The sequence below is a fragment of the Thermobia domestica genome, chromosome 15 (genome assembly GCF_964235325.1).
Source record: "Thermobia domestica chromosome 15, izTheDome1.hap1.1, whole genome shotgun sequence".
NCBI lineage: Eukaryota > Metazoa > Arthropoda > Insecta > Zygentoma > Lepismatidae > Thermobia > Thermobia domestica.
In genome coordinates, this window is record NC_137468.1 from 191,329,617 (window position 1) to 191,906,332 (window position 576,716).

General features: G+C 36.6%; 3 protein-coding genes across 4 annotated transcripts; 2 read left to right on the forward strand and 1 right to left on the reverse strand.

Annotated features, from left to right (window-relative positions):
• The first annotated feature begins 1,583 nt into the window (after positions 1-1,583).
• LOC145671425 (uncharacterized) lies at positions 1,584-99,418 on the forward strand. The gene is made up of 9 exons (XM_081740598.1): positions 1,584-2,045; positions 9,123-9,233; positions 38,276-38,435; positions 45,182-45,324; positions 54,123-54,308; positions 60,740-60,856; positions 78,482-78,580; positions 84,488-84,614; positions 99,029-99,418. The coding sequence occupies exons 2-9, from the start codon at positions 9,144-9,146 to the stop codon at positions 99,112-99,114; spliced, it is 1,008 nt and encodes a 335-aa protein (XP_081596724.1). The 5' UTR covers positions 1,584-2,045; positions 9,123-9,143; the 3' UTR covers positions 99,115-99,418.
• A 115,419-nt stretch (positions 99,419-214,837) lies between these two features.
• On the reverse strand, positions 214,838-465,907 carry Drep2 (DNA fragmentation factor-related protein 2). 2 transcript variants are annotated; one of them, XM_081740609.1, is made up of 4 exons: positions 465,736-465,907; positions 330,727-330,823; positions 236,398-236,571; positions 214,838-218,841 (listed from the first exon to the last, which is right to left on the reverse strand). In XM_081740609.1, the coding sequence occupies exons 1-4, from the start codon at positions 465,745-465,747 to the stop codon at positions 217,721-217,723; spliced, it is 1,404 nt and encodes a 467-aa protein (XP_081596735.1). In that variant the 5' UTR covers positions 465,748-465,907; the 3' UTR covers positions 214,838-217,720. The 2 variants fall into 2 exon arrangements, with proteins under 2 accessions (XP_081596735.1, XP_081596734.1); XM_081740608.1 differs by lacking the exon at positions 465,736-465,907 and adding an exon at positions 464,429-465,708.
• A 95,173-nt stretch (positions 465,908-561,080) lies between these two features.
• On the forward strand, positions 561,081-573,266 carry vnc (GNAT family N-acetyltransferase vnc). Its single transcript, XM_081740611.1, has 2 exons — positions 561,081-561,928; positions 572,994-573,266. The coding sequence occupies exon 1, from the start codon at positions 561,312-561,314 to the stop codon at positions 561,870-561,872; it is 561 nt and encodes a 186-aa protein (XP_081596737.1). The 5' UTR covers positions 561,081-561,311; the 3' UTR covers positions 561,873-561,928; positions 572,994-573,266.
• The last annotated feature ends 3,450 nt before the right edge of the window (positions 573,267-576,716 follow it).

The following is a 576,716-nucleotide window of genomic DNA, read 5'->3' on the forward strand; positions in this document are numbered from 1 at the left end:
AAAGCTTTGAGTCAAAGCTGGCGGTCGTTTAATTATTATATTTGCTTCGTTGAAGGATAGTTTCTCTTTCGCCATTAAAAGCATAATTTGTTGTTGACGTAATCTTTCTGGACACTGTTTATAGTCCGCTCTATGATTATTACCACAGTTAACGCATTTTGTGGTATTTGTACAAGTGTCTAGAGAATGTGGTTGACCACAATTTACACAAGTTAATTTTTTAGAGTGACAATTAATACGCCTGTGTCCATACCTATAACAACCCATGATGCATTGTTTGGTGGTGGGTATGTAAAGATGGACATCTCTTTTTAAATAATACAACTTGACTTCGTTTGGAAGGTGCTGGGAGTCGAACGTTAGGATGATGGTAGAAGTGGGTTGTAATACGTCATGGTTATCCTTTTTGTGTATACGCCTTACTGAGGTTACAGGAATATCACTTTGAATATCATTTAGTAAATCATCCGTAGAGATGTCAGTGTCTATGCCATAAATTACCCCTGTTGAATATAATAAGTGATTGGGGATGAACGCCTCCCATTTGTTTGTAGTGAGTAAGGGATGCGAAAGAAAGTTATTTGCTTCGGCTCCAGATCTGAACTTAACTTTAATCAAGTTGCGTCCTATTTTGTCGATTACTTCTATGCCAGGTATTTCTGCATAGTATATTTGTCGACTTATTGACATTATATGCCGTTTACCCAATTCTTCTGTACTGGAACGAATGAAAACAATGTAAGGAGCTAAGTGATGATCCTTATATTTGTTTATTCCTACTTGCGTAGCATTAGTATGAGGGTTAGTTATATGTTTGTCATTTTTGACTGGTGATTGGATTACTGGCAAAGAATTTATACTAGATTGTGAAGTTTCATTCTCCTTAATCTTACAGGAGTTTTCATCTGTTGATTCAATTTCCATAATGGAACAATTTGAAGTTTTTGGAATGTCTAAAGATTCTGTGTTAGTTTCCATCATGGCGCCTTTAGCTTCCATGTATTAGAACATGCACATTTTTAAACATTGTTTTTATATTTATTAAAGAGAAAATTGATAATAAAGAGAAATATTTATTAGGCACCTGAGTGGAAAAGTATTTTCACACTTTAAAATAATTAAAATTGGTCTCACCTATCTGGAGCAGTAATCCTGATTTTATCGTTTGAGAATGTTCTAGTAACGTTGATCACTACACTCAGCTCAATGCGAATGTATTGTCTGTGATTTTCGTTATTCTACACTCCACAGTTTTATGCTTACAAAGAATTAATTATTCTTATTACACGTAGCACACACTGTAATAATTCTGTTCGAAATTACTTCAGGAATTAATATGTATTACCAATCTTCGCTTAGCCACTTTCACTATATTCCGCCATTCCTCTTTTAACTTCCATAGCCCTCTTCTGTCAGCGTCTTCATTGCAAACACATGCCTGAGAAAAACATTAGCTACCGCGTGCAACTGCCTCGTTTCAAAACATATGACTACTTGTGCGTCGCGACATTGTTTTGTTTCGACGAGTCTTTCTCTAGGGAAGGAAACTTGCCTGAAATTGTCATTACTCAGTGCTGTGAAAAATTTCTTATTCAATGGGGATCATTCCGTGCCAGTCTTCGCGTTGTAATACGAAAACTATGCCTACAGCGTTGAAACACGAAACTTTATGATTATAGCTGCTATGCGTCTTACTGCAAATTAATTCGCAAATAGAATGTGGCCATTAGTCTCGAAAAAGGATTAACACTCACGATTAACACTTCTGTCTTTAATACTAAAACATGATCATTTTCTTCGTTTGAGATTCCTACACTATAAATTATCAAAAGTTTTTAGAAGAAGACGCGAGAAAATGAAAACGAGGAAAACTGAGTTTTAAGTATCTTCCCTGGTAGGAGTGAATGTCGATCGGTGAGAAGTGGTGGTTGGAAGTTTCCACTGTCTTCACTAAATAATAGTAGAATTACATATCTGCTTTACTTGTAAGATATGTGACATTGTGACGGGAGGTGACAGTTTCCGTATTACAAACAAAAGCAATGGTAAGACTTATAATATTAATTGTTTTGTGGTTAGTTGTCGATGTCACCTGTACTAGTACAGATATACGTTTGTTTTTGTAGCATAATTGCTAGTATTTTCGTAATTTTTGCACATTCAAATGTTGCAATTGAAATGTCAATGACTCCAGACTATAATAGTGTTATTGTAGTGTTTAATACAAACATTACTTACATTCTGATCAATCCCATTAGCAATAATGTTTTTCAGAAACTGCTGGGCTACGTGACCGGTATGTTCTGTACTCGAATTTACTAGATAATAGCATAAACTTAACGATGGCTAGAGTAAATTGAGGCAAGGTTCCAGATTACTGGCCCCCCTTCCCATTGAGCAGTAATAAAGACAAAAACAACGTGCCCTGCGGGGCTCTAACCCGCTTTCACTCGCTGACGCTCGCTCGGCAATACTGTATAAGTTAAATGTATAAACTTTAGTACAGAAATAAACCTACCCAGCTACTAATCTACATGGGGGACCAGTAATCTAGAACCTTCCCGTAAATTGAGTACACCACGGTTGTGCGGTTTTACGGTATATAAGTAGTAAGTAATTGTTAAGTATGAAAAGAGGGCATGCAAAGTATTAATTTCCGTCGGCTCGCTTATTTCTGCCCCTTCAACTATAATTTTTAGTTAGTAAATAGGTCGTTAGCAGAACTAAATGGGGTCGAAAGCGTTATTAGTTGAGGGATAGTCTCAATGAATTCAGAAAATGTACGCGAGTTCACCCGTTATGTGTAGAGCACCATTGCCTCATATAGCTGCTAGAGACCAGAGTAGACTCAGTTATGCACTTCCATTTAAAGAAGTGAAATATATGTGACTGGCGGGAATCAAACCCGTATCTCTGGCTTACTATGCCGGCCCAGTACCTGTCACTATACCCCGTTCACTTTCTGATCTTCCAGCCACTTGTATTAAACCAAGTCGGTATTCAACATGGCATTACTCGAGCAGATGGTTCTAACAAATTTTGGCACATTTCTTACATTTTCTGGTTAGGTTAGACCTTTATGTTTCTTTTAGCGGAGCATGCACTAAGTAAGGACCTCCATTACTACTTGTAGATTGACTGTAGGAGGGTTCAGAATAAATAGTGTGGACGTTTGGCTTAAGAAAAATACAATGCATAAAACACGAGCCAACGTGTGCTAGGTGGCCGCAAAAAGTCACGAGTGCTATTAAACCGAGTCAGGGAAGAGCGCAGTAGGGGGAACTAGCGGCAGCGAGGGTTGCGTCCGTAGGGATCAGGCGTATCAGCGACGGGGTTATACGTATAAACGAGAGAACCACTCAACATCATGACATGTATACAGTAGTCCATGTCTGAATGATTGTTTTTAATTTTGAATATTTTTAAATTTACACCTATAGTAAATGTGGTGTATGAAAAATAAGGTGTTCCCATCTTTTTATAAAATTAAGCTATTGTCCATTTGATTTACTTGAGTTTTGGTAGCCTTCAATTTAGTTTGGTTTTAACACGACAAATACAGGTGTTTGTCAATTAGCCTCCTTTTCATTTTATTACTATGTCTAAACGAATTAATGTATACAAATAACCAAAACTTCACTGTAAAGTATATTATAAGGTTCATTACTGAGGAAGAGAATGTGTATCACGTTCAATGTGTCCCTTACGCCTGTTGCGAACCTCCCGCACGCAAATGGTGAAACATCCACAAGCAGTAATACCTCTTTGATTATGTTGATGTTTGAGTGATTGTAGTAGGAAATGTCGGTAGTAAATAACATTCATGTAATATACGAATTTGGAGGCATTCCAAATGCTCATGATTTTAGGGGAATTTCGGGGAAAGTATAGGGCTGCAGCTCGATTATAAGTTGAAAACTATCCACAGCGACAAAATATTTCCCACAATCTGCTGCGGAGATTAGCAGCACGATTGCGGCAGACAGGTAACATGCGTGGACGCTATCGTGTCCGGAGAAGAGTCGTACAAAATGAAGACGTTGCCATTGATGTACTTGAGTGTCCTGCGTATTCTGTGGATATCACATTTTCACCCATACCACCTCTTTATGCATCAAGAACTAGTAATGCGGACTGTAATTTACGGCTTCTATTCTGCAACTGGGTGGTCAATCACATAAGAGAACATCCGAATTTCATTCACTTCATTTTATGGACTGATGAAGCGACATTCTGCAGTGACGGCAACGTGAATCTCCACAATGCACATTACTGGGCAGCGGAGAACCCTCACTGGATGAGAGAAGTCAATCGGCAACACAAATGGCGCATTAATGTGGGGGGTGGCATTGTAGGGACTCAGGTCATTGGGCCATGGTTTTTTGCTGGTCATTTAACAGGTGCAATGTTTCGTGATTTCTTGCGACACCATCTACAGCCGCTATTGGAAAACGTACCGCTCCATATATGTCAGATGCTGTGGTTTCAATTAGATGGCTGTCGATCCCATAATGCTGTCATGAGTAGGGAAGAGCTAACTGTTCTATTTCCGCAACACTGGATCGGAAGAGGTTCCAATCCACAATTTCCTCCGCGGTTGCCCGACCTTACTTGTATGGACTATTTTTTCTGGGATCGAATTAAGGATCTTGTGTATGTCAACCGACCAACTGCAATTCGCAACATGCAAAACCGCATTCCGGACCATCAACGTGGCCGAGTTGGAAACTGTTGCTCACAATTACGTACAGCGAATAAATCGCTGTATTGCCGTTCGGGGACATCAATTTGAACATTTGTGAAAGCCAGGGGGCGTCGACTACACTCCGCAGAAAGTAAGCTGATTCTTTAGCTCTTTACTCATCTTTCTCCTATGGCTTGATTGCAACGCCTCAGCTTTCTGTCCCCACGTTTTGTTCCATGCTTTGGCAACAGGACATTGGTTCGTCTTTCTTCGTTGCAACCAATAGTTTCTTATTCCGTTTTGTTATGGCATCGTACATTGTCCCTCATCATAGTTCTCCCCATCCACTGCGCTTCTGTCGCAGCCATACGGAAACCACTCTCTTGTCATTGGTTCCCTATTTAGAGCTTCATTCAACAGCAGCAAATGTACCTCTGCTTACTGTTACAGTATGTACCCTCCCCCCGTCGTGTTCTCTTGCTGACGCCATTGTTGTCGCCACTTACGGTACACGGCGTGATTCCACGTATGTACAATTGTACGTCACGTTCGTTTCAGACCAGTATTTACTCTTCCCTTTGGTTCCGCATGCAGAAACCCTCGCATTATCTGACTTTGATCTCGTAATGCGATCGTGTTGCTGTCACAGAGGAAAAAATATGCCAACATGTTTCCTCTCGACGTTTCTCCCATTGTGCGCTTGTTTCAATGGAGGCACAACCAACCCCTGTTTCCATGTGAAATTTTGCAGATGACCTCCGTTGGAGATATTCACGATACACACTGGTGTCACTACTATTTTTATTGACGTCTACACATACGATTTGGTAGTTCAATTATTTGTTTGACTGCTTTATGTGCATTATTAGCTGAGATAAAGTCCTGCTACAGGTAGTCAGATACAAGTCTGCAACAACACCTCTAGCGGGTAAATGGGAAAGGATATGACAAAGTTTGTCCTCTAAAATTTGCATGACATTTAATGTCCTTTCGAACGATTCCAACAGTTATACCACTTTCCATTTCAAATTTTGAAGTTGCCCCCCGTTGGAGGTATTCACGAGATGCCACTGGTCTCACTACTATTTTTATTGCATTCTACACATACGATTTGGTAATGCAATTTTTGTTTGAAGGCTGTACGTGCAGTATTAGCTCCGATATAGGCCTTGTACGTTCCTGTATATATATATATATATATATATATATATATATATATATATATATATACAGATGGCGATGAGAAAAATGGAAACACCTGAACGAAATTGCAACTTACCAGATTAATATGGTGTCGGGCCACCTTTCGCCTTCAGAACAGCCTTGATGCGACGTGGGATGGAGGCATAGAGGTCGTGAATGGTAGCAAGTGGAATTTAACACCATTCCTCGTGCAGGGCATCGGCCAGTTCTGTGAGAGAGGATGGAGGTGGAAATCGTCGTCGGAGTCGTGTTTCCAAGACGGACCACAGATGTTCAATTATGTTGAGATCTGGGAATTGGGCGGGCCAGGGGTGGTGTTGAACTTCTTCCGATGTTCCTCAAACCACGCTGCAACAACGCTAGCTGTGTGAATGGGTGCATTATCATCCTGGAAGATGGCGTCATTGTCCGGGAACAACATCCAGACCATAGGATGCAAGTGGTCTCCTAAAATTGCGACATAATCGTTGGCAGTGATTCGTCCGCTAAGTGTGACCACAGGACCCAATGAAAACCATGATATTGCGGCCTACAGCATCACCGAGCCGCCGCCATGTTTCACAGTTGGGCGGAGACACTGCAGATCATAAGCTTCTTTGGGCGTTCTCCACACACAAACACGGCCCGTGGTTGAGAATAGGGTGAAGGATGACTCATCCGATCATATCACACGTTTCCAGTCCTCAACGGTCCAAGTTGCATGGTCGCGGCACCATTTGCGGCGTGCGAAAGCGTAATGGTCCCTGATGAGCGGTTTGGCCCGTGCAACACGACCCCGTAACTTCATGTCTTGTAATTCGCGGCGGACTGTGATTGTCAAAACAGGGTGGGGGAGGTGCTGATTGAGTTCCTCCGTCACTTGCTCGGCAGTGGCACGACGGTTCTGCGTGACAATGCGCTGTAATTCCCGGCGTGACCTGTCACTCATGATTTTCTTCCACCCACTGTTCCGCTTCCCCGATGTGGTTTTCCCGTGTGTTGTGTAGGCCGTCATCACCTTCGACACTGTCCCACGCGACACACCTAACACAGTAGCCACTGCCGTCACACTTACTCCACATAACCGCGCACCAACAATTTGCCCTCTTTAAAAATCTGAGAGGTCTCCCATTTTACACTACCTCCGTCTGCTGCAGCCACTGGACACTGCTGTTCCACTGCGCCTGACGTAGTATGGAGATCGACCTAACACACCACCACCAGCGGTCGGGCTGCGGGCGCCACAACACCACTGCCAACCCATACATCTGACGTGTTGCCAACTACAGGTGTTTCAATTTTTCTGATCACCGTCTGTGTGTATATATACAGGGTGGGCCATTTTAATTAATCCACGTAAATATCTGAAAAATGATAAAACATAGAAGAAATGTTTGAAGTACACGTTATATATTGCTAAGGGGGAAAACCATTTCCGCCAAAAGTACCCCTCCCCACCCCCCGGAAATGGGGGTAATGGGGGGTAACTTTGAAATGTCAAATGGGAACATGGGTCGAGTAATACCTCGTTCGAAAGGTCTTGGAAAACTAAGTAACGCTGTACCAAAATTTGTTTCATATGGAGCACCAGTTTCAAAATGGCCGCCATGATATAGTTCGGAAACTCCAGTAGCCGTAGTATGAAAACCATGGGAGGTAAATGAATGGAACAAAATTGAAATACGTAAATATCATAGGGCATATCGAATGGTGTGTCCCTGTGATCCCAGTGGCCTCCCTGAAGGGATACTTCAAGATTTCAAATAGTAACATGAGCCGAGTGGTACCTCGTTCGATAAATCTTGCAAAATCAAACATCTTGCAGGAGAAAACGATTGAGGTGAAATGGCAGTGTTCTCAAAAGGCCGCCGAAACATAGTATCAGTGTCAGAGAATATTGCTGTAGCTATTCTAAAAATTCTATTGAGTTTTCGATATTCCGAAGCACAATTTCCTCTAGGGGGCGAGAACCCCCCTTGACCCCCTTATGGGCGCCCTTGACTGTGGCCATCCGCATTAACTGAGTGCACTAATTCTCTATCCCTGAAGTCTGCCTTACAAACAGCATTGGGTAGGTCAAGCGTACGCCCGAACCGTTGTCCGGTCGGACATTGAAATTTTGAAGTTAGCTCACAAGATACCTTCAGGGAAGCCGCTGGGATCGCAGGGGTCACATCATTTGATATGCCTTATGATATTTACGTATTTCAATTTTGTTCCAATCATTTACCTCCCATGGTTTTCATACTACGGCTACTGGAGTTTCCGAACTATATCATGGCGGCCATTTTGAAACTGATGCTCCATATGAAACAAATTTTGGTACAGCGTTACTTAGTTTTCCAAGACCTTTCGAACGAGGTATTACTCGACCCATGTTCCCATTTGACATTTCAAAGTTACCCCCCATTACCCCCATTTCCGGGGGGTGGAGAGGGGTACTTTTGGAGGAAATGGTTTTCCCCCTTAGCAATATATAACGTGTACTTCAAACATTTCTTCTATGTTTTATCATTTTTCAGATATTTACGTGGATTAATTAAAATGGCCCACCCTGTATATATATATATATGAAAATGAAATGAAATCTTTAGTTTTACGTCCTACGGTTATGCCGGTTAGGCTAAAGGAGACGCTGATGATGAGAAATGAATGAAATGTTGGAGTGAAGAAAGTGGGAGGAAACGGGAGAACCCCGAGAAAACCGACAGTCTACACGGCGCGAGCTGGGATCGAACCAGGGACCCCAAGCATCGGAGGTGAACGCTTTACCACTGAGCCCCCGCGTCCCCAATATATATATATATATATATATAAACCTAATACATTATTACAGTACATTGACAATTCAGTTATTATGTAACATATGCCAGCTAGTCGACTAAAACTGTTCTTGGCTGTAGGACCATAAAATTTACAACTACCGTATGAAATTACACAATCTAGTATAGTGGTTGCTATTCATAATATTGAAGTTTCTTCAGGTTTTATTACATAAGGATATCTCTTCTTGATAAAATTCGTAAGTTTGCTTAAGTATTTGTTCCGTCTGTATGTTAAAATTGTAAAAGATAATTTTTGAAGGATAGTTTCAGCAGATGCGCTTATGAGGAACGCCCATTCCTTATTGTCATATTCTGATAAGTTCTTAAAGAATCCCTTATTCTACACTTTCTAGAGGTGTCTTGCATACTTGTACAGACTTTTAGTGGAGAATACAGTGAAAATTTATTAATAGCAAATATTATCCTTGCAGATAGTGTTGTAATGTTTCACAATGGAGTCGTCAAGCCAGGGAGCCCAGATTACATATGCTGATCTCGGAATTACAAGGACGGAACAAACTCAGAGCTCAATTTTGGGCAAAGTAAGTGGATTTAGATACTTTTTTGCTTTTGTAAAGGTTTTCACCTACTAATAATGTTCCTTCAATTTTTCCTCCAATATTACATTTTTATGTCAGTCCTCACAATTGTTTAAGTCCTGTTTTCACAATATGATCTTCGACTTTTTTTGTATTAACAGTGGTGATTTGGAGCGGCGGCACAAATCTGTCTTCAACATTGGAGGGGACGGGTAAGACTGTTCCGTTTTTCCTTTTTCTTTTTTAAGTGATGTTCAAAATATTTGTGAAGTTGAAAAACAATGCTGTGAAGAATTAGGGGAGCAGAGTTGCCTTCAACATTTGAAGGCGGGCTTACGCTAGGATGACATCAATTTCATTTCACTTTCCTTTGTGGCAATCGGACACAAATCATCACATTTCTCCCCTCCCCCCCCAAAAAAAAACACATTTCAAATCAGATTATTGGGAGGGGGGCAGTCCCACTCAGTTCCAAAATTGGGGGACGTCCCCCTCATCTCCCCGGGATTGGCGCCAGTGATTTTGAGTGCCCCTGCGTAGCGGAGTTACTGACGCTTTTGTCTTGGTGTGAGCGGTTCCGGGTTCGATTCCAAATGGGAACACTGTGTCCCAAAAGTGTGAGAGCTTTTTTAGACCAGTCATCCAGAGTGAGGTTTTCTTGGGTTTTCCTCATTCACGCCAGGCAAATGTTGGGATGGTATCTAACCTGTCCCGATCCGGTTCCTTCTTTCCTCAATTCTTTCTCCCTTCCCTCGGATAATATGATCGCCGATATGATATTTCCTCGGATAATATGATCACCGATAATATGATATTTCCTCGGATAATATGATCGCCGATAATATATTTCCTCGGATAATATGATCGCCGATAATATGATATTTCCTCGGATAATATGATCGCCGATAATATATATCCTCGGATAATATGATCGCCGATAATATGATATTTCCTCGGATAATGTGATCGCCGATAATATGTTTCCTCGGATAATACGATCGCCGATAATATATTTCCTCGGATAATATGATCGCCGATAATATATTTCCTCGGATAAATATGATCGCCAAGAGACGTCATCCGTCTTATACGTGACGGGCTCAATGGCCATAGATGGCGAGAACCCAGAAATCTAATTCCCAATCCTATTACCCGAATGGTGATTTTGACAATAACGAAAATTTTATCAGTCGTGATGGTCATATGGGAGTAGGACTAGGAATGCTGTTAAGAAGGATCCAATTGTTAGAAAAACCTGAAATGTACATAAAAATGCATTAAAAAAGGATAAAAGCGCTAGGTTAGTGTAGTAATCTTATTGTTGCATATAGTAAAATATAAGAAGTAACTTATGATATGCTGGGAAGGGAATCTGCTCATCACTACTGAAGATTTCTTTATTTTTTTGTAGTAGTTGTAAAATATCACTTGATTAAAAAAAAAAAAAAAAAAGGATGATTGTGAAAGGAAAGAAGTGTAATTTTAGTTATAACATCTTACAGTTAAACCTTCAGGCTAAAAGGGACAGGTGATTATTAATGAAAGTGCTTGATTGCAAAATTAAATTTTTTTGTGCTCTCTCCCACCAGGAATTAGGGTTGTCAACTCTTGAAAATAAAATTACCGACACCCGCTCAAAATCCCCTCTGATTTAGGTCTAAGTGTGAAGTATCTCTGTTCGGACCCATCCATGAAAAGAAAATATACTATCGTGGACAAAAGTGCATTGCCACCTGTATTCTGCATATCCTTAGTACATTCACTAATAAGCGTAATAGATACATTGTCCTAAAAATAAAAAACTGAAGTTGGGATCGACATTTTATTGTATTGAGCACAGGGTTTGCCCAAGTGGGCCCAGCCCGAAAAAACCCACCTGGATTTTTGAGCTTTTTGTTAGTATATTATTGGTACAACTAAGGTGACTAAATTGAAGGTGATTTTTATCAGATTTTGGACTTTCCTTGGGCGAATTAGATTCACGTTAAGGTATACAACAACATTCAACATAAGACCTTTATAAACTTCTGAATGCAATGAATTAAAAAAGAAAAAAACTTAATTTGAGATAATTATAGAACAAATTAATGTATGAATTTTGCTTATAGCCAGTTTGAAGTAAAATATGCGATTTTATATTTTAGAAAATATTTCCTGTGAATAGTGTGCTCGCCGACGCCAAGGAACGTTATGCTTCATACGTTGTACGCCTTTAAGGCCATAGGTGCCGGCACTACCGGTAAATATGTAGTGCACTAGTAAAACTATTAGTATTAGTTTTTATTATCTTTGATGATAACACAAGTATCCTTCAGTAAAACTTTGTTTTCCAACAACAACAGTTTAGTTCAGTTACTTGTTGCTACTCTTCAAATAAGCATTCTGTAGAATCAACGCCAGCAATAGCGTAAAAATTGTTGTCAAATTTAAGAAGCTTAATGCTCGGATTTCCGAAGACTACGTAACGCTTACTGTTTCAAGTGCTGAATTCAAATTTCCATACTAGTGGAAGTTTCGATGCATTATATATATATAAAACTGCATTTTCGAAAAGAAAGAGAAAATAAAACGTCGCGAAAGAAGTGCTCGGAAAATTTCCACAATTCAAAGCGTCGCAACGGAAAACTTCAAAAATAAAACTTTAGTTTACGCTGGAAGATATTGAATTTCATTTAAGACATTTTGAAACATGAAATATGAATTATATTTGTGTTAATTGTTTTAATTTTCTGAAAAGAACCGCCTTGCAACAAGTGCTCGGAAAATTCCCGTAACTGAACGCACAAAGTATTGGAAGTGAACTCCAACAATAAAACCATTTATTTTGCACTGCAAAATATTTGTCGTATAAGACATTTTGAAACATTTATTTTATAAAACATGAATCATATCTTTGTTTTAAATTAATATATTTTTTATTCATATTTGCGAACGTCACTGAGGCTCCTGGGATAATTCTATCTGCATTTGTTCGTTCGTCTGCCTGTACCACACATACTACAGGGTATCACTTTCGGTCTTTTAAGTTTAAATTTTCAGGGTACAAGCACGAGACACTCTACATTTCTGTATAGGTTTTGGCGGCACACCAATGTAAAATTTCAAAATGGCGGGTATCTACACTACAGGGTGTACATTTCTGTATAGGTTTTGGCGGCACACCAATGTAAAATTTCAAAATGGCGGGTATCTACACTACAGGGTGCAGTTTTTCGGTCTTTTAGTTGAAATTTTGAGGGTAGAAGCACGAGACATTCTAAATTTGCTGTGTAGATATTTTCGGTGATCCAACGTAAACTTTCAAATGGCGGCCATTTTATCAAAACAGCAGTGAATAGAAAATTGGTGCAAGTTGTGTTAATGATAAATGTTGTGTTGTGTTAATGATGTTTTGAAATATAAATCACATTTGAACACTTTTACCTCAGAGACATTGAAATTCTTCGGGAAAAAAAAAGAAAGGAAAATACCCAATTAAATCTGAAAATACCCGAAAAAATCCATATGGGCCCAGGTGAGTTGGTTTTTTTTTAATTTTTTTTTTAAAAAAACGGGTTTTTTCAAACCTTGATTGACCAGTATATGCCACTTCTTTAAAATTATCGAAACAAATGAACAAAAGTATATTAATCCTTATGTGACAATTTTGAATTACAAAATTTACTCTTTAAACTTATACTTCAACATTAAAGGATTTTGATGTTTATGTTTTATTTTGAATTATAGATTTCAAAATACTGGACACAAAGAAACTCGTAAGAAGTTTGTACCGGTCACCGGCCTTAATCAAAATAACAGCAATATATCCGATCAGGCCAGCAAGTTCTTGAGATTTGACTTTTTTTTTTATAACAAAACTAGCAGCGTTCACCCCGCTTCGCTGCGGTCACCCCGGAACGCAATAAACTTTGTTACTTAGATAATTTTTACTTTTTCGCTTTCAAGTGATATGATAAAAACCATAGAAGATTGCAGTAAATGTTAACATTATATCGCCTGTCATTTATGTTAACCCGCCCCGCTTCGCTGCGGTCACCCCCGAACGCAATAAAATTTGTTACTTAGATAATTTTTACTTTTTCGCTTTCAAGTGATATGATAAAAACCATTATAACGCCTGTCATTTATGTTAACCCGCCGAGTGACACGGTCATGCGGGTTGCATATAAATACGTTTATTTTTATACCTATGATGAACTAACAAAGGATTTGTACGTAATGGACACCTGAATGGTCAATTATCTCAAGACACTGGTAATTGAAAATTAAAGTGATATGATAAAAACCATCTAGGGTCCAAATCCTAATAACCCCCCAAAAATAAAAGAAATTGGTTCAGCCGTATTAGCGTGATGAGCGGACAAAGGATTTGTACGTTCTCTTTTATATATATAGACTAGCAGCGTTCACCCCGCTTCGCTGGGGTCACCCCGGAACGCAATAAACCTTGTTAATTAGATAATTTTTACTTTTTCGCTTTCAAGTGATATGATAAAAACCATAGTAGATTGCAGTAAATGTTAACATTATATCGCCTGTCATTTATGTTAACCCGCCCCGCTTCGCTGCGGTCACCCCAACCCGCCCCGCTTCGCTGCGGTCATCCCGGAACGCAATAAACTTTGTTACTTAGATAATTTTTACTTTTTCGCTTTCAAGTGATTTATAGCGCCTGTCAGTTATGTTAACCCGCCGAGTCACAGGGTCATGCGGGTTGCATATAAATACGTTTATTTTTATACCTATGATGAACTAATAACAAAGGATTTGTACGTATGGACACCTGAATGGTCAATTATCTCAACACACTGGTAATTGAAAATTAAAGTGATATGATAAAAACCATCTAGGGTCCACATCCTAACAACCCCCCAAAAATGAAAGAAATCGGTTCAGCCGTATTAGCGTGATGAGCGAACAAAGGATTTTTTGTACGTATTGACACCTGATTGGTCAATTATCTCAAGACACTGGTAATTGAAAATTAAAGTGATATGATAAAAACCATCTAGGGTCCAAATCCTAACAACCCCCCAAAAATGAAAGAAATCGGTTCAGCCGTATTAGCGTGATGAGCGGACAAAGGATTTTGTGCGTTCTCTTTTATATATATAGATTTCCCGAGAATAAATTAAATTCGAAGGGCCTCAAAATATTGTTCTACTTGTATCTAATGCAGTGTTTCTTCCACTTTCTACAAATGCCTTACAATCTACTTCCTTGTGAGGTCCATTTAATTAACTTTTTAACAGGCGTTTAAAGCTTTTCTTTTTTTGTACTGGTCAAGTCAGAGATGGACCAAAGAACATCCCACATGCGTTTTGGCACCAAACGATCAACTTGATGGCGCCAAATGGGGATAGGAGGGGGGGGGGGGCGTGACAATACATTTTTTTTTTCTTTAGGCAATTTTCAAAAATTTCTCCCTTACGTAGCTTTCAAGATATCATATTGAAATTTTGCATACTCATTGTGTACATCTCTATTTATCAGATTTTTAAAAATCTCTACGTCAACCAGGGCGCAAGGAACCCAAACTTTTTTAAAAAGGGGATTTTTTCGGAAAATTTCCCTTTTCTGGTGTATGATATGAGTATGCGAGTAATATACTTTGAAAGGTTGTTTTATTTTGAAGAGATTGAGATATGAATCATGATCTTAAGACAAATAGTAATGACGCAGTAAATTTTACATTGTGTGCTACGCATGCATATATAGGGTGACTGGTAATTCGATGTATTTTTTGCAAGGGGATATTCTACAAGTACTTTGGAACCTTTTTACCCACATGAACCAGGGGTCGCAAATCAATAGTTTCTGAGTAATTTGCATATGTGTGATTTCTTTGAAATTTGCCGGCTTACAAGAGGTGCACGAGAAAATTTTACTCTGACCCTCTTTCTCACGTCGTAGAGTGATGAAATTTTACATGTGTAATCCTGCATACCTATGTAGGGCTTGTGGTAATGTATAGCTCGTAACTCTACACCATTGCTGTATTATAGATCCAAACGTGAAGTAAGATCTAGTGGTCCATCTTACTTCCATCACTTCACCTCAGAAACCAGCGTGGCAGCATTGTAGAAGTACCTGACCTTAGGAAATGACTACATGCTTTCTGAGGTGCAGTAATGGATTTTGGACAACTACATCTTCACGTTCGGATCTATAACACAGCAATGATGCAGAGTTACGAGCTGTACGTTACCCATATAGGCATGCAAGATTACACATGTAAATTTTCATCCCTCTACGGTATGTGAAAGTGAGTTAGGGTAAAATTTTCTCGCGCACCTCTCGTAAGCCAGCAAATTTCAAAGAAATCACACATATGCAAATTACTCAGAAACTATTGAATTGCAACCCCTGGTACATATAGGTGAAAATGTTCCAAAATACGTGTAGAATACCCTTGCAAGGAATGCATCGAATTACCAGTCACCCTGTAGATATATATATATATATATATATATATATATACTTTGGAGCTTGTGGCAGATTTCAAAAATTTTTCCCACCTTTAGTTTTCAAGATATGAGATTGAGATATTTTGAACACGCAATGTCTACACTTCTAACTGTTTTGCATATTCTTTTGAGATCTTTACGTCAACCCGAACCCGAGCCCAAGGAGCTCAAAAAATTTAAAAGTGGGATTTCTTCGAAAATTTTCACGAATTTTCTCTAATTTTCTGTTTCTGGTGTATCATATAGGCATGTGAGTGGTACTCTTTGAAAGGTTGCTTTATTCTAAATAATGAGGTATGAACCATGATCCAAGGACAAGTAGTTTTATTTTAGGAAATTTTTACATCACGTCATATATATATATATATATACCAATCTTATATATAATATTGGCCACCTTGAGGTTTTCAACAAAGTTTCCTGCTCTTAGTTTTCAAAATATCACTTTGAAATTGGGCACATGTATTGTATACGTAACTACTTGTTTTTCCAGTGATTTTGAGATTCCTACGTCAACCCAGGCCCGGGCGAGAGGGGCGCAAAATTTTTGAAAAAAGTTATTTCCGAAAAAACTTTAAATATATATATATATATATATATATATATATCTGGGGCTGAGCCGTAAACTTTTTGGCCGAAATTGAGTTATCGTATTTTTTCTTACATTAGTAAGAGGAACACTAGGAAAGTTTTGAGATATGGACAACTGGAACGCAGGAAGTGAACAATTTTTCCGTCTATAAAAATCGACTTAATTCAACAAAATATTGTCTTGAAATCACTCTTTCGCTTCTCCTGTGAAATTAATATTTTATGACCTATACTACTTTACTTCTCAGTCCCAGATATATATATATATATATATATATATATATATATCGGGTGTTGCAAAATAAGTGTTACAACCCTTGGGAGGTGACTCCTGCCATTGAGACAAGAAAAGAAGTTCTCTTGAACTTTCGGCTATCGGACATAGTTTCGGATTTACAAGGTGCCGAAAGTGTGGGAAAATGACTTTCGGACGCCAATAGTTCGGAAACTATCCAACATAAACAGGGCGGGCAAAAAATTCACTGAAGAAGTCATACCTGCTGTATTGAATTTTATATGTTTCACAATTCCACCATGCACGCGCAAGGGATTCCCCAAAGGAACGTAGGGAGTCCCGGATAAACTGCCAAATGAAAATTGGTCTAAATGGATATGAATTGATGGGGTTTCTACAGGGTTTTCCCAAGTGGGCCCAGCCCGAAAAAACCCGGTGGGTTTTTTCGGGTTGGACCCACCTGAAAAAACCCAGTTTAAAACCCACCTGGGTTTTTGACCAATTTCTTAGTATATTATTGATACAACTAAGGTGACCACATTGTAAGTGATTTTTATCAGATTTTAGACTTTCCCTGAGCAAATTAGAGGCTTTTACGTTAAGGTATACAACAACATTCAACATACGACCTTCATAAAGTTCTGAATGCACTGAATGAATTAAAAAAAAAATTACCTTAGCTTGAGATAGTTATAGAACAAATTAATGTATGGATTATGCTGAAAGCCTATTTGAAGTACAAAAAGCAATTTTGTACTTAAAAAATATTTTCCGTGAATAGTGTGCTCGTCCACTCGGTGACACCGAGGGACGTTATCACTCATACGTTTGACGGGTTTAAGGTCATAGGTGCCGGTACTAATAGTACATATATAAATACATTAGTAAAACTATTAGTATTATTTCTTACCTTTGATGTAAAACACAAGTTTCTTCAACTAAAATTTGGTTTTCCAACAATACCAGTTTAGTTCAGTCATTTGTTGCTACTCTTCAAATAATTATTCTGTAGAATCAACATCAGCAACAGCGTAAAAATTCTTTTCAAATTTAAGAAGCTTAATGTTCGGGGTTCCGAAGACTATGTAACGCTTACTATTTCAAGTGCTGAGTTCAAATTTCCGTACTAGTGGAAGTTTTGATGTACACGCCGTGAAAGAAGTGCTCGGGAAATTAAACGCAGAAGGATCGGAAATGAATACTTCAACAATAAAACTATTTTACGCTTAAGCCTGCCATACGTCCCGTTTTTGGGCCCGTGTGTCCCGCGTCCCCGTAAATTTAGTCGGGACAGGGAAATGTCCCGTTTTTTAAACTCCGTTCCATTTCTGCTATCAATATCAGCTTATTCGAAAAGTAAAAAAAAAAAAAAAAAAAATCTGACATTGGCTGGAAATCCTCTAATTAGTGAATGAATAATACGCTGTTGCATGTAACAGTTTCGAGGAAGTTATTACACCACCCTGTTCGACTTGATAGCGAGCGAAATTTGCAATGCTACTTTTTCCAGTGCACTTTATGGGAACTCGGATACTCTCCAAAACATTAAAAAAAAAAAAAAAAAAAAAAAAAAAAAAAAAAAAAAAAAAAAAAAAAAAGTGGCTTTGAGTGTTTCTACATTTACAAACACAGGGAAGATGACTGACCTTTTCTCCAGCAACACATTAGATAAGTTAACAAGAATTATAATCTTTTTCAGAGGCTAGGGCATAGAATTTGCTTTGGTCCAGGTCTTAGAGAAATGTAAGTCTGGTCCTGACAATTACACACGACACAAGGAGAAAAATCAGCTTTTCATCAGATTAAACTGACGAACGTAATTTTGGCAAATACAGCCATGTAAATAAATATTGCTAAACGCGCGAAAAATATTGAATGTAGATAGTACTACTGATTTAAATAATTTGCATATTGTTTTCCTGTAAAGCATTTTTATAGCACATCTTAAGTTTTTAAGCATCTTCAGTCCGTACGATTAATTGCAGGGTACGAACAGAGAAAAGCAGCTACTGCTTAGTGAACTTTCGCCTATTATATTCTTGACAAGAAAATTAAATAAAATGAAATCTCTTAGTTTTAGTCTCACGGTTATGCCTGCTATGCTCAAGGTGACGGTGATGATGAGAAATGAATGAAATGACGAAATGAAGAAAGTGGGAGGAAACGTGAGAATCCAAAGAAAACCCACGCACAAGGTGTTTGTCCACCACAATCTCACTTGACGCGAGCTGGTATCGAACTAGAAACCCCATTCTCTACCACTGAGCCACCGCGGTCTATTATACTTTTGTTCATAACCAGACTATAGTTCATTGCATTGTGTTGGAAAGTTGAGGGGAGGGGGGTGAGAATCTGAGATGTCCCGTATTCTCATGGAGAAAATATGGTAGGTTTATTTACATTGGAAGATGTTAATTTCATATAAAACATTTTAAAACATTGATTTATTTCATACAGCATGAATTGTATCTTTGTTTTAAATTAATAGACCCTTTTGGTATTTATATTTGGCGAACGTCAGTCAGGCTTCTGGATGACTTGATCTACATTTGTTCGTTTGTCTGCCGAGCTCCTTCCTGGCTATGCGGTTAGTGTATGCGTCTTCGGCGTCGGACCCGGGTTTGCTGCCCGGAGGGAGCTCATATGGTTCGGATTCCACGTTAATCAGTAGGTCCCGTCTCATATAGCCTCGCTGCTGAAAGGGACGTTAAACACAAAATCAACTCAATTCGTTTCTCTGCCTCTGCTACACACACTACAGGATGCAACTATCGGTCTTTTAAGTTAAAATGTTCAGAGTACAAGGACGAGACATTGTAAATATCCTGTATAGATTTTGGCGGCATACCAACGTAAAATATCAAAATGGCGGCTATTTTTTCAAACCAGCGAGTATCCACGCTACGAAGCGCAATTTTCAGTCTTTTAAGTTGAAATTTTGACGGTGGAAGCACGAGATATGCTAAATTTGCTGTATAGATTTTCTCGGCGATCGAATGTAAAATTTCAAAATGGCGGCCATTTTTTTCAAAACAGCAGTGAGTAGAAAATTGTTTCAAGTTGAGACAATGACAATGTTGAAATATAAATCACATTTTAACACTTTTACCCCAAAGACATTGAAATATTTCGAAAAAACCCGAAAATACCCGAAAAAACCCATATGGGCCCAGGTGGGTTGGGCTTTTTCAAAAAAGCCCGGGTTTTTTCAAACCCTAGGTTTCTACCAGGTAACAATAATTCGTTTGTATTAAGTCCATATCTAAAACAAATCCAAAATGGCGGATACATTTATGCCTGTTGTGTGTGGTTGCATAATCACCAGGTACATATGCTGGCCAACAGTGACGTTCTGAGTATTAAGTGTAGCGAATTTGTACTCAAATGCTCTAGAAATACATTTGGAGTGTCGGTAGAGCACAACAGATGAAGCAGGGAAACAGTTAACAAAAAATGTCCAGAAATGCACTTATACTAAGTAAACGAGAGTTCAAAGCGTCGGAAATATAAGGAATAGCATCAAGAACATGAAAGGCATTGCCAATTCACCAATAATATTCCATCAATCCGATACTATGATCTGTACGGTTGCATAGCGATAAGGATGCAACAACTGAGGCCAAGTTGAAATTGTGCAAGGGGACACAAAGAAACTGGGTAAACTAAATGAATGTCAGTAGTGGGATCGCATGATCGATATTGAAATGTGCCAAATGTGTGTATTGATATCAACATGTAGCTAATGGACAAATGTCAACATGTCCCACTACTGCTGGGACACGGTCCAACGTGCAAAAACTAGGAAAATAACGTTGTACATTCTGCTATTACATCTGGTGCACTTTTTGGTAGAACGTAACTAGAACACGATTGTATCAATGTCCCTCTTTGGGACATTGTCCCACAGTCGACACATATGAAAAGAAATCTCTTAATCTATGGTTCAAATTCTGCTAGAGCGTAAAAATAACAAACTTGTATCATGTCCCACGTCTTCTGAGACATGACATGCTCGAAATATAGGGAAATATCTCCAGAAATTCGTATCTTACACAACAGTGCACATGCCAAGACAAAGACGAAAATGAATCAATTTAGAACATGTAACACTACTGCTGGAATACCATACATATGGAAAATAAAACGACATGAGAAATAGGAAGAAACATCTTAAAGGTCTGATTATTTACAACTGTGCAGTAGAAATAACAAAATGAAACACACAAGCATGTCGGGATGCTGTACAAGAGCGCTTGCCAAACAAAGTGGGTACTCCTCAAAGAAATGAATACAGAGAAAGTGAGGCTCCCTCGAAGCCTTAGGGTGGTCGCAGTTTCCAATCTTACTGGGAGCCCACGTCCTTAGATTCAAGACCCGAGTAGTTATTTTCCTATTTTTCGCACGTGGGACGGTGTCCCAGTAGTAGTGGGATATGTTGACAGTTGTTCATTAGCTACATATCGATATCAACACACACATTCGCCACATTTCAATATCGATCGTGTGATCCCACTAGTAACATTCATTTAGTTTATCCAGTTGCTTAGTAAGTCCCCTTGCACAATTTCAACTTGGCCTCAGTTGTTGCATACTTATTGGTATGCAATGGGGGCGCGGTGTCTCAGTGGTAGAGCGTTCAGCTCCGGTGCTTGGGGTCCTTGGTTCGATCCCAGCTTCCGCCGTGTGAACTTTGAGGTGGACAGAAACCGTGCTCGTGGGTTTTTCTGGGGTTCTCCCGTTTCCTCCCACTTTCTTGATTCCACCATTTCATTCATCTCTCATCATCACCGTCTCCTTTAGCCTAACCGGTATAACTGTGGGACGTAAAACTTAAAGATTTCATTTCATTTCTTATTGATATGCAACCTTGCGCATCATATTGCATCGGTTTGAGGGAATTTTATTGCTGAATTGGCAATGAAGGTGTCCGTCATTTTGTATGTGTTCCAGATATCGACTTAATACAAACGAATTATTGTTACCTGGTAGAAACCCCATCAATTCATATCCATTTAGACCAATTTTCATTTGGTAGTTTACCCGGGACTCCCTACGTTCCTTTGGGGAATCCCTTGCGCGTGCATGGTAGAATTGTGAAACATGCAAAATTCAATACAGCAGGTATGACTTCTTCAGTGAATTTTTTGCCCGCCCTGTTTATGTTGGATAGTTTCCGAACTATTGGCGTCCGAAAGTCATTTTCCCACACTTTCGGCACCTTGTAGATCCGAAACTATGTCCGATAGCCGAAAGTTCAAGAGAACTTTTTTTCTTGTCTCAATGGCAGGAGTCACCTCCCAAGGGTTGTAACACTTATTTTGCAACACCCGATATATATATATATATATATATATATATATATATATATATATATATATATAATATTTATTTATTTATTTCCCGTTTCATATATATGGTACGGGCAAGCGAGGGCACCGTTAGAAAGGTTACTGTACTGTGAAAAAAAAACGAAGTATGAACCTTAATCCTACGATAAATAGAAATTAAGGAGTACCTGCTTGACTGAATGTCTAAAATTTACCTCGAAAGGCCAGAATCGTATAAAGGTTTAACCTATCAGTTGCCGACAAACATTATCTATACGCAAACTCGTGGGAAGGATAGGTACACAAGGATTCAGGAGTAAAAAGAAAATCTTGCTTTCTGGGTTGTTGAATAAAGAGGTGTGTCTGCTGTGATTCCCACTACGGTTGAGCTTTAACAATAATTTATTGATACTGAATTAAAAGAAACTACTGTTAATGTATCTTATCTCTTCATTCGTCAAGGTCAACTGAATGTTGATTCAGTTAATCAAACTGAGCGGACAAAGTGTTGTTGTTCGGTTAAACTGAAAGCCCTATTGTATCGATTGAGATAAAACAGCCACGCATATAGAACGACGGAAAACGGATGTTTTAGACGTGGGAAAAGTACGCATTAGATGTGCATGATGGTGGCGTAAGGTTATTATTGGCGTTGAACAGAGAGAGAAAAAAAAATTGTTGAAACAGGAGACATACCGTTCAGTAGCCCTCAATGAGCGGAATAAAATGATATTGATACATCTGAATCTTCATACGTGATTTTCGAGAAAATTTAAACAAGTTTTTCTGTAAACCTATGCATTGATGTTTGGCGATAATCACGCCATCTATTGAGATGAAACTGATACTCCAGCATATTCGAATAAGTTTTCATTATGGCACTAACAAGATGACCGTACATAGTCTGATTAATGAGATATAACCCATGATTAACTCTTAATGAGAGGTAATCCAAAATTATGAATAACTTTGAATAACTTCAAAATCTACAAAATTTTTATATTTGTAACTGAATAGCTTTTGAACCACTCGACCGATCTCGATAAATTTTCGGGGGGGGGGGGTGGCTCAGTGGTAGAGCGTTCACCTCCGGTGCTTGGGGTCCCTGGTTGGATCCCAGCTCGCGCCGTGTGGATTTTGTGGTGGACAAACACCGTGCTCGTGGGTTTTCTCGGGGTTCTCACTTTCTTCATTCCACCATTTCACTCATTTCTCATCATCACCGTCTCCTTTAGCCTAATCGGCATAAGCGTGAGACGTTAAACTTAGATTTCATTTCAATTTTTTTCGATCAAATTTTTGAACTAGATGAGGTTCGGGCCTGAGATGTTTATCATCATTTCACTGTGATGATGCAACTTAGGGGAGGGGGATATGAAGAATTATTACAAATGATTCATTGTTTTTTGTGTGAATATATTTCAGCAAGTATTACATACAAAATAATGATTGATACATCATTTGAAAAAGCACATTTTCAAGTTTCTTACACATCATTACAAATGGTCTCTGTACGCTTCTCGTGTTACATGACACACATCTATGTGATAGTCAAACTCTCCACTGTTGTGGTCGCCCGGAGCTTTTTCTTTTACATAGGCAGCCTGTGTCCTTAAACTGTCGATACCATCGCAAAATGCTTTGGTTCGTTGGTGGTTGTATGTTGTACTGTTTTCGGGCCGTACTCTGCACGGTGGTGACGGATTGTGTCTCAACACACTCCATCACACACAATTCTTTCTGTTGATTATTCGTCATTTTGCAAACTGATATCACCATGCCACCTTGTGAGTCTCAACGGAACCTGCAATAACACAAACAAAACTTTAATGTATGCTCTTTCCATTGGTTATTAGTACAATAGGTGGACATTATATATTTGGAGCTATAAGACTTTAAAACCTGATGAATCTTTTGTAATAATCATATATATATAGGGACGGATCCAGGATATGATCAAGGGAGGGGCTAAACCATAGTTTACCGTTTTATCCAGTGTAAAGCAGGATTGAAGCCCATTTTATCCAGTGTATATCTGAGTGTCAAGGGGGTGCTATACCGGTACGTGACGTTTGGGCCCCGCCGTTTGGGCACTGGACGTTTGGGCGCGAAGCCATTTGGGCGCCAGACGTTTGGGCGCGAGTTAAATTAAAAAGTCATTATGTTAGGCGCTGAGTACTAAGTTTGAATCAAGATATCACAAGGTGTCTACTGTAGTGGAAGTCCTTGAATTATACTGATTTTTGTTTCACATACTAGAAATACTGGAATTTCACAATTCTAGAACTGAATTAACAATTAAATTTTGTAAATTTAAGTTTCAACTAAAGTTAAGTGTGCTTTTTATTTGATAACTTTTCAAGCCAAAGGTAAGTAGACCAGACTAAATATGATTGATTGCATTACACACATAGTGACCCTATTCCATTAAAAAAACTTAAAGCAGGCCTTCTACTGTAGTTATGCAATAAGTGTGAATGTCAAACACATTTCTAGTGGCTAAATGACCAATATATGTAACTATTATTTTTCACTTTGAAATCGTTCTTTTTTTTCCTTTCGCCACTTTCTTTAATGCAGATTAAATGCTTACAGTGGGACGAAAAAAAGTGTGTTAAGTTTTGATTTTTATATTGGAATGTTAATAAAAAAAAAGTGATACCAGAAATACAGCATACTGCAGTTCCTAAACTCAATGTCTTAGACACCCAGTATTAACATCTTTCCCTCAACTCGATTAGGATTTAGGATTTTTAGATTTCTGGACTCTCGGCATCTAAAGCCATTTAGCCCGTCACGTTTGAGGGAGCACACTATCCGGGGAAAGGGAAGAAAGAAAGGATTGGGGAAGGGAGAAGGCAACCTGGACCTATAAATTAGGTACCACCCCGGCATTTGCCTGGCGTGAATGAGGAAAACCCAAGAAAATCTCATTCAGGGTGGCTGGCCTGAAAGAGAGTTATACACTTTTTCGACCGAGTGCCCCCAACGGGAATCGAACCCGGGACCGCTCGCACGGAAAGCGAGAGCGTTAGCGCCTACGCTACGCGGGGCCACTTCTCTTAACTCGAGTGCGCGGAAATCTTTTATTGGTAGTTCTTTATTGGACTTAAGGGAGAGAAGAGTTTGGCAAACGTAATACGAAAGAAAACAAATGTTAACATTCATAAGTATGTAATTACTAACTTAAAAAAAAATCAAAAATTAAATCAATATGTTTTCATTAACATTAAGAAAATTATTAACAGTTCGTCTGATTTTTTCATTTCCTAGCTTTCTTATATAATACAAAAACTAGATCAGAAGTACAAGAATCGTGAACAAGCGAAAAATCTATCCATGACGAGGTTAGGCAACAAATACCACAAACGCATTAAACTATTTAATTTAGATGAATAAATAAGATAGAGATGGAAAATATAGAGATAAATGAGGTGAGATAAAGATAGAAGTGTAGGAAATGTATATATATCTTGATTCGCGCTTATTTTTCAGTGCCTAGCTTACTTTATATGTCGTAAATTGTGATTTTTACTATGTACACCTTGTCTCAAAAAGGTTGAGCGCATTCTTTATTGGTATTTTGAGGCAAAAATTTTCTAAGTCCAGCTTCGGGTATCTTCGGGAAAAAGTAAGCCAGGTTCGAACCTCCAAGCCAGCCTTTGCAATCGGGAAAAAGTTTGCAGATGTGTTTTTCTTCTTTTAAATATAATAAGACTTGTTACCAAGTGTTTAAAAAAGCAACATTGATTGAAATACTTAATGATACAATATTTCGAAACCTTTTTTTTTTTTAATGTTAGCACATGCTTGTTTGTCATTTAGCTCTCCATACGTAATGGAACATTTAAATACGTTAAGGAATCTTTCCATATGTAAAAGAATGCTCAAAGTTAAGAAATAGAACATAATTATCGCCTGAGTACTAAAATAAAAGTCAAAGTAGAACAGAAACAGCGTTTGTAATGGATATGAATGTCATAATTATCTTGAGATCCGTTATGCCTCGCTAGAAGGTTGTGTTAGCTCATTGGTAAGCTGTCGGATTTTAAATCATAAGGTTAAGGGTTCGAATCCCGTCTAGGCTAATCCTTTTTTTAAAATTATATTTTCCGCAATGCATGAAAAATTATATAAAATAATTACATTAGAATACATAAGTTGTGTATATATAACATAATCATTGCAGAACATAGTAATTATTATGTTTAAAATATAACATCTGAGATAATTTTCACAGTAGGTCGGTATTATATATGAGGATGTAAATACAAGTTAGGAAAATCATTTAATAGCAATAAATAAGTTATGTAGTGTATTTATTTGCATCTATTTGTCATACAGATGTAACTTCTCAATATTCTCATTACAGCATGTCATTTACATTCGTGAAATACAATATATTCCTACGGATATAGAAAGTGTATAAACAGAGTATCCAAAGTCGTATCCTGCTTCAAGATACATAACTTTTCCCGATCCCCTTAACGTCACGGGAAGAAACAAATTCTCTTTAGAACGGAATGTCGTTACTTAGAGTCTCATTCGAATACGTTGAATATGCTTTTGTATATTCATCTCTCTCTCTCTCTCTCTCTCTCTCTCTCTCTCTCTCTTTCGCTTTGTTTATGTGTGTGTGTATGTGTGTTGCGGAATATCCCAAGTTGAATACAACATTTGCCAAGTATATGAGGATCATTGTCATCGAATACCAGAAATTGAAAATCGTATTTCTTCAGATTGGGTTTGCGTGTTCATGTTAGCTCACTGGTAGAGTACGGACTTGCCAATAAAGAGGTCTTGAGTTCAAAGCCTACAGATAATTATCATTCTTTTGTTGGTAGGATTGCACAGAAATCGGATACAAGGAGTGGTTTACTTCTAGAAATATTTTCAGAAGCGTTTAGGTAGCCCTGAAAAGGGCTGTTTTCGGGAGTTAAGGCTGGGACATTAATATTGTGTCCAAGACCCTTCTGAATTTATTACACGCTCCATTCTTCTGGGCATGGAATCTATTACATGGGTGACAAATCTATCTCCTTCCCCTACCTCCAGCCATGCTTCGGAAACAAGATGCCACAGGTCATCCTGAGTTCTTGGTGGATCTGCCTCAGGTCAACTTTCCCTTAGAGTACGCTTCACTTCTGCCCACATATTTTCCATGAGATTGAGGTCTGCTCCACGAGCGGCCAGTCGATTAAATCAATCTCAGGATGCCCTGCGAACCATTCCTGAATCACACGGGAAGTATGTATTGGCGACTGGTATTGCTGGAACTGAATTACACCATCAGGCTGAAATACTCGTACAGATAGCACCATGATATTACTGATAATGTCTAAGTACTGAGCATTGTCCAGATGTCCTTCAATTCTATGAAGCTGTCCTGCTCCGCGACTGGAAATCCAACCCCAACATAAAATAGATACATGGCCACTGCGATTGCAAGCAGCCACATATCCATGGTCATATCGGGTGCCTCTCGGACGATACACAAAACGGCGTCCCTCCTTTGATGTTGTGAATATGGATTCATCTGAGAAAACTACGTTTTCCCAATTGAGACCCACATTCGCCTGTGCAAACGCGAGACGGTAAATTTTGTGGTCGCCTGAGAGTTTTTCCTTCACGGCAGCAACACGGCCACGTAACCCAGCATGACGAAGCCTTCGCAGAGCTGTATGCTTACTACCAGGAAAGAGAGAAACTTCCCTTAGCTGTCTAGACGTCCTTAGTGGGTCTAACCGGGCTTCGTTTACTAATCTCGCATCTTGGGCTTCGGTTGACACATGCGGACGACCAGGAGATCGTAAATTATCAGTCTGACCTGTAGCACCATATTTCCGAATCCATCGCCTTCCTGTAGAGGCCGGGACACCTACTCGCCTGCTAGCTGCAGTTGCAGAATAACCTTCCAACTCCCATAAAGTAATTACTGCTGTACGTCTATCCATAGTTACCAATGTTCTGAGCTGTGAGAAGGAAGCAATAGGTAAAAGCTAGTACCTGACGTGTGATTGGTTACTTGCACGACACGCCTATTGTGGGGAACAGCGTTGCCAGATCTAGCATAATGATGCTAGATCTAGCATAATTTGCATGTCTCTAGCATCTAGCATCTTGCTTTTAGCATCCTGCCCAAATCTAGCACAATTTCAGCAAGTTTATCAAAAAGCCGTAAAACCTGAAGATGAGAAAGAAGTTGGTCGTGGGAAGAAAAAGAACGGCAGAAATGTATCCTCTTCCATTGATTCATACAGTCGGTAAACCATACAGGCAGTCTTATTTTTCGAAGTAAGTTCGAAACGTCTTTGGGCTTTTTTTGTGGCTCCACCCAGGGTTTTCTAATCCTTTAACTCCGACGCATGGGCGGAGCTATGGGGGCCATTCTCCCCCCAACTTTTTGACAACTTCACCATCTTTATTTCTGACTTCATGATCATATTTATTCCTGAAATGACAGCTCCGAGACCGACCAAAAATCTTCCCCCCCCCCCCAGCAGACGATTCCCAACTCCGCTTATGCTGCGAAGTAATTTTCTTTCAAAATATGTAAACAAAAACTTTGCATTCATTTATACGACATATACGCCATTGAATCTGGCAACGACTGCATTAATTTAGTTGAGTTAAAATTTTGGTGCGTGAAGTATTGAGTTCTATCCATGCATTCTTGCTCTCTGTGTATTTTAAGTTACGTTATCGTATCTCAACTTCGTTTTTTTAAACTCCTGAATTAGTAATTATGAGGATCTAGCATAATTTGACCGAATCTAGCATAAGTTCGATCAGGTTTTGGAATAATTCCGAGCTGTGAGTCTGGCAACGCTGGTGGGGAACGACTTGGTCAACGACTCGCGAAAGAAATCTGAAAATGGTGCGCCGTAATAATAATATTAAAAACAGTTTTTATAAAGGAATATTAATACATACGAAAAGCTGTTTAAAGAATGAATTGTTATACTGACTTTACACGTATGAAAACATATACCATATACCAAACAGATTGAGCGATATGATGATAGCTGTTTTGAGACAAACACTTTCGAAGTCCAACTTCGGGTATCTTCGGAAAACAGTAAACTAAAGCTGCTGGTTCGAACCTCCAAAGCCAACCTTAGTAATTGGGAAACGATGTACAGATATGTTTTTCCTTCTGTTAAATATAATAAGACATGTTCAAATGGTATTAAGTGTAGAAAAAAGTAACATTGAAATACTTAATGATACAATATTTCGAGACTATGTATTCACACTCTCGTTTCGTCATTGTGATTTCCATACGGAAAAGAGCATTTACGTATGAGCTCAGTTATATTTCAGAAGCAGCTTCCGAAAAGCGGTCATATTAGCTCAGTGGTACACCACCGAGCGCTTAAATCGTGAGTTCGATACCCGTTCAGGTGAAATTCTTTTATGATATTTTACTTTCCTCAATGCATGAAAATTATGTAAAATAGTTACATTACAATTCATCAGTTGTATATATCAGTTGAATATATATATTCATATCATCAGTTGTATATATCAGTTGAATATATATATTCATATCATTTCACGACATAAGTAATTCTTATCTTTAAAATATAACATCTGAGGTATTGACAGAACGTCGGTGTGTTATGTGTGAATATTGAATACAAATTTAAAAAATCGTGTAATAGCAATAAATAAATTATGTAATGTATTTATTTGCAGCTACTTTCATCGCAGATAACTTCTCAATATTCGCATTACAGCATTTAGGTAGAGCATTTCGAAAATCGGATCGTGGTCCAAGACAAAAAACTAGCTAGCCCCAAACTGTCACGCAAGAAATTCGCGAATCGCAAAAGTAAAGTGAAGAGATTGAGAGCGGCAATTCCTTAATCGCTCTCTCTCAACTCTCTCTTATCTGCATTTATACACATAAAAGTGTATGTATGTATGTTCCAACATAACTCATGCATGCCTAGAGCAGGGTTTCTCAACCTGGGAGTCGCGGCCCCTAGGGGATCGCGAAGATAGGCGGAAGAGATAAATATAGTTAGAATCTAATACCAGAAATTATTTTTAAATATTATTTTTAATTTTGTTCTGATAAGCATACTTTTATTTTTTATACACACTGTAAAGAACAATAAAAAATAAGTCTACTGAACATTTTCAAAGGGTGTAGAATTCGTGTTACTATTCGGTTCAAAGTCTCTTGTCGTCGCGAATTCTGTCGAGAAATTTGAAGCTTAAAATATACAAAACGATAATCATGCCTGTTGTTCTGTATGGTTGCGAAACATGGTCGCTTACTCTGAGGGAAGAACATAGACTGAAAGTATTTGAGAACAAGATCCTTAGACGAATATTCGGACCCAAGAGGAACGGGAATGGGGAATGGCGGAAACTTCATAACGAGGAACTACATAATTTATACGGTTTACCCAACATTGTTAGGGTCGCCAAGTCTAGAAGGCTTAGGTGGGCAGGTCATGTAGCTAGAATGGAAGAAAGTAGAAACGCTTTCAAAATCTTGACTGGAAGACCAATCGGAAAACGACCATTAGGAAGACCTAGGCGCAGATGGGAGGACAATATTAAGATGGATCTCGCTGAGATAAGAATACAAAGTAGAAGCTGGATCCAATTGGCTAAGGATAGAAGTCAGTGTAGAGCTTTTGTGAACGCGGCATTGAACCTCCGGGTTCCATAGGCCATAGAGTTAGTTAGTTAGTAGAGTTGTTTAAAAATGAATTTAAATCAAAGAGGTATGATATAAAACTAATGAGAACTGTATATAGAAATACTAGAAAAATACACATGCAACAAAACCTGCACATTGAAATACAATTAAAGTTAAAACCTAATGAGATACCTAAGCATGGTGTAATTTCACTAGTGCAGCAATGTCCGGTTCAATCTTCATGACGAACATTATCAAACCATTTTCAACTGATAAGCGATTTCTTATCTTTGTTTTTATGTTTACCATAAAAAAAACACACTTTCGCACAAGTACGATATAGCAAATGGAATTATTACTTTTAAAGCAGCAATCCCCAGACCAGGATATTCTTCTCTCCTCATCAGGCAGAACTTGTCCAAGTCTTCGTTACAAAAAACCAGTTGCAAAGACTTGTAGCATGATCATTCTATTATTTGGTCAAGAAGTTGTGGGCTTAGATCGGATACGTTAATGGCCTCTTCAATGAAGGAGTTTAACATCCATCTTGAACCAGCACCTTCGTCATTGGGAATATAGATATTACAGTTACTGTATCCACTGTCAGTGCGGGGCGCCGAAAAAAGGGGCCACACATTTCGGAGGAAGTGTGTTACTCATGTTAGGAAAGTACATGTGCACATGTGTAAAATAGAAGGAAAAACGTAATAAAATGTGCTCAAAATTAAGGAAAGGTAGGGCTTATTTTGAAAATGTTATTGAGCTTCGTGCCAACCATGGTGGTGCTTCGTAGCTAGTCTGTCGACGTCACTCATATATACGGTGACATCGTACTATACTCTCGCCCCGGGCACTGATTTTCCATGGCACTGTTCACTATAAACAAAAAAATGGATTCTACTATTATAGAAATAGGTATGTTAAAAATCTCACACAAGCTTATTATAAAACAAATTATAAAAGGGTCGCTGGCAAGAGCGTGTGATAAAAGGGGATCGTGATAGGAATTAGATTGAGAACCACTGGTCTAGAGTAATTTTAACCACATTTCTTATAGTTTCAAAAAGATTGCTGTCGGGTTACCTATGGTGAATGGGAGGGGGATACATATAAAAGATTGCTAGAAAATGATCGATATTAGATTCATAGTTTTCGGGGTCGCTTAGATAAATAGTGAGACTTTCAATTTCGCTTAACTCCGATTAAGCTCTCATTAGTAGAGATGGGCACGAACGACTTTTCTTTGAAACTCGACTCGACTCGAAACAGACATCTTTGAGGTCTACTCTTGGACTCGGCGCGAAAAATATCTTCCAACTCGACTCGGATTAGAGTCAAGTCGAACCAAAACGAGCCAAATCCTGTGTGTAGTCCTACCTAGACAATACATAGACAATATTTATTCTATCATCAATTATACTACTGTTACTACAAATAATAATAATAATAATAATAATAATAATAATAATAATAATAATAATAATAATAATAATAATTATTATTATTATTATTATTATTATTATTATTATTATTATTATTATTATTATTATGACAACACCGTGTACAAACATGAACAATAGATGGTTAGTAAAGGAATATTAAAAGCTAGTTGACTGCCGACGTCGGTAGTCATGAACTCTACAAGGCAAAGATATCGTTCATTACTCTAAGCTGTAAGCGTCGGTGGACTACAGATGGTCAACTATTGACCTCTCGCCAGAAATTGGTGGCCCCGCAGCGACGATCCGTGGTGGCCCAAGTTCCATTTTGAAAACTTTACCACCAGCAGCAGAGACGCGATGAAACGCCAACGAACCACAAAATTACTCTCCCAAAATATGTCAAAATGCCTATATGTGTGATTTGTTTATATTTAGGTGAATCAAAAAAACACAAAACAAATACCCGGGGTGGACGCAAACTATCAATATTACGATTACTAGGCACGTGTTCTCCTGACTTCCCCACGGAAACGATCATAAAAGGCTTGGTTGTTGAAGGATAAATCATTGACGTCTTAATTTAGCCAATCAGACAAACCCCTACATTTCGAGTTCTAGAAGGTGATACCGTGAACCGTTTCAGATTTATTGCTTCCTGGTGGAGTACTATCCATGAGCAAAATTTGAGCATAATAGCCGACATGCATCTTCGGTGCCTCTTATCTTTAGTACAATTTTAACCAGAGATGGTGTGGGTCAATGAAAATTTGATCCACGACCCACCATGACCCACTATCACCCACCACCCAAATGCCCCATTGGCCCACTCTGACCCATCAACCATCGTGATCCACTCTGACCCACCACCAACTATGAACCACTCTGAACCATTGCGACCAACTCCGACCCACCAAAACCCATCGACATCAACTCTGACCGATGGCCCACGTCCTCCTCTCCATTGACTAAAGAGGTTACACTTGTAATAAAACAAGACTGTGAAATTATCACTTATCGGAGTTTGAATTTCTACCGTCAATGGCTCAAGCACCTCTCTGTTACAATACTGGTGGGTCTGACCTTTACGATATATAATGGCAAAGTGTTTCTCATCTTCCAAATTAAAATGAATTTAAATTTATCATATATAATTATTTCTTTGTTGCCTTACAGACACATTTCAGTAGAAAATAGGGTGAAATTTGAAAGTTTCAAATCAAGGAAAAGTAGACCAACGTAAAAAAAAAAAAAAAAAAAAAAAAGAGAGAGAGAGAGAGAGAGAGAGAGAAACTAATTTTCTATATAATTAAGCATGCCGTACTAATTGAAAATGCCCATGTTACAAATTTTATGGCCATTTTTCTCTAACTTTATGGCTTGATTGCCTTATGCTCGGAACGCTCCATACATTAAACACCAGCTTCAGCAATTATAAATAGAAAGCAGTGGGTATAAAATTCAAAAAGAACTTTAGTATGCATTACTCAATTTGTTTCTCAACTAATATCAATCGTTTTCGATTATTTTTACAAATCAACCCACTACCAATTTCCAATATATAGAAAATGCACCCCCGTCCCCCCGCCCATAAAAGATAATTTTAAAAAATGCCAGGACATATTTTCTTTATTTTTAATAAAGAGTTATATGTTGAATTTCAGCTCTCAGTTGAACGGCTTGTAAGATACTAAATTTTTCGCAAAAATTCGGACTTCTACTCCCCCTAAGGATATGTATTATAATGAAAGTGACACGCGTATGGTAACTTCCCAGTTGGGAATGGAGCCTGATTATATACCAAACGTCAATTCATTTGACTTTGCAATTTGACCGTGATGATTACGCAGACATAGTTACTTTCAATTTTTTATGATACATATCCTTATTTCATATGTTACAGATGATTCAAAAATATTTTTTCAAGCAGTTAGCTCCTCTAGAATCTCACAGGCTGCATCCCAAAATCCAACTCCTACTATCCTATGACAATCCAAAAGTGACTGAACTTTTTTTTATTAGGAACAAATGACAAAAGAAAAATGGAGATCTTGAAAGTAAAATGTAGAAAAGCTCGGTGCCCCCAATAACTACATATTTCTCCACCCCTTCATCCCGAACTTAAAAATAAAACTTAATTCGAATATGGTTAATTAGTGAATTTATCACAGTTAAATTCCACTCACTACATGCTACAGCTACAACTATGTAACAAAAAATAACAACTGTGAAACATGTTCTGAATTACTATTAGATTTCTTACGCTATTATTAAACATATTAGAATAGTAAAAGAGGATTGTTCGTGAAATAGTATATTTGCTCTTGATTTATAACTTTTTCATACGGAAAAAATTAAAATATTGTTCAAGTTTTAAACTTTGCACTCTGCAAATATGTTGCCCTCTAGGCAATGGGACTAATGTGAAATATGGACTAATGTGGACTAATGGGAAATGCTGCACTGTTAGCGGCGCTGAAAACTTACGATTCGATTCTAATATCGAATGATTTCGATATCTTTATGTCGCTACGTAACCACCCTGGGTGCTAATGGAAGCTTAATTGGACTTGAATTGAAAGTAGAACTATTCACCTAAGCGACCACGAAACTATAGATTCGATACTAATATCGACCCGTTTCTAGCATTTTTGATATGTATCCCGACAGTACTCTTTTTCCAGACTGTAAGAAATATAGTTAAAATTGCTCTAGATATATCAGAATTATGTTGAAATACACACATAAATCCACTTTTATATTCTGTATAAATAGAGAGTGAGCGAGCGAGCGAGCGAGCGAGAGAGGCCGACTCAAGGCATCACCACCTCCACATTGCAAAAGCATATATCAGGAATTGAATTGAAAATCTATGTAAAGACTTTCTGCTGTGGCATGCTTCATAAGGACAATTCCAGTCTGCTCACGTGACCTTTGGGGTTCATGAATTTTTTTTGCGAGCGTTCCGACTTTGGATTCTCTGTTTATACCTTCTGTTTATGCATCGAATAACTTTTCAAGAACATAAATGACATTCTGTATTATGAATGTTGAGGATTACCCTCTATATGACAAATAGCTGCAAATAAATACACTACATGATTTATTTATTGCTATTGAACGAGTTTCTTAACTTGTATTTACATCCTCATATATAATACCGACCTACTGTGAAAATTATCTCAGATGTTATATTTAAAACATAATAATTACTATGTTCTGCAATGATTATGTTATATATACACAACTTATGTATTCTAATGTAATTATTTTATATAATTTTTCATGCATTGCGGAAAATATAATTTAAAAAAAAGGATTAGCCTAGACGGGATTCGAACCCTCAACCTTATGATTTGAAATCCGACAGCTTACCAATGAGCTAACACAACCTTCTAGCGAGGCATAACGGATCTCAAGATAATTATGACATTCATATCCATTACAAACGCTTTTTCTGTTCTACTTTGACTTTTATTTTAGTACTCAGGCGATAATTATGTTCTATTTCTTAACTTTGAGCATTCTTTTACATATGGAAAGATTCCTTAACGTATTTAAATGTTCCATTACGTATGGAGAGCTAAATGACAAACAAGCATGTGCTAACATTAAAAAAAAAAAAAGGTTTCGAAATATTGTATCATTAAGTATTTCAATCAATGTTGCTTTTTTAAACACTTGGTAACAAGTCTTATTATATTTAAAAGAAGAAAAACACATCTGCAAACTTTTTCCCGATTGCAAAGGCTGGCTTGGAGGTTCGAACCTGGCTTACTTTTTCCCGAAGATACCCGAAGCTGGACTTAGAAAATTATTGCCTCAAAACACCAGTAAAGAATGCGCTCAACCTTTTTGAGACAAGGTGTACCTCGCGCCCAAATGTCCGGCGCCCAAACGGCAGTGCCGAAACGTCCGCGTCCAAATGGTGGCGCCCAAACGTCCTGTCCCGTGCTATACCCTTCCTTGGATCCGCTACTATATATATATATATATATATATATATAGTATGTGCGTGTGTGTATGTGTGCATTTATGTATGTATATAAATGATCCAAAATGACCGTTATTAGTGCCGAGTCCATAGTTTCCGGACTCGCTGATACGAACAGTGACACTTCCGATGCCGTTTAAATCCAGATTCAGTCCAGCAACTTGCGGGAAGGGGAGAAGAATAGATATACAGGGTGGTAGGTAACTCCACCTACAAACTTTGGGAGGTGATTCCTTATATGAAAGAAAGAAAAAAGTTCTTATAAACAGAGATTGAAAAACGTCTCATTTCAGAGTTATGAACCGCCGAAAACTCGAAAAATCATGTTTCGATACGCTTTGCCTTGGAAACTATAGGACCTATAACAAGCAGTTTAAGGAATTACAAAGGAACTAGTATGCAAACTATCTAAATATTCATGTTTTACCATCCTCCGTTATCGGCGAAACGAACTGTAAAAAGGAAATTGAGGTACAGGGATACTCCTTTGAGTACTAATAACGCGTTCGTTTCGCCGATAACAGAGGATGGTAAAACATGGATATTTAGATAGTTTGCATACTAGTTCCTGTATAATTCCTTAAACCGTTTGGAATCGGTCCTGTAGTTTTTAAGGCAGAGCGTTTCGAAACGTGAATTTTCGGCGGTTCATAACTCTGAAAGGAGACGTTTTTCGTCCCATGTTTATTAGAACCTTTTTCTTTCATTTCATATAAGGAATCACCTCCCAAAGTTTGTTGGTGGAGTTACCTACCACCCTGTATATATATATATACCATATATAAATGATCGAAAATGACCGATATGAGAGAGTGCTTCAATAACAGTGAAAAGTAACTGGCTAACGGATCATATTACAAATTTTTCTTATTTTTTTAACCTACCGAACGTGATAATTGACGCTAGTAGTATACTAAAATTCGAAAGTGGTACAAATTTCCTACTATTTCCAGCTTCAGTGTTACTTTCCCCAGAGCAAAAACGGTAAGAGGTATCGAGCAGCGGTTCTCCGTAATCAATTCATCATCTCCAGAATAGGTTTTGCTGCCATTAACATTCTACTTAAACCGGAAGTGGTTCAAAAACAGTAGTAAATAACGTCAAGCTGTTTTTTGAATGAATTCAGTGTATTAAGAAAAGAATCCATCATCTTGTACATTTCTCTTTTGGGACCGGAAATAGTAGAAATTTACTACGTAACGGATTTTATCTCTTACTATCTCTCTATTGCATCCGGAAGTTATACTGTAGATTTGTTTCAATCTCATAGTTCATTTCGCATAGTTGGAAGTCTACCGTAGTTTCATCATACTTGATATACGGGGTGGCCCAAAAGTAGGTATACAGTATCGTATTGATCAGCTCATTGCATTCTATACCATTTCTTATTATTATCCATGTTTCTTTATTATTTATTCTTAATGTGTTCTTACCTACATCTTAAGCTCGGAAGAGCCGAAACAAATACACCCACAAACTAGAACGTTATACTTAATCAATGCAGGGGTGTATACCTACTTTTGGGGCCACCCTGTATATACAGGGTGGACTATCTACCTTGATACGCCCATGTAAATTTTAAAATAATAGAGAAAGGTAGGAGAAATTACAATATAATGACTTCTTTTAGGAAGACTAGCTGAACGTGCGCTATTTACACAGCGCACAGTTCTAATATGACCGTAAATCTCCTTCCCACTTCTCACTATATCTGTGCAAGTCCCTTTACATACACAAGTAAAGGACAGGAAGACTCTCCAAGGGAGGGAATTGCCATAGATAAACATATAGATGTAGTATTTTAATATGTAGAATGTTGGGGTGACTTTGTGGGGAACTTGGATAAGTGATAGATGATACCAAATGCAAATATTTTTTCTTATAATTCCATATTCGAGTACGCCTCATTGTGGGTCCATAAGCCTTCGAAGTTGACAGCTTACAATAGGTTTTGTCATTCAGATTAATGCAAAGCACCTGAGATGTCAATCAACCTGCAATACGTATCTCCTCTACTGGTTGTTCACAAGGGTATCAACCTTAACGTCCTAGTGACAATATTAAACTAATAGGGCCAAAATGACGCTTAAAATGTGGAATAGAAAAATAATGTTCTTTGAAAATTTGAATGAGAACTGGCAAATCTAAATAAAATTTGGAATCGACTAGCGAAAACGGTACGTTTCTAGCACTTGTAGTTTTCGACATCTCATTGTCGAAAAGATTGACCACAAACATACAAATGTAGCATTTTAATATATAGATGTTGCTTTCTTCAGTAATTTGATCTCTAGTTTAAGTCTTTTAAGATGTAATCATTACCATTTTTCTTTTAGAGACGAACTTGCAGAAATGTGACGAACGCAGAATGGATTTTCCTGGCCGTGGTAATTATCTCATTAACATTGTCTTTGGGGTTCACAACTTACCGTTTATGTACTTTGTCGACGACTTCAAGTGATTACACGTACGCTATACTGCTTCTTGTAAACTTAGGTAAGTTTTAACCTCTCTCGTTGTTGAATTTCTTATACTTGATTTAGTAATTATTATGATTGAGATTATTTTTAAAACTTTTAAAATAAGTATGATTTTATGCTTTAAACATGTTAAACTATAACCTAAAATATAACAATGAAAAAAAAAAAAAAAAGGACGCTCCGAAAGTAAGTTTCGTCATTTTTCACACGGAAACTTTATTGCCAAATACAAATACATCATCTAATCATCAACTATACACATTACACTATTTTTTGACATAGTCGCCACCGATATTGAGACATTTGTAGTGTGCAGTAAGTTTGAAGAAACCACCCGGTGGTTAAAACTCGGTGCCCTGCAATGCAAGAAATTGTCGCACAGCCTGCTTCACCTCAGCATTGTTTTGGAAGTGACGTCCCGAGAGTGCGGCTTTCAATGAAGGGAACAGGTGAAAGTTCGATGGGACAAGATCGGGACTGTAGGCAGGGTGGTCCAATTTCTTCCATTCGAAGCGACGAATCTGATCTTGCTGTGTGTGGTTTTGTCGAAGAGCACAACACCTTCGCTGAAGAGCGGTGATCTCTTTCGTCGAGTGTCGGGCCTGATGATGGACACACTAGTCCTACGTGCCCATTCATACCGGGCAACAGCATGCACTTCCATTGGTGACCACTTGTCAGCACACGTCTGTCTGCCATCGTGATTTTTACTCGAATAACCTCGGACACGCTCGTCTGCTGCTATTCTCTCTTCTTCGGTGCTCTGCACATGCGTCATTGCACTTCCACTGTCGCTCCTTCCGTCGTTGAACCAGCAACGAGTGTAATTTCGTATGTCGATTGTGTGTTTCACCTAGTGTATCATCTTCTCGTTCAAAACAACGAAACTTACTATCGGAACGTTCCTCGTAAATAAATAAATAAATAAATATTTAACGTAAATTCACAAGAATAGCTATTTATTTTGTCCTGAATAAGTACCTTTAATCCCAAACATGTTACAGCATATTACTAACCTCACAAAGACAGTACTCATTCCCAACAGTGCCAAATATCTTTCTGGATAATAAGAGCAACTCGCATAAAATATGTCCAAAAATATGTTTTTATATAACTTCGACTCTAAAATATGAACTACCGGTAAAATATGGCTCAGATATGCGCTTGTATTACTATTGTGTTCGTAAAAGTAATATCTAGGTACATGTTTATATTTACACATATATAAATATCGCAGAATAAAAATGACAATTATACCTGTTGTGCTGTATGGTTGCGAAACATGGTCGCTTACTTTGAGTATTTGAGAGACTGGTAGTATTTGAGAGTAAAATACTGAGGCGAATATTCGGGCCCAAGAAGAACGGGAATGGGAATGACGGAAACTTCATAACGAGAACTACATAATGTGTATCTTTTACCAAACATTGTTAGGATCATCAAGTGTAGGAGGTTCAGGTGAGCACAATGGAAGAAAATAGATACGCGTTAAAAATTTTAACTGGAAGACTATTAAGAAAACCTATGCGCAAATGGGATGACAATATTAAGATGGACCTCGCAGAAATAGAAATATAAAGTAGAAACTGGATCCAATTGGCTAAGAACAGAAGTCAGTGGAGAGCTTTTATGAGTTCAGAATCGAAGTTCAGGGTGCCATAGAGCGAGTGAGTGAGTGAGTTAGAGTAGTATGATGATAACCTCTACATGGTGTCTATCGGTCATAAAAGTCATGAAAAAGCCACGAAATCAGAAAACAGTCATAAAAGTCAAGAAATTTAGCTTTTGGGTCACGATTTTTTTTTTTAAATCTGTAAAATATAAGTATAGACTGGAAAATTTTGTTCTATAAAAGTTCAAAGTTCAGTGCCAAAAATGCCTATAGTCGGCTTTAGACGCTACCAAATCGCAAACAAAGCACGCTTCTGTCGCATGCATGAAAATTTGGCCTAATTCGCTCTTGAAAATGTTACTAAATTTACGGTTTGGGAAAGAAAAGATCACAAAGAAGTCACGAAATTTCATTTTGGAATTTTAGTAGACACCCTGCTCTATTATCTGAGATGTGTTACTGTACAATAAATAAGAGCATGTGTCCTGCAGTCTGTGATGTCACTAAACTTTGGTTTATTCAATTTTATCATAAAAAAAAGTCCAGTGGAGTAACATCTGTGGCGGGGAGAGCGTGATACCACAGCACGCATTGCGCTTTCTTCTGTTTCGATGCCATTTCGCCAACTAACCCGCGCGCGCAAAGTAGTGTAGTGCGTCACTCTTGGGTAGCACTAGTGCCATCTATTGGTCTTTAAAAAAACTTGTAATACTAACCTATGTAACGGACCAGAATTTACATTATACTGTCCAACGGTTATTCCGTAATAAATTTTTGTAATAAGGGCAAGACTTTATGCTCACTCTGTATACTTAACACTTAACCAAGCAATATAAGCTAATACTCAGAATATATTACACTAATCAAAGTTGTAATAAATATCAAACATTAAAATTCCGTGTAGTTCCTTTATCTTCCCCAATACATACCTGCAAAATCATTTACTTAATGACACATTTCTATCAATTCAGTATTAGTTACTAACTCCATGGCCTATGGAACCCGGAGGTTCAATGCCACGTTCAGAAAAGCTTTCAATTGACTTCTGTCCTTAGCCAATAGGATCCAGTTTCTACTTTGTATACCTACTTTTGCGAGATCCTTCTTAATATACTCCTTCCACTACGCCTAGGTCTTCCTGATTTTTTTTTTTTCTTTCTTCGATTGGAATCTACCCAACAATCTTAAGGGCATTAAGTCGAGGAGACTTAGGTGGGCAGATCATGTAGCTAGATTGGAAGAAAGTAGAAACGCTTTCAAAATTTTAACTGGAACTCAATATTAATAGAATCCAAAAAAAAACATTATTCATTGTACTAACCTTCAAGTTGGTCTCACGATATCAATTTGATTTCCAAAAATATTTGTAGTGGAATTAGGCTATCAATTTTAATTTCAAAACAGTTCTTACGTTCACAAGACATGGACCAAAATTACAATATAATCTAGTCAGCCATTTTCTAATGGTGTGCCGCGACGGAGCTACTGGTGTGTCAGGAGAAAGTCAGGACATTACAAAGTATAATGCATGCTTCATCAGTAGAAAAGTTTCTTGTTTGTATCTTTTAAAACGTTATTTTTATAATTATAACAGTAATTATTTTTCGTTATTTGATAGTCTATTTTTCTAGTCTATAGTGTAAGTAGACAAATATGTCTTATAAATAAGTTTGTACTGTCTTACAGTTTCCAGGGATGGTTTTGTTTATTATTGCGTCATAAAGTAACCAATACGTTTTGTACGTTTAATTTTAATAGGCACATTCTAGAAAAATGTTTTACAGATACGTAGAGCTTAATCTTCGCTTAAGGGGACACCGTGGCTCAGTGGTAGTGCATTTACCTCTCGTGCATGGGGTCCCTGGTTCAATCCTTGGCTAAGTAAGTTTGTAGCGGACAACATCGTGTCCGTGGGTTTGCTCGGGGTACTTCCATTTCGTTCCACTTTCTTATTCCACCAATTCTTCCATCATTCGTTTTATTCCACCAATACTTCATTCATTCGTTTCATTTCACCAATTCTTCCATCATTTGTTTCATTTCACCAATTCTTCCATCATTTGTTTCATTTCACCAATTCATCCTCATTCGTTTCATTTCACCAATACTTCATTCATTCGTTTCATTCCACCAATTCTTCCATCATTCGTTTCATTCTACCAATTCTTTCATAATTCGTTTTATTCCACCAATTCTTCCATCGTTGATTTCATTCCATCAATTTTTCCATCATTCGTTTTATTCCACCAATTCTTCCATCGTTGATTTCATTCCATCAATTCTTCCATCATTCGTTTTATTCCACCAATTCTTACATCATTCGTTTCATTCCACCAATTCTTCATTCATTAGTTACATTCCACCAATTCTTCCCATCATTCATTTCATTCCACCAATTCTTCTATCATTCGTTTCATTCGACCAATTCTTCCATCATTCATTTCATTCCACCAATTCTTACATCATTCGTTTCATTCCACCAATTCTTCATTCATTAGTTATATTCCACCAATTCTTCCCATCATTCATTTCATTCCACCAATTCTTCCATCATTTGTTTCATTTCACCAATTCTTCATTCATTTGTTTCATTCCACCAATTCTTCCCATCATTCATTTCATTCCACCAATTCTTCCATCATTCGTTTCATTTCACCAATTCTTCCATCGTTTCATTCCACCAATTCGTCCATCATTCGTTTCATTCCACCAATTCGTCCATCATTCGTTTCATTCCACCATTTTTTCCAACATTTGTTTCATTCCACCAATTCTTCCATCATCCGTTTCATTCCACCAATTCCATCATCCGTTTCATTCCACCATTTCTTCCATCATTCGCTTCATTCCACCAGTTTTCCATCATTCGTTTCATTCCACCACTTCGTCCATCAATGGTTTCATTCCACCAATTCTTCCATCATTCGTTTCATTCCACCAATTCTTCCATCATTCGTTTCATTCCACCAATTTTTCCATCATTCGTTTCATTCCACCAATTCTTCCATCATTCGTTCCATTCCACCAATTTTTCCATCATTCGTTTTATTCCACCAATACTTCATTCATTCGTTTCATTTCACCAATTCTTCCATCATTTGTTTCATTTCACCAATTCTTCCATCATTTGTTTCATTTCACCAATTCTTCCATCATTTGTTTCATTTCACCAATTCTTCCATCATTCGTTTTATTCCACCAATACTTCATTCATTCGTTTCATTTCACCAATTCTTCCATCATTTGTTTCATTTCACCAATTCTTCCATCATTTGTTTCATTTCACCAATTCTTCCATCATTCGTTTTATTCCACCAATACTTCATTCATTCGTTTCATTTCACCAATTCTTCCATCATTCGTTTCATTCCACCAATTCTTCCATCATTCATTTCATTCCACCAATTCTTCCATCATTCGTTTTATTCCACCAATACTTCATTCATTCGTTTCATTTCACCAATTCTTCCATCATTTGTTACATTTCACCAATTCTTCCATCATTTGTTTCATTTCACCAATTCATCCTCATTCGTTTCATTTTACCAATACTTCATTCATTCGTTTCATTCTACCAATTCTTTCATAATTCGTTTGATTCCACCAATTCTTCCATCGTTGATTTCATTCCATCAATTCTTCCATCATTCGTTTTATTTCACCAATTCTTCTATCATTCGTTTCATTCGACCAATTCTTCCATCATTCATTTCATTCCACCAATTCTTACATCATTCGTTTCATTCCACCAATTCTTCATTCATTAGTTACATTCCACCAATTCTTCCCATCATTCATTTCATTCCACCAATTCTTCCATCATTTGTTTCATTTCACCAATTCTTCATTCATTTGTTTCATTCCACCAATTCTTCCCATCATTCATTTCATTCCACCAATTCTTCCATCATTTGTTTCATTTCACCAATTCTTCATTCATTTGTTTCATTCCACCAATTCTTCCCATCATTCGTTTCATTCCACCAATTCTTCCCATCATTCATTTCATTCCACCAATTCTTCCATCATTCGTTTTATTCCACCAATTCTTCCATCATTCGTTTCATTCCATCAATTCTTCCATCATCCGTTTCATTCCACCAATTCTTCCATCATTCGTTTCATTCCACCAATTCTTCCATCATTCGTTTTATTCCACCAATACTTCATTCATTCGTTTCATTTCACCAATTCTTCCATCATTTGTTTCATTTCACCAATTCTTCCATCATTTGTTTCATTTCACCATTTCTTCCATCATTCGTTTTATTCCACCAATACTTCATTCATTCGTTTCATTCCACCAATTTTTCCATCATTCGTTCTATTCCACCAATTCTTCCATCATTCGTTTCATTTCACCAATTCTTCCATCGTTTCATTCCACCAATTCGTCCATCATTGGTTTCATTCCACCAATTCGTCCATCATTGGTTTCATTCCACTAATTCTTCTATCATTCGTTTCATTCCACCAATTCGTCCATCATTCGTTTCATTCCACCAATTCTTCCATCATTTGTTTCATTCCACCAATTCTTCCATCATTTGTTTCATTCCACCAATTCTTCCATCATCTGTTTCATTCCACCAATTCTTCCATCATTTGTTTGATTCCACCAATTCGTCCATCATTTGTTTCATTCCACCAATTCGTCCATCATTCGTTTTATTCCACCATTTTTTCCAACATTTGTTTCATTCCACCAATTCTTCCATCATCCGTTTCATTCCACCAATTCCATCATCCGTTTCATTCCACCATTTCTTCTATCATTCGCTTCATTCCACCAGTTTTCCATCATTCGTTTCATTCCACCACTTCGTCCATCAATGGTTTCATTCCACCAATTTTTCCATCATTCGTTTCATTCCACCAATTCTTCCATCATTCGTTTCATTCCATCAATTCTTCCATCATTCGTTTCATTCCACCAATTTTTCCATCATTCGTTTGCCTTAATCATCATCTCCCTTAGCCTAAAGTGCATAATCGCGGGATGTTTTTATTAACATCGCTTAATGATGTTATTAAATTGAAATATTTAATGTCATTTTCATTTCAATCTTCGCTTAAGTTAGTATTTAATATTTTTTAAAGCTTTATTTTAAAATTGTGACCTATATTTTCGTATGTTTCATTCTTTGCAGCTTTCTGTTACTTCTATGTGTTCCATGGCGTTCTATATGAACAACCGTATGAAATCTTTGTATTGGTGATAACCACAGTGTCTTTACTAGTCTACGTAATTATAAACTTCTGGACATCAGACATAAGAGATGTCGTGAAACTGGCAAGTATTCAGTGTTTACACATTTTATTTAATGAAATTACTTTGTGTCATAGAGCTCATTACTTTTATGTGCATACTAGCTGAACCTGCGCTCTTTACACAGCACATCATTCACGTATGAGCATGAATCTCTTTGTCAATCCTCACATCATCTGTACATGTCCCTTTACAGACACAAGTGAAAGACGTCTTGATAAAAATTGGCAAGGAGTACCATAAAGGGGAGATTTTTTCTATTATTTTTTAATATCTCGCACCGTTTGCAAGATTTGAGCCTACTTCCGATTGGAGTTTCTAATACATGGAGTTTCTAATTCATGTATGATCAGGGTTTTCTATCTCCTTGCATGTAGTATGTAAAGCAAATACATTACACACACAATTAATTATGATGTCGTGATATATTGTATTCATTGGACAAAACACTTCAAACAATAAAGATTTGTCGTAGACTGGAGAAATGGTTATATCCTTCATTTTTCTTTACCATTTGGCCATGAAACAAACTCCTGAGAGATATACAATCCCTATATTCAAATATATGTGTTGGAATGTATAACTCGCAGGGTATGATGCTTTACTTAAAAATTTCAATACTTCCAGTGTACCCCTAAAATGTAATAAAGAAATAATGACCATATTTTCTGTATAATCAATCAAAACTGATCAATCTACACAAAATTTGCAATCGGTGAGTGAAAACGCCTTCTTTCTAGACTCTATGGTTCCCGAGAATTTGCTCGAAAGGATTGACCACAAACATATAAACTTCTCTAGCATTTTAATATATAGATAGGCTGTGGGAGTGTAGCGCCTGCCTCAGATGCGAAGGATTTCTAGTTCAGTTTTATTCCATAGGAGATTTTAGTGAACAACATTGAGTCCATGAGCTAGTTTAGGTTTTTTTTGTGTGTGTGTGTGTGTGTGTGTGTGTGTTTTGTTTTTTTTGCTCCGCCCATCTGAGATATCTCGTTCTACTTAGTGGAGGAGGAGAGCACGATGACACAGTGGTAGAGTGGTTATCTCTGTTGTGTGTGGGGTCTTTGTTTGATACCAAGCCATGCTAGTTTGTGGTGTACAACACATGTGAGGAACTCCAGGGAGAAAGAATCCCTCCCCCCTCACACCAGACATTCGCACACACCAGGGGCGGATCCAGGACCGACTTCTGGGGGGGTTGTCATATTGCTACTTTTAAGGGCTCCAAACTTTGGGATGGGTTTTATTTATATATATAAAATAAGAAAGTTTCCTCTTGAGGGGGGGGGCGATTGCCCACCCTGGATCCGCCCCTGGCACACACACACACACACTTCAGATTATCTAATAGGTTTCCTACTGATCAGGGAAGTCAGGGAAAACTTAGGAAAAATGGTGGAGGTCAGGGAAACTTAGGAAAAAATATTAGAAATCAGGGAAATTCAGGAAAATTTTATAAAATATATTTTTTGTAACATTAATTGTACACCAGTTTCAGCTTAGGCTACAATTAATGATCACAGTATGGAACGTTGCTCAGATTTTTATGGGTGGTAACTGGAATGTACACTCATGTCCAAAATGATTGTCGCATATCTATAACTGTCTTCTTGTAAGAATATAATTTGATAATGATTTTGCAGGGTACTTTTAATACTGATACTATGTATATAATCGGGAAATGTATATTTGTGGTAAATTTCATAGAAAAAGGATTATAAATACGAAAATTAGAATGAGTAAAACAAAATGTTGCTAAATGAACAAGAAAGTTTTATTTTCGTATTATTGTTCTTATTTATTGCTCTTTTGACATGAAATTTGACCCATACATGTCTTTGCCGGTTATACACATATTAACATTGTAAGAAATACCGGGCGATTTCGTTATCAAATTATATTCCTACAGCAACTTATGTATTGACATGCGACAATAATTTTGGGCATGAGTGTACGTATGAGCAATTGATTACTATTTGTCTGTATAGAATAAATGTTCTCATATATAAATATTCACCGTTACTTATTCCATATTTATGCCAACGTCATCCGACACCTGTCATGAAAGTCAGGGAATTTCCTGTCAAAGTTCGGAGAAGTCAGGGAAATAAATTTCTCCAGATCAGTAGGAACCCTATCTAAACATTTTACAGGACTTAACACAATTGAAAAAAAAACAGTTAAAAGCTCGTTTGAAGTTCTAGGTCTGTGTTCTTTCCTCACCGACAAGAATGTGCTTGAATCGTTTTTTGTTAGGACTGAAGACACTCCCTTACATCCCCGCCCCCCCAGAACGGAAACTAGACAAAGGAAATTTGAACCAGAGATGAGATGGCGTTATTTTCAATTTCAGGAAAACACTAATCTAGCAAATAACACTAACTTTAATACATTTTTCTTTACAACATATATTTTTCGACACCACAACATTCTCTACATGCTAAATATATCAGCTACTTAAAAACAAACTCAGTGTGGAGGTTGCATCTCTTTTTATCGCCAGCATGTTGATGTCAGCTGAAGAGACAAATTTCATGTTATCTTTACAGATTTTTTTGTTTGTTTATTTCTGTAGCTGGCAAGAAAGTGAATTACAGTGATCAGGAAATTCATTCCAATTTTTGTTCACATGAAGGACACCAAATTAAAACAGTGACAAGCATATAAACTTATGCATCATACTTTTCCCAAAAAGCCGACTTCATTACAGTTTTCAGAAGTGACGTTTACCGTTCGTTCAGAAAGGTTCTATAGGAACCTTCACGTATTATCTTTAGTGACCTGACACTAACAGAGGTGTCAGTGGGCACTGAAACTCTTTGAAGTTTAATTACTTCGCGATGCAAGGAGAAGAAGACTGTTCATATTTTTGTTACCGTTTCCGAGGCTTCCATTTCCTTCCATACTGATTGCACTAATTCTTCCATAATCATTAATTTCTATTAATCGTGCATCTCCCTTATCCTAACGGCATAACCGTATTAGTCGTACATCTTCCTTAACCTAATGGCATAACCGTTGGATGTTTCACGTGTAGAGGATGGGGTACGGACAAAATCTCGCGGCCAAAACATCGTCGCCCAAAACTTCTTTACGTGGCCAGAACTCACCGCCCAAAATCTCGCGTGGTCAAAACGTCGCCGCCTAAAACATCATGGACCAAAATCTCGCTTAGTCAAAACCTCTCCTTAAAATCTACTCAATGAGTTAGTTTCTTAATATGCAATTCCACATTACAAATAATAATAATAATAATAATAATATAAGAAGAGGCAAAACATCGTGTGCGTGGGTTTTCTCAGAGGTATTCTTGTTTCCTGTTATTTTCTTCATTCCACCATTTCCTTCATCATGATAATCTAAATGAAATTACAGAAAACATCCCAGGCTTAAACTTCATCTATGTTGAAAATTTGATCAAGATCGGTCGGGTGGCTCATGAGATATGATGTCACAAACATAGTCATTTATATATATATATATATACAGTATATATATATATATATATATATATATATATATATATATATATATATAGAGAGAGAGAGAGAGAGAGAGAGAGAGAGAGATAGAGAGATAGAGATTTCCAAAGCTCCCGTTAGAATTTTTTCTTGTCATTAATTTAATGCAATTCTGTGTTATTACTAAATATATAATATAGCGATATATAGAACATTCTACATCGAAGAAATCGTCGTGACGAAATTTTATACCGACGACATTTCTTCCCAGGCGAGATTTCGTCCCACGTACTTTAGGTCAGGCGAGATTCTGTATCGCGAGATTAGAACTGCGAGGTGTTGGCCAGGCGAGATTTTGGGACGCAGGGTTTTTGGGGGCGAGGTTTTGTACCCAAACCATAGAGGGTTACAGTAAGTGGCTGTTGAAATTGGTCTTTATTTTGATAAATTTTAATGGATTATCATGAAACGACGTATTTTTATTCTCAAACTGATAAAAACCTAACCATGCCGTCATATTTTTTTCCCAATGATAGAGATCACTGAAATTGGTGCAAACTTGAACATTGCGTTAGTAAGCTCAACTGGCCGTATAACCGTTCGGAACGTGGCTTTTAGTAATCTTGGTTCAGAGACTGTCAAGAGACTTGTGTGGACCTCGTGCTATAGTGCGCCAAAATTTATCAGATATTACTTTTCCAAACTCATAACTGCTTTTCTCCTCTGGTCTAGTGACTATCGCGGTCGCCTTGTTATCCCCGCTTCGACTTCCGATGGGAGAGTTTGAACGCAATAAAGTAGTTCGGATTCTTCTGTAAACTGCAGGTTCACTTCTTATAACCTAGATATGGCAGCAAAAATGGGACAAGTGCATTGTATCGTTTGGGGAGTGTTTTGAAGCGTAACTTTTATGACTCCAATAATGCCAGTATTTTATCCTTTGGGCTCCAGTGATTATTCCATGAAATCATCTGGGTGAATTTCTCTTTTTGCGTTCCCTTGGTTACACGGTGAAACTACGTTGCAGCATTAACTGATGCTGCCATCTGTTGTACAGAACTACAATTAATTCTTACATAAATTACTAAGAGAATCCAGGTACAAAAAACCATTTGAGAAAGCTCCAAGAGCATTGCCAGAACGAACTTAAAAAGAATGGAGATATGGAGTGGGAAGGATAACTATGATTGTTCCTACAAGTAAAAGTAAAGCTTTTTATCCGCATCTTGTTCTATTTCTCGCAAAAATTAGCAAAATATTATCTCTATACTGAAATCTCCCGAAATTTGAACTTTTTTGGCCCATATCTGGGGAACGGTGGCCAGTTGGCCAGTAGCAAGTTGATCATTGGCTACCGGTTACTATTTGGTACCAAAATGCCGTCATATCTCGTAACCCAGCAAACAATTGCTGTAACTTGGGGCATATAAAAAGAGTAACTTGCAGAAGGAGTGTTACCAGAATATTTTCTAGATCAAATTTCGTAGAACATTTTATGAGTTGGTCCTGATAAGTACTCGATGTACAGAAAAGTGAGGCGGATGGTCGAGGGCAAGTTTAACTAGTCTTAATTCAGCAATGTATATGGAACGTAAGTGATGTAGAATGAACTATGAGCTTTTCATATAACAAATATACAACCAACGAAATTCCATACCATTCTCTTAGGTATTGATCAACACCAATATCATCTCCCGATAACTTAGGGTTCCCGAAATATGGCTTCTTAAATCTATGGAAATCGGCCATTTTTTGGCCAATATCTCGGGAACGGTAAGAGTGACGCGAAAAATTTAATCACATTCTCAGATAGTTTTTGATGCTCTATCGAGTGCAGGGTTCAAAGTTGAAAAAGTCGCAAATAACAGACAGACAGACAGACACACAGCCATAGAGAATTCAGTAACGAACTTCTTAAGTTCGTTGAAAATATAATAATAATAATAATAATAATAATAATAATAATAATAATAATAATAATAATAATAGGTATTTTGCCATTATTAGCATGTCACATGCCGCAACTGAGGAGCGGCCATCTTCTACGTTCTTCCGCTAACCTCTTTGTCTTCACGTACGATTTTTCTGTTTTGATATCGTTCATTAATTGTAGTCTCTTTCGCCCTCTCCCTCTTTTTCCTGTCACTATACCCTCTTACACGTCCCTCATGATGCAGTTCCTTCTTAACCAATGTCCCAACTAGTTCCTGTTTCTCTTTTTAGTAATACCTATAATATATAAAAGCAACAATGAAAAATCTTAAATAATATTTTTTTATATATATAAGAGGAGTCTCTTTAAGCATAATCTTAATTAGGTATACATAAAAAAAATCAGAATATTTTTATGCATGGTCCTCAAAGGGTTAACTCGCTTCCTAGAACTTGAGTTTATTCTTGGGGCCACAATGGCTCAGTGGTAGGGCGCTCACCTCTTGTGCGAGAGGACCCTGGTTCGATCTCGCGCCATGTGAATGTATGGTGAACAGCATCATCTTCGTGGGTTTCCTCGGGTATTCCCATTTTGTCTCATATTCTCAATTCTTCGCTTTCTTTAATCATCTATTTCCTTTAGCCTACAAGAAATAACCGTGGGACGTAAAACTTAATTTGTTTTGAGTTTATTCATGCCCATTACTCCGTAATATAACTCAGCGTATATTTGTCACTGAGTAAATTTGTACTTCAATTGATTAGAATGCCATAGGCAATAAATATCAAGTATTGATGTTGAAGTTCCGGATGATAATATGAGTTAAAGGAATAAGAAATCATATAAATTTGAGATTAAGGGGTTTTTAGATGCTGTGAATAATAGTTAACGGGCAAACGAAGACATGAAACTTTTAAAAATTGATAAAATAAATTGATGTAGAAGGTTTCTTTGATTTAGTATTTCTCACATTATTCGGCGTGACTTTTCGTACATAATGATAGTCTATATACCTAGTTCATTCATGAATATTGTCAGAGACTTCGACCGCCGTTTGACCATGCTGGGTATCATGAGTGAGTGCTGCCATCTCGGTATCCTGAGCGAAATGGGTCCCTGAGCTGTTCATTCAACTGTGGCACACGTGGCAGTAGGAACGTGTAGCGATGGAGTGGGGCGACTATGAGAGTTGTGTTGCAGTCATGGCACTACACAAGGTGGACATGCCACTACCACAGAGTTTCACTACCCAGAAATCCCTATAAATCAGTGAACAATTTGTTTACTACACCTTCCATCATTGTAGTGAAACGAGAACTGTTGGCAGCGGAGTGGCAGAGCGCGCACAATGAGGACACTATAGGCAGTTAAAGCCATAACCGCAAGGATTCGGCGAAAGACCGTCAGGACTGAGTCAGTGATGTCCGGAGAGATGTCCATTTCGAGACCATGTTATGAGTGTTCAATCAGGACTTGGAACTCAGAGCCTACAAACAACATATAGGTCAGTTCCTAACTGATGCATTAGGCCAGCAGAAGATGGTAAAGGCCAAACATCTCCCCTAGCATTACATAGAAAATGGTCACAGGACAGTTACCTTTACTGACGAGAGGCTGTTCACAGTTTGAGTAGTCCTTTAATGCTCAAAATGACTGTGTGTACGCATCATTATCAGTGCAAAGTGCTGAACGTGTTTCCAGGAAGCATCTGTCATGGTGTGGTAGGATGTGAGCTTTAACAATACAACATGACACGTCGGCTGTCGTGTACAAAACCACGGTATTGGACCTTATTGTGAAACCACTGAGTACGATCATGTTCCTCAACCAACAGTGGACCTTCGAACAGGACTTACTCCCACGCAGAAAGCACAGTCAATACAGGAGTGGCTACGGGCCGACGTCCCTGATTCTTCCCACACCAGACTGCCCCTCTAGCAGCCCGAATCTAAATCCGCTGGACTACAAACTGGTCAGTGCTTCAATAAATGGCCTGCCGGAAGGGACATCTTAATGTGGACCCCCGGAAGCGCGCCCTGGTCAAGGAAGCCCACCGCTTGTCTGTTGACACTTCATAATTCCATTGACGAGTAGCCTGCCAACCTCCGGACGTGCATTCAGGCTCAGAGGTGAACAGTTTCAAAACTGATTGGTGCTCTTCATTCTCCACATTTCCGTGTATCATCTTGGAAGAGGCTATGAATATATCGTCAATTCTGTGTTTCATTTCCAAACTTCTGACAGTATTGTAATATATGATAGAGAATCGGCACACGGATTTAACGGTTTATACACTGAATTACGAATAAGTGATGTCTCTAAATAATCATTTTTCTATAAATTGAACCTCCTGCCAGAGCAGCGCGGAAGTCTTGTGGTTTGTTGGTTAGGAACCTCTTGCCTGTAGCAGCGCAGAGGTGGGTTAGTAATTCCTGTCCAGTGCAACGGAAAGATTGCTAAGGAATCTCTTGTCTGTAAAGTGCAGAAATAATGTTAGGAAGTCTCTTCCGCCTAGAACAGCTTGGAGAGAAAGGCAGGAATTGATCAGCTGGAGACTGATCCTCTTTTATAGCCAGGTTCTCTTCGTGACTTTTCTTTAGAGGTGTCATCCGTCGGCTGCTTGGTGGTCCTTGTGTTGAAGCACGTAGTGTTGCTTGTAAATATGAGGGAATATTGCAGTATTTATGAGAAAACTTAGGGCACCAAAACTGTAGAAATTGTTTACAATGTGTTAATAAACTATTTATGCCCTACGTTAATAAACTATTTATGTCCTTTGGGGAATTCTTTGTTCTCGAATTGCTTATTCCTAAAATATGCATTTTTGACTTCATGACTTCTTTTACGCTGATAAGGACTACCACTACACGGTAGCATTGTTCGAAATGACGCGTGTTGCAATGTATTTCTTTCTTCTTCTTTTTTTTGTGCTTTTGGTCGACCCTGGCTCTGAAACTTTGCACTTTTCCCCACAGTTCCATATGAACTTTTTCTTATTTTAATGTGAGGAATCACCGTTTACAATTTGTCAGTATAATTCATTAACATCTTGCATATTACAATGAAATATAGATTACAATAACAATTTCTCATTTTTAGTAGACTTTGAAGGTACTGACCCTATTCATATTCCATATTGTACAGAAAACGTTCAACTGTTTCATAGGGTACATGTCTTAAATCTTTGTGCTTCGTATTTTTTTTTTTTTTTTTTTTTTTTTTTTAATATCATATTTAACTAACTTTCATACACCTTTTCCCCACTAAAATCTTTTCTTACCTATATCTTGACAATGTTTTCAGCCCTCAGTGAAATTTCTACATTTAACTTGATCTATCGTAATTTAGAAGAACAAGATGAGTTAGTAATAAAATTGCTCTTTTGAATGGCTGAGATGATAATAAATTCTTTCTTTTGTTTGCAGGTGCGATTGATCGTCACAATATTCGCTGGACCTGTCATTGTTGTAATGGGCTATTGCATTAGTTTGGATTATTTTACATCAGGAAATTTAGTATTTCGAACTGTAGGAGCGGATCCTACCATGCAGTCAATGTGCAGGAAATTACAAAGGGTTTTGGTACTTTTAGCTTTCGACGCTCAAGCTTTGGTAAGATGATTTTGTATTCATTTATGTAGTTATTCTAAAAATTCTACAATATCTTAATTCTCTGGTGGGAGGGGTCACTGATTCGATCCCTGACCAAGTGGGTTTTGTGGTGGACAAATACCGTGTCCGTGGGTTTTTCGAGGTACTGGCGTTTCCTCCCACTCTCATTCCACCAATTCTTCCAGCATCATTCACTTGCCTTAATCATCGCCTCCCTTAGCTTATTCTATAAGTAATATGTTGCTCCCACTATTGAGTACTGTTCTCCTATCTGGTCTATGGCCTGCCCTACTCATCTGAAAAAATTAAATTCTGTAATACATTTCGTTTTAGCCATTGTATCCTACCGAGTACCTCACCTTCGAACACTTCCAAAAAATGATGTTTTAACATTTCTCAATATCAAACCTCCCCTAGTGAGAAACAAAATTTCTGACCTAATATTTTTGCATAAAATTGTAAATGGCCATATATCATGTGAACAGTTATTAAGTCAGATCAATTTTCGCGCACCCGCTAGAACAACACGATCTAGTAATCTCTTTTACACTCGAGCTGCGAGAGTTAATATTGTCCAAGGGTCCCTTCTAAACCGAATTGTTAGCACGTATAATAAGTTACCAGAAACTGTAAACGTTTTTTTCAAATGAGCATACCTTCAGATCATCTATAAATAAACTATCTTTGTAATGTTGCCATTGTACTGTACTATCTTGATTTCAATTTGTTATTCTATTGTTATGTTACAAATTGTTAAAATGTTTCAGTGTAAAATGGCCTAGTGCTGTATCTGAAACCTATTATAAATAAATAAATAAAGGGACGTTAAACAAAAGATATCTTAACCCGTTCCAGTTATGAAAAACATTGGTCAAGTTTGGAACATAGCCTAAAATTAGAAAGTTGCGGGAACTTGTTGTAAACGTAACTACCAAAAACTATTGTTGTAATGTTATAGAAGGAGACAACGGCAACATTTTCTGAAACAATTTCCCAGAAGTACTTCGTTTTAAGCAGAATATCAAATACCAGTCTCTACCTATGTTTTTCATATTTCCAGAACAGGTTGAGAAATCAAATTGCTATAAACAGTAGTATAATGTTTATACATTTATTGTAAATTCTCTAGGTGATTGGGTATGATAACTATCTAAGCACATTTTTGAACGAATATTTAAAAAAGAAGAAGAAGAAGAAGAAAAATTTTTTCTGCCTACTTGTTAGAAATAAAGTCATGGGCGAAAGTAAACACAAACGTATCATCTCTGTGCCAAGGTCACATTGAGATTGCGAGTCAGTCCTGTGTATAAAAGTTTCATAGATAGTGTGCTTCGTACTGAGCAAGGAAATATGAACAGTATGCGGCTGAAAAATAAGAGAAAGTTTCATTACGACGACTTGTACATTACCTTCTTGGACAACTATCTATGGTGAAAGTTCTGAAGCATTTTTCAGAAAGAGAACTTTTCACATTGTAGGATATGTACCATCATAAAATGCTATCAAAATAGTCTCCCGGCTGAAGACTTGCTAAAGTGTGGCCGTCCTGGCAAACTGACCAACATTTCCAAGAGAAAACTGAAGAAACTTCCAAAAAACCGTGTTGGGATAAGTGGTCAGAAACTGGCTGGTAAATTTCATGTCTCCAGAAAAAACTGTTGTTTGGAATTTGCAGAAAATGGGTGTAAAATATTTCAAGCGTCTAAAACCACCCACTTGACTGGAAGACCAATCGGAAAACGACCATTAGGAAGACCTAGGCGCAGATGGGAGGACAATATTAAGATGGATCTCGCAGAGATTGGAATACAAAGTAGAAAGTGGATGCAGTTAGCTAAGGATAGAAGTCAGTGGAGAGCTTTTGTGAACGCGGCATTGAACCTCCGGGTTCCATAGGCCGTAGAGTTAGTGAGTTAGTTAGTTAGTTAGTATAAAACCACCCAAGTGTACAGAGAACCAACTCGCTATAATAACAGGCAAGTGGAGAAAACTTCGTTCGCGGATGAAATGCCAAGAAAAGGTAGATATTATACATTCGATTCTATGGTACTCCAGCTACTGTTCGCTATAAAAGAAAGGAAAAATTTAAGAAGAAAGTACTGGTATGGGTGACTATTTCACCCAACCATTCATCTATACAGTTAATGATTCAGCAATCACAGCCGACATGTACACCAAGAGATATCTCTCAAAGTTGATTCAGTTCATTAGCACACACCATCATAATGATAACTATGTATTTTGGTCAGATCCCGTAACCAGTCATTATGGCAGGAAGTCAAATGACTGGTTGGCAGCGCACAATAGCATGGAACGCCTGTCTTCCATAATTGCTGGCTGCGGACGTTTATGAAGGGGAGTGGGAAGCTAAAACTTCATGACAGCTCGTCCGTCGCATCAAGACTAATCTACGGAACTTCACTTCAGGTCTGTCTAAAGCAGGGATGCAAGTAAGCAAAAAAATTTACTAGCCCACATCCCACAATAGAAATCATTTACTTACCTTTAAAAGAAATAATAGCGATATTAAAAACTCGCCCCGGGCGAGTAGGCGAGTGGTTATTTGCTTTCCTGGTCTAAAGTATGCTGAGGAGTGTAAGCCAAAATAGCCAGAAATTGAAGACTACGGACCCCGTGCAACATTGTAACAAGTAAGATGATTTGTCAGTGTTGGTATTTGTAATGCGTAAACACACTTGGCTGGTAGTTGTGTCTTTTTTTTTTTTTTTTTTTTTCTTTCTTTGTGCGTTAACTTTCGCTCTTGCCCTTATGTCATATCGTGGTCATAGTGTTTGATACTAAAGTACTTCCCATGTGCGTTAACAAGTTTATCACACTTTTGTTATTGTTGTTGTAGAGGCTTCAAAATTTAAATGTTGACGAACTTTTCTAATACTGTAGTGTTCTTAGTTTGAACAAGTATGGTATTGACAATTTTGGTTTAACATGTATATCTGAAATATCTACGAGAACCATCCAGAAAGTAAAGAACGATTGTACATCACGCGCGGCGCCCCGACATCCGACCACTGCGATTGCGTGCGCGGCAGTTAGCTTCTTCCTTCATCTCAGTGTGAGCGGAGTCTCAATGCTGTGTGGTCACGCTACTTGTTTATGCAGCCAAAATACAAAATGGCAGCGCCATTCAAAAATCCCGCTAAATGTGAAGTACGGAGTGTCATTCGTTTTCTGAGCGCGCAAAAAGTTAAGCTTATTGAAATTTATTGTCAAATAAAGAATGTTTCTGGTGATAGTGCAATGAACGAGTCATCAGTGAGGAAATGGTGCATTATGTTTAATCAAAGAGGGACCAGCGTGTATGATGAAGAGCGGAGTGGGGGGAACTTCAGCGTCTAAAGTGGGAAATCTTTGGTCATCCTGCGTACAGCCTTGACTTGGCACTAAGTGTTTTGCATTTATTCCCGAAATTTAAAGGATTTCTGGGTGGAAAAGAGTTCACAAACGATGAGGAGCTCAAGTAGACAGTGACAGCGTGGCTCAAATCTTTACTTTGTCAGCTGAGTATAACATCGGCATTGAAAAACTGGTCCCACGTTATAACAAGTGCCTTGACGACTATGGCGATTACATAGAAAAGTAGAGTAAGGTACTGTAGCTTTGTAAATGAAGTTTTGTGCACTTATCTTTTGTTTTTATTTAACCATGCCAAAACGTCCTTTAATTTCTAGACAACCTGACGTAGGGCCATTAAAAACTATAAGTTTATGTTGGATTGGCCATGCTGTTAGTCGGGTGGTATTGGGCGGTATGTCAAACAATATCCTCTTATCGATATTTGTATGCAATGACATATCGAATTTTATCAATTAGTTTAAAAATGACAAGAGTATTTGAAGTTAAATGGTCCACCCTGTAAATGGATGATAATTATTGAATGTGGCCGATAAAATCCTTTGGTGGGCTGTAGTGAGTCAGCTGGTGAGCGGTTAGCGATTTTATTTCGCGGTCGAGAAGTTCTGAGTTCGAATCTCGAGGCCGACCATCCCCATTAGTGTTTCCCCAGATGAACGTCAGAGTGAGGGTGGTAGTTGTGTTTTGTAACTTTAAATGAAGAGTTACAATAATAATAATAATAATAATAATAATAATAATAATAATAATAATAATAATAATAATAGAGAATAAAATTTAAAGACTGAAAGATATTTGCTTATATTACCATGTTAATATTTAAAATATGAAAACATTTACTTTTGAGAGATAAAATAGGTTGTTGAATTCTCGGTAGTAGAAAAAGTAAGTTAGATGCATCTATTTACATTATATAGGGTGTTTCTAAATAATACCGACAACTTTTGGGAGGTGATTCCTGACACCAAGATAAGACAAAAAATTTAGATCAACCTAGGTACACAAATACTTCCTTTCGGAGTTATAGGCTGCCCAAAACATGAAAAAATTAGCTTTAAGGGTCCATAGCTCCGAAACTATGAGACTTACCGTAGTCGGATCAAGACCTCACTTAGGAACTAATATGTTCCTTATCCAAAAATACTGTAATGTTTTAGTAGAGTCAAATGATAGACCGGGCGTCTTTTCCACTTTACCAAGTTTTATTACAAAATATAATAAATACAAGTGTCTCTAATTCAATGTCTTTTCCTCAATGACCAAGTGAATGAATACTAAATGTTTTGCCGGGTGCCCCTTCCACTGATGGCAGTTTTCAAAACACTTTGGCAGGTTGTAGGTTAGAATCGGATTGTAAGTTTAAGATGGGATCCTTAGTCCACTGCGGCATAGGGAAGGAAGAGGTGCTCCTAGTCCACAGCGACATAGGAAGGTAAAGGTTAGGTCGACTGATGCTGGGTCCCTCGGTGGTCCTCCTTTTATTTGTCCTCCTCGGGTCCTTCCGTGAGGTCCGTCTGCTTTCGGTGTTCCTCGGTGTCTTCCGTGTCGGCTTGTTGTCTACTAGGTTGTTTATAATCATTAGCACGTGTTGAGCTGATACGTGCATCTGTTGTGATGTGGGGATCCTTGCAATACATATTTCAGAATCCTAAGGTACTCACACAACAATTTTTTAAGCGGGAGTTTGGCTACGTGCATATAATTTGAAGTACTCACCAACTACTTCTACGGTAACGTCACATAGTTTTGGATCTATGGTCCTTTAAAGTTAATTTTTTTCATGTTTTCGGCAGCCTTTAACTCCGAAAGGAAGCATTTATGCACCCAGAATTATGAATTGAATAGATTAAGCCTGTCAAGGAAGAAGACCTCCATGCACTATGAACTTCTTATGTGTTGTTTCTTTAGATAATTGAGAAATGAAATGAATCCTTTGAGTTTTACGTCCCACGATTATGCCGGCTAGGTTAAAGGAGACGGTAATGATGAGAAATGAATGAACTGGTGGATTGAAGAAAATGGGAGGAAACGAGAGAACCCGGAGAAGACCCACGCACACGGTGGTTTTTGTCCACCACAAAGTCCACTTGGCGCGAGCTGGGACCGAACCAGAGACCCCATGTACCAGAGGTGAACGTTCCACAACTGAGCCATCGCGACCCCTCTTTATATATTTGAATCAAATGTTTTACTTCTAAGATAGTTCAAGGGTTGAACAACTGGTTGTCAACTAATTTGACTTATACCCAAATACGGAGTGTAACGTCGCCTTTGACCAATCTGTCGCTATTGACGTTTCTGACCGTTCTAATCCTTTGTTTATTTTTTGGTCAGTTTATATATTTGTATTTTGGCCTTTCACCTATATAACTTCTTTGTTAGTGTTTTGTATTTTTGACATTGTCACTTTCATTTTTCTGATTTCACTTCCTTGAAAGTCAATCTACTTGTTTATAAAAACGTAGCTTGTTTCTTTTTATTTTCAATAACAAAAATTTTAATATACATAAATGTGTTTTTTTTAAGAATTACCTTACAGTTTAATCTACAGGATAACTTCTAAATTTTCATGTTTCCGTGTAAAATGATATTTCTGTTTCAAGAGGGCGCGGTGGCTCAGTGGTAGAGCGTTTACCTCTGGTGCATGGGGTCTTTGGTTCGATCCCATCTCACGCCAAATGAGCTTTGTGGTGGATAAACATCGTGTGTGCGGTTTTCTCGGGGTTCCTCCTTTCTTCCCACTTTCTTCATTCCACCATTTCATTTATTTCTCATAATCACCGTCTCCTTTAGCCTAGCCGGCATAATCGTGGGACGTAAAACTTAAAGATTTCATTTCATTTTTTTCTACTGTTTCAACTTTATATATAGGGAAATGAAAACTAATTCTGGAACTAATCTTTTTAACATTTACCGCTAAGATGTATCACTTTTTTATATGTAATATTTAGATTTATTTACTCTTGTTAGTACGTAGTTTAATGTGTATATTTTTATTGAAACAAAAGATTACTAAGTGTACTTACTTAGTAATATGTATATTATGCATTGTTTTTCAGTGTAGCTGCCTTGTTTTAATAATTGAAGCAGATGGTAAACTTGTACCATTAGAAATAGCAGTGCTTTCCGGTGGTGCTGGATTCACTTTGGTTTGGATGATTGTAGGTTATCTTTCGGTACGTATTAATTCATGTTTGGATTGGGTAATACTGATACCTTTTGTATATATAAAAAATCCTGGGGATCTCTGATGCGTTCTTTGATTTATTTTAACACTTTTTTTGTCTTGTTAATGTTTCTTTTTCTTTCTTTTTTTTTCAGCAAATGTGGCATATCTTCGATACTATTTCTATGTACAGTAACTTTTGAATAACGACAAAGCGACAAAGTTTTTTTCTTTGTATAATGATAACAGGGAGAGGGGACTCTTTTCAAATGGTAGCTGGTAAAAATATTTTTCAGTTCTTGTGCGAAAAGCTGGTATTTTGCAAAGCTAATGAATTTACAAAGGGCACGAGGAAAGTTTTGCAATACGATCTTATTTCTTGTACTTTTTCAAAGTACTTTCCACCACACATTACATACTTTTCCATTCTTTGAAGCCAGTCGTCGAAGAAACTCTGCTGTCTTTCAGGAGAGATCTGGCCATACTCATCGTCCTAAACTCTTAGTAAGGCGTCATCGCTTGTAAAACGCCTTCCTTTCAGTCTGGTCTTCACATGGGAGAACAGCGCGAAGTCACAGGGAGCGAGATCAGAACTATACGGAGCGTGCTCTAACAATTTTTGTCCAGTTCTGGCCAAATACTCTGAGCAAACTTTTGAATGGTGCGCTGGAACATTATCGGGTGAAGAAACCATGTGTCCATCCTTGAGTTTGGGCGCAACTGTTCGAGAACTGTAAGAACATTAGGCAAACATTCCTCAGTGTACCACTTCCCTATGACTGTTTTCTGTGTTTCTAAGACAAGTCGCTGGATAATTCCTCACACACTAAAAAATACCGCCACCATTCTCTTCTTCACTGATGTGGACTTTCGAACTGCCACGGGGGTCTCTTCCTCTTCTAACGTCCATACTTTGTTTTGAGCCTTGGCCGGGACGTCATGGTAATAGAGCCAAGTTTCGTCACCTGTCACAATACTGTTTACAGAGGAAGATTTTCCATTTTTAAATTTTGTCAACATTTCACGGCACCTTGAAACTCAGTGTGCCATCTGCTCGTCGGTCAAGTCATGTGATACCCAATACAAAGGTTTCTAACTCGAAGGTGATCGCCGAGAATAGCACGAACTGCTGGTGCATTAATGCCCAAGCATACCTCTATTTGGTGGTATGTAACCGTCTCTCTGTCTCAAGCATTTTCCTTACTGCAGCAATGTTTTGTTCAGTCACTGATGAAGATGGCCGTCCTGACCTTCGAGAGTTCTCAACTTTGAAATTTCCTGTTTGAAACTCTCAGTACCACCTAAATATCGTTGTACGATGAGGACAATCTTCTCCAGGCACAGGAGTCATTTCCTCTAAACACTGATCAACACTTAAACCACGTGCAAAATTATAGCACAAAATTTGCCGGTATTCAGTTTTTGACCACGACGACATCTCCACCTCTTTTCACTAACACAGCTGAAAATCAACTGATACTGCGACAATGACTATAGCTTCTACAGTGCAGGTTTGGACATGTTTAAAGATGTGCTAATTTGCAAAACTCCTGTGATGATCCGTTCTGTTCTATTGCAAAACTTACCTGGTGTTCTTTGTACATAGAATTGTGTAGCACAATAAAATTGATTTCGAATGTGAGAATTTTCGCTTTTTTCTAAACATTTTTCATAAAGAGTATAAGTTATATAATCATTCATCATCATCATAGGTATTCTGCCCTTACTTGCTGCAACTGAGAAGCTTCCATGCTCCACGGTCTTTCGCTAACCTCTTCGTCCTCACGTACGATTTTTCTGTTTAGATATCGTTCATTAATTATAGCCTCCTTTTTTCCCCTTCCCCTCTTCTCCCACTATACCTGTCCCTCGTGACATAGTTCCTTCTTAGCCACTGGCGCAAATCCCGGGGGGGGGGGTGAAGAGGGAGACATGCCCCCTCCAATCTTGAAACTGGGGGAGACTGTCCCCCCCCAGTAATCCGATTTGAAATATGTTTTGTTGAGAGAAATGTGATGACTTGTGTCCGATTGTCACAAAGGAAAGTGAGATGAAATTGATGTCCCGCCAAGAATAAGCCTCAAGTCTGCCAGCCTCCCAATGTTGAAGACAACTCTGCTCCCCTGATCCTCCACAGCATTGTTCTTCAATTTCATAAATATTTCGAACATCGCTTAAAAAAAAATCTTACCCGTCCCCCCCCCCCCCTAATGTTGAAGACAGATTTGCGCTGCTGGCTGTGACAAAAGGAATCAAAGTTTCAAACAACACAAAACTTCTAAAACTCAGAAATGTATACTTTCGATTTAGTACCTTATGGATTGCATTAATCTATGAAGAACAGAAGTTGCTTAAAACAAACAAACAAACAAACAAAACAAAACAAAAAAAAAGCTGCTTTGCTCCAACTTTGCATTTTTAAAATATATAATAATAATAATAATAAATCATTCAGTGCTCTTAAATAGTATCTACATGTTTTAAAATGCTAATGTTTGAGAAATATGAAGATAACTGTTACATTTACATAAACATCCAGGCATCTTTCGGGAATTTGCCGGGCCTGAAGAGATGCCAATTGATTATATATAGGCCCTCAGCGCCCATGGCCTGCAAATTACAAAGGGGAAAGGAACCTGAGGAAGATACCATTAAGGTAAACCACCATCGAAGCTTCCTTTTCATAGAGGGATTTATTCCAGGCGCTGTTCCCCTTCCCTCTGTTGCCCCTAAGTAATCTTAACAGCCAAGTTACAAACTAGCATGTTGATTTAATGTTCTTACTATTTCTTGTATATATGCTGTTCCCTCATTCCTAGTAACGTTTTTAACCTCAACGCCACTAGAAAAAAAAAAAAATAGGGGAATAAAATACTTACCTGATTACACTCACCGAATTTTGCTACACGAATAAGAAAAAATTAACTCTTAGCAACAATTCGATTGTTTTTTTTTTTTTTAATATTTGTCATTGTTAATTTATAAACCCCTTTTCTATATTAAAAAAAAAAGTTAAAAATTTCGAGGTATGAAAATTAAAATTTTCTAACAAAATTTTCAATTTAAATAAAGGCTATTGCTGTATAACAATTTTAAATAATACAAAATGATTTTCAGTGGCATTCAAATGATTTTCAGTGGCTTTCACATTGTGTACCTACTGTAGATCTCTAAACTATTCGAATTCAATGCTGAAACCTTAAGAAGTAGATCTAGAAGTTATAGTTGCATCAGAAATGAAAGCCTGATACATATAAAAAAGTTTCCCGCTATCTTTTACGATTATTACTATCTAGGAATCAATATTGAAGTCGGGAGCTGTCCCCTGAAGTAATTCGTTGTCATCTCAGCATCCAGCTCCTAGCTGTTGTAATGAATCTAGCAGCGACGCCCGCCGTCGGGATGTTGGTCAGAGTTATAATGATACCATCCTCTGAACCACCATATCGGGGCCACATAACTACATGCCACCATATATTTAGCTGCCCATCTTCCTGCCAACATGTTGCCGTAATAAAACCACTTTTCAGCCGCAATGGCGGTTCTAGAAAAACGTGCCACCATCTGGATGGCGGTCCTTCTTCCCGGCGACGTGGTGGCCTAATAGGAATAATTCTGCGAAAGCGTATCGGCATGTGGTCATCGCCTCGCCATGTTTCAGTAGACGGACTTCCTAAATGGTCTAGTTGTCTAAACCCATAATTTGGAGGTTTATCTGTAGCATGTGTTTATCTCACTCTTACATGCACCTAAATCGTGTACATCCACAAATACTTCCATCTTAGCAACACTGGCGCAAATCTCGAGGTGATGAGGGGGACATGTCCTCTCCAATCTTGGAACTGGGGGAACTGTCCCCCTCAGTAATCTGATTTGAAATGTGCTTTTTGGGGAGAAATGTGATGATTTGTCTGCGATTGCCACAAAGGAAAGTGAGTGACATGTCTCCCCGAATAAGCCTCAAATCTGCCCGCCTCCCAATACTAAAGACAACTCTGCTCCTCTGATCTTTCACCACATTGTTTTTCAACTTCAAAATTGTTTTGAACATTGCTTAAAAAAAGGAACTTTTTTACCCGTCCCGTCCCCCGCAATGTTGAAGACAGATTTGCGGCGCCGCTGTTCTTAGTCAATGTCTCAACCAGTTTCTCTCCCTCTTCTTAATAATATCTAAAATTAATTTTTGTCCCCCAGCATTTCTAAGACCCTTTTCATTCGTTTTCCGCTCTCCATTCTTCTCCACACCCACATTTCGAAAGCTTCCAGTCGTTTTTCATCACTCTTACGTAGAGATGCAAAAAAGCCGGCTTTTTTGAATCGATGGTTTTTTGCACATAAAAAGCCGGCTTTTTTGAAAAAAAAACGAGAATTTTGGAAATTTTGGCTTTTTTCATTTTCATGATTTTTCTGTTTAAATAGCTTTCTTATAGTATACTCTAAAGTTAAATAAGATTTCATGACCTGAATGCCATATTTCGCTCTGGAATTCACCATAATGATGGATGGAGCACATGGTTTATGAATTAAAGTAAACATAAAGTACGTAGTATTTGAGGGCAATTTTAGAAGCTATTTAACCTTATTTTAACTTCTGAATTATCGACATTTTTTCTTCTCTAGATCATTTCTTTTTAGTCATCCGCGTTTCACTTCTTAGAGCTTAGTACTCTTGCTTCTAATACATAATTAAACTTATGTTTTTCAATATATCCATCAGAGCGTACGTTTTTCTATATGTCTGTCAGAGCGTACTTCCACATTTCCGTTATACTGTAGCTGTGCAATGATTTAACAATAATCTTCCTGACACAAGCTTGAATACCATTTGATCGAAATATTCAGTATCGGATTTAGAAAAATATTTGGGAGGGTTTTTTCTGAATAATGTTTGTTTTTTTCTAAAAATTCCTAACTTTTATTTAAGAGGAGCTTAAGTTTATGAGTACAGGCAGTGGCGTATTTACGATTTTCTTTCGGGGGGGCTTTGCTAACTTTCGGGGAGGGCTTTGCCTGAAAATGTGAAAATTCTGCAAGATATTTCATATACTTTACTATAGTAAGTAAGATTTCGGGGGGGGGGGGGCTTAAGCCCGGAAGCCCCCCCTAAATACGCCACTGAGTGCAGGCATAACAAATATTTCGTTTCGTTTGTATATTGAGCTATAATCCACCAGATACAACCTTGAAGACCATTTTATACTGATAATCAGTGGCGGATTTAGAAAAGCATTTTGGGAGGGGCTTTTCTTATTAATGCTTAGTTTTTCTAAAAATTCCTATTTTTTTTTTATTTGAAGACAGATTGAAGTTTATGAGTAAAGGCAAAACTAATATTTAGTTTGTTTTAGAAATTCCCTAATTTCGGGGTAGAGTCTTTAATCCGAAAGACATCCCCACCCTAACCCTCTTCGCAAACCCATCACTGCTGGTAATTAATAATAACAAAGATTTAAAAACGATTAGAAAGTAAGTCGGCCAGGACACACAGTACACGCACTATCTCTACATTCACAGATAGAATTAAGAAAAACTTTTGTCAAAATGATCGAATGCGGGGTTGAATCCCGGACTTCACGATAGAAGCGCGAATGCTAACCACTCACTCATGTTTCTTGTGTAGTTGTGCTTAACTTAAATGTATTCTCTTTCTCTCTCTTTCTCTATGGACACAAAAGCTCTCCATTGGTTCTGTCCTTATCCAATTCAATCCAGTTTCTACTCTGTATTCCTATTTCTGCTTATCCATCCTTCTGCTTTATTATTGTCCTCCCATCTGGTCCTAGGTTTTCCTAATGGACGTTTCCCGATTGGATTTCCAGTTAAAAATTTGAAAGCGTTCCTACTTTCTTCCATTCTGGTTACATGACCTGCTCACCTGAGCCTCCTAGACTTGATGACTCTAACGACGCTTGGTAAACCGTATAAATTATGTAGTTCCTCCTTATGAAGTTTCCGCCATCCCCGGTCCTCTTGGGTCCAAATATTCGTCTCAGAATTTTATTCTCAAATAATTTCAGTCTGCGTTCTTCCCTCAGCGTAAGCGACCATGTTTCACAACCATAAAGCATAACAGGCATTATTATCATTTTATATATTTTAAGGTTTAAATTCCTTGACAGAATTCGCGACGACAACATATTTTGAACTGAATAATAACAAGAATTTCCTGATTTTAGTCGACATTTAATTTCTTTGTGGGTATGATTTTGGTCTGGTAATACTGATCCAAGATATTTGAAAGTATCCACTGTGTCGAAAGTATTAATTGATATTTTAACGCATTCACTATTTGCCGTAACTTGCTTGTGAACTTCCTTGTATTTAGATTTCTCTGCATTTACTCATGTCCCTGCAAGCGTTTACTAAGGCCTCTGCATTTCTTTCGATCGTTCTATCAGATTTAAATCATCAGCATACACCATAACCTGGTGAATACCATTCAACTCTAGGCCCTGGTTCCTATCTTTGTTTTTTCTTATAGCGTACTCCGTAACAAAGCTGAATAATAACGGCGATAACGCATATCCTTGTTTCAGGCCAATTTCGACATGGAAGCTCGCATTTTTCTACTCGGACTTTAGTCTGGAATTCATTTAAACACTTAATAAATCTAGCTTTTTCGGTATTCCAAATTCTGCAAGAATGTTATACAATGTTTCCCTCCTTGCCGAGTTGTAAGTCTTTCTAAAATCAATAAACAGTTGATGTACTTGGTAATATATGCCCATTTCTTTTCGAGTATTTGTCGAATGGTAAATATCTGGTCGATTTCGACTAAATTCACACTGATAATCTCCAATAATTTCATCTGCGTATGGGGTCAATCTTATTAATAGAATGTTAAGAGAAATACCTCGATAATTATTACAATCAAATTTTTCGTCTTTCTTGTGAATTGGAAGAGTGATTGATTCTTCCACTCTTTTTAAATGTATTCCATAGTTTTTATTTTATATATAAAAAAGTTTCGTAACTATATGTTGAATTTTCTTGTTAAAAATTCAGAAACCTTCAGGACTGGGTAAACCGTGATGGTGGTTATATATTCTACAGCCTAGGAAACCATACGCTCAGATGAACCATCTATTACGTATATGATCCATGAACAGAAAATTCGATACTTTCCCGATTCTGAACAAGCTTAAGGAACAGTCAGTGCATTACAGAATTTGAAGCATTACCGATTTTGCACATCCGAAGCACCTGATAGGTGGTAACATTATAACGTATGTGATCAATCACTGAAAAAATTGTTCGAAATATTCATACAATGTATATAAAAGTTAAAATTTACCTAAAAAATTTCAAGAATGTACAGAACCACCCGAAACGAAGCTCTAGATGTGCAGATTTCTCTCATGTTTTTCTTTATTTTGCTTCAAAAAGAGCGTGTGTGATATTTTGAAGTAAAAATACTACATACAATTTTGCTAGTTATTTGTGAAATGAAATGAAATGAAATTTTTGAGTTTTATGTCCCACGGTTATGCCGGTTAGGCTAAAGGAGACGGTGATGATGAGAGATGAATGAAATGGTGGAATGAAGAAAGTGGGAGGAAACGGGAGAACCCCGAGAAAACCCACGCACACGGTGTTTGTCCATCACAAAGTTCACTTGGCAGGAGCAGGGTTTGAACCCGAGACCCCAAGCACCAGAGGTGAACGCTCTACCACTGAGCCTCCGCGGCCCCCTGCTAGTTATTTGTGTATCATTTTTAAAGTACTTATTGTATATGAGGTTAAAATATTATTACATATATGGGTTAATCCTTTGGAATTCATAATGTAAATGTTAAGAATTAAAAAAAAAATCTTTTTGAAATTCATGGTTTATTTTCGAGGTTTCATATTATTATCTGCATCAACCACTATTTAAATGGCTTTTTTTGTTGTAGAGAAGCGAAACAAAGTCTGCTTTATCAGTTTAAAGCAAAATTTTCAAAAAAGCCCAAAATTTCCCAAGCAAAAAAGCAAAGCAGAAAAAACCGAGTTTTTTCCAAAAAAGCCGGTTTTTTTCCGAGCACTTGCATCTCTACTCTTACGTAATGTCCATGTTTCCGCCTCATACAGTAAAACACTCCACATGAAGCATTTTATAAGTCTTCTTTTCAACTCTTTATTCAAGGTCCCACAAAACAGACTTTGCTTCCTCCTAAAGGCTTCTTTCGCTATACATAATTGTTAATCTTCAGTAAATGCATTATTATTATTATTATTATTATTATTATTATTATTATTATTATTATTATTATTATTATTATTATTATTTGTTTTTAAGCTATTAATAATCCGTTTAAACAGCTGTCTTGAAAGTAAACGGAAATTGATACTCGCCCTGTTGTTCCTTATCCTGTCACTTTTTCGCAGAAAGAAGAAATTGTAACAATAGTAATAAAATGAAAATAAGTCTTAAAAGCTACGCCAACACTGTCATGATCGGTCTCTAAGTAAAGACTCAGAAAATGCTAGGGCGTACCCCTTAGGCAACTTGTAGAGGCTTCGTCAAACGTATGAGAAATGAGCAAATGTTACCGAGTAGAGGTTGGGCTTTGTTAAGGACGCTTGTCCATGTGAGGGTAAGAGTGGTAACCATCAATGTCGGGACATTGAGTAGACGAGGAAGAAAGGCTGCATATCTGATAGAAGAGAGTTGGTAATCTTGTGCGTGCAAGAAACAAATTAGAAAAGTAATAAGACACGAGAGCTAGAAGGCAGCTGCAAGTTGCTGTTTAATGGAGTAAATCAGCAAGGAATTGTTTCTCAGTGATGTGGAAAGATAATATGGTATGTATGAGTAGAAGATATGCAGGGGCGAAATGAAAAATGTAATTTGCACATATGCTCCGAATGTAGGCTACGAGAAGGAAGAAAAGATAGAATTCTGTAAGGTTTGGACCATGAATTTCGCAGCATCGCAGTAGAGGAAAGTCATTGTGGGGGTGACTTGAATGGGCTTGTCTGTAGAAACAAGGGAGGAATTGAGAAAATACACTATGGTTGGGGTGTGGAAGAAAGGAATAAGGAAGTAAGTGGAGTGATTGACTTTGCATCAGGATTCGATATATATTTTCAGAAGAGGAAGGAGTATCTTTTGATTTATAAGAATAGTAAAAGAAAGTAAGTCAAATCGATTACATTTTGTGCTGGAGACAATATTTTTAGGAAATTAAGAACTGCAAAGTAATATATGGTGAAAGCAGGCTTAGAATGGTGAGCGTAGACTGGAGAATAGATGCAATAAGATTCCGCGTAATTGACATCCGAAACTTAACTATAGTGGAGGCTGAAAGAGGATAGTTTAAGAACATCGTTCAAAGAAAGTGTTACGGAAGGAGTAAACCTACAAGAACAGAATGTACAGAAATGGAGCGTAAATAGTGGGAGAATGGTCACGAAGAAGACTTTCGGTAGAACTTCAAGAAATAGTCTCCCTGCAGGGAAAGAGACGTAGTAGTGAAACAAGAAAGTGTAACAAGCTATTAGTGCGAAGAGAGAAGATAAAACAGTGGGATGCTCCTGGAACAGAACAGGATAAATGTGGCATTAAGACAGCAAAGCGGGCAGTGACTAAATCGAGAGTGCGAGCGTGGGATGAAATGTATAACGAACTTGTATCACCAGGTGAGAGAGAAAGCTAGGGAAGTTAACAAAATCTAGAGACAAGACTACAAAGAATAACACTCATATTATCCAAATAGAAGATGACCAAAGATTGGTGCTTACCGATGAAGACAGGATCAAAGAGAGATGAGCCGTCTATTGAATGAAGAAAATTCCGAGAAGGTTTTCAGCGATGGTACTCTAAATCACTTTGAGTAACACCAAGAATAAGCCGGGAAGAAGTAAATAAAGCTTTAAAGATGATAGGTCCAGGTTTGCTTATTCCTGGCTGGTGATTTGAACTTGAAAATAGCACAGAATGCAGGAGGGATGGGGAAATTAAGAAGAAAAAAAGTGTGTGGTGTGGTGTGTGACTGCAAAATCACGGCAAAGAATACAGGGATTGTTTACAAAATAGTACCAATGGTATACAGAGCAAAAACATGACCAAATAGAAACCACAGGGAAGAAAGATTGAATGTTACGGAAATGAGAGTCCTGCGCTGAATGTGTGGGATAACAAGAAGAAGCAGAGTGCGGAATGTGAAAGTAAGGGAAACAACTAAGGTTGTAGAGATATCTAAGAAGATCCAAGAAAGAATGTGTGGCGGATGGCAAGATAAACCAACGTGACAACCAAGCTCGGGAATCGAACTTGGAATCCGTTCTGCACCCGTGCATTAACAGTTTTGCTAATGTCAACCTGAATGCACACAAAGCTATCTGTACACAAATACTGTTTTCCTGCAAATTGTGATGCGATTTAAAGAAAACGAAGTCTTGTTCCAACCTCATCACAAACAACAGCAATAAACCACTATATTAAAAGTTATGGATTGAACAGTTATAGATAAAACATACTATGACGAAATATTACGCACATAACATGCACAAAGGAGAAATCCTGCATTAAATACACACATGATCTAATTTACTAGTATTATTCATATTCTTATCTTTCTACACACTTACACAGAGGTTTAAGAAATGAATGAAATAATAATAATAATAATAATAATAATAATAATAATAACAGAAGAATTGAGCACGACACACAACGTAGGTCTGTGTGTTATCCCACCATCTTGTAGAATAAAATGTCGCTCTTCCCTCTTCTTCCATGAAGCCTTGCCTATGGTTGGAGAACCCAGGCGTAAAATGAAGGTCTCCAACCCCTTATATCATACGAAGTTTTATTCATTTCTTCTATACATGTACCCTCATTGGCTGGAGCATTATCGTGACGTAGAAGAAAGATATGTGAGAATACGTTATCAGAATAGTTCCCACGGGTGAGGTTCAAACGTGAACAAAGAGTGCATTATAATGTAAAAAGAAAGAAAATGCAGAAATGGAAAGGAAATGTACTTCTTTATGTCCATCGCACAAAATAAAATGAATATCCTCCAAATTAGTTCATAATAAAGATCACTAAAGAAGAGCAAACGATCAGAAGAATGATGGCAATGGAAGTGCATAGCAAGAGAGGTAGAGGGAGACCAAGAAGGAAATGAATGGATATGATAACAATTACTAACAGGGGAAGAGTTCCGGGACAGGGCTTTATGGTGAAAATTCATCAGACCCGACATTAGTGGGAAAAGACGGATAAAGAGAATTGATTTTGATTTTCAGTTTAGCGCCCTTTTCAGCAGCCTGGCTGTATGGAATATTATCCAACATCTGAACGTGGAATCCGAACCACATGAGCTTCCGCCGGGAATCGAACCCGGATCTCCCACGTCAAAGCGACGAGGAAGCTTAAGGGTAGAGAGAATTGTCTGGTTTTCTCTGGTATCAGCATAAAGACAGATTACTTAAGAAAATACAGGTTCAGTGCGGATAGAACATGTCAGTAATGTTATTCCAACTTTGGTTGAGAGTGCCAATGTTGGAATTTAATTAGTTTAGATCCTTTTGAGCTCTTTCATTGCTATGGTTAGCGTACGCGCCTTTGCTGTGGGAGACCCGAGTTCGCTCCATGTTAAGTTTTAGGTCCACGTCTTATAAAGTTTCGTTGCTGAAAGGGATGCCAAACTCTGCTCAACCAGCCTTTCATCATACTAACTTCAAACTCTGATTTCTGGCAAAGTTTTTGCTCTCCTTCGGAGCCTTGTTCACGGAGGATGAAAATAGGAGCAAAGGAAATAACATCAAGTAAATACAGGGTGTTACAAAAAATTGTCACAATATTTTGGGAGTAGATTCCTCACATCAAAATGATAAAAAGAAAAAAAAAATCATATATAGTGGTTTTCAAAGCTAAACCAAGTTTTCTTATCAGCAGTAAAACTGTTGGTTTGTCAACCAGTTGAATGTTGCCGGTATTACAAAAGCTTAGCCGCTCTCCCTGCCGCCAGGGTAACCAATGAAGTCTCGAACTCTTCTTTCTGAGTGTTGCGAACCAATAAGCAGATACATAAAACCAGAATAACCATTTAAAATAGGGATAAAATACGTACAGGTCATTCAACAAGTAATTTTCTATCCTATTAATATAATAATAATAATAATAATAATAATAATAATAATAATAATAATTATTATTATTATTATTATTATTATTATTATTATTATTATTATTATTATTATTATTATTATTATTATTATTATTATTATTCGACAGGCCATCTGTCTATAATGACAATTTAAAACATTTTCTTTTTTTTTAAAAAAAAAGAAATGATTAAAAAGCATTCTATTAAGTACCTAAATCCTCATATGAAGGTATGAAGGTATGAAGGTTAATATCTCAGTAATAAAGCTATCATTATTAATTTCCTGTGTATAATATCCTAATTTGTAGTTTGTCCAGTTTATATACACGTGACGAATCACAGAAAGAAACTGATCAATTATATATTGACCTGTATAACTATGTCTTAAAGTTAGAAATAATATACTTACAAGCAGAGCCGATAAACAGGCAGAATTTTTATTAAGCCTATTACTAATATTAGCAATAATAATAATGATAACTAAATTCCTGGCGCAACAGCCTTTAGAAGGCCTGGACTTATGGCACTCATTTCTGTGGGGTAATGTGTTTAGAGGTCTGACGGGCTCGGGCTACTATGATAACCGTAATGGGGTTAGCCATACTGAGAGCTTTATACAGTTCTACCTGAGTTGGAGCGGCAACGCCGGAATCTAGTTACAATGAAGGATTTATGGTAGGGACAAGTAAACCCTTAGATCTTGACCTTCGAGGAAAAAATTGGTTATGTTTTGTCGCGTACTATAGACCTGTGCTCGAAAGTGCATAGTATCGTAGTTATAGGGTGCCGAAAACGCTACAGGAACTACGACCCAAGTAAGTAGTAGAGTAGGATTAGCATGCCAAATCCCTTTAGAGTTGAGGTTACACCAGGGCTTAGCCTTAAGGATCTTCACTACAGCGAAATTAATTTACCGCTAATTTTAAAGTTTTTCTGTAATATCTTCAAAACCAAGAAAAATATTCGAAAAGCAGAAACGTAGTGAACTAGACAATACGATTTTGCATGTGATACCCTTACTACTCTTCACATATCTGCTTTTGGTATGCCGCTATTTACAGAACCCGCAAAAAATGCTAAATCTATCTACAGTTGCAAATCGAAAGCAGATAGATGATTTGTGATAATGGTATCACATGCAAAATTGTATTGTCTAGTTCACTACGTTTCTGCTTTTTCAATATTTTTATTTGTTTAGAAGATATTACAGAAAAACTCTAAAATTAGCGGTAGTTTAATTTCGCTGTAGTGAAGACCCTTAAGCCCGTGCCTCTTCATCAAAGTAAAAAAATGAACTTTAAAGATTCATAGTTTCACCATTATAGGACGATCGTAATTGGATCAAGACATTACTGCGAAACTAGTATATGCACTATCCAAATATCCATCTTTCAGAACCTCCGGTACATGCACAATCATTTTTAGAGAGGCTGTTTGGGAGTACTTGTTCACTTTCCACGTACCTCTCTAAAAAAAATTGGTGTGCAAGTACTGGAGTATTCTTAAACATGGATATTTGGATAGTTCACATACCAGTTTCCCAGTGATGTCTTGTCCCGACTACGATAGATTCCATACTAGTGGAGCTATGAGCTTTCAAAGTTAACTTATTTCACGTTTTCGGCACCCTATAACTGAAACTATCCACTTTCGAGCATAGGTCCATATGAACTTTATTTTTTCCTTAGTTTGATGTGAGCAATCTGTTTCCAAAATGTTGCGATACATCTTAGTAACACCCTGCATAAATGAATAAACTGAGGGGGTATAGCAGTGAAGATACATGTTGCTCTATCTACTTCTCTTAACACACGTCAAATGGTGGTGTGGCTTGCTGTGAAACGGCGGGGTCACGTTGTTTCCTTAGATACTTTCGTTCCAATGAAAACAGTGTTTGGTGTCTTGTGTTTTTATGTGAACAGTGAAGTTTTTCTAGATATCTCCCACTTTATTAGTTTTGTTCTTTGTATAAACCTGTATATAGATGTTGCCAATGTAATTCATTATCATCCACCGAACTCGTTTTCTCCTGCCCATGTTTTGACAGTGATGACATCATAATCAGCGAAATTTCGATGATTAATGATTATTTGAATTAATACGTAACAGGATAGAGCAAAGTGAGTACCTTTCGAAAAAATGAAATGGTATCTTTAAGTTGTACGTCCCACGATTACGCAGGCCAGGCTAAAGGAGACGGTGATGATAAGAAATGAATAAAATGGTGAAATGAAGAAAGTGGGAAGGAACGAGAGAACCCCGAGAAAACCCACGCACACGGTGTTTGTGTACCACAAAGCTCACTTGGCGCGAGCTGGATCGATTCAAGTACTCCATGCATCAGAAGTGAACGCTCTACCACTAAGCTACCGCGGCCCTGAGTACCTTTTCAATTTATTCATCCACGTATTTGATATAGTTGAATAAAAGTGTGCTGGTGTACTGTCAATGTATTCCCTTCCCCCCTTTTTTTCTTTTTGCTTAATTTTTGCGAAAACTTACCTTTAAAAAATATTAGATATAAAAAATCACTATATCTCTACTGTGAATTTTATAGATTAACTAGCGTCAACTACCTCCTAATATGTACAGTTAGTTAGTCATTTTTGCTATTACTTAAATGCTATCATTTTTATAAATCGTTCTCCCCCAAGTTGAGCTGATTTCAGATTTTAAATGGCTTGGAAGTGTAACTGTTCATCTCAGTGACTCCGAAAACTACGGATTCGACAATAATATCGGTCATATTCGATCATTTATATATATATATATATATATATATCCACCTTCCCCTTCCCAAGTTGCACCGTCAAAGTAAAATGATAAAATATATCCCAGGTTCAAATCTCATCTATGGTGAAAATTTCATCGAGATCGATCTAGTGGTTCAAGAGTTATTAAGTCACAAACATAGTCACTTTTATTTATTTATTTATTTAAGGTTATCCAAAAAGCGCGCCGGGTTTGTTAGATCAAATTATGAACTTTATTTTTTCAAAACACACTAACAAAATTCATAAACATGTTCATCAGACATTCCGATTTCAGGTATGATAAATGACATCGGGCATATGACCTCCTCTACTGCGCTGGCATGCAATAACTCTGTTCGTGAAATTCGCTATGACTGCCAGACACCACAATGTTTTGCTCAGAACAAGCACTACGATGACGCCCAGGACTTCTAATATTCACTGTTGCATAACTTTTCCACAAGTCTGTGAACTGTTGATTCATTCGGTGCCTCATTTCGCTCTAGAACCGCGCGAAGTCGCCAGACAGTTGCTGCACAACTTTCTCCGTTCTAATAGAAAATTTTCACAATTAGCACACGTTGCGCTATAGGTAATGCTCCATGGTTATAGACAGACTGAAGAAATGCGAGAAATTTAGACTAAGGCGACGATCAGAATGTTTGTGGGTAGAGCTACAATACAAAACAATGTCGGCAATCGGGAAACAAAAATTTGCCAGACGATCCAAAACGCTTTTTCAATAACCCTATATAAATCCTCCAGCCCCACCCTCTCCATTACATTGCACCGTCAAACCGAAATGATAACCATCCCAGGCCCGAACCCCATCTATGTTGAAAATGATCGAGATCAGTCGGGTAGTTCAAGAATTATGATTTAACAGTCACATTTTCAATTTTATATAATAGATTAAATAATATTCGTCTGAGAAAAATGCCATTTGTTGCTCCTTTTGATAAAGAAATATAGTCATCAACATACCAGTACTATTAAATAGATTTTAATAACCTATCATTTCTGAAAATTTCGTTTTCAAAATGCTGTATTTGCTGAAAGTAGGGATAAGGGAATTTGTCATAGCTAAACCATGTTTTTAATATATGCTTTGCCCTTTAGGTGCTTTGATAAGCCTGATACTTTATATAAACAAACACTTTTCTTAAATAATATGATTATTGATACCCACAGGTTACATTGTACGCACCAAACGATGTTTTAGAGACAAGGAAGGTATATCAGGAATTATTGAAGCCGTGTGAAATAACTTTTATGCTCTGATAGATTATTCTTAATATGCTTTGAAGAAACTTCGATAACATTAAAGTTATCTTTCTTGATAATTCTTTCAATAATTGACGTGATTTCTTGTAGAATATGAACCCTATTCTTTTTTTCTATTTTTTCTTTCTCGTTTATTTACTAACTTAATATGCCATTTCGCTAAAGTATGTGGGTGATATTTTTCTGATCTTTTTAAGTGCAGTGAAAAGTGAAGAGCAAGTAAGAGTAAATTCTTGTAATACAGTGTGGCCCAAAAGTAGATATACACCTCTGCATTGATCAAACATAACATTATAGTTTATGAGTGTATTTGCTTCGGCTCATCTGAGCTTAAAATGTAAGTAAAAACAAATAATAAACAAATAATAAACAAACTAAGTCTACCTGACGGACAACAATAAGAAATGATATAAAATGCAGTGAGCTGGTTAGCACGGGACTGTAATCCCTACTTTTGAGCCACCCTGTATTTCATAAAATCAAGATTTCTACTGCAATTTTCATCTAAGTTTGTGAGGTATTGAAAATACAGGGTTAGCATAAATGATTTATTCGTTTTGAAAAAGGGTAAATTTTCAAAAGTGTTACACATACACACACAAAAGATCTATGAAAAGAACCACAAACTCACCAACTTTGTACTGTGTAGCAGCACGAGTCCAGTACCTTTCCGATCAGGTGTGGGAGGGTGCAGTGCGGCAGTACGAGGTTAGTACCTGTCGAAAATGGAGGAAAAGCAAGAAAAAGTTTTTGTGTGCTTGAATATGCCAGATGTTCGTTTGTTATAGCAGTGCAACGTGCTTTCAGAGGAGATTATTTAAAAGAACCTCCTGGAAACAAAGCATTTTGTGGTAGTATCGGCAATTCAAGGATACTGGTTGCTTGTGTAAAGGGAAAAGCATCTGGCCTCCCAGATCTCCTGATTTAACGCCCTGTGACTTCCTCCTATGGGGAAATGTTAAGGACCTTGTTTACGTATTCCCAGTACCGCAATCCTTAGTCGAACTCAAAGAACGCAGCAGTGCAGGCAATTGTCAGGACTATGCTACAAAATGTATGGAATAAACTCGAGTATCGCCTGGACGTGTGTCGTGTCACCAAAGGGGCGCATATTGAACAGTTGTAGAGGGTGTATAGACTTAGAGAGTGTGTGGTTCTTTTCATATATCTTTGATGTATGTAGTGTACATGTAACACTTTTGAAAATACAGCTTTTTCAATATCAATGAATCATTCAGGCTAGTCCTGCCTTCGTAATTTGAACTTATTTTGTCTGGCTGGATGCAAATTTTTATGAACAAATACTCGAAATATTTGTAGACTATAAAATGTTACAAGTAATGTGCTTCCCAGATGCAATAGTATAAACGAACAGGTATAAAAATCAGCATAACGGATAGAATTGATACAGCAGAGTTATATAAAGTACACAATAATTTTTGCTTTAGTTGTTTCAACATGTTCTTCTTATAGTTTATTTTTCTTCTGTGTTGGTTCTAGATGCGGCTTGAAAACAAGATAGGTGTAGCATTCTTCTTATTTCTGAGTATATCGCAACCTTCGTATGTTATATGGAGATTTATACAAACAGGCCTACATGTAAGTATTTTAGACTGTTATATAATTTAAGACATTGTTACATTTTTTATTGTATTTGTATGGGCTTAAAAGCAAATACAATAAAAGCCTTCCCCCTCCCCCCAACAGTTCCATAATACGTACAGATTATTTTGTCCCAGCAAATTATATGTATTATTATGGCACAGAGACCTAGCGGACACAAAATCTTTTTTGCCCCTAGGATTTCAGTAACCTCGTCGCAACAGATAGCAATTACTATTAGCTCCCTATGTATCTAACACAGAAGATACTTTCTTCAGTTTGAAAATAAACTTTCAATTGGTCCAGCTACAGACAAATTGATTCGTAGGACAGCGGTTACAGCCTTTTCCCCAATAAATGAATAAACTGCATGATGGGTGAGCTCGTCTCTACATTTCAGTATTTAAAATAATGTTGTGTCTTTGTATTGGATTATTATTTTTAATACAGTCAATAAGCTAGTTAATGATTTTTTTATAGAATTATGACGTGTATTTAAGAAGACACGTGCAGTATATTTTTGCAGTACACATCCATATATAAACTTACGGTAGTTTTGTTTCTTTACAGAGGGGAATATCCCCTTTATTTCCGCAGTAATTCGAACTCTGATATAGTATTTTGACATTTTATGAGTACGAGGATTTTTGACCCGCTATTTTAAAGCTTAGTTGAATTTCCAAAGGAAAAAAGAAAAAAAAAAGTCTTCGAAAATGATGATCCTATGTGCATATCTACAGAAGTAAAGGACAAAGTATGGATAAAACCTTGTATTCGTGTCCAAAAGCAAGCTAGACGGGACCTCTAGAGACTTCAAACTTTCTGTGAGTACTGGTTTTAGTAGTTTAGCGAACTACAAGTGATTTTATATTAGGTATTGTAGTTTCTTTAGTTAATTGTGTCAATATTTTTGTCTGTCTTTTTCGCTCTCGGGACCACCGTACGATGTCAGCCTAGATTTACTTGAATTCGGTGAAATTTCAGTGTCTACAAGGTGTGTTCAAAATGTATCGAACCTTTGGTTGGCAAAAAATACATTTATTAATTTGAAAATCCGCAACAATAATCCCCTTCAAAGTATTTTCCTTGGTAATGCACACACTTCTCCCAGCGCTCCCGCCATTGCTGGAAACATTTCTGGAACGCAGTTTTTGGATGGTGAGCAACGAAGTTGTCACATTTAGCATGATGTCTTCTCTTGACTCAAATTGGGTACTTTTTAGTGGCATTTTCAGCTTCGGAAAATAACCGAAAGTCACACGGAGCCATGTTGGATGAGTAAGTGAGCCTGACGACACACAGGGGTGTTGTGTTTGGCGATGAAAACCTGAGTCAAATTTCGGAGACACTCTCCTCACGCCCAAATTCTCGTTCAAAATTGAATGTACCGATTCAATTCAATGGCCTCCGCTTCGGTATCGCCAAGCTTTTGACAAAATATGATGCAATATCGCTGCTAAAGTTTTTCTCTCATTTTACAAAAAACTGAAATCTGACAACCGCTCACTTCACGTCTTGGAGGGGCTGCGGTGGCTCAGTGGTAGAGCGTTCACCTCTGGTGCTTGGGGTCCCGGGTTCGATCCCAGCCCCCACCAAGTGAACTTTGTGATGGACAAACACCGTGTGCGTGAGTTTTCCCGGGATCTCCCGTTTCCTCCCACTCTAAATTCCACCATTTCATTCATTACTCATCATCACCATCTCCTTTAGCCTAACCGGCAGAACCGTGGGACGTAAGACTCAAAAGATTTCATTTCATTTCATTTTCACTTCACGTCTTCACTCGTTGGCCGACTGTCAGCGACTGACTCTTTCTAGGGGGGCAAAGATTCACGACTGCGCATGAGTGTCCCCTCCACTTCTATACTGAAGAAAGTCTCACGCTCTTCATTGGTTTACGAGGGAAAGAATAAGGTTCGATATTTTTTGAGCACACCTCGTATATAACATCCTTAAAAAAAATCTGATCATGTGAAAATAGGTACATAAAGAGAGCGTGTTAATCATCGAGTTAGTAATACCGGTGGAGAACTAAAGTGAACATAATCTTCACCAAGAACTCTGTTATTCAAGACATGATCTTGTCATGCTGCTTTCACCGCAAGTGAAATTCAAGACATGATCTTGTCATACTGCTCTCACCGCAAGTGAAATTCAAGACATGATCTTGTCATACTGCTCTCACCGCAAGTGAAATTCAAGACATGATCTTGTCATACTGCTCTCACCGCAAGTGAAATTCAAGACATGATCTTGTCATACTGCTCTCACCGCAAGTGAAATTCAAGACATGATCTTGTCATGCTGCTCTCACCGCAAGTGAAATTCAAGACATGATCTTGTCATGCTGCTCTCACCGCAAGTGAAATTCAAGACATGATCTCGTCATGCTACTCTCACCGCAAGTGAAATTCAAGACATGATCTTGTCATACTGCTCTCACCGCAAGTGAAATTCAACACATGATCTTGTCATACTGCTCTCACCGCAAGTGAAATTCAAGACATGATCTTGTCATACTGCTCTCACCGCAAGTGAAATTCAAGACATGATCTTGTCATACTGCTCTCACCGCAAGTGAAATTCAAGATATGATCTTGTCATACTGCTCTCACCGCAAGTGAAATTCAAGACATGATCTTGTCATACTGCTCTCACCGCAAGTGAAATTCAAGACATGATCTTGTCATGCTGCTCTCACCGCAAGTGAAATTCAAGACATGATCTTGTCATGCTGCTCTCACCGCAAGTGAAATTCAAGACATGATCTTGTCATACTGCTCTCACCGCAAGTGAAATTCAAGACATGATCTTGTCATACTGCTCTCACCGCAAGTGAAATTCAAGACATGATCTTGTCATACTGCTCTCACCGCAAGTGAAATTCAAGACATGATCTTGTCATACTGCTCTCACCGCAAGTGAAATTGAAGACATGATATTGTCATACTGCTCTCACCGCAAGTGAAATTGAAGACATGATATTGTCATACTGCTCTCACCGCAAGTGAAATTCAAGACATGATCTCGTCATGCTACTCTCACCGCAAGTGAAATTCAAGACATGATCTTGTCATACTGCTCTCACCGCAAGTGAAATTCAAGACATGATCTTGTCATACTGCTCTCACCGCAAGTGAAATTCAAGACATGATCTTGTCATACTGCTCTCACCGCAAGTGAAATTCAAGACATGATCTTGTCATACTGCTCTCACCGCAAGTGAAATTCAAGACATGATCTTGTCATACTGCTCTCACCGCAAGTGAAATTCAAGACATGATCTTGTCATACTGCTCTCACCGCAAGTGAAATTCAAGACATGATCTTGTCATGCTGCTCTCACCGCAAGTGAAATTCAAGACATGATCTTGTCATGCTGCTCTCACCGCAAGTGAAATTCAACACATGATCTTGTCATACTGCTCTCACCGCAAGTGAAATTCAAGACATGATCTTGTCATGCTGCTCTCACCGCAAGTGAAATTCAAGACATGATCTTGTCATACTGCTCTCACCGCAAGTGAAATTCAAGATATGATCTTGTCATACTGCTCTCACCGCAAGTGAAATTCAAGATATGATCTTGTCATACTGCTCTCACCGCAAGTGAAATTCAAGACATGATCTTGTCATACTGCTCTCACCGCAAGTGAAATTCAAGACATGATCTCTTCATACTGCTCTCACCGCAAGTGAAATTCAAGACATGATCTTGTCATACTGCTCTCACCGCAAGTGAAATACTCCTATTTTTATGAGTAAAGAGCAAATAGTTGTTGTACAAGGTATGATCAAAACGTACGGTCATTGTAGTTGCACTGTACCATCTATCGATATTGTATCCATTTCAACAAGTTATCCCGGTAGCCTAAACCTTTAGTAGAGTCAGTGTCTAGTTTGAACGAGTTGTGACACGTTAGTTGGCTTCCAGAGGCAGAAGAGTGAGGACGTGTTAAGACTGTATGTCTCGAGCCAACATTAAGTTTTGTTCTAAGTTGCAAGAAAGTGCCAAAGAAGCTCACGAAATGTCAAAATCAGTGTATGGCAATGAAGCGGTGACATTGAAGACTGTTTACAAGTGGTACGTGTATGAGCGATTCAAAAGCGGCAAGAAGTCGGTTGAAAACGAGCAACGATTGAGACGTCCTTCGACGTCAAAAACAGATGAAAACGTGCCAAAAGTGGCACAGATGATTTGTTCAAACAAGCAAATGACTATTCGAGAGCTTTTCGAAGAACGAAACATCTCGTATGGGTCCGTGAAAAGCATTTTAACCGCTGATTAAATGGGCAAACGACTTCCTTCTTCACCACGAAAACGATCCTTGCCACACCTTACATTTATCCGCGAGCTTTTTGGCTAAAAAATAAAAAAAAGTCCTGTCTGTCCACAATCGCTGTGCTTTCCATATATAGCACCATGCGACTTCTGGCTCTTCCCAAAAATTAAAAGCTTGCTGAAAACAAGACGTTTTGACACCATTCCTGACATTGAAAGGGCCATGACAGAGCAGGTGAAGGCCCTTCCAAAAGAAGCCTTCCAGAAATGCTTCCAGTCATGGATTCAACGTTGGGATATTGCATTGCTAACCAAGGGCAGTACTTTGGAAGGGATTAAATCAAATTCCATGTAAACTTACTACTTTGTTTCTAACAAAATTATTCATCATATTTTTTTTTTTATCACACCTATATGTTAGCCACATAAGTTAAAAAAAAAAGAAACTTTTCAGTATTTGAACTCGGAACAGCAGACCCCAGGAGACCAACAGATTATCAAGTCACCGCTAAAAGTTAATGAAACTGTCTACCCACTATGCAAAGAGTTATGGGTAAACAACACCACGTAAACACTTTTAATTACTCAACTGTAAACTGTCAGTATCAGGATTGAAGCTTGTTTCCTTATTTAATATCCTCAAACATATTGTGTATTTTCTTTCAGAACATGTGAATGCTAGTTGTTTGGTATGATATTTAACCAGAAGCATATCTCTCGCAAATGTGTAAATTAATTCAATTTTAACCCCTGGTACGAGGCATGTCGAAAAAATAAGTGTACTAGATTTGTTTAGGTTTCAAAAAAATATTTAAAATAAAACTGTTACATAGTTACATCAGTACATACAGAATGTGAACTATTTTTCCACGTAGTCGCCATCCCTCTTGCTCGATACACCTAGTGAGACGAGAGATCAATTTTTTTATGCCTTGCTCAAAGAAGTCTGCCGCTACCTCTCTTCATTTCCACCTTCACTTCCTCGTCAGTTGATTTTTTTTTTCCCCAATCCATGTGCATCTTCAGGAAGATGAACAAATGATAATCTGAAGGCGCCAGGTCAAGGGAATGCGCGGCTTGGTTCAAAACATTCCATCCGAATGACTCCAAAAATTGGTTTGTTGCATTGTCCGTATGCCGTCTGGCATTCTCGTGCAGAAAGCAGACTCCCTTCGTCAGGAGTCCCCTCCTCTTATTCTGAATTGCTCGTCTCAATTGTTTTGATATCGTTAGAAGCTTCAGACGAAGATTTACCTTTCACAACGAGATAACGGAGCGAATCTCGCACCTAGCGGCAGAGTTTATCGACATCTTTCACGGGACACGTTACTGTGGTCATAGTTTTGGATGTATTGACGCGTGATTAGGCTCGCTGGATAGGGTAGGAGCTAACCTACACAGTAGTGTGACCAGCATAGCAATAACAAATTCCTACTGCCTGCGAGGGCCCTAATATACTTATTTTGTGCACGTGCCTCGTATAAATTACTAGCGTTAGACATCACCCTACAGCCTCAGTACTAGAAAGTCTAGCGAACTGATTTGAGAGTGAAGATTAAAGTTTATTTCTTGTATTTACATTTCTTTTTCATGTATATTTTTCCCTTCTCTTTTCATCTCAGGAGACGGATTCTTTTATGTTTGCTGTAATCTATGCGACTGGAAGTCTGTTGCTGGTGGTCCATACATATCTTGTTATCAATACTATTCAGGTGTACAGAAATTTCGGCAAAGGGCTGAAAGAAAAAGGTATGTTTATTATTATTATTATTATTATTATTATTATTATTATTATTATTGATTATTGATTACAGTTTAGGTTATTTATTAATTGACGCTATAGGATATATATCAGAAAACAAAAAGAAAGAAAAAAAAGGTAAAGGTAAAGGTAAATCTTGTAACATTATTAGTAAATGGTGTCGGGACCTTCTTCAGCACAACCCTTCTTATACGAGATTGAAGTAAGGACAACTTCAGATTCTGGAAGTGTCCCGATGACTAACGTGTGGATTCACACTAGAAGAATATCCTTTATTTTTCAGTAAATGAATACAATAAGAAAACACGTGACTGGAGTACTTATTCCATGACAGTTAAAACATATTTCTAAAATACTAATAAACAGCTATAGGATTAATATTAATATTAATATTGATCGCATAATAATAATAAATTGTAGGAATAGATGTAATGATAACTAAAAAAATAAATGCTTCTCTTGAGTGAAATATTAGATTTTGTATACTGTTCTTTTCCTTACGTTTTATAGAACAATTTTGAAAATAAAAATTTATTCTTATTTCATGCTCCATTTATAAATGAAGTTATTTGGCATAAATAAATAAATACAAAATGATTATTTTATCAAATGTAATATTTTTTAAAGAATACCGATTGGTCGTTTGATGTTGTCCACTTTCCTTTAGTTTCTATTCAATAGTTTCGCCTAACGGACTAAACATAAGTAATAAGGGATCGAAAGGAAAACGAATGAGATGTATGAAATAGTGGGAGAGAAAAGAACAGTTGTAGATGTGATTGAAATGAGGAGGAGAAACTGTATCATGTATGACGTGTTGGAGAGTATGGTGTTAGGATAAAGAGAGGTACATAATAGGCTACAGTTGATTGACGGTACAAAAATAAAAGACCATGTGGTTAGCTGAAGACTGTTGTCATAAACTCATTTATCCATCATTTTGGCAATATGCAGCTCAAGCAGTTTAATTCTCTTTTTAATTTAAAAGAACTAGCAAACAACGTTCTCTATGTATGTATGTGTGTTCTCTCACGCAGCAAATGCATGTGGGCGGAGTGACCTTAATCAACACTTCTTCAGCCAATCACAGCTCTGTCCGCTCTTACGTCACTTAACGCGTGAAACCCACGCGAACAGCGAGAGCTGAAGAAATTTAGCGGAAAACACTTACTTGGCAAAAACAGGATAAACAGCTAACAACACATTCTACACTGCTGCAACAAGACACTGTTTCATTATGTTCTGTGATTAATCAAATCGAGTTATATTTCACATTAAGGGACACATCCATTACTATTACCTTTTTTTTTAATAGTTATTTCTCTATGTAAAGTAATGTAAGTATCAATATAATTAAAATTCTCAAATCAATTAACAAATATTTTCTGCAATTGTGCATGTCGTCTCCCATGCCTCGTGGCTGTCTATTAAGTACATAGTGCAAAATTTACTTTTAATTTATTTGTGTAATTTGTTAATTTTCAAAATTATCATGCTGAATCTTTTGTGTCTTTAAAAGTTGTATGTAAAATTTTGCTTATGTGTAGTCAACGTTGAAAGGAGCTTTCTTCGAATAACTTGTTTCATCGTCAACGCTCGAGCAAACGTCCTATTTACAACTATCAAATATAATGCTTGCTCTAACTGGATCACCATCCTACGAAGTAAACATTATAAAATGGTGCCGGGATAAATGTGTCGAAGCAGAAACCTTTCTTTTTGTATAAATGTTCAGTTTTTGTGTTTACGAACATAGGCCTAGGTATTTCTAATGTTCAAAACTTGCTGCGTAATTTTGCCGCCATCTCAGAGAGTTAATAGTACATGAAATTCGTGTCATTGTATCCTTGTCCAGTGCATTCATCCTTGCATATTGAAGCCTAAATCCTGTCTGAATTAGAATATTTTTATTATTTGCATTCTTAGATTTTTGCAGAAATTAGACAATTATTTGTGTTAGCGAGTTTGTTATATTTGCAACATCATGGCTAAGGGTGATCTTAGAACAGTTCTCTTATCTTTGCAAAGGGAACTGAGTGCGTCAATTAATAAAATTAAAGAAAATCAGAATAAGTTAAATGAAAGCCAAAACGAATTGAGTGATAATCAAAAGCGTGTGAGTAAAAACGTTGAGGCAATAAATGTAAACCAACAAAAAATGCAAAACGATATCAAGAAACTACGTAGCGAGTGTCGTGAAAACATATCCCAATGTAAAGATGATTTGTCAGGTGAAATTAATAATGTGAATAAGTGTATTAGTGCAGTGCGTCAGGAATTGATAGAACAAATTGAAGCAGTGGAATTAAAGTGTTTCAATACGAATGAAGATATACGTAGAAGTGTACGTGAATTGGCCGATGCAGTGCATGATATACGGGGGTCTCAAACGGTGTCTGATACAGAGGAGGAAAGTGATGTAATAAAGAGAACCGTGTCAAGAATCAAAACCGAAAGAGAAAGTCCGCGCATTAAGCGTGCAAGAAATAGTAAAGTGAATGTAAGGCGTTGTTCATTGCGATTAACAGACATTAAACAACTCTCCACATTTTCAGGTGATATGATGAAGGAAAGTGCAAGTGCATTTTTGGAAAATTTCGGTAGGGAAATGTCGTTCGCCGGAGTGCCTCAAAGTGAATATTTGATGATCATGCCATTGATTCTTAAAGACAGTGCACTTAAATGGTACGATTTACACGGTAAGAAGTGTCAAACTTTTCAAGAATTTGTGATAGAGTTTCAGAATGCATTTGAGAGTCCTTTAGTGAAAGCCACACGTCTGCGTAACTTGCGTTCTATTCCGTTTGACCCAAAACGTTATAGTAGTGTTGTTGATTTTGTGACAGAGCGTTTTAGTCAAATTCAAGCTCTGGAAGAATACGAAAATCCAACCATTACATTGTCACACATCATCACTCTCCTGCCCAAGCGGTACCAGTTAGCTATGATGGGCTCTATGCCTGATAATATAAATCAGTTCCTTGCGAGTGTACAGTCCATTGAAGGATTGTCAGGAATTACTAATATGTACGATAATCAGCGTAATAAGCAGAAACAGCAAGGTGGTACAGGTGTTAGCGTAAACAATGTGAAAGTAAAACACGGTAGTAAAGTAAGCAGTAATAATAGTGCGCGTCCGAATTTCAAACAGGGATGGAAAAGGAAATTTCATAGACGTGGACGGCAAGGTAATTTTAACAAAAATAATAATAACTCAAACGGTGGTAATCAGTCGCAAGGTAATGGCCGACAAAACACAAGTGCAAATGAAAATCGAAGCGAAACGCAAGGTGCAAGGGCAAACGAAAATCAAAGTAGTGCGACGACTTCTCAAGGTAGTCCAAATCAAAATAATAATTAGTTTCCAACATTTAATAGAGGTCCTGGTGTAAATAACGGTAGCAATCAGCAACGTCAATTTCCATACCAACAAAGTGGATTTTACCCGCAAAGTTCTGTGCCTTTAAACTAGTAGCGCCCTCCCACTTGATTGCTGAGAAGGGGAGGGATTTCAGTAGTGTAAACCGGATTACTTTTCCACATATGTGCAACGAAGAAGATTTACAAGCAGAAGATTATATAAGTAATGATAATGAAGAAGAAGTGATCAAATGTAAATTAGGTCATAACACAATGAGAGTAAAAATTTTGTTAAACGATCAACCCAAAATTTGTCTGTTAGATAGTGGATCAGAATTATGCCTATTACGGTACAATATTTTTCGAGAAGTAACAAAGTGTGTAGCAAACGTGCATTTGCAAAAAGGAGAGCATATCGTTTTGTGCGATTTTCTAGGAAGAAAGAAAAAGAACGTGAAAGGAAGGGTTATCTTACCGGTACGAATTGAAAATGTGGAAGTGCCAGTTGAGTTTCTTGTGTTACCAAAACTGCATAAAGATGTAATACTCGGTGCAAACTTTCTAGAAAAGCTAAACAGTGTCATTGATTTTAAGCAAAGTAACTTGCGTGTTGAATTTCAAGGAATTAGTGGTAAAGTGCCTTTAATACAGAAAAATAGTAAAAATGTCATTGTAGCTAATGTAAGTGAAATTAAGTGCAAGGTAGCCCCTATTGTTGTGTTGTCCGAGATAAGGGACCTTAATGATTTTTATGCGAGAACGGTGAATGTGTTCCGCAGTGGGTGCGCCGAGCCTTTAGAGAAAATTGAAGCTAGTGACTTAGTGGAGGACTTCCCACCGGATCTGTATTTCACAGTAGATAAAATAAGGGATGCAGTTACACGCGCTACGCTGTTTAGTGAAAACAATAAAGAAAAATTATTTCAGTTGTTAATGAAACATAGGAAAGTGTTCGCCCATTTTCCTGGCCTGTGTAATAAATTTCAGTACCGATTAAAAGTAAATACAAATGAACCCATTGTTGCTCGTCCTTACGATATTCCGCACAAATATAAGGAGGGAGTGCGTGAAGAAATCCGAAAACTGTTAAAGTGGGGTGTAATTAGACCTAGTTCATCATGTCATCTATTACCGTTGCACGTAGTATTAAAAAAGAGTGGAGCGTTAAAAATAGTAACAAATTGTAAAGCATTAAATGTGCACATTAAGAATCCAGCTCTGCGTGTAGAAAAGTTGTCCAACCTCTTTGCTAAATTTAGTGGAAAACGTGTGCTAGGTACTCTTGATTTTACTAGCTCGTATCAACAATGTGAAATTACAGAAGATTCTATGCCATATTTAGCCTTCTTGTTCGAAGGAACGTTATATGAGTACACACGCATGGTGTTTGGTGTAAAAAATGGATCGTCTGTACTGCAATTGTGCTTGAATAAAGTGTTCCCTTTACCGCTACAAAAAAAATTAGTCAAGTATATGGACGATGTAGCTCTTGGTTGTACAAGCGTACCAAAATTCTTACAGCAGTTAAATGAAGTGCTTAGTTTGTTAAGTAATGCAAACATAACGCTAAATTTGTCAAAGTGCATTTTTGGTGTAAGTAAAATTAATTATTTAGGCTATTACGTATCTTCAGAAGGCATACGAAAAGATCCGAAATCAGCTGAAGCAATCAAAAAGTTACCAGTGCCTAAAAATTTAAAAATGTTACGCTCATTTCTTGGTGCTGTGCAGTGGCATTCGCAAACAATCAAAGGTCATGCTGTTATTGCTAAACCCCTTTACGAACTTTTAGAAAAAAAAAAAATGGAAGTAAAAAAAAGAACACCAAAAGGCATTTGAATCATTAAAAGCTGAATTAGTGAAAGATGTAAAGTTACACCATCCACAGTTCAATAAGCCGTTTTATCTCGAAAGTAATGCAAGCAAACTCGGGTTGGCTTGTGTGTGTTATCAAATTATTGACGGTAAAAAGTGTATATTAAAATATGCAAGCCGTACTCTTAATAAACACAAACAAAACTATGCCATAATTAAGCTTAAGTGTCTTGCATTTGTGTGGTGTATTCGTAAGTGGCATGTTTGGCTCAAAGGAGCGAAAATATACATACGAACAGATCATAAAAGCTTAGTGCAGTTAAAACGTATGCGTAATTGGAATGCAAGACTAATGAGGTGGTCTCTTGAACTTCAATCTTACGATTATGAAATAAAATTCATCAAAGGCAAAACTAACACACTAAGTAATTGTTTATCTCGTATGTTACCAACACAAAAAAATTTAATGGTGAATGTGAACCCTATACAGGCTGTTCAATCAAAAGTGTTCGATTTAAATCCGTCTACAATTGCAAAATTACAATGAAAATGTGACGAGTACCATCCTATTATTAGTTACTTACAAAGTAATATAAATAAAAGTAAAAACAGTGCAAATAAAAATTCTTTTCGTAGTAGTGCTCGAAATTGGAAACAAAATTACACTTTAAAAAATGGTATTTTAATGGTGAAAAATTTTCACTTCCCAAACAGATTAAAATTGTGTGTGCCTCCATGTTTAGTAAAAAATATTTTAATTGGCTATCATAATCATTACGGTCATTTTAAATTTATTAAAGTGTTTAATATCATTTCCCGTATGTTTTACTGGAAAACCATGCGTAGTGACATTAAATCGTACATTCTTGATTGTAAGGTCTGCATGAGGACGAAGGTAGACCATCACCCAGTGAAATGTTTAATGCAATCAGTGCCAGCGAAAAACATACGTTATTTGGTCTCAGCAGATTTAGTTGGTCCTCTACCTCGAGGTAAACATGGCGAAACTTATCTGTTAACAGTGTGTGATGTATACTCACGTTATTTAGTAGCATATCCACTTCGTCGTGCAACAAGTGCAAGTGTAGCAAAATGTCTTACTGAGTCATACATGCTTCATCTTGGTATTTTCATGAATATCTTAGTAGATAATGGACCACAGTTTATTGGCAAGAAATTCGTACAAGCTATGGAAGCATATAACATCAAAATACATTATACTACGCCTTATCACGCACAAGGAAATGTCATCAAAAGATTCCATGCTAATTTAAAAAAAATTTTGCGTGTGTTGTGCCGCGATTCTCATTCCTCATGGCCAGAATATATTGTGCAAGCTTGTTTGTTGTTAAACTATACTATTAGTGCCAGTTTGGAAATAGCGCCTGCAGAATTACATCTTAACATCAAGCCAAAAAAATTTACATTGTCACATTTTGAAATTGTAAAAAACAACGAAACAGTAAATAAGCAAGAAGGTATAAATTAAAATAAAAAATTAATAATGGCTGACTTACGGCAAAAAAAAATCATTCAGCAACAAAACAAAAAGTTAAACGTTCATCAAAGAGCTCGAAGAACTTTGTGTAAAGGTAACTTAGTTTTCTTGCGTCAGTATAATATTAGTAGCTTGGTAAACAAACGTATAGCCAAACTGTGTGAAGTATACCGTGAACCTTACTTACTGTGGAAACAAGTTGGTAAAAATGTGTTTAAAGTATTAAATCCGCAAAGTGGCAGATATATAGAATTTCAAAATGTTTCTAAAATGAAGCTGTGGAAACCAACACCAGCTACTAAAAAAAAATGGCTAGAAATTCTGAAGAAACATATGGATAAAGAACAGTTCAGTAATATTTTAAAAAAAGCCAAAAAAAAGCCAACGAAGATTACATGAACAAAAAAAAAGAAAAAAGTAAAAAAAATCAATTGTGTAACATCAATAATAAAGATCAAGAAGTGAAAATACATTCTAGTTTTGTCAACAAAAATGTTTTGTGGTATATACAACATGATTATTTAAATGAGCAAAAGTTGTTAAATTTATTAAAAAAATATTACCATTAGTACTTCGAAGAAGTCAGTTTGAATTTAAAAATATGTTAGAAAATATTAAAGTAATATACACGTTTATTACAGTATTCCTTTTGTTGTTATTGGAACAACATTGAAGTTTTACCTTAAAACCTACGACCACATTTCGCCATGAATTTCATGTGCATCGTTTTCTTTTTGTCTTCTATAAAACTCTATGGGGTTTCCTTAGTATAACTTGTTTTTGTAACCACATCTCTGTGTGTCTTCGTGGTCGTACTTACAGTGGGTAAGTTTATATAGTTTTTGTGGGTTGGCTCTTCTTCATTTAGTCATCAGACCATCCCTAAGATGGATACAGGTTGGCATCTGTAGACATCTGACATTGCCCCAATATAATTCGCCATCATTCGAGCTTATATTGGTTTATTTCTCTCTTCATTATAGTATTCATGTAACAGTCATCGTTAAGGTTATATCTATAGGCTTATTATATTATCTATATATATATTTTATTCAGCATCATGTCCTATATGGGTATATTTCAGTATTAATTTATCATGTACCATGTACTTATTTAATAAAATTGCACAAAGGCGTTATAAATTGGGGCGTGCTTATCGTAGTTTGTACTCGTGAAGTGATTTAAAAAAAAAAATGAATGAAAAAAGAAATACTTACATTTCTTTTGTTGACCCATCCCAAGTCAACTTCCTTTTAACCATAATTATGTTATTTTAACCTTATTATAGTAATTACATGTAACACGTAAAAACATACACTTGATATCCATACACGAAAAATACAACACAAGGAAAAACACACGTAGGTCCAAACAATAAAAAAAACACACATTCTATTCACTTCCACTTAATACGAATGCAGCAGTAGCAAATGCAGCACATTTTAAGTCAAAAAAAAAAAAAGGTAAAAAAAAAGGTAAAAAAAAAAATGCAAATTATACGTTAATAAGTTTACACGTAATAAGTTACAATATTTCATGTATCGTCATATTAGTCCTGCGCTAAAAGGAACTATGGCATGCAAAAATCTTCTAGAACTTCCGCCGATGGATCTAGCCCTATCCAATAAAAAAAAAATAGGAGCAGAAGATTTAATCGCCGAGTGTTCATTCAGTCAAAGAGAATGAACGAAAAGGATGGCCTATGGACTAGACATTGTTCTGGAGCATGGTGTAAATTGTAAATGGTAAATAACTTGAACAGTGTGACGTGTGCAAATAATAAAAGTATAAACAGTGTGTTATAAATAAACAATAAAGTGTTGTTATTCAAACTGAAAAATATATCTATATTTATTTCAATATTCATTTTTCTTTTATGTTCAATTAATTGCAAAGGTAAAAGTGTTTCTAAAAGTTAAAATTAATTCATTGCTTAAAGTGTTTTCTCATTTTATTCACATTATTTACAATATTTTAGTGTATGTAATATATATTCAATTTCTTTAAATATTAAGTAAATTTACATTTAAACTAATAGAACTATAATAAATATATTTCTATACATTTATTGATATATTACATATTTATGAACTGAATAAACATTTTATATGGTCGTGATTGCAGCAGTAAGTAAAGTAAAGTGTTTATGTAAACTGTAACTTAACCCATGTGAACTATGGCCCAAGTAAAGAGTGCTTCAACAACTTACAGTGTGTCCTCGTCATACGCAGACACAAACTATAAGTGTTGCCAGGGTCCTTAGGATAAACGTATCTCACCAAAACTTTACCTATCAGCTGTTCGGGTGCCATTTGTCATAAACTCATTTATCCATCATTTTGGCAATATGCAGCTCAAGCAGTTTAATTCTCTTTTTAATTTAAAAGAACTAACAAACAACGTTCTCTATGTATGTATGTGTGTTCTCTCACGCAGCAAATGCATGTGGGCGGAGTGACCTTAATCAACACTTCTTCAGCCAATCACAGCTCTGTCCGCTCTTACGTCACTTAACGCGTGAAACCCACGCGAACAGCGAGAGCTGAAGAAATTTAGCGGAAAACACTTACTTGGCAAAAACAGGATAAACAGCTAACAACACATTCTACACTGCTGCAACAAGACACTGTTTCATTATGTTCTGTAATTAATCAAATCGAGTTATATTTCACATTAAGGGACACATCCATTACTATTACCTTTTTTTTTAATAGTTATTTCTCTATGTAAAGTAATGTAAGTATCAATATAATTAAAATTCTCAAATCAATTAACAAATATTTTCTGCAATTGTGCATGTCGTCTCCCATGCCTCGTGGCTGTCTATTAAGTACATAGTGCAAAATTTACTTTTAATTTATTTGTGTAATTTGTTAATTTTCAAAATTATCATGCTGAATCTTTTGTGTCTTTAAAAGTTGTATGTAAAATTTTGCTTATGTGTAGTCAACGTTAAAAGGAGCTTTCTTCAAATAACTTGTTTCATCGTCAACGCTCGAGCAAACGTCCTATTTACAACTATCAAATATAATGCTTGCTCTAACTGGATCACCATCCTACGAAGTAAACATTATACTGTGGCGCATAGAAGCTTCTCAGTTGTGGAAAGTGACCTGCCAGTAATGGCAGAATACCTGTGATAATGATGATTCTCCTAAAATTCCTAACTCTAATTTGTTTTCAAATAGTTTTCTCATCTGCAGTGCTGGAAATTGGTATAAAGGCAGAGGGACATTTGAAAATAGCAGGAGGCAAGAATGCCGAGGATGGATGTAAGTGATATATTTACAAAGTAATATTGTATACTGTACAAAATCAAAGGCATATCGTTTGCTAATACGTCACTGACACACGTAATTTACACAAAAAGAGAAATGAACGATTGTCGGGTGGAAATTGGTATAAAGGCACCCATGGTTACTTGTCGATTGGCAACCTCTACACGTTCAGCACTACCCCTGATACGCCTTTGAGAATCAGCTGACACGCTGCGATAAGAGAAGCGCGGGTGTGAACGTCTGTGAGCTGTTGTGTGGGCTATGCCTCGTGGAAAGTTGTTGTCGAATGAGGAACAAGCATGTGTCTGTGCGTACAAGGACATGGGCCTGTCAAATCGGCAAACTGCAAAACGGTTAAATCGTTAAAGTTGTGTAGTTGATAATTACGTTCGATTGGGTGCACAATATGGAAAACACGGGAAGTATGGTAGAACGAGAAAACTCTCGGAGTCCACGAAACGATTAATTGTGCGCAAGGCAAGGGCCGGAAATATGTCATCTTCCCAAATTGTTGCTGCTTGCAAGTTACCTGTCATCCAGAAGAGTGCGTCAAATTTTGAATCAAGATCCACATCTTACATTCAAGAAACGAACGTGTAAACCACCCTTAAGTGCGACGCACAAGCAGGCGCTACTCCAGTTTGCGCAAACACATATGTCGTGGACATCCGAATGGAATCACGTTGTGTTTAGTGATGAGAAGAAGTTCAATTTAGATGGTCCGGGTGGTTTTCAATACTATTGGCATGATCTTAGAGAAAAAGAGCAAGTGCAAATGAGCAGAAATTTTGGTGGTGGAAGTGTTATGATTTGGGCAGCGTTTTGTGTTAAAGGTACAACCAACATTACATGGCTCAACACCAAGATGAATTCATCGACGTACACAGAGATGTTAGAAATATAATTGCTGCGGATGTATGAGGAGTTGGACGATCAAAACCTGATTTTCAAGCAGCACAACGCTGCTATCCACAAGGAAACAGCAATTCTACAGTGGTTTCAAGACAAAGGCATTAAGGTCATGGAGTGGCCAGCAAGAAGCCCTGATCTTAACCCAATAGAAAACCTATGGGGCATCCTTGCGCACAATGTTTATCGCAATGGACGGCAATTTGGGTCCATTGCTGAGTTGAAAAACGCGATACGAGAAGAGTGGTCAGCGATTCCACAGCAACAACTAACAGATTTCATAAAAACAATGCCGAAGCGCATATTCCAACTCATTCAGAAGGGAGGGACAATCAAGTACTGAACACTCATTTTCCATTCTGCACTTTAAATTATACTTTCATTTTTGTCAAAGACACTGGGTGCCTTTATACTAATTTCCACCCGAAAATCGTCTAATTTATCATTTTGTGTATACTACACGTGCCAGTGACGTATTAGCAAACGATATGCCTTTGATTTTGTACAGTATACAATGTTACTTTGTAAATAGATCACCTTTATCCATCCTCGGCATTCTTGTCTTCTTCTATTTTCAAATGTCTCTCTGCCTTTATACCAATTTCCAGCACTGTAGTGACTATTACGAAAATGTGTTCCGCATTAAACAATATTTCGATTATGAAGAGAACCATAAGGATCCAAATCGCCGAAGCCTTGATCGACATATTGTCAAATAATAAAGAGACGTGAATAATCTTAGCGAAAATATTTACTGATCGATGCTATAGAATACGTTACTGAAATGTGAACAGTCTTCCCTTGTACCACGAATTTTTGTACTTCCATAAGGCGAAGAATTGCACAGGCACAGGGAGGAAGGAACTTGAGTATATGCTTCTAGTTACGCGACGTTTAAAATGTCATTAATAAAAGAGTCAGGGAATACTGAAATCTGATTCAAACGAAAATTAATGGTATAGTGTAGAACTATTCATACTTGACAAAAATACAGGGTTCCTACTGGTCAGTGAAGTCAGGGAAAATGGTGCAGGTCGGGAAAAGTCAGGGAAAAAGACTGGAAATCAGGGAAAGTCAGGGGAATTTTATAAAATATATTTTTTTCTAACATTAATTGTACACCAATTTCAGCTTAGCCAACCATTAATTATCAAAGTATGGAACGTTGCTCAGATTTTTATGGGTGGTAAGTGGAATATACGTAGGAGGAATTGATTATTTGTCTCTGTAGAATAAATCTTCTTATATATAGATATTCACCGTTATTTATTCCTTATTTATGTTGTCAATGTCATCCCACACATGTCATGAAAGTCAGGGAATTTCCTGCCAAAGGTCAGGGAGAAGTCAGGGAAATAGATTTCTCCAGATTAGTTTCGAGGAGAATCACCCTTAACCTCACGTACATGATAAGTGAGCTCACTCAATTCGCTCTGGAATATAAAATTGTCTTTCAGTAGTTTTGAAAATGTTTATTACAGCCTGACAATTCACGTTTGTGGATTCAAAAAACTCAGGTACAATAATTACGTGAGTTGACCAGAAAAAATAATAAAGAAAGAAAGAAGTTACTAATATCACAAAGTTAGCCTCGTTAGTTTGCAGCTATATTGTGTAGTACGAGGGAGGATCAGAAAATAAGGTTGGAAGGCTGGTATTTCTAGAGTTTTGTGTGTTATAGAGGAGTGAAAAGTGTGTGTAATTTTACTGCATGGAGTTGGCAACTGTGTAGAGTTTCAGCCACTCGCCACCGACGGCACTAGTTGTAAGTAAACACAAAAATGGCAACTCGTTTGGAAAACTGGTCTCGCGAACAAGGCCGCTCAATTATTCGATTTTTATGGGCGAAACATGTAACCGCGGCTGAAATTCACCGGTACCTGGCAGAGGTTTACGGCCAGGATTTCTCACCAAGGGCGTCATCTTCCTTCATGACAACGCATACAGCGTGGATCTCGTTCCAAGCGACTTTTGCCTGTTCCCGTACTTGAAAGAGCACCTAGAAGGCCGTCGCTTCGCTTCAGGTGAGGAGGTGAAACACTTCGTGACAACGTGTCTGAACACGCAAGGCCAGGATTTTTACCAGAAGGGAACCTTCAAACTCATCCCACGATACGACAAATGCCTCAACCGATATGGTCGAAAGATAACCTAATGTATGTGCTATCTGTTGGCTGCAGGGTTGGCAAAAACCATGTTTTTTTTTTGGCTGCAGGGTTGGCAAAAACCATGGTTTTTATTGAAAAAACAAAAAAAAATTTTTTTTGTTTAAACCAGGCTTTTTTTGGTTTAAATAATTTGCTCTATGCATTTACATCACATATGGACAGAAATAAATTTGTTTCGAATTGGTGTTATTATGGAAGGGGTTACATAAGCTTAAAGCGGAATCAAAACTGCTTCTCCGCTTACGTCAGAGAGAAATTGTCCTCCATTTGAATTCGAAACCATGACTAATTAGCCACAAATGCGATACGTCTGCCGAATCACTCACAAAGGACTCCTAATAATATATATATATATATATATATATATATATATATATATATATATATATATATATATATAAAGTTGTACTGATATTTACATACTTGTTAATATAATTGTCAAGAGTTATTTCAGAAGGACAAAAAACAGTTGCACAAGTGAAACTATTATACAGAATTACATATGGACAATTGCAAAGTAGTGCAGAATACAAAAAAAAAAAAAATAAATAAATAAAATAAAATAAAAAATAAAAAAATAAAAAAATAATTTAGTCCAAGTTCAAGAAATGCACGACTTAATTTGCATATCAGTAAGAAAAGTGAATAAAAATACGAATTATTTGAGTCCACTTTGGCTCTGACCCATTTATACATAAAGAGATACCAAAGATAGTTCTGATTTCAATAAATGCCTCTCGTGGGGTTTCTATGACCCACCAACACCAAAAAAGTATACCATTTCGATGTATTTTATCAACAGTAAACATTATTAAAACGAAACAATATTTAGAATTTTTCTTTGATTGCAGTTGTATAACAATAATAATAAACTAAAACAAAATCACAAAAGAAACATTCATAAACTTATATAAAAAAAAGTTGCTTTTCCATAAATAGTATAATCTTTTGAGTAATGAATGGGGAATTTAGGTCTGAATATAATACGAATAATATACGGGAGTTAAACGTGATAACCCACAAATGTGTGTTCATCAAGATTTTACGGGCACTTACACTTTTACGAACATTTTTTGTTTTTTGGTTTAAACCAACGAACCGTGGTTGGCTGTATTGGTTGTATGAAACAATACTTTCACGTTTCACTGCAGGCTTTGTAAACTAACTTTCTGGTTACTCCTCGTAATTTGAAGTTACATTGTGTATTAGTTCACAGCTACCTTGTGTATTAATTTGCAGTTATAACTTTGCATAGAACTCACAGGCCAAACTAGAGGAAATCCAATTTTTCATCCCATTTACTATACATTTTTAGTTCCATTAGGATCGCGTTGTATTAAAATGGTAATAAGATGTTTTGTTTCTATTTGCAGTGTACTCGGGATCGGAGCGAGTTTTACATAGAAGATATGGTTCTACAGAGTCAACAACAGCAGTTCATGAACCAGAGCAGAGTTGAAAGAAAATAGTTTCTTAAACAATATGGCTGTGTAATGTAATAAGAGAACAATGAAACAGTTCCTTCTTGAGAAATACTGTTGTAGGTCATAGGATGACCTTTCTATCTATAATTGTATATTTTTATGCCCACTACGTACTGAATTTTTATTGTGTATAACTTTTGTTTTACATTCCCATGACGAGAATGTTGTGTGTACATATCCTTTTATAAAGAGCTATTGTACTCGTATAGTCGACATTCACAAGAGCTATTTATTGTGAAATTTATTTTGCAATAATAAAATATAATATTAAATTTTAAACCTGATTTCTTTATTTTATGATTTTCTTGTTAATAACGGTTGGCTAATGACGAACAATTACTATTTGGGTCCATGTACTTTCGAGGAAAAGAATACTGGAAATAAAAACGATGGTGTTGCAATCATTATGATTGGATGTCCGTATCTCGAGGTTAGAAAAATGAAATTTAGTATTTAGATTTTTTAAAATTTAAAACTAGCTGAACCCGCGTTGCCTACTCAGCGCATCGTTCTGTTATGACCATGAATCTCCTTCAAACTGTGCATGTCTCCTTACTCATATAAGTAAAGGATCGGAGACACAAACGAAGTGAATTCCTATGTATGGATGTTGGAGTGAGTTTGTATCAAATTTGTAGAAGTAATACGATATCAAGTGGAATTTATTTTCTAAAAATCCATATCTGTCCGAGTACGCCTCATTGCGTCTCTTGAGACCTTTGAAGTTACCAATAGGTTTTACCATTCCGATTTAAGCGAAGCGCCTGCAATGTCCGTCAACCCGTCATACACAACTTGCCTAACCGAGTTTCGGCCTGCAACCATGTTACTCTTATGGGCTTAAAACGACCCTTAAAATGTTGAATAGAACGATAATGACACAGAATTTGATAATTTGAATGAGAACTGGACAATCTACATAAAATTTGGAATCGGCCAGCGAAAACGGCACGTTTCTAGCACATGTGATTTTCGAGATTTCATTGTTGAAAGGATTGGAGACAAACATATAAACCTAGCATTTTAATATATAGACTAGCTAAACCTGCGCTCTCTACACAGCACATTATTCACATATGAGCATGAATCTCCTTGTCATTCCTCACAACATCTGTACATGTCCCTTGACAGACACAAGTGAAAGACGTCTTGGTAAATTTAGCAAGAGATACCAGAAAGGGGAGATATATTCGATTACTTTTTCAATATCTCGCACCTTTCGCAAGATTTGAGCCTACTTCCGGTTGAAGTTTTTAATTCATATATGATCAGTGTTTTCTTTCTTCTTGCATACAATATGTAATAAGCAAATACATTACACACACAATTAATTATAATGTCAGTGATATATGGTGTTCATTGGACAAAACACTCCAAACAATAAAGATTCAACATAGAGTGGAGAAATAGTTATCCTTCGTTTTCCATTATCATTTGGTCATGAAACAAACGTCTGAGGGGTATGCAACCCCCGTATACAATTATGTGGTGGTGTAATGTATAATGCATAGGATATGATGCTTTAGGTTTTTTTTTTTTTTGTTTAATTTTGTAATGTTTACCCGTAAAAATATGTAATAAAGCAATAATGGCCATGTTTTTTAGATATTCAATTAGAACTGGACAATCTACATAAAATTGGCAATCGATCAGTGAAAACGTCATGTTTCTAGAGTCTGTAATTTCCGAGATCTCATTGTCGAAATGATTTGCCACAAATGTGTAGTTTAAAAGAAGTCCAAAGATGGCAGCACAATTCATTTGCATTGATTTTGGAAAAGGCTTTGAACAATAATTTAAAAAATTAAACTTTATGAAAAAAGGTGTATTTATAAATAATTTATTTAAAGTATACATAATTTAAAACGTGTCTTTGTTAAACGTGAAATCACAAATAACCGTAAATCAAAGGTTTGAAATTTATTTATTTATTTATTTATTTGTACCCTCAACAGAGTTACAGAAAGTTACAACTAGAGATGGAATCGACTCCTTTGATTCCGTTCACTAGAATAACTCATAAAAAGGAACGACTCCATGGAACGAGTCGTTCCTTTCTAACATGTATACTTTGATTCCTTCGGAGATACAAGCAACACATGTTCGTTCATTTCTTCAGTTGTATATCGTGAAAACTCGGAAACATTGGGTTGTGGTGGAACCATTACATTTGAAGCTTGCAGGAAGTTGTAAAAAAAAAAAAAAAAAAAAAAAAAAAAAAAAAAAAAAAAAAAAAACTTGCCATCTCATCTGTTTCTGCTGGTCTGACTGTAGGGGGAGTTCTGGTTTGGAATGAAGCTCTTGTTCTCTTGGGTCAAGTGAAGGGGAAAGGGAGGTATGTTGGTTGGGTTGTCATATGTTTGTCCTCATTCAGGAAACAAAAGAGACGAACCTGTGCGTCAAGGTCAAGAGTAAGAACGTCAATCCATATTGGTATTGTTTGAAGAAACATAAAATTTCCGTCTATCTACCCGGTACCCATCTTCTCTTCCTCTGTCTCTCTTGGCGGGCACGGACCCAAATAAAGAAAACAACAACAACAACAAAAAAAAAAATGAACATTGGAAATAAGGAACGAGTACAATAAAGTTCTTCAAGGTGAATGAACTATAAGAATGGATTGTCATTCTTTTTTCTCTTACTTATAATACCAAGGAAACAGTGGCAGATCTTCAAAATCAGCCCCCACTCAAAAATTCTTCTCGGTTCCCCGCGCGAAAATTCATCTCACCCCACTCTCTCGCAAAATTCTTGTCAGGGCCTATAAAGCAATTCAATCTTTTCATGTATTTTCCCAACACAGATATTCGAAATGAGGCAATGATTGTACTATGTAACACAAGTATCTAATTATCAGAAAACTATATTTGCATGAGAACTGTTACGTTGTTTAAAACTGTATTTACTACATGCGAATGGACTGTTTATGATTATTGGGGGCGCGGTGGCTCAGTGGTAGAACACTTACCTCTGGTGCGAAGGGTCGCGGGTTCGATACTCGCCCAAGTAAGTTCGTGGTGGACGACATCGTTGCTCGTGGTTTTTTTCGGGGTTCTCCCGTTTCCTCCCACTTTCTCATTGTACCATTTTCATCATTCACTTGCAATTTCATCCATATCCTTTAGCACTCCGTTTTCATAATCGTGGGACGTTAAACTAAAGCTTTCCTTTCTTTTGTTTATGATTATTACACTGTTGTACTGCAACGAAGATATGTGTATTTGTATACGACTGATTCAGTGTTGAATTCAGATTTTTGTACAAAGAGGGGCAATAGATATTTTAGATATACACTATACACTATATTCTAGATATGCACTATATATAGATATTCAAGGGGGGCTGAGACCCCTTGAGCATGTCTGAATTCAACACTGGACTGATTCACAGTGAGAGTTCAGAGGAAGAAAAGTGTTATTTACTTTCCCAGTGACCTTTTGATTACATCATTAAAAGTTACATCATAACGCATGAAAACTATTTTTTGTGTGTGGGAGGGGTCGAATATGAGGTTCCGCCACAGGTTTGTATTATTTTATGTTTTAATTTGTCATTTGCCGCAATTTCTTTGTTTCTTTCGCGGAGCTCAGTTCGCATTATACGATACTCATGTTTGTTTAAATATTTCTTTTCAATGGTCTTTTCTGTGTGTCCAGCTGAAGACGGAAGTGGAGGGGAACTTCGTGGTAAATCGGAAATATATATACGCCACTCAAAAACAAGGCCAATATGATTTCCTTTCGTGGGTTCTTTCGTTCACTGCCAGTTTTGACTGCATTTTTTGGTTCCTTCGTTCCATATCCACTTTTGACTCTATTTGTGAAACCCCTCGTTTTTTGTAGTACGTAGTTTGTACGACAATGTTGAGTAAACGAAGGAAAGTTTGATTCCATGATTCCTTCGTTGACGCCACTCTTTGTTTTGTTTAGGAGTTGGCGGGGCGAGAGAAAGGAATGGCCGTTTTTTTGTTTATAGCTTTGTAGAAGGGAACTTCGTTAACTTTCGCAGCAAAACGGAAGTGTTCAATCGAAGATTTTCACAGTGCTTCTTCCATTTGCCAAAGGCAATACACATGCTGCTTTGCAGTGCATACTCGTTCGTTTCAAAATGAGTTTGATTCCTTTCAAGGATTCGTTCCATTCGTTCTCAGAAAGGATTCGTTCCAAAGGAACGACTCGTTCGCGAACGACACATCTCTAGTTACAACTCAGTGTTTATGTCCAGTTAACCAGTAAGAATAATTGTGATATACATAACGTAAATAAATACTTAATAACAGACAAGACAAAATTCAATAAGTGTACAGATAAGCCATGAATCATAGAACTTCCAAAACTTGATTCCTTAAGTGACGTTCTTTGTTAGTAAGTTCCTAGGCTTACTGTATAAGTTAAACACATAGATAATAAAATACATTTTTTAAACGTTTATAACTTTTCCTATAACGAAAGAAAAATGCAAACAAAAACATTTTGAGGATTGTAATTTTTACAATAAGATGGCCATATCTCGAAATTCGTGAAGGTCGGAGACATGAAATTAGGAATTTTGACTTTTCATTTAAAATAGACCTAATTAAGGTCGTTTTTGAGCTTTTTTAAATATATAAGAGGGGTGGCAAGTATGATATTGAAATGTCCATATCTTGAAATCTCTGAAGGTTAAGACATGAAATTTAGTATGTCGGCTTCTCATTTAAAATAATTAAAGATGTGTTCCAGTATATATATAGGGCGAACAAACGTGGGAGACTGACGAAGTCCCAGCTGGCCGAAGGTTTGTCTCTCTATAAAGAAAGTTTTGAGCATGAGCGCTCGAAGAGGGAGCTCGGGCCCCTCTAGCTCACGAAAATTTATATCTACATAATATAGCAAACCACGTATACTAAATACCAAACAAAATAGCAACCATGGAGATGTCCCCCAGCAAATTTTTCTTCGGGCGCCCCCTGGTTGTGAGTGAGAGAGACTGATCGACTCCGAGGCCAAACCAATTAAGCTTTAAACTTACTGAAATTTTGACAATGCATAGAATTTGTGACGTAAGGTACCACTAAGGAGTGAATTTTTTTGGGAATTCGAAGTGGAAGGAGGAAATTGGAATGGCAATTAATATACTAAAAAGTCCACACTTCCAAGTGTCTGAAGGATAGAGACATTAAAATTGATATATGGACTTCTATAGGATGGGGCAAATAAAAGTGACCCAGACGATTGGACGTGAATGTATGCATGGAACCTCACCACGTGTATGCACACCACCGGTTCAGATCTTAGTGCGGGCTGTGTCAGTGTGAGTTGAGCAGTGCACAGGTGAAAAGACAGTACTCACAGTGCAGCAGAGGGTGTTCGTTGTGGAAAGTTACATCTAAACAAATTCGTGGAAAGAGTGTGGCCAGTTTGCTCATGAATTTCATGGCGCCAAAGAGTGCAATACAATTATTAGTCAGAAAACGGCGTCAGACGGAATCTGTTTTGAACGACATAAAAAATTCCGAAACGCGTCCGAACACCTAAAATGATGGATGCTGTTAACCAGAAAATTCTCCAGAGTTAAAAGACCTACGGTTACTTCCAATAGGATAGAGCAACTGCCCATACAGTCCGTCGAACCATGGATCATATTTACACAATCTTCACTTCTGATAGAGAGGGGGTGCTCTTAACTAGTGCTGTCGAAATCGGTTTTTGAAAAAACCGAAAACCGGTTTTTGGAAAAAGTGAAATTTCATAAAACCGAAATGTCGGTTTTGAAAACCGCATTTGCGGTTTCGGTTTTGAAAACAGCATTTGCGGTTTCGGTTTTGAAAACAGCATTTGCGGTTTCGGTTTTGAAAACCGCTTTCGCGGTTTCGGTTTCTGAAAACCGCATTTGCGGTTTCGGTTTTGAAAACCGATTTTCTCAAAAACTGAAACTGCAGAAGTCACAAAAATTCGACAGCACTAATATCAAGTAACGACGAGGAAACAGCAAATAATCTTTCCCATCTTCGGCTCTCAGTTGCCAGATGGAGGGAAATTTTCCCCGGCGTAGGGAAAAAATGCTGAAAATTTGGAGAGGTGAAAGAAGATATTTTTTCTTAAAATGTCTTAACGTGTAGGGAAATTCTTGTTTAGTATTCTTTTACAATTGGCAGAATAAAAAAAATAAGTTGCAGTTTCTCACAAAGAGGCACGGCTATCGTTATTGGGAAGTAAAAAGATATAGAATAAAATATGATCGGTGTTCCCTTCACGTATGAACTATTGCAGGTGTCTGGGACTTGCGATAAGAAACCAGTCAACACATGCAAAGCCACAACATTCACATTTATCGGAGTGGCAACAAATCAACAATAAAATTGTGAATTGCGATCTAAATTTTTTTCTTTTCTTTTTTCTAAGAAAGGGAGGTGGTGTTTTTTGTTAACAAAAGAAAGAGTGGCAGTACTATTTAGAAACAAAGTGAAAGAGTAATGATAATATAAAAGATCTCAGTCTAAGTGGATGAGATTTCAAATTGAATTTCATGAGTTGCAGGTGTAGTGATCTTAAATAGGGATATACCTTATTTTCTATTTAGCTCAGTGTTGTCATATTACCCGATTTTTGCGGGTACCACCCGATTGTCAGGTTCTATATTCGTCCCTCGCTATCTTAATCACGAAAAACCACCTGCTTTTTGGGATTGGAGAAAAATCTAAGACGACTTAGTGAATAAAGTGTTGGTATATTCAACGTAAACCGCTACACCTTTGACAATCTTAATCGCGATTGAGTTAAATTTGGAATTGTGCTCAGGCTCAGGCTGTGAGCTATCTGAGCAGTGCGCGGGTGTAGGGCCATTCGCTAATAAGAGATCTGCTCTAATGCACAATAGTTTTCTTTGTGTAATTCATGTGTTTTTAATGTAATGTATTGGAGGTTCTATACGAATGAATATTCTTTTGTAGATGTTGTGACAAACATACTTGAATTATTCATGCCTTCATAAGCTACAAGAATGCCGAACGATAATTTCAAGTGTAACTTTAACGACACTTATAGAAACGAATTTACGTATGTTAGCCAGGGCAGAACTCAGTTTGAAGCAAAATGTACACTCTGGAAAACTTAGTTTCGTTTGAAAAGTAGGCTGCAGGGAAGCAAAGTGGACCCCACCTGCTTTTTATATATTTTGTAAACTAGATCACGAGGAACACGAATCTGGAGTTTTGACATTCCGACTTCCGGAGCTCGAGATATTAAAACTAAGTTTAATATAGATATATTCTCTATACGAAACATATTATGTCCTGTGAGATATATAAAGGTAACCAAGAAAGTTCTGTCGCTTTTTGTGGAGGTCTGTGTTCAATTGATCCTTACACCGTGAGTTGAATGCGAATGGAGAAAAGGCGAAGGTCAGATGTTGGTGTGGGTATATCCAACATTCTACCTGCTTGTGGCAGTTCAGTTACAACGTGAACTTGTGTAAGGACAGAGTGAATATGGAACCTCCACAGAGCGTCATAAGGGTGTGTATGCTGTACGAGTTCAAACTTGGATCAAACGCCACTGCAGTGGGGCGGAAGATATCTCAGGCCTTTCGTGAGGGTGTCGTGATTACGCAGACAGTGCAAGGGTGGTTTAGAAAGTTTAAGGACGGTGACAAAACACTCACGAAAGACGCACCACGTGCCGGAAGACCAACACATGTACAAAATGAAGATCTTCAGGTAGCAATTGAGGCGAACCGTGGAGAGACCTGTGAGGAACTGGGGCTAACATTCAATGTGAGTGGAGAAACCATCCGGCAGCACCTCCATCAACTTGGGAAACACTACAATTTGAGTCTATTGGTCCCACATGAATTAACTCCGGGCCAGAAGACTACGCGTGCAGACACCTGTGTTTTTTGCTGTCTCGTCTGAGGAAGAAGCCATTTCTGGACAGGATGTTGACATGTGATGAGAAGCTCCATGGCGTCGTCATCATTCGTTAAAATCCCATGAACTGGTTCCAAAACAGCTGAAACCAGTAATGCAGTAGAAAGTCCTGCTGTGTGTTTGGTGGACTGCTCGCGACATCGTGCATCGGGAACTGCTACCGGCTGGTCAGAGCAGAACATTAATGCAACTGTCTACTGTCAGCAGTTGAGCCGTGTTCAAGAAAAACTCAAAACCCTGGAGCCAGCACTTCTCAATCGCTAAGGGGTTCTCCCGTTACGCTAAGGGCTAAGCCCCACATGATTAGAGTGACCCGGGACACCATCCTACGCCTTAAATGGGAAACACTATTGCAACCGCCATACTCCCTGGACAGTGCACCGTCCGATTATCCCTGAACCATTTCTTGGACACTCACATTAGAGAACTAAAGTTCAACTCCGTAGTAAAGGTGCAAAATGCACTTGATACCTTCTTTGCTTCACGGCAAACCAAGTTCTACCGCGAAGGAATCCATGCCCATCCCGAACATTTTTCAGAAGGTCGTTGATACTGATGGGTACTATTTTTGATCTTCCAGGTACGTCTTAGGCAGGGGTGTAGCCACGGGGGGCCCATCGGTGCCAGGCTCCCCAAATGATTTCCTGGCCCCCCTAATGAACAGATGTTAAAACATCATCGTGAGATTACTTCGCTTCAGTCATTTAAAAATAACAATGTTTACATATAATTAATAATTTACGGTAAAATAGTACGGAAAAATAGTATTTTACCATACCGATCACAAAATAATATGGTATTTCTTCCTTATAGCGATCCGAAAATAGTATGGTATACTTTTTGTGACAGTAGATTACACAATTTACGGCGATTTGTATTTGACAGTTTGAAGACAAACGTTTTGACAAGGTACTATAAATTCTATGAAATGAAATGAAATCTTTGAGTTTAACGTCCCACGCCTATGCCGGTTAGGCCAAAGGAGACGGTGATTATGAGAAATGAATGAAATGGTGGAATGAAGAAAGTGGGAGGAAACGGAACCCCGAGAAAACCCATGAGCACGGTGTTTGTCCACCACAAAGTCCACACGGCGCGAGCTAGGATCGAATCAGGGACCCCTGAGCCACCGCGCCCCCACTATAAATTCTATCATAAAACAATGGTACTATACTAAATCGTAAGTACATTATATTATTTATATGCTGTAATTAGTGTTTCAAGAAAACTTTTTATCAGATGGAAAATTTGGTGAAAAGCTACGTTTTTATTCAGTTTTTCAGTTTGGATTTCATTCGCTTTTTAAAATGCTATTTCTTGTAAAACAGGAAGTGAGATATAGCTGTTAATAAAATAATTACGTCTTTTTAGTCACGAATAATAAATAAACATTTTTTTCAGAAAATCTTAAAATAAATTAAGTGCAATTTCAAAGAAAATCAGCCTTATGTATAAAATTAACCAAGAAAGTTCTGTCGCTTTTTGCGTAGGTCTGCAATAGTTGGCCCTCACTGGCGGCCGGGTTTCGTCGAGTCGAAACATATATCTCGCGTCGGGGTGTTGAAGTACCACCGCGTAGCAGCGACCAGCGAGAACTTCGTCTTGGTCCGCACTTCTTAGATTCTTCGCGGAGAATCGTGAAGGGACCAACACGAACTGTCGCCAGTCATGTGCATGCGGTTATTATTATATATTATTTTTTGCTGACGAATTGTTCCTAAAGTGAGCTCCGAGGGTCAAGAATAACCTCTGCCTCAACATCATGACGTGAAAAATCTTGAGATAAGTGCGATAATTGTATGAATTTAGATGACAACTGTCGTCGATCATTAGAAAGTGAGTATGCGAGAACTATGAAATAAAGTAAACAGACACGCGTCATTTTGTTACAAAATTACATGGCGAACACATTTTATCTAATTCCAAACAGTTATCGTCGAATATACACGGTTAAAGGAGCACTGTGATTGACCAAATTAAAAAGATCTTAACGATTTATCCCTTTACAAGCGACGTTTCCTTCATCGCCATCGTAGCGAAGTAGGAAGAACACTTGCCTAGTAATCATAAGGTTGGTGGTTTGAGTCCCCTTCGGGGTAATTTTTTGGTACTTTTTAAAAGTGTTTTTTAGACTCACCTTAATGTAACTAAATCACACATATAGCCGATTTAACATTTTGGGAGAGTAATTTTGTGGTTCATTGGCGTTTTGTCGCATCTCTGCTGCTGGTGGCATAATTTTCAAAACGGTAGAGGGGCCACCGGGGATAGTCGCTGCGGCGCCGCCAATGTTTGTCGTGATGTCGCTAATTGCCCATTTGTGGTCCACCGACGCTTACGGCATGGGGACAATTCAGTGTGAGTGGCGAAACCATTCAGCAGCACCTTCATCAACTGAGAAAACACTAGAAGTTGGGTCGATGGGTCCCACATAACTTGATTCCGGGTCAAAAGGCAACGCAAGCAGACACCTGTGTTTCTTTGCTGTCTCGTCTGAGGAAGGAGCCATTTCTGGACAAGGTGTTGTCATGTGATGAGAAATGGGTCCTGTACGAAGTTCCACGGCGCCGTCATAATTGGTTAGCACCCCATAAACGGTTCCAAGACAGCCGAAACCAGTACTACACCAGAAGAAAGTCCTCCTGTGTGTTGATGAACTGCTCGTGGCATCGTGCATCGGGAACTGCTACCAGCTGGTCATCGCATCAATCCAACTGTGTACTGTCAGCAGTTGAGCCGTGTTCAAGAGAAACTCAAAACTCTGGAGCCAGCACTTCTGAATCCCAAATGGGTCCTCGTTTACGGGACAACGCTAAGTCTCACGTGGCTAGGATGACTCAGGACACAATTTTCCGTTTTGGATGGGAAACAATATTGCAAACACTATATACCCCGGGTATTGCACCGTCCGATTATCACCTGTTCCATTCTTTGGACAATCACTTTAAAGGATGCCAGCTCAAATCCCAAGTAGAGGTGCAAAATGCACTTGATAACTTCTTCACTTCACGGAACACCAACCTCTACCGCGATGGGATAAATGGCCTTCCAGAACGTTTGCAAAAGGTTGTCGATCTATTCTTGATCTTCCAGATACGTGTTAGGTGACACATGAATGTCCGGAGGTGGTGGGTGAGAAAGCGATAGAACTTTCTTGTTTACCTATATAGATCGGTTCTGTGTATTGAAATAGTTATGCACAAAGGTATAATGTTTGGTCGGGGGCAGTAGTTCTTGGTTAAACATAATACAAACTATCTGTAATATAATTTATGAAATTACTATTATTATTATTATTATTATTATTATTATTATTATTATTATTATTATTATTATTATTATTATTATTAATAATAATAATAATAATAATAATAATAATAATAATAATAATAATAATAAGCTAAAACAGTGTTTTTAGTTTTCCGGAAGGAAACCAAAATTTTCCAGTTTTTTTCAGGCTTCAAAAACACTAGCTGTAACACTTTTTTTTTTTAGATTATAGCTCCCCCCTTCCAAGACGACGGGCCCCTCCTACAGAAACCTGCTGGCTACACCCCTGGTCTTAGGTGACATATCGATGTTCTAAGGTGATAGGTCAAAAAGCGACAGAACTTTCTTCGTTAATTTTATACATACTATGTAAAACTACTGTATAAGTTCTAGTATCTCGAGTTCGGGAAGTCGGAATGTCAAAATTCCTTAAGATTCGTGTTCCTCGTGCTCTACTTTACAAAATATATAAAAATCAGGTGGGGTCCAGTTTGCTTCCCTGCAACCGAAAAGTACCTTGGAAGTGTCATCAAAGAAGTAACTAAAAAAAAAAAAAAGTGCAAATGATCCCAGGTCAGTATTTGTAACACACAAGTTCACATCAGTACTTACGGAGTTCTAAACCGTAAGAAAGTGGGAGGAAACGGGAGCAAATAAAAGAAGTTGAAACACAGACATAAATCAATACAATTGTCTCGATCGATAGATGCTTTCACAATTGTTAAAAGGTGTAATTAAAAACATTGGTTTCCGTTTTGAAAAACGCATTTGCGGTTTCGGTTTTGAAAACCGCTTTTGCGGTTTCGGTTTTGAAAACCGCATTTGCGGTTTCGGTTTCCAAAACCGCATCTGCGGTTTCGGTTTTGAAAACCGCTTTTGCGGTTTCGGTTTTGAAAACCGCATTTGCGGTTTCGGTTTTGAAAACCGCTTTTGCGGTTTCGGTTTTGAAAACCGCATTTGCGGTTTTCGGTTTTCAGAAAACCGGTTTTCTCAAAAACCGAAAACCGCAAATGTCACAAAAATTCAACAGCACTACTCTTAACCTATGTCCCGAACCTCTACTTTCACGCTCTCTTCACAATGACGTCACCAGCGAGGAACTTAGAGCTTGTCGTCTGCTTGGCGCGCGAAGATTTGCTAGTAAGACCACAAACAATTCTTTATTTACAGTATTTTGGGTTTTTGCTATGTTGAATTATGTTGCTTTCTTTTCTAGTGGTGTACGTGGACGAATATTATTTAATAGATAAAAGGTCTATATCTCGGAAGATTTCTTTACGTGGGCTTGGCTGAACAGGCATGCAATATTGCAAGATAGTGTGAACTTGAGTACGTGTGTACATAGGTATTTTTACGTGTATTTGTCTTTAATCTCCAAGTGTTTCACATTATAGAATTAGGGATGTACCGATATATCGGTATCGGTAATATCAGCCACTTTTGGGAGTATCGGTATCGGCATTGGCAAATAAACACCGATACTTACCGATACATTTTTCAAACTATTTTCAGTTTGTTTAATATTAACAGTGACACTTATATTTCATCGGTTTCTTTTAGTTAAAAGTTGTTCTAAATTATGATCAATTGTACAATCAATCGATTTATTTATGCATGTATACGCCTTTGATTTGCACTATTCATACTCAACTGATAGTTTTAGTCCCTCCATGCCAAAATAGTGAAGAAAAGACAAAGGTCCTCAGTCAGGATCATAGGCACCCGAAGAAAATTTTCTAGAGGGAGCCGATTTCTTATTTTCCTTATTCATTTTCATAAATTTCTATGTATGCATGAAGTTCATAATTTAAAATTATTTTTCGATATTTTTTCTGCTTATTGATCCTCTAGATGTTCATTTGAGTTAGAAATTAGAGTAAAACTCCGGGACATCGTGTGGGTAGAACAGGTGGGGCGATTGCCCCATGCCTTGCACCACAGAATGGAAGAGTTTGACGGTTGAGGAAAACTAGCAGGTTAACTATTTCTAATTCATTGTTGAGATTAGTGTTGTCCACGAGAGGAGATCGAGGCGAGAAATGTCTCGTCTCGTCTGCAATTCAAGACGAGAAGAATCTTTTAAATTCTTTTAAATTTAAAAATATGGAAGTTCTCGTCTCGTTTTCGAGGCAAGATAAGAAATTTCCCGAGTCTCATTGGCAACACGAGTTAACCCAAGTATTAAACCTTAAACACCGGTTTAGTGTTGCATGGTTCATCGTGAGAAAAAAAAAACCTATAAATTGATAAAGTGATTGTAAGAACACAATGAAGAGCATTCAAAGATACACAATATACTCCAATAATAAATATGGTTTAACTGCTGTTATATCTCATCCTTCGTGGATCTCTCGTGACTTCAGGAAATGGGACAAATTCTGTACACAAATTTATACAAGAGGCTAGAGAAACTTCGAGGCGAGAAGAAAAGAGCTTTTTTCGAAAATCGATTCTACAAGACGGGAAAACCTAATTTCTCGTGTCGTCTCGATTCGTAACACTAGTTAGCATACAAATATTTAGATATAAACCAAATACATTTTTCCGGACTGTGTACTATTAATGTCACAAAGTGCAATCATAGCGTCAACAATGGTTACATTGAATATAATCTGTGATGGATAGTCGACATCAGGGCCGCCCACAGGGGGGATGTATGGCGCAAGCTGCGCCATTGAGAAAAATTTTGGGGGGGGATTTTACTCTACTTTCGAACTAGCAATTTTACTGTCGGAATAGCATTAAAACACGATTTTGAGAAGCTAATTTTCAAAATTTTCCGGGGTGAACCCCCGTACCCCCTGCTTCGATACTCGATGAATGAAGTACCGCGCAAGTAACCGTATGAAAGGAAAGGTTGGTTTGTTTTAAGAGAGAAGGGCCGCCCACACGAGGGATGAATGGCGCAAGTTGTGCCATCGAGAAAAAAATTGGGGAAGAATTTTACTCTAATGTCGAATAAGTAATTTAGCTGTCGTCAGAATAACATTGGAACACGATGCGATTTTTTTTTTTTAAATCTCGAGAATGAATCCCCCTACCCCCTGCTTAGAAACTCTATGAATGAAGTACCGCGCAAGTATCTATATGAAAGGATGGGCTGGTCGGTTTATCGCTTTGTGTAGGTAATTTACCCATTTTCTGCTGGGAGCATTTATTTATTTCTTATTTATACCATGTACGACACTTAATAAGTAATGCTGTTCAATTGCTACATGATGTATAATAAATGAATTAATGATAATATTTTGTATAGTTTTCTGTTTGTGCGATTACATTTTCCAGGGCCTGCGGTAAACTTAAAACAAGCTCAAAAGTGGCATCACTTTGGGGGAGAGTGCGCCATCAGCTTTGGGGGGGATGGGCACCCCTGGTCGACATGACGTTTAACACGGATGGGTTCCGTTTTAATGATCATGTGAAGAAGATATGAATTGGCAATTTTAAACTTTAAGCCTGAGTGCCGTATATTGAACAAAATAAATTGCTAGGCATCAAAGGGCTTCCGCAACTGAATGCATCGACGATCTATTATTATTATTATTATTATTATTATTATTATTATTATTATTATTATTATTATTATTATTATTATTATTATTATCCATGGTTTTAAGTATTTATTGAGATATTCTTATCAGTAATCACAAAGTAATCTCTTTATGCCGGGTGTAGAATTCACCTTATCATTGGTTCCGCAATTACTTTAAGTCCAGGCACCGGAAATTTCAGAGATTGCCCTGGTAAAACACATATTTATCTGCAACTTTGCTTAAATACATTCACAGCAACATTTGAGATATAAATACATTTAAAATGTAATTATAATTCAACAATTATCTATCTCATCAAAAAATAAATGAATGATCATGCAACACAGGTACATCGTTTTTTCCATAATATAAATTGCAATAAGATGTTCTATTTATTGCTGGCTTATTTATTTATTTATTTATTTATTTATTTGTAGTTTGTGTGTAGGAGAATGTTGTGACAGCGAAAATGTTATGCATAAAGAAAGAAAAAAGACATTCTGGCTGCTTCGTACACCACTATACCTACTTGCTGCTCCTCGCTGGTGACGTCACGCAAAACGAGGAGCGAAGCGTCTGTGCGTATAGCACAAGTTGTCAGCAGAGCTCAGTCTGGTGTCGGCCCTACCTGGCCACCCGGTCACCTGATCTATCCGTGTGCAATTACTTTTTGTGGAGAAACCTCAAGTCTAAGGTCTATCGTAACAACTGATAATCTTCAAGAACTGAAGCAGAGCATTTCTAATTAGATTGCAGCAATTCCAGCTAGCTTCGATATGCCTTCTGCAGCTTGCTGACTAGGACCCAAAAGTGTCAAGAGATGAATGGTGGTCATTTTCAATATCTGCTATAAGCAGGTTAGCGAACTATTTCCTTTCCTTTGCTGTGTTTCTTTGTATCCTGGAACTCTATTCCCTAGGGCACTTTTATTTGCCCCACCCTGTATATATGGAGTGGAGCGAGCAAGAAAAATTTTTAACAAGTCTATTTCTTTGCAAACCGACAACAATATTGATTTAATGGGGCTCCAATACTTTTTCGAGGCGACTCATTGTTTACTCGTTTGCAATATTTTTCCTTTCTTCTTGCTTCTTCCGCGCCCATGGCGACGGCCCCACTCACCAACCCTCTAGCTACGACTCTGTATATTACACCCTTCGTGGACCACTCATGACGTGGAAGGGTTCTGATAACTTCTGGATGAAATTAAGAGAGCTTTCACTTCTGGTACATGGAGTTGTGGTTCAATCACAGTGAGTTCTGTGATAGACAAACACCGTGTCTGTGGATTCTCCAGTTTCCTCCCACTTTCTTCATTCATTCTCATCATCACCATCTCCTTTAGATCATAGACATAATTGTCAGACGTAAAACTGAAATATTCATTTTTGTATGGTTTTAATACATTTCGATAACACAGTTATGTATTAAAACTGTTTTACGTTATGTTATGGTAGAATTGTGTTCTACTGCGAAGAGATCGAAAATGTTACTTCCTTAATTATAGCGTCGTGAAATTACCCATTTTGCTTCACTAAAAATTGATCTCTCATCATATTACGTATGTACGAATAATAGAAAACTTTTTTTTTTTTTTTTTGCCTGCTATACTGTAGACGATAACGTCATCTCTTCGGGAGTGATACAGATAAACATTAGTTATGATTTATTTACATATTTATGGACTATGAGCAAGGGAGCCGAGGGGGCCCGGGGCCCCCCAAAGCTCATGTGGGCCCCCTATTGTATTTATGAATATACAATATTTAGCATAATTTGAATGCAATTTGTCTCAAAATCCTCTTATAGATACCTTCTGCAAGTAAATGCCCCCCCCCCCCAAATTTACAGAGAAATCGGCGCCCTTGGCTATGAGTTTCAATAACAATAATAAAGTAAGTCAGTTTATTCATACAGAGGTGAATTATTATTGTTGTTGTAAAACATAGGTGGTACAAAACTAGAAAAACAGATATGAATGTGGAATATTAATATGTAAGGATTGAGGACAGACAACAGACAATAGTGATCAGACGTAAGGATTATGAATATTAGGAAGATATGTTTATTTAAAGAGCGGAGCGAATGATGAGATTAAGTGCTTCTACGCCACACTATACAGAGAAGAGTTAGTATTCACAAATGAGCTTATCTTCTGTGTTGGGACTACTCAACACTGATGGTAGACACGGGGGAAGCCCTAGTTAGGAGGAGTCACTGTGCAGACGATGGATAGATGTGCGAATGATAAGTAGCGAAGAAATGATGGTTAGGGTGCTCTGGATGTGTCCGGCTATAGACGGAGAGTAGATATCGCAGTGGAGGATAGTAATAATTAGGTGAGGCGTAAAGGCTACTATCAATGTGTATGGTGCACATAAGCGTATGGTGCTGAGTTCTCCATTTCTTGTCTATGTAACGAGAGCGAAGGTCTTCCAGATGACGAATGATGTGCGGGATTGTTAGTCGTTCGTATAAGAGACGCGTCGGGCTAGGTAAGCTGATTCGAAATGTGAGACGCAAAGCATGGCGTTGTATAATACATAGGCGCTCGTAGAAATCGTCACTCGCACTAACCCAGGCAGTGTGACCGTGAGTGAGACATGGGCGAAGAAATGCAGGGTGTCTACTAAAATTCCAAAATGAAATTTCGTGACCTTTTCCTAACATTTTCAAGAGCGAATTTAGGTGCGAATAAGGCCGAATTTTCATCCATGCTACAGAAACGTACTTTTCTTGCGATTTGGTAGCGTCTAAAGCTGGCCATAGACATTTTTGATGGTAAATTTTGACGTTTTATAGAACAAAATTTTCCAATCTGTACTTACATTTGCACAGTTAAAAAAAATCGTGACCCAAAAGCTAAATTTCGTGACCTTTTCGTGACTTTCATGACCGTTTTCTGATTTCGTGACTTTTTCGTGACATTCGTGACTTTCGTGACCGATAGACATCCTGAAATGTCTTGTAAGTGTTTAGCATGGTATCGGTGTGCAAACCCCAGGTAGTGCCGAGAAGCCGTTCAGGAGGTTTAAACGATTTTACGCTTTCTCCTCAGTGGAAAGAAGGCGAGGTTTCCAAGATAACTTGGCATCGAATATTACCCCCAGATATTTAGCAGTAGTGCCAGGGTAGATGGGTACACCTTAAACATTTGTTAGAAAATTTTATTTTTTAGAGTTAATCCGGTCAAAGCGTTACTTCCTTTCTTCGGGACGAGGATTATAGGGACCGGGAAATTTTTTATTTGTAGGTAGGCATTGGGAGTTTGTAGCATTATTTTATTTTATTAGAAAACATTTTTTTCTAAGTGATTAGCAATTTCAGCTAGAACCCTGTTAGAGGGTTACGCCCTCTCTTAGGGAACTGAAGTGAGCAAACATTTGCCTCCGATAATGAAATAAATAAGATAATATATTTCACCTGTACATACGTTCAATTTCTTGTCTCATCGTATCTTGTCTCAAGTTACCGAAACTGTACTTTATCTACTAAACTGCAATAATAAGAGAAGTAAGTTTCTGTATACTATTTATGTAGGCACATTTTTTAAAAAAATATTTTTTAAACTATTAGTAACGTTGTATATGCTGCCATTTGTAAAGCATAATTTAGACCTACGAAAAATCAATGAGAACCATTCGAAGAGGAAAATTGATCAGCACAAATTCTTTCTGGAAAAACGTACATCATTTACTTATTTATTTATTTATTCGAGTGTGTACTACCAGCATTTCAACCTATGACGTTTAGTTTTAAGAAAAATGACTGTTGAAAATAGTTCAACTTGTGTAAAGTTTTAGGATATTTGGATTGAAACTAAGTTATCATGACAACCGCACTTCAAAGGTAATATATTTTACATATCCCTGACAACCATGTCAGATCAGTTTAGTTTGCTTTCCTCAGAGACTCACATTCGGGCATGTTGTAAAAGCATTAATGAATTTAAGAATCTCACACTTAGACCTATATGTCAACAAAAGCCGACGGAACAATTCTAACTGATACAAAATAGCATTTTGAATAGATGGAAACATTTGTCTGACGGTTTGATTAACACACAGACAAATGTCTATGGAGAAAGAGAAATGCACACAGCAGACCCGTAACTTATTTTGCAGAGCCTATCCAAACAGAAACAGGAACTGCTATAAAGAAACTTAAAGAAATACAAATCTCCGGGTGTAGACGAAATTCCGATTAATTTTAGGTGGATTGAAAATTTGTGGAACAAGATACAAAAACTCATTCTCCTCAGCTAGAACAAGGAGGAATTGCCACAAGAGTGGAAAGAGTTAATCATTGTTCCAATTCACAAGAAGGGCGACAAAACTGATTGTAATAGTTATCGAGGCATATCTCTTGTCAACATCCTATAAAATTCTCTCAAACATTCTATTAGCAAGATTGACCCCATACACAGATGAAATTATGGGAGATTATATTTGTGGATTTAGGCGAAATCGATCAACTATCGACCAGATATTTACCGTTCGACAAATTTCCCGGAACATCAATTATTTATTAACTTTAGAAAAGCTACGACTCAGGAGAGAAACATTGTACAACATTCTTACAAAATTTGGAATACCGAAAAAAGCTAGTTAGATTAATTAAAATGTGCTTAAATGAGACCCAAAGTAAAGTCTGAGTAGGAAAATACTTGTCCGCGAACTTTCATATCAAGAATGGCCTGAAACAAGATGTGTTGTCGCCATTATTAAACTTTGTTCTGGAATACGCTATAAGAAAAATCAAAGAAACCATGCAAGGCCTAGAGCTAAATGGTATTCTCCAGGTTATGGTGTATGCTGATGATGTAAACCCATCTGATAGGGGTTGATAGGAGCAGGAAGGTAATCAAGAAGGGTTGGGGGAGATGTCCCCCCGGAAGTTTGATAAAGAAAAATGGAAAGGAGTTAAAGAAAAGAAGCTGACAAGGGACACCACCCAATTGTCTGGCTCCGATTTCAATGAAATTTTTCTAGCTGATAGAGGACATATATGTATTATTTGTGATGACAGAAATTTTTGCCATGGTGCATATTTTCTATTTTTTTAAAAATAATTTTTAAGAGTTCTGATGTGGTTATTAGAGATTACTGCAGAAGTTCCTTACTAACCTTTGTAAACGGAGCGTTAATGAAAGAACAACCATGTAGATACATATAAGGCCTAGGGGGAAGTTGTACGGTAGGTATGACCTTGACGGCAGCCATCTTGAAATCCGCCATTTGAATTAAGGTCAAGTTTTTTAAATGGGAATAGGTAATATGATAATATGATAATATGACAATATGATACATAATTTCGGGCTAGAATTTAATCAGAAAGACAATGGTGAAGCCAGTTTTGAGATACACTCATTTGGGGAAAAGTTACAGGCATTTAATTGTTCACTTGCTACGCTTCTAACCTTACCTTCGCTTCTAACTAGCGTATTAATGATAATAAGTGGATAAAAGTTTCGGTAATACATATTATGCCTAGAGGGAAGTGATACAGTATGGTTACCCTTGACAGCAACCATTTTCAAATCCGCCATTTTGAATTAAAGTGAAGTTTGAAAAATGAAAAACAGCATATGACACCTTATTTTAATAGCAAATTTCCCTCAAAAGACAATGGCATTCTTGTTTTTGTTCTATAGTTAACCAATATGAATTTAGGACTGCTTCTAATATGCACCAAGCGTCCATTATTTGGTCCTTCAAACTTGCAACACTCCTAATTTTCACCGCATTTTTTAAGATTCCAACTGGCACATTGCAATTGTTGCCATGGCTCATGTTTTCTAAATTTATTACATTTTTTAAGAGTTGTGATTTTCAGTTCATGGATAGTGTTGGGATAAACATCCCGCAATCTTTCTGAATTTTGAAGACTTGCCATGTAATTATTTATTTCCTGTGCCTGCCCTTCAAAAACTTGTTTACTGACATGATTCACCGCACAACGAAACAACTCCAACTTTGCATTCAGGTAATACCGAAGACGTAGCTTGTATAGTAGATGAGACGAAAAATCAAATGAAAATTCACTTCAAAAAGAAAAACGAAATATGATTGTTGTGTAAATCAAGGGTCTTTTTGTTGTATATTTATTTGTTTATTGTATATTTATTTATTTATTTTCTATGGCAATTTTTTAGCTAGTCAGACAAAAAAGTTATTCGTTTTCTAGCGATTTGTCGATGATTCATGTTTGGAAGATTTATAATCAGTATTGATAGGGAACTCAATTAGGTTACACCTCTTTATAAACAAGTTACGTGTTTTCATACTATTCATGGTATAAACCAGAGATGTGCGTCTACGCGTAAAAAACGATAGTTTACGTTTACGTGTCAACAATGCGTAGACAATGTAAACAACGTAGACTATGTAGAAAATGTCAACAACACGTAATTTAATATGGCGTCGTGGACAATAAAGGAGCTTTCTTTTGTCGTTACCTTGCGAAACTGCGTACAAAATAAAATACCTAGACCAGCGAATAGTAACTTTCGAATACTTAGTTTCGTCTTGATGAAGGAAAATGAAAAATATTATGCATTTTGTAAAATATGCAAGAAAAATTGGCAAATACAGCAGATTCAAGACTGAAAACCCACAGGTGAGAATTAGTTTTGTAAATTTCATTATAAAAGCAGTGCTCGAAGTGGAAAATCTAAGGAAGTGGTATGCACAGACAAAGGATATAGGATTCATTCATCTACCTTTCTTAAACACTACAACAGCATCGACAGCGCAATTTCAGCGTTGTCATCCGTATCACTTTTAGATTAGATAATTCCTCTACTTTTTATATGTTAGTCGTTTCCCTAATCTTTCGCTGCACCGAAGCAAAACAACTGAATGAGGAAATATGAGCAAACGAGCAACGAAATTCTTCCTTACATTTGATCGTGGTTGTTTACATAGTCTACACGAGAAAAGGTGTAATGTAAATTACGTATAGATTACAGTAGACAATCGCGTAGACGTAAAATTATAGTTTACGGCACATCACTGGTACAAACACTGTTTTGGGAACAGTTATATTATGCCTCTTTGATTTTTCCTATCATTGCTGCTGTTCCTTTAAAGTTGTATTTATTAAAAATATTTTATTGTTTGTGGTTTGTGTAACATGTAGGCTACATTTCCTGATAATTTTGTGTTCGTATAACACAAATTTGTCATAATTTCATTCGTATTTCTTTACGTCACATTGGTCCATAGACTTCTCATATCTTCTGGTTTGAAATAAATAATTACAAGTAGAGTCTTCAAACTTCAGAAAGATTGCGGGATGCTTATCGCAACATTATGGACGAACTGACAAATCGCAACTCTTTACAAAATGTAATAAATTTGAAAACATGAGCCATGGCAGCAATTGCAAAGTGCCAGTTGGAATCCTAAAACATGCGGTGAAAATTAGGAGTGTAGCCAATTTGAAAGATAGAATAATGAACGTTTGGTGCATATTAGAAGCAGTCCTAAATCCATACTGGTTAACTATAGAACAAAAATAAGCACACCATTGGCTTTTTGGGGAAATCTGCTATTAAAGTAAGGTGTAATATGCTATGTTTTTCATTTTTCAAACTTCACTTTAATTTAAAATGGCGGATTTCAAGAAGGCTGCCGTCAAGAATACCCTTACGTATCACTTCCCTTTAGGCATAATATGTATTACCGAAACTTTTATCCACTTATTATCATTAATACGCTAGTTAGAAGCGGAGGTAAGGGACTTTCGCACGTAGTAAGTGAACAATTAAATGCCTGTAACTTTCCCCAAATGGGTGTAGGCCCTATCTCTAAACTAGCTTCACTAATGTCTTCCTGACTAAATTCTATCCTGAAATTATGTATGATATTACCCTATTCCCATTTAAAAAACTTGACCTTAATTCAAAATGGCGGATTTGAAGATTGCTGCCGTCAAGGCATAACTACCATACTCTCCCCTAGGCCTTATATGTACCGTATCTACATGGTTGTTCTTTCATTAACGCTCCGTTTACAAAGGTTAGTAAGAAACTTCTGCAGTAATTTCTAATAACCACATCACAACTCTTAAAAATTATATAAAACAATAGAAAACATGCACCATTGCAAAAATTTCTGTCATCACAAATAATACATATATGTTCTCTATCAGCTAGAAAAATTTCATTGAAATCGGAGCCGGACAATTGCGTGATGTTCCTTGTGAGGAGAGGAAAAAAAAAATGAAATGAAATTTTTGAGTTTTACGTCCCACGGTTATGCCGGTTAGGCTAAAGGAGACGGTGATGATGAGAGATGAATGAAATGGTGGAATGAAGAAAGTGGGAGGAAACGGGAGAACCCCGAGAAAACCCACGCACACGGTGTTTGTCCACCACAAAGTTCACTTGACGGGAGCAGGGTTTGAACCCGAGACCCCAAGCATCAGAGGTGAACGCTCTACCACTGAGCCACCGCGGCCCCAGGAGAGAGAAAAGAAGCCTTAGAATACAAAATAATAGTCCTCATCAAACCTACTTTCAAATTTAATATTACGATATTGGAAAGGAATTTAATATCTGTAGGACGAGTTTCTTCAAACTAGTTCCAGCTGTTACTCTGGAGTATATACTGTAGGTACTTAATCGGGAGTAGGACACAGTTGTGTTTCTTGGCGCGATTACTTCGAGCAAATCAGTACTCTAGGGATAACATTTACTCCACGAAATTTGGTCGAGTAAAATTAGAATTCTACAAGACAGGACAATGGTGAGGAGGTTGAGACAGCATATATTGTAATCATGCTCAACCATAGTCATAAGAGCTAAATACAATTGAAGTTATCTGATTGGTTGAAGTTATCCGTGTCTCGGCACGTAGCATGCATATAGCACAAATCAAACACCAACTGCAGTCGGTCCTCGGGAGAACGACGACGGGGGTACGAACGAAAGAACTGTATATAAGCGGTCAGGATCTCACATACAGATGGACGTATGTAACATACGTATATGTATATAATGTTATAATGTAATTAGTTATAATGTAAGACTATTAGATGTCAGGCATCCTGCAACGGCATGAAGTAACATCTAAGGGCAGTACGTATGTAGCATATGGATAGTGTATGCTCCATACTGATTTCTGTAGTAAGCAACAGGATTCCGTATATTTGTACAATATACCTCTGTCCGGAGAACGGATTTTTCTCAGTGCAAGTGTAGGTGGCTTAGGTGGGTAGGTCATGTAGCCAGAATGAAAAAAAAAGTAGGAACGCTTAGAAAGATCTAAGCGTATGGGAGGACAATATTAAGATGAATCTCGCAGAAATAGGAATACAAAGTAGAAACTGGATCCAGCTGTCTAAGGATAGAAGACAATAGAAAACCCTCCCACCATGAGTTGAATGCGAATAGAGATAAGGCGAAGATTAGTTGTTGGTATGGGTATATCCAACATGCTACCTGGTTGTGGCAGTTCAGTTGCACCGTGAACTTGCGTAACGACAGAGTGAACATACGACCTTCACAGAGCATCATAAGGACGTGTATGCTGTACGAGTTCAAACTGGGGTCAAATGCCGCTGCAACGGGGTAGAAGATATGCCAGGCCTTTGATGAGGGTGTCGTGACTGCACGTACAGTGCAGCGGTGGTTTAACAAGTTTAAGGACGGTGACGAAACACTCGAAGACACACCACGTGCCGGAACACTAACACATGTACAAAATGAAGATCTTTAGGCAGCAATTGAGTCCACTGGCCAAGTATGTGAGAAACTGGGACTACAATGTGAGTGGAGAAACCATTCGGCAGCTCTTCCATCAACTTGGGAAGCTCTACAAGTTGGGTCGATAGGCCCCACATGGTTTGACTCCGGGCCAGAAGGCAATGCGAGCAGACTCCTATGTTTCTTTGCTGTCTCGTCTGAGGAAGGGGCCATTTCTGGACAGGGTGTTGACGTGATGAGAAGTGGTTCCTGTATGGAGCTCCACGGCACCGTCATCATTGGTTAGCGTCCCATGAACCGGTTCCAAAACAGCCGAAACCAGCACTGCATATGAAGAAGGTTCTATGTTTCGTGGACTGCTCGTGGCATCGTGCATTGGGAACTACTTCCAGCTGGTCAGAGCATCTATGCGACTGTGTACTGTCAGCAGTTGAGCCGTGTTCAAGAAAAACTTGAAACTGTGGAGCCAGCACTTCTGAATCGCAAAGGGGTCATCCTGTTATCGGACAACGCTAAGCCCCACGTGGCTAGGATGACCCCGACACTATTCTATGCCTTGAATGGGAAACACTATTACATCCGCCATACTCCCCGGACATTGCATCGTCCGATTATCACCTGTTCCATTCCTTGGACAATCACCTTAAAGAACACCAGTTGAAATCGCTAATAGAGGTGCAAAATGCACTTGATACTTTCTTCGCTTCAAGGCCCACCAAGTTCTACCGAAATGGAATCGATGGCCTTCCAGAATGTTGGCAGAAGGTCGTCGATGCAGGTGGGGACAATTTTTGATCTCCCAGGTACGTCTTAGGTGGCATATCGATGTTCGAAGTTGGTGGGTGAAAAAGCGACATAACTTTCTTGGTTACCTTTATACTAACACTACAATGTGTTGACAATCATTTTACGTACAAAGTACACAAGGAATACTTTACTCTTGTTAGTGAAAGTTTTACGTACACTTTCTTCAAATATGTCACACCTGATTTACATATTATATAAATAATTATTTTATTAACAACCTAATAATGTGGAGCATATCATTTCTCCTGAAATGGTCAACAAAGGTTAGATTATTGATGCGAGTGAGTTGTTTTGGACAATTTTTTATTTTAAAAAAAACTTGAAGGAATTCTTGTTCATATTTTACAAATAAATATCTACCGAACTTTGCAATACATAGTAAGTAATTTCTCATGAAAAGACCCATAAGGGATGGTGCAGTATATTCGAGCGGGTGAATTTTCTTCGAACGTGTCCGAAAATATCTACGAGGTGTGATCGAAGAATACGGTGAATAATTTTATTAAAAACAAAGTAATTAGCTTACATGGAATTTGATTTAATCTCCTTCAAAATACTGTCCTTGGCTAGCAATGTACTTATCTGATGCTATTGATTTTGTTCTTACTTAAGTAATAATACGAGGTGAGATCTAAAAATACGGTGAATAATTTTATTAGAAACAAAGTAATAAGCTTACATGGAATTTGATTTAATCTCCTTCAAAATACTGTCCTTGGCTAGCAATGTACTTATCTGATGCTATTGATTTTGTTCTTACTTAAGTAATAATACGAGGTGAGATCTAAAAATACGGTGAATAATTTTATTAGAAACAAAGTAATAAGCTTACATGGAATTTGATTTAATCTCCTTCAAAATACTGTCCTTGGCTAGCAATGTACTTATCTGATGCTATTGATTTTGTTCTTACTTAAGTAATAATACGAGGTGAGATCTAAAAATACGGTGAATAATTTTATTAGAAACAAAGTAATAAGCTTACATGGAATTTCATTTAATCTCCTTCAAAATACTGTCCTTGGCTAGCAATGTACTTATCTGATGCTATTGATTTTGTTCTTACTTAAGTAATAATACGAGGTGAGATCTAAAAATACGGTGAATAATTTTATTAGAAACAAAGTAATAAGCTTACATGGAATTTGATTTAATCTCCTTCAAAATACTGTCCTTGGCTAGCAATGTACTTATCTGATGCTATTGATTTTGTTCTTACTTAAGTAATAATACGAGGTGAGATCTAAAAATACGGTGAATAATTTTATTAGAAACAAAGTAATAAGCTTACATGGAATTTGATTTAATCTCCTTCAAAATACTGTCCTTGGCTAGCAATGTACTTATCTGATGCTATTGATTTTGTTCTTACTTAAGTAATAATACGAGGTGAGATTTAAAAATACGGTGAATAATTTTATTAGAAACAAAGTAATAAGCTTCCATGGAATTTCATTTAATCTCCTTCAAAATACTGTCCTTGGCTAGCAATGTACTTATCTGATGCTATTGATTTTGTTCTTACTTAAGTAATAATACGAGGTGAGATCTAAAAATACGGTGAATAATTTTATTAGAAACAAAGTAATAAGCTTACATGGAATTTGATTTAATCTCCTTCAAAATACTGTCCTTGGCTAGCAATGTACTTATCTGATGCTATTGATTTTGTTCTTACTTAAGTAATAATACGAGGTGAGATCTAAAAATACGGTGAATAATTTTATTAGAAACAAAGTAATAAGCTTACATGGAATTTGATTTAATCTCCTTCAAAATACTGTCCTTGGCTAGCAATGTACTTATCTGATGCTATTGATTTTGTTCTTACTTAAGTAATAATACGAGGTGAGATCTAAAAATACGGTGAATAATTTTATTAGAAACAAAGTAATAAGCTTACATGGAATTTGATTTAATCTCCTTCAAAATACTGTCCTTGGCTAGCAATGTACTTATCTGATGCTATTGATTTTGTTCTTACTTAAGTAATAATACGAGGTGAGATCTAAAAATACGGTGAATAATTTTATTAAAAACAAAGTAATTAGCTTACATGGAATTTATTTAATCTCCCTCAAAGTACTGTCGTTGGCTAGCAATGCACTTATCCCAACATTTGAATCCATCACTGGAAGCATTTCTGGAAGGCTTCTTTTGGAAGAGCGTTCAGCTGCTCTGTCGTGGCCATCTCAATGCCAGAAATGGCGTTCAAATATTTTTTTTAAGCACGGTTTTAATGTTTGGAAAGAACCAGAAGTCGTGTCATGTTATATCTGGGGAGTATGGTGGATGTGGACAGACAGGTAGGGATGCGCTCGAGTCGAGACACACCTTGTAAAATTCGAGACGAGTCGAGACCAACGTGTTTCTCGACTCGAAAATTCGAGTCGAGACACGAGTCGAGTCGAGACGGCTCGTAAAAATCTCGACTCGACTCGAATGTCTCGAAAATATTTCTATATTTTTTAATATTATTTTGAAGAAAGTATTTACTCAGAAACAGCCTTGAAACCAATTCAAGTGAGCATCCATGCATAGAAGTAACTTACGGGAAGCAACCCCCCCGCACATTTCTGAGATTTATTAGGATAGTCATTCAGTGTTATCTATGAACTGAGCTGAAGCGAGCACAACACCGTTTTGCTTAAGTTTATGATTTTGTTTCACAGTAATAAAGTCTTTAGGCGCTAACCAGGCCAAGAGAAAGGAGGGTCAAGGAAGTGAAAAGACAGCGACCCTGGTCTAACAAAACGTACTCCCATTAGAAAAAAAAAAAAAAAAAAAAAAATTGCGCGTATACTGTAACTCACGATTTTTCTCAATTATTTCATTTTCCTTATGTTTATGGGTAAAATTCAGTTATTAGTATGTGGAGATAATAGAAAGCAATCCATCTAAGGAGATATTTCCAAAAAATATAATAAAATAATAAAAATATAAGCAAAAAACAAAATTATGCTCGGTTTTGTGTATACTGGCAATAATGTTTTCGAGGGAATTTTTGGAGCAGCACAGCACGATTGTAGAGGGAATTACAGAATTGGTAACAGAACAGGGGGAGAATTGAATCAAGGAACAGGAAATTGGAGCAAAATATTGCATTTATTGGCTTAAATTTAGAGTGTAAATTGTCTGCGAAATATAAATTAGCTTCTGTAACCAAGATGTTTAACGGAAATATATAAACAAAGAGAAAAACTGTTGTCTTAAGTTTGGAAGTGACATGCTCTATAGCCATGAGCCTTTATTTCTTAAGAAAAAGGTAGGCAACAAAAGAAAGTCTGTGTGGTCAAGTGGGTAGAGTGATGGATTAGTAATTATTATACTGTTGTGACCCCAGATCGAATCTCATCCGATCCTGTTCAATTTTTTTTTACGAAACATTATAGAAGTGTATAATTTGTATGTTAATAAAAACTGAAACAATACAATAAAGACATAACTTTTTGTTTCCTCTGATGACGTATTTATTTAGAATTAGTGTACTATTAGTAATAGCCATTGCTTTCAGTTTATGCTGTTATATAGCTTCTTTTATTATCCTCTTTTCTTGAAAAAAAACAAAACAAATTTGTCTCCAATAAAGTATGAAAAATATATATAGACAGAAACAGACATCTTAGTATCAAACGTGATTTATCGTGATGAAATAAACAAGTTTCCCGTTATTAAAAAAGAAAACTATAGAAAATCATTGAATTTGGTCTTTAGGTTTTTAGCATGGTATATATATTCTTTATAAGACTATACTTTATAAGGCAAGATGTGCGATCATACCCACAAATTTAGCTAGTGGGTGAAAGATGTTTTCGGCACAAATATTTTACAGATCTAGGTGCATGAAACACCAATACGCCATGGTCTTGACCTTCGTTTATTTCACATTATTATCCGACATATCATAGCAGGTAAAAAGCAGCATCAATCGGCAAGAAAAACTGCAAGTTGTGGTCTTAGTCTGTTTTTGATGCTCCGGACTCAATCGCTTAGCATGCCCGTCTATACCTTGACTAATACGTCTATCATTCAGTGCAGGCACATATCCAGCTTTACTTTTCGGAGGGGGCCCGACACGAAAGCTCGTAAGCACGTAATTCTAATGTTTAAAAAATATCAATAATAATAATAATAATAATAATAATAATAATAATAATAATAATAATAATAATAATAATAATAATAATAATAATGCAACAGTTATGTATTTCTCTTAAACATTTTTTACTTTTCATTTATGAACCGGTCAAACTGCATTCTAACACAAACGAAATCAAAAAAATATTTTCTAGAGACATGTAAGGAAAACTGTTTGCTACGTATATCACATAACAAAAATAGCAAATGGCAATGAGTGTATCGTTCTAATACAATAATGTTATAAACAGAACGGAAACGAAATTGTAATCCCATTTAAAAGTGTTCTTTAATTCCACCTGGTATCAATGGCATTACGGTATATTCTTACAAGTAACACTTCCTAAGTGTAACACTCCGATTTTGATAAAATTTGACAGGCAGATACTACACATAAAATAAACGAATACATGTTTTTTTTATTTTCTGCGGAAAAACGGTTTTAGGGGGCAAAAGCCCTCACCCAAAATTTTGAAAGTTAACTCCCGAAAGACAAAAAAAAGTGGACCAAAATGAACGAAATTGTGCACAGATATGGCAGACGTAAAATGAAGGAATACGTGTTTTGTATTTTCCTGGGAAAACGGTTAGGTGGGGCACAGACCCCTCCAAACCTTTGATCATGAAATATCAAAAGTGCTAGTAACAATATGTCTGATGTGTGTAAAGGACGAAGAATTCAACGACACTTTGTGTATGGACAATACGCAAAAACTAAACGAATACCTGTTTTTTTTATTTTCTGCGGAAAAATGGTTTTAGGGGACAAAAGCCCCCATCCAAAATTTTGAAAGTTGACGCCCAAAAGGCAAGAAGAAGTGAACCGAAATGAATGAAATTGTGCAAAGATATTGCAGACGAAAAATGAGGGAATACGGGTTCCTTATTTTCCTGAAAAAAAAAGAAAGAAAAACGTTTGGGTGGGACACAGACCCCTCCAAAACTTTGATCGTGAAATAACAAAAGTGCTAATAATAGTATGTCAGAAGTGCTTAAAGGACACGAAGAATTTGAACGACACATTGTGTAGGGACAATACGCAAAAAACAAACGAATACGGGTTTATTTTCTGCGAAAAAATGGTTTTAGGGGGCAGAATTCCCCACTCAAAATTTTGAAATCATGCATAGATATTCTAGACGTAAATTGAGGTAATTGTGTTTCGTATTTTCCTGGGAAAAAAAGCGGTTGAGTGGGGAACGGACCTTCTAAGCTGTTGATTACGAAATATTAAAAGTGCAAATAAGTATACGTCAGAAGTTCCTAAAGAGTATGGAGAATTGCAACGAAACTTCATATAGGGACAATTTCAAAACAATAAATGAAATGCGTTTTAATTTGTACGACAAAACAGTGTTGGGGCCTAGAGCCCCTCCAAAAAAAAAAAAAAAAAAAAAAGTAAATATTACCGTAAAAGTGCAGGAAGGAATGGACCGAAGCAAATGAAATTGTGTGTAGATATTGTATACACTGTATGTAAAATAAGGACTTTCGTGTTTTTAAGATGTCCCTATCAATTTTGGCACATCAACAACAAACATGAAATTAATCGGCACGCGTTTTTGTTTATGCGGAAAAACATTATAAGGGTTAAAGTTGCCTCGTGATATACTACAAAATACGCTAACTGTTTGTGCTTGTTGTTGATCTGCCAAATTTGAAGAAATCTGATGGAGACGCTTGTGAAACACGAGAGGCTTTATTTTTCATATCCAATATCTACAGCCAATTTCATTCGCTTCGGTCCTCTCCTTCCGACACTCAACGCCTCGGTCCACTCAACAGTTTTTTTTTCTTTTCAGGAAAATACGAAGCACGTATTCCCCATCTTACCTCTACAACATTTGTGAACAATTTCATTCAGTTCGCTCCATTTCTTCTTGCCTTTCTTGCGTCCAATTTCAAAATTCTGGGTGGGACCTTTTGCCCCCTAAAACCGTTTTTTCGCAGGAAATAAAAAAGCCGTATTTGTTTATTTTTTGCTTATTGTACTAACACAAAGTTTTGTTCCAATTCTTCGTGTAAATTTAGGCACTTCTGGCATACTGTTATTAGCACTTTTGATATTTCATGATTAAAGGTTTGGAGGGGTCTGTGCCCCACCTAACCGTTTTTTCCAGGAAAATACAAAACACGTATTTCCTAATTTTATGTCCGCAATATCTGTTCACAATTTCGTTCACTTTGGTCCACTTGTTTTTGCCTTTCGGGCGTCAACTTTCAAAATTTTGGGTGAGGGCTTTTGCCCCCTAAAACCGTTTTTCAGCAAAAAAATAAAGAAGCACTTATTTGTTTATTTTATGTGTAGTATCAACCTGCCAAATTTTATCAAAATCGGAGTGTTACACTTGGGAAGTGTTACTTGTTAGAATTATAAGAACAACGCATTGTGCACAGTTTGGACACTGACTCAAAGTAATCTGACATAAAAGAACCTCAAAAGGAAAAAAGTAGGTTTATTAAAAAGTGCTTGAGGTTTGGTAAGGGACAGCTTCCAGGACCTCACGCTGCATACGTCACTGAGTCAATGCATTGTATTTGTTTCTTGCAAAACATGATAATTAGATGCGTAATATGTAAAATTATATCATAGTTTGACTTTTAATAGGTCTTTCCTTAATACATCCATATTATCCGGCGTTCTGCCTGCCTGTTTCATGTCGGATAAGCGAAACTCTACTGTATTTTCAAAGATAGCATATACACTAGGTCTGCACGGGCCGGAATTTTTAGAACGGACCCGGTCCGTCCCCTTTAATTTATAATCTATAGGCATTAGCGGATTAAGGGCGGAGACAATGGAGCCCAGGCTCCGGGGCCCCAAGCTCAGGGGGCCCTTTAAAATCCCTCTGTTTAATACTAAAATATAGTAATCAACTTATTATATTATAGGCTTCAGACCGATGCTATTTTTTTCCCGCTCGTTACGCTCGCGGTATCGCTAGATTTAAGTCTTTCTATCAGCAGCATTTACCTGTTAATAATGAATGCAATTATTTAATTGTTAATAATGAATTTAACTAAACTAATTATTCTAAACTTGGAGCACATTCAAATATTACAGCATAGTTCTCGGTAGTTCCATAAGCCTATGAGGCTGTGGAAGGCAGAAAAGAAAATTTATGCACTGAACTATTCTTAATATAGGGCCCCCTTAAAACAGTCGGTTCTAGGTCCCCAAAAGCCTTAATCCGCCACTGTCTATAAGCAATATTTCACGAAAAGCTGGTATTTTTTACCAAATGTGTTCGTCATCAAGTTTTCATAAAGTAGTCCCTTTCTCCTTTAAGTAATTTCAGAGCCCACGGTGTTTCAGTGGTAGAGCGTTCACCTCTGGTGCATGGAGTCCTTGGTTCGATATATGCTCGCGCCAAGTGAACCTTGTGCTTGACAAACACTGTGCGTGGGTTTTCTCGAGGTTCTCCCGTTTTATCCCACTTTCTTCACTCGATCATTTCATTCATTTCTTATCATCACTGTCTCCTTTAGCCTATCCGGCATAATCGTGGGACGTAAAACTTAAAGATTTCATTTCAAATCATTTCAATCAAAAAACAGTTGCAGGAAGTATGTAATTTCGAATAAAACAAATTACTATATACAATTCTGAGTATATTATTCTTTTATGAAATTCTCGCGAACCTTATTTCTAAATCGAAGGGTAAGAAGACTAAATTCACTCTCTTATTATTATAGATCCATTTCAATTGAAGCAGTTGGGATAGTTGGAACAAAATAATAATAAAAAAACATACCCTATATTCCAGTGTGCCACAATCGGTATAACACGGCACACTGGTGTGTCCAGCAAAGTGAACTGTGTGACGCAAACTTTTTCCTATTATTTGCAAGAATATTTGTCGAGCTTCTGTTATTTATTATTATTATTATTATTATTATTATTATTATTATTATTATTATTATTATTATTATTATTATTATTATTATTATCATCATCATCAACGATTCTTCCATGGATCAGCTGTCTGTATACGGTTAAGCAACCACAAGTATTACATTGAGGGAATGAGTATAATTATTTACTTTAATAGTAATACAAAATCTATTTGCTTGTATATTCTACCGGGAATAACTGCATCCGTCTAGAAAGCTAGGACTAACAACAAAGGGATCCGAAGTTGTGACCACACACCGCCCCAAATCGTGAGTGCCACAAGTTCCTTTCTATGCCTTAGCACAATAAGGGCTGTTGCGTTCAGGGAGAGAGAGAAACAACTTAATTCCATTGCAGTTATATGCTTATTAAATGTTAACTTATATTTATAAATTATGTAAGTGATCGTATCGTTTTCTGTTTATTATTATTATTATTATTATTATTATTATTATTATTATTATTATTATTATTATTATTATTATTATTATTATTATTATTATTAAATCTTATTATTATACATTTCTTATTACGTTGATTGCCATGTGTATGGAATTCCATACACACGGCTGTCCTGTACAGTAGAGCGTGATTATTTTCCATACGCAAACAATGTAGATATTCCAAGTTTGTTGTGTTCGTTCTATAGCTGTGTATGCAATTAGATACATATGGCGTAGAAATCAAAATTTAATGTCCATGCCACGTATATGCAAAACCATACACAAAGACATTTATGAACAAAGACATTGAGTTTGAGTTTAACGTCTCGCTCAGTAACGAAGCTATATGAGACGTCGGCCTTCTGATTAACGTGGACTCCGAAGCACGTGAGCTCTCGCCGGGAATCGAAGCCGGGTCTTCCACGCCAAAGGCTGACGCTAAGCGCTTAGCCACTAAGGAGCTCATGAACAGAGACATTTACAACAAAGGCGAAAACAAAGATGTGTGATGTGATTTTGAGTTTAACGTCCCTTTCAGCAGCGAGGCTATATGAGACGTGGACCTACTGATTAACGTAGAATCCGAACCACATGAGCTCCCGCCGGACGAAAACAAAGGCCTTTGGAATTGACAATCATCGTTTGGACATTTCAGTCGCACCTACCTAATATTAACAACGTTTCTACAATAATTTCGTAACATTGTATTATTTCTTTTGTTGATTAGCTTGGTTAGGCTTATTTAAACACTTTTTTTCTTTGCACCGACGTGTCACATCTCTTGGATGAAGATACACTAGCTCTCACTGGAAATCAAATCCAGAACCAATGCACTTGAACCATTTGACCACAACAAGGCACATTTAAAAAGAAGTTTCGATTTTTTTTACACAGACTTGCATTTGTTGCACTTGTTGATATGAAACAAAAGGAGAGAGAGAGAGAGTCAATACTCAAAAAAGGAACACACACACACAGAAACACTAGAACAGACAACGAGCTATGGCTGTGATTGTGTTCGTCACGCTGTGTGTAAAGCTGCAGGTCGCGCTTGTTTTGCTTTTTACAGACACACTCGCAGTGAGTTGAAGTTTGAAGTTACTTCTGCTGTGTTAAAAAAAAACGGAGAGGGAATGATTAAGCATACCATACCATAAACTAAAAACAATCGCTATTAGTAATAAATAGTAAGCTAATACTTAATAAATACGTCATCAGAAAAACAAAAAGTTATTTCATTATTATATTGTTTCGGTTCTTATTAACATAAAAATTATACACTTTCTACAATGTTTTGTAAAGAAAAAAAATTGAACAGGATCGGATGGGATTCGATCTGGGGTCAAAACAGTATAATAATTACTAATCCGTCACTCTACCCACTTGACCACACGGACTTTCTTTTGTTGCCTATCTTTTTCTTAAGAAATAAAGGCTCATGGCTATAGAGCATGTCACTTCCAAACGTAAGACAACAGTTTTTCTCTTTGTTTATATATTTCCGTTAAACATCTTGGTTACAGAAGCTAATTTATATTTGGCAGACAATTTACACCCTAGATTTAAGCCAATAAATGCAATATTTTGCTCCAATTTCCTGTTCCTTGATTCAATTCTCCCCCTGTTCTGTTACCAATTCTGTAATTCCCTCTACAATCGTGCTGTGCTGCTCCAAAAATTCCCTCGAAAACATTATTGCCAGTATACACAAAACCGAGCATAATTTTGTTTTTTGCTTATATTTTTATTATTTTATTATATTTTTTGGAAATATCTCCTTAGATGCATTGCTTTCTATTATCTCCACATACTAATAACTGTATTTTACCCATAAACATAAGGAAAATGAAATAATTGAGAAAAATCGTGAGTTACAGTATACGCGCAATTTTTTTTGCGCATGGGAGTACCACGTAAAACTTCAGTCAGGATGGCCGATCGGAACAGGGTTCGATGCTCCACCTTTAAAAAACTTCTCGTTAGGCATACACACTGCCCAGTGCTTAAAGTGGCTTCATTGAATAGCCACCTCGCCAGTATGCTTATCCACAGTGATTTGCGAGAACAGTCAACATTTAAAGTAAATAATCCCTGATTTATGTTCCTGATGTGGTTTGATAAATCATTAATAGTCGTTTCATAGACGGAACCAAAATATTAATTAAAAATTAATGCACTATGTTTGTAAAGTGACAAATGTTGCACACGAACTAAATTCAGACAGCAGGCTGATTTGTCGGAACGCAGCGCCGGCGCGTTGCGGCTCACTTTAAGCCCTGACATTGCCTCTCTACTACTAGCTGGGTAATTGTAACTCACTTTCGATGCATGTGATCTGAATTAGTTCACACCTCACTTTATTGCTTTTTTCGTTTTTAGACATTACATGTTCCTTTACGACCGTAATAATAATTTATAAACTATATCGTCAAATTCAGGATTTCTTTATTTTTCTGTTATATCAGAAATGCTTGTAATTTGAATAAAGATAGGGCTTATTCTGAACATGTTTTTCTTTGGGAAGGGGGAGGATCACAGAGGCAGTGTAAAATTGTGATTGAACTATATCTTAAAAAAAAATTGCTAATGTTCAGAGATGTTCATATACCTTCTCCCTTACTGATACTGGCTGTTTCTTACGCAATGGACAGTTATTAAAATTTTTCTTATCTATGCTGATATTATTATAAAATGTTCGACTGTAAACTGACTTTAAGTCTGAAAAAAGTTCTAGAATAACAACGCGAATGGAACTCTAATTTTAACCATATTTGGTAATGTCTTGCAATAAATGTTTGGCTACATTCATCTTAATAAAGGTCAGTGAACTTGGAGTGTGCTGGAGAAAGGGGTTGCGGTGTACATTGATGGTCAAAGGAAGTACAGATCGGTCTGTTGTCTGGGATACTGGGTGTGTTTTATAATGATAAGCAGGGACATACAGAACTCGGCTCTTTGTCGGAAATCTTATGGTCCTAAATACAAAAGATATTTTATTGCTTTCCCTGTAAGTCACAAAAATAGCAACATCTGGTATTGTTGTAAAGTGGAAAGGGAGAATTGTAAGGTTAAAACAACGAGTTATTTTTACTAATAGCCACACTGGCACCCAAACCAAAAATAATACACTTGATTTATTCTGAAGTTTGTGTTTGCAGTGAGCAAGGTCGCCGATCCAGGGGGGCCGGTGGGATCCGGGCCCCCCAAAACTCATATGGGGGGGCCCTTACGTATTTTTCTGAATATGTATGTTTTATATGTATTTTGTATTATTATATGTATTTTTTATAAATATACAAAACCACATCTGAATGCCCCCCTCCCCAAAAGTTACAGAGAAATCGGAGTCCTTTACAGTGAGCAGTTCGTTTTTTTTTTTTTTTTTTTTTGTATATATAACCTTCACGTGTATCGGTATATATTGGTCACATTTTTTTTATATTTTATCTGTGGTACCTGAACATTTCTCAAGTTTCACAGGAAGTTGTGACTAATATGCAGTGCTTAAAAAAAAAAAAAAAAAAAAAAAAACGGAATATTTTAGTAAGAAGCCGAAACTTAGCAATATTGACAGTGCCAGCAGAGATAATGAAATAGTGACTAAACAATCTACTTCTTGCGTTTCAGAAGATAAACATTCAAGTGCTAGTGTGAAAACAATGTCAGAAGATAAGAATTCAAATGCCGGCACTACTGTTGAAACAGTGTCACAAGATGAAATTTCAGAAGATCGTGATCCAGTCAAAGGTTGTGAAAAGGCAAAGACATTTCTTGCAGTAGGTGTAGGTCCCTTTCAACCGCAATTGAAAACATACCCCAATAAAAATAGCCGCCGGTTCCGATCTGAGTGGTATAGGCAACTTAGTTGGTTAGAATATAGCATTTCTCGAGATAGTGCTTTTCGCTTTTATTGTCGCACATTCTCCGAAAATATTCCGAAATCTGAAGACACCTTTACTAAGGAGAGTTTCTGTAACTGGAAGAAGGTCGTAGATAAATTCGGTACTCATGAGGCAAGTAACGCTCATAAGACTTGTATTTCTAAGCCTGCGGAATTCTGAAACGCACTATTGCAGGGATCAGTTGCGCGTAAATTAGACGAACTAAATAGTTAACGGCAATAGAATGTATTTGAAGCACTTCTAGATAGTATTTGTATATGTTCCTCTTAGAGGCCATAGGGAAAATAACATAAGTGAAAATAAAGGTAATTTACTAGAACTCTTATTGCTAAGATCCAAAGACAATGACGTGATTTTTCTGTATTACGTTAACAAAGAGAAAACCTTTAGATACGTTAGTCCCGAATACCAAAATCAATTTCGAGATTTAATGTGTGAGTATGTGCTGGGAAAAATAATTGAAGACTGCAGGTATATAAGGTAAACGCGCCGGATTTCGACAGGTTAAGGACCTTTTTCAAAATCAATTGCCTATTGTGACCATAATATTGGTCGGTGTTGGCCCATTTTTTTCCTTGAAATGTACAGTCTTTACTAATACTAAAAGTCACTTCAAGACTCAAATGCTAATGTTAATTTTTTTATGAAACTGGAACTCGCCAATGGAACCCGAATTCGACACACTTCACCTGGTTTCGACAGTTGCGGTATCTGAATTCGACACCTTCAATTATATCCATGTAAAACATTAAGTCGGCATTATTATTAGTAGTAATCTCTTCTCAGCTTCAAATATTGTTTTATTATTGTGCAGAAATTATCAGACGGGCAAAAGAACACAACTTAAATTTTCTGAACTGAGTAGTTACTTCGATGATCCTCAAGTCGACATGCAGGAACCTGATTTCGACATTCCATATCGAACTGAGGTTACAACTATCGGAGAATTATGCAACAAATAGCTTTATGAAAGACTTTGAACATACTTGTACCTTTAGATATTCAGTTAAAATTATATTTGCACTACTGAGTATGAATTCGACAACCTTGTCGAAATCCGGTTCACGTTACAAATAAAGGCTCGTGTTTTCGACAACCCCCCGTTCATGTTACATTACAACCTTTGTCCTCACAGAAGAAAACAAAACGCACTGATTGAAACTCCTTTACAACATTAAAGTACCACTATTTGCTTGAAGCAAACCTAACTTTAATAAAAGTCTTACGAAAATAACCTGCCGGCCTATGATTTTCTTAAGATTATGTGTTTTTTCTCGAAGAGTGTATCACACACACAACAATGTCCTTCTTTTCTCCATGCGTATGACTCATCTACTGTAACCGCACTTTTGACACGAGAAAAGACACTCCCATAATGTTGCCACTTCTATTCACGATCTCAGGGATGACATCTTACACTTGTTTCACAACATTTAAGCACAGGTATGTCGAATTCGGGTGCCTGTCGAATTCAGGCGCGTTTACCTCTTATAGTGTCATCATGGATTAAACTCAAGATTTGAACTACATGAACAAGTATCAATTGTTTTGCGATACTGTGATGAAACATTAAATGTTCACGAAATCTTTATCGGGTTTTACAACAACAACAACAAAAAAAAAAAAAAAAAAAAAAAAAAAAAAAAAAAAAAAAACGGTGAAAATTTATCTAAACTGTTAACAAATGTGTTAATATCACTGGGTCTGAGCGTAGATAACATCCGAGGGCAATGTTACGATGGTGCAGCCGCTATGCGTGGTCAGCACTCTGGTGTTGCAAAGAGGATCAGGGACGTGAACGATTTAGCCATTTATATTCATTGTTACGCTCACATTTTGAACTTATGCATTGTTGATGTGTGCGGAGAAGCGTCTGCGATTCGAAATATATTTGGTGTTCTGAGTAGTTTGCATTCCTTCGTAGAAGCGTCGTCAAAAAGGCACGCTATTTTTGAAAATTAAAGCATTTGATAACATTAAAATCTTTGAGCAACACTAGATGGAACTGTAGATTAGAAGCTATTCGTGCAGTTTCAGAAAATTTTGGACCAGTAGTTGAAACTTTAGAGGAAATAGCAGATCACGATCAAATTTACGGCCCAGACGCGCATTTCCTGTTAAAAAATGTTCATGACTTTTTATTTCTGTTTCGTCTTAAACTGATGAGACGTGTTTTTGAATACACGAATCAACTGTCCATGCACTTACAGAATACACGTGCCAATTTTTCTACTGTGAAAAATTTGTCGCAAGCCACTATCTGCAGCCTTCAGTCCTTACGGAATGAGAAAAGTTTCAATATGCTGTGGACAGAAACAGAAGAAATTGCAGAAACCATGGGGTGCAGTGCACTGAACGTTCCACGAAGAACACGAATCCCACGAGCATTGGATGGTGATGATACTTCTTCCGAGTGTAAGACAGCAGCTGAATATTACAGAAGCGAAGTGTATTATTCCGTTATTGACATCCTTGTGGCAGATATTAGCAATAAAAATTCAAAGAAAATGATATGCAGGTTCATCATTCTCTCCAAGACATCTACACAAGCCATCAGCAGAAAGTATCACAATTGTCAGCAACACCTGCAAAATCCCCAAAGTTGAACTGATATCAGACTTAACAGTTTTCTCCAATTTGTGTGCAGAGAGATAAGACTGAAAATGATTTTTCATCGCGTCTATTTTTTTTTAATTGAACCTTTACGAATTCTTTCCAAACCGGAACCAAGTTTATAAGACTTTTCTAACCGTGCCTGTTAGTTCCTTTTCGCGCCTGAGACGGATAAAAACACGTTCGTAGCACTATGGGTCAAGAAAAATTTCGTAGTTTAGCTGTGTTGTGCTTAGAAAGGTCTTACGACATTAACGTTTCTCAGATTATCGACACATTTGATTCAGAAGCAACACTTCGAGGAAGGCGACTGCAACTCCATTAACAGTTCAAGTCCAGCTTCCATACCATTACATTTAGCAGTAAGCGAAACATTAACTTATTAAATCAAAATTATAAATGTAATATTTACTGGCTAATATTTGTATTTCCTAATATTGTGATTTCCTTGTATTATTGATAAGCAGTATTTCTTTCAGAGGGTGAGCCGGGCCTACCCTTCCATACACAAACACTCAAGTGCAAAATACCCTTCAGGCAAATTTTCAGAGAAAATCAGGATATCAAGAAACATATGTTTAACTATAATTTCCCTCTTTACTTTTCAAATACCCTCTTTGGAGATTTCTTCTGAAAGAAACACTATTAATGAGCTAAGGGTAAACGAATATGTGGATATTGTGCTGATACGTTGTTCCAGGTAATTCCTTAACAACATTTAAGGCTCAGGTCAAATGACGGTTTGGGCAAAGATCAGAGGAATATTGGCTAAGTAGGGCTTAAAATGGGCCGGAACGCACAAGTTCTGCGTTCCAGTAAGTCAGTGTGGTGTCCGAATTCAGTTCCTGTGCTGTACTTGTCTCGCTTCAAATTTGTATCTTTTCAGTTTATTATTGTCATATTTTAAGCAGATTAATACCCTATTAAAGCACGATAAAGAACTAATCTAGAACTTCTCGTTCTGCGTCATTGTGTTCCGCGAAATAATTTTAGGGAAAGGCGTTCCGGCTATTGACTAAAAAAATTTTTAGCACAAAGGCAAAGGTGTAATTTTAGGTCTCATCCGCAAAAACTGACGTAAAGTTAGGCTGGATATCTGCCAGAGTAGTATTTATATCATTCCCACACTCCAACTACACAATGATGATCCAAAATCAGAGAGGGTTTCTCGAAACTACGGTGCTAAATATTTGGTTAAAACATTAGAAGCAAATGTATGGTTGGTTTCAAAAACTGACAATTTAAGGTCGAAGACTACCTGTCCAAGTGAAAATTTGTGAATATATTTTTGTCGAAACAAAGAAAAGTTTAACGTGCACAAGTGAGTAATGTATATTATATACTTCTAATTACAGCTTGTGAATCTTAAAGTCCATAAATAAAACTTGTTGTCTCTTAATAATGAAAGAAAAAAAGAATCGCAGTTCACACTCATGCCATGTAGCTGCCACCGCAAATTCAAACTTTATAATCGATTTTTATACCAAAGGCAATAATTTGAAATATGTTGCTGCTTCCAATCTAAAGTGGAATTAAAATCTATGCCTAGTTGAATTCGCAACTTTCTGTGATCAGTTGTTAATGTATAATGCTCTTTCTTAAACTTCCATAGGGAGAGAGCATACACAACTCAAAAAAGCATGGAGAGATGTATGCTTGCAATAACCGGGGGAGATAGAAAAAAAATTTACATGGATCAGGAAGCTGACAAGAGTGACCGATATCATCGCGAAAATAAAAGGACTCAAGTGTCAGGGAGCTGGTCATATTGCAAGAAGTACTGACGGTAGATGGACAAAAGCAATCCTTGACTGGACCATAAGGGAACGAAAACGAACTAGAAGACGTTGTAATACAATACGGTGTGACGAAATTAGGAAGCAGTGTGGAGTAACATGGAAACGAACTGCCGAATATAGATACATGTGAAAAAGAATTGGAGAGACCTTCATCCAGCAGTGGGTCGACAAAGGTTGAGAATTATATATATATATATATATATATATATATATATATATATATATACAGACAACATATACAGACACGAGTCGAGACAACATATATATACAGTGTCGAATCCAGGATATGACCAAGGGAGGGGCTAAACCGTAATTTGCCGTTTTATCCAGTGTAAAGCAGAATTGAAGCCCATTTTATCCAGTGTAAACCTGAGCGTCAAGGGGGGGCTATAGCCCCTTAGCCCCCTGGATATATATATGTGTGTGTGTGTGAACGAATGTTTTGCCCCCCGACCATATGGGCCAAGGTTATGCTTATGCATCCATGTGTCTAATGGAGCTCGAGTAAAGCACCATGACGGCCGAGGCGTATCGCACACTGCTTGCAGACTACGTACACACCTTCATGACGACCATGTTTCCCAACGGTAGTGGCATTTTTCGACAAGATAATGCACCATGTCACAAGATAATGCACCATGTCGAGGAACACAGGGGCGAGTTTTCAAGTAATGTGTTGGCCCCCAACTCGCCGGATTTGAACCCAAACGAACATATTGGGATATGATTGAACGTGACGCCAGAGCGCATCGCCTCCCTCCCCAAAATTTACAGGAATTAGGTGACCTGTGTGTGCATATGTGGTGCCAACTCTCTCCAGCGACTTACAAAGGATCATTGCGTCCATGCTAAGAGCATTCGCCGTTGTTATCCGTGCCAAAGGTAGAAATACTGACAATTAGGTAGGTAGTCATAATGTTCTGGCTCATGTGTGCGTATATTTTAACTCGTATATTTTGTCTCGACTCGAATTTCGAGACGTCTCGACTCGAATTCGAGTCGAGTCGAGACAGACACCGTCGAGTCGAGACACGAGTCGAGACAGGAACATATTTTCGAGTCGAGACACGAGTCGAGACAACATTTTCTCGAGACAGGCTTAAATCTCGACTCGTGCGCATCCCTACAGACAGGAATATATTTTCGGGCAAAGACTCCTGTTCGTTAGTCAAAAGCGTGGAAACGAATTTGGCACCCACTCTTCTCATTTCCAAATCGGTGGTTAAAATGCTTTACACGGACCCGTATAATTTGCTAAGTTATTCAGTAAAGCTCTGGATTATTTATTCGCCTGTTTGAACAAACGCTCAAATAGGTAATTTTTTTTGCACATTTTCTTTTGTTTTTGAGGTTAATGGATGTCCCGAACGTTGCTCGTCTTCTACCAACTCATTTCCGCTTTTAAATCGCTCATACCACATGTAAACAGTCTTCAGAGTTACAGTATTATCGCCATACATCAATGTCAACATTTCATGACTTTCTTTGGCACTTGTTTGCAACTTGAAACAAAAGTTACTGTTCACGTGCAGTGTTCGTAGGTTTCCGTAAGAGAATTTCCCTCAAATTACTAAAAAATCTTCCCTTTTTTAAATCAAATTTTCCCTAGGGTTTGTTGAATGTCCAACTTCTATGACAGAAGCTATATGGTAAGATTAAAGGAAGTGCCAATCACATTTGTTCTATTCATTTGCGAACAATGGATGCAGATTATGCTACTTGAAATACACATACAGACTGTTGCCATTGTATTGGTTTATTCATGAGAAACAAAGAAAAATTTAAGAATTTATATTGGTCAATCACTCGGCGCGACAATTTCCCTGGATTTTCAACGTTCTATCGAAAAATTTTCTTTCCACTTTATTTAAATTTATCCACTAAATTTTCCTAGATTAGGGAAATTTCCCTTAAACTATGAACACTGTTCACGTGTTGTTGATGCGCGACAGGCACGATAAACACAAGCTCTAGTCCAGTGTTGCCAACAACCTCTGAAGAAAATAGGCCAGATGGCCTTCAGAAACAAGCCTTTTAACGCAAAAAAATGACTAGATTTTGAACTGCTAACCTATAATCCACATTGGAGATTTCATACGTCTTTTTGTGTGTAGGATTGTAGATGACTAATAGCAAAATTTGAAATGTTGAATTGTATTCGCTGAAGACTAACACGCAACATACACGACTTTAAATTAAAAATCCACAACAACTCATCTGATTTGTGAAAGTCAACAGCCATATTATCACTTGAATTGAAATAAGTCATCATTGATGACGTCGCAGCTAGCTGGGCCGTATGGATGCACCATCGTTGGATTGTGGATTGATTGTGTTTGTGTAGACTGTCATTGTCCCAATTTTTAGTAGCACTTTTTTCGGCAGATCACAGTCCTTACATACTTCTGGTTTCTCCGTACACACACATGAAAAATGAAATGAAATCTTTAAGTTTTACGTCCCACGATTATGCCGGTTAGACTAAGGGAGACGGTGATGATGAGAAATGAGTGAAATGGTGGAATGAAGAAAGTGGGAGGAAACGGGAGAACCCCGAGAAAACCCACGAGCGCGGTGTTTGTCCACCACAAAGTCTACACAGCGCGAGCTGGGATCGAACCAGGGACCCCAAGCACCGGAGGTGAACGCTCTACCACTGAGCCACCGCGCCCCCCTACACACACATGAATCATCGGGATTGCGTTAAGAGTTTTCAAGCTAATTAGATATTCTATTTGTTTCCTTTAATAAACAAACCAAACTCTGTGGCTTGAAGAACCGAGCAGTTTACTAAATTTGTATTATAAAACTTTCATTCTTGCAATGAAATGCGAAAATTAAAATAATTAAAAAGTAGGAAACGGGGCCGTTACGGAAGTGACATTAAAATTCCTTCTGAGTCGATAAGTATTGTTAAGTAGTTGTAAATCTGTGGGTGGATAGAGAGAAGAATGTAAAACAAATATTTGGTGTGTAATATCTAGACAAATCTAAACAATCAATTAATCATCGTCGTCTTTACCTTGGTATTGCTCCTACTGCCATCTATTTCTTTTCCTAAGCCTTCTAGAATTAAAATAAGTTATAAATTATATATCAATGTTGCAACTTGAAATTACCGTATTTTTAGTGTACTAATGTTTCTATCGTACACCATTCACGCAACCAAATTACGAAATCCAGCCAATAACATTATTGTTCAATTTCCAACCCTGTTTGTTATAAAAAATATAGGGAAAATGATTCAGATCTAATGGAATTCGTAAGGATTTTTTTTTTTTTTTTTTTGTATTTGATCTGCAAGGCAGTCTTGGTTTTTGTGACCAGAAGCGTAACATCTCATCTCTTGACTTTGTTCAAATTAGAAGTAACAGAAACCAACCAGTTTCGGTAATAACTTTGATCACTATAGAGTTAAAATGGTAATAGATAGCGACAAATGATGTTCTGCAATCAATTAAAAGTGACTTAAGAGCATATTCCATCTTCACTCTTAACTTCCTTCTAAAACAGAAAGTGGTAGAAATCTACCAGGACTTTTGGTTTTAATCAAAGACGCAATCCCCAAATCGTCTTCATGATCTCAGTAAACTTATTGACGCAATACAACTTCACGCAATACAATTGGGGCAGGAATACCGAGAACATTTGAAATTTCTCTCATGTTCTATTGCTTCTAGAGAGACTTTGACCACCTTATGTTTAATACATTACATTAGTGGCCGTGTGCATCAACGAAGTTCAACTGTTGAACGAGGGTCATAACCAAGCTCGATAAAAATATCTGTTGCACCAACAACGTTCAAGTCTTGGTCAAATGGTGGATAAACTTGGTTTTTAGCTTGAATGGCCGAATTTGGAGGTTTAAACTTCGTTGATCCAAGTCAGTCTATTTACATTCAATAATGTCTGTATTTTTCCAATAATGAGATTACAATACATTTCTCGTGTTCAGAAAAATGTTTTGCTCGTGGTTTCGTTTTTTTTTTTTAATCAGAATTACGATAACTGGAATTAGACTGCTCGCAACTCTATGCACACAATCTAGAAAGTCGAAACAACCGGCGAAGGTTAGAGACAAAAGACGACAACCAATCAGAGTTGATTTTAGAAAGTGACCGAAGTTTACTTAAACTAGATGTATTCGACTTTCAGTCAGTGTTCGTAGTTTGAGGGAAATTTCAGTAATCTAGGAAAATTTCGAAGGTAAATTTAGCAAAGAGGAAAAAAGGAATCTTTTCTATAATAGGTGAAAATCCAGGAAAATTCTCATGCTGAGTGATTGACAATATAAATCATTATTTTTTTGTTCTTCAGAAAAAGTGTGTGTGTGTGTATGTGTTCAAAGTAGCAAAGTAGCATAATTTGCACTCATCATTGGGTGGTTGTGTATTGTTTTGTTGTTGTGAAAACAAAAGCCAAGAAAAACGTTAAAAAATAGAAGCAAAAACAAATGTATTTTTGTACTTCTTTCAATATAGTGTTCCATACCAATTCCCCAGGACCATGGGACAAGGATTTCTAAACTTAAATTTTTTCTTTATATTTGAAGTCTAGATACATCTGGAAAACAGTTGTATTACATGAAAACTAAGTTAACTTATTATATAATATAACTCCTGTCATAGAAATTGGATTGTGAGCAACCTTGAGGAAATTTGATAAGAAAATTTTAAATTTTGTGTCAGTTGAGGGAAATTTTCTTAAAGAAACTTACAAACACTACTTTCAATGGTGCAAGAAAAGTTCTGGAACCATGTTTAAAGTTGAAAGTGTAATGTTGAACGCGTTTGAGTGAACGCTCGTTTAAACTTCGTTGTTGCACACGGCTGTTACTCAAATGGGGAATACCTAGTTCAATTTGGGGTTTTCTCAAGCTCTAGGGCGAGAGACCCAGACTATAACAAAACAATAATACCACAAATTTCGTAGGAATAACATATTTTTTATCGTTGGCCTCATTCCATAACGGTATGCGTCAATACTATACAAAATTTGTGATGATTATGAAACTTTAGAATCTGTATATACGTTAGCAGGTAAAACGGTTGCTAAATGTTACATACACACATAATTGAACACTACACATTACTAAGTTAGTTTGTAAATTTTCACGTTACAGCATCTTGAAATACGGCTAGTAATTTTCAATTTGGTAAATTCGTGTAATGCATATAACTGTACAAAGAAATATTTAGATACAAGATTAAAGAGATAACCTTTTTGTCTACCATCGAAGTTTATTTTACGAAATTCAGTCATACGTTAATCGGATAAGGTCTCTATTATGTTAGCCTATACATATTTTTTGGTAGTTTTTAATAATCATAAATAATATTATTAAATTGCACGTACGTCATAGCGTATAATGTAACATCATTAAAAATATGCTAATTTTAATCATCCAGTGTTCTAATTGCTAGAAACGTAGCTGGCAATTCTGAATTTGCCATCAATATGGCGGCTTTCAATTTGTTAACACTCTTTTGCCTTTGGCGTTATGGACTGCTTGGGGCTTAGTTTCGCACCACTATCGACTGTCTAATACCTCAGACCATGCGACTTGCACTAGAGACTAAATTAGCTTCGAGGGTTCCATTTCATTAGTCATTAACAGCTCGAAAATCGAAGAACTGATCAAATATACATTTTTCACAACATTAGTGACAAAATGTATGAATGAAGAAATATATATATATTTTATTCACTTCTTGAACAGTACTAAAAAAACTTTTCATTTGGTTCACATTGCAACGGCGCACAACAACTCTGCACTTGAGTGACGTAATGCTGTTCACGATTTGGCTCCCATCTGACCGTGATTTAGGAGGCAGAAAAGTGAACTTATCAGCGTTGCCAACTGAAATAAATATTCGCCATGAATTTAGAAATGTGAGATATTATTCATAACTCGTACGTTGTACTTTTTCATCTATGTATATCTAGATCATTACTATAAATAATAGACGTTGCATTCCACAAATAAAAATGAAATGTCAAATATTTTTCATCTATGTGTATGCGTACAAAAAGGAAACACTCACCTACATTTCTTCTATTCCGGATAAGTCACCGTCAGTATCCTCTTCTGAATCACTGTTGCTATCACTATCGACACCACCCAGACTGATAACGACCCTCTCAGTAATTTCATCCATAATTCCTTCTGCTTCCCAATACTGAGTTTCAATTTGCTTCACGTGATTACAAACTGATATCCATTCGTTCCTCCCGATTTGCCCGAACCTAATTTCACAGAGTTTTTGAACATCATTAATTTTGAAAGTTGTGTTTCGTGACGCAACCCAACCTTTCACCAAAGACCAAATTTTTTCAATTGGATTCAGTTCCGGGTGGTAGGGGGGTAAACGAAGCACAGAGTGTCCATGGCGTTTTAAAATTTCGTCAATTGCAAACTTTTTAAATCTTGATATATGTGATTGAATTAAACTATACAGTTCCGGCTTCAGCATATTACAATCGAAAGAAATGTTTTTCTCTGTCAGCCACGCGGTGGCTCAGTGGTAGAGCGTTCACCTCTGGTGCTTGGGGTCCCGGGTTCGATCCCAGCCTCCGCCAAGTGAACTTTGTGGTGGACAAACACCGTGCTCGTGGGTTTTCTCGGGGTTCTCCCGTTTCCTCCCACTTTCTTCATTCCACCATTTCACTCATCTCTCATAATCACCGTCTCCTTTAGCCTAACCGGCATAACCGTGGGACGTAAAACTTAAAGATCTCTCTCTCTGTCAGCCACTGCATCATTTGTTGTTTAGTCGAACCAGAGGTAGGTGCTTTTTCCAAAATAACGTTGTGATAGGATGCATTATCACAAACCACGACAGAATTGTGAGGGAGATTTGGTATTAATTTATCTGTAACCCACTTTTCATAATTTTCTTTGTTCATTTGGTTGTGATAGTCACCTGTAGACTGACTTGCTTTCCACATTAATAATGCATTGGGTACAAACCCATTTTCCCCTCTGCATGAATCATAATTAACCTCTGACCCCGAGAGACTGGTGCTAATAGACCGTGAGAGCTGTCGTCGGTCCAAGATTTGTTGGAAACGTGAGATGATAATATGTATGATTCGTCTACATAAACTATATTTCGCGCTTGGTTTCGATAGTCCTTTATACGTCTCAAGTAGGAAATTCTTTTTTCTCGAATTTCTTGAGACTCGACAAGCACGGCTCTGTTAGTTTTAGTCTTTTTCCACTGAAACCCAAGATCTTTTAGAATTTTTCTAAGGCTTGTACACCCACCCTGAAAACCTATTGATTCTGAAAGCTTTTCCCTCAGTGTCGAAACAGTAGGAACTCTGTGTTCCGTTTTATAAAAGTCGTAAATTGTTCTCCGAATAACATCACTGTCAAACTCTTCTACCCCAACCACAGGTTTCTGACAACGCCGGATTTTATTCGGAGTTTCAAAACAAGTTTTCTTAGCTTCAACTGTCTGCCCTTCTTTTTTTTTATATTTTTGATCGTTCGTAACGATACCCCTACAGACTTCGCTGTTCTTTCTAAAGCTTTTCCAACAGGAATTGTGAAGGTACCTTCTCGAGCTTCCATCTCCATAAATTTAATAACATTCCAAATCACCTCTCTAGCCTGTGAATGGATCTTTTTGTGCTTCACTTTGGAGTTTATAACATTCATAGTCACGTTAATTCACTACAACACACACACACCGATACACCTAAAACTATTACACTAGCCTCTCCACACTACACTGGACCGGAATACAATAGTAACAACAAACACTTTATTTTCAATCTACCAGCACACTACACGAAACCCAGCGAAAGAACAAAACCTCCACAAGCATCGAAAACATCTTATTTCGAGGGGTGAGTGACCAATGTCTCTTGTTTTAGACCCTAAGCGAATGGAATGCTACGATTGCCAAAATGTACCATGTGTTCTGTTGACCAACAGATGTGTGGGAGGTTTCCTTTTTCTTTTCTTTCGTTTTCTTTACTTTTTTTTTCGGTAACCCAAAGATCAAAATAAGAAGGGTGAAAGAATGTTTTCCACTCAGTATTACTTAGCATTGTATTATAGTGGTGTATATAAATCTGAATTTTTGTGATTTGTAGAACTAAAATACTATGTGTATCTATTCTTTTGTGTGTTAATGTCTGGGATTGATTGCGTGGATGTATTTGTATGAGTTCTTTACCCTATTTTTATGCCGGCACGTTCAGATGTTTGATACATTCAGTTATTCTTAATTTTAATAATTGATTTCAAATTCTCTTATACTTTAGTTAATTAACGCTATGATATGGAAGATAAAAGATCTTTTTTTTTTTTAAAAAAAAAAAAAAAACTCGGGAGCAGTACTACGATCAGAAGTCTAAGTAGGGAATTGATATATAATGTCAGAGCTTACTTTGAGAAAGAAAGAGCAAACGATGGTCTATTGTTGTCAATTGTACCAGTTGCAAAAGTAGTGGAGAGGATGTGTGATGCTTTGCAAAGAGGCAAACATTCAGTAATAAACAAACTATTTAAAAAAAAAAAAAAAAGATTTAGGATATACTACTGAGAAGTTTGGATAATCGCGGTTGGCAACATATCTTGCGCATGCGTAGGATCAACCATTTCCTCGCATTTTCTTCTCACTCGCTCGGGAAGTAACGGTTTCAAAGTGCAAAGTTACCTTGCGCCTGACTAATCCGTGATGCTGATTTCTGTAGAATGTATTGGTTTAAGTTATCAGCAATTTATCAGGTGAAAAGGGCCAACCACAGCTCTGAATCATCCTCTCTTACTTTGATTTCTCCTAATGTGTTGGGACAACCCTGCGGAAAAGTCGATATAAATAGTGCATTACATAACCAAGGTTTTTCTATACTCAAATTAGTATCACGCGTTAGTTAAACTTAGTACAACGCTAATCATACTTGAAAACGTTCCTGAATACGGCTGATGAAGTTTATTAAGGAACAATTAATTATAGAGGTTTAAGTTATTATGCTAGATGGTGCTGGTATTCAGATAGCATGTAAGTAGCAACAATTTCGTGATTCTTTTTTCCTGGGGCCTCACTCCATCACAGTCTGGGCCAATGCAACTCAAAATTTGCGTTTCACTTTATGTTATTCGTCATAGTATCTATAATTACTTGTTGCATTTTTTACGCTGCGTTCTGCAAATTTTACGAAGACCTATACAGATTGGCGCTCTAGATGTTGAAAAACTTGCAATGATTTGAAAGTGTTCTTTATTTCAAAACAATTCCTAGGTACGTACAAGTCGTCGAAAATATGTGCGATGCGTACTTGTAACTAACATTGAAAACTTTCACTGTATTTGTAAACACCACATTTGCTTTGTAATGGTATTTTTGGCTTTCTGCTATTGCCAAGAGACCTTCTGATCATTGTCCACCAAATAATGTTATACGATTAACAATGAGAACAAATAATATTATCTTAGATAACAATTATATTGACTTATCTTAATTAATGATTTAGCACTTGTTTGAAGTAAGCTTATAGAACATACAATGGTGGACACACATATAAGATCACTTCGTAAGGTTCAACTTGAATGAAATTTGCACCACAAAACGTATGCCCGTAGAGAGAATTGATCATACTTTGAAAGTTGCAGCGTACTGTGCATCGTACAAGACAGGTTGATCGTAGTTGTAAGGTAATTGAAGAACAAGAATCACAGCATACATCTGTTATAATCAGCAAACGCCTATTGCGCAATTAGGTGACGCCACGGGATAGGAGACACTGTGTGCTCGTTTTTCTGGATTTCAACTCATGTGATCCGTGACATGTCAATAGGTGGTACACGAGATCGTATACAGATGATTCACAGAGCAGACATACCTCTAGTTTCAGGCGACGAATTTGGATAGCAGGATAGTCAGTCCACCCGAACGGACGGAACTAAGACTCTAGGCCTCAATGGCTCAGCACCTGAGCTCACGGACCAATGGACATTTCCTTTCTGACCAAAGGTCGTAATTTAAAGACATCATCGTGTAGATATACCAGATAAGAAAAATATTTTTTCGTTATTTCAGAAAAAATATTTCTTCGTTGCGTAGATACAACGCTTCAAACAATGCAAAAATCAACTGCTTACGTCACGGCAAAAAAAAAACAGGGGTTTCGACGTGGTATCACAGATCTATATCCCTCTGTGAATCGCATTGGAAGCTTCAGGGAATCTTTTCATTTTGCAATTTCTTACTGCGAACTATAAATAAATTTAGTGGAATAGTGAAAGGAAAAGTGGCTAAATAAATAATATACTTACTGTATATAAATGTTATGTGTTTCTAGGACGTATTTTTTAAATTTAAAATACATTAAAGATCGTTTGTAATGTTCTATCATTACAAATATTTTAGATACTTGTACACTTAACCAGGAATACTTTATTATTGGTATTACACCAAAAACATTAGGGGCCTTATGCAGAGTCGTTTTGAAGCGTGATTAGTGCCATACTAAAGCGTTTGACTAACTTATATTTCATACGAGTTCAAAACGACTCTGCATAAGGCCCCTAATGTTTTTGGTGTAATACCAATAATATTACGTCAGGCCTTTAGTATGAGTCTAATAATACGTCAAAATGACTCTGCTTAAGATGGTAGCCGCCTTATGCAGAGTCGTTTTGACGTATTATTATCGTCATTCCAAAGGTCTGACTACTGCAGGACACATATGTTAGTCGAACTCTTTAGTATGGCACTATTATGTTACAAAACGACTTTGCATGAGGCCCTAAGAATCTAAGTATGATATTAGTTCAAATTAAGTCACGCGCAGATTGAGAATATGAGAATATCTAGGCCAATATATAATAGCTTCTCTATATTTTGAATATTTGTCGTGGATCTCCATGCTATTATACTACGACTACAAATAAACTCTTTCTGCACCAAAAAGCACTTAATCCCTTTAAAAAAACTCGTATCCTGTTACATTCTTACTTTTTTCCTACTATTTTTGTACATATTAGCAATTGGTCACTCCACACCATTGCTACAATTATTCTTATCACAATGCTATAAGAATCGTATTACGTAGCGCTTTACTTTTTCTACAAGAGAAATGTTCTTGTGGTCATCGTGGTGGTTTGAAGCTGAAGAAAGGGCTCTGAGGTGATTAATGTTTGGTATGTCGTGGCACATTTGCAAAAGATTATATCGTGAAAGGAAAGTATTGCGTTTTGTGTTCCGAGGTCCACAAGTTTAAAAAAATCATAAAAACAAACATTTGAAGAGTTCAGTCTTTTATTAAGTTTCGTCTGTGTAGATAGATTTCTCTTATATTGCTTCTCTCACTTGAACAGAATATTGAGTTTACTACTTATCACAAACATTCATTATGAAAGGACACAGCGTTCACCTCTAGTGTGAGGGGTCCTTGGTTCGAACCCAGGCCATATGAGTTTGTGGTGGACAACATTGTGTCTGTGGGTTTTCTTGCTATTCTGACGTTTCCTCCCACATGACCATTCCACCGATTCTTATATAATCATACACTCTCATTGATCATCCGTTTCCCATTTGCCTGCAGAGCATATTCATGGAATATTAAAGTAGAAATTTCATTTTATCTTATTTAGTATTAAGCCAATTGTAACTAGTGTAATATCATTACTATATTTTGTATCTGTTTATTTATTGCTTTAAATGTTAACTCGTGTGTTCAAAACACTTCAGTTGATCTGTAAATGTTCACATGGACTAATATAAACAATTTACGATTATGATCCATTGGGAAAGAAAACAATAAGCACAAAGATATTATGGTGAAATAATATTGCTAATGTGTGAAGTAGTTCGATAGTAGCACTGGTGAACTCTCAGAATGCTCATGAATATGATTATAATCTTCAGTTTGTGCATCCTTGTGTTGAATTCAGTAAAGAATTTAGGCTATTTTTACTTGGGGAAATGTTTTTACATGTGTTAATTTCCTCGGACTTCCCCCTGAACTAGTACCGTGCAGTGGAAAATCAACACCGGGAGCGGGAGTATACGACGGCGCTCCCATACATATATTTCAAGTACTTTTTTCCTTTTTTTCTCTCCCGAATTTTTCGCCCCCTTACTTCGGCGCCCGGGGCCGTCGCCTCGCTGCCCCCCACGGCGGGAGCACGTAGTGTATGCGGAATTACCGTTGTGTCTTGTTATCCGGAACAGGTTATGAATGGCTATATTCACAGCATTGGTGCCAAATCGATTTGCTGGCTCATCGCTGATTGGGTCGGTGGAGATTCCTGATATGCCAATTGGCTGATCGCAGCAGCATTTTCCGTGGAACCCTATTTCTGGTGCTTTTCGTGGGCAACTGTTTCGCCACGGGTTTTTGATTTGTGTAATGGACCGCAATGGCTTATTCAGTATTCATTCCGAAGTGTGGACATCAATGAGAAAACATGAGCATAGATAAGGATCATGCCATACCTTTCCCAGAAATTAGAAATTTATTGTTCAATTTAGTGGCTGGACTTGACAGTCTCCTTTAACTTTTTATTCTGAGTGATGGACTTGATAGCTTCGTGTACCTTTTTTATTCTGAGTGATGAACTTACTAGCTTCGCCTAACATTTTACTCTGAGTAATAGATTTGACAGCTTCGCCTAACTTTTTACTCTGAGTGATCGACTTGACAGCTTTACCTACTTTTTTCTTACTGCGAGTGATGCGCTTGATAGCTTTTCCTAGCTTTATACTCTGAGTAATGGACTTGCTAGCTTCGCCTAACATTTTACTCTGAGTAATAAACTTGTCAGCTTCCCCTAATATTTTGCTCTGAGTTACGAACTTGCCAGCTTCGCCTAACATTTTACTCTGAGTGATAGACTTGACAGCTTTGCCTAACATTTTACGCAGATTTTAAAACTACAGGTATATCATTTTCGGTTTTAATCACTACTATGTTGAACAACTGAAGGTGCATAATGATTTAATACTTTCAAAAAAATTACTATCAATGGGTCTGTTTTTCTGTATTTATACCTACCCACAGTGTACAAACATTGCCATATTACGTTTCACCTTAATTCTTTGATTTTAACGCCATTTCTATGTTACGCCTTTACAGAAGCATTGTCTCAACACCGAGGCCGACAATTCGTTGTCAATTTTGACAGCCTCTAGTTGATTGCTAGATAATCCCAGTCAAGCTTTCTGCAGTTTCTACTTGTTTCGTACAAAATCATTGAAATATTTTCTAACATGTATTGTTCTTTTCTTAAGAGCCTGCCTTACTAAAAATAACGCAAAATTTACCATTTTTCTTTTGCTTGTTTATTCATAGGTGAAAGGAGATAATGATATACAACTTACCACAATCATAGATAATGTTGTTCTACAACAGCAAATATGAACCTCAAGAATTTTCAGTGTTGCCATCCATAGAAATTACAGTGTTGCTAGAATAACAATTTCCCTAAAATCTAAGTTAAGGTAGCGACTAGAGGAGCGATCTCAACTGCGCTTGGTTACGTATTGTGTTGTTTAGGTTTGCTGTGAACTACTTTTTAAATAACATTATTATTTAGTTTTATTAACTGTATGTTAAAACTATTTTGTTTATTTCAAACTAAATACAACTATTATTTAAAAAGTAGTTCACAGAAAACCAAAACATGTTACGTAATCAAATGCAGTTGAGTTCGTTCCTCTAGTCGCTGCCTAAACTTAGATTTTAGGAAAATTGTTTGCAACACTGTAATTTCTATGGATGGCAACACTGAAAATTCTTCATGTTCATATTTTCTGTTGTAGTACAACATTATCTATGATTGTGGTAAGTTGCATTTTATTATGTCCTTTCACTTATGAAAAACAAGCAAAAGAAAAATGATAAATTTTGTGTTATTTTTAGTAAGGCAGGCTTTTAAAGTCAAATTCTGCTTGCTACTCTCACCTTACTACTTCTGACACCTGCTCTCAGTTTGTCTTACCAAAAATGGAGTCAAATATTTCCAAAAGCTCTACTTATCAGTTGACACTATTAGGTAGATAAATTCGTTCTAAACACCAGGAGACTGTTAAGACTTCGGTAAGTGTGGTTTTCTGCTTTAAAAAGGGATCAAAATAGAAAACTAGATCTGGACTGTATGCAGGATGAGACATGATATTGAAACAAAGATGCTGAATTTTCGCAGTTGTCATATTAGTGTGAGAACGAGCACTATTATGCTGAATGAGAGGTTCCATTTGTTAACGAACTGGTTGAATCTATACTTTCAATTTTGCGAGAGTTACAGTACTGATCAGACTTTGCCCCAATTCCATATATCTTGAACGAATTTTATATGCAGTATTCTATAAACGTCCCAGATTACTTCTAGCACAGTTTTGCCTTCCAACGTTACAGCCTTAAACGTTTATGGTGCACGCAATCCTTTCTAGCGATACTTCATGGAATTACTCTTGTTTCCGGGGTCGAAATGACGTACTTAAGCTTCATTTCCTGTGATAATGATGGTCAAGAACTCATCAACTTCACAGTTATGACGTTCAAGCAACTGTTTGTAAATGCCCATTCTGTTGTGTTCCATATAAGGAGTTAACTTTCGCAGCACCCACCATACACAAACTTCTCAGTGTTCCAGATCTCCGATTATACCCTGCCACTATTTCATAACGTGCCACACTTCATGGCAAGCTTTACCTGTACGATTCGCCGATTCTCTTGAATCAGTTCATTAACACAATTGCGATGTGGATTATTCGCTACAGAGCGTGAGCATTTAGTTCATTGTTTGTGGACCAAGACGAAGTTCTCTCTTGAGGAGTTTTCTATACAACTTCTTACACCATTGATGTTTACACAGTACTTTCTGAAATCAAGTGCCATTATCCGATGCATGTCAATGTGGGACACACCTTCCGCTATGAAAAACTCGATTATTACACGCTGATAGCCACACTGACATAGTGTAGTTAAGTGCCGCCATACTATAACTCTTGGATCTAATGGTAACCAGTTTCAAAACCAGAAACATACCAAAAGAAAAATGTCATTAACAGAATGCAATGATACTCACAAGCAAATATTTGTTTGTATTTTGAAAAAAAAAAAACAGTGAACAAAAGATGGTTGACAAAATAGTTGACACTGAGAAACTATATGGAATGGCGATTAACATCGAAAAATCGAGTCATGCGAATATCCCGAGGAAATAGATAATTACGGGCCAGAGTAAAACAAAGAGAACTTGAAAAGGTCAATAACTTCAAGTATCTGGGAAATATTTTGACGAAAGACGCTTATTGCACCAAATCGATCAGGTCAAGAAATGTTATAGCCAAAGAAGCATTCAACAAGAAAACATTACTCTTAACTAACAGGCTTAATATTAGACTAAGGAAGAAGGTAATCAAGTGCTATATATGGAGCATTAAATTGTATGGTTCAGAGACTTGGACATTACGGAAGTTAGAGAAGAAATATTTAGACAACTTCGGAATATGATGGAGGAAAATGAAGAAGATAAAATGATCGAAGAGAGCAACAAACGAAGATGTTTTAAAAGAGAGAAGAGGACACTTCTACCCAGCATCCTTCGTAGAAAGTCCAATTGGATTGCACATATCTAACGAAGAAATATTGGGATATCTAGTGAAGAAATAAAAGAAAATATTGGGATTAAAAGAGAAAGTTGAAGATCGAGAAACATGGAAGAAACATTTCCAGGCCTAAATCTAAATTTTTAAAAAAAGCTATTAGTCCCAGGACCTGCCAAAAGGCAGAATACTTCATGATAATTCTGAAAAGATATTATTTTTCAACATGACCTCATACATAGAGGAAAGGGAAATGAGGAAAGGGAAATGAGGAAAGAGAAATGAGGAAGGAAATGAGGAAAGAGAAATGAGGAAACGATAATTATTAATACGAATAAAATGGTGATTTGAATGTTGTCATCAGCTCAAGGAATCAAGACGAGGCACACCGTGGCACCATATTATTAGGACGCGACCGACAGTAAGCTTTCAGTTAAGAATAATAAGTGCAACGAACTTAAAATGTGCCAGAGGAAGAGGTAAGGTCAATTTAGTGAGATCAGGAAAATTAAGAAAAGGAGAATGAATTCACTAAAGAAGCGTGTTCCGAACACATACATCTGTAAAATTCAAGGTATGTATAATGGATGTAGAACAGGAGTGCACAGCACATGTGGAATAACAAAAGAGTTCATAGTTAAAGTGGGACTTCATCAAAGATCTAGTCGTAGCCCATACCTTTTTGCAATTATGGTCGACCATCGACCAACTTAGAAAGGATATCCCAGAATTAGAACCTTAGAATATGACATTTGCGGATGACATTGTGTTGGTGATTGACACCAAGGCAGCACTGAAAGAGAAATTAGATGTTTGGAGAGAGGATTGGAGAGCAAAGAGAATTAGCAGAAACAAGACAGAATACTTAAAAATGTAATAGAGAATACAAGAATACGACTGGACGAAGAACAAGTGGTAATGATGAGGAAATTCAAAAATGAAATGAAATGAAATCTTTGAGTTTTATGTCCCATGGTTATGCCGGTTGGGCTAAAGGACACGGTGATGATGAGTAATGGATGAAATGAAGAAAGTAAAAGGAAACGGGAGATCCCCAAGGTAATCCACGCACGCGGTGTTTGTCCACCACAAGGTTCACTTGGCAAGGGCTGGGATCGAACCCGGAACCCCTAGCACCAGAGGTGAACGTTCTACCGCTGAGCCACCGCGGCCCCCAAGGAAATTCAAGTACTTGGGATTAATACTATAGGAAAATGCCAGAAAGAAGATGTAAACAGCATTATTAGCAGCGGTTTTACAAAATGGAGAGAAACGGCAGGCATATTGTATGACTGTAGGATACCAATACGCCTTAAAGGAAATGTTTACAAAACAGTAGTGAGATTTGTCATTTTATACGGAGCGAAATGTTGGAAGACGAAGAAGAGAGGGGGACAGAAATTGTGTGTTGCGAAGATGAAGATGTTGCGGTGTATGTGTGGAGTGAGATGGAAGGACAAAATTAAGAATGAAGTGATCCAGGAAAGAGTAAAGATAGATCAGAAGTAGAAAAACTGCAAGAAAGTAGACTAAGGTTGTTTGGGCATGTAAGAAGAATACCTTTGGAATACGTAGCTCATCGAGTGGATGGTAGAGAATTCAATAGAAAACGACCCCGAGGCCGGTCAAAGAAGTGAGGAGATTGGTTGATCGTGGCGTCACAGCGGATATGACACAAGATAGAAACAAGTAAAGGACAGCAATCCGTAAAGCCGATCCCAACTAACTGAAAAAAAAAAAAAAGGTTTAGATGAACCATTTCCACAAACAGGTGAAACAACTGATATTAAGTCTAGCCATCTGTACGGCATGTATTTTGCCCTCCACTATCAGTGATGCTCAGGGCGAGTGTCCTACTTACCCCACCTTAGATATGATTCTGACAAAATTCTTCTCCTGCGTCGATGCTCGCCTGCAATACTAGTGATGGTACGCAAGAAATTTGGACAGTTTCTGGTGCTGGCACTATGATTGTATCTTTGTAAGTCCACATATAACATGCTTACGGGACGTTCTTTAGATGTTCCAAAAATTTCATACCTATCCAACATATTCTGGCTTCCAATAGAAACTTTAAGGGTAATAAAAATATCTACAGTGATTTGATTTCAGTGGGACATGTTGACGGAGGACGATATTTGGAATCCCCGAAAGTCGTCCTGTAAATATCCCTCAAAAGCCAGAAAGTCCCACAGGAAGTTTCATTTCTGGAACATTGGCAAACAAATGGACTTCATTAAGATATCCGAAAGGCGTCTCATGAACATCTCATTATGTCGGATAGTTTCACTTTTTTTTTTTTTTAACCTAGAAGCATAAACATAAATGTCAGTGTTAGTTACTTTGAATTATATTAAATTTGTGTCAACTGGTATTCTGAACCTTTTCCATTTATGGGAACAAATAAACCCCACAAAAAAAGATTATATATAATAAAATACTAATGTCAAAAATATACTCGTAGTTGAAAGCATAACCGTCAACAGAAAACTATAGCAAACGAATAGGAGAGAAGAGGACATTTCTAGCCAGTATCCTTCGTAGGAAGGCCAATTGGATTGGACACATCTTGCGAAGAAATTGTCTTTTTCATACCTCCATAGAAGGAAAGATGGAAGGGAAACGAGGAATAGAAAGAAGAAGAACACAACTAATCGATGATTTGAGAAACAGAAGAAAACTTTCCAGGCCTAAATCTAAAATTGAAAAAAAAAAAAAAAACTCTTTGGTCCCAGGACCTGCCCAAAAGCAGAATACTTAAAAAAATAATTATATATATATATATATATATATATATATATATATATATATATATTCTGTTCCATAATTCGTGTAATTTTCTAAGCCCTGAAAGAAGATGAAGTTTTCACACTATTAATCTGAAATTCGGCATTCTTACTGAAAAATGTCTGAATTTTTCAAATTTCAAAAGTAAATAAGAGAAAATCACTGGTTAGCTCCTCTTTTGGGAGTGTAAACACAAAAGTTCATTTTCCTTATGGGAGATTCAGTGTTAAATTTTGGAAGCAGTTTTCTCCAATAAGATTTTGTCGCATATGAGTATTATTTGTTACAAAATACAATAACAATCATCCGCGATGCTAGTGCAGTCATCTCAAACATAATTTTGGGTAAGTCTCCCCCTTTGGGGGGCAAAGGACATAAAAAGGTGGTGAGTGGAGTATTACCAAATTCTCAAATCTTATTTTGGGGACGCTAGTAAGCATCACATTAATCACAAATTTCACAGAATTAATATTCCGATGTTCCCTGCATATGCCAGTGTCTGACATGGGGTTACAGGCCCTCTTCCAAAAGTCATATTAAAAGTTCCCCATAAATAAATAAAGTTCCCCATAAATATCCTTAGCAGGGAAATACCAGATGAAGCCATTTTCTTTCATCAGTGAATGTTAAATTTGTTGTTATCGTGGAAAAAGATGTTTTTTTTTTTTTAATATGAGATGTTACTTTGGTAACGTATCTCCTTAGGGGAGCAGAGGGGGAAAACATATGATAGTGGATGTTTATAGCAATTCCAAATTTTATTCTGAAAATTCCAGTGAGCGTCAGATTAATCATAAATTTTGCAGAATTAATATTCCGATGCTCTTTGCATACACCAGTGATTGATATGGGACTACAGCACCCCTTACAAAAAATCACACACAAAATTTATTATAAATATCTTAGCAGGGACATACGAAAAAATATTTTTTGCCAATTGATGTTAAATTTATTGTTATTGTAGTAAAAAAGTATGCATTTTTGAAATCTAGAATGTTATTTTGGTAACACACCGCCTTAGTGGGGCGTGGCGGGCGTAGCATAAGCACTTGGATCTTTATAAAAAATTTAAATTTTGTTCTGAAAATGTCAAGGAGCATCCGATACTCCTGGTATGTGCCAGTGACTGATATGAGTCTACAACTCCCCTTCTAAAAATCACATAAAAATCGTCATAAATGTCTTTAGGAGGTACATACCGAAAGAAGCAATTTTTAAAAATCAAGTAATGTAAAATTTCATAAGATGGGGGGGGGGGAAGCATAAGATGGTGGATCTTTATGAAAATTCCAATTTTTGTTTTGAAAATGCCAATGAGCGTGAGATTAATCACAAATGTCTCAGAATTCGTATTCCGATGCTCATTGCATGTCCCAGTGACTGATATGTTGCTACAGTCCCCTTTCCGAACATTACAGAAAATCCGAAAAATATACTTAGCAGGGACATACGGGAAGAAGATGAATATGTCAATTAATATGTAATTTGTCATTATTGCAAAAAAAAAAAAAAAAAAAAAAAAGATCTCGAATCTAATGTAAATGAATATCTTCTGTCAGTATAACTGATTATGCATATAGCTTTGTTGTTATGGCTTCACTGGAATATAAACAAAGAATTTTGTATTTTTAAAGTTCCATTAGGACAAATCACTCACGTATTTTCTACACACACACACACACAAATCATTCACGTATTTTCTACATATTTAAGCAGAACCAGCTCGAAATGGAACAGAATGACAATGGAAAATGTCGCAGGAACCTTCGCAAAAAACTTTAATGAAAAATAAGATTTTAAAAATTAAAAGTTAGCAGGTGAGCTTTAAGTTTCAATATTGTTTGCTTTATTTGTAAAAAGCATATATATGTTTCCTACTTCTTGCATAATAACCGTATCATCCAACCTCCCACACAACAATATACTCGTATGTATTGCACATGTAAACACGTCAAGAAATCATATCCTATGGACACACCGTTGTTAGCAGGCCCGTAGCTAGTCCAAAAATGTAGGTGGTGCCCGGTAGAAGTTAAAGAGCTTCGATCCAACCATATTATAGTTCATTTTCACGCCTACCCTGAAAATTTTAGGACGGCACTAAAAATTTAGGGGGTGGTCCTCTCTAGAGCCCCGTGGATACGGGCCTGGGTTGTAGTAGAAACAAATGCCTCGCGAGGAGTAAGAGTCAGTTGTTGAAAATTATTCTTTCTTGAAAACAACTCTTTTTGGCTCTTCTATCATTAATTGTGTAAAAATATCATTAACGTAAATGTAAAACTCATAAAATCAACTTACTTTTATTCAGTATACCCTACTGAAGGAGACATTACTGCGATTTACTAAAGCCACTGTGAACATCTTCTCCAACATATCTGGAGTAATCATCTCCACACTTTGGACAATCCTCTGTTTCAAGTCATCTACATTGTTACATGATTTTTGATAGACAATTTGTTTTAGGAATCCCTACAAGAAAAAAGGTCGCATGGTGTAAAATCTAGATTTGTAGGTGGGCGTTCGACATTTGACCCCATAGAAATAAGCCATTCCTCAAATTTCTCTCTCAAAAGATTTATAGTCGTATTTGAGCAATGCGGTGGTGTTCCATCTTGCATGAACCATAATTCATCACTTTGACCTAAATTCAAACGATCAAGTTCAGCAAATATTTTCCCTCTTACAAGGAGACTTAAGGAAGTGTCACTTTCCGATTTGAATGAAGCTTTGCAAACTTGTAGAACATAGAAAAATAATCGACACGTATTTTTTTTATTTCGGCAATGGTGCGAGTTTAAGGGTAGAAACTACCATTTGAACGTCATTTAATGTAGAAGAAAACATACCACTAGGAGGGGGGGGGAATTAGGAGAGCTAATTCAGAATCTGACATCAAAATTACAAAATGCAAAATGGCGGATCCAATATGGTAATTACAATTACTAAAACTCTTCTGGTTTGAAATGCTCTGCAGTTAGCCAAAAACAATTATTGTTAGCAGAGGTTACTGCGAGAAAGTTGCAGACGAATTTGAAACTCCTTTCCGTATTTATTTTAACGGGTTACTTGATCAAAGTGAGTCTGCATCTCTAACTATTCGGGGTGCTTATTTATAGTGAGTCCCCTCGCATCTTACTATTCGGAGTGTTTGTCTATAGTGAGTTCCCTCGCCTGTCACTATGTCAAAACTTCATATATCCTCAATTCTTATAATTATGAATTTGTTGAGAAAACTTTTTACAGTGATATTATTCTGTAAAAAAAGTGTGTGATGCATAAACTGAGTTTACACCACGCACATCTTATTACAGCAATAACTGTGCACAAATCGCAAACTATTGCACAATATTTGAAACAAATTATTACGGGATTTTCAAACGCAGGTGGCTATTCTTTCAAATAGCCGCTTTTGTACGACGCATACCTAATAAGATTTGCAAATCCAGGAGAAGAATAGTGAGAGATGAATCAGTGATTGGATCTTAATTATATTATTACGGAGATGTAAATTTATGTTATAGTTGTAGAGAAGGACAATGTCAGAAAAATGTCTCAAGAAGTTTTCCCAAGGGCTATAGAAGAACACATCAAGAGGCTGAATCTTTCGCTCAATACGTTCTTCAAGGCTTAACACGTGACCCAAATATACTAAAATCACTATCAATAAGCACCCCGACTAGTGAGAGGCGAGGGAACTCCCTTTAAATAAGCACTCCGAATAGTGAGAGGCAAGGGAACTCCCTTTAAATAAACACCCCGAATAGTGAGAGGCAAGGAAACTCTTTTAAATAAGCACCCCGAATAGTGAGAGGCGAGGGAACTCCCTTTAAATAAGCACCCCGAATAGTGAGACAGTGAGAGGTACACACACGCACTTGAATCAAGCATCCCGTTAAAATAAGTACAGGAAGGAGTTTCAAATCGGTCTGGAACCTTCTCGCAGTAACCTCTGCCAACTATAATTGTTCTTGGCTAACTGCAGAGCATTTCAAACCAGAAGAGTTTTAGTAATTGTAATTACCATAGTGTATCCGCCATTTTGAATTTTGTAATTTTGACATCAGATTCTGAAATGAAATGAAATGAAGCTATAAGTTTTACGTCCCATGGTTATGCCGGCTAGGCTGAAGGAGATAGCAATGTTGAGAAATGAATGAAATAGTGGAATAAAGAAAGTGGGAGGAAACAGGAGAACCACAAGAAAATCCATGCACACGTTGTTTGTCCATTACAAAGTTCACTTGGCGGGAGCTGGGATCAAGCCGTGGAAACAATGCACCAGAGGCGAACGCTTTACCACTGAGCCACCGCGGCCCTTACACCAGATTCCGTATCAGCTCTTCTAACCCTCCCCTGGCATGATTGTTTTCTGCCTACGGTTGGATACCACCCTTAACGTTCAAAGAATGGTTTCTACCCTTAAACCCGCACCAATGCCGAAATAAAAAAAAATACGTGTCGATTATTTTTCGATGTTCTACACCATCATCATCATCATCATCGGTATTCTGCCTTTATTGGCAGGTCACTTGTCGCAGCTGAGAAGCTTCCATGCTCCACGGTCCTCCGCTAACTTCTTCGTCTTTGCGTATGATCTTTCTGTTTTTATATCATCCGTTAATTGTAATCTCCCTTCCCCCTCCCTCTCTTTCCCACCACCATACCCTCTAGGACGTCCCTCATGATACAATCTCTTCTTAGGCAATGCCCCAACCAGTTTCTCTTCCTCTTCCTAATAATATCCAAAAGTGTTCTTTTCTCACCCACCATTTCTAACACTCTCTCATTCGTTTTCCGCTCGACCCAACTAATTCTTTCCATTCTTCTCCACACACACATTTCGAAGGCTTCCAGTCGATTTTCATCACCTTTACGTAATGTCCACGTTTCCGCCCCATACAGTACAACACTCCACACGAAGCATTTTATGAGTCTTTTTCTCAACTCTTTATTCAAGGTCCCACAAAACAGACTTTTCTTCCTCCTAAAGGCTTCTTTCGCCATTCCTATCCTTGCTTTTATTTCACGTTCGCACTTCATGTTATTGCTAAGAATACTACCCAGATATCGAAAACTATTCACTTGTTCTATTTTCTTCCCTCCTACTTTTATATTTGACACAGACCCCTTCGTTCCAATCACCATGGCTTTTGTCTTTCTAACATTTATTTTCATCACATATTCTTCAAAGCCCTTTCTCATTTTTTCTAATATTTTATTGATTTTCTTTTCAGATTCGGCAACAAGCGCCATATCGTCTGCAAATCTTATGCATCTAATCATTCTACCTCCTACCGAAATGCCATCATCATCATGTAGGCTCTTTTTCACTATCTCTTCTAGATAGACATTAAATAGTGTTGGCGAGAGGCAGCATCCTTGTCGAACTCCCCTTCCAATTGCACTCTCTTCCGTCAGTTCTTCCCCTATCCTAACACTTACTTGTTGGTTCATGTATAAGTTTCTTATGAGTCTTCTATCTTTCCATTCCAACCCTATCTTCGTTAGAACTCCCAACAACAATTCCCAATTCACGCGGTCAAAAGCCTTTTCTAGATCAATAAATATGTTCTAAAAGTATGCGAAATTTTATTCAAATCGGAGAGTGACACTTCCGTAAGTCTCCTTGTTGGTAGTTTTTGGTATGATGCCTTTGTTACAGTTTCATCAAAAAAGAAATGAACTATCACCTCAGTAGCAATTATGCCACACCAAACCATTATTCTTTGTTTGTCCATTGACACTTCTGACCTCACGTTCGGTTGCATCAATGTTCAATATCTTGCATGTGATGAGAACACTGAACCATTTAAGAATTTTGCTTCGTCGCAAAACATCAGTTGAAACAAGAACGTAAAGTTTTCACTTAACTTCTCAATGAAACAGATACAGAAATAAACACGATGAACCGGAAGCACTTGCACACAACTCAGAAACCATTCGGACCTTGTATGGTTTTACCTTCAAGTTCCTTAAAATTCTTTGTAGCATGGCTTTCGAAATATTTATGTCTAAGCTTCGACAAGCAAGGAGTTTCCGCGGCGAACTAGTAACAGATGATAATACAGCAGAGCGTCGATTATCCGAAGTAATTGGGGGACATGGGTGTTCGGAAAACCGGTTTGTTCGGATAATCGAACTGTACATGTTTATTTGCCATGCGCGGAGCGGCACGCCTCAACTCTAAGCTGGCGCAGCTGTTGCTGAGAACAGCTTTGATACTGCCGCTACTTCTACAGCCAGTGCCAAACCGACAGATAGGGATGCGCACGAGTCGAGACATGTCTCGAATCTCGACTCGACTCGACTCGAATTCGAGTCGAGATTCGAGTCGAGACACACTTTGTAAAATTCGAGACGAGTCGAGACAAACGTGTTTCTCGACTCGAATTTTCGAGTCGAGACACGAGTCGAGTCGAGACAGCTCATAAAAATCTCGACTCGACTCGAATGTCTCGAAAATTTTTCTAAAACTTTTAATATTATTATGAAGAAATTATTCACTCAGGAACAGCCTTGAAACCAATTCCAGCATTTATTACTTTAGAAAGGTACAGAACGTATAAATTTAATAGTTAATCTTCCGAGATCAAGATCTAATTTTCAGCTCAATTCAGTTAATTAAAACTAGTAATTAATGTCGTGATATTTGATTGTACTTCAAATATTATAATAATAATAATAATAATAATAATAATAATAATAATAATAATAATAATAATAATAATAATAATAATAATAATAATAATAATAATAATAATAATAATAATAATTGATTATCTAGTTTGTATAAAACTATTATCCGTAGCCTATATCTAGTCTGTATAAGAACATTGCAATAAAGTGAACATCATAAATTCTCTGAATGAGCAATTGGCAGTCTATAGTAATTTAGCATAGTTATAACTATTGTGTTTTTATTTCCATGAACGATATAGGGCTACATAACTTCTGGACAGGGCCAGATTTAAGGGGGTGCAAAGGTGCACGCTACCCCCCTTTGTTGTAAATATACCTGTCTAAAATGAGAAGCTAGCAGTGAAAATACCGCGACATTTGTGTGTCGTGAATGGGCCACTGATGTACCGCGAGGATATCAAAACAAAATTATTAATTCTATAGCAATCAAATTGCAAAACGTAGGGGAAAATGTATATTTGTATTGCACATTACTATGAACCTCTACTATGAATCTACAATTTTAAGTTTCATGCCGTGTTACTTTTCTGTACATTTCTAATGTTGAAAAAAGTATTTGTTATTGTTATGACCATTATTGCTTCTTTATCGTTACAGACTATTTCGTAACTTGAAAATTTAAAATATCATTCAATCCTTTCGATAAATTATTTACATTTGTGTTTTAAAAGTAAAATAGATTTATTTGTTCGTTCGTTATTTAATGATCTTCATTCTTAGTAAAAGGTTGGATACAGTTTTCGAAAGAGTAAGCGTATTTTTAATAACCTGAGTCCAACATTTCATTGCAGTTGTTTTCTCCTTTTAAATTAGAATGAAAAATAAGCATAGTGATTTACCACGAGGAAAACTCAGTGATCGAGCTTTCTTTTCTGTGCGAAGGAGATCAGTAATCAAAGAAAAAAAAATACCAGTGTGTTTTATATTTACAAATAATAATATCTATAATGTGCCGCGAGAATCCATGTTACACCCATAGTGTGCTGCAAGTTGAAAAAGGTTGGGAAACGCTGGTTTAGAGGAAAGAATAATTGGTACACTCCCTCCTCCCTGCTCTCTCTCTGCCTAGTATATTTTCTTTATTTTATTGTCTCCGAAACACCATTCCAGACAAATGCTTTTCGGTAGAAAAGTTAGAAACAAACCATCCCGCTCTTGGACAAAGTGGGCAACATGCGGTAGTCAGGTCAATGAACCTGCTTTGGAAATTTTCGTGCAATTTAGGTTACTGAGAGGGTGTAGTTTCTTCAACTAAGCCGCCTTCTACTATGGCTCGTGCCATAAATAAGTCATCGTCTGATCATATGGGAAACACCGCTAGTTGTCCTTGCCTGACATCTGTTTCATATTCATATAGCAAATGTTTTTTTTTTTTTTTTTTTAATAGACGGGGTTGTATCTATCCAGAGAAATATCATCCGCCCCTGTTCCGCTTTGAAATGTTGCGGTTGACCCCCTTGAGCCTTATGATGGGGGCCCTGGGGGACTTGCTTCTTACAAAGTTCTCTTGGCCCTCGACATGAGTACATTCCTGTGCAATTCGATTTGCAACATCTCTTTTCGCTTCGCAGCAATTTGAGATCACATTGTTCGATGCCATGTTAAGACAGCACATATTTGTGGCGGCCATTTTGAAAAACATGCTTCATATAGCAAATGTTTCCTATATATGTTGTTGCACATTCCATGATCAATCGAGAGAGGTAACACTCGGTCCCTGTTTCCATTTGAAAATTTGAAGTTGGCTCCTGGGGTCCTATGTTGGGGATCCTGGGGGCACTTGCCTCTCACAGACTTTTATCACCCCCTGACATTGGTACATTCCTGGACAACTGGATCCGTCACATTTTTGTTCGTTTCGCAAATCTTTCAGGTCACAAAGTTTGATGGTATATTCCCACATACGACCCAACCATGACATAATGTTCACTACTTCTATTATCGGTTATTGGCTCAACCCAACCATTTCATGTTCCCCGACTTGACATTGCCTCAATCACTCTAACATTGATGCATTCCGAGTGATGCCTGTTGCCGGAATTTTCTTTTTCTGAAGCGAGTGGCCTAACTATATTAGACTTGTCTGGATGTCCATGGCCAGTCTTGCCAACTTTGGAACTCGTTTTTCTTTTCGACTCTAGGTACGTCGGTTTCCTGCATATTCGGTGCTTCTTGTTTTGTTCATTCTAATATGTACAGCCCCTGATCAAATGTGGCGCATTATGGCCAACTCCGTTTTTTCCGTATTTTTCGTACTTCTGTTTTTTCTATTTTCTTTTGTTAGATTGTACCACTGATTAGACACGCCATATCTTATGTTCTACATGACAGGTTGACACTGAATATTGCACTCACTTCATATAGTGCTCTTTGCAAAACATGTACTTTTCATTGCAGTTGGCAACACTGTTAACCCCACTGGTGGCCTTCATTTGTTCCCTATTGTGGCAAGTCTCTTTCTATACATCACTTGTCAGCATTGTATTTTACCGTGCCCCCCTCCTTTTTTTTTTTTTTTGTGGAATTTGCACTTTTCCCCCTTGTCCAGCCTTGCTGTTTCCCGAACTTCCACCCCTTATATTTCCTGAGCCTATTGCTATGGGCAGCTAATTTTTTGGGAATGCTCATCTCTGTTACAGCTCTTTCAATTGGCATAGGCCACTTCGGAAGGTTCCCTTGTGAGATCCGAACGAGACAATTGTGTTCGCATTGGATATGTTATAACTAGACGAATCCCGAAGTTATACGTGTCACCGGGCGGGATATCGTGAGTTACAACATATTCAACGAACTTAAAAAAGTTCGTTACTGAATTCTCTATTCTGTGTGTCTATCTGTCCGTCTGTCTGTTATTTGCAATTTTTTCAATTTTGTACACTGCATTAGATAGAGCATCAAAAACTATTAGACAAAATGATTAAATTTTTCGCGTCAATCTAACCGTTCGCAAGATAGTGGCCAAAAAATGACCGATTTACAGAAATTTAAGCAGCCATATATCGGGAACCGTAAGTCATAGAGAGATCATATTGGTGTTGATCAATATCTAAAAGGATGGTAAACATTTTGGTACCAATAGTAACCGGTAGTCACTGTCCAACTGGCCAGTGGTTTGGCCAATGGCCAGTTGGCCAGTGGCCACCAATTAATATCAGGACAAAAATGTTTAGCATTCTATTAGGGATTGATTACCACCAATATCATATCTCTATGGCTTACCGTTCCCGTGATATTGGCCCAAAACATGGCCAATTTCTAGATATTTAAAAAAGCCATAGCTAGGAAATTACCTGCTAGAATAGTTTGAACCGAGTCATTTGTTCGGAAACGATTGGGTAAATGGAAAACTCGGTGAACATGTATCCCATCATTTTCAAGGCCACACTTTTTTGGAGTAAAAAGTTTGCCTCAGGGTTCCCCGCAGGGCCCCAGACGGGATCCAACTAAAAAGTTTCAAATGGCAAGGGGGGTTAAGTAGCACATCGTTTGAAATCTGTTGTAAAATGAAGGAAAATGGAGCAAGTCTCGACTCTCTACGACAACCCTGTGCAAAATGGCGGCGGGTCAAAATGAAAACAAAAACTTAATTGAAAAGTCCACGGCCACCCGTATAAATCGAAAATGGGGAGACAAATGTAAAAACAAGAAAGGACGTGTGGCATTACGCGATCGAGCTGAAGAGAATTTCACAGTAAATATCAAGCTCAAGCTCGAATTAGTGAGAAACTTGACTAGTGTGATCCTCATTGAGATTAGCGAACGCGAGCTTCATTGAGGATAGAGAGCATGAGCCCGAGTGAGTCACGGTTGCAAAATTACCAATTTTACTTCTTTCTTTCTTTCTTTCTTTCTTTCTTTCTTTCTTTCTTTCTTTCTTTCTTTCTTTCTTTTCTTTTCTTTTCTTTTTTTTCCTACTCCAATGCGTAAGGTTTATGAACAGCAGAAGTGCTTGCTAGAAAGACCTTAATTAGCATTGCTTGAATTATCCATAGACTAGGAACTGCTTAGATATCTAATGCAACTTACGTTCGGATTTTAACAATTCAGGTTGTAATTAAAACCTTGAATACTGAGCAGATGAGCACGCAGAATGTTTTGTTGGGGTGTATTTCTAATACGCAATTAATTCTTCGTAAACAAATACAACTCTATAGTATCTGAAGCGGCTTGAGTTGGATTGAATGAAAACGTGAACATGTATTCGAACTGCGCAATGTATTGTTAATTATCATGAACTGGAACAATTAGAAAAAAATGGAAGCGCGACTGATGAGCACCAAACATCAAAATTTCACAAGGCATGGTCAAAGCTCACACCTCAAAGACCAGAAAAAAAGATTGCCCCATCAACTAACCGTTGTCTTGTCCAAGTCAGTTGCTTCTTTTCATTGTGAAATTTCCTGCAAGTTAATCAGAATGTTGAAAATTTCCTACATTTTAAATTTATTTAGTATGTACTGATCAGTCAGAACATTATGACTACCAACCTACTATCGATATAATTTCCGTCCAGGCGATATCTGTGTCACCTGCCGACGAATGCCTGCTAGTCAGTCACGCGTACGGTGCATGTAGTATCAGTGAGAGTGCTGGTCGTGTGTAGAATGGGGAAGGCCCGCGATCTGAGTTTGACCGAGGGCAGGTTGTAATGACCCGCATACTCGGCAGGAGAATTTCGGAAACTGCAGGACTTGTCGGATGTTCGAGGAGTGCTGTGGTGAGTGTCTTCAACAAGTCGCGAAACCAAGGGAAAACGACGTCCAAACGTCGAGGGGTTGGGCGCCCCCACCTCATTACAGATGTCGGACGTCATAGGCTGGGCAGACTGGTAAAACAAGATAGGCAGCGAACTGTGGCAGAACTAACATCATACTTTATTACTGGGCAAAGTACAAGTGCGTTTGAACACACAGTGCACCGAACACCCCTAACGATGGGCCTCCGAAGCCCATGTCCCATCTATGTGCAAATGTTAACACCACGACATCGGCAACTACGACTGAAATGAACACATGACCATCGTCATTAAACCTTGGCACAGTGGCAGAGCGTTGCATTGTCTGATGAATCCCGATACCTTCTTCATCATGACGATGGGAGGGTGCGAATTCGTCGTGTTTCAAGAGAACAGTTCTTTGACACCTGTACTGCGGGACGGAGACAAGCTGGCGGTGGCTTAATTATGCTCCGGAAAACATCCACGTGAGCATCTATGTGTCTAGTGAAGCTCGAGCAAGGCACCATGACGGCCAAGGCGTATCACACACTGCTTGCAGACGACGACCATGTTTCCCAACGGTAGTGGCATTTTTCGAAAAGATAATGCACCATATCACAAGGCCAGGATTGTGATGGAGTGGTTCGAGGAACACAGGGACAAGTTCCAAGTGATGTGCTGGCCGCCCAACTCGCCTGATTTGAACCTAATCGAACACAAATGGGATGTGATTGAACATGACTTCAGAGCGCATCGCCCCTCTTCCCGGAATTTACGGGAATTAGATGACCTGTGTGCAAGGGCGCCGATCCTGGGGGGCCGAGGGGGCCCGGGCACCCCCAAAGCTCATGTGAGCCCCCGCATTCTATTTATGAATATACAATATTTGGCATAATTTGAATACAATTTGTCTTAAAATCCTCATATGCCTTCTGCATCTGAATGCCCCCCCACATTTACAGAAAAATCGGCGCCCTTGCCTATGTGTACCAATCAACTCTCTCCAGTGACCTTTCAAGGATCATTGCGTCCATTGTTATCCGTGCCAAAGTTGGACACACTGACAATAAGGTAGGTAGTCATAATATTCTGGCTGATGTGTGCGTATATTTTAACTCGTATATTTTGTCTCGACTCGAATTTCGAGACGTCTCGACTCGAATTCGAGTCGAGTCGAGACAGAGACTGTCGAGTCGAGACACGAGTCGAGACAGAAACATATTTTCGAGTCGAGACACGAGTCGAGTCAACATTTTCTCGAGACGAGTCGAGACAGGCTTAAATCTCGACTCGACTCGACTCGAATGCATCCCTACCGACAGAAGTGTGCTGATTGTTGAAACACAGCGACTGGCGGCTTGGCCGGTCAGCAGCGCCTTATGAAGGCCCCATTAGAAGCAATGTTCCGCCAGCGGTGGCTCAGTGCGGCGACTACTGTGGGAAACTTGGTTTGGGAGTGAGGGGGATGATGGACGGTAGGGTGGGAGAGTAACAGGTGCAAGCGAGTACACAGTTCGGTTAAGCGGTCGTTCGGTTGACCGACGTTCGGATAATTAACGCTCTACTGTACTTACCTTTTTGTTTCTTCTGTAGTTACGCTTGGAGGTCTTCCTGCACCTATTTTAGATGCAAGCTGGGCAGTGTGAAAACAATTGCTGTCTAACTGTTCGTACACATGGTGAATTTGCACATCGCGCACTTTTAGTCCGAATTCTTTAACTATATGTTATGTTGTTGCTTTTGCAGATTTCTTTGATAAAATGTACCATTCAAATATATTTGCACGCTGATTCTGAGTTAAAGACTGCATGATAGAAGAACACCGCAGTATGAATGCACTCTTAAAGTATAGTGGAAACAACAAGCAATTCTCATATAATTAAGCCAGTTTACTCCTCAGATTCACGTGCTATGTAATGTGCATTTTCGAAGAAGTCGACTTAACCCAGACGTTGATTACAGACACGAACTGTTATTGAACTATCAACACGTTAAGTCGTAAACCGTTCATGTGTTAGGATAAGAAAAGATCTGAAATTGTTGTCAGTGCAGATGAACAAGAAGTTGAGTCATGAATTAGAGTGTGTTTTACGAAACAAACGATTGTTGACATTGTTTGAAATCAGCTTACGGTGGGACGGTAACGTATGATTCGGACATGGAAGTTTAGTGTTCTAATGCTTCGTAAACACACATCTCTTAGCCAGCATTCTGAATGGGCCAAAAAGGAGCATGGAAGAAAATAGAAGAGCCTGCAAGCCTGCATTCTGAATTGGCCAATAGGAGCCTGGAAGAAAATAGAAGAGCCTGCAAGCCTGCATTCTGAATTGGCCAATAGGAGCCTGGAAGAAAATAGAAGAGCCTGCAAGCCTGCATTCTGGATGGGCCAATAGGAGCCTGGAAGAAAATAGAAGAGCCTGCAAGCCTGCATTCTGAATGGGCCAATAGGAGCCTGGAAGAAAATAGAAGAGCCTGCAAGCCTGCATTCTGAATGGGCCAATAGGAGCCTGGAAGAAAATAGAAGAGCCTGCAAGCCTGCATTCTGAATGGGCCAATAGGAGCCTGGAAGAAAATAGAAGAGCCTGCAAGCCTGCATTCTGAATGGACCAAAAAGGAGCATGGAAGAAAATAGAAGAGCCTGCAAGCCTGCATTCTGAATGGGCCAATAGGAGCCTGGAAGAAAATAGAAGAGCCTGCAAGCCTGCATTCTGAATGGACCAAAAAGGAGCATGGAAGAAAATAGAAGAGCCTGCAAGCCTGCATTCTGAATGGGCCAATAGGAGCCTGGAAGAAAATAGAAGAGCCTGCAAGCCTGCATTCTGAATGGGCCAATAGGAGCCTGGAAGAAAATAGAAGAGCCTGCAAGCCTGCATTCTGAATGGGCCAATAGGAGCCTGGAAGAAAATAGAAGAGCCTGCAAGCCTGCATTCTGAATGGACCAAAAAGGAGCATGGAAGATAATAAAAGAAAGTGTCGTTGATTTTTAAATGATTTTGGGACCAGGAAGGAGGAATAGAAGCCCGAAGTGGTCACTGGCACATGGAAGTAACTTCTGAGCATTAATTTTTGTCATATTTCCAATTATTTCAACGCTCATGGGCAATAACAAAAAGTTTGACTATTTCTTGCCGCCTATCTTCCCTTACAAAGAGAAGTGGGCATAATAAAATTAGAAACGTATGTATCATCATAGATGAAAGAGGAGGAGCAAGAAGAGGAATGTTATCGTATTTTCTTACTAAAACTGATAATTTACAGCAAAATTCTTATAAATAATAATTAGAAAAATCTGCTTCCGCATTTTACATTGAAACTCAAATTAGGGTAATGGAATTTTGTGTTGATGTCACTAAAAGAGTTCAACATATGAGTATTATCCTATTGTCGCTTTAACTTTTTTCCTCAACAAACATTTTTCGACAATAATGCCAAATTTCACTTTAATTATGAAAAAAATATTTAGTTTCTGTCAGTAGATCCTTCCGTAAGGACATTCATCTTGGAATTCTATTGTTTTATCAAAGGGAGATGTAGCCTAATATCAGTCACTGGTACATGGAAATAGCATTAATATTGTGCGCTTTGCGATTAATTTCATGCTCAATGGCACTCCCAAAATAAAATTAGGAATTTTTAATCCCTCGACCCCCTTTGCCTCCAAAGCCAAAAAATACCATCCGTGCCCTTTGTTCCCTGTTACTAAAAGAACATTACAGATTTGAAAAAAAAACATACCTTTTTATTATAATAACGCCAAATTTCACATTAACTGACTAACAGAAAAAAAAAAATCCTCCGGTATATCCCTGCTGAGGACATTAATTTTTTTGTCACTTGTGGAAGGGGGCTGTAACCTCATATCAATCACTGGCACATGCAAGGAGCATCGGAATATTAATTTGAGACATTTGTGATTAATCTGACGTACACTCGCATTTCCAGGGAAAAAAATGGAATTTTCATAAACATCCACCATCATATGATTCGCCCCCTGTGCTTCCCTAAGGCGGTGCGTTACCAAAGTAACATCCTATATTAAAAAAAAAAAACATATCTTTTTAACACGATAACAACAAATTTAACATGCATTGATCAAAGAAAATGGCTTCTTTCGGCATGTCCCTGCTAAGGATATTTACGGAAATGTAACTTTTCGGAGGATGCTGTATCCCCATATCAGACACTGGCATTTGCAAGAAATATCAGAATACTAATTCTGTGACATTTGTGATGATTTTTCTCCAGAATAAAATTTAGAATTTTTATAAGGATCCAAATGCTTATGCCACAACCCCTGTGCCCTCCTACGGCGGTGTGTTACCAAAATAACATTCTAGATTTCAAAAACGTATACCTTTTTGCTACAATAACAACAAATTTCACATTAATTAAAAAAAAATCTTCCCATCTGTCCCTGATAGGAATATTTATGGTGAATTTTAATGTGATTTTTGGAAGGGGGCTGTAGCCCCATATCAGTTACTGACACATGCAAGGAGCATCGGAATATTAATTCTGTGAAATTTGTGATTAACGTGACGCTTACTAGTGTCCCCGAAATGAAATTTGGGAGTTTGTTAATATTCCACTCACTAACTTTTTTACGCGCCTTGCACTCCAAAGGGAGAGACTTATCCAAAATTATGTTTGAGATGACTGCACTAGCATCGTGGATGATGCATCTTGTAACAAATGATACTCATATGCCCCAAAGTTCTTAACAATGAATGGCGGGTGGGTGTGTAAAGTGACAAGTGTGTAAAGTCAAAAATTAGAGTTTTGTAGAAGTCGCATTTGAGGGTTCAAATATAAATCCAAAATCTGGTTTTGGGAAAATTATTTATTGTTGTAGCTCTTCATGTAAATAAGACTGTTTTTTGGATTTATGTCTGAAACCTAAAACCGAATTTTGGATTTATGTCTGAGCTTTCAAATGCGATTTCTGTAGAACACTGATTTTTGACTTATTGCACTTTACACACCCACCAACCCTATTGGAGAAAACTTTCTCCAAACTTTAAGATTGAATCTCTCTTAAGGAAAGTGAACTTTTGTGTTTACACCCTCAAAAGAGGGGCTAACAGTGATTTTCTCTCATTTACTTTTGAAATTTGAAAAATTCAGACATTTTTCAATAAGAATGCCAAATTTTAATTAATAGTGTAAAAACTTCATCTTTTCCTCCAGGCTTGTAGTATATATATATTAAGTATTCAGCCTTTAGGCAGTCAGGGGGCGAGGTGGCTCAGTGGCAGAGCGTTCACCTCCGGTCCTTGGTTCGATCTCAGCTCGTGTCGTGTGGACTTTATGGTGGACAAACACCGTGCTCGTGGGTTTTCTCGGGGTTCTCCCGTTTCCTCCCACTTTCTTCATTCCACCATTTCACTCAGATCTCATCATCACCGTCTCCTTTAGCCTAACCAGCATAATCGTTCATAATCTAATTTTTCAGCCTTTAGGCAGGTCTTGGGACTAAACAGTGGCGCAAATCCCGGAGGGGCGGAGGGAACATGTCCCCTCCAATCTTGGAAATGAGCGGGACTGTCTCCACCAATAATCCTATTTGAAATGCGTTTTGGGGGGAAAATTAGATTATTTTCGTCCGATTGCCACAAAAGAACGTGAGATGAAATTGATTTCCCCCAGAATAAGCCTCAAATCTGCCCGCCTCTCAACGTTGAAGACAACTCTTCTCCTCTGATGCTCCACAACATTGTTTTTCAACTTCACAAATATATATGGGAATGGTCTTACCCGTGCTCCCCACTGCTGAAGACAGATTTGCGCCGCTTGGACTAAAGAATTTTTTCTTCTTTTAATTTTAGATTTAGGCCTGTAAATGTTTCTTCCACTTTTCTCGATCTTCAGCTTCCTCTTTTAAATCCCAATATTTTCTTCTATTTCTCAAATCATCGATTAGTTGTGTTATTCTCCTTCCTATTCCTCGTTTTCCTTCTATGGAGGTATGAAAAAGACAATTTCTTCGCAAGATGTGTCCAATCCAATTGGGCTTCCTACGAAGGATGCTGGCTAGAAGTGTCCTCTTCTCTCCTATCCGTTTTAAAACATCTTCGTTTGTTAGTCTCTCTGTCCATTTTATCTTCTCCATCTTCCTCAACACCACATTTCTAAACCCCTCAAATCTTCTCTTCTTCTCTTACTTCCAAACCTCTAAACCATATAGTCTAATGCTTCAGATATAGCACTTGACTAACTTCTTCCTTAATCTAATATTAAGCCTGCTAGTTAAGAATGATCTTTTCTTTGTTAAATGCTTCTTTTTTATGGCAATTTTTGATCTGATCTATTTGGTGCAGTAAGTGTCTCTTGTCAAAATATTGCTCAGATACTTGAAATTCTCGACCTTTTCAAGTTCTCTTTGTTCTACTCTGACCTGTAAGGGCGCGTTTCCTCGGGATATTATCATGACTTTCGATTTTTCAATGTTAATCTCCATTCCCTATAGTTTCTCAGTGTCAACATTTTGTCAATCATCTCTTGTTCACTGTTTTTTCAGAATACAAACAAATATTTGCTTGTGAGTATCATTGTATTCTGTTAATGACATTTTTCTTTTGGTATGTTTCTGGTTTTAAACTGGTTACCATTAGATCCAAGAGCTATAGTATGGCGGCACTTAACTACACTATGTCAGTGTGGCTATCAGCGTGCAATAATCAGGTTTTTCACAATGGAAGGTGTGTCTCTCATTGACATGCATCCCTATACTTCTATCTGCATACCTGATCTTGTTAATGATCTGCCCTCCAATCTTGAAATCTCCAATTCCCATTAATGCTTCCTTCATTAAGCACTCACTGTAAATGTTGAATAATTGTGGCAACATACTACATCTTTGTCTGGCTCCTCTTCCGATCTCCACACTACTGGTTTCTCCTTCATTCAAGCGCTACTTCACTCGTTGTCCTATGTACAAGTTTCGAATGAGTCGTTGCTCTCTCCAGTTAACTCCGATTTCTTTAAGTATTGTCAAAATTTTTGTCTAATTGACACGGTCGGAAACTTTTTGCTAGTCGATGAAGCACAAACACCGCTCTTTCTTCACATCAAAAACACGTTCTGATATAATTCTCATCAACCCAATAGCATCTCTGCTGCCTTTTCCTTTCCGGAATCCAAACGGATCTTCTTCTAACATCTCTTCTATCTTGCTTTCCAGCCGCCTGTTCAGTATGCGTATAATAACCGGTGTGGGAAATAAGGCTAATGGTTCTGTGATCGCTGCATTTCTTTGCTTCCTTTTTCTTGGGTAATGCAATCATTGTAACATCAAGAAAATCCTTTGAACATTCTCCACTCAGGCAGATCTTCTTAGTAAGTGAAGTCAGTACTTTCATTGCCTTGTCTCCTAATCCCTTGAGCAAATCTACTTGTATGTCGTCGTCTCCTCCGCATGTCTTTGATTGCTTGTATTACTTCATTTTTCAATATACTGTTTTCTTCTTCATCATCCATCTCTTCCTCTGCTTCGATCGCAATATCTTTGGGGTGATTCTTCTGATCATAGAGATCTTTTATGATTTCTCCCAAATTCTAAGGATTCCTTGATGGTCAGTAACATGATCTTGTTGATCTTCGATTCCAAATGTGCGTATGTTTTTGTTAGTTTTTCCTCCTAATTCTTGTGCTTTCTAATACGTCACATCATATTTGCCGCACTGTTGAAGTTTCATTATTTCTTCACATATCTGTTCCATGTACTTTTCTTTGGCTTTGTCCACTTCTCTTCTCAATTCATTATTCAGCCTTCTGTATTCATTGATGTCCGTGTTTTTTGCCTTTCTGCATTCCTCCATCTTCTTAAGCATCGCTTCAGTTATCCATGGTTTTCTCGGTGCTCTTTCCATCCTACTAATGTTATTATGGAGTGTGTCTAGTAGAATCTTTTTAACTTTTCCCCAACTATTTTCTACATTCTCGACCATATCGCCCATTGTACAGAATTTTTTCTCCAATCTCTTCTTTCGCATCGCTGTCGATATTTCTTAGTCGCTCTAATTTCAACTTTCGATTTCTCCTCCCATTCTTATTGATCGACTTTAACCAGTTTTGCACTTCCGCCACTAGGATATTGTGGTGCGAATCAGTGTCCGCTCCTGGTAATGTCTTCACATCACGTACACTATTCCTGAAACGTTGCCTCACAAGAATGTAATCTATTTGGTAGCATTTCTGATCTTTTGGGCTTTTCCTCGTGTATAGCTTGTTTTTTCTTTTCTTAAATCACGTGATCATCACCACCAGATCATGTTGCCTACAGAAATCGATCAACATTTGACCCCATTCGTTTCTCCTACCTATTCCAAATTGTCCCATTGTCTTATTCGCAGCTCCTTCTCCTACTACGCTGTTGAAATCTGACTTTACTATGGCGTTGACTTTACCTCTTCCTTCCTGATGCAAAATGTTACTAATCTCATCCTACATTACTTCTACTTCATTGTCATTATGGTCGGTTGTTGGCATATACATTTGTATTATCACAATATCCACTGGTTTTGAACTTAGTTTCACAAACATCTTTCGGTCACTGCAGCATTCTACTTTGGTTACACTTCTTGCTAGTTCGTTCTTCATTACTATCACGACATCATTCTCGGTTTTGACGTCACCCGAATAGAATATTCTATAATTTCCCGATACTGTCTCACTTTTTCCTGCTAATCTCACTTCACTCAAGTCAACTATGTCCAGTCCATTTTACATTTGTCCATTTCCATTTTTAAATTCTCAAGTTTACTCTCACGTCGTAGAGTTCGTACGTTCCAGGCACCTATGTTGAAATGAAAATTATTTTCTGCTTTGATGATTCTTCCCGGAGTAGTCCCCACCCGGAGATCCGAACGGAGGACTATTTTACCACCGGATTTTTTTTTTTACCTCAGGAGAAACCATCATATTTATTTAATCTCCTCCTTCGTTCCTCCTGGGAAAAATATAATGTGGTAGTATTCACACTTCCTTTCCACATCTCCATGCCGTTGATCGCCATGTGGTTCATCCGCCTTAGGACAGTTCTCCTAAGAACAAGAAAGTACCGTGACCTCTACCCGCTCATCCGTCTTCCGAGGATTTTGGCACTTGATACAGGTTGACTCCTTATCCCGGGAGTAGGTCGGTCCCCACCTACGTTAGCCGCCACAGACGTTGCCCGCTTTCTCCCGAGAAGAGGTGTAGGTTGGAATTTTTCCTTCATTTGAGATGAGTCCCGAAGACTTTCCTCAAATCTCTCCAGTACTTTTAGAAAACATATATATTATGTCACGTGGATGTTTTAAAGTAATTGCTTCTACCTGGCTAATAACCCGACTGGTGTTAATACGATGTTTCTCACTGTGATATTAACTTGTGAAAACTGCTGCAAAATCCGTGCATACTGCTTGTTGTTCAAACTTAATTCAAGTTCAATTTATGATGATCAGTTAGCTTGCTGTTAACTTGGTGCAAGCTTGCAAGCAAAGTTAGCATTAACTTGTCTTCCAGACTCACCTGCAAGTTCACTTGATCATAGCTAGTTACTTCGCGGTAACTTGCAGGTAAGTTAGCGTAACTTGCATTGCGTAGCTTGAAAGTTCTTCATGCTTTCTGGGTGAGACGGGCTCCTTTTTACTTTTGTTACACTGCCTACTAGTGACATTTTTATTTTTTTTAAAAAAAAATAATACATAGGAGGGACAATTAGTTATTTATAACTAAGATGTTAGATGGCACAGGAAAGGAGAGACTTGCCGCTTCTATGAAATAATTTAGATAAATAATCTTATTTATTTTTCATTAATAAATTTCAACATCTCACTTGGTAATAATTTTATTTAACGGTGTTGAATATCAATTATCTTTGTCTTTTACCTCTGATTTTCATGATAAATGCTATTTCTGTTATCTTTGAAATAAATGCCATTTTATTTGTTTGATTTTAGTTATCTAGTCTTCAGATATATTTCAATGATTCTTACTCCGTAAAATTAAATGTTGTAATATACAATAGTAATATTTAATTAATGTAATTTAAGGAATCTAATACAAACAAAATAAAGAGTTTGTTTGTCTGTCTGTGTGTGCGCACCTGGGGACCAGACGAGTGGATCGAGAGTTAGCAAATTTTGGTCACGGGTACCTTGGTCCAGGCCCCACACCAAGAAGAAGCGTTTTTTAAAAATTCAAACCAGGGGTCACAGGGAAGGACGTTTACCGGGACATGTAAAGGTATTACAAAATGGCCGATATTAGTGTCGAATTCATTGTTTTCGCGATCGCTGAGATCAATGTGAAACTACGATTGCATTAACTTCCAAATTTACCCCATATGGATGCTGGCCGGAGATCACCGGCGGGGGATACCGAGATAATCCAAAATAACCGATATTAGTGTCAAATCCATAGTTTTCGCGGTCTCTGAGATGAATGGTGATACTCATACAGACGTTGACTTCCAAATACAGCCATGGGCGCCGACTACGTGGGTGCTCTGGGGCTCCAGCACCCACAAAATGTTTAGTATGATAGGAACAATATAAAATAAATATTTCTCATTTGACATTATCAAAAAATAACAAGCAATTTAAACATTGGGATTAAAGTTAAAATTTCTAACCTCTAAAACACATTTTTTTTTCAAAAATGTCTATGAAAAGGCAACCAAGCAATATTGGTCCTCTTCTTTGCCTGCTCTGGCCTAGTCAAAGGTAGTCCCAATAATAATAATAATAATAATAATAATAATAATAATAATAATAATAATAATAATAATAATAATAATAATAATAATAATAATAATAAAAATAATAATAATAATAATAAATGAAACTATATTGTGAATGTAATCGAGCACAGCGAGGCGTTCTTTCTCAGAGTTCGAACCAGGGAGTCTTAGGGGAATTTTACCGGGATATTTGAAAGTAGTAGAAAATGACTGATATTTTTTCCTTTTGTTGTTCAGTTTATTTACGTACACTGACTCACATTAATATTCGGACAGCATTGATATTACACATAATTTGCTTGCTGTACATGGAAAAAATTATAAAAGGGAAACGAACAGAAAACAAGCAAAATGGCAATGGTTTAATCGAGAAAAATGCTATCAGTTAATTAAATTATGCAAACTAAATCCACTTTATAAGCATGCAGTTGTAGTATACCGTATTTTGGATATCACTTTAATATTCGGACAGTTGTTTTGACGTTTGTTTACCAATAGCGAACGACGATAGTAAAGGTGCACCAGTTGATGTTCAAGTTGTTCCGAGACAGGATGTGTGTAGCTGCTTAGGTTACTAGTGGTTAGTGTGACCCAAGGAAAGCATAAAAGGAAGATGGGGCCGAAGGGGCCAAACGCAACGTTTGAGCAACGGCAGTTAGTAATTTTTCACCATGCAAAAGGTTTGTTACAGAGAAATTGCAGATCTACTCAATATTTGCAAAAGCACGGTACGAAGGTTTAATAAAGAGGATTGAATCGAATCAGTGCCTCAAAAAGGTCGACCTATGAAACTGAATGATCGAGAGAAATGCAAATTGATTCGAAAAGTGAAGGTAAATCCCAGATTAAGTGCCCCGAAATTAACAGTAGAGCTGTTTGAAGACAGAGGGAAGACTGTGCATCCTGAAACTGTGCGGCGAGTGTTGCGAAGCGAAGGGTTTAATGGGAGAATAGCAAGGAAAAAGCCTTTTATTAGTAAAATTAACAAAGGGAAAAAGAGTTTAAGTTTGCTAAAGCTCATATTGAGAAGCCCGCAACTTGATGGAATGACGTGTTATTCGCAGACGAATCTAAATTCAATCTGTATCAGTCCGATGGCAAGGTAATGTTGTGGCGGAAGCCAAATGCAGAGTTAGATCCTGCAAATCTTCAACCTACCCTAAAGCAACGAGGAAGAAGTGTGATAATATGGGTGTGTATGTTTGCATCGGGAGTGGGAGGAACTAGTGTTTATTGAAGGGATTATGTCAAAGGAAGTTTATTTGGATATTCTCCGGCAAAATCTCCACCGAAGTGCTGAAAAATTAGGAATTAGGGGGACTTTTAAATTTTACCAGGACAATGACCCGAAGCATAAAGCGTATGTGGTGCGGGAATGGTTGCTCTATAATTGTCCGAAAGTGCTTGAAACACCACCCCAGAGTCCCGACCTTAACCATATAGAGCATATCTGGGATGAGCTAGAGCGTAAGGTCAAAAGCGTACAAGAAACGTCGCGAAACGATTTGAAAAGGGCTCTCCGCGCGGCATGGGATGACATTTCGTCCCATTATACCAACAAACTTGTTGCAAGCATGCCCAACCTTTTACAGGAGGTCATGAAACGTCTTGTATTTCCTACTAAGTACTAGTTAAGCTTTTGCGAGCAAGAAACAACAGATACAAAATATCTAAGTAGTTGGTGTCCGAATATTAAAGTGACGTTGCAAATACACAGTGTCATCAGTATCTGTATCTTATTTATGCTTCTTTTGTTCAAAACACCGTATGTGTACTTATTTTCTTTCTGTAAGTATATGGATATCCATATATCTATTTTTTTCACTCACACGGTTCCCATTTATTTCATAATCCTTCCTACTTTTAATACAATGCAAGTGCCCGAATATTAATGTGAGTCACTGTAGGTATATTTTATCTGTTCCATGCGAAGAATGGGTACTTCAGCTACTATTAAATATAAATGAATGTTTGTTTGTTTGATGTATAAATGCACGCTGTTGGTTTGGCACATTTCTAAGTAACTGTATCAAAGAGAATGAAGTTCTAAAGATATTATAACTTATAAAGATTTTTTAAGATTATTTGTGAAAAATATACTTTCTCACGAAGTCCTCATATTAGGAATATGAAACTCAGTACGTAAATCCATTTTTGAAAGAAAGTAAATAATCACGTATGACTTGCAATCTGGAAAAATATACTGGGAGGTAAAATACCCCTAGCACCACTGTGAGTAGAAAGGGGGTAACGTAAAAATAATCGAAAATGGCCAATATTAGTATCGAATTCATAGATTTCGAGGGTTAAATTCCAAAGTTGATCGTCCGTTTCTAGCAAAATGTTCGAAAATTTACCAGAAATAAATATATAATTTGCTCGTTTCTGTGCTACATACCGGTAGTATGTAGCGAGATGGAAATTTAAGTTTATTAAAAAAAAATAAGCTGTTATAAACATAAACTATTTGGCAAGCGGAGGAAACTACTTTTCTTAACATTACCGCATGGTAAATGCATTAATAAGGGTAGAACTTGGTATGGACGGATTCGAACATAAGGTAGCTAATAACCACAGTATGGAAAGTGAAATGAAGTATCTGAAGTCAATGTGCTAACCCATGACACACAACTATAAAAATGTCCGACAGTTAAGTGATTCATATAATTGCAAAATTTACGTTAGTAATGTGTTATGTTACTTTGGGACAGAAATATACAAGCAATAAAAACGTGTCGTAATAGTATCTATACCTCAACTCGCACGGTAAGTAATTTTATGGCATATACAATGTTTTGCGCTATTCTCATTTATGTGAATACTTATCGTCGCTGACATGCCTGCTCTCTACGGACGCAACCCCACGCTAACGCTCGAACCCCCTGCTGCGGGCCTGCCCTGACTAGGTTAGTTAGCATTCGTGCTTTTTAGTGGCCATCTAGGACAAGTTGGTTAGTATCTTTCACACAGCACTTCTTATCTTTTACACTAAAGCCTCCTTAAAGTTAATTTATACATAACCTAACATAATATTAACAAAAATGAGCTAAATTGTGACTTTTTTTCGAAAAAAAGAGAGGCTTTTGATCGAAAACCAGGCAGACGATCAACTTCGGAATAATTGTCGTTGTCTAGTGACACCGCCGATGTCATGTAAATACAAGTTCAACATCTCGGCATGAAAGGTGAGAAGAGGTGAAAAATAAAATGTACAGAATTACCAAGATAATGTCCAACCTATAATTTTCGGGGTCGTTAAGCAGATTGGTGACAGCTCAGATGACATTTAAGGTCAAGTTTAGTCAAGAAGGTGCATTTTGACTGGTCTGGGAATTGAGTGTGGAAATATCAATGGCGTTCGTTGTCATTCATAACTACTTAGTTCTTCATATCGAAATATTGTGCGTAAACATTATTCTTTTCGTGCGTAGCCGGACACTTCATGATTTTTCATTTTTCAAAAGGAGAGTCATTTAACTAGACCTGAAGAAGAAAATAGCTAAAGACACATTATTAAATTTTAAGCTTATTTCAAAGAAAACAGAAAAATCATTCCCTGTACAGGGTGTTACAAAAATTTGTTAAAATCTTTTAGAAATAGATTTCTCACATCAAAATAAAAATAAAAGTTCATATGGACCAGTGGTTGGAAGTGCATAGTTTCGTAGCTATAAAGTGCCGAAAACGTAAAAAAACGAACCTTAAACGTCCATAGTTCCACTACTATAGGACCGTTCGTAGTCGGGTCAAGACCACTGAAAAAACTAGTATGTGAACTATCCAAATATTCATCTTTCAGAACCGCTGGTACTTGCACAATCGTTTTTAGAGGCTGTTTGGGAGAACTTGATCACTCTCCATTTACCTCTCTATAAATTGGTGTGCAAGTACTGGAGCATTCTTAAACATGGATATTTGGATAGTTCACATACCAGTTCCTCAGTGATGTCTTGAGCTAGTTACGATAGGTCCCATAGTAGTGGAGCTATCTAACTATTAAAATGCTACAATAGCAATTAAAAGCGTCTGAGCTCCAATATATAACTATGACTTTCAAATCTTTCATTTACGGTTATGTGTGATTTCACGTTTAACAGATACAAACATTTTAAGTACGAGTACTTTAAATAAATCAGTTAACAAGATCTTTTTCATAAAGTTTATGATATAAAATTGTTGTTCAAAGCCTTTGTATTTTAATAAGCCTTCTCTAAAATCAATGCATGTGAGTTGTGCTTCCATCTTCCGAGTTCTTTTAAACTATGTTTATATGTTTGTGGGCAATCCTTTCGACAATGAGATCTAGGAAACTACAGACTCTAGAAAGATGATGTTTTCACTGATCGATTGGAAATTTTGCGTAGATTGTCCAGTTCTAATTGAATATTAAAAAAAAACATGGCCGTTATCTCTTTATTACATTTTTTAGGGTACACATGGAAGCGTTGAAATTTTAAAAAAAGCATCATATCCTACGCGTTATACATTCCAACACCACGCTGTTGTATATAGGAGTTGCATATGACTCAGGCGTTTATTTCATGGCCAAATAATGAGAAAGGTACGATAACCATTTCTCCAGTCTAACCAGTAAGATGAATCTTTATTTTTGGAGTGATTTGCCCAATGAACATCATATATAACTGCCATTATAATTAATTGTGTATGTAATGTATTTGCTTATTACATACTGCATGCAAGAAGAAAGAAAACACTGGTTATGCATGAATTAGAAACTCCAACCGGAAGTAGGCTCAAATTTTGCAAACGGTGCGAGATATTGAGGTCCCCTTTGTGATACGCCTTGCCGATTTTTTTAAAAAAATCAAGACTTTTTTCACTTGTGTCTGTAAAGGGACATGTACAGATGTTGTGAGGAATGAGAAGGATATTTATGTTCATATGCGAATGATGCACTGTGTAGAGAGCGCAGGTTCAGCTAGTGAACTTTTAAAAGTTCACTTGTTTCACGTTTCTGGTACCTTATAACTCGAAACTATCCACTTTTGAGCAGAGGTCTATATGAACTTTTTTTCTTACTTTGGTGTGAGGTATCTGTTCCGAAGATATTTTGACACATTTTTTGAAACACCCTGTATAAATCAACGCTCCAAGAAACAAGGATGGTGTAACCCACTCTTCTCAGCTTTGCAGACTTCAAAAGCGGACCTAGAAATAACGAAAAGGATTTAGGTACAAAGGAAAGTAATGATAATGGGTAAAGGTTTTGAAAAATAAAGTACACACACAATGCACAGGAAAGAAAAAAAGAGTGAATCATACACACTATAATTCAAACCGCATTTTTTGGATTGTTTATTTATTTTTTTTATAATTAATATGAGTTTTTACTTACGAATGCTCATTTTAATTAACATTGTCTCCTCTGTAAACAACAATTGGGCAGTGAAGATGTAAGTGAGCTTATAATGTGAAATGCACGCTATTTGTCAGTTAATTACAGAGAAAAAAATTTCTTCACAATGTGTTATTTTTTTTTCTTAAGTATTTTTTTTTTCAAACAGAAGTTCTCACACTGCCGAGAAATGGATCTGAAGAACGACAGAATTCTAAAACGGCACAGAAAGGATATATATATTTTTTTCATACAAGCTATGAACCATATTGGATTTCTTAAAAATTGTTAAGGTAAATTTGTTTCTTCAAAGAAAAATTTCAACAATTAAATAATTGCAAAAAGATGAAAACAGAATCATTGTATAAATGATAACAACACTTGTTTTTTTACCATACACTTCCCAAATCAGTAATTTTAGTAATAGTAATAATAATAATACTAATACTAATAATGAATGAACTAAAATATGTTTTTAACTACCATAGAAGATTGATAATAATTTTATATGTTTATATATTTGAATCTTATACACAACAAATAGGAAAGCTGCGATTTTAAAAAATTTGCTAAGTAATGATGCATGAAAATTTAATGATAAAAAGGAATATATTCTCTTTTTTTAGGAAAAAAATAACTAGAGGTTATGCAAATGGCTTTTCCCCTTCACATTATGTATTATCATTCTCTTTGCACAAATACTTAAATGTATGTAGAATATAATTATCTGTCTTTCAAAAGCCTGTTCTTATGGATAAATAGTACGTAAGGCAATGCTCTTTAAAAAAATCCTCATAAGTTTTACTCCATGTTTTTTTTGTTATATAAGCATACTGTATAATCCAAACTTATATTAATATTATGTTTGACCTCGTTGAGTAACTAAAAAAATTGATGTTCAAAAATCAAAATTTAAAAACATAAACTGATACACATCAATTCAAAAGAACGAAGTACCATATTTACTTCAATATAAGCCTCGAATATAAACCCCCAAATTTTGCATCATCGGTTTATTATGATGTCTGCTATAGGCATATTACTGAAAATTCACAGAACTACCAAACCAACAGCTCTTTATTGGCTACAAAACCAGTGTCTTGTTAGAAGCATCTTTCCAGATAGAGTTAACTAACACTAATGTCTCAATTCATTCTGAAAAACACAATGTCTTGAACTTACGTGAAGTGTTATGAACTGAAAAATTAAACAAACCATCATTAAACTTTACATTAACCAAATTATCAACTCATTGGTTTTATTTATAATTTACTAATATAAACAACGATTTTAAATTATTTTCCGGTATTTCTAGCATCTGTTAAAACATATTTTGCGATTATAAGCGCCCTCAATAAGTATAACAGTACATTTTGAAAAAAATATATATATTCAAGTGAATACGATTTATAATGTACTTACTATGGTATAATATTAAAACAACATTTTAAGGGATAAATTATTGCCGAAAAATGTTTACCAATTCAGTTGTAAGCTTTAGTACATATGCTCCAACTATATATCCTAAGGTACACCCTTTTTCTGTGTATTCTTATAATCCATCTTTCTCATTAGAAAAGTATAGTAAAATGTTGATAATTCAATTTAACAAGGGACTTTGGCTAGCTCGGATTATACGGAAACTTAAAAAATAACATTTTTTTGGTATAAATATCGTATGATATAAAGAAGTTACGATCCATTGATCATAAACAACTTATTATTGAAATTTTGTGAATTATTTAACTATTGTATTTTTCTAAGTGTTTCGTTCTCTCTCAAATGCATACTGTGACTTCTGAAAGTTGCAGAGAGGAAAACTGTTTCTATTTCAACACTGGTTTCCTACGGTCACATTACGCGGGCCATATTCTGGAGCAATGTTTGATATTTTTTTTAGAAATAACTTTTTATCATAGTTTAACATAAAAAAATGTCCCATGGAGTTCTATAATGAACAGAAAATATCCAGAATGTAATCTGACAGTGGTTAAGAACAACTGCTCTAAGAGTTTTTAAAAATATATCTGAACTTTTCCTTATCAAATGAGTGTATTTGTAGAGAAGCGACTTTTAGGACACTTCACACATTACCATTTACACAATTACAAGTCGTTTCTGACCGTATACCCTTTGGACATATCAGAAGTTCAGATACATTTTGAACACTCTTATTCCACCACTGTTAGAAGGCATCCTGGACACTTCTAGGGTAATGTGCAAAGTGTCCACTGTCCTAACACTGTTTAAAAGTCGTTTCTGTGACCGTATAATCATTGGGCAGTTTGAACACTCTGAGGACAATTTCTAGCTTGCACTGCCAGGAGGCATTCTAGACACTAGGTAATGTGCAAAGTGTCCACTGTCCTAACACTGTTTAAAAGTCGTTTCTGTGATCGTATAATCATTGGACAGATCAGATGTCCAGTTGTATTTTGAATACTCTGAGGAGAATTTCTATCACGCACTGTTAGGAGGCATTCTAGACACTAGGTAATGTGCAAAGTGTCCTAACACTGTTTAAGTGGTTCTATGATCGTATAATCATTGGACAGATCAGATGTCCAGGTATATTTTGAATACTCTGAGGAGAATTTCTATCACGCACTGTGAGGAGGTATTCTAGACACTAGGTAATGTGCAAATTGTCCTAACACTGTTTAAATGTTGTTTCTGTGACCGTATAATCATTGGACACATCAAAATTCAAGTAGACTTTGAACACTTTTAGGGCAATTCCTATTAGGATGCATCCTATACATTCTTTTAACACTGATAGAAAGCTTCAAGGTAATTTTGGACATGCTCAAAGTTGACCAAAAGTATTTTATATATAACAAAATGTCGAAACATTGATTTCTTCTTATAGCCTCGATCTAGTTCCTGGATGACTAACTTATGGATAATATTGAAAAAAAATCTTCAATTATTTTCAGCATTGATTCTTTTAATTAAACTGGGAGACCCGGGATCGATTCCCGGCAGGAGTTCATGTGGTTCGGATTCTACGTTAATCAGTAGGTCCACGTCTCATATAGCCTCGCTGCTGAAAGGGACGCTAAACTAAAATCAACTCAACTCAACTCTTTTAATTAAACTTTTCGACTAAACTAAAACTTAACTGTTAAACAATAATCTGTCTTGTAAACAAACAGAATTCAATTTTAGAAGTCAGAAAGTATTAAATATGTTTAAAATATTGTAATGTGTATAGTACATCTTGATTCATTGTTTATTAGAACATACAACAGAGGCGCGGCGGAAACCGGTAGCAGTAGGGTCCTTTCGATGAGACTTGCATTTGTATAGTATGTCGAAACTTAATTTACGTCCCTTTAGTGCAGAGTTTTTTCAATCTTTTTTCAGTTTCTTTGACATACTAACTGTGTAATTTGTCCACAATTAATGCCAGGTTACTTTGCATTTTTGATCATAAAGAAACATTTCCTACGAAATTCCAACTAACTGGCTATCAAATAACAATAAAAATAATTACTGTTGCCGCTTTCAAAGATATAAGTAATAAGCATAATGAACTTTTCTATAAAGCGTTAACTTTATTTTTGTACGCCAGTGATTCTATCTTCTATATGTATTCAATTAGGAAATTCCCCTCAGGATTTCATACCCTGACACAACCCTTAAATGCTATTTTACCAACAACTTCAGAATGAATGATGCACGACAAGAAAAAGAGAAAATACAAGTTGGTTTGCTCTTAAGGTATGTCGAGAAACAAGTTAGTAGAGGACATATATCCACTCTTGATGACTATGTAAGTTACACCAATACAGATTATGCCAATACAGTTTCAAATATTGATTTTAGATTTTATCAAATTCATTCTGTATTAGCAAAAGAAAAAGGAAACGCGCAGATTTAGAATGGGTAAGCACACGTAAATTGGCCGTAACTCTTAGATGCATGGGAAACGAGGGTATCGATTAGAAATCGATTGTTTTTCAGAAATTTGAAAGAAATTTGAGAAATACCTTTACACAAAAGAAAAAATATTGTAGAAATAAAAGTAATCAAATTTGGATTTCCTGTGCCATACGGTTTTGGGTCCAAGAGACCGCACATATGCATTCAAGGGTTAAGTATGTTTGTTTTATGATAATAAAAACACATTATAGTAGAGCATACAAACGTAGAAAAGGATAGTGCTGAGGTTAGATTTGGTAAAATTGGGTTAGCTATACGTTAGAACTGTATGGTAAGACGTACTTTACTAATTTTTTATATTCCTCTTTTCCGTGATATAAGTTCGTCAGCAACATTTGCAACTTTGTACCGACCTATTCTGTATCGAGGCAGAAAACAATTAAGAATTATTGTCCATCTATAAACATTTCCTTCCCTTTTGGATATTAAAAGCAATTGACGTGCTATCCTATTTTAGGTAACCATACTAGCACTAATGATATATTCACCTATTTTATCAAGAAATTCACTGTTACTACTTTCGTAGGAGTAACACTCCGCTGTGCAGAGCTTTAGGAGAGTTTTACGGTTTTTGTATAAATACAGCATCCTATACGAATATATGTATGAAAAATGCAGTGCAAAATCCACAAACCAACCTGTGATAGATTATCACGTCACACGAAAATGCTATATAATCACGTCTGACCAGGATGAATCTGGTATACCAGCATGGTAACATAGGGAGTAGGCGCGTGAGTGACAGTGGGTGTACGCGTACACGAGGAATAAATTAAAAATCTACTGTGGCATATAAGAAGAAATTAAGAAGTCATTTTGCACCGGAATATTGCCTTCACATAGCATTTAAGTTTATCATAGCTTCTTTATGTAGTATTACGTGCCTACAAGCATATATTTTAGATTACGGGTTGAGTCATTATTGTGCATGTCATAGGTGAGATTCCCATATATATTTTGATTACTTATAAATTGTTCTTCTGATAGAAACATTACACATTCCTTCTGTAAATTTTACAAATCTGTGCTTACCTAAAACAGAATTGGTACTTACACGACAATTACAATAATTCATAGTAAATATTGTGCTACAGAAATATTGTGTGTTACTGTAGTAGCAAAAATAAATTCCCTGATTTTCTGCTTACAAGTTAAGTGACGTATAAAAAGTACATTGATTTACATCATATATCAGAAACTACGAATTGAAATTTAAATCAAACACTTTATTTTGAAATTCAGAAGAAAAGGCAAAAAACAGGAGAAAACTTATGAGGATTTTTAAAAAAATTTCAGTTGCATGGAATTCTCAAAACAATCTACCAGTGTAATTTTAACTTGCCTTATAAGAAGATTTATTATATCTATATATTAAAAAAACAGTTTTGTTTAATGTTAATAGATATCTGAGAAGAACGAATAAAAAATAATTATGGCAAATATTAGGATAATAATTTGCTGTAACCATGATATGCAAATTGACTTAAAACTATTACCAGTTAACTTAATTTACGACTATTTGAGTGCTACAGTCCATCTAAGAGACATAAATTTACTTAAATAACATAAATTATTATAATAAGCTGTCATTCGAAGCTTTTTACCAATATATATTTTTTTAAATCTTGCCTTTCAACATCACCATCTCTTGTTCCATCCTATTTTGAGAGATTCTGGTATGTGTGTGAGTAGCACCAATATGTAACAGTGTTATGTGTGTACGTGTGGCCTGTGGTTCTTTTTGTAAATTTACAACCCAACCTATACCTATTAGCATCTTATATAAGGTAATATTGATGAACTTGGTTATCTATTCCGTATAAATTCTACGGTTCATTTTTATCGGAACGGGTATATTTGTCTCTTTAGAACAGTTACAGTTCTTTTGTCACCATTCGTATATACGATTGCTGGACAGGACTGGAACCAGAACTGGAACTAATTTTGATGTAACATAGGCTAAAATGGCAATATGACGTCACAGAGTTGAAACTGTTGGTGCGAAGAAGAAAAATTCATGTTTGGATTCACAATTAACGATTGTGTAGTGCAGTAGGATATGAAGCAAACATCTACTTTTACAGGACTAAAAATAAGGGTTGATTTTCATGCAAACGTCCTTGCCAACGTCCTTGCATTTCTATGTGTAGCCAACAGAAAGTTGTGTTACACGTAGAACCGTACTTAAACAACTGTCTCAATTGACTATTCAACCAAATCGCAAGCAAACAACGCAATGGACACTTGCTTGTAAATCTGCCTTAAGTCTTAAGGTGCGTAACGCCATATAAAGAAGAAAATAAACTCTATTCACCAATATTTTAGTTTTAGATTGTGTAACTCTTGAGTATAAACATAGAATACACTCTAAAGAAACTTCTGATGGAAGATAATTTTTAATAGCAATTCTTTGCGAACACATATTTTAAAAATATCATTTGCTTCATAACACTAATGATATTTAACGTTATTGCAGTTAGAAACGGCTAAACGTACTACCAAATTAAACTTTTGCCAAGTACCAAGTTAACACACATTATTTTGTACTTAAGAAAGCTTTCCTGAAATGGAACATATTTTACTTTTCGTACCGGTGCATCTCCATATCTAACAAGTATTTTTTTTAAAGAAACAAGCAAAAAATGTTACTGTGTTCATTCTTAAAGGTAGAGTGTCAAAAGCAAGACTTTTAAAGAAAATTAAACAATGAAATTTTAAAAAATTACATGAATAATATATTAAAGAGTAGAACTGTTACAAATTGGAATTGTAACATAAGCTTATGTGATTGAATAGTTAGCAGATGAGTAATTTGTAGATATGTTGCTGCAAGCGTATCAACAATACAAACATAAACAAAAACAAAAGATAAAATTAGATAGCTAAACTTTAAATCCAGTATACATTGACAAAATACTAAAGTTTGGTATACTTTATTTTGATAATATATAAGTTTTAAGAATTGTATCAATGGTGTCTAAAATGATCAATTAAGTGAACGTAATAACTTGCTGGAAAGTTTGAACGTGTATAATAGTCTTTAATTAATAATACTTCATTGTAATTATTTGTAACTTACAATTAACATAAATTATCATTACAAACAAATGAACTGTAACATAATTGTGCAGATTAATTAAATGAGAGTAGAACTTTAATAGAATTTGTTTATTCCAGTAAATTGTAGGAAAATAATAAAATTTATGAATGCATCTAATTTTTAAGTTCATGTCATACTTCTACAATCTTAAGAGGCCTAATATTAAGAGCAAAATTAAAATACCGCTAATTTTACAGTAATAATGTGCTATCTTCAAATAGATAAAATATAATCGAAGTGTGGAACAAGAACACGCTAGACAATATTATTTTGCATGAGGTACCGTTATCACGAGTCACCTAGTAGCTTTCCGTTTGCAACCATTTAGAAACGCAAAAATAAATGCCTACTTTCTAACTGACTGGAAATCAAAAGACGATAAGTGAGTCATGATAACGGTATCTCACGTAAAATAATATTGTTTCACCAACTTTTAGATTATCTATTTGAAGATATCATATATTTGGAGTAAAATTAGCGGTATTTTATTTTCGCGATGATGGGAGCCTCTTAATGTAGAGAGTAAATCGTCATTGAAAAAGACTGATTACATCTTGTTCCACTCTGTTGTATTCATAGAGTATTAGATAACACATTAGAGTAATTCCAATCAACGTGAAGTCTGAACTCTTCCAGATTACTACAGACCGTAAACATTAGTTCATTGTGGAACGATTTGCTCATTGTCAATTCTAGTTCCGGATCGTTCTGAACTATTATGAACCGTAGGAACTATACGAAACTGGCTCTGGTATCATCTATCTTATCAATATGGAAATCTGATCTTGTATTTTGTAGACAACGAATCATTTTGCTACTGGTTTGAAAACAAATATATATAGAAATACAACGGAAAATAAAATAATTGGGAGAGAAGATAAAACTATCAGTCGGCCTGGCTACATTGTTCTCTAACCAGTGATACCAATTTGTAATTTTTGCTCTAAACTCTCTTAAAGGAAAACACTCTTGGTAAACAATTTTGTATAAGAAATTTTTCCATTTTTGTTGTTTAAATTTATTTAAATCATGTATCTTATAAGGTATGGACTTACTTTATCTAAGAACATAATACTTAGTTATTTCACCCTCAGGTACTTATCCACCCAATATATTTCGTTTTCCTAATTTTCAGGTCTACAGAAAGAGAAAAAAAAGACTTAGAGATACATTTTCAAATGTCTTCTTGATGAGACGTAAAACTTAAAGATTTCACTTCATTTTCAAATGCTATAATTCAAAAGGCGCCTTTCTTCGTGCCTTAATTTATGAATAATTCATATTTTCGCAGATGACAGAATAAGTTTAGTAGTCTAAATATTGAAGTAAACGAATAAAAAATATTTATTAAGCAAGGTAGTTTTCTCAATTTGATTCATAACAAAAATTCTACTGTCTTCAAGATGTTACTTGTTGAGAAATACGTATATGTAACACCTTCATAATTTTAAAAAAGAGAATTTAAAAAATGTAACAAATTCAGTTAAATATTCTAGAGTTTCGAACTCAATTTAAGATTTAAATTTATTTCATAAAAGTAATTGAAAATTTCATTTATAGAGGGATGTTTTGTTCGATGCAGCAAGTTTGTTATCTAATACTATAGGAGATAACTTTGTTATGTAATACAATTGGAGGTAACTTTGTTACCTAATACTATTGGAGATAACTTTCCACATATTTTATTAAAAAAGGTTTTGTTCTATTTAATTTTGAAATTTATTTCTTGACTTTGCAATACAGTTTATATAACTCAGAAATATGCTATTTCAATATGAAATTACGTATCTTTGTTACTGCGAAAAATTTTGGTTTTGATTGCTTTAAAATTCAAATAATATTTAAAGTTAATGATCACTTTCTAAACAATGTTTTTATCAATACCTTGAAGTTTGCATTACACACGATTATCGTGACGTTCAATACCTAAACATTTTGAAATTTTACATGGACGTATGTTCTCCTTGTGACTAACTTCTGTTTATGTACGATGAGATGTTTACATTTTTACTGTTAAGAAGCAAAGACAGGCTCATCTTACATATTGGTTAAAGGACTGACTAGAAAGGTAAGCCAATACACAGATCAAGAAACCTCGCAAAGATTAAAAAAATTGTTACTGATTGCTTAATTTATACATTTTCAGTCCGTTAATGATCTTTATCAATGAATAACAGACAGTTATTCATGATTACTGCCAGATTGTGAAGATATTTTTATAATGCTTCGTATCACTGCAGACAGTTCAGTTAAGAGGGAAATTATTTTCGAAGACTTCGTGGAAAATATAACCAATACCATGAATTACGTATGTCTAATTACTTTTTCTAAACATACATTTTGAAAAAGCAACAATTCTCTAAATAATAAATGTAGCCAGACCGACGTTTTTAGAAATATATTATTATTTTCTACATTTTGTATGTTTACCCGCTAGTGTCACCGTAGAAAGTATTTTGTTTGTTTTAAAAAGAGCACAATAGCTAATCCCTAGTGTGTGACTGCATTCAAACTCATGAATAGTTCTTACATGTTCTTGCTATGTATATATATGTGTGTGTTGGTGTGTATGTGGATGTATATACAGAATGATCATTATATGTGTGCAAAACTTCGGTAGATGATTCTTTAGGACAAATGAAACAAATAAAATAAGTTCTAGGTGTGGCTGTTTAGAACAAGTAAAACAAGTTCTGGAAACCATGAACAACAATAAATATATTTAGAAGCTAAAGGCGCAAGAAAATATTGTTGACGACAATTTGAAAAGGAGATAATTTTGCCCTTTAACAGAGACTAGTACTCTTATTAGTTTGAAGCAAAGGAAATCATATCCGCAGACTCAATTCATGGCAAGATTGAGTTGAGTTGATTTTGGGTTTAACGTCCCGTTCAGCAGCAAGGCGATATGAGAAGTGGACCTACTGATTAACTTGGAATCCGAACCACATGAGCTCCCGCCGTCTTGGCAAGATATTTGATAAATAATAATCATTGTAAAAAGGTTGGACGAAACCATCAAGTAGCAGGAAATGATAGATTTACTTTATCTACCACGAATTGTTTACACTGTGTTTATTTCGCGATGTTGAGAGATAGTTTTACGGTCAGTGGTGTTCTTTCTCTGGAACTTAACGACATTGATATCTTACAAAGAAGTTTTCGAAATGTTGGAAGAGAAAGAAGAAAAGTATTAGAGGTAGTCAAAAGGACATTGTTAAGGAATTATTTTAAAAAGTTGGTCTCAGCAAAGGTGTGATAAAACTTAACCCATTATCAGCCATTGTCCCTTTTTTGGGACGGTTTATTTCACTATTTTTTGAAAGCGTTTGGAAAGATTTTCTTCCAATATTTCATTTCCTCTCATTTGTTCACAGTCTCTTCTGCATGATACAGAATTCACCTATTAAATTCCCTGCTTTTAGTCGACTTTATATCTCAAACAGTTATGAATAAACAGATTTTATGACATTAACAACGATACAAGTGTTTGGCTGGTAATGGGTTAAAGGCGTAGTTACAGCAGGAGGAGAAGAAGATGATAAAATTAACACAATATGTTAAGCAGAGTAATTCCTACATCAAAGGAAAGACATTAAGAGACCCCATCACGGCAAAATTAAAATACCGCTAATTTTACAGTAATTATGTGATATCTTCAAATAGATAAAAGATAATCGAAAAGTGGAACAAGAGCTTGCTAGATAATATTATTTTACATGAGATACCGTTATCACGGCTGACTTATCTGCTTTCGATTTCCAGCCATTTAGAAAATCGCCATTTATTTTCGCGTTTATAAATAGCTGCAAACGGAAGTGACGCATGCAAAATAATACTGCTAGTACACTCTTGTTCCATATTTCTGTTGATTATCTTTTATCTATTTGAAGATATCGCATAATTACTGTAAAATTAGCGGTATTTTTTAATTTCGCAGTGAATAGGTCTCTTAAGGTTGAAATCATAATGTCATTGCAAGCTCCTGAATTTGTAGGACACTCATGATAATCAAAATGATTAAGATAAAGAAAAACAGATTAGATTCAGTTTTGCCCCCCTCCAAGGTTTCACCCACAATATTTTCCTACTTCCTTAGCTTCTAAACGAAATATTTTGTAAATTATTTTATAGAACACTTTTCTTCGATTCAGTTGTCTCTTGAAATCATCTCCTCTCGAAATTTTGCACAAATATGCATTATCAAATAAAACGCCGTTTGCAAATAATATGAAACATCTAAACTAAACTTATATTAACAAACATAGGCCTGAGTACAAGAAGGAAACTAGATATTTTTGCAAAAAAAATCATATATGTAATTCTATATAACCATTTCTTAAAAAAAAAAACCTTTTCATTTTACTCCCTTCTAAAATAAATATGAAGGAAAATGACAAACAATCATTTGTTAGAAAAAATCAAACTCTTTGACTGTGTACACAAATCAACAAGTGATTGCCAATGCATATGTATAAATATATATACAGTTAATATGTAGAAATATATTTTAAACCTGAATTTCGTATCATACATAATACACACAATACTAACGTTCATTTACTATTTCATAACCTCACATAACTTGCTTAAATATTATTATTTTTTCCACTAAAAACAAACAATTTATTATAAAACAAACAAGAACTTAAAATGGAAATAATTGTAATTAATATTCATAATCATAATAATTATGTAAAGAAGTTAGAAAATGCTAATTGTTACATTTTTCTTGTCTTGAAGAGGTGGGTACTACCAAGAATTTATTTTTTTTACTGTACACACTCTTATTGGCTCCTGAACCCTCAAAAGACAAAGAGGGAAAGAAGTTATGTATCTAGCGTTCACCTATTATCTTCTTGAAAATTATGTCTTTTATTTATATATATATATATATATATATATATATATATATATATATATATATATATATATATATATATATATATATATATGTATATACATATATAACTCAATACATTGACCATTGGTTTCTATGACTCAAGTTGTTCTTGAACTCTGTATGTTTGTAGCCTTTTCTTCACTACACTACTCACAATATTATGGAATAATTATGAAGAGGACGTGCTAGTCACATTAATTTTGTTATAGACTTTTTCAAGATAACAGAAGAATGTTTTATTTTAATAATACGCTAGTACTCATTAACTAAAACCGAGTTGGAAAAGGAAAAAGAATTTTAAGAATTTATATAATATATAGAAACTGACACATCCACACATCACTGGATACACGGGAGTTCAAAGTTGAAAAAAAAAATCACCGTCTCCGGGTGCTGTTATCGTCTGTAATAACATAGTGTCAACAGTACTGAAATGTATTTTGCGAAATCGAAGCGTGAATTTCTCACTAGATCATACTAAGAGGCCCCATCACAGCGAAATTAAAATACGACTAATTTTACAGTAATTATGCGATATTTTCAAATAGATAAAAGATAATCGAAATATGAAACAAGAACGCCCTACACGATATTATTTTACATGAGATACCGTTATCACGACCCACTTATCTGCTTTCGATTTCCAGCCATTTACAAAATTGGCATTTATTTTCCCTTTTCTAAATGGCTGCGAACGGGAAGCTACTAGGTGACTCGTGATAACGGTACCTCATGTAAAATAATATTGTCTAGCGTGCTCTTGTTCCATATTCCGATTATATTTTATCTATTTGAAGATATCACATAATTACTGTAAAATTAGCGGTATTTTAATTTCGCAGTGAATAGGCCTCTACAATCTAACAGATCATTGACTAAACGTTTAACCTTCCTGAATCCACTACTGTGAGGAATGTGTTGCTGTAATAAATTTTGTATGAAGAAAACGTTTTGAAATTCACCCTTTGTTTTTGAAACACTCCGTTCTATAATTTTTCTCCACGTGGAATAGTACTGTGGTGACTGTACCTAGTGACTTCTTATCACGCCAGAAAGGAGCATGACAAAAGATATAATCAATATATGTTTTCTTGAATACAGTTAATAGAAGTGCCATATATGTGTGTCGAGTGAACAGATAATGTCTCAAATTAAATACCGTTCAATTGGTATGTGTCATAGGTGGCTTGGGGCTGCGCCCCATTTAGATATTCCTAGACAATTTGATAAGCAAGAAAAATGATAACGTTATTCTTTGTTTCGTGATATACAAAAAAATGAAATGTAGTAGCGTTACTAGCACATCCTCTTCAGTCACATATGCACATGCATACCTAGATGCATTCTTCCACCCACCCATTCTGCACTCATCCGTTCGTATACATGTGTGCCAACCGCTCAAATGCAAACCACATGCTTCTCTCGTCTCACGGACTTTTGACTCAGTCCGTTTCATTCATACGCTGCCTATCCAGGTTATCCCTTTTTGGTCGTCCCTTCGCGTCCCGAACACCCCCTGTAAAGAAAGACAGACACCCTCCCCTTATCCCCGAGGTGGACTCGACGAAACCCAGGGATCACCAAGAAGATAGGCGGGCCCTAAGAGGAAACAGGCGTGAGTTGGTTGGTTCTGACTTCCCAGCCCCCTTCGCCTCTGATGTGACACCCTCTTTCTCCTTTCCTCGACCGCCCACATTACTTTGGTTGGCGCTGCTTGACTCGACACGGCGCGGTTCCCTTGCCTGCTCACTGGGGCCTAAGATCGATGAGCGGTGGGGTCCGGGCCGCTACGAGCCTCGCCAAATGGTTCTCCTGTAGATCAATATTGCCATTGAGGTGTAGATGCAAGATACAGCAGAGAGAACGAACGAATTCATGTCAATGCTTCGCTTGGAATCAAACAAATTGAGAAACACGAATGCATTATTACAATAAGCTAAACATAACGTATTGTATCCTAACCGACACGTTTCAACACGCATAACAATATATCGTGACCCTCCTCCACACAAAAAATGGAAAATCAGAAACGTGACAAAATAAGGAAAGAAATATATAACACCCGAAAATAAAGATATATAAACAAAAATGATGAATTAATGATCATACATTTGTCTTCGTTGTGAAAAAAAAAAAAAAAAGAATTGATGGACACGCGTTTTTTTCTCGATCTAGCTACAATAGCATCACGCATTTTCTTATATCTCGCGCAAGTGTAGCGCTCTTCACTGCCTGAAACTAGGTTAATGGGTCGACCATTTCGACTGAGAGTTCCACGACATCTGCACATTTACTTGTAATACTGTTGCCTGATACACATACCGTAGTAAAACATACGTTCGGAAACCCCGCTCAACAGCCGCCCTAGGGCAATCATTTCTCTATCAATCTTGTCTGTTATCAATTACGAAAGGGTCTTTAAGCGAAGAACATTGCGTGAATAATTTCATGTTTTCTTTTAAAGATCAAGCAAGATTAATATTATCTAGAATTAATATTTACCAATAATAATTGGCATTTAATTAATTTGAATAGAGTCAACTAAAATTTTTCTGCAGCACTATTGTAGTTGTCACACAAAACTGTAGTTTGAAAACTACTTGCGAAGGATCCGACTTTTGGACATTTATCTTCTGTCGAAAAAAAAAATATCAACTGATGCTTGCAAGTGATCACCTGTATAAAGATAATATAATTGCATAGTACTTGAATATACCTAGGTATAAGGTGTTTCAAAATAACATCGACAACATTTGGGAGGTGATTCCTGACATCAAGATAAGACGAAAAGTATAGACCAACCTGGGTGCACAAATGCTTCCTTTCGGAGTTATAGCCTGCTGAAAACATGAAAAAATTAACTTTAAAGATCCATAGCATAAATTTTATAGTGGTAGTTGGTGAGTACTTTAAATTATATGCTCGTAGCCATACTCCCTCTATAAAAATTGTTGCGGTAGTAACTTAGGATTCTGAAACTTGGATGTTTGGATAGGGCACATAATAGTTCCTAAGTGAAATCTTGACCCGGCTACAGTAGATCTCATAGGTTTGGAGCTATGGATCTTTAAAGTTCATTTTTTTTTTCATGTTTTCAGTAGCCTATAACTCCGAAATGAAGCATTTGTTCACCGAGATTGGTCTATCCTTTTTGTCTTATCTTGGTGTCAGGAATCAAATCTCAAATGTTGTAGGTGTCGTTTTGAAACAACCTGTATCATACCCAATGGAGTCTCTTGAAGAAAGTTACAACAATAAAAAATGACATTTTATTGCGACAAATGAATTGAACAAAATTTACCTTATGTATTATTTCCTGTATACATTAAGTACATTTTATTCTCTTACTTTGTTGCGATAAAAATGTTAATTTCTATAACGTCGTGACTCCCTTCAAACACCGTTACTGACAGCATCCTGATTCTAATGCTTATTTTATTCGCTCAGTCCAGGTCTTTGTTGTCAAGTTTTTGATTTACATATTAAAGAATCTGCCCCCTTTAATACTAGCTTAGTGCCCGCCAACTAGTTTCGTTCGGGTAAGTGGGATAGAACTTTTTTCGAATAGAACACTTCAGACAGAACAACAATTTCTAACCTACCAAGCTCCCATAGATTGTAGTGTTAGTTTTAAATACGTAAACAATTGAAGATGAATAAAAAATATTTTCCTTGACACTCCAAAACTACTAAAATCATATTTGATTATAAAATTGAACAATTTATAGATTATTTTGTTATGGTAATTATAGTAGAATCTGATAAAGTAATTCTATTCTGTTGTTTTTGTTTTCTGTATTTCGCGCGGAGTCGAAAATAATTAAAAATATTGCTGGAGTGTTAGACAACCATATTAACATTTCAGTTGTATGGGTTGCATACATGCAGAACAAACATCTTATGATGTCCCTTTCGTCCGTACGGATCGACGAATCACATCTGACCTTGACCAAAATTGGGATGGTGATAGAACTTCATAAACTTATTACATATATGACATATTATCGTGTGAGGGTCTTTGTTATTGGTAATCAAATGTGGAATTGGCCTTAGTGAGAGGATATTTTATATGGCATGCTTTCGAGGATACTAATCCGTTCTGGACACAAATTTGACATGATGTTACTAGTAGACCTCGCGTACTTTTGTTCGTATGTGAAATAGTATTATGGTATATATATATCGTTGCGTCTTGAGTTATTTTCCATCAAATTTGGGTTCGAACTTGGTGAAATAAATAACATTTGAATAGAAACCCCGATCGATTAAACCCATCCAATGTTAACCAAACTTAGTACAGTGGGAGACTTTGGTGGTGTTGATACGTATGCTAGCTTTATATATAATATTAGATGATAGGCCCTTGATACGAGCCATGGGTCATTAAAATTGAGTTTGTGAACTCAGTGAAATCAATTTTATTTATTTATTTATTTATTTATTTATTTTTTACTAAAACGCGATTGGTGAGATTCACTTGATTTGAACCAAACAGGTTAATACTCATATGAAATATTATGGTGAGCAAGATATATAGTGCTGGAGTTATTTACCAATGAAGTTTGGGTTTGAACTAACATAATTGTAACCCCAATTTAAATAGCCAAGAACTCCAGAAGCAAAGGCGTATACACAACGATATTTCATATTTACAATATACAGTAGGGTCCCGAAAACTCGGCCTAATGTAGACCGAAGAGTGGCTGAGCTTATGACAATGCTGGGTTATCGGGAATGGGATTTAAAAAGAATAAGTACGAGCGTTTCCTCAGAAAATACAGCACTGTATTTGCATGTACTAGTTGCTTGAGAATACAGCAGAGAATAAATTGCCCAATTACCCTTAAACAAAGAAAAAGTACATACTTTTTATGAAGGCATAGAGCCTTTTACTATACATGAAAATAAAAATTAATGAATACACTCTGTACGGTAATTTACCTGATAAGACAGACCTCAGAAAAATTCTTTATGAATGCATAAAGCTGTCTATAATGAAAACGAACTAGCGCGCGTAGTTTTTCGCAATGCCAGAGTGCGGCCGAGTTATGCGGACTGCCAAGTTATCTAGTACCGAGTTTTAGAAACTATGCTGTATTAAGCTTGTTAAAGTCTATCAACATTTCAAATTTGGTTAAGTGGAGACTTTTGATTTCCGAGTTATTGACCACCAAATTTCGGGCTTGGTGCTGACTTAACAAACCTGGTGATAGAAGTGAAGTGAGGTGTCAACATTTGTTAAATCTTGCTTACAATTAAGATTTGCTAAAGGAATTAATGAAAGATGATTTCTTTTCTTATAGTTTTTTTTTAAAGTTCATTCTTATGGTTGTTATATACAAAGTTACGACAAAATATTTTAATGAATCATTACTTAAACTGTTTCGTTCTACACGTTTCGCGTTTACTGTTTCCAAGAAACATGTTTTTTTTATTAGGTATTAAAACACATCACTATTATTTTTAAAGCTCTTTTCGTTTGTCTATCGGCTATCGCGCGTGGCTTTGGTGCACAAAGTTCCGGGTTCGATTCCCAGCGGAAAAGCATAGAACGCACTGCCATGGTCCAGATTCTGCTTTAAATTGTTGGTCTCATCCTATACAGTCTCCCTGTTGACGAACGACATAAATACAAATCAATCAGTCAATATTACTTTTACTGACAATCAATCAGTCAATACTATTTTTACCGTTAATTAATCAGTCAATATTACTTTTATCGACAATCAATCAATCAATATTACATTTACAGACAATCAATCAATCAATATTACTTTTACAGACAATCAATCAATTAATGTTACTTTTACTGGCAATCAATCAGTTAATATTACTTTTACCGGCAATCATTCAGTCAAAATTACTGTTACCAACAATGTCAGTAAACACTTTTCTTTTTCTATGTATATGGGGACTTTTTCTATATATATGCAGGACAAATTATTTGTCAATGGTATTGAATTTCCAATATATTTCTCCGAAATATTTATTGAAACAAATTTTCTAATCATTACATATCCGTTAGCGAATTTGATCTAAGTCGCAATGTCAGGAAAGTATTAGTTTATACCCCAAATCGCATAAATAATTGTTCGTTGACAACCCATAATAGGGAACGTGTGTTTCTCATCCTTGCGCCCATTGGAACATATGACTAAGACGTCAGAAGATAGGAAGCGTATTTAATTTAGCGAGTATGACCGAAAACTCAATTTTCACAAGATTATTGCAAGACCTGTCGCGCAACAGCTAATAATAATTCTAGAAATTACAGGCTTATGTTCGATCAATTCTCTATACTATAAAACTGTATTTCTTTCTTTCTTTATTATTACTGTTATTATTATTATTATTATTTATAATACGAGTTGGCTTTTATTATTATTTTTGTCGGCGTTACTGATTACAAATTGCTCTTACACTTCGCCCTGAATTACTTCAATCGCTTTACCATCTAGAATTTAATCCCATTCATTTATACGGGAAATCTCTCTTCACTTCGCTTTGAAATAATGGTTCGAGGTTCGATTCCTGGTGGGAACACTCAATCAAAAAGATATAAAAGATATTTCAGGCCAGCTTTCCTCATTGAGGTTTTCAATGGGTTTTCTTCATTCACACCAGGCAAATGCCAGCCTGCTTCTTTCCTTCTCCAATTCCGCGGGTAGCGTGATGACCGCGGTAGTGCCCAGATTGGTTATACAGGTCAACAATCCCCAGAAATATCAGTCCTAACCTAACCTCTGAAATGAGTGGAAATAGTAACTGTTTGCCGTTACTGGTGCCTTCTTTGAAATCTACATATATGTGTATGTTACTTGCTTTGTGAAAATTAGCGTAATTGTAGTGTGTTAATGAAATGAAAATTAAGTCTTTTAGTTTAACGTCCCACGATTGTACCCCTTAGGCCAAGGGTGCCGATTTCTCTGTAGATTTGGGGAGTACCATTCAAATGCAGAAGGTATGGGGTATGAGAATTTAAGAAAAATTGCATTCAAATTATGCCAAATATTGTATATTCATAAATACAATAGGGGGGGGCTACATGAACTTTGGGAGGCGCGAGCCCCCTGGCCCCCAGGATCGGCCCCCTTGCCTTAGGCTAAAGGAGACAATGATTAAGGCAAGTGAATGATGATGGAAGAGTTGGTGGAATGACTATATGGCCATCCTTGGCCGGGGATTGTGTAGTGTATTAATAAAACAAACACAGAAATACAGGGTGTGCCATAAGTTTCCATGCATAGGAAAAAACATTTAGATATTCACGTACATCAATAGTTACGATTACCAGTTTCCAGATGCTTATACTGGTCGGCATGGTCCTGTGGAGTGACTTCTCAGATTCTTAGGTCTCACCCTACTTAATTCTTTATCTTTGGAAGCATTTGAAGGACACGGGTGTATAAGGAAAGATCCAAAACATAAATTTTTCCATAGAGTTATTAGAAACATAATTCCAGTTGTGTTTACATTTACACGTGTTACTTATGATTGGAAGACACCCATCGAAATTATTTTGAAAACAATGCTTGTCATGTGGATTAAAATGCTAGGTTTATATATTTGTAGCAAAGAAAAGTTTATATGTTTGTGGACGTTTATATGTTTGTGGACAATTTTTTTGACAATGATATGACGGAAACCACAAGCTCTGCAAAGACGCTGTTTTCACTCACCGATTGCATATTTTGTGTAGATTGTTCAGTTCTAATCGAATACTTAAAAATTGCGGTTATTTCTTTACTAAATCTTTAAGGGGTACATTGGCAGTATCGAAATTTTAAAAAGTATCATATACTGGGAATTATACATTCCAACACCAACATTCGTATACGGAGTTAGTATATCCCTCAAGCGTTTGTTTCATGGCCAAATGGTAATGAAAAACGAAAGATAACCATTTCTCCTGTCTAAGAAGAATCTATATTGTTTGGAGTATTTTGCCCAATGAACACCATATATATCACTGACATTAGCAGTATAATTAGTTGCGTACGTAATGAATTTGCTTATTACATACTGCAGCCAAGAAGAAAGAAAATACTGATCATACATGAACTAGAATCTCCAACTGGAAGTGGGCTCAAATCTTGCAAACGGTGCGTAATATTGAAAAAAAATCTAAAAATAACCACTTTATGATATCCCTTGCCGATTTTTATCAAGACGTCCTTCACTTGTGTCTGCAAAGGGACATATAAAGATGTTGTGAGGAATGACAAGGAGATTCATGTTCATATGTGAATGATGCCCTGTGTAGAGAGCGCAGGTTCAACTAGATAATTAAAAATGTCTTTCATTCTTTTTTAGAAAAAAACATTTTTCTTATGTGTGGAAAGTTATGAGATACCCTGTGTATTAAAATACTTGTACAATAGTTTTGGAAATGTATAATCGCAATCTAGATACACGTTGTCTTTATCATACAGACAGAATACGATGACGCATTGCAGCAGCTGTTATACAAGTGTCTGTAATATGTTTAGCGATTTGATCAGTGTGTATGTATTTTATTAATACGAGAGGAATATATACAAAACCATGACGAACAATATGTAATTTTAATGTTTAGACATAAAGAAATTTTAAATATTTATACAATAGAAATGCATTTTGAGAAACCAAGGGACATTTAGCTGGACTTGGTAAAGAAATAAATGGAATTAAAACATTTAAAGTTTAGCTTATTTTAAGGGAAATAGAAGAAATTTTCTCCGTATAAATCAAAGAACAAGTAAACAAAAATTGGTAAGTAAAGACAGACGCAGAAATTACTTCAAGAAATAATCGCTGCTTCTTCCGAAGACAAAAAGATGAAAAACGTTTCGGGATCTACAATGGGCTCACACTGATATAATACTAGTATCAGTACAAACTTGTTCCACATCCCATCACAAATGTCTGTGTTGAAAGTTTGCATAGAACATTTTAAAAAAAGAAAAGCATATTTTATGCATCCTTGAATTAAGACTTACGAAAGAAAGGTCATAAAATGCTTCGTGTAGAGTATTGTGCTCTATGGAGAACAAACATTGACATTACGCAAGAGAGATGCAAAAAGACTGGCGGCTTTCGAAATGTGAGTGTAGAGAAGAGTGATGAGAATTAGCTTGGTCGAACGGAAAATGAATCAGGAAGTGCTTGAAATACTTAGGGAGAAAAGAAAATGATTCTGTAACATTAAAAAGAGGAAGAGAAATTCATTACGACATTGAATGAGGAGGAACTGTATCTTGTGAAGGATATGCTAGAAGGTATGGTGGCAGGAAAAAGAGGGAAGGAGATATAAAAGAGACTAAAGTTGGTGGACAGTATTGAAATAGAAAAAAAAATCGTACGTGAAGACGGAGAAGTTATAGCTGAAGATCGTGGTGCATAGAAACTTCCCAGTTGTGACAAATAATCTCTCTAAATGGCAAAGTACCTATGATAATGATGATGATGATGGTATATGTCATTTTATTGCTGAAAATAAGAATTAATGAAGTTTCTTACAGCTTTATAGTAAAAACGAAAATTAAGAAATAAAATTATTTTGTTTATGATTGAAGAACACCTGTGGTGGTATTTTGGTTTCGTTAGTAACATGTTAGATTGATAAATGGAGAAAGTGTTTCTCTTTCCCCTTGAAATGAACTTTAATGTTAACGGGTTAAATTTAACAATTTCTTACTTTACTGTAAATCTAATCTCACCCGCTTCCTTGTTAACAACTTAAAACAGGACTAGCTCAAGAGAGTAATGCCCCCGGAAGTAGGAACGAAAAACACAGTTCTGATTGGTTGGCGTTATCTACGTCTTGCCACGCTGCATTCAAATAGCATAGTTCAGACGATTGTTGTTGTCGGTTCTCGTGGCCGAGTGGGCTAGCGCTATATGCTAGTAACGAAAATCTCTTTTGGCGTGAGTTCAAACCCGGACCGAGGAAAGTTTTTTTTACATTTTTATAAGACTTTTTAAATTAAAATAATACGAAAATAATACTAAAAAATGTGATTTACTTACTTTAGTGCAGATAAGTAGTAGTAGTAGTAGGAACTGGTTAGAAGCCCCGCAGGGCTCGTTTTGTTGCCCTTGTACTCCATGATATAAGGCTCGTTTTGTTCCCCTTGTACTAAATGATATAGATTTTGTGACCAACTTAAAAAAACTAACTAGGATAGCGCGTAAAACAGCTAGCTAGAGTAGCGCGCGAAAAAACGTACTTCCGGGAGTATTACTCTCCCGAGCGGGTCGTCTTAAAACACGGGCTAGGGTAGCGTGTGAAAGAAATATGCACATATAATTGCAATACGTATCAAGGATCTTATAAAATAGAGGATCTGCCCTTACAACAAAATCTTGAAGCCATACGTCACAGTTTCACCACCCCTATTCTGTCCACTCCGCCCAATAGGATCGCAATGTTTTGAGCCAACAATCAAGGCGGAAACGAAAGTAGCCAATCAGACGATGGTAGAAACGAGAGTAACCAATCAGACGTGCTGATGCTCGGTTGCTTTTTGGCTTCACCGATTTAATAGGACGAAGATACATATGGGCAGATCCTTTATTTATAACATCCTTGATACGTATTTATAAATTGTTTCTTTTTCTTGTTTCTTAACCTCAATTAAGGTTTTATTATCTTCAGGTGCAGACCTAGGTCCCAGTCACCTATCTCTTGAGGAGTTTTGTTATAAATAATTATTTTGTAATATAGCAATTTTAATGTAAAAATTTTAGAAAACGATAGGTTGTCATAAAAGGGGGCGGATTTGATTTCAATTAAGTTTAAATTCGATAATATGAAACTCATATCTATGATATACGTTAATTTTGGAAAGTAAGGAACATATAAATAGAATTGAAGAAGAAATTCAAGTATTCCACTACTATTTTAAAGAAACAATACTTGTTATACATCAAACAACTAAAAAGATGAATATGGCAACAAGTAACAAGTACTGGAAAAATGAAATGAAAATTTTTAAGTTTTACGTCTCACGGTTATGCCGGTTTGGCCAAAGTAGACGGTGATGATGAGAAATGAATGAAATGGAGAAAGCGAGAGAACTCCCAGAAACACACGCACACTTTTTTTGTCCACTCAAAGCTCACGTGGCGCGAGTTGAGATCGAACCAAGGACCAAATGTACCAAAAGTGAATGCTCTACCACTGGGCAACCGCTAACAAGCAAAATAATTAGTGGGTTGAAGATAATGGTTGAAAATGTAAAAAAAAAAAAAAAAGATGCTTTTACGATGTACTAATAAAATAAATTTATTGAAATGTTCGAGAAAGAGATCTTGTTATGCTTCATTTATTTCATACATGTTCTTTCTGCATGTTTTAAATGTGCCATAAACCAAAACTGTTGAACCATACTTTAAGCAGAACATTCTAATAGTTTGTATGCAACACGCTAATCAAAAATATAAATGCAGTGGTCTACAGTTTCAATAAATTTTATTGTTCACTCATCTGTCACGTGCTCTAAAATGAAATGCGGTATATTAGACAAAATGGTCATCTTTGTTGTTTTGTTAGATTTCTCTCTCTCTCTGTGTCTCTCTGTTAGAAAAATACTGTAAGTGAAGTAGCCGTTAGACACAGTCATAAACTTCGAGTGAGTCATTAAATATATACACCTTACACCATCTTGAATTCTTTTTATTTTTATTTTCGTTGGAATTCTCTCAATTTAAGAATAGATGCACCTGAGTTTTCCCGTTATTAACGTAAATTATGTTTCGCAAAAGAATTGTGCATGCATGCGACGACCCCGGGCGCCGAAGTAAAGGGGCGCAAACTTCTGGAGGAAAATGAAAAGAAAACAAGGAAAGGAAAGAAAAGAAGAAAGAAAAATTACTTGTATAACAGTAGTATGTAGTTTAATCCTTTTTCTGCTTTAGGACAGGGGCGGATCCATGGGGGGCGATCGGGGCGATTGTTCCCCCCAGAAGAGGAAACTTTCTTTTTTATATATATAAATAATATCCATCCCAGAGTTTGGAGCCCTTAAAAGTAGCATTATGACAACCCACCGCCCCCCCCAGAAGTCGGTCCTGGATCCGCCCCTGCTTTAGGAAGTGGTCCTATAATGTTACGTTTGGAAAATGCTTGTGTACATATATAAAATGGAAGGAAAAAAATAATAAAAAGTGTTCAAAAGCAAGAAAAAGCAGGGTTTATTTTCGAACATTTTATTACGCTTCGCGCCAAACGTGTTGGTCTGACCTCACTCATATGTACTGGGGCGCCATTGTATACTCTCGCCCTGGGCGCTTATTTTCCACGGCACGGCACTGAATTATGTAACTCAACATTTTTTCAATAGTTTCAAGTACCATTAATTATAATATCTAATATTATGTTTAGGAGGAGGGTAGTCCGAGATATTCTCTCGATACGTCATGGCCAAAAATTATACGATCATTTTACTATTCTATTTTAACGCAATCATTTCGCGTCTTTCGCCTGGTTTGCATTTGCAACGAAAATTTCAAAACTTCATAAATCCGTTCATAGTTTAACATACATTTATAAAACTAAACTTTCATTCTATCATTTACTGAGTAAGTATATAATACGTTTATGTGTGAGCATCGTATCGAACATACAGTAGATTGAGAAACGAAACAAAACAAACACACTAACGGTTTTATTATAATCGACATAAAATAAGCCATTACTTAAACTTACACTATAATCACAATTTATGTTTGTGTATATTCTAGGCTCCATTTTTTTTCGGCAATATTCCTCATAAAAAAAAAGAAACGTTGAACGTCTGGCTTTATATAATAGACGGAAATTGGCAGTGACTTTCAATTGTTTCTCTGTTTCTAAGTGGGTAAACACAAACTATAAAATGGAAGACATCTACAGGGTTAACCAAAATTAGCGTCTTAGTCAATACAAATGAATATGTGGGAAAAGCAATTACATTAATATTAAACTCAACGAATCTTTGATATGATAGAAGATACTGAAACAGCAGGGCAGGACATGTTTGTGAACACTTAAAAAAACTCATTCTTTACGTCGTATTCTAGTTAAGTTGATTTAATAATACAAAATTGGGAGCATCAACCTTAGCCGTACTAATTGTTACACTACGTGCTTTCCAATCTTTCAACTTAAATCAGCTGAATGTTTGTTGTAGGCAAGGGCGCCGATTTCTCTGTATTTTTTTGGGGGGGTCCTATTGAGATGCAAAAGGTATATATATATGAGGATTTTAAGACAAATTGCATTCAAATTATGCAAAATATTGTATACTCATAAATACAATACGGGGGCCCACATGAGTTTTGGATGGGGAGGGGCCCCCTTGGCCCCCCAGGATCGGCGCCCTTGGCTGTAGGCCCTTAAAATGGGCGGCATTTGAGTGGCCCTGGGTATTTAGAGGGCTGGCAGTGAATGCAGTAGTATTGAACTTCCCGCGCCGAGGAATAGTAATAATACGTCACTAATGAAATGATGGGAAACCTGAGAAAATTCTTGCAACACGAAATATGGAAAATTTTATTACCTTTTACTGGATAACTTACAGTTGTATTTGATTACTCATTCTTTGTGGTTTTGGATAACTAGTGTAATTCCCAAACAAAACAAAAACTGCAAAATAACCGAAACGTTATAAACAAAACACTGGTGTTTCAAAAGAAGTAAATTCCCATAGATTTATTTTCTCAAAAACCTATATTTTTCCCCCTTTTAAATCACGTACGCATATATTTTAAACAATTCCGATTATTTTTCGAGTTTTTAGCTCTGAAATAATTGTAAATATTTACCCAATTCACTAAGAATGTTTAGAAGTACAACCTGTCTGTAAACTGTTTAATATGAACTTAGAATTAAAAAAAAAAAAAACTATCAATCTTTTGTAAGTTTGGAAATTTTCATAGGTTACCTATTTTCTCGTTTGTTGAGCAGCGCATCGTGGAAGCGTGTAAAACCTTTTGCACAACTGATTTCTTGGAATGACGATTATTTCCTTAAACGTCAGGGCTGCCGAAATCAGGACCCTCGAACCAGGCCCGTATCCACGGGGGAGCAAGGGGGCCGGTCCCCCCTATACCTTGGCTGGCCCCCATAAAATTTCACGGTAGGCTTGCAAATGGACTATAATTTGGTGATGAAGTATAATATGATTGGGTCGGGCCCCCCTAACTTCTACCGCCCCCCCCCCTAAATTTTTGGGCTGGCTACGGGCCTGCCTCAAACCACATTTGTCCTATAAGTAGCTTCCAACTTAGTCCTTTTTAAACCTGAACTAATTATAATAGCTATTTAATAACGATAGAATAACACGACGTTCCCAGTGATTCATTGTCATTTTGTTTGAAAATTTTACACTGTTTACTTATACGTCCAGCATACGGATTCATTAGCACTTAAAGGCCTACGATAAATATTATTTTGCAGGCCAAAAGCCAAATTGATGCACTCTAAAAATTATTTTACCAAATTACAACAAATTACTAGGAGCAAAATTTTCACGTGGCGTTGTAGTTAAGTCAAACGTCTGCGTAAATATAAATAAGAATGCTGTTGATAAATAAAATTACAATAATTGGTCAAATATGTTAATATGAACTATATATTTGCGGAATTAGTTTAAGAACAACGCAACACCCTTATACTTGCTAGCAATATCCAGTTATTATCTGACTGGAGAATTGTTTAAGAGCACATAGCTTATAGTTTCACCAGATCGAGAAACGGAAGGATAATACGAGTAGCCAACCAGAACGACTTGCAATGTTGCCAGTTTGCTTACCAGGCAAAGTTGCCAGATATTTATCCTGACTTTTTTCTTTTTTTTTTTTTTTGCACATTGATTTCTAAGGGGAACTATCTTTCTGTTTTCTTTACAATTAACTGGAATTTTTTTTTTGATTATGTGATTTTATGGATTTGTTCTTCCAAGCTAGTAAGATATTCGTTTGCTTTTTCATAAATGAACTTGCATTTTTTGTAAATCTAATATTTACTTAAATAAAAATTTTAGTAATATATATATATTTGAATACCTTTTGAGTCCTCGTCTAGAGATACAAATTTCACTCTTTGACAATGTCGCAAATAAAGAACCCAAGATTAGATCTACCAATCTATCAAATAGTTATATCGATTTTCCAGTTGGCAGCTAAGGTCGATATTGATTGACACTAGCATCCCTTATTAGTGTAACAATCGATTCAACTGCTTCTTACATTCGTACAGTAATGCTAATGGCTCCAAGTTAATCTCCGACGTTGCTACATTGTGAAATTTTTGATTCCCCATAGCAGCTGAAGGAGGCTCCGGTGGGCATACCATCATATAACATTTTTGCTTTATTTTGACCTGTAGAATAGTGCCCTGTGGTCTGTATGCGCAATTTTTAGAACACCCTATATATATATAACACATAACTATTTTGATGAATTAAAGGGCCAAGTTAAATAGAAATTTAAGAAGGGGTTATTTTTTAAAAATTAAACCATTAAAATCCCAACTTATTTGAAAGAAAACAAAAAAAATATTCCCCAGATTATTATTTTACGATACATATTCTTTGCATATTCTCCTTTCTGTTTGTTTGTTTGTTAGTACAAGGTGCATTGTCTCAGTGGCAATGAAACGAATTTTCCGAAATCAACACTGGATACTGTAGTTTTGAAGAAAAAAAAGATGTATTAATATTTTGATAATCTTTTTCCAGTAGGAAGTAGTATGTAACTTTTACATTTTTTTGGTGTATACTCACACACGCACTTGTCTTTCTTATCATACAATTATGGTATTGCATACATTCATACGCACATACACATACATACATACATACACATCCATATATATATATATATATATATATATATATATATATATATATATATATATATATATATATATATATATATATACAAACGTTTATAATCACAAGTGCTCGGTAACAGTTATTCATCTATACATGCTTCAGTATATACAAACATCCTGACAACAACCAATTACACTCTGGAACAACTTGTTTCATACCTGTACAACCAGATAATAACTACGCTTCTTTATTAATTGTTAAGTAATGAGATTAACAAAAAAAATTGCACCATTTGTGAAGTAATAACGCCTGTAAGAGTGTGTTCAGAGCGGCAGTGAACGGCTGCTGAGTCCTTGTAAACACTCGTGTTTTTTTTTTGGCTTTTTTTTTCAATTTAAAAATCTTCCTTTCGCACCATTTTCTCTTAAGAAATGTGGTAACTACATTATTTTTTTTCCTGCCTTTGTTTATGACCAGCTTCAACAACAAACATTAACAACAGTACAACAATCTTTTGTTCTTTTTTTCCTCTTTGCTTCAAACACTTCTTCTTTTTCTTCTACACAGCCCCCACCTGTCTTTCATTTTTCATAAAATTTTCACTATATCATTCAGCCATTGTTCGATCGCCATCTTACTTTCATCCCTCGCCTAATTTTTTTTTTGGAACGATTGCACAGAAGCACCATATATCGTTTTCAACAAACGTTTTCTTTTTTTTTTTTTGTATATGTATATGTGTGTAAATTTGTTTCTTTCGTCACTCATTCTTTTCTCAATCACTTTTTTTTTTAAAACCCCCTTGTTTGATTCAAAAACAAGTTTTCTTCCCCCACTTATCAGGTTCCTCACTTTTCAGCACTGACAATGGCGCACTATTTTGTTTTGTATTTTTTTTTTTACGTATTCATTCACCTCGCCTTCAAGGCATTAGGAAATCAAAAAAGTGCCTCCATTTTTGGGCTCAGCCCTTTAAATATAAACAGAATTAGATTTTTTATTTTTTTAAATAATATGTCTCTATATTTTTCTTTATCTTCTTCATTTTTTTTAAATATCTAACCTATATTTGTGTGTGTGTATATATATACTTTTATATATATATATTACTTATTCATTCAGCACCACGTACGTTTTTCGACATTTTGTTATATGTCTGACCTCATTCATTTCCTATTTTCGTAAACCCCCCCCCAAAAAAATTGCGTAAAGCTTTCATAACTCTTTTAGTTTTTTTTAAAACTTTATATATAATATATATATATCTACAGTCAAGTTGGACATCAGAATATGTCTGTAAATCACAATTAATAGAACATTTCTGTTGTACAACTGAACATATTACCAGTATAACTAACATAAGATGTACTTTTTTTTAAAAAAAAAGTTTCATTAGTTTTTGTAAAAAAAAATATTATTATTGAATAGCTGATACCGTATCTACTGGGCTTTCTCATTTATAATCCATTTGCTAGTACATATGAATATATAAGATGGACTTCTAAATTGTGCGATTGATTGTAGACAAGAAACCAGTAAAAATAAATCCAAAACGAAACGAACAATAACCAAAAATACAGAATATCTCAAAAATTGCCTGATCATAATCATAATAATGATAACCTGACAAATGGACATTTTTTTCTTTAAAAAGAAATTCTCATGTTTTATTTTATTTTTAAATGTCAAGAAATTGACATTTTGAAGTATCTATCCTGTATAACGCTTCTATATACTTGTCATTTTTTTTGCTCTGTTTATATGTATATATATATATTATTTTCTCATACGAAAAAAGTAAAGATTTTTTTTTTAATACACGACAGAATTAACATGTTTAAACATGTTTGTTTGACATGTTGATTTACCCGTTGCTAATTTTTTGTTTCTGTATTTTTTCATTTACATAGTTTTAATAACTATTTATTTATTATTTTTTTTTAGAAAAAATTCATTAAAGTTCTTACTTTTTTTTCCATCAGGTGTATATTCAACACACTGTGAAAAAAAAAATTACCAAAGACATTCAACTTGACAAATCACTGTACAACCTGGAATTAATTATTTCTTATGCACAGCATATATTTGAATTCCTTTTTCGTTTCACCCTTTCATATATACATATATATATGTATACTTTTTACATATCTTTTTTTTTTTTTTTACAAAAGAAAAACATGTGCACGTAAAAAGGAAGTATTCTCCCCACATTCGGATATGTTCCAGAACAGTTTTTTTTTATACACACGATAAGTCAAATTGTCTCTTTGTGCAGTTATGAAGAACTGAATATGAACCCGCTCTTATTATTTTTGGAAATTAGCCTCTCCAGCTTAACCGTCCTTTTGTGACCTTGAGCTGACCTCGCCCCTGCAAGGAAAAAATGTCTGTACTTATCTATTTCCAAACTTCACTCTCTCTCTCTCTGATGGGACTGCAGTATTCATTTACTACTTAATATTGTGTTTCCCTTTCTGTTGTGGTAGCTTTAGGGGTGAGGATTAGAAGATTAGGTTCAGTGGGACTAGGACGGAGAGGATTTTTTTTCAAAGTCTCAAGAGGGAAGTTAGAAGTCGGGGACCCTCAACACGGGAAGAAGACAGAAACAGAAAAAAAATCTATTGCTTGAAAAAATGGAATTCTTCCTCTTTTTTTTTTCTGGATTTGACGTTGAAGGCAGCACGATCTTCATCAAACGCCAGCTATATAATATATGTATATATGTATTTTTTTTAAAAAAAAACTGACGGTATTTAAGAATCTGAACGAATTGAGATTTTTTTTTTACCCCCAAAAAATCTGTTTCCTCGGCTTATTCCATCTCACAACTACCAAACTTTTCTTCATAGCTTAACCCTTCGAAGTACAATGTGTTCACGCCAAATCTTGCACTCAGCCGTTTCCGCAGGACATACGTCTCAAAAGTATGCAAAAAATATATCTAACTATCCGTACCTATGAAGTACTCGTGTCCTTAAAGCCTGTCCTCCTCTTCTTCCTCTTCGACGTCCTCACGATTCTCCTCCGATTCCTCCTTATAGCCTGGGTGTTCTGATATTGCATAATAATTGCCGTTATATATTACGCCCAACTCTCGTAGCACGTTCCCTCGAATGGTAGCTTTGATTGTCCAATTGTAGCAGTCGTCGCTCTCGCTCTCTCGGTCGAGCCGCTCCACGTCCACGATTTTCGAGCTCAGCCGCTCCAAGATGATGCCGATGTCCTTGATGGTGAGGTGTCGCTTCTGATCCACGGAGAGCTGGTCAATGAGCAGGAGAAACTTCTCCGTTGTGATCGCTTCCTCTTCCATGATGGTGTTCTCGGTCTCTGACTCGGAACTCTCGTGTTCGATTCTGGACGCCGCACCTTCGCTTTCGATGTCTAAAAACCTCACGTGCGCCCCCTTCGGAAGAGGTCTTCGCACGTCCTGTTGAGCATCTTGGATGGGGGATGTGGCCACCGATTTGTGGACCTGGATCTTCCTTCCCTCCTCGTGGAGCGCACAGCAGTGGAAGTCACACTCGTTATTCTCGGCGGGGCTCCCACTTCTTGGCTGGTGAACGTGGTTGGCACATTCCGGCGTATGAATATGGATAGTTGTACTTTCGAAGGAGCTTCCTTGCTTTATTAGGCGAGCACCAGACATTGCTCCATAGGAACTACTTACTTTGGCTGAATGAACATCATCATGGTTTATCACAGTAATTTGAGGGCTGTACCTGGGTGGGTAGACGTCATTAATCAGCGTCTCTTTCTTACCATCCCGCGACACAGTACTATGGATGCCGAGTTTCTCGAGGCTTGTTTGGATAACCAGGGCAGGTCTCGAAGCCGACGCTGCAGCACCTTCCCCCACCCCCGCGGGCTTGCCTCCCACCCCTACAGTCGGGAACACAGGCTTGGCACCCACCGCGTCCGCCTTCTTTGGCGACAATCTGGAAGCTTCTGTTTTGTGCGTTGCTTGCTGCCGGTGATCCCAGTGGAGGACCACGGTGACTCTTCCCTTGTTGTCCATGATCTTCCACGACGGGGTCTCATCATGCAGTTCCAGAGCGTGTATCGTCTCGCAGACGATCCTCGGGATGGCAGAGATGGCTGCGGACGAAAGGACAACCAAACAGAGGGGTGAGAATTTAACATTAAAAACAAACAATAAAAATAATTAATACTACATTAGACAGTATACATTGAGACAACACCATGCATTAAAATAAACTTAAGAGTGTTGAATACCCGCGCCATATTGGTTTAAAGATCAGTAGTAGGTTGATTGCATTTCAGTTTATCGTTCCATTGCACCCTGACTATATGAGACGTGGATCTTAGCTTAATATGAGATCCGAACAACATAAATCCGTACCAGGAATCGAACCCAGATCTCCCGATGCAGCTACGATGGAACTCTTTGAGGCCATTTATTTATATGATATTGTTTCATTGAACCGAACGGTGATTTTGGTCGTTCGATTCCGTTGATTTCTTCGGCTCTCTCATATCCTATGGAAGCGAATCCTCACGTAATCAACGACAAGTCTGTGTGTCATTTTAATCCTCGTAACAAAGCGTTAGGCTGTTAGATTTTCTTACCTGTGCTATCACTTGCTTGACTGACGCTAATAGACGTCCCCAACTGCCAGGGTTGGATTAACCCATCTGGAGACCCGGGGCTAGAAACAATATATGGCCCCTACTGACTTCACGTAATACATTTCTGTGAAAGTACGGTAGGGAAGTTAAGGGAATATGTTTCATATTTTTGGTCATATTTTATTTTATGTTGATAATTGTATCTTCAATGATTTTTTTAGATAGCAGTTGACATTTTGATCAGAGTGGAGGCCTCTATCCACCTGGAGGCAGGTCTATAGCCCCTCTAAGTCCTTCCCTTAATCCGACCCTGTCGAATGCGCTATGACTTGTGTGTATAACTAAGTCCTTAAATGATTGGATGAATATAATATGTTAGTTCGTTGACAAACCAATAATAATAATAATAATAATTAGAATTTGTAATTAACTACTTATAGTATCCACGAGGCGAAGACTCGAGTGGAAGAATTGGACACAGAATTAACCCCTTGCGTTCCAGTGTTATTTTCACGTGTGCGTGCAGTGGTACCAGGATTTCCATTTACTGTTAAAAGAGAGTCTAGACCGTTACATAGCGCAGAGTTATTGTGCAAGCGCAAGGATGAAATGAAATGAAATCTTTGAGTTTTACGTCCCACGGTTATGCCGGCTAGGCTAAAGGAGACGGTGATGATGAGAAATGAATGAAATGGTGGAATGAAGAAAGTGGGAGGAAACGGGAGAACCCCGAGGAAACCCATGCACACGGTGTTTGTCCACCATAAAGTTCACTTGGAGCGAGCTGGGATCGAACCAGGGACCCTAAGCTCCAGAGCTGAACGCTCTACCGCTGAACCAACGCGGCCCAGTGCGAGGATAGGATCACATTACTAATAAAAAAAACAATTATTTGTATTGTGGAACATTTGGACTGCAAAAGGGAAATTTTGATGTTCTGAAGGGATTTTATGCTGCTTCAGGTTGGCAACACTGACTGAATATCAAAGACAAAGATTTCTCTTCTTTATTCTTCCCGATCTCGGAATACGATCTTGAAGTTGTCAATTGTTTATCGTCAAAACAAACGCATGTGTGTCGTAATTGAATGCTCCCTTAGACCTGCCATCTGAGGCAAAATACTTTTTTTGTCTTCTGTCAGTAAGATGCTATCACCTAAGGAGATATAGTACAGGTTTACCAATATACAATGCAACCCGAAGTTTTGATAGTAGAACTTCTGAATTTGAAGCGATGCACAAATAATGGTCATACCAAAATGAAGCCTTGTTCATGAATATATTTTTAAATTAAAGCCTGTGACAAACATCTTGGCATTTCAGCTAAACGAGTAAAACGCAAGCTCTGGCGCGACGTTGCCAAGTGGTAAAGGGGTGTGGCTATGGTTAAGCAGACAAACTACAGCTCGATGAGGTTACAGAAGATAGACGTGGATGTGTACAAAATAAAGTGGCAATACCGCTGGCTTCTCATTTGCTAGCAGCATTTAAAGGGAACTTGGAGCGCCGCCTTCAAATGCCAAGAAGTTTGTCACGCCGTTTAGGAAGCAACGATTGAAGTACACTAGGAACCACACAGTGTTGCCAGATGTAACCAAAGGTTTTTTATTTATTTATTTATTTTGCAAAACATGTAAATTGACTCATAACTCATACATATGGATGTTCTGTCGTTAATTGACAGTTTGTATAATTGGTGTACCTTGAAACTATGGAGCAGAAATTTTTTTTTTCATTTCCACCGATAACTAATCGCATGAGGCCTCTGTAAGGGGGAACTAGGAAAATCGTAGTTTTCATGAATTAACACTCTGAATTGGCAACTCTGCTGATGTTTCAGTGCATCAAAAAGTGTGTTAAGGGTCTGTCTACATTATTTAATTCCTGAAAACAACGAAAAAGAAACTTTGAAATTATCATGATAAAACTGTTACTTACATGTGCCCAGCAGCACTGCTACTACCACGCAATGAGTTATCAGCTCTAAAACAGATGCTGGAAGTACCCCCTGTTTTAATTCAAACACTGATTCATATGTTTCACCAGGTTGACAGTAACTTTAAGAAGAGTAGAAGTGTTAATGTTCTCATTGGCACCGCGAATGTTCGTTTTCAGGTCTTGTATAGTTCGAGGATTGTTCTTGTATATCTTTTGCTTTAAGCAGCTCCATAGAAATGAATAGCAGTGTTGCCGGGTATATTGGACACCCTGTAGAACTACCTCGTGCCTTACACTCCACTAAAATAATTCATCATCTACAGGATTAACACGATCCTTAATAAAGATACGTTTTTATGACATCCCTATTGATGTTACTGGTATTTTGCAACGGAGTATTTTATGACATCCACATAGATGTCACTGGTATTTTGCAACGGAGTATTTTATGACATCCACATAGATGTCACTGGTATTTTGCAACGGAGTATTTTATGACATCCACATAGATGTCACAGACATTTTGCAACGGAGTATTTTATGACATCCCCATAGATGTCACTGGTATTTTGCAACGGAGTTTTTTTATGACATCCCCATAGATGTCACTGGTATTTTGCAACGGAGTTTTTTATGATACCCCCATAGATGTCACTGGTATTTTGCAACGGAGTTTTTTTATGACATCCCCATAGATGTCACTGGTATTTTGCAACGGAGTTTTTTATGATACCCCCATAGATGTCACTGGTATTTTGCAACGGAGTTTTTATGACATCCCCATAGATGTCACTGGTATTTTGCAACGGAGTATTTTCTAGCATCCACATGGATGTCACTGGAACGCAAGGGGTTAATCTTTTACAAGGTAAGAGTCATAAACAAGAAGTTTCCAAAAATCTGTAAAAGAAAAGCATTTAAATCTCCGTTCGTTTAAAAGATAAATAGGAGAGAACATTTGCCCAAATCAATCGATTGAAGAAGGAGATCGGTGAATTTTATAAGACAATGCTGCTAACTTCCACGTTAAGTGGTTACACTCCTGTAACATTTCTTTTTAGCTCAAATAAACCCCTTTAGTAGGTATAACAACATTATGCTACCATTTCAAGGTAGAAAATGGATTACCTTCTAAGGACTGAAAGTACAGTACGGCACAGGTATTCAGCAACGCAAATAAGTAAGTAACAGAAACATTCTTAATATAATAATAATTAATTTATTCAATGAACCGCTTCATTTGGTGGCAACTTTTTCCATAACTATTGTAATAAAACACTGTAAAATGTTACACTGTAAACAATATATTAACAAATGAATTATGATTCTCAAAAACAAATCCGTTGAGAAAGAGATTAATTTAATTAATGTTTTCTACAATTAATAATTAAAGATCTGTATAATTTTCAGTGGGTAAGAACCAGAGGTGGAGTGGGTCTTGGTTGAAGTGGGTCAAGATTTGTGAGTGGGTCAGTGGGTCATAGGTCAACAGGACGTGATCCACTGCGACCCACTACCCCCCGTGACCCACTCAGGCCTACTGACCCGCAATGACCTCTCTGACCCACCCACCATAACCCACTCTGCTCAGTGCATTGTATTCAGCATCTTCTGAACACTAGTGAATTTGCCTACGTTTTACTTTCAAGGCCTCCGTTTTTCTTCCTTTTTTCATTTGTTTCTATTTATTACCTGAAATGAGTATATCTAAGAGACAAATGAACTTCAGGCACTTGGATATTGATATTTGTAATTGTAATAATAGCAACACAACTTACTACTTGGCTTTTGAGACACAGCCTGTGCGTTTTTAGAGGAGTTGACTACTGGAAAAAATATGTTTTTGAATCACCTGTAATATATAAAAAATTGAATGTAACTATGTGTGGGTGACCATCACGGCCAAATAGCAAAGCCAAATGAAATGACTTTTGGTATATAGTTAGGCCCTAATCCCAACTGGGATATTATCATATTTCTGTCATTATAATAAATATTCTAAGGGGGCAATGGGGGTCCGAATTTTGACGAAAAATTTAGTATCTCAGTAGGCGTTCAACTTAGGAAGCTGCAATTTCAGCATATTAACTCTTTATTAAAAGTAAACAGAACGTATCCTAGTATTTTTTAAAACTCTCTTTTATAATGGGGGAGGCACTTTCTATATATAGGAAATTAGTAATGGGTTGAAATGTAAAAATAATCGAAAACAATCGATATTAGTTGAGAAATGAATTGAGAAACTTTTTAATTAGGAGACAAAAACTACAGTGCTTCACATTTTATATCTATTGCTCTATATTATAATGAAAGCTGTGATTATTGTATGCAACGTTCAGAGCACATGGTAATCAAACCATAAAATTGTGAGAAAAATAGATATAAAATTTGTACTGTGAGCTTAATTACATGGAAATTTTAAGTTTGTAGGGTATGCTTAATCATGTGGAAAATTTTAGACTATTTTTTTCCCTTTATGTTGGCCTGCTTTACTTTGATTTGAGACTTTCAAGTTTCATCCTATTTTCTACTGAAAAGTATCTGTAATTCAACAAGGAAATAATTTTATATATAGTAACTAAATTGAAATTCATCGTATGACAAACACTCTTACCATTTTATATCGTAAAGGTCAAGTCCATCGTTAATGTAACGAAGCATGCTTGAGCGATTGGCCATAGAAATTCAAACTTCGATTAGTGATAATTTTACGGCCTTGTTTCACGGTAAAAATCAGTGAAAAAATAGGCGTGGATCATGGGTCAGAGTTGATGACATGTGTTTTGATGGGTAGTGGGTCAGTGTGCATCACGGTGGGTGGTGGGTTATGGTGGATCGTGGGTAAGAGTGGGTCACAATGGGTGGTAGGTCAATGGGTCATGAGTCAAATTTTCAATGTCCCATGCCATCTCTGTTAAGGACTATAAACAAGATTTAGAACGAACATATAGTGTCTCCCTAACAGCACAATTACACAGCAGGCATATGCCTAGTATGTTCCCTCAGATACATGGGAATGTGCCCAGTGCCTTATGTACCTATGAGATAGAAATCACATGGATGGCAAGTGATAGTCACAGTCTATATCCGCCCCTAGGCACATGCCTGACATGTATCTGGGGAGATTACCTAGTATGTTTTAGGTATGTTCTTCCCATACCGTAAGCGAAACTTACTTCCCCAAAACTTATTAATCGCTTTTATGCGTAGTTTGTTTACATTAAGGTGAGTCTAAAAACACTTTTAAAAAAGTAATAAAATAAAGAAACACCCGAAGGTGGGCGCGAACCACAAACCCTTTGATTACTGGGCTCCTACTCTTCCGGCTTGGCCACAGAGGCGATGAAGAAAGCGTAGCTTGTAGAGGAATAAATCCTTGGGGTCTTTTTAATTTGGCTAATAAGAATGCTCTTGTAACCCTGTATATTCGACGATAACATTTGAGATCAGATAAAATCCGCTCGCCATGTAATTTTATAACAAAATGACGCGCGTCTCTTTGCTTTATTTCATGGTTCTTCCATATTCACTTTCAAATGATCGGCGACAGTTGGCATCTAAAAAAAATACAATTCTTTATCCCTAACACCTAACAGCACAGGATGTGCTAGGCATGTACCATTTAGGTGTCCCAGCTACTTTTTAGGTACCAGACACTTGGCACATATAATATTCATGTGCTAGGTATGTACTTTCCTCCAGCTTGGGGGTTTGGGTAAGGATAACAAGCTCATTCTGTAAAAAAAGCACTTGTTCAGAAATATTCACAAAAGCCTTGGACAAGGACTAATAACTTGGCACGACTTCAGCAAAAGAAAATGGACATGAGATTTGGAGCATGGAATATTAGAAGTCTTTATAGGGCAGGCGCGTTAAAATCCGTAACGAGTGAGCTGGAGAAATACAGGATGGACCTAGTAGGAGTTCAGGGAGTTAGGTGGGAAGGAAATGGATGTGAATTCCGGAAATTTTACGTTGTTTTACGGGGAAGGGAATAGAAATCACCAGTTAGGAACAGGGTTTTTTGTTCACAAATCTATACTACCAGCAATTAAACGGGTTGAATTTGTTACTGACAGATTTTCTTTTATTACTATTAACGGACGGTGGTGTCATATTATTGTTTTAAATGTACATGCCCAAACTGAAGATAAGGACGATGATATAAAAGACAGTTTTTACGAAGAAGTGGAACTGATATTTGACCAACTCCAGCGATACCATATGAAAATTCTATTAGGGGATTTCAATGCGAAGGTAGGACGAGAGGATATTTTCAAACCGATTAAAGGGAACGAAAGTCTACATATGGAAAGTAATGACAACGGTGTTAGACTCATGAATTTCGCAACATCCAAAAACCTAATCATGAAGAGTACAAAATTCCCACATCGCGACGTTCATAAATACACTTGGACATCACCAGACGGAAAAACACACAATCAAATTGATCACGTTTTAGTAGATAGAAGAAGACAATCTAGAATAATTCATGTCCGGTCCTTTAGAGGGGCTGATTATGATACTGACCACTACCTGGTAGCAGCGATAATACGAGAGAGATTATCGTTGAATAAATGTAATATTCAATATCCGAAAACGGAGAGATTTAATTTAAAGAAATTAGAAGAAAGCCAGGTAAGAGAGGAATATCAGATTGAAGTTTCGAATATATTCTCGGCTTTAGAATATTCGGAGTGCACCAGTGTTGAGGATACCTGGATTGAAATTAGAGATAGCATTAAAATCTCAGCAAAAGAAAAGTTGGGACACGCGGAAATACGTAGGAACAAACCATGGTTCGACCAGGAATATATTAAACTAACAGAGAAGAGAAAACAGGCAAAATTACGCTGGCTACAAAATCCGAATGGAATAAGTACACAAAATTTCGCAGATATCAGACGGAATACTTCCTAAATTTTTAAAACAAAGAAACGCGATTATTTGAAAGTTAAAATTAAGGAACTTGAAGATAATAGTAAAAATAAAAACATCCGGGACATGTATAAGGGGATCAATGAATTTAAGAAAGGCTATCAACCTCGTGCTTATATATTAAAGAAATCTGACGGTACAGTTCTCACTGGTACGGATAACATCTTAAATAGATGGAAAGATTTCTTTGACGATTTGTTTAACAAGCAACCAAAAACTAGTGTGCGTGGAGAAAAGGAGATACACACCGCAGAACCGTATATTCCAGAACCCAACCGAATAGAAGTAGAAACTGCTATAAAGAAATTAAAGAAACACAAATCTCCGGGTGTAGATGAAATTACGGCTGAGTTAATTTTAGCTAGAGCCGAAAAATTGTGGAACAAGATACACAAACTCATTCTCCTTATCTGGAACAAGGAAGAATTGCCACAAGAGTGGAAGAATCAATCATTGTTCCAATTCACAAGAAAGGCGACAAAACTGACTGTAATAATTATCAAGGCATTTCTCTTCTGTCAACATTCTATAAAATCCTTTCAAATATTCTGTTAGCAAGATTGACAACATACGCAGATGAAATTATTGGAGATTATCAGTGTGGATTTAGACGAAATCGATCAACTATCGACCAAATATTTACCATTCGCTAAATACTTAAAAAAAGTGGGAATACAATACCCCGGTACATCAATTATTTATTGATTTTAGAAAGGCGTACCACTCGGTTAGGAGAGTAACATATACAACGTCCTTACAGAACTCGGAATACCGAGAAAGCTAATTAGAATAATTAAGATATGTTTAAATGAATCCCAAAGTAAAGTCCGGGTAGGAAAATATTTGTCCACGAGCTTTCACGTCGAAAATGACCTCAAACAAGGAGATGCGTTGTCGCCATTATTATTTAACTTTGTTTTTGAATACGCTATAAGGAAAATCAAAGATAGCAACCAGGGCCTAGAGTTGAACGGTATTCACCAGGTTATGGCATATGATGATGATGTAAATTTAATAGGGGATGATAGGAGAATTGAAAGAAATGCCGAGATCATATTAAACGCTTGCAGGGACATTGGTTTAGAAGTAAATGCAGAGAAAAGTAAATACATGGAAGTGCGTCGGGACCGTAATACGGCAAATTATGGATGCGTTAAAATATTAAATAATACTTTTGATAGATTCAAATATCTAGGATCAATGTTAACATACGAAAATCATATTCACCAAGAAATTAAATGTCGGCTAAAAGCAGGGAATTCGTGTTACTATTCGGTTCAAAATCTCTTGTCGTCGCGAATTCTGTCGAGGAATTTGAAGCTTAAAATATACAAAACGATAATCATGCCTGTTGTTCTGTATGGTAGCAAAACATGGTCGCTTACTCTGAGGGAAGAACATAGACTGAAAGTATTTGAGAACAAAATCCTGAGACGGATATTCGGACCCAAGAGGAACGGGAATGGGGAGTGGTGGAAACTTCATAACGAGGAACTACATAATTTATACGGTTTACCCAACATTGTTAGGGTCGTCAAGTCTAGGAGGCTTAGATGGGCAGGTCATGTAGCTAGAATGAAAAAAAGTAGAAATGCTTTCAAATTCTTGACTGGAAGACCAATCGGAAAACGACCATTAGGAAGACCTAGGCGCAGATGGGAGGACAATATTAAGATGGATCTCGCAGTGATTGTATTACAAAGTGGAAACTGGATGCAGTTAGCTAAGGATAGAAATCAGTGGAGAGCTTTTGTGAACGCGGCATTGAACCTCCGGGTTCCATAGGCCATAGAGTTAGTTAGTTAGTTAGGTATGTACTTCAAGTATCTACACTTTTAGACATGGTGGACAAACACCGTGTACGTGAGTTTTCTTGCTGTTCTCCCGTTTCCTCCCACTTTCTTCATTCCACCATTTCATTCGTTTCTCATAATCCCCGTCTCCTTTATCCTAACCGGCATAATCGTGGGACGTAAAACTTAAAGATTTCATTTCATTTTTACACTTTTAGGCACTTGTTACACCTAATTGATATTTGCAACTATGTACCACAAATGTAGCATTTATATATGTGGCTCAGTTTCGCACTATAATCGTCATTTGTTTTTATGTCGTCACTTGGGACATATATCTGTCGTATTCTAGGTACGTTCTTTAGGTGTATACTGTTTCAGATACTCTAATAGCACAAGATGTGCTAGACATTCTACATTTAGGAGTTCTAAATTTATCTCCGACATTTGATGCATTTGTTGTTTCTTTTTTTGAGCGATTGTGTACTAGAAGCAACATACGCATCAACTTTATTAGATGGAAACTGTTGCCAATAATTTGAAAGTGAATATGGAAGAACCATGAAATAAAGTAAATAGACACTAGTCATTTCGTTTGACCTCAACAATTTCTCTCTCTAGAAGCGACATTGTCTTCATCGCCTCTGTTGTCATGTCGGTAGATCACGCGGCTAGAAATCCCAAGTTTGGTGGTTTCGCGCCCACCCTGGGGTACATATTCTTTTTTTTTACTTGTTTAAATTGTTTTTAGATTCACCTTAATGTAAACACATTACGCATATAAGCGATTTAACATATTTTGGAGGAGTAATTTTGTGGTTCATTGACGCTTACGGCATGGGGAACATAACTAGAACATACTAGGGACGTTCCCCAGGTACATGTCAGGCTTGTGCCTAGGGGCGGACAAAGACTGTAACTATCACTTGCCATCCATGTGATTTCTCTCTCAGAGGTACATAAGGCACATATTAGACACATTCTCATGTGCCTGAGGGAATATGATAGGCATATGCCTGCTATGTGATTGTGCTGTTAGGGAACTACGTAAATAATTAACTGTTCACATATGTATGAAAAATTCATCTTAATTTTTATTCATCAGTTATGCCATTTCTTTCTACTAAATTCATCTCCTAAATTTGATGCATTTGTTGCTTCTTTTTCTAAGCGATTGGCTACTAGAAGGACAGAAAGTGAGGAGAAAGCACTAGAAACCGTTGTATGTTACTGCGCATGTGCAAATGCAAACAGCTGACTGTCATTCGTGAGTCGCTGCAGATATCAATTATGTGTCATAAGTATCTGAAAAAGTGTGCACCTAAAGGAAGTAATTCGAACATGAAAGATATATGTCCCAAGTGACGAAATAAAACCAAAACTATCATGGCGCGAAACAGAGTGAGGTATATAAATGCTACATTTGTGGTACATGGTCACAAATATCAATTAGGTATAACAAGCACATAAAACTTTAGGTGGCTGAAGTACATACTTAGCACATGAATACCATATGTACTAAGTGCCGGGTACCTAAAAAGTAGCTGGGACATGTAAATGGCACGTGCCTAGCACATCTTGTGCTGTTAGGGCTATTAGGATGCCAAAATATAAAACAATCATCATAACGTTATCAATCAATTATTTTGATAAATTTAAACAATGCTGTAGTCACTATGTACGTTAATGTTATCAGATTTTAAGGTTTTTCCGTAAATTTCACGTTTTTAACATGTTTTACGTTATACATTTCTACTTTCTCAGTGAAGCTATTTATTCAGCTTTTTCTAAAAATTCGTAAATGAAGGAAATGATTGATCTAATCCCTTTAAAATTAATTTCTTTTTTATGAATTAGTGCGAAAAATATTAGAGAAACTGATTTGTCACAAACTTAACAACAAACCGAAAGAAGTAACTTAATTTTCAGAGAAAACTGCAACAGATTGCGTTTGTATATCCTATCTAACTAGCACCAAACCTTACGTTTAAGCATAATTTATTTTTTTAGCATCTTAGCCTTCGTCTGTGAACAACGTCTCGATCATATCGAAGTATCGATTGATAGTGCTGTACTGATGTCAGGACCAGAAGCTACTGTGAACTAATAAAAGCAGAACTTCAAGTGCTTATAAATTTCAACATGTTCCGCAAGAATTTTTTGAACGTATATAAAAAAGAATATGGTTTTTTTTAGAGACTCATTCTTCATTAAAATACAATTAAAAGTCAACGAAGGTTTGTGAAATATACGAGATTTGTTTTTTAAAAGTAAGAACTGTTTCGAGAGTCGGCCGCTGCAGTGCTGCGATCGGGATCTTGCACATGCGTTTGTGCACCTACGTATATCTATTGGCAAGCTACATACGCATTATGGAAACTTTAGGCCGGGTTGAAGCTTCTTCGTGGACATAAAATGCCTCTGCCGATTGAGAGTCCCAGCGACTATGAAATATGTGCTGTAATTCGTTCTCTTAGTGTTAAAGGCACAAAAGCGGCTGAAATTCATTGCAAATGTGCTGTAATTCGTTTTCTTGGTGTTAAAGGCGTGAAAGCGGCTGGAATTCATCGCCAATGTGCTGTAATTCGTTTTCTTAGTGTTAAAGGTGTGAAAATGGCTGAAATTCATCGCCAAGTCTTCAGTGATGACAGGAGGTCGCCAACTTAATTTCTCATCATGAATATTCGTGCGGCCATCTTTAAACCCTAACAGCACAATTACATAGCAGGTATATGCCTATCATGTTTCCTCAGGTACATGGGAATGTGTCCAGTATTTGCTTTATGTACCTCTGTGAGATAAATTACATAGATGGCAAGTGATAGTTACAGTCTATGTCCACCCCTATGCACATGCCTGACATGTACCTGGGGAACGTGCCAAGAATGTTCTAGGTATGTTCCCCATTCCGTAAGCGTCAATGAACCACAAAATTACTCCTCCAAAATATGTTAAATCGCCTATATGCGTAATGTGTTTACATTAAGGTGAATCTAAACAAGTAAAATAAATGCAGAGCTACCCTAGGGTAGGCGCGAACCACCAACCTTTGGATTACTAGCCGTGCGCTATTCCGACTTAGCCAAGGAGGCGATGAAGAGAACGTAGGTCGTAGAGGGATGGAATCATTCTTCAGTCGCATACATTCGACGATAACCGTTTGGAATCAGATAAAATCTGCTGGCCATGTAATTTTATAACAAAATGACGAGTGTCCATTTACATTTACTTTATTTCATTGTTCTTCCATATTCACTTTCAAATTATTGGCGACAGTTGATGCGTTTGTTGCTTCAATCGCTTAGAATAAGAGGCAACAAATGCATCAAATGTGGAAGATGAATTTTGAACACCTAGATGTAGCATGCCTAGCATACCTTGTGCTGTTAGGGTATCTGAAACAATATGTACCTAAAGAACGTACCTAGAACATGACAAATGTATGTCCCAAGTGACTACATAAAAACAAATGGCTGTTAGAGTGCGAAACTGAGCCAGGTATATAAATGATATATTTGTGGTACATAGTTGCAAATATCCATTAGGTGTAACAAGCACCTAAAACTGTAGGTAGCTAAAGTATATACTTAGCACCTGAATGTCATATGTGCCAAGTGACAGGTACCTAAAAGTAGCTGGGACACCTAAATGGCACATGCCTGACACACCTTGTGCTGTTAGGGTTTAAAGTCTCTAACCCATTCTTGTACGGTAATATCGCTCATAAAGTTTTCTCCATATACTTCACTAATATGCCGATGAATTTCAGCCGCTTTCCCGCCTCTAGCACTAACACGGGAAGGTCCCACACGTTGTCGCTCAAATCTGATTGCCACATAGCACATCTGATCATGAGAATGAAAATGAGCAAAATTTAAGGTGCTATGAGCCAGAAAGATAGGAGCTACGAGGCTTCAAAATTTGAATATCCAAAACATTATATCATGGAATTATGTAAGTTTAAAGTAAATATCTTGAAAACCGTTAAAGCAATCAAAACAAAAGTTGTACAATATAATGAGAACAAAATGTCCTATCGAAAACCACAAACAGTGTTGCCATAGGTGAAGCAGCACAACAACATTATTATTATTTAATTTTAATAACAGTATGTTAAAACTATTTAGTTTATTACAAAATAAATACAACTGTTATTCAAAACATAGTTCACAGGATTCCAAGACAACATGATACCTAATGAAATGCAGTTAAGTTCGTTCCTCTAGTCGTTGAATTAACTTAGATTTTGGGGGGAAATTTTGTTCTGGCAACAATGTAATTTCTATTGATGGCAACAGTGAAAATTCTTGAAGTTCATATTTTCTGTTGTAGAATAACATTATCTATGAGTGTGGTAAGCCACATTTCATTATCTGCTTTCACTTATGAATAAACAAGCAAAAGAAAATGGTAAATTTTGCATTATTTTTAGTATGTCAGGCTCTTTAAGCGCTTTATTCCAAGATGGACCATGTGTGTCAACTGAATAATATTGATAAATATGACGAACAGTCAGTACACTGTTAAACGTTTCCATCTCCTTTGAAAAAAAAAATATTAACAAACTTGTATTTTAACATGTCGACCAGAAACATCATATTCATTTCCTTAATTCTTTGATTTATACGCGGAATAATTTTTGTTTCCTTGGAAATGAACTGAAATTTTTAATGATATAATAGTACTGATTTCCGCTTTGAGTCTAGCTGCTTTTTCAAAACTAAATTGCATTATTTATAGATTTAATTTTATTTAAATAAATTTGATTATTCAACATTAAAATTTGTATATTTTGAGAAAGAGAGAGTAATGCAATCCCCCATTTTTATTTTTGAACATCAATTGCTACTTACACAAATCCATTAAAAGTAATTTTCCAACAAAACAATTCTTTCCTAATTTCTATAATGTTTGAACAGTAATTTCACTTACATTATATTTGTTTTCGGGTTATTACATCAGAAATATGAAAATATGCTGATTTTGTAAATAGTCTGATAAAAATGGACCCTCCCCCTGCCGCTGGTTTCCTCTGTTATTGGGATAGATTTTTGTGGCATACAAAGCATCTGACTGACACTTTTCGTCTTAGTGATGTTAAATGTATCTTTCCTAAAAGTTCAGCCAAATCACAGTGATTCACAGAACGACCAGTCTCAGGTAAAAATGAATTGAAATTAAATCTTTCCAGTTTAACGTCCCACGATTACGTTCTTTAGGCTAAGGGAGACAGTTGGTTATGACAAATGAATGATGCTGGAAGGATTGCTGGAATGCGAATGTGGGAGGAAACTAGGATACCCCGAGAAAACTCACTGACACGAAGTCCACCAACAACTTATTTGTCCGGTGACCGAACCAGGTACAACGATATTGTCTATCTTCGTAAATACTTTCTGAGTACTGTTTATAGTTAAGGGCAAAAGTGTTATTTTGAAGGCACAAGCACTTAAGAAGAAGAAGAAGTAGAAAAATATAAAGATATAATTTAAATATTTGTATCTTATTACAATATTTGTTAATTTGGTTGTTATGATGACTTGTTTATTTTTTCTGATGTTGTTGCTATGGCAATGTAGAAAGATAGAAAGAACGAAGTGCCATATTGTAAAAATGAAAATGAAATGAAATCTTTGAGTTTTACGTCCCACGGTTATGCCGGTTAGGCTAAAGGAGACGGTGATAATGAGTAATGAATGAAATGGTGGAATGAAGTAAGTGGGAGGAAACGGGAGAACCCCGAGAAAACCCACGCACACGGTGTTTGTCCACCACAAAGTTCACTTGGCGGGGGCTGGGATCCAACCCGGGACCCCTAGCACCAGAGATGAACGCTCTACCACTGAGCCACCTCGGCCCCCGAAGTGCCATATTGTGTTGATTGATTGTATGATATATTGTAATGTAACAATACGATATATTTTGAAAGTGAAAATATATGTTTTAAAGTGAAGATCTGTGTTGTGCAATCCAGAATAATTTCGTAATTCGTATAAATATACATTAGTAACCCGGGAAAATAACGTAACGAAAAATAATTAACGTTACACAGGGACCTCACATACTAGAAATAAGCGCTCTACCATGATTCACTGTGCCCTCTGCAGGGTCTCAGATAAAGTTTGACTTATTTTTTTATAGTAACGTTTCATACTTCCAACGAACGTCTTGTCCTAAGGCTTTAACAATACTGTATTAACTTCAAAATGAAAATGAAGTAAAATATTTCCGTTTAACGTCCCACGATTATGTCCTTTAGGCTAAGGGAGACGGATGATTATGGCAAGTGAATGATCATGAAAGAATTGGTGGAATGAAAAAGTGGAAGGAAACGGAGTACTCCGAGAAAACTAACGAACCAGATGTGGTCCACCACAAACTTACTTGGCCAGAGATCGAAGCACAGACCCCATGTAAGGTAAGCACTGTACCATTGAGTCACTGTGCCATCCAGTGGCGTATTTAGGGGGGCTTAAGCCCCCTCACCCGAAATCTTACTTACTATAGCCAAGTATATGAAATATCTTGCAGAATTTTCATATTTTTAGGCAAAGCCCTCCGAAACAAAATCGTAAATACGCCACTGGTGCCATCAGTATGGTCTGAGATAAAAATCTGACTTATTCTTCCTATTAACGTTCCAAATAGCTCTAACAAACGTCTTGCCCAAAGACTTTAACAATACTGCACTAACTTGAGAAATGACTTCATACACATATATACGTTTGTGTAGCTAAGGCCTATATTTAAAATTAGCTTTATAAATATTTTAAGTTATGACAACCATGCAGGGGACTATCTTTAACCACTTTGCAGTGGATCCACCATGATCTACATATTTTTACTAGATAATTGGTTTGAAATTCGATGTACGAGTTCAATTCAAGTTATAACACCTGCTAATTTTTTTCTCACTAATTAGTCACACGAAAACTATGAAACTTGTGTCATTTCTCGACATAATATCCCTGCATCCGTACACATTTTTCACAAGGTCGACGCAATGATTCCATGGCCGCAGTGAGCTCTTTTTTACGGAAAATCGCTGATGCAATGGTGATATGGCTAGTGAATGTAGGACCACGGAGACTTCTTTAATAGTTCGAAATAGCCAAAACTCGTGTCAACTTTACTTGACAACATACCACGCGCACAGCCTTATGGTCGTCTGTCAACATTCGTGGCACCCATCTGGAGGACACTTTTGGCATTTCCGATCTTTATGCAGGATTATGTGTACAGATCCCTTGGAAATGTCAACTTTGGAGACGATTTGTTCCACACTCATTCATTGATCCTCCAAAACAATTTTCTCCACTCGTTCGATCATGTCGTCAGATCGGCTTGACCGAGGCCGAGGTTGTCTTGGTCTGTTGTTACACGATGGTTCTGCCTTCTTTGAATTGTGGCACCCCCGAACGCATATTAGACACAGCCATGACATTATCATCACTGTCTCCCTCAACTGACAATGAATTTCATGCGCTGTTACACCACGTAAATGGAGAAAACGAATGATTCCATACTGTTCTTGTAGAGTATCGTAAATATCAAAAACAGTCATCACTCCTTGCGCTGCCGCTAGAATTCTGTGTGCCGTATAGTGTTGCCATCTCTGTCACGCATTGTCAACGAGTGCTCGTGTATTTTAAAATTAACAAGACATTTATATCTGTTACCAGTCGTAAAAGAATAGAAATGGAGGTGTTATAACTTGAATACACCTAGTAAGGGCACATAATATAACGTACAACAATATTTTCTTCATAACACAATATTGTGTATATATATTCCTACATAAGTTGAATATAGAAAAAAACGTAAATAAACATGAATTCGGAACATTTCCTAATCTTCTACAGCTATAAATTTACTTATCCTGACTTACATTCAGTTATTTCCTCACTGAAATTTCTCATTTATGCTTGCGCACGCAACTTGCATCTTCATGTAGTGTTGCTAACTCACTACAATAAAATCCTCCACGGGGTTCACTTTGCCAACAGGGGCTACATTACCCGAACTTCCTCTATATGTGAACATTTATGTTTCTATAAGTAACAAACATTCCAGTTCAATTAGAAGAAAACAAAGGGCTAAACAATCAAAGATAGTGGAGGTGTACAACAGCGTTAAGAGACCATGGTTAAGTTATGTAACCTGTAACCAGGGGGAGGGGGACGTAGGGGAGGTCCAAAGTCCAAGATTGTCCAAAAACATAAGAGCTTTATATTTTTATTAGTATACAATTTTCAAATAGTATGTGTTTCTGAAACTTAGGGTCAACAAATGTCCCTCTCTGCCCTCTCAAATGACGCCCCTGTGTGTAACTAATCTAAGGTAATAAAAACAAATAATAGAGAACGAGCAATGAGAATCAATTAGCAGAAAGTTACCAGCTCTGATGACGTCTACGCCAGCGGGGTACCAACGCTCCCCCTGTCGTAAGATTAGAAAAATTGTGTTGTTCGGGAGAGTTCGGAAGTACTCGCCGTCCTCGATCTGGGTACCGTCACACTCTAAAACAATGCGGACAGGTTCCGCTGCTCCGATGCTCAACTTTTCCTTTCCTGAAAAAAAAATAAAAGAAGCATTTGTTAATTTGTAAGTTATACAAATTTGAGGCTTTGATCAGTTTTCTAACCAATGGTTTTGAATCTTACTTGATAAATTAAAAGACAATACAAAATTTCATAAACATAAATTGGGCTAAATAAGTGTCTACAAATGTCATTACATAAATTAATAAGGGTATCTGTGTTGTTTAATTGTAGATGAGAAATTTCAGTGTGCAATTTTTGGACCTCAAAATTGTCAAGCGTTCAAAATTCTGCACAAAATTAAAGATCTTAAAAATGACAAGTATCTATATATTAATAGCGGTGTCTGTGAACAAAAGATTTCAGATCCAAATTGAAAGTGACTATGTTTGTGACTCTTAATCTCTTGAACCACCCGACCGACCTCGATCAATTTTTTTTACGTAGATGCTATTCTAGCCTGGGAGTGTTTTGAGCTATTCACTTTGACGGTAGAACTTAGGGGAGGGGAATTACAAAAGTAAATAAATAAATAAAAAAATAAAACTTAATAACTCTTGAACCAAACTACCAATCTCGATCAAATTTTCAGCATAGATGACGTTCGTGCCTGGGATGGATATTACCATTTCACTTTGACGGAATAAGGTAGGAGACGGGGAGGATCGGGATACAAACAAAAATTAATAAATATAAAAATAAAAGTGATCATGTTGGTGGGTTAGTGAATCTTGAACTACCCGATCGATCTCAATCAAATTTTCAACATAGATGAAGTTCGAACCTGGGAAGTTTTTTTATTTTTTCGTTTTGATGGTAGGTTAGGGGAGGGGAGGAGGGTAAATATATGGAAACGAATAAACCTTAATAACTCTTGAACCACCCGACCGATCTCGATCAAATTTTCAACATAGATAAGGTTCGTACCTGGAATGCTTTCGTCATTTTACTTTGATGACATAGTGTAGGGGAGGGGAAGGGAGAACATATATGTAAAAAAATAGAAGTAACTGTGTTTTTGACTTCATCACGCTTAAACCACCGAACTAATCTTAATCAAATTATCAACATAGATGAGCTTCGGACCTAGGGTGGTTTTTGTCATATCTCTTTGACGATAGAACTTAGGGTGAGAGGAGGGGAGGGGACATATATATATATATATATATATATATATATATATATATATATATATATATATATATATATATATATATATATATATATATAACTTAATAACTCTTGAACCACCCGACCGATCTCGATCAAATTTTTAACATAGATGACGTTCGAGCCTGAATATTTTAAAAAAATATTTTCATTTTGACGGTAAAACCTAGGGGAGGGGGAGGAATAGGGAGATTAATATATAAAAATAAATAGAACTTCTCTTGAACCACCCAACCGATTTCTATCAAATTTTCAATCGGGGTGCGTCTTAGATTCGAGGACGTCTTAAATTCGAGTAATTATCGAGAAATTCTTAATTAAAGATATTAGTAACGTGTTATTAAAACTACTTTGCTAGCCATAATTATTTTTAATTTTCTATAATATTCAATCATTCAGAAAACAATAGTGTCTTACCACTACAGTAACAAACACCAGGAACGACTGCGCCACAACAAGTTATGCAATGAAGGAAAAATGCCAGTTCCGAAATGGAGAAAATAATGAAAATAATTAAAGCAATGAAAATAAAGAAAATAATGAAAATAAAGAAAATAATGAAATTAAAGAAAATAATGAAAATAATGAAAATAAACAAAACCCGGTCCGAATAAAATGATAATTATTTCAAACACTCATTGTAAAATATTCAAAGGCCCCCTTACTTTCGTCATTTTATGAGTAAGAAAAATGGGAAATTAGAATCTTAGGCTATATAAATGAGCCCTGTTTGTCTTTTAGAAGAGCAATTTTCGAAATCTCTGGGTTGTGTGTGCAATTATTTTTTTAAAAGTGCAATTTTATTTCCATTCAAAGATGGTTGGCCTGCAGAAGGTAACGCCTCCTCTTGGGCCATCAGTATTCATTTATTTGCAGGTTTATTGACAAATAGGTAACAGGATTTATTTATTTATTTATTGATGTGTTTAACAATAATAACAATAATAGGTATAACAAAATTAAAGTCAAATTCTAAAACTGTGCATTGAAGTGCTGAAAAGTTTTTTTGTTTTTTTGTTTTTTACTTTATGGTACTAATTTAGAGAAGAAATCCGTGAGGGTAGTGAATTTGCTGACCAAATCTGGGGCAGTTTTCACCTTCGGCATGTAGGTGTGCAGCATATGTACTATGTTGTTCAGCTTTAAATCCTTCAGAAGTTGAAGACGTTCTTTAGTAGCTTGGATGAAGTCTCCAGAGCATGAATTATCGTCAGATGACGTCTTCAGTGTTGAAGCTGGGATAGTATATGATATTGTACACAGCAAAAAATGAGGTGTTGAAACAACACAAAATAACTACCACTTTAGCGTGTTACTTGTGTGTCAATTCAACACCAAGCTTTCGTTCGTTCGTTCGTTCATAGCTAGTCATAATGACTAGCACCCTTTTAGAGGGTTACGCCCTCTCTTAGGGAAGATCACCAAGCATATCGCCTTCAGAGCATATCAGAAATAACTCGTTACTGGCTGTGAGTATTTGCATTGTTTTTTTATTGTTTGGTATGAGTAAAGCTTTGCGAAATATATTTCGCATTTGCGGCAAGTAACTAATAACATTCTATGTTTTCTGTAATCGGTCTCAATAATATTGTTGTAAACCTGTGAATCGTCTGACAACAGTTACACAGATAGCAGTGCTTCCATCTATTTCCTTTATCTGTTATTCTTGTGTCTTAGCATGTATGAACAGAAGATAGCAGAACTGCTGCATATGTAACTGTTGTCAGACGATTCACAGGTTTACAACAATAATAGTGTTACCGATTACAGAAAACATAGAACATTATTCGTTTCTTGGCAGAAGTGCCAAAGATATTTCGCAGAGCTTTGCTCATATTAAACGATTAATACCAATGCAAATTCCCTCATGTAGTAACGAGTTACTTCTGATATACTTGGAAGGCGATGTGCTTGGTGCTGAATTAACACATAAGTAACACGCTAAAGTGGTAGTCATTTTGTGTTGTTTCAACACCTCATTTTTTATAGTGTAGGCACAGGTCTTGAAGTGGATGTAGCAGTGGTGTCTTGAAGAGGTGCTGAACGTGAGATTGTGCTTGCTTGTGTTGTTTTCCTTTCTGCTTGAAGAATATGTTGTATTCGTGGACATCTGGAATAATTACCAGGGTGAGCACCTTTACAGTTGACACATTTCGCTGGTGTGCCTCTGGTCTTCATGGTGTTGTTTTCCTTTTTGCTTGAAGAATATGTTGTATTCGTGGACAGCTGGAATAATTACCAGGATGAGCACCTTTACAGTTGACACATTTCGCTGGTGTGTCTCTAGTCTTCATGGTGTTGTTTTCCTTTCTGCTTGAAGAATATGTTGTATTCGTGGACAGCTGGAATAATTACCAGGATGAGCACCTTTACAGTTGGCACATTTCGCTAGTGTATCTCTGGTCTTCATTTCGCATTAGTACGTCCAATGGAGCCGGTACACTTAACGCATCGTGCCAGAGTTTGGCAAGCTGCTTGCGAATGTCCAAATCTTTGGCATTTGAAGCATTGCAAGTAATGTTTCTTTTGAATTAGCTTTGTAATGAAAACTTTATATATATATATATATATATATATATATATATATATATATATATATATATATATATATATATATATATATATATATATATATATATATATATATATATATATATATAAAGTATCATCTCCTTAAAATGAAGGTCTGACATATTTTATTTTTGCATGAATTTTGAAGCACTTCTCTCACTGTGAGGCACATTTTAATATTTTATAAATAACCTACGGTTCTTCTACAGTTACGTACAAGTGTACCAAGCTTACAGAGCAGGTTTCAATATAAGATCATCCAAACTTGTAAGAGATATTGCAGAAGAGATTTTTCCGAAATGTGAAGAATCTAAATTAAATTAGATGAATTGATGTGCTAGAAAAAACTATGCACATTTGAGAGAGAGTCTGACGTAAAGTTGAAATTTGACAAAAATGTCAATCGAGAAAGAAAAGACGTGATAGTTATTACTTCTCATCTCATAATCAATCAGATTTCTTGTCACTTAAGGAAAAAAATCATCAATATCTATTCTGTCAAAGAATTCAATATAATTAAAATGAACCACGTAAAATGTGAAATTAAAAATAGATTAGTGTTTTCGAACTGCGAGAAGTCTAATTCGACGAGGGTGATTCAGAAAACAATGCCTCTAAGCCAACTACTTGGCCAATAGTGTTGCACACATCCTGAACTGTTTGTCGTTAATGCACTGATGTTTAAAAGTTATAGAATATCACTTGTTTCACCTTTCTATCTCTTCTTATTCCAGAGTAATCCATGGCACCCAATAGTGACGATACAACGAAAATGTATATTTCGTATGTACTTGTAAGTATCGTTTCTATTTACTGGCAAATGTGCTATTTAAAAGGCACAAGCTATTAAGAAGAAGAAGAAGAAGAAAGTATATAAAGAAATAATTTAAATATTTTGTATTATATCGAGATTTTCTTGTTTTCGTTGCTATGACAACTTGTTAATCTGGTTGATATGTTAATGTAGAAATATATAGAACGAAGAACCACATTGTTAGAATTGAGTGTATATTATTTCAAATGAGGCAAATACGGTATATGTTGAAAAATATACATATCCAAAAATGCAAAACTGTGGTGTAAACTATTGTAATCTTGTGGACTTTATAAATATTCAAACTATATTTGAATCAAAGAATGTAACGAAAGTAAATAACGTTACAACGACCTGTTGAAACAACGGGCTATCATTGAATTTCTGACTGCGAAAGGTTGTGTGTCGAGGAATATTCATCGCCGGCGACGTGTCATGGGTACACCATTACGACTCGGAAACGAAATGTCAGCCGACGGAGTAACGCCCAACGTCCTCTTCTTCGCCAAAAAAATTCAAAGTTGTCCCATCTACTGGCAAAGTATTGATTATATTCTGACTCATCCTGCCTATAGTCCATATCTCGCCCCGGGCGATTTATGGCTCTTCCCCAAACTTAAGGATCACCTTAAGAGTCTTCATCCCGGCGAAATTAAAATACCGCTAATTTTACAGTAATTATGTGATATCTTCAAATAGATAAAAGATAATTGAAATATGGAAGAAGAATGCCCTAGACAAAATTATTTTGCATGAGGTACCGTTACCACAAGTCACCTAGTAGCTTTCCGTTTCCGTTTTTAGAAACCGGAAAATAAATGCCGATTTTCAAAATGGCTCGAAATCGAAAGCAGATAAATGAGTCGTGATAACGGTATCTCATGTAAAATAATATTGTCTAGGGCGCTCTTGTTCCACATTTCGATTATCTTTTATCTATTTGAAGATATCAAATAATTACTGTAAAATTAGCGGTATTTTAATTTCGTCGGGATGAAGACTCTTAAGGGCCAACGCAATAGTTGTAACGCGGAGGTGGAAGCAGCATTTCGGTAATTCTTCGCAGACGAAATGAATAACCTTGTTTCGAGTTGGCGCAAGTAACGGCGTCTATGTTGAAAAATGATTACCATCTGTAGCTGACATTGCAAATTTTTCCACTGACACGGGTATCGGTCTGCCGTGTCGTGACAAAACGCTGTAACTTTGGCGAAGAAGTTTTGCGAAAATGAGCCTTAAAGTTTTCATCCGAAAATGTGATCTGTATCTTGTAGAACAGTGTAACTAGGCAATAATGGTCAACCAATCAATTTTCACCAAAATTAATCACACAAGATGCATTTACGTAACGTTACATGTAACCACGTGTTTCCAAAGTCAAGATACACTGGTTCTACACGATACAGATCACATTTTCGGATGAAAACTTTACGGCTCATTTTCGCAAAACTTCTTCGCCAAAGTTACAGCGTTTTGTCACGACACGGCAGCGGTGCTATCTGCCATACATAAATAAATGTATCACTTTAGAGTCATTACTTACTGAACCACCCTCGTATGTACAGCTGAATATTACATCAATGAAAACACTTACTATAAAAAGTAGCACTTTTCGTGATAATAATAATAATAATAATAATAATAATAATAATAATAATAATAATAATAATAATAATAATAATAATAATAATAATAATAATAATAATATTTCTAGCGCTAGGAACAGTAACTTGAACAAGATTCCAGCTTTATGTTTCATATAAAAGTAGGATGAACAGATGTTTCCTTTTCATCATTGTACTACTCGAATGTTAAAATTGCTAGTTATAACAAATCTTACATGGGTATCTATTAAAATTAGGAAAAATATTTTCAATATAATTTTAAAATAATAATGATGATAATCAGAAAACTCCGAGGTTAACTTCAGGAAGTACATTGTTAAAAGAAATAATTTAACCCATTTAAGCCCCCGGATTGAAATCGACCCACTTACGTATTTTGTTATTGCTAAAGCTTACATATTTGCCCTCTAGGGTCGTTTTCGATCCAGTATCATAATTAGCCAACGGGAGATCAGCAAAAAGAAATGACATTAAATTCACCAAGAATAATAGGTCGAAAATTATCTACTTTCAAACAAAAATCAAAATTCAAAACAAAAATGATAACGGCATATATGGACTTAAAAAAAGCTTATGTAAAAGAATTATTTTGTGAAGGAAAAGTTGTGAAAGCAGACTATTTAGAAAGCCAAAAGCAGGAAAACGAACGTATCTGTTTTAAGATAAGTAACATGAATAAAACAATTTCTACCATAGCATTTTATAGTAAGTTAAGGTGTAATCAAGCACTGAAAATTACACATACTAGGGTAGACTAAATAATGAGAGTCAATAACACAAAAATAAATTTATTGGACAATTGGATAATGAAGAAATCTTCTTTACCGAAACTCCTTTAGACAGGGTGTTTCAAAACAACACCGACAACGTTTGGGAGATGATTCCTGACACCGAGATAAAAGAAAAACTATGGACCAACCTGGATGCACAAATGCTTCCTTTCGGAGTTATAGGCTGCCGAAAACAAGAAAAAATGAAATTTAAAGGTCCATAGCTCCAAAAGTATAGGCCCTACCGTAGTCGGGCCAAGACTTCACTTAGAAAGTAATATGTACCCTATCCAGAAATCCATGTTTCAGAATCCTGCGGTATTCACGCAACAATTTTTATCGAAGGAGTTTGGCTATAGGCCAGCGTTTCCCAACCTTTTTCAACTTGCGGCACACAACGTGTGTTACTTGGATTCTCGCGGCACACTTATAGATATTATTACTTGTAAATATAAAACACAGTGATATTTTTCTCTGATTATTGATCTCCTTCTCACAGAGAAGAAAGCTCGATCACTGGTTTTTCCCCGTGGTAAATCATTATGCTTATTTTTCATTCTAATTTAAAAATAGAAAACAATTGCAATGAAATATTGAACTCAGGTTTTTAAAAATACACTTTCTTTTTCGAAAACTAGATCCAACCTTACACTAAGAAGGAAGATCACTAAATAACGAAGGGACAAACAAATCTCTTATATTTTAAGGTAATTTGTATGCATGATTACTTTGTCGAAAGGATTGAATGATATTTTAAAATTTCAAGTTACGAAATAGTCTACAAGAATAAAGAAGCAATAATTGTCATAACAATGATAACCATTTTTTTCAACATTACAAATGTACAGAACAGTAACACGGTGTGAAACTTAAAATTGTAAATTCATAGTAGAGGTTCATAGTAATGTGAAATGCAAATATACATTTTCCTCTACATTTTGCAATTTGATTGCTATAAAATTAATAATTTTGTTTCGATTCCTCGCGGCACACCAGCGGCCCATTCAGGGTACATAAGTTGGGAAAGGCTGCTATAGGCATATAATTTGAAGTACTCACCAACTACCTCTATAAAAATTGTTGCGGAAGTACCTCAGGATTCTGAAACATGGATATTTGGATAGGGCACATACTAGTTCTTAAGTGAAGTCTTGATCCAACTACGGTAGGTCCCATAGTATTGAAGCTATTGACCTTTAAAGTTTATTTTTTCATGTTTTCCGTAGCCTATAACTCCGAAAGGAAGCATTTATGCACCCAGGTTCGTCTATACTTTTCCGTCTTATCTTGGTGTCAGAAATAATCTCCCAAACGTTGTCGAAGTTGTTTTGAAACACCCTGTATATTTACCCTATTTGTCCATTTGTCCGTTCGTGAGATACAAAATCTTACGAACTACGTGATGGATCACCATTAATTTTGTCCAGGATGTACAGCAGTGGTTGCCAAACTTATGAATCTTATGAGTTATCATACCTTTTTAAAATCCTACTGTGAGCTACCAACCAAAGAACTACTAACTTTTTAAAACAAAAAATGATATATTTGTTATTTTTAGTATACATGAAATCAATTTGAATTAAACTATATATAACAAAAAGAAACTGAAATTAAAAAATAAAAAATATATAACAAATATTTTTTTACCGCTATTCTTGAAGTCGAATGCCCTAGATTTAGCGACTTTTATCCCAAATTGGCAACACTGGTCAAGGTTAAAATGTCCCCGCAAGTTACTAGTAGCTTGCAATCCAATGAAAGTGGTAAAAATTGACAATTTTCGGTTTTAACGTTGATCACAATAGTGCAGAAAGGATAATAGAAGACGAGAAAAGGTTTTCTTGCAACCAACTAAGCATCTCAATAGTACAACTCACCTCTATTTTTAGCTTTGTATGAAAATTAGAAGTGATTAGAAATTTACTACAACTTCTGGTTTCGATATTAATCGTCAAGGAGCAAAAATTATACAAATTAGCAAGAAACAGTTTTTTTTTCTGAGATGGATTTAGCATTGTAAGAATAACTACCATCTCTTTCCTTAAAACTTTATTCAAACCGGAAGTGGCGTAAATCAACCACTTCCCTTTATAATGTTGATCGGAATAGTAAAAATGGAAATAGGTACCAAGAAGTGGTTTTCTGTAATCAACTGAGCGTCTTAAGAATATATTTTGTTTCTCCTCTGATCTCTTTCCACTAAAACCGAAATTGGGTTTTGATATTAACTGAGAAAATGTCATGTTATGCAAACGAAATTCCTTCACGTGGTGTACATGTGACACTGGTACTTTAAAAAGTAATAACAAACCTCTTATATACGCTCAGAACTGTAGACAGCAGAACCCGATTTCCTCTTTTCTTAATATGGATTGAAGTATCACGAATATTTTCACCAATGCCAAAACCAAACGCAAAAGCAATTTTAAAAAGGAGTCGGTAAGAAGTACGTACCGAATTTGCTACGTGAGAATTCGGTACGCTAACCACAAAAGCCATGCCCGAAACTGATAAGCGCATTAATTTGAATGATTTTGCCAGTCATTATCTTTTTGTGGCTTGATTGTGTCTGTCTGTGTGTGTGTGTGTGTGTGTGTGTGTGATGCTTATTTTATTTAATTCACTGTCATATTTGGTATGCATGAAATATTTTGAAATGTGAAATGTGTTGTATTCATGTGGCAAATTTACATAATTAGGGGACGCGATGGCTCAGTGGTAGAGCGCAAGCAGGTGCCCATCCAGGTCCAACAATGAGGTACCAGTGGTTTGCAGGTCATGACAAAGATTATTTTTCTCTTTGGGATTTCTTCGCTGACCACAAAGTGGCAACGGTGCGTAGACCTCCATGAATACTACATTAAAAATAGCGGTGACCAGTTGAGCCTATCTGCATTCCTTCCTATCTAGATAGATAACTTATTGGATGTCCCTCGTTTAATGCTACTATTTCTTTTATAAATTGCTTAAATACGTTTGAAGTAATTTGATTTTATCTTAAAATGTTACGATTGTACGGGTTGAATTTTCTGAAATCTTTATTGTGCCATAACTTCATTATTTACGCCCTTGGCACCAACAACTTGGGAATATATTGTACTTTTGGAGGGTAGTATTTAAATCTTTTTCCAGGTTATGTAAAACCGATTGGGAAGCATTCTTGGTGAGCCTAAATCAGTGGACACAAGCCAACCACTTCTCCATTATCCACAAAAAACTGCAATCTTTAACTTTAGGAAGAGTCCAATGCTTTTAGTGTTAGTTCGAATTCTTCATTTTTATCCCATCAAAAATTACTTTGTCATTCTTAGTGCATTCTCCGATCTCAAACACGCTTTTCGGAGTAGACGACTAATCACTGAAAAAGTGCAGGATATTCTGGCAAAAGTTGAACAAAACCGGCATCTAAACAGTCATGGCATAAACATCCATAACCAGTGTTAAATCATTCGGAGAAAATCGGCTGAAAAGATTTCTTGTCCCTTTGTTGGATGCAACCCACCTTACTCTGTTGAATTTCTGGCTGCAGCATATTTTAGGCTTGGGTTTTCTTAGGCTTTGGGCTTTATATATTAAGGGGGCAGACTACTAAATATTTTTGAAAATCTAATAATTTTCTTTGGCCCGTTTTTCGTAAGTGGAAAGAGGTAATAAAATGTAACTTACCACAATAATAGACAATGTTATTCTACATCCGAAAATATGAATCGGAAGAATTTTCAGTGTTGCCATCCATAGAAATTACAGTGTGACCAGAATTTGAATTACTCAAAAATCTAGGTAAAGGCAGCGACTAGAAAAATGAACTTAACGGTAATTGATGGCTTACCATTGTGTCTATGTTTCTTGTTTACTAGTTTTTAAATAACGCTTCTATTTATTTTGCAATAACTTATTTATTTTGTAATAATTTATGTAAGGTTTATAAAATAAATAGAAATATTATTTAAAAAGTAGTAAACAAGGAACGTAGACAGCATGATAAGTCATCAATTACCGTTGAGTTCATTTTTCTAGTCGCTGTCTTTACCTAGATTTTTGAGTAATTCAAATTCTGGTCACACTGTAATTTCTATGGATGGCAACACTGAAAATTCTTCCGATTCGCATTTTCGGGTGTAGAATAATATTATCTATTATAGTGGTAAGTTACATTATATTACCTCTTTCCACTTACGAAAAACGGGCAAAAGAAAAAAAAATATCAGTTTTTCAAAAATATTTAGTAGTCTGCAGCCTTAAATAATTTCTAAAAAAGGACTTCAAAAAAGAGAGTATTAGTTTGATCTGTATATGTCAATGTTTGTATATGTATGTGTGACTGTATGTGATTATCTCGACAACAGTTGGTCATATTTCGATGTGTTTTTCACTAATCGAATAAGCTATTCCCAAGGAAGGTTTATACGTACAAAAAATTTTGAAAAAGCAGTAATTAATATTCTTACAACAATTATATATATATATATAAGTCTCCTTTAGCCTAGCCGGCATAATCGTGAGACGTAAAACTTAAAGATTTCATTTCCTAAGAGATATATTTCAACTGTAGTTTCATGTAACATTTAGACTTGATGCTAAATCAGAGCGTTAAACTTCTTCATATCTAAATGCTGCAACAACATCCAATAATACTACTTCTATCACTTATTTTCAACAATTTACTTTGACAATTTAGATTTGAATTATTTTGACTATTGTTTCTAAATAACACTTTCTATTTTATTACGACGGAAACAAGAGTTTTACAACATTGGAATTGTAAAAGTGTGCAATTTGCCAAAGACACTTCACACCCAATTTTTGCCCTCTTAATTAACAGCAATGTCTTAGATTATTAGGATAAGCGTTGGTTTAATATCCCGTTGATTCTGGGTTCCATTCCATTGGGTAATTAAAGGACTTTTTTGTCATTTGTAATATTGATACTTCCAACGTAAGATAACAGAAAATATTCAATTTCTCTCGATCGTAGTGTTGAGACGACTTTCTTCTTGCACTCGCAATTGAAAAGTGAACTGCGAAACAAAACTACAAGATGACGTCATCCTTGATTCGTATTGTATGGGAACATAACGTGTTTAGCGAATAATTGATGAATACGTAAGGCATATCGCTGGTATGGGTCAAAAATACGACTGATAAAACACTAACGTTATTGTTTCCCAGCAATTGCTTATAAGTTTCTAGTACTTCTACTACTATTACTACTGATAGAAATATTAATGTTTAAAGCAATTCACCATTTCAGGTATGTTCTATATACCTTCCATATCAACAAAAAGACTTAAAATTCAATCAAAAACTTCATAAAATATAAAATGTAGCCAGGTTTCGACTTTCCAATAATAATAATAATAATAATAATAATAATAATAATAATAATAATAATAATAATAATAATAATAATAATAATAATAATAATAATAATAATAATAACTAACCCGCACGTTCAGCGCAGACGTGCAAGCGCAGGACACTGAATTCAAGACATCTTCGAATCTAAGACGCACCCCGATTCCGCTCGGTAAAATTAAGGAAAAATAATATGTTCCTTTTTTACTATTACTAAAGCATTGTTTGATATTGGTCTTTTTCGGTAAGTTTTATATATCCCTCTCCCCTCGGGGTACGGCATGATAAAAATTATCCCAGGCCCAAATGTCATGTATGTTGAAAATTTGATCGGGATCGGTTGGGCGATTCAAGAGTTAAGTTCCATTTATTTTTATATATTAATCTCCCCATCTCCTTTCCCTCCCCTACTAAAGTGAAAATATTTTTTAAAAAACTTTCGAGGCTCGAACGTCTCTATGTTGAAAATTTGATCGAGATCGGTCAGGTGGTTCAAGAGTTATTAAGTTTTATTTATTTTTATATATATCTCTCCCCTCCCCTCCCCTCCTCCTACCCTAAGTTCTACCGTCAAAGGGATATGATAAAAACCACCTCAGGTCCGAACCTAATCTATGTTGATAATTTGGTTAAGATCGGTTCGGTGGTTTAAGCGTGATGAAGTCACAAAGATATTCACTTTTTTTTTTTTTTTTTACATATATGTCACCCTTCCCCTCCCCTACATTGTGCCGTCAGAGTAAAATGATGAAAACATCCAAGGTCCAAACCTTATCTATGTTGAAAGTTTGATTGAAATCGGTCGGGTAATTCAAGAGTTATTAAGTTTTATTCATTTTCATATACTGAAACATTTCATTTCAGTTCAATCTTTATTACCATTGTGTAAAATAAATTGGCACTTAATAAATGTAAAATATCCATTACAAACTCTTACTAGAAAATAAACTTATATTATAAAACAAATGTTTGATATATGTTCTTTTCTCTTCACGCTGATCTAGGTGCGAGAGAGCTCGGATATAATGCATGGAGTTCCAGTTTCGATTTCTAATGGGAGAACCATGAAAAATGTCAACGCATTATCTCAGTTTGGATTCCGCCTTCATATTTAGATCAACGTCTCATGTAGCATCGGTGCTGGAAGAGATGCTTAACTTTAATCCAACCAGTAGGATGTTTGTACAAAGATAAACTTATTTTGAATAATTAGATGTGCTTCCATTATAAACTCGTCGTTAAAAATAAGTTTGTAATATGAAGTATTTCATATACCCATTACAAACTCGAGGTACATAATAAACTTGCAAAATGTAAATGTTTCACGTACCTATTACAAGTTATTTGCATTGGATAAACTTGCATAATGTAAATGTTTCATGTACCTATTATTTGTAGAGGATAAACTTGCATAATGTAAATGTTTCGTGTACCGATTACAAATTGTTTGTAGAGGATAAACTTGCATAATGTAAATGTTTCATGTACATATTACAAAATTGTTTGTAAAAGATAAAGTTTAGTTTTAACCAAAGCAAATCACTTTTAATAAATAAGTGTTACAGTTTTGGGAATGTATCATTGCCGTCAACAGACAATTATGCAATAAAATCTAATTGCTACAGCTTGTATATCTCAGAAAATGAAGATCATTTCTAAGAACCAAGGAGATTGTTTCTTTCATTTTTAAAACTTTGCACACAAATCGCGATTTTTAATAATAAAAATTCAACTTTTTACATTTTTTAAAATTGGACTCCTACACCACTTCACGTAGACTTTAAAACACCTGTATTATATTTTATTTCTTTTCTGCTCTATCCAACATTTTCTTCACAAATCATGGATATTCTGTCCACTATTCCAATTCATCAGTATCTTTCTCTCTTCTCTTCGTATCTATTCCGCCTCTTTCTGTTTCCTTATAATGCTTTTTCTTTCCCTTTTCAATTCTTCCACATCTTCCCAGTCTATTCCGTGTCGTGTTTCTCTCACATGTTTATGTATAGTTTTATTATCCCTCTTTGATTTAATGTCGTCTTTGTGTGTTTAATCCTTCCTTCTAACTTCTTCTTTGCTTCTCCTGTATAACTCTTCTCATTCTTTGCATCTAATTCTATATACTACCGCTTCCTCACTTTGTTGAATCTCTTTTTGTCTTCTCCTTTTCCTTTTCAATAAAGCTAATGTTCTCCTACTCCATTTCCTATGTTTTCTATTCCAAGGCATCTTTACTTTTCTTCTTTCACTTTCTTTTCTTTCTTTATGGCATTCCTTCTTTGGCTTTGCTCTACTATATCCATTCTGCACTAATACACTATGGAACTTCTCTATGTTTTCCTGTTTGTCTTCTTCACTGTCTATAATTTCTATCCTTTTTCCATAATTTCTTTTAGTTCCTTGATTTACATCACTCCTTCTGTGATAATATATACCTGTTGAGCATTCTTTTCTGTACCACGTTGTGTAGTGAGGTAGTAAATTCAATCTTTCATTCTTGATAGACTTTAACACTGAGCAGTAGAGAAGCCTCAAAATTAATATATGTCACAGTGCAACAAAATCAAGTAATTTTGGTGAAAGTTATCCAAAAAAAAAAAAAAAAAGATTTTGTACTATTTAATTTAAGTAAGATAACCTTGAAGTTCGGAAGAGCCTACTCCTTTTTACCACCTTATACCTGACCTACGTACAGGTTGGCACATAGTTATGTATAATATGTTTCAAAGACTACGGTAAAGGAATTAGCAACATAACTTGTACTTAAAATTGAACACAAACACGTTACTTTCATATATTTCCTTACAAAAATTTTAATCTCTATTATCTATGGCATGCCACGTCAATGCACCATCCAAATCGATACATGCCTGGAGACGAAGAGCAACCATCCAAATCGATACATGCCTGGAGACGAAGAGCAACCATCCAAATCGATACATGCCTGGAGACGAAGAGCAACCATCCAAATCGATACATGTCTGGAGACGAAGAGCAACCATCCAAATCGATACATGCCTAGAGACGAAGAGCAACCATCCAAATCGATACATGCCTGGAGACGAAGAGCAACCATCCAAATCAATACATGCCTAGAGACGAAGAGCAACCATCCAAATCAATACATGCCTGGAGACGAAGAGCAACCATCCAAATCGATACATGCCTGGAGACGAAGAGCAACCGTCCAAATCGATACATGCCTGGAGACGAAGAGCAACCATCCAAATCGATACATGCCTGGAGACGAAGAGCAACCATCCAAATCGATGCATGCCTGGAGACGAAGAGCAACCATCCAAATCAATACATGCCTAGAGACGAAGAGCAACCATCCAAATCAATACATGCCTAGAGACGAAGAACAACCATCCAAATCGATACATGCCTGGAGACGAAGAGCAACCATCCAAATCGATACATGCCTGGAGACGAAGAGCAATCATCCAAATCGATACATGCCTGGAGACGAAGAGCAACCATCCAAATCGTGGAGACGAAGAGCAACGTTTTCACAAGTAGCTTGGCAGGACCGTACTGGTATCCTGTGGAACTCTTCTGTGATAGCTTCCCGTAGTTCGACCAAATTGTATATGTGATGTTGATGTACTTTTTCTTTAAGACGCTACATAAAAAAGTCAGGTGAGGTTCAAATCGGAAGATCAAGCTGACCACTTCACAGACTCATGTCGACCGATACATCGGTTCGGGAATGTTTCGTTCAGCCACTGGTATGACACACTAACGGTTCCTAAGTCCAGTAGCCGTTATCCACACTCTCACCCGTTGCCATATCGAAACTTTTTTTTCCAGAATTACGAATACTACAATCAGTCAAACATCATATACATAACTATAGGCCCTTGGTACGCATCATAAATTTCAGCCAATGAGAATGATTAGGATGCTCTGAAGAAAATATACACTATGCTTTATCAAGAAAGAACCATTTTTACGTGATTTATTAATGGAAAAATTGTTTTACATGTACCGGTATGTGTATAAAAACTTACAATATGAGATGAATTTTATCCCCTTTTTAGCCCTTTCCTGTTTTTCATAAATCCCAATTCTAGGAAATCTCTGTAGGTCGAAGGAAGGCACATATAAATTTTATTAATATCTGATCAATTTTACTGGAGTAAACGTGGTTCAGAAAGACTGTGATACGGACGGATCGATTAACAAATCAGTGGCGGATCTAGAAAGTAAAAACTTGAGGGAGAGCCAGAAACCAGACTACGAATAGTACACCATGAGTTTACTATAAACTTTCAAAAATAATAGGTTGAACTATGTTTGAAAATCCAAACATAATTCTGACATAAGCATAACAAAACATCAATGTAGACAATCCCTTCTGTATAAAGAATATAAAACCGAAAGTGTTCCCGTAAATTCTGGAGTTCCGCAGGGATCTCGTCTTGGGCCTCTTTTGTTTTTATTATTTATAAATGATCTGTCACTTATATTCATAAGTCCCGTAAAATACTTTTTGCAGATGATTTGAAAATATTCATAGATGTGAAGTCTATAGATGACTGTCTACTCTTGCAACAGGATCTGATCAATATATTAAAATGGTGTACTAGCAATAGACTTGCAGAAAATATTAATAAGGGTAAAACCATGACATTTAGTAGGCTTGGGAAAACGTATGACTTTACTTACTCGATCAATGGAACAAGTTTAGAAAAATTAAACACAATTAAAGATCTAGGTGTGATATTTGACAAAAAAGTTAACCTTTTCGCATCATGTGACAAATATTACCAAGATATCACATAGAAATCATGAATTTCTTATCAGACCAACCAAAGAATTTACGAATATTAGCTCTTTGAGAACGCTTTACTTTTCTTACGTAAGATGCAAAATTAAATATGCCTAACTTATTTGGAACACTTTTGTGAAAACACGTAGTCAAAAAATTGAGCAGATACAAAGCAAATTCCTTCACTTTTTTTCACATACAAAAGGAGAGGAGTTTGAACCAAAATATGAACCATGTGATAATTTACTTGGTAACATTACACTTCAAATATTTGAACAAAGACGTATGTAATTTTCTTACGCAGAGTTTTGCACAACAAAATAGACTGTATGGACATAATTTCGAAACTAATGACCCACGTTCCATCCCTCAAAATACTCAAGGGAAATAGTGGCCTGTTCTACTGCAGGAAGGCACGTACCAATGCACTGTATATGTCACCTACATGAAGAATTTATGCTACATATAATAAAATCAGTAAGAGTTATAAAGATGCTGATATATTTGATAGTTGTGAAAAGTCTTCAAAAAAGTAATATTGAGTATTTTGTAAAAAAAGTTTTCAAGGAAAATGTATTATTTTAATTCAATTCTTAGCATCATTGTAATTTAAAATTATGTATTATATGTAGACATTGTAATTGGGCAGTAATGCCTGTTGTGTCGATAAATAAATAAATAAAAAACCTCCGGGGCTCTAGGCCCTTCGGTATGTAAGAAATATCGATGTAGTTGATGGTTGAAACTTACAGCTGATTTCAAGTTGAAAATCTGGGGGCGACTATTAGGTTGGAATAAGTGGTACGACATTTATGGAATGTATATTTCTCCTCACTTCTTGTAAGGAATAAATTAGTAGTTGATTCGAAGTTATGAAGTGCGGATACACAGAGAATAAACTTTGACAGTTCTCTATTTAATTAGTTTCGTATAGTAAGAGAAATTGTGCTAAATGTCAAATATGAAAACAAACATTTCTTTTAATTAAAAAAAGAGTTAAATCAGAATATTTTTTTAAAAAATATAGATGACTCTATACTTATTTATTTAATAACTTCGAAAAATTGAATGTTTTTCGCGCGTACATTCACACATACACACGCGCGTATATATACATATGCCTGTGTCATATATATATATATATATATATATATATATATATATATATATATATATATATATGACACAGGCATGTGCATGACCTTTAACTGTCAATTAGAGAAGAGACAGTTAATCATCGTCGCTATTGCCTTACTTTCTGTTACCTATCCCCACAGGAAATACACACGCCGACTATATGTATTCTTTGAGACAAATAAAATTTAACTAAAGAATAATCTTCTCGGAAACGTTATATTTGTTGCATGAATTTCCAAAGAATTGTGTACATTTGATAAATTTTACATGCGAAGAAATTGAAATATTTAATATAATGATAGGATAATTTATATCTGGGTGTGTGTGTACAGTCACACACACACACACACACACACACACACACACACATGCATAGACGAGTTATATATTAGTTTAACACCAATGCTGACTCACTCCCACACACGACAACGCACTTCCACATATTCAACTACCCACACGCACTTGCACACACGCATACATGTCCGCCTACGCGTTATGGTTCAATCTTCCTACATACGCGTTCAATTTAAAAGAGCAATGTCACATGCGCGACGTGGAAATGGCATCCTACGCAGCGTTATGCTGGTTAAAACAAGTAAATGAAATTTACTGCATTTTAAGCCATATATTGCGGCAAGGATCATACTTATTAGGAGAATTCATTGTTATCTCTTATCCATCAGCGCACCCAGAAATTTTTGTTGGGAGAGGTCTAAGCTTTCGATGGGGGGGGGGTCCAGTACTTAGTGACGTAACTAATGGGGAGGAAGCGCGGCTTCTGCTCCGGGCGCCGGATTGGGAGGGGGCGCAAAACTGGGCAAATATTTATTTTCATCATAAGACAAGAAAATAAGTTTTAGCAAACTAAAGATTATAAAAGTTATCTCACAAAGTAACAGGACAACAATCAGTCACCAAGCTTAGGATCATATTCATAGAACATAAGTTAGCTTCAAAGCTATCTTTTGACGACATTGTAAAAACTTTTACAGGCAAAAGAGGTCACAAAGTTAAATTTTAGCTTCAGTTTTTTTGTGTTTTCATTTAACTTACATCGATTTAAGAGATTTGCAAAATGTCCAAATATAACACTCGAAACAACAGCTTGACTGTTTATCATAATTAAATATTTTATTCTAAAGCAACAGACTGTTGATTCATTTTACACGTATACATATTCTGATATAATTAATTTTATTTTTTGATTTGCAATTATTATAATAAGACTATAAGAATATGTCAAGCATTTTACTCTCATATTATTAGCCAACCAAATACTAATTAGTTTGGTGTTTTATCTTGTAGTAAAAATTAAATTATGTACTTCAATTTTGAAATCAAGCTTTACTACCTGAAGAAAAATGGAATAGGAGAATTTCTGTGTGATAACCAATACCTGGTGTAGTCGGGAAGCGTTTTGGTTTCGTTGGTCAGGGGGTGGGGGCGCTAAGGTGAGTTCTTGCCCCGGGCAACAACTAGCCTAGTTGGGTCGTTGCAATACTAGGCCCACAATTCATTACATCTATGTGGTACTTAAGGACTATTATTCTGCACGCAAAAAGACGATAAGTAATTGTATAATACTTCCACCTATATTTTCACAAATAAATGGTAAAACTAGATTGTTTTTTTTATAAGAAAAAGAGTACAGATGAAGTGTGAGATCAAATTGTCATACTACATCAATCATTTCTCTGTTAAACAAGTAAAGTTTTATTGAGAAGGTGTACAAAAATGTACTTTGAATCAGGAAATTTTTGAGGGGGATCCGGACCCGGTGGACCCCCCGTGGATACGCCACTGCTCCTGTCTCAATGAGAATATTTACCATATAGAAAACTTAAAGAAGGTCTGAGGGAAACGTTAGAACAACAAATTCAATGATGATTTGGATCGAAGCGGTCGGTACCACATACAGATGTAGGAACTGAAGAAATAGAACACGTGACTAATTTTCAACATCTGAATAGTATTGTTATTGGGACATGAAGTGTAAACTTGAAGTAAAAGTATGCATAGATATCACAATAGAAGTCGAAAAAAAAATATATTTTGTCGATCCTTGAATAAAGAGTTTAAAAAATTACTCATAAGATACTTCTGATAGCGTATTATACTGTGCAGGGCAGAAATATAGACATTACGCAAAAGCGATTAAAAAGACCACAAGATTTCAGAATGTGAGTGTAGAGAAGAATGAAGATAATTAGCTGGGTCGAACGAACAACAAATGAAATGTTAGAAATATTTGGAAATAAAAGAACAAGTTTAGATACAAGTAGAAAGAAGAAGAGAAATTGGTTAGGACATTGAATAAGGAGGAACTGTACCGTGAGGGACGTACTAGAACGTATAGTGGCAGTTAAAAGAGGGAGGGGCAAGAGAGGCTGCAGTTTATCCATACTATTAAAAGAGAAAATTCCTAAGTGAAGACGAATAGGTTAGCTGAAGTCCGCGATTATGGACTGAGAAAAATCCGTTATCCGGACAGCGGTATATTGTACAAATATACGGAATACATATGTTTAGTATGAAAATCTGTACGTAGCATTCGTTATCCATATACTACTGTAATTTTTCTGCTTAGATGTTACATCATGCCTCTGTAGGATGTCTGATATTTAAGAGTATTTCGTATATAATATACTTATACGTAAGATACATACGTGAGCTATAAGTTATATACGTCCATTTGTATATGAGATCCTTACAGCCTATACACAGTCATACGGAAAGTACGTATAGGTGGGATACTTATACGGAAAGTATTATAAAGCCTACGTTTTCAGTTATACGTTTGGTGCAGATTGTTACATATAATCGTACTTAAGTCCAAAAACTACAGATTTATGCATGTAACCTACGTTTTTACGTACGCCACATACGATCTTTTCTCTGTGTATTGCTAGTCTTTCTCTAACTTTTAACGATGCCTCCTTATTTGTTTATGCATACCTACCGTATATTCCGAGATTTTTTCCCATCGTTCTTCCGTAATATCCACATTTCTGTCGAGTAAAGTTTAATATCCTACAAGAAAGATTTGAGAAGCGTTCTTATCGTGTGAATACAACAACACTTAATTGTAATTCGATATTAGTTGCATTAAATTCGAAATGTGAAATACTAAGATTTAAAAAATTTTATAATTGAAACTGAGCATATGTTTAAACAACTGTGAACCTACCCTAACTAACTAACTCTATAATCTATGGAACCCGAATGTTTAATACTGAGTTTACAAAAGCTTTCCATTAATTTCTGTCCTTAGCCAAGGATCCAGTTTCTATTTTTGTATTTTTATTTCTGTGAGATCCATCTTAATATTGCCCTCCCATCTACGCCTACGTCTTCCTAACGATCCTTTTTCGATTGGATTTCCAGTTGAAATTTTGAGTGTGTTTCTATTTTTTCTTCCATTCTTGCTTCATGATCGGCTCACCTGAGCCTCCTAAACTTAGTACCCCTAACAATGTTAGTTCCATGGAAGACTCTTTCGTAGAAATATAGAATATTTGAAAAAAAAAATATTTAATTGAACCAAGCGCTGGCGATCTTCTATTTTTCAACTCTACTGGCATTTGTGTGTCTGTTTGACGATAAGCCTCGTAAAACTTATCCAATTTTAATGATCTTGATATCTGTCTTTGTAACACTTGCAGGAATATCTCTATTAATTGGGGTTCCAATTCATTAAGTATAAGGGGATAAGGGAGAGGGGTAAAACTCACCCCATGTTTCAAATTTACACATGTAACGGTACGTGCAAAGAATTTCCATTGTATATCACGTACAAAATTTAGATTATGACAATACTTATGGCGTTGAAAATATCCCAGAGCTTAGGATGAAAGTCTGAATTCACTCCGGCTACTTTAATTTCAACAAAATATGTTTTACAATTTTTTTTTAAGTTTTCTATCTCGACGTAATATTCTGTACACTTTCTTTCAATCTTCTCAATCAGAGAGTTAAAATCTATAAATAAGAAAATAGTGGATTTACCGTCTTATTTCTCCCAATTTCTTTTAGAATTCCACAATATTTTTTTTTAATTCATTCTTATAAAATATAACGAACATTTTCTTTGACTCTTTTCCATAATCCCCAGAGTTTTGGATTAAAATCAGTCAGTTTATATTTTTTTTCTTTAATAAGGAACCACCTCCTAAACCTTAGGCACGAAGTTCATTAACATCCTGTATATCATCTAAATGAAATAGACGATTTATGTTTCAACATTATGGAGAAACACACTCAGATAAACATTGTGTGTGTCGTATGTAAAATCGTATGTTACATGCGTAATTCCTGTAGTTTTTGGACTTAACGTACAGCAGACGTATAACGCATGTTTTATAATACTTTCTGTATAAGTGTTCCATCTATACGTACTTTCCGTATGAAACAATATAGGCGGTCAGGATCTCACATACAAATGGACGTATATATCATATAGCTGACGAAGGTAGCACATATATATAAATGCAGAGAAAACTAAATACATGGAAGTGCGTCGGGACCGTAATACGGCAAATTGTGGAGGCGTTAAAATATTAAATAATACTTTTGATAAAGTGAATACTTTCAAATATTTAGGATCAATATTAACAGACGAAAATCATATTCACGAAGAAATTAAATGTCGACTAAAAGCAGGGAATTCGTGTTACTATTCGGTTCAAAATCTCTTGTCGTCGCGAAATTCTGTCGAGGAATTTAAAGCTTAAAATATATAAAACGATAATCATGCCTGTTGTTCTGTATGGTTGCGAAACATGGTCGCTTACTCTGAGGGAAGAACATAGACTGAAAGTATTTGAGAACAGGATCCTGAGAAGAATATTCGGACCCAAGAGGAACGAGAATGGGGAATGGCGGAAGCTCCATAACGAGGAACTACATAGTTTATACGGTTTACCCAACATTGATAGGGTCGTCAAGTCTAGGAGGCTTAGGCGGGCAGGTCATGTAGCTAGAATGGAAGAAAGTAGAAACGCTTTCAAAGTCTTGACTGGTAGACCCATAGGAAAACGACTATTAGGAAGACCTAGGCGCAGATGGGAGGATAATATTAAGATGGATCTCGCAGAGATAGGAATACAAAGTAGAAACTGGATGCAATTAGCTAAGAATAGAAGTCAGTGGAGAGCTTTTGTGAACGCGGCACTGAACCTCCGGGTTCCATAGGCCATAGAGTTAGTTAGTTAGTTAATATATATATATATATATATATATATATATATATATATATATATATATATATATATATATATATATATATATATATATATATATAATATAAGGAAGACTGTTAAATGTCAGACATCCTGCAATGGCATGATGTAACATCTAAGGGCAGTGCCTATGTAGCATACAGATAATGTATGCTCCGTACTGATTTCTGTAGTAAGCAAGAGGATTCCATATATTTGTACAATATACCGCTGTCCGGAGAACGGATTTTTCTCTCGGGGGCATGGTTGCACAGTGCTACAGCGCTTCTTCTGATGTGTGGGACCCTGGTTCGATTCCCGGTCAAGTAAGTTTGTAATAGGACAGTATCGTGTCCATGGGTTTTATTGGGGCACTTCCTAGTTCTTCCGCATTTTCATTCTACCGATTCTCCCATTAACATTCACTTGCCTTAATCATCCGTTTCCCTCAGCCTAAAGATTTTATTTCATTTTTCAAATGATTTATTGAAAATAGTTAATAGTTGATTTGAACTGAGTTTTATTATATTACTTTCATCAAAATGAGCATAATACAGGGAAGGGGTTTGTAAAATATGTATCTGACAAGTCTCTTAATTTTAAGCAAATGAAACCTTCCTTTAATAAAATCCTTATTTAAAAAAAATAAGGTAGTCACGTGCTCCAGGGTACCCGTATCAAAAATTCCACTTCTAAAGCGATTTTTGTTTTCCAAAATTTGTTAATTTTCGATTTTGTATTCATAAAGTAAGGAAATGCTTGAACCGTTCGCAATGAATTTATGAACATTAACTTTTAATTATACTTCGGTATCTGTCATTTCACTTTGATTCAAATGCGTAACCTTAATGGTGAAAAGATATTTTTTTTTCTTTTACAAAGAATAATGACCCTACTATTCGAAATGAAATGTTCTTTGTTAACTGCACGATGACTCACAAAAATAGACTCAGCTGGCACCAATAGTTCAAAACTATTGCTTGGTGGGTCAGTATAGCCAGATACATACGTTATTTAATTCGAAAATATAAGTAATAAAATTATCTTGGATATTCTGGACAAATAATTGTGTGATAATTTAATTTATACATGTTATGATATTTAAATAAAATGGTTCCAGGTATTCTCAAATATGAGGGAGAGGGTGGCTCCTCGGGCCCATTGTCCGATCACTATGGCAATACTTTTCTAAGAAACCATAACTAACAACTAATTTTTTAAAAAAGAATGACTGGCTCAGGGGCGAAAACAAGGGGGCGATCGGGGCGATCCCTCCCAGAAGAGGAAACTTTCTTATTTTATATACAAATAAAACCCATTTTAGAGTTTGGAGTTCTTAAAAGTATATCTAAGTAGCAGTATTACAGCCCATTGCCCTCCCCCAGAAGTCCCTCTTGGATTCGCCCCTACACAGAGAAAAATCCGTTCTCCGGACAGCGGTATACTGTATTCTACAAATATACGGTATCCTCTTGCTTTCTATAAAGATCAGTACGAAGCATACGTTATCCGTATGCTACATAGGCACTACCCTTAGATGTTACATCATGCCGTTGCAGGATGTCTGACATCTAACAGTTTTCCGTATATCACATACGTATACTTATGTTATCTTCGTCAGCTATATGCTATATGCGTCCATTTGTATGTGAGATCCTGACCGCCTACATTGTTTCATACGGAAAGCACTTATAGATGGAACACTTATACAGAAAGTATTATAAAACATGCGTTTTCAGTTATACGACTGCTGTACGTCCAAAAACTACAGCAATTACGCATGTAACCTATCTTTTTAAGTACGCCACCTACAATTTTTTTTTCTCAGTGTGGACTGGCTGATAGCATTTTGTTGGAATTTTTAAAAATAAAATATTTTGTGAGTTGGAGGAGCCCCCTTTCTCTTGTGGTCCCAAAGATTAATCGAATTGATTTTTTGTAGCTCGGATTTGACGTCGCGCTTCAGATCCAAGGCTATAAGAGACGCTTCCTACCATTTAAAGCAAAATACGTGGTACTACTAAACTTCCTACCGGAATATGGCTACAAATCTTGTTTTCCGTTCGTTAAAAATGTTCCGACGAGTTTTCAGGAGAATGGGGAAATAATAGCCTGTATTTTGGTATTACAGACAAACTGCTTTAGCTCGAAAGCTATCTCAGCTTAATAATGCAGATGAAGATAATTTCCAGATTTCTTTCTTTCTTTTCTTTTCTTTCTTTCTTTTCTTTCTTTTTTTTTGTGAGAGGGTGAAGCAAAAGAACTGACAGGTCAGAAACTAAAGAAAATATATACATTTAAATATCTTGGTTCAATGACAATTAATTGGGGTCTGGCGTCGTGTTCAGTAGCGAGACTATATTAGACGTGCACCTACAGATTAACGTGGAATTCAAACCACATGAAGTCCCGTAGGGAATCAAAACCAGGTCTATCGTGCCGAAGAGGCGTACGCTAGCCATATATCCACGTGGGAGCTCATACTTCATTTCGAGCCTGACTAGAATAATGGCAAGATGGACAAACAGAAAGGAGGTAACAGATCTCGGTGTTTCTGATAAAAAGAAAATCCCCAGAATTAAAAGTCAAGCTTATAAGATTGTTCGAGGCTCGCTATGTTGTAGGAAGGATTTTAGGATTTAGGAATTAGATTTCTGGGCTTTCGGCATCTGTGTCCATGTTATTCCGTCACATATGGGGGATGACAACCGTCGGCGATCACACTATCCGAGGAAAGGGAAAGAAGGAAGCGGCCTGGGACCTATATGCTAAGTACCATCCCGGCATTTGCCTAGTGTGAATGAGGAAAACCCAGGGAAACCTCATTCAGGGTGGCTGACTGAAAAAGCTTTTCCACTTTTTCGACCGAGTTTCCTTACCGGTCATGGAACCCGGTACCTGCTGTAAATAGGTGTGGTCTGGGCAGGTCGGTGATCACCGAGGGCCCCCAGGAACAAAATGATACATTTTTGGTTCTTATTAAAAACGTTTATATACATTTCGATACTAGTCCGTCGCACTCAAGCATAGGATGTATTAAAATAATTTCAAAGCTGTAGGGCTGTATCTCGTTCGCACTAACTCATGTTTGCAAGAAGCGTTAATATAAACTTACCTTGCGGTACACACATTTGGTTGACATTCTGAAAGAAGTTCTGGTGGACTGCTGAAATTTAGACTCAAAATATGAAACTTGTGTAACTTAGTAAAGAACAGCAGACAGTGGAAGTGTTAGAATGCACCGGGGCCCCAGCTGAACCCGTTTATTACTCCGTATTGAATATTTATAATATTATTCATTTCTTATGTGTGAGAAAGAATTATTATGAAATTTTAGATTACTAGCAATTTTGGTACCTTTTTTTTGTGTTTTGGAAGCCATCTTTTAATTGTCAAAATACAAGTAATGGAAATTAAAATATTTTCACTCATTAGTATTGTGTTTAGCTGAATGGTTAGCGAGCGTCCCAACGATGTGCATAGTCGCGGGTTCGATTTCCGGTGGCGACATGCAAAAATTTCGGTGTTGACTTAGCATCGTGAGGACAATTGGGAGCTGTCTGAATTAAGAGGTACCGGACTCCAGTCCAGAAAAACCGACATTAAGGATTTTGGGTGTCCGTGCTGATTACGCATCCTCGAGTTTGAAGTAAGTCCACTAGCATGCTATAGCCCTTCGGGGTCGTTGTGCCATAGAGTTTAGTTTATTTAGCATTGTGTTTATTAATAAAGCGCCAAAAATATAAAAGCTGATTGTCAACAGGGGCTAAAATATTCAGTGTGGTGTAAATATCTCTGTTGTGATTACACATAGCCTATGCGTGGAAATTTAGCATATAGCACCGTCTGAGTACAAAACTTAGCCTCCTTTGAGCTCCTCCGTGGCTAAGCGGTTAGCGTACGCGCCTTTGGCGTGGGAGACCCGGGTTCGATTCCCGGCGGGAGCTCATGTGCTTCGGATTCCACGTTAATCAGTAGGTCCATGTCTCATATAGCCTTGCTGCTGAAGGGGACGCTAAACTAAAATCAACTCAACAACATCAAAACTTAGCCTCACTGTCGTGTGAGCTCGAAACAACAAATAGGTGCGCAGTTGACTTTTTGCTGTTGATAGTTGACATTGTATGATACTCATCATCAAAATATCGTGCGGCGGATAACATCATGTTCATGAGTTTTCTCGGTGTTCTCCCGTTTCCTCCCACTTCCTCATTCTACCATTTCTTTCATCATCATTCGCTTGCAATTTCATCCGTCTCCCTCATCATTTCGCTTGTATAATCGTGGGATGTTAAACTAAAGATTTCATTTCATTTCAGTTCATCAAAATACGGTTTCTATTAAATGAAAACTTCATAATAGATACCGGAACCGGAAGGCTTAAAACATTTGAGGTACCCAACATGAAGTTGACAACAACTTACAGAGGACATTGGAATGCATAGCATGTGCCTTTAGCATTGTTTTCATGCTATCACACAATCTGGAATTTTTACCAATCTGCATACAGCTTAGAAGTTTATATTAACTCTACCTTGTACGCAGGTAACCTGCGAAAGGACCTTTTCAAAACTTAAAATTGTTAAGAATAGATTAAGGTCTTCGCTAAACTAAGATTTAACGTTTAAGCTACTTTTTATGAATGTAGAACGACACTTGTTTGTAAACTGAGATAAAAATTCAGATGAAGCAGCAATAACAAGTGAGGAACTTAGGAAAAATTTATTAGTTTAATGAAGCATTTAGGAATTAGGCCTATAAACCTGATCTAGGTACAAGGAACAGTACTACACTGTAAAATATCGTTGTGTTATTTCAACTACATGCCTATGTGTTAACACGATTGTGTTAAAATATAACACAAGCAAGTGGTTAGAACAACTCACTCTCCGTTTGGAGTTGTGTGTCAAATGCCGGTAGTTGAAATGACACACAAACTGTGTGTTAAATTAACACAAGTGTAGAATCTTCGGTGTTGTTTTCTGCGTGATTGCCAAATATGTTGAGCATCTAATTATAAAGGCTTATGAATTGAAGCTACAAACAAACACAGTAGAAAGAAATACTTAAACAAATCCAGGTATACGCAAAATTTCAAAATGCAAACCGCGGGATGTGTTTTCAATTGTTTTACATAATGTTTCGGAAGAAACCCTAACAGCACAAGATGTGCTAGGCATGTGCCATTTAGGTGTTCTAAATTCATCTCCCACATTCGATGCATTTATTGCTTCTTTTTCTAATCGATTGTGTACTAGGAGCAACAAACGCATCAACTTTATTAGATGGCAATTAGCGCCGATCATTTGAAAGTGAATATGGAAGAACTATGAAATAAAGTAAATAGACAGTCGTCATTTTGTTATAAAATTAGGTCTACATGGCGAGCAGATTTTATCTTATCCCGAACGGTCATCATCGAATATACGCTGCTTAAAGGAGCACTCTGATTAGCCAAATTCAAAAGACCTCAACAATTTACCCCTTTACAAGTGACGTTTTCTTCATCGCCTCCGTGGCCAAGTCGGAAGAGCACGCGGCTACTAATTGAAAGGTTGGTGGTTCCTTCCGCCACTGGAGTACATTTTTTTTACTTGTTTAAAGTGTTTTTTTTTAGACTCATCATAATGTAAACACATTACGCATATAAGCGATTTAACATATTTTGGGGGAGTAATTTTGTGGTTCATTAACACTTACGGCACGGCTCAACACCGGTTGTGTGTTAAAGACGTAACACACCCCCTGTGTTAAACGCCAACACCGCGGGGTATGTGTTGAACTAACACCGCATAGTGGCAGTCACGCTGGAACCACTGCCCTGTGTTAAAATTGAGTTGAATTAACACAACCATTTTTTACCGTGTAGATATTCAAACATAATGGGCCTTATGCAGAGACGTTTTGACGTATGATTAGCATCATACTAAAGGCCTGATTACCGCAGGAAACATATGTTAGTTTAATTCTTTACTATGACATTAATCACGCGTCAGAAGGACTCTACATAAGGCCCAATAATTTTACAGGTTGAAAATTTTCAAATTTTCTTTTTCTGAGTGAATCTAAGTAGAACACATACCGGTACACAGTTTGAAGATACTTCTATTTACTTATAAAATCATCTATTTATCTATAATATACCAAGTGTAAGAAAGAGCTTGACAGGTGCAGATATCTCATAAAATGTGTATCTACGCGTAGCAAACATAATAGTGTTGTTAACTTCATGTCTGACAAAACTTGATATATATCTCGTTTTAGAAAATAAATCATTTGTTGGTTACTTGCGTTACATCATTGATCAAAGTAATGAAAATTTGTTTTTAAATAATATCGTAGTAGAATGTATGTAATTAGAAAGTGCAAGCGTACTGTAGAAGTTTGCAATTAAAATAAATCCCTATAAAACAATGTGGTACGTAACTTTACTTACATGGGTCAATAATAATAGAATTCAGTAATATACGCAAACGGGCACATTTTTTTAAAATGAGCCCCCCCCCTAGCCTTCTGCAGCCGAGAGCCCCGAGCGATGCCCGAGCGCCCCCGGTTGTAGGAAGGAGAAACGTGGAAAATCAAAGTACCGGAAGAGAACAAACGAAAACAGAAATGCTGAGGTGGATATGTGGGATCACTAAGAGACATAAGAAAAAAAAAGGAGAGTAAAAAACCCTGCGAAAAATAACCAAAATTTCGAAGAAATAACTGGAAAAAAGTTTATATAGTATGATCATATTATAAGATGAAATCATAACTATCTAGGCTAGAAAATAGAGAAACTGAAGATTAAAGTTACAAAAAGGGAGACGGACCACCAAAACGAAAATAATTACATTGTATGAACACGGATTTTGAAGCAAACAAACTAAAATAAGATTATTATACGACCGATCAACGTGGAGACAATTAGACAAATCAATCAACTCCTCCTTAGGCAGGAAAGACAACATAAAATATAATAATAATAATAATAATAATAATAATAATAATAATAATAATAATAATAATAATAATAATAATAATAATAATAATAATAATAATAATATGTAGATGTACTTTCATCGCTTTGAAAACACTACAAACTCAAGATTAATTGCCTTTATGATGTTCAAAATATCATCACAAATAACGAATAACTATTCAAATTAATATAGCATTAATTTAAATTTGTTTGTAATATTCAGGGTGTTAATAAACTATACCGACAAACTTTAAGAGGTGATTCCTCACATCAAAATAAGAGGAAAAATTCATATGGACCTATGGCGAAAAGTGCATAGTTTCAGAGCTGAGGCTGTCCAAAATCGCGAGAAACTAAATTTCAATAGACCCTATTTCGAATTCCAGAAACTGTGGGTGGTGGTTCTTATCAACGTAAAGGACGCTACGCTTACACAATCTAAAAGTGCATATTTCATCAATTATAATTATTAAAGGTGTAGAGGGTATTCCCTACAGGGTGTAATTTTCAGGTATGTTTTCAATAGAGTTTTCAGATATACCCTGATTTCAAGAAAGGTCCAAAGTAGGCAGGAGGTAAACCTTGACTACATTGGACATCCAATGCTTCGGAGGGAAGGCGAAAGTGTTAGGAACCGGCAGCTCCATGTTTCTTTGTGTTCGGAATAACGTGTGATGATATGTATTTCGTCACGGTATATTTCGCGATTTCTTCACTTATAAGCGTGAAAGAAAACATCGCACCATGCGTTTACCCGAGTACGAGAGACCGTGCTGCTGACGATCCTTAACACTTCCGACACCGCGCCAAAAGGATTCCATGTTCACTGCTATCAAGACTTATCGTTTGCCTACTTTGGACCAATCATTAAATCAGAGCATATCTCAAAATTTGGTTGATGGCATGTCTGGTAATTTCACCCTGTGTGGAATACTCTGTACACCCATTGAACATTAATGAAATATGCATTATCCGATTGCGTATGCGTGTCTTGCTTTATGCTAATAAGGACCACCATCCACAGTCTCTCAAATTCGAAGTAAGTCCTCTTAGAATTTGGCTTTTTCGCGATTTTGGACAGCCCTAGCTCTGAAACTATGCACTTTTCGCCATAGGTCCATATGAACTTTTTCTCTTATTTTGATGTAAGGAATCACCTCTTACAGTTTGTCGGTATAGTTCATTAACACCTTGTTTATCTTCTCAAGAGACGAATTTCATACTTAAAAATAAATTTTTCCGACCTATTCCAAAGATCACGTTATTTTTCGAACTAATTTTGCACCTTCCCAGGATTTATTAAATCATCGTATATTTCACTGTTATGATGCCTGAGTTATTCACAACTAGTGAAGTCAAAATTAACATATACTAGTTCGATCTCTTACTCACATATTGATAACTCTTACTGGTGTCGCCGTCTAGTGATTAAAGCCACGTACCGCCACTGGTCTCGCGACTAACGCATACACATTTGGTGCAAGTAGTACTGGGTTCGATTCTCGGTGGTAAAGTATTAAAATTTCAAAGCATTAGGGTGGTTTGGAAACCATCTTTAACTGTAGTTCACATTTTTTATGACTTCGGCGCTGAAAAACGGCGCTAGATTTTAATATACTAAGAAACAGCTTAATTGTATCATTCATACTATCGGTGCGGACGTGGTCGCCCACATAAGACACTCGCATAAGTCTGTTATCTAATCGAGTTTAGCTACATGCTAGGAGGTGAATGCACTGTGTTTCATCATCAAATAAAACTTGTTTCGTTTTCAGTCAGGTTAAATGTAATATATTCCTGTATACACGATCACTACAGAAGTGTAACGGTACATCGTAGTACTCCGTATTGAGAGTAACAGGTAACGTTTTGCTGAGTATTCGGTGCATTCTTACACAATGTTATGATACTCAGATTTCAAAGAACGTATTAGATCTTTTAAAGATTCTTTTCGTAGACTACGAGGTGCATCCAGAAAGTAAGTTTCCCACGCGTCCCATAGCTAGGAAACGGTATGTTGCGCGAAGCGACTACGTGTACGTGAGAGAGTAAGGTCCTAGCATGGCACATGCACTAGCGGAACTTCCCTAGTGTTCTCAGTAGTGTCGTGGCAGTGGTTGAAGATGGACGTTCCTATTCCAGCTCCCGTCGCGTGTGAAGTGCGAGCAGTGATACAGTTTTTGAATGCACAGGGCATAGCACCAAACGAAATCCACCATCAGCTATGCCAGGTCCATGGGCCTAACGGCATGAGCAAGCAGTTCCTGCAGATTTCCCGCTCCTTATTGCACACCAATGTCACGGAGTGCCTGTTGATCAAGAAGTTTTGTGTTGAAGCAACTGACCCTAGAGCACAAAGCAAGGCGCACAGGGTCAGCATTAACATTTTTGAAACGATACAGCTGACGATGGGTTTCAATCGGTGCTATGCCCTGTGCATTCAAAAACCTTATCACTGCTCGCACTTCACACGCGGCGGGAGCTGGAATAGGAACGCCAATCTTCAATCACTGCCACGACACTACTGAGAGAATTAGGGAAGTTCTGCTGGCGCATGTGCCATGTTAGGACTTACTCTCTCATGTACACGCTGTCGCTTCGCGCAACATACGATTCCCTAGCTATGGGACTCGTTGGAAACTTACTTTCTGGATGCGCCTCGTAGTTAAAAAAAGAAAAACAGTGAACGCAATTCAAAAAAATAAAGCAACTCAATGAATGTACACCCTGTTTCAAAAAGAATATACTATTTCGAAGAATTATTTTGTCCAAACTATCGATCGCTACGCCTCGGCTCGGCTATTGGAGAAACGAATACATAGTCTAGTTAATACTAATAGCCGCTAGATGCCAGTTGTCTTCTGTTTTGCTTGGTAACTGTCATATGTCTAAAATGGCTACTCCGCAGCAGAAATCATTTTGTGTTCTCGAGTTTGCGAAGTGCAATTCCGTGATTACAGTGGAAAGACATTTCAGGTTAACGTACCAAATTGATCCTCCGAATGGATGGAACATTCGCAGATGGTATCGACAGTTTCTAGATACAGGATGTGTATGTAAAGGAAAGAGTCCTGGCCGCCCTCGTGTTCCTGAAGAAAATGTTGCACGAATTCAAACTGCTTTCCAACGCAGTCTTTCAAAATCAACTCGTCGTGCCAGTCGGGAGTTACAAGTGTCGACAACAACAATTTGGCGTGTTTTGAGACGTCGGTTGGTTATGAAGCCGTACAAATTACAGCTGTTACACGCTCTGCGTCCTGATGGCAAACGCAAACGTGTGGCATTTTGTAACGAGATTCTGGATGCTATTGACAATGATAACATTTTTGCACAACGCATCGTATTCAGTGATGAAGCGAGTTTCCGTGTTAGTGGTCAGGTAAACAAACAAAATGTTCGAATTTGGGGCCTGCAGAACCCACATGCAGCCATTGAACATGTACGAGATTCGCCCAAAGTTAATGTGTTTTGTGCGATATCCCGATCATCTGTTTACGGCCCATTCTTCTTTAATGGAAACACGGTTAACAGTCAGCAGTATCTCACTATGTCACAAAACTGGTTGTTTGCGAGGCTGCACGAAGACAACTTCATTTTTCAACAAGACGGGGCACCCCCTCACTGGAGTCGCCAAAGGCGTGAAGATCTGAATGAAACTCTACTGAACCGTTGGATTGGTCGTCAAGGACCTGGCGACTTAGCATGTCTCAGCTGGCCTCCACTGTCACCGGATTTGCCACCATGTGATTTCTTCCTGTGGGGTTTCGTTAAAGACAACGTTTATGTACCACCACTCCCACAGAACCTGGAAGAGTTGAAGAACCGGATCCGTACTGCCATAAGATCAGTGACGCAGGACATGCTTGCCCGAGTATGGGAGGAATTTGAGTATCGATATGATATTGTTCATGTCGCTGATGGAGGGCATATTAAACATCTGTAATTTGAACTTGAGAGGTTTGTAGCCTTCGAAATACGTATATTCTTTTTTGAAACAGGGTGTACTTAGTTTAAAAAAATGTAATTGCATATGGTATCAGTAGTGAACATCTAATCCAATGTAAATAAAATAAAGAGTTTATTTGTGTGTGTGTGAGTGTGTGTGTGTGTGTGTCTGTCTGTCTGTCTGTCTGTCTGTATGCGTCCTCGGGAGCAGGCGACTGGACCGAGAGTTACCAAATTTTGGTCACAGGTACCTTGGTCTAGGCCCCAGACCAAGACTAAGTGTTTTTATTTTAAAATTAGAACCAGGGGGTCTCAGGGGAGCGTTTACCGGGAAATGTAAAAGTAGTAAAAAATGACCAATATTAGTATCAAATTCATAGTTTTCGAGGTCGCTGAGATCAAAGGTGAAACTCCGATCGCATTAACTTCCAAATTCACCCCATTCGGCTGCAGGCCGGGGGTCACTGAGTGGGGGGAATACCAAGACATGTAAAAGTAATTGAAAATGACCAATATTAGTGTGAAATCCATAGGTTTCGTGATCGCTGAGTTCAAAGGTGAAAGTTAAGAACAGGTTTACTTTCAACTTTAGCCCCCATCAGCTAAGGAACGGGGAACATAATAAAGGGGGTTAGCGAGACTTGTAAAAATAATCGAAAATGACCGATATTAGTGTCAATTCCATAGTTTTTGCCGTCCTTGAGATCAATGGTGACACTTCCAATAGAGATGACTGAAATTCAGCCACTATTGTATGCGAGCCGGATGTCACCTGCGAGGGTGGTGGTGGTACCAAGACATGTAAAAGTAATGGAAAATGACTGACACTACTGTGAAAAGCATAGTTTCGAGGGTCGCTAAGCTCAATGGTGAAACACACAATCGCGCTTGTTTTCAAATTTAGTCCCATCAGCTAAGGAACGGGAACGGGCCATAATAGAGGGGTCATCAAGATATGTAAAAATAATCCAAAATAACAAATATTAGTATCAAATTCATAGTTTTTCGATCACTGAGGTAAATGGTGATACTTCTACAAGCGTTGACTTCCAAATACAGACCCCATCGGCTTGGGGACAGAGGCGTTGTTTTTTCAGAATTGGAACAAGGGGGTCTCAGGGGGCGTTTACCGGGATACGTAAAAGTATTAGAAAATGACAGATTTTTTCTTTCGTTGTTCAGTTTGTTCACATAGATATTATATGCAAGCCGGGAGTCACTTGCTGGGGGTTACCGAAACATGTAAAGCCTGGAATTAATGGCGAAAAAAGCCCGAAAATGGCTGGCAAAGTTGTAAAATAAACACTCAAAAATGGCAAGTAAAATGGCAAAATAAAATAAACAAGCAATCACGAAATTTGGGGGAAGAAATATATACTAAAATATGTAAAAGCTATAATTGGCTATACAACAGAGCAAAGCTCTAAGAACTTATCCTCAATTTAATACACTTAAATTAAGAGACGACACCTAACAATTCATTCGTCATTCTTCAGTAGTAACAATAAAACAATAACTTAAAACACTAGCACATTTTATTCACACTCGGTCACATTAGCACAAACATTCGAAGGACAAGAAATACTGAAGGTTTTTCATATTTTTGTTCTCTGAAATTATTAACATCTTTTTTTAGATTTTCAAAGGAAAGACTTTGTCTCCTGTCAGAAAGAATTCGCTTTAGATGTGAAAATGATCTTTCCACATCTACAGATGTCACTGGAGCATACTTAAAACATATAATTTGGGAAGGATCTATATCACTGTGAACAGTTGTATCAGCATCACCTTCCATAACACTAGGGATGTTCTTCAATTTTTCCAAATCTGGATTAGCACTTACAATACCATCACACTTACGCAGAATGTACTCGCCCTTGTCACCAATACAACACTCAGATCGTTGAGAGTATCATTGAAGATTTTCAGAGAACTAGCGAGAGTCTGTTCTTTTTCTTCAAGCTTGGCAATAGCATCTAGTAACTTTGCAAAATGTGTTGCAATGAACACTAAGTCCTTTTTCAAGGAATTCTTCTTAACAAACTTTGAGCAACCTTAATTGAAGGCGCATCGTCCTCATCAGAAGAATCAATGATTCTCTTGATGGGTTCAAAGTTGTTAGCATAATAAAGAACAGCTGTAATCCATGTACCCCAGCTCGTTACGACAGGCTGTTGTGGAAGCGGAAGTTCAGGGGCTAATTCGCGAAACGCACTTGTTCGCGAGGGAGCTTTCAGAAATACCTTTTTCACATTTGACACAAGAAGGCCAACGTCAGGAAAATGAAAACAAACTTCCTCTGCAATTCTAAGTAGCGCGTGTGCCAGACAGGTGACATACAGCATACTTGGCAATAGAACCTTAAGGGCTTTTGCTGCACTTTTCATGTATGCAGCTCCGTCTGTGGCAAAAAGGGGGATCTTATCGTATTTTACACATTCTGGCCACAGAATACAGCGATTTTGTAAAAACTTGTGCAATTGCCGTGCCATTTACTTTTTCCAGAACTTCTGATGCAATCAAAAATGTTTGTGTGCCTTCTTCCCTTCCCAAATTCCAGTTACAATGTTGGCAATGGAACGTCCTAGAATATCGCAAGTTTCATCAATTGAAATCCATATATTTTTGTCAGCAACACTTTTACGGACATCGTCAATACTTCTGCTGTACGCGCTATCAACGTAAGTCTTTCTCAAAGACGATTCACTTGGAACCTTTTGTTTTGTGTATTTCTAGAGAAAGTTTCTAAGGGAAACATTTTCTAACTTCCATAAAGGAATGTCTGCGTTAATTAGAGCTTCACACAGATCATTCGCAAAACTGTTAGTACGCGAAGCGGGATTCGTGACTGTTCCAAGAAGATTTTGAACCTTTTCACCAGCTGATTTGCGTGTCTTTGCAGAATTGTGTTTTGCAGTGCTTATATGGTGTGTTACAAAATAAACGCTTTTCAGTGGAAACCTCAGCTTCACACATCTTACAAAAGAGTACATAACCGTCTGTTGAAAACACAGTACGCCCGAACTCACTCACAAATTTTTCCAACTTCTGTTACCTAGAATGACCAACTCTCGGCATCTTGAAGTACTGAAACGCACATAAATACCAGTTCTGTATCACGCACACCTAAGATTCACAATAACTGCCCACCTGGCTACTTCTTGAAAGTAAGCATCTTCGTTTGTCATTCCAAGAACCGAACACTGCTTCAAAGTTCCAAGAACTGAATACGCACTAGCATCCCTGCCTCTCCACTTGTCACATTCCAACGGGAATAGACCAGTCATTATCAGACACCGAGATCACTTGGCCAGATAAGAGCGACTTAGATCTGTGGTATGCTGCATTCATGAGTAAATAAAGAATAGTGGAAGAGGAAACCTGTGACTATGGCAAAAAATTGCTTCTAAATTGTGAAATTGCACTTTTCCTGAAAATATCATGAAAATTGCAATAATAGCACTTATGGCATTTTGCCATTAATTCCGAGCTTTAGTTATTAGTGTCAAATCCATAGTTTTCGCGGTCGTTGAGATCAGTGATGATACTTCCATTAGCGATGACTTTCAAAGTAAGCCAGCTTTGTGTGTGGGCAGGGTGTCACCTGATGGGGAGGGCGTACCGAGATATGTAAAAATACTGAACCATGACCGATATTAGTGTGAAATTTATAAGTTTCGGGGTCGTTGAGCTCAATGGTGAAACTCAAGGTCACGTTTACTTTCAAATTTAGCTCCATTAGCTCAGGAACGCGGGCTATAATAGAGGGGGTCATCGAGACATGTAAAAATAATCCAAAATAACCTATATTAGTATCAAATCCATAGTTTTTGTGGTCACTGAGACCAATGATAACACTTCCATTAGCAATGACTTTCAAATTCAGTCGGATACGGTCCGGGGGTCACATGCGTAGGGGGTTATCGACACGTAAAAATTATCGAAAATGACCTATATTAGTGTCAAATCCAGTTTTCGGGATCACTCAGCTCAATCGTGAAACTCCAGATCGCGTTTACTTTCAAATATAGCCCCATCAGCTAAGAAAGGCGGTCATAATAAAGGGGGTCACCGAGACATGTAAGAATAATCCTCAATGACCGATATTTGTGTGAAATCCACAGTTTTCGAAGTCGCTGAGATCTGTGGTGACACTGCCATTAGTAATGACTTTCAAATTCAGTTGCCACTGTATGCGGACCGGGGTCACCTGTGTGGGGTTAGCGTGACATATAAAAATAATCGATAGTGTGAAATACATACTTTTTGTGGTCGCTGAGATGAATGGTGGAACTCAAGATCTTGTTTGCTTTCAAATTTAGATCTATCAGCTAAGGAATAGGGGTCATAAAAGAGGGGTCATCGAGACATGTAAAAGTAATCCAAAATGACCCTTATTCATGTCAAATCCATAGTTTTCGCGATCGCTGAGATGAATGGTGATACTCTCAAGGCGTTGACTTCCAAATATAGCCCCCTCAACTGGGGACCTGTAGCGTTTTTTTTTTTTTTTTTTTTTTTTTTTTTTACAAAATTGACACAGGGGGTCTCAGAGAGTGTTTACTTGGATATGTAAAAGTAGTAGAAAGTGACGTATATTAAAGTCACATTCATAGTTTTCGCGGAATCGGCCTGGGTCCAGAGGCGATTTTTCCAAAATCCGAACAGGGGGGTCTCAGGGGGGCGTTTACCAGGAAATGTAAAAGTAGTATTATAGAAAATGATCAATATTTGTGTCGAATCCATATTTATCGGGGTTGCTCAGTTGTATAGTGACACTCTCGATAATGTTTATATACCTTCAAATGCAGCCTCCATCGGCCAAAGGGAAAACTGTTTTTATTTAAGCATACAAATAACTTGATTTAACATTTGTTTCTTTGGTTAATATTTATTTTGTTAGGTTCGTTTGATGTTATATATATTATTTTGATCTGCAATCGTATAGTTATGCATTTTCTATGCATAACTTTAGTGCTTGCTCACACAAAATAGATCTAATTTTAGGAATGTTTCTTAATTGTTCTTTGGTTGTTCAGTTTGTTTACATAGATATTTTATCTGACCCGTATGATAGGAGAAACGAATGAAAACAACAACTATGAAAAAAAAACAGAAGAATAGAATGGATGAAAGAAAAAAATAACGCTGTTCTTACATAGAATGAAATTTGATAAATATATTATTTCTGAACAAAGAGCATAAGAAAATGGAAAGTCAAAGAAATTCTTAGAAATGGTAAGAAGGATTATTATTGTACGTGGAATGCGAAAACTAACAAATTTATTTCCTGTGGCTTGAGCCTGATAGCCTCCCCTAAATACTCCACTGCTTACTCTGTATATAAGAAATTTATCACAAATTGCCACTTGTGGCCAAAAATTTCTTTTTCTCTTTTCGAAGAATCACCGTTAACTCAACCTCTTCCTTTCTACGAAATAATATGTACCTAAATTTAAGGAAACGTCACATGAAATTTCTAAAGTTAAACGAAAAATGAAAGTGCGAGAACAGAAAACACGAACACCCATTAGAACTTTACACCAGTTAACATTCAGTAATAAATTTTGCACATAACGATATTCTGTGTTATACAGAGAAAAGTAGTGCAAAAGCTAGAAAATTATCCTGGACTACTTTTAACTATGAAATGATCTTGGACTAAACACGCCTCGCCATCTACTATCTTTAAAAGTAAGTAAACGAAGAAAACACATTAAAGTAGAGCACATTCAGACGCAATACTGAATAGCACAATAAGATAATTGCAGTGACGTACACAAGGGGGGGATTTCGATGTTTTAACCTCTCTCGTTGATCAAGGTAGTGTAGAAAAATAAATATATAACCATCATAGGTATTCTGCCATTATTTTCAAGTCACTTGCTGGAACTGAGAAGCTTCCATGCTCCACGGTCTTCCGCTAACCTTTTCGTCTTCACGTACCGTTTGTTTTGGTATCGTCCATTAGTTGTAGTCTCCTTCACTCTCTTGCTCTTTTTCCTGCCACCAAACTCCTTAGCAAGTCCCTCATGATACAGTTCCTTCTCAGTCAACGTCCCAAACAGTTTCTCTTCCTTTTTTTTAAGAATATCTAAAATTGTTCTTTCTCTCCTACCATTTCTAATATCCTCTGATTCGTTTTTCGCTCGACCCAGCTAATTCTTTCCATTCTTCTCTACACCCATATTTCAAAAGCATCCAGTCATTTTTCATCATTTTTTGCGTAATATTCATATTTCTGACCCGTACACTACAATACTTCACACGAAGCATTTTATGCGCTTTTTTCTCAACTCTTTATTCAAGGATTCACAAAATAGTCTTTTCTTCCTCCTAAAGCCTTCTTTCGCTATTCCTATCCTTGCTTTTTTCACGTTCACTCTTCACATCATCACTAATAATACTACCCAGGTATCAAAAACTAGTCATCTATTCTATTTTCTCCCCCCCCCCCCACTTCTATGTTTGACACAACTCCCTTCGTTCCAATCACGATGGCTTTTGTCTTTCTAACATTTATTTTCAACCTATAGTCTTCACAGCCCTTCCTCACATTTTCTAATATCTTATTGATTTTGTGTTCAGATAATTCAATGATACAAAAATTATGCATTTTCTGAAAGGCTATGAGATTAAGTGTTGGAGTCTCCCTTTGAAGAAGTCCTGCATACGCCACTAAACCAAAAATTTCTTTTTAGAGGTAATGATATTAAAGTATATTTAATTAAAACAGAACTATAATTATCATTAAAGTTTATAGTTGTCAGACAGTTTTTAAGCTTGCTAAATCTTAAGTTTTTCTGGAACATTTTACAATGAAAAACTATTATGAATATCATATATTGCTAAAAATATTACGTTTTTGTTTCTGTGAAATATCTGGTGACTCTACAAGATCTTTATGAACCTGATCCCCCACCTTATGGCACAATCGGTTTGTACACTCATGTCCAAAATTATTGCCGCATGCCAATAGATATGTTGTTGTAGGAATATAATTTGATAACGAATTCATTCGGTATTTCTTATAATGTTATTAGGTGAATAATCGGCAAAGACATATACTATGTGGCAAATTTCATGTCAAAAAAGCAGTAAATAAGAACAATAAAACGAAAAGAAAACTTTCTTGTCCATTAGCAACATTTTGGTTTACTTACTCTAATTTTCATATTTATAATTCTTTTCCTGTGAAATTTACCACAAATATACATTTAGCGATTATGCACATAGTATCAGTATTAAAAGTACTCTGCAAAATCATTATCAAATTATATTCTTACAAGAACATAGTTATAGATATGCCAAAATCATTTTGGACATGACTGTACAGCAATCAGTTTTGATTTGCTATACTATAGTATGAGAAATTAAGAAAACAAAGTCAAGGCTAGGATGACGCAGCCTTCCCACCACCATGTCGTAAGATTGATTTAATTGGCTCATTTGAAAGATTTTTTGTACCGATTGTACAATCTTTGATTATGAGAACATAACACAACAAACTGGGGTCCAAGTTCAAGTAGGTCCTCAAATCAGATATTATAATACCAGATATACCTAACGTTTGTATATCTTGTGAAAGTAGTTGGATTGTACGTGATAGTACCGCAATTAGTTTTATTTCATCCGTATAAGATTATAAGAAATTAAGGAAACAAAATTAAGGGGCTACGTAAGCCTGATCTCCCATCAAGTCGTATAAACGACTAAAAATTATTTGTCATTGAATTTCAGATAAATTAGCAGCTTGCATTAAAGAACTTAATGAATTGGTGTTTTATACTCACAGTAGTTTTCGATTTACAGGCAGTGTACAAAAGGTAGCAGCAGGCCCGTATTCAGCGGGGGTCTAGGGAGGCCGGGCCCCCCTAAAATTTTCACGGTAGGCTTGCAAATGAACTATAATACTGTGATGAACTATCATATGGTTGGATTGGCCCCCTAACTTCATCCGGGTCCCCCCTACATTTTTGGGCTGGCTACGGGCCTGGGTAGCAGTAAGCTCTTTTGTTAATTGTGCAAATTGGAAATGGAAAAAAATGTACACTTTTTCATTACTTATTTGTTTAACAATTTATCTACATTCTAGCATCGATTACCTGCTTTACTGGGTTAAAATTAAAAAAAAAAATTAAATACACAACTCCTGATCTCATGTGTTTTGGTATCCGTGAAATATGTTCTTTTGATTTTAGTCGCATGGATTTCGGATCACTGTCCATCTCAGCGAACTCGAAAACTATGGATTCGACACTAATCATTTTCGATCATTTTTATACATCTTCCTAACTCCCATCCCTCCCCTAAATTATTTCGTCAAAGTGAAATGATAAAAAAAATTCTCAGCTCCGAACTTCATCTGTGTTAAAAATTTGATAGAGATCGGTCAGGTGATTCAAGAGATTAAGAGTCACAAACATAGTAACTCAATTTTATATATTACAAGATATATAAATGAAAGTGGCTATGTTTGTGCGTGAATAATTCTTGAACCACCTGACCGATCTCAATCAAATTTTCAACATACATGAAGTTCGGACCTTGGATGGTTTTTATCATTTTACTTTGACGGTGCAACTTAGGGGAGAGGTAGGAGGAGATATACAAAATGATCAAAAAATGACCGATATTGGTGTCCAATCCATAGTTTTCGCGATCGCTGAGATGAACAGTGTCACTTCAGATACCCTTTAAATCCAAATTCAGACCCGTAACTTGGGAGAGAGGAATATATATAAAAATGATCGACAATAACAGATATTAGTGCTGAATCCATGTTTTTGGGGTCGCTGATATGAATAGTGTCACTTCCGATGCTCTTTAAATCCAAATTCAGCCCCGCAACTTGGAGGAGAGAAAATATATAAAAATTATTGAAAATGACCGATATTAGTGGAGAATCCATAGCTTTCGGGGTCACTGAGATGGACAATGACCCTTCCGATGCCGTTTAAATCCGAATTCAGCCCCGCAACTTGCTGGAAGGGGTTGATTTATAAAAATGATCGAAAATGACCGATATTAGGGAACGTTTTAGTAATAATAGTAGAAAGTGACTGAGTAACGGAACATTTTACTAATTTTTCTTATTTTAACACAGCGAAGCAGGTTATTTACGCTAGTGTTTTCGAAACAAAGATTTTGTATTTTTTATTTTTTTTGTAATTTGTTAGTGATTTTTAAAGTTATAACTACTATTCAGTAAAGGGTGAATTTTTTTAGAAAAACTTAAATCAAACTGACCCTCTAGCAAAAATCCCGAATTTTCTGTAAATTTAATCTAAATTCAGGGATGATTTTACACATTTTAATATAACTTATCATATTGGCTTTGGATCCCTCCCCTTTCCCAAAGTAAATTCCTGCGTCCGTGCCTGGCTACAAACACAACGTTACTGCTGCTACGAACGGAAGTTACTAACAAATTAAAGTGGTGATTCTGGTTTGATGTCAAGCTGGAATTTTCACCTTTTTAAAACATCTTTGAAGAGAGCAAAAAGGATACCAATCGTTAGTGCTACAAGTAATAAGTTAATGTTGCTGCGTACGGAAAATCTATTTTTAAAAAATGAAGTTTCGGTTCTGGTTTGACGTCACGCTAGAACCGTCACCGTTTCAAAACAACTTAGAGGAGAACAAAAAAATGTGTCAATCGTTAGTGCTACGTTTGAATTTGTAAATGCTACACACACGGCATTAATGCTGCTGCGTACGGAAAGTTATTAACGAATTAAACTCGCGAATCTGACTTGAAATCAACCTAGAATCACCATTAAAAAAAAAAAAAAAAAAACTTTAAAGAGAACAAAAATAGTACCAAACGTTATTGCTCCGTTAGTGCTTGTTAATACTTTTAGATACGAAGAGTTATTAACAAACAAGTGTGGTAATCCATCACTAGAAGAGAACAAAAGGGGTGCTTATCGCTAGTGCTACGTTAGTACTGGTTAGTGCTACAACCATAACGTTAGTGGTCGTATGTATGGGAAATTATTAACAAATTAATATAGCGATTTTGACTTGACGTCAAGCTAGAATCGCCACTTCTACAAAATAAATTTGTGGAAAACAAAAAGAGTGCCAATCGTTAGTGCTATAAACACAGTGTTAGTGCTGCTACGTGTGGAAAGTTATGAACAAATTAAACTGATAATTCTCGCTTGACGCCTAGGAAACTTCCCTACTTTTAAAAAATAATTTTCAAGAGAACACAAGGAGTGTAAATTGCTACGTTAGTGTTGTTTAGTGCTACAACACCAATGTTTGTGCTACTATATCCGGAAAGTTATTACAAATTACAGCGGCGATTCCGGCTTGACGTGAAGTTAGAATCGACACGTTTTCCAAATAATTTTGAGAACAAAATGTGTTCAAATCGTTAGTGATACCTTAGTGGTTATTAGTGATACAAACACATTGTTAATAGTTATACCTACAGAAAGTTACTAACAAATTGAAATGGCAATAAACTCACTACTTTTTTTTTTTCAAAATAACTTCCAAGAGAATACAAAGGATGCCAATAGTTAGTGTTACGTTAGTGCTGGCTTGTGTTGCAAGCACAACATTAGTGCTACTACGTACGGGCAGTTATTATTAAATTAAAGCGGCGATTCTAGGTTGAGATCACTTTAATTTATTAATAACTTTTTGTACATAGGAAAAACAATGTTGTGCTTACATTACTGACTACCACTAAGGAAGCAACAATGATGAGCACACTTCACAGGTCCAGGTTTCCACCCCATACATCTTAACTTTTTATTCAAGGTTCTACACCCTCCCTCCTATAATTTTCATGTTCCTAAAGGCTTCTTTCGCCATTCCTCAAGGTCACCCATGTTGTGGTTTCCAAGGGGGGGGGGCAAATATAAGCGACGTTTCAAATATAGTTTCAAATTTTCCTGTAACTAATGCAAAAATTCTATTGGGTTTTCGATATTCCCAAGTACAATTTCCATTTAGGGGGGCAAGCGCCCCACCTTGTCCCCCTGATGGGCACCTTTTCCATTCCTATTCCTTTTATCTTCTTATTTATCTATAGGTCTTCTTATTTAAAATTTTGAAGTAGCCGTTACCCCATGATAGAGGTCCTGTGAGTCAATAGAGTACTCCTTTTGATGTGCCGTCTGTCATTTTCTTGTCTAATTTTTTTGTCATTCTTTTATCTGCAACCATTTGTAATTTATAAGTACTGGATATTTTATCTGAAATAGCTGGTATATGTAGAAAGTTCTCGTATATGTGTACAAGTGGAACAGAAAGGGAAAGCAGAAGCCATTTTGTCAATTCTGATAGAGGAGTTCATTACTCATATGATGATGTTGACAAAATGCCTGAAAGCTCATACAAATGGAACGGAATATTTCACTGCTTTTTTTTTTTTTTGGTCAATGCATCATCAAAAAAAAAAAAATGTATCTACACGTTGTTACTTTTACCTTGTTGTATTTTGTAAAATAAGCAACAAATTATTGAAGCGTTGATCAGCGTTTAGTACTTAAGTTTATGAATTCAATAGTGAATCTTTCTTAATTAGTTTTTATTTTTATATAATATTGATATTTCATTGAACACATGTTCCGAAAACAAACATTATTAGAATTAATTTGTTCAAATTTTCGAATTTATTCCTAACATTAAGGAATTTCACTAAGCTCTTTCACACTTTTAGACGTAAGAACTGTGAAATACGTATGTGAATATGGGAAAGGTAATATGTCTGACGACAGGCATCAGAGCAAATATGTTAAGAGATAACACTAAACTTTTTTTTTTGCTATGGATTCAACGGTAGAGCGTTCACCTCTGGTGTATGGGGTCGCTGGTTCGATCCCAGCTCACGCCATATGAGCCTTGTGGTGGACAAACACCATGTGCTTGGGTTTTCCAGGTATTCTCCCGTTTCCTCCCACTTTCTTCACTCCATCATTTCATTCATTTCTCATCATCATCGTCTCCTTTAGCCTAGTCGGCATAACCGTGGGACGTAAAACTTAAAAACTTCATTTCATTCACGCAAGGATATGTTATTATTTATGAAATTCAACAAATTGATTTTGTAACATACAAATTCATTGAGTATATGCTCTTGTCAAGTATGAGTGTTCAAACATTTTCAACCAGGGAAAATTTTTGTAGTTGTTGAAAGAAGATGGGGCGGGGAGGGAGAGGAAGAGGAATCTACTTTTAAAATATCTTGACCTTCAAGACATGCGCTTTTATTATTATAACAGATAGACTTACCTGGATATGGTTTCTGTGTCTAAATCTTTCTTTTTGAGAAAGGGACTTGCACCATTGCAAGTTTAACACGTCCAAATTGCATTTTATCTCTAGACGTCAAGGGAAGAAAACTTGTAAAATACACTAATTTTTGCACACGAGAAGCGGGACAACCATCAGGAGGTAACCGCATTGTGCCACATTAGTGAACTCCACCTGAGGTCCAGAGGGAAATAGATGTGTGACGATAATTACTGCAAAATCTGCGTGATATTCGTTTTCTGAAACGGATTGTCACATATGAAGAAAAGTGAATGTTTTCCCGAAATTCGAATATGCAAAAACAGTGGTTGAGCAAGGGTCGACTTCCAGAATCGTTCGTCAAAAAGAACCGTTTCGAGTGTAAAGTTTTACTCTGAGTGTGTTGAAGTTACGGGAGGTAACTCACTACGAGAGCGTCCGTAAGGGTCATTCCATTGCTGCCGACTTTTTTACTCCGAAAAGTTGGAGCGAATGTACGATGCTTTACAAAAAGAAAAAAAAATCATGTTGATGGACCGAAAGCACCCCGTGCTGCAGCAAGATAATGAACAAACTATACTCGGACCAAAAAACGCAAAATAAGTGCAATAAGTTAATAGCATCGAACTGATTCCACATCCAGGATATAGTTCTTGACCTTGTCTCTTTTTATTACTAGAGCCTTGTCCATTTCAGATGTGCCCTCGGAAAATATGCAAAACATACTTCGGCCTCACCCCCGCCTACCCCCTGACGGAGGAAATCCTCCCTTTTTCTTAAGGAAAAGAAGTGAATGACCTCAGCAGTGTTGCCAATTTGTCACTCAATCGTTTGGTCTTGGTGAGTGAAGATCGTAGGCTACTTAGAATGAAGTAGTCCGTCAAATAATTCATTGTGGCAACCCTTCCATATCCAACAATTGAAAGATCTCGGCTGCAGCAACTTGTCCCTCCTCTTTTGAGAAGGTTATGAGAAAACACACATCGACAGCAGCGTCAGAAGGGGCACACTTGAAATAGAGAGGCTATACCTGTTTCGTTCCATGGTGCCCTTCCTGAAATCATGACGCTTCACCAACCCCACAGGGGATGGAAACAACAGGAACTGACTTTTTTTTCCCCCTGTACGGTCAAAACAGTGATTTGACATGGAATAGAAGAATTATTCAGGAAGCTTGCTGCAGACAAAAACTAACAAGAGGAGCTTTAATTTGAATGTTAACCTAGTTCCATTGTACTGCTATATATATATATATATATATATATATATATATATATATATATATATATATATATATATATATATATATATATATATATATATATATATATATTGTGTACTAGAATATTGTAATACTTACGACTCAACTTTGTTGTAACTGTTTTGTAACTTATGGACCCATTCCGCTAATATTTTTTACAAATCACAATTCAGTATTTTCAATAATGTTCTCATGAGAACTACTATATTTATATTGTTCTATTTTAGAGAGCTCACAATAGCTAGTTTTTCTTTATGAAAGCTGGGGGGGGGGGGGAGACAGCTACAACCCAGGCTATGATAGGTATATCATGAGTTTCCTATAAACTTTCAAAAAATATATGAATAATAGCTTAATTTTTTTTTGTCATACAAAACACTGGGGGCCTAGGTTCCTCCAGCTCCGGGCTAAGGCCGCCACTGGTTAACATATATTTATAACTATATTCATTTAGTGAACTTGCATTACTGCTTTGAGTGTATACTTACGTCGTTTCCATTTTACGTATATTTTTCGCAGAATAATATTCTTTCCAGTATATATTTTAGGTAACGTTACTAGACTGTTTAGACCCACAAGAAGCCAGATGAATACAAAAAGCAAGGAATTTATGCAGCACTGACACTATTTAGCTTGATCTAGCCTTCATTAGTATCCACTTTTGGTCATTACCTAGGAAATCACTCTATTAGAAGAAAACCGTTTACAGATTCCCACACCACTGGAGGTTTTTGAGTGTTGTGAATCAAATCCCATCTGCTGGACAGGACTGGAAAACATTGTTTTAAAAGGCAGCTTCAAAATAAAATGAAATGAAATCTTTAAGTTTTACGTCCCACGATTATGCCGGCTAGGCTAAAATAGACGGTGATGATGAGAAATGAATGAAATGGTAGAATGAATAAAGTGGGAGGAAACGAGAAAACCCATGCATACAGTATTTGTCCACCACCAAGTTCACTTGGCCCGAGCTGGGATTGAACCAAAGACCCCATGCACCAGAGGTGAACGCTCTACCACTTTTTTTTAATCAACCGATCATACCTCAGTTTCCTGAGCACCCGAGTTTCCTCGTTACAAGGTTTCTTTAACGTTTACCAAATTCGACAGGGGCACGAACACATACATATTCAGGATAGTTAATATTCCAAAGGTTCTCCCACCGGGATTCGAACACGAAACTCCGTATACCAAAGACGGACGTGCTAACTATTAGACCAGCGGTCAGGGCTCACTGAGTCACCGCGGCCCGAACAGCAGCTTCAGTAATAAACAAACTCAAGACTGAAATTCTTGTGGAAAATAAATGCTGTAATAACTTTTTGAAAAAAAAAAAAAACATTCTGTAGGTGAAATAATATCTCTACAATTCTGTCCAGTTATAACTTGTGATGGTGAAATATCATTATTTATTTTACAAAAACATATCTTCAGACGAACGTTTAAAAAAATCTTCTCTCATGAAATATTGAAAAGCACACTGTAATTTATTGCAACCACAAACGTTCATATGTGGAGAAGTAAAATCTATTGTGTACAACATATTTAAAACGTTGAAATACACGTGTGCATTTTTTTTGCTTTTTTTTTTTTTTTTTTGGCTTCGTGTTCATATTTACATGCATATTTATGCAAGTTTTGGTGTATACCGATCGCATTTTCGCGGATCCCATGCGTTGCAGATATCTTCTGATCTCATTGACCGATACAGATAAGACATCAAGTGTCATGACATACATATAGTGGAAAGTAAAAGTTACCTACTGTCGGACCTCGTAGCCAAGCGTGCTAGAGCAACGTGCTAGTAATGAAATTCATTTTTGGCGTGAGTTCAAACCCTGCACAAGTATCTTTTTTTATTTTTTTTTTAAATTTTCATAACACTTTTTTCATTAAAATAGGATTGAACATTAATCGGCATAGAGTAGCCTGAAACCTTAAAAAAAACCAAGTACCGTATATATTCGAATCTAAGACGCACCCCATTTCTAAACCTCAAAAGTTGTACTAATTTCTCTTGTATTCAATTCTAAGACGCATCCTAGATATTCAATGAAGCAACTCAGAATTTGACGGTACAAATTAAATCATAGGGTTTTATATGTTCAAACTAAACATTTAAATTTCAAGATTGCAACGATAACTTTTATGTATATTTAAGTATATGGCAACAAGGAGAATAGTCCTGTACCTTATGATAACAATGTTGTGGTCAGACTTGTTTAAACTTGTTTTATTTATGCTGTTAAACAGTGTTGCCAATTTGGAGGAAAAGTCGCTAAATCTAGGGGATTTGACTTCCAGGATAGAGACAGAAAATAATTTTTCCGATTAGCGACTTTTTTTGTGATTTTTGAATGACAATTTGGGAATTTACTTACAAATCTAGCGACTTTTGTGCTGTGAACAACTTGTCCTGTAATCAAGTACTATTAGCTCGAATCAGTTCAGACATATCTTTATTTTCTTCTTGGTTATTTGAATCAGAGCAATTGTTGACGTGCTCGGAAAGTACATAGCATTTACCTCCACATTCTCGCTTTGATTGCTGTTCTTTCTTGCCCTCTAAAGGGGACCAACTCCACCCTTTAATGTCCTTTAGTTTGCAGAGCTTCCGTTGAGAGGCACATTTAATACATTACCGATAACAAGGTTATTATCTATAGAAGCGTGTGTAAAAGTGAACCGTGTAAGATTTTTCTTTGTATACTCTTATTTTTTTCGTTTTCCTAAACTCATTTTTATATAAGGTAAAAAAATATATATCGTATTAAAAGTGAAATTTAAATTATTTTTAGTTGCATATGATTCATCTATGTTTTTGTTTGTAGTATGGCTTAAAATGATCACACACATTATATATATATATATATATATATATATATATATATATATATATATGAGAGAGAGACAAAGACAGAGAGAGAAAGGGGAAATCCGGGAATAACATTTTTAGCGACTTTTCACCAAAGATTGGAGTCATTTCATCTTCCATTTAGCGACTTTTTGTATAAAGTTGTTGGCAATACTGCTGTTAAAGATATAATAAGTGAGGAAGCCATAGTTAATGGAAGTGTCTTTTTTAATTTCTGCGAAATGAATGGTAAGTATTTAGGAAATACAAAGTTTTAAAGGAACAAACATAGTTTAATTTATTGAAATAATTATCGTAGTAAGTTTTGATGGTTATTAAAGTAATTTTAAAGGAACTGGAACTGCAATAATTAATTGGGTTTATGTGTGTTACATACAAGATTAAAAAAAACAAAGGTACTATCTTACATGACCACACGGGCATGCTGTGTGCGTTCCGGGAAATGAGCATCGGCACACACTGTAGTTAACCCCATTTGCCGGAGCGGTTTTGTATGCGATACCCCACCCAACCAGGTACATTCTAGGAACGTGCCATTTAAGTTCCATATGTACCGTTTACGTACCTGGTACTTGAAAAATGTACATTTCATATGCATAGCACGTGTCGCTAGGTACGTGCCTTTCGAGGAATTTCTGACACTTGAAAGGTACTTTTACATGCTTCACTGGAATGTGAGGAATGTGAATGGCACATACCCCATGTACCATGGCATGGTTGTGCGTAAGTTGCTTCGTATTGCGACTAGGGTTGCCAATTTAGCCACTTTGTGACGAGATCTGGCCATTTTGAGGACGTCGTTAGTCACATAATTTCCAAAGAACCAATAGTGGCTTTTTAGCCATATGCTTTTCACTTCTATAGCCACTTTCTGAGTTTAGCCACATTGTAATATATTGTGTGTGTCATTTTGCAATTTTCTGACGTTTGATGCGTTCTCTAGGTTGTAACATTCTAAACCCCACTGTCAGAATTGTCCTCATAAAATTAGCATTGATGGTTATATTGTGACGTTACACAGCAGAGAATTAGTTCAAAGCCTGTACGTTAAAACTAGACGTTAAATAAAATTTTCGGGAAGACGTAAGTTTAAGTATAAACTAACTCCTTAAAGAAATTCAGCCTGATAATATAGACATCCTTCAGGAAATGTCGCTTTTCAGTGGCAATAAGCTTGAAACCGGTGAAACATCTTTTACTGATTTAGCTTCTTCTTTCACCTTCTGTGGAATTTGAAGATAATATCGACAAAATTGAAAATCAGTGGCGATTATAAATCTTCGATTGAAGAATTTTTGCAAGAAACTAGCTACCTGCGCTCTCTACACAGCGCATTATTCGCATATGAGCATATATCGCCTTATCATTCCTTACAACATCTGTACATGTCTCTTTACAGACACAAGTTAAAGACGTATTGATTTAAAAATAGCCAAGGGGTATCATAAAGGGGGATTTTTCGATTATTTTTCTGAATATCTCGCACCGTTTGCAAGATTTGAGCCTACTTCCGGTTGGAGTTTCTAATTCATGTACGACCAGTGTTTTCTTTCTTCTTGCATGCAGTATGTAATAAGCAAATACATTACATACAAAATTAATATATTGTCAGTTCTATATATGGTGCTTATTGGGAAAAACACTCCCCAAAAAAGTTCATCTTAGACTGGAGAAATGGTTATCCTTCCTTTTCCATTATTATTTGGCTATGAAACAAATGCCGGAGACATATACAACCGCTATATACAACAGTGTGGTGTTGGAATGTGTAATGAATAGGATGTGATGTTTTATTTTATTTTTTTGAAATTTCAACACTTCCAATGTACCCGTAAAAATGTACTAAAGAAATAGTGCCCATGTTTTTTAAATATTCAATTAGAACTGGACAATCTACATGAAATTTGCAATCGATCAGTGAAAACGTCATCTTTCTAGAGCCTGTAGTTTCTGAGATCTCATTGTCGAGAAACATATATGTGTATTTTAAAAGAGCTCCAAAGATGGCAGCACAATTCATTTGCATGTATTTCGGAGAAGGCTTACTAAAGGCAAAGGCCTTTGAACAATAATTTAAAAAGATAAACTTTGTGAAAAATATTTATTTCAGTAATTTATTTAAACTACACTCTTTTAAAAATATTTGTCTTTGTTATAAACGTGAAATCACAAATAACCGTAAATCAAAGGTTTGAATGCTAAGATTATAGGTTAGAGCTCGGTCGCTCGTAAATGCTACTGTAGTATTTTAATAGATAGTTAAATTGCCACACAGATGCCGGAGGAGGGCATATATTTTCAGAGTTAGTTGCTTGGCTTTTTTTAAAAGTACAAGCTTCTAAATTCGAACGTAAAAATGAAGCGTTAAGGTTTTAGTATTTAAGTACTCGCACCCCCAGTTGCATAGCACTGCCCTAAGGAACATTACTGACATGCCTAGTACATTCCTGGCACATGCCAATGCCAAGTAAATGTTTCAAGTACATACACGGTACGTGATATACACATAATAGATACATTCCTCGGTATGTGTCATGCACGTACTTTTGGGCGGAAGTAACCTTATTTCTTACATGTGTATTTCACATGATTGCTCTATTCACGTACCTATCATGTACATTCCAATGTACCTCGAGGAACATTCTTTACACATGATCAGTATGTACTTGTGTTGGGTGGGACCAAGACACGCCCCCTACTTTATACCTGAAATTTTGACAGAAAAAATGCATCTTAGATTCGAGTACATACAGTATTTTTTCAGTCGATTCAGAATGTCAAGAATAGATTTGATCTTCATTCTTAGCCTTCTATTGATAGCGGAAGTTGTATATATCTACGATTTCCGGTTTCAACATTAATCGCCATAGAAATAAAAATAGAGTCGGCCGTTGCAAACTCGCACTCGGAAAGGCTTTAACACTACAAATACAACCTCATTGTGTCTGCTTTTTCTTTAAATAATATCTATTACGTTAGTGAAAGATAAAGCAAATACACCTGCAGAGGAAAAATGGTAATTCTTTTTATAGAATTCAATATCTAGCTTCAATCTCAATATATGAGTTTTCAATTCCAATGCAACTATCTCTTTTATCTTTATTTCTTGATTTTTCCCTCTACATGGGTTAACAACAATAAAAGGACACTTGTTTCCACCTTCAATGATAAGGAACTTGTTTGTGACAAAGACAAGACTAGTTTTCATATTAAAACTGTGATAACTAACTAAATGGAACAGGTGTTCGAGAATTGAGTTCTTGTATTTGACAACAATCAAGCAATTCATGCTGGGATTTGTTTGACCATTTGCTTTAGCACTGTCAATGTGACCTTAAACTAATGCGACCTAAACATGATTTATGAGTGTAGTATACAAATAGAAGATCAGGTTAGTAAATTTAACTACCATCATCATGAAATCTGTTCCCAACAAGAAATATTTATTTTAAATAATATATTTATGACAGATTTTGCGGCCCCGTGCAAAGGCACGTGTTGTACATGTGGTAGAGCCGGCCCTGATCTCATTTCAGCTCTTATTATATTGAAACTGGAGATAGTAAAAGGCAATACTACTTCTGATTTCAATATTGATTGCTATAGAGTTAAAACTGCAAGATATTGCAAAACAAAAATATTTTTTAAAAATGAGTTCACCGTTTCAAGAGCAAGTTTATCTCCTATCTAAAGTTCTATTAAAACTAGAAATGATAAATCTAGTTTTTCCGATTTCAATATTGACTCAACCATAGTTTAGAAATTTATCGTAGTTTTTCAACGTGAAACGAAATTCACTTGTTTTTACCGCACCGTGGATGCAACACTGCGCCGAAGGAAGATTCTAGCCCACTTATCGAAACGTAGCTGATTCTAAAGAGGACAGTCAGTTAATGGAGCAAGGAGATAGGTAGCCAGTTTGTTTCCATATAGTTCTGAAAAGTATACAGAAACCTAGAAATTTATGATCTGCAGTGCAGAAACACATTGAATATTATAAATCAGAGATACCACTTGGCTTCATTAGAAAGACGGTTAATTTCACGCGTTAATTAATATCCGAGCGATACAAAGATAACTTTAACTCATAGTGTATCAAAAGGTCAGACAAAATCATCAAATCCGTTCCGCCTTATTTTATTGCCGTATTTTCCTGCTGCTTTGGCAACACGTGTTCGAACCAAGGCTGAACGTCACAGCGCATGTACACCAGAACCGCGCCGACATGAATCAAGCAAAAGGAAGCCAAGGCCGTTTGCGAAGTCCACATCCACACCGCGCTGCCAGCAGAATCCTGTCCGCGCCAAATCGCGTCGAAATTTTATCGATCAGTACTGCCAGGAGAATAGAGGCAAGCCCGTAGATAGTTTCCGGAGCGGAGACCAACCTCATTTGAAAAAAAAAAAAAAAAAAATCTTGAAGTACAAGGGAGTCACACGACATGAAGGGACGACTCAAGAAGCGTTCAAGTCAATCCTAAGAGACGCTAGCATCATTTTCAAAACATTTCAACACTGCCTCATCTTTGAAAGATTTGAGTCTGATGAAAAAGGACGTGATAAATAGTACTTTTTGTTTCTGACTAGGTAACAAAACAGGCAAATAATAGTTGATATATCTACTCGTAGAAATCTCTTTCGCAATAATTCTTCAATATAATAGTAAATTTAAAAGAAAATGTAATGAAAAATAAAAAAAATAAGTAATGAATATAAATAAAAAAATAAATACCACTATTATGGGCTGAATTTGGATTTAAACAACCTCGGAAGTGTCACTGTTCATCTCAGCGACTCCGAAAACTATGGATTCGACACAAATATCGGTCATTTTCAATCATATTTATATATTTCCTCTCCCACTACCCAAAGTTGCAGGGCTGAATTTGGATTTAAACGGAATGGGAAGTGTCACTGTTCATCTCACAAACACCGAAAGCTATGGATTCGACACTAATATAGGTCATTTTGATCATTTTGACACGAATATCTCCTCGTCCCCAAATTGTGAAGCTGAATTTGGATTTAAATGGCATTGTAAGTATCACTATTCATTTCAGTGACACTGAAAACTACGGATTCGACACTAATATCGGTCATTTTCGATCATTTTTACATATCTTTCCCCTCCCCTAAGTTTCTGGGCTGAATTTGGATTTAAACGGCATCGGAAATGGCACTGTTCATCTCAGCGACACCAAAAACTATGGATTAGACACTACTATATGTTACTTTCCTTCATTTATATATATATATATATATATATATATATATATATATATATATATATATATATATATATATATTGGGGAAAGCTGCTATAATTGCTATAATCTCACTACCCCAGAAATAGCACCCCAACACATATTACAGAATCGGCGAGTGATACGAACCATCTATTGACTGCAAGGCAAAGCTAAGCCTACTTCCACAATCCTCCAGTAAAGAGTGCGCACATTGGAAGCGGAAGATGATATCAACAATGAAAACTTTTGTGCCATTAGGATAGAAGATTATGCTCTTCGCAGTGCTATTTAAAGTTATTGAGCATTATGAATTACAGTAGTACTTTTGATACATGCATGGTTAGCCTACAAAGAAATACAAAATTGTAAATTCGAAAAATAGCGTGTTGTTCAAAATCGCACCATTACAAGGTTGCTGAAATCGTAAGCAATTATTTACATTATGGGGCCGCGGTGGCTGAGTGGTAGAGCCTTCACCTCTGGTGCTTGGGGTCCCGGGTTCGATCCCAGCCCCCGCTAAGTAAACTTTGTGGTGGACAAGCACCGTGTGCGTGGGTTTTCTCGGGGTTCTCGCGTTTCCTCCTACTTTCTTCATTCCACCATTTCATTCATTACTCATCATCACCGTCTCCTTTAGCCTAAGCGGCATAACCGTGGGACGTAAAACTCAAAGATTTCATTTCATTTTTCAATTATTTACATTATGCTTTTATTTTTGTCTCGTTTTAAGTATTAAGTTGGTCTCAGAATGACAAAGCTACAGAATGGAAAATGGAGTGCAGAGGATATGAATTAAGCTCTCAAAGACTTTGGGGATACGAAAGCAGGTTTAAATGAAGTATATATGTAGAAAATATAAAATACAAAGAAAAGTCTTTCCTATGACATTTTCAAGTAGAAAGTTCAGGGAGGCACACGTAGTACCCGGACAGATACAATAAATGGAAGAGACATAACTATTCCTTACGAGGCTAAAAATGAATTGGTGAACATAATATCGGAGTTTGAGGAAATGATATTCGCCGATTAGCATACAAAATTTTGGAAATGAATCCTCATCTGCGTAATCCTTTCGTATATATATATATATATATATATATATATATATATATATATATATATATATATATATATATATATATATATATATATATATATATATATATATATATATATATATATATATTAAAAGATTGATGTAGCCTGAAAATTTAATCTTACACCTCATGTGTACACTTTCTCTTATAAAGACAATCTAGTTCTATCATTTTTGCCCTGAAAATATAGATGGAAATATTTTACAATTATTTATCGTCTTTTCGAGTACAGAATAATACCCGTCTAATATTACATAAACGTAGTGGCTTTTAGTATTGGACCCTTCCCCTAAGCTCCGACCCTTCCCAACAAAAATTTTTGGGTGCACGCCTGCTTGGATTAAAATTAAGGATAGCATTAAAATATCAGCAATATATATAGGATCACACACAAATACATAGGAACAAACCATGGTTCGACCAGGATTATACTCAACTAACAAAGAAGAGAAAACAGATAAAACTGCATTGGCTACAAAATCCAAACGATACTACACAAAATTTCGTTGATATCAGCGGGAGACTTCCAAATCTTTTAGAAAAAAGAAACGCGATTTTTTTGAGAGCTAAAGGTAGTGAACTTCAAGATAATAGTAAAAACAAAACATACAGGACACGTTTAAGAACGACAACGAATTTAAGGAAGGCTATGAATCCCACTTTTATATTATATAAAAGAAAGCCAACGGAAAAATTCTCACAGATGCAGATAGCAGTTTGAATAGATGAAAAGATTTCTTTGACGATTTTTTTTTAAAAAAGAGCCAAAAACTAATGTTTGTGGAGAAAGAGAAATGCACACAACAGAACTGTATGATTCAGACCCTACCGAACAAAAGTAGAAATCATTATATAGAAATTATTATATAGAAGAGACCTAAATCTCCGGGTATGGACGAGTAAAGAAATTTTAACCTCCGGATATGGACGAGTTAATTTTAACTGGAGGAGAACGAATGTGAAACAAGATACATAACTCATTTTCTTTATCTGGAACAAGGAAGAATTGCCACAAGAGTGGAAAGAATCAATCATTGTTCCAATTCACAAGAAAGGCGACAAAACTAATTGTAATAATTATCAAGACATTTCTCTTCTGTCAATATCCTATAAAGTCCTTTCAAACATTCTATTAGCAAGACTGACCCCATACGCAGATGAAATTATTGGATATTATCAGTGTGGATTTAGACGAAATCGATCAACTATCGACCAAATATTTACCATCGACAAATTCTCGAAAAGAAGTGGGAATACAATACTCCGGTACATCAACTATTTATTGATTTTAGAAAGGCGTACGACTCGGTTAGGAGAGAAACATTATACAACGTTTTACAGAACTTGGAATACCGAGAAAGCTAATTAGATTAATTAAGATATGTTTAAGTGAATCCCAAAGTAAAGTCCGACTAAGAAAATTTTTGTCCACGAGCTTTCATATCGAGAATTACCTGAAATAATAAATTGCATTGTCACCATTATTATTCAACTGTGTTCTGAAGTATGCTAGAAGGAGAATCAACTATAGGAACGAGGACCTACAGCTGACTGGTATTCACGATTTTACGGTATATGCTGATGATGTAAATTTGATAGAAGATAATACGAGAACAACAGAAAGAAATGAGGAGATCCTATTAAACGCCTGCAGGTCTGATTAAACATATATTTTAATGTACATTATATTTCAGTATGACTTACATATTTCACTATACTTTGTATCTTTCAATATGTCTGGTATCTTTCACCATGTATTGTATCTATCAATATGACTTGCATCTTTCGTTATGCATAGTAGTATCTCTCAATTATATTTCTGTGTCTGATTTCTTTCAACATGTTCAGTATCCTTCACTATGCCTGGCATCGCTCAAGATGACTTGAATATTTCACTACCCATTGTATCTTTTAATATACCTTGTATCTTTCATTATGTCTTGTATCTTTTACCATGCCTTGTATCGATAATAAAACCGTCATCCACCTTTCCTTCCTAGAGTTACATGTGTCTCGTCAACTTTCGTCAACCGTTCATTTGATCTTCATTCTACCGAACTAATTATTTCTTCCTCTTCGAATCTTCCTTGCTCGAAGATACTGCGGGGGAGACCTGGATTCCACATCTATTAGAAACTCATATGGTTCAGACTCTACATTTATATTAGGTCTATGTCACATGTAGCCTAAATGTTGAAACGGATCATAAACTCCAATGCAATAACAACAACCAATACTATTTGCTCTGAAATTAATTGATAGATACGGTATTGCCAACTTGACAATTTTTTGGTTAGAAATATTCATTTGAAAGGATGTGTGTGAATTTTATTTCATTTTGTTTAGCGTACGTGATTTACAAAATGAATGTTTTACTTCAATAGGAATGTATTTCATGTGCAGCTTGAGTTTTATTTGTCATAGTATTCAAAAAAGTATAAAGGACTTATTTATAATTGTTTTATGACAATCTATTTAAAATTATAATTGTCATAGAACAAACATATTATATATATTAGTCTCATTATTTGTGGATGCGGGTACAAATGGAATGATGCGAAAGTGAATGCAAATAGAGACGCGGGTACATGTACAAATGTAAATAGAGATGCGGGCGTCAATGCGGATAGAGATGCTGCGAATACAGGTACAAATGGAAATAGAGATGTAAACGTGATTGCAGATACAGATGCTGCGAATACAGGTACAAATGGAAATAGAGATGCGGACGTGAATGCGGATACAGATGCTGCAAATACAGGTACAAATGGAAATAGAGATGTGGACGTGATTGCGGATACAGATGCTGCAAATACAGGTACAAATGGAAATAGAGATGCGGACGTGAATGCGGATAGAGATGCTGCAGTAACAGGTACGAATGTGATGTAGACACGGATGGGGGGTGCAGATAGAGATGCTGCGGACATGGGTACGTAGGCGGATGTGATATTTAACATCCACACAAACCTTTACCAGTGAACATAATCATAGTGATAGAACCAAATTAGCATATAATAAAATCTAGATGTTTGTCTGTTTCTGCAGCGATGAATCTTCTTTAACCGCGAAATTAGCTAGTTTAAAGTATTTTCAAGAACCTTTGAGAATTTATCTGATAAATTGTGATTATCAGACTTTAATGGTCTGGTGTTAAATATAAAGCAACGCTGGCAGCACATTCCTGTTGACCTTGGTAACAACAGAAATGTTTTGTTCTCGAAATACTGATTGAAATAAAGACAAATAAACGAGCGATAATGAAACACTATATTATTTATTTTCATAGGAAGTTCGAAATGTTCCAAAAGTATCAGATATAGTTGATCTGTGAATAGAGCTTTGAAGTATTAGGAAATTGGACATCATTTTTCATTTCTGAGTTTTCCAATATCATTAAAAGAAACTTAAAATTCAATTAAGCTATTTCAAGTTAAACATTTCACCCGTTGTTCATTATCTGAGTAATGGTGAATCTATATCTTCACCTATAATCTACGCTTTTCGCGAACACATATCTACTGTATGTTCCGCCTCACTTCCAAATGACCATAAACAAACTCAAGTATAACCAAAGCACGCTGATTTGCTGCGCATGTACTCTTATAAGCGCATGTACCTTTACGCAAAATACAGTAGCTGCTTGCTAGAATTACAATTTTTCTACATAATAACAATAAAAAACTAAGGGATAATAAAAACATAGAAATTGCTTAGTAATTCTTCAATGCACAGGGTCTCCAAAAGTTTCAATTGAGAAGATACGTAATCTGATACTTCACTGAAAACGTAATGAGAAAACAAACAAAACTTTTTCAAGAAAACAGTTTTCATGTTTCATGATGTTTTCAATGACGTGACACGCTACGTTAAACTCATTTATCAAACTTTTGTCCGTGACTGTACTTTTACTTCATTATTCTTCAAAACGTCTTGCAAAGGATGGTGAAAGAAAACCGTCAGTGACAGGGTGTTTCAAAATGAATATCAGGGTTTTAAGTTTATAGTATTTATTACATTTAATGTATATATAATTATCTATAATACATCAAATGAAATAGCAACAGTTTTGTACGCAAACGCATACACTGTTTCCTCTGTCTACTGTTAGAAAGCGCTAGTAGCAAAGATGGCGACTAGTGAGCAGAAAGCTTTTACATTTTGCACAGACTGAATATGTAGTTACAGTGCAACCGTCTGTGTGGAGAATTTTACGAAGATACTTACAAACTACATCCTTATCGTTTGCAGTTCCTACAAGCTTTAAAGCCTATAGACTACGGTGTACGTGCCAACTTTGCAAATAAAATGTTGCTGCATGACGATGAAGTTTTCCTGGATCGTGCCGTCTTTATTGATGAATCGACATTTCACCTAAATGGCGATGTGAACACTCATAATGTTTTCATCTGGAGGTCAGCAAATCCCCACGAGATGAGTTGCAACGACACTCCTTTAAATGTTTTGTGCCATATCTCAGCGGAAAATTCATGGATCTCTCTCGCCTACCGACTCGATGTGTGTCGTGTGATGAATGGTGCTCACATTAAATACTTGTAGCAAAAACTGTTTAAATTGCTCTTTTATTTGATATATTATTTATAATTGTAAGTTAAATGTATTAAATACTACAAAGTCTTAAAAAACCCGGAATTCATTTTGGAACACCTTGTATTTCAAAACTCATTTGTGATTAAGTTAAGAGGCCTCATCCCGGCGAAATTAAAATACCGTTAATTTTACAGTAATTATGTGATATCTTCAAATAGATAAAAGATAATCAAAACGTGGAACAAAAGCGCCCTAGACAATATCATTTTACATGAGATACCGTTATCATGACTTACTTATTTGCTTTCGATTTCGAGCCATTTTGAAAATGGGCATTTATTTTCGCGTTTCTAAACGGCTGGAAACGGAGAGTCACAAGGTGACTTGTGATAACGGTACCACATGCAAAATAATATTGTCTAGGGCGCTCTTGTTCCATATTTCAATTATCTTTTATCTATTTGAAGATATCACATAATTACTGTAAAATTAGCGGTATTTTAATTTCGTCGCGATGAGGCCTCTTAAGAATTCTTTATCTGTTAAAGCTGCTTTTGTAATTCTGTCTTTCAATTTGTTTCCACATACAGAAGTCAATTACCTTACACAAGTCAGTGTTGACAAACACGATAATAGAAATATATTCTTGTAGGTACATTTTCACCACGAGTACAATAAGTGTATGACCTCAGCATTAGTTTAAGAACAAAACAACTTGGATTTTCTAAATCATGGCTTTGCGACGTCAGACGATACTAAGAGAATTCCGTATTAAAATTGGATCCAACCTGAACATTAGAAATGAAAATGAAATCTTTAAGTTTTACGTCCCACGGTTATGCCGGTTAGGCTAAAGGAGACGGTGATGATGAGAGATGAGTGAAATGGTAGAATGAAAAAAGTGGGAGGAAACGGGAGAACCCCGAGAAAACCCACAAGCATGGTGTTTGTTCACCACAAAGTCCACACGGCGCGAGCTGGGATCGAACCAGGGAACCCAAGCACCGGATGTGAACGCTCTACCACTGAGCCACCGCGCTCCCCTCTGAACATTAGAGTTATAGTTATGAATACTGAACTGAATCATCTACAAGACTTCTATTATAAGTACGATCATGAATGTTTTTATAACATAAAAATAATAGATGTACTCCCACCTTTAAACGCCCATTGACGCAACTGCTGCGCCAAGATTTTAAACCTCAATGGCTCAATTCCTAATTAAGCTTAGAGCTTAGAATTTTGGTATCAATGTGTTTCTCAAGAATGAAGCCATGCATCGATATGCTTTTTATGTATGTGGGGGGATATCACGGCGGAGGGGAGGGCAACGTTTGTGTTTTTTTTTTTGCCATGTATTATTGGAGGCCATTTCCCCCCTTCGGGGTGCACACTTCGAAATTGGCATGTGAAATAATGATGTAGTTCACTACATGGTAATACAATGCATGTGTACTTATTGCTTGTATGGGAGGAGGAGGGAGGAGGCAAAGTTGGCCAATTTTTTGAGTCTCAGTTTTTTTGAAGTAAATTACAATTTTGTTTCTTCTTCTTCTTCTACGAATAGGCTAGGAATTGCACAAATGTTACCTCGTTGGAATCTGTGTTTCATAAAATTTCCAACGATTTATCAATCATGACTGTAATAATTAAGGGGTCACTAGAGTTCCCAAGGTGAGAGTCTATGATTTCGTTCAAATCCCTGGCGGGCGTAGAAATGTTAATGCCTAGTTATGATACGATAATTAAAACATTCAACAGACACGAATAAAAGTTACTCACAAGCACCAAAACTCAATTCTTTCCACTTAATCATAAACAGAATGTTCATAAATATTGCTGTAGGAATTATCAAAATCTAGATTTCTAATAAAAAGTTGGTTATTGATATGACCACGATACCTCTCGTATATGTCCCTAAATTATATTCATCATACATAACTCGTAGCATAAGCGCAGATGTATTAAATGGCATTTCATTAAAAATTGACGGGTGACCCTCAAGGCCCCATCATGGTTCCTACAGATGTTTTGGTTTTTAATCTCTACATTATATGTCAATCTTCCTTGGCATCTCCATCAACCCTATTATGTTTTCACACACGAAACTCTTTTCTCAATCAATAAATACTTCATATAGTTTGTTTATTAGCTCTAAAAGCCCTTGTTTGATTGTTTGCAATGTGTCAATAATATCTCTATTTTTTCTTTATTTCTGATAATGTGTCAATAATATCTCTATTTTTTCTTTATTTCTGATAATTTGTCAATAATTTCTCTATTTTTCTTTATTTCTGATAATGTGTCAATAATATCTCTATTTTTCTTTATTTCTGATAATGTGTCAATAATATCTCTATTTTTTTTATTTCTGATAATGTGCTAATAATATCTCTATTTTTTCTTTATTTCTGATAATGTGTCAATAATATCTCTATTTTTTCTTTATTTCTGATAATGTGTCAATAATATCTCTATTTTTCTTTATTTCTGATAATGTGTCAATAATATATCTATTTTTTCTTTATTTCTGATAATGTGTCAATAATATCTCAACTACTCTTCTACAATTTCTTTATTTGTTCGGCCATAAAATCAGTTTAATATTCGAAACTGAATTCTATGGCATATAATTCCTTAATATTTGTACATTAAAATGCAAGGTTTATATGTTGTCTCCAAAGAAAAGTTGCGAATGGTGATATTCCTATAGGCGTTGACTTCCAAATACAACCCCCATGCGAAAAATGGGTATTTTCAGCTAGTAAATAATAAAAATTGATCGCGGATTTATTCACTTGCTCTCGTATTTGAATGAAATCGGCCTCCCAACTTATAATTAGATATACAGAATATCGTTTATACAGACACGGCATAATCATATAGTCTAAAACACACTCCTTCCTCTATGTATCAGGACCACAGTTTATCAAATTGTGTATCTTCACATCAGTTTAGTTGCCTTCACACTTAAATGTTACAGAGAAAACGTAAACAGAACAGAAGTGGATGCCGACTGCAGAATCTCCACTGCAGGATATGAAAGTAGAATTCTACTGAAAAGAAATGATATAATATTAATGACAGGACAGACAGCGAACAGAACACGCTGACGGCAGTTTTCCCGTATCACCTTAACCAAACGAAAGACCAGCCTCTAGATATTAGCCATCACTTTGTTAACCTAATGCAAAGAAGAACTTGAAATATTAATTATTGTAAAGATGATTCACAGTTGTTGGACATTTATATTGCTATTTACAACGGTGTAGTTAAAGTATGAAATGATTTAAATGGAATAATTGAGTCAAGAGACATTCAGAATCTGTCCGCCAACCTGTTGACCGTATAAATTAGAGAGGGCTTATGCAGCGGAAGCATTTCATAATACACAAGACAATTTATTAAAATATATTTTTAAAAGAATACAAAAGAGACGCATTTTATTTGACTTTTCTTCCATTCCTTAATTTTTTGTATCATTGTAGTATGAATAGGTATTGTTTTAATATTTAAATACTAGCTGTATCTGCGCTCTGTACACAGTGTATCATTCACATATGAGCATGAATCGCCTTGTCATTCCTCACAACATCTGTACATGTCCCTTTACAGACACAAGTAAAAGACGTCCTGATAAAAATCGACACGGAGTATCATAAAGGGGAGATTTTTTTCAATTATTTTTTCTCAATATCTCGCACCGTATGCAAGATTTGAGCCTACTTCCGGTTGGAGTTTCTAATTTATATATGAGCAGGGTTTTCTTTCTCCCTGTATGCACTATATAATAAGCAAATACATTACACACACAATTAATTATAATGTCAGTGATATTATGGTGTTCATTGGGCAAAACACTTCAAACAATAAAGATTCAACTTAGAGTAGAGAAATAGTTATCCTTCGTTTTTCATTATCATTTGGCCATAAATCAGACACTGAAGAGATAATTAACCCCGTATACAAATGTGTGGTGTTGGAATGCATAGCTCGTAGGATATGATGCTTTTTTTTAAATTTCAACTTTTCCAGTGTACACCTAAAAATATAATAACGAAATAACGGCTATTTTTTAACGAAAATATTCAATTAGAACTGACTAATCTACACAAAATTTACAATCGGTCAGTGAAAATGGCATCTTTTTTTAGAGCTTATGAATTCCGAGAACTCACTGCTGAAAAGTTTGGCCACAAACATATACACATATACAGTGGCGTATTTACGATTTTGTTTCGGGGGACTTTACTAACTTTCGGGGGGAGCTTAAGCCCGGAAGCCCCCCTAAATACGCCACTGCCACAAACATATAAATCTAACATTTTAATATATAGATTCTTTAGAAAATTTGCAAATATTCGAAATCTCTCAGTGTTGGTATGTATAATATTTTCCCATTAATGTACAGTTTGTGTACTCTCCTTTAGTTCCAAATGTATTCAACACAGTATGAAACAGCACACCTACCACTCGGTCGTCATATGTTGCAATGGAGAGAAAACTATATGTACAGTCAGCAACAAATGTTCTTTTCAATTGATGAAATTAGTTTTTTTTTTTTATTAAATAATATCAGAATGGAAGAACAATTTGAGTGCAGTTTTCAGTAAATTAAAAAGAATGCAATTTTCTGTGCGTTGCAGCAATACCACCGTTATTCCCAAAATAAATTTTACCAATCAGAAAGAACTTTTGTCGCTAACTGTACTTGTTTGAGCCCCTTGGCCAAATCTTGAATTTGTTCCTTATATACATATGTCGATGAGAATTTAAGTGGGACTGTTAATTTTGAGTTTAACGTCCCTTCTCAACATCGATACTAGACCTATATGAAACTTGGATCTGCACCTTAATGTATCCGGATGTATGTGTGTGTGTAAGTCAGAGTTAAACGTTCCTTTCCAGCATGGAAGTTATATGAGACATCAGGTGTAACTAGAGGGGGATAGCTATCCCCTGGAATATTTTCCGCCTCTTGGAATAAAATTGAACCACAGACAAGGTTCTCTCAATATTCAAAAAGAAGAGGTCATGTTCCCCTAGCACAATATACTAGTTACTCCAATACTGAGAGTCCGCTATATTTGAACCTGGAACCCGAACCACGTGTATACCCCAATCGTGGATCGACTCGTATCTTCTAATCCAATTCAATAATATATACATTTTAGCCACGTCTGATCTTTAAACAAAATGAATCATCATTATAGTACGTAGCCCGGGAGGGAAATTACTCCACCCGTCCAGAGCTCCAAAGTTCCCCAGTGGCATATCCTCAATAGTGTTTAACCTGCGTTACCAGTCTTCGAAGCCCCCCTCCCCTCTAGGGAGGGTTTCTGGAGTGATCATTAATAGTAATAATACAAAAAAGGTAAATAAATTATCGACCTAGAGCTATCTAGAACGAGACAAATAAAGAAATACGTAGGTTAAAGCCGGGTAATGACCTCAACAATCCATCTACAAAGCTTTGTTTCCGCAAATAAGCCGAAGAAATGTAAAGTAAATCGTAGCGAATGATAGTTTTGCCTATTGCATTATCTGTAAATTATTTTGATTAAATATTAATTTACTTTGAATTTATTATTATTATTGCTATGTGGATTTGAAAGTTGATCCCTAACAGAGGTTGAAGTAAAATGAAATTGTTCAGTTTTACGTCCCATGATTATGCCGTGTAGGCTAAGGAGACGGTGATGATAAGAAATGAATGAAATAGTTGAATGAAGAAACTGTGGGGAAGCAGAATAACCCTGAGATAACTACGCACACGGTGTTTGTCCACTATTAAGTTCACTTGGCTTGAGAGGAATTGAACCAGGGACCACATGAACCAGAGGTGAACGCTCTACCACTGAACCACCGCTTCCTCTCAGAGGTTGAAGGCTGAACGATTGGGAAAAATGAATATACAGCAGGGGCGGACTGGCCCACCCTGCTACCCTGCAAATGCAGGGTGGGCCCCTCAAACAGGTGGGCCCCCTCCACTAATTTTAAAAAGATGTGCTCAATTAAACCTACCAGCATCAAAAAATGCAGGGTAACTCCCGCAAACTTGTGTTTTGCATAAAAAAGACGTAAAGTTAAACTTTCATGAACAGACCTTATTCTTCTCCACGTTTATCGACTTGAAAAAGTTCTGTCTATGAGACAATCAGGCCCTAAAACATTGCGGGGTTTGTGATACAGCAGCTGTTAAAAACGAGCACGTTAACTACTACTTTTTTAAATATAAGAAACACAGTAGATTTCAGGCTGTTATTGGATTTGGATACCATTGCCTACTCCAGTCCTTTTACAAGCCGGCGAGTGGCGATGTTTTAAAGAAACAATAGTGTCATAGATATTGTTATTGTGGAAAGTGGAGGTGGAGCCGGAACGCTTTTGAACTGCATTGTCCTCAGACCAAGCTTCGAAGAAAGAAATCGGATCAGGCTTCGTTGTTTTTTTTTTTTTTTCAGTGCGGTAAAGCGAAAAGAAATTAGTCGTCACTATCAACGATTGTTTTATACATACCTCAAACAATTACTATGAAGTTGCTGCCCTCGGCTCGTGTTTTATTTGTATATTACATCGAAGAGCAAATCCGATAGCAGCAATTCAATTATTCGAACACCAGTTACGTGTCATTTGTCGTGGAAGACAGATGTGGTTGTGTCAATATGGATGATAGGAGTGATTCTACTATAAAGAAAAAATATAAAAGTGGTGCTAAAAAGCGAGAACACAAACGAAGATGTGATTTACAAAAAGCTGCATCTGACCCAAAACAACGTAGGCTATTTGAATCTGTGAAGCCCCAGGAAACAAATGAGCGTGATGTTACTCATTCGAGTACTGCAGGACAGTTGCCAGGTATTTTGTTGTTTTTCTGTTTAAGGTGTTTAAAAATTATAATGTATACACCACGTCTTTGGATGATTTCAGTCAATTGTAGCTTATCTTTAATGGCTATTTTTACTTGAAATTACACAACTGTAACAGGCGAACACGAAATTAACTGAACTGTTTGCTGCCGCGTAGTGCTTTCAAACGGGTCAGATCAGGCTTTCATGGGTCGAGTCAAGCCTGCTTGAGACACGGGTCGGGTCAGGTCACCTACGCTAGGGTCAGGCTACTGTAGCCACAGGTCGGCTCGGGTCCTAGCCACGGGTCGGCTCGGGTCAACTTTCTATTCGGGTCATGAGTCGGGTCGGGTCGACGTTCAACTCAACCCGACCCTCTCGACCCGAGAAGGATTTAGCCGAAACGGCGCATAAGAAAGTTGACCACAACCGACCCGTTTTTAGAGCAGCCCTGACCCGACCTGTGATCCAAGGAGGTTCGACTCGAGCCCTGACCCGATGAAGCCTGACCTGACCCGTTTGAGAGCACTGGCTGCTGCACACTTATGCTGTCAGTCAAATCCGTGTGTATATCGTGTAAATGTTAACTTCCCTTTAGTTATTTAAAGTTAATTTAAAATAAAACTGTAGTAAAATGTAAAAATTATTTGTGATGTGCAAAGTAGGTATTCATATAAAAAGAGAAGTTGGGCCAGCCGAGGAATGGGCGGACTGCACTAGACGATAGACGATATTTAATCTTTCTGCGACATGAAGATATGATATTATGACTTACTTATGTCAAGGAAAATTTTGCGTTTCGAAATCTATCGCAAATTTACCTCCAATCGAATTCTTTGTGTTGCATTGAGGCCACAAAGTTACAGCTTTTTCAAGTTTCAAACACTGACGCCATGTCTGTTGTCTCACCTGACACGCTTGGGAGGGGAGGAGTTGTCTGCTAAGAGCGGGGTGTACTTCCTCGAGATTATACAGCAATATTTAGACGAGTTTGTGTATGTGGGTTACAACATTTTCTTCCCGCCAAAAAGATAGGTACAGAGAGAGAGATTGCGGCACATTCGCGAGCAGACTCTCGACTGAAGTAAGTGGTATTTTTTACGTATCAAGGGGGAGGGAAGCCCCAGATCAGCTATGACAAAATACGGATCTTCGTTAAGTAGGGTGGTTGCAGGTTTGGTTACTTAAAAAAAGTTTCAGGTATGTTATTTTACATGAAAACGCAATAAAAATTGCCTCAAAATTAATTAAAAAATCTGATGGCATTTTCTGAAACACCAGTCTTTATTTTGGGATTTCCAGCAGATATGGGTAAAATCATGTCAAATTTAACTAGTTTATAATTTTAAAAAATCTGTTGTTCATTCTCCGCCGGCCCTGAAGAGGCTACATGCCCTTATTCCACTGAAAAACTTTTTCCGTCATATGTAAATGGGGCTGTGCAACGATGAATCATCGCATTCCTAAACATTAATTTTCTCGATTATGAAAGTGATCAAAAATCGGTTGCGTTCATTGCTTGGACAAGATGTGTTGGAAGACTTTATTTTTTTATACATAGAAAGATCATATACGTTTGATTACGACAAAGTGATTGACGATCTTGTATCTAGCTCCAAAGAATTAGGTAGATATTTGAAATTGTGAGTGTAACTGGGGCATAATGAAGATATTAATATTAGGATACATTTCTGGAATTCATATTGATATTATATAATATTACGTTACAGTATGCAATTCAGTAGAAAATTTCAACCAACTTGATATTAGAACTGATTTATGAGGAAAGAAACTCACATTATTTCTGTCAGTGCTTTAATTATTTAGTGTTTCAAAGTTGACTTGAGATTAGTTTTTACTTATTGCACATGTATATATTTTGGGTTTTCTAAAACATGACACTCATTTGTTTAAATAAATGGTTTAAATTCATTACATAAAAAAACAATAACACTATATAAATAACTGAAAGCACCAATTCCGGTATTGTGTGTGTTTACAATAAAAAATGATAATGCCAATTACACACTGTATGAGTTACTATTAAAATGTTCCTACTTTAGATTTTTGTAATTAATGTTTTGCTTTTGCATGAACATATGGGATACTATTTATGGGTTCGAAGATGGACTTTTATATGTAATACATATGAAGAATGCCAAGTACATTTTTTTACATTTTTATACAGTGGGCCCTCATTTCAGTTTAGCAGGGTGGGCCCTATGGTTGCCAGTCCGCCCCTGATATACAGAGTGGGTCAAATTTAATCACTTCACATAAAGTCATTTGAAATGAAACTATCAAATTATTACAACTTGTGTCCGAGTCTTTAAAGTACCACCCCATCATTTTCAAAGCACAAATTACTTCTTTCAAGCACATGATATGTGCCATGAAAACATATCAAATTCAGAAGGAACACTCGCTTTTAAATGTTTCAGATCGATCTTTTAAAAATATTTCTCACTATTCCCCTGACAAAAAGCCCATTATCATCTGATCCATCTTTTCAATTGTGGCTCATGTATCCACTACTTTTAAAGTACAAACAAACGTCCAACCTTTGATAAATTTCTTAATTATAAATGATTAAAAGTAAGTTTGTGGTGCATAACATCGTGTCTATGGGTTTTTCCCATTTCCTTCCACGTTCTCATTCCATCAATTCGGTAAGAGTGTGGTAAGAGTGTCGATATAGATGTGTGACGGTAAACCTCTTGTGTTGGCGTCTGTGATGGTAAGAAATAAGCAATACGTAAAGCATGGCGTTCCAGGACTCTTAGTTTATCATAAAACTTCTGTGGAGCCGATGGCCATACATAAGAGCAGGACGAACAAAAAACTTTATATGTATAAAGAATAAAAAATGAAATCTTTGAGTTTTACGTCCCACGGTTATGCCAGTTAGGCTAAAGGAGACGGTGATGATGAGTAATGAATGAAATGGTGGAATGAAGATAGTGGGAGGAAACGGGAGAACCCCGAGAAAACCCACGCACACGGTGCTTGTCCACCACAAAGTTCACTTGGCGGGGGCTGGGATCGAACCCAGGACCCCAAGCACCAGAGGTGAACGCTCTACCACTGAGCCACCGCGGCCCCTGTATAAAGAATAAGTTTGATGTTAAGAGTTCGGTGTTTGGAGGTCTATCTACCTAATGAATAAAAAATACTCACGGGTTAATTAGAAATCCTCTGAAACAAAGTCCTCTGGGAACACCAGGGGCGGACCTAGGACGGACTTCTGGGGGGCAATAAGTTGTAATACTGCTACTTAGAGCTACTTTTAAAAGGTCCAAACTCTGGGATGGGTTTTATTTATATATAAAATAAAAAAAGTTTCCTCCTCTGCCCCCCTCCTGCATCCGCCACTGGGGATCACCAAGAACAAAGTGCAGAAAAAAAATTAACTCAAATGAAGAAACAGTGGGTGGACAAGGATCTACGGGTTTGAAATATATTTTTAGAAATAACATGTACAATTCGCGGCAAAAAACCTGCAACATGAGCATATAAGTTTATTGTGAAATGACGAAGTCTTTTGCTCCAAAATAAGTGTGCACGGGAGGAGGCCGAGGTTTATCCTGGCGTGATTCGTTCCACTTAGACGTTATGTTCATTCCCTGTGTTGTTAGGCGTAGTTTCACAATAAACTTACATCCTCATGTTGCAGGTTTTTTGCCGCAGATTGTACAAAGGTAATTCGGAAAGTAACCGTCATTTTGTTCTGACGATGGTCGTAGTGGGCGGAGCACTAACGTTGTTACATCATACAATTTGTGATTCAGTAAGCTTACAGCTGTGATACTAAACGTATCGTACTGTCGCGCATGCGTTAGTTATAACGTCACAAAATGTGTGTGTTGCCATCAAAATCTCGCCAATGTGAAGTACGCGGAGTAATGAGATTTCTTGAAGAACAGAAAAATTTCTCAGCTGCAAGCCTTCCCGTGAACTGTGTTGCGTATATGAACCAAATATTATGAGTGAAAGTGTCATTAGTCAGTGGATGAGATTTTTTTTTAAGAAAGAAGAAGAAACAATCAGTGATAAACCAAGGAGTGGTAGGAATTAGTGATGATTTCGTTAAGAAAAGTGATGACAAGGTTCGTGAGAACGTAACAGTACGATTCAGTATTTTCATGTTCTCTCACATGAACAATTGGCTTTGAATACAACACTTTGGTAATAATGTTCAAAATGCTGTGACAGATTGGTTAAATTCCCAGACGACCGCGAGTTTTATGCAGATGAGATTTTTAAGTTTTACGAAACACTATGACAAATACTTGAATTTACGTGACGACTATGTTGGAAAATACAGGCCAGCTGTAATTTTCAGATTAGGACAACTATAATTTTCAGATTAGGACAGCTGCAAGTTTCAGATTAGGACAGCTGTAATTTTCAGATCAGGATCACTATAATTTTCAGATTAGAAGAGCTATAACTTTCAAATTAGGACAGTTGTAATTTTCATATTAAGACAGCTATAATTTCCAGATTATGTTATAAAAATGTATCTGTATACTTTTTTAAAAATACATCCAAACGGATGACATTAGCGAAGAAGCTATATTAATTTCTAATTGGGACTATGGACTGAAATTGTTTTATTATCCCAAAAAGCTTGTTTTAAAAATAATCTAAATTTATAACCATTTATCAGAATATAATTTGAGAAATATGCTTAATTTACCATCAATATCATCTGCAGAACAATTCTATTAAATACTTGAGGCCTGTACACCCTAACAGCTCAATTACATATGCCTGTCATGTTCCCTCAGGTACATGGGAATGTGTCCAGTATGTGCCTTATGTACCTCTGAGAGAGAAATCACATGGATGGCAAGTGATAATCACAGTCTATGTCCGTCCCTAGGCACATGCCTGACATGTACCTGCGGAACGTACGTATTATGTTCTAGGTATGTTCCCGATGCCGTAAGCGTCAATGAACCACAAAATTACTCCCCAAAATATGTTAAATCGCCTATATGCGTGATGTGTTTACATTAAGGTGAGTCTAAAAAGCACTTTAAACAAGTAAAAAATGTATCCCACGGTAGGCACGAATCACCAACTTTTAGAATACTAGCCGCGTGCTCCTCCGACTTGGACACGGAGATGATGAAGAGAACGTCGCTTCTAGAGGGTTAGATTGTTGAGGTCTTTTGAATTTGGCTAATCAGAGTGCTTCTTTAATCGCGTATATTCGACGGTAACCGTTTGGGGTCAGATAAAATCTGCTCGCCAAGTAATTTTATAACAAAATGATGAGTGTCTATTTACTTTATTTCATGGTTCTTCCATATTCACTTTCAAATGATCGGTGACAGTTGTCATCTAATAAAGTTGATGCGTTTGTTGCTTCTAGTACACAATCGCTTAGAAAAAGACACAACAAATACATCAAATGTGGGAGATGAATTTAGAACACCTAAATGGCGCATGCCTAGCACATATTATGCTGTTTAGGGTATCTGAAACAGTATGTACCTAAAGGACGTGCCTAGAACATGACAAATATAGGTTCCAAGTGACGACATAAAACGAATGACTGTTAGAGTTCGAAACTGAGCCAGGTATATAAATGTTATATTTGTGGTACATACAGGTAGTTGCAAATATCAATCAGGTGTAACAAGCACCTAAAACTGTAGGTAGCTGAAGTACATACTTAGCACATGAATATCATATGTGCCAAGTGTCGGGTAGCTAAAAAGTAGCTGGGAAACCTAAATGGCACATGCCTAGCACATCTTGTGTTGTTAGGGCTCAACTATCCAAATATCCGTTTTTCATATGGAGTGTAGTCTGTGATAATATAAAGCAAATATTAAGAAATGGGGGTAATAAACGAGTAATTTTCACTGGTTTAATTTGCCACAAGATACTATTTGCTTTCAAACGTTTGTTTCAGTTGTGATGATGTTCGGGTCTCTGTAAGATACGGAAGACTTAATGCGAATGTGAAGAAGCTCGGACACTAATGCAGTGTCTTGGACAGAAAAGTTTGTTGAGATATTGTAACATACAGACTAACGTAAGAGTTCTCAGAATTCAGTCTCTGCAAATAGATAATGAGTGTGTTAAATCACTCTCCAAAAGTGTACGAAATGAAATAAAATCTTTGAGTTTAACGTCCTACGATTGTCTGTTAGGCTAAGGGAGATAATGATTAAAGCAAATGAATGACAATGGGGAAATTGGCGGAATGATAAAGTGGGAGATAACGGGAGTAACCCGTGAAGCCATAAACTTACTTATCCGGGATCGAACCAGGTACTCCACGCACCAGAGATAAATGCTCTACCACTGAGCCACCATCTTCAAAAGTATATGATTTATAAATGTTAATATTGGTAGAACCATGCGAAATGGCGACCGGATAAGTAGCAGAGCTGTAAACTCACGTAAGCTATATTATAATTTTAGTATTTAAAACTATTTATGCTGCAGAAAATCTATATTTTGCTGATTTATAAAGAGCTTGTTTATCAAAACTATTTTATGAATTTACCGTGTCTGCGTCAGTGGCGGATCCAGGGGGGCGATTGGAATGATCGCCTCCCGAGAAGAGGAAACTTTCTTATTTTATACATATAAATAAAACTCATTCCAGAATTTGAAGCTCTTAAAGATAGCTCTAAGTAACAGTATGACAACCCCCCCAGAAGTCAGTCCTGGATCCGCCCCTGGTCTATGTGTTCGTCCGGAAGACTAAAAATCTCGAGAAATATTTTATGGATCACCATCAATTTTGGCCAGGGTGTACAGGATCAAAAGTTAGGATTCGTGTTCATTGACTCAAACCGGAAGTGATAGAAATCAACCATTTCCGATTTTAACGTTGATCACTGTAGCGCAAAAATGGTAGATATAACTGTTAGCAAGAATCTATTTCCTGCATTAAGTAATAACGTCCCAAGAATACATTATATTTCATTTCCAGCCTTAACGCTTTTACTTAAAAACCGGAAATGACAAATCTACAACAACTTCCGGTTTTAGTGTTGATGGCTTTAACTCTTTTACTAAAATTGTATGTGATAGAAATTCACAACTTCCGGTTTTAATATTGAACTACAAAGAGCAAAACCGATCAGAGACAGCGAAAAACGTTTTTTCGCGTTCTGAGATTACTTGTATCTTCTAGTTTAAGCTTGTATTCAAATCAAAACTTTGATATATGAACCGCTTCCGGTTTTAACGTTGACTACTATAGGATAAAAAAAAAACACGAAATAGCGAGAAATGGTTTCTTGGGATCAATTAAGCATCCTAAGAATATATTTTTATCTCCACTCTACGAGTCTACTTAAAGCGGAAGTGGTAACACGTCACTCAATAAGTTCGTAGGACCGCATGTAGATGTCGCCACTATACACAAATCCATATTATGTTTAAGAAGTCCTAACCTTCAAATGATACATGCCACAATTTCACAACAATCTGACGTTTAGTTCACAAGTTATAATGGTTTTAGTTATTTTTGTATTAAAAAAAAAAACAATGAAAAAAATCTGAAATTTGTGTGTTTACAAAGCATTGCTTTTTAATGGAGAAAAGTGTCGTTCAAGCAAAGCAATGGCTTAATAGGTGTTATTTGAACTCTGCTCCATCGAGACAAATAGTCGAGAAGTGGTTTGCTGAATTTAAAGTCGGCCATTCAAACACCAGTGATGATGAACATTCTGGTCTCTCAAATTCAGCAGTTATTCCAGAAAACATACAATTGGTCCATAAAATAGCTTTGGCCGACCGTAAATAGAAGTTGCATGAGATAGCTGACACCTTAAATATATATCAGAAGTTAGTGTGTTCACCATTTTGCATGAACATTTGAACATCTGTCCATAAGAAAACTATGTTTGAAGTAGGTATCGCGTTTGCTCACAATCGGCCGAACAACGTGTTGACGATTCAGGGCACTGTTTGGAGCTCTTTCAGCACAATAAAAGGGATATTTTTTTTTTCATGCTGTATGTGAAATGGATGAAATAGGGATCCAACACTACACTCCAGAGCGAAATCGGCAGTCACCTGAGTGGACAGCAACCGCCCAAAGCGACCAAAAACGGAAATGATAGCTGATAAGATTTTGGTCTCCGTATTTAGGGACGCACACGATATTTTATTCATCGATTACCTTCAGAGCGAATATTATATGATGTTATTAGTGCGTTTGAAGGAAGAAATTACGAAAAAAAAACGACCCCAAACGAAGAAGAAAAAGTACTCTTACGCCGAGACAATGCACCGTGTCACAAGTCGATAGCAAAATTGTACGAATTGCTTTTTGAATTGATTTCGCAACCATCGTACTCTCCTAATCTGGCTCCCAGCGACAACTACCTGTTTGCAGACGTAAAACTAATGCTCCAAGGGAAAGAGATTTGGCTCCAATAAAGAAGTGATTGAGGAAACTGAAACGGTCGGCTAAAGCTATTTTGATGCCAAAGCTAAATCCTTTTACAAAAAAAAAAAAAAAAAAAGGCATCGAAATGTTACTGAAGCGTCGGAATGAATGTATCACTCTTGAAAGAGACTATGTTGATGAATAAAGTGGTATTTTGCCTAAAACTTGTTGTTTTATTAGTCATTCAACGAACTTATTGAGTGATGGGTTAGCAATCAAGTACCACTTGTGGTTGCAATATTATTTAAGAAATTATCACCCGGTACAAATCAGTCTTTCATACGGTGTGCACGCGACACTGCTACTTTTTAATAGATACAACAAATTGATGGGCACTTATTAAAGAAACCTCGTAATTTTTTCTTGTCCCAGTTTGTAGCTAGTGAGTAAACTTCATTAGCCTTCCTTCCTGGAGTAAAACAGCAGGCAATTTATCTTCAGGATCATCTCTGACATAAAAAAAACAATGTTAACCTAGTCGCTAATGCTCTCGTTTCCACACTGATTATAATTAAGGTGGACCCAATAACATCACGGAATCTTCCATTTATAATAATACTCTGTGGACCTTGCAACCTTTTTTGAAATAATAATAAAAAAAAATACTGTAGCATTTCCAACATGGTCATTTGAAAAGCTATATATTCTATTACAAATGAAATTTAAATGGATTCCTCTGCTGAACATTCCATTTTTGTTGCACTGGTAGTGAAAATAATTGGTAAGGAGCTCCTTCATCATGTTATTAGAATTTAGCGGGGGGGGGATTACAAAGATGACAAGTGAGGGGGAAATTACAAAGATGAGAAGTGAGGGGGAGAAATTACAAAGATGAGAAGTGAGGGGGGAATTACAAAGATGAGAAGTGAGGGGGAGAAATTACAAAGATGAGAAGTGAGGGGGGAAATTACAAAGATGAGAAGTGAGGGGGAGAAATTACCAAGATAAGAAGTGAGGGGGAGAAATTACAAAGATGAGAAGTGAGGGGGAGAAATTACAAAGATGAGAAGTGAGGGGGGAGAAATTACAAAGATGACAAGTGAGGGGGAAATTACAAAGATGAGAAGTGAGGGGGAGAAATTACAAAGATGAGAAGTGAGGGGGGGAATTACAAAGATGAGAAGTGAGGGGGGAGAAATTACAAAGATGAGAAATGAGAGGGAGAAATTACAAAGATGACAAGTGATGGGGAGAAATTACAAAGATGAGAAGTGAGGGGAGAAATTACAAAGATGAGAAGTGAGGGGGGAGAAATTACAAAGATGAGAAGCGAGGGGGGAGAAATTACAAAGATGAGAAGTGAGGGGGGAAATTACAAAGATGAGAAGTGAGGGAGGAGAAATTACAAAGATGAGAAGTGAGGGGGGGAATTACAAAGATGAGAAGTGAACTAATTTATAGACATTCTTGAAGTGAACAAAATTATACGCATGAGTGAAAAATCTCATGCGCCGTTTCCGAGAAAATGAGAAAGAAACAAATTAATTTGTAATCTTTAAAAAAAATGATGCTGTTTAAGAACTGTACCACTTACTGAGCTGAAACTAATATTAACATACACCTCCATTAAAACCTTTCACTGAGACAATGGTAAAAAGGCAGACATTGCATGGTTAATTAGATATATCCTAAAATAGAAATGAAATCTCTGTTTAACGTCCCACGATTATACCCTTTAGGCTAATGGAGACGGACGATTAAGGCAAGTAATTGATGAAGGATGACTTGGTGGAATGAATGCGTGGGAGGAAACGGGAGTAACTTGAGAAAACTCAGGGACATAATCTTGTCTACCACAAACTTACTTCGCCGGATATCGAACCAGTGACCTCACGCACCAGATTCAAACGCTCTACCACTGAGCCTCCTCCTAGCCTAAAATTATCAACAGATGCAATATTACCCAATAAAGGAAGAGTAGGCAATATTTTCCGGAATCACACACATACACATATAATATTGCACAAATTGCAAGAATATAAATAACTAGATAACCATTAAAGTTATAAATGTGCGATGAGGATTTCTGGGATTTATATGTCAGCGTTGGTCTAAATAATTAAAAAAAATGTTATACATGCCTTATAATTCTTATAGTCCTGAAAGAGTTAAATACATACAAATTACAATAGTTACACTAAAAATTGATAACAAATTAAATTATATTTTGAGTTACAACAGTCTTATTCTTTGAGATGCGGTTAGTTTTAAGTATAGTGCCCCTTTCGTGGCGATGTGGATAGGATAGGTGCCTCTGACACGGTAAGCCCGAGTTCGATTCTCAGCGGGAGCTCATATGGTAAGGACTCCAAGTTATGCTGTAGATCCATGTCTCATATAGCCCCGCTGCTAAACGGGACGCTAAATTCAAACTCATTGCAATGTTTTAAGTGTTCTCTCTTTTTTTTTTTTACTTCTAGTTATTTCTGCTTTGTGTTGTGTCATTTTAATTTTATTTTTTTGATGTTTTGTGTTATGTACGAAGTATTTCTTACATTTTTTTCTTTCAGCCGTAAAATCTTTGAATGAAATGAGTAGTACAAATAAGGAATAAATTCAGTGTTACATAGAGGCTTAAAAAATGGTTGAGAACCACTGCTTACACCAGTTTTTCAGTTTTTCAAATCAAATATTTGGATCCAAGATAATCATTTTATAAATGGCGCATAGGAGAGATATATATCTCCTACATTCCGGTTTATCTGTACCATTCCTGACCACGAAGGCTATGTGCAGAGCGCTTACCTCTGGTGTGTAACGTCCTTGATTCGATCTCTGGCCAACTAAGTTTGTGGTAGACATCTTGTCCACGGGTTTTCCTGTTTCCACCCACGTTCCCATTCCACCAATTATTCCGTCATTTTTAGCTTGCCTTAATCATCACCTCCCTTAGCCTAAATGCCATAATCGTGGGACGTTAAACTGAAAGATTTCTAACTCCCAGTATCTTCATCCCATCTGGATATGTTCGTGATTAGAATTATTATTTTACAAAGCTTTTTTAATGTTATTTACAAGTTGTATATTTATGAGTCAACATTCAGAGTATATGTATTACCGTTAACAGTAAATGTTTTACCGTTAGGGGTATGTTTCAACGTTAGAAGGATATGTTTCACTCTTAGGAGTATATGTATCACCGTTAGGAATATGTTTCACCGTTAGAAATATGTTTCACCGTTAGGGATATATTTCAACGTTAGAAGTATATGTTTCACTCTTAGAAGTATATGTGTCACCGTTAGCAGTAAATGTTTCACCGTTAGGGGTATATTTCGACGTTACCGTTAGGAGTATGTTTCACCGTTAGGGGTATGTTTCAACGTTAGGAGTTAGTATGTTTCACTCCGGTATGTTTCACTGTTAGGAATATATATGTGTCACCATTAGGAGTGTATGTTTCACCGTTAGAAATGTGTTTTACCGTTAGGGGTATGTGTTTCACCTTTAGGAGTACATGTGTCACCGTAGAGCGCTTACCTGTGGGGCGTGGGGTTCCTGCTTCGATCCCCGGCCAAGTAAGTTTGTGGTGGACAACAGCGTGTCCGTGGGTTTACTTGAGGTACTCCCGTTTCCTCCCGCTTTCTCATTCCACCAATTCTTTCATCATTATCCACTTGCCTTAATAATCCGTCTCCCTTTGTCTGCAGAGCATAAGAGTGGGACGTTACACTGCAATATTTCATTTTTGTTTCAAGTATAGTTACTTTGAGAAAGTGCACAAATATTAGTCGAGTTCTGAGGTTTGGAGAGATCCGAACACCGTAGACCCTCCGTGGGTACACTCCTGCCACCAATCATGCCAGTTTGTTCACCGTGATGACCTCTACCGATTTATATATTCCTCGTAATCTTCCAATAATATTAGAGGTAACCGTACTCTGTTATGTTGCTAACGCTGTAACGGTAAGCTTGATTACTGCATACTTCAGTATCAGTTCCATCCTACTACGTGACAAAACAAAAAAGTTTGATTACTTTATACTTCAGTATCAGTTTCATCCTACTAGGTGAGATAATAAAAAAGATTGATTACTGTATATTTCAGTATCTATTTCATCCTACTAGGTGACATAATAAAGAGCTTAAATATTGTATACTTCAGTATCAGTTCCATCCTACTAGGTGACAAAGCAAAAAGCTTGGTTACTGTATATTTTAGTATTCGTTTCATCTTGCTAGGTGACATAATATAAAGCTTGATTACTGTATACTTCATTATAGGTTCCACTCTACTAGGTGACAATTACAAAACTTCATTACTGTATACTTTAGTTATCAGTTTCATCCTACTAGGTGAGATAATATAAAGCTTAAGTACTGTATACTTCAGTATCAGTTCCATCCTACTACATGACAAAACAAAAAGTTTGATTACTGTATACTTCAATATCAGTTCCATATTACTAGGTGACATAATAAGAAGCTTGATTACTGTATACTTCAATATTAGTTTCATCTTACTATGTGACATAATGAAGAGCTTAAATACTGTATACTTCAGTATCAATTCCATTCTATTAGGCGAGATAATAAAACCTTTGATTACTGTGTACTTCAGTATTAATCTATACTTCAGTATCCGTTTCATCCTACTAGGTAACATAATAAAAAGGCTTGATTACTATATACTTCCGTGTGAATTTCATCTTAATAAGCCGCGAAGTTATTGTGTGCCATCATTTCTTTATGTTTTGAAGAAAATTTTGTTTCATTTTATTTTCTCGTAAACTACGCACGAGAGTTTACGCTCAGATGTATAATTTTCTTCAACTCAAAAAGATTTATCGGGTGGTGTATGTCGTTTATTTTACAATCATTGAAAACTATAGAAAAACAAGAGGACCAGAAAACTAGAGCATTTATTTTTTTCTGTTGCAAAGTGTTGTCAATCAATGCTTTTATTCTCCAGTATGGCGTTGTGCTTTTACTGCAGAATCCGAGGAATAGAGTTGTATTTCGCCATTGAATCTTGGAAACTGAATCACTGTTAGCCAAAGAGATCAAGAGAAAATCTAACCTCTTCCCCCTCTCTCTTCCTCCCCCCTTCTGTATAAAAATGTTTCAGCTGCTGCCGAATTCGTGGTGACGTTTGACGACCCCCGTGGGGTCCCAACCAGCACGTGACTTGTCGACTACGATCACTCTCGAGTCCCCCCCCACACACACACTGCTTCGCCGCGCCGATACCAGATGGCAGGGCCTCGGCTCGAATCTTGATGGAACGGAGCACTTTTCTCACGATTATTCCAGCTTTTATTTTCTCCTATTTGTCTTCTCCATGAGATAAGAAACTAACCAAGATGGTAGTGATACAAGTATCTATTTTGTTTCGTAATAATTACTTGAAATTTATAAGAATTAGAATATGAGTTTGACCATATTTAAAGACAAATTTAGGCTTAACGAGCTATCATTACACAACAGTACTATTTATACTTGTCACACTTTGCTATTATAATCATACTGGTAGCCATGTTCTAAGTGATAAAACGCTCACCTCTTGTGTGTAGGGCCCCTGATTCAATCTCAGCTGGCCTTTGTGGTGAAAAGATTATTTTCAGTTTAACGTCTCACGATTATATCCTCTAGGCTAAGGGAGACGATGATTAAAACAAATTAATTCTGATGGAGGAATTGTGGAATGAAAGTGGGAGGAAATGGGAATACCCCCAAGAAAACCCACGAACACGGTGTTGTCCACCACAAACTTACTTGACCCGAAATTGAACCAGGAACCCCATGCAACAGAGATAAACACGCGACCACTGAACCACCGTGTCTCGTGACTTTCTGGTGGAGAGACACCATGTCCCTTCTCGACGTTTGCTCGTTTTCTTGAAATTGCTTCATTCCACCATCTCATTCATTACCTTCGCCACCGTCTCAGTTAGTCCCGGTGCATAATCGTTAGACGTACTCGTATATATGTATACTTTATTATATACAACTTAATTAAACCCCTGGAGTAACAACGTTAAAGGGTCAGGACCTACCAGCCGACTAGTAGCACTCATACCGTTGGAGTGGTCGGCTGCCCTCTACGTTAATGCTGGTTTTCTACACTGGAGTTTACTACTTTTTTCTTTCAAGTAGTTTCCCAGTTGTATATACTTCCCAGCATGTATGCGTAATGTGTTTACATTAAGGTGAGTCTAAACAACACTTTAAACTTAAGTAAAAAACACGTACCCCAGGGTGGGCGCAAACCACCAACCTTTGGGTTACTAGCAGCGTGCTCTTCCGACTTGTCCATGGAGGTGATGAAGAGAACGCCGCTTCTAGAGGGATAAATTGTTGAAGTCTTTTGAATTTGGCTAATCAGAGTGCTCCTTTAATCGCGTATATTCGACGATAACCATTTAGGATCAGATAAAATCTGCTCGCCATGTAATTTTATAACAAATGACGAGTGTCTGTTTACCTTATTTCATGGTTCTTACATATTCACTTTCAAATGATCGGCGACAATTGTCATCTAATAAAGTTGATGCGTTTGTTGCTTCTAGCACACAATCGATCAGAAAAAGAAGCAACAAATGCATCAAATGTGGGAGATGAATTTAGATCACCTAAATGGCGCATGCCTAGCACATCTTGTGCTGTTAGGATATCTGAAACAGTATGTACCTAAAGGACGTACCTAGAACTGCCAGATATATGTCCCAAGTGACGACATAAAAACAAATGACTGTTAGAGCGCGAAACTGAACCAGATATATAAATGCTATATTTGTGGTACATAGTTGCAAATATCAATTACAAGTACCTAAAACTGTAGGTAGCTGAAGTACATACTTAGCACATGAATATCATATGTGCCAAGTGTCGGGTACCTAAAAGGTAGCTGGGACACCTACATGGTACATGCCTAGCACATCTTGTGCTGTTAGGGATATAGGATATTACAATACTTTTGCAATTTGAAGAGAAAATATGTAATAAAGTATAGTAGATAGAAAGTTCCTGCCCCTCAAAACGGCTTTGTCATAAGTCCATACAAAATATGTGATCTTGAAAATATTATTTTCTGTGCCTGAAATAAATTCCTTCGTAATGGGAATCTTAGAAACCCCTTCAATAAGTTTAAAAAAAAACGTTGAAAGCAAGTTTCTATGCTCAGGAATTGTATGTGGATTACCTTTTCTTCCCTAATAATCTATCTCCTCTTCCCATTGAGGCATGCATCTTCCCCTGCAATCTTCATGTAAAGTCCGGCTCAAACGTTTCTTCACGTTTAAGACGTGGCTGCTATTTCCCAACGCCCAATCAAAGTTACACGAAGTTGTCTATTACTCGAAGTTTGAGGGAAATGTCATTCGTAGTTAGCATATCTCTAGGAGAAAAGGGACTGTTTCTAAACACACAGAGGGAAAGAAACTTGATTCTACATACAGTTGTTCATTATTTCAACTTACTTTGTTTATTCATATAGAAGTCAATCTGAAACTGTTTATTCTTCTATCTTGTTCGTTGGAAGTATTTACTTCGTTCTCCCATCTGTGGTTTACGAAAGAAATGTTTCACATTATACTTGTACACGAAAGGAAACGAAATGTAACAACGTCGCACCTAGACACCATTGGCTTTCGCTAGACGTCAAGAGATTTTAGCCGGGCTACTAAACACACTCCCAGTGATGCTTCTGTTTCTTTAGGGAAAGTGATTTCCCTCTTATCTCGCCCCCCCCCCCAACAGATATACTAATATTGATTACAGAATTTGAATAATAACTTTACGTCTTGTTTATACACTGGCGCAAAACCCGGGGGGATGAGGGAGGATTGTCCCCTCCAATCTTGGAACTGCGGGGACTGTCCCCCCAATAATCCGATTTGAAATGTGCTTTTTGAGAAATAATGTGATGATTTGTGTCCGATTGTCACAAAGGAAACTGAGATGAAATTGATGACCCCCCAGAATAAGCCTCAAATCTGCCCGCCTCCTAATGTTGGCAGTTCCGCTCCCTGATCCTCCACAGGATTGTTTTTCAACTTCACAAATATTTTGAGCTTCGCTAAACAAACACACACAAAAAAATGGTCTTACGATCCCCCCCCCCCCAATGTAGAAGACAGATTTGCGCCGCTGTGTTTATAACTAATGTGGTTACTATATACGTACTTCTTTCAAGAGTTTCTTTTTTATACTTGTTTACGGACAAATAATCGTGTCAAATGTGTCTGTTATTCACTGTATTTTTAACAAATTTCAAAAATCGAAGGAGCTTTTCTATTGGACTCATAAATGTATGTTCACGCATTGCTTTTACTAGGTATGCGCACGAGACAAGATTTCTGGCTGTCTCGTCTCGTAAATGTGCTGTAAAAGTGATGTCTCGACTCGAAAAATGTATATTTTTCTATTGGAAGTGCCGTGTCTCGACTCGAATTTTGTCAGGAAAATCCTGTCTCGACTCGTCTCGTGCGCATCCCTAGTTTTTACATAGACGCAACGAGTTTGAATTATTTACCTTTTGTTTGAAAGAGATGCTTTACTGCTGCTCTCGTTTGAACTTTATAAGGATTTAATTATAGTCTTTCAGGCTGGATAATAAAAATTCTCAGTAGTTGACAACGCTAATTTTAATAATTTTGTGTATGTTCACGAATAATTCTATAACGCGTAGATTAGTTTAACTTTTCTACGCCCGTCAGGGATTTGAACGAAATCGTAGATTCTTACGTTGGGGCCCCTGGTGACCCCTTGGGGGATCTATGGTGGTTATCACAGAATCATGATTGATACATCGTTGGAAAGCTTAGGGGACACAAATTACCGCCAGGGGATACTTATCCAAATTCCCGCCATAGAAAAAAATATTCGTAGAAGAAGAAGAAACAACATGTCCTAAAAAAATATAAGAAAAATAGAAACTGAGACTCAAGAAATTGGCTAAATTTGCCCCTCCCTTCCTCCCCCATTTAAGCATCAAACACACATACAGGGGATTACGATTTGGTGGACTATTTCATTTCTTCACATACTAAGTTTTATGAGTGTACCCCCAAGGGAGAATGATCTCCAAGAAACAGATACCAAAAAAAAAAAAAAAAATAACGAACTTTATACTCCCTTCCTTGGCAGTGGTACAGTCCGCAGCAAAAAACCCTGCAATATGAGCATGTAAGTTTGTTGTGAAATGACGAAGTGTTTTGCTCCAAAATAAGTGGGCAGGGGAGGACGCTGAGGTTTCCCCTGGCGTGATTCGTGTCACTTAGACGTTATGTTGATTCCCTGCGCTGTTAGGTGTAGTTTCACAATAAACTTACATGCTCATGTTGCAGGTTTTTTGCTGCGGACTGTACACTCCACATACGGATAAAATGCATATCAGCGGAAAGGGTCGTTCTTCAGAAATACATTAATACTAAAATTATTTTCCTAACTTAATTAGAGGCTGAACTTTTCAGGTTGAAAACCTAGACGCAACAGTTGCATCAATGGGCGTTTAAAGGTATAATATTGGTTCATGGGTTTTTCACAGACTGACCCATTTTTATAGGAAGTTAGTGTCAGATCAAGGTCACAGGTCATCTTGAGAACCCATTTCAATACACTGATAACGCAATGTCCGTACCTCATCATGTCTCAAGGTGACCTGTGACCTTGATCTGACAGTGACCTCTGACCATGACACTTGATTGACGCATATTTGGTCCGCTTGCGACGTAGAATCATAGCATACAGCTTCTTCTTTGTTATCACTTCGATTTACGTTTTTTCAGGCTCTTTCAGAATTTACCATTGCAATCCCATAAGGAAAAAAATTGAAATTTGACCTTTGACCTTATATCTCTTCAATCTATAGTACAAGTGACATGCTTCTATGGCGAAACAAAACTTATGTCCTTCGTCTAAAGTTACACCAAATTGCACAGCTTTACCTCATACCACTTTTGCACAGTGAACAAATGAAATTGACACACGAATTAATCAACCCTCTGTATATATATAGAGAGAGAGCTTTTAAGGATGTTTAAAGCAAGATACTATTAATAAAAGGCAAAAAGGCGTTAAAAGATAGTATTAATAATAAAAACAATGCTGAAGCCTATACAAATTCAAAGCATTAGTTAATATAAAATCATACTTTGAATGACAATTAAATTAGTTTGAACCAGACAGATCAATGCCCGCTAAAATTGTTATTCAAACTATGCTTTTATATAAGCTAATTTGGTTAGCTGGGGCTCCGCCCCGAGATCTTCGTGTTTGCTCTGCCTACGGTCTCGCATCTCTTAAGCTTATACAATAATTCTACCAAACTTCAAGTTTATTTTCGTATTTCAACTATCTAAAAGATAAGATTTTGTATCTCAAGAAATCGTCCACTTAAATAAATAACACGGGAATTTCTTCATTCCTCTGTAAACCAATTAAAAACTAAACATGTTCACTTTTGGGAATTTTCCTGTGGACTAGTCCCAGAAGGTTACAATCACGCCAAATTTCATCGATCCGATCCTGCCAAAAGTGTCTAAACATTTTGGCATGTAGATGTCCCATATAAATAACATGGGGAAGGTTTTTCAGTTCCCCATAAAACCACTCTAAAGTTGAACTTTTTAAATTTTTAGTGATTTACTTAGGTAATGCTAACGAAAACATACAAGCATACCGAATTTCAAGTTTTTATTTCAATTCGAAGTACCTAAAATATGAAATTATAGGTTAAAAAAAGGCCCATATAAATAACATGAAGAATTTCTTCATCCCTCTTTAGACACCCTAAAAACTAAAAATATTCACTTTTGGCAATTTTCCTGTCGGTTAATCCAGAAAAGCTACAATCATATCAAATTTAATCATTGTAGCCCTAGAGGAAGTGCCTATCCCTATAAAACCATTCTAAAGTTGGATTTTTTTTTAAATTTTGATGATTTTCGCTAACGCTAACGAAAATGTACAAGCATATCGAATTTTAAGCTTTTATTTCAATTTCAAGTATCTAAAACATGAGATTATAGGTGCAAGAAAAGACCCATAAAATAACATTGGGATTTTTTTCATCCTCCCTTTTGAGTGTTTCTTTGAGAAAAAAATGTTCCGGGGGGCATACTTAGAATTAGGAGTGGAGCATGTTATTTTCACACGGTACTATTCTATTTATTATTTATTATACGTATTATAAACATATAATTTTAGTCTCCTCCGGGGGGCACAATCAGAACTTCCGGGGGACAGTGGTCCCCAAAAACACGTCTGGGAGAAACACCTGCCCCTTTAGACCCCTAAAAATTAAAAAAAAAGAAGACTTTTAGCAATTTTTGTGTCATGCTAATTTTCAACTTTCCATGTCAAGCGGAAGCACCCATTATTTTATGTCAGTTCATGTAGTTTTTTATATAGATAATAGAATAATTTGTGTGACTTGGCACAGACTTCAGTTCTTTTATTGATAACAGTAATATTTAAGCTTTCTTAACAATTTATTCCCTAATTTTTAATTATTTTTATTTATTTTCTGCTTTTCTATTATCTTAATGTTTCTAGAACTTTTTTAAACCAGTTAATATTTTTTTCTTAGAAGTTTTTATTCATTTATATTCGAATATTTTGAGAAAGTAGAGTAATTATGATGAGGTATCTCTAGGTATTCAGCAAAAGACTTCTTACGATTTTGTTTCTTCTCTTTCGGTTGGAAATTTCTCATGAAAATAGCTTCGTAGATTATGTCAAAGATGTTCTCGTAAAAGAACGAAGAATAAGTGGGTGGGGGAGAAATGGAGAATATCAGAAAAGCGATTTTATTAGAGTTAAGGTGTCAAGAAGTATTTGATAATTTCAACAGAGCATAACAGATTATAGTATTATAAAAAAAAAAAAAAAAGCTATTTGGATGAAAGACAAAAGAATAACAAAGACAGAAAATTGAATACGTAAATGAACATTCTTCGGATGAATTAATTCTTCTTTTTTATTTTCTTTCTTCTCAAAAGAAGTTTGGCCAAAGATTTATAAAAGGCCTGTCACCGTTCTTTGCAATATTCTGTTGACTTCTCTTCGTCTTTAGAAGCCATTCTATAGAATATATTGTTGACTGGAATTATTATATTCCAATCATTTCCTAGAAACTTAGTCCGTAATACTTAGTAGCAGCACAACGTACAAAAAAATTTGTTTTTGATTTTCATGAGAACTACAAGTTTGGATTCGCGCAGTAGAAACATATACAGGATAGGAATTAGGAATTAGATTTCTGGGCTTTCGGTATCAATGGCAATGTTAGCCCATCACTAGGATTAGGATTAGGAATTAGATTTCTGGGCTGTTGGCATCTATGGCCATGTTAGCCCTTCACTAGGATTAGGATTAGGAATTAGATTTCTGGGCTGTTGGCATCTATGGCCATGTTAGCCCGTTACTAGGATTAGGATTATGAATTAGATTTCTGGGCTTTCGGCATCTATGGCCATGTTAACCCGTTACTAGGATTAGGATTAGGAATTAGATTTCTGGGCTTTCGGCATCTATGGCCATGTTAGCCCGTTACTAGGATTAGGATTAGGAATTAGATTTCTGGGCTTTCGGCATCTATGGCCATGTTAGCCCGTCACTAGGATTAGGATTAGGAATTAGATTTCTAGGCTTTCGGCATCTATGACCATGTTAGCCTGTCACTAGGATTAGGATTAGGAATTAGATTTCTGGGCTTTCGGCATCTATGGCCATGTTAGCCCGTCACTGGGATTAGGATTAGGAATTAGATTTATAGGCTTTCGGCATCTATGGCCATGTTAGCCCGTCACTAGGATTAGGATTAGGAATTAGATTTCTGGGCTTTCGGCATCTATGGCCATGTTAGCCCGTCACTGGGATTAGGATTAGGAATTAGATTTATAGGCTTTCGGCATCTATGGCCATGTTAGCCCGTCACTAGGATTAGGATTAGGAATTGGATTTCTAGGCTTTCGGCATCTATGGCCATGTTAGCCCGTCGCATATGAGGCATGATGTCCCTTGGCAATCACGCTATCCGAGGAAACGGAAGAAAGAAAGGACTGGGGAAGGAAGAGAGTGGCCTGGGACTTGTATGTTACGTACCATCCCGACATTTGCCTGGTGTGCATGAGAAAAACCCAGGAAATCCTCATTCGGGATAGTTGGAATGTAAAAAGCTTTTTATAATTTTGCGACTGAGTGCCCCCACCGGGAATCGAACACGGGATCGCTCGCAATGAAGGTGAGAGCTTTAGCGACTACACTACGCGAAGTCACAAGCTTGAATTAGAGCAGTAGAATCAAATAAAAATGGGAAGCCGTGTTAAGCTGTAAATCCTGTCTCTTATAGACTTAGTGTTTAAAAAGGAACAGTAGTGGCTGTAGAGTTCTGACAAGGGAGAAGCCACATCGACAATGGCGGTGAAATCAGCTTCTCCCAGTTTTAGACCCTCTAGTGACTTTTTAGTTTCGAGACATTCCTAAAATTATTATGTGAGGCACATATTTTACAGGACAAATAACAAAACATATCCATTGCATAGTTATATGTATATGTCCAATAATTAGATTAATTAAGATGTATTTAATTGAATCCCAAAGTAAAGTCCGAGCAGGAAAATACTTATACACGAGCTTTCATGTCGAGAATAGCATAAAACAAGGAGATGCGTTGTCGCCATTATTATTCAACTTTGTCCTGGAATACCCTATAAGAAAAATTAAAGATAATAACCAGGGCCTAGAGTTGAAAGGTATTCACCAGGTTATGGCGGATGCTGATGATGTAAATTTAATAGGGGATGATAGGAGAACAATAGAAAGAAATGCAGAGCTCTTATGAAATGCTTGTACGGACATGGATTTAGAATTAAATACAGAGAAAATTAAATACATGGAAGTTCATTGGGAACGTAATACGGCAAATTATGGATGCGTTAAAATATCAAATAATACTTTTGATAAAGTGAATACTTTCAAATATCTAGAATCAATATTAACAGACGAACATCATATCCACGAAGAAATTAAATGTCGACTAAAAGTGGGAAATTCAATTTATTATTGAGTTCAAATCTTCTGTCGTCGCGAATTGTGTTAAGGAGTTTTAAGATTAAAATATATAAAACGATAACCAGCCCTGTTGTCCTGTATGGTTGCGGTCACTTCCTCTGGGGAGGAACGTAAACTGAAAGTATTTGAGAAAAAGATCCTGACACGAATATTCGGATCCAAGAGGAACGGGAATGGGGAATGGCGGAAATTTCATAATGAGGAACTACATAATTTATACGAATTACCAAGCATTGTTAGGATCATTAAGTCTAGGAGGCTTAGGTGGGCAGGTCATATAGCGAGAATGGAAGAAATTAGGAACGTTTTCAAAGTTTTAACTGGAAATCCAATCGAAAAACGACCATTAGGAAGACCTAGACGCAGATGGGAGGACAATATTAAGATGGATTTCGCAGAAATAGGAATTCAAAGTAGAAACTGGATGCAGTTAGTTAAGAATAGAAGTCAGTGGAGAGCTTTTGTGAATGCGGCATTGAACCTCTGGGTTTCATCGTTCACTAATTAATTTAAAATATTTCACTCAGCACAAGGAACTAACGTTATTCGAGACGGAGAAAAAATAGGTTATCGACTGCTTTTTTCGGTAGAACTTCTCAATTTTTTTTCTGTAAATGTTTTTCGGTTATAAACTTACTAACTTACATTCTTATTAATAGTGTGATTGGAACTGGATGCAAAAGCTAAGTAATGGTAAAAAAAAAAAAAAAAACTAACTACAGGGTGATGCAAAAGTGTGTAAACACTCTAATAAATGGTATATATACTGCACAATTAGCTAATTGAAGCTGTAGTGACCGTCGTTTTCAATTTATTATGTCCTCTTAAATAAGGTTTGTAGGAAACAAAACCTAAGTGTAAGCCAATAAAGGATTAGTAAAAAGATAGATTTAAAGTATCAAGCAGTTATAATGTTAAGAATCCTAGGTGGATTTGTTTAGACATAGCTGCTTCCGACGAAACTGAATATTTCCGGGCTGAATATTTCTCAAGTTATGTCCCTAGCTTAGTAGAAACAGGAACTAATTTCAGAGTTCCCGAGGGAGATACCAATTGTATAGGGGGAGCTGGATCCTTCTCTAAATAGCAAAATTAAAACTACAGTAAAACCTGTCTTCAACGGACCCTTTATTAAACGGAAAACTGTCTTAAACGGAAATATTTCACGGTCCCAGGAATTTTGGAGAACAAAACGTGTAAAACTCCCTTCATTAAGTGGAAACTGTGTTACGCGGACAACGGAAAGAAAAATAAACATTTAACGGAAAATTCTGAGTTCCGGACTACAGCGTTTAGAAGATGTTTAGACATTCTGTGAGACATTTACATTACACTGTCTGCGATAAAATGTTCGTTCTTTTGTTAAATATTTCTGGACAGTGTTGACCTTCCCCAACCACTACTCATATTCACCCCCACAAATTGTCCTTAATCCCCGCAACTTAATCAAGAATCATACGGAATGTCGGAAAGAAGAAAACGAGATAGAGGAAGAAGAGGAATACGATACCCAGTTCCAAGAAATGTAGAATAAATACATATCAACATTCTCTCAGAAGTTTAAAGGAACTGCAAAAACTTGCCTTACGAAAAAATGATTCTCATTCACTTAGTATAATTTCTCAGGCTAAAGTGTATGCGAAAAGTCAATCAGCCAAGCAGCAATGTACACAGAAAACCCTGCTTGGCTATTAGAAAAATAAAGAAAATGTGTATATAGCATATTTTGTATTCATTTTAGTTTTTTTGTGTATTTATTCGTAAAAGAAAGAAGTACTGTAATCGAACAATGTACGTACAGCAACATATTTTCTCAGTATGTTCCTTTATAAGCATGTATTTAAAAAAAAAAGAACGGAAAGATCTATCTCCACTAAGCGGAAACCTGACTTTAACGGAAATTTTTGCAGGTCCCGCACGATTCCGCTAAACACAGGTTTCACTGTATATATTTAACAATATGTATGTATAAAACTACCCATTTTGTAGTAATAACTTTAACAATATCATACGTTTATAAGACTTGAGTAAGTTAGTTGGTATTATCACCTTATTTCTGTTTGTACCTCTCCATATGCACCATTAGTGGCGTCTTACCATTTCTAAGAAGTTCATCCACTTTCCATTTTCTTAGAAACAATATTGTATTTGTCAAATTTTAATCCATGTAAGAACTGCGTTCTTTCTTCCTTTCTTTCTTTCTTTCTTTCTTTCTTTCGTCCATTCTACTCTTCTGTTTATTTTTCTTAGTTGTTACTTTCTTGTGTTTCTCCTATCATACTTTCGACCGTTGTTAGTTGTGATTCAAGTCGGCCGTCGTCAGTAACACCAAAACTAAGAGGAGCTGATAAGCGAAACTAGTGTTCCACACCAACTTGTACGGATATCAACATAACGGGACTTTAGTTACTATAGCAAAGGAATATTTACATCATTTAGTTATAAAGAAATTTAAATAGTTGAATTAAAGAAAATCGAGAGGGGGGGGGAGAATAAGTTTCTCGAGAAATTAAGTAGGCCAAGAGGATGCTTCCTTTTTCTTCTATGAATAGAATAAAATATTATTTTCACTGCTAAATTTTTGTATGTACTATATCACATAAGATTCACTAGTCTTCAATTCTTGCCATTACAACTTCGGTTTATGCACAAATTAAAATATATTTAATTCTCGAATTCAGATAGGCAACTGTTTCCCCGTTTTGTACATAGCCCCCGAAACGAAATCCTCAATACGCTACTGCGCATACAATATTCTTTTATTTAGTTTGTTAAGAGCACCATCTTGCATCAAGATAACATTTTAAGGGGTCAATGGAAGAAGGGCCTATCCGACAATTTTGTGATTTGGAGAGAAATGCAGTTTTAACGTAGAAAAAAATTAAGTAACGTAGGTATTTTAGTTTGTAGAAGTAGATACAGAACACCATTGTATATCCCACAATACCACTGCATATCCCACAAGGCATTAAGCCCAATGAGTAACGCTAGGCGGCACTAGCTTATACTTCAACCACAAAACTCATGTTTCATGGAAGAGTGGAATTGGGCCTTCTTCCACCAAGCCCTTCATTTGATGAAGAACCTCCCCACCGTCGAGATTATAATTTTATTCTCGAGTAGAACAACTAAAAACGGGCAACATTTTCAACAGTAGTTTATAGAACTAATGGTACAGAATAGTTCAAATGAACTGTTTCCTAAGCTAAAGGTTCGCACAAGGAATTAAATATAGCGATTTAAAAAAAAAAAAGTTGTGAAAATACGTACTTACCTCTACAAACAAGTTCTTCAAAACTGCTTACAACTAGCGCTTTTCGTACGTTCCGCCAACTGTCCCATATCTTAAAGGGCCTCTTCCCTCGCGCCTCCTATCGAGAAAATACAAAAATAATTAACCAATAAAATAAGCATACAAATTATGTATTAGATTACACAGAATATATAATGTATTATAGGGAGCTAGCTTTAATGCGAGGCTGAGGAATTCAGAGTTGATTGGTAGGTTCCCCACCCCGTCGCCAAGAAACGGTCACTCGGCGGTCCTGGGCAGGGTTGCCAGTGCGTTGTCAAAAAATTCAGCTAATACTCACTTAATTCAAAGAGTTTATGCAATTATGTAATCCCTATCGAAGACGGGATACGTGGACACACGCAAATTAGGATCTAAAACAAATGCTTCAGTTTTTTCTCCCTCGCTTCTTCGTCGCACTGCACTATGACCTTCCTTATTACTTCTCTAGCTTCGCTGTGTGTATTTTGCCCTCTCTTACGCTGTGAAGCCATTGTCAAATGAATAATAAGCAACAAAACCGCAACCACAACAGCACACAACAAATAACCAACTCACACTAACTCTTCAAAATGACATTCATGTGACAAATTTTTAACCCTGGCAACGCTAACATATAGAAGGAGGAAAGAGAGTGTTGCAAGAGTCAGGCAGAAAAATTGTTGAAATTCTTCCCCCTTTACCTCAGCCCCCGCTGGTAAACAAGCTAGCTCCCTATAATACATAGTTTCAAATAAGGCTAACATTTGGGTACACTGTGAAAATAATGTTTTCACGTCTAATGGAATAGACAGTGTACGCTCGTTATGTGTCGAAAGGTTATACAGTTTTATATGTTGACTTAACATTATGAAGTAATTGCAAAGCTATCTTAAGTAATTAAAAGATAGCAAACCACGATTTAGAAAATTAGAAATAACACTCTTCGGACTGCCCAAGTAGGATCAAAGATATTGCTTACAAGTTAGCAGTATCTTATATGAAGATCTATGACCGTCTTCCCTCCATGGCAATCAGTGTTGAAACTAGTGGTGGACACAGAAACCGTTTTTCAGTTTCCGGTTTTCAGAAAAACGAAGCTGGCTTTTGGAAATTTTCAAAAAACCGGTTTTTACCGAAACCGGTTTCAGTATATTGATTTTACGGCATTGTAACATGCGTCGAGAACACATGAAAGAAGCCCAAAAAGATATGTAAATTCTCATAATAAGGAAGTGCAAACTGAAATCGATATGCTTAAAAAGCAAAATGTTTAAAAATCAAAACCTGTTTTTGTTACAAACGGATCCGGTTAAAACGGTCCGGTGAAAAAACCGAACTGGTTTTGGAGAAAAACCGAAAATCAGTTTCGGTGGAAAAGAACAAAACGGTTTTTGGAGAAAACTGAAATGTCGTTTTTTCGAATTTAGTTTTTTTTAGAAACCGGTTTGCAGTTTTCATAAAAACCGGTTTTGTCCATTTGAAACTAGAAATAATTTATTTCAAATTGTTTAAAAAGTATTGAATCTTAGCAATATTGGAAAATAACATTATGAAACCACATATGCAAGATTTTTTTTTTTGGACAATCGTTTGCTGCAGATCCAAAATTGAGATTACAGTTATTGTTATTAGGAAATAACGTTATCAAACAACATATAGCACAACTTTCAATAACGATCGTTTGCCGTTGTTCTGGCAATACCTATACCTATCCCATCGCTTTAGCCTTTCTGTTGTGTTTGAACAATAAATTGTTACACGCGAATTTCACTGCCTCTTTTGAAACTACCTTAACACCATTCAGAGAGCTCTACAGAGACCTAAACAAGCTATAAGGCGGTGCCAGGTCCGGATTATAAGGCGGGTGCATTAAGACCCAGCCAAACTCGATCAACTTTTTACAGGTTGTTAAAGATGTATACTGTCTGACGTTGTTGGCACGGTGTAAGATGTCCTTTCTTTTACCCACTTCCGATTGTGTGTGTGTTTTTTTTTTTTTTTTTTTTTTTGAATTGTTACGTGCGCTCGCGGTAATTGTCAACATTACAGGCCTATGTCTTACAACGAGATAATAATACAAATCTATATTATTAAATAATATTAGCAGCAAGACTTTTATAACAAATTAGAAGCTTACACTTCTTTTATTCTGAAAGACGACTACAAGTATTCACTACATCACAAAATATTTGTCGAATATATATATCTTCGTGTCATCAACTGCCTATCTTCATAACAATCATACCTTCTTGACAACCTACGATATATCCATGACAACCTAATCAACAAACTTTTTCTTTTTCAATATATATTCCTGCTCACTTATTGCGCCTCTGATCATATTCATTAAAACAAGTACAGATTGATAATCTTATTACATCATTATGATATGGCGCCTCTGATCATTGATAACATCATTATGATCGTATCGTTATAGTCTGGCGTTCTGCCGGTGGGAACAATGTCCTTATAATCCCACCAAACGCTTAGCGTAGCCTTCTTGGGCGGTAGTGTAGGCTTTGGTACAGACTGTGGAGCGTCTCCTTACTTCGACCACGGTCTTTTTCACATACTGTTCTCGTGTCATTTTTCATCACCCGTGAGCAACCGCTTTAGAATGCTTCGAGGTTTTTTTTTTTTTTAAATCTTTTAGTAGAAATATGTTTCAGATTGAAATTCGATCGAATAAATGTTTTTGAGTCAGATTATGTGACAGCACAACATCAAGCTACCTATTTATAGCTAAGTTTCTTCAAATGATTTAACACTATTGAGTAATGAATGTCTAGATCTTTGATATAACTTCTTACGTACCCGTCTTGATATACTTTTGCCAGAATATCAACCACTTTTGCTGTGATTGGTCACCCGCACATAACAAGGAGCATCTTCGACATCGAAATTTCCATTACGAAAGTGACTGAACCATCTTCGGTTGTAGCTTTTCATAACATATCTTGCGCATATACAGCTTAAATTTCTTAACGGTCCTGCACAGCATTTGCGCTTTTATGAAAATTAACATGTAAAATGTAACACAGTTTCGCGGAATGATCACTCGTCTTTACTGCACAGTACCTTACGTCTGATTCTAAGAATTAACACTTTTTTTCCACATTTACTAGCTTCAACCGACAACTGTACAATGACGTTAGACCTGACCCACTGGGACAGAGATTAAGTAGCCCTTCTCTCTGAATATTGCAAGGAATATTTGAATATTTGAATATTACTTACACGTACTATAAGCCACATATTTTACTATAAACACGTGTTTTCACGATTTGTAAATAAATAGTGTCAGACGACACACGGAAAATACATTTTCAGTAAGGGACGAAGAGGACACGAAGAACCACGAAGAAATCCGACAACCCCTCCACAGGTTCTCCCTCCAAACGACGGCTACAAAAGAGGACGTCGAGATTAAGAAGTCATCAGTGCCTTGTACTGGTCAAACACCTAGAATACGTAATCCTGAGGCCGCTATGGACTACGGAGAATTAACCGCAATAACTACTCTTAAGGCCGCTTTGGACTGGGGCATATTCCTATCAATCCGAGGCAGCAGTACACCAAACAGATCTTTTTTATCCAAGACTGAAAACATTTCTGTAGAGTGATTAGAGACTTAAACCAACATTTTATTAAGAAAGCCCATCACGGCGAAATTAAAATACCGCTAATTTTACAGTAGTTATGTGATATCTTCAAATAGACAAAAAGATGATCGAAAAGTGGAAAAAAAAGAGCTCTCTAGATAATATTATTTTACATGAGATACCGTTATCACGACTCATTCATCTGCTTTCGATTTCCAACCATTTACAAAATTGGCATTAATTTTCGCGTTTCTAAACGGTATCAAACGGAAAGCTACTAGGTGACTCGTAATAACGGTACCTCATGCAAGATAATATTGTCTAGGGCGTTCTTGTTCCACATTTTGATTATCTTTTATCTATTTGAAGATATCACATAATTACTATAAAATTAGCGGTATTTTAATTTCGTAGTGATTAGTTCTCTTAAGACGTTGTATGGTAATTATTTACGACATTTTTATAACAACACTATCCATGGCTTTGGATTGGATATTGCAACAATAGAAACACTAACCAAAGCTTCAACACACAATGTATTTTAAACTATAATGTGTTACGGTTTCGGATATCTACCATATCCTTCATCAGACTATCTGATGAAGAATAGTGTCTGATGAAGGATATGTTAGATATCCGAAACCGTAACACATTATAGTTTAAAATACAGTGTGTGTTGAAGACATTTTTATGATAGAAAGCTGAAGGGCTAAAATTCCTGTGTACATTATTGACTCTACCTATAGAATATTACAATATATATATGTATATTTCTTCTTGGTACACTAATATAGAAGGTCAATACAACTAAGATGGCCAAAGTTTCTGAGTTCACCTGCTCACGACAATCCCTTCCTCCACCAACGGTTATGCTGGATGTGGTGGCCACGAGCCTAGACTATCGCCCTCGAGCGCAATTTTCACTGAACCAGTTCGCGTCGAAGGTGTGAGGGAAATTGTAGACCAAACCGCTTGACAAGGTTTCCAGAGCCCCGCTATGGTGGTGGGACGCCTTCGCGCGAGGCCTTGTTTCAGAAGGCCAAAGGCTCAGAAATCTATCGGCGACGCATCTGGTTACTTCACAGGTATGGACGAGAAAGATATGACAGACACACCAGTCTTCGTGGCCATACGCTGATAATATGCGACAGAACTGCGAGCACTGTGACTGGATGCTTGTCCGTGTGGGTGCACATCTTTCGGGTGTCCCTGACATACAACTGTGTGATGTGCGTTGTGTATAAGGGTTCCATGATGTTCACTTGAAAGTAGGCTGCATTTACCTTGGGCTTCGAATCCACACGATGCATTGACAACTTCTCACGGGCGCAGAAACCATGAAGCCTTTCGAAAACTTCTCACGACATTCACGGACGAACTTCTCGCTGCCCTTCGCATCATGTGGTGAATGAAAAATGGCCCTGAGCTTATTGGTGTCATCAAGGTAGATCCAGACTTCATCCAGAATGACAACCCACTATTATTTGTCACCTGAGAGGTATTGTTTATACAACTTTCTTCGTTCGTGAATCTCTCTTGAATGTGCTTTGGTGAGAACTTATGTCCCATCGCCTTTGACGTTTCTTCAGTCCCTAATTATCCTTTATGATACAACACACTGTGCTCTGTGATATCCTGCATGAGGTGGCAAACTTGCTTTGGGTGGGTGGGTTCTCCTTCACAACTGGTGCCCTGATGTTTCTCACAACGCGTGGTGTCCTGGCTGGACATACCCGTCTTCTTTTCACTCTCACGACTTCATCTTGATATTTAGGGCCAGTGCTTTCGCATCGCTTGCGTACCTTTGCTACTGTACGACTGCTGATATTGTTGCCCCTTGCCGCACATATTTTTACAATCGCTGACGTACTGAATTGTGCTTCGGAAAGTGCACGTGTCACTTTAACAGACATAAGAACTGTTCACCACAACAACTTCCACACAGCATTGTACGTGACTCATTATTGCATTCACAGGAAACTGACTTCTGTTCTTTCTCCTACGCTGTACTCGTTATCAGCACTGTAAAATTGGCCACCTTTGCTGAATTGACCTTCTGTAGCAGAGTAAAGATATTAACTAAACAACAAACACGATAACACTGCATCCCGCATTGGCAGAATGTTAATTACTCTACACCTAGGCGGCTCTGAAGCTTAAACACAATAAATTCGCTTTAAGTTGTGAAAACTGAGTTAATTTTCTCTTAAAGATTCATTGGTTTCTTCAAAGATTTATAAGCATATACTTCATATCTCACTTTTTTACATTTTCTTTTTTATAATACTGTATGGATGATATATTAATAACTGACAATAATAAAACATATTTGTTTTAAGTATAATTACAGGACTGTTTCGTTTATAATTTATAATATTTTTTGTCTTCTGCTAAGCTTCTGCTAAGAACGGGAATTTCTGTTGGTTTATAAAACATTTTGGACATAAAATCATTAAAACTTCAAGACCACATTTTGAAACTTTATATACATAAAATGAGTTGACTGTCAGTGTAAGATATAAGTACTCAATAATGTGTCTTCTACTGTACTTCAGTTGATGTGTTAATCATGATTGGTAATCGAAAGCAGATATCCTCTCCCCTTTTTTTTCTGAATTCTAATGATGAACTTAAAAACAGTGAAGGATATAAGAAATATGAAAAGTAAACCAAATAATGTCCACAAAATTGTGTGAAATAAATTAATAACTGTTTCAAATGCTTTCCTTATAGACTAAAAATGTTGATGCGCACCAGAAACAGTTCGTATCCAGGGGGATCTATGGGGGCCGGGCACCCCTAAATTTTTGCTGGCCCCAAAAATTTTCCTGTATGCTTGCCAATGAACTATAATATGGTTGGATCGGGCTCCCCTTATTTCAGCCGCTCCCCCTACATTTTTGAGCTGGCTACCGGCCTGCACCAGAAGATAAGGTTAACGATATAAAAGACGGATATTTGACCAACTCCCGTAATACCATATGAAAATTCTATTAGGGGATTTCATTGCGAAGGTAGGACGAGAAGATATTTTTAAACCGATTATAGGGAACGAAAGCCTGCATAAGGAAAGTAATAACAACGGCGTTAGCCTCGTGAACTTTGCAACATCCAAAAAACCTTTTTGTGAAGAGCTCAAAATTTCCATATCGCGACGTCGATAAATATACTTGGACCTCACCAGACGGAAAAGCATATAATCAAATTGATCACGTTTTAGTAGGTAGAAGAGGACACTCTAGCATAATTGATGTTCGGTCGTTTAGAGGAGCCGACTACGACACTGATCACTACCTGGTAGCAGCCATAATAAAAGAGAGATTATCGTTGAATAAAGGAAATATTCAATGTCTGAAAACAGAGAAATTTAATTTTAAGAAGTTAGAGGAGAGATTTCTAGGTTTTAGATGGCTTGGAGTGCACTAGTGTTGAGGATATTGGTTTGAAGTTAGCAAGAGCATTTAATTTTCAACAAAAGAAAACTTCCAAATTTATAGGAACAAACAATGGTTCCACGAGGAATGGGTAAACTAGCAGAAAAGAGAAAACATGCAAAACTCTGTTGGCTACAAAATCCGAACGATATATCTGCACAAAATTTCATTGACATCGGGCGGGAAACTTCCGAAACTTTTAGAAGAAAGTAATTCGAATTTTGAAATCTAAAATTAATGAACTTGAAGATAATAGTAAAACCAAAACCATTCAGGACATACATAAGAGCATCAAAGAATTTAAGAAAGGCTATCAACCCCGCACTTATATGATAACAAAAGGCGACGGAACAATTCTCACTGAAAGATATAGCGTCTTCAATAGACGAAAAGATTTCTTTGATGATTTGCTTAACATGGAGCTAAAAAGGGATATGCACTATATTCCAGAGTCTAATCGGACAGAAGTAGAAAGCGCAATAAAGAAATTAAAGAAACACTAATCTCTGGGTGCAGACGAAAGTTCGCTTGAGTTAACTTTAGCTGGAGGGAAGCAATTGTGGAACAAGATACACAACTTCATTCTCCTTATCTGGAACAAGGAGGAATTGCCACAAAATTCCAAAGAAACAATCACTGTACCAATTCACAAGAAAGGCGACAAAACTGATTGTAATAATTATGGAAGTATTTCTCTTCTGTCAACATTCCATAAAATCCTCTCAAACAGTCTATTAGCAAGACTGATCCCATATGCATACGAAATTATTCGAGATTATAATTTAGACAAAATCGATCAACTATCGATCAGATATTTACCATTCGACAAATACTCTAAAAGAAATGGAACACAATACCCCAGCACATAAATTATTTATAGTTTTTAAAAAGGTTATGTCTCGGTTAAGAGGAACACATTATATAACGTTCTCACACAATCTGGAATACCAAGAAAGGACGGATTAATTTGGAATACCAGAATTAAATTAATTAGGATGTGTTTAAATGAATCACAAAGTTAATCTCATGCAGGAAAATTATTGTCCAGCAGATTTCACGTCGACACTGATTTGAGATGAATTGTCCCCATTATTATTCAACTTTGTTCTGCATTACACTATAAGGGAAATAAAAGATAGCAACCAGGGCCTAAATTTGAATAATATTCACCAAGTTATAGCTTATATTGATCACGTAAATATGATAGGGTATGATAGGAGAATAGTAGAAAGAAATACAGAAATGTTATTACTTATTTGCAGGGACATGGGTTTAGAAATAAATACAGAGAGAACTAAATACATGGATGTTCGTCGGGATCGTAATACTGCAAATTATGGATGCGGTAAAATATCATATAATACTTTTGATAAAGTGGATACTTTCAAACATCTAGGATCAATATTAACAAACGAATACCATATTCACGATGAAATTATGTGTCGACAAAAAGCAGAGAATTCGTGTTATTATTCAGCTCAAAATCTCTTATCGTCGCGAATTCTGTCGAAGAATTTGAAGCTTAAAATATATAAAACGATAATCATACCTGTTGTTCTGTATGGTTGTGAAACATGGTTGCTTATTCTGAGGGAAGAACGTAGACTGAGAGTATTTGAGAACAAGATCCCGAGAAGAATATTCCGACCTAAGCGGAATGGGAATGGGAAATACTGGAAATTTCATAATGAGGAACTACATAATTTGTACGGTTTACCAAACATTGTTAGGGTCATCAAATCTAGAAGGCTTAGGTAGGCAGGTCATGTAGCTAGGATGGAAGAAGGTAGGAGCGCTTTGAAAGTTTTAACTGGAAGACCAATCGGAAAACGACCATTAGGAAGACCTAGGAGCAGATGGGAGGACAATATTAACATGGATCTCCGAGAGATAGGAATATGAAGTAGAAACTGGATCCAATTGGCTAAGGATAGAAGCCAATGGAAAGCTTCTGTGGATACGGCATTAAACCTTCGGGTTCCATAGACCATAGAGTTAGTTTAATGAATCTACAGCTACTAAAGATTTTACATAAAGATTTATTAATGAATTAAAAATATTTATATTTCATTTCTTTATTTATATGTAATATATGTATGTATGTGTTTATGTATATGTCTTAGATTCGCCTATATTCTAACTCTAGTAGCCGTCAAAAAAGTGTGGAAATACTATTGTACAGTTAATTTATAATAGTGTTAATTACAATTCATTCTTGAGAGAATACTTAAATTGAGACATACGGCTAAACAACGGACCAATGCCACAGAACAAATTGTGCAAAAGAGACAATTTATAAAGCTCCAGCTCTTGTTTCACATATCTAGAATAGACTTTGTATATGACCCTTGATCCATTTAACTTTGCATAAACGGAAATAGTCTATCGCTAACACTGTCGCCTTTAGTGCGAGGTGTCCCGGGTTCGATTTCCGGTAAGGGCACTTGTTCCAAAAAGTGTAAAAAGCTTTTTCAGTCTAGCCATCCTGAGTGAGGTATTCCTCATTCACACGAAGCAAATGCCGGGATAGTACCTAACATACAGATCCCAAGCCGCTTCCTTCCTTCCCCAATCCTTTCTTCCTTCCCTTTCCCCGGATTGTGTGCTCGGCGAGGGACGTCATCCCTCAAAACGTGACGGGCTAAATGGCCATCGATGCCGAGAGTCCAGAAATCTAAATCCTAAAGATAAATGTAGAGGTTTGATTAGTTGTTGTTAGGCAGATAAACTATGGGATTCCTACTGTGACTCGCCAACTGAAGGCTGTTTTAGTACAATCCAACTTGAAAGCAGAACGTTTGCTGTCACTCATTTGGACTAGGAACGTTTATAGTGAAGCTTCTTCTTCTTCAAAGAAATAGATTCCTAGCAACCCCACTGACAGATAGGTCATGACTTTGAAAACGGACTCACAAATCGAGGGTACTGTACTTTCTCGCACTGTAACTAGCATCTTCCCGCCATTAGGTTTCCTGTTGTCCTATGGCAGGGTTGCCCTGTGTATCCAATGGAGTGCATGGTTACGTGGTATGTTGGAACCTCTTGCAACTCATGCCATGTTTTACCGACGGATAAATGCAAACTCAGACCAGGAAAATCACCATTTTTGTTGTGCTTACGAACCGATTCTCCATATCTTTATTTCTTTATTTTAAATACTGTTATTCTGTTTTGTTTTGTTTTTTCTGTCTCACAGACACGAAAGAATGAAAATTTTATTCAACTGGCATTATATATTATCATGAACGAATTGTGATGGCATATTTACAGCTTTATATATAATTTCCTACTTCTTGCAAGCAGCCTTAATCAGAACCTATGACTAAATTTTCTGCATACGTACGCTTGATATTAAGAACTGGATTCGTTGTCACAGTGGAGCGATAGCGTATGCTGAAGCAGGAATTTTGAAAATTCTTTGGGTCTGAGAGGAAACTTCTGAGTTTATAACGCCCTTGGATATGGACAATCGAGAGAACGGAGACCACAGTTGAATTGATGCTGAGACAAGAGGATAAACTTCGAAAATTAAGGAGTAAAACGATCTCGAAAATGGCTCAACATGAGGTCATCGCCAACCTCAATTCTGCCAAGTGGACTTTGTGATGGACAAACACCGTGTGCGTGGGGGGTTTCACGGGATTCTCCCAATTCTTGCTACTATCTTCATTCCACCATTTCATTCATTTCTCATCACCGTCTCCTTTAGCCCATACGGCATAACCGTGGGATGTAAAGCTTAAAGATTTCATTTCATTTTCATTTTTTTTACAACCTCAATTCTGAAAATATTACACGAAAATGAGGAGCAAAGGATTCCTTGTTTCTATACCTATCTCTTTAAACTGCCACAATCCTTAAAATTGATATTCTGGTTTCAGTTTATTACTGCCAAGTAGTGCTCTCAAACGGGTCGGGTTGGGTCAACTCGGGTCGGGTCAGTCGGGTCAACTCGGGTCGGGTTGTCGGGTCGGGTCAGCTCGGGTCGGGTTGTCGGGTGAGGTCAATCGGATCGGATCACGGGTCGGGTCGGGTCGGTCTTCAACCCGATCCGTTGAGAGCACTACTGCCAAGTTATATTCCTACGCTCTACCAAGCTATACATTTGTTTCCATGTTATGCTCTATACTGTCTGTCTTCTATATCTAAAATTGCTCACAAGATTATTTTTAGGGCTCACTCGTATCGAAAATATATGAAAAACCTCTGTATCGTCTCGGTAGGTGTCAAATATAGAAGTAGGAGGGAAGAATATAGAATAGGTAACTAGTTTTCCAAACCTGGGTAGTATTATTAGTAATGATATGATATGAAGTGTGAACATGAAATAAAAGCAAGCATAGGAATGGCCGAAGAAGCCTTTAGGAGGAAGAAAAGGCTATTTTACGAACTTTGAATAAAGGGTTCGAAAAAACTTTTTAAATGCTTCGTGTGGAGTATTTTACTGTATGGGGTAGAAAAATAGACATTACGCAAAAATGATGAAAAACGACTGGAAGCTTTCGAAATGTGAGTGTGGAGATGAATGGAGAGAATTAGTTGGAGAAAAGCGGAAAATGAATGAAAGAGTGTTAGTAATGGTGGGGGACAAAAGAACAATTTTAGATGTTATTGAGAAGAAGAAGAAAAACTGCTTGGGACATTGGTTAAGAAGAACCTGTATCATGAGGGACGTGCTAGAGGCTATGGTGGCAGGAAAGAGAGGGACGGGACGAAGAAGACTACAATTAATGAACGATATCAAAACAGAAAAATCGTATGTGAATTGAAGAGGAGGCAATGGAAGACTGTAGAGCATGGAAGCTTCCCAGTTGTGGCAAGTGACCTGCCAATAATGGCAGAATACCTATTATGATGATGATGATAATGATCTTGTGGGTAGCACTACTTACACCATATAATTTGTAATACTTTAGTCTCAGCGTCACATTGTTAAAGCTTTTGATTCAATCTCCGAACCCTGTTATGTGCTAACACAACGTAAGACTATGGAAAAGCTACTGCTAGTTCAGAGTGCGTAGTGAAATTTGATTGTTTTTACAGATACCGTGACGAACAAACAAATGAACTAAAAAAAATTGACTTTTTTTTTTTTTTTTTTTTTTTTGCAGAGATGCCAGAAAAGAGTTAATGATATGTGTTCTAACTTTAAACGCATTAATGAAACGTAACGATTTAATTTCAGGTGATGATTACATTTACAGGATTAACTTCCTCCATTTTGTTTTTTTTTTAACAGAATGGAAGACGAATGGGAAAAGTATTTAACCCGTAGTCTGTAGGCATTGAGCCAAATTACACTCACAGTAAGAAGAAAAGATTGAATTATATAGGAAGAAATAATCTCATTAACTTGTGTTCATTTCACTATATTTGATGAATTGAAAATATAATTGAGTGCTGTTTTTAGCTGGTCATATCTTCAATTGGCCATCTTGAAAGCACTTCACAAGCGCGGAATATCTGACGAAGTCATAATCATTTTTCGTTATCTTTATAACATATCACTGTTATCTGTGATGGCACTTTCTTTTAAAAATATTTAAAAATTATTATCTAAATGAGATTGGTATGACTCTGTTAAGCAATCAACAAACCAAATAACTAACTCTATGATCTATGGAATCCGGAGGTTCAATGTCCCTTTCACGAAAGCTTTAAATAGATTTCTGTTCTTAGCCAACTGGATCCGGTTTCTACTTTGTATTTCTATTTCTGCTAGATCCATCTTAATATTCTCCTCCCTGATCTCCTCGCTGGCTAAGTGGTTAGCATACGCGCCTTTGGCGTGGGAGACCCGAGTTCGATTCCCGGCGGGAGCTCATGTGGTTCGGATTGGACGTTAATCAGTAGGTCCACGTCTCATATAGCCTGGCTGCTGAAATGGACGTTAAACTCAAAATCAACTCATTATTCTCGTCCCATCTGCGCCTAGGTCTTCCTGATGGTCTTTTTCCCATTGGACTTCCAACTAAAACTTTGAAAGCGTTCCTACTTTCTTCCATTCTGGCTACGTGATTTGTCCACCCGAGCTTCCTGGACCTGATAACCTTAACAATGTTTGGTAAACGGTACTATGCAGTTCCTCGTTATGACGTTTCAGCTGTTCCGCATTCTCGTTCCTCTTGAATCCAAATATTCGTCTTAGGATTTTATTCTCAAATACTTTCAGTCTGCATTCTTTCCTCAGAGTAAGCGACCATGTTTCCCAACCATACGGTACAATAGGTATGATCATCGTTTTATATACAGGGTGGCTCAAAAGTAGGTATACAGTACCGTACTGCATTTTATATCATTTCTTATTGTTACCCATCAGGTAGACTTAGTTTCTTTATTATTTGTTCTTAATGTATTTTTTACTTATATCTTAAGCTCGGAAGAGCCGAAGCAAATAAACCCATAAACTAGAATTTTATACTTGCTCAATGCAGAGGTATATACCTACTTTTGAGACACCCTGTACGTATTTTAATCTTACACTGACAACTTTTGGGACATGATTTCTGACACCAAGATAAGATAAAAAGTATAGACCATCCTAGGTGCACAAATGCTTCCTTTCTGAATTATAAGCTGCCGAAAACATGAAAGATGAAATTTAAAGGTCCATAGCTCCAAAACTATGAGACCTACTGTAATCGGGTCAAGACTTCACTTAGGAACTAATATTTATGCTATCAAAAAATATATGTTTCAAAATCCTAAGGTACTCACGCAACAATTTTTACAGAGGGAATTTGGCTACGAGCATATAATTTGAAGTATACTCACCAACTACCTCTATAAAAATTGTTGCGGAAGTACCAGAGGAGTATTTTGTTTAAGTAAAAGCTTATGAGGTGGAGGAAGACGAATTTTTTGAATCATTTGCGGTAGATTTCTTTTTCTTTTTTTTAAATGTAACAATGGTTACGAGTTTTCGTTGCCTCTTGTAAGCGACCAATGTGTCACAGTGTGGAATCTAATTTCTTGTTAGTCACTAGAGTGCTCATTTTTGTCACTAACCAGAGTGAGAAACAGTGATCGTGTGAGTTTTGTATTTTGTTGTGTTTCATGTGTTGTTAGCTATAAGATTTCTTTCGCAATGCTACCCAAAAGACGGTGTTCTTTTAGCGACAAGTTACAGAGTGATTTTGCTTACCAGGGGGAGGCGTAAATCATCTGGTTTCGTTTGCTTAACTAGGAGAAGTTCTACTAAAATGACTAAAAATATGATTACGTAATACTTGAACATCTCTGTCTAATGGACGAAAATAACACTTCTTTTCATTTTAAACACTTCAAAGATTCTCGTAATTTAGTAGAGTGCCGGATTTTTATTTTTGAAATATGGCAACCCTGGATTAGCCATATGGCTGCAGGTGTAAACGGAGTAAAAATTTTTCTTCTATCTGAAAACGTTTCTAGGAAATTATTATAAGACATATATATTTTTTAAAACAATAAGATACAGTATCTGATTAAATATTTCATTTAATTTTTATATTTGTCGAAACTATAATACGATCCAAAGAGAGAAATAAACCTTTATCATTAGAGATATGACCAGTGTTTCTTTCAGAAACAATGTTCCGGGGGGGGGGCACACTTGGTATTCCCGGGGGAGCACTGCTGATACTATTCTATTTATTATTATATTATAGACTTATTATTTTGGTCTTCTCACAGAGCTCCGAGGGGGCAGTGCCTCCCACACTGGATATGACAGTGAGGTGTACAATTAAGGCGTGCTTGAAGGCAGGCACGAATACAGGAATTTATTTCTGGAAGGGTACAAAGTTTTAAGGAAGGTGTCCAAATTCAATATGACCATAAATTATATTAAAATTTGTAAAAATAACCTCTAAAATTAGAGTAAATTTATAGGAAAGTTGGAATTTGGGGAGCTCTGATCCCGAGGACCAGAGGCGTACCCACGCTGAGTGTCCACCAGATCCGAACAGCCCGAAAACTTCGTAAGTCAACATATTTTGGTACACATCCTTTATAAAGCCTTTACTTATTTAGTAAAGAAATTATTGAAATGCCATAGAGATTTGATCTTACACTTTATCTGTACTCTTTCGTTTCTTGTCCCTGCTTCGGTCGTCGGCCAAGTAAGCTTTTTGGTGGACAACATCCTGTCCGCGGGTTTTCTCGGGATACTCTCGTTTCCTCCCACAATATCATTCCATCAATTCTTCCATCATAATTCACTTGCTTGAATCATCCGTCTCCCTTAGTCCTAAGTACATAATCGTGGGACGTTAAACTCAAAGATTTCATTTCATTTCTTTTCTTACAAAAAAAACTATTTAGGCCTACTTCTAATTTTTTTCTGGTACTATAGGTGACTATACTTAACAATTACTTATGGTCTTTTCGGGTGTAGAATAGCACCTGTCCAATACCACATAGATCTAGTGGCTTATAGTATTGAACCTCCCTCCCAAACTTTGGGCTCTTCCAACAAAAATTTCTGGATGCACGACTGCCCGGGACTCCGCCGCTAATTACGTCCCTGCTTAAGGGTATACTTTCATGCACAGTTATCCAAAAATCGAGAAAAATAGATTTTTGTGGCCCGAAAAATCGTGTCGTTCGTTGTGAATAATACTAGTAATTAATACTCTTCTATTTTGTTGAAACGAATTTATTTTTTAAATTATTATTTAAATGCTATACTGCTACGTAGAGGTCATATCTCTTGTGTTTCATCTTCTGCTAGCGGTGATATACGTACTCGTAACTGTCACATACATACCTAAAAGAGTGACACATAAACTGCTAACAATCACACAGGTATTAATAACAGTAACACCTACTCTTAACAGTGATACACCTACTTCCAATAGTGACATAGCACTTCTAACTGTGACAGATATACTAATATCAGTGACACAAAACTTCTAAGAGTGACACACACTTCTAACAGTGACACACACTTCTAACAGTGATATATGCACTCCTAACTGCGACACATAATATTCCTCATAGTGACTCATATAGCCCTAAAAGTGAAACACACATTCTCACAGTGACACATACACTCCTAACTGTGCACATATGCCCCTAACCACTGGCGCAAATCCCGGGGGGGACGAGGGGGACATGTCCCCTCCAATGTTGGACCTGGGGGGACTGTCCCCCCCAATAATCTGATTTAAAAAGCGCTTTTTCGGATTTGTGTCCGACTGTCCCAAAGGAATGTAAGATGAAATTGATTTCTCTTGGCTTTTCCATTTTTTTTAAAAAAGAATCGTATTCTGTAGTATTTCAAACTGAACTTCGTGCTGTAGTGAGTTTAGTAGTCTCATCAATATGTATTAATTCCACTTCCGCTATTTGGGCACAAATTGCAATAAATGCCAGAGGAGGATATGCCCCTCTCCTCATGCTGGAAAGTTGTCTCAGCTGTAGGTACGGGCACAAATTCCGGGAAAATGGGGAGACATGTCCCCCCCAACATTGGAACTAGAGGCTCTCCCAATAATCCGATTTGAAAAGTGCCGATTTGAAAAGTGCATTTTGCAGATAACTGTGATGAGTTGTGTCCGACTGCCACAAAGGAAAGTTAGATGAAATTTGTTTCTCTTGGCTTTTCCATTTATAATGAAAATCAAGGCGTGCGACTGTGCGTGACGTAACCTCATATGAAATCTTATCTCCTCCTCTCCCCTAGGCCCTAGCACACGAAGAGTATATAGACTATCCAATGTCAGTAGAACCCATCTTTTCAGTAAATGCGCATTTAATCTATTTGTAGTATCAGCCTAGGCATCTACTCATGCTTCGTAAGCTAACAAACTCTATAGCCTATGGAACTCGGAGGTTCAATGCCGCGTTCACAAAAGCTCTCCACTGACTTCTATTCTTAGCCAACTGGATCCAGTTTCTACTTTGTATTCCTATCTCTGCGAGATTCATCTTAATATTGTCTTCCCATCTGCGCCTAGGTCTTCTTAATAGTCGTTTTCCGATTGGTCTTACCGCTAACACTTTGAAAGCGTTCCTACTTTCTTCCATCCTGGCTACATGTCCTGCCCACCTAAGCCTCCAAGACTTGATGACCTTAACAATGTTTGGTAAGCCATATAATTTACGTAGTTCGTCGTTATGAAGTTTCCACCATTCCCCATTCCCGTTCCTCTTGGTCCGAATATTTCTCTCGGGATCTTGTTCTCAAATACTTTCAGTCTATGCTCTGTACTCAGTAAGCGTATGATTATCGTTTTATACATTTTAAGCTTCAAATCCCTCGACAGAATTCGCGACGACAAGAGATTTTGAACTGAATAATAACACGAATTCCCTGTTTTTAGTCGACATTTAATTTCTTCGTGAATATGATTTTCGTCTGTTAATATTGATCCTAGATGTTTGAAAGTATCCACTTTATCAAAAGTATTATTTAATATTTTAACACATACATAATTTTCCGTATTACGGTCCCGACGCACTTCCATGTATTTAGTTTTCTCTGCATTTACTTCTAAACTCATGTCCATGCAAGCGTGTCTAATAAGACCTCTGCATTTCTTTTTTATTTTTCTCATATCAACCCCTACTAAACTTACATAATCAGCGTACGCATAACCTGGTGAACACCGTTCAGCTCTAGGCCCTGGTTGCTATCCTTCATCTTCCTTATAGCGTATTCCAGGACAAAGTTGAATAATAATGACGACAACACATCTTCTTGTTTCAGGCCATTCTTAACGTGAAAGCTCGTGGCCAAAACTTTTCCTACCCGGACTTTACTTTGGGATTCATTTAAACATGCCTTAATTAATCTAATTAGCTTTTTCGGTATTCCAAATTCTGTAAGAACGTTGTACAATGTTTCTCTCCTAACCGAGTTATAAGCCTTTCTAAAATCAATAAATAGTTGATGTACCGGACTACTGTATTCCCGCTTATTTTCGAGTATTTGGCGAATGGTAAATATTTGGTCGATAGTTGATCGATTTCGTCTAAATCCACACTGATAATCTCCAAACATTTCATCTGCGTATGGGCTCATTCTTGCTAATAGAATGTTTGAAAGGATTTTATAGGGTGTTAACAGAAGAGAGATGCCTCGATAATTATTACAGTCAGTTTTGTCGCCTTTCTTGTGAATTGGAACAATGATTGATTCTTCCCACTCTTGTGGCAATTCTTCCTTGTTGTAGATAAGGAGAATGAGTTTGTGCATCTTGTTCCACAATTTTTTGCCTCCAGCTAAAATTAACTTAGCCGGAATTTCGTTTACACCCGAGATTTGTGTTTCTTTAATTTCTTTATAGCGAGTTTTACTTCTATTCGATTGGGTTCTGGAATATATGATTCTGCCGTGTGTATCTTTCTTTCTCCACGCACATTAGTTTTTTGGCTGCGTGTTAAGCAAATCGTCAAAGAAATCTTTCCATCTATTTAAAATGCTATCTGTATCAGTGAGAACTGTTCCATCAGCTTTCTTTCATATATAAGAACGAGGTTGATAGCCTTTCTTAAATTCGTTGACCCCTTTATACATGTCCCGAATGTTTTTATTTTTACTATCTTCAAGTTCCTAAATTTTAGCTTTCAAAATATCGCGTTTTTTTGTTCTAAAAGTTTTGGAAGTTCCTCGCCTGATGTCTACGAAATTTTGTGTAGTTACTTCATTCGGATTTTGTAGCCAACGTAATTTTGCCTGTTTTCTCTTCTCTGCTAGTTCGAACCATGGTTTGTTCCTACGTATTATTTCCGCGTGTCCCAATTTTTCTTTTGAGAGAGGATGTTTCGTAAGCAAAGAAAAGAATTCAATTGCTGGAATATTTTTCTCTCTAATCTTAAGGTTACATCTGTTAAGTAAAGAGTATGACATGCGTCAGATTTCTGAAACGATTCCTGTAATGTTATTGAGATTATAATCATTTTGCTCAAAGAGTATTGTTGCGTCACACATAATTGATATTCTTTCTTCATAGTTTTGGGGAAGTCGTCATTTATATTATTATATTACTATAAAACAATTTTAACGTGGATCTTTGTGGATGCCTAATTAGAAACATACCAATTATAAATATGCATGTATTCAGATTTCAGAATGTTTTCACGGCAGTGATTTGTAATACTGATATGTACTACTACTTCATCTACATCACCTAATATATAATATACTCTACAACAGTTGATCAGATTCATCTACCGTAATATGAGTTTCATCTCCCTTATCTAGAATAAGCCTCAAATCTGCCCACCTTCCAATGTTGAAGACAACCAATGGCGTATTTAGGATTTTCTTTTGAGGGCTATGCCCAATACAAGGAAGTAAGTGGGCAATTGCCCACCTGAGTTTGAGAATTAAATATATTTTAATTTATGCATAAATTGAAGTTATAATGACAAGAATTACAGATCGATAAATCCTATATGATATAACACAAAAATTTAAAAGTGAATCTAACCCTTTATTCTATTCATACAAGAAAAAGAAAGCATCCTCTTGGCCGTCCTAATTTCCCGGGCTAATTGTTCCCCCGTTTTGATTTTCTTTAATTCAAACATTTCCTTCTTTTAAAAATAACTAAACGATATAATTGTTCCTTTGTTATAATAACTAAAGTCCTGTCATGTTGATATCCGCGCATGTTGGTGTGGAACACTAGTTTCGCTTATCAACTCCTCTTAGTTTTGGTGTTACTGATGACGGCCAACTTGAATCACAACTGACAACGGTCGATAAAGTATGATAGGCGAAATGAAAGTAGTAACGTCAAGAAAAAGAAACAGAAAAATAGAAAGGATGACAGAAAGAACAATTAAGGACGCGGTTCTTACATGGAATGAAATTTGACAAATACAGTATTATTTCTAAACAAAAAGCATAAGAAAATGGAAAGTCAATGACATTCTTAGAAATGGTAAGAAGGATTATTGTTGTACGTGGAATGCGTAAAACCAACAAATTATTTCGAGGGGAGAATGAGCCCGATAGCCTCCTAAATTCGTCACTGAAGACAATTCTGCTCCCCTGATCCTTCACAGCATTGTTTTTCAACTTCATAAATATTTTGAACATCGCTTATATATATATATATATATATATATATATATATATATATATACGGGACCATCTTACCCGTCCCCCCCAATGTTGAAGACATATTTGCGCCTTTGCCCCTAACAGTGACTCGTATGTTCCTACCAGTGACAGACATACTTCTAACAGTGAAATAGACAGTTCTAACTATCACACATATAATCCTAACAGTGACTTATATTCTATTAACAGTGTATACACGAAACTTCTGACAGTGACAAAGACACTTCTAACTACGACACATATACTCGTAACTGTGACACAGATACTTCTAACCGTGACAGATATACTCGTAACTGTGACACAAATACTACTAAGAGTGACACAAATACTACTAGAGAATATTTACTGCACTTGTTAATATCAGATGTTACAAACATGCAAAACATTTAAATTAGTTGAATCAATTTATTGCTTTCGTGTTTCAACTTGTTAAGTTTCCGTGATAAGCGATTGGCCGTTTTGCTCCATCTGTTGCTGGGTTTGTAGCGTGTTGCATTTAAGTAGCAGCAGCAGCAGAGGTTTTAAAACGAGCGACAGGGAGTGTTGATTGTTCTTTGTCACGCAAAGCCATAAATAGACATTCCTCCTGTCATTTCTTTTCAACAGCAAAACACGCACTTAACTTGGGACAAGTTCAAAGATTAATTTGTTACTTTTAGCATACGGTAATTACAAAAGTCACACAAATGTCTTGTCTTTAAAAATAGGCATTTTTATTATATAAGTAATACAAATGAACTAAAACGCTTTGGACTAATAGCAAACCTGTATTTATGCATGGATTATAGGGATGCTAGATTCAGGCCGGTAAATTTGCAGGCACTGGCGCAAATCCGCGGGGGATGAGGACATGTCTCCCCAATCTTTGAACAGTCCTCCCAATAATTCGATTTGAAATATGTTGTTTGGTGGGAAATGTGATGATTTGTGTCCGACTGCCACTTCATCTACATCACCTGATATATAATATACAACAGGTTCACCTCAAAAATCAGATTCATCTACCGTAATAAGTCTTGTCTCCCCCTCCTCAGAATAAGTCTCAAATCTGCCCGCCTCCCAATTTTGAAGACAACTCTGCTCCTCTGGTCCTACACAACATTATTTTTCAACTTCATAAATATTTTGAGCATCTCTTTAAAGAAAGGTTATGGGAACGGTGTTACCCGTTCAGCCCAATGTTGAAGACAGATTTGCGCCTCTGTTTGCAGGGACGGGTATTCAAAAATTAAGATTGACGTACACTACGTGGTTTTATAAGACTGTCCACAAGAGAAAAATGTAAAGAAAATTTCCAGTGAGATCTTGCCTGGAGTTTGAGGGGGAGGGGGAGCAAGGCTCCTCCAATTTTCTAGTGACAAATATTATTGAAGCTATTTTATATATATATATATATATATATATATATATATATATATATATATATATATATATATATATATATATATATATATATTATAGTAACTGTTCCCTTTTATTCTTTATTGGAGAATTTTTGAAACTTTAGATGCACAGTAGTCTCAGTTGCATTTTCTGTTATGCACTGTATAAGACAATACTTGAGGTCTAAAATGTCAATGTCCGACCGAGACATAATATTGATCAAAAGAGATTTAAGCTGGGAAACTCTCCAGGATCCATGAAAAATTGAAAATCATTTTGTAAACACGAAGTGCGGAATTCGTTAACACACAATTTGTTAACGAAGTGCGGAAACGGATTCCAAATTAAAATGATTTGCGTAAACTAATGATGTACCTATCATCAGACCGGTAGCCAGCCCAAAAAGGTAGGGGGCCCGGGCGAAATTAGGGAGGCCCGATCCAACCATATTATTGTTTATTTACCAGCCTACTGTGAAAATTTTAGGGGGCCAGCAAAAATTTAGAGGGGCCCAGACCCCTAGATCCCCTGGATACGGGCCTACCTGTCATAGTCTGCGTTCTAGCTACCTCACCCCCTGTTTTACCTTTTAGGATCCGCCACTGAAATATGGAAACATGTTGTTACCACAGCATCACCAAGTTTTCTGTTGTATTTTCTCTAGACTAGTATTTCGTAATTTTAATGATTTGTTTGCTGTCCGTTCAAGCAGAGGTGTCTAGTTAAAGTTGCTGTAAGATTCAGCCTAGAGAATTCCCTTTTTCCATTCGATGGAGGATATTACAATTGAGCTCAAAGTGTGATTCAGAGGATTAAATATGTCCGATATTATTTTCTTGAAAATACTCAAGGAAACCAAAAAATGATTCTTTTCTATGTAAGAGGAAGTTCAGTGAAAACTTTCCGAATCAGGCTTCAACAAACGTCAGTCCAGGATCTCCTCGCCAATACTTGGGATTTAAAATATTAGTATATGGACGGTTATCAGTTCAGAACGGATTTATATACAAAATGCATGTTTATACTGACATGTAAACAAGTATGGAAAGAATCATTTTCATTCTGGCGAATTTGTAAGGATTCGTTTGAGACCCATTTGATAGCGCATATAAGTACATATTTTGAAATGAAATGAAATGAAATCTTTGCGTTTCATGTCCCATGGTTATGCCGGTTAGGCTAAAGGAGACGGTGACGATGAGTAATGAATGAAATGGTGAAATGAAGAAAGTGGGAGGAAACGGGAGAATTCCGAGGAAACACATGCACACGGCGTTTGTCCAAAACAAAATTTACTTGGCGGGGGCTGGGATCGAACCCGGGACCCTAAGTACCAGGGGTGAACGCTCTACCACTGAGTCACCGCGGCCCCTAAATGCATATTTTGAGTGAATTTCGATGTATATGCATATTTCGTAAACTTTGCAAGATACTGCATATTTCCAAATTACCTATATTGCTGCATATTAGCATATTTCAGAGTATATCACAAGAAAGTAGGTTGTATTTAAAGTGGACTGAATCACTTTGTAAACACAGATGTAAAGTAAAATGTTGTACAGGGTAAGAGAAAAAAGTGTTGTATCCTAAGTTTGCCCACCTGACTTGTCTTCCATACGGTCGTCATCACGTTGCAGAAAGAATCAGATACCAATATCCGGAAGTAGACACGCTTTTATCAAATGTAAAGAAAGTATTTGTGAAAGTTCCATCACGCACACGTATCTTTTCCGAAGATGCGAAAAATGTTCCGCTATCAGTTTTAACCCAATGGGGCTCGTGGTTAGAAGATGTGTCGTATTATACATATAACTCAATGGAACACAGTTCCTCCCTTGATTAAATCCCAATCCCGATCCAGACTCATTAAATCCCGATAATACAGTCCTTATTTATGTATCACAAAAAAAAAAAACCTTCTCGGAAACAGCTGAATCTGGCAACAATGCTTTATAGCATTCACTCTCAATGTTGGGCGAATTATCGCAGATTTTGTCCATTGAAACTCATGATGTTGCGAAAATAGTGTCAGATAAACTTTGCCAAATATTAGGCGAAAATACCTGGTAGAAACCAACTTGTGACATTACAAACGTATTTATTCTTGGAAACAAGGAATTGGGAGAGGACCGAACACACGAAGACATTTGATGTTTTCCACACGCACCAGTAACTTCTTCTGATGTAGAAAGAAACTTTTCGATCTACCGTTTCTCACTGATAAGCGCCCAGGATTTAGAGAGGAAAACGTAACAAAGGCGTTCACAGCTCATTATTGCGAGAGAGGTTATTAATTGTAAGAAATTGAGATTTATTTTCTTAGCGTATATTTCAGCGCATATGTTAAATTTTTAATACATATTTTATTGCATATTTTTGATGTTTTTCTAGAATATTTGCATACATATCTCGGGGTTGGTTTGTGCATGCAAATCCGGGCTCTAGTTATCAGTATCATGTCCTTCAAGCTTATTTTATAAAATGAATAAGCTTGAGACTTTTTCAATATTTTTGATTGATTTCCTTTTAGTTAAAATATTTTATGAACACTATCATAAAGGGCTGTGCTGTGACGCAAGCTGAAAATATGCGATTCTATTCATAATATCCTCATCAGGAAGTCGCAATCGGAAAGAGGGATTGCGTCCCTTTGATGCCCTTTGCCGACTCTTTTCCGACTGTTGCCGACCGTCAGAGTTGGCAAAACAGTCGGAAAGGCCTCTTTCCGACCCTCTGCCGACTACTTATTCTGGCCTCTTTTCGACGGCGACCCCTGCGCATTTACTGCGACTTTACGGCTGTTTGCCGACTGCTCGGCAAGGCAATTATTCGTCGCGGTCGAAAATCGCGCGGAAAGACGTCGGTGTTCGGCGCTGGCAATCCAACAGCGGCATCTGGTCGGCATTGACAAATTGTCCGACTGTAGGCGGCAGAATCCTGATGGGGAGAGTTCCAATTTTTAATTGTGGGGACTGCCTTTGACTAGGCTAGAGACAGGCAAGGAATGGGGAGTGCGTTGCTTGGTTGGCTTCGTAGAAATACATTTGAAACAAACAATTATGTTTTAAAGATTAGAAATTTTAACTTCCACCTCAATGTTTTTATTGTTATTATTTTTTTGATAATGGCAAATTATAAATATTTATTTTGTTTTGTTTCTATCAAACTAAAATCTTGTGGGTGCACCGCACCAATAAGATTATTTGCATGGGTGCTGGAGCCCCGGAGCACCCACGTAGTCGGCGCGCATGTATATGATACAAATATACGGAATCCATATGTTTACTACTGAAATCTGTACGCAGCATACGTTATCCACGTCTTTTCCCGCTTACATGTTATATCATGTCGCTGCAGGATGTCTGACATTTAACAGTCTTCAAGGAAAATGTTTAGCTGTCTGATGCAATAGGAATAAATAGCGCAATTATAATACAAATGTGTTGCTTCATCTTTAAAGCACAATAACTTTTATTTTGATTTATAATTATGAATTACCTTATTATTGGTAAAATAAAAGTGACAGTTCTCTCCTCTTCTTCTTCGTAAGGTATTTTCATAAGATTGACAGAGGAAGAAAGAGGCAAAAACTGATATCAAAAGAGAAACAGCAAACCCGTGTCGTTCCAAATGAACCCTTGGTCGGTTCATCTAATTAGAAATCACATTCAGCAAATTCAACAGAAAATTATCTGACTACTTACTGGAGTTAAGAGGTAATTATTTGGTCTAGGAATTAATTCGTGCGGGTGGACAAGAGATGGCGCAACGAACGGAGCGTCCCACAGTTCCGTGTATCCACACATGTGTTGCAAACCGCTGTCATCGCGTATCGTTCGTAGTATAGAGCAGTGGATTAAAGCGTCAACAACACCAGTTTGTAGTTAAGTGAACATGGCGCAATTTGTGCCTGATAAAGTGTTTTTGCGGGGTGTCCTGCTGCATTACTTTAACATGCAGAAAAGTGCGACTGAAAGTCATCGTATTTTGGTGGAAGTGTATGATGACCATGCTCTAGCTGAGCGAACGTGTCAGAAGTGGTTTGCACGGTTTAGAAGTGGTGATTTCGGCTTGGCAGACCAAGAGCGAGCTGGACAGCCAAAAAAATTTCAAGACGAAGAATTGACAGCATTGCTCGAGCAGGATTCGTGTCAAACGCAGGAACAGCTTGCAGCAGCATTAGGCGTTGATCAAACAACAGTCTCCAAACGCTTGAAAGCCATGGGAATGATTCAAAAGATGTCACATTGGGTTCCACATGAATTGAAAGACAGAGACGTTGAAAGACGAAAAACCATTTGCGAATTGCTGCTTCAACGACAGAGCAGAAAGGGGTTTCTGCATCGAATTATTACGGGTGATGAGAAGTGGATCCATTACGAGAACCCTAAACGAAAAAAGGCCTGGGTGAAACCAGGTGAACCAGGTCCATCACAACCAAAACGAGATATTCACTGTGCAAAGGTTATGCTGTGCATATGGAGGGATATGAAAGGTGTGGTGTACTATGAGCTGCTGCAACCGGGTGAAACTATGAATGGAGAACGTTATCGACGACAATTAATGCGTTTGAAGCAAGCTCTGGCCAGAACACGACCAGAATGGGAGAACAGACATGATAAACTTATTGTTCAACATGATAACGCTCGCCCACATGTCGCAAAACCGGTCAAAACCTATTTAGAAAATGTCGGATGGGAAGTTTTACCCCACCCGCCGTATTCACCAGACGTTGCTCCTTCGGATTACTACTTGTTCGATTGCATGAACAACGATTTGACTGGACAGCGGTTTACTTCTTCAGAAGATATCGAAACATGGGTCTCTGACTGGATCGCTTCCAAGGATGAGGACTTCTTTCGCCACGGAATCCGTACATTGCCTGACAGATGGGCGAAAGTGGTGGCTAGCGATGGACAATATTTTTCTTAAGGTATTTATGTATTTTGTGTTTGTACTACAGCTTCAATGTGTGCGTACCAACCGCACGAATTAATTCCTAGACCAAATATATTGAAGTATTGCTTTATATTAGCGAGTGACCGTAGGGTAGTTGAGTAGAGCGTTGGCTTCCTATTAGGAAGGTCTGGGTTCGCGCTCAACAACCGCTTATCCCTGGTTTCCCTTAGTCGTACTAGGCAAATGCTGTAATGGTGACTTAAAAAAGGCAAGTGTCGACTTTTTTAAAATCGTTTAACTTAGGTGATAGTATTGTACGAAATTTTAACCATTTTTTTTTTATCTTTTTGCAAATTTTATTATTTTAAAAATAAATTTATTAGAAATCGCAACATCAATGTTTCGGATGCCGTTAAGATTGTCATCAGTATTTACAGTAAATTGGAGAAGGAATTTTGAATAGCCTGTTTATGCAATATTCGTGTATTGTAGTAAAATCTGGTAATATGGCAGTAGGATACAGAAGGATATTCTTTATTTTTTTTGTTAGAATAGAAGTGCTTGGGATTGGGACCACGCAATTTGATTAATTTCATTTCTTCGCCTTTGCGTTGTGATCTCAATAAGTAATCCGTTATTTTATGAGTCATAGATAGCAGCAAAATCGAAGTATGTTTTAATAAATATTCGCTTTGATATTTTAAAGATCAAGTAAATGTTCTCTTACCATTAAAATGGTAAAGTGTTGCTATCTTTAAATAGAAGTAATAATTATAGGCACCTGTATACATTTATTACATTTAGTAAACTTCCAATTAATTAATTACTCCAATCACACATCACTTTTGAAGAAATTGCTCGAATTACTGTATCAGTGAATGCTCAACATAAAATTCATTGTATATTGATTGCAAAATTCTAAATTTAACACATTAAACCATACTTATCTAAAGGTGCATAGATCTTTCCGCGATCTGCTGCTCTTTTTCCACGGAATTGCTGCAGTTTTTTAATATATTTTTATTGTATACTTTTTTTTTCTTTTCCTTCTGACATACTTCTAAGAATTTTAAAGTACTTTGAAGCCAATTTTGCAGTTCTAAAAGAAGTCTTGTATCACCTTTTACTTGATTTTGTAAATGAGAACTAAAATTGACCGCAGTAGCCGTGCGCTTTGAAGTGTCACCCCGCTGACTTCAATGTTCCGGGTTCGATTTTCACTCGAGCATGGTTGTTTGTGGATTTTAGAAACTTAACATCGTGCCCAGCCAAAGCCGAGAGCTACTAAAATCAGGGTTAAAAAAAACAACCCATCTGGGCCCATATCGGCTTTCTCGGATTTAATTTATTTTTCAAAGTATCTAAATGTCTGTGGGTAAAAATGTTAAAATGTGATTTATATTTCAAGATTCTCATTGTCACAATTTGCAACAAGGGGGCGCGGTGGCTCAGTGGCAGAGCGTTCACCTCTGGTGCTTGGGGTCCTTGGTTCGATCCCAGCTCGCGCCATGTGGACTTTGTGGTGAACAAACACCGTGCTCGTGGGTTTTCTCGGGGTTCTCCCGCTTCCTCCTACTTTCTTCATTCCACCATTTCATTCATTTCTCATCACAGCCTCCTTTAGCCCACAAACCATAACCATGGTACGTAAAACTCAAAGACTACATTTATTTCAAATATAAGCATAATCTATTCATTAATTTGTATAATCATCTCAATTAATTCCACAATTATCTCAAGCTGAGTTTTTTTAAATTCATTCAGTACTTTACAAAGGTCGAAAAGACTTAATTAGTATATATTGAATGATGTAGTATGCCTAAAAGTCCAAATTTTGTAAAGATCACTTTCAATGTGATCCGCTTAGTTGTATGACTAATATACTCATCAAAAACCCACCTTTCTGGCTGAGCTGGGCCCACATGGGCAAACTTTGACGAAAATACAGAGTTTTACCAAGAACAAGCGAATTCCAAAGTAAAGTTATAAGTTTTTGTAGTATGTTACTACTAAAAAACGTACCAAAGTATAACATATTTCGTTTTTAAAATTAATATTGTTAAACATTCTAAGGAGTACTTCTATTTGTTTGTCGTCTTTATAGAGAATTAACGTGTCGTCCACATAACGATAGTATGTAAACAACTTTTCAATTTAGATGTAGTTACACTTGATCAGATAATTATTGCATATTTTACATAGCATTGTTATTTCGTGATTATATTTCTTTATGTAAATATGTACTGTTTTCTTTATATTTTGTTAAACGTATCTACCTCATTGCTTTTGGATATACAGGCATCGTTTCAAGAAACCTTGAGGACCAACCCTGTTCTATACTGCCGAGTCCAAAATGCTGTGGAAAGGAAATGGAGAAACAGTTGGGATATCGAAGAGGCCTCCCTGCTGCTCTTATGTATTTATTACGTTAAGAACTTGTTATACCCAACTTGGTTTGGACAGTTTCTAGGACTTGCGAACAATTTTTGACACGTCACAAAGAAATATTAAACGCAGCGTACTGCAGAAACCATATAAAGCACTAAAAATTTATAACGGAAAACAACTGTAAGAATAACAATTAAACAATAGCAATAAACTTTGTTTTTGTATCACTTGAATTATGTTCCTGTATATCAAGTAATTTTAGCACTTCATTTTAAAATAATAATGTTTATTTATTATTTAATAAGATTATATAATGTAGCAGCAAAAATTGTGAACAATAATGTTTAAACATCAAATTTGCATTATCAGCGCCCCCCCCCCTCCCACACATCCAACAAACCAGTCTGGTCCGAGGTTGTTTTTGAAATTTTTCGCGTAGCTTCCGGATCTGCTTTACTCAATTTGGTATGCTTTAATCGGTGTGAGTCCGCACGCGCAAACTGAAGTATTCTTTCTTCATTCCTAATCCACAGCTTGAAGAAGAATATGTGTCATTTTGCTCCAAGTAAAATAAAATAACAGCTGAGCAAAGAAAATAAATTGTATTAAAAACTAAAAGCTTAGCTTTCAATGAAAGGTATTTGCATTGCTCAGCTGTTATGTTGTTTTATTTGGGTTGATAAAAGCAGAGCTTTGATGTTGAAAATATCATCGATGGTATTTTTAAGTATTTTCATTATTTTCATCAGAAAATTTGTAACTTAAACATCCTTCAGGAAAGGTTGCACGTCCAAAAGGTACTACAATATTTGCCCACAGTTAAAAGAACTTTGCATATTTGGGCAGCATAGAAGGCATCACTAAGGAAAAAGGAAGTCTCATTTCTGTATGGCATCCAATCTTAGGGGGAAAAAAGTTACGATTGTTCGTTTACTAAAGGTGAGATGCTTTCCGAAGGTGATGTTTGATGGATAATATCACACTGGTATTCATTCTTTTGCAGAATACCTCTTATAGGAGTTCCATATTCTTCCGGAAGCACAGATTCTCCATTTTTTAATCAGGAGGCGCGTCCTTCCAGTAGGACGAATGGCCGTACTTTATTATTAATATAAAATGTATTCAAACGTTTCAAATCAAATATATATTTGTGTTTAAATTAAGGAACAATACAAGGAGCAATAAGGAACAAAGTACAAGGTATACTCATATATGATACGATACGAGGAAAGTAAAAGTTAGAGCTACCCTGATTACTGTATATTCTGAAGTAAAAGAAGTATAATTGTAAATGGGTTTAGCTGGATGCGGGAAATTTCTAGCAGTATAATGTGTTCTGTAGACCATTTTTGTTCCTAATTTCAATATCATTTATAAAGTCATCGCTGAAAAGGAGAAGGGGACAAATACTGAAAATCTGACTTCGCCTTTGAATTTCTATTTAAATCTAGTCTTAAAGGTGATGCATCACATGACCCTTGTTTCCATTGTTTTTTTAAATAGATTAAACCAATATATCTACTTGTGAAATGGGCAACAGACTCACGTTATCTCACCAGAAAGTTTTCCCGCGCCCACCTAAGTTTTATACAGAACCATCACATTTTTTAGAGCACATTTACGTTAATCAGAGTGATTGTGACTTTTAATGTTGACTAGGAAATGCTTGGATTACAACTTATAATAGCAAATGTTGTAAAGTGTTGTAATCTAGATTGACTGAGTCACCTTGTATTTATCAATAAAACAGTGATATTTCCAATAAGTAGAAGCTTTGCTTTGTTATGATTAAATATAAACTAATTATTTGCTGAGCAAAACTATATATTTTCGTCAAAATTAAACACGTGTTCCAGTTTCGCCAACTAACTCTTTGATTTCATCAGACACTATGTAATACAGAATAACTATACAATCGTATATACATACAACAGCTAGGATATCTTTCTTCTGATTGGCTACTGGCAGCAGCAAATCCCTTTCAATTATACTTATTTGAAAATTTCTATATAGATGCATTCTATTGTTGCTAATTACACAAAATGACGATCTTAACTAATTTAAACTAACAATTAATTAACTTAAACAATTAAGTAAATAATTACACACACACACACACACACATATATATATATATATATATATATATATATATATATATATATATATATGTAACAATATTTATAAACAACTTAATTTTTAATAATAAAGCAATAATTAATAAATAAACATATAAACATTTTTGCAACTAAATATGCACACATATACACATAGACACATATATAATATGTACAAGAATCAATTTAGTACACCGAATCTTCCAGAAGATCAAAACAGACTTCAAGGAGTTTCAATAAACGAAGTTAAAAATGCTCTGGCAGCTCGGGAGGTCTAGATGGTCTTCGGCCTTCGATTCTCAAAGATCTTTTATCTTGCCAAATACTCGAATCGAAGAAAAAGCTATTAAAATCACTTTGTGATCTGTTCAATCTAATTATTTCGGGAAAATTACCCTTAGAAGTTTGACCTTTGTTTTTCGGAGCCAAACTTATCGCTCTTAAAAAGAAATGTGGAGGAATCAGATCTATTGCCATAGGGAATATTTGGCGCAGAATATCAGCCAAAATTATATGCTTCAGAATACGAGAGCCTGTTAAGAACTTTTTGTCTCCCCATCAACTTGGAGTTTGTATTCCCAACGGAGTCGAAGCAGCCTTTCATGCAACCAGGGTATATTTCTCCTCCACTCACAGCGCTCCAAAGGCTATCGTAAAGCTGGATTTTCGCAACGCTTTTAATGAACTTCGCCAGGACTCCATGTTTACCGAGGTATTGAAATATTTTCCCGCAATATACCCATATGTTCACCAGTGTTACGCTCAACCCAGTAACCTATTCTTAGGCCAAGACACTATTTCATCCCAGAGAGGAGTACAACACGGTGATCCCTTGGGCCCAGCACTTTTTGCCATAACAATACATTCTTTAGTACATTCGATTAATACTGAACTAAACATCTGGTTTTTGGATGATGGGACTATTGCTGACAAACCTGAGGCAGTCCTTTCAACGTTAACACATATAAATGAGAAAGCATCAGCTCTTGGCTTACATTTGAATTTCTCAAAATGCGAAGTTGGTTTTCTTGGATCAGATGAAGTCACATCCGACCAATTATTCAGAAGATTTGGAGAAGTTGCCCCAGGAATACGTCTCCTAAGCAAACAGGATGCATGTCTTCTGGGCTCTGCTCTCACAAAGGAAGCATTTACAACTGTGCTATCAAACAAAATATCCAAATTAGAATGTTTTCTGTCTCGTCTTGACTCGATTTCAGCACACGGAGCTTTTTTCTTCTACGTGCTTCATTGTCAATCCCTCGCCTAAACTACTTTCTATGGTGCTTTCTATCTTCGAATGAGACTCCACTGCTGAAGAAATATGATCATATCCTCAAAATGGGTCTGGAGTCAATTTTGAACTGCTCCTTGAGTGACGAATCTTGGATGCAAGCATCCTTACCTGTTGGATTAGGAGGCCTTGGTATTCGACGAACCGTTGATATGGCGATTCCTACCTTTTTAGCGTCCTACCACGGATCCCTTCGTTTAATCGAGGCTCTCCTTCCTCAAGGCTACCACCTGGATCCAGATGGGATAGTTGAAGAAGGCTCTACCAAATGGATAAATATAGCAGATACGGATCTTTCAGAAATCAGCAAAAGAGGTTCTCAGGCATCTTGGTACACACCAATAGCAGCAAATTTCCATAAACTTCTTTTACAATCCGTTGCTGTTCCAGAGGATAAAGCTAGACTTCTTGCTGCGTCATCTCCCCATGCTGGTGCATGGTTAAATGCGTTACCTTCTCCCCAATTAGGTCTTCACATGTCTAATGAAACCTTTGGAATCGCAGTAGCCCTAAGACTAGGTTCAGCTGTTTGTGAGCCACATCGCTGTCCAGCTTGCGGGGATCAAGTTACCCAACATGGCCTGCATGGCCTCTCATGCATGAAGAGCATAGGCAGAAACACCAGACATTCATCTGTTAATGACATCATTTTGCGAGCCCTCACGGCGGCAGGAATTCCTTCGATTCGTGAACCGTCAGGCTGTTGTCGTTCCGATGGTAAACGACCTGATGGCATGTCATTAATACCTTGGATGAGAAGCAAATCTCTAGTATGGGATTTTACATGTTCGGACACATTCCCCCATTCAAGCCTCCCATTGACCGTTGTGAATGCTGGAGAAGTTTCTAGACGTAGAGAGGCAGAAAAGGAAAGGAAATATAATAATCTCCTCGATAAATTTATATTTGCTCCAATAGCTATCGAGACCAATGGAGCATGGGGTTCTAGAAGCCTTGATTTTATTAGAGAGGTAGGCAGAAGCATATCTATCGTTTCTGGAGATGTTCATTCAGCATCCTTCTTATTCCAACGTGTATCAATTGCGGTCCAACGTGGCAACGTATCGTCAGTTCTTGGTACGTTGCCGGCTGGAAGGGAACTGGAGGGGGTGTTTCTTCTCTAGTACAAAAGATACAAGCGAACAATAGAATAATAAAAATAATAGAATGTATATATTTTGATTAACTAAATTGATTTCCTTTTTCTTTTGAGCATGTCTATTAATATAAATATATAAATATAGGTGTATATACTACTACATTACTATTATGCAATTTCGTATATGAATTGACCCATGTAAATGTATACTTATTGAATTTTTATGAAATTCTGTATTAATTTATTAGTAAACGTAAAAATATGATTATTCTTTTATAATATATATATTGATTCTTGTACATGTTATATATGTGTCTATGTGTATATGTGTGCATATTTAGGTATAATAATGTTTATATGTTTATTTATTAATTATAATTATTGCTTTATTATTGAAAATTAAGTTTTTTCTTCCCTTGTAAAAACAATATAATTCAATATTTTAATTAAGAATACACAGTTACACACAAAACAACTGGACGAAATACCGTAAATGTTACATAGTACAGAATAATATAATTACAACTAACAAAAATGTGAATGTAGGGTGGTAAATTAGAAGTAGTTTACCTATCTCAAAACAAACAGAAGGAAAAAATACCATTAGGTATATACATTTGAATTGTTGTTGTTATTAAATATTGTTATATATATATATAATTATAATAATTATTAAAAACATCTGTTTACATTCATGTAAATAAGTTAATCCAATAATCGAGATATATATATATGTGTGTGTGTGTGTAATTATTTACTTAATGGTTTAAGTTAATTAATTGTTAGTTTAAATTAGTTAAGATCGTCATTTTGTATAATTAGCAACAATAGAATTAGCATATTGTATAATTAGAATTAGCATCTATATAAAAATTTTCAAATAAGTATAATTGAAAGGGATTTGCTGCTGCCAGTAACCAAGCAGAAGAAAGGTATCTTAGTTGTTGTATGTATATACGATTGTAGAGTTATCCTGTATCGCATAGTGTCTGATGAAGCCAAAACGTTAATTGGCGAAACTGTAACACGTGTTGAATTTTAATGAAAATATATAGTTTTCCTCAGCAAATAATTAGTTTATATTTAATAAAAGAGGTACAAAATGAAATGAAATATTTGAGTTTTACGTTCCACGGTTATGCTGGCTAGGCTAAAGAAGACAGTGATGATGATAAATGAATGAAATGGTGGAATGAAGAAAGTGGGAGGAAATGGGAGAATCCCGAGGAATTCCACGCGCACGGTGTTTGTCCATCACACAGTTCACTTGGCGCGAGTTGGAGTCGAACCAGGGACCCCATGTACCAGAGGTGAACCCTCTACCACTGAGCCACTGCAGCTCTATGTAATAGGCACAGTCAGAAACAATATTAACTAAAGTATAGGTTGAAGGTATATGAAATTATAGCTCCAACCTATACTTAATATTGTTTCTGACTGTACCTGTACCCATGAAATTAGGTTTTGTACCCATGAAATTAGGAGCTTTAGTACCCATGAAAAATATTTGTACCTAAGAAATCACAGGTACATTGTGCCTGCTACCTCTTGGGTACCATGTACCTTCTAAATTCATGGGTAAAAAACGGCTGTTTTGTACCTCTGAAATAGTGGGTACTGTATTTAAAGTGTATACTTAATATTGTTTCTGACTACATGTACCCATGAAATTAGGTTTTGTACCCATGAAATTAGGAGCTTTAGTACCCAAGAAAAATATTTGTACTTAAGAAATCACAGGTACATTGCACCTGCTGCCTCTTGGGTACCATGTACCTTCTAAATTCATGGGTACAAAACGGTCATTTTGTACCTCTGAAATAGTGGGTACTGTATTTAGAGTGTAGTAAAGAAAAAAGAGGCGATAATTTTTGTTTTCTAGTTTCGTCTGAAATTTAAAACGTACTTCCCGTCTCGGTTTTTGTCTTGTCTTCGAGACGAGACATCTCTCGTCTCATGGGGGCAACGCTATTACAGACACAATTCCTTACAAATTTTGTGCATTGTTCTCAGCAATCGAGAAGTGCACCTTTTTGCTGGGAAAAAATGTCGCTAATCATATAAAATTTATAAATAAACAGGGTGTTTCAAAGCAACACCGACAACGTTTGGGAGGTGATTTCTGACACGAAGTTAAGACAAAAAGTACAGACCAACCTTGGTGTACAAATGCTTCCTTTCGAAGTTATAGGCTGCCGAAAGCATGAAAAAAATGAACTTTTAAAGTCCAAAGCTCGAAAATTATGGGACCTATCGTAATCAGGTTAATGATATGTTTGTTATCCAAAAATACATGTTGCAGAATCCTAAAGTATTCACGCAAAAATTGTTATAGAGGGAATTTGGCTATGGGCATATATAATCTGAAGTACTCACCAACTACCTCTATAAAAAATCTCAATTATAAAGAAGGAATTTTGTGAATAATGGAAAGGTAAATGAAAACAATCTTCGGAAAATACATCAGTCTAAATATATTTTATTTTGTGTGTTAACATTGAACATTTAGTGAGTAAACTACGTTTTGATTAGTTTCACAAATTCTGGTATAACGAATTTAGGATATATGTACTCACTATGAACACGTTATTCAACACGTTCTGAATGATTGGTAAAGAAAGTGTCAAAATGTGCAACTAGAAGAAATTAGCACGTGCTGCCATCTACAGATAGATGATAGTATCGTATTCAATACAACCTTGTTCCAGTCTTCAAATCGATATAATATGTATAATTTCGTAAATACATTTTTTTTTAAATGACCAGATAATCTCATTTAAAAACTCGAGAAAGAAAGTGTTGATATCCTGTAAGTTCCGCACCGACATAGAGTGGTCTCGATTAGCACAAACGTAGCAAAAAAGTCTTGAATTGAAGTTTCAATTTGGAGACTTTTCAGACCCTAAATAGTCAGACTCAGGGATGCGCCTACGGTGGGGGTTCACTAGGGCCGGACCCCCCAAATTTTTTTTGTAACTCGACAGATATATGTATACATTCTTAATAAAACTATGTTTGTTTGGCACAGAATTATTGATGCAGAATTACATTTCATCCTGTCTTCATTCTTTTCTCATACAAACAAACGAATTCTATACCTTTTTTCTGACAATATAGCTGACAGTACTTAATCCCTTGAGTTCCAGGTGCAAATTTCCTATGTGGGTGCTGTAATACCAGGTTTTCATATACTGCTAAAAGACTCTCGTTAGACAGTTATATACGGCAGAATTATTGTGCAAGTGTGAGGATAGCACTCACATTACTGATAAAAAGCATGGGCATTGTGGAACATTTGTACTGACAAACGGAAACGACATGACTTCGACATGGTTGTCACTGGAACGCAAAGGGTTAAAATCATTATTGTCTTTTCGCGTAAAGAATACTACAAAGACATGTAGGATTGGACTCCTCACACTCTGGAACAAACGTCCTCCCAAGAAAAATGTCCGGGTGCGTGCCTGGTTAGATTAGTATCATTATCGTTAGCAAACTACTGTTTTTGAGGGCCAGATGCATGCACATACTTGGCTGTCGAAGCAGTGTTTGTAGTTTCAGGGAAATTTCATAGGTAAATTTAACACAAAGGGGAAAAAGGGAAATTTCTCGACAAAACATGAAAATGCAGAGAAATGCTCTCGATGATTGATTAATAGAGCAACTCAAAAGCATAAAAAGCATAAAAAACATAATAGCAGTTTACACAAAATATGGTTGGTACCTTGAACATGCTTGTAGTTGTTTAAGGGTCCAGAAGAAACTAATTTTAAAAGCATAATTTTAGAAAATAAAGCATAAAGCACAATTTAAAATACATAGCATAATTCTTGGAAATTCTATTTAACTGCAAGTTTATTTTTTTTGAAAAAAATATTTACAATGCAAAATCATTGAGAACATAATGCAACAATGAAAAGCTTATTTTTATTTCTGTAAATTTTTCGGTGTAATCCTTTGATGTGGAGAAAAGAAAAAGGAAAATAAGAAAACTTTCCGCCAATAATGAATAGTACACAAAACTCCACACTATATTGTTATGGGTACCTCGAGAACTTAAACACTTACTGTACTTTTTACTGGCAACTTTTACTTCCCCTTTTTGTATGTATGAGGTGCACAGAAGTGACAGAAAAAATTGATTCGAGCAAAGCATATCTCTTTACAGTGCATGAAGTAGAAAGTTCATTAAATATGAAAGAAATTGCTTCATAAAATATTAATAAATAGATCAAGATATTTAGATTATTTAATGTGTAGTAAATATTCTACATTATACACGATTAATGTAAAACAATGATAGAAATTAACAATAAAGCTTAATAAAGCATAATTTGGAAAAAATAAAACATAATGATTAAGCAATATAAATAAAGCATAATGATGCTCTACCGATTAACCAATATAAATAAGCATACATTTTTCTTTGTTCTTCAACAATGAACAAATACAATAGCAATAATTTGTGTGTGTGTGTGTGTCTGCCTGTCTTTCTGTTCAAAGTAACATCATTTGCATTCATTGTTGCTTGAGCGTGTTAGGATTACAGTTAGGAATTAGATTTCTGGGTTTTCGCATCTATGGCGATATTAACCTGTCACCAGGGGCGGATCCAGGGGGGAATTGCCGTCCCCCCGAGAAGAGGAAATTTTCTTATTTTATATATAAATAAAACCCATCCCAGAGTTTTGAGGTCTTAAAAGTAGCTCTAAGTAGCAGTATTACAACCCACCGCCCCCTCAGAAGTCCGTCCTGGATCCGCCCCTGCCTGTCTCGTGTGACGAATGACATCCCCAGGAGTTCGAATTAGGGAAAATTTGACAAGCAAAGGGAAAATTTTGAGTCGGTTGAGGGAAATTTTCTTCAAGAACCTATGAACACTGTGTAGAAGTCTTATTTCAAACTAAGGATCGAACAAGGCACATCCAATATCGCTCTAAATGCAAGGCATCTAGACCCTCTTTTTAAGTCCCAATATTTTCTTCTATTCTTCAATTCATCCATCAGTTCTGTTCTGCTTCTCTTTTCTGTTCTTCACTTTCCTTCCATCTTTCCTTCTATGGCGGTATGAAGAAGACAATTTCTTCGCAAAATGTGTCCAATCCAATTGGCCTTCCTACGAAGGATGGCGGCTAGAAGTGTCCTCTTCTCTCTTATCCGTTTTAAAACATCTTCGTTTGTTGTTCTCTCTGTCCATTTTATCTTCTCCATCTTCCCCCAACACGACATTTCTAAACCCTCCAAGCATTTCTTCTCTAACTTCCGTAATGTCCAAGTCTCTGAACCATACAATCCAATGTTCCATATATAGCACTTCTAGCACCAATTTTTTCCTTAGTCCAATATTAAGGCTGCTAGATAGGAGTGATCTATTCTTGTTGAATGCTTTTTTGGGTATGGCTATGTTTGATCTAATCTCTTTAGTACAGTACAGTGTCTCTCTTCAAAATACTTCGCAGATACTTGAAATTATCGACCTCCTCAAGTTTTCCTGGTTCTATTCTGACTCATAACGGCGCGTTTCCACGGGATATTCTGTTGACTTTCGATTTTTCGATGTTGATTTCCATTCCATATAGTTTCCTAGTGTTAACTATTTTGTCAATCATCTTCTGTAGTCCTTCAGTTCTAGCTATAATAAGCGTATTATCTGCATACCTGATCTTGTTAATGATCTGCCCTCCAATCTTGAAATCTTCATTTCCCATTAAGGCGGATCACCACCCGGAAGTCAGTACATATTTTAGCTCATTCCCTTAACTACTGCGCAATGAAACGTTACATATTATAAATATTGTACTACAAGATAAAGTTATGTTTCAGCTACAACACAAGACACTGATTCATTTGGTTGTGTCTTCTGATATTGAGAAAAGTAGCAAATAGAAGAAAATATTTGATTAGTTTTACAATGAGAACACAAGATGGCACTTGCTGTTAGATGTTACTAGAAGTGTTCAATTTTACGAAATGTTTCTTTAAATGTGTAAAATACTTTAAAAGTAACGATCTTACTACAAAATAGATATATTGTTTGACGGTTTTTCGTGTTATGTCTCACATTTTATTTAAATATTAATTTATATTTAAGGAAATAGATTTTGAGACGAAACTTGCGCAGAACGCTATAATGCGTTGTTGCCAAATTTGTACGTTCTAATTCTTGAACTCTAGCGTTGCAATTCGAGAAGCGGAAGTTAGCTGTGAATTGCAGTAAGGGATGAAAACTAATTTCTCCAGTAAGTATCCAAGCAGAATTCCATGATTACTTCCTTTATTATCTGGCACCAGTAAACTCTCGACACTATCTGGCAACGCCGCACTATTCAAGCAGTGTTTAGCATAGCACCGAGAACACCTAGTGATCCACCTTAATGCTTTCTTCTTTTTTATATATATCTAAAACAATAGGTGCCTGCTCCGTTTTGATCAATCTGAGTTTCTCTGCACCATTACGTAAATTAAATTTTAGGTGTACATTACAAGCTATATTTTTATGTGATGTAAAAGGAATAAAAATATTCAGAAAAATAGTAATTAATTTATTTTGGGTTTAATTCATCTTAAATTAAAAAATTAGAGATTTTGGGAAACCCCTAACATCAATTTTGATTGAAATAAAATTATTTTGATTTTGATTTTGTCCGTCATCTTTTTTTTTTTTTTTTTTTTAGTTTCTTTGAAAAAATGATATCAAATTCAACATGAGTAATCTAAAACAACCCGTACGCACCAATTTTTTTTAAAAGACAAAATTACGTTTTCGACTTTTGACCACATTTTTTCGAATTGGGATCACTGTGCGGCTACAGTGACGTAACTAGGGAAGGGCTTGAGCCACAGGCGCCGGATTGGGAGGGCGCAAAATTGGGCAAATATTTGGGGGAGCGTTTTAGTTTGGTTGTTCAGGGGGCGCTAAGGCGAGATCTTGTTCCAGACAACAACTAGCGTAGTTACGTCGCTGTGCGGCCAACTGAAGCACTGGCAAAATTTGTAAGGGAATTAAGTGTTTCAAGAATATGGTGGAATTTTGATGGTTTTGCTCATGAATTTTACGGGATTCTGAGTTATTCTGTTGGAAACATTGTAGACAATGTCCGTAGAAGAATTTCATAAGTTTCTGAAATACTGTATAACACAAAACAAGGAAAATGTACTTTATTTCTTGTTTTGTTTGTGTTTGAAAAGTTTGAAGTAAATGAACATTCAGTTGACACATGAGCTGTCATTGCCTCAACTTGATCGCCAATCGTCCCATTACATTAGATACTTCCTTTTTCCTCTTTCGTAAACAGGAAGTGGCGCAGTGAATTTTGGGTAGGAAAAAGAGAACTAACAGAAACCGTTACGACGCAATTTGTTGCAAGAGTCGACGAAATTGTTCAAGGTCAACCCATTGTCAAATCTATGTCCCTCTTCCTTATACTAGGAGAATGTTATTTCTCTTTTTTTTTTTTTTTTTTTTTTTTTTACTTCCGGAAGACGCAGGTTTCGTAGCAGTGCCGAAATGCATTGTTGTTATAGTTTTCTGGAACTCGAGGTGGGAAATCATCCGTGAATTTCATTTCTAAACTTTTGAATGATCCGAATGATCAGAATTTTGTAAACAAGCATACTTTTGGAGAAATTTGAACAGCGACTTCTTCCAAAACTTTTAAATTCAACATTTGATACAAAATGGACTTATTATGTTGAGTTAACAAAGACGTAGTAAATGATAGTTATAGGAAACATTTGTAAACTTGCTCTTCTTCTCCCATATCTTGCGAACAATAAAACCCGTAACTATTACAAATAGCGCGTGAATCAGGGGCGGATCCAGGACCGACTTCTGGGGGGGGGGCGGTGGGTTGTCATACTGATACTTTTAAGGGCTCCAAACTTTGGGATGGGTTTTATTTATATATATAAAATAAGAAAGTTTCCTCTTCTGGGAGGGGGCGATCGGGGCTATCGCCCCTCTGGATCCGCCCCTGACGTGAATCACTGTTAGGTCACTGTTATAAGTATTTGTGTCACTGTTATGAGTATAAACTGACTTCTTTAAATCAATTTTATGAAGATTCAGATTGTTGTAAAATTGATACTTTAAAATCACTTACACAGTTTACTCCCACACACATGAATATTCAATTTTATTACTGTTGAAGAATTTACAAAAGTAGTTAAGAAACTCAAGCCCCCCCCCCAAAAAAAGCTAGTGGCGCAGATGTTTTTTTTTTTTTTTACTTTATATACTGAAGTCTTGTGTAGAAGTATTAGGGAAACCATTGCGTATTGTTTACAATTTAACCACAAAGACTAATATTTCCAACTTAGTGACGTGTATTCAAAAAAAAGAAAGAAAGAAAAAGAAAAAGAAAAAGAAAGAAAGAAAAAAAAGAAATGTCGCGTAGGTAAAAAGGTAGGTTACACGTGTAAATCCTGTAATTTTTGCACTTAACGTACAACAAATGTATAACTGAAAAAGTATATTTTATATGTAATTTCCGTCTAAGTGTTCCGTATAAATGTACTTACGAAAGAACTGTATATAGGTGGTAAAGATCTCGCATACTGATTGACGTATGTAACATATAGCTGACGTATATAACATACATATACGTATGTAATATACCGAAGATTGTTAGATGTCACACATCCTGCAACGGCATGATGTAACATCTAAGGGCAGTGCATATGTAGCATATGGATAACGTATGTTTCGTACTGATTTCTGTAGTAAGCATAAGGATTCCATATATTTTTACAATATACCGATGTCCGGATAACTGATTTTTCTCAATATATATGTTCTGTATTACATAGAAGATCAATTGTACATTTCATATATATTTTGATTTTTCTAAAGCATTTGATAAAGTTAATTATTCAATTTTATTGCTAAAATTATCTAATATGGACTTTTGAAATCACTTCATATGTATATTCGAATCTTATTTAGCATATCCTACTCAATATATAATTTACAACAAATTACAATTTGCTGAATATGTGGCAACTTCAGGAGTACTGTATGGTTCAAATCTAGGCTCATTATTGTTTTTGATTTATATTAATGATTTACCAACAAGGGTCAAATTTGCGAAATGCATTATGTATGAAGATGATATAAAATTGTATGAAGAAATTAAAGGTAACGATGATATTATTAGCTATGCGACATGACGTAGATTCATTTTAAAAATGGCCACTTGAAAATTATTAGTTTAACATTAAAAAGTGCTTATATATGATATTTTCAAGAACCAAACGCTCATACAATAAACAGACAATAGAGCTAAATAGAGTGAATATGTGTAAAGATTTTTGTGTGGTAATGAATGATTGTTTGACTTTCAAGACTTATATAAATGAAATAAGAAATCAAGCTTATAGAAAGTTAGGTTTTATAATTAGAAATTGTTTTAATTTAAATGACATTAACACTTTTAAATCACTATATAACACATTAGTTAGCAGCAAGCTGGAGTATGGTTCGTCTTTGTGGTGTGTAAGATGAATTCAAATAAACTAGAATTGATTCAAAAGAATTTTTTTTACAATTTCTTTATTTTAGAAATATCATACGTCTGCACTAAGATACTGTAATTTATCATCTGAGTGGGGTCGCGGTGGCTCAGTGGTAGAGCGTTCACCTCTTGTGCATGGGGTCCTTGGTACGATCCCAGCTCGTGTCAAGTGAACCTTGTGATGGACAAACACCGTGTGCGTGGGTTTTCTCGAGGTTCTCCTGTTTCCTCCTACTTTCTTCGTTCCACCATTTCATTCATTTCTCATCATCACCGTCTCCTCTAGCCTAGCTGACATAATCGTGGGACGTAAAAATTAACGATTTCATTTCATTATTTTATTGTCTGAATTTCAATATAAATAGCCTTGAAGCTAGGAGTGCAATGCACCAGCAAATGTTGTTGTACAAAATTGTCAAATATAAGATAGATATTTCAGAATTTTTGGAAAAATATCTCATTTAAATGCTGTTGGAATTAGAAACAAGAAGAGAAATTTGTTTAAATATGATATTCCTAGAACTGAAAAATTAAAAAAAAATTCTTTCAGTATGTTTGTGCAAATTATGTAATGATCCAGGCACGTAGCCAAGGGGTGGGTCCGGGGGGTCCGGACCCCCCCTTCGAGACCAGAAATAAAAAAAATAAGCAAGGATGAAACAAAAAGAAACAAGTAATAGGAAGAATAAGCGTTAAAAATTTTAAAAAAAGGCTAAAAATAAAAATAATTTTTCGTCAGCACTTCTCTGCAGTATCAAACATGTTATTTGAGAAACAGTTTTCTGCTCCTTTAACTTGTCATTTACAACAGACAGCAGTTGACGAAATAATAAAAAATAAGTTATGTGGAAAGAAAGTTCTAGTAACATTTGATTCAACAGAGAAAGGAACCCAAATATAATCAAATATTTTACAAGACATTATTGGATACGTAATTTTCTTTTTTTAATAGTTGAGGTCATAATGAAAGGAAAATTGTTATTTTATATTTGGATGAACAGAAGAAGGAACGTAGATATTGTAAAATCTTTTTTTCAATCTCTTTTTTTTTTTTTTTTTGGCGCGGTGGCTCAGTGGTAGAGCGTTCACCTCCAGTGCTTAGGGTCCCTAGTTCGGTAGCAGTACGCGCCGTGTGGACTTCGTGGTGGACAAACACCGTGCTAGTTGGTTTTCCCGGGGTTGTCCCCTTACCTCCCACTTTCTTCATTCCACTCTTTCACTCATCTCTCATCATCTCCGTCTCCTTTAGCCTAACCGGCATAGACGTGGGGCGTAAAACTTAAAGATTTCATTTTCATGTCAAATCTTTTTTTTAATATTCTTTTATTCGAGATTTCTTCATAGTTTGTTACTAAAATACTTGCTAGTTGCTAACATGTCCTAATTTTAAAGTCTTAACAAACTAATATATGTTGCTATTAAAATAGTTTAAATTGATCAAGCCCCTGCTGTGATAACAACAATATTTCATGTCAAACTCCCCCCCCCCCCCTTCATTATGAAATCCTGATTAAAGGAACCATATGTTACCAGTAAAATAGTTTAGAATAATCGAACTCTGATGTGATAACCACAGTATTTCATGTCTTGGACCCCCCCTATTACGAAATCCTGGCTACGTGCCTGAATGATCTATAAGCAAAAATCCAATTCCCAGGATAACGTTTATAAAAATTATAAAATCAATAATTAAAAATTCTAATTTCTAATGGTATCAATATTATTTATCGTTGAAAACGATAAATACATTTAGCATTGTGTTAGACACTCGTCATCATTAATATATTTCCATTAACGAGAATATAAGTTCTCCGACATGAATACTAGATCACTAGATTACTGGCTGCTAGATTTTTGTATGTATATAACGTTTTATATAGATTGTTTTTCATCACTTAGTTTTATCTTCATATTCTTTGTTCTATTTTTTAAATTATGTATGTAAATAATATTTGTGTATTACTTAACATGTACATTATTTTTGTTGTATTACTTATTGATATATATTTTATTTATGTAAGCAGTATATGTTAGCCTTCTTTAATTGGAGTTATGTACTCTGTTCCTGTAAATGAATAAAGAAATTATTTGTGTCACTGTTATGAGTATTTGTGTTACTGTTATTAATATCTGTGTCACTGTATGGGTAGTTGTCATTGTTAGGAGTATGTGTCACTGTAATGAGTATTAGTGTCACTGTTATGAGCATTTGTCACTGTGATTAGTATTTGTGTGATTGTTATGAGCATTTGTGTCACTGTTGCGAGCATTTGTCACTGTTATGAGTATTTCTGTCACTGTTACGAGTATTTGCATCAGTATTAAAAGAAATCAATCAACAAAGATATATTTTGTTACCTAAAAATAGAAACAACCAAAAAACAATTTCTTAATGGGAGAGGGTGGCAAAAGACTGATACACAAACTAAGTTGCTAATATGTTATACTTCATGTAAAACAATTATTATTAACGAACTTCATTAGCTGCAGTAAGTACTGTATATTAAATGCTATAGTCCTTGAGTAAGCAAACATAAAATGTTTTGACACGTATTTTGAAGAACTGAACTGCTTTCGAAAATTTAAAGTAAGGCAATTGCTTCCACTTTCCCTCCGCTGTGGGAGCCCATACTTAACAGCGTATTTTCTTCATTCACAATACAATAATAAATGAATAATCTATTCTAGCTCGATAGATAAAATATCAATTGTATCGGATGACTAGAATGAAAAATGATTCCTAAATAGCAGACACAACTTACAAATCGCTTGCTGTAAGCTTACATTGGAAGTCAGCATCCGGCTTGCTTGGAAAGCGTGCAATCATGCCCAAGCTGAATTCCAGTAACGAAGTTACATGGGGGCAACCTTCCATTCAATTTTCTACTCAAGATTGACTCAAGCGTTTTACGTTGTCTTTTATATATATATATATATATAAAACTCTGGAACTGAATGATATGAAGTTAAGAAAACTTGCAATTGTTGGCAATTTAGTGTGAAACATGGGCTAAAAAAAGAAAGGCTTAAAATGGGTCGTGACGCACCGTAACTCTATTCTGGCATATCAATTTCTTGTTGGAATCCAGTTTTTGTGCGACATTGATGTCTTAAAAACATTTAAACGTGTATTTCTCATTATTATTGTCATTGAACTTTTATTTTACTTATGAGAAAAACAAATCGTCACAACAAGTCCCAACTGTCCCGGATTAGAGCGGGATTAACCACGAATTTTACGTCGTTCCGATTTTTTTGTTCGCCTGATTGAAATCCCGGAATTCGATCTTCTATCTCTTGAATAATAAATATACCGTGCATTGGTCACAAATAAATTAATAAAATACAAGTTTGTAACTTGTTTATTGCAGTCACAAGTTCCAGAAAAAGTTCAGATTTTAAAACAGAAGTGACGAATGATATTCCTAGTGGTAGTGATTGTTAGAAAATAGGGTTAAAAGGGAGTTACCGTGGCTCTGTATTTTAAAACTTTTTGAGTTTAAAATGTAGATTTTGAAGAGCTGTGTCCAATGGCACCATTTTTAATTTGTGTAACCGACCACTTGAAACTCAAATTAGGGGGGCGAAAATTAAAAGTGGGACCATTTGGGCTTCACGAACCAGTAGCCGACGAAATGAATGTCATTCGATTCGTATTCACACGTACATGAATAATTGATATGCCATTTCCCCAAAAATTCTATTTTGACCCCGAAAGTTAACGAAAATCTGGGATTTTGGATCTTAGAGTTTCGTTAATTTTCCGGATCAAAATTGAGTTTTCGGGAAAGTGGCATATCAATTACTCATGTACATGTGAATACAAATCGAATGACATTCATTTTATTCCAGTCGGTCACTGGTCCACATTGTCCAAAAAGGCCCATTTTTTATTTTTGCCCCGTAATTTGAATTTCAAGTGGTCGGTTTCAGTAATTAAAAATGGTGCCATTGGACATAGCTTATTAAAATCTACATTTTAAACTCAAAAAGTTTTAAAATACGAGCAACGGTAACTCCCTTTTAACCCTATTTTCTAACAATCACTACTACTAGGAATATGATTCTTCACTTCTGTATAATATTAAAATCTGAATTTTTCCTGGAACTTGTGACTGCAATAAACAAGTTACAAACTTGCATTTTATTTATTTATTTATTTATTTATTTATTTGTGACCAATGCACGGTATATTTATTATTCAAGAGATAGAAGATTGAATTCCGGGATTTCATTAAGGTGAACAAAAAATCGAAACGACGTAAAATTTGTGGTTAAATCTCCCCCTAAACTGGATGGTTGGGACTTGTTGTGAAGATTGTTTTTGTAATAAGCAAAATGAAAGTTCAGTGACAATAATTATATGAGAAATACATGTTTAAATGTTTCTAAGACACCAATGTTGCACAGTTCCAGAAATCAAAAGTCATGCAATTTAACACAGCTAATTGATATCTACAGTTTGAACCCCAAACAGTTTAAAAATATGGGGCAATGGTAACTGACTTTTAATCGGAAATAATTGGTATTCCCTTTCATTGTATGTTCATAGAGACTCTTTTTATCTTTATGCTGAAAACCATTTAAACATAAATCATGCTTAAAAACAAATATTTGGCTTCGTTTTGATATTTTTAGCAGGATTAAAATTTTGTTATCTTTCGTATCGCACTAAGTATGACCCTAAACATGCTTTTAGTAGAGTATACCATAACTAAAAGTATCCTTTTTTTCTGTTTGTAATGATGAGAATGATACTTTTGCGAAATATAAATATTGATAGAAGCGTATCTGTGCTATACAAATGAAAGGCATTGATCTGGGAGTTATAAAGATATTAATAGCAATAAAACTAATGATGTAATGTTAAAAGTCAAATGTAAACTTCAGGATGTCCAAAGAATCAAAATAATTGTTGATATAAAATAGGATAGCTTTATAATGTAAATTGTAATCTATTTTTTCAAGTTTGTCTGGCAGTAAGGGTATAGTTGTCAATTCTTAAGTAACTCCCAGATAAATGACTATATATGTACAGACTATACCTATCGTCAAATATTTGCCCCGAAATAGGTCAACCCATGGTTAGGGACTCTAACTACGAGATAGAAAACAGAAACTCCTGTAGTCACAAGACGAAGATTCCGGAGAAGTGTGGAATAAATTCTGGCAATAGCTTTTTTTTTTTCTATTTAAATGCTATCAGAGAATAAGATTTTCTTTCTTGCTCGACAGCAACCACCATCACTAGATTTATTCACAAAGTATGACGGTTGCAAAACAGCTTCTTTACTGCTTTCAACTCTCACAAGCATTTGTTGTGGTATATATGACTCGTGGTGTATATATGGGGTGTTCTAAAAATGGCGCCCACGGATCATAGGACATTATTCTACAAGTCAAAATAAAGCGAAGATGTTATATGATGATTTGCCCCCCGAAGCCTCCTTCAGCCGCTATGGGGAATCCAATTTTCACAATGTGGCAACGTCGCAGATCAACTTGGAGCTATTAGCATTACTTTATGAATACAACAAGCAGTTGATTGTTACACTAATAAGTGATGCTCATGTCAATCAATATCGACTTTACCTGCCATCTGGAAAGAATCTATATATCTATTTGATAGACTAGTAGATCTAATCTGTGGTTCTTTATTTGCGACGTTGCCACATAGTGCAATTTGTGTCTCCAGACGAGGACTCAACCTGTAGAGTAATTATTTTGAACTATAGAGTAATGCTCTCTTGTCCGTGGGCGCCATTTTTAGAACACTTGATATATAAAACAATGACTTGCTTTTAAGTTTCTTTCGATTCTGTATACCACCACCACATAATAGTTATCTTATTTGTTTCAAAAATGTTAATGCTTTTGAATAGAATATACATATGCGATTATTTCAATTATACACTAGCTAAACCTATGTTCTCTACACATCACATCATTCACATATGAGCATGAATCTCCTTGTTATTTCCTCACATCTGTACATGTTCCTTTACAGGCACAAGCGAAAGACGTCTTGATAAAAATCGGCAAGGATTACAATAAAGGGGAGATTTTTCGATTATTTTTTTTTTTTCAATATCTCGCTCCGTTTGCAAGATTTTAGCTACATCCGGTTTTAGTTTCAAATTCATGTGTGATCAGTGTTTTCTTTCCTCTTAAATGCAGTATGTAATAAGCAAATACATTATATACACAATTAATTATAATGTCACTGATATATGGTGTTCATTTGGCAAAACACTCCAAACAATAAACATTCATCTTAGACTGAAGAAATGGTTCTCCTTCGTTTTTAATTATCATTTGGCCATGACAAAAACGCCTGAGAAAAATACAACCCCTGTATTCAACTAGGTTGTGACGGAATGTATAACTCGTAGAATATAATGCTTTTTATAAATTTCAACACTTCCAGTGTACCCCTAAAATGTAATAAAGAAATGATGGATTTTTTAAATATTCAATTAGAACTGGACAATCTACACAAAATTTGGAATAGACCAGTGAAAATGGCACATTTCTATCACTTGTGGTTTACGAGTTTTTATTGTTGAAAGGATTGGAGGCAAATAGGTAAACTTTTCTTTGGAGACAAACCTATAAACCTAGCATTTTAATATACAGATGCTAGCAATAAGCCTTATAACTTTTGTAAAATACAAAAAAAGTGACAGTCATTGTGTAAAACAAAATAACGGACTATTTAAGAAAAATAGACAATTTTGAGTCCCGACTTTAATTAAAATAATAATTTGTTGTAAAAAATTATTAACCTACTTCAATAAATGCGCTAAAAAGCATAAAACAATAATAAGACAGCTTTCAAAAGTATAAGATAGTAATAAAGCGCTTAAAAGTAGAAAATAATAATTATAAAGCTCATAAAAGCGGATAATAATAATAATAATAATAATAATAATAATAATAATAATAATAATAATAATAATAATAATAATAATAATAATAAAGCTTTTAAAAGCAGATAATACTTTACTGCTATCTTATGTATAAAAATGAATGTTTGTTAGTGCTAATTTGTCCGGTAAACAAATCCATACCGTTGATTTGACATACGTTGATTTGAAAATGCAGTATATCATTTTAGGAAGATGAAACGCAATATGTAAACTGATCTCTAAAAGGAAGTTGACACACACAGTGCATATGACATACAATCTGTAAAAAATATATATTGTGCACGTAAGACATCCTCAGAAGAGCTGAGAAGGGGTGACATGCAAAAGTAATCGAAAACGACTGAAATTAGTGTCGAATTCATGGTTTTCGGGGTCGCTGAGATGAACAATGACACTTCCGATGCCATGTAAGTCCAAGTTTAGCCTGGAGGTGGGGCGTGAGAAGAATTGAAAAATCAATCCTGTGTATTTTTTAAGTACAGAAAATCTTTTGTTTTACAGGCATTAAGAGGCCCCATTTCGGCGAAATTAAAATACCGCTAATTTTATAGTAGTTATGTGATATCTTCAAATAGATAAAAATATAAGCAAAATGTGAAACAAGAGCGCCCTTGACAATATTATTTAACATGAGATATCGTTATCACGACTCACTTATCTGCTTTCGATTACCACCCATTTAGAAAATCGGCATTTATTTTCGCGTTTCTAAATGGCTGCGAAAGGAAAGCTACTAGGCAACTCGTGATAATGGTACCTCATGCAAAATAATATTGTCTAGCATCGTGATAATGGTACCTCATGCAAAATAATATTGTCTAGCACGCTCTTGTTCCACATTTCGATTATATTTTATATATTTGAAGAATCACATAATTACTATAAAATTAGAGGCATTTTAATTTCGCAGTGATTCGGGCTTTTAAGCAGTTAATCTCATCAAGAAATTGTGATTAAGTTTTAAGATTCAAAGATTTCAGCCATAAAAAAACAAGGAAAACTAATTTTCTCAATGTGTGTGTGTGTGTGTGTGTGTATTTGTGCATATGGTGTACCCTTTTGATTGAGATGTTTAAAACACGTTGAAGGAGGACAAATGTGATGTTATGAGTGAAGTGTGTAAGCAGCCGCCAATGTATAAGCTCCTTTCATTTTGATTGGTCGATAGAAAGCTGCGATGCGTAAACAAAAGTGGAAGAATCCAAATATGATATAACCACTAGCATTTACGTACGTACATATGAACACACGAAATTTTCTGCGTCGTTGAAACGAAATCCCTTTGATGCAATTTGTGGATCTTTTTTTTTTACATGTTTCTGTAGTAAACAGACGAAGGTCTTTTTTTTTTCTTTGAAGCTTCTGTTCTAATAGAAGCATAACACCTTTTGTTAGGAATTAGGGCACGTTGGATCGACTAATCAAACGACTTGGAAACAAAATGCTTAGCTGTAGTTGATTTGTCTATCAGCACAGATGAGAGATATCTACAAAAAAAAAAAAAATCCTAGCGTGTTACTGTGTCCAATAAATTGCGCTCTTCCCTCTGCACCTTTCAGATTGAGTGCGTCTGAACTCAAAGTTTCACACGAAATTCAAACGGGTTGCATTGCAGCCCTAGTTCAGCGTTTCTCAATTTTTTTTCTTGAGGCACACTAAAGTACGTTTCAAACTTTCACGTGATTTTTTTCTGGATGCAAAAAAGCAGCATAAAATAATACGTGCAATATATTTTTCAACGAACTTAGAAAGCTCGCTACTGAATTCTCTATGTTTCTCTCTCTCTCTCTCTCTCTCTCTCTCTCTGTGTGTGTGTGTGTGTGTCTATTATTTGCGGTTTTTTTTTTTTAATTTTAAACCCTCCATTTGATACAGCATCCAAAACTGCCTGAGAAACTCATAAAAGTTTTTGCGTCACTCGTACCGTTCCCGAGATATTGGTCCAAAAAGGGCCGATTTCTGGAGATTTAAGGAGTCATATCTCGGGAATCGTAAGTCATAGAGAGATGATATTGGTGTTGATCAATACTTAAGAGAATGGTGAACATGTTGGTATCAAATAGTAACCGGTTGCCACTGTTCAACTGGTCACCAGATGATATCAGTACTAAAATGTTTACCATTCTCTTCGGCATTGATTAACCCAATATCATCTCTCTATGACTTACCGTTCCCCAGATATTGGCCAAACAAGTTCCGATTTTGGAAGATTTAAGGAGTCATATCTCGGGAAATGTAAGTCACAGAGAGATGATATTGGTGTTGATCAATACCTAAGAGAATGGTGAACATTTTGGTACCAAATAGTAATCGCTGGCCACTGGCCAACTGGCTATCGTTCCCCATATATTAGACAAAAAAAAATCGGATTTCGAGAGATTTAAGGAGCCATATCTCTGGAATCGTAAGTCATAGAAAGATGGTATTTTGCGAATTTTTCAACTTTGAGCCCTTGATTTTAAGCATGTGTCTTCGTAAAACAACATATCGAAGAACGTCTTAACAGAACTCTTAAACAAAACATGTGGAAAAGAATTAGAAGTCAAGGAAATTTAAATGAATAGATATATTACAAAAATTGTTTAATGAGTATAATAAGAAGGTGCATAGAACAATTGGTATAAAGCCTGTAGAACTTAATAAGAAAAATTAACTTTTTAAAGTACATTCTGGCAGTGCTCTTGGAGCATTCTCAACTGGTTTTATTATAGACCGACTCTGACTTACAAATCTTACAAGCAAATTACGTAAGATTCTTGAATAGAAGCATATGAACTTAAAAGAAACTTATGACTCTTAAGCAGGAAAATGAGAAAGATATATTAACATCAGCAATATAAGAAACCATCAAGCTTGAAACTACTGAGATATTTGTCCCTGCCGATATTTGCAAGGCATATCTATGCATTTACGAACTCTTGACAGATACACTCTCATGTCCAGTGTTTCTTTCCAAAGAAAAAAATGAACAGCGTTTAAAAACAGTGATATATGGTATTCATTGGACAAAACATTCCAAACAATAAAGATTCATCTTAGATTCATGAACCTTCGTTTTTCATTATCATATGCTCATGAAACAAATACCTACTTTTTGTTATTTTGCATCAGGTACCGTTATCACGAGTCACCTAGTAGCTTTCCATTTGCAGTTATTTAGAAACGCGAAAATAAATACCGATTTTCTAAATGGCAGGAAATCGAAAGCAGATAAATGAGTGGTAATAACGGTATCTCACGCAAAATAATATTGTCTAGGGAGATCTTGTTCCACTTTTTGATTATCTTTTATCTATTTGAAGATATGACGTAAGTACTGTAAAATTAGCGGTATTTTAATTTCGCAGTGATAAGGCCTCTTAAACAGTATTTAAAGCCTTAAACAATTCCTCACTTGTTTCCTCTCCGATGTCCTATATTTTAACTCTTCAAATTCTAGATCCAAGTTTAGACACACAACTTCTATCTCTTTATCTTTCTCTTTTTCCAAACGTTCAAACATCAAGTTTTTTGTCTGTAGCATGATTTGACATAAATTCCGAAATCCATTAAGGAACGTTTCACATCCAAATGCAACCCTTTCCTACTAACTCACTTATAATCATTCCCTTTACGACCTCACTGCTATTCACGATATATTCTTCCCTAACTTGCGACCCATTGTACTCATCAACCTCTTGTTAACTGTCCTGAAGTTCATCAACCTGAGAGTTAACTTCAAGTAAAGATCCCAACTCCTCTTCCAATGTATTCCCTGACCCTTTCCTAAATACTTTTCTAGAAGGCCTATTGTTTTAAACTAGATTGCACTTATTATTTCTGACATCCTTGAGAGACTTATCTGGAAATTGGTTATGTAATCTATTCTGGTAAACCAGTTTGCACTTCTTATTTCTACCATCTTTCAGAGAGTTATCTAGAAAACGGTTATGTAATCTATTCTGGTAAACCAGTTTGCACTTCTTATTTCTAGCATCTTTCAGAGAGTTATCTAGAAAACGGTTATGTAATCTATTCTGGTAAACCAGTTTGCACTTCTTATTTCTAGCATCTTTCAGAGACTTATCTAGAAAACAGTTATGTAATCTATTATTTGCATCTCTTATTTCTGGCATCTTCCAGAGACTTATCTCGACAATGGCTATGTAGTATTTCATTATTGTTGGCCTGCCCCTTATTCTCATCAGCTATTTCTATGAACAAATCCACTTCCTGATCTTTCCATTTTGTATTTTCCAGTTGTCCTTTTTTAAATCTTTCTTTCTCCTGCTTTGCACGTTGCCAATTACCCGGATATATTTTAGATTTATAAATTTCCCCCCTCGCAAGTTATCAAATGATAACTACACCAAGGACTTTTAAAATTACCCTCTTTCTGAGTAGCCTCAAACTTGAACATGGAATCCTTATCAGTTGAACTCTATCAGTTTTAGCTTTAGAATTTAAAGCAATAACAAGCAATTTATCTCTCTCTCTCGCTATATATATGAAAATGACTGTGACTTAATAACTCTTGAACCACACGATCGATCTCAATCAAATTTTCAACATAGATGAGGTTCGCGCTTGGGGTGGTTTTTATCGTTTCACTTTGACGGTGCAAGATAGGGGAGGGGGATATATATCGAAATATGACAGATAATATTTGTGTCGAACCCGTTGTTTTCGGGGTCGCTGTGATGAACAGTAACACTTCCGCTGCCGTTTAAACCCAAATCCAGCTTCGCAACTTGGGAGAGGGGAAGGAGGAGGAGATATATAAAAATGATCGAAAATGACCGATATTAATGTCAAAGCCAGTTTTTGGGGGTCACTAAGATGAATAGTGACACTTCCGATGCTGTTTAAATCCATATTCTCTTTTATGCCCAAAGTGGAATGTATTCTCCCCGAGCGAAGGATAAGTATTACAATAATAACCAACATATTTAATACATCTTTTCTCTATTGCTCATGTTTTTCTACCATTGGGGCTAGCTAGATTATGGAGAGCTACACTCTCCTTTAGAAAACTACTGGAGGGAAGAAAATAGGATTTGAGGTTTTTGGTGTTGGTCTTGGTCTTGGTCTGTAAATGGCAAGTTTATTTAGCTATGAGTTTCGGGATGGTGATCCCCTGCCTTCTATTTGAGTTGAAATACATCTGTGGTAAAATAATGCGTGGATGTGTAGAATGTTCGGAAACCATTGCCAAAAATTGTGGAATTTTGCAGTAGTTTGCTAGAGAAGCAGTATTTATAGGACATGTTTTGGAATGCAGAAATGTTATTGGCGCTGGGATCATCCAATCACTGGAGAGACAATGGCCCTGATAATGGTGTGATCCTGTATACAGAAGTTTTTAGCAATCTTGAATTGTTGTAAAATCTTCCAGTATGGTACACAAAACTGTTAGTTTTGTAATTAAATCTTTAGCCGTTTTGAGTTGAGGAAGTCTGCTTTGGATAATTGATAGAAATTTCTGAAGTTGAAGGTCTTGAACAAATATTAGATTTTTTTTTTTTGTTTTTCACTAGATGTGAGTAACTTGTCATCCAATTTAGGTGATCTTTCCTGATTCCCAGTGATAGTGCGAAGTTTTTTAAGCATAGTCTCCTGGAAGAGTTGGCGTTTCTATTGCTGTGTCGGTAGTTTCTGAGCATAACGGTGGAAAATCCTGCAATTTAGACACTTCCTGTTGTCCAATTGATTTTCTTGAGAGCATTTTGTAAATAACTGGGCATCTTCTGTAACTTGCTGGGTGATTGCCATCACAATTGATACATTTTGCTGGATCGTCTTTGGTTTTGCGGGAGCACTCATATGTGAGATGATCGCCAGCACATTTACACAACGAGGAGTTGCATAACAAGAGGACTGTGTGTGTCCCAGCCTCTGATAACAATGGATAACATTGTATATATGTCGGTTGTTTGTAACCTTCTATCTTTATTCGATAAAATTCGAGATATTGGAGGTCATAAATGGATTTAGCTGTTGAAGTCTTCTGTAGAGTTGCTAAGAAGAGTGGTAACTTTTGACTCCCTCGTCCTTTAAGTTGTTGCACTTTTATTACTGAATAGTTCCTGTTCTTAAGATCTGTCTGGATATTCTCAATAGAGGCATCTATTTGTAATTGTCGAGTTACTACTTTGAGTATCGAGGTCTTCTTTACTCTTTCTAATGCATATTGTAGGTGAAACTCTTTGCAAAATTCGATCAGGGCCGAATAGTCATTGGAAGAATGACATTTGTACTTTATTCGATTTAGATAAACAGCACAATATGGTGTTTCCTTGCACACCAGAGGCTCCATGTGTAGTTTATAGCCTTTATTATTCGGATAATCGTATATTGTAAGAGATTTAATAGGTCTCGATTCTTCTGTTTGTTCAGCATTAGTAGATGCAGAGTTTTCTTGTTGTTATTTTACTGTGTTCACGTAGGGTGGTGGCATCATCTTGAGTTGTGCTATTGGAGGTGTCCATCTTATCTTCTGAGATGTCCTGCTGGTCCATTAGTGGATCATAGCGATTCAATGTGGATACTGCAGGAGGGGTCACTGATTTAATTTTTACAGTATTTTTTGGTATCTTAAATGGTGGTTCCTCCGATTGTTGCGGAGTTGCTAACAACTTCGGATCCTTTGTTCTTCCATAAACTAGTGTGTAATCATTGATGGAATGCGGTTCTGTACACAAGTGACAGGTTAGATTTAGTTTCGTAGTTCTATTGGTATTTAGTAATAGTGGATCAACTGGAAAAGTGTATTCAACTGAGTTTTCTTTACCATCGTCATTAATTGTTGTGTCTTCTGAAAAGTTTTATTTTCTTCATCTTGCTGTTTATTTTCTTGAGTCATTGTCTTTTAGCTGAAAAGCGCGGGAAAATTGCACAAGCTGTGGTACAACCCCCCAGTCACTATCAGCTCAGCTCTTATTATGGCGTTGGGTTAATAGTTTAACTATTTATACAATATACAGTATAGTAACATGCATGTATGAAGGAATAACATACTGAAACAATTAACTCTTGGAACTTCAAGATAGAGTAAGTTTTGACTCGTGTAGAATTTTCTTAAGAAATTGGGAAATTTTCTTTAAAAACAATAAGAAGTTTGTACACGTTTTTGTTGACGGACTCACTCCTCTTCATGTCTTTACTAGTACTGTCACCTAGTAACAATATTTAAAACTATGTAAAGCAAATTTAAAAATGGCTTTATTTATGAACATATTTCATTCTTTTATAAATGTAATAACTTCCTATGTTTATATAAATAATCAGTAAAATGCCCCCCCCCCTTCCCCGAAAAGACGAAGGCTTACGGAAAATATTTGTAAGCTATACACGAACTTTCTTTTGGTTTGAAGATACTTGCTGATGCAAGTTTAATTTTATTGGACTTACATAAATTCTCACATAATCGCCTCCGTTCCCCAATACAGATACTTTCTCATCTCAGAAGTGAAAGTTTCAAACTCTCTGAAACACACATTCGGTAATTTCTAATCACACATTCATATTCATAATTTCACACCTTAAAATTAAGCGTGTATGCCTACATATACGCACGTACACAAAAATTTATTTTGGGGTCCAAAGATTTTGAGGGGTACAAACAAGGGCGCCGATCCTGCGGGGCCGGGGGCCCGGGCTTCCCCAAAGCTCATGTGGGGTCCTCTATTGAATTTGTAAATATACAATACTTGGCATAATTTGAATGCAACTTGTCTAAAAATCCTCATATATATATATATATATATACTTTCTGCATCTGAATGGGCCCGCCAAATTTACAGAGAAATCGGCGCCCGTGGGTACAAATTTCATATAAGGATAAATTATATTAACATTTGTAAAATCATCCGTTGAAGTAAACTGACATAAATTTACAGGAAAGTCCAATTTCCGTGATAAGGCTCAGACCCTAGCCTAGAGACCTGTACGGGCCGAATTTTTCGGCCCGAGCCCAATCCAGCCCGAATGTACCTAGGCCCGGCCCAGCCCGAGCCCAAAACGTTTTGGAGATTTTCGGCCCGAGCCCGGCCCGGCCCGATAAGGTTTTAAAAATTTTTGGCCCAAGCCCGGCCCGGGCCCGATAAATTTTAAAAGTTTCATTTTGTAACATTTTTGACGGGCACACTTCTTCAACGTTTGCCTTTATTTTAATTATCGTTTAACGAAAGTCAATAATTATTAAAGAATTGGAATTAATCGGCCCCAGCCCGGCCCGACCTGAAGAGAAATCTGTGTCGGCCCGCCCAAGCCCGGCCCGGCCCGGCCCAAATAAATAACAGAGTCGGCTCGCTCAAGCCCGACCCACGGGCCGGCCCGTGCAGGTCTCTACCCTAGCCCCTGTACGTCGCTGCCCACATCGAGCATTTTATGAATACAAAATCGGATATAATAATATTACCGAAATTGGCCCATTGACCCATTTTCCCCTTTAGAAGTTTCGAAAATACTGAAAGGTGCTCATTCATTTGTAACGGCGAGTTCATATGTCGAGTTTCATCGCTCTAGCTTGATGGGCTTGTGATAGTCTTATTTTTGACAGACAATTTTAGTCCCTTCTTCGTTACTCTACGCATTTTAATCAACTGAAATGATAAAAGAAAAACAAAACCTCGGCTCGTGCCAAGAGTTCAAAATTTTCCTTGAAACGATTCTGTTTTCTTGTGAAAGGGAGGCAAAATCAATTTCATCCCTGCATATACACAGTGCTGTCTATTCAGTTAGTTCACCTGAATCGATTGATAAAAATTTTCATGATTCCGAAACCGGTTGTTCAAATTGTCTTTCTATGGGAAAGGATTAGAAACTAATGTTACAAGACCGATATTTCTAGAGTTTCGCCTGCTATAGAGGAATGAGCAGTAATTTAGTTGGCAACTGTGCGGAGTTTCAGCCATCTGCCACTTACTGCGCTAGTTGTAGGTAAACAGTGTTGCCACACTTGGTACAATCGTACCAAATTCAGCTCTTTCTGTCATTCATCGGCCCGTTGGTACCACGCTGGCATTTTCAGCCCCTTTTGTGAAAAAGTTAGTACAATTCTACCCAATTCAGCACCATGTAACAAATATTACAGTCTATTATCCTCCTTTGGTCGTGAAATAAGCGAGAATAAGGTGCAGAGAAGGAACTCTTGGAAGAGAAGGGAGTTCGAGAACTTTACCTCTTTTAGTTTCGTGTTATAGAGCCATGTATTACATTGGTATAAAATAATGCATTTAGCCCTTTTTGTTTCAATTTGGTACTATTTTTCAGCCCATTCCAGAGGTAGGACTGAGATAAACACAAATGGCGATTCGTTTGGAAAACTAGTCTCAAGAAGAAGTCTGCTCAGTTATTCGCTTTTTGTGGGCGAAATATATAACCGAGGCTAAAATTCACAGGCAGCTGATAGAGGTTTACAGAGAGACTGTAATGTCTCACAAGCATGTCGCAGAATATTATCAAAAGTTTTGTGTCTTGTAGAGAAAATGTCACCGACGAGAAGTACAGTGGTTAGAAGACCATCACGCTGTTGAAGCAATTTCGCTGGGACATCATCGACCAACCTTCCACAGTCCTGACCTCGCTCCAAGCGACTTGCACCTATTTTCGCACTTGGAGGACCACCTAGGAAGCCCAGCCTTCGCTTCAGAGAAAGTGAAACACTTCGTTACAAGTGGCTGAACACACAAGGACAGGATTTTACCAGAAGGGAATATTTACATTCTTACCAGAAGGGAATATTTACATTCTTACCAGAAGGGAATATTTACATTCTTACCAGAAGGGAATATTTACATTCTTACCACGATGCAATAAGTGCCTCAATCTATATGGAGACCATGTCGAAAAATAATGTTATGTACTATCTGTTGGCTGTATTGGTTGTATGACAAATATATACAAGTTTCACTGCAGGGTTTGTAACTTTACTGTTTGTTGGCTGTATTGGTTATATGACAAATATATACAAGTTTCACTGCAGTGTTTGTAACCTTACTGTTTCTTGGCTGTATTGGTTATATGACAAATATATACAAGTTTCACTGCAGTGTTTGTAACCTTACTGTTTGTTGGCTGTATTGGTTATATGACAAATATATACAAGTTTCACTGCAGTGTTTGTAACCTTACTGTTTGTTGGCTGTATTGGTTATATGACAAATATATACAAGTTTCACTGCAGGGTTTGTAATTTTACTGTTTTGGGGGAGAATCTTCAAGTTGACAAAACTAGATATACAGAATTGTCGGAAACACTACGTAAATCTTTGGGAAATGAATTGTCACACGAAAACAAGAAAAATATAAACGAACATGGGAGCATAAACGCGTCATTTGGGAACCAAAACCGCCAAACTTTAGTGGAACGATATCAAATAGGCTTAAAACCTGATAACAAAATGTTGGATGAAGGTCGGGATAAAAGACAAATGCTATGATATTGAGCTTTGATTTCGTTGAATATGGACTGAATTGAATTTGTGTTTAGAGTCCCGATTTAGCAGAGAGGCTATAGGAGATGTTGATCTACAACTTAACGTGGAATCCGCTGAATCACATACTCTGCTGCTGGGCATCGAACTCAGATCTCCCACCCCAAAGACGCCTACTCTATCCACATAGCCACGAAGGAGCTTGATATAAGTGGTGTCAGGAATGTCACGTATCCTTGAAGTATAGGAAATGTAACATGTAATATAGAAAACGAAAAACAGTAGATCAGGAACTGAAAACTGGCACAAATTCCTTATCTACTAACATATTAATGGAATCAAGATACTAAACAGTTACTGTGTTCTTTTCCCAGATCTTCATCTGACACTTCCACCTTGAGTTTCGGCCTTTTTATATCGTTCTGAACAAGTTTCGACTAGATATAACTTGGAAGGAGCTCATTTCTGTATTTGCCTCTGATCAAGAACTTCCAAACAGCCTGTCTAAAAATGATTTTGCAAGTACTGAGGGTTCTGAAAGATGGATATTTGGATAGTTCAGGTACTAGTTCCTCAGTGATGTCTTGATCGGACTACGATTGGTCCTATAGTAGTGGATCTATGGAACTTTAAAGTTCATTTTTCCACGTTTTCGGCACCCTATAACTAAGAGACTATACACTTCCGACCACCTTATTTTGATATCAGGAATCTTTCCCAAAGCATTGTCACAAAATTTTGCAACACCCTGTATATTAAATGTTTTTTTTTATTCAGATACATGCGTGCTGCAGCTCTGACGAAAGGAAACGGTTTACAAACAGCAGGAAAAAAAATGTGTTGAGCTGCCTGCAACCAAGTTTGACTTTTATTTTTAGTATCAAAGTAGAACCAGGTGCGCCTCCAACCAGGAAGAGTTTTATATCTTCGCGAAGAGCACATGGGAAATATCCTATTGACCAGAAAGCGGAAAAAAAAACTTTCCGCAATTTTTACTCCGGAGATGTTGTAATGTGATTGGTTCCTAGTTGTCACGCCACGAATTTACATATCTACAAACCACAGGTGTCAAAAGCAAAACCTTTAGAAATGTTATATTCGGAACGAAACAGGGTGTTTAATAATGTAAACAGGCAAGAAACGTTCTGTCCCGGTAAGAAGCGAAAGTGGGAATCGTTAATTACTTTCTAATGAAACCATATTATAACCAGTACCATACCAATCTATTGTTTCTGGTTACGTTCTTTCGTATACCAAGTAAAAGTTCAAATTCAGCGCCAGTGGCGTATTTAGGAGACGCTATCGGGCTTAAGCCCACCTCCCCCCCCCGAAATAAATTTGTTAGTTTTTCGCATTCCACGCACAATAATCCTTCTTACCATTTCTAAGAATTTCATTGACTTTCCATTTTCTTATGCTCTTTGTTCAGAAATAATACTGTATTTGTCAAATTTCGTTCCATGTAAGAACTGCATTCTTTTTTCTTTCTTTCGTCCATTCTACTCTTCCGTTTCTTTTTCTTAATTGTTACTTTCTTTCGTTTCTCCTATCATACTTTCGACAGTTGTTAGTTATGGTTTAAGTCGGCAGCCGTCAGTAACACCAAAACTAAGAGGAGCTGATAACCGAAACTGGTGTTCCACACCACTTTGCACAGATATCAACATAACAACCCGTTTCCCAATTGATTATCCACGGAACCTCTGGAGGTACATGAAATAAATTTATGGTGTTAGTGGCATATTGACATCTCACAATTTATAAAATATATAAATAATCCCATGAAACCCTTGTATTATGTAGTATATATTGTTTGCTTATAACCTAAATAAAGGTTTGTAATTTAATTGTTGATAATAATGTTACATATCTCTAAACTACTATGGATATTTTTATACCCAAATTTAAAGGTATGTGGTCTGTACTTTGCCTTAAAAGAAAATTGGGGGTCCGTAACTCTGAAGTATTTGGAAATCACTTTTCAATAAAAGTAATAGTTCCCTTTTTCATTCACCTAGAGGTGTTGTTCTGTGTCCTAATAACAAATGATAGTTATGTATCTATATTGCACAGTAATTTAAACATAGTTCATTCGAAAATTTCGTGTTTGTAAGAAGTGTAGCTGAGTCTGTTAGAATTGAGTGCATTTTAAGGATTGGATTCTTTGGGAAATTGTAGGCTTCACAGATTATATAGGGTGTATCAAAACAACACTGACAACGTTTGGGAGGTGATTCCTGACACCAAGATAAGATAAAAAGTATAGACCAACCTGGGTGCGTCCTTTCGGAGTTATAGACTGCCGCAACCATAAAAAAAAAGTGAAATTTAAAGATCTATAGCTCCAATACCTACCGTAGTAGTCGGATCAAGACTTCACTTAGGAACAAATATGTGCCCTATCCAAAAATGTTTCAGAATCCTGCTGTACTCAGGCAACAATTTTTATAGAGAGGGTTTGGCTACGGGTATATAATTTGGAGTGCTCAGCAACTACCTCTATAAACATTATTGAAGAAATACCCCATAATTCTGAAACATAGATATTTGTATTAGTTCTTAAATAAAGTGTTGACCTACTACGGTAGGTTTCTTAGTGTTAGAACTATGGACCTATAAAGTTCATTTTTTCATGTTTCCGGAAGTTCATAACTTCGAAATGACGGATTTCTGCACCCAAGTTGGTCTATACCTTTTGTTTTTTGTTGGTGTCAGGAATTACCTCCCAAACGTTGTCAGTGTTGTTTCGAAATACCCTATATAATGGCAACAATGTTAAAATAAAGAGTGTCCCATAAACAAAGCAACTTTTGAAATGCCCGCTATTTATGTTCTAGTAAGATGGCAGCACTGAACTTTACACGATTTTCATCTGTCTTTGTGGTAAGTAGTCACGAAGCTCCGAATAACGCATGATTGTCATTTGTTTTCTGTACGGGTACAAGCAAGGGTGTTATAAAATAGAGGATCTGCTTATACAACAAAATCGTGAAGCCATACGCCACAGCTTCGTCACACCTACTCTGCCCACTCCGCGCCACTAAGATCACAATATTTCGAGCCAACAATCATGGCGAAAACGAGAGTAGCCAATCCGACGTGCTGGCTCAGACGATGCTCGGTTGTTTTTTGGCTTCATTGAATTCATATGATGAAGATACGTATGGGTAGATCCTCTATTTTATAACATCCTTGGGTACGAATGGACTGCTGCTTCACGATAGAACAGCATGTTGTCGTAGTGGAAACTTACTACAAACGAGGTTCAGAGACTGTTTGCAAATTCACTGAACAATGTGGAATATGAATATATTACTGTATCACAAAACAATGGTATTTTTGCCTTTGCATGTTACTTATTTTTATGGCATGCAATTTTTACCCTGTACCATTGGCGTTTGTTGCAGAATCTTGAAGAGAAAATGAATAAGATATTAGAAAACGTGAGGAAGAGATGTAAAGAATGTGGGATGAAGATAGATGTAAGAAAGACAAAAGTCATGGTGATTGGAACGAAGCGGTCGGATTCAAATATACAACTAGAAAGGGACAAAGTAGAACAGGTGACTAGTTTTTAATACCTGGGTAGTATTATTAGTAATGATATGAAGTGTGAACGTGAAATAAAAGCAAGAATAGGAATAGCGAAAGAAGCCTTTTGGAGAAAGAGAAGACTATTTTATGAGACCCTGAATAAAGATTTGAGAAAAAGTTTTATAAAATGCTTCGTATAAAGCAGCGTTTCCCAACCGGTGTGCCGCGGCACACTGGTGTGCCGTGAATGGGCCGCAGGTGTGCCGCGAGGAATCGAAACAAATTATTAATTTTGTAGCAATCAAATTGCAAAACGTAGGGAAAATGTATATTTGTGTTTCACATTACTATGAAACTCTACTATGAATCTACAATTCTAAGTTTCATACCGGGTTACTATTCTGTACATTTCTAATGTTGAAAAAAGTAATTGTAATCATTGTTATGACCATTATTGCTTCTTTATTGTTGCAGACTATTTCGTAACTTGAAAATTTAAAATATCATTCAATCCTTTCGACAAATTACCTACATTTGTGTTTTAAAAGTAAAAGAGATTTGTTTGTTCGTTCGTTATTTAGTGATCTTCCTTCTTAGTAGTATGTTGGGTCCAATTTTTAAAAAGAAAGCGTATTTTTAAAAACCTCAGTCCAATATTTCATTGCAATTTGCTATTTTTAAATTAGAATGAAAAATAAGCATAACGATTTACCACGGGTTGAAAACCAGTGATAGAGCTTTCTTTTCTGTGAGAAGGAGATCAATAATCACAAAATAATAATAATAATAATACAACTGTGTTTCATATTTACAAATTATAATATATATAAGTGTGCCGCGAGAATCCAAGTAACACCCGTAGTGTGCCACAAGTTGAAAAAGGTTGGGAAACGCTGGTATAAAGTATTGTGCTGTATTGGTCAGAAACTTGGACATTACGTAAAAAGGATGAAAAACGAGTGGAAGCTCTCGAAATGTGGGTGTGGAAAAGAATGGGGGGAATTCGCTGGGTCGAGCAGAAAACGAATAAGAGGGTGTTAGAAATGATGGGGAAGTAAAGAAAAATTTTAGATATTATTAAGAAGAGGAAGAGAAACTGATTGGAACATGGGGTAAGAAGGAACTGTATCATGAGGGATGTGCTAGAGAGTATGGTGGCAGGAAAGAGAGGGAGAGGGCGAAGGAGACTACAGTTACAGAAAGACCGTGGAGCATGGAAGCTTCTCAGCTGCAGCAAATGACTTGCCATTAGTGGTAAAATACCTATGATGATGATGATGACTTCATATATGTACGCGGTGCCACTTCATTTGTGATATAATCATATGTGTGACATACATACATTCCAAATTTAGAAGATGATGGTACGGCAGTCATATCGTGAACTCTCCGTTACAAACTGATTTACCGATATACTTAAGAACAATTTATTTCTTCTCGAATCAACCACTGGAATGTTTTTGTTTACTATTTATTTTTGTTTTGATCCAGTTGCTTATTTTGGTGCTATTAGCTGTTCTGCAATTGAGTGCAAATTTATGTGAATAAGGATTTAGGTTCAATCTCTTTTCCCTCACCCTTCTTAACATCAATAGCAGTAAACAAAAGTGTCTTTCCCTTCCACACATTGGGTCTTCGAGGCTTTCATCACAAGTTTCATTGGTAGTAAATGTCCGGAACAAAGTCTTCCAATTTCATGGACCAATCACTAGTTTCTTTCTTTATTGTTATTGTCATTCAAAGTCTGTGTAAACAGTTCTCAACACTATTAACTTTCTTGACAGCAAACATTTATTTCCACAAACTTTCAGTTATCTTTGTTAAAAATATTTTAAGTGATACAAAATTTAGCGAAATTATTGATTTGAATTTTGAAAAATGCTCATTGTGATATTCATTTATTTTCATAATCATTGGTGTTCAGTGGTGCCTGAAGAAAATTTGCTAGGGGGACCCATCTTCATAGTTACTATATTACGTCTGGTATTTAATATACGTGATTTGCTATATTACGTATACATTTTCGTGAGCCAGGGGCACTTGGCTTCTCGTTTTGGTCGCCCATGTTGGTATTTGAATAAAATAGTAAGGAAATTCTCTATTGCAATTAGCATAAGTTTCTTGCAAGTACACACTACATTCAATTAAAGTTTGATAGATTAAATTTTAGTGTCGAATTAGAACTTAAGAAGTTTGTTACACGCATATTCCTGCAATTCTTGTGTTATATAGAAATAGATTCTTAACTTCTATATAGAAATATATCTCAAATTTTATGGACCATAAATTCGGAAACCAAAGGTTTACATGGGACAATATTTTGTGTATTTACTAAGCTAGAAAAGGCTTCCTTATATACCCAAATTTCAATCTCTATTGCCCATAAATTCGGAAACCAAAAGCTTATACCAGAAAGTATTACATATACGTACTAAGCAATCCAAGATGCACCTTCATGTCAGGTCCAGTTAAGATTGGAAGACCAGATGAGGTACGACGCTACTTGAAAAAATTTTCTTTTGACTTAGGCGACAGTTCTGAAAACCTAGCACCATAATATTAAATTAGCTAGGCGCTAGACCAGTCGTTATGGTGACGTTGAGCTCGGAGTTTCCGAAGATTGTTATTCGCGTATGCGAAAATTTTTCTTCAAAAGTAGTTTATTTTTTTAAGATAGATAAAGAGTTCAAGATGGGTTAAAGAGGTTAAAATTGGCCTCTTCTATAGTCAAACATACATGTATTAGGGTAAAGGGTCATTATATTAGCCTCGTGGATCAAATATTCGTAGGGGTCGTTTAAAAGAAATTAACAACATAAAATATCAAATGTTTTTTTTTATCTCTAGAAGCAGTTATTTATTCGTTAGATCAAAAGTTTCCAACTACTTCACAGTTGCGGGTCCCCCTTTTTATTTTTATTTTTAAGGTAAGGTTCGTTTTACGTTCCTCCCATGATTGTGCTCTTTAGGCTAAGGGAGACGGTTATTAAAGCAAGTGAATAATGATGGAAGAATTTATGGAGTGAGAAAGTGGGAGGAAACTGGAGTACCCAAAGAAATCCCACGGGCACAATGTAGTCCACCATAAACTTACTGGTCGGGAAACGAACCAGGAACCCCACACATAAAAGATAAACGTTCTACCACTGAGTCACAATACTCCGAATTACTTTAAGGATCTAGCAGAATATTCTAATAAGCATCATTGGGTTGCCTAGATGGGCATCGATTTCTGAAGACGTTGTTAAAGTAAGGATCGTTTTTCTTTTCAAACTTCTCAGCCCCTTAGAGCGTTATATCCCGTTTAGAGAAGAGAGATTATCTATAAACGTAATGCAAGGAATGAGTAGGGAAAACTTGTAATCAATCATAGCGTACACTGTGGAGCAGGCATGTCAAATTTTATATCTCAAGCTTGCCAAATACTCATCAGTGTAAATACCTCGATGTGGCAGAAAGAAGAAAATCAAAAATGGCATTTTCATATTTAATTACGTATTTGAAAACGAATAAATAAATACATAAAATCCTATCTAGAATAGTATTGTGATAATGGACGGATACAATTTTTCCCCCGTTACCTGGAATAATTTTCATAAAACGGAGGTATACTCGTTGCACAAGCGATTTTCAGAGCATACACAGAGAAAAATCCGTTCTCCGAACAGCGGTATATTGTACAAATATACGGTATCCTCTTGCTTACTATAGGAATCAGACGGAGCATATGTTATCCGTATGCTACATAGACACTGCCCTTAGATGTTACATCATGCCGTTGCAGGATGTCTGACATCTAACAGTTTTCCGTATATCACATGCATATACTATGTTACCTTCGTTAGCTATATGTTATATACGTCCATTTGTATGTGAGATTCTGACCGCCTACATTGTTTCATACGGAACGTACATATAGATGGAACACTTATATAGAAATTATTATAAAACATGCGTTTTCAGTTATACGTCTGCTGTACGTTAAGTCCAAAAACTACAGGAATTACGCATGTAACCTATGTTTTTAAGTACGCCACCTACAATTTTTTCTCAGTGTAGATTAATTGAATGCCTATTAACCTGTATCTAGGTGGGGACATTTCGTAAGTCATAAAAGTTGTTCACATTGATTTGTACTGCATAACATGGAAACTACAGAAACGATACTGAATTTATAATTTCTGAGAAAGCATTGCAAACAAAAAAGCTTTAAGAATCCTTACAAATTTGTAATTAAGTAAATTATGTATTTTTGTGGTTTTCTTGGGGTGTACAGAGGGCTGCAAAGAAATTTAGCAATAAGCACATCTACTGAGTTAACTGATAGTTTGGGTTTGCCTACACTACATATAGTTCTCCAGATATAAGGCGTCTAAAAATTTTTTAATTTAATGTTACATATATTGGATCTTTTGATCCAAGAAAGTGACATGAAATTTGTACACGCCGTTTAAATAGATGAAAAGGTCGACACTTTTTTTTTGAAGATTTTAATTGTTATTTATAAAAGGCATACATCTTTTAAGCTCCGGAAGGAGCTTTAGAATGTTTAAAATGACTCAAAAGTGGACTTGGGTCCATTATGCACTGAATACGGCAAATAAAGAGCAGTCATTTTCCATTTGACCGATATATGACGTCAGATCATGGCCCTAAGCTCGTTCGTGGCAGTGATACAATCACCATTGTCGTAGGCATTCTGCCATTACTACAGGTCACCTACTTGCACCACGATGTCCTCTTTCACCCACTCCCTCCTTATCCTTCCACTGTACCTTATGATACACTGCTTTTCCCCAACATGAGTATGGGACATCCAGAGCACAAGTAAATCACATTCAGTCACCAATGTTGCGAGAAAAAGAGACATAGGAGTTATACGTAGTGTCACATTTAAATACATGGAAAAGTAACCCTCTTGTTTTCATTATAAGACTTATTCAGAATATAAATATTTTAACCTGTGAAGGGCGCTTCAGATAGAGATGTTAAATATGCAATGTGTCCAAAGTGACCAAAAAGGGAACTTGATTCCTTTGTGCACTGAACGCTCCTTATTTTAAACACTAGTTATTGTTATGTGAAAAAGTTAGTGGAATGAGAATGGCGGAACGGAAATATCCAGCAAAATCTAAGAATCACAATGTTCTCCATTACAAGGTCATATGACCCGAAATCGAACCTGGGACATATCCGACAAGCAAAGTCATTCTAACACGAAGCCATCATATGAGATCTTGTGGCTATATGGTTAGAATACAGCTCACAGATGACGAGAAGAACCCTAAAACAGGGGTAGCGGAGAAAGGTCAACGACACGGTCAAGTCCATTTTCGGTTTCTGAGGTGTGGTCTATACTTAGATGTTGTCTTCCACTCCGAGTAAAGTTATCTGTGTGCTATTCCGTGGTGTCATTTGAAACCCCCGTGCGAAAAGTGGGCGAGCCAATACATACGTCACGCTACTTCTGCTAGGGTTCTTCTCGTCATCTGTGAGCTGTACACCTCTTTTGTGTAAGAGATCCGTGCTCGATTATCGGTGAGAGCTTATATGGATCAGATCCCACATTAAGATGTAGGCCCAAGTCTCATATAGCCTCGCAGCTGAAAGAGACGGTAAACTCTATTCCAGGGTTTCTCAACCTGGAGGTTGCGAGAGTGTTTCATGGGGGTCGCGAAGATAAGCGGAAGTGATAAATATAATTAGAATCTAATACCGGAAATATTTTTAATTATTATTTAGAATTTTGTTCTGATAGACATATTTTTATTTTTATATATACTGTTAAAAACAACAACAAAAAATAGGTCTACTAAACATTTTCAACAGGCGCGAAGTTGTTTAAAAATCAATTTAAATGAAAGAGGTATGATGTGAAACTAATAAGAACTGCATATTGAAATACCACAAAAATACAAATCCAACAAAACTTCCGTTATCGAAATACAATTAAAATTGAACGCTAATGAGATATCTGAGCATCGTGTGATTTCACTAGTACGATAATGTCCTGTTCAATCTTCGTGAAGTACATTATCAAGTCATTTAAAATAATAATTAATAACTATTTTAACAACTGTTGAAGTTTTTTTAAACCAAAATTAGAAATCACTTTATTTTTTTATCAGTTTACCAAAAGTAAGGGAGTTGTGAAGTTTTAAAATTTTCAAATGGCTTCCATTTTGAAACAGTATGACGGATCGGATTCGATATTTGTAACATAAATTAACTTATCAAACTTAGTTTCAATCCATTCCCTTTTAGGGAAGTGACTGTATCCGCTATATACAAGAAATGTAGTTTAGTAGCAGGGACAAAATTCAGCATATAACCTGCTCATTTTCGAAAAGTAACAAAGCAATGGCAACGAAACTTTTGAATGAAAGAAAGATACGTTCGTATGTTGTAAAAAAGATCAGGCATTTTGCATATCAAAATTTTGAAAATTGTCATCATACAAAAAAAAAAAAAAACACTTTGCGAATGTAGATTTTTCGGGACGAGGGCGTTAATACAATACTCTCACTTGAAGAAGATGCTTATAAGAACTCACTTTGAATAACACAGATAAGATGGAAGTGTATTTGTGAACTGCATTATAACGCAAGAATTCCTTTATGCATCTTCATACTTTTTCATACTATCCTCAATTAGAGAAGATACGTATATCAATTTCTTGTTTAGAATTCCATCCCAAAGAGGTTGGGTCAAAATTATTCTATTATCACACTTTTCATTATTTAATATAGTGGGTTCTGTACTTCATAAAATATTCGGATATCATTCACATATAAAAATTGAGTACCGAGAGGAGAAGAGTGCAGGGTTCAATGCATTGTCTGTGGTATATATATTTGGTATGGTATGGTATGGTATGGTATGGTATATACATAGCGAGAGAGATATAGTAGTACATTTGAGTCAAATGTGATTACAAAATAAATTCTGCATTGTTTCCGATAGATTCTCCAAAACTTCATGTTCTTATACAACCCACATGGCTCGACTGTATTGTTGGTTGCATATATTCGGAAATTAGGGCAGTAAATTAAAATGTCTCTCTTACAACACCTTCTAAAGATTCTAGTTTTTTTTCTTTCTTTCGTAACTAACTAACCAAATTTATGGCCTATGGAACCCGGAGGTTCAATGCCGCGTTCACAAAAGCTCTCCACTGACTTCTATCCTTAGCCATTTGGACTAAGTTTCTACTTTGTATTCCTATTTTTGCGAGATCCATCTTACTATTTGTCCTCCCATCTGCGCCTAGGTCTTCCTAATGGTCGTTTTCCGATTGGTCTTCCAGTTAAGACTTTGAAAGCGTTTCTACTTTCTTCCACTCTGGCTACATAACCTGCCCAACTGAGCGTACTAGACTTGACGACCCTAACAATGTTGGGTAAACCGTATAAATTATGTAGTTCCTCGTTATGAAGTTTCCGCCATTCCCCATTCCCGTTCCTCTTGGGTCCGAATATTCGTCTCAGGATTTTGTTCTCAAATACTTTCAGTTTATGTTCTTCCCTCAGTGTAAGCGACCATGTTTCGCATCCATATAGAACAACAGGCATGATTATCGTCTTGTAGATTTTAAGCTTCAAATTCCTCGACACAATTCGCGACAACAAGAGATTTTGAATTGAATAATAACACGAATTCCCTGCTTTTAGTCGCAATCTAATTTCTTCGTAACTATGGTTTTCTCTGTTATATTGATCCTAGATATTTGAAACTATCCACTTTATCAAAAGTATTATTCGATATTTAAACGCATCATAATTTGCAGTATTACGATCCCGACGATCTTCCATGAATTTAGTTTTCTCTGCATTTACTTCTAAACCCATCTCCTTACATGCGTTTAATAAGATCTCTTCATTCCTTTCTATTGTTCTACTATCATCCCCTATTAAATTTACATCATCAGCATACATCATAACCTGGTGAACACAATTCAACTCTAGACCCTGGCTGCTATCTTTGATTTTCCTTATAGCGTATTCCAGGACAAAGTTGAATAATAATACCGACATTGCATCTCCTTGTTTGAGGCCCTTCTCGACGTGAATGCTCGTGGACAAACATTTTCCTACCTGCACTTTATTTTAGGATTCATTTAAACAAATCTTAATTAATCTAATTAGCTTTTTCGGTATTCCAAATTATATAAAAATGATGTATATACAATGTTTCTCTAGTAACCGAGTCGTACGCCTTTCTAAAATCAATAAATAGTTGATGTAAAGGGGTATTGTATTCCCACTTCTTTTCGAGATTAGTCGAATGGTAAATATTTGGTCGATAGTTGATCAATTTTGTCTAAATCCGCACTGATAATCTCCAATAATTTTATCTGCGTATGGGGTCAGTCTTGCTAATGGAATATTTGAAAGGATTTTATAGAATGTTGACAGAAGAGAAATGCCTCGATAATTATTACAATGTTTTGTCGCCTTTCTTATGAATTGGAACAATGATTGATTCTTTCCACTCTTGTGGCAATTCTTCTTTGTTCCAGATAAGGAGAATGAGTTTGTGTATCTTGTTCCACAATTTTTCGCCTCCAGCTAAAATTAACTCAGCCGGAATTTCATCTACACCCGGAGATTTGTGTTTCTTCAATTTCTTTATAGCGGTTTCTACTTCTATTCGGTTTGGTTCTGGAATATACGACTCTGCAGTGTGTATCTCCTTTTCTCCAAGCACACTAGTTTTTGGTTGCGTGTTAAGCAAATCGTCAAAAAAATATTTCCATCTATTTAAGATGCTACCGTATCAGTGAGAACTGTACCGTCAGATTTCTTTAATATATAAGCACGAGGTTGATAGCCATTCCTAAATTCGCTGATCCCCTTATACATGTCCCGGATGTTTTTATTTTTACTATTATCTTCAGGTTCTTTAATTTTAGCTTTCAAAAAATCGCGTTTCATTGTTCTAAAAGTTTTGGAAGTTTCCCACCTGATATCTGCGAAATTTTGTGTAGTTATTTCATTCGGATTTTGTAGCCAGCGTAATTTTGCCTGTTTTCTCTTCTCTGTTAGTTTAATGCATTCCTGGTCGAACCATGGTTTGTTCCTACGTATTTCTGCGTGTCTCAATTTTTCTTTTGCTGAAATTTTAATGCTATCTCTAATTTCAATCCAGGTATCCTCAACACTAGTGCACTCCGAATCTTCTAAAGCCGAGAACCTATTCCAAACTTCAATCTGGTACTCCTCTCTTACTTCTCTCTCTTCTAATTTCTTTAAATTAAATCTCTCCGTTTTCGGACATTGAATATTACCTTTATTCAATGATAATCTCTCTCGTACTATCGCTACTACCAGGTAGTGATCATGTCACAATCAGCCTCTCTAAACGACCGAACATCAATTATGCTAGGCTATGTTCTTCTATATATTAAACGTGATGAATTTGATTATGTATTTCCCTCTGGTGAGGTCCAAGTGTATTTATGAACGTCAAGATGTGATAATTTTGTACTCTTCACTATAAGGTTTTTGGATGTTGTAAAGTTTTTTTTTTTTTTTTTTTTTTTTTTACAGGATAAGGTTTTTAGCCTCACCCAAACCTCCAAGCTGGAGGGCCACCCCTTGTAGTCTGTCCGGGACTGTTTATTCAGTATATTCGCAATATATCTAGAGGCCGTCTCCTCGATCCGCAAACTGAGGACGCATCATGCCGTGGTGAAGGGATTTAATTTTTTCTAAAGCTATTATTTATAGTTGAAACAACATTGAAATATAATATTTACGAATTAGAGAAAACATATTCTTGTAACAGTCATTGATAACATCATCCATACGGACTTCACAAAGTAGAAAAAAGGAAAATCTTTAATAGTTTGACTGATGTTACAACAAAACAGACACATTTTATTTTACTGCCGTAGTATCCGAATGTATGCAACCAACAGTACCGTTAAATCATGTGGGTTGTATAAGCACAAGACTTATAAAGAAAATCTATGATCAACGCAGAATACGTTCTGTAGTCCCGTTAGATTCGAATGAACCTTAATACTTCTAGTCGTGCTCTGATCTATGTCAAATGTCCTCTGGTCCTGGCCATATTTAAAAAACTTCTTTAAAAATCCGTAAAAAAGTTTCATTGCTCATTTCTTTGTAGATATCAAATGTGTTTAATTTTCAAAGGCAAAGAAACGTTGAAAATAAAATTGTTAAATTTAGAATTATGGTTAGAAATTAGGTTTCTGGGCTTTTGGGCATCTATGGCCATGTTAACCCGTCACACATATGAGGAATGATATCGGTCGGCGATCACACTGATGGGGAATTTGCGAGGAAGAACGGAATGGGGAAGGAAGCAAGGCAGCGGTCTGGGACTAGTATGCTATGTATCGTTCTGGCAATTTGTCTGGTATGGATGAGGAAAAATGAGGAAAAACCTCACTCAGGATTGCTGGCCTGATTAAGGTGTTGTGCTTTTTTGACCGAGTATCCCCACCGGGAATCGAACCTGGGACCGCTCGCACGAAAGGCGAGAGTGTTAAGAGAGTATTATCGACTACGCTACGCGGACCCATATTTAGACTTAATTTCGTAGTGTAAATATATATCGTTAGCAAGGAGGCCAACCCTGAGGGACCGGGGGCCCCCAAAGCTCATGTGGGCCTCCTATTGTATTTATGAATATACAATATTTGGCATAATTTGAATGCAATTTGTCTTAAAATCCTCATATATATATACCTTCCGCATCCGAATGGGGCCCTCCCAAAATTTAGAGAAATCGGCGCCCTTGATCGTTAGGCAATCAAGCTTTGCATGGATTGATGTTTATTTACAGCTATAGAAATAAAAGTGTTGAGTGGACGTTTGTCGAGTTGAGAGATAATTAAACCTTATTTATTTACCTATTTATTATTAAATTGCATAAAATAATAAAATGGAGAGAAGATTCAGTTACACGCATGTTCTACTGTATTTTAATTTTCTTTGCCGTTGGAATATTATGTGTGTCATCGTTATCTTTAGTAGAAAACAAATAAGAATAGGAACAATGGCCTACTTAACAACATATAAAGACAGTAATTAATATATGTAAATAAACGATTTGTTTAAGCAGAATATAAGCTATCACTTATTGTTAGGAACGAACCACATACTTTGCATCGAAATAAAAAAAAATACATTTTTCTATTTTTTTCGAAATTACGCAGTGGCCCCGCGTAGCGTACTCACCAATGCTCTTTTCTTTGGAGCGACCGGTCCCGGATTCGATTCTGGGTGGGGATACTCGATCGGAAAAGTGTGAAAGCTTTTTCAGACCAGCAATTCTCAGTGAATTTCCCCCCTTTTTTTTCATTCAACTGGCAAATGTCAGGATGGTATCTAACATGGAGATTCCAGGTCACTTTCTTCCTTCCCTTTCCTGGGATTATGTAATCACGAGCGACGTCAACCCTCATATGTGACGGACTAACATGGCCATAGGTGCCGAAATCTAATTTCTAATCCTAATCCTAATCGGGAATTTCGCCTGACAATTTACCTTCAAGTACATAATTTTGCTCAACTTAATGTCACAATTGATTGATGTATCTCTCAATTTTGGACAACATAATAAATTTAAGTGATTAGACAGTTGGAAATTAGAGTTTAATGTCCCTTTTTAGGTGTGATATTTTATAAAACGTTGGTCTATAGCTTAACGTGCAAGCCCAACCACATGCGTTCCCGCTGGGAATCGAACCCAGGTCTCCCGCGCCGAAAACACGTACACTACCATATAGCCACAAGAACGTTCTATAATTAAACTGAAATAACTTTGGTATATATCCCATTAGCCATACGATGTATTGTCATCTGGTTACTATACCATCATCATCATCATTATCATCATAGGTATTCTGCCATTATTGACAGGTCACTTGCAGCAACTGAGAAGCTTTCACGCTCCACGGTCTTTCGCCAACTTCTTCGTCTTCAGGCACAGTTTTCTTGTTCTGATATCGTCCATTAATTGTAGTCTCCTTCGCGCCCTGCGTCTTTTTCCTGCCACCATAAACTCTAACACGTCCCTTATGACACAGTTCCTTCTTAACCAACGTCCTAACTAGTTTCATTTCCTCTTCTCAGTAGATCTAAAGTTGTTCTTTACTCCCCCACCATTTCTAACACCCTCTTATTTTTTTCTGCTTGACTCCTGAAAATCTTAACGAACGTGTACTTCAGTATAAATCTCATTCTGATAGGTGGCGTACTGATCATACAGAATTAGTTTTTCCATATTATCTCGAAAAATACGCATGACAATTTAAGCTCACCCACACAGATTTCTTCAGCTCAATGAGATACACTCTGATTGGTAGATGTCTCATTCTTAAACAAAATTATTTCGTATTAAACACCAATAATATTGATTTATTTAAATTATAAAAGAATAGAAGTAAAAAATAAAGTTGTGTAATTTTGAAGGTGATCGTTATGTTTGTTTGTGTGATAGATCCTTTGTAAAGTGAGAATCGCTCCTCATTCCGTTATCCCTTGTAGCAATGATGGTGTTTATTTAGCGGAAGTCAGGGGGGAAGGGACGGCTGGTGTATAGCGTTTGGCGAACCCATTTCGCCCAGCGGTTGGTGTCCAGTCGGACGACTCTGCTTGCGTTGCCTGCAATGGAAACGCCGCAATGCCACGTCGATCGGTCCCCGCACACACTGATCCCCCACAAAATCGCAATCCGAGGAGACCTGAGAAAGGAGGTTTGCATGCGAGAAGAGATTGTCACGAAACCTTCAAGTCTACAACATATACACACAACCATACGTCTCTCTCTCTCTCTCTCCTTCTCTCTCTCTCTCTCTCTCTCTCTCACACACACACACATACATATTCGTTCTAGTTCCCTCTCCCGTTTCCCATCACAGTTGATTGGTCCTTCATTTCTCTCACTTATTTTCTTTCCTCCGACAGCGTTGCCAACTCACTTTCTAAAAAAATAATAATAAACGTCCTTAAACTTTTACAATGTTTCGTAGTTATAACTAAGATAGAGTAGTATCTTCGTCATTCGATTAAAATGTACTAATAAAGCTTTTTAGATTGTTTTCTTGCTGTTTTTTCAAGCACGGAGGCAGTGTAGAATATGTTACATATGGTTTCACGCCTGTCTGGATCGACACACAATAGGGTGTGATGATCACAATTTATTATTTTTCGTTAGGCCTGTTGTTATTATTTTTTGGCGGGCTTACTTTTTCACGTAGAAGGTTGAAATTTTCCACACACATTCAGTGTACCCCCTTAGTATTCTGTAGATTTTTCAAATCTGTTTGTTAGTACAGGTAGGGTCCAGAGGGGTAAAATTAGGAAAAAGGGATTATTTTAAAGAAAAAATCTTTCTTCGTGATTTTCTCGCCTCAGATACGTGATGAAGACATGTGAATAGTACCGTTTGAAAGGCCGAAAGGCTGTCCTATTTAAAGAGAACGAGATTCAAAATAATCCTAGGATAAATAGGAATGTTTCAGGAAATTTTTACCTGAGATTCTCTTTTAAATAGGAATCTGGAATATTGAGGGGATATTCTTAGCACATTGGTAAATAGTTTTTTTTACCTTACTTTTCAAGATAGAAGCCTGACATTTAGTACACACATTCAGTGTACTACTTAGTATTTTTAGTTAATTTTAGGATCTGTGTTTTTCAACAGGAGGGATCCAGAGGGGACCAAACTTAGGAAAAAGGGATTTTTTAATCAAAAATCACTATATCCTTCAAACTTTTACTCCTTGCGGACATGATAGACTCATGAGAGTGATACCGTTTGAAACGCTATTTTATTCTGAAGAGAATAAAGTACGAAACATGATTCAGAAATAAATAGTGATGTCTCAGGAAATTTTTACATTGCATCCGGCTCTTTTCAGGTCATATGGTATTGGGTGTGGATACTATTAGCTCATTTGTAAATATTTTATCGCCCTTACTGCTCAAGATAGAAACTTTAAATTTTGAACACACATTCAGTATACCCCCTTAATATTTACCAGTTGATTTTAAGATCTACGCGTTAACACAGGGGCTCAAATTTGAAAAAAATCTCAGAAAAAGTCCTGATTTCTCTTAAAATTTTCCGCCTCAGGGTCATGCTGGCAGAATGTGAATGGTATCGTTTGAAAGGTTACGCTATTGTGAACAAAAATGAGGTATGTACCAGGGCCCTACGATAAATAGCAAATGAAGCAGTACCAGCTTAACTGAAAGTCTAAAATTTAGGTTAAAAAAGGAAGGATTTTAAAAGAGTTAAGAGACTGAAAAACAGGAATGACTTAAATTATCAAGTAATATGAATAAAGAAGTCCTATTGGGTTTATCGCAGCAGAAACATAAGCTTTTTTATATTATTCTATACTGTACTAATCATTACAGATAGAATCACTATTATTTATTTTCCTAATAAACTGAAACATTTTTTTAAAAAAAATCCCAACATGAACACTAAAAGTACTTTCCATCTTAAATACATTCATATTAATTGACTTCCAGACCAGGCTATGCATAATGTAGGCAGTCTTTTACACAGTATAAATGGAGGTGGTAATTCAACACAGTGGTTTTGGGTCACCAAAGTTGTGTTAAATATTGATATAAGTCTGTAGTTACTTCAACTTCATCGCATTTTGGAGTTAAATGTTAAAATGGTAGTCGTTTAATCCATCACCTGGTGTGATGTGGAGTATTTTTTTTAATAACACGTCATTAGGTATTGTTTTATATACAGTTGTCAAACACTACTTTTACAAAAAATCTTTCTTATTAAACTAACATGATTCTTATGAAGGATAATGAAGTATGGTATAAATTATTTATTATAAAATATTACGAGAAATAAAATACAGTTGATGACTAAGAAAAACGTAGTTCACATTGGAATAATATATTGCAGCACTTCTATTTATGTAAATGTCATAAGAAAATTCATACACTTACGGAACTATTCTTTTGAACTATTACATCAAACTACTATTATTCGCAGTGATTCTTCCAGAAAAAAATGTTCCGGGGAGGCACACTTAATATTCGGAGGGGCATATATTATTTTCACACTATGCTATTATATTTATGATTATATTATAGACTTATTATTTTGGTCTCCTCCGGGAGCACTCTCAGAGCTCCGCGGGGTAGAACTCCTCAAAAACGTGTCTGGAAGAAGCATTGGTTGTTCGTTACTTGGTAAAAATATCGGCATTACTCGAGCAGACGATTTTTCCAAATTTTGACACTTTTCTTTCTTTTTTTTCTTTTTTTTACATTTTCAGGTTAGGTTAAAGTTTGGTATCTCTTTTGGCAGAAAATGCACTAAATTAGGATCTGCTACTACTACTTGCAGATTGACTTCAGGAAGCCTCAGCATAAATACAGTGGGGACATATGACATAAAAACTACATTGCATAAAACACGAACCAACTTGTGCTAGGTAGACACTAAAATCACGTATACTATCTAAACAAGTCAGAGCAGGAGTGCAGCAGGGGGTCCAAGCGGAAACGAAGAGGGAGCAGACGCGTCAGCGAAGGGGCTGTTCGCATAAACGAGGATAGTGTGAAAGCAGACTTACACATACAACTTAAAATATCACTCAAAATTTATTTCAATATGTTGTGCACTGACAGTACTTCCTTGTATTTACACTCTCATAAATTCACAAAAAGTTTTTCACGTCGCGTTTTAACTATAAATTTTATATTTGGTAGAACCGTCTGCAAGTGTGAACCCAGAATGTCAAATGCACAGTGTAAAACTTAGCTCATAGCAAAACCTTAAAAGTAATAGAAACATTCATTCAGTTATTAGATATATATGATATGAATTTAAGTCCGTGTGCATGCTTGAAAACCCCAGAGAATGTGTTACTTTCGGTGACCCGCCCATCATGAAAATAAAATTGTGCTTAAAAAGAAACGTGCTTGAAATTACAATATCGTTGTATCTATTTGATACACAAGGTTTTGAAGTTGTTGCAGTTTTTAATGCAAGTATATAATTGCCTTCTTTTCGATAAGTCTGCTAAGGTATTAAGAACAACGTACATGTTAAACAGAAAAATCATCGTCAACCTGTTTCTAATTCTGCGTTCAACGTAGTTCTGTAACAATTCTCGAGCACCGTCTCTGTGATAAGTTATAACACAGTGTCTGTTAGGCGCAATACCGGATCCTTGTTAGTATTAGAAACTATATTTCTGTGTTTTCGGCATTTATGGCCATTTAACCCGTTACGTATATGAGGGATGATGGCGTTCCTCGGCGATTACACTATCCGAGGAAAGGGGACGAAGAAAGGATTAGGGAAGGTAGGAAGCAGCCTGCGACCTGTATATTAGGTACTATCTCGACATTTGCCCGGTGTGAATGAGGGAAACCTCACTCATGATGACCTGAAGAAATTCTTAAACTTTTTCGACCGAGTGTTCCCACTGAGAATCGAACTCGGGACCGCTCGCACCAAAGACGACCAGATCCTTGGTGTTGAAGAACACGCAAAAAAGGAGTCACGTCGAGCCTGTATCAAAATTGTATTGATTAACCATTTACCGCATGCCGTGTTATATATGGCACATACCTGTTTTTCAGTTTAGCTTTTTTGTGATTTATCAAAGGCATCAAATGACTGTTTTGTCTGCTGTGTGAGATATTGACGTGTATGAATAAGAGATTTTGGTGTCATCTGGCATGTTCTTTGTGAGTTGTAAGTGTGTGATATATTTCACTTATTTATTTCTCGTCGGAATTAAGTGAAAAATCTAAAATTCAAGTTTTAATTCATTTTTCAAGTTCCCATATGAGGATTTCCAATGCTGATTATTTTGTTTCGCTAAAAGAAAAAAATCATGCAGAAAGGGGTTAATCACTATTTTTTTATTGTGTAAAATGGCTACGCCATTCCGTCAATATGTCAAGTGCCAGAGTAAAATCTAAAAGAGATAGCAAGAAGCGGTTTTATGAAATGGATTAAACGACCCAAGAGTAGATTTCGGTGCCACACGTATCTCTCTACTAAAAGTGGGAGTGGTAGAATTATGTAGGGTTAACCTAAGTTATTCATCTGTTTTCAAAGCACTGTTTATTTACAAGTACACGACATACCAAGACAAGTGATACATGAAAAGGTAGATACACTTACCAAGTTTCTGGTACATTCTACAAATGTTCAATGTGTGCGCCCTTGGTCACCAGGCACACACCCAACGGTAATAGAGTTCAGTTCATACATTTACTGGCATGTTTCCATTAATGTCTGTCACGGCAACAGTGGAATGAAATGAAATGAAATATTTCAGTTTAACGTCCCACGATTATGCCGGCTAGGCTGAGGGAGACGGTGGTTATGAGAAATGAATGAAATGATGGAATGAAGAAAGTGAGAGGAAACGGGAGAACCTCGAGAAAACTCACGAGCACGGTGTTTGTTCATCACAAAGTCCCCACGGCGCGAGCTGGGATCGAACCACGGACCCCAAGCACCGGAGGTGAACGCACTACCACTGAGCAAATTAATTAAGGGGACAATATTGACATCTCAAAGACATACGAATAAATATTATTTCAAGCGCCCTAAATGTAGACATGTCTTACTGAAATGGTCCCACGGCTCATTTTTGTTTTATTTACCTTTTGTGTGCTGTTTTGTTTATGTAATGTAATGAACCTGTTTGATGCTTCATTTATAATTTCATGTTAGTATCGTATCTCAAAATGGGACCCCCTACGAACGGCGGGGAGCTTCCCTGGAGTAACAGTTGCCCCCCTGCAACCCACAAGTTACGGTCCTTTCTTTCAGCACCGAGGCAATGTGAGACGCGAACCCAGGGGCAGGCCGATAGCCAGCCCAAAAATGTAGGGGGGTCTGCTGAAGTTGGGGGGCTCGATCCAACCATATTATAGTTCATCACCATGTTATAGTTCATTTTCAATACTACCTTGAAAATTTTAGGGGCGGCAGCAAAAATTTAGGGGAGCGGCCCCCTTGCCCCCCCTTGGATACGGGCCTGCCCACGGGCGCACCCATTGAGGGCCCACCAGCTCCGAACCCTCCTCACAAAACTTCTCAACTCGACATACATTTATGTTTTCTTCAGAACCAGGGACGTACACAGGGGGTGGGTCATGGGGGTCGTGACCCCCCTGAAATTCCACTTTTGTGTAAATTTAGCCTAATTTTAGGGGCAATTTTAGGAATTTTAATATAAAATACCCTCATATTGAGTTTGGACCCCTCCCGAAATAAATTCCTGAGTACGCTACTGTAGAACTATACTTGTTTAGTAGAGAAATTATTTTTTAATTATAAACATTTGTCCGCACACTTCATCTGTAGCACATTTTCTTTTCTTATAGAAACAATCTAGTTCTACTATTTTCTTCTAAGAATATAGGTAGCAACACTTAACAATTACCATCTTTTAAGTGTAAATTACACTAATCCAATATCTTTGACGTGGTGTCTTGTAGTATTAGAGCCATCCTAACACAAATTTCTGTGTGCGCGTTTCCCTGGACTTACAGCTTGACATGGAATCCGAACCACATGAGCTCGCGCCGGTAATCAAACCCGGGTTTTCTGCGTCAAACCTAAGTACGCTAATCATACTACGAGATGAGAGCAATAGGTTGCACTTGTGTTCTTCATGCAACATAACGTTCGCGTTTACTTTTGGCCCACCACTCGAAGTATCTTTTTGTTTTAAAATATAATTCCTTCAGTAATTTCCTTCCTATTGTCATTCAAAAGATTTGCCGTGAGCGACACGAAAATATCTCACCTGGTATAGATAAAATTCATGGAACCCACCGGAAATACTTATAAAGGTAACCAAGTTCTGGCGATTTTTCATCCCTTCACTTCCAACATTGATATGTCACCTAAGACGTACCTGGAAGATCAAAAATAGTACCCATCAGCATTGACGACCTTCTGAAAATGTTCTGGAAGGCCATGAATTCCATCGCGGTAGAACTTGGTAGGCCGTGACGCGAAGAAGGTATAAAATGCATATTGCACCTCTACGAAAGATTTGAACTAGCGTCCTCTAAGGTGATTGTCCAAGAAATGGAACACGTAATAATGCCCGGGGATGGCGGATGCAATAGTGTTTCCCACCCAAGGCGTAGAATGATGTCCCGGGTCATCGTAGCCATATGGGGCTTGTCTTTTAACAGAAGGACCCCTTATGAGACTCAGAAGTGCTAGCTCCAGAGTTTTGAGTTTTTCTTGACATGGCTCAACTGCTGACAGTACACAGTTGCATTATTGCTCTGACCAGCTGGTAGCATTTCTTGATGCATGATGCCGCGAACAGTCCACCAAAACACACAGGACCTGTTTTTGGTGCACTTCTGGAATCGGTTATTTTGGAACCGGTACATGGAATGCTAAACAATGATGACGGCAATGTGGAGCTTCGTACAGAATCCACTTCTCATCACATGTCAACATCCTGTCCATAAATAGCTCCTTCCTCAGAGGAGACAGCAAAGAAACACAGGTGACTACTCGCGTTGTCTTCTGGCAGGGAGTCAAATCATATGAGACTCATCGACCCAACTTGTAGTACTTCCGAAGTTGATGGAGGTAGTACCGAATGGTTTCTCGACTTGCACTGAATTGTAGTTCCAGTTCTTCACTTGTCTGGCCACTGTTCGCCTCAATTGCTGCCTGAAGATCTTAATTTTGTACATATGTTGGTCTTCCGGCAAGTGGTGCGTCTTCTAGTGTTTCGTCATCATCCTTAAACTTGTTAAACCACCACTGAACTTTCCACGCAGTCACGACACCCTACCAAAGGCCTGGCATAATTGGCGTTTGACCCCAGTTTGAAGTCGTACAGCATACAAACGCCCTTATGACGCTCTGTGAAATTCCCATGTTCATTCTCTTCTTACGCAAGTTCATGGTGTAACTGAACTGCCACAACCAGGTACTATGTTGGATATACCCACACCATCAACTGACTTTCGCCTTATCTCCATTCGCATTCAACTCACGGTGTGATGACCAATTGAACTCCGACTTCCACAAAAACTGACAGAACTTTTTTGGTTACCTTTATATTTGTTGAGAAATTACAATTCTTTTACGATTTGCGTAAAACAAATACGGCTTCCCAATGTATGGGAAAAAATACAGTGCAAAACACAATCCAACCTGTGCTAGGTGACCTCTAAAAAGCACGAATACTATCTAATAGAGTCAGGGCAGGGTGAAGGTGTCGGGCCAGCACGATAGCACAGGAGTGCATCCGAAGGGAGCAGGTGTGTTAGCGCAGTGGATATACGTGTAAAGAAAGGTGGTGAAAATAAGTAGGTTTTGGCAAATACAAGTTTCAGTGGCAGTTATCATCATTTCGTACTAGTAACGTTCAACTTTTAAACATAAAATACAGCTTCTGTACACTGTGAAGAAGAATACTGCCGGTATAAAATAGCAGTAAATATTCATGTTTCATATGCACTCACTTATTTTATCCCTCAAAAGCAGATTTGAAACAGATTTTAAACTAGTAACACTACACTTGTACACCCAAAATACAGCTCTATTACTTTGTATTTAATTCTGTCGCATGCAGAAAATTGTTCTCTAGAAATATGCCATTTCATGCAAAGTATTCAATTTTATCTGTAAATATTCCAAAATGTGATGGGCCAAAATTTCACCAGCATCCAAAAAGAAAGTATGCTTCACTCGTGTTACTGTAATGTTTTCGATTTGAACTGTCTGTGTAATACTGTGGAGAAACTAAAAGTACAAGCAGACGTAGAAAAAGAAATATCAATTGTTGGATTAAATTTCTTCTGTTTTTCTTTTAAATGAAAAGAGGTCCGTTAACTTGGAGTTCGTCAGAAACCGATTCAAACAAAACCTAGACTAAAACTTTGTACACATTTTGTGCAGTTTTGTGTGCCATATCTCCAGTTTTGTGAACCTCATAAAAACTGAAAATTTTTCAAATTTAAAATTTTCAACTGTATACCAGGAATGAGTTCTTCCAACCGAAAACTCAGAAAAGTATATACCAATTTCTAGATTGATTTTTGTACAATTTTGTGCGCCACTTCCCGAGTTTTGTGCACCTCAGGTACGGTACGGAGATATAGCCCCTTGACAATATTGGGTATGCCAAACACTGGAGTTCGCATAACACCGATTTTGCCAAAAAATATATCAATCGTTGGCATGTATTTTGTGCAATTTTGTGCACCATATCCTGAGTTTTGTGCACCTCAAATAACAGAGATATAGCCCCTTGAAAATAGTAGGTATGCCAGGCACTGGAGTTCGGATAACACCCATTCCGCAAAAGGTATATCAATCGTTAGCATTTATTTTGTGCAACATCTCCCGAGTTTTTGTGCACCTCAAATAACAGAGATGTATCAAGTCGAAAATAGTGCGTATCCAAATAAACCAAGTAGGTACAGCGCCGACCAAGGCAATTGTTATATAAGATATTAGTAGTACTCATTTTGTGAAGTTTTGTGCAATATCTCACGGGTTTTGTGCGCCTCAAATAACTTAGATATAACCACTGGAAAATAGTGCGTATGCCAATTGCGTTAGCCTGTACAATGCCGACCAAAGAATTGTTACGCCAAATCATACAACTAATTCTGTAGAGATTTTTTTCCCACCATGTTCCGAGTTTTGTGCAAGTCGGAGAACCAAGATATAACCAGTAGAAAATAGTGCGTATGCAAATAGCCCAAGTGCGTACTGAGCCGACTAAAGCAATTAAGTAGAGGGAGATATACTCTATTCCTTGGAAGCTGAATCAGTAGCAAAAAACTGTTTCTCGCTTTCTATTTCCATATTTGCTCTATGACGATCAACGTTAAAACCGGATATGGTCTATTTCTACTCAGTGATGCTAATCTGGCCTATTTTTGGCTAAATCTAGCCTATTTGGAGAGTCATTTAACCATACAAATGTACGAAATGCTTATAGCCTTAAAACTTATTTTATGAAACTTTTTGCCATCTTTGCCTTTCTTATTAGCTGTTAAATTAATTCTAAAATCACTTTTTTCTTTGAAAATCAAGTGTTTTTTTTTTTGGTAAAATAAGCCTATTTGTCATTATATATAATCGTCTCTCTCCCCAACGACAGATTTTCAGCTACTTAATACTTGTCGACTCAGAAAGAATTTTAATGTCGCTCCAGTAACGGCCTCAATTGCTACTTTTTAATTATTTTAATTTTCGCATTTCGTTGCGAGAATGAGTTTTGTAATACAAATTTAGTAACTGTTCGTTTCTTCAAGCCACAGAGATTGTTTTTGTTTATTAAAGGAAACAAATAGGATATCTAATTAGCTTGAAAACACTCAATGCAATCATGACGATTCATGTGGGTGTATGGAGAAATTAAAAGCGTTGTTGTAAGTACTATGAACTGCCGATAGAAGTAATGCTGAAAATTGGGACAATGCTAGTCTGCACAAACACAACCAATCCACAATCCAACGATGGTGCATCCTGTTCCAGCGCCTTGGCTAGCTGCGACGTCATCGATGATGACTTATTTCAATTCAGCTGATAATATGGCTGTTGACTTTCACAGATCAGTTGAGTTATTGATGGATTTTATTGTAATTTAAAGTCATCTATGTTGCTTGTTAGTCTTCAGTGAATAAAATTAAACATTTCAAATTGTACTATAGCTCACTTTTAACCCTACACACAAAAATGGGGTTCAAAATCTACAATGTGGGTTATAGGTTATCAGTTCAAAATCTAGCCATTTTTGCGTAAAAAAAAGCTTATTTTTGAAGGCCATCTCTCCTATTTTCTTCAGAGGCTGTTGTTAACAGTGTTTCTACCACTTCCTGTTTGAATAGAAGATTAAGGGAGGAAATGGAAACTATTCCTGAGTCGCTGAAACAATTTGGAAAAACAACTTCTTCCTCTCTATTGACTTTTTCTCTCATACCTGTCAATAGACACAAGGAGATATAGCTATTCTATAAAACTTTCCACACTTATACATAGCATACAGTGACGTATTTGGGATTTGTTTTCGGGGGAGGAGCTATGCAAAACACGGGAAAGCAGGGGGCAATTGGTCACCTGAGTTTAAGAATTAAATATATTTTAATTTATGCATAAATTGAAGTTTTAATGGCAAGAATTGCAGACTTGAATCTTTTGCGATATGATACACACAAAAATGTAACAGTGCATCTAACCTTTTATTCTATTCATAGAAGAAAAAAGAAGCATCCTCTTGCCCTATCTAATCTTTCGGACTAGATATTCCCCCCTCTTGATATTCTTTAATTCAAACATTTACCTATCTTTATAACTAAACGATGTAAATATTCTTTTGCTATAATAAGTAAAAGCACCATTATTTGATATCAGTGCAAGTTGGTGTGGAACGCAAGTTTCGCTTATCAGCTCCTCTTAGTTTTGGTGTTACTGAGGATGGCCGACTTGAATCATAACTAACAACGGTCGAAAGTATAATAGGAGAAACGAAAGAAAGTAACAGCTAAGAAAAAGAAAAAAGAGAAGAATGGACGAAAGAAACAAAAAGAACGCAGTTCTTACATGGAATGAAATGTGAAAAATACAGTATTATTTCTGAACAAACAAAAAACATTTAAAAAACTAAAGTCAATGAAATTCATAGAAATGGTAAGAAGAGTTACCGTTGTACGTAGAATGCGAAAAACTGACAAATTTATTTGGGGGGCTTGAGCCCGATAGCACCCTTAAATACGCCGTTAATAGCATAGTTTGGAAGTTTAAAACAAAGATGACGAAAATCATCGCAAACTTAAATTTAGCCTTGCACTGCGATATTCCAGTGCGCCTAGGACGTTATACAGAAATTGATATCCAATTCTTTTTTAGACATGTAGAAATCATATGAACGTGTAAATCCTTTGATATCTACAGATAAGAAAAGAATAAGTACTATTCTCAATTATAAGAGATCCCTCACTCCTAGCATAGATCCTGGGGGACAAAGTTGTTTCATGCCTCCTAAAGTTTGATTGCCACTCCAGAAATTAGATGTGTTTGATTAGATATCTGGCAACGAAATACACGTAATGTCTCTTCCCTCCCCCAACTACAGCTACCAGATTTCCTTTATCCCTGCTTATAAATCCTAAAAATAATCCGGACAGAATGGGGAAATATTTTCTTTTTATGTAAAAGACATAGGAACTGTTTGGAATATATATAATCTACTAGCCAATATATATATAGCTCTAAACCGCGAAGGAAACAAACTTAATATTGCCGTAATCGCCATTGTAAAAGTTTAGTTATCTAAGTTCATTTTCGAGCTATGCCATTAAGTTTTTTTTTTTTTTAAAATTTAACGTCCACGATTATGCTAAAGGAGATGGATGTCTAATGAAAGTAAGTGCTTATCAAATAATTGGTGGAATGATAATGCGGAAGTAAAAACGGTATAACCTTATGAAACCCCTTGGATGCGCAACTGCGTACTACAAACTCATTGTATCTGGGATCGGAACAGAGACTTCTTGCACCGTGGGTGAAAGTTCTACCACTGAGCTACTGCGCCCCCATTTGTCTTGTAATATAAATCTTATCTCCGAAATCTAAATAAGTTCTCTTTTATATAATTCGTTACACATAGAAATGTTAGTGCTGCCAGTTATTCTACAAATTTGAAAAAAAAAAGAAACAAGTAACAGTATCGTGTGTACACCTCGTGAAAAAGTTTGGTTTGTATTCCGAGATATTTTCTCAATTAATATTGAAACCGGAATTGATAGTAGATTTCTACCACTTCCGGTTTCAGTACAAAGATTAGAATGGAGATGGGGTATGTTTTCGAGACTATTAATTGATTGCAGAAGACAGCTTCTCGCTATATATTACCGTTTTCTCACTATAGTGATGAAAATTAAAAACGGAAGTAGTTTATTTTTTGGCACTTCTGGTTTGAATAGAGAGTTAAAAGAGAGAATATGGTACCTATTCTTAGAACACTAAATCGATTCAGGAAAAAAACATTTTTTACCTATCTATTATCGTTTTTAATCTATGTATATCAATATTGAGGTTGAAATGAATTTTTACTCTGTATTACTTCCGGGTTTAATAGAGCCTTAAGAATTTAGATTAAATATATTATTACAGCTCTTAATAGAGTGGAGTAAACCGATTTTCGCTAACTAGGGAAGGTCGCGGGGTGTTAATGTGACTTCATGTCGATATTATGCACGTTCGATTCCGTTTTACATATGAAACAATGAGGCAATTGGAGAAATCCTTGATTGCAATCGCATTTGAACTACAAGCATTGAAAGTTCAAAATTGAACAGATTTTGTAAAAAAGTTTGTAAAAAGCATTTTTGAGATAGAAGCTTCATTTTTGGTATCGGCATAGTTATAAGACGCCATTACCCTTTACCCGTCCCCCATAAGTGCCCTTATTTTGCAAAATGAATACGTTTTGACCTCACCACTGTGTTGAGCATCCAAGAAAACATCCCAATACCAAAAATGAAACCTCTATCTCAAAAATGCTTGTTTCAGACCTTTTTGCAAAAATCTGTTCAAATTTGAACTTTGAATGTTCGTAGTACAAACACTCTTGCAATTGAGGATTTCTCCAATTGCCTAATTGTTTCCTATGTAAAATGGAATCGAGCGTGCATAGTATCAATATGAGGTCAGAGTAACACCTCGCGACCTTTCCTAGTAAGTACCAAGGGTGCCGATCCTGGGGGGTCGGGGTCCCCGGGTCCTCCCAAAGCTCATGTGGGTCCCCAGATATTTTTATGAATATGTATTTTTACAAGCATTATTTATTGTTATATGCAATTTTTATGAATTGACCCCTTCCCCCGAAAGTTACAGAGAAAAAAATGGCACCCTTGGTAAATACTACTGATTTTGGTCTATAGTGATTGACATAAATACCGGAAGTGGTTGATTTCCACCAATTCCGTTTTGTATCTAATTTCCATCAACTTAGTTTCTTGCTTTTGACTTTCAACTTGTATATCCTGGACAAAATTAATGGCGATTCACGAAATAGTTCTTGAGACTTTTGAGTCGGTCGCGGTGGCTCAGTAATAGTAGAGACTTACCTCTGGTGCGTAAGGTCTCTGATTCGATACCCGCCCAAGTAAGTTTGTGGTGGACAACATCGTGTCCGTGGGTTTTCTCGGGGGGTACTCCCGTTTACTCCCACTTTCTCATTCCACCAATTCTTCCATAATCGTTCACTTGTCTCAATCATTGTTCTCTCTTAGCCTAAAGGGGGTAACCGTGGCATGTTAAAGTGAAAGATTTGGTTTTCTTGAGACTTTTGTGTCCCGATCAGACGCATGGACAAACTAAATACAGAATATTCTAAAGTGAATATCGGGGTTTTAAACATTTGTAATATTTATTACAATTAACTTACAATTATAAATAATACATGAAATGAAGGAGCAACTCACACAGTTTTGTAAGCACGCGTGTGCATGTACTGTTTCCTCTATCTACCGTTAGAAAGCGCTAGTACCAAAGATACACTGTTGCCACACTTGGTACAATTGTACCAAATTCAGCCCCTTTTGTCATTCATCGGCCCGTTGGTACCACGCTGGCATTTTCAGCCCCTTTTCTGAAAAAGCTGGTACAATTCTACCCAATTCAGCACCATTTAACAAATACTTGTCACATTTTCAAAAGTGTCAGAAAGACTTTTCCTACATCTCACGTTACTCATACTGTGTGATGTCATGAGGAGTGAACTCGGATATGATTGATTTGTTTCTCGTTTTTTAATATATATTTTTTTCATATATGACCATAATATCGTTTTGGTTTATTGGTCACTTTGAAATAGAGGTGCGTTTGGTTTCCTTACAATACATACCGAAGACTATAATTATTTTCTCTTTTAATTTGAGGCCTCTGTCATACTTCCTACGTGCGAGAAAAGTTTCATCTACTTCCACGGTTGTTTGGGGTCCTCCCAGTGGCGTAGCAATAGGGTAGGCAGGGTAGGCATTGCCTCCAGGCGCAGGAAGTTTCGGTATATTAGGGGGCGCCCCAGGTTTTTAGTAAAAGAGAAACAAATTATATAAATGGAGCTCCAAGCTTTCGTGGTACTCATTTCCAAACATGGAAAGAATAAAAATTCCTGCTCACTTCGCTTGCAGTTTATTACATTTGCATATCAAATTTATTGGCATTACTGTTAACTCGTCGAGGTTATAGCACTGTATGATTAAGAAATTAATCCTCCTGTATTAATACGATACCAGTCCTGTATTATATGTACTAAGCTTACTAACTATAAATAAAATTCCTCTGCGTAACAGGCTTTTAACAATAACGACAAATTCTATGACCTATAAGATTTGGAGTAAAACGAGTTAAAAAGTGTTATTATGAGGCACAGCACAATTGCCACGTACTGCAGCTACACAGAACTAAGCACAAACACCAAAGGTTGGGCAAACCGGCCAACTGCCCGGGACGCTAACGTCAGGAGGCGCCCAAACGAGAACTCCAAAATAAATTTTCGAACGTATTTTCTAACATCACTGTAATAAAATGTAAAGTATAGGCTAGGACTAGGTGAGAGGACAAAGACTCATTGGCAGGGTGAAAATTTTTGCCTTCGTCCGCTCCTGACGTTGACTAAGATGACGTAGTGTTAAATGGATGAGGACGATACTGACCTTTTTAGGCTCTAATCTCAACATTATTGGAGAGCAATAATTAGCTGATCTTCTTAAATACCGATTGCAATATTACTTACAGTATTTTTGTAGACGTGATAACTCTCTCTTTTTTTTTATTTGCAGTTAGCGAATTTTTAGCCCTGTTTTAGCGGAAAGAAAAATCTCATGTTGGCAACACTGCCCAAAGCTAGTCAAATATGGGATGTGGCGTGTAAGTTACAGATGGTCATATATTGGCCTATTAAATGGGCGAGGGGAACCACTAGGAATTTTGCCTAGGGTCGCCAAAGACCATTGTTACGCCACTGAGTCCTCCTATTTGGATTTTTTTTTAAAATAAAAAGAGCACTTTCTTGATTTGGACTCTTGGAAGAGGGGGAAGTGTTCTAGAACTTTATCTCTTTTAGTTTCGTGCTATAGAGGTATGTATTACACTGGTATAAAATAATGACTTGAGCCCTTTTTGCTTCAATTTGGTACTATTTTTCAGGCCACTCCAGAGCTAGGATTGTGGCAACACTGCAAAGATAGCAACTAGTGAGCAGAAAGCTTTTGGTGTTTTACATGTGTAGTTACAATGCAATGTGTTTTTCGTATTAACTTAAATTGCAATCCACCAAATCATAATAATATCCGTAGATGGTATCATCAGTTTGAAAACACTTGCTGTCTGTGCAAAGGGAAGAGTACGAAGGAAATAAGAATGTCTCAAGAACGTGTTGAATGAGTGAGGGAGTCTTTCACGCGTAGCCCCAAGAAACCATTTCGGTAGGCTAGTCGTGAGTTACCAATTCCAGTGACGTTTGTGTGGAGAATTGTAAGAAGATTGACGAATTTAAGAGAGAGGATTGAATCAGTTGTTGAAACAATTACTCCAAACACACTGATCAAGGTTTGGGAAGAACACGCCTATCGACTCGATGTGTACCGTCTGATGAACGGTGATCACATTGAACACTTGTAACAAAAACTACTTGAGTTGGTCTTTCAATTTATGTATTATTTATAATTATACATTAAATGTAATAAATACTAGAAAACTTTAAAACATTGACATTCATTTTGAAACACCCTGTATATAAAAGACTTTAGTAAATCAGACAACATAGGCTAAGTAAATAAATACTTATTACCGACTAATACGATACACGTGAAAGATTTCTCCGTTTTTTTTTTTTTAAATTTGGTTACTTCTAATGTAGCTTGGCAACATTGTGAACTCAACTGCGTTACATAACCAACAATACCTAGTTGTTCCCCCTTCGCTTGGAACGCCGAGCACTCCATGCGCAACGATTGCCGCCTTTTGTCTCTCCCGTTTCTTCCATCTGATGCTTCATAACGATGACGTCTAACTACCCACTGTATTGAGTGCAATGGAATCGAAAGGGAGGTTTGGGTGGGGCTTCTCAATTTTTTTTAGGGGGACGGGAAGGTGATAACAGAGCATTTCGATGTCCTTTTTGTTTTAAAAGAAAAATAAATAATCAGAAATACTCGAGAAGAAAGCAACACCAAATCTGCTTTGTTACTAAATAAATACTTTTGTAACACTGAATCAATGCTGCAAAACACCGATATTCTATACACACTCTGGGTACGGGTTTGATTTAAAGTAAGAGTTACGTTACCAGTTGTGAAATTATATTAGACTATGAGAGATACAATATTGAATCCGGAAGTGATCCGTCTTTACTTCCGGTTGCTACAGAAGGGTAAACTTAAAATCTACAACTTATAGATTTTCTAGAAAGTAACGAGCAGGGATACTTCCTGTTCTTGGAAGATATGTTTAACCCTTTTAGGACCATTTTTTAGGTAATTTGTAGACTTTCACTCAATCTGCTATTGCTTCAAGATTATGTACTCTAGGATCACTCATTTTGTTCGGAATGAAGCTGTGTTTTCAACTGAATTTTCCCTATTATGTACCTGGGTTGGGAAATTCCCGCCCTAAGATAGAGGTCAGTTGAGTTGATTTTAGTTTAGCGTCCCTTTCAGCAGCGAGGCTATATGAGACGTGAACCTACTGATTAACGTGGAATCTGAACCACATGAGCTCCCGCCGGGAATCGAACCCGTGTCTCCCAACCCAAAGGCGCGTACGCTAACCGCTTAGCCACGAGGGAGCTCTATGCCCTAAGATAGAAAAAGGATTTTTTTTTTAGAAAATAAAATCTCCGTTTATCCAGAATTTCTCTGCTCATTTACATGACACAGACATCAAGAACAGTTGCTTTATTGTAGAGAGAATGAGGTATAAAGAATGGTTCTAGAGGAAATAGCTTTGATGCTCTAGCCGATTTACCAATTTTCCCTAACCATTTTTGGATAATATATTTTCAGTCAATTTTTCTCCAATCAGCTTTAGCATCAGGACTATTCATTGTAGGACCACGAATCGTAACGCATTCTCTTTGTAATGAAGCATTCTTTCTAACGGCCTCTCCCCTGTCGGTATCATATAAATGAGTAGAAAAACTACCTAAAAAGGGGATTTTTTTAACAAAATCCCTTTTTTAATAGTTAGCGCCTCGCTGGACGCCCCGTGTGTTATCGTTAGAATCTCAAAATCACCTGAAAAATACTATATGTAATGTATATAATACATGTGGAAAATTTCAATCTCATATATTGAATATAAGGGGGAGAAAATATTTACCTATTTCTGAAGAAACTCCCATGTTCTGTTTATCATGACAGAGAACATAATATTATTTAAAAATTTCCCGACACATCCCTATTTATTGTAGGACCAAGAATCGTAGCTCGCTCTCTTCGGAATAAAGTATCTTTTCTAACAGTAGAGCTTCCATGTCGGTATCTTGTAACTGAAGAGAGAAATTCTCGAAAAAGGGAATTTTTCCTGATATAATACATTTTCCCACTCTGAGCGGGATTTTCTCGTCTCAGGTACATAATAGAAACATGTGGTGTTACAGTTAAAAACACTACTTCGTTACAATCAAAATGAGGGTCGAATCATGATCCTGAGATAAATAGGAATGCGTCAGGAATATTTTGAATAAAACTCTAAACTATGCCCTGTTTTTAATCAAAGTTTGTGACGTCACTGCCACCAGGCATCGCATGCGTGACTGCAAAATGCCTGTGAAACATGTTCTTCCATGCTTTCGCGCTTAAACGAATACAAAAAAACCCGGTGTGAGAAGCTACCGTATGTCCTTAAAGGGCTCAAATGTGCCCGTGCAATAGAAATATAGCTTTGTATTTCATAAAATCGTGCTTCATATATTGATCAGAAGATTGAATGACCTAACTAGTAATCAAGTTTAAGAAGTACAGTTTTGATTTAAGATTGGTTTAAAGGGACAAGTTTTGCCGATAGATGTCACTACAGTCTTCGTATCTCTCTTATGTATTTTTTACCTTTCACAAAAATTCACGATTTCCCTTATATATTTCAACCTAGAGACTTCAAATTTTTAGAGAAGGAACTTTATAACCTAGCGAAGGCAACAATCCGTGCCGATTTTTTTTATTTAAAATTTCCTTCATTGTTGGAATTGCTTGATTGATAAAATGGATATTCAAACCTTTAACAATATAACTGTTTCAACAATGAAGAAAATTTTAAATAAAAAATCGGCACGAATTGTTGCCTTCGCTAGGTTATGAAGTTCCTTCTCTAAAAATTTGAAGTATCTAGGCTAAAATTTGTAAGAGAAATCATGAATTTTCGTGAAAGGTAAAAAATACATAAGATACGAAGACTGTAGTGACATCTACCGGCAAAGCTTTTCCCTTTACATCAACCTTAAGATAGGCCAGAGTAATCGACGTATTCTGTTTCGATAGTGAAAATCATTTTTTTAAAATAGGAAGAAACTGATATGGGATCTATTGATTTAGAAAAGGCTTCTGATCAAGAAATAACAGTACTACGCAGAAGCGACAAAAAAAAAAAAAAAAAAAAAAAGGATTGAGAATTTTCAAATGGGATGTAAAGAAGAATTGGGAAAAGTACCTGGATAGAGCACAGAACTAATTAGAAGTACTGGAAATAGTAGGGGTGAAAAGGAACAAGGAGGAAGATAAACGAGTTGAAACATGATCTAAGAAGAAAATGTATTTTCAGTCACGTAATAAATGGTACAATGGAAGGGGAAGGAGGGAAAGGCAGAATATACTATCAGCAACAAGAAGAAGACAACTTTTCCTGGGAGCCCTAGAAGAAGCTAAGACTCATAAGAAACTGGACTAATCATGAGAAATATAGCTAAGGAAAACAAAGGCCTCTTTCTTTTCACCATTACTATTTATTATCTATTTCGAAGAAATAGAGTAGAAGTGTTTGACTGAGAAAGCCTATCATTAAATTCAAAGTTTTCTGAACAGTTAACGTGGCATTTGTTGAATAGAAATATAAAAAATCTTAACCTACTTTACATACATAACCCACTTGTTCAGAATATTACAGTCTTAGGAAACGTTGCAGTGTAACCCCCTGAACTGTTATGCAACCACAATTACATAAAAGAATATTAGGTTGCCTATAAGAGTGTTGTTTTGCAGTAATTAACCCAGCACCTGTTGCAGTTTTCTCATAGTCTGGCACTAAATATTATCACCTGATCCTAAAGAAATTTTTATGAGACCACCGGGAAGGTATACAAAGAGAGGTATTCCAAACTCGTTGGAGAGGTGATCGCTGCTAAAGACAGAAGAGAAGAACCCTCAGGGCTGCAAGCCATTAAAGAATTTTCATGTGCTGTGCATGAAAGACGTTTCAAAACTGATACCACCTTTAAAATCAGGTGATACTACAGTTAAGTACTTTATCCCTTAACGCACCAAGCCTAAATCGTCAACGTTGTTTACCAACCTGGAGTCTTCTAATGACCCTACGTATTATTTTAATTTCTCAACTTATTTTTTTGCACCTTTTAAAGGAACGTATCATTGATCTAATTATGTAACAGATATCCCAAAAGGATGCAGGCCAAATATAAAAATCGAGAATAAATTGGTTCTTATAATAGCAGCAGTATCACCAAATATCACCCTCTGGGGTCCCTAGAGCATCCCGTTCGGTGTGTTAAGGGATAAAGAAAATAGTGGATTTTTTTAATATTCTTTCTGAAGTACAGAAAAACCCCTCTGATAAATCACCATTGGGACTTAAAGTATTGTCAGATCGAAAAAAAAATCGGATTATCAGAAAATACAGATGAATACGGATTTACAGTAAAATAAACAATCTGTGAACAGAAAAAATGGCAGTATTGTTCTCTACAGGAAACACAAAGGAACAGTAAGTTCTAAAAACATCACAGTACAGTACAGAAATCACGCACAACCAAGGAAATGATACAAGAGATAACGGAGCACTAATGCGGACAAGCGGTAACAGTAAGTGAACAACAATGCCGAGACGGCAGTAAACGAGAATGGGTTTCGTGAGTCACCGACAAGTCGGGACAAGTTCGGCTCGAATACGGTAGGATCAATTGGAGTGGCGGACCAGCTGAGGGCTGACGAGAGGGGTTCTACTGTACTCAAAAGAACAGGTCATGGGGGAAGAATTCGTATGTTAAAAGAACTTCCGGCCAAATACAAAAATATCGCGTACGAAGCAGTGTCACTATATTTCTCTATGGAAACAATGTCAAGTCAAACACAGTACACCCAAGAAAGGGCTGATTATAAAACCTTCTGTTTCTTCAGAACTTCATTCAAGAGGACAAGTTCCTTTCGTTGGCGCAAATCCCGGGAGGATGAGGGAAACGTGTCCCCTCCAATCTTGGAACTAGGGGGGACTGTCCCCCAAATAATCTGATTTGAAATGTGTTTTTTGGGGAGAAATGTGATGATTTGTGTCCGATTGCCACAAAGGAAAACGAGATGAAATTTGCCCCCTCTAAAATAAGCCTCAAATCTGCTCGCCTCCAAATGTTGAAGACAACTCTGCCCCCCTGATACTCCAAAGGATTGTTTTTCAACTTCATAAATATTTTGAACATCGCTTAAAAAAAGATTATGGGAATAGTCTTACCCATCCCCCCCCCCCCAAATGTTGAAGACAGATTTGCGCCGCTGGTTGCTTTAAATGACATGCAGTCAAAGGAGGATCGAAAATATAGTCATTATGGTAAACCAAACACATTTAAATAATTAAAAGAATTGAAAACAAAGAGAGCTGAAGAAATGGAGTATAACTTCCTGGACATATTTTTTCTTTAATTTTCGGTTGTTCTATTGTACTTCAATCCGACAATGGACGAGAGTTTTATAATAATGAAATAAAAGAAATTTGTTTTACGTGGGATGGAGTCAAAATGGTCCACGGTAAGCCTTGCCACAGTCACAACCAAGACTCTGTTGAAAGGACCAATCAAAACATTCAAAATCTAATTGCATGGCTCAACGATAATCATAGATCTAAGTGGTCGAAGGGTTTTAAGATTCGAACATTCATAAAAACTTAACTTATCGTAAAGGTATTCAGCTAACTCCGTATGTAGCAATGCTGTGATGCAAAGTAAAGAGGGTACTAAAAACATTAATTTTACCTTATAATAAGATTCATGCTTTTGAGTGTGAAGATGATCTTTCTGGTTTAATTAACAAAGACCATGACAAGATTGTACTGATTACATAGAATCAGTCGAAATTAAAAAAAAAAAAGATATCACATGGAGAAGAGGGAGAAACTATCAGTCCAGCTCCATCAAATCTTCAAGCTGAAAACTTTCACGCGTCTTTAAAATGACCAACAAGAGATGAAGATGAAAACATCAATGCGTCTTTCACTAAAGCTTCTACGGAGCCGTGGAAAAAAATACGTTCAACCATGCGTGCTGATTACGTGGGTGCTCCGGGGCTCCGGCAAGAGTTTTAGTTTGGACCCGGGTTTGAACCCGTTTCTCTTGCGTTTAAGTCAGCCGTGTTATCAACTGAGCAATAGCAGCCCCAACTTATCCGTATAGTACCGATATATTTTACTTTATTACAGCACAGCCCTTTATGAAAGTGTTCATAAAAAATTTTAACTAAAAATAAATAAATCAATCAAACATCGAGACTTCCGTGAAAACACATAACACGTCCTCCATTGGTATGCACTCACATAAATTTTGGAAAGTCGGCGCCCTTGCGTTCAACCATCTTTCAGTGAACCCTGTAAAAGTTGTGGAACTGACAAGTGCTTCATTTGTGGCAATGAAATATCATGAGCTCACTATTGTGAGCAGTGTACAAGACTAGTAGACGCAATATGTGGTGCGTTAGAGAAGGAGTCATGGTGCACCAATTACATGTCAGTGAATAAAAAAGTGTCCACCAAAAGACATTATACAAAAAGCCAAACAAAGTTTGCAAGAACAAGCTAAGATAATATTGTGCAATTCTAATAAAAAGTTTCCATAAATTTCGATTGGTGATACAGTAACAGTCTCAGTACCTGATGTTGATCGCGGCAGGACCGATCCTCGCAATAATCTGGGTTTCATTGTTACGATACATGACAATGACTTCTAGTAGATCGGCAATTTCCATGGAACTATTAGTAACGTATTTACTAGGAACTAGTTTCTTGTCACTAAGCAAAATATGAAAATTTTGATGAAAAGTTTACATTTCCCTGTTTTGAACGTATAATTTAACCTAACCTAATATAATCTAATTTAGTACATTTTGCTACTTTTTTGGATGGCATTTGATATCTCCCCTAAATACACGCACAAGGTGTTTTATGTCATGTACTATGTTTTGCGTTATCTAGTTTATGTGTATACCCACAGTCGCTGACGCGCCTGCTTCCTTCGGACACAGTTCCTTGCTAACGCTCGCACTCCCCCTGCTTCGCTCCTACGCTGACTCGGTTAGAAAGCATTCTTGCATTTAAGTGGCCATCTAGGACAAGTTGGTTAGTGTATTTTGCAAAATAGTTCTTATCGCGCACGTACCCTGAAGTTCTTCTAAAGTGGATCTCCATAGAGGAATCCAAGTCCGCACCCCCATCGACGACTCCAGAGCCAGGACTTGAACCAGAGTTACCATTATGTGATTCGGGTGAGAAACTAAATAATACCAGTAATTTTCGATTTCCTGGAAAAGTTTACACGCCTCTCTTTTGATCGTTTAACCTGACTAAAATAATATAACCTAATTTAGTACATTTCTTACCTAATTTAGTACATTTTGGAACCTTTCTCCGATTTTTCGTGTGCTCCGGCGATACAACACTAATGCCGTATAAAGTACTATAGCAACTAAGTATATCTACTTTAGTTAATCTGCGAAAATAATTGTTTGACATAAAGTACAGTCTGAAAGCGTGCTACAAGGCGTTCGTGTGTCTGATCATTCTCCCAACCTTGAAAAATCCTATGGACGTCCCTCCATAGTATGTTGGAATATATTACAAACTGTGGGAAAAGATTTTGTAAAGATGAGTCTGCGTGTGTCTATCAGTGTCTCTTTCACGCATGTTTTTAGGGGGGCAATGCCCTTCCGAAGCTCTGAGAGTACCCCCCTCCGGAAGAGATAAGTTTAATACCAGCGACGTAACTTAGATTTTATCTGGGGGTGCATGTATTAATATCTGGGTCCCTAGAGAAAGTTGTTTTGACCCCTCCCTCAAAATTCAAAAATAGGCCACTTCTTCCCATCTTTCTCTTATTCATGTGGGCCCTCCCGCACGCCCCTTGGCCCGTTCCAAACATGACAAATTAATTAAGGGGACAATTTTGACAAATCTCAAAGCCATACGAATAAATATTATTTCTAAGGCCCTCAATAGTAGATGTTTTTACTGAAATGAGCGCACAAGTCATTTTTGTTTTATTGACCTTTTGTGTACTGTTTTGCGTATGTAATGTAGTGAACCTGTTTGATGCTTCATTTATAATTTCATGTTCGTATCGTATATGGAGTAAGAAAATTTTGTCTTAAAATGGGCCTGTGGGGCAGTTACCCTGTGGGGCAGTTACCCCTCCTGCCCCCCACAAGTTAAGGCCCTGGTTTATACGAACTAAAATAACATCAGCAGTGGGAAATAAATAGTTCCAGAATACAATAAGTAAATGAACATTTTAATATTGGTATTTTACAAGTGTTCTAAAGCTCGTGCTGCTAGCTATTTTTTTTTCTTATATATAGAGATTACATAGTGCCTTGTGGCTATAATTGTCAATCTTAAATAGATAAGTGACAATTGAACGTCTTATTACGTGTACTTCAGAAAAATGTAAGACAACTAGTTGTTAGGCTTTGTTAATACGTAGTTTTAGAGTGACCCTTTGGCACATGTTTTCTGAAAGAAACACTGGTATCTATCTGTCCAAGAGACAACAATTGATGGAGCGCCAGGATGTACAGGTTAAAAAAATTAGAAATTGAGTTTGCTGATAGAAATCACCTAACTACCGGAAATGGTCAAACTCAACCATTTCTTGTATTTACGTTTATCACTATAGAACAATAAAGGCAATAGATAACGAGAACCTGCTTTCTGCAATAGATTAACCCCTTTCTGCATGATATCTTTTTTTTTAGCGAAACAAAATAATCAGTATTGGAAATCCTCACATAGGAACTTGAAAAATGAATTAAAACTTGAATTTTAGATTTTTCATTTAATTCAAACGAGAAGTAAGTAAATGCCATATATGACACACTTACAACTCATAAAGAACATGCCAGATGACACCAATATCTCTTATTTATGCACGTCAGTATCTCAAACAGCAGACAAAACAGTCATTTGATGCCTTTGATAAATCACAAAAAAAGCTAAAGTGAAAAAAGGGTATGTGCCATATATGGCACAGCATGCGGTAAGGGGTTACCCGTCTCAAGAGTACTTTATCCCCAACTTGGCTTTTTACTAAAACCAAAAGTGATTAAAATGCACTACAATTTTCGGTTTCAATATTATTCTACACAGAGCAAAACTGATAAGAGATTGCGAGGAACACTTTCTTGGATTTGATTTAGCGTTATAAGAATAGGTATCATCTTATCTCCTAACCCTCTGTTCAAACCGGAAGTGGAAGAACTCAACTACTTCCGGTTTCAACGTTGATCGTTATAGAACAAAACTGTCATAAATAGCGGGAAACTATTTTCTGCAATCAATTAAGAGTCCCAAATATACACTAAATCCTCATTCTAATCAGCCTACTAAAACCGGAATTGCTGGTAATCTACTACCATATCCGGTTTCTATATTAATGAAACTCCTTCAAGTTCTGCGTTGAAAATGAAATGAAATCATTAAGTTTTACGTCCCATGGTTATGCCGATTAGGGTAAAGGAGACGGCGATGATGAGAAATGAATGAAATGGTATAATTAAGAAAGTGGGAAGACATTAAAGAACACCGAGAAAACCCATGCATACGTTGTTTGTAGACCACAAAGCTCACTTGGCGTGACCTGGGATCGAGCCAAGGACCCCATGCACCAGAGTTGAACTCTCTATCACGGAGCCACAGCGGCCGCAAGTAGTGTGCTGAGTGTGTTTCATGGAATTACGAAAATGACTCATCAATCATCAAATGTTGAATCACTTGTTTCCAACCGACTGGTGCATGACCTCACAGGACATCACTGCACTCGAAGAAATGGCAGAGAGAAACAGGTAGAACAAAGTAGGGAAGGGAGCACGGTGAGAGAAAAGCGTAAAGAAGTGTTGGTAGTGCTCAAATAATTATGGAAGCTCTGTTTTTATAGTTATGACTCTATATTCTCGTTGCCTGTCTCTGGTGCCTTTACCAATGGTATTTTCTGTTTATGCTGATAGTTTGGTCTAGTTAGGGTGGCAGAAGCATATAATGACGTCACAAACAATCAAATTGGAAATAGCCAATGAAAACAAGTAGTAGTGCCATGTGTACACCATGAAGAGGTTTGGTCATATTGAAAAGTATCTAATTGGTATGCAACCAACTTTATGTTAAAGTACACTTAGGTTGCATATACAAAGGAGCAATGTCTATCTACTATATATGTAAAAGAAGAAGTCCTGGCTGACTGACTAACTGATCATCGTCCAAGGCAAACCGCTTAAGCTAGATACCTTAAATATGGATAGTGCATAGAATTTGTGACGTAAAGTACCACTAAGGAAGAATTTTTGGAAATTCGTCTACAAAGAGGGGTATCGGGTTGCCAATCATTATATATTAAAATGTCCGTATCTCGAAATCCCTTAACGTTAGTAACATGAAATTTAGAATTTGAACTTTTAGAAAGAGTTGGGAAATATGAGGAAATGCTCAAGGAGGTGAAATCTATGGAATTTCGGAGGAAACAAGGGGGTATTATGATGGCAGTAGAAAATAAGAAATGAGGTCATAGGAAGGTGGAAAGAATACGTTGAAGAATTATATGAGAGTAGGGATAGACCGTGTAGCCTAAATAATGAAGTAGAAAATGAAGTAGGAAAGGATGATAAAGGATTTAGTATTTTTCGGGATGAGTTTGAAAAGGCTATATCCAAGATTAGGAATGGAAAGGCAACCGGAATAGATAACATACCAATCGAATTCATTAAAAATATAGGTGACAAGGGAAAGAAAGAATTGTTGCGACTATGCAATGAAATATATGAAACAGGAGAATGGCCAAAAGACTTTCTGAAAACGATCATGATACCGATGGCTAAGAAATCGAACCCAAAGAGATGTGAGGATTATAGAACTATTAGTCTCATATCTCATGCAGCTAAAATTCTGCTCCGAATACTGAACAGAAGGTTATATGAAAGAACAAATAAAGATGTTGAGGAGGAGCAGTTCGGTTTCAGAAGAGGCAAGGGCACAAGAGATGCAATTGGATTATTAAGGGCGATGGGTGAAAGATTTATAGAAAAAGGGAAAGAGGTGTATGTTGTATTTATTGATCTAGAAAAGGCTTTTGACCGCGTGAATTGGGAATTGTTGTTGGGAGTTCTAACAAAGATAGGGTTGGAATGGAAAGATAGAAGACTCATACGAAACTTAAATATGAACCAACAAGTAAGTGTTAGGATAGGGGAAGAACTGACGGAAGAGAGTGCAATTGGAAGGGGAGTTCGACAAGGATGCTGCCTCTCGCCAACACTATTTAATGTCTATCTAGAAGAGATGTTGAAAAAGAGTTTACATGATGATGATGGCATTTCGGTAGGAGGTAGAATGACTAGATGCATAAGATTTGCAGACGACATGACGCTTTTACAGAATCTGAAAAGAAAATCAATAAAATGTTAGAAAAAATGAGAAAGGGCTTTGAAGAATATGGGAGGAAAATAAATGTTAGAAAGACAAAAGCCATGGTGATTGGAACGAAGGGGTCTGTGTCAAATATAAAAGTAGGAGGGGAGAAAATAGAACAAGTGAATAGTTTTTGATACCTGGGTAGTATTCTTAGTAATAATATGAAGTGCGAACTGAAATAAAAGCAAGGATAGGAATGGCGAAAGAAGCCTTTAGGAGCTGTTTTGTGGGACCTTGAATAAAGAGTTGAGAAAAAGACTCATAAAATGCTTCGTGTGGAGTGCTGTACTGTATGGGGCGAAATCGTGGACATTACGTAAAGATGACGAAAATCGACTTTAAGCCTTCGAAATGTGGGTGTGGAGAAGAATGGAAAGAATTAGTTGGGTCGAGCGGAAAACGAATGAATTTATATAAGTGTTAGAAATGGTGGGTAAGAAAAGAACACTTTTAGATATTATTAGAAAGAGGAAGAGAAACTGGTTGGGACATTGCCTAACAAGGAACCCTAGGTATCTATCAGAGCCCGATTTTTATGAAACTTTGTATATAAATAGAGTACCTCGATAAACACACACAGCCAAAATTGTAGCTGCAGAGTCCAAGACGTTGGGACACTAGGGCTCAAATGTGGAACGTTAGTACATTAAGGACATGGTGAGAAAATGCAAGTTTTTCTTTAAAACTCGTCATTGTAACCACACGAAATGAACATGCATGGATACGAGATGGTAGATATGATCTGTTAAAAGTGATGAAAAGAATATCCGTCATCTTGAAAGAGGCCATGTTGAAACTGGTGCGATTGCTGTAAATGAAAAGAGGGTCATGTGATGCATCAATTTGAACGTATATAGACGCAAAATCCCGTTGGTGAAGTCTGTTGTGGGATTACATTATTTCTGTGCTTCTGGTAGAGTGGTTTATGTACAAAATGAGCAAAGGTATCTCATGACACTCGAACAGATGGAGCGCTATGAGTGAACTGATAGGCGTACTGATTTCTGTTCGAATTAATGGAAATATAATAAACAGTTACAAATTAATGCTAACCATGGTATTATTATGAAGAACCCGTTGTATCAGCACATCCACACGAATTATATGTTGACTCTGACACAAATCATGTAGTGCTAAAATTATATTTCCCTCTGTTTTTCTAGTTGCACTGATCCCACTCATAGCGCACCATAACCTGCATCTGCTCGAGTGTCATGAGATACACTTTGCTCATCTTGTACCTAAATCACTCTGCCAGAAACACAGAAATAATATATTCCCACAACAAACTTCACCAGCTGTTTTTTGTGTATATTTATGTTCAAATTGATGCATCGCATGACCCTCTTCTCATTTATACCAATCGCACCAGTTTCAACATGGCCTCTTTCAAGATGGCGGATATTCTTTTCATCACTTTTAACAGATCATATCTACCAGATCGTATCCATGTATGCTCATTTCGTGTGGTTACAATGACGAGTTTTAAAGAAAAACTTGCATTTTCTCACCATGTCCTTAATGTACTGACGTTCCATATTTGATCTTTCCTCGAGCCCTAGTGTCCCAACATCTTGGACTCTGCAGCTACAATTTTGGCTGTGTGTGTTTATCGAGGTACTCTATTTATATACAAAGTTTCATAAAAATCGGGCTCTGATAGATACCTAGGGTTCCTTGTAAGAAGAGAGTGTATGATGAGGGACGTCCTAGAGGGTATGGTAGCGGGAAAGAGAGGGAGGGGGCGAAGGAGACTACAATTAATGGATTATATTAAAACAGAAAGATCATACGAGAAGACGAAAAGGTTAGCGGAGGACTGTGGAGCATGGAAGCTTCTCAGCTGCGGCAAGTGACCTGCCAATAAAGGCAGAATACCTATGATGATGAGAGCTTACATGATTCAGAGATAATAACGAAATAAATAAAGGTTATCGTCTTCACTTCCTAACTATATGAATTCTCTAAAGAAAATGGTCATTTATATAAATTCCATCTCTCTTAGCATGATTACATAATTATGGGACGTTAAAATAAATATTTCCTTTCATTTCATTTATATATATTCTCATGAAATTGAAACATGAATATTCCAAATATTTAAAAAATATCAATATGTGCAAAATCTTATGCAAATTTATGTGTACTGAACTAACTCAAATAGTCCTCAAAGCAGTCATTATCGATTGCTGGGAAGAAAAGGATTGGAATCCATACTCTGACTGCTCAAACTTTCATTCACAGACAAACTAAGCATGTTTATCTCTGCTACTTTTAGTTTTTCTCTCCTCTACACACTTAGTTTTACTTTTAATTGCACAATGATAACCAGATATTTAGTGTGGGCGTCTCAAGTTCCAAATTTAGATGTGCTTTAAAAGTTCTTTAAAAAGAACTGTCCGATAAATAACGTTGTACAGTATGTTTACAAATTTAGGCCCAAGGCATATGGTTGTATATTTAAAAATTTACAGCCCGAGTCTGGCCCGAACCTGAGGTGATCTATACTTTGTAAGCCCGAGCCAATGCAGACCTCTACTTTGTCTAAGCTTCCCTTTAATGCCTGTTTAAACCGATTTGATGCAGTTTGAATCTGACAGTGAGTAAGCGTGCAAAAATATAAATACGTCATGCAGTTTGTATCTGAGTAAGCGTTCAAACCGATTTGATGCAGTTTATATCTGAGTAATCGTTTAAACGGCAATTATAAACGCCCTTGCGGTTCTGTATTTGTATCTGAGTAAGCGTTTAAACCGACTTGTATTTGTATTTGGGCTGTTCTGTATTTGTATCTGAGTAGTTCTGTATTTGTATCTAAGTAATATTTGTATCTTAGTAAGCGTTTAAACCAATTTGTATTTGTATCTGAGCAGTTCTGTATTTGTTCTATTTGTATCTGAGCAAGTTCTCTATTTGTTCTGTATTTGTATCTGAGCAGTTCTGTATTTGTTCTGTATTTTTTGGTTATTTCTTCTGTATTTTTATCTGAGCAATTCTGTATTTGTATCTGATTAAGCGTTTAAACCGATTTGATGCAGTTTGTATCTAATTCTGTATTTGTATCTGAGCAAGTTCTGTATTTGTATCTGAGCAAGTTCTGTATGTGTATCTGAGCAATATTTGTATCTGAGTAAACGTTTAAACCGATTTGATGCAGTTTGTATCTGAGTAAGCGTTTAAACCGATTTGATGCAGTTTGTATCTGAGTAAGCATTTAAACCGATTTGATGCAGTTTGTATCTGAGTAAGCGTTTAAACCGATTTGATGCAGTTTGTATCTGAGTAAGCGTTTAAATCGATTTAATGCAGTTTGTATCTGAGTAAGCATTTAAACCGATTTGATGCAGTTTGTTTCTCAGTAAGCATTTAAACCGATTTGATGCAGTTTGTATCTGAGTAAGCATTTAAATCGATTTGGTGCAGTTTGTATCTGAGTAAGCATTTAAACCGATTTGATGCAGTTTGTTTCTCAGTAAGCATTTAAACCGATTTGATGCAGTTTGTATCTGAGTAAGCATTTAAATCGATTTGGTGCAGTTTGTATCTGAGTAAGCACGAAAAAATGTATAATGAAGTCAGCAAATTTAGGGAAAACCAATAATACTGAACATTGATAAAAGAATAGAAAGACACAAAAACACAGTGGTCGGAATGATGCGAAAATGCGGCGAAACTATTTATGGACGTATTGAAAGCGCGTTTTAGTCGATATGGTATTTTCTGAAGGCACTAGGCCATTTTAAATTGTTCTGCTGTAATGTGAATAATAATTTACCGTTTATGGTCAGTGATGCAGGTACCCTCTGCAGATGGCGATAAATAGTCGACACTTTCAAAATCAGGTTTACAAATACCATCTTGAGTCGTTATGAATAAAAATTTAGAATTTATGGTAATGTTATTATTAAAATTGCAAAGTTAAGATCTCATTATACACAAAATAAACATGTTTTTGGACAGTAACGAAAAAGTACATATAAACATGAATAATGGATTTAACCAAAGGTCAGTCCGTGTAAGAAATGTCAATAGAAACGAAACTATTTCGCAACATGCATATTTGAAAACAAAACAGTGGGAGGTGTCCCATTAAGTACGATAAAAATCACAAAATTAGATTGTGAAATTAATCACTTTCAAAAATCTTTGGTGCCCATACATGAGATTGGCGATGGCTATTTAAAAGTTGTAACATTTCGATCGACATATTGTTATGATTTTGGGAATATTGGGTCTGAACGATGAAACTATCGGGGCAGACAATAACAAAAAATGTATAGCGACTCTGGGTTTGTATCTTTCTTAGACTTTTTCTGGCACCATTTCTCGTGATTCATCCGGAAGTCTGTTTCGAGACTTCTAAGCTTCCTCACTTGGCATTTCTATTGAGAGAGGAGCTACGGGTATAGAAAATTCTCCAGCAAATTACCAGTGCACTAAGACTTGTCTAGGTGGCAAGACAACACGACACAACGGGACTAGCAGTCAGTCTCTGTGAGCATTGAGCACGCGCCCAGACTTATTGAAGCTTGCTTTGTTTGCCAGGTAGCAGGTAGTAGCAGCTAATTCTAACTAAAATCATTAATTGAGAAACCACAGAAAATATTGAAATGAAAATGAAACCTTGGACTTGCTAGGAAAATTTTGAGTCTACAAATATATAGCACAGCATCGATTTTGAATATAGTGTTGTGAAAATGCCCCCAGTGCGCATACGAAGTGTCTCAGTGGCCTTCTATTAGCCTTAAAGAACTGCTATTGTTCTGATCAACAATACCAATATTTAGCATTTCATAACTATCAATATACTTAAGAGTAACAGGTCCGTCATACTACCACACATGAAAAGCACTTTTACAAGGCCAGTCAATTATCTACTTTCGACAGATGATTTCTCATGAACGAGTGATTCCACAATGAAAAAGCAGATTTGTTCTCTATAGAGTGGACATTCCTCTACTAAAAGACAGTAGGCGTTCGTTCCAGTTATAGAGTTCATTTTCGGGGTTTTGTCAGATTTTTTGCTATTTCGATCACTGTGATGCAGGAAGATCAGATAAGATGTAATATTGATTTAAAACAAACATGATAAAGGAATGGTTAAACGTATAAGAGAGACACGAAAGGCAATAAATAATGGATAATGTTAAAGAGCGATACCTACATCGAAACAGAAAGGTTAGTTGAGAATCTTATTGCAGGGTAAGTTGTCATTTTGGATCACTTGACGTCACTGTACTTTCACACTAGGGATGTTATGCTTTGTTCAAGTGTGTGGTCCTTCATGTTTCTTCTCCCTAATTGTAATCCTAAACTACAAAAGTAAGCTTAAACTCGCCAAGTACTGGTTTTCAAGTTTGTTTTTCTGGCACGCCATTCCGTGAACCCTGTATATTTATGCATACTTTCATAAATCCCAGTGGCGCAACCACGGTAGGTCCACCGGGACCGGACCCTTCCCAACAAACACTTCGTACATTTGTTCAATTTTGAAAAAAAAAGTATAGTGGTTCAACCGGGAATGATCGATGTAGTATGAAAATTTGATCTTGCACTTCATCTGTACTCTTTCTCTTATAGACACAATCTAGTTCTATCATTTTTTTTCTGAAAATACAGATGTAAGTGTTTTACAATTATTTATCGCCTTTTCGAATGCAGAATAATACCCGTTCAATACTACATAGACGTGGTGGGTTGTTGTATTGGACGCCCCTAAATCTTGGACCTCTTGCAACAAGAATTTCTGGGTGCGCGTCCAAGGGCGCCCTTGTTGTGGTTTCCAATGGGGGGGGGGGGCAAGTATAGGCGACGTTTCAAATATAGTTTAAAATTTTGCTGTAACTAATGTAAAAATTCTATTGGGTTTTTGGTATTCCCAAGTCCAATTTGCTCTCAGTGTGGGGCGAGCGCCCCACCTTGCCCCATGATGGGTGTTCTTGTGCGCGTCTATTAAACCCCACATACTTCATGCCGCCCTCACTCCTTTCTACTCGTTGGCCTGATCGCTTTTGAGATTTCAGATGTAACGCTGATTTTAGATATTCAATAATAATAATAATAATAATAATAATAATAATAATAATAATAATAATAATAATAATAATAATAATAATAATAATAATAATAATAATAATAAATATTTTCACCAATTTATGTTTCTTTCAAGTAAAACTTCTGCATACCATTCTAGCGCAGTATTATTCATTTTTACCAGCTCTGTTCTTAATGGAACCACACTTTTTGCTCAATGTTAATTTGAATTTGTATATTTAATTTAATGCCTCTTTGTCAGCGACCCAACTAAGTTATTTGTCGCCCGGGCCAAGAATCAGCCTTATAGCGCCCCCTTCCTTCCTCCTTGGCCACCCAAACCAAAACGCTCCCCGACTATACCTGATATTGGCATCACACAGTAAATCTTCTATTCCATTTTTTCTTGAATTAGTAAACCTTGATTTTAAAATTGCAGCATATAATTTAATTTTTAGTACATGCTTGACATATTCTTATAGTCTTGTCATAATAACTGCAAATCACAATGTTTGTTTTAATTATATTGGGTAGTGCATATGTGTATAATGAATCAACAGTCTGTTTTCGCTTTAGAATAAAATATTTAATTATGACAAACAGTCAAGCTCTGTCTCGAGTATTATAATCGGGCATTTTGAAAATCTCTTAAATCGATGTAAGTTATATGAAAACACAAAAAGCAAGACTAAAATTTAACTTTGCAGGCTCTTTTGCTCGTAAAGGTTTTAATAATGTCCTCGAAAGATATCTTTAACTTATGCTCTACATATATGATCCTAAGGTTGGTGAGTCGTTGCTGTCTTGTTAAGTTTCTGAGGTATTTTTTTTATGATCTTTAGTTTGCTGAAACTCTTTACCTTGCTTTATAGTAAAAATAAATATTTGCAAAGTTTTGCGTCCCACAACCCTTAGACCGGGGCACAAGCCCCATTTGCCCTCCCTAGTTACATCACTGCTCTTTGTTACAATATTCACAATATTTGGAAGTTTCTTGACCGTAAGAAACAGCATTAATTTAGCAGGGCGCAAAATTTCAGTCAGACTCATTCGCCTATCCAAAAATGATAGTCACCAGTATCTCTCACGTACAAATTATGAGGCAAAGCGTTTCGATTGAGGGTTGGGAAAGAAGGGGCCAATTACAACGTTGTGAAGACCTCACTTTCCATGTCCGTTATGAAGACTTCAAATTCCATGTTTTCTCTCACTCAGTAACAATTATTTTCGTGCGAAACAGACACTGTGGAGCCCTTTAAGTTTAGGCGGAAACCATTCTAACTGAACACTGGTCGCCAGCTCAAAATTTCTAGTCGCCAATGGCGACCGGGCGACCGGAAATTTTGCGCCCTGAATTTAGTACACATTCTTGATTCCTTGTATATCAGATATAAATTATTTAAAAAGGCCACATTAAAATTTCTCCAGTACTTCTACCAACACCGACAAACCTTCCGACAATAGAAAAATCAATTACATTGTTAACTAAAAACTTGAGACAGTACACTTAAATCAAATTTAAGCTACTCGCTGTGCAAAACAGTACTTTTGTTGTATAAAATAATAATGTGTAACAGTTTCGCCAATTATCCACTTTGGCTTCATCAGACATTATAAATTTGTCTGATGCTTATAGTATCTGATGAAACCAAGTGGATAATTGGCGAAATTGTTATACTTTAATAACTTTTTACAACAAAAGTATTGTTTTGCTTAGCGAATGGTTTAAATCGGATTTAAGTCTACTAAAAGCCAGGGCCATGCCGTGGAAAATCAGCGCCCGGGGCGAGAGTACAGGACGGCGCTCCCCATACATATATTCCAAGTATTTTTTTCCTTTTTTGGCTCTTTTTCTCCGGATTTTTTCGCACCCCCTTACTTCGGCGCCCGGGGCCGTCGCCCCGCTCCTCCCCCCGCCCCCACGGCAAGGCCCTGCTAAAAGCAAAGCTTGTAGAATGGAAGATATTGAGACACTAGTGTCATTTCAGATTTTGCCAGGGATGGGAATTTTTCACATATATATGGGGTTCACATTTTTTGTTAGTATATTAGATTACAGCTTATTAGAAACATGTGTTTCTCAAACTCAAGGGGTTTGGCGTGGGAGACCCGGGTTCGATCCCCGGCGGGAGCTTATGTGGTTCGGATTCCACGTTAATCAGTAGGTCCACGTCTCATATAGCCTCGCTGCTGAAAGGGACGCTAAACTAAAATCAAATCAAAAAAATCAAATCAAACTCAAGGGGAACAATTGCCTTCTGCCCTTCCCAAATGACGTCTCTGGCTTAAGAACGGAGAGTTATGAGTTAACAAACGGCTAAATTCTATATAGCCATTACAAATGATGGCATTTTTCATAATTTCACAGTCTATTTCTGTCAGTTGTTGTACCCCCTTTCAAATTGTTTAACCCCTTTCCGGGGCTGGGGTGTCACTCTTACGTTAGTAACCATTGTTCTGCAAAAAAAAAAAAAAAAAAAATAGCAGTATTGAGAAAAAACTGAAAATATTTCATTTAAAATCGGAGAGGATTCATTCCCACATTGATCCTACTCCTCTGTTGACCAGACAGGCGGGAGCTCATGTGGTTCGGATTCCACATTAATCAGTAGGTCCACGTCTCATATAGTCTCGCTGATGAAAAGGGCGTTAAACTCAAAATCAACTCAACTTCTCTATTGTATCAGAATTGCCGACCTCAGAGAACAAAATTATCGATTTTATCCTTTAAAATTACATATTCGTAATGCACGTGACAATCAGAGACGGATCCAGGGGCAGGCCCGAAACCAGCCACAGAGGTTTGGGGGCCATGAATATGTTAGGGGGAGGCAAGTCATTAAAAATTCTCTTACAAATAGCGAAATTGTGTGTTTTTTTTTTTTTTTTTTGTATTTATAATAGCATTTTGTGTTAAGGTCTAGAAGGGCCACGAAAAGTTTAGGGAGGCCAGGCCCCCTAGCCCCCTCTGGTTGCGGGCCTCTCCAGGGGGCAATCGTCTCTCCCCCGGGAAGAGGAAACTTTCTTATTTTATATGTAAATAAAACCCATTTCAGAGTTTGGAGCTCTTAAAAATAGCTCTAAGTAGCAGTATTACAACCCACTGCTCCTCCCCAAAAATCCGTCCTTAATCCGCCCCTGGTGGTAATTGTAGAAATAACTACAATACTACTAATAAAATTAAAAAAAAATAATATGTAATAAACTTATCCAGTAATTTTCAGTTTCGAATTCCAAATCGGCGCCATGTCCTCACCTTCTATTTTTATCTTTATTATCTTTGAACAAGAACAATATTCGTAGACATAATTGAATTTGAAGAAATGGAAACAAGGTTGCCACTTACCAATTCTTAAATTGTTATTGATTTATTTTAGTGGGAATGACTGTTAAAAACCAAAGTGTGTGTGTGTGTTTTATAATTATTTAAGGAACATTTACAATTAATCTGCGCATTCTAAAACTGCTAGAAAGTGTGCGTTCTAAAATTATCGGATATTCATTTATTAGAGTAAGGACATTATCGTGTATAGCATTAAAGTTTAAATTATTGTATGTCACGATAAATTATCATATGGCTGACAACCATGGTTTATATTTCATTAAAATTGTTTGTTTCTCAAACTCAGGGGGAAATTGCTCCTTGCCCTCCTCAAACGAAGCCCCTGCCTTAAAAGCGAAAACTTACGAGTTAACAAAAGGTTAAACTCTATACAATCATTTACAAGTGATGATATTATTCATAATTTTACAGTTTATTTCAATCACTAGCTTGCTCCCCCTTTTATGCTCTTCACCCCCTCCCAGGGGCACCCCTCAGATATTGGGAACCACTGTTCTGTAAAAATCGGTTTAAAAAGACTTAAAATATTTCGTACAAAATCGTAGAGGATTCACTCCCTAATTATTGACCCATTTCAACTCCAAACAGTGTAGACAACTAGGAATCCTTTGAAGAAAAATTGTCAAGTTTTCTTTTTTAAATCATTGTAGCACTCCGAACCATGTTGTGGTTGACTGGAGCATAGACCCTCATTAATGAGTAACTCTTATAATGTAGTTCTCACCGCACTATTTCGCCTTTAACAGGATCACTCCAGCACATAATGTTACTGCTCGTGTATGTTCTGGACAGTCGTTCTTTCAGAAAAAATGTTCCGGGGGGGCACACTTAGTATTCCGGAGACCAATGCTGGTACTATTTTATTTATTATTATATTGTAGATGTATTATTTTGATCTCCTCCGGGTGGCACTCTCAGAGCTCCGGGAGGAAGTGCCTCCCCAGAAAACATGTCTGAAAGAAACACTGGTTCTGGCAGCAGTGATCGTAGGATTCGTTGAGAAAATTTCCCTTTGACAGACACAAAATTTCTCTTTTCTTTTCAGTTCTTTGAGTATCCAATTCTTATGACAAAAGCTATGTGATTAATTTATCTATATTAAAGAAACTACCATGTTTTGTTTATTCGTTTGTTGCTCCTATTTGTTTTACTTTTTCCTTCATTTTTTTTACTAAAAAAACACAGACATATACACCCAGGCAATAATGGGTAAAAATTATGCTACTCTGAACACACACACACACACACACACACACACACACACACGATTGCTATCATATTGCTTCGTTTCTGAAGAGTACAGAAACATTAAAACATTTATATTGGTCAACAGTCTGTACGAAAATTCCCCTAGATTTTCATATTTTATCGAAAAGAAAAATTTCTTTTTCCCCTTTTTACTAAATTTACCTACGAAATCTCGCTAGATTAGGGAAATTTCTCACAGCCTAGAAATACTAGTTCTAGAACTTGTCCAACCTAGCGTAGCATAGGCTGAGTAATTCAGGAAGTAGCGTGTTATTACTTAGGATGCCAGTTCATTTCCCTAACAGTTCTAAAGAGTACGAAATGCTGGAAACCAGTAACGTGGATTGAAGAAATATATTAAAAATTGAATTTGGGAATACTAATATCTAAGCAGTAACTTTATGTCATTACAAATATTAATTTCTAAGTGAATACATATCTCCTATGTAAAGTACACTGTGTCGTTTTAATAGTGGTGACAAGACGTCTTATCCTTGGTAGTTTCCTTTGAAACGGGGAAAATAAAATAAAATTATTGATTGACAAACCTATTAACGACTACTATTAGGGAAAACATGAAATTCAAGCATTAAAAAAATAGCAATGTCACGTTACACTATCCGAAGGAGTTTGAATTTGTAGACAAGACATTTTCTCAATTAAGATTGAAACCGGAAATGGTAATAGATTTGAACTACATCCGGTTTTAGTAGAGAGAGAACGTATTCGTGGAATGTTTAATTGAGTGCAGAAAACCATTTTTTGCTATCTATTACCGCTTTTTACTCTATAGCAATCAACATTAAATTTGGAGTGGTTGATTTTCGACACTTCCGGTTTAAAGAGTAAAGTTATTATCTATTCTTAAAACGCTAAATCAATTCCGAAAAACGCGTTTTGCTATCTATTATCTTTTTTGCTCTATAGATCAATATTGAAACCGGAAGTTTCAGTGGATTTCGACCATTTCCGGTTTTAGTAGAGGGCGTTAAGGATGAAAATGAAACGTACTCTTTGTGTGTTTAAAATCGAATTGCAAGAAACCTGCTCCTTACTATTTAAGTTATTGCCGTTTAAGTCTATAGTGGTCAACGTTAAAACCGGAAACGGTTTATTTCTACCACTTCCGGTTTGAATATGCCCTCCATCAACGAAAACGATTTCTAACCTTTGGCCCTCTACAGTCTGGCCAAAATTAATGGTGACCCATCGAGTAATGCTTGAGATTTTATGTCTTCTAGGCGGACACACAGACAGACATCAAAAATATATAATATAAATAAAATAAAGAGTTTGTTTGCGTGTTTGTCTGTCTCTGTGCGGCCTGGGGACCAGACGAGTGAACCGAGAGTTGCCAAATTTTGCTCACGGGTACTTTGGTCCAAGTCCCAGACCAAGACGAAGCTTTTTATTTTTTAATTCACACTAGGGGGTATCAGATGGGGTATTTACCGGGACATGTAAAAGTAGTAGAGAATGGCCGATATTAGTGTCGAATGCATATTTTTCGCGATTGCTGAAATGAATGGTGAACCTACGACCGCATTAACTTCCAAATTCACCCTATTCGGCTGCGGGCCGGTAGTAACCGGGGGGATACCGAGACGTGTAAAAATTAATCCAAAATGACCGATATTAGTATCAAATCCACAGTTTTCATGGTCGCTGAGACGAATGGTGATACTCCCACAGGCGTTGATAGTCCCCATCGGCTGGGAACCAAGGGGTCTCAGAGTTCGTTTACCAGGATTTGTAAAAGTAGTAGAAAATGACCAATATTGTTTTTCGTTGTTCAGTTTGTTTATATAGATAGTTTATCTGGCCCATGCGAAGAATGGCTATATTCAGCTAGTATATAATAAAATTTGGTTTGTGAAACAAACTTCTTGAAAACAAGGATTAGCGTGTCGAAAGAAACTTGTATTGCGAAGAAAAGTACAAATTGTGGTTCTTTGAATAAAGAGTTAAAAATGAGGCTTTTTAAATGCGTTGAGTCTAACACAGTGATGCCAGCCCGTGCAGAAAATCCCATTTTGTGGGATTTTTTGATATTAATTATTCGAAAGGGGATAAAGGGGAATTTTCATCGAAATTTGGAAACATTTATGCGATTTTTCAATACATGTATAATCCACGATAACAACATTCTCTACAAGTAGAAAGTAGACATCCTGAGGCATCAATAAAGTGTCAGTGTTGTCAACTTCAGTCTGAAGTGTTTCCTTTCTTATCGGCAAAGTCCATGCTAGTGAGGAGTGACTTAATCCTATCTGATTCTTAAAAATGAAGTACACTCATATCCAAAATGATTATCGCATATCTATAAGTGTCTTCTTGTAATAATATAATTTGATAATGATTTTGCAGGGTACTTTTAATACTGATACTACATGTATAATCGGGAAATGTATATTTGTGGTAAATTTCAAAGGAAAAGAATTATAAATACGAAAATTAGAATGAGTAAAACAAAATGTTGCTAAATGGACAAGAAAGTTTTATTTTCGTTTATTTTGCTCTTACTTACTGTTCTTTTGACATGAAATTTTCCCCATGCATGTCTTTGCGATACATGTGTTATACACATATTAACATCAAATTATATTCCTACAACAACATATTTATAGACATGCGACAATTATTTTGCACATGAGTGTACCAAGAAACGAAATTTGTGCTCTGGTGTTTGAAGAAAGGAGAAAACAAAACAAAACAATGAATAAATGAAATAAACTAAAATATTCAACGAGAAAAAGTGAATTTCCGAACGTTTCACATGAAATGTGTGGGGTACAAATCTTTTCTGTATCATTCGGCTCAGTGTAAGGTGACGATACAAAGTTATGGGCTACATATCTGAAAATATGACAGAATAATCTTCTTCTCGATGAAGAAAAATAGTTATTCAAAAACTATTTTAGAATTATGGAAGATAGAAGTTATAATAAGTTCAGGGGATTATTCGCCCTGAAATTGAAAAATGATAACACAAGACATACAAATTTTAAATTTCATGTTATTATTATTTCAGTGGCGTATTTACAATTTTGTTTCGGGAGGGGCTTTGCCTGGAAATGTGAAAATTCTGCAAGATATTTCATTTACTTTACTATACTAAGTAAGATTTCGGGGGGGCTTAAGCCCGGAAGCCACCCCCTAAATACGCCACTGATTATTATTATTATTATTATTATTATTATTATTAGTAGTAGTAGTAGTAGTAGTAGTACTAGTAGTAGTAGTAGTAGTAGTAGTAATAGTAGTAGTAGTAGTAGTAGTAGTAGTAGTAGTAATAGTAGTAGAAGTATAGTAGTAGTAGTAGTAGTAGTAGTAGTAATTGTAGTAGTAGTAATACAACATGGGAAATAATTTTTTGCCTCTTGAGATGAGAGTTTATAGCGTTCCAGGTTGTCATCACTGGAGCAGCATTGTGTAAGCACGGACACATTCCAAAGGCGACGAGAGTTTTCAAAATATGAGTTTGACTAAACATGAAGAAAATTAACTGTGTCCAGTGGCGTATTTAGGATTTTGTTTCGGGGGCATGTATACAACAAAAGTATAAGCACTTACATTTTCCTTTTGGGTGTTGCTAAATTCTAATGAGGTTGTGAATATAACAAATTTATTTCGGGGGGGATTGAGTCCGATAGCCACCCCCTAAATACGCCACTGACTGTGTCGAACGCAAAACCAATAAGAAATGGAAAATGAACACGATATAGGATGTAGTTAAAGGCAGGAATACCGTACAAACTGGTTCGTACATTGCATAAATGAAATTATATTATGATGGACGGGGTAATAGATATGATGCAACGAAAAGAAAACATGATGCTATTACAAACAATTGATAGACACTGTTAAAAGAATAATTTTATATCGAGACAAGGAGGTTGGCTGAATAGCTGGTAACAATCATAGTACATGAAGTTTTATTGGTTTGTACCATCTGACAGAATAACTGTGAAGATACCAGGGGCTGATTCAGAGCGGCCTGCTGGGGGGTGGATAGGTTGTAATACTGCTACTTAGAGCTACTTTTAAGAGCTCCAAACTCTGGGATGGGTTTAATTTATATATAAAATCAGATAAAAAAAACTTTCGTCTTCTAGGGGGAAGGGGGGGCGATAGGGGCCATCACCCCCGGATCCGCCACTGAAAAATGCGAGTATGAATGAAGTCATTGACTGGCGTCAGACTCACACCTACAAATTTTTGTTGGGAGGTATCCCAGCTTTGGACGGGGGTGGACACCGATACTACAAACTATTACGTTTATGTACCGTAGTATTGAACGGGTATTATTCTGCCCCCGAAAAGACGATACGTAACTGTAATATACTTCCACCTATATTTTTAGAAGAAAATGATAGAACTAGACAGTTTTTATAAACGAAATAGTACAGATGAAGAGTAAGATCAAATTTTTATGCTATATCAATAATTTCCCTGTTAAACAAAGTATAGTTTTATTCACAAAAGTGTACCAATGTATGTTTAGTGAGGAAGTTTTGGAAGGTGTCCAGACCCGCTTGATAATCTCACATGGGTGCGTCTGATATGATGCAACGAAAAGAAAACATGTTGCAAGACCAAACAATTGATTGTCACCTGTGAAGATGCCAGGTTTCGGATCCAGGACGGACTTCTGGGAGGGGGGTTGTAATACTGCTACTTAGAGCTACTTTTAAGATTTCCAAACTCTGGGATTGGTTTAATTTATATATAAAATAAAAAAAATTCGTGTTCTGGGGGTGATCGCCCCTATCTCCCCCTGGATCCGCCACTGGAAGATGCCAGTATGAATCAAGTCATTGACTGGCGTGATAATTCACTATGAACTATGGCCGAACAGATTGTTTCAGTTCTCTGGGTGTTAGACTATATTCACATACGCAACCACATTCTGTTAATTCTAGAATTCTAGAAAAAAGAGTTTCTTATTCCTTAATCTAACTAACTCCAGGATTTTCTTATGATGCTGGCTCAATACGCCAATATACACAGCTTCTCATTCATTTTCTTATAGGCAGGGCCGTAACTTAAGTAGACAGGGAGCAACTGCCCCCAGAGAAGCTCCTAGCCGTTCGAGGGGAACCCACTTTAAGACAAAATTTTCTCACTCCATATACGATACGAACATGAAATTATAAATGAAGTATCAAACAGGTTCATTACATTACATAAACAAAACAGCACACGAAAGGTAAATAAAACAAAAATGAGTCGTGGGCCCATTTCAGTAAAAAATGTCTACTATTCGGGACTCTAGAAATAATATTTATTCGTATGGCTTTGAGATTTGTCAATATTGTCCCCTTAATTAATTTGTCATGTATGGAACGGGCCCAGGGGCGTAACTAACGAGACCGCAAACCTTGCGGTGTGGGAGGGCTCACAGGCTCCGGGGACCCATAAAGAGTACGAAAAGGATAGACATGGGGGGGGGCAAGAATTGGAAAAAACAACTTTTCCTAGGGGGTCCAAATACATGTATTAATGCTTGCCCCGCAGAAAAAAATCTAAGTTACGGTGCTGCTTATAATATGTGAAGCAAGTAATGTAAGTATGCCTCTTAGTACTGAGGCTTACAAACCATACAATAATTTACCGTGATATACGATAATTTAAGCCATAATGTTATATACGATAATGTCCTTGTTCTAATAGGTGAATAGACGATAATTTTAGAACAGACGCTATTTTCTGGCACTTTTTGAATATGCAAATAAATTGTAGATGTGCGTTAAATAGTTACGAGACAGTCATTTTTGCTAAAGTAAATCAATAACGATTTGAGAATTGGCAAATAGCAAACCTACATCCATTCTTGAAATTGAATTACGTTTACCAGGAGGTGGAAATATTGTGTTTATCCAGAGCACTGGCGTCTCTGGCATGTAAACTTTGGGGGAGGGGGCATCAAAGAGAATGATTCAAATATTACTACCTAGCCCAACCTATCTTTGATTCCATTTGTTACATTTCTGCTTATCTTCACGGACCCCCTAAGGTATATCAAGAACTCTGTTATAATAGTTTCACAATATTCCATATAAACATAATTATTATTATTTATATGTTATCAGTGCAGGATTTACATATGAGCTAAACAAGCTACAGCTTAGGGCCCTATTCTCTTGGAGTCTCTTAAAATTAAAGGAAAAACTGGATGTACATTTACGAAATATAAGGAAAACCATGAATATAATAAAATTCAAATATAGCAACAATCCTTTGTGTTGTGTAGCCTCTTTGCTTCATAAAAGTCACTAGTTTCTTCATTTCTGTATATAGGGAGCTACGTTCATCTGGGTACATAAAGGGCCTCATTAATTCAACAACTTAGGGCCCCACCAAACTCAAATTCGGCACTGTATGTTATTCCGTCGTTAGTAAATAAATTAAATTAGAATAAAATACTGAATATTTTGTACTTCAAAATATTGGGGGAACGTGTCCTCCTCGTCCCCCCTGCTGGAGGCGCACATGACTCAGAGTAGTGTCAATAAGAATAAAAAATGGTGAAGACAGTGGCGTCAATTTCGAAAAAAAATGAAATGAAAGGAAATCTTTGAGTTTTACGTCCCACGGTTATGCCGGTTAGGCTAAATGAGACGGTGATAATGAGTAATGAATGAAATGGTGGAATGAAAAAGTGGGAGGAAACGGGAGAACCCCGAGAAAACCCACGCACACGGTGTTTGTCCACCACAAAGTTCACTTGGCGGGGCTGGGATCGAACCCGGGACCCCAAGCACCAGAGGTGAACGCTCTACCACTGAGCCATCGCGGCCCCGCGCCAATTTCGAGTTCGAAACTGAAGATTACCAGTTAAGTTTATTATATATAATCGCTATTATTTAGTAGTAATATATCTTTTCTAATATGATCACGAGCATAACGAATATACGATAATTTTAAAGACAAAAATCGATATTTTTTTCTCCGAGGTTGGCAACTCTGACTGACACTTCGAATACGCTATGTTCACATACCACAAGAAACATAAGTTTCCCATTTACTTCTGATAAGAGGTACTATATAAATGATGTGGAGCAAGGAATAAAGATGTGTTTCTCAGCATTCAGAACTCGAATAAACTGTATTTACAAACCATAAAACGCAAGTTTTCCATTCATTTTCTGAAAGGAGATACTAAACATACAATGTGAAGTACTACATAATGGAGTGTTTCGTAGCAGCATTGAGATCGAATAGGCTCCATTTACAAATCAGTTGAAGCACATGTTTCTCCAGGCCCGCAACCAGGCACAGAGGTTTGGGGGGGGGGCATGAATATGTTAAGTGGGACAAAGTCATTAAAAATTCTCTTGTGTTTTTGTATTAATAATAGCATTTTGTGTTAAGGTCTGGAGGGGCCACGGAAAGTTTAGGGGGACCAGTCCCCCTAGCCCCCCTCTGGTTGCGGGCCTGTGTTTCTCTCTTATTTTTGCTATACACAAACTATATTGACTACTGTATATGCAGCAAGAAATAAGGATATGTATTGAGCATTGAGACCTCAGATAGGCTCCATTTATCTGAAACACATGTTTCCTATACATTTTCTTATAGGAGATACTAACTATACCACGTGTGAAAGAAGATAAGGATGCATTGTCAGCATTCACACCTCCTATAAGCTTCATATGTAAATCATGTAAAATACATATTTGCCATTCAGTTCCTTGTTTTATACCAAAATACCAGAAATAACTACATCTGAATTGCGTATTATCTGTAGAAAATGAAGTAATGTTGATTTCTAAAGGATTTTGGTTACGAAAAACTCCTTTTCATATTCATTTACTCTGTATGAGTGTCTGTCCGGGAGACTCAAAATCTTAAGATGGACCATTATCAATTTTGGCCAGAATGTAAAGGCTGAAAATTTAGGAATAAAGTTCGTTGATAGAGGTGATTCATTCAGTTGAACCCAAGATATGGACAATCAAAAATTGGATCCCCATGTATTCCTATTGAAGTAATTATATATATTATCCTTGATTCATAGACTACCCGCAATTCTGTTCAAATTAGCTGGTTAGTATAATGCCCAGGATAAAAAATAACAATCTGTTCATTTATTACAACTCTAAAATGAAACTAAATGAGTTTCTACTTGACAAATTTAGAGACTAATGTATTTTCTATTCTCAAGTATTCGTCCATCTGAAAGTAGACCTCATTTAATTCTAGGTAGAATGGTGTATTTAAGCCTAAGCTTACTAAAAATTTAACTTCTTAAGGAGTTTGGTTGACCAAAAACAAACCAAATTTCTTCACGTGATGTACATATTGACACTATTACTTGTTTGAATGTATGTTTAAATGTATATCTTAATTATCTTAATTATAATGTATATCTTAATGTATATGTTAATTATCTTTTCTTTTGTTGAAACAACCTCACATCAATTATTTTTGCCTCGATTTTTCAAAATTTTGCCTGCCATTACTGTATCTTGCAATAAACTTTAAAGTACACTAATTCTTTTTAAATGCGCTTATTTTAAAAAAAAATATATATATATATATATTGATAGTGAACTGTATAACTGGTCCAGGAAATACTTTTACGTGTCACTGTAGCCTTTCCTCTGCTACATACTCTTACTGAGTGTTCTTTATTGAATTCATACATGTGAATGGGAAATTCCTACCTACTGTCTCAGAAAGAGAAAAGACCTCATATATTGAATTCTATGCCATGGTCACTGGTATTTCTTTTACCCTTCAGCTCATCATTTCAGTGTGGAATTTCCAAACTTTGTGCAAGGAACTTACAAAATTTGATGTTTGTACACACATACTTATAGCAATTACTTGCAAGGTTATAGGAAATCCTTACGTTCCTTTGAGAAATCCTTCGCACACATCTTGCGGAGAATAGAAACATACACTTTTCAAACTAGCAGGTATGAGTTCGAGAGTCATGTTCTAAAAAGCTCTCTCTATGTTGGGTTGTTTATGAATTACAGCCCTCTGAAGTTCATTTTCCCATCGCCGAAACTATCCCTCGCTAACCAAAGTTCCAGAGGACTTCTTTGCTGGTTTCGGTGTCGGGAATCAGCTCCCGAAATTTGTACAAATAGTTTTTTTTTTACCATCCTATATATTTTAAAACAACACCGACAACGTTTGGAAGGTGATTCCTGACACCAAGATAAGAAGAGAAGTATAGACTAACCTGGGTGCACAAATGTTTCCTTCCGGAGTTGTACCTTACCGAATACATGGAAAAATAAACTTTAAAAGTCCATAGCTCCAAAACTATAGTACCTACCTCCACAACAACTTTTATAGAGGTAGTTGATAAGTACTTCAAACTATATGCTTGTAGTCAAACTCCCTCCATAAAAAAATGTCGTAAGAGTATTGCAGGCTTCTAAAACATGTATTTTTGTATATCGCACTTATTAGTTCCTAAGTGAAGTCTTGACCCGACTACTACGCTACATCATATAGTATTGAAGCTACGGACCTCTAAAGTTCATTTTTTCATGTTCTCGGCAGCCTACAACTCCGATAGTGAATTAAATAAATAATTAGTGATAGTGAATTAAACAAATTTTGAACCTCAGCTGTCTAGAGGTTAAGGAAACTCTATAACATTTAAATTCTAAACTCGATGCTTTCGAACATTGAAATTCTTTTTCTCGCTGGTCTGAGATGTCTCATGACAAGTAAATTATTAGTAAATTGATGAATTCACCATTTTAAGAATACAGAATATCATTGTAAATTATGTATAAGAGTCACCAAATGATTATATATCTAGAAAATTTTCGCTGCATATAATTTAGTAGTAAGTAAAAAACGTCTTTCCACCTCCAAAATTTTTGCCCAGATATAGTGATCAAAAAAATGTCCTGCTATTTCGACTTTTGTCCAGATATAGTGCCCATTAAGTTTCCTTTCACCTTTAGACTTTATGTGCACATCTAGTAAACAGTAAAAAAAAAATATCCTCCTGTCCCCAAATTTATTGTCCACTTCTAATGGCTATTGAAAACATTCCTCAACCCCTCTAAATAATCTCTAGGTATAATGATAAGAAAAATTGTTCCCCTGCTCCTAGATTTTTTGGTATGTCTAGTGTCCACTAAAAGTATTGTTTCAGCACTAAACTTTTATTTATCTAGATCCATTAAAAGTATTGTCCTATCCCTAACTTTTTGTCCAGGCCCAGTGACCAGTAAAAAAGTATTATTCCAGTTTCATTTTTTTGTCTAGATTTAATTTCCAGTAAAAAATGTTGCCTCACCATTAGTAAAAAGTGTTACTATGTTAACTAGCCTTTGGCGTGAAGGGGGTTATGCCCCCGGACCCCTGCGTTTGCTCGGAATAGGCCTCGTACCTCTTAAACCCACACTTATATGGAATTTCAAGTTTCTTTTCCTATTTCAATTATCCAAAAGATAAGATTTTGTATCCCAAGAAAACGCCCACTTAAATTATATAGGAAAGACCTTTAGTTCCTATATACAGGTTAGTTTTCCTACAGGTTAGTTCCGGAAAGCTACAATCATGCTAAATTTCATCATTCTAATCCTGTCGGAAGTGTCTAAACATTTTGGGGTGTAGAAGATATCCCATATAAATTTCATGGGAAAATTTTTTCAGTTTCCCACAAAACCACTCTAAGCTTAGAATTTGTTTCTTATTTTTGGTGATTTAATTAGGTAACAAAAACGTACAAACATGCCGAATTTCAAGTTTTTATTCCAATTCCAAGCACCTAAAATATCAGATTATAGATCCAAAGAAAGACCCATTTAAATAACATGGAGAATTTCTTTATACCCTTTTAGACTCCCTAAAAATTAAAAAAAATATTCGCTTTTGGCAATTTTTCCGATGGTTAGTCCTGAAAAGCTACAGTCATTCCAAATTTAATTATTGTAACCCCACAGGAAGTGTCCAATAATTTTGGGGTGTAGATGTCCCTTGTAAATATCATAGGAAAGATTTTGGAATTTCCCATAAAACCATTCTAAAGTTGGAAATTTTTATTGTTGGTGATTTACTTAGGTAATGATAACGAAAACGTCCAAGCATACCGATTTTCAAGCTGTTATTTCAATTCCAAGTACCTAAAATATTAGATTATAGGTAAAAGAAAAACGCCCATTTAAATAACATGGAGAATTTCTTCATCTCACTTTCAGACCCTCTAAAACTTAAAAATATTCACTTTTGGCAATTTTCCTTTAGGTTAGTTCCGAAAAGCTACAATCATGAAAAATTTCAACTTTCCACGTCAACCGGAAGTATCCCTTTATTTGGTGTCAGTTCACCTAGTTTTATATATAGTTAAGATTAAGATAAGTATGAAGTAAATCTGTAGAGGCGATGGAATGATAATTCATTTGTGCAAAAAGTCCCTAGAACATTCATCTTTATTTTGAACTAACAGATTTGAAAAGTAAAATCACTAAACTTCTGCCAACGGCTCATCAATCTGTACCTAAGGGAAGATGTCGGTTACTGATAATTTGTTTGAATAACAAAGCTTCTTCAGAGACGAACTTGTCTTAATGAACAAAATAATCGAGAATTGGTTTCGAAGCGAGAAAAAAAACTCATCTACACTTTGACATAAAGGATAAATAGGCAGTTTTGTTTGTATTTGTTCTACGTAGAATTTCGTAAACTGTTTTCATTTTTATGATACACAGCGTCAGTGCTGGGTTTACGTATAAGGTAAACAAACTACAGCTTAAAGCCCAACTTTGTTGGGGGCCCAAAAAATTTAAAGGAAAAGAACTGGATGTTCATTTTCCAAAAATAAGATTAAAATAAATAAAAATCCCCTTCTGCTAACCTGCTCTCTAAAATGTCAGTTGACAAAAGGACAGCTGGACATACAAAAGGCGTGATTACCTTCAATAAGTCGTCAAGTCTAAATCCGACTCTGCACAGTGTGTGTTATGTTTCATATTTCACAAATCATTCTTATTTATTGACTTTAAAATAACCAATTCACCATGGACGTTTCACGACAACTTTCGTGAAATTTGTCGATTTTGATGGCAGTTCGAGTGTTTTATTTTATTTTTTTATTTTTTACACAGTTAAGAATCATTGTTCTTAGTTGGGGGTCAAAGTCTTAAAACGATAAAAGATTAATTAATTTCCTAATTTACAATCATTCTTCTCTTGCATCGATAATTGCTCATTAAATCGTCATTTTAGGTAATGACATAAATTTCTTCCAATAATGGACTGAAATTCATTAGACACCTTTCAACATCATCAATACTTTTAATTATTTTTTACGTTAAAATTACTATACTACAGAATAATTATTTATAAGAAAACTCAGTGATATAGGTGGCTGAGGCCTAGCTCTGCAATTAAAGATATGAAATCTCAATTGATGTTAAGAAAGACCTCTTCAATAAAAAAATAAATAACGCGTGAGATTAGATTTACATCAAAGTTGCACCATCCGAGTGTGAAGTAAGGTCACGTGGTATTATCATGCGGGTAAAGTTGAAAAAAAACGAACCCTGCGGGGCTTCTACCCCCTTCGCTAGCTGACACGTGCTCAACTATGTTTCTTAACGTAAGTAAATCACTTTTTTATCAATAAAATTGTGTGTGTAAAGTGGGCTAATTACCACGTGACATTACTTTACGACCGAATGGTACAACTTCAATGTAAATTTAGCTACACCCCTAAATTAACAGTTTTTTTTATGAAAGGATAAAATGTCGGGTGTAGTTAAATTTACATTGAGGTTGCACCATCCTGCCGTGACGTAATGTCACGTGGTATTAACCCCTTTGCAAACACATATATATATATTGATTTTTTTTTTTAAAAAAAGTGAATTTACTTACGTTACGAAACATAGCTCAGTAAGCGTCAGCGAACGAAGGGGGTTAGAAGCTTCGTAGGGCTCGTTTTTTTCCACCTTAACCATCATGATAATACCACGTGACATCACGTCACGCTCGGGTGATGCAACGTCAATGTTAATCTAACCTCACCCTAAAGTGTCAATGAGGTTTAAACAGATAATACAATGTATCCAACTACTGTACAAATATGGAAAATTATTTACATTAACTAAAACAAAAAAAGTTGTGTAAACTGCAATAGAGACGTTTACTTCGTGCATGATTTACCTAGTTTTGCCAGTCGAAAGTAAAATATTGAACTAAAATTCCATTTCATTGCTATTTCACAGAGCGCAAAGAGCATCAAAGCACCAATTTCCGATAGAAGAATGATAAACTCTACTGAGTAGTGTCAAAGACAAAAATAATTCTTGGGAAACATTTGTTTTCGAAGTGTGAGAAGTTATAGAAGGTATTTTGGAAGTGTTATAACATTTGTTATTTTCTGATTCCTTGATTATGCAACATTGCAATATCGTTTCCTACTCCACCTTCCAGCAAGTGGACCTTTTGGTGGACAAACACAAGGCGCTTCGTTTCGGGTTTTTGAAGGGTTCTTCATTTCCTCCCACCAGTATCATCCACCTTATTAGCATCTCCCTTACCCTAGATATGTAATCGTGGAACATTAAACTTTAAAAGAAATCTTACAATTTTCAAATTTTACAAGAAGTTTGAAATGAATCTGTAGTAAATATGTACTGTTCATTGCTATATCCATACATTACATACGATATATATATATATTTATATATATATATATATATATATATATATATATATATATATATATATATATATATATATATATATATATATATATATATATATATATATATATAGGATGTTTATAAAGTACACTAGCCGACAGTGAAAATGTAACTGGAATGAAATGAAATAGATGTTTGTTAACTATATCGACCAAGCTGATAACGAAAACGACAATGAAAAACTGGAATTAGCTCTCGTTTCCAAGTTAAAAGGGGGGGTGCATTTAATTATATTTATTATATTTTGTTAGCATTCATTGTCAATCCCTTCCCATATAGGCTTCAAATCCCGCTGATCGTAGACAAAGTGATTAAGTTTCCTGCAGGAAAACAATAGCTTTGTGTATTTTGTCGCTATTTTTAGCCCGGGCTTGTACAACAACGGGGAGGGAAAGGGGAAGGGAGGAGAGGAAATGGAGCATGTTTCATTTAAGCATAGTTTATGTCTGTTACAAGCCGTGTTGTGTTCGTATGCTGGAAGAACGTGCTATTAAAGTGTAGTTAGTGCGTGTGGTCATTGTAATTTCTGTGATTTAATATGCCTCGCAATGCGTAAACAGTGCTGACTATTTTTGTTACATTTGTGGACAGGTTACATTGAAATCGCAAAGGTGACCAATAACGTCATATACTAGGAAGGCGTACAGACTGTACTTTGGATGTGAAATCGGGGACAAGGTCAAGCTCTGGGCTCCTCATGTATGTTGCACATCTTGTGTCTCGAGTCTTCGTTCGTGGTTAAACCGTAAAAGATCTTCCATGGGCTTTGCTATACCCATGATCTGGCGACAATTATCAAACCATGTGGATGATTGTTACTTTTATATGACAACTCCGCTAATACATGGTATTTCCAAGAAGAAAAAGTCTTCCTTGATATATCCTAACATCCTGTCGGCCATGTGAGCAGTGCCTGACGGAGATGGACTGCCTGTTCCTGTTCCACCTGATTGTGAAAGTGACGAGGGCGGTAGTGAAACTAGTGCTACACCATCACCTTCGAAAGTTCCTGATTTTGTGTGTAACGATGAGATCAAGAATGCCTAAAGATAAAGCTGAACTGTTGGCGTCAAGACCACATTGCCTTGATAAGACGGTAAATGTGACTGCATTCCGTAACCGCCATATGTCTTCCTTCCATTTTTCGAACGTGAAAAGAACTTGGTATTTTGTAGTAATGTAAAGGGACTGATGACAGTTATGGGCATTGACTATAAAAGTGATGAGTGAAGATTGTTCATCGACTCTTCCTAAATAAGTCTCAAATTTGTCCTTATGCATAATGACAACTTGTTACCATCGATTCCGATTGGGCATGCACCTTAAATGAAATAAACTGATGATAACATGAAACAATTGCTATTGCGATTGAACTATGACAAGTTTAAATGGTAGATTTCTGGAGATCTGAAAGTCATAGGCATATTTCTTGGGCTGCAACAGGGCTACAGCAATTCTGTTGCTTCCTGTGCCTCTCGGATAGCCGTGCCAAAGCACTTCATTATAAAAAGAAAGATTGGCCTAAGCGTCAATCACTTGAACCAGGACCTTACAATGTTATGCACGAAGCACTTATCGAATCCAAGAACATAATTCTCTCTGCCTTTCATGTAAAACTGGGCCTAATGAAAAACTTCGTTAAGGCCATGAACAAAACTGGGGAAGCATTTCTCTATTCGCGTAAGAAATTTCCACGTCTTAGTGAGGCGAAAATAAAAGAGAGAATTTTTGTGGATCCCCAGATACGTAAACGGTACAAAGATGAGCATTTCAACACCATCCTGACAGGTGATGAAAAGTTAGTTTGGGCTGCCTTTGTTCAAGTATCAACAAACTTTTTAGGAAATAAGAGGACAGAAAACTATAAGGATCTTGTGGCAAATCTTCTGCACTGCTATGATAGACTGGGGTGTAACATGTCCTTAAAGTTACATTTCTTAGATTCCCACTTGGATTTCTTTCCTGACAACTGTGATGCTGTAAGTGACGAGCATGGGGAACGCTTCCACCAGCAAATTTCAGACATGGAAATGAGATAGCAGGGAAAGTAGAATGCATCAATGTTAGCCGATTATTGTTGAACACTAATCAGGGAATCATCAGCAGAAAACTACAAACGTCAGGCAAAGCGGTTTTGCCTTCAGTGACCTTTCTCCGAGGGATAACAACAAGGTAAATACACGGATAAGCTTATATAGGCAATAACGTAAAATTTTCATAACTTCAAAACGAGAGCTAATCTTGCATTTTCATTAACATTTGCGTTATCAGCACGCGCGAAAACATAAAGATTAGCTGTTCTCATGCCAGTTACAGAAAAAAAGTAAAATATTGTTTGTTAGTGGTATTATTATTATTTTTTTCCTCTTATAATTTTACAACAAATTGTGAAATATCATATTGACGTATGGCTTCAAATGCTATCTTCAAATGCTGGGAGGGAGGTAATTCAGACAGTTGGGGGGTGCCTCATAAACATAATGGGGGTGGGCACCACTGAATTATCTATATATTTTTTGAAAGTTTATCATAAACTCATGATATACATATCATAGTCTGGGTTCTAGCTGCCCCCCCCCCCAGTTGTTACTTTCTGGATCCGCCATTGGCCTCGTGTACCTTGTGTATCTAATGTCTATCAGTGTTTCAAGTGATAATATTCGAGATACAAATAGGTTTTTTTTTAGATACGTTAAGAGTCAAAGGAATAAAGGAATAATATATATATATATATATATATATAAAGAAATAAAGAACGTTAGTTAAAACACCTAAGATATAACATGAGGGGGTAAAAGAGAGGGAATCAAGATTACCAGATTCTCCCTTCGCTACGCCACTGCTGTTATGTACGAGTAGCCTTTTAATCTTGAATCCAGTAGCATTTGTTTATTTAAATAGAATCATGCAAGTACATCACACTGGTGAAAGTATGAGCGTAATTTGTAAATGCATTAATAAATTAAATGCGGCATTTCTACTGCATAAAATAGAAAGGCATTTCTTTAAAAAAAAATGTGAAGCAGTGCATCATTTGGCACTTATGTGAATTTTGATGGCTTATTTGTAACTATAGAATTTCTCAATTTGATACTGATTTCTTAGTAAGATCCTACATGGTTTGTGAAATTATATATATGTATATACCGGTATATATATATATATATATATATATATATATATATATAAAAGAGAACGTACAAAATTTTGTCCGCTCATCACGCTAATACGGCTGAACCAATTTCTTTCATTTTTGGGGGGTTATTAGGATTTGGACCCTAGATGATTTTTATCATATCACTTTAATTTTTAATTACCAGTGTCTTGAGATAATTGACCATTCAAGTGTTCATAACGTACAAATCCTTTGTTATTAGTTCATCATAGGTAAAAATAAACGTATTTATATGCAACCCGCATGACCGTGTCACTCGGCGGGTTAACATAAATGACAGGCGATATAAAGCGGAAAATAGCTTGAATCTTCTGTTTAAAATTTTTTAATTGATTTGCTTATTTTTACAGACACTTTTACAATATGCCAGCACCGGGATGACCGCAGCGAAGCGGGGCGGGTTAACATAAATGACAGGCGATATAATGTTAAGATTTACTGCAATCTTCTATGGTTTTTATCATATCACTTGAAAGCGAAAAAGTAAAAATTATCTAAGTAACAAAGTTTATTGCGTTCCGGGGTGACCGCAGCGAAGCGGGGTGAACGCTGCTAGTATATATATATATATATATATATATATATATATATATATATATATATATATATATATATATCAAAAGAAGAATTATTTAAGCCTCGTGCAGTGGCGGATCCAACCCGGAGACGGGGGCCAAGTCCCCCAGTTTTTAGAGTGGCAAATATAATTGAAGCAATTATTCAGGGGTGCCCACAAGGGGGGTCTATGACGTAAACTGCGTCATTGAAATATTTGGGGGGTTAAAAGTCTTTATAAATATGTTTGAAGGGGGTGTAAAAATTAATCGAAAAGAATATTTTATTTTCGTTTAAGAACACCTACGGATAACACAATGAATATTTTTTTCTTCTGTCCTTTATACTACGATACTGACCATTTTGGTTACTGGTTGAAACGGTTTTAAGGTTTTCGGTTGCAATCCCTACCTGAAAATCATCTTGTCTACGCCACTTCAATCTGCACTTTCTCTGAACTTTATTACATTAGGGGATATTTACGATTTTTTTTTAAAGAAAAAGCTGGTAGTTTAATTTCGATGTCGAAAGCCCTACTAATTAAGTAACTAATGATCCAACTTTAGCTTGAAGTTCACGTGTGTTTTGTCCAGAATTTGGAATATGGAAAGTGGTATTTAGATAGCAGATCCTTGACCAGTCATTACTCTTGTCCATGTTTAACCAGAGTCAACAATCCTCTTTGATTAAAGCGTTGTTTTGATTTATATTTTACATGCGTTAAAATTCGTTACATCAGACCAGATTGATATTTGAATTAGTCGGTTATAGTAGCTTTTTTTTATGTAACAGCATTTTAAATGTTTTATAGTGACGACAACTTCCATGTATCAGTAGCCTCAGATAAGATATTTGTTATCCTGGGACGCTATCTTGAAACTGTTTCGGGATTTCTTTTTTTATTTTTGGATTTGTTTTTTTATTTTTGGAGGTAGTTCAGCCTGAATTTTAGCCAGTGTTCTTTGGATTTTGCTTTGCTGAGAACTGTTTATGGTTCGCAGGCAGAATTTTGTATTTGAACTTAAAACTATGGATAGTAGAACAGACGATTTGGCAAGAGAAAGTATTTGTATATACATAACATTTAGATTTGAATTGTCATAATTATAGATCAGGCTGGGAAGGAGGTAATTCAGACAGTTGGGGGGTGCCTCATAAACATAATGGGGGTGGGCACCACTGAATTATCTATATATTTTTTGAAAGTTTATCATAAACTCATGATATACATATCATAGTCTGGGTTCTAGCTGCCCCCCCCCCAGTTGTTACTTTCTGGATCCGCCATTGGCCTCGTGTACCTTGTGTATCTAATGTCTATCAGTGTTTCAAGTGATAATATTCGAGATACAAATAGGTTTTTTTTAGATACGTTAAGAGAGTCAAAGGAATAAAGAAATAATATATATATATATATATATATATATATATATATATATATATATATATATATATATATATATATAAAGAAATAAAGAACGTTAGTTAAAACACCTAAGATATAACATGAGGGGGTAAAAGAGAGGGAATCAAGATTACCAGATTCTCCCTTCGCTACGCCACTGCTGTTATGTACGAGTGGCCTTTTAATCTTGAATCCAGTAGCATTTGTTTATTTAAATAGAATCATGCAAGTACATCACACTGGTGTAAGTATGAGCGTAATTTGTAAATGCATTAATAAATTAAATGCGGCATTTCTACTGCATAAAATAGAAAGGCATCATTTGGCACTTATGTGAATTTTGATGGACACACTTTAGTGTATGTTTTTTTTTTCTGTTTTAACATAGATTAGCGTTTAACTTGATTCAGAAATGTGTCGTATAAGAACTCGTCAATAGTAAAAAGTGTAATATGTGAGTTTGTGGGAGGAGGGGGGAAACTCGACAAAATTGATACCATATTTTGTGAGAAATTAGCTGTAACACTTTAAAACAATCACATATGTAAGTCTGTGAATGGCAAATTGAGAATCAAAATCTCTTATAGTTTAATTAAGAAATATTTTAAATGGAATAGTAGTAGTAATAGTAATCAACGAATAGACCATTCGTTGAATGGAGAATTCCGCCTACTCACATGGGTCATGTCTTGGCCTGAATCTCTGCTCGTGAGCCCCTCCCTCGGTTCTGGTTCACTTAGAGAGTTCTCCTAAACGCCTACGCTGCATAACTCAAGGCCCTGTAAACCAAACCTTTGGCTGCAACTTGGTTCCGCAGGTGTCGTCGAATGGAATGGTTCATCTTGTTGATGCGATCCGGATCACTCATTTTTCTTCAAAATTTTCCCCAAATAATGATTTCTTGTTAATTTTTAATAATAATGATAGTAAATTTGAGTTTCTTTAAATATATATATATGTATATATGTATACACTTCTACTTGCACAGAAATAATTGAGAAAGTATACCATTGTATTGGATATGGAAACGAATTCGAATGTCTTTTACTTTTTCATTCTTAAAGTTGAGTCCCTTAAAACTCAGAAGAGCACAGAACAATATTTTGTTAATAAAATGAATTTTGCCGTAAGATAATGATAATTTTTTCCCTTCAGATTAACATCACTTTTGTGCGGATACGAAAATTTCCTCCTTGTTGTTAGAAATACTGTAGATTCATTGAACATATCACATGCCAAATTTGTATCCATCACAGAAGAAAAAAAATATATATATCAATAATCTTGACGCCTCACACAGTATGTTTGATCAAAGTACGGAAAACACACTTTTCACACAGTATATTGAATAAACAATACGACTGTTGGATGTTAACATTTTGTCAAATTCATTCTGATACTCCCGTCGCTTGGAGTGGACGAAGCCACACCCGATCAGAGTCGGATCCCATCACTGTACGACGGCGACTCACGCATAGAATCATCCATTTCAAGAATTTTTGGTGACCAACGACATCGAGGAACCGTATCCTGAGTCCTGAGAGTCACACATCATTTTTAGAAAATCAACATAACGATCACAACACTTGCACTTCGCTAGGGAGCCACGGAGATCATAACCAAACTATCTGATGGGTAAGATGCGGTGGTAGGGGGGTGCAGCATCACCACCAGAAGGCGATTAACAGGCCACGAAGAGAACACTGTCGAGTTGGGTTGGTCGGAATCACACGCTTATGAGATGTATATTCTTCGAGGGCCGTGGTGTTTGGAGCCACTTATTCACTAGCGGGCCGAGAAGTGTGATAACGGGAAAGAATTCCCCAGAAGAGAAAGAGAGGGTGAACTAACATCTAGCAGTAGAAACATACACGCTTTTACACACACACACACACACTCATCCGCGACACAGAGACAGACGATCGTCGATTGGCACCTGTAGTGTTGTGTGTTATATGCACATGCACAAAATAGAAATGGTTACCTCTCTTGCCATCACGGCATGACCCGACGGGGAGAGGGGTTTCGTCCCAGGCTGAGGGGGTCTTCTAGCCCAGAATCTACTCGTAGACCGTCCGTCCCACCTGGCTACTCCATTCCTTCCGCCGGCTGCTGCTACAGCCCTGCCATCTACCGGACGATCGATTCCGCATCTCGTGCTGGTGTGCGGTGAAAGAGAAAGAGGGATGACCGAACGCCAGAAGAGCAGCGCGGGCGGGGGTTAAAGCGGAGGGCGTTTTGGTTGAAGCGCGCGTGCGAGGGGTTCCACTGTTGCCACATCTTATCTTCTTTTCTCTTTGTCTTTTTCCTATCATGCGTTTCCTCTGTTTCACTCCTTTCTTGATTCCAACATCACTAGACAAATTATCTTTGACTTCTTATATTAAAAATTTCATCCTAAACAAAATGCAGAAAGAAAAAAAAGAAAGTCACAAGTGTACGTATATCTTTAGTGCGATAACCAATAAGATAAGATGAAAGTTTTCTGTTAAAGTTTCAGTTCACGCATTCTATTCTCCCCCTTTTCTGCTAGAAGTTAAGAAAACATAGACAACATGCAAAAACGAGTGGACCCGTAACGCTACCTTAAGGGACTCCTCTTAAATTTTTATCTCTAACATTCCGATTTCTCGCTTCATTTTCTACTGCTCTGCCCGTCTCAAAAACATAGTTGTGTATGTTTTGACTTGATGCTGCTGTTGAGTAAGTGAGCGAATCTCTGCCTTTTTTCCCTTAAAAACACATCCCGACGCCCCTATTTTAGAGCGTGCGCCACACCCCATCATCAGAAAACGCAGTGTATGTACCATCCACCCTTGGCCGAGTATAGGACACGCCTATAATGTTTTTGGGGAGAAGTTGAAGGCAGAGGTGTTTTATGAAGGACGATCGGGGACAGAGGGGGGCTCTCACTTTTTTTTTCGGAAATACAGCAGGGGATGCTGACTTGGGGGAGGAAAGTATAAAGGTTGACCTCTAAAACCTAGGCGGCACGTGTCAACCCAAATATACGTTCGTGTGTGTGTGCGTGTGTGTGTGTGTGTGCACGTGTACGCGTAACGCGGAAGGAGCGTATAAAAGGATGATCACGGGACTCTGATGGCACAAATATTGCAAATATTTAATGTTTGTGACCTTGACCTAATTTTCATCTATTACTCTTATTTTTTCACACCATGACTCCTTCTCACAACTTTTTTATTTTTTTAATAATGAGGGCATTTTGTATTATTATTGTTTCTTATGCGCTGGTTTTATTGTAGTTGCTGCAAAATAAAACTAACAAAGCTTCCATTGGAAGGCACATCTCAATATCGCAACTAAACTAGGAAATGTATCATAATGTAAGCACTGTAATTAATACACTAACTTTATGGTTTATGGACATGGGCGCCCCAAGGGGAGACAGGGGGGCTGTTCCCCCTGGCTCATGGAAATATCGCTGGATGATCAGTGCTGTGCCGTGGAAAATCAGCGCCCGGGGCGAGAGTATACGACGACGTCCCACCCATCCCGTACATATGAGTGAGGTCCACAGACCAGCCACGAAGCGCCACCATTTTGAAAATTCTCAAAAATAAACCCTGCTTTTTCTTGATTTTGAGCACTTTTTATTACTTTTTCCTTTCCATTTATATATATTCTTTTTCCTCCCGAATTTAGCGCCCCTTTATTTCGGCGCCCAGAGCCATCGCCTCGCTCGCCTCCCCCCTTCGACTCTGTACTGTGCATGATTATAGCAATAACTTTAATGTCTCAGAATTTTCTTAATACAAGTAAAAAATATAAACGGTAAAACAGAAACCAAGGAGATGCTTCTCCTAGAAAATTTTCCTCGGCTGCTCTTGCTTATAGAATAGGAAGTGTCATCGCCGGACGAATGATGATCTACCCTTGTCATATCCTGCGATAAATAATCATTTTCAGTAGGCTAGTAACGCTGAAAAGTTACGTGGTAATAATTGTTGACGCTCCAACTAACTTCTTTGTCTTAGCATAGTAATTAGCGGATTTTTTTTATCGTCCATAAATAGTAATAGTTTGCTTCTCCTCTCTCTTTGTGCTTTCACCTTATCTTCTACCTATAAAATATTCATTTGGTACTTTATTATTATTGGGTACCCATAATCTCCGATATAGGTTTCTCTCAGCTTTCATCTCATCTACAAATTATCTGCTCACGCTAGCGATATCTCTTGGCGTCAGGCAAGGGACAGCTCAGCTAGTGACAACTGTTAGTCAGACTGTAAACTATTATGAATTAGCGTAGCTGATAGACTGAAGCATCTTGCCTTCAGAATAAAGATCAAGAATATCTAAATGTTTTTGCCTGTATGTTTATGCAACCCATAAGTCTCACATGTTCCTCAGTTTGCATATTAATGTTGCTCAGCGACTGAAATGTTTTTCTATTACTGAGATATATTCAGAGAACAACGACTGAGATACACCTGCTGTTACGTAAGAGGATATGCTTAAGCGTAATGTAGCTTGATTGGATAAGGGCTTAGCGACAGCCGTGAGGCTATATGAGACGTGAACCTATACCTTAACGTGGAGATAAGGATGAGGAAAAACCAGTTTTTATAACTGGAAATCGGTTTGTAGAAGGACCGAAAAACTAGTTTTTTTTTCACTGAGAACCGAAACTGGTTTTGATAAATAATCAAACCGGTTTTAAACAAAAAACTGAAAAATTAGTTTTTGTGACCACTACTGCGTTGGATTTGAACCACATTATCTATCACTGGGTATCAGTGCTTCTTTCAGACATGTGTTTGGAGGGCACTGCCCCCAAGAAGCTCTGAGAGTGCCTTCTTTTAGAAGACCAAAATAATACGTCTATAATATAATAATAAATAGAATAGTACAGTGTGAAAATAATATAGAGTAAAGGGGGGGGGCGAATTCGGACAGTTCAGATATTTTGTATTGTAGCCATCTTAATTCAGCGGAGAGAGCCACTATGTTCTGGTCAAATATTCTTTGGCGTTTAGTCTACACATAACACATGACAATAAAATGCTAGCCTGTTGTTCTTAATAATGGCATTCAGCAGAAGAAAATACGCCATTTTGCTGGAAATCCCGAAAGAGGTGGGTGAATCCGGACACTAGGGGAGGCAAATCCGGACGAAGTAGAAAATATTCTTAAAATCAAAATAAGGTTATCATCAGACACATTAAATGCGATATCAACACTTACCTTATGTGTGTTTTCTTAATACAAATGACTTATAACTAAGGATAAGAAATATTATACAGGCTCATTTCCATGTCTAAACATATACAAAAACTCAACAGGATGTGTATCTTACCTGATTCTGAATGAAAAAGTCAAAATTTGAACTTTTCTGAGTAAAGACCTTAAACACTAGATTTCTAATAATCTAATGACTATTGTTTAATTAAACGTGAATCATACAATCTAGTTAGCCACAGTATGGTTACCTACACTACATTAGAGATTATACTACATAATTTCTTGCAATAGAAACGCTGTTGAAATATGAGCAGTTCAAGTTAAATGCACTTTCCATATACAAATGAACAATTAACACCACCACCAACACATCTTACATGATACCATATTTTGCATTTTGTGCATTCTATCCAAGGACCATATTTATGAGTCACATGCATAATAATTTTTACCACAGAAGCTACAGTTACCACAATCACTTGTTTTGCTCGATGCACCAGCAATTTCTTCTGTAAAATGCAATTTCTTTCCACAGGTAAATCGTTCGCCTGGCGATTCCCTTGTGCTATGTTCCTTTTCTTCTTGCGTTAGTTGGACAACAGATTTTCCTTCCGCTTTTTCTAGCACTTTTGTCGATCTGTTGTGAGCTGCAAGCCCGATTTGTCCACATTATACATCCGTTCGGGGTGATTCCATAACGATGTTTCTGTAGAAGTTTCTCTCAATTACTCATAGAAATGGATCATAATTTCTTTATTAAACCCATGCACCCTTGCATTGGATAGGTCTAGTGGTTTTCTCAGAGACAAATTGTGCTTCTTGAAAAATGAGAACCATGCAGAACCAGCTAATCATTTGTTTGTGTTAAAGGAATGTTGAATATTTTGTACGGAAATAAAATCAAAGGCCAACTTTTGCATATCGTGGGAGGTAAGAACAAATCCTCTCTTTTGTAAAATAGAAATTCTTTTTTCAAGTATTTTTTTCTACTGCAGCACTAATAACACTTTGAAGTGCAGCCTTTCTAATTGGAAGCTCTTGTTTAATTTCTTCTGTTAGTCACGCAAAGGAGATTTGGGAACATTAAACTTTTCAGTTGCTTCCCGGATTGACATGACTCTCCTAGACGTAGCCACAGCTTTGTAAAGTCATCGTCTGCCCATGGCTTATGTTGTTTCCTTACGTATTGTCTAACCATCTGGAAAAAATAGTTTAATCAGACGTCACGAAATTAGTTCAATGTATAGTGTAAAGTTTAACATAAAGTAGAATATAACGTGTACTGTCATCTTCCCTTTACAGAAACTAGCACTTCATGTGCCTACAAAATTTACCAGAGGACACATGTAGGTGCACGGTTTAAACTCTACTGCAGACACACTTTTAAGTCATGCACAATTATTTGAAATGCTAAATTCATGGATGTTAGAGGTAGTCAGCTTGAGCAGTTACTGTAACTAAAATATGATAAGTGAGGGATCATACCAAATACAATCACACCTATACTGAGATAACGTACAAAAGGCAGGTTCCGTCATATCAATTTTATTACCGGTGAAGAATAACTAAATAAACCATGTGTTTCTTCACTAAAAAATATTCCTTGCTGAATATAGAGCCATTGCAACTAGTTTTTATTGATTAGCGTGCCATTTACTTATCGAATAAAACTCACGTATTTCCCCCCGTAAAATCCGAAACTGATATAAAAAATGGGGTCCCTATTAAAACTTTGAAAGTGGCTCCATGACCCGCCCCAGGAAGGTCGGGGTAGGCTAATTTTATAACAGGTAACTTTCCTCTCTAAAATAATATTTTATTTCAAAGGTTTCTCTCGTCTTGTTTATTATTTCTTGAAATATTTTTGCAGTGTACGAGTGCCTATGTATATGTGAACTCACCTACAAAAATATATAGTCTAAACTATTTTTATTTTGATCTCATAGATTTCATATGAAAATGTCCGAAATAACCCCAATGAAAAATAGGTGTCCGGATTCACCTCACATTTATTGTCCGGATTCGCCCCCTTCCCCCTGCGAACCGTTAACTTTATTTATAACCAGAAGTAGCGTCGAGGAGTAACTGGGCTCTGACCTTGATGAAAATGATTAGCATAAGTGACTCTTTACTCACACGAAACTGGACTTCGAAAATCTCAACTATGTTCTAATAATGCCTTAAGTACGACTGTTCAGAAATTAGAAGAAGCAAATTTTATGGTGTTACTTACCTACAGACTTGTTTTCCATACCACACTGCTGCGTTACTCTGTCTTCCATGAAGTTCAACTCTACACTGAACTTGAAGGGGAGGTACAATGCTTCAACTGTCAAACTCGTGTTCCTCTCCGTATTTTACTTCCCAAGAAAATGTTCAAAAACCTTAGAATGTCCGGATTCGCCTCCTGTCCGAATTCGCCTCCCTTTACTCTATGCCCCTCAGAATATTAAATGTGTCCCCCCCGAAACATTTTTTTCTGAGAAACACTATTGACTATCGTATCCCGATTTATTTAATGTAAGTTGTAGCTGGCCCCAAACTACCTATAATAAATACTATTATGCGCTCTAAAGAACACACTTTATAGGGGCATATTTTTGAATTTGGGGAGACAGAACACACAGGAGGATCTTCCTCTGGTGCAGTGCTGGTTTCGGCTGTTTTGGAACCGGTTCATGGGATGCTAACCAATGATGACGGCACTGTGGAGCTTAGTACAAGGCCCACTTCTCATCACATGTCAACACCCTGTCCAGAAATGGTTCCTTTCTCAGACGAAACAGTAAAGAAACACAGGTGACTGCTCGCGTTGCTTCTGGCCCGGAGTCAAATCATGTGGGACCCATCAACCCAACTTGTAGTGATTCCCAAGTTGATGGATGTACTGCCGAATGTTATCTCCACTCACACTGAATTGTAGTCCCAGATCTTCATTTTGTACATGTGTTGGTCTTCCGGCACTTGGCGCGTCTTCGAGTGTTTCATCATCGTCCTTAAACTTGTTAAAAAACCACTAAACTTTGCACACAGTCACGACACCCTCACCAAAGACTTGGCATATCTTCCGCCCCGCTGCACTCGATTCCGGGCATTTTACCCCAGTTTGAACTCGTACAGCATACACGCCCTTATGACGCTGTGTGGAGGTCCAATGTTCACTCTCTCCTTACGCAAGTTCATGGTGTAACTCAACTGTCACAAGCATGTTGTATGCTGGATATACCCACACCAACAACTGACCTTCGCCTTATCTCTATTCGCATTCAACTCACGGTGTGAGGGCTAATTGAACAGAATCCTCCAGAAAAAAGTGACAGAACTTTGTTGGTTACCCTTTTAGATTATATTACGCTATTGCAAGTTATGTTTAAAACTACAAATATAGCTGGTTTCGAAATTTTTGTTTATTTTTAATGTGATTTGCACCATCGTACTTATGCAAGATTGAAACTAAAGATAATTTTTCTTACATAATATTGCAATGTTTTTGGTAGAGTCAATAATGGTCCGAGATTTTTATCCCTTCACCAATTTATTATAAATTTTGATAAATACAATACGTCTTTGATTACAAAGATAATAATGCTGTTTCCTTGTTAATGTCCAAGTAGAGGAGTATAGGTGTTTTGCACGGTGCCCCTTCTCTCAAGGCAGTCTCCAAGGCACCTGCCGGTTCGATGCGCTTGGAAGGATAGCCCCCTCAGCTCAAGGCAGCTTCGCAAGGCTTTGTTGTTGAAAGGATCCCTAGTCCAGTGCGACCTCGGGAAGGATGGGTGTCCCCTAGTCCAGTGCGACCTCAGGGCGGTGTAGGTGATTTGATCAGTTTGACGACTGATGTTGGGTCCCTCGGTGTTCCTCCTTTTATTTGTCCTCCTCGGGTCCTTTCGTGAGGTCCGTCTGCTTTCGGCGTTCCTCGGTGTCCTTCCGCGTTGGCTTGCTGTCTGCTATGTTGTTTATAAATAATAGCACGTGTTGAGTTGACACGTGCGTCTGTTGTGATGTGGGGATCCTTGCATCCCCACACTGGAAAAAATAATCTGGAAGATTATTTTGAGAAAGTACATAATTGTAATTAGTAAAAGGCAACTGCACCAACGCTGAAACACTTGGGATACTGTTTATACACAAGAAAACACTATAAACACTATAATACACCAATATCACTATGAAAAACTTGTTGTGAAATATACACATAATGGTAATAACACTGTAGTTCCTTCCCAACTAAGCAGGATCAAAAACAGTTTATCATTTCCCTCAAAGTGAGCAGAAGTGTCATCACTGTTATTAATAAATATAAACGAGTTCACTGATTGTAGGTATCGTTTGAACGTTTTGGTTAGTAAACTCGGTGTTAATATGGACGTCGTACTCTGCATGTGTAGGTTGCATAGTTCGAGTTTTTGTCTGGATATTAGGCGCCGGTGTATTGAGTCTTTCTAATGGTAATGATATAGGGAGTCGATTAGCTAAGTTTTTGTTTTTGTAACGGGACTTGCAAAAGAGTAGGCACAGATAAGATATTATTGTTATTAGGACCGATGAAAGAAGAATTATCGGTAGCAAAAGCTGGAACATAGTTCTGGAAAGGAAAATGTGTTATTAGTGCTGTTGTGTTCTTAAACGTTTATACAGAAAATGTAAAGCTATTCCTATGGCGAGGAGAAGAAGAAATAAGATACAAGAGATAATAAGAATAGTCCATGGAAAGGCATGGTGTAAATATAACTCGGAAAAATGACTTGGTAGATGGCTACGTTCATGTTGTATTAGAGCTTGAAGGGATGTTACAGTTTGTTGTATGTTTTGAAGGTTGAAGGTGAAAAAGTTATAGTTAGTCGGAAGTGTGCGATATTCTATGGTAACGTTTGCCGTATGTCTAGTGGGTAAATTGAGGGTCTCTGTTTTAATGTACTCATATTCTTCATATGGGAAAAAATAAGTTAAAGAATGATCCATCTCATCTGTAACAACTATATGATTTCTTTGATGAGCTATTCTTACTATTTCTTCAGGTTATTACAAATGATTGGAGTGTTTTCTTTCTTTTTTTTTTTTTAAATGTTGTAGCTATAATATTAGATATATTCTTGCAAAACTTCATAATATTTTTCAGAACGTCAAAAACGATTTCTCTTCTTGCAGCTTTGCTTCAGATTTCTATCGGGAGAGCACAGGATTGACCACTGAGCAAAGATACCGACATTCACTGAGATGATGGTCAGACATTCCGCACATAGCCCCCACGCACACCTGACTTAACACCTGCAACGTTTTGTGTGGGGTTTGTGAAAGATTTTGTGTTTTGTTTGCCTTACTAGCAAGCCTAATGGATTTGCGAGCTCCATCAGGAATGTACTGTATTGGCAGAAATTGATAATTACTAAATATAAACTAATTATTTGTAAAACTATATTAAAAGTAAAAGTAAAACTATAAATTTTCATTAAAATTCAACACGTGCTACAGTTTCGTCAACTAACTCTTTGGCTTCATCAGATACTATGTGATACAGGATAACTGTACAGTCGAAGATACATACAACAGCTAAGATATCTTTCTTCTGATTGGCTCTTCAGATTTCCTTCTGAAAATCTTGAACGAGATGTCTGTAGATGCTAACGTACCTCACTTATTGGGTGATATGCATAAAAGTGAGATCTTACTCTTTGCTCAAGATTTTGAGATTAATCTCAAGGTTGTATGCATAAAAAGCGAGAAAACGTGACGTCATTTGAGTTTAATCTCAAGTGCCTGACTAAATGCTCGGAACTAATGAATCAAACTGTGATTTCTCACTTTTCGTATGCATAATGTTGAGTATAATCTTAACTAGCTGAGATTAATCTCTAAATTTTGTGAACCACCTCAGTACCTAGTTCACTTCTGTCACAGTGTGTTAGAGTGGGTGGAAATGGCTGAATTTATGGATGTGTGGCCAAGAAGAAAGTGTACAAAGTTCGAAGAGACTCTGATGTGCATGACTATAAAAGGCTATATAGATTTGAAAAACAACATGTACAATTCATTGCACAGCGTTTGTGTAGGAATTTACTGGACACCAGAGGTGGGGCTCTGAATAATGAGAAGAAGATTCTTGCTCTCACGTTTTTTGCTCTCGCGCTGCACTCTCCATGATAAAAATAAATACAATAATAAATAAAAACATGTTAAAATAGTGGCCCTACTTAGCGTAGCCGCTAACGCTCTCGCCTTCGGTGCGAGCGGTCCCGGGTTCGATTCACTGTGAAGACACCCGGTGGAAAAAGTGGAAAAGCTTTTTCAGGTCAGCCACCCTGAATGATGTTTTCCTGAGTTTTCTTAATTCGCACCAAGCAAATGCCAGGGTGGTACCTAAGTTCTTGGTCCAAGGCCGCTTCCTTCCTTCCCCAATCATTTCTTCCTTCCCTTTCCCGAATAGTGTGCTCGCCGAGGGACGTCATCCGTCAAACGTGTAGGGCTAAATGGCCATAGATGCGGAAAGCCAAGAAATCTAAACTCCTAAATCCTAAATTAAAAAAAAATAAATACAATAAATAAATATGGTGATGTACGGAGGAACCACTTTTGTTCTTTAGTAATTCATAGCGGATTCCATTTTAGGTTCACTGGTGCCCCGTCCACTTCCGATTTCAACATGTGCGCTCTAATACTCGCTAAGTGTGATTACATGTAACCTTTTATGAGGAACAAGATTGCACTTGATAATTTTTTCTGTTTCTCATAATCTGTAAGCTAATCGAATTTTTTCTGCTTATTTGAAAACTTTGATTCCTGTTCTTTAACCTCTTCTAGAAGTTTTCAAGAAACCGAGATTGCCATTTCTTTTCAAACTCCGCCGAAACCCCAAACATCGTTGCATGAGACAGGGGTACGGTGGCTCATTGGTGCCCTCTCCGCTGGTCTAGTTGCTAGCACGTGCCCCTTTGGTGTACGGGGGTCCCGGGTTCTATTACCGGCGAGAGAGCCTTTGGAAGTTTAACTGTCCCCGTGTCCCTGTCGTTAAGGAAATTACTGGAAAAACTGTAGACTGTACAGTGAAGTAAAAATATAGTAAAATAAGGAAATTAAGTGACTGCTACTTCTTCGGTGAATCAGTTAACTTTTTTAAAAAATAAGTGGTAGAGCGATTACCTCTACTGCGTGAGGTCCTTGGTTCGATCCCCGACCAAGTGAGGTTGTGGTGGACAACATAGTGTCCGTGGATTTTCTAGGGGTATTCTCCTTTCCTTCCACTCTCTCATTCCACTAATTCTTCCATAATAATTCATTTGTTTTAATCATTACCTCCCTTGATCTAAATGGTATAATAATGAAACGTTAAACTGTAAGATTTCATTTCATTTTTGTACTCTTGCATGAGTTAGCACTTCCGGTTTGTTTCTCTATCACAAATGTAAAAGTGTTCCCAAATTGGTTCCACAAATTTGAAACAAGAGTTGTGGCCGTATGGTGCTAAGAACTTGGTCGTCACTGTTTTATATGCTGGAATATTTAAACGAAAGTAGCCGTACTTTAATCAATCTAATCCAATAGTTCTCAAAATGGGGTCTGCGGAACCCTGGGTGCTTGTGGGACCTAGCCAGGAGGTCCGCGACGCCTAAAAAGTGAAATGTGTTTTAATAAAATAGAACTCAGAGCTGTTATGCAAGAAGTATTTTTTCAGTTACTAAAAAAAGCAATTAGAAATTATACCTACGTTTGTAGATTTAAATGTTTTCCTTACTTTATTAAATTTCTGCCCTGAAGCTGGTCAACCGTTATACAGGACTACTTCAAGTGAGAGAAGTTATTTCTTTCATAGGGCATTTTTTTAAAAGCAGTTGTACATTAACTGCAGAACCCTAAGAATTTCATGGATTTCATCTTTAAGTGACGTAAAGCTCCCACCATACCACCAACTTCAGATTTTTTAAAGAGAAAGAAGGAAATGTTAGTCATTCCTATGCTTATAAACATCAAGCCGCCCCCAATTCTGGGATTTCAAAAAAAAAAAAAAAAGATAAGAAATCCCTCACAAAATGTGTTCGTAGAGCCGCCACTGCATGTAAGGTTTGAGTGAAATTGGTTTGCATGTGCGCTGTGAGTATGAAAAATTGTCTAAAAAGGCATTACAACATTTGATGCCTTTCTTTATCACTTACTTATTAAATATAAACTAATTATTTGCTGAACAAAACTATTTATTGTCGTTAAAATTCAACACATGTTACAATTTCGCCAACTAACCCTTTGGCTTCATCAGACACTATGTGATACAGGATAACTGTACAATCGTATATACATACAACAGCTAAGATATCTTTCTTCTGATTGGCTCTTCAGAATCAATCAGAAGAAAGATATCTTAGCTGTTGTATGTATATACGATTGTACAGTTATCCTGTATCACATAGTGTCTGATGAAGCCAAAGGGTTAGTTGGCGAAACTGTAACATGTGTTAAATTTTAACGAGAAAAAAATATAGTTTTACTCAGCAAATAATTAGTTTATATTTAATTATAACAAAGCAAAGCTTCTACTCATAGGAAATATCACACTTACTTATGTGAGCAGACCTTTTCTGCTCTTTGCAGTACTGAAATTTGAAAGCGAAATCGTCTTAATGTGGAATCGGACCTAAGATTGATGGAGACAAAAATTATTCCTGACTTCAATGCAATTATGGAAAAACAAAGAATTTCATTCCTCACATTAGTTACCTCCTACTTTGAGAACGTTGTTTCTCAAGTGGATTTTTTTTTTAAAAAAATCAAGTTCAGTCGAAAGTTACAGTATTTTGAATTGAAATTTCGTTCACTAAGAAACAATCATGTATCTTTAGAATAAATTACTTATTGCATTATATTTCTTGATCTCTTTCTTGTCGCTGGTAATTCTAATTAGTACATTTTTAATACAATGCGAAATTTCAGATCGCATTGCAAGGGAGTCCATCCCCGAATGAACAGGGGTTGCGCTATCGGAAAGCTTGGGAATCACTACTGATCTATTCAACAGAAGAAAAATCATGCTTTTGTGCTGGATAAATAACGCTACTGATTTTAATTTTAATGACATGCTTTCACTTTCTACACACCTGTGAATTCCTAATTTAGAAAAGGGAAGGAATTAAACATCGCATTCATTACATCATTTCTGTATGAAACGTCATCAAAGCCAAGTTCACATGAGACGGAACTGCCTGTCACAGTGAGAACAATCTCATTCGTATTCGTTCTTTTTATGCATACGAATTACGAATAAAAACTCACTTGTAGATTAATCTCGTTCAAGAGGTGAATTATACTCACTAGTACTTACTTAGACATTTTTATGCTTATCACCCATTGTAGCAAGTAGTTCTGCAACCAACAATGAAAGAAGGTACGGTGGGTCATCTACCACAGTAGGATACATGCGTCATTAGCAGGGCTGCAAGGAAAATTGCACACACTCTTCTGGTTTTATCAGTTTTATCTGATAAGTCGTTGACAAGCAATCATAATGTACAGGATTGCGCACAAAAATATTAAGCAATGTTGTCGGATGGAAAACATTTTCTCTTCTGTTAGAAAGGAGCAGCGGAATACCCGAACGAAAGGCCGAATAAAGTTATTAGGATTGAGCTATTTAATTTAGAAAATACAAAGGAATTAATACATAAGGATATGAAAAAGTGTAGAGAAGCTATGTATGGTATTTGAAAAAAAAAAAAAATCACACCAGTTCGTCTGACCATGAATGACTCCAAAGTTAAATCTTGAATCTGGGGATAACCTATATATTTTCTGAAAGAGTTTGTCGAGTAAGTTTCAAAACAAGTTTCAATTCCTTGCCCGGAAGTGACTCCACCCCTTCAGGGTTGGAAATATATAGAACAACTTGACCTATATGTCCTATATATCAAGGTGATCTGCATGACTAGTAGATTGAGAATATAATATGCACTACTCAATTATATTCTGTAGTAATGAATAAAACCAAAAAAAAAATGATTATTTTACTCTAATATCCTATATTAATGGACTTATAAAGTTGAGAAAAGCATGTCCATATGGTATGTGGATTGAACATACAAAAGCTTGGTTTTGGAGGTGTCTTGACTTATTGTATTTACGGATCAAATTATATTTAGTTAATTCTCAGTATAATTTGTATTTTATTTTAATTTGTGTTTCTCTCCTAATCTCAAGGAAAACCTTCTTTGCACACAGATTTTAAAGCTACCATTGTGGCAACGTTGGATACAAATGTATCTGTTCAAAAAGGACAACAGAGATTTGTGCGCAATTTGGTATCTAGAGTGTGCGCAATCCAGTTACTCCCCATTAGCAGCCTTAAGTTCTATTTATCAAACTTTGGCGACACAGTAGATCAATTCTACGAACTTTTTCAATACTCATGAGCAGTGTTCGAAGTGAGAAAAAAGCAGAGGCGGTATGTTTTATTATAATTTTGACTCAACACTCGGGCTATTTAAACATTGTCTTGATCACTGAAAAACCAGAGGCGGTATGGCATACCACCGCATACCGTCTCACTTTAACCACTGCTCATGAGGCTTTGTGATTACATTCATGTTCAAAAACTGAAATGGAATCCTCCTGTTGAGGATCCGACCTTGGGTTTGACTCCCGTTGGACCCACACCAAAGGAAAACTCTATTGTTTTTTTTTAATTACATCAATGTAGTATCAAGGCTCTTAGAGCATTTTCGTATAATTTTCTTTCTTCTGTCATTAAACTTGACACATGAAGCAAACGTCCTATAAGTCCCTTACTTTTTCCCTTTTAATTTCCGCTTATGCTTTATTTTGCCGTTCATTGACAAACATGAAGAAATGCTGAATTCTGTCTGAAGACGGTTGCTACCGTGATCAGCAACGAGGAAGACAACATTTTACTTGTGTATGTATCTTCCGTGTTTTCTTCAAGAGTAAGAGGTTTTCTGTTTTCTGCCAGAGCATCGAGTTTTTGCCGGGTTCGATTTTGATTAGTGAGGATCTTGAGGACATCGCTACGGAAGAGGACAATCTGCACCGTAGATATCCAGTGTGACGTCAGTTTGATGTGTAAGACGTGGGAGGCATCTAGGTGGACGTCTTTGACCATATTTGTAGTATCATACGAGGAGAAGGTGGAACCCGGAAAAACGCAACTTGAACAAAACTGGGAAGCCGAGGCTTCTCGGGGAGGAAAGAGACAAGACCGAGGTTACAACTTCGAAATTCGTTCGGCTAGTTTCTAGAGGAGAACATGGCTTATACGCTGCTGAAGTCGTCTGCTGTGAATTTTACTGGGCGCAGCCATATTGGTTACAAACAAAATGGTGCTAAGGTGGTTGCTAAGGCAGTTTCAATGGCGTTGTATGTGCCAGCTGTGAGTCTTGTTAAAGACGAACTTAAAATTATGGGGGGGGGGAAGGAAACATTTTTCCGAATAACAGTGAATATATTTACTTTATACGTATAGGAAGGCTATATTTATCATAATATGAAACAAAATTACTCTACATTTTAATTCCTTCAATCGCCAATAACTTGCCGGACAACGAGTGAGTATGAATCCCAAGCATGTACACGAGCGCCCCTTAACCCTTTATTTACTGTCGGTACTTATAAGTACATGCAGAGAGAAAACGTTATAGAAAATCATTTGTACGTTGTGTTCGAACGGTACTTCTTGGTAACACTTCACTCTGTTTTGCAAAACGACCAACAGCTGGCTGCACGATGTAGAAGAAATATTTTCCCCGCCAAAGCCAGTTTGTTTCAGCAATTCAGAAAGGGTGCCACGCAGTTTTTGCTACTAAGGATTTGAAAGGTCCTGGAGAGTTAACTGAAACAGGTAGGTGCTCAGATATTTTTTATTTTTATCAACGTACTCGGTATTTATGTGTTTATTGTTAATTTTCGGAATCCTTTGATTGTTGTGTGCGAGAAAGCCAATTGTTGTTTTTTGCCTTTGAAGTACCGTCCGGGCTGGAATGTTAGATTATTGGCTCATTTTACTTGTTTTTTGTGATTTTTTATCGGAGAATTGAGTAAACTTCTCCATGTAATGTGAAATGTGTTTGCAACTTCTTTGAATGAATGAATCATAGATTTGTTTCTAATTTTTCTATATGCACCTATAACAGCACTTGCCCCCTCCCCCCAAACATACATCCTGGCTACGCTACTGGAAGAGATTTATGGGTTTCTTGGTTTACAGTTTCTCTTTGGGTACCACAGACTTCCGAAAATCAAAGAATATTGGTGCAGTGATATAGATTTGCGCGTTCCAATCGTGCCAAAGTAGTCTAGGCTCAATAGAAATAGATTGAAATTAGTATTAATGTGTATACCTATTTCGACGTTATTCCTGTTGGCACGTAGGCTGTCTTGTATTCAACTGTGGTTAGTAAATGTCTACATTTATTTCTGAGTGGTAATAAAGGTCAGTTGTTCACTTACAATGTCATATTTTATTTTAAAAAATAAAATAAAACAAAGAGTTAAATCATTTTCTTGTATATTGTGCATTTTGTGAAAAATGACATTTCTGACCTGATGGTACTTTTGAGTCAAAGGAACCGCCAAAAATTCAGGAAAGAATTTTTTCAATTGTTGGGCAAAAATATTTTATTTTACTCCAATTCAAGCAAAAAGCACTAAGAAGACCATGTCTAGCTTCATTGGTTCATAATGTCGTAGCTTCAGTGAAAATGTTTAATGTGGAAAAAACTTGATTTTTATAAAATTAGTGATCAGATATTTTTCTATTCGGAACAAAGGAGTACAGCTCTAGAATAACCAATGCATTTTAAAGCATATAATTGTGAATACATAATCTCAGAAACTTAGCATCTTCGTGGAAATAATTTCCTAATTTATTCTTCATTCTTTTGTTAGCGGATGTCTATTCTTTGCTTGGCATTGTTTAAGTTGAAATGCATCACCAGAAATAATTAAATAATCTAAAAGGTATAATTCTCTAACTATCTTATATAATGTCCTAATGTTATCTGAATTATTTTCTTTGCGTCTACCACAAACGATGCAATGATTTGTAACATGCCAGCATATACATGTATTAAAATTCATAAGGAGAACACGTACCAACTTACGCTGGGTGATCACTTTACGTAACACTACATCTATGATGATTAAGGGCAGCTTGAAGCTCGAGCGCATATAAGAATGCATCGGTAGGGAGCAAACGGATCAGTGAAGTTGGGTATGCGTGACTAGAAAGACAGGTACGAAAAGCGTATACTAGCCAGGGCTAGTAATCACTACAAATGGATTTGCATTTCAATTTCTTAGTAACCATGGCACATTTTTATCGCTGCTTCTGTATTCTCCTTCTACATAAATAATTTTCTTGCACAGAAGTATTTTCGTAGATTAGACAAATTTTACACATACATTTTCAAATAATGATCCCGTATTCTTCATGCGTACTTGGCGTAGATCGATAGGATGGAGCAATTATATTTTATGTCAAACGGGATGAGACAAATTAACAAGTCCGGTTTAAACTTTACTATATTGCCTGTAATATACTCTTACCGAAATTCATATGCTGTAAGGTACGGTTAGGTTAGCTTGTGGTTACTTAAATGAGGTTGTTTTACATATATGTGTAATGCCGATTACCAATTTTAAAATCATCCATTGCCTGAAAATCTCAATTGTATCAAGAGTTTCAAATTTTTACACATATATGTAATCACAAAGGTAAAATTATTATCGAACTTACGTTGGTGAGGATCGGAAAGAGCGGAGGCAGGAGAGTATCACACTCCATGCTGGGGCAGGCACTGATAGAAGATTATAGTATGCCTTTAAACGTGTGAATCAAAAATCAGTTTACTAAGAAACGATTTTACAGTGTTCTGAGCATTAATATATACTAAACAGCGAAATTAGCTTAAAAATATCACAAACAAACAAACAAAAAAAAAGATAGGGCAAGGTAGCTTTGATAAAAAAAATATGTATTTTAATTTCTTTCTAGCAGAACATGCAAGGAGAGAAAGTGTTCTTTAAAAAGATTGAGATATATCTGTTCGCCCAATAAGTAATTAATCATTATATCGCTTGTTGTACAGTGTGCCCTTGTTTTCGTTTCTCTTTAATATGTTATATAGTACAATATTTCTAATTTCATTCTTGGGAAAAAAATCATTGCATGTACCTCTTAAACTGTTATGGTTATATCCGAAAACGAAACAAATCATTTTCATAGGCGACTACCATGTAAACTTCTTCATATAACCCGCTCAAAGCTGGTTTGTTTGTAACCAGCTAGCTGAACAGGAAGCGGAAATGACGTTTACTTCACCAGCGTATTCGCAACAGCTGAACCTTTGCGTTTAGCTCTACCATCTCCTTTCTAAAGTTTGCTGTGCTATTCTAAATTACAAGTTTGTGTTTTATTTCAAAGTAGAAACATAATTAATTAAGATTAATGGAAACATTAGCTGATGATATAAAATCATTGTTTGGCATGGAATTTATCTAATATGAGTAATGTTTATAACTGTTAGCACGAATTGTCTGATCTTCATGTATCTTTCCGACATTCATCCCGTGGCAATACTGGAATCTTAGCCACAAAACCTAGCTGGAAATGTCAGAATTCCAGTCACGATTCATGGTGGAGATGCTGGGTACCGACCCCAGTACCTCTCGCAGCCAGCTAGGTTTCACTTCAGCTTTACGTTCCACTCTTGTGACGGCTAGGCAAAAGAATATTTTGATAATGAGAAATGAATGCAATGGTGGAAACACGATAAAGTGGGAGGAAACGGGACAACCCCGAGAAAACCCACGTACATCATGTTTATCCACCACAAAGTCGACAAGCTGGGATCAAACTAGGTACTCCAAACACCAGAGGTCAGTGCTCTACTACTGAGCCACCCATTCGTCTTCAAAATTGCGCCATTAGTCTTATCCTAGCTCGTAAGTATACTGAGAATACTCTAAAGGCGTTGAAATTCTTTTTTGAAATGTGTTACGAGAATTTATACTGTGTATGCCTTCGATGTACTTCTTTTACTGAGGATTACAGGATAATAATAATGTTAATTTTACCGTATTATTACTTTCTTTATACATATGGCGCTTGTATAAGTTTCTTAGATACGTTTTTACGAATTTGTAACTTTACTCGTTGTTTTCTTTTCTTCAAATATTGGCACCCAAGATCTTTAACGTATCTTTCATTCCAAGTGGTTCAGCCGTTTAACTGGATTATTGCATCTAACTTGAATACTGAGAAGAGTTCCTTCGTGGCTAAGCGGTTAGCGTACGTACCTTTGGCGTGGGAGACCCGGGTTCGATTCCCAGCGGAAGCTCATGTGGTTCGTATTCTACGTTAATCAGTAGGTCTCGTTTCACATAGCCTCGCTGCTGAAAGGAAATAGTCCTAAAAGCGACAATTCTATTTGCGACAGGAACTGTTACCTGTCCTATGAGACACCGATTCATTTACATTGAGATGATGGAAGATGATATAATTCCCTCTCGTAAAATATGTTTGCCACGGGCGTTATTAGCGTCTGAACAACCTCGCTATGAAAAATGTACGTGCCAGTGATACTGTTTGTTTCTACTGTAAGTGCAAATAAAACTTAATTTTGAGTTAGATTTGACATAAAACATATCAAATAACTTAACGAGACAACAGAGATATTCCCCGAAAACTATATTTCTATGTAATTACTTATTGAAAATCCAGTTGTAACATTTCCTTTCTTCAAAAGCTCTGGGTTCTGTACTTAATTTCATTCAAATATAATTACTGACTAATGGAAGAAATATTTTATTTTGGAAAACTTAAACGCTTAGCAAGACATCTGATCGGCTATTGCCAACCAATCCCACCAATTACAATGCAGTACACTCTAAACATTCCGAAAGGTAAACAAACCCTTTAAATTACCTTACCCCCTTGTTGTAAGCTACCAAAACGTAAACTAATTGCTTAATTCGGCTTCTTCCTTGTTTTGACTTATACATAAAAGCTTGTGTAGCAATCTGATATAATCCCTTATAGCTAAATGAACTGTTGAGTCCTGCGAGAGATTTGTAACTTGTGTAATAATTTCTTCGGTTACACCGTGACTTTGAAACGACACCTCTAGGAACGTAAATTTTTCACAGTACATTTTGTTAAGTTCTAAATCACACTAGCGTGAATCAAGTTAAAGAAGAGAGAGCCATATCTTCTTTCATTATATCAGTATGAACGAATCGGTGACTCATAGGCCAGTTAACAGTTCGAATCGGTCGCTCATAGGACAGTTAAGAGTCTGCTAATTTTACAGTAATTATGTGATATCTTCAAATAGATAAAAGATAATTGAAATATGGAACAAGAGCACCCTAGACAATATTATTTTGCGTGAGGTACCGTTATCACAAGTCACCTAGACTTCCGTTCCGTTTTCAGTTGTTTAGAAACGCGAAAGTAAATGCCGAATTTCAAAATGGCTCGAAATCGAAAGCAGATAAGTAGGCCGTGATAACGGTTTCTCATGTAAAATAATATTGTCTAGGGCGCTCTTGTTCCACATTTTGATTATCTTTTATCTATTTGAAGATTTCATATAATTACTGTAAAATTAGCGGTATTTTAATTTCGCCAGGATGAAGGCTCTTAACAGTTCCTGTCGCACATAAGACTGTCGCAATTAGGACGACACCGCTGAAAGGGACATAAAACTTAAAATCAATTCAATCAACTTTGAATACTGAGAAGATTTAAAAAGCTTGCATAATGTTCACAGGGGCAAAAATGTGGTATAAAAGGCCTTTTATATCAACCACATATTTTTTTCATTATAACGTTGTACGATGAATGTAAAACATTTTTCAATATTATTGAGGAAACATAATATACTGTATGTGTACTGTTAAGGAGTTTCTTTGTTTCGTTGTGCTTCTTCGTCTACCCAGCTTAGCATACTCAAGTTATTTACCTAAATTAGAGTCAAGATAGGGGCGTGCTCACGGAGGCGGGGAGTCCAACGGAGCAGGACTCCCCCTTCCCCCCGAAAAAACTTCCTAACTCGTCATATACAGTATTTGAATTCTTTCTCAATAAAACTATGTTGCATGTTGGGATGTATCTTAATCTCCCAAAGATACTGTCTGTAAAATGTTGTGAATATTGTGCTAGCGACTTTCGTTCCATATTAGATTTCTAAACTAGTGGTTCTCAGTGTGAGCGTTCTCGCTTCCAAAAGGGCGATTGAGGAGCTGTGGATTATTTTGGAGGCTTTTCAGATTTCATGACCTGTAGATTTGTTTCTTATTATTGGAAGAAAATCATTATGTACAGTATTTTATAAATTATGAAAATTTTATACTTAAAAAAAACAAACAAATAATGATGTAGATTCTTCAAGACTGATTTTAAAAACTGGAGCTTTTTTGTCCCTCTTAGACTGCTTTGTCACACTTTCTAGCTTAAATGGTTTGGCCTAGGCGCTAGTCATTTAGTCAGCATTTCTTTTCTTACGCATAGAAATACCTTTTGACAGGGACGGTGAAGTAATCCTATAATATGCATAGTGTAGCTTGGAGGGGGCGCGGTGGCTCAGTAGTAGAACATTCAACTCTGGCGTGTGGGATCCCTGGTTCCATCCCAGCTCGCGCCAAGTGAACTTTTTGGTGGATTAAACACCGTCTGCGTGGGTTTTCTCGGGGTTCTTCCGTTTCCTCTTACTTTATTAATTCCAGCATTACAGTCATTTCTCATTATAACCGTTTCCTTTAACCTAGCCGGCATAAGAGTGGGACGTAAAACTTAAAGATTTCATTTCATTTCATAGTATAGCTTGGAAGTCAACAATGAAATTTTTAGATAGCAATTTTTAAAAAAAAACGCTAAATATACCTTCTACAAACGTGAAATTCTACCATATTATTGTCATTCAACTTCTTGAGCCTTTTGCTTGGCAAGTTGTTTTCAGCATTGAAGCTGTAAATTTCATTTTCCGATTTTTCGGATTTCAAGAGAACTTGTCATTGTTTCATTCCCACAGTGCCGGATTTACTTATAAGCTAAACAAGCTATTGATTATAATCTATATATATAAAAGAGAACGTACAATATTTTGTCCGCTCATCACGCTAATACGGCTGAACCAATTTCTTTCATTTTTGGGGGGTTATTAGGATTTGGACCCTAGATGGTTTTTATCATATCACTTTAATTTTTAATTACCAGTGTCTTGAGATAATTGACCATTCAAGTGTCCATAACGTACAAATCCTTTGTTATTAGTTCATCATAGGTAAAAATAAACGTATTTATATGCAACCCGCATGACCGTGTCACTCGGCGGGTTAACATAAATGACAGGCGATATACAGCGGAAAATAGCTTGAATCTTCTGTTTAAAATTTTTTAATTGATTTGCTTATTTTTACAGACACTTTTACAATATGCCAGCACCGGGATGACCGCAGCGAAGCGGGGCGGGTTAACATAAATGACAGGCGATATAATGTTAAGATTTACTGCAATCTTCTATGGTTTTTATCATATCACTTGAAAGCGAAAAAGTAAAAATTATCTAAGTAACAAAGTTTATTGCGTTCCGGGGTGACCGCAGCGAAGCGGGGTGAACGCTGCTAGTTTCCAATAAAAAGCAAATAAGATAAAACGTACACACAATGGTATTTTCTATTGTTATGTACTAGGCTATTATGAAGCAAGTAATAGGGCTCTATTTCTTAGTCCCATTGTAGTGAAGCTCCTATTATCCAACTCCACTTATAATGGAGCCCCCGTTTCCCATTCTACTTGTAATGGGCCCTTGCTTCCACTTAGATATCCAATAGGTCCTTAAATTAGCATATAGCATATATTCAAACCTAAAAAAGGCGACATTTTGTCACTGAAAAAGAAAGCTTGACGTATAAAGGGCCCCTAAAACATGACGTATAAAGGGACCCTTTTAATAGCTTAGAGCCCCATCAAACCTAAATCCGACACTGTATATACACGAGAACTTCGCTCTAGTTTTCACATAAAATGGCTTTGAAGGAATATAAATACTATTTTACTATTTTTTTTAAAAAAAAAGAATAATCTTCCTACTATCTAAAGAGGCAAATAGACCATTTATGTCATAAATACTGATAAATATTGAATCCTTAATTTTTCCTTTACCCCTCCCTCTAATTTTACCCCCCATGGATGAAAAAATTGGAAGTTTTTGTATTTTTCTTAAGGTCCTACGTTAAGGTTAAATTTGAAAATTCCATCTTTACAGAAAGAAAGCCAAAAGTTTCAAATCTTTTTACAAGTTACGCGTTAATATGAAACGTGATTTTGACCATGTTCACTAATTTCTCCTTCTTGGAAGGGGGAATTTGAAATTTTTGTACATTTTCTCCTTTATTTGTACTTAAAAATCTTACTTTTTTGGTCAAATTTTAAAGTTTCCAGGTTTACAGAAGTACTCTTGAAGTTCTGAAGTGTTTTCATATAAGTCATATAGTGATGTGCTATTTATGCCTTTGCCTCTCAATTAGCCCCCTCGGAAGGGTAATTTCAAGTTCTCGGTTTTTCCTGTACTTGTATCACAAATCCTACATTTGTACCAAATTTCAAGTGTACATGTTTATAGTAAATACTCTATAGGTTTCGATGAGTGACACAGTCAGTGTAAAAATTTGAGTTTATTTTTAATTGTATTTACTTATTGCTTTTCACAACCCTCAATTGCGTAAATGGTTTGAGATTGAACATTGAAATTTTATATAGATCATAACCTGGATCTACGACTATCTTCACTGTAAGCGAAATTATGGATGTTCGAAAAAGACCTGAATTACTTCGTTGTAAATAGACTTACAGCTTGTTCTAAGGTGATGGTATTCGCCTTAAAGGTCTGTGTAGATTATGCCAACCTGAGATGGAGTGGGTCAAGATTTGTGACTGAATCAATGGGTCCTGGATCAACAGGATGTGACTCACCATCCACCGTGACAGGATGTGACCCACAGTCCTACTCTGATCCACTGACCCATTACGACCTAGTGACTCACTCTGCTCAGTGTATTGCAGGCAGCATTTTCTGAACATTGGTGAATTTGTCTACTTTCAAGGCCGTCATTTTTCGTCGTACTTTTTCATTTGTTTCTATTTATTACCTGAGATGAGTATACCTAAGTGAAAAAAGAACTTCAGGCACTTTTGGGAATTGATATTTGTAATTGTAATAGTAGCAATAGAACTTACTACTTGGCTTTCGAGACATACTCGAATTTTACACTTTTTTCCTTTACGTTGACCTGCTTCACCTTGTTTTGAGACTTTCAAATTTTGTCCTATTTTCCACTTAAAAGTATCTATAATTCAACAAGGAAATAATTCTATATGATAATTAAATTTGAATTTATCGTAATATATCCCGTGACAAATACTTTACCACTTTATATCGTAAAGGGCAGATCCACCGGTATTGTAACAGAGCGGTGCTTGAGTGATTGACCATAGAAATTCAAACTCAGATTAGTAATCTTTTTACAGCCTTGTTTTATTACAAGTGTAAACTCTTGAGTCAGTGGAGAGGAGGGCGTGTATCATGGGTAAGAGTTGATGACGATGGGTTTTGGTGAGTGGTGTGTCAGAGTGGGTCACGCTGGATCGTGGGTCCAGTGAGTGATGGGTATGAGTGGATCGTGGGTCCATGGATGGTGGGTCATGGGTCAAGTTTTCATCGACCCACGCCATCTTTAATGCAAACAATGGTTGCTTCACTTTTCGTTCTGTTCTAGTTGATTATGGTCGACCACAGAATGGTTTGTTATGTATCTCCCCATCTACATATTGCAGCATGTTCAGAAAAGAGCATCACTCCAGTTTTGTTCACAGCCTAAGGCCCTCTTACGGGATCAATGACATGATAATAATACCATAATAATACCATCATATAATCCATTTTTTTAAGGAGTTAGTGTGGTGAGTTATACCCTATACTCCAGGGTTGATCTTCTACGATTGTTTTAACCTGCTAACTGCATCGGATTCAAACGACGGTTGAATCAAAGTCCCTGTTAATAATGGATATCGTCTTTCATAATCTTTCCTTCTATGGAAGTTTGAAGTGAGCAGTCGGATGCATACCTTAAAGTCTTCTACACAATCGAGTATAAAAATCATTTTCATTACTGAGTTGTTAATAACTCTTCATTCAGTTGTTTAGTCAGATACATACTTCAATAGGCTTTATATTTAAACTACGTGAAATGTCCGTTCTTCGCACGGGTTGAATAGGTTTATGGAATGGGATTTCAACCATTTCCTTTCTTAGTATAAGTATAAGGATGAATATGGGCTTACATAGTGTTGGGAGTAGCACTATTTTTCTCAGGGACCCCATAAACTATGGATTGATTAGCAAGTATCAGTCATTTTCGATAATTTCTACATGTCATCCCAACCTTTCCCCTCGTATCAATGAGGGCTGAACTTAGACTTCAGCGGAATCTAGATTGTCACTCTTTATCTCAGCAACCCCGAAAACTGGATTGGACATTAATTCGGTCGTTTTAGATTATTTTTACATGTGACGCCCTCACCCCTTCTCCTCCTTTTCAGAAAATTTACGAAAAGCCTAGTTAGGCCACGGAGGTAATAAAATCCAGCAAAAGTCTAGGAAGTGTTAGCGACCAAACATCGTTACAGGCATGGACAGAGATGGGAATTGCCTCCAGGGTGCAGATCTTTTGCCTGCTGGGGGGACATGGTAAATACAAATGAGAGGTGGAGGATCTTATACGTGGCATTTTTATATTTTTTCAAAAATCTGGGGGCAATATGCTCCCCCATAGCTCCGCCTGTGGTTACAAGTAATAACTAAAAATATTAACGTCAAAAAGGCTAGTTGCTGGACTCGTGCTTCCAGTCGCCATGGTGACCTAACACCCGGGATTCTTCTAGATTTCCAATAAATAATGGCAAATATGACCGTATCTGAACAAACGTTCACAACACCAATAATAACAATCATGACTGAATTGGCTTGATACTGGCTAGGATTTAATTCAAAGGTTCGTGTCTGGATTAAGAATATGCAAGCCAACTTATTAAATGCTTTTACATCACTTTCTCAGTGTAAATAATATACGGATACTATCTCGAGCCTCATTTTCTTGGCACATCTGCACTAATTGTGTAGAGACTTACCATATAATAACCCTGTAAACTGGTATGCCATAAAAGTGAATACAGAGTAATTGTGCAGAAAATATGTACTAGCACTTACGACTTAGTCATTACAAACAAGCTTTGTATATTTTCCGGTTCGTAGCAGCAGGAAGCTAGTGGGACCGCAGGATTTCCGTCTGTGTGGAGTAGGCGCATTAGTGACTTTGAATATACACGTAGACAACGTATGCTTGAAATGTTATTTTGTATAAGGATGTCAATTAGCAAATGTAGTGTACACTTGGAGACACTATCATAAAACCGATTTTTCGAGTGACTACTTTTCAGTTTCGCTATAGGTTTTGACAGGGGTGCCCACAATGGGGGGCTATGGCGCAAACTGCGTCATTAAAATATTTGGGGGGTTAAAAATCTATATAAATATGTTTGGGGGTGTAAAAATTAATCGAAAAGATTTTTTTCATGGAAGAACACCTACGGATAGACAATTGAGAGGGGTGTGTCATAGAGATGAGGGGGGGCACCACTGGGTTTGATACAATTTCGTAGTCATGTACGTACACTGTATCTATTGATAAATGAGCTACATGTGAATCTGGATGGAAACATAGACACTGACTATATAGATATTGCAACTTATATTGCATTTGTTCTTTTAGTCTTCTCGGAGTAGAATAGAATGGAAATGGAACGACGCATGCATTCGATAGTTGTTTGTCACCTACATTAATAAGATCCTACATTACTTTTTATTTATGAATTACCAGATTTTGCCTATATTTTTCCAAACTGTGGTCCCATATTTTTAATCTGCACCGTAAAATTCTGTCGCTTTGGCCATAAATCTTTTGTTTTCTTAAGAAATAAAATTACATGATTTGATTTCTATGTATATATTTTAATCACGCTCGACTGTAGCTATAGGAGCTAAATACACGGTCCTGATTGGTTGGAGTTGTAAGTTTTCACTACGTAGCATATATATAGCACAAATTATACGCCAGTTGTTGTCAATTCTCGTAGCCGAACGTGCTAATAATGAAAATCTGTTTTGGCGTGGGTTCAAACCCGGTCCAAGGAATGATTTCTTTTATTTTTTTAAAAAAAAAAAATTCTTAATACTTTTGTCATTAAAATACGATCAAAATAGTACTCATTTTCCGTTGTACGTAATATATAAAGCATAAACTGTTTTTTTTTTCACCATTTACCTAGAGACTTCTGGTAGCCCATATAAACAATGACATTATTATGACAGTCAGAAGTGGGGCTCTCAAGAAGCGATGGATTTGTAGGGGGTAGTGGGAAGTTTGAGAGAGAGGAGGTACCGGAGGCACCAGGATGGGAAAGGTACCACTTTGCACACACAACTTTATTTATAATAAAGGCGATTTACTTACGTTACGAAACATAGCTGAGCGAGTGTCAGCGAGCGAAGGAAGTTAGAAGCCCCGCAAGGCTCGTTTTGTTCCACCTTTGCCCCCATTATAATATCACGTGACATTACGTCACACTCGGGTGGTGCAACTTCGATGTAAGTCTAACTTCGCCTGCTTCCTTGTTACCAACTCAAAAACAATTGGCTAGGGTAGGGCGTGAAAAAAATATATTCGATTTCTATTCTATAAACACCTATAAAAGGTGTTATGTTGCGGTTATAAATCCATGTCAACAATCAATGTTTTTAAGCTGTATCAAAGTCAATTGCGTCAAATTGTGGAAAAATTTTCAATTAGTTACATCACAAATTGCAACAAAGATGGCACGAACATGTTAGACATTTCTTGTATCAAATTCTGTAGTTTAACCCATTTAGGACATGGATTTTTTGAGGTAATTTGTAGACTTTCACTCAATCAGCTATTGCATCAAGACTATGTACTCTAGAATCATGGTTATATCCTTACTTTGTTTGAAATGAAGCAGTGTTTTCAACTGTATCACTCAATTTTTCCTGGGGGGCACGGTGGCTCAGTGGTAGAGCGTTCACCTCTGGTGCTTGGGGTCCCGGGTTCGATCCCAGCCCCCGCCACGTGAACCTTGTGGTGGACAAACACCGTGCTCGTGGGTTTTCTCGGGGTACTCCCGTTTCCTCCCACTTTCTTCATTCCACCATTTCACTCATCTCTCATTATCACCGTCTCCTTTAGCCTAACCGGCATAACCGTGGGACGTAAAACTCAAAGATTTCATTTCATTTTTTTCAATTTTTCCTATTATCTTCTAGAGGCGGGAAATTTCCACCTAAAGTGAGAAAAAAGGAATTTTTAAAATATAAAATCCCCATTTGTTTGCGATTTTCCCTTCTCAGGTACATGACACGGACATGCGAATTGTACCAAAACTTTTGCTCTGTTAAGAAGAGAATGAGGTACGATAATTGTCCTAGGAAAAATATCTTTGATGCTCTAGCCGATTTACCAATTTTTCCTAACCATTTTTGGATAATATATTTTCAGTCAATTTTTATTCAATCAGCTTTAGCATCAGACTATTCATCGTAGGACCATGAATCGTACCTCGTTCTCTTTAGAATTAAGCGTGCTTTCTTACAGTACCACTCTCATGTTGGTTCCAAGTGCCTAAGGAGAAAAAGTCTCTAAAATAGGATTTTTGTGAGATTTATTTTTTAAGTTTACGCCTCTCTGGGTGCCCCTGTGTTATCGCTCGACTCTTAAAATCACCTGAAAAATACTACATAATATATGTAATACCTGTGGAAAATTTCCATCTCATATATTGAAAACTGAGGGCAGAAAAATATTTACCTATTTATAAAGAAAATCCCACGTTCTTTTTATCATGGGGAAAAATTAAAATATTTGGAAATTTGAAACATATCACTAATTATCCTACGATCATGGTTTGACCCTCATTTTGTTTGGCATGGCCCTAGGTTTCAAAAGGTACTGGTCACATGATCACCTGATGAGAGAAATTCCCAAAAAGGGAATTTTTCTGAAATAATTCATTTTCCCACTTTGGGCGAGATTTTCCCATCTTGGGTACATGATATGAACAAGTGAGTGGTACATGACTCGCTGCTTTATTCCGAACAAAATGAGGGTCGAAACATGATCCTAGGATAAATAGGGATGTATCAGCATTTTTTTAAATAAAACTCTAAATTTTGCCCTATTTTGTTCCTTAAATCAAAGTTTGTGACGTTTGAATGAATGCAAAAAACGCGGTGTGAAACGCTTTACTAGAGATTTATAAAGCAAATTCAAAGATCTACCCCATGATTATATATATATATATATATATATATATATATATATATATATATATACAGGGGTGCCCACAAGGGTGGGCTATGACGCAAACTGCGTCATTGAAATATTAGGTTGGGTAAAATTCTATATAAATATGATTGAGGGGATGTAAAAATTAATCGAAAAGATTTTTTTTTCATGGAAGAACACCTACGGATAGACAATTGAGGGGGGTGCGTCATGGACATGAGGGGGGTGGGCACCACTGATATATATATATATATATATATATATATATATATATATATATATATATATATATATATATGAGGCTTGTTTTTAAGTAAGGTTCGTTTGAACATAAGTACACAACGAAAGGTTATTTTAAAAAAATAAATGTATTTTCAGAAAGTACATACTTTACTCTATTTTTCGACATAGTTGCCAAGTTTGTTCAAATATTTATCATACCTCTCAACCAATTTCAAAATACTCTCTTCATAAAAACTTGCCGCCTGCTCCGATAACCAAGAGTTCACTGCCGTTTTCACATGGTCGTCATCATTGTAACGGTTGCCACTGAGGTGTTCTTTGAGGTGGAGGAACAGATGGTAATCGCTCGGCGCAAGATCAGGACTGTAGGGTGGGTGGTCTAAAAATTCCCAGCCAAAACTGTCCAACAAATTGCGGGTCTGACCTGCAGTGTGAGGTCTTGCATTGTCATGGAGAAGAACAATGCCCTTTCTCACCATGCCGCGTCTTTTGTTTTGAATCGCTCTATGCAGCTTTCTCAGGATTTGGCAGTATGCTTCTGCATTGATAGTGGTTCCTCGTTGCATGAAGTCGACCAACAAAACACCATGCCTATACCAAAACACCGACGCCATGATTTTGCGCTGGGACAGAGTCTGTTTGGCCTTCACCTTTACAGGCGAGTGTGTGTGTCTCCATTCCAGGCTCTGTTGCTTCGATTCGGGCGTGATATGCGAAACCCATGTTTCGTCTTCAGTTACGATCTGACTCAAGAAGCAGTCACCTTCTTCTCGATAACGAGTCAAGAACTTCATTGCACACTCAAATCTTTGGTTTCTGTGGTCCTCTGTTAGGAGTTTCGGGACCCAACGGTAGCACAGTTTCCTAAACTTTAGGTGTTCAGAAACAATTTTGTAAAGCACTGATCTCGACAAGTCAGGAAATTCGTTCGAGAGACCTGTTATTGTGAAGCAAGCGCCTGTTCTCACGAACCCTCGCTTCAACTGAAAACACCAAATCGTGTGTAATCGAAGAAGGGCGATCGGAGCGGGCCTCATCATGGACGTTGTCACGGCCATTTTTGAATTCTCGTACCCACTTACACACTTTACTTGCGCTCATAACAGTATCACCTTACACTTCGCAAATCTGTCGATAAATTTCTGCAGCAGACAAGTTTCTTGCTGACAAAACCCGTATCACTGAGAGAACCTCACGCGCGGCGGGCGACTTGATAGTCTTAAACATTGTGAAAGCACAGAACACAACCGTACGGGTCAGCTACAGAGCTGAAACTGAGCACAGTTGTTCCCGAGGCATGCTGGTACACGACGCACACGCTCGTTGCGGTATGCGCGCGAACTACTAGTGTCTACAACAAAACGGACCTTACTTAAAAAACACGCCTCGTATATATATATATATATATATATATATATATATATATATATATATATATATATATATATATATATATATATATATATATATTATGCCCTAAAAGGATTAAACATTAGAATTCTTACGAAAAGGAATTTAAGACTGATTTCGAATTCTTTTATTTACAAAGTATAGTATCAAAATTTTCTTCAAAACAGAATAGATCTAAAAATGAAAATGTTTTATAGTAGAAAACTTGTACTTCTTGTACTTACAGTGAGTAGAAAGCTCTGTTACTTGGTAGTTGGTCATCTTTCCCAGAATTCTGTAAACGGGATTTTAACTTCCCTCTTAAATTTGGAGTGCAGAGCGTTTGTTTTTCGTGTAGAGAATGCTAGTTAAATGTTTAGCAGCTAACCTATTTTTCTTTTGTTTTCAGGTCAGGCGTCTGTGTCTGAAAAAGCTATGGAAAAGGCTGTCTACTCTTTTCTTTATGGCTTTTTTTCCTTTAGCATCAACAAAATGACAGATTATTTAAAATTTTCTCACTTGCTGATAATTGAAGAAATGTGGAAAAGGGCAAACAGCCAAAAATAAACATAAACATATGAAAAGAATCAGTCATCACATTCGTTTTAGAAAGAAACATTTTCTTTCACACTGAGAAAGAAAATGAAGCTGGAATTATGTTGTAAGACAGAAGTTTGTCTGCAACCAACAGACGTTTTCAAGTGAGAAAGATATTTCGAGAAAGCTAACTTTCATTTTATCACCATATCAAATAATTGTAGAGGAAAATAAAATAAAAGAAAATAGCTATCAGTTCTTAAATTTTGGTTACTTTATATCTCTGTTGTTACAGCTATTGAGTGGCTTGGTATCTCCGTAGCTTCTGCCCTGCAGCATCATTTCAGATTTTACTTTGGAGGGAGAGGCTAGATGTTAGGAGGTTTTTCGTTGGTATATTTTTACATACAGGTTTACTTTTGACACACCACTAGAAAGGATTGTTGAAAAATTATAATTCTTTCACTAATTTCCATTATATTATCATTCACTAATTTAAAGGTTTCCACCGGTCGACATGAAAATATCTCACTTGGCATAGGCAAAATTCAAGGGGGCCACCAGAAATGTTGCTGAAATTCTTTTACGATTTGCATATGCATACGCCTTTCGGATATGTAGCACACAACTGCAGTGCAAGAAACAAACCAACCACCAAAAAGCATGAATGCTATCTGAGTCAGACCAGGGAGAAACTGGTGGGCCCGCGGGTTAGCATGGGGATGCGTCCGAAGGGACCAGACGCATCATCGATGGTGGGTATGCGCGAGCGCGGATAGTCGAAAGAATTGAGTTTTGGCAACGATACGAGTTTCAATAACACTCACTGTTTCATACTAAATGCTCCACTTGTAAATATAAAATACAGGTTCTGTACACTGCGCAAAAATGTGCCGCGGGTAGAAAATAGCATATAACAGAGCCATTACGCACTTGTTCTATTCGTTGTAAAGCACTAGTAATGATTTTACAGTTGAACCCCTACACTTGTAAACCTAAAATACAGTTGTATAACTTTGTATTTATTCTAATTCTGTCGCCTACAGAAATTCGTTCCTTATAAACAAGTCTTTTCATACAAAGTATTGAATTTTAACAGTAAATCTTCTAAAATGTGGTGCACCAAAACTATATCTGCACCTATTATTATCTTATACATAAAAATGTATGCGAATGTCAAATTTAGGAGAATTGCCCTTCCCTGGAACCCCAAACGAAGGCTTTGCTTCTGCCACATTATTATTTTCCGTGTGTTTTCTCCTCGTAAGCTTTGAGTTAGGAAGTATAACGGTCCCTTTGTATAATAATTAATTATTGAGCCATTAAAATGCAAAACTCCGTTGAATAATTTTTCATTTATTTATCTCTGTTGTCCTGACAACCAACATTCAAAAATCCTATTATTTAAAACACATGAATATCTTTTTATATCGATAATATAACTAACATATTTCTTTTTCTTTTTTCTTCTTCGAATTACATAATCAGCCTAGTATATATATTAAAATATCTTACGCCCCAAAATTACAATAAAAATAAGGATTTACAAGTAACAAGTAGTAAAAATATACAACGTACTGTTGTAGAAGCAACAAATTATTATTGTTTCTGTCCCCCTGAACACAAGGGCGCCGATCCTGGGGGCCGAGGGGGCCCGAACCCCCCCAAAGTTCATGTGGGCCCCAGCATTTTATTTATGAATATACCATATTTGGCATAATTTAAATTCAATTTGTCTTAAAATCAAAATCCTAATATATGCCTTCTGATTCTGAAGGCCACTCCCCAAAGTTACAGAGAAATCGGTGCCCTTGCCTGAACAAATTATTAATTATGAATTATTAAGAATCTAATAGTCTTAAGCAAAGTCTTATGCTACCCGTGCATAACACTGTTAACTTTAATGGGTTCAGAATACACTGAGAAAAATCTGTTATCCGGACAGCAGTATATTGTACAAATATACGGAATCTTTATGTTTCCTACGGAAATCTACTTCCCTTTTCCCGCTTAAATGTTATATCGGGCCGCTGCAGAATGTCAGACATGTAACAGTCTCCCGTATATTACATACGTATAAGTATGTTATACACGTCAGCTTTATGTTATATACGTCTATTTGTATGTTAGATCCTGACTGGTTATATACTTTCATACGGAAATTTATAAATGGAACACTCATACGGGAAGTATTATAAAACATATGTTTTCATTATACATGTGCTGCAGGATGTCACATAAGAGTCTTGTACCTTAAGAGTCTTCATCACGGCGAAATTAAAATACCGCTAATTTTACAGTAATTATGTGATATCTTCAAATAGATAAAATAAAATCGAAATATGGAACAAGAGCACCCTAGAGAATATCATTTTAAATGAGAAACCGTTATCACGACTCACTTATCTGCTTTCGATTTCGAGCCATTTTGAAAATCGGCATTTATTTTCGCGTTTCTAAACAGCTGAGTACGGAAAGCCGCTAGGTGACTTGTGATAACGGTACCTCACGCAAAATAATATTGTCTAGGGCGGTCTTGTTCCATATTTCAATTATCTTTTTATGTATTTGAAGATATCACATAATTACTGTAAAATTAGCGGTATTTTAATTTCGCCGGGAAGAAGACTCTTAAGTTTAAAAACTACACGATAACTTACGTTGTTACCTACGCCATATACTTTTTTTCTCAGTGTAACTGTTCCAATTATGAATGACACTTTTATTGGGTTTTTATGTTTTACAATTTAATAGATAGCTACTAGTACTTCTACTACTACTACTACTACTACTACTACTACTACTACTACTACTAATAATAATAATAATAATAATAATAATAATAATAATAATAATAATAATAATAATAATAGATTGATTAAGGTTTTAATGGTCATGTCAAGATCTGCTTTTTTCTGACATTAAGCAGTCTTTGACACTATTCAAAATAGCTGAGCAAGTAGAAATCAGTACGGTAAGACAGTAGAAAGACTTAACACGCATTGTGTGGCCGCATTTCTACCCTCCCCACGGTTGCTAACAAATGAACAAATTGTGACACACATGGAAATTTGTGAACATCTTTAGAATCGTGCAGACAAAGAACGACAGATTCTAATAAACATCACAGATGATAAGACTTCAGTCTATACGGGAATGACGTTGAAATAAATGCATAGCCATCCCAATGGACAGGAAAATCTTCTCCGAGGCTTAGAAAAGCATCTCAAAGTCTCTCAAATGTTATAAGTGCATAATTGTCATAATTGCCCACTTCCACTTCACCTATGGGTAGGATTGCTATAATTTTTTTTTTATCCAAAATACGGTCAAGCCTTAAAATGACGACCCATCCAAGATATGGTGCTCAAATACAAAACAAATATTTTGTATTTTTTTAACCTAAAAATCACCTTTTCAGGTTATCACACAATTGTTTACTGTAATGATTAAAACACTATTGGAAACTAACATGTTATGTACTTTTTTATTAACACAAATATAATAAACCATGCCGTTAGATTACCTATATTAAATCTAACCAAAAGAACCTTGAAATGAAAAAATTAGACATTTTTAAAGGTGGATCACTAATCGGAAGTCAGTGCACATTTTAGTTCATTCCCTTAACTACTGCGCAATGAAACGTTATATATTATAAATATTGTACTATAAGATAGAGTTACGTTTAAGCTACAATATAAGACAGTGATTCATTTGGTTGTGTCGTCTGATATCGAAAAATGTAACAAATAAAAGGAAATATTTGATTAGTTTTACAATGAGCACACAAGATGGCGCTTGCTGTTAGATCTTACTAGAAGTGCTCTGTTTTATGAAATGTTTATTTGTATATGTAAAGTAGTTTAAAGTAACGATCTTATTGTGAAATAGATATATTGTTTGAACGTTTTTCGTGTTATGTTTCATATTTGATTTCAATATTAATTTACATTTAAGGAAATAGATTTTGATAAGAAACTTGCTCAGAACGCCATGATGCGCTGTAGCCAAATTTGTACGTTTACTGTAGTACTCACAATAAAAAATCCTGGATTCTAGTGTTGCAGTTCGAGAAGCGGAATCGCAGTAAAGGTCGAAAACTAAGTTCTCCAGTAAAGTATCTAAGTAGAATTCCATGATTACTCCCTTTATCTGGCTTCAGTAAACACTCGACACTATCTGGCAATGCCGCACTATTCAAGGAGCGTTTTGCATAGCACCAAGAACACCTAGTGATCCACCTTAAAAACATAACCTACTTTATTAATAGTAACTAAAATATAAGTCATATGATGATAACACAATTCGTTTCGCCCGAGATTTTAGCGATTCCCGACTCGGAAATTTTCGGGCAACTCCAAAAAATTTCAAATACGGACATTTTCCTATTTCATGTTTTGTACGATACGGACACGGACACAGTCTCAAAAATACAAACAATCCATAGAAGATACGGAGATATGGTAATACTACCTATCGGTAAGTGTCAAAAATTGGAGAGTGCAGACATAAGTCTGTTTCACCCACATCTTTAGTATTGAAAGCGGTGTAAAATTGTAGGTGTTAGTTGTAAGGTGTGTGCTATTAGGCCTTTTCTGGTTAAATTAAAAAGAAAAGTAAACTTGATAATTGTGCGACATAAATATAGCGATAAATTTAAGTTAGAACTATACTTCGATTGTTGGCAAATAACAGGCATATCGTTAGTACAATCTTTGCTGCATTGTTTAGTTTCACTTCCATAGCTGCTGCATATGAAAACTTACCTCAAACTTCCAACTTCGTTCCTGAGGACTTCTTAAAGTAATTTCATGCAGTTGAAGTATAAGTTTAAAGAGTAAATTTCATTTCGTAAATCCAAAATTGTCACATAAGGATTGATATATTTTCATACAATATACTGGTAAATACAATAAAATAATCAATACCGACTTCAGTTTCTCATTTTTAGCACAATACAGTATATCCATTAAGTTTATTATTGAGTGTAGTAAGTATATGCAGAAAGGCTAAGGCACTTTTGTCCGTGATAGTACGTTTTCTTACCATGAATAGGGAGCAAAGATACTTTGCACTTTGGCTTATATCATAGGCAAGCGAGTAGCCAACCCCATGCCGTAAACGTCCCCAACACCTAGTGGCTCACTTGCCGGTAAATGTCGATCGTCGTTATAGCGACGCGTCGGAGGACTGCCGCTAGTGTGCCACTGGCGGCAGGATTTCGTCGAGTCGAAAGAGATATCTAGAGTCGGGGTATTGAAGTTAGCACCGCGTAGCAGCGAGGACTTCATTTTGGTTCGCGCTTCTTCGATTCGTAGCGGAGAATCGCGAAGTGACCAACACGAGCTATCGCCACTCGCAAATCACGTGCTTGCGGTTATTGTTATATATTATTTTTCCTGATGAATTGTTCCTAAAGTGAGCTACGGGGGTCAAGAATAACCCCTGCTTCTACATCATGAAGTGAAAAGTCTTGAGATGAGTGCGTATAATTGTATGGATTTAGATTACAACTGTGGCCAATGATTTGAAAGTGAATGTGAGATAATCATGAAATAAAGTAAATAGACGGGCGTCATTTTGTTATAAAACTACATGGAGAACGGATTTTATCTAATCTCAAACATTAATCGTCGAATATATACGGTTACAGGAGCTCTCTGATTAGCTAAATTAGAAATACCTCAACGATTTATGCCTCTACAAGTGACGTTTTCTCCATCGCCTCCGTGGGCAAGTCGGAAGAGCAAGTGCCTAGTAATCTAAAGGTTGGTGGTTCGCTCCTACCCCGAGGCTCGTATTTTTTTTTACATTTTAATAGTTTTTTTAGACTCTCCTTAATGTAACAAATTATGCATATATGCGATTTAACATATTTTGGGAGAGTAATTTTGTTGTCTATTGGCGTTTCGTCACGTCTCTGCCGCTGGTGCTATAATTTTTAAAACGGAAGTGGGGCCACCGCGGATCGTCGCTTCGGGACCGCCAATTTTTGGCGAGATATCTCTAGTTGCCCATCGGTGGTCCTCCGACGCCTACAGCATGGGGAAGGGATAGGTCCGGAGCGTCCGGACCCCCCACCGAAACCAGAAATGAAAAAATTAAGGGTGAAACAAAAAGAAACAAGAAAAAGAAGAATCAGCGTTACAATTAACAAGATAGAGCAAGCTTTTGGTTACTCTTTCTTATGAGGAGATTTGTATTACTTGCAATACATGGTGGCCAATGAGCGGGATATTTTGGAAAAGTCAGGGAATTTGAAATTTTTAGAAAAGTTACGGAATTCTCAGAATTTCTGCTACTAGTCAGAGAAATTCAAGCTTTCGAAAGCATAGCGACGTTCCGTAACAGTGTGGATAATTTTAATCATAATTTTTCGTTCATCGCTTCTCTGCAGTATCAAACATGTTATTTCAGAAACAGTTTTCTACTGTCCTTTAACCTGTCATTTGGAACAGACAGTAGTTGAAGGAATAATAAAAACAAAAAGTTATTTGGAAAGATTCAACAGAGAAAGGAAAGCAGATATTGTAAAATATTTAACAACACATTATTGGATATATACTTTTTATAATAGTTAAGGCAGGGGTGCCCACAAAGGGGGACTATGACGCAAATTGCGTCATTGAAATATTTGGGTGGGATTAAACATCTTACAACGACTCACCAAAGGTAGTCATCAACCTGGTTCGGCTAATAATATAAATAGATTTCGAGTGGTAGTAATTGTTTACACATTAAAATATCTTCTGTGATTACATTTACTAGTATTCTCACCTTTTATATTGAAATCACAAAACGATGATACGTATTAAACAATTTTATTCGTTGATTTTCTTTGAACGAATATGCACATAGACTGTATTGCAATCGTACATGTTTGTTAGGTATCTATCAACAACAACATAGCAACTCATTATCCTATAATGTATATTTCTTACATATATTAGAAACATTCTTCTTTTGTTATTTTTAAATTAACATTATATCTGGTATAGTGCTTATGTAGAAGCACTTTCTGCCCAAAAATACAAGTAATTATCAATTTATACAAGTATCTCGTTGTATAAAAATGTCGCCCGACGATGGGACTGAATATAAAAGTTACAAGGGAGCTTGGTTTTTATATTTAAGAACCACTGGTCCGTTTATAAGAACAATATTCCATAATTACGTCCTTTACATTTTGATCGACCCTCGCATATATATAACATTATTTATTTTCATTCATATAAATATATTTATAATAAATCTTTCATTTCATTATCATTTATCCTTTATTACATTAATATATATTTTATTATTAAAACGTCGTCGCTTATTTATATAATTAACGAAGGGTACGAGTTCAAAATAGTAAGAAGCAATTACATTTTAAAACATGAGTCACCATGATCAAGGGCGCATTATATATTAATTACTTTAGATGATACTCTACAGTATGCATTGTATCAATTGGGCGTCAGAATATAGAAGGATCTTATTCAAGTAACATATAAGATTGTGCATGAAGACAGTCGTCGAATAATTAGCTTAATAGAATGAATCATATACTTAACATAATCTTTGACAATTAAGTTTCAACACAAATCAAATATACTATAAATAACCTTTGCTTTTAATGAATCGAACTATAATTCTTCATATTAACAGAAAAGAATTAAAAATCATTTGAAAATTATCATTGGTTAATGAGAATTAAAGAAAATTAAATTGAATAAAAATCAAAAATTAAACGTAACCTATGTTCGGACGAACAAGAGGAAGAAAATAAATCTATTTTTACACAAAGAGAAGATACCCTTTTATTTTATTTTATTTTTTTTTTAATTTTTCATTCAGTTCCTTTATTACTAGAATAGGGATTGATATTTCAAAATCTTGAATAGCTATTGTCACACGAGTAATTCCAGCTACTCTCTTTTTATGTTTACCGGTAAAATCAACTATAATAAGATTCTCAGCCTTTTGTAACTTAGGATTCGAATAATTACTAGTAATTGCTTTCCATAGCGAATATGATAATAAATAGGCGTTTGCTCCTGTGTCAAGTAAAGCTTCTGTGCTTAACCCATTGATTTTGACAGGTATTTTAGCTGTACTGTATGATTTTAAAAATACAAAATTTTCTTCAACATCAAAACCATCATTGACAGTATCATCTTTGGACCAACAACGATTTACTACAGGCATAAATTGGTACTGACATCTATTAACTGCTATTTCCGAATAATTATTTACAGATACGTCATGTAAAAGGTCGTTTTCATCATTAACATGAACATGTAAGTTGGAAGATAAATGTTCATAAGAATCTATAGCTGACATGAGTTTGACGTTATCGCATAAATTTGAAGATAAATGTTCATGAGAATCTATAGCTGATATGGGTTTAACCCCTACCACATCAGCTGCAATTAGTTTAAATTCATACTCGTGTATGGTTCCAATAAAGTACATTGTACAGCACAATCATGATTGTGTCCCGTATTACTGTTCTGTACAGGAATTGCATCAATATCTGGATTTTGATGCGAAGTGCCATCTCTTAACACCCGATTACGTCTATCCACGTAGTTTACTGTGTTCCTGGAATTTCGCCATGTATTTCGTCTATTTCTGAACCTATTTTGGGTATATGGTCTTACATAAGGATTGCCACGACTAATTAGGTTAGGCGGATTCCCTACATAGCTCTGCCTATTTTGCTCGTTCTGATTGCTTGAATTTACTCGGTTGCGGTTGTATTCCGTATCGTTCACACTATGGATATTTAGATTCCGAACAGGTACAAAATGATCTGAATTATTTTTACTTTTGCCTATTCCTGCTTGTTGATTCAGAGCATGGTATTGAGTTTCATAACATTGAACAAGCATTAATAAATGGTTAAAACTCATACACTGGGTAGAAAACAGGATCTGTTGTAACTTAAACGGTAACAAATTTCGAATTGATGCTATGATTCTAGATTCCGATTGCAATGGATTTACGACTTTTAATTCGTTGTATGTATTTACAACAAACTCGACAACAGATTTGTGCAAACGAGGATTGAAATGTTGGTTTCTAATCCTGGCATCTCTATTTGCAAGCAAAAAGTCATTTTCGTAATTTGCGATTAGCGCTGCTTTGAATTCCTCATACGTACTAACGTGATCTCGTACTGCTTTAAACCATAAAGAACATGGTGGGAGTAATAAATGAGGGATTAGTTGCATATATTGTGATCTATCTATACACATTATATTGCACTCGTCCTGAAATTTTTCTAGGAAAGAAGTAGCATTCTCATTACATTTACCACTGAACTTACTCATAGCACGTATTTCACTCATCTTTACGCTTAACTTTACCTTCCTTTTATCATTCCGTGTTCTTGTTGAGTGACAATTCCTACCTATGGCGTGGTGTGTAGTTGCACCATCTCTTTTCCGCCCATCTGTACTCCTCGGATGAATTTCTTCCAAAATAATGTCCTCATCAGATACGGGTGAAGGCGAAGTCATCTCTTGTGAACAAGGGAATTCTACACGATCATTATCCATGTTGTTGTGGTATGTGTTGTCCTTGATCTGTAGTGTCCTGATTTTCTCTTGTAAGGTAGCTATCAACTGTGTATTCATACGTATCTGGTTGGAGTTATCCGTGACCTGAATCTTTTGTTGCTGTACCGAAGATTCTATTACTTCCAAATCCCTTTTTACACCACTGACTTCTTGGATTAGATGGTTTTGATTATCCTGGCAATCCTCAGATATTCTTTTTAATTTTTCATCAAACTGCGAAGTGATGTCATTCATTGCCTGGATAATAAATTGTTTCGTCTCATCTGACTTCTGCTCCAATCGTCTGTTGGATTCCTCGGACTTCTGCTCCATCGTCTGCTTTAATTCCTGCTTCATGGCTTTCATATCGTCTTTTCGGCTTTGTTCTTGCCGCTGTAAGACTAGTAAAATTCGATCTTCTAATGTTATTCCTGGTGCTGCACTTTGTTCACCGTTATTACTATCACTGGTTCCTTTCTCCATTGCCTCACCGTTCATTTCTCTTGTGATTATTCTACCACTTCTAAGTCTTGTCAAGTTCGTAGTCATTAACCTTATTACAGAAGTAAATTCACCCTTACTTTACTTCGGGATACGAATTTACAAGAATCCCGGGTGAGGTAAACCAAAATTTTTACAACGACTCACCAAAGGTAGTCATCAACCTGGTTCGGCTAATAATATAAATAGATTTCGAGTGGTAGTAATTGTTTACACATTAAAATATCTTCTGTGATTACATTTACTAGTATTCTCACCTTTTATATTGAAATCACAAAACGATGATACGTATTAAACAATTTTATTCGTTGATTTTCTTTGAACGAATATGCACATAGACTGTATTGCAATCGTACATGTTTGTTAGGTATCTATCAACAACAACATAGCAACTCATTATCCTATAATGTATATTTCTTACATATATTAGAAACATTCTTCTTTTGTTATTTTTAAATTAACATTATATCTGGTATAGTGCTTATGTAGAAGCACTTTCTGCCCAAAAATACAAGTAATTATCAATTTATACAAGTATCGCGTTGTAATCTATAAAAAAATATGTTTGAGCCGGTGTAAAAATTAATCAAAAAGATTTTTTTCTTGGAAGAACACCTACTGATAGACAATTGAAGGGGGTGCGTCATGGACATGAGGGGGGTGGGCATCACTGGTTAAGGTCACAATGAAAGGAAAATTGTTATATTTGAATGAACAGAAGAAGGAACGTAGATATTGTAAAATTTTTTTCAATACTTTTTTTATTCTTTTACTAGAGATTTCTTCATATTTTTTAATTAAAATACTTACTAGCATATCCTCATTTTATTGTTCCAACAAACCAATATATGTTGCCAGTAAAGTAGTTTAGATTGATCGAGCTCCTGTTCCTTCAGTATTTCATGTCACGCCTTCGCCCCAGCCCCCTCATTACGAAATCTTGACTAAACGAACCAATATATGTTTTAGTAAAATAGTTTAGAATGATCGAGCCCCTGGTATGATGACTACAATACTTCATGTCACGGACTTCCCCCCCCCCTTTACGAAATCCTGGCTACGTGTCTGTCAAAAGAAGTGCCGGTAATTTTATTTTCAAGAACCCTATATAAGAATATTATTTATTCAGTAGAAGTGATTAAATTTGAGAGACTGTGTAAGAAGAGACCAGAAGCTTGAAAAAATCGAATATGGATATTGCATCACGACTGCACTCATTATGAAGTTTTAACGAAGAACAATAGGACTATTATACCTTTCAACCTCACTATTCACCTGATTTGACACCTGCAAATTTCTTTGTATCCCTCAAGTTGAAATCCATCCCGAAAGATCGCCGTTTCCAAATCAGAGAAGACATTTAAAAAAAAATCTCTACGTAACCTCCAGTTCTTTCCAAGAAATACGTTTCAGCACTAGAAAACATGCTGGAAATGATGCATTAATAGGGGTAGGGTAGCAATTTTAAAGATGTACTACCATGAGCAAAATAAATGACGCGTCTCTTTATTTTGAAGTTTTTTGAAAATATCTCCGTTTTCTTTATATGTTCGAAATTTCAGAAGGTTTCCCCAACAGGACAGGTTAATAACAAACCCGTTTTTAATATTTGTGTTAGATATTAGCTTAAAATAAAGAAATTAGAAGCAAAAAACATTAAATCGACAGAAATCTCGAGAATTCCCAACTCTGCTAAAGTGGAAAATTTTCAAGAACACGAGGGAATTCTGCATTTCAACACGAAGCAGCGACATCTATGTCATTGAGAGAAATGTGGATTAAATCTACAAACTAAACTTTTAACGAATATTTCTAGTATGTCTTATTATATGCATTATCTGCAAACTCCAAATATATGAATATATGCTAAGTATTAACATAAAGATAGAGCAAATAGTGGAAATTATCTATGGAAAAGGACGAATTGGTAGGACAATCGTAATGAAATACCGTCTTTACCGGAACAGGCTCAGTTCACGTAAAGAAACAAATAGCTCAGTTAGTTAAAGCAATGGGTCTGTATGCTGAAGGTAGTGAGTTCGATCCCATGGAACTGCCGTTATCATCTTTATCACTACACTACGGTTATTTTATTTATTTTTTTATGTGGGAAAGAATCAAATTTTAACGTATGTGTAAAACTCATGACGATACCAAAAAAAGAAAAAATGCCATTGTCGCACTTGCATTAGCGTCCCTAATTTTGTTTGCAAACAGTTTCGTAATTATTTCCCCTGTGCTCACTGCTCACCATATGCTCGCTGGCGCATAACGAATGTTTCCCAGTAAATGTTAATTCTAATTTGGAGAATTTTATAAAGTTTCACAATATTTCCCACTAGATAGTCTTCTATCTACGTGTTTGGATATTTTGATAACAGATTTCCCTATTAAATGTTTAATTTTCCCTAGATGTTTAATTACGGAAAAGTTTTACAATGTATTTGTATTGAATTGAAATTGTTTTGAATTTACTACATAAGGTAAGTAGACCGAAGGAGGAGAACTCAAGTAATTGATATTCTACGTAAAGGCAACCTATTGTAGAATGATGATGCTTCTTACCTTCAGCACATAATCTTTACGTTAGAGAGTCAGACAGAGAAAAATCCTGGTTTTTCCTCCTCTATGACCACCCATCTTAAACCTCTATATATCATTGTTCGTCTCACAAAATTTCGGTGCTCCAAAAACATTCAAATAATAATAATAATAATAATAATAATAATAATAATAATAATAATAATAATAATAATAATAATCCTGAATATGCCATCCTTACATAATGTAAGGATATCTTATTTTCCTAGTTTAAATCTTAAATATCTTAGTTTAAAATGCTTTCTTTAGTACTTATTTGAGCAACCATGTAGGAGGGGGTACGACTTTTTATTTTGCCCCTCTCATTTCAGTACCCTTCCAACAGAAAGTAATTTTTGATAAGCAGGACAGACAAAATGAATAAGAAATATATTTACAGCATCCTCTCCCCTTTCATGATTGGAATATCACGTAATATTTTTTATTCTACGAAAGATGGCCCTGTGCGGTTAGGGGTAGGTAACTAAAAAATACCTAATATATAGCGCCCCTTGATTGTAATATTACCGCTTCTTTATTTGTACGAGGGAGCCCCTACACAATCAAGGGTGACAAAATGAATAGGAAGAGTGTCTATTGATTCCAGTGGTGGATCCAGCACGAACTCCTGGGGGAGGGGAGGGGAAGTGAAACATTCTTTTGATGATGTGAAGCTGTCACAAATTACCACTTAACTAAACTAAACAATAGTGGGAGGAACCGGAACCCAGTCAGTTTAAATTGATGTAAAAGTTTAATTTTTGGCTTCATATTAAATTTTTTGGTTTCAAATGAGAATTTCAGTCCAAGTGGTCAATTATCAAATCTCGTGGGGCTCTTCAGTGTAGGCTAATACGGCTCCCTTATGAGAAAAGGCAAAATTATTAACATGTTATAACTTTAGAATTTTTCGTCTATTTTAAAGAAATATTTTGCTTCGTATTAAAGTGTTGGTTCCAAATGAAAAATTCAGTCCGAGTGGACAATGATCAAATCTCCGGGGGGGGGTCTTCAGTATAGGGGGCTACGGCTCCCTTATGGGAAAAGGCAAAAATATGAAAATGCTTATAACTTCCGAATTTTCCGTCTATTTTAAAGAAATTATTGGCTTCATATTAAAGTCTTGGCTTCAAATGACAATTTCAGTCCGTGTGGACAATGATCAAATCTCGGAGGGCTCTTCGGTGTAGGGGTTTCGGCTTCTTTATGGGACAAGATTCACGTAGTTGATATTGCAAAATTGTTTTGTATATATAAGTGGAAACTTGCACCATTTGGTTAATTTTACCTCTTATGTTTTGCAGATTCATATTCCAAGCAATAGTTACTTCGCAGAGCTAAAAGAAGGCACTTACTAGTTTCATTAAAATGAAAGTCTTTTATGAGAGGAGCAAACGAACGAACAGGCACCCAAACGTTGGTTGAGTCGTACGGTTGAAACTCGTTAAGCTCGCTTCAATTATTATTATTATTATTATTATTATTATTATTATTATTATTATTATTATTATTATTATTATTATTATTAATAATAATAATAATAATAATAATAATAATAAAGCATTGCAGGGACCTTTGGTGCAGGGGGTCCGTGGCTCGATTCCACTTCGTGCCAAGTGAAATTTGAGGTGGACAAATACCGTGTGCGTGGGTATGTGTTTTCTTGAGATTTTCCATTTTCCTCCCACTTTCTTTATTTCACCATTTCATTCATCATCATTCTCCCTTAGCGTAGGTGCATAATCGTCCAACGTTAAACTAGATATTGCAATTTCAATAATAATAATAATAAAAATTAATTCAACTGAAAGGACTGTAATTTATGTGGACAGCAATTATCATAAATATGCAACCATTATAAAAACAATGCTTTGAGTAGAAAGATAATCCTTCCCAAGTGTTAACGAATGCGCACGAGATAAGACATGTCTCGAGAAAGAGAAAGACGCGCTTTGTGACATCCAAGATAATACGAGGCAAATGTTTTGGACATGAGATAGCTTGTAAAATGTCTCGTCTTGTCTGGAATGTCTCGAAAACAAAAGTCTAAGTTTTAAAATTATTTTTCAAGATCTATTCTCTCAGAAGTAGTTCTCTGCCTTAAAATTAATAACGACATTTGTGATTTAAAAAAAGATAAACAATGCCTAAAGTTAATAGTTAACTTTTCGAAAAGAAGCTTCATTAAGGGTGAACCTGAAAGATGTCCACAAACTTCGGGAGGGGATTCGTGACATCAAAAGGAGACAAATGGTCCTCTTGCAGTTTTCGAATTCAGCTTCGTTGTCGAGATACAGGGTTGCCAACTGGCCGTGTTTGAGAAACTCACTGGAAATAAATTCAAGTCCAAGAATAAACTACTACTCATATATTTTTCAGGTCAATTGACTTATACCATGTTGTAAGGTCAAATATTTATTTATGCAGTGTGTACAAAATTCGCCAGGGTCTTTTCTGAGAAAATCGTCGAGAAAAAGTCACCTCCAAGAATAAACTACCCCTCGTAAATTTTTCTAAGAGAAATATCTGATACTGCAATATAGGGTTGTTAATTAAATATTGATTAATGAAAAATAAACAAAATTGTTAAAACCATTTTTGAGAAAATAGCGTTTTTCGATTTTCGGCTGTTTGTAAACTACACTTATTTTAGGTGGTAGGAAAAAATGGAAAAGCTTATGTAAGAATACTAAGTAAACCCTAAGTTTAAAATTTGGTGTAGATAAGTTGAACGGTATGGCCTCTAGGCGAGTGCACATAAAAGTGTGCCGAACGGACGGACCGGAAGGACGGGTGTCGAAAAGTCACATTTTCGGTATGTAGACGCCATGAAACATGTAAATCCGTTGAAATCTGAATTTAATATTATTTTCACAATCACTATATTTTCTTCTCTCTTTTGTCGCTCGAAAAAGAAAAGCCTGAGTTTACCACAAAAAGCTAGGGAGTTTCTCAAAAAATATTCAATTACAGGGCCACCGCACTAAACTTTTTCAATTCAATTTCTTAACTGTGTTAGGCCGCAGTTGTTACTGAAGTGTGTATTTGGATAATACGAATAAAATTATCGTATTATTCAAATACATCGAATGTCAGATTATCGAATAAAAAACTTCGATTGAAGAAAATCCATACTACAAAACTAACTCACACTTTGAGCACATTTTCATTAGACATATAATAGACCAATTAATGCAATCATTGTTTATGAAATATGAAAAAAATCAAATGAGTCACTTTGGGAAAGTCGTTCAAAAAGAACACGTCAGGAGTAACCTACCTCTTGTGAATTGTTTCGAACAATGAGTTAAGATATACTTTTGGTTATTAATGAAATATTTATTTGCGAAATTTGAACAAAATCGCCTGTCGTTCGAGAAAATTGTCGGGGAAATAACCTTGACCCCAAAAATAAACTATCCGTTGTAATTGTTTTTCATAGAAATGACTTATACTAAAATATAGGGTTATTAATGAAATACTTATTTATGAATTATCAATAAAATTGTCCGAGTAATTTTTGAAAAAATCGTGAGGGAAAAATAACTCCCCGAATAAACTATCTCTTGAGGATTCTTTCAGGGTAAGCGAGTTATTCCATATTACTAGGTTTTTAATGAAATATTTATTTCTGAGTACGAACAAAATTGCTTGACTCATTTTTGAGAAAACCGTGGAGGAAAAACACCCCCAAGAGTAAACTACCCCTCGCATATTTTTTCAGGACAAACGAGTTTTGCCCGAAATATTTATTTTTGAAATATGAATAAACTCTTTTGAGTCGATTTTGAGAAAATCGCCCAGACAACACTCCACCAAGAATAAACTACCCCTCGCATTTTTTTAGGACAAACGAGTTATGCCATATTGATAAGTTATTAATTAAATCTTTATTTATGAAATATGAACGAAAACATTTGAGTCCATTTTGAGAAAATCACTGAGAAAAAACTCACCCCTTAGTATAAACTACCCCTTGTAGATTTTTCTCAGATAAATGCCTTATACCACAAAATAGGGTTGCTAATTAAATATTGATTTATAAAAAAAGAAAGAAAACAAGATCGTTAGAGCCAGTTATGAGAAAATATATTTTTTCTATTTTCATCGTACAGGAAACTACCCTTGTTTTGGGAGTAGGAGGGAAATAAAAAAAACTATAGGAAATACTATGAAAATCTTAAACTAAAATTTGGTGCAGATAAGTTGAACGGTATGGCTTCTAGGCGAGTGCACAGACAAGTGTAGCGAACGGACGGACGAACAGATAGACATGTATCGACAAATAACTTTTTCGGTGTTAGGGGCTATAATACGTGTAAATTCGTTGAAATCTCAAATTTGATTATTTTTTTTTCGAACACCATACTTTCTTCTCTCATTTGTCACTTCAAAGTAAAAGGAACTCAGAACTACAGATAAAAGACACCTACTTTTACATATAGACATTTATTGATTAAAAACTGTTTTAGTTTGTGTCATTTCACTTCCAATTGAAAGGTTTTACAATGATTAACGGCATACCAATGACGAGACGGAAGTTTTCAGGAAGTAAATACATTCAGAAGTCTAGACTGCATTACAGCTATCAGTCTGTTTTTATTTCTGCAATTGTTAACAGCTGTAATTTCGTCCAAACGCTACATGAAATAATTTTTGGTTGACGTCATTGTGTTACTATTTTAATTTGTTCTCTTCAGACTTGGTTGAAGTTTTGTCTTAACGGTTATACATTTTTTCTTTCTTATTTCATCGTTACACATAAGAACAAAATGTTATGGTGAGTGGATAGTTTCGAACCTACGAACATTGAGTTTATATTCTTCCAACACTTTACCAATGGACCAAGCTTTGTCTTCACGTTAACGCCCGGTTACAGGGTTTACTACGATTTAAATAAAATTGCTGGCTGTTAGAATTCCCTGCTCACATATTTCGATAAATAATTTTCATTGCTTCGTAGATACGTAAAGCAATGTTTAGATACACATTTTAGGAGAGTGAATTTTGGTGTATATAATAATTTCATGCCAGGTAAAAGCTAGATAAGTTTTGATAAAATGTTTCATATGTAGTTCTCAATAATAGGCTTGCTGTTCGGAGTGAAGTTCCAAGGTTCAGCATTGCCTAGCAGTTTTTGCTATTAATATCCCTTCTAACAATATTGGCAGTGGACAAAAGTTAGCCCGTGTTGAAGCTTTTTGCTCCTAATTTGGTTATTTTACTTTATTATTTAACGAATATATTGAAAATTGTCAGCAGGCACGTATGCAGTAATTTATTACGGGAGAAGTCCGACTTCAATATTAGGATAAATTATAATAAAATTTAAAAGATAATCCTTAAATTTAGGCTAAATTTACAGAAAAGTTGGGATTTCAGAGGGGAGTCCGGACTACCTGGACCCACCCCTAAATGCGTCCTTGTTTGTCAGTAACGTTTCCTCATTTTGAAACCCTCAAAAACTTCGGATATATAAAGGAAAACGAGTTATTTTCGATAAAATATCACTTCAAGGAGACGCGACAGTTTTATTGCACATGGTGATATCCCAAGTTCACAAGGACAAGAATTCATTAATGTTGGTTCTCTGTCATTGTGCTCTATCGAAAGGTTAGGTTTGTAACATATTACTCCTACGAACAAGCATGACTGGCAGATAGGAATACTGAACACAACTCCAGAGAAATGCATGCTGGAACTTACGTTTATAGCTACGCTTTGGTGATTTGCCCTCAAGGTCAATCGAGTGGTAATTCAGTTCCGTCTCTGTTCTTAAGCCATGTTCGTATTACTTCGAACAGTTTTGATAATGAAAAGCATGCCTCTTAATATAACAGACTTCTTTCGCGTAAGAAATCGAAACTCAGTTGGTCAGAGCAACTAGTCTGTAAGAATTAGGTTGTTAGTTAGTTAGGAGCCCAGTACGAGTAAGGGTTTTTATTACTATTGTTTTTATCTTTTTTATGTGAGGAAAAATCAAATTGTGACATCGCGATATCAAATGTATTTGATTAGGTAGCTTTGTCTTAGCTAATCTTTAAACATCAGTAACCGTCGAAATTATTTCACTAACCGATCACTTACTGAACATTTCAAACACGTCAAACCAGTGGCATAACATGAAGGTTAACCTCTCCTCCGCAGTCCTTAGTTATGCGTCCGTACTTTCAAGGGCGGACTAAGGGCCGGGAGACTGCCCGGGGCGCCAGTGAAAGAGGGGCACCAAAACGAGCAAACATTGTGAAACATTGAGAAACATTGTGAAACTATAAAATTCTCCAAATTAGAATTAACATTTACTGGAAAACATTCGTTATGCATCAGTGAGCACAGGGGAAATAATTACGAATCTGTTTGCAAGCAAAAATTAGAGACACTAATGCAAATGCGACGATATTTTCTCTCTCTTTTTTTTTTTTTTTTTTTTTTTTGGTATCGTCATGAGTTTTACACATATTTTACAATTTGATTCTTTCCCAAATAAAAAATAAATAAAATAACCTTAGTGATAAAAATGACAACAGTACTTCCACGGGATTCGAACCGTCTACCTTCGGTATACAAACTCGTTGCTTTATCTAACTGAGCTATTTGCCCTCTTACGTAGGCTGCACTTGTTCTACAGTAAAGACGATTTTTCATTACGATTGGGCTAACAATTCGTCTTTTTCCATAGGTAATTTCCACTATTTGCACTATCTATACGTTAATACTTAGCATAGATTCATATATTTGGAGTTCGCTGATAATGCATATAATAAGACATACTAGAAATATTTCGTTAAAATTTTCGTTTGTAGATCTAATCCACGCTTCTCTCAATGACATAGATGTCTCTGCTTCGTGTTGAACTGCAGAATTCCCTCGCGTTCTTGAAAATTTCCCACTTTAGCAGAGTTGGTAATTCTCGAGATTTCTGTCGATTTAATGTTTTTTGCTTCTAATTTCTTTATTTTAAGCTAATATCTAACACAAATATTAAAAACGGGTTTGTTATCAACCTGTCCTGTTGGGGAAACCTTCCGAAATTTCGAACATATAAAGAAAACGGAGATATTTTCAAAAAACTTCAAAATAAAGAGACGCGTCATTTATTTTGCTCATGGTAGTACATGTGAACTGTCACAAACATTAATAACATTATGTTTAGAAAGTTCGGTTTGTTTCTTAAATGAAATTAAATTTTTCAGTTCAATATCCCACGGTTATACCTGTTAGGCTAAGGGAGACGGATTATTAAGGTAAATGAATGATGATAGAATTTTGGTAGAATGAGAATGTAGGAGGAAGCGGGAGTACCCCGAAAAAACCCACGAACATAATGTTGTCCATCACAAACTTACTTCCCCGCATGCAAAATGCCGCCAACTATCATCAGTCCGCTATCGCCTTTTGGCGGATAGCCGCCGAAGTGAAGGAGAAAGAACTGCCGGCATCGTTCCGCTTTCAGTTCCAAGCGGAAAGCCGCTGAAGCAGAAGCGAAGTGGCTGCTGTCGTCGTAGAGTTAGCTGGCAGTTACCGGTTTTCCGCCAGATGATGTTACAGAGACTTTCCGACGAATGACCGCTGAACGATTGTAAGAACTCGGTTAACGTCCGCTGAGCTAGGATATAAGAACAACAGGTGACAGCACAGCTACTCTTGTAATTGTTGTCAGACAGTTCATAGGCTTACAAAACTATTTTAGTGACCGATTACAGCAGAACATGTTACGTCACTCGTTAATTGGCAAAAATGTCAAACATATTGCGTAAAGCCTTGCTCATTGCAAACAATAAAATCCAACTAAAATTCTCACTGACAATTATTAGTTACTTCTGATATGTTCAGATGGCCATGTGTTTGGTGTCAGCCGTCCTAAGGTAGAGCCTTCTCGTACTCCTCCGCCACTCCCGATCCGTTGTGAAAATTGCCAAGTTTATAATCAACACCTGACAGCTAACTGTCCTAACGGCTACTGTGGTCAAACTCACCTCACTAAAGATTGTCCTAATGGAACAGCACCGCCACAATGTAATACCTGAAACGAAAAGCACCCTACTTACAGCTATAAGTGCAAAGCCAAACCTCCAGTGGAGCCTACGAAACCGGAGCTAGTTGTGTCTTTACGCACTCCCGATGCTCCAGTGCCCCCACATAATTCTCTACGTGAACCAGTTACTGTTGAGGATATGATTCGCTTTTTCAGTCTCACGCTTCAAAATATCCATCCGTTCTTTCGAGCCCACATTGTCGCTCAAGTCATTCATGCGACCAAAGTGTTATATCACCTCGATGTCAAGGCGACTTATTCCGGTCAGACTGTCCGTTTTCAATTCAATCCCGTCACAACCCAAGTTTAATCGTTTTTCATCATGGATAGGAGCCTTCTTATATCGTTACTCTACCTAAATATCCAGTCGTTATGTACCAGGAAAGATCTTCTCACTGCTCTTTTACGTGAACATCAGGTACATAGTTTTCTATTGAATGAGACTTTCCTGACACCGAAGCACTCTGTCTATTTTCCAGGTTATGACTTCACCTGCCACGATGGCCCTCCAGGGCAACGAGCAAACGGAGGAACAGCTATAGGGACCCAACATCAACTACGAAGTCGAATCATTACTTATAACATTTCTGAACATAATATCGTTACTATTTACTTTAAAGCCAGACCAATCACTGTAGCTACCATATATATTCGTCCCCATGTTCGCATACCAACTTGTTTCTTCACTTATCTGGATACTACCTTCCGCTATTATATTATCATGGCTGATATCAATTACCACAGCAGAAATGATGCTGAGAAACGTGCATTTTCTAATTTTATCAACTCGCATACATATAGCGAAATTTGCGCTATACCTAGAGCAACCCGTTCATCTTCAAATACCACTCCTCATGTGGTCATTGCGTCTTCTAGTATCATGCCGTATCTCGAGATCAGTGTTCTTGATTCAATAGCTAGTGACCATGATCCTATCAAAGTAGACTTACACTTTATCAAAGTAGACTTACCGCCAAGAAACCACAACCGAAAGCTGTTTGTATCCAGCCAAATTTTGACCGAGCTAATTGGACACAGTACCGAAGGAAATTAACTGATATGCTAGCTGATGTTCCAATTCCAAATGATATCCCATCATTTGACGCTACGCTAGGCCAACTCACTACGAGCATTCAAACCGCCAGTGCACTCTCCATTCCTGTTACCCCCAGAAATCTCTACAGTCCTAAATTACCTCCTCAGTACCTCTCATTCATTTCCTTAGCCCGGACTGCATACAAGTAGTACCTACGCACTCGTGATGCTGTCACCCTATGTCTCCATCGCCAATGTCTTCGTATGGTGCACAATTACATCTGAGCATATAAGAAACGTACCTGGATCAGAACTGTCAACACTTTAGCCACAGAAAGTCATCCAACACGTTATTGGAAACATTACAATCGTCTTATTGGGAAAATCAGTGCCCTCACTATCCGCTAGTTGAGAACAATACTGCCTTGACCACAGATACAGAGAAAGTTAATGCTTTTGCCCGGATTCTTCAAACCACTTTTACACCAGAAGTCCCGCTTCGAGACAGGTCCAATCTCTATCAACGTGTTGTGAAGTACAGCAACCCTCATAATTGGTACCTAAGAATAAATATGGATCATACTCTGAACGATCAGAATCCTTTGACAGCACCTATAACTCCACTAGACATTACCGAGATCCTACGCCACAAAAAGAAGACTGCGCCTGGCTTCGATCGTATCGCTTACCGTCACATTAAGGAAGGTCCAGCTCTTTTATTCCACATTTTGGCGTCGCTGTATACTTTCGTCCTCCTAACCGGATATTACCCACCCGATTGGAATGTTTCCAAGGTACACATGTTTCTTAAGCCACATAAAGAAAAGTCAGACCCAGCATCATACAGGCCAATTCAACTGACGTCAACGTTAGGCAAAATATTTGAACGTATAATCGTTCGCAGACTTCATCACCACTTGTCAACCATGATCTTCTGCCGACACACCAAGCCGGTTTTAGACCTAATCACAGCCTCCTCGATAATCTCGTACGTCTAGCTACTATTCTCACAAGTCATTATATAAAACAGCACCTTCCTGCTTACTTCAACTAGAAAAGGCATTTGACCTAGTGTGGCACAATGGTCTTATCTATAAATTACATTTTTTCGTCTTCCTGCGGCCTATCTTCGGATGGTATGTCATTTTCTCACCAACCGTCTTGCTTATATTTCAATAAATAACAGTCTATCCTTTCCAATCTTTCCTTGCACTGGCGTCCCACAAGGTTCAGCTTTATCGCCTTTATTATATATTCTATTTGTTAGTGATCTACCTGTTATGCCAGAACCTATTTACACTTTCACCTTTGCGGATGATACAGCGCTGCTCGCTTGCTGTCAAACCATTCATCAAATCAATACCCATTTACAACGGGCCATTGATGCTTTCATCAACTGGTGTAGTCCGTGGCAATTAAAATTAAACTGTGACAAAACACAGGAGTTAGTCATCCTTCCGCATAAGAGGCGTAGTCGAGTGAGACGTAATCCATCTCTGCTTAATATTCAAGTTCAAGGTGTACCCATCCACGCCAGTACTACCGCTAAATATCTGGGAGTGATCTTTGATGCTAAATTAACCTGGAAACCTCACCTTCTTTCAATCAAAGAGAAGGCCCAAAACCGCTTAAATCTATTGAAGCGCCTGGTCGGTACCACCTGGGGCTTACATGCTGACACATTGTTAAAGACGTATAAAGCGTTTTTCCGTCCCTGTCTCACACATGGCCACACTGCCTGGGTTAGCGCTGGAGATGAATTTTATAAGCGACTTCTTATTATCGAATTCATGTATTATGTCTAGCCTACCGCATCACCTTGCCTAGCCCTACTCGTCATTTGTACGATAAGCTGACCTTTCTGCATATCACTCGACATCTTGAAGATCTCCACTCTAGGTACATAGATAAAGAAATGGACAACTCAGCATCACACCCTCCTGGAAACCATACACATTGATGCCAGTCTTTCTACTCCTCCTAAGTATGCTTATACACCTTTACAGCACCTACTTACAATCTATAGTCAGAAACATCTAGAGCATCCGGATCAACATTTCTTTCAATCATATCATCCACCAGAATTCAATCATCACTTTTATCCATCGCTTGCACAGTGGCTCTCATTCTAACAAGGGCTTCCCCATGTCGCTCATCAGTGTTGAGTAGCCCCAACACAGAAGATAACCTCATTTGTGACTACTAACACTGCCCTGTGAACTGTGGCGTCCATGCACTTCATCTCATCATCATAACCTTACGACTACTCAGATTTCATAATATTCCTTCCTTATTTATTTGTTTTCATTAATTATTGCACTCTCATTTTGATGTTACTTAGGCTCTGTATATTTATCCTTATGTCTCCTGCCATGATTACAACAACAATAATAATTCACCTATATGTATGAATAAAGTGAACTTCTTTATTATTGTTGTTAGAAAACCTCATAGCCCATACATGTGTTCCACTTCTCACTGAAATTAAACTTAAGTCCCTCCCGAAGAGACGACTTTATCGTCTGCGGAAAACAGTAAAAAAATCTTTGGTATCATCACTAAAGTCTTGCGAATTCGAAATGACCAAGGACCTACATACATGGTAGAGACCTGCACGGGCCGGGCTTGGGCGGGCCGACTCTGCTAATTCTTTAGACCGGGCCGGGCTTGGGCTGGCCGATACTGTTATTTCTTTGGGCCGGGCCGGGCTTGGGCTGGCCGACACTGATTTCTCTTCAGGTCGGGCCGGGCTAGGGACGATCAATTGCAATTCTTTAATAATTATTGACTTTCGTTAAACGATAATTGGAATAAAGCCAAACGTTTAAGAAGTGTGTCCGTGAAAAATGTTACAAAGAATGCACTAGCTATTTAGTTTGTGTTGCTTAGCGGCTCCACTTTCACTATAGAGGATTGCAGGCATTATGCGGTAAATTGAGTTCTGACCTTGACCTTCACTGAACTCAAAATATAACAAGAAGGGGTGGGAATGTTTTGCCTGTCGCTAAACAATATTGCCATCTTCACTTTATTCTAAAAATCAATTAAGTTAGATTTTTGTTACAGGGAATGGAGTTTTTGTTCTCTCGATGACAGGCAAAGTTCTAGGAGGCAATGGTATCATTGGAGACTCAGGTTGTGAACCAGAGTTTAGAAAATGTTTCTGAGGGTTAGGTCAAATTTAGTACTAAATTTTGAGAAAGATTGGTGCTCGAGCTATTTTTTGAAAAATTATCGGGCCGGGGTCGGACCAAAAACTTCTAAAATTTATCGGTCCCGGGCCGGGCTTGGGCCAAGAACTTTAAAAAACTTATCGGGAAGGGCCGGGCCGGGCTTGGGCCGAAAATCTCCAAAACTTTTCGGGCCCGGGCTGGGCCGGGCCTAGTTACGTTCGTGCTGGATTGAGCTCGGGCCGAAAAATTCGGCCCGTGCAGGTCTCTAATACATGGTTCGTGTCCTAACCACGCATCAAGACACTATTGATGAGTTATTAGCAACAGGTGCTTAGATTTACAATCATAAACACCGTGTTGAACCATGAAGGACACCTGTTCCTATGCCAGTTCGGTGTAAATAGTGTCAGGTCATCATACATTCGATTGCAAAAGCACAAGTAAATGCGAATATTGTGCGGGCCCACATACCACCCGAACTTGCAGCAACTTACAGTTACCATCTAAATATGCCACTTGCAATGATCAGTACCCGGCATATAGCTACAAGTTTAAAGCTAAACCAGAAGCTATTCAGGACCATCCAGAACTCGTAGTTCCACTATGACCACCAGCACAAGCACATACTACTCCACATCCGATAGATGCACCTGTCTCATTAGATCAACTCTTGATTTTCTTGACTTTAGCTTTACAGAACATCCATCCCTTTATAAGGCCCCACATACTCCAGCAAATCATTCTTGCGGCAAGAAACACTTTTCATGTTAATTTCACAGCCACTTATTCAGGAAATACAGTTCATATTCATAAATCCCATACAACTTATCTTGACTAGTTTACTCTATATCATGGCAGTCACTTTCTGTTTCTTAATATCCCGTCTTTACCCAAAAACAACTTATTCGAACGGCTTCTTCTTGAGGAACGTGTCACAGTGTTCTTATTAAATGAAACTTTCCTCACAAAATCACGAACATGTCGTTTACCACGATACACTATGTTGCACGCGGAAAATCCTATACCTGCACTCCGAGCCAATGGGGGAGTGGCCATTGGATTTTCTCCTCATCTACCGTTTCGTCAACATCATTATACAACGACACCTCTTCCGGAATATCTCCTCGCCACTGTCTATTTAAAAAATGTCATCATCACACTGGCAACAGTATACATCAGACCCAACCATCCTCTACCAGAGCAGTTCGTGCAATACATTTCAAATACTTATAAGACGTACATTATCGTGGCTGATTTTAATAACCGCACCGATGGCGAGAGGACAAATTTAGTTAATTTCATTACGACCAATACCACTGGTATCATACTTGATCTTCCATAAGCAACCCGTCCTATTTCCAACACAAAACCAGATATAGTCATAACCTCAGCAAATCTCGTATCACATTGCACGCTAGATATTCTTGATCTTCTGGGTAGTGACCATGCTCCAATTAAACTCACCTATCACCCAAATACAACTACCAGGCATATTTCATCTCCATCACTCCACTTAAGCGTCCGTTACGATAAGGGTAACTGGGATAAATATCGCACACGTATCTCTCAACTCACCGATCATCTTACTGAATCAAACACAGGTGAAGATTTAACTGCTGTCCTTGATAATATTACTTAATCTATTCAAGATATATTCCAACTACCAACTCTCGTCCATATCAGCCTAAACTTCCTCCGCAATATTTCACACTGATCCAACGCTCACGCCAATTCTATAGAGATTATCTTCGCACCCGCAACCCTGAAGCACTCCGCCATCACCACCAACTACAACGCACAGTTCACAATTATATTAAAGCGTATTAACTTCGTAAATGAGTAAGCACATGCAATAATCTATCCGAGACTTCTCATCCAACCAAATTTTGGAGCCGTTTCAATGCATTATGTGGCAAATTTACTAGCACACCCTATCCGATTCAGCAAGGTGACACGCCTGTTTCCACCGATAGTGATAAATCAAATGCTTTTGCAGATCATTTACACGAGATTTTCACGCCATCATCCGGCAATGCTCCAGTCGCTGCAGATAGGCTTAACACGTCCACACCGCACCTTCAACCAAACACTGCCCATCTCTTACAGCCAGACACAGCCATATCTCAACCCATTAGTGTTCACGAGATCTCACAAGTTCTCCACAATAAAAGCAATACTGCACCTGGTCTAGATTTTATAACATACCGTCACATCAAAGAATGTCCTGCTTTGTTATTACTCCTTCTCGCTAATATTTATACCTTCATTTTGCGTACAGATTTCTTTCCTTTAACATGGAAAACATCTAAGACACTCATGTTTCTAAAACCAAATAAACCACTTCAGAACGTTTCATCATATCGTCCTATTCAGCTAACTTCGACTTTCAGTAAGATCCTGGAGCGCATCCTGGTAAAACGACTACACCTCTACCTAAACGATCGCAGGTTAATTCCTATCACACAAGCCGGCTTCAGACCCTCATATTCTATTAACGATCAGCTTTTAAGACTCACATCACTTATTACTCAACACTACAATTCTGCAAAACCATCCTGTCAGGTCCTATTTGACTTAGAAAAGGCGTTTGATAAAGTCTGGCACAACGGACTAATATACAAACTTCTTCAGTTTCGACTCCCCATGTGCTACATCCGCCTAATTTATAATTTCATTACCAACCGTCTCGCTTACATCTCCATTTTTATCACATCCGATCTTTCTACTTACGGGAGTGTCACAAGGGTCTGCATTATCTCCTCTACTCTACCTCTTGTACGTCGCTGACATGCCCAGACTACTTGATAACGTTCACCTTTTTCAATATGCCGATGACACGGCTTTCCTTGGACTCGGAAACTCAATCCAACAGATCAATACCGTTCTCCAGCTTGCTATCGATCGATTCAGTATCTGGTGTAATCACTGGAGACTTACTATTAATGCAACAAAAACAGAGGCCATGGTCTTCTTACCTCCAAGACGCACTTCCAGAGTTGGCAGAAACCCAAGTCGCTTATCTCTCCATGTTGATCAAGTGCCCCTTCAGGCCAAAAATACAGTAAAGTATCTGGGAATTACCTTTGATCGCCATCATACTTGATCGCAACATCTGAAAACAGTTACTACTAAAGCTTATAATCGCATCAATCTTTTGAAATGCCTTACGGGTACTACATGGGGTCTCAAGCCACACACAATCCTCAACACCTACAAAGTTTTCCTCCGACCTGTTCTGACTTATGGTTTTACTGCCTGGATAGCCGTCCGACCTCAGTACTATCATAAACCTTTCATCTTAGAACGCCACGCTTTCCGTGCAGCTTATCGCATTAAGCTTCCTAGCCCTACACAGGAACTTTACCGCCATATTACTTTTCCAACTCTGAAATTTCACCTTGAAAAACTACGGCTAACATATATCTCTAAACGCTTTCAAACTCGCCACCCCTTACTTCAAGATACAATGCATTATTTAGCAGTTCATCCCACACTTTACACCTACTATTATTATCCACCACTCTCTCTACTGTTTACATTATATCACTACACGGTTCAACCACCAGACCCAACTTTGCGATTCATATCAGAATATATTGTTCACGATCATCTTCCTCTCATCCATCCATCATTTCCCGCACAGTGATAACCTTTGTTTATTAACTTGGGCTCCCTATGTTCTCATCAGTACCTAGAGCAGCCTCTAGGCTGAAGAATAAGCTCATTCGTCTCACTAACATCACCTAAAGTGTTATATTGTGTATCGCACCTCACCTCATCTTTCATGCTTATTGAAATATTTTGAAAAAAGTTTATATTATTATTGTTATTCTTATATTTCACGCACATTTTTCAATGCACGTTCATGTATTTATAATCATTATGTTCTCTTGTATATTTAGCTTTGTCTTTTCACCTCACCAAATGTTACGGATCAAAGTTCCATAAGTCACCACGTTTCTTTCTTTGTTTTTGACAATTTGAAGTTGATAAATACTTAATGAAACACTTAGCCCAACAACAGTAACCAGAGCCTATCCTGCCATTGCACCTCATTCCTAACAGAGGGCATAACCCTCTTAAAGGTGGCTAGCCCTTCTGGCTAGCATGTAAAATAAAAATCTTTGGTGTCATCACTTTTCCAGAGCTTGCTCTGAAGCGTTATCAAGTGCATGATAACGAGTTTTGATCTATTCTTCCTATTCTACATCCTGACCTTCTTGTCTGTCTCTTTCTTAAGATCTTCTCGTCAGACTTATCTAGTCAAGGGCGGTCGGATCTACGGATCGAGCCATAGGGGTTGCTGCACGTGAACAGCTATTCAAACGGGTTGTCCTACCTTCATCAGCTATATTCTGCTTACGAAGCAAACAGCTGTATTCTGATACTGTAACGCAGCCTCGCCATCAGCCGAAAAAACAGCATCGAGATAAACAGTCAGACTCTTCCGATATGGATGCAGCCGATGACCACATTGTTAATGACGCCAATCATTCTCAATCATATTTCATGAACAATCACATTTCTCACGATAAACACTCTTTTCACTCACTTCTCCTTCAATAGTACGATTCAAAGCTCAGCAACGAAAAGTTCGTAAATATCTAATCAGCATACTTTTAACAGAAGTCGTTAAAACTAGAAACGGATACATTTTCAAATCGCCAGACCCACAGTTCGCCACTACAGTCCGGAATAAGGCTCCATTCGAAATCTTCGGCAAACAGGCTGTCATCATATCACTCAGCTCTACTCGACGTAAACAAGCACTCCCACCAAAACGACCTCCACTTCTTTCAGTAGTGATTCGAGGAGTCGACCCAACTTACAGTGATGAGGAACTTCAATACAAAGGACATACCATCAGCAAAGTCATACGTATTCAAAACAATGCTGGTCCCACTTATATGGTACGTGTCCTCACCTCATCTCAAGACACCATCGATAACCTCCTCACAGCAAGGGCACTTATCTATAAACGAAAACATCGCGTCGAACCAGCGCGTTCTTCTCCATCTTTACCTCTCCGGTGTGAAAAATGACAGATATACAGTTCTCATCATACTTCTCAGTGTACAAACTTTACTGTCTGCGGTTACTGTTCTGGGCCCCATCAAACTCGCATCTGCCCAAACATGAAACAACCTCCGAAATGCCCCACGTGCAATGAACAACATCCCGCATTTAGTTATAAATGTAAAAGGAAACCTATAGCTCAAGAATCTCATCCAGAGCTGTACCTTTATGGGCGGCAGAACAGACAGCTTCTACCAATCGCACCGTTGACGATCCAGTCACCGTTAGCAAACTATTTGAATTCATAGCTCTGACATTACAAAATATACATCCTTTCCAACTTCAATATGTTCTGCAACATATTATTGCTTCCGCCAAATCTACTTTTCATGTGTCATTATACGCTACATACTCCAACAACTATGTCCACTTCCACACCACCAAACTCGAAACAGCAGTATAATTTCTATCAACTATGGATATCATTTTCTTATTTCTCAATATTCGTTCTCTTCTTAAAAACAAAGCACTATTTGAGACACTCTCACTGGAAGAAAACGTTACTGCATTTCTCTTAAATGAAACCTTTCTCAAGCACACTACCTCCGGCACTATCCCTGGATACACCTTACTACGTCATGATAGTCGCATCCCAGCACTCAGAGCTAATGGATGTGTTGCGATAGGTTTTCTTCATTCAATTCCATTTCGATCACACCAGTGTCCTGTATTACATATCCCCGAACACGTCATCACTATCTTATATTTCAAAAATATAGCTCTTACTCTACATCCGCCCTGGTCTTCCCACTCCTCACAGCTTTTTTTCACACATCTCTCAAACATATAAACACTTCATTGTTCTCGCCGACATCAACCTTCATAATCGTTCTCAAGCAGAGCGAAATGACTTTACGGACTTCATTACGGCCCATACCATCGGTACTCTGCTTGCACTACCGTCCCCAACTCGTCCCATCAGTAATACTTCACCCGATATAGCATTGGTCTCCAACACTATCATCAGCCTTGTACAGTAACTGTTCTGGACTTAATGAGGAGCGACCATATGCCCATCAAGCTCACTTATCACTCCGATCTTACTTCTCCTATATCATTACCTTCACCACGTCTATCACAACGTTATGATAAAGCAGATTAAAGATACAATCACCACTACAATTCAACAGGCTTCTTCTCTATATATTCCACAGTCTGAATCCATCCCATACCGGCCAAAACTCCCACCACAATATCTGGCTATTGTCCGTCGCTCACGCCAGTCATATCGAGATTTTTTGCGCACTCGAAATCCTGAAGCACTCCGCCTTCATCGTCAACTCCAAAGCACAGTTAATAACTACATTTCGGCTTATAAATTGCGACAGTGGGTGAAAACCTGCAATCATCTTTCCGACACAGCTCATCCAACCCTGTACTGGAAGCGCTCCAATGCACTCTGTGGCAAACACACTAGGACTCCATACCCCCTCCTATTACATGATGCCCCACTTCATTCAGACACAGATAAAGCAAACGCCTTTGCTGACTATCTGCAGGGAATATTCACCCCATCCGAGTCGGACCACACAGGCATACCTCATCCAGTCGATCAAGTCAATCTTAACTCTAGATCTTTGCAACCGAACAGTACTCATGTACTCCCCAACCATGTTCTCACTAGTCCTATCACAGTTTCCGAAATCTCATCTGTCATCCAGCGAAAACGAAACACTGCACCTGGCTTCGATTCTATTACTTACAGACACATTAAAGAAAGTCCAATGGCACTACTTACACTTTTAGCATTTATTTATACGTTTATCCTCCGAACGGGATTTTTCCCTACCGACTGGAAAGTGTCTAAAACACTCATGTTCCCCAAACCTAATAAACCTCATCGAATGTCTCGTCATATCGCCCCATACAGTTAAGATCTGCATTCAGCAAAATATTCGAACGAATATTTGTGAAAGGCCTGAATCCTTATTTACTGGACCGCCAACTACTTCCAACACACCAAGTCGCTTTTCGACCATCATTTTCAAACAACGATCAACTACTCCGCTTCACAACTCTCATCACCAATCATTACAACTCCATTCAACCCTCCGTTCTTCATCTCTTTGATCTTGAAAAAGCATTTGACCAAGTTTGGCATCTAGCACTCATATACAAGTTCATCAAATTTAAGTTTCCAATAACCTACGTTCGCATTATTTATCATTCCTCGCATGTCGCATCTCATATATTGCCATTAATGAGCAGCTTTCACATCCTATTCTTCTTATGTGTGGGTTCCCTCAATGTTCTGCTGTTTCTCCTCTCTTATACATCCTGTTTGTTGCAGATCTTCCGCAGCTGCCTCCCAACGTTCATCTCTTCCAGCATGCTGACGACACTGCGTTCCTTGCTCTAGGCAAAACCATCCAAGCCATAAACATTTCATTACAAGCAGCTATAAATAGTTTCACCCACTGATGTTCTAAATGTAAGCTCAAAGGTGACGAGTTTTGTTTTTTTTTCCTTCCTGTTCCACATCCTCGTCTTTTTCTTTGCCATTCAATGGCATACCGTTTTCGTCAGACTGATTCAGCCAAGGGAGATCGATACTACATGTTTGGCAAGAGAACTGCTGCATCTTGACTACTATTCAAAGGGGTAGTCAGACCTTCTACATCACAATACATCTCATTCGCTAACACATCAGTGAGCAACCGCCCTCGGACGGATTTTCTCATGGCAGACCCAGGCTCACTCGATGGTCGTAAGATTAAGGGAAAACAGTAAGACCTCCCATAAATCGTTAATGGACCATCCGAGAGCTCTACCAAGGCGAGACCACGCAAGGACCAATCTCCAGCTCGTCCTCAGAAGCCAAGTAAAAACCAACATCAACGGACAGATTCCATAGGATACCACGAATCGACAGCATCTATCGACAGCTGTACTATCTCATGCCTCCATCTGATTACGGTCACCGCAATAAGACAAGAGTGTCAGCTACGCCGACCGTCTTCAATGATCTCCTCTTGCGAAGAAGCACCACCTAGATTCATCCAGAGAATCAGATTCTGGCTGAATGGACCTCGGAGACTCAGCACGCCGTACCGACAACCAGCACCAACTACTATTCATTCCATGCTACTCACAAAATTCGATTCGAAATTCAGCACTCCAAAGATGGCTGCAGTTCAACTTCGGAAGTACCTAGCGCGGGCATCCAATACCCATATCATCCATATCAGAAATGGCATTATTCTGAAGACAACGGATCCAGCACTGTACAGCACGATCAAGAACGAGGTGCCGATCAACATTTTTGGCAAACATGAGAAGTTGGAAGCACTCAACACGCCTCGGCAGAAACAACCTCCGCCTCCGAGAAGACCAGTACTACTTTCAGTGGTTATACGTGGAGTCGATCCATCATACACCGATGAAAAGATACAAGAAGAACTGACACTCGAAGGACACACGATTACCAGAATAATTAGGATTCAAAATGTCCGGGGCTCTACTTATATGGTCCGTGTGCTCACTTCACATCAAGATACGATTGATGAACTCGTAGAGTCCGGAGCCTTCATCTATAATCACAAACATCATGTAGAGCCTTTACGGTCTACCGCTCCTATGCCAGTACGCTGCGAACGTTGCCAGCTATATAACTCACACCACACGACAGACTGCAAGAATACCAGTAAACGTGGTTACTGTGCAGCACCTCACAATACAAGCGCCTGTAATAATATTATCCAACCTCCAAAATGTGCTACGTGTAATGAGCAACACCCAACGTACAGCTACAGGTGTAAAGCGAAACCAGAACCTGCTCAGGAACGTCCTGAGTTGATAGTTCTATTGAGGCCTCCAGCCCAACCGGATAATACAATACATCCGCTCGATTCTCCTGTTAATCTGGAGGAACTTCTTACTTCCTTAACACTGGCTTTACAAAATATCCATCCGTTCATCAGACCTCATATCCTTTGAAAAATTATACTAGCGGCAAAAACTACCTCATAGTCTCATAATGTCTTTACCTTTATTGTCAAAACACCTTTATGTCTTACAACCACGGAATAACGGCTGAACCGTTAGAAATAAATTTCGTAACATACTTACAAGGGAGGGTCACAAAGTTGCTCTGCTGAGATCCGAACGAGTCAATTGTGTTTGCATTTGAAATGTTATAACTAGACGAATTCCAAAGTTATACGTGCCACCGTGGGGGATATCGTGAGTTACAACATATTTTGTAATGTAAAAGCTGCAAAAAGTTACCTGGCAGAATAGTTTGATCCGAGTCATTTGTTCGGGAACGGTTGAGTAAATGGAAAACTCGGCGAACACGTATCCCATCATTTTGAAAGGCATACTATCTGGAATAAAAAAGTTTGCCCCAGGTTCCCAGACGGGATACAACTCAAAACTTTGAAATGGCAAGGGGTGTTAAGTAGCACATCGTTTGAAATTTTTTGTAAAATGGAAGAAAATGGAGCAAGTCTCTACTATCTACGACAACCCTGTGTAAAATGATGATGGGTCAAAATGTAAACAAAAGCTTAATAGAAAAATGTATGGCTACCTTGAATCCAAGATGGCCGCTTAAAACCTATGTCAAAAGGATAGGCATACCAAACTGCTGAAGCTAGGAAAACCAAATTTGGCATGAATGTTGATGAGTAGGTGACGAAAAGATGTGAAATGTTCAAAAACGCGACATCTTGAGTTTAAAGTGCCTCACTATGTATCGAACGCATATCCACCTCAACCACTGGTGTTGGAGAAGCAAAATGTGCTATTTACGTTTATGGTCAATAGTAGATATCCACAAAATATAAAAGACTATCATCTGTAATCAATATGGCTGCCAGCGTGAAAAATGACTTTTTATGCAAATATACAATTTCCTGGAATATTGTGACCAAACCAATAAAGTTTGACGCAACTCGTTGTATTGAAATGATTTACACGTGAGTTTGGTACTGCTCGCCAATCTTGCAAATAAACGTTTTTTTTTTTTTTTTTTTTTGTATATTTGATATTGATTGAAATATTGCGATCAAACCAACGAATGACTTACAAATGTAACTATCACGAATACGTTATAATCGAATTCCCAACCTGGCTGGTGCAAATCCTTTCTATATGAAGTACGTGTGATAAAAGTAGAACAATATCCGTATGATAAAATATTCAACTTCTGGTTAGCAGTATGAATAGGAAGTCAGAGTTGTGTGTTCATCGCATACTCGTTATATTCACGTAAATGATATCGAAAGAACCGTGACGAACGTGCATTAGCAACAAAACGTGTGTGTGTGTGTGTGTGTGTGTGTGTGTTACGGAATGAAATAATAGTTGAAGTGAATCGAAATTCAATTGTTATTTAGTCACCTTATTGTTTCTAAATTCATAATAGAGAAAAAAGATTTATACTGTTATGAATGACATAGGTTTTAAGTGGCCATCTTGGATTTAAGGTAGCCATAGACTTTTCAATTAAATTTGTGTTTACAATTTGACCCGCCGCCCTTTTACACAGGACTATCGTAGAGAGTCGAGACTTGCACCATCTTCTTTCATTTAACAACAGCTTTTAAACGATGTGCTAGTTAACCTCCCTTGCCATTTGAAACTTTTGGATTGGCCCCACCTGGGACTTTATGGCGGCCCTGGTACAAAACGTTTTTAACTTAAATCGTTGTGCTTTGAAATAATGCCACGCGTTCTTTCCTGTTTTCACATTTGTCTCACCGTTTCCGATTTGTAGGGTTAGCCATGCACTTTTCAATTGTTTTTGTTTACATTTTGACCCGCCGGCATTTTGCACAGGACTATCGTTGAGAGTCGAGACTTGGTCCAATTTCTTTCATTTTACCACAATTTTCAAACGATGTGCTACTTAACACCCCTTGCCATTTCAAAGTTTTGTGTTGCACCCCGTCTCGGACCCTGCGGGGGACCCTGGAACAAACTATTTTACGTGTCCTTGAAAATGATGGGATATGTATTCGCCGAGTTTTCCATTTACCCAACCGTTTCCGAACAAATGACCCGGTTCTAAGTATTCTATTAATTTTGTAGCTTTTACATTATAAAATATGTTGTAACTCACGATATCCCGCTCAATGGCAGGTATAACTTTGGGATTCGTCTAGTTATAACATATCAAATGCAAACACAATTGACTCGTTCAGATCTGTGGAGCAACTTCGTGACCCTCTCGTTCATTTTCCGCTCGACCCATGTAATTCTCTCAATTCTTCTCCACACCCACATTTCGAAAGCTTTCAGTTGTTTTTCATTATTTTTCCATAATGTCCATGTTTCTGACGCTTTTTTCCCTTATGATTTACTAGACCTTGTATCTATCTAATATTATATCTAAAATGATATAGGTCTAGACTTCTCAGAAGTTCCTATAATAAAAATGTTTAAAGAGTAAGATTGTTTTCTTGCATAAAGTTTACTAATATTTTTAGAAGATCGAGATTTTTAAATGTTAAGATACACGTAAGGGGGCAGACCCAGACTACTAAAAATGATACAAAAGCTAACCATTTTTCTTTTGCCCGTTTATCGTAAGTGAAAAGAGAGAAAAAAATTTATCTTACCACAATAATAGATAAGTTATTCTGCACCCGAAAATACGAATCAAAACAATTTTCAGTTTTGCCACCCACACAAATATCAGTATGGCCAGAATATGAATTACCCAAAAATCTAGGTTAAGGCAGCGGCTACAAAAATGAACTCAACGGTAATGGATGGCTTATTGTGTTGTCTTCGTTCCTTGTTAACTATTTTTAAATAATATTTTTATTTTTATTTTCTACTGTTTATTAAAAAATATTTATTTTGTACTGTTTGTCGTATTGTAATGCAACTGCCACTTTGGGTAAATCAGCTACTTTTTAATTCGATTGTATACCAACGAGTGATTTAGAATACAACAATGTGATGCAATTGCTTATACATAGCGCCTGATATATTTTTTGTAATTATCGGTATGTTCCACAGTGTTTAATGTTACCAATTGATTTCATTAATAACTGTTAGTACGCTTAAAGCATCTGCGCAAATTCCAACTGTTTTGATAATATGCTTGTTTGAAATAGTTTCTACTAGTAAACAACAATGCTGCACACGCTAAGGAACCAAGGATGTTATAAAATAGAAGATCTGCCCATACAACAAAATTGTGAAGCCAAACGTCACAGCTTCGCCACACCTACTCTGCCCACTCCGCGCCACTAAGATCGCAGTGTTTCAAGCCAACAATCATGGCGGAAACGAGATTAGCCAATCAGACGTGCCGGCTCAGATGATGCTCGGGTTATTTTGTGGCTTCATTAAGCTCATATGAGGAAGATACGCATGAGCAGATCCTCTATTTTATAACATCCTTGTAAGGAACCGTCTTCTTTCACTATTTGTAATTCATTTTTCAGTAGTTAAGACTGGGGGTTCATTCCACAACAGTTTGCGTCACTGCAACGCAATTATTTTTAACTTTATTTTGAGATAGTCAGAAATTGCTCTTTGTACATTTTGTGTTTCTTCGCGTTGCACTCCGCAGATTTTCCGAATACTGGAATGAACTATGACCACGAAATATTAATGTAGCCAAGAATTGAGGAACAATGAGTAAGAAACCAGTCGTGCATTGAAACATTTTCGATTTTATTTATTGTAATAGGCAATCAACGACTAATTGTTTACACTACTTTCCAGCTATTTCTCACTTTTTTGTTAGCATAAGTCCATCAATGCCCATAAAGGTAAATAATAAGGATCAGTAGATACATGTGTACTCTTATTTATTTATTTATTTATTTTTTAACGCTCAGAGTTGCCTCTTCAGTTTCGGCATCTGAAGACTTTAACCGAAATGAGCATTTGATTTTTCTTTAGCCTTTTCCATCATTCTTTATTTGCGATAATTGTTAGGAAGAAAGGAAACAAGGAAAAGGGTGGGAAGAAGGAGACCATAACACTCAGCATCCAACAATAATGAACAAACAAACAAGACAAAACAAACTTTTAAAAACAAAAAGAAAAATGAAAACAAAACAAAAAGGATTAGAGCTATCTAATCTCTCCTAATCAATCATACATATTAACTAATAAAAATTAGTTTTATCTAATTCCTACCTAAGTTTTTATCATATTATTTAACAAAACGTTATTACTATCTAGGGGCCGCGGTTGCCCAGTGGTAGAGCGGTGATTGGAGTCTCGGGTTCGATCCCAGCCCCAGCCAAGTGAACTTTGTGGTGGACATACACCGTGTGCGTGGGTTTCCTCGGGGTTCTCCCGTTTCCTTCCACTTTCTTCATTCCACCATTTCATTCATTTCTCATCTTCACCGTCTCCTTTAGCCTAACCGGCATAACGTGGGACGTAAAACTCAAAGATTTTATTTTCATTTCATTTTTTGTATTACTATCTAGCTACTACTTAATTATCATGTGTATTAAGTTAACAATTGTTTAATTTATTCAAAACCTACATGTTCTATTTTCTTCTTATTGGTTTTAAAGAATTCATTACAATAACATGAATTTTTTTTCCTGTTATCCTCTGATCTCCAGTCAGATAATTTCGGTGTCTCCTTACTGTTGATTCTCTTACCTATTCTTGGTTCTCCTCAGCTAAATGATTTTGACCTGATGCATGTTAATCAAGTTCACGGTTTCCCCTGTGTGATTAATAATCACTATATACACATTATTTTTACTAAACAATACACTTTTCTATAATGCACTTAACCCTTTAATCGCTATGAGGCATCAGCGCTATGCCTCGCTGTTCTTGTAAATTTGTGCCGCGTGGCACTTATGAATGCCTCACGTTGATTGTTTTCGTATGCTGTGTGGTATTACGGAAGACCACGGGAATCGTTTTAATGTGTTGAAATCTTTAAGCAAGTGGCCCCGTAGACCTATTTAATAGGGATGGTATCGAGACGAGATGAGACGAGACTTTGTCAAAAATCGCCGTCTCGGTCTCGGTCTCGTCTCGGTCAACAGATGCTTGTCTCGATCTCGGTCTCGGTCTCGAAAGCCAAGTCTCGGTCTCGTCTCGAAAGTCTCGAAATAAATAGTATGAAATTAAAATTGTTAAATTATTATTATCGTACAGTCTGTCGTTTCCGGTTCTTACTTTTTGCCTTCATTCTTGACAGAATTATGGTATGATGTACTTCTTCGTAGCTAATTTGCTAGCGCTAATGCTTTCCATGCGTGTGCTCCGGATTCAATCATCAGTGGGTATAACATACTTGGGATAAAACCCTAACAACAACCGATATTTCACTTTCAGCAATAGACTTTGTCTCAAATAGCCTCAGTACTGCCTATACAATTAAACTCTATTAAATTAACTCCAGTACTATACAGTAGTTTATTTACTTCCTTTGAATCAGAATTGTTCAATACCTCCTAACGGATAACGCAACACATAGCAGTACGAATGTATTTAATCGTACCGAAATTGAAATTTTACAATTTCTCAGTTATTATCCAAAACACACTGCTTTGATTGTCATTTTAAAAACAGAATATAGCGTTCACTATCTTAACAAATAGAGTAAATTATTACTACAATATATTTGTTTTAAATTGATCAATTGCTTTATTACCGTTTCACATCTCAGTGTTTAATTGACACTTTAAAACAGGCACTTCCTTAACCTTATGGTGGAAGCTACGGCACTCATCTTTGCTATCTGTGGTCTCGGGTTGAATCACCAAACAAGTTAGATTCAAAGTCTTATGTTTCGTATAGTTAGCGTCTCACTTTAAGTACATTCTGTTTCTTATTCAAGTTTATAATTTCGTAATGTATTATATAAGCATATATCCAATGACGTAACATATTCCGTAGCATATATCCAATGATATTAAGCTTATTCCTTAGTTCTCAGCGGTGCATGGGGCCGCGGTGGCTCAATGGTAGAGCGTTCACCTCTAATGCTTGGGGTCCCTGGTTTGATCCCAATCCCCGCCAAGTGAACTTTGTGGTGGACAAACACCGTGTGCGTAGGTTTCCTCGGGGTTCTCCCGTTTCCTCCCACTTTCTTCATTCCACCATTTCATTCATTACTCATCATCACCTTCTGCTTTAGCCTAACCGGCATAACCGTGGGACGTAAAAGTGAAAGATTTCATTTCATTTTTCTCAGCGGTGCATGTGATCTTTATTCGAGAAAACTTAACATGCGTTCATTACGCTGAAATTTTATATTGCTTGAAAGTTACTTGTGAAATATGAACATACATATCATGTAAGTATATGGGTAATTCGAGCTATATGTATCTATTTTCTCTGTCCCGGCAAAACAAGTGATTCTTAACTTTCTAGTTTTATTTTGTATTAATTTTCGTAGTTCTACTGCAATATGAAGGATCAAATTTGTTTTTCGCTGTATGAATTTCGTTAAGTTTTGGATCTGTTTTTAGCCTACCTTACCTAGTAAAAGTTATATATATACATGAACTTTAGAGGTAGACTATGCTAAGTCATTTTTTGGTCGAAATTGAGTTAAGAATACTTTTTTAATAGACTATGTTCATTCTAGTGGTGTAACAATGTAAGTCTAAAAGCATTCTATTACTTCGTAACTACTTAGTATAGTTTGAAAACAATACTATATGTCTTACTTAAGGAACTGGTTTTTCACTTCTCTTGTAAATTACGAAATTATGACTTGGTTTAGTTTACCTCTGAGGTCCAGATATAATAAAATCATAGCCATAATCATAATCAACCATTGCCAATCCACTGCTGGATGAAGGTCTTTCCAAGTTTTCTGCACAACTATCTATCTTGAGCAATTTTTTTTCAGGTTTCTCCCCAGTTGTTCTTGATTTCGTCAAACCTTCTTGTATAAGGACGTTTACTAGGCGTTTTTTATTTCGTGGTATCCTGTCTAGAATTGTTTTTGTTCATCGATCATAGTTTCTTGCAATATGTCCAGCACATATTCCAGCCCATGTTAAAAATTATTCAATTAGTACCAGTCATTAGTTGCCAAATAATTCATTTCTACTGTATATATTTGGCCTACAAATAGTTCAAATCCGCTACTTTTGGAGCACAGACACGCCACTTTTTTTATCTTTGAATCTGGCAACACTAACTCAATGATTTAAATCAACACAATGTGAGGACCTCCATTTGGTCTAGCGGCTAGCACGCTTGACTTCGGTTCGCGTGGTCCCGAATTCGATTTCCGGTGGGGGTACAGTTGAACGACCGAAGTGGTTCGGATTCCATTATAATCATTAGCTCCACGTCTCCTTTAGACACCCTAGCAGAATCATGGGACGTTAAACTAAAACAAACCAAACCAAAAATCAACACAATGTGTATTACTAACTGTAAGTCCTTGAATAATTGCATATAGCTATATGGTATGGATCGAGTTTGAGGTGGTCGGTGGTCAAACTAAAACAAGTGAAATGTAACTACGGTGTATTTAGAACTTTTAATTAAGAATGGATTTGTGTACATCAGGCCTAAGGCTTAGGGGAACAACTAGTGTTACTGAAAAATTATAAGTTACATTTAATTCAGTTACAATTTGCATTTGCATGTATTGCTGGAACGAAAACTTTGACATTAACATTATAAATAGCCCAAAGACTATGTAAAATGTCGTCTTTTGAAACCATTCTTGCACCATAAAGCAAATTACGAGTTATTAAAATATTTTGCAGCTTAGTTACGTTGTTTGCACTATATTTAGAATAATATTTAACAATTTATTTAAGTTGGCAACACTGCTTAAAATAATGGAACTGCAACTTGTTGTAATTAAAACAACCAAAAACTATTGTTGTAATGCTATAGCAGTGGCGGCTATTGGAGATTAAAAGTGGGGAGGGGGCAAGACACGAATATTTTTATATCAATGTTAGTTTTAGTGGTTGTTTCTAACACTTTGTTTGAAGAAAGGTTGTATAACAAATAGGATACTATCTTTTTCAGTTAAAATACCGTATATCGTATTTTATATTTTATTAAGTGAATTAACAAGAGCAACACAAGTAGATATTTGTCCTTTGTATTCTTGAACAACGAAGGTGTAAGAAGAGATTTGATTCCTTGCTCATGAACATCTTAAAATTCTATCTGGAAAATTTTGTGATCAGATTATTTAATAGGTCTAACAATTTGCAAAACAAATAAATAGAAAAATAATATTAATCATAGTAATGCATAATGAGGCCGGTTTTGCAAAATTATATTTAAACATGGGATTAATGAACAAGTTACATCTTTAATTCCACACATGCTATTAAATGTATGTTAGAAAGATAGTAAATGCTATAAGCATACGCTACGACATTTAAAGAAATATTTTTGCAGCTTCCCGAAACATGTTCATTGCGATTAGGTGCAGTTTTGACTTTCTTGACACACATCAAAACAACAAAACTTAGAAACACTCCACACTCCAATTTTACAAAATAATCCTAAAACTTTTAGAATTATGTCGAATTCACTAAATTTAATTATATATACACTCGTACACCCCTAAACATGCCACTTCACTCGTATATTATACTGCAAAACAATGGAAAAGGTAGAAGTTGTTTCTTAGTACTCTTTTTTTTAATCATTTGGCGTGGGATACCTGCGTTCGATTCCCGGTGGGTGCTCATGTAGTTTGGAGGTCCCGTTTCATATAGCTTCGCTGCTGAAAGGGACCTTAAACTCAAAATCAACTCTCTTTGTAATGAATATTCCATATTCCATACTATTAGAAAGAAGAAAAGACATTTAAGAACCATCAATTTTTGTGTAATTGAAGAATAACTTGTGAAAAACTTTTTCTTTTCTTTTTTTCTTTTTTTTTCGAAATGTTCTCTCAATTAGTTTCGAAGAGCGTGATTAACATATCGAACCTTTGTAAAAAGAAATGAAAGTACGCTGGAATTGTTGCGCTCCAAGTTAATTTTGGACCGTTTTCTGTGACAATTGAAACGCAATTCCTGTAGCTTTCTTAACTCCACGGGAAGACAACCAATACGAACTTACGCAACTGCAAATATTATATGGAACTATTTTTTTTTTCTATGAACCAGTAATTCATACAAAAATTTTACATATCCAAATGAAACTATATTCATTAGTGGGTCTCTTCAAAAAAGTGGGGGGGGCAACTGCCCCCCTTTGCCCCCCCTAATCGCCGCCTATGTGCTATAGAAGCAAACTAAAACAACGCTCATTATAAAAGCTTAACACAAATGCGTTATTTTAAGCAAAAAAACAATCACTATCAATGTGTGGTATCTCTGAAACTGTTTGAAATAACAATTATTGTAAATGACATTATGATCACTTAAGTCTTTTGGAAGCATCTACATGATGAAATGTGATATATCAGTATGTTTTCGAAGTAGTCTTTAGAAAAAGTTAAATTTTTCATTTCTTGTAACTTTGTTCCTTTCTTCATTCGAAATACATTATACCATGATCATTTGACGCTAAGATACAAATGATGCGCATTGCACCGTCTATGCCATTTGAGTTATTAGAGATCTCCAAAATGTTGATGTTAGTGATACTATATTGTCCTTTATTACACTGAATAATGTATGTAGTATTGTGGTTTTATTTAATATGTAAATTAGAAATAGGTAATACCTTACATAGTGCAATTTGAGAAAATATAAGTTTATTTTCCGTTGGTAACATTGCTTGTTTATATACAGGCGTGGATCCAAGGGAAGGGCTATAAGGGCTGTATCCCCCCTTAACGCTCAGGTATACACTGAATAAAATGAGCTTCAATCCTGCTTTACACTGGATAAAGAGGCAAAGTATGGTGTAGCCCCTCCGTTGATCATATGCTGGATCCGCGCCTATTTATATAATATAGGCCTGATATATATATATACAGACAGGGTGGCCCATTTTAATCTTTCCACGGAAATATCTCGAAAACGGTTGAACATAATTGAACTGAACAAAAACTCAAATAGGAAATACTATGGGGCAAATCGAATGGTGTTGTAGCGGAGACCCCAAGGGCCGCCTTTCATAGGGACCCAGGGCCCAACTTTAAAATTGTCAATGGAAAAAACATAGGTCAAGTGATATCTCGTTCGATGGATCTTTAAAAACTAAAAGGTGTTGTGGTAAAAGATTTTTCATATCGGTCACCGTATTCAATATGGGCGCCAAGACATGGTGCCTGTATTAGATAAAACGTCCAGTACCACTAATATGAAAACGGTTGGAGATAAATGAACAGGATAAAACTCGTATAGGAAATCGCAGGAGGTATTTATTATTCCACCCCTCGAGAAAAATCCAACGGAGAAAAAGATTATTAAAGTATAAGTGAGATATTGCTAAAGAGGAAATCTAATTCTTAGAAAATTATCTTTCCGATCTCCCTTCGTAAGTGGATGAAGCGGAAATGAATGGTAAAATCTCAAACGAGAACTCCACTTTTACTTGCGATAGGTATGGTTTGTCTGAAACATTTGGGTGTACAAGTGACTGGTACAGTGATGAAGTAATGAACCAATATTGTGCAGACGACTTTTGAGCAAAACCAACATTTGTACACGTTGTTCTAAATTTGCATTGTAAGACAAATTGGTTTCGCATTTCAGTTGATTCATTTTTGCACAAATCATTGCGTGCAATCAAAATGGAAAGTAAAATTTAACAAGAATTTTACCTACTTTTTTTCTATTACAGACACCTGTCTGTTATAAAATCACATTTCAGATAATTTTGTTGTGTAGATACAATTTGCAAAAACTAAGGTTCCCATTTGCAATTTCACCGTTTCTTCCCGTCCCGCTTCACCCACCGACGGAGGACGTTGGAACGATGATTTTCTAGGAAATAGATTTTCTCCTTTGCATTATGGCACTTTTACTCTAAGCATCTTCTCCGTTGCAACATTTTCGAGTCCTGGAATGATAAATACCGTCTGTGATTTCCTATAGGAGTTTTATTCTGTTCATCCGTTATTATCTTCAACCGTTTTCATATTAGTGGTACTGGACGTTTTATCTGATACAGGTACCATGTCTTGGCGGCCATTTTGAAAACGGTGACCCATATGAACAATCTTTTGCCACAATGCTGTTTGGTGTATGAAGATTTATCGAACGAGGTATCACTTGACCCATATTTTCGTTCAAAATTTCTAAGTTGGGCCTGGGCCCCCATGAAAGCCGGCCCTAGGGGGCACCGCAACAACATCATTCGATTTGCCCCGTGGATTTAATATTTGAATTTTTGTTTGATTCTGGACGTTCATCTGATGCAGGTACGAGTAACATATCTTGCGGGCTATTTTGAATACGGTGACCGATATGAAAAATCTTTTGCCACATCGTCTTTTAGTTTTAATGACCTATCGAACGAGGTGTCACTCGACCCATGTTTCCGTTTAAGATTTTAAAGTTGGGACCCGGGCCCCCTTGAACATCGGCCCTGGGGAGCACCATGACATCGCTATTCGATCTGCCCCATGGTATTTCTTATTTTAGTTTTCGTTCAGTTCATTTATGTTCAACCGTTTTCGAGATATTTCCGTGGAAAGATTAAAATGGGCCACCATATATATATATATATATATATATATATAAAGAGAGAGAGAGAGAGAGAGAGAAGATTATATAGAACAGTAGTGGATTTTGTTTCGGGAGGGGCTTGAGGAACGGGTAACAAACATTTGTGTTGTACGTTCAAAGCGAAAAAATGATTACAAATTTATTTCGGGAGGGGCTTGAGCCCGATACCTACCCCGTAAATACGACACTGTACATCAGTCAACCGTTCCCATATTATCTCATACAGCAACGAAACAAATTTTAAGTAAAGGCAAAATTACTATCAATATTCGAGACGAGACCGAGACTTTCGAGACTGACCATGGTCTCGTCTCGGTCTCGTCTCGATTTATAGAGGTCTGTCTCGGTCTCGGTCTCGTCTCGGTATGTAAAAGTCCGTCTCGGTCTCGATCTCGTCTCGATATATAAAACTCCGTCTCGGTCTCGGTACCATCACTACTATTTATGTATTTGGCCTCCGTAAATTTGGTACAGTATTAGTTTCACAGTGCATGTTATTATGAAATAATTCTTGTTTCAATATATATGAATTTCTAATGTTTCAAGTACATTTATATTTTATTGTACTTCAGTTGTTTGTTACAAATAATCAAATAATTATACATAAAACCTACACATTTGTTTTGTCTAGTATACAAGCTTGTTGAAGGACACTTTTATAAAAGAAATACAAATAGAACAAAATGAAGTTCATATGAACATAAGGCGAAAAACGCGTTGTTTCAAAGTTACAAGATGCCGAAACCGAGAAAATTTTAACTTTGAGGCTGCCTAGCTCTAAAACTATGAGAGATATCAACAATGGTTAAAGAAATATTAGAAGAAATAGTATGCTGTCTATCTAAATAATCATGTTTCAGAGTTAGGACGTATCGCCGCAACGGATTTTATAGAGGAAGCTACTGTATAGATTCCGCTCTTCCTCCCCTCTCTCTAAAATCATATGCGCCGGTACAACCCAACTCTGAAACGTGGTTATTTTAATTTTTGGGCCTCTTAATAATTTAGTTCCAAAAATCATGTACTTCGTTTCCCTCTCAGAGATTTTTGGCTTAAACTTTCCACACCAGTCAAGTAATTCTTTTCAATTCTGTTCTACAGTTTGCTGAGAGCCAAATCATCAGCAAAAGCAATTACGCGATCAGTTTCCTCTAATTGTTTTAATCTTTCTAAACACGGTTGGAATTCCAAATCCTACATCAATGGTCCTAAGATCGATGCTTGCGGATATCCCTTTTGTGCAGTAACTTTGATATTTCCCAGGTTCTCATGGATGATAATATATCTATTCCAGAAGTAATTCCTAACTATATTTATTGTTATACTTATAACAAGAAGTAATAAATATTGTGATAAATTTAGTTCTTTTAACCTTTCAAATGAGGGATGGCGTCCGTAAGTTATCAAACGCTCCTTCTATGTCGAAAAAGGGCCAATGCATATTTTCTTTCCATGCCACTTTCTTTAACTTGATATACAAATGCATGTACAGCATCTTCCGTAGATTTGCCTTTCTGAAACTATATTGTAAACAATCATCTTCAATATTCCTGTACCTTTTAATTCTATTTGCTATTATACTTTGAAATAATTTTGAGATATTTCTCAGAAGACAGATTGCCCTGTAAGAACTCACTTTTGTTAAATCTTTATCCTGACTTTTTAACAAAATTAGCAATTTCCATTCTTTCCACAACGAGGGAAATACCTGCTTCATAAGTAAGGTGTTGAACAATTTTGTAAGATATGGAGTCCAAATATCCTTTTTATTTTTTGTAGATCTCATGTAATGCGCCCCTATTCTCTATCTGTTCGGGATGCATTACATATTACGTATTTCTTATATTATTATTTATTTGTTCAATTTTATCTGTTTAACGTTTAGTATTTTTAGTTTGAATTGAATGTAGGTAATATGTCTGCTAATCTGTAACTGAAGATATTTTCATTAGAAAAGAACGAAGAAGAAAAATTGATTTGATAAATGTACTTCTATGAGATTCTATTTTGCGATTTTTAAAACGATTCTTTTTGTGTTTTAAATATTGGCGAATATAAGCGGTAAGATTACGAATCGATTAAATACTATTTTAAAATAATTAATTAAGTAACATTCATGGTTTGGAGTGAAATTAGACATTCCAGCGTTTGCAGAATAAGAAGAAATTTTATATTACAAGGTAACCATAGGATTATAGAATAATTTCGAAACCAGGAGGTTAAGATGAAAACGATGCTGCTCTAAAAGTTTTAGGTTGGGAGAGATCTATCTCTCTCTCCCATATTATTTTGCCACCAGGAATAACCAACATTATGAATTTCTGAACATAATAAATATCTTGACAAACCTTATCCAAATTTCATGTATCCTCTTAAACAATCAATTTATAATATTCAGGCCGTTTTAGCTGTAGAATACGTACTTCAAAAATTTTCAAATACAAGACAAAATATGCATCTACTATATTTTAACATAATATACATCATAGATATGTGTTTTACATTTCATATTCTGTTCAATCATCCATCTGAGAGATGTAGGATGTTATCTGTTATTTGATCAACCTGGTGTCTACATATTGAAGATGTCTTCTGTATAACCGGTACTGCTGCCATTGCTAATGATTAAAATGAAGAAAAAATAAATATTAGACAATTATATGATGCACTAAAGCAAAATAATGTAAACATAGGAAATATAAGCATTGCTACGAAGAAACATGGAACGGAAATGAAGCGAATGTATAACTACGGAAGTTTAAATGATATAAAATAATTTAAATAGTAATAAAAAATATAAAATAAGTTTGATAATAATAATAATAATATCTAATGTAAAAAAAGAAATAAATGTGGTACTTACCGACAACAGGGCATCATCATAATCATCTATAACGAAGATATCCAGGAACTCTAAAAATAACTATTTAGACTAGAACAACAATAAAATATAGAATATCAGCTAAAATATGTAAACACAAGTATATCTATGTATGAAGTTTTACTATTTATCTTACGCCTAACATTTCCAAAATCGTACTCTGAATTAAATACAATACTTACCTGTTAACAAATGGTCTTCAATATTACGATGTTATGACAAGTATTATGTTATGTATGATTTGTGGTATTCTCGGGTTTCGATACCAATCAGAATACAAAATGTAAATTGAAGAATTGTATACTCGAACTTTCATTTGTATATTCCTAGAAAGTCATGATTAAAGGTTTTCTGTATTTATTAATTATTTAGATCTGTATTTTTTTTAAATTATGAAAATACGTGAGGATTACACATAAGTCTCACCTCGCGTTGTGATTTGTATTTTTTGCTTCCATGTACTCACGTCATTACCGCGAACCAAGAATTTTCCCCATTTTAGGAAAATGGGGTGGCGTATCCACTGGGCCACAGATGCTCACTTCTTCGCGGATGGAGACTAAGCCCGAAGGACGACACTGCATCTTCAATTTTGACAGTTGCGCATACCTGCGATATCGGCAGCTGAAGGTTAAATACTTGTGATTGGGTTGCAAATATGATGGATCCAGAAAACACCATACGGATTGACGCGCGTCTGCACCACACAAGTAAGACATCGGATGCTTGCCAGAGCAGGAGTATTACACTCATTTACTATATCACCAAATACTGGAGCTTTTTCACTTTTTAGTTTATTAATTGAAGAGCTCCTTTCCAAATACCACTTAAGTCATATTTTTAAAATTTACAGGAAACACCAGAAACTTCAATGACTAAGGTGGACTTTGCAAAAAAAAAAACGTAGTTTTTGAGCCATTACACCAGTGAGACTTGAGTGAGTTTTGCAGTTTATTCAAGATTAATATGTGCATCTCACCCACAATATCATAATAACATAAAAAGTTTAAAATTGAGAAAAACTTACTTAAGTGGTATTTGGAAAGGAGCTCTTTAATTATTGTTTCAACTTCCTCATTGTCCATTAGTTCGATATCTTCTTCTGCTGACTATGCAATGTGTTGCAAATATTTGCTTCTTAATTCTTTCTGTTGTTCCTTATCGTCTTACTGATTATCTTTGGGGAAAAAATTGTAGTTTAATTTCGATAGTGTGTCCTCCCTTCTAGTAGTAATTGAGCCATTTTCATTTTTTAACATTGATAGTGTAAGAGGATTAACTTTTTGCATATAGCGAGTTTAGACCCTATATGGAAATCCCCACGGATTCATTTCTGAATTCTTTCTTAGAAAATATTCCAACTTCTTTTGTTGGCCTTTAATAGTTCCTCTGTGTATTTTAGTTTGATTCCCCTATATTCATTTAATCATCTTCTTTTTAAGACTGTACACCATGTTGCTTGATAGCTTTTCCGTTTGGCTTTGACTAATGTTTTTAAGCGATCTAATTTTGGTAACCAAAAGCATCATATGTTTTTTTAAGGAGCCAAATCTAGAGTAGAAGCCTCTAATGCTCTTTTTTTGTATTTTCTTCAATTAAAGATACCAATTCACTCATATCTAAAAAAAAATGCTTATTTCAGGTAATTCTATGTTTTTCTCAAATTTGCTCCAATCGATTTGATTTATATTATATTCCTTCTTAATTTGCTCTTCGTTTGTTTCATTTGCTATTTCAAATGTGATTACTTCATGGTTACACGTGGTTACTCTATCCAATTTTTGTCCATATCTCTAATTGTGGAGAGCATAGTGATATATCAATATGGGATGAAAGTAGTAGTAGTGGTCCCGTTATATTGCGCCGAGTCAGCAAAAATTTTTGTGACGTCATAGGTCAAAGGTCAATGACCTTAGCCCGGGGTCAATGACCGAGGGGTACCTAGGACCACCCCCTCTAAATTTTGGCAGGGGTACCATGGCCCACCCCCTAAATTTTGGCAGGGGTACATAGGACCACCCCCCCTTAAATTTTGGAAATTGCAAAATCTAAAAATTTGGTGTGGTAGCCTAGGACCATAGTATGTACCTCTATCCGTATTGGGGGTCTATGTCGTTCCCTTTCATGGGTAAAAAATTGCCAAAAATTCAAATTTCGGGGGTTTTTGACCTAATTTATCCCCTTTGATGAGGTATTATTACCCTATATAGTTATATGGGCGTATACAGGGGTCCATTACCTTTCATAAGACATGGGTATATTAATGCACCCCTTCAAAAATTTGGGAGGGGTACCATGGCCCACCCCTTAAATTTTGGAAATTGACCAATTTCAACATTGGGTATTATAGTACAGGACCCTAATATGTATTAGGTTAAATTTGGGTGGTCCACCTCGTTCCCTTTTAGGGGTACAAAATTGCCAAAAATATAAACGTAAGCAATACGTAGTACCACGTGCTTGGTTTTTGGTCGATTTTATCCCCTTTGATGACGTGTTATTATCCTATATAGTTATATGGTCATGTATAGAGGTCCATTACCTATCATAAGACATAGGTACATTTGTGCACTCCTTTAAAAATTAGGGAGGGGTACTTTGGCCCACCCCTTAAATTTTAGAAATTGCTCATTTTATATATTTGGTATTATAGTACTGGACCCTAACATGTATTATGATAAATTTGGGTGGTCCACCTCGTTCCCTTTTAGGGGTACAAAATTGCCAAAAATATAAATGTAAGCAATACGTTATACCACGTGTTTGGTTTTTGGTCGATTTTATTCCATTTGATGAGGTGTTATTACCTTATATGTTTACATGAGCGTATACAGGAGTCTATTACCTTTCATAGGACATGGGTATATTGATGCACCCCAGGAGGGGTACCTTGGCCCAACCCTTTAATTTTGGAAATTGCTTAATTTCAACATGTGGTGTCATAGTACTGGATCCTAATATGTATCATGATAAATTTGGGTGGTCCACCTCGTTCCCTTTTAGGGGTACAAAATTGCCAAAATATAAACGTAAGCAATACGTTATACCGCGTGTTTGATTTTGACCTAATTTATCTCCTTGATCAGGTCCTATTACATCATGGTCACGTATGGGGATTCATTTCCTATCATAAGACATAGGTACATTTGTGCACCCCTTTAATTTTGGAAATTGTCCCTTTTATATGTTTGGTATTATAGTATAGGACCCTAATATAAATTACTATAAATTTTGGTGGTTCACCTCGTTTCCTTTCATGGGTACGAAATTGCCAAATTTTAGTACAACCACGTGTTTGGTTTTGGCTCAATTTATCCCCTTGGATGAGGTCCTATTACCTTATATGGTTATATGGTCATGTATATATTGGTCCATTTCCTATTATAAGACATGGGTACATTGATGCACCCTTTAAATTTTTGGAAGGGGTACCATGGCCAACCCCCTTAAATTTTGGAAATTTTCCAATTTGAGCATTTGGTATCATAGTACATGCCTCAACATGTATCATGATAAATTTGGGTGGTCCATCTTGTTCCCTTTCATGGGTAAAAATTGCCAAAATATAAACATAAGCAATATGTTGTACCATGTGTTTGGTTTTTGGCCCAATTTCTTCCCTTTGATGAGGTTCTATTACCTTATATGGTTATATGGTAATGTATATGGGTTCATTTCCTATCATAAGACATGGGTACATTGACGCACCCTTTAAAAATTTGGGAGGGGTATCTTGGCTCATCCACTCGGTTTTAGAAATTGTTTAATATAAACATTTGGTATTATAGTACAGGACTCCAATATGTACCACTATAAAATTGGATGGTCCACATCGTTACCTTTTCATAGGTAAAGAACTACCAAAAAATCAAATTTTGGAGGTTATTGACCCCTATTTAGCATGTTATATGGGTATGTACAGAGGTTTATTACCTTTATATGTTTATGTTCCCTTTTAAATTTGGGAATTATCAAATAACAAAATTCGGTAAACGTTTTCTAGGACCCATTGGTGTTCCTCTTATGGCCAAATATTCAAAATTTAAAGGTTATTGACCGGCTTTATTATTGAATAAGTACAGGATTTATGACTTTTTAATAAGACACATGCGTATTTGTGTACCAATCTTAAATTTTGGGAGGGGTACATTTCTTATTGTCATATCAATAATTGGTAATTGGATAGTATCTCATTCATTGGGTAAATCATTATGATCACGTGATCAGTTATTAACCTATGATGGTATTAGGAGTCCAGGACATTGGTACATTGAAACTTTGTAGGATAATTTGAGAATGTGTCATTGGTTTTGATTATTCCCGCCAAATATAAACGTAAGCAAGACTTTGTACCACGTGATTGTCCTTGATGAGGTAGTGTACAGGGATTCATTTCCTTTGTTGTGGTACTTCTTAAGTTTGAGTACACACTTAAACAGTTGGTTCTACTCAGGTAAACAATTGACGGACATTATTGACCTTATTGAACATATAATGATATGATTAACTCTAAGACTTAGGTATATCAAGAGAAGTATTCTTTCAATTTGGGAATGGTGATAAACAGAATTTTAACATAAGGTGCGAAATTTGAAACAATACATTGAACTTTAGTCACAGCTCATAGTCTAAGATCATTGGTGGTGATTGATTTGAAATCTGATAGCTAACCTTATTGAATCTTATGACTCATAGACGAAAGGCAATACATGCTACAACAGTTTGAAATTTAATCATAAGGTGATGTAATCTGACACTAGCAAAGTTATTGTTAATGCAATTTGATTGGATGATCACTATCTTTCCTGCAATCTGATTGGTTGATCACTATCTTTCGTGCAATCTAATTGGTTGATGATTTTCAAATCTTTGCTGTATTCAGTTTTAAGTTTTGTTTAACATTTAAAAATCTTGGTTTCGTTCAACATTTTGCACTCACTGAAACCGTTTATTTGTTAATCGAATAGTTAAAAACCGGATAAAGTTTGACGGTTAACCGTGAAACGTAAAATTTTTTTAGTTTGAAATTTTTTTGTTTGAAACTTTTTGTTTCGAAATTTTGTTTGAAATTTTTTTTGACAACTTTTGTTTCAAAATTTTTTTGTTTAAAAATTTTTCGTTTCAAAATTTTGTTTAAAATTTTTGTTTGAAATTTTTCGTTTCCAATTTTTTTTTGTTTAAAATGTTTTTGGTTTCAAATTTTTAAGTTTGTGCACTTATTAGTGAAGAACCGGAACTGCTTAGAAGAAAATTTGGTTTGAAATTTTTTTGTTTGAAAATTTTTGTTTCGAAAGTTTTGTTTCAAAAATTTTGTTTCAAAGTTTGGTTTGACATTTTTAAAAGTTTGTGCACTCATTAGTAAAGAACCGGAACTGTTTAGAGCAAAAACCTCTGGCAACATTGTGGTGCAATAGTACACGTCAGAACATGGGGTTGTACTTGAAATGAAAAAACACAAATCATTGAAATGGATCATTTTATTACACTCCACATACATCCATACCAGATAGTGGTTCTGGATATTGTCGATACAATGTATTTTGAACTTCTTGTACTAGTTTGTCTTTAGCATATAATTTTAATTCCAGTTGAAGTCTTTTAAGATCTATTGCGATATCAATTGGTGGAAACTCAATGTCCATTTGATCACAAATAAACTGTTTATCAATACAGTTATGCACCCAAGAACGATGTTGACAACCATCACAATATCTAGATACATGTTGTACAATATGCATAACACATTTTTCAAAATAGTACTTTTTCAGGAATATACTTGTTTTGTTGCACACTTCCACTGCATGTTTCACACACTGGAGTACGCTGATAAATTTGTTCCATTCTGTTTCCGTTAGATACACCATGTTGCGAGGGGCATGAAATGTACCCTTTTTACGTAACAACACCATCTTCTCTTCGAGGACTGTACGTAGCACCACTTCATGATTTGAGCCTAATGATTTGACTATGGTCACATTTAGCTCATCATGAAAATAATCGTTCATTTGGTCGATTCGTGAACATAATATTTGCCATTCTTCACAGGTCAGTTGTACACCAAATTGTTCTGCTTTGCCGAATCGAATCACAGGTTCAAATGTTCTAGCACTGACACCAATCATCACATGCTTTGTTTGAAATATATTTATTGGATAATAGCTTGCGAAGATGAACTATTTATCGTTAGAAGTACACATCTTTCCTCCTGAAACGCACTTGCTCAAATGATTTCGTGGGATGACACTGTATTGGTTGATTTATAGTTATTGCTGACGTCATTGGTAAGGAATGTGCTGACGTTTGAATTCATGGTTTCAACACAGTTGCCGACCAACCACATTCATACAACTATGCCTGATGTGCTGACGTTTGAATTCATGATTTTGCTGACGAATCCGGCTGTGTACTAAATTCAAATTGATGACTTCGACCCAAGAATCCTTTGTAACATAAAGATACAGATCCAGTATTTAAGAAACGCAGCAGTTCTTCTTGTTTTGATGCTTCCATGGGTAAATATCTTGCTGGTAAAATTATATTCTTATCATTTTCAAGCTTCACTACGATTCTTAATCCAAACTTTGTAGGGATCATTTGGCTAGCTAAGATTCTATAAGGTACATTCTGTTGTAAATCAGTAATCTTGGTAAATGATTTCATCACATCACGTGTGTTTAGAAACTGCAGACAAGTAGCCATGATGATGTTATCATGAATACTAACTCGAACGATGATGCAAAACTGATGACGTTGCGTTATCATGTTCTGACGTGTACTATTGCACCACAATGTTGCCAGAGGTTTTAGTTCTAAACAGTTTCGGTTCTTTACCAATGAGTGCACAAACTTTTAAAAATGTCAAACCAAAATTTTGAAACAAACATTTCAAACAAAAATCTTTGAAACAAAATTTTGAAACGAAAAAAATTCAAACAAAAAATTTCAAACGAAAAAATTCAAACAAAATTTTGAAACGAAAAAAAATTTCAAACAAAATTTCAAACAAAAAAATTTGGAAACGAAAAATTTCAAACAAAAATTTTAAACAAAATTTTGAAACGAAAAATTTTTAAACAAAAAAATTTTGAAACAAAAGTTGTCAAAAAAAATTTCAAACAAAATTTCGAAACAAAAAGTTTCAAACAAAAAAATTTCAAACAAAAAATTTTACGTTTCACGGTTAACCGTCAAACTTTATCCGGTTTTTAACTATTCGATTAACAAATAAACGGTTTCAGTGAGTGCAAAATGTTGAACGAAACCAAGATTTTTAAATGTTAAACAAAACTTAAAACTGAATACAGCAAAGATTTGAAAATCATCAACCAATTAGATTGCACGAAAGATAGTGATCAACCAATCAGATTGCAGGAAAGATAGTGATCATCCAATCAAATTGCATTAACAATAACTTTGCTAGTGTCAGATTACATCACCTTATGATTAAATTTCAAACTGTTGTAGCATGTATTGCCTTTCGTCTATGAGTCATAAGATTCAATAAGGTTAGCTATCAGATTTCAAATCAATCACCACCAATGATCTTAGACTATGAGCTGTGACTAAAGTTCAATGTATTGTTTCAAATTTCGCACCTTATGTTAAAATTCTGTTTATCACCATTCCCAAATTGAAAGAATACTTCTCTTGATATACCTAAGTCTTAGAGTTAATCATATCATTATATGTTCAATAAGGTCAATAATGTCCGTCAATTGTTTACCTGAGTAGAACCAACTGTTTAAGTGTGTACTCAAACTTAAGAAGTACCACAACAAAGGAAATGAATCCCTGTACACTACCTCATCAAGGACAATCACGTGGTACAACGTCTTGCTTACGTTTATATTTGGCGGAAATAATCAAAACCAATGACACATTCTCAAATTATCCTACAAAGTTTCAATGTACCAATGTCCTGGACTCCTAATACCATCATAGGTTAATAACTGATCACGTGATCATAATGATTTACCCAATGAATGAGATACTATCCAATTACCAATTATTGATATGACAATAAGAAATGTACCCCTCCCAAAATTTAAGATTGGTACACAAATACGCATGTGTCTTATTAAAAAGTCATAAATCCTGTACTTATTCAATAATAAAGCCGGTCAATAACCTTTAAATTTTGAATATTTGGCCATAAGAGGAACACCAATGGGTCCTAGAAAACGTTTACCGAATTTTGTTATTTGATAATTCCCAAATTTAAAAGGGAACATAAACATATAAAGGTAATAAACCTCTGTACATACCCATATAACATGCTAAATAGGGGTCAATAACCTCCAAAATTTGATTTTTTGGTAGTTCTTTACCTATGAAAAGGTAACGATGTGGACCATCCAATTTTATAGTGGTACATATTGGAGTCCTGTACTATAATACCAAATGTTTATATTAAACAATTTCTAAAACCGAGTGGATGAGCCAAGATACCCCTCCCAAATTTTTAAAGGGTGCGTCAATGTACCCATGTCTTATGATAGGAAATGAACCCATATACATTACCATATAACCATATAAGGTAATAGAACCTCATCAAAGGGAAGAAATTGGGCCAAAAACCAAACACATGGTACAACATATTGCTTATGTTTATATTTTGGCAATTTTTACCCATGAAAGGGAACAAGATGGACCACCCAAATTTATCATGATACATGTTGAGGCATGTACTATGATACCAAATGCTCAAATTGGAAAATTTCCAAAATTTAAGGGGGTTGGCCATGGTACCCCTTCCAAAAATTTAAAGGGTGCATCAATGTACCCATGTCTTATAATAGGAAATGGACCAATATATACATGACCATATAACCATATAAGGTAATAGGACCTCATCCAAGGGGATAAATTGAGCCAAAACCAAACACGTGGTTGTACTAAAATTTGGCAATTTCGTACCCATGAAAGGAAACGAGGTGAACCACCAAAATTTATAGTAATTTATATTAGGGTCCTATACTATAATACCAAACATATAAAAGGGACAATTTCCAAAATTAAAGGGGTGCACAAATGTACCTATGTCTTATGATAGGAAATGAATCCCCATACGTGACCATATAACTATATGATGTAATAGGACCTGATCAAGGAGATAAATTAGGTCAAAATCAAACACGTGGTATAACGTATTGCTTACGTTTATATTTTGGCAATTTTGTACCCCTAAAAGGGAACGAGGTGGACCACCCAAATTTATCATGATACATATTAGGATCCAGTACTATGACACCACATGTTGAAATTAAGCAATTTCCAAAATTAAAGGGTTGGGCCAAGGTACCCCTCCTGGGGTGCATCAATATACCCATGTCCTATGAAAGGTAATAGACTCCTGTATACGCTCATGTAAACATATAAGGTAATAACACCTCATCAAATGGAATAAAATCGACCAAAAACCAAACACGTGGTATAACGTATTGCTTACATTTATATTTTTGGCAATTTTGTACCCCTAAAAGGGAACGAGGTGGACCACCCAAATTTATCATAATACATGTTAGGGTCCAGTACTATAATACCAAATATATAAAATGAGCAATTTCTAAAATTTAAGGGGTGGGCCAAAGTACCCCTCCCTAATTTTTAAAGGAGTGCACAAATGTACCTATGTCTTATGATAGGGAATAGACTCCTATACATAACCATATAACCATATAAGGTAATAACACCTCATCCAAGAGGATAAATTGGGCCAAAAGACCAAACACGTGGTACAACGTATTGCTTACGTTTATATTTTGACAATTTTGTACCCCTAAAAGGGAACGAGGTGGACCACCCAAATTTATCATAATACATGTTAGGGTCCGGTACTATAATACCAAATGTTTAAATTGGGCAATTTCCAAAATTTAAGGGGTGGGCCAAAGTACCCCTCCCAAATTTTTAAAGGAGTGCACAAATATACCCATATCTTGTGAAAGGTAATGGACCCCTATACATGACCATATAACTATATAGGATAATAACACGTCATCAAAGGGGATAAAATCGACCAAAAACCAAGCACGTGGTACTACGTATTGCTTACGTTTATATTTTTGGCAATTTTGTACCCCTAAAAGGGAACGAGGTGGACCACCCAAATTTAACCTAATACATATTAGGGTCCTGTACTATAATACCCAATGTTGAAATTGGTCAATTTCCAAAATTTAAGGGGTGGGCCATGGTACCCCTCCCAAATTTTTGAAGGGGTGCATTAATATACCCATGTCTTATGAAAGGTAATGGACCCCTGTATACGCCCATATAACTATATAGGGTAATAATACCTCATCAAAGGGGATAAATTAGGTCAAAAACCCCCGAAATTTGAATTTTTGGCAATTTTTTACCCATGAAAGGGAACGACATAGACCCCAATACGGATAGAGGTACATACTATGGTCCTAGGCTACCACACCAAATTTTTAGATTTTGCAATTTCCAAAATTTAAGGGGGGGTGGTCCTATGTACCCCTGCCAAAATTTAGGGGGTGGGCCATGGTACCCCTGCCAAAATTTAGAGGGGGTGGTCCTAGGTACCCCTCGGTCATTGACCCCGGGCTAAGGTCATTGACCTTTGACCTATGACGTCACAAAAATTTTTGCTGACTCGGCGCAATATAACGGGACCACTACTACTATGAACCCATGGGACCCACAAAAGTTGGCTTATTACCTCTATTCAATATAATTAATCCACTTTGATTTATAAAATTTTCTGTTAATTAACCTTTATTCTCAGTTCCAGGTGATCCCCAAAAAACAGATTTAGCGTTAGCGTCCATGGTTAATATATATTCGTTGTTTGGGTTTTGTTGAATAATTTTCTGTATTTTATCAATAAAAATTCGAGTGTTCATGCTGAATTGAAAATCTGAATGTACTGAAATATTTGTTATATTTAAATGGCAAAGGGGATTAATATATCGTTGGAAAGTTCTCGACAAGATAAAAATATTTTGCCGAAGTTTCAAGTACCCATGTTGACCCCATCTAAAATTACAGAATTCATATTCCGTATCCATTTAAAATTTTTAAGTTGACCACACGTACCCCTATATGGAGTGTCTGGGGGTAAACCTATATCTCAAAATGCAAGTCCCTTAAAATAATTATGGACGTGTTTTTGCGTTTTCTCTACAGTCGTTTCGAAGATACACGGAGTAGCAACGGACTTCATGCACACGAAATGTGAATCCCTGCCATTTTGTATGAGGTCAAGATAGGAACTCGAAACCATCTAGATAATATTTCTCTTGTCGATACCTTTCTAACGATACGTTACTCGACCTTCTTTGCCATTTAAAATTTTTAAGTTGGCCCCACGTACCCCTATATGGGGGTGTATGGGTTGGACCTTTTATAGTTCAAAATTTAAGCCTCTTAAAATAATAATGGACGTGTTTTTGCGTTTTCTCATATTCGCAGTTGTTTCGAAGTACAAGGGATGGCAACGGACTTTATGGACAACCTGTATATATATATGCGTATGTATGTATGCATATGTGTCTATCTGTCACGCAGTTTTTTACGGCACGATTCGCCACTGGAAAGGACTGAGTGAGTGGAGGCGGAAAAGTAAAACAGAAAGTTACTGTTAGAAGACACAGATCCTAAAATTACCTTAACTTCAAACATATAAAATGCAAAGTTTATATAGTAGAAAAGCCAGCTGTTTTCTTATCAGTAAGTACGCCAGAAATTTTTACTTGGGGGGTGTTCAAAATAAAAGAGGGAGCTCTAAGAATGGTGATATACATTTTTAAACAAACTCAAAGAAAACAGCATTTTTGTTACGCAACTATTGCAATACTACTACTACTACTACTACTACTAATAATAATAATAATAATAATAATAATAATAATGCCAGCTTTTCGCAGTGGTAGGTTCAATAAAGGAAGTTCATACATTTGAGCATTTATTATTATTATTAAACTAAGTAATACAGTGAAACCTCTCAAAACGAACATCGGTGGAACACGGTTATTTGTCCGTAAATGATAGGTGTCCCTAAAAGGAAGGGTTCTCCCTCATAACACCACACCACACATATTTATGACATGAAAGAACAAGAAAGTTTGTCCTCTTATGAAGGTGTCCACTATTGAGAGACGCCCGTTAGAATTGGTATCACTGTATTAGGAATTAACCACCACTATTTTACCCAGTAATTACATATGAATTGATTACAAACGAATTATTGTAATTATTTTGCAAAATTCTGTCATTATTGCAACTATGTACAGTATTAATTACTAAACGAATGTGATTTCAGCAAGTTTTAGTGGGTGTTTTTTTTTTCAAAATATTAATATGGGAAAAAATTCACTCGTCCCATGCTGAAATCACATTCGTTTAGTAATTAATACTGTACATAGTTGAAATTTCATTATTTTAATATTTTAACCCTGTTGTTAACGTTAATTGTTGTAATATTATTTGATCTCTTAATATGCGCTCCTGTCCTTTCCTGGCTACGTTATTGGCTCTGAATATCTTACATAAGAAAATTATTCATTGATTTAATTGCTTTCCAGAAATCCAGTTTTTCAATTTACAAATATTTTGTATCTTTCTGTTTTATCTTTTTTAATGTAATTTTAATAATCCACTCAATGAATTTACATGAATAAAAATATACTTTACAAAAAATTAAGCTAGCGACAAATGCGTTCCTGCATAACATTAGACTCAGTCAAAGATATATATAATTCTTACTTCGTACGATCTCTTCATTTCTAAAAACGTTTTGACTACACCCTTCTAACTTCCGTCTGTTGATACACCACTTGCAGAGTAGCACTTACTAACTGAATCTGGTATAAGCTTATTACTATATTGTCACATTTTTCCTTATTGAGGAGGAGGTAGGTGAATGAACGCTCAAGACGTTGGCGATTTCAGTTATCTGCATCTATCCATCAACCTCTTTTCTCGGAAACGACCGCGGAGCCCAGGAGGGTAGGTATGAGCGGGTTTGTTTTTGTCAATTGTTTTGATCGGAACACCGCCTGAAACAATGAGGTCATGTGGTTCTCGAAGCGGTACATGAGAACGAGGTCGCTTCGTATTTTGAAGTGAAATAAATAAATAAGAATATTGCCTTCTTTCCTAAACGCTAAACCGTTTTTAACTTGTAATAAATAACATATATGATACTGATTGCTACAATTGGATTTGGGGGAGTATTCCTTTGCCATCCAGGGGTGTGTGTAAAGAAATTTGGCGGAGTGTCAGGGGGTGTAGATTACTCCCTGTTTGTTATATAGTCTGATTTTCACGAAGCTTTGCACTCCTTGTAAACAATGCAGACTGAAGTGCAGAAATGTTGCCAACTAATTGAACAAAAATAAATAAATAAATGCAAATTTGTGCTAAGAAATGAATGAACAAACTGAAGGGGAAAAACAATGAGGTTAAAAATAAAATGGCATGGGCTTGTGATAAGAGAATCAGGAACCATGTTTTCTCGTTTGCAGTGGCGTACGCAGTGCTCTCCTGAATCTTTGAACTACTATGTAAAAGCAGACACGCATCAGGAGGAAGAAGAGTAGAAAGTGCCAGAGCGTTCACCTCTGGCACATGGGGTTCCTGGTTCGATCCGAGTTCGCTCCAAATGAACCTTGTGATAGACAAACACCCTGTGCGTGGGTTTCCTCTGGGTCCTTCAGTTTCCTCCCACTTCCTTCATTCCAACATTTCATTCATATTTTCATCATCACCGCCTCCTTTAGCGTAACCTGCATAATCGTGGGGCGTAAAACTAAAAAAAAATTCATTTCAAAATTGAGCTCCTTGTACGTTTCAATTATAGGCGTGCGAGTGTTTGGAACAAGCAATTGTTCATTCTGCAAGAACTTGAAAACTACTGAATTTACTTATTTATTGAATAGAGAATTTATTATTTTATTTCCTTTGTTATATGTAATAAAATATCTATAAAATATATTTTGAATCCTCGTGACTTATCCTTTCATTTGATATCTAACAGAAAAGTTACGCCATAAACTAATATCAGTCATCAGAGTATGAAGACTCTATCGACATCTTATTCAACAAATTCCAAGATTTTTTTTTAGATTCTACATAGGAATAAAGACACATTACTTAACATGCACATAGTATCTCCTCTTAATTTCATTGCAGCCAGAAAAAAATAAGACTCAAAAGTTATGAACATTCCTATCCAATATTATAAAAATTCTTAAATGTTGAAGATTCCTGTGTACATTATTTCATTTCTGGCACCGAATATTCGGTTTTTGCATCTTTTAAATGGTCATTTATTCTCATCGCATTTTAAAAGCGCGATATACAAATTATAACTGAAAAAATTAGCCTCATATTACTTCGTAATGAATCACTAAAACAGGTTTTATCCTCTTTAACTTCTCTCTATCCCCATCACTCTCTCTCTCTCTCTCTCTCTTTTAATGACTATTTCCTCATCTCTAATGAAAGGTCAAACAAAGATCTGAAATACTATAAGGAACTTATTATTTTCAATAAGAACAGCCAGTTCACTTGATTTCTCTTTTTCATTTTCTTAGCCCATTTTCATGAAATGACACAACTCTTTGAACCATTCTTTGTGAAAAACTGAAAAATAACTATGAGTTAGCAACATTGAAAATGAGACTCATAACAGTTTATTCTTCCATGAGCAAATAGTACACAACAAATGCAATATATTATGGTAATTAATGTATTTGTTAAGGCACAGTAAGAACATTTAGGTTTCGACTCAAAGTATGTATCTATATACGATCGAAATCTTGAACCAAAATCGAATTTGTAAGAGAAAACTGTTACAACAAATGACAAAACACACGAAGTGCGCGCCACAATTTAAAGATGTCGCCCAAGGAAACCAGCAGGTTACCTGCTGCTCCGAGTTGCTCTGTTAAACATAAACAAGGCAAACCCGTAAGTGCAGAAGAAAAGCAAATACTTTATCAAACGATATCAACGTTGTTCAATTCACTTGAAGAAAATTAAGACCTATAATAGCTAATTTTCATGTTCTCATAGAATATTTATTTACTTACTTTGTAGTACTGAAGTTAGTATTTGTATATTTGCATGCTATACAATGTAAGAAAGCACATCAAGAAATTGAACTTAAGGGGGGAAAGTACCATCTGTTTTCACGGATATGCGTAATGATTTAGGTAATTGATGAAAAAGAAATTATCTCCCATAATGATAAATATGCTTGCTGTTACATACCAGCACCATCTCTTTATCGTTCAGTTCATAATTTGACATAACTCATTGTAATTTCATCTATAATTACAGTTTGGAGAAAAATAACAATGTTCAGTTGCTCTTAAAGGAGGGGGTATTATATAGTATTGGGTATTTTGCCTTATATTACGGCAATGGTGTGAGAGTGAGACGAGTAATGCACACCGCAGTAGCAGAAATTCATGCACGTGCTGCAGCAGAAATATTGCGGGAAACAGACGAAACAATTTCCTCTTCACCAATCAGCAAATAGTCTGCGCGCAGTGATACAACATCAAGTTACGCGGTTTGTTTTTGAAAGGTGCAAAGGACTGTAAAAAACGCTTTAGTTATATCGTAGGCACACTCACACTATCAGGCACCTTCCGTAACGGTTGGTATCAACGCAACGCAAAATGTTGCTATATTCGGCATATAATGTTTTTTGCTTTTTTGGGTTGTGTTGCTGTTTCCACAATTTTCGAAGAGAGGTACGGAATCTGGTCCCATGTCTGCTGGTCCACCTTATTACTACAATATAGATCTACGTTTTTTATAAATGAGTTGCTTTGACGTTACTTGTTTTGTGTACTATTCAATTGTATCTATAAGTTCTTTCTTTTTTAATGCTGGGCTGTTCATAGGTGCATCAGTAATTAATATTCTTTTTATACTTTTGTGTAAGAAATAAGAAGTAATGTAATAGAGGCTCTCATTCCGTATCACTTTTCGCGAAGTTACCACAACGCAATCCAAAGAATGTAAAACGCAATTCAAGTCCTACTCCTGTACCCTAAATTAAAACAAATTTTAAGGTTGTTTCAAATGCTATGGAGTGAAGGTGGAAGTTCCTAACATGTATTTTAATGCATATAGCGATAGATTGTTTGCATAGCTGGCAATATTGACCCTTTTATATTCTGTTTCAATGGTGAAAAGAAAAAGAAGAATTTGCGGAGACGGCGAAGAGGTAGAAAAAGGCAAGGCGGTGGAAAACAACTTTAGTGTTATGTATATTTCGTTTTTGTTTGCGTGATCAATGTTTTAAGTGAACAAGATCGTTCACGAAAAACCCAGATTTATACTTTTTACGTAGTCTTACTTCATTTCATTGTTCGCAAGTTGAAAATTAAAAGTTGTAGTTTGCAAAATGAATATAAGATGTGCGAAGCCGGAAGATTTGATGAATATGCAACATTGCAATCTTCTGTGTCTTCCAGAAAATTATCAAATGAAATATTATTTCTACCACGGTTTGTCTTGGCCTCAATTAAGTTACGTAGCAGAAGATGAGAAAGGTAAAATTGTCGGATATGTTTTAGCGAAGATGGAAGAAGACAGTGACGATGATCCTCATGGCCATATTACGTCTTTGGCAGTAAAGCGATCGCATAGGCGGCTGGGATTAGCTCAAAAGTTGATGGACCAAGCGTCTAGAGCAATGGTTGAGTGTTTTAATGCGAAGTATGTTTCACTGCATGTGAGGAAGAGCAATAGAGCTGCTTTAAATTTGTATACAAATGCCTTGAAATTCACGATATCCGAAATTGAGCCGAAGTACTACGCTGACGGAGAGGATGCCTACGCTATGAAGAGGGATTTGGTATCGTTTGCGGTTCAGAATACCATTACGCCAGCTGATTCTACAACATTTTTCGATTCCAGAAATACTGAAGACAGGAAAAAGCCGCCAGAAGATAGGAAGGATTGATTTTGTCCGTGTCAGAGCTAGCTAGCAATTGAGCTGTGACTTCGGATGTTACTAAGGTACAATCATTATATAGTAGTAAAGTATATGATACTAGTAAGGGATGGTTAAGTTTGCCCAAGTCGGGTTGGACGCACCTGAAAAAAGGTACCTGGGTTTTTGAATTTAATATGTTGTTGGTACAACCAAGTTGTTTCATACAGTTTCGGTTATTTATTTATTATCTTGTGGTAAACGTTCAGCAGAAGGGGCCCAGAAGTACGTAAAAAATACAAAATTTACAGGAGAAATGAAAAATGCAAATACTTAGACGTAACATATCCTAACCAAATTAAATTATCGTAATATTAATAGAAATTCTACTTTTTTTTCGAAATATGCTGGACCACTTCACTACCATAATCTAGGCTAACATACACTAAACTGGACTAACCTAATGTGAACAGAAACTACCGAGATTGGGACAAATTTTTTACAAAAAGTTGCTGGACCCGTTCTACTAAACATTGTTCGTGTGTTCTTCCACTATCTTCATTATACTTATACTCTCCATCGCTGACGCACCTGCTCTGACTCGGTTAGGCAGAGCATTCGTGCTTTCGGTGGCCGCCTAGCACAAGTTGGTTCGTGTTTTATGCCATATATCCACACTATATTTATAATGAACCCTCCCAAAGTTAGTTTTTAAGTAGGGTCCATGTTCCGTTAAGGGGGTCCAAAACTACACTGGACCCCCTTAAGCTAACCTAACGTAACCTAACCTACCATAATATAACCTATTATAACATTATATGGTAATAGTTAAGAACAGCTACTTCTCATCTCCCGTGCACGAGGATACATCTTACTGTTGCACTACCTAAACACCCTAAGTACAAGGGCAAGAACTCAGTCTATTACCTACTTTTTAACATCCTAGATAGTCAATGAATAATTCCTGAAAGTATGGCGTTTCTCGTCCTTTCCTAAATGGGAAGTACGGCTCCTTAACTATAACCCATTATATTATGTAATGAAACGGAAATCAATAGAAAGAAGTGGTGTCAAAGACACTGGACCCCCTTAACGGAACATTGACCTTAAGTAGTAATGGAGCTCCTTATTTAGCGTATGCTGTGCTAAGAGAAATACAAAACTCCAATCTAACCTAAGTGTGTCAAAATTTGGTAGAATCGTCTGCTCGAGTAATGCCAAATTCAGAATGTACAGAGTGAATGACTTGTTATCTTAGTTTGAGATTATGAATGAACAAATTTCAGAATGGTGTACGTTTATATTTGAAATGGGAAAATTTCGAGAACATAAGGGTCTCGAGCATACGAATTATTGATTTAGACCCTCCTTGGCACAAATCTGGGCCTAGGGATGTTTCTTTGTAATTATTTATTGTAACGCGGTGTGGAACGAGGAATATGCGATATACAGGATCGAAATTCGAAATTTACGTTTATTTATTTGGGAGGCGCGGGTGATGGATACAAAGGAGGGGGTGTTATAAGGGGCAACATTCAAATAATGTGCTATGAATAAGTGTTCATTTCAAATATGGTGTGGAAATGGATCTCCTCCAACTCGTTTCATGCCTTCAGGACCGTGTATCTTGTTTTTGTCTAAAGGTAGAAAACAACCAGCCATGCGGGCCTTCTAAGCCCCTTCGATCGTTCAGCTACATTTTGTAAAGGAAGTGACAGTGGAGATCTTATATGTGTATTGGGAGAGAAACTACAAGATACCCTGAGAAAGTAGTGAGGCGGTGTAAAGTTCAAATTCGACACTATCCTGCAAAACGTCTGCGCAATTTGAACATTCTTGGTACATGAGTAGACCTGGGGAATAACAATAAATTACGATCAGATTCATGTGTCAAAGTGTAGGAAAGAAAACCAAGAACTGCACCTCGGATAATAATAAAATGTCGACTCATAGACCGACTGCTCTAACGGAATCTGCCTGTGAATTCTTACGGGAAGGTTCTAGAACACAGGTCTTTCCATAGAAGTTGATATCTAGTTTGGTTCCTTTGTGTGCCAAAGTTTAATGTTTAATTCACATAGTACTGCGGAGCGAGCGTTAGCTAGTGAAGGCGGGTTAGAGTCCCGCAGGGCACGTTGTTTTTGTCTTTATGGCAGCTAAATGACATGGGGGACATGTGTTCTAGAACCTTGCCAATTCATACTAAGAGCCAATAGGTGCGAGAGGCCTTCGAGCTCTTACTGGATATCAAATCTGGGTCTTCCGCGCCCAAGTTGCATTCACTAACTTCATAGCTATGAAGGAGTTCTGGTATCTATTACTTATGCGATACAAACTTGATAAAGTAACAAATAGTTGCTGAATTAGAGATGCAGTTGCAGGGTATTATTTGTTTCTCCTGTAGTGATTACGTTTCGTTATTTGTAACTGCGATATAGTCATGGCTATAAGTACAGATCTGGTGTATGGCATAAAAAGTACAGTATATGAAGCATGTACCAACTTGTGCTAGGTGGCCACTAGAAAGCACGACTGCTGCCTAGCCGAGTGAAGGTAGGACCGAAGCAGTAGCGAGAGGGTGCATCCGTAGGGAGCAGGCGCGCCAGAGACGGTGGGTATATGCATAAGCAAGGTCGTTTACTACGAGTGACCTGCATGTCACAGTACCGGCTCTGGAGCCGTCACTGGATTTGGGGGATATACTAAATGCCATCTGAGATAAGCATGATGTGATCTATAAAACTTATGAGTTCAAAATGCATCTACTTTGTGTAAGTTGGCCACTTTTCAATGAAACCGATGGTAATACTCAACATAGACAGACTTTTTTACTGTATTATCAAATGAAAACTTGATCGCTGATCTAGTAGCTAATGCGCCTTTGTTGCACGTGGTCCCAGGTGTAAGTCTGTGTTGGTATGAAAGTTAAACACAATATATTGGTTTGGTTGAATTTACTTGATTTAAGTTTCACGTCTCGTTCAGCAGCGAGGATATATGAGACGTGAACCTACTGATTAACGTGAAATCCGAAGGACATGAGCTACCACCAGGAATCGAACCCGTGTCTCTCACGCCACAGGCGTGTACTTAGCCACGAAGGAGCTCAGTGTTGGTTCGGATTTCACCTAAAACTATAGGTGCAGGTCTCATGTAGCCTGGGTGCTGAACTTCCGAAAGCAAACAAACTTTGAACACACAGAGGCACAGGTCTCATATACTAGAGTAGAAGTAGTAGTAGTAGTGTCATGTGTACACTGGTTAAAGGAGTTTGGTTTGTATTACGTGCACCGGTTAATATTGAATTTGTAGATTTTTACCACTTCCGGTTTCAGAAGTGGAGATGAAATATTTTCTTTGGACGCTTAATTGATTTGCGAAACACATCTTCTCGGTATCTATTATCGTTTCTGCTACTTCCCGTTTGAATAGAGGATTAAAAGAGAAGTTGGTACAGGTTCTTAATGCTGTCTCTCTCTCTTTTTTTTTGTTTGTGTGTGTGTGTTTGTCTCGGACGGACAGATACAGATACATAGAAAGAAGATAGGGGAAACCGTAACTGCTTAAAAATTGAAAATGTAGAAGAAATCATTATCAACTGGTGAACAGATAATTGTTGTAAATTAGAACAGTGGTGTAATCTTCAATTATAAACAAAATTTTTAAAATTTTTTGCCCCAAAGGAACTTAAGAACTTATAAAAAAAACAACAACTCGAAAAGCATCCCACCCCCCAAAAAAAAAGAAAAAAAACATTGGCTTAGTTTTTTTTTTTTTTTTAATTTAATATGTTGTTATTCATTTGCGACATGTTCAGTACGCGTCGTCGATTGTTGCTGTTTGTGACTATCAGGAAAGCGTAAAATATTTTAAAGTTTATCAAGAATTCATGTCTTTATAGTAGGTCTATGATCCATAGATTTGTTTCCTTTTAGAGTTGCATTGTAACAAAATACTACAGATGTTAATTGCTCTACCATAGCACAAACTTTCACATTCTTGCAGCTATCCACTGTTTAATTGGTTCTTCATTTCTTTGTATTAATACTACATTATTACTTTCTTCCCGGCGGGAGCTCATGTGGTTCGGATTCCACGTTAATCAGTAGGTCCACGTCTCATATAGCCTCGCTGCTGAACGGGACGTTAAACTCAAAATCAACTCAACTACATTATTACTTTCATTTGAGCGAAATTTCCAAGACGGTTTTTCAATGTCTCATAAGAAACATCGTGCAGAAGATTAATTTTGGACTTTTATTAACCTAACATTACATTCGTAAGTGTAAAGACAGGGATTGTTTAAGTACAGAAGCTATATTCACTGTATTCAAGTAATTTTACATTTTCAAAAGGTTTACCGAGACGGAGTATAACTTCTTTACAAGAAGCTTTCTTCGGAACTTAGCTTTTGATTTTTGTTTCTGTTGTTGATTTACGTTGCATTAACCTAGTACTAGAATATTACTGAATGTTCAAATCATCCAATCCTACTTACATATTCTATGAAACGAAAATTCGCCAAAAGTATCTCAATTTCGTGGAAAGGATTAAGTCGAGGTTTCGTAGAATTTTGATTACAGGTTTACAATAGTGGTCCACCTGTATCATTCAGATACCTTTCCTTTTTTTTAATTAAATACTCATAACACCTTAAGAATTGTATTTTTTAGATTGGATTGCTTTCCATGGTGCATATTGACTTTAGAGGAGCTATAAATACAGTTTTTTTTGGTAAAGTTCAATGCAAAATCCCTAAAAGAAACTTTTGTGTATCTTTACAAGGACGCCACCTGACTGTTGTATGCAGATTTTTAATACCCTTGCAGACATGTGTCCTAAACTGTGTACATGCAAAATTATAGGACCGAAAACCACTTACCAGCGTTTGGTAGGGGATCACTGCAAGTAATATTTCTTTCTATTTTGGTTCAAGGCAGACAGAATCTGTTGAATAAGCGCGTGAACATAGACGAATTACGAAAAACATATTAATCTGTGCTAGGTGGTTATTATAATATCGCTTTATATTTCTTTCACCATAGGAGAAAGGTATTCTACATTAAGTACGAGTTATTCAGACTTCAACACAGACACAATCTGGCCCATTTTGTTAGGATTATCTAACACTCACTGTGTCCTGGGAATCATAATCGGATTGTAATGTTCTTGGTATGATTTCTGTAGCAATCGTACTGCCTTTGACAGTAAAATAGTATTTGAAAACTTCGGCTTCACAAATGTTTTTTACAGTTTATGCAACTTTGTCCTTTTAACAATATAAGGCAGTCTCTTTACACATGATCTGCAAAGTTGTGAGTTAGTATATGTAGTGATTATATTAATTTTAGTGTTCCCTTTGATAGAAGGATTAAGTTGTATAAAATGTAAAAATATTTGTGAAACCTAAGCTCTTCATTAATTTCTGTCTGTTGGAAGGCAACAGGGTTTGTTGCCGAAGTCACTCTAAAAATATAACAACCCATTTAGGGACACATTATAAGTGAGTGTTAGTTAATTTTACGGTTTACACATTACAGTATACATGCACACAGTTCTCTAGCTTACTTTGTACATGAGTGTTTAAGTCCCTTACTATTTTGTAAATTTATGACACTTCCAATTTTTGGCAGCTCTGTTTCCTTTAATTTGTTTTGATATTTGAGCACGAGGTCTGGTAATTTAGCCATTACGCACGTTTCCACCATCTACATAATATAGACTATTAGCATTCTACGTACTTATCTCTCACCAGGTTTGGCTGGTTTAAACCAGCTTTTTTTTTTTTTTTTTTCAAAAAAAAAAAAAATTTAAACCAAAAAACGAAAAATGTTCGTAAAAGTGTAACATTTGTGGGGTATCACGTTTCACTCCCGTATATTATTCCTATTATATTCAGACCTAAATTCCCCATTCATTACTCAAAGAAATTATACTACAAATGCACCTTTTATATATATCTATATATATATATAAGTTTATAAATATTTCCTTTGTGATTTTTTTTATAGATTGTTATTATTGTTATACAATTGCAGTCAAAGAAGAATTCTAAATATTGTTTCATTTTAATAATGTTTACTACTCATAAAATACATCGAAATGACGTACTTTTTTGGGGGGGGGGTATACATACCCCACGAGAGGCATTTATTGCAGTCAGAATCTATTTATGGTATCTATGTATAAATGGGTCAGAGCCAAAGTAGATTTAAATAATTCGTATCTTTATTCACTTTTCTCACTGATATGCAAATTAAGTCGTCGTATTTCTTTCAGTTGAACTAATATATGTCGTAGTGAACTAACTTGGACTAATTTAGTTCTGTACTTTGCAGTACTTTGAAATTGTCCATACGTATAATTCTGTATAATGGTTTCACTTTTGCAACTGTTTAACTTTTTGTCCTTCTGAAATGACTTGGCAATTATATTATGAAGATTAATACAAAGCAGGGTTGGCTGATTTAAATCAAGGTGGTTTAAACCAGCTGTTTAAAAAAAAAAATGGTTTAAACCAAAAAGAAAAACAAGAACGAAAAATGCTTTAAATCGTATGAACTTCATGGTGACGTTACCACATATCAAACCATCTGCATTAGTTTTATCTCCTTTCACCTTTTAATCAACGTGTCCCATGTTCAATTCTCGGTCGAACCACAACCCTTCTTTCATGTGTAAACCAAGTAGCGGTTTGGACGTCACTTTAAAGCGACAGTCTTCTTTATAACCTCGGTATTACATAAAGATGTTAAGCCTAAACATACGAAACGAAGCCAAATTGTATATTTTTGCTTGCCTGAATGCTTGTTGTTTTATAAAGAAGCAAAGGTTGCCTAAATGTATTGGTAGACATTGGCAAAATTTATCGACTGCCTACGTAGCTCCCAACATTAGCTTGGATTGGACTTCGTTTTAATTTTATTGAATGATATCTACATACTAAATTTGTAATTTAATACCTCAGTTTTAGTGTACTGATTATGATACGTTGACCTTAGATTTTACATGCAAAGGAATAACAAGATTTGCTTTGCATTTAAAGTAATAACAGGATTTTCCCAATGGCTAACGAGCGAGTTTCCCGATTTATATGTAGTTCTGTATAATGGTTTCGCTTGTGCAACTATTTATCTTTTTGTCCTGAAATGACTCTTGACAATTATATTAACTAGTATGTAAAGATCAGTAGAACGTATGTTTATTAGGAGTCCTTCGTGAGTGAGTCGGCAGACTCAATGTATTTGTGGCCAATTAGTCCCGGTTTCGAGTCCAAATGGAGGGCAATTTCTCTCGGATGTAAGCCGGGAAGCTGTTTGGATCCCGCTTTAAGCTTGTAAGACCCCTTCCAGCATAACCCTATTGTTGCATAATAACAGCAAGGCAAAATAAACTTATTTCTGTCCATATCTAATATAAATACATAGAGGAAATTATTTAAACCAAAAAAACCGTTTTTTTTTTTTTGTTTTTTTAAATAAAAACCATGGTTTTTGCCAATCCTGATACAAAGTTTTTTAATCAGGAGTCCTTCCTGAGTGAGTCGGCAGACGTGGCCAATTAGTACCGGTTCGAGTTTAGATGATGGAGGACAATTTGACATATATGTAAGCTGAGAAGCGGTTTGGTTCTCTCCATATGTGATATAAATACATAGAGCAAATTATTTAAACAAAAAAGAAAAACTGGTTTAAACCCCCTCAAAAACGGGCTTTTTGATTCTTTCAATAAAAAGCATGGTTTTTGCCTACCCTGTCTCTCACGCATTTCTGTGATTGCGTATCCTGAATTAACACACTGGCTTCACTTTTCGCATACTGTGCACTCAGGTTTTCTTACTGAGAATTCCTTGGTTGATATCTTCAATTTTCCTTCCTCTGTGTTCCATAACTGGATTCTCACATACTTCCATTACTTACACACTGCTCTCTCTATATATATATGAGGATTAAATCCACTGACTCACTCACTCATCAGATTTATAAAAATAATAATAACAAAGACAGAAATTTTGTATAAATGGTCTTGCACCCTAAGATTCAGATAAGGCAGAATTTTACGAGATGCGACCTCTAAATGGAGATTTCTAAATTTCTTTTAAAAAAATGTTTTCCAGATCTCTGAAACTACGATAGAATAAATGTCAGTAAGCCTATCTTTGTACCGCGATAAATGTCCTATTATTCGTGAATTATTTCGATCCACTCCATGGTCTTCGTCACTATCATATCTGCTTGTGTAATTTGTCAGATTTTCCAGATTAAGTGTATTAATATTTTTGTAATATATGTCCTATAGCTTGAATCAGTATGTACCACGGTTAAACTTTGAAATTTTACTGTAAAAATAATCTTCTACCTTCAACTGTATATATATATAAAGGTTGTCCAGAAAGAACAGACATTTTGAAATAAAAAAGTAATAGAATGAATAAACCAAATTGTATTATATACATTTGAAAGATACACTCTTAAGCTATTTTTCAACATAATCGCCATGCAAATTAAGGCACTTTTCAATATCGTCGCGGTAGAAATTGCCGTGTGTGATTTTAATCACTGGCTTACACCGGTATGCAGTTATGCGTCAGTATCAAAACGTTGTGTAGCGAGCCATGTCTTCATCGTTGGGAAGAGGTGATAGGCGCCCGGCGCCGAATCCGGACTGTATGGGGGAAAGGGGGTGATCAAACACTTCCCGTGAACTGGAGGTCCTCATCGTGAACATTAGAACGACCATTTTTAAAATCAATACACCAATATCTCACTCATTATTCCAAGTCCGTACACTTCACACAGTTGGCGATGGATTTCAATAGTTTTGTGTGTGTGTGTGTGTGTGTGTGTGTGTGTGTGTGTGTGTGTGTGTGTGTGTGTGTGTGTGTGTGTGTGTGTGTGTGTGTGTGTCAACAAAACTCTAATGACAGAACTCACCTCGCAAGAGGTGGAATTCTCTGCTGCAGATCGCATTGTAGCATGTCACAGAAAGCACAGTAAGAGCATCAGAGTCCTCACGGTACCACAGCTGGATGCGTACTGAGTGTGGCAACGTTCCGATATCAAGATGGTGACTCTAGCCCCGCCCACTGCCGCGATAAACCAAAACTTCTGGTACTTTCTGAATAGCCCTCATAAGACGCTATTTTGAGAAATCCTATCTGGGAGGAGGGTAGAGGAGGGACAGTTCATTTTTGATGTATCTTACTAAAGGAAGAAGAAGTTAAAGCGTAAGCATTCATGTAACTCAGTAAAATCGAACTTATGAAACCAGAAGAATGTATTTTTCAGATACATAAACTTTATTCTTCCCGAGCAAAAATGGAGCATTTTGCTAGTATTACATATTTGTTGTGTGGATTTTACATATAATGCCAACCCCTCTCCCCCCTCATTGTCGAATTTTGTGTAGCTTTTTGAAAATCTTAAGAATATATTGGAGGAGTTATGAAATTCTCACATTTCGAGCGGACAGCTTAAACTTCACGTACTACTACAGAGCCATTTCGTTTCAGATCGACTCTTAGAGATTGCAGTGATACTTTATATTCTGACCTGTACTATTAGTGTGTGAAGCAAGTGGAAAGCTCAAGGTGATTTGTGAACCGGTTTGGGAATTACAGGCCCCTTAAATTCAGTGTTGTCACTTTCAGTGATACAGAGATCTCAGTTCTACGTTGAACTACAGAATTCCCTCCCGGTCTAGAAAAATACCCTTTTCAATTGAGTTGGTAAATTTTCGTGTTTTCAGCCAAATTAAGGTTCTTTGTTTCTAATTTGTTTATTTTATAGATCGACAGAGCAGTAAGCGGGTCGTGGCCACAAATAAAACAAGGCATCAAAACATCCCTTGCTAGCATGGTTACCAACTACAGAATATATTTCAGTAATCTAGTTCCCGAGAAAAATACCATCCACGTATTTTTGTTTGATCGAATGTCGTGTGAAATGTACGAGAATTTTGAAGTATTATTCAATACATTATTAATTTAATAATGTTGTGCAATATTTAATACTGTGTTTAGAGGGAATTTGAGAAATTTAGTAGGATGACTGGTAATTGATGGGCAATTGTATTTTTCGCCAATAACATTGATTTATAATCCGTGGGTCCGCGAAACGATAGTTTTTACTACAGATGGACGACCCTAAAATTTGAACCCAAGATTTCAGCGATTTTCCAACCAGAATGCTAAATTCTAACTTGTTCTACGAAGTATACATATCGAGTACACAAAACAACTCGGTATCGATTGCGGACACTAAAGATAATGTCACTAAGACCACACGACTCGTTCCATTTAATTACTCGTGTAGTTTCACGGTCTGTCACTAGTATGACAATTGATCGTACTCGAATTTCGAATGTTTCCATGAACTGTATGACAAGGAGTTGTCAGTGTTTACCGGGACCGGCCTGGGAACCAGACAGATTGACTGAGAGTTAACAGATTTTGGTTACAAATACTTTTGTCCAGGTCCCAGACGAAACGGTTTTTTCAAAATTCGAACCAGGGGGCGTTTACCGGGACATGTAGTAGAAAATGACCGATATGAGTGTCGAATACATAGTTTTCGCGGTCGGTGAGATCAATGATTAAACTCCGATCGCATTAACTTCCAAATTCACCCTATTTGGCTGCGGACCGAAAGGAGGGGATACCGAGACATGTAAAAGCAATCCAAAATGACCGATATTAGTGTCAAATCCATAGTTTTCGCGGTCGCTGAGATCAATGGTGACACTTGCATTAGCGATGACTTGCAAATTCAGCTTTCATTGTATGCGGGCCAGGGGTCAGCAGGGGAGGGGGAGTACGAAGCCATCTAAAAATAGCCCAAATAATTTGACCTATATTAGTGTCAAATTCATACTTTTCGCGGTCGCTGAAATGAATGGTGATACTCCCACAGGCGTTCACCTCCAAATACAGCTCTCATGCGAAGAATGGGTATATTCAACTATTATCCGAATAAATGCTGATCTCTTGTTTGGTAAGTAAAGATGATATGATGTGATGAGGTACTAACGTCTTTCTTGCACTAGCATATTACTTAGAAAACCTCTAGAGTTACATGTGAAAGTATAAATCTACAATCTCATCACAAGTATTTTCATATCCGTAGTAATTGTTTATTATTGTTCTTTTTGCAGGTTGTATTAACGAGTGAATGGCATGAAACTCATGAATTCCTTTGGAGAGCCAATCATAGTGTAGGTGTTAAGAGTTGAGCACGAAGGATCCAAGAATTGGTGCCAGTGAAATTCCTGTTCTTCTCTTTGTTGGACTTGACAAAAGCGAAAATTTAAAGCAACCTTTCTGTATATTATTTGAGAAAACATTGAAACGTGTTCTTAAAGACTAGTTTATTTTCATGAAACAACTTGCAGTGTGTCACAGGAAATAAATCGTCCTTGCCAAGTGTATTGTTTTTATTTTATTTTATTTCTTTGTGTATTATTTTTAATGTTAAACTAGTAGTTCATCAATCACGTTTTCACATTGTTTTTTCAAAACTCCACGAACAGAAAGATCAGCTTTACATTTTTTTTTTTTGTATGTATGTATGTATGTATGTATGTATGTGTGTGTGTGTGTGTGTGTGTGTGTGTGTGTGTGTAATTGTAATAAAAACCACAGCAAGCTTATCAATGAACTGAATAGGTACGTACTCCCCCCCCCCTCTAAATTCTTACAGATTGTTTTAAGAATATATACTAAACATCGAATTTTCGCTGACAGCTGAATTCTCAAGACGTATACAAGCGAAAATCGATGTTTAATATAATTTTATAAACAATCTATAACAATTTGGAGAAGCAAAAGTGAGTGATTTTTAATGTATAGTGGCAGAAGGCGGAGTACAAGCATGCTGTACGTGATCACTTTTAATGAATTAGTTACTGTTTTTTAGGTGACTTACTTCTTAGAAAGCATGGGAATGTTGTTTTTGCTCGAAATAATTAAGTTCAGTTATAAGATCATACCAATTTTAACGTTATTTCTAGAAGTAATATTTTTTGAAATGAAACATTAATCTTACCATTTGGAAGTTTTGTCGTTTACTTGTAGAAATTAAATAAATACGCGTTGAAATCTCATCTGAGCCATTCCATGTGAAATCAACTAAATTTTCCTAAAGAAAGAAAAAAAAAAAACGTCGTCTCAGAATTTGATGAAACGTGGTGTACATGTAGGCCCTATGAGAGATCATCATGCACCAAATTTTAGCCCTGTACCCCTGTTGTTTCAGAGTACAGAGTGCTAAAAGATGGACAGATTTGATTTGTAGAATCTTGTTAGCTTCAATTGGTCATATCTCCTGTAATTATTGAGCTAGAAAGAAAAATAATATACCATTTTGAAAAGGAAATAATAGGCTACAAGATATGTCAGGAACATTTATTTGAAAATCAAATATCATTTTCCCAGGAAAATTTTCGATCAGTGATATATTAGAAAATGCCAAGTTGATTTCCTTGAAATTGGGTATCAAGATAGCCCCATATGTCCGGGCATAAGTGTGCCAAATGTCAACTTAGGCCAAGAATGGACTTGGAGTGTAAAACACCTATGTTCGACTCAAACAACTTTTACTATGGCGTGGGAGACCCAGGTTCGATTCCCGGCGGGAGCTCATGTGGTTCGGATTCCACCTTAATCAGTAGGTCCACGTCTCATATAGCCTCGCTGCTGAACGGGACGTTAAACTCAAAATCAACTCAACTCAAACAACTTTTACCATATTGCACTGCCATCCGACGGTGAATTACGATTGTTTTCAATTCTTCAGGTAACAAAAAACTAATGTCACTCCCCGCTGCTACACGTTGGTGCAAACTTGCCACCAACTAGTTTCACTGATTGCCAGCATCTTGTTCGCGATGCAGACGTGCCAGGCCCATCTTACAATAGTTCTAAAACACTACCAGTAAATAACAAAGAAGCATAAACTTTGTCAAAGTTTTGTATTTTTTATAAAACTTTTCCAGTTATTTATTGAATGTACTTAATTAAATAAGAGAATAAATAAGTAAATTATAAGAATTAATAATAGTGATGATGAGAAGAATGTAAATCGATGTAAAAAGCCTAAAGACACGATATACAGGGTGTAAAAAAAGGAGGGGTGGATTTCTTATGGGTAGACAAGCAAAAAAGTTCATATGACCATATATCGGGAAATGCATTGTTACAGAGTTACGACCATTGAGCCGCCTGATGGTGTGAAATAGACACATTCTGGTCGGCCTTCAAAGTAACTCAATTTAAACCTAAATAACTAAGCCCCTGATTAAGCTAGGAAGATAAATTTTGGTAGCAATGTGTTCCTGAAAGATGAAGCTTTCCGTCGATATGCATCTTATTAGTGTACCTCTAAGGGGGAAATAATGCCATCCCTAAAATCCTGATGAAAAGAAAACTTAATTACCCTCCTCGTCCGCCGTGGTACCCCCATATAATAAAATACATATCCGCGGAAAGCGTCGTCCTTCAGGAACATATAGATACCAAAATTATTTTTCTAGCTTAATTAGGGGCTGAGTTATTGAGGTTTAAATTGAATCACATTAAGGAGCGAACCAGAATGTGACTATTTCACACCGTCAGGCGGTTCAATGGCATAAGTCTGTAACGATGCATTTCCCGACATATGGTCATATGAACTTTTTTACCTGCCTACCCATAAGGAATCCACCCCTGAAATTTTGCCGTACCTTTTCGTTACACCCTGTATAGCAATGGATAGATCTCATGGGCTGAATTAAATTATATGAGTGAATGTTAAAAAAAGAAAAAAAAGGCGCAGTTTTTCATAAAATGGAGAGAGATTATTATTTTCGTAGACCTAAAAATGAATGTTATGCAATTAACCACGCCACTTATTAATGTAAAACTTATACTACAGTATGCACACATTAAGCTTTTCATTAGGATAGTGGCAAGACGGCAATGTATAATATGGTTCAAAATACGGTATAGCTAAAAATTATTATTGAATTTTGATATTTGTTGAATATTGTAAAAGTTCTTCCCTTAGTGGGATAGTTAGAGCTAGGTAGAGTAAAATTAAGGGTCCGGAATCGATACCCACTACCGGTCTATTATAAAATCTTCTAATAAAACAGTATCCATAGAAATACTACAATATAACTTTTTCTAATGTGAGGTAGAGAAAAGATAGCCCAATACCGTGCAGTTTTAGGGCAGGTTCTCTACAGAGTTTCGTGCAAGCTAAGCAGAGTGCTGTAGGAATCATCAATACTCCGAAGTAATCAGTGAGGGGGTTAAGAGTCATAGAGCCCCGAAACAGAGATTGGGATCCCGACAGAGCTCCATGCCAGCTAAGAGCCTAGAGTTCCATAACAAACTAGAGGCTTTGAGGTTGGGTTTCTCCTAGAGCTCCAGGCAAGCTAGAGGAGGAGTGATTAATCCCAGACTGGTGACTGTCGCTTGAATCCTCTTCGTTATACAGGCCCTCCGGGCGGTGTTGGCGTTTCTGCTCCCGTATCGTCTTATGACTAGGTGGTGTTGGTGGTCCGTCGCCTGCTTCTTGTAGTAGTCCAACGAGAGATGTGATACTCCATCGTAGAATACATGTCGTGGTTGTTTACAAACAGGAGCATGTTTTACATTACAATATTGTCCAAGGGCAAGACAAATCCATCGATAGATCATACCGAGCTGCATAAAATGACATGCTCGATGGTCAATGCCCGTGCATTTTCGAAAAAAGTTAAGAAAAACTACTTTTTATGGCGTTGGAAAATCTGTTATTCGTTGTCAGGCTGATACAGAGCTTCTAAGAAATAACGCGTCACATTTTCTGACGTGATTATCCGCGCAGAGTGCTCCCGCCAGATGTGGCAGGACTT

What these genes read in the sequence shown, in the direction of transcription:
- LOC145671425 (XM_081740598.1), top strand. Translation starts at nt 9,144, where the DNA reads ATGGAGTCGTCAAGCCAGGGAGCCCAGATTACATATGCTGATCTCGGA. An exon ending in TGATTGTAGGTTATCTTTCG is followed by an intron (nt 60,857 to 78,481) that starts GTACGTATTAAT and finishes TGTTGGTTCTAG; the next exon opens with ATGCGGCTTGAAAACAAGAT. An exon ending in CAAAGGGCTGAAAGAAAAAG is followed by an intron (nt 84,615 to 99,028) that starts GTATGTTTATTA and finishes TTCTATTTGCAG; the next exon opens with TGTACTCGGGATCGGAGCGA.
- vnc (XM_081740611.1), top strand. Translation starts at nt 561,312, where the DNA reads ATGAATATAAGATGTGCGAAGCCGGAAGATTTGATGAATATGCAACAT.
- Drep2 (XM_081740609.1), bottom strand. An exon ending in TGAAGAACTTGTTTGTAGAG is followed by an intron (nt 236,572 to 330,726) that starts GTAAGTACGTAT and finishes TTTTTTTTTCAG; the next exon opens with GAAAGGAAAAGTTGAGCATC. An exon ending in CGTAGACGTCATCAGAGCTG is followed by an intron (nt 218,842 to 236,397) that starts GTAACTTTCTGC and finishes TTTCGTCCGCAG; the next exon opens with CCATCTCTGCCATCCCGAGG.